The following is a 543,620-nucleotide window of genomic DNA, read 5'->3' as shown; positions in this document are numbered from 1 at the left end:
CCACAGGAATTAATCTTCCTTTGCTTTAAATTGAGTTATATATTTTTACGCTCTTGTGGTCCGTCCATAAAATGTTTAGCCGCCCAGATTTGGCCCCTTAACCTTGAGTTTGCGAATGGAAACATTTTTCTCCCAGAATGCTTTGTTCCTTCTCCGAACCAGCTCCGTTTACCACATTGTATTTTTGTTTTGGAGACAGTTCAAACAACCCCCGGACTTGTAAACAAACGTACCACAAAACATTTGAATCTAAAATGAAGGACATTCTGAAATATGTCCAGACAAAGTGGACGGAAAGTTAAAAAAAAAAAAACATTTTCACATTTTACATTTTCTAAAATACTTTGGCGTTAAAACCTGAAACGTTTTGGGATAAATGTGGTTCAATAAAATGACGACCGACTTCAGGAAACTCTTCAAACTCTCTCAGTCGTCGCATGACTCCCTCGTCAAGGTCTCCTCGTCGGGACAGATCTCCGGCAGGAACTCGTCCTCCTTCAGCATGCTCTGAAATATATAGATATATATTTCATATATAGTCTTAGAAATATTGAGCCAAATCGATCGAGCCAAACTCACTGTTAGATTATTAATCTCCTCTGAAAAAGCTCCGATCTGCCTGACGGTGCCTTCAGAGTCTTCGATCTGAAGATAAGAAGGTGAGTTAACTAGTGATGTGTCGATGATAATGATGTGCTGATGAAGCTTCATGAAACAGTGTCATGTTGTTTAGAAGTCAGTAGGTGGCGCCATCATTTTAAAAATGAAATTTCATTAGATCAGTTCAAAACAGGAAAATAGTGCAGAGACGCCATCTCTGAAAATAATGGCACTGCTTCATGAAGTTTCATCAGACCATCACTAGTTGATGAGGCTTCATGAAACACCCGATGAGGTATCATGATACAGTGTCTTCATTTTTGAAAGACCACCAGATGGCACTCTAAGTTTGAAAATGATGTAAAGTTTCATTGGATAAGTAGATCAGAGACAAAGAGAGTGACATCTAGTGGTCTTTCAAAATGAAGACACTGTATCGTGAAGCCTCATCGACACATCGTCACGAGTCAGCGCTCGTACCTGATCCAGGCCGTCCTCGAACATGATCACGCTGCGCTGGAAGCTGCTGCTTTTTGGCATCTGGATATTCAAGGGACAAACGTACTCCTCGCTGTCGTCGTGACGTTTCCTCCTCAGGGTCCCGAACCCCCCGAAGGACAAGCGACGAGGCTGCGGGACGGAAACGTTCATTGAAAAATAAAAGAAAAGGTAGGAGGACGAGGGAGGGACGAGGGAGGGACGAGGGAGGGACGAGGAAGGGACGAGGAAGGGACGAGGAAGGGACGAGGAAGGGACGAGGGACACTGGTCTGCTACCTTGACTCTGGCCGTGGCCGTGAGAACGCTGTAGTCCGGGTTCTCCAGACCCTCCTGCTTGAGCCGCTGCGCCTCGGAGCCCACCAGCAGCTGGAAGTGAGTGGCCAGGTGACGGCGCAGCAGAGTTTTACTGGGAGGGATGTTGAGCAGCAGAGCCAGAGCTTCCACGTTGAAGCGAGGCTCCAACACCTGCACACAGTGGAGGTGCTTTTGTCAGCAAAAATACTTTCTTATCGTTACCATGACGACAAATATTATTTAAAACAGGACATTGCTGAGGAATAAAGGCAACACATTTTGGTTTGAAATAAAAATATACATCTAAACAATAGTGATGCTCTGATGAAGCTTCATGAAGCAGTGTCATGTTGTTTAGAAAGTGAGTAGGTGGCGCCATCGGTTTAAAAATGATGTGATGTTTTTTTGGTTTTTATTATAACAGTTTAACAAAGGAAAATAGTGCCGCCATCTAGTGGACTCTGAGAATAATGAAACTGCTTCATGAAGCTTCATCAGACATCACTATAAATTACATTTTTCTTGTCAAGTTGAAAAAATACAGTTTTTTTCTTAGTTTTAAAATACAGTGAAAGTGTTGCTGCTTTTAGAAAAACACTCCAAAATAAAATTGTTTTTATTCTATTATTCTTTTTTCCTTTCGAACATCAATCACCACAGAAGATGTTTATGTCTCACATCTTACTTTCATCATGCGATGCGTCTCTTATCTTTTATTTAATTTTAAATGGAGAACAGCCAACACGAGTTGATGACATTTTGTTGTAAGTAAGTAAGTAAGTAAGTAATATTTATTTATATAGCGCTTTTCGAGACCAGCTTTCATCGACGGCAAAACATTTTTTTAAGCATCATTTCTGTTTTTTGTCTCAGATTTTCATTTGTCAACAGTATTTTATTATATTTGTCATATGAGTCGATGATTAAAATATCTTGCTTTGTTTATGATCGTGTGTTAACAAAGATATGTGTTGAATTTTTTTTTTGAGTAATGAGGACAGTACTTATTTAATATTACATATTTTATATCATAGTACTTTCACGGTTTATATGTCAATAAAATGAGAATAAAACAAAATTGTTATTTTCATTTAAAATGCAAATATAATAATATTCAGTGTTTGTTCACTTTTGCGATTGAACTTCGGGGCCACTAGATGGCAGCAGTCATTACATCCACCGTACAGCAATAGGAATATTGAATTTCTCCCACCCTTTTCAGTAGCATAAGACAAATGTAATACCCTGAAAAAAAACAAAAAAACACAAAGTTACTTCCTAGTCTGGTCTCCTCACCATGAGTCCTCCGTGAACGCCGCTCCCCCTCAGATTGGGAGCGTACTCGGCCAGGTCCACCGAGCGGAGCCACTCCATCACCCGGTGGTTGGTCCAGCGACAGATTTCAGCCGGCGTCAGGTTGTTCTGCGAGGAGAGAGAGCGGGCGTAAGATCGGGCGTAAGATCGGGCGTATGAGCGCCGACCGGCGTCAGTCTGTGTCTCGCGAGCTCACCTCGTCGGACGGTCGGCGCCGCAGACAGTTGGGGTCGTAGGAGTTGAGCCTGAGGACCTGGATGGCTCTCTTGACGCCGAGGTGGTGGAGGACGCTTCCCACCTTCAGGGACAGCAGGTCGTCCTGGGAGAGGGAGTCGGACATTATTACCCGGTCCACCAGCAGAGGGAGCTCAAAGCTACCGAGGAACATGAAGGACTCGAGGACGAGAAGAACTGACCACGGTCATGTAGTGCAGCATGTGTCCGTCCACCCGGGCCTCGTCGAAGTGACTCTTGTACTGCGGCAGGCCGATGTCGTCCAGCCATCCTGGAAACACAAGATCTTTCCTTATAAAACTCGTCTCCAAGAACCACCAAACCTCAGTGAAGAAGTTGCTCACTGGTGACCCAGTTGTGGTCCAGACGGCCCATCAGGTCGTCCTCCTCCGAGCCCAGAGCCTGCAGGGCCAGTTGGAGCTTCTTCCTGTGCAGATGCTGCTTCATTCCCAGCTCCTGACACGACACAGGATGTATAACTTGTGTTTAGAGTTTTTCAAAAAGCTCTGGCTCTGGAGCTCAGACCTTCTCCAGGTCGTGCTGCGACGCCTGCAGGAGAGTCTGTCCGGATTTGATCCAGCCGAGGCCAGCGTTGACGTACAGGCCCAGACCCTGGACGTGCAGCCAGTCGCAGACTTCTTCTTTACTCCAGCGAGAGAACGGAACGCTGACGCTGCTGAGGACACGAGTTATTTAGTTATTATCTTCATCTGTTAAATTTGCACATTTTCCGGGCTAACTTGACTAAAATGTCTCGTGGTAGTCAGATGATTGAATTTATCAATCCCGCCACAAGAGGGCGCCAAATTACTTACTCACGCCAACATCTGATTTGAGTCCAGACTGATGAGAAACATCACTTCAGTCAATCACATTATTATTGTCAAATCTGGCCTTTTTTTCCATTTGAATTTGACTTTAGTATTTTTTATTCTTTTACTGTTTACATACATTTACAACTTTATTGAGCCACATACGGGTGTGTATTGACAAGAATCTTAAAAAAACATTACTTACTTACAACTATATGTGTCACAAAACAAGCACAACAATACTGTAGGATTTGTAGTATCTCTACATATTTGTAGTATTGTCGAGTACTTGACTCTGGTGTTGCAGAATTTACATTTACGTTTTTCATTTGTTTTGAAACCAAAATGTGTCCAAACATCAGTTTTAAAAGCTGCTGGAGTCGACTGTATCCTCTCGTCCTCAGTCTGTTTGCGGGATTTCATTGTTCCTTTAAGCTGCGGAGGATGTTATGACTGCTGCCATCTGGCGGCCTTGAGTTAAATCACTACACAAAAATTAACAAACGCTGTAAATATTAGTATGTTGATTGTAAATCAATAATTGAATTATTTTAATCAAAACCATAAAAATAACAATGATTTTTTTTTTAAATACACAAATAAAATAAAAAATTATTTGGCGTTTTTTGAAGATTGTTGGATTAAACTAATGAAAGGTTTTTGTTGTTGTGTGTTGAATAAACTAAGGTCATAACAAAATGAATATATTGAATTGTGTTACTTTTTCTTTTTTTATATGAACAAATATATGTTTTTGTATCAGATAATTTTTTCAATAGCTCTAAGAAGTGTCATAACCGCCGAACTAAAAGGAATTTCTGGAGCAAGTGTCATTTTAAGAGGCACTAGATGGCGCTCTAATGTATAAACTTTGAACATGACTTCAATGAAACCTCGACTGACATCTAGTTAGCTTTGGAAATGACTCTTGATATGAAGCGCCCTCTTGTGGGTGGAGATTAATTTCCATTACACTCTCGTGTCTGTAATATTCTCCCTCACCTGTTGTTCTGTGGTTCTCTGGACCAGCCTAGTCGGGGTCCGGCAGTGGCCCGGACCCCGCCCCTCCGGAACTCCACCTCCGAGTCGTCGTCCAGGTTGAACGATGTGGAGTGACTCCTCTTCAGTCTGCAGGGAGGAGACGTTCAACCCTTCGATTCGACTCAGACGCCGATGAATGGATGGAGTTACCTGCCGAAGAACTTCTTCAGGCCTCTGGATTTCTTCTTGGTCTCTGGCGAGGAGGTCCGCAGAGAACCATCGTGGGGCTTTTTAATGGGGAGACCTGCCAGGTCCAGATGCTCCGTACCCTTACACTCCGCCTCCGCTAGAAGGACAAACATATTCCAGATGAAAAAACACGGCGAAGACAGACTTATTACTGAACTTTTAATATCTCAAGATCATCTCATTATTGTTTTTATCTCTCAGCCTCAGGAAAACACATTAAAACTATGTTGTTTTTATTTGATAAATCCATATATTTACTTTGTTAAATTGGGAAAATGTGGTTGATCATGGTTTGTTTACATGTTAAATATAATATCATGTCCATGTTTAAAGGGACACGTTTAATGGTTTGTATCAGTTCCATTAGAATATAGATCTTTTTAAATAAGTTATTTTAAGCATTGAATTAAAGTTTTGAAAAATCTCATTCAATGTCTATTGAACTTGATTTAATATATTAAAGGCTTGATTTCGTTTTTTTGATTCATTTTAATAACTGAATAACACTTAAATTACACAAAGATTTTGATAATGTTATTCCAATAATTCAAAATTAATTTTTTTAAATGCAATGTTTAATTTGTAGTCTTTATAAATTCAATAAAACATGTTGGGATAAAAGTGACACCAGTTTAAATTGAATTTAAAAGGCTACAAATAGAAAATATTGAATATAGAAAATGTATTTTTGAATTATAATATCAAACTATGTGAACAAATCCATTTATTTTGAAAATATATAAATTAAAAATATATACAGTATTTTTTTGCATTCAATCATTTTAAACCACAAATTTAACTTCCCAATATACAAATTATTGAATGAAATTGAAAATCTAAAATAGTTTGCTATGTTTTATTAGTCATCCTAAAAAAGCAGAATGTTTTATTCTTCTTCTTCATCTGTTTTTACTTTTTACTTTTACTCTCTTTGTCATTGCGCCGCGCGACCTCTGGGGGGCGCATGGATTAAGTTTTGGAAACAAAGGTTCAAAATGATTAAAGAAAACAATTTAAAGAAAAAACGATTCATGTTTTTTACGTGAAACAGAGCATCCAACCCTCAGCCCTGCTTGAGCGAACATCAGAACATGTCAGACACAGGATCAGCCTGGAAAAGAGGTTGAACTCTCACCCAGGTTGGGCGAGCTGGACGTTCGTTTCCCTCCTCGCAGCTTGAAGAAGCCGCGGCCGAAGGAAGCGCGAGCCTTTTTGAAGCCGAAGCTGTCGTCGCTCGTGATGTTTGACTTTTTACTTTTGCCCTGGAAAGAGTCAACTGATGGTAAATGTAATGTTGCAGAGCCACCACCAGATGTCAGTAAAGCATTATTTTCAGACAAGCTTTCATAAAGAAATATTATTAGTAAATAAATCACTTTACAGTCACACGCTCTCAGTTAAAACTGCCATTTGATCCAAATAAAAACATCTCACCTGCTCCGAGACATGAGCTGAGGCACTGCAAAGCAAAAAAATTATAATTTAGCTCATTTATTACAACCTCAAAACAAACTATAAACACTTATTCTAACTCTAACATGGTTTCTCCAATCAAAATGTATGAGTTACAATTCTTCAGCTCGCACCGACAACACTGGTCAAAATATTACATGATTTTTTAGCTAAAAATACATTTGAATTAAGTTGTTTTGAGCACATTGATCCAAGTTTGAACTTTTAATCATGCCCAGCAGGGGGCGGTGTGCACACAGTTTTTTTTTTTTTTACATTTGGAAGTAAGTAAGTAAATTAAATTTGTAGAGCGCTTTTCCAGACCAGGGTCACAAAAACTTGATCCTGTGATCACAACATTTAAATATTACTTACTTACTTACAAAATGTAAAAATGTGTCAAAACATATTTAAAACAGACTCTTTTAATGCCATTATAAACAGAAATCTACACTTTTATAGTTACTTTTAACATTAGGATGAACTATTTCCTTGTGTCTGGAAAGTTCTACGTAAAATCATTGACAACTTGTTTACACATTTTCTAATTAAAATAATTACTCTGATAACACTTTAATTTAATCCTTTAAACAATATAAAAGTACATTTTATTTGACAGCCTAGACAGAAGAGGTCGTAGCCTAGAAGTTGAAAGTTCATTCCGAGCTGTGGTTATTATCGTCTTCCTGGGAAAGACACCCTGATTATTGAGGGTGATCCGGGGGCGCTGGGTTGCAGCCTACTCCCATCGGTGTGTGATTCTATAGTAAATGGTTGGATTAACTATATTAATCCCTCTTGAGATCTCCACAGTTAAATAGGTTCCTAATGCACATCATGCTGTAACAATAGTTCTGGCTAATACGAAGACACTGTTTCTTTAAGTGTCAACAGAGACAGCATTGCTCAAACCCTGATTTTTTTTTTTTAACTGAATGCTTAATGCAAGTCCATTTGCAGAGATCTCTGCAGTTGTTCTGAGGCCCGTTTCACCCCCACACTGACAAAATAAAGGATTTACCACCTTTCACCGTCCAGCAGCTGTCGCTCTCTGTCCAGCTCGTTCATCTCCGACAACACGGCGATGCAGGGACTGGACTGAAGGAAACACAGGACTGGTTTATCAACGGTCAGATTACTTTGGGTTCTGAACACGTGAACAGTGGGAAAGGGGCTAAAAAACTTTTGTTAGGAATTCTTCAGTCTGAGGCTCATCCTGTTCAGAGGGAGGTTGTTTACCTCGTCGTGGCTCCTTCCTGTCTCGCCCTCCAATGACAGCGTGACCTCGTCCACCTCCATGGTGCCAGGAAGCGAGGGATCATCTTGGATGTCGTCGTAGTCGTTCTCTTTCGGCTTGTCTGGGACATTGAGCGCAGAGATTAAGCTTTGATTGACACACGGCAAATACTGTTTTCGTAAAATCTGCTTTGAAGTCATGAATAAAATGCTTCATTAGATGATTTAAGCGTAAAAGTACGTCTCACCTCTGACCGTCAACGAAGTCTCCAGCTCTTGAATCCGTCGTTCCTGTTGACAAAAAACATCGACAATAGAACTTTAACATCGTGTTCCATCAACATCCTTGAACAAGATTAAAATATGAAAAGAAGCAGTGAACGGTAATTCAATGTTCTGGAAATAAAAAAGCCTTAATAAGGAGAACAAAAGAGAAATGACAGTGATTAAGGGTTATTTAATATTGAGGAATGAAAGATTGTAAATAAGAAACTGAATTAGGTTATGGCTCTGGACAGTGCGTGACGTTACATAAAATGTGAAAAGATATTTTCATTGTGATTTCATGTAAAAGACTTGAACTTTTCGTCTTGAAATGTTTATTTTTCTTTTTTAGTCTTTATTTTTTATTTTATACTTTCAATATATTTTATATTTTTTACTTTAATAATTTAATTCAACAATTTCTATATTTAATATATTTCTCCTTTTGAATTAAATTTTGTCCGTTAGCAATATTAAACCAACATTTTTATATTGAATTATAAAGACTAATTAGATTTATTGAGTTTTGAACATTTGCTTTGGAATTATTTAAATTAGACTATCAAACTATGTGTACAAAAGGTATCTATTTTGAAAATCTTCTTATTCTATCAAATCCCAAAACTAAATGTAGCCTTAAATATAAAATATTCCTAAATTAAATTCTTCAATTAAAACAAGTTTAACCTTTAAATATAGAAATAGTTTAAATAAATTATATACAAAAGTAATTTTAATGCTTAAAATGAAATCAATAATATAAAAAAATATCAATATTCCGATGGCACTCATATACTTTTATAAAACGTCTGCCTTAAAACAAGGACATAACCTTTATTTTTTTTAATATATAGAAAACAGGGATTCATTAAGTTAAAAAAAAGTTTTCATGTATCATCCTGGAGGGCGGAAAAAAAATATTTAGATGATCGTGAGATATATATATACACATACTTTTTTCTTGTTTGGAATATTTTTTACTCTAATATTATTACCAAAATGTGTGAAGATGTTACATTTAAAAAAAGAAAAATATCGGTTTAAAAGTGCAAACCATGATAATAAAATAATTTATTAAAACATCTATATTTTGAGTCCAAAAATATGTTGTTTATATTTTGAATAAATGACAATTACACCTAATAAATGAATGTACAAAAATCCAACATATAGTAATTAACATTTATTCATGATGAGTTTCATTCTTCAACTTAAAACACAACAAGTTCAGGTACCTTCTCATCATTGGTCGACATCAACGACTCCAACACTCTTTTCATCTTCAGCATCTCAGTATCTGTGTCATAAAAAGCACAAACAAGATGATGACATCATCAGCGAGAGCACATGTCCCATCAATATATAATATAATTCCCGTCATATGAGGCAGTTTAGTCCTTTAATTTGTTATAAAACTCTAATATGGTTAGAAGTCATTGTTTCTCACGACCCAATTCACTTAACACGGTTGTTTTATAATTTCCATCCTCGATCTTTTCATAACTTTAACGGCTTCTCTGGATAATCAAATTATTTTCTGACGTCTGAAATTCAACAAATACATCAAAGCTCCCATGACTTTTTTTCTTGAGTGTTTTTGTTTTCCTTCATTCTGGTGCAATTGTTCATCCTCTTAGAGCAGCGACGTCAAACTGAATCACACATTGGTGAAAACCTTTTACAGTCGAGGTTACAAGCCAAACAAAATGTAGATTACCCAAAACCGATTCTTAGAGGAAGTATGAGTCTGATTTTTCTTTTTTTGGAGGCTCGATGCATCTTTGTCTCTGTGTTTGTCATTATTTACCAAAGTTGTATAAAAGTTAACATTTATAATGTATTTTCTTAATCTTATCTTAAAAAACAACATCTTTATAGGTCAACCTATAATTATAAACATTAATCTCTAACTTTAAGTCAACCATCCAGCGGGCCTTAGGTTTGAAACATCTTGTAGATTGTGCCGATTTGTTTTTAGCTCCCCCTACTGTTAGACGAGTCCAATTACAACATTGTTGGAACCAAATGCAACCACCGTCTCTGTCCCACCGTACAGCTTTGACGTGTTCTCTCTGGCAAAGTTGTGGCGAGTGTCTTTAAAATAACTGCTACATTTCTCGTTCAAATGTGTTGGAACCAAATGCAACCGCCGTCTCTGTCCCACCGTACAACATTGACGATGGTCGCTCTGGTAAAGTTGTGGCGAGTGTCGTTAAAATAACGGCTACATTTCTCGCTCAAATGTTTTAATTTGTACGAGGTGCTGCTATAATGCCTTTAAAATAAACAAGTGGATCACGATGGCTCCAAGTCGCTCTGAAATAACAGCAAAAACACAACAGCGTTTGTCTTTTACCGGCAATATAGACACACTTGTGTCAAATAATCAGCTTTAAATTAATGGAATTCCTCCTTCCAGCAGGGTCTCGGGGGAGTCAAACATGTGTGGTATGGACCCACACAGCGATAAGGAGTCAAACAGTTTACAAAGTCACTTCGGTGCCGTCTGTGAAATTGAAGATAGTGAGAAAATAATTATTGGACAAATTCCCATTTTCCTGAATCCACATTTGAATATTTCTTCAGGGGGAGCTGGCGCTGGCACCGCGGGGACGTCGGGGGACGGCAGGAACAACATCTATTGTTGTGATAGGCTGATGGTGGAATTATTCCAGCGGCTCTGACCTCTCTCTCCGACGCCGGCTCTGCTGGCGCCCTCCGGCCTCGGCCGGCTCTCGTCCCTCAGCCTCCTCAGCTCCGCCTCTCGCTCCTCCAGCTGCCTCTGAAGAAGAGCCAGGTCCTCCTGCCGAGGAAGGAGGGGAAGCAGACAGTCACCTTCTGGGATTCTCATCTACGTCTCAGCACAGATCTGTGGTTTAAACTCCAATAAGCGACTGGTAATAATACAGTGGAAACTCTTGGGTTACTATCTCAACATTATCATTCATTATAATAACATCCTTAACTTTCATCAGGAAAATAAAATTCTGAAAAAAATCAAATAAATGTGGAGAAAACCTTTTTTTAAATCAGCGACTCTCCAGATGGAGAAAGTAATAACTCCACTTATAGATCCATTAGATGACATATTTATGTGACCCATTGACATTTGCCCAAACTTTATTTTTAGAAACAATGAAAACACATAAATTATTGAACTTTACTTATGTTTTCAACATTAACATTTTGAATATTGATTTTCTAAATTATAGAGTAAACTAAAAAAAACTTTTGAGATATATATATTATATAGGCATTTGACCTGTAAAAATCCATAGAAATGATCCATCATTGTATATGCAGAAGGGTTTAAAGTGTGTATGAAAAGCAACTTGTAGTCTGGAAATTATGGTAATTACGACAAATTGTACTTCAATCAAAATTAATGAGGCAAACTTGTTTCTAACCAACTACAGTAAAAAAAAAAGGTAGTTGAACTCCATTAAGGACGAAGATCTAATTTTTCACATTTTAACTAAAAACAACTATTTCCACGTCTAGAATAACCATCTGGATCCACAATTAAATAAAAATTTTGTCATTCTCTGTGTTGCAGAAAGCTTTGGCATGAGCTAAGAAGGTATATATTAATACCAAAAAAAGATGTAAAAGCATTGAAATATTTCATCAGGCATCATAGGAGCTGGAGCTCTTTCCCAGCTACTCTGGGAGAGAGGCGGGGGACACACTGAACAGGTCGCCAGCCAGTTACACACAAAGACAAACCACCATTCACACTCACACCTCATTAGAGTTCTCAATCAACCCCTGGATGTTGTTTTACACTGTGGGAGGAAACTGGAGTTCCCCGAGCAAACCCAACACTAAGCCATGAATCATTTCCTTTTGTTTTAACTTAATAAGCCTTCGTTTGAAAACTCACTTTTATAGACTGGCTTTTATGTTACGTCACCTTAAATAAAAAGGTTTTTCTTTAAAGAGAAACTAATATGTTGATTTAAATTTGTCTTAAATTTATCTTGGACTCTATTGTACTCATCAGTATGTGTCTGTTTGTACAAAACTCTATTTAAAAAAATAAGTTTTTCATTAAAAAATGTGCCTAAGCCCAGCCTACTAACAACACCTTGACTTTCCTGGAGATTAAATCTTGTTGATCATAACCACACCCACTCTACTGTGATTGGTCAAGCATCAAGGTTTGTCACTGCACGTGATCAATCTCGGAAGTCTACACCATCAAGGGACTCGTTGTGTAAACAAAATGGATTTGATTACAGCTGGCTAGAGAAGTTGTAAAGCCATTATTACATCATAATGTACTCTCTCTCGTAACCTCTCGTTCGCCCAGATTTCAGACGGGGGAGAACTTTATAAAGTATTAAGTTCAAAACATGGTCATGATGAGAGACTAACTGCATCTTTGAGGAAGACTTGAAACAGGAGAGTGAGTCAGGTTGCATTTTTAAATTGGTTGACCTTTAATTATTTTAATGTGTTTTACGTTAATATTTTCAATATTAAAATGTTCTTAGGTTAACTGTATTTATCTAGTTTTATCTTGTTTTATATTGTTGTTACTATTGTGCAGTTTTTAATTGAATGTGCCATTTTTAAATGACACGTTTTTCTCTATAAAGAAAACCTCGCAACACTCGTTTTTAATATGATCATGATAATTATCATCATTATCATGATTTTTATCATGCATTTTCACGATGAAAAAATATTCGAATTAAAAGACTCAAAGACTGGCAACATGTAACGAGCCTCGAGGCTTCGACTCGGTGCAGGTGTGAAACGGAACAGTGGTGCAGAAGTAACAACAAACCAACTAGACAAAAATCACACTGCAGGTCGGAAGGTGGTGCAGGAGAAGTGTTGGGGGGGTGGAGGGTGGATAGCACTTACACAGTGTGGTGAGACAACAGTGTGCAGCAGAGCAGGAAGGCAGCTTTAGAAGATCTTAAGGAGCAGAAGAGAAAAAAAAAGAAGAGGACAGACTGAAGATTAAACCTTGTTCACCTCCACTCCAGTCAAGCGGTCAGAGCTCCACTTTGGATGCTTGACAGGTTAGCATGTGGCAGAGAAACACTATTATTACTGAGAGAGTCGACAGAGTTAAGGAGGGCCGAGTGAGACGAGGAACCCTACGAATCCGTCAGACTTACTTTGCTCGCCCTCAGTTTCTTCTCGCACTGAATCCTCTCGCTCTCCAGGTCCGTCACCCTGAACCGCAGGTCCGTCACTTCCTGGTAGAAGCCCTGAGGAGAAGAAGAAGAAGGAGAAGGAGAAAGTTCCCCCTTAATTCACAGACTTTTGATATTATTCCCAGACACAACTCCTTCCGAAAAAGAAAAAAAAACGGGGCGATTAATTCCAGACAGATGTCCCTCCGGAAAGAATTTAAGAAGATCAGAGCATAAATCCTGGACTTTAACAACGTTTCACAGTCAATCAACAGATTCCAGGATGAACTCCACGCTTCAACCCCCTCCGTACTAAGAGTTCATGCATGAGCCGCTCACAGCTATGAGATGGAAAAATCTGCTATAGTTCATGTTAAAAAGCTAACAATGGTTTTTTCGCTCTCGGGAATAGTCCTTAGTTTTATTGAGGGTCGGGGGGGATTTGTGGGAGAACACCCACTGGATAGGCCGCCAGTCACAAGCATAAAGAGATACAAATATAAGAGCCAAACCTTTCATCAAAATCAAAGTGGAATAACGTTTGTGTTGGTGACCTAAGATGATCTGACTTTTTAAGATAAGATAAGAAAGACATTATGGATTGTCAATAGTTCTACACAGACTTACAATAAGAGTAAAACTGATAATGAATGATAGGAATTTGTTGGGAGTGTTTGGCGAAGGAGGATAAACAGAGATACTTTATCTAGTAGGGGTGTTAGAAAAAAGGTTGATACAGAAAAATATCACTTTTCTTCCTATTGAACTGTATTGTTGTTCGACAAAGTTGTATCAAATGTATTTTTTAAACATAGTCCTTTTATGGTACATATAGTGTGAGTGAAATAAAATATTTTTTAATTTATATACAATTAAAATGCAAATATTCACAGTTTTATTTTGATGTTGCAATTAAACTTTCAGCAGTCATAACGTCCTGCGCAGCTAAAGTAAGTAAGTTAGTCACAAAGCAATTAAACAATCAAAATAATACTCAAATACTAAAATATAAGCTAAAAAAACAATGATATTCCGCCTAATTGCGTCGATGACTGAGGACGAGAGGATACAGTCGACTCCTAAAGCCTTTATGGGCTGATGTTTGGACATATTTTGGTTATAAAACAAATGAAAGCAGTTACAACTTCGTCAAGAGTCGTATGGTCTGTAAATTCTGCAACACAAGAGTCAAGTACTCGACAATACTGCAAATATTTCCTTGTTCCTGCACTATCACAATATATCACAGTATAAAGTATTGTTGGCCCAGATTCTTTCTAATAATAACCACTTGTATTTAGCTTCCAAAAATTAAAAGACAATACTACAGTCAGACTCCCAGTAAAAGACTGTCTGGTAAATATATATTTAGTTCGGCCTGTGACCTGGACCGATAAAAGATATTGGCCCCTTGTGTGACTGGGTTTGACCCCTCGGGTCATCACCCCTAAGGTCATCAATCAACCTTTGATGAAGTTTTTTGGACTGTGGGAGGAAACTGGTAAGTCCTGGGAAAAAAAAAACATTCCTGATTTAGAAGAACCTCATTTATTTCTGGAATGTTTTTTCCATAAATTACAAATCATTTATTACAGGAAAAACATATTTGTAAAAAACAGTGTTGTTGTTTATCTATGATCTATCCAGGATCATCTAAAATAATCTGTTTTGGAATATATCACTTTCCATCCCATGTATTAAAGATAGCCGTAGATAAAAGTTTGTTAATGTTGGCACCTTAAAGGTTACATTTTCAGAAATTTATAAATGACTTTGTCCTTGTAGTAAATGTTATTCTGATGATTATTTAAAGGTTTAAAGGGAATACACCGGAAGCAAAAATAGGCGCTAAAGACTTTTCTTTGTTGTTTGTTATTTAAGAATGAGAGTCCAACACTGCAGAAAACTGACCAGAAACCTTTTCCTTTTACTGAGAAAAATCTCTAAATTTAGAGATTTAGAGATTAAGTTTATAATCCATGTATTTGTGTCTTCTCGTGTGGACTATTGTAACAGTTTATTTTCATGTCTTAAAAAGAAGGAGTGGTCTTGCTTTCTCGAATTCTGACCAGCTCTAGTAGAAGAACTCACATTTCTCCGATCCTTAAAACTATTCACTGGCTGCCAGTTTCTTACAGGATCAACTTTAAAATTCTGGTTCTTACTTTCAGATCTATTCATGGTCAGACTCCTCCTTAAAACAGTGATCCGATCCAGCCTTACACCCCAGCTCGGGCTCTGAGGTCTGTGGATCAGAATCTACTGAGAAATCCTTCCAGACTTTTGCTCCTGAGCTTTGGAACGATCTTCTTCTCTCTTTGCGCTTGATAGAGTCTACTGACTAATAAACTTTACTTACTTACTTACTAGATTCTCTCCTCAACATTTTTCATTTACATTTGTATACGTTAAGAAGATCAGAGAATTCAGCCACTGAAATTCTTGGGCCACAAGTGCTATTTCATCCAAAACACGAATCGCGACTGCTCTAACAACTTATTCTTTACCTCTTTTATCTTGTCATTGCTCCAAAATGTCAGTCCTAAGATCAAATTTCAGTAACAAGAAAAACTTCTGTGACAAAGTAGGTGAACGAGAGAAAAGTCATAAAAGTCAACTTTTCCATGATGGACTCAACAGAGTCAAGAAGTTGATTGACATCATATGAACAGAATGTGAAGAGATGATTACAAGCATCTATTCTGGTACTTCTAGCAAGGACGATATGCATGGCAACCTTCACATGTACACACATACATCATTGAAGTGCTCAAACACACCCTCAAGGTTGTGCGACGATACAACACAAGTGCATATTATTTTAGGCCGATGATGGACGTAAACACAAATCGATACTAGCAAGGACAAACAAAGATCCCTCACACTGGAGATCCGGTTAATGTAAATAAAGCATGGAGACATTTGCAGCCGGGGGGATTTTCAGGAAGAGTGAGGCATTTCGGGGGTCTGGCAGGAAACAGCTGCCGGAGCATGAGGGTGTTTAATCTTCCTCTGTGACCCACAGAGAGGTTCAACTCAGTGTGACACACCAGGATCAGCTTTGAGTCGAGTGAGACAGAAACTCTGCGAGACCAAAACAATGGCTGGCAGGCCGCCACGGCTCAGAGACGCACATCGTTTCGCAGGTGCAGCTGGAACCCTCAAGATTTCCTGCCCCGTCACCGAGACGAGGGCCTGTAAAAGGAAATGCTGTACCTCTCTGTCCTTGTGATCTCGCTCCGCCGCCGACAGCTTCAGCTTCAGACCCGACACTTCGGTCATGAGCTCCAGCTTCTGGGTCTCCAGCGCCGTCCGCGTCAATAACTCCTGAAAATAATGTCGCTTTTTTTTAGGAAAACAATCCAAACACTGGAAGTTTTTTAACAAAAAAACAAGCTGCAGTTTATCCAAGACAATAGAAAATAATTTGCAGTTTTTTTTTTAAAGATGGTAAAGATGAAAAGTTAGATGGTACAGATTTAAAGTAGTATAAAGGAAAGACAAATAAAAATGTACATGATGATTCAGAGTTCAACAAAAAATACACCATTATATACATAGTATGCTTGATAAATATGATTTTTTAAGCCTGGATTATTGAGACTTTGTTGTATTCCGCAGTCTTGGCCAATAACTCACCCTTTGAAGTAGCTCTTCTGTTGCGTTTAATTTCTCTCTGTGGCGCTCAAGACAGTTGTCTAGATCCCGAATCTTTTCCCCCTGCACCTCCACCTGGTCCGTCAGGACGCTTACCTGGCATAACGGGACACATTATGGTTACACATCTTTGGATTTATGAAAGTGTTTCTTGTATATATAAAATTAAATAATACATACAATTGACCCATAAAAACTGAGGTTTTTAATCCAGACTTGACTTGCTTTTAATTAAAATTAAACATTTAAAAAATATATCTTATCTTCTCAAATTCAATCTTATATTTTTCTGTGTCTTCCTTCAATCACAACCACAGCAATTCAATTGAAATGCTTTTCCAGCTTTTGAAATGCGTGAATGTATTTCAAATACAATATTAATTTAGAACATCTTGGTGTTTTGCCCATTGCTTTAAATATACAAATCTCAACATATTTATAAACATTAATAGATTTCATAAACATTTAATTTTCAATTTTTTTTTTTTTTTTTATTGTTAGCAAATATGTGTAATGTGTTAGTACAGTTACACTTCTTTTATGAAACCTCATCTTTCTTTTTTGTTTTAATTTTCCCATCCATTTTGTGTTTGCATTTCTTTCATCACAGCCACTAATAATAATAGTGACATTTTTAATTTCATTCGATTCTTGTAATGCCTTTTTAAGCATTTGAAATGTTTGAATGTTTTTTTTTGCAAATAAGATAATGTAGAACATATTAAAGTGTTTTGTCCATTGTTTGAAATAGAAATGTTCCACCTATCCAGTATTGATCTAATGAGTCTTTTAAAAAAAATGTATACGAAAAACATCAAATCTTAATCATTGTAAGCTAATTTGTTATAACTTTATTTAGGAAATTGTACCTTTTTGTCCTTTTTTTTCTTGTAAATATGATTTTCCTCATCAAATTCTGCTTATTTTTGGTTTAATGACCCTTAAAAACAGCCCAGTATGTGATGTTTCTTCAGGAAATCAAAATAATACAGTAAAAACATATGTATTTTAGTCTCGTTTCTTAGAAAAATATATTTTTTTCCACATCAAAGACCATTTTGCGGTAAACACGGTTGATATGGTGACAGAACACTCATATAAATTGTCCAATCAGTTGTGATTGTTTTGAGCTGAACATTGAAAAAAAACCTCCAGATTGACTCACAAACCTGCAGAATAAGACACTCTTTGTCGCTCTCCAGCCGTGACAAGCGTTCTTGATAGATGGTTTCGACAGCGTGTCCATTAGTCTGTCATGACAAAAGTTGATGAATAAATATTGTTTACAGAAGTGATTTTGAAAGAGCTTTGTTATTTTTTTTAACTCCCTTGCACGAGGCCCTTCGTCTTAGAACTAACAACACGATCAAGAACCACATCAGGGTGATATTGATGGAAACCATTCCTCCTTGGTCTCCTAAAGAAATCTGTACGCTGCACATTTGACCATAAACAGTCACGTCCGTGCTCAAGAGCAGAGTCACATGCTGCCGAGCAGATAATAGAATATATACCAGGTGACATCCAAGCATGCAGATCTTAATCACATGGACTTTTCCATTCCATTACTCAAAGTGTGAAAACTGTACGACTCAAAAAGGCAAGTGTAGGTCTATGAAAAGATTGATACCATTCGTCCGTGCAGCCAGTCCGCCAGACCCTCTGCAGTGGAGTCCGGGATCTGACAGCGCAGATTGTCCCGCTCCTCGTTGTCCATGAGCTCCAGCAGGGCCCGGAGGTCCTCCAGAAGGTGCAGCACCCGAAGTCCACCCAGGAAAGGTGAAGTAGGGGACTGGCAGTCAAAGAGGCCGTTGGAGTAGTCCATGGCCTTGGAGCCTTGGAAAGAAGAAATTAAACAAAGATTATGTTTTAAGAAGAGTACAACTATTGCCTCGACGTGACTAATTGTACTGGAACATAAAAAAACTGTAATTTGACATGCTAATTGTGTGGATTTTATAAACATAATTAGACACATTTCCGTGGAGTGAAACCAGGAAAGACAATACAGTGTATATGTTCATTTGAAGAAGAAAATCTCATGAGAAAAAGTTTCTCGCTCCTGTAGCTGGCATGAGATTTGGACAAGCACTTGAAAACAACGTACTAAGGCAAGCTATAAAAACATATAATAACAAGGGGCAAGTTCCAATGTTTAAAAAGTAGAAAATGCAAATTAAACAAAAGCTGCAGTTTATTTAGTGACCAATTGAAAGACCTGAAGTCAGGTACACTCCCAGACAAAATATTTTTACGGCATTTAAAAATATTTTGGCAGCCTGTTTTAAAAAAAGAAAAGTTTTGAGACTAAAAAGGATATTTAACCCCAAATTTCTGAGTAATCATTTCCTTTTTAAAGTTATAGGCAAAAATGTACATCCATTTTATTGTAGGACCAGTGCTCAGCATCATCTTCCTCCAAAAAGACACTTAAAAACATCCATATACTTCCATACTACTTGTATGTAATATCTATCTTGAAAAGAAGCCTCGAAGAAACGAATCGTCCTTAAGAAAATTTTAATAAGTCTTTAATTTACGCTCATTTGTGGCAGACGTTTAAACAGTAGCAATCTCAAGTATATAAACGGGTAGAGGTATTATCGCGATATAACCAAGAGTACTTCCGGATTATATAGCTTGCTAAGGTTTAAAAGTCTGCCTCTCGTCCTAAACTCTGCCTTTTGTCCTAAATGCCACTTGTTGACAGTCTATTGCTAGACTAAAAGACTACATTTCCAAGATGGCAGCAAACGCAAATTGGCTTCAAAAGCATGTTTCGGTAACAGACGAGTGATGTCTGAGATGTCGATCCTAATGTGATTTCCATTTTCATCAGAATTTTGCACTTTCCGTTCTTTGATTTATTGAAGTAAAGCTCCTACAATTTTCTACAGATCCCTTTTAAGAGCTTCAATCCTAAGACATCCATCACAGTATGTAAATAGAAGTCCTAACTAGGTATAGATTTTCACCAATTGTAAGAAGTAACCAAGGTAACTGGATAAAAAGTAGCTGCCTTTAAATAGGACATCTTGAGATGCAGCCGCCTTTGTAGCACGTGTCTAGTGTCTTGAATGTCAGCTGAAATGAGGATTGCGAACAACAAACAAGAAGGGAGGTAAATACATGCAGAACAATTATGGTGGTTTCTGCAGGATCAGGCCGAGTTTGAGGGACGTCATGTGATTAGCTGGCTGGATACATTTGGAAAGGTCGGGGCTATAATTATACACATCGGCAACAAAGTCTGGACATTTGGTAGCCCCGACAATCTGCAGCTGTATGAGAATAAACCTCTCGAAAACTAGTAGATGTTGCTATTCTGGGATTTCTTATAAAGCAACGGCTTCGACTGAGCGACAGAAAATGAAGGGCATTCACTTCACTTATTGTGTGGCACAGCCTGAAATGCTTACCCACGCTAAATCAAGACTTCATAATGCTGCAAAGTTTACGTGATTGCAATATGAGAAGGGAAAAATCCCATCCTAATCCCATTACAGCAAAGCCCATCCAGTAGTTATCAGAAAGAAATGTCTTATTCTTGTAGTCTCACTTCAAATAGGTACCTAGATTATTTCCAACATAACAGATAAATCATGAAGTTTTATTTACCTTTGTTTGCCCGACTGTAGGGCTAACATGATATTTTTATTTTCTCAAAAATAAAGCGCCTTATGCATCAATTCTGGATTAAATTACTGAACTAAAACTGATTCTTTGTGGTAAACGTTCATTTCAGCATTTCATTTTTTGACTTAACAAGGAAACGATGTTTCATGATCTGTATGAACTGTAATGCTCTAGTTTAACCACTATGTGGCATCGGTAAACATTTGAATTAAAGCATTTTTCAGCTCAGAAAACTTAAAATGAGACATAAATGTTTTATGAATGAAAAGGAAAAATAAGTGGTTATGGAAGATTTTTTGTGTACTACACATGCAGGGAGATATGGACATACTGTACATTAGATGTGTCAATATTAACATTTGTTTCTATACCTGTAGGGATGTAACCCTAAAATGTATGGTTCAGGAGTGGGTATATCAAAGAGAAGGTATCTATTGGTACCTTTTGTGAAAATCGAAAACCAAAATCTTTGTTTAATACCCAACTCTAACTGAATCCCATTTTGATTCTCAACAGCTTCCAGATGTACCTGGACAGCAACTTCTACCTCCTCAAAAGGTGCTTCAGCACAGTGTGCTCACCTGCTATGATTCCATCCATTTGCTCCAGCGCCGCCGCCAACATATCACTCGCATCGGACATCATTCTTAAATCTGGAAAGGGAAAAATAGACGGAATCAGGATTATTCATCATTGAAAGAAGAAGGTGAGAAAGTAATCGAAAGAGACGCCCGAGAGTTTTATGGTTCATTACGGTGGGAATGGGTTTTTTAACGGCAGAAACTGCGCAATGTTCCGAGCCGTTTGCATGCCTGCGTAAACAGGCAATTAACATGTTTCAGACAGATGTTTATAGAGCATCAGCACTTGGAAGAGCTGCAGGAATAGCGGGAGACCTCGTCAATTGGTCTCAGACCAATTAAAAAAACATAAACACTTTCCATACGAGTCCGTTTTACCTTTTTAATGAACTTTATGTAGAACTAAGAAGCAAGTCGTTTCCTTAGAAGTTGGAAAGCCTCGCTAATGCAGTCCATTAACCATTAAAAATTACACCATTTATAATCTGCTAAATACAAATGATCTCATGTTTGGAACGATATTATCCGTTTTAGCCTCACATCTTTTAGTAACAGTGAAAGAAACCACTCGAAAGGTTTGTAGGTCACAGTGAAGTCCCATTATCTTTAATGTATAAAATGTAGCTTATTGATGAACAATGTTATTGACTGGTTGACGGTATTTAAGCAGGGGGCGGCACAATGGGGAGTACCACAAGGCTCTGTACTAGGTATTAAATTGTTCTGATATATATTAACGATCATTTATAGATGGTTTTCAATAACTCTATTTAAATGAGCAAGTCAATTTGGATTGGTTATTTAAGCATTACGCAAAGGGAAAAATAATGTATTAATTAATTGAAAAGGATAATAATAATAACATATAGTTATAAAGATAGAAAAGCCAGAACATTTTCTGGCTTGCTTCGTTTAAAAGTGAAAATATGAAGCTAAAAATAGAAAACAAAACGAATACAAAGAATAATCTCTGTTCTTTTTATCCAAAAAATGACAAATGATAAGACAAATGATAAATCCTCAGGAGCAACTGAGGATCATTTTCACAAACATAAGAAAAAACTAAATATTTGGGAAAAGGCAAATAAGTGAACAAGAGTAATAAATTAGATTTGTTCTTCACTTTGCTGCTTTTTAAAAAGTATACAATACGATAGAATGGTATAAATGTTATTATTTTGATGCATCCTTTATCTTTGCATATCATATTATTTAGAGAACAACCTTCACGTTTTTATGTATATTTTTTTAATATTTTAATATTTTTTAAATATTTTTTTATTTTATTCTAATTTTTTTTTCCTTTTTATAAATATGTTTCAGTATATTTTAGACTGTACATAACTTGCATGCCTCTGTGTTCTATCTCTTTGTAACATATTCTGGAGCTGCTGAACCGTGAATTTCTCTAAGGAGATGAATAAAGTATCTATCTATCTATCTATCTATCTATCTATCTATCTATCTATCTTCACTTGATCATTGATTTTTATATAATAATATCTTTACATATCTTAGTTTCAAATACAGAATCTTGTTTCAAAGCAACATGACTGGTGCTCACATCGACTATCGGCATATTCCTATGAACACAAGTAACACAAATAAATAATATCAGACGACATGAAAGCGTCCTTTGTTTCTCATCCAGCTGCATTCAATTAATCCCGATGTATTTACCAAATGAAGCTGCCGTCTGAAGGACAAACAGCTCCCTGATGATCGACTCTGATTATACCACGTGGGCGCTCATTGGCCATATAATGGCAGCATTCTCCCGGGGGTCTTCAACTTTACAAATGGCACGTATGGCATCTCAAACATCCACGACAAGGCGCGACATTGTCCCGCATGACAGTTTTATCTAAACACTTATCACCTGACACTTATCAAGCAGGATTTGAGTCGACTCGAGTGGGAGAGTTTTTCAAGAATGCGTTCACAAACGAGAAAAACAGTGGATGCTATTCAGGTATTTTGTGGGGGGTAGGGTCCATTTCATTTCCTCTGTTGAGGGTCAAAGGGTCGCACCCTAGAGGGGAAGAAATGAGCGCCGAGAGTCTCGTCCAACAAGTTGCCGTATGTGTGAAAATATAAGTGTGCTATGAATGAGTAGAAAAAATGTTTTTTAGTTTAAGGAAAAAAAAATAATAATAATTCAGCCCTGCACCAAACTAAATTACTAGTTATTAAATCTATCAAGTGCATTAAGTTGCTGTGATGACAGGGTCTGCAGTCATTAATGCGTTTTCCTCGGCGTGGATTTCAACAGAGATGGAAAAAACATCACTCAGAGTCACAGACATGTGTCTAGCTGCTCGTTCACCACCAGGAAGACATCTTAAAAGCTTTCTTACATGTTCTAAATGTTACAAAAGGCTACAAAATAACTTACGATAAGAACTACTTTGAACCACAGATGAATTTCCGTCTTAACCGCTCGCATGCCATTTCAATTCCATTGAAAAAAATGAAATAATCAAATGAGTGGGTACAGAGAGAAACGCTGCTCATCTCGTGCCACTCGTGTGGCAGAAAAGCCTTCTTCCATTTCATGAGCACAAAAGCTAAGTGCTGACATATTTTCCGTCTCCTTTCATGTCAGTGATGAGGAAAAAAAAAGAATTCTACATGGACGAGCAGTTGAAATACATCTGGTTTGTTAGATGATTACAGATGATGTATTTATTTTGCTTACTGAATTTAATTAATCTAACAGAATAAATCAAAATGTAACTTTGGGATACAACTCGTGAAAATTATTGAAGTTTTCCAGCTTCACAGAAACTATTTCTCAAAAAGAAAAAAAAAAACATTGTTAAAATGGTCCAAAAGAAATCGTGGTTTTCGGATCTGGATTTACAGGGGCCACATTTTATACAGTGGCCGTTGCTAGGGGCCGTAAATCAAAAATATATGAGCAGAAAGGTATAAAATCTAGCTCAATTATTATTTTATTGTAGTATATAATTTACAGTTAATTTACAAAAGCACATTTTCCCGAAATTATCTTTATATACATGTCACAGTACCGATTGGAATCCTACTAGTACCGATTGGAATCCTACTAGTACCCATTGGAATCCTACTAGTACCCATTGGAATCCTACAAGTACCGATTGGAATCCTACTAGTACAGATTGGAATCCTACTAGTACAGATTGGAATCCTACTAGTACCCATTGGAATCCTACTAGTACAGATTGGAATCCTACTAGTACCGATTGGAATCCTACAAGTACAGATTGGAATCCTACTAGTACAGATTGGAATCCTACTAGTACCGATTGGAATCCTACTAGTACCGATTGGAATCCTACTAGTACAGATTGGAATCCTACTAGTACCGATTGTAATCCTACTAGTACAGATTGGAATCCTACTAGTACCGATTGGAATCCTACTAGTACCGATTGGAATCCTACTAGTACCGATTGGAATCCTACTTGTACAGATTGGAATCCTACTAGTACAGATTGGAATCCTACTAGTACCGATTGTAATCCTACTAGTACAGATTGGAATCCTACTAGTACCAATTGGAATCCTACTAGTACAGATTGGAATCCTACTTGTACAGATTGGTATTCCAGTCTGTAGATTTGAGTTTATCCTATGACAGATTGCGATTGAAGGTATTTTAATTGCGAATTGTCCTATGACAAATTTAGATTTCAATCTATCATGAGACAATCCGCAATGGTCCAAAAGAAAAAGGTCTATTACCTGGACCAGATGGCTGTCACCATGGTTACAATGTGTATTGACAGAAGGGTTATCAGAAATCTAAAATATTAGGTAATTCACCTGTAGTAATGTAGTAATGGTGAATGTAAGCTTACCTATGCTGACATTTTAGGTGTGAAATGATTCAGTCTATTTTCCGAAACATTTTGATGTAATCCGAATTTCTAGTAGGATCTGGAATCCTACTAGTACAGATTGGAATTCAATCTGAACTGTGACATATACATTTTTTATTTGAGTGCCAATATATACAAACAAAAATGGTGGAGGACAAAAGTCCTCAAAAGAAAAACCCTATAGTCATACTTAGAGACTAATAATGAATAATTAAATACCAAATAATAGTGTCAATCAAACTTTCATTTGTCCCATCCACTTCCATCCTTTTTTTGCAATCTGTCAAGGAACTATAAGAAAAAGTTAACAAATTAATGTTTCTTTGCTTTGGAAAGCCAGATTTGGAATTTTGGATTTTAAAAATGTCAGCATTATGTCAGCATGCTCACATAATTTTGAAGTATATCTACCCCACCTTCAACTATGTTGTGCTGAAATGATTCCCATGATTTCATACAGAATCTTTAAAAAAAAAAAAAAAAAGGCATCAGTGGGAAAGAAATTCCAGAACTTGTTTGAGTCAAATTTCCATGAAATTGAAAATGTTGTTCGTGACTGGAAGGATACATCAAATAAATATCCAACCATTTTAATCTTATTAACAATATGTTACTATAATATTGAAGTTTCCTGTGACATTACAACAGTTGTAAGTCACATCTTGTAGCTAACAAGCCACGTTCTCTATCTCATACTTAACTTTTGATTGAAACCAGAAAAGTCCACGTCCAGCTGTGTGAGGAAGCTAATGTGGTGAAAATTGATAACACAGTGTAGGAGTGTGCACTGCACATTCCTATACCGGTTGGCCGTCAGGAAATCCAAACAGCAGCCCTTGGTACGAACATCCCCGCTGACCTTTGTGACCCCCTATTTCCCCTCCACCCTTGGCACAAAAATGCTGTGAAACCATTTGATTTTCCATGAAGAATAATCTTTAAAAGACGTTTCATCTGCTTTATTTCTAATCAAGTATGTTTGTTTAACAAAAGTATAGAGTTTGTACTGTAGCTAAATAAACAGTGCATTGCAATCTGAGCGTTGCAAATGTAATCAACCTGACTTACATGTTGTCATATCGTAAAGACCATATTGACAACAACATCTTGTGATCATGAAAGAGAGGATAAGTTCGAGGACTTAAAGCTGGTGTTTGGACATATTTTGTCTTGACGTTCTATTAATTCAGCCAAAAGAAAGTGGAACAATTATAGGATGTCACTAAAAATTTAGAGTCCGATCAAATTGTTCCGAAAATTATGCAAGTATATCAAAATATACCCTCTGGACATCAGACCTCCCCAGTTGGCCCCGCCTTCTTTTGATGATTCTTTTGAAACAAAAGTTCTCCCTTGATTTAAGGTGGTAGTTGAGATGGTTTTTGGATGGTACCGTGTACCAGGTGACATAATGTTCACCACAATTTATGAAACTAGATAGACCTGCTTTTATCTTGGACTAATAAACATCCTTAAACAATGTTCACTGTATTTGTTTTACTGCCGGATTCTCCATCTTTAGCAACAGTCAATGAGTATCGTTCATAAAATACAATATTAATTTGATGTGGTGTGCTCAGATGTACGCAAAAAAAAATTCAGATTCATTTTTTTTTTAAATGTACAACTATGATGCAAATTTTTGTATCCGACAATAGTACTCCTATACAGTAGATGACGCTTTTCTTTCATCAATAAATTAGTCGTTTTTCTAAATTGTATCGTAAATAGAGAATTTTGCTCTTGAAGAAAAAACATATAACTAAAATAAAAATTGGAATCATGTTTTTCCTGAATTCATTCATACCTAGTGATAAGTATGATTAAACATTATGATCATGGAAGTGGTGGCTCAAAGACTATATCTACACATATTTTTTATATAATTAAATGATAGATATTAAATGCTGAATTACGGTATCTAAGAGCAAGTGTTCTGGGGTAACAGTTAAACAAATATTTGGTCCTGGTTAGTTTAAAGATTAAACATTAAAATAAAAAATAATATTGAATAAGTATCTTAACATTAAAGCATTTGGTCCGTTTACTTCTCTGGATATATATTATATAAGAGGAACGAAGAAGGAGGATGAGAAGAATGGTTGGAAAAGGAAAGGCTTGTGTTACCTGCCTGTGGTCAGTCGCACACACACACACACACAAAACTGTTTCCACTTGCATTTCATACACTCACGAGCCAATGACCCAGTTCCAGCTGTTGCACAGATGTGCACTTTGGAACTTAGCGGGAGTTGTAAAGACACTGCCACCATTCAGCTTAAAAGAATGAAATGTATTTCAACGTGGTTTATTCTTCACTAACGCGCCTGATTTACAGTTAAATACAATATCCCCTTTTGTAACGCTTTCTTTGTTTGACCTTTTAACACTGTTCATATAAAACCAGTAAACAAGTAGATAAAACAAATAATCCAATAAACTGCACAGAAAGTTTACAACAATAAATACATTCGAGTCCTAGCAGCCTTGAGATGACGAAGGCGGGGGGGGGGGGGGCTCACGAAGGTCCATTCCAGACCGACCACCCTCGTCTGGTAGTTCTCAAAAAAAAAAAAAAAAGCCTTTAGAGTAGTTCCAGAGAAATGTTGATCCGGGATGCTCTAGTGTTATGTTTGAAAGACCCGAAGCTCTGTTAGCTTCAGACCCAACAGCAGCAACAGTCTCACTGACACACCGCACAAATGGCTCTTTGTGTATCTGGGACTCACATGCAAGTCTTGGCAACACTCGTCCCAAGTTATTACAGTTTTTTCCACGTGGCTCCAACTGCACACATCACTATCGAAAGTTTAAGGGAAAGAAAAACATTGGATGACGCAGGACCAAGGAAAGAACCTCATTAAAACAGACTTTTTTTTTTAAGTTGTTTATGCAGAATATTGTTTGGTCCAAATAGAATGTTATTGCTTTGTGACCATGGTCTAGAAATCTATAAATAGACATTATTATTATTATTATTATTGTGGTGGATTTAGTTGCTACTTACTTTAAAGTACATATAGCTATAAAGCTGCTTTTACTGGGTAAAATAAAGGTTGGACCTCAACCAAGGAAGACCAGTCAGGAAGCACTTCCGGACCCATCTAGGAGAAATGTCTTCCTCCCAGTCAGAAAGATTCCTAGTAGAGACCAAAAGAGCAAAATCCCCTTAAAACCATAATAACATTAAGAGACTTTGGTCTTTTAATCAAATTCAGTCTCTGAAATTAGGTCGAGATCAAATCAAATAAAAAAAATAAAAAATTCAAAGATCAATACTTGATCAAAATCCTCTACTTGTCACGTTGAAAAATACTCATTCCAAATAAATGCCACGTATTTCACTGTGCCTTAAAGAAGTGATTCAATACTTAGCGACTACCTTTGAAAAAAACTTCTCATGAATACTCTACAAGGCCACATTTTGTTTCCATAATAAGTTTATAACAAAATGTTCTCTCTTGACAACCTTCTCTAAAATCCATTATTTAAAAAAAATCTAATGGCTGAATATGTAGAGGGCAAGTCTGGTAGAAAAAAAAGATGGAAAAGACTTTCAAAAAATGTACCTTGACTTTTGCTGAAACTTTAGTGCCACTTGAGCACACTCACAAATCTGAGAATTGATCACAATGTTCAACAAAGAGAGATTTTAATTGTATAGAATAAATAAAAATGTAATTATATCCAGTTGAAAAAAGCCTTTTTTTTACGTTAAGGACTGGTTGGATTTGGGATTTTTTTCCATTAGATTTCTTTGTTTGTTTGACTGTTAATTCCATTGGAAACTGGGATTACATTATTATTAATAATTCTGCCTCCAATGTGTATGTTTCAATGAATTAAAACTAAATGAGCTGCTTGACAGAGGTCTTCCCTCACTCACTCAACCACAAAATCAATTATTGGGCATTCCTTTCTGTAAAGAAGGTTTCATTTAAAGCATTAAAAATCAAAGTTCAGGTGACAACCACACATGTGATTTCTCTCAATGACCCGAGCGTCACTTCTCTTTGAAATGAGAAACTAAAAGGCGGATTATTGGACTTTGTTTTCCCATTGACTGGATAAACAAACTTCTCCAGGCTGGGAAAACAAAGTGAAGAGATAACACTAGTCAAGGCATATCAACAATCCTGGAAATAAATGAGTGAATAAGTAGTTATCAAATGACAAATGTCAACTTAAAATCCAGCTTTATATAATTTTATTTATCCAGCAAAAAAAAGAAAATCATACCAAAGCATGAAAGGAATAAAGAACCCAACACAAACAAACACTAATTCTTCCAAAAAAAAAGAAACAATCGCAGATCATGTGATGGATACAATTACAAGTCACTACTGTATGAGGTCATGCCATTGTATCTTTTTAAATAAATATATTTATTCGAATAAAGAACGCTTTAAAAGTAAAATTGAGTTGTTGTTTACATTTTGTTCTTACTAGCAAACAAAGGCTTCAACAAACTTAAAAAGTGTCAATGAATATATATAGAAAAGTTAAGTAAAGCACCAGTAAAATAAAAAGAAATAAAACACAGTATTTATAAGAATATAATAGTAAAATGCTAAATAAAAAAAAAAGAGCGGTGTCTTCGGTCAGTGTTAAGCTAGCGGTTCTGTTGCAGACCGAGAAGTTTAACCGTTAAAAGTTGAGAGAAAACTTCCAAGTTACTCACCGTTTTTTTTGACCGATTTTCTATTAAAACCTGTCTTTTTAGTTTCGCGTCGGGTTTATTCCAAGTTGCTTTCAACGGAGCTTCATCGCTGTCGTGACGCGAAGTCACTTAAGTTTGTCTGACAAATGAAGTTTTCATGCCGCTGGAAAAACGCTTCACGACGCTGGAATGGCGGAAGTCACAGAGCTAGGCCTACAAAATAAAATAATCGTTTCCTATTCGGTGTAGAAAAAGAATGAAATAACGCTATTAAAACCATAGAATATTGTAAGAAGGGTTCATTCTAGTATTTATGCCGTGATTTAGCTAACATGATTATGCTAGAGCACTCCATTTTAAATTAATTCTGTATTTGTTTGAAAATACATACCGGAACTGCTACTGCCTTAACTTTGAGCAACACTGGCGTGTTTCCAAACTAATTGAAAAACCATACAAGAGTCAACGACAGGAACCTCAGGTACAAACTCGTTTCCTGTTGGGAGGAACTGGATTGACAGGTCAATGGAAAACAGAAGAAAAATAAATAAATAAGAGGAGAAACGTTTTGGCCTTTTCTCTGGGCTTTTCCTTCGTTAAATTGACTTTTTAAAAGTCATTAAAATCAATGCTCAAAGTTAATTTATGAACATATTTCTTCTTTCTTTTTAAATTATCTAGAACTCAATTATAAATAATCAATATTTCGATAAAGCACTAAAACTCAATTAAAGAAAACACCCAAAATAAAAAATGGTCATTTCATTTTTATCAATGACCATTTTTTTTTTTAAAGGTTTTTAGTAGTTTCGAAATTAAACAGTTAAACGTGTCAGTGAACTATTTAAGTGATCCTTTTATATTTTCTGGTTCAATTAAAAATAGAATCCCTGTTTTCAAGACAAATACTGTCCCCTGGTGAACTCGCTGGTAACCACACAATGGTCTGCCGGTAGGCGGCGTAAGCGGCGTACTGGAGTTTTTAGTAGGGAGTGAATCCAAACCTACACAAGCACACACACACACACGCACACACACACACACACACATACACACACACACACACAAACAAAGGAAATAGATGGTCAACACGCAATAAAGCACCTTAATAGACTGGAAATCGAATGTCTGCTGCGAGGAGACACGAAAAGAGGCTTGATTTAATGATAAACTTAACTATAAAACCACACGGTCACTGAGATCGCAGACATTGTCAAGAAATGTTATTTTACTCCTGAAACATCCGCATCCACAAGATCTGATATTAAATTAAAAATACATATATATATATTGTTTAGATTTTGTTTATTCAATAAAACTTTGTCTCTGTATGCTCTTCTTAACGTTGAGAAACAATACTATACTATACTATAATACTCTACACTACACTATAATACACTACACTACACTACACTTCATTACACGAAACTTTACTATATTTACTGTATATATACTATACTGTACTAAACTTATAGAATACTATACTTTGCTAACTATACTATGATATTCTATACTGTACAATACTTTGCTATGTTATACTATACTTGAATATACTATACTATTATAAACTATACTTTACTTGTGCTATACTATACTATACTATACAATACTATACTATACTATACTACCTGATGCTATACTGTACTGTACTGCACTGTACGTAATATATACCTTTACCGTACTTGTATTAAACTTTACTATACTATAGTATATCAACTATACTTATACAATACTGATCCTATACTTATACTATATGACTGTATACTGTACTACACTGAATTGTACTATACTATATCATACTATACTTTAGTATGTAATGTACTTGACTATGCTACACTGTACTGTACTGTACTGTACTGTACTGTACTGTACTGCACTGTACATAATATATACCTTTACTGTACTTGCATTAAACTTTACTATACAATAGTATATCAACTATACTTATACTATACTACTGTATACTCTACTATACTACTGTATACTGTGCTATACTGAATTGTACTATACTATATCATACTATACTTTAGGTTGTAATGTACTTGACTATGCTATGCTATACTGTTCTGTACTGTACTGTACTGTTCTGTACTGTACTGTACTGTACTGTACTGTACTGTACTGTACTGTATAGTAGAGTAAAAGTATAGGATCAGTATTGTAAAAGTGTACTGTATTGTAATATACTATATAACAGTATTTTATGCTATGCAAGGTACGTAGTTTCAACTTTTAATAAAATGGAAATCTTAAAAAATTTGAAATAATTGAATCGTCTCAACCTTTGCTGACCAACTGTAAATGTGGTTTCATTAAGATCTGCAGTTTCTATTTTTGTCATCCGCCAATTGATCCGATCCCATAGCTCAACACCTGTGCTGAGCACCCCCCTCGTGGACCGCCGAGCACATCTACACATCCTCCACGGGTGATCACAGTGTCCATGGTAACCCTGTTGCTCACTTCCTATCAAGATCAGATGTGCTGAGAGTTTCTCCAGGCCACAGCCAGACCCAACTCCAGGTTCCTAAATGAAAGTCAAGCTGTTCTGGCAGAGGTGTGAGGAACCTGGATGTCACTCTGTTGGCAGTGCTTTGATAACTTCAGACACACACAGGTGGGTATTTAGGTGACATTTTCATAGTGAGTCTCCAAGTTTACATTTAAAAAAAAATGAAATACTTGTGACTTTGTAACCAACATTTGATTATAAACTTTTTCATAAAAAACATCTGTGATTTACTGCCTGGTTTTATGAGAACTGATTCAAACATATGGTTCTAATCTAAAGGTCAACAGGACACAGCTGTTCTATACAAAACCCTTTTTTTCATAAAGCCTAATAAACAATTTCCTAAAATAAAACCCTCTGTTGGCATCAGCCAGACAACATCTGCCATCAAAAACCAATTGAAATCAAATGGTGATCAACGGTCTGTCATCATGGCACGATGATTAAAACAGCAGTTTCCCCCCCAAAAAAATTAAATACAATCCAGACAGAATACAGAGATGAGAATTTATTTCACGCACTGCGAGTCAAGCCTGGGTTTGAATAATTCTCCAGTCATCTTTACTTCCTGTTCAGTTGTAACTGTGACACTCTTTCCCCTTCAGATGTCTTTGTTAACTCCATGTGTTTTTACTCAATATAGACGGATACACACATTGACTGGATTAATAAGATGAATTAAAAGTGTTATATCAGAAAAATTAAGTAGTAAAATATTCATCATTGTAACATGTACCTGAAGAACTTCAGCTTTGATGATAAATTTAAACTCAAGTCTTGACTCCGGATGAACACAAGAAGAAGACATATTTTTTCGGTTTACAATAATTATCCCGTCACTTTTTCTGTTAATTGATAAATATCAATATCCAGGTGTTTTTCTCTAGACGGTCTTTGTTATGAGTGGCCATCAATTAAAAAATAAAAGTCTAATGCTCCCTATTTGTCTTTCAGCCAACTCAAAATCACCCCTATCCTGATATTCATGCTCCTTCTCACTCCCTCTCAGTGAACTCATCTCTGCCCGCGTAACTCTTGACTCATGCTGAATCTGGTCTCTGTTTGGATGGTCCTACTGCTGTGGACGCCCTTAGACTGGACTTGAACCCTCGAGTCTGATTTGATCCATTTCTCCAAAATAACGGTGTCTTGTATTTTCCACTAATCCAATGTGCTCCCCAAAGACCTTTTTATTCGTCCTTAAGTTTGTGAAAGTGTTGTACTGCATGAACACAGCAGGCGATATGATCAATAGGCTTTTGAGATTGAGTTGCTTTTAAACTTCTGGTGGCTGAAAATAACAGTAAACAGAATTTTGAGGCAAAGATGAAGACAGCGTCGGCTTATGAGCGGAAGATTACAGCAATTTTCCCTTTCAGCAAGTGAGAAAAGCCATGGTTTATACCCTGGCGAGTCCAGACACACAAAAACTTTTTACCTATTGACCTACTTTGACCATATGCTATTCATTAAGAAAACACAATTGGAAGGGCTGCACTTCTACACCACAGAGAGTTCTAGGACACCACAAAAACAAACAACTCCTGCTTTCAAGATCAATATTACCTTGAAATTGTTGTTTTTCTCAGGCTTTCATAGTTATTTTAGTAGCAGAAAGATAAACAACCAGGGTCACACAATCTCCTTGTTAGAGGTAATATAATAGAAAAAATACAGATGGATGGATGGAAGCATGGGTGGAAGGATGGATGGCATGATGGGTTTGGATGGATGGATGGATGGATGGATGGATGGATGGATGGATGGATGGATGGATGGATGGATGGATGGATGGATGGATGGATGGATGGATGGATGGATGGATGGATGGATGGATGGATGGATGGATGGATGGGTGAGTAGTTTCAGATGGATGGAAGGAAGGATGGATGGATGGCTGGATGGGTGTGTGGGTGGGTGGATGGATGGATGGATGGATGGATGGATGGATGGATGGATGGATGGATGGATGGATGGATGGATGGATGGATGGATGGATGGATGGATGGATGGATGGATGGATGGATGGATGGATGGATGGCTAGGATGGATGGATGGATGGATGGATGGATGGATGGATGGATGGATGGATGGATGGATGGATGGATGGATGGATGGATGGATGGATGGATGGATGGATGGATGGATGGATGGATGGATGGATGGATGGATGGATGGATGGATGGATGGATGGATGGTTAGGATGATGGAAGGATGGATAGATGGATGGGTGAGTAGTTTCAGATGGATGGATGGATGGATGGATGGATGGATGGATGGATGGATGGATGGATGGATGGATGGATGGATGGATGGATGGATGGATGGATGGCTAGGATGGATGGATGGATGGATGGATGGATGGATGGATGGATGGATGGATGGATGGATGGATGGATGGATGGATGGATGGATGGATGGTTAGGATGATGGAAGGATGGATAGATGGATGGGTGAGTAGTTTCAGATGGATGGATTGATGCATAGATAGATAGATAGATAGACAGACAGACATAAGTATTCCCTTATAAAATGTGTTTCGTAAATTAAGATTTTCTGTGCACGATTAGAAGTTTGTTCGTATAATAATTTATATATATATATATAAAAAATGAAGACAGCGTCGGCTTATGAGCGGAAGATTACAGCAATTTTCCCTTTCAGCAAGTGAGAAAAGCCATGGTTTATACCCTGGCGAGTCCAGACACACAAAAACTTTTAACCTATTGACCTACTTTGACCATATGCTATTCATTAAGAAAACACAGTTGGAAGGGCTGCACTTCTACACCACAGAGAGTTCTAGGACACCACAAAAACAAACAACTCCTGCTTTCAAGATCAATATTACCTTGAAATTGTTGTTTTTCTCAGGCTTTCATAGTTATTTTAGTAGCAGAAAGATAAACAACCAGGGTCACACAATCTCCTTGTTAGAGGTAATATAATAGACAATTACAGATGGATGGATGGAAGCATGGGTGGAAGGATGGATGGCATGATGGGTTTGGATGGATGGATGGATGGATGGGTGGATGGATGGACGGATGGATGGATGGATGGATGGATGGATGGATGGATGGATGGATGGATGGATGGATGGATGGATGGATGGATGGATGGATGGATGGATGGATGGATGGATGGATGGATGGATGGATAGGATGATGGATGGATGGTTGGATGGATGAATGGATGGATGGATGGATGGATGGATGGATGGATGGATGGATGGATGGATGGATGGATGGATGGATGGATGGATGGATGGATGGATGGATGGATGGATGGATGGATGGATGGATGGATGGATGGATGGATGGATGGATGGATGGATGGATGGATGGATGGATGGATGGATGGATGGATGGATGGAAGGATTGATGGATGGATGGATGGATGGAAGGATGGAAGGATGGATTGATGGATGGATGGATGGGTGAGTGGTTTCAGATGGATGGAAGGATGGATGGATTGATGCATAGATAGATAGATAGACAGACAGACAGAAGTATTCCCTTATAAAATGTGTTTCGGAAATTTAGATTTTCTGTGTACGATTAGAAATTTGTTCGTATAATACATTACATATACATATTACATATATATATATAATAGTTTATTGTGGTTTCAGTTGTATAAATACGTGGTAAACTCCCTGGAAGTTAATTAGAACTATATGTGGTGAGAAGATACAATTCTCTGAGGATTCAACCACTGATGACTCCCGTAAGACAGTCTCCCTCCTGAGTACGCCGCCGAAAAAAAAAACACACCGTACAGGTTTCAAGTACTTATGAATATTTTAGGCGTACTTAGCGATTGCCACACAGGGGTTCGAGGAATGAAGCAGCGGCCGTGGTATCCAGATCAACGTGCAAAAAGAACTGGGATTCGTGGGCCTCATTAAAGGCTGCACGGTGTGTTTTATTTCGTTATTCGCTCGCCTGCTGATGACCGCATACCTTTTCTTTTTTATGACACGTAACGAACCTGACAAGACGGTAATTAATCAGACGAGAGCACAGGTGGGCGCGACCCATCAGGGGGTTTGAACGAGCCATTAGGGCTCATCGCGGCATCTCTCAGTCATCTGTGAAATCCTGTTCTCCTACAATTTAAGAGTCAAAGCAATTGAACAATCAGTGACTCAAAATAATGATTGTCATTATATCTCAGAGAGAAGCTAAATGTTTCCAAAAAAAAAAAGATTTTGTATCTATCTATCCTTCAGAATCAAGACTATACTCACGCCTATACACTAAGTCAATACACATGAGCGTATCGACTTCAGACCTGACGTATAATCCTGAATAATGGACATATTGACTTTGCAATGAAACAAGATGGTTCCTTCCTTAACTCCTGATAAAAATGTCACTGTCACCGAGGTGGATGTTTGTCGGGCAAAACTCAATTCAATAGTCAAGGGAAAGGTAGGATGAAAAAAAGCCAGCATTTGGTTCAGTTGCCAGGCGACTCCTCAAGGTGTTCATTTGTCTTATTTGTTGAATCATTTTTGCAATGTTTACGGTCGTCTCCGTGCATAATAATGACACCAAATCAACTCTTGTGTATTACACATTTGGATTATACAATCCAAATCGGTAAAATCTTACCTTGTCCTTACCAGGGTCATGTAACAAAACAAGAGCTACTGTAACAGTATTTTGGTGCATTTCATTTTGTCAGGAATCTTCCTGTTCTCTGCTTTCTTTCCTATTGTCTATCACCAGTTGATGGGGGGACGGTTAAAAAAGGTGTGTAGCGGGACATCCTCATGATGAAAGGCTGCCGGTGTTCTGTCAATCGCCATGCCTTCTTATACGCCAGACTTTCCACAGACTGGCGTTGGTTCATTTAAAGTTCTGCATGTGGTTTGTGCGTCTACAAAATATCTCAGAGAGAAGCTAAAAGTTTCCAAAAAAAAACCCTCAAGTGAGCACTTGATTACTTTATACTGGGGTTGCCATAGAGGTTTCTTGTTGTTATGTTATATAAAATGGATTAAAAGCATAATAAAATAAAATACTCATTTTGTATCTATCTATCCGTCCAAATCACGCCTATATTCTAAGTCAATAAACATGAGCGTAGCGACATCAGACCTGACATATAATCCTGAATAATGGCCATATTGACTTTGCAATGAAACAAGATGGTTCCTTCCTTAACTCCTGATAAAAATGTCACTGTCACCGAGGTGGATGTTTGTCGGGCAAAACTCAATTCAATAGTCAAGGGAAAGGTAGGATGAAAAAAAGCCAGTATTTGGTTCAGTTGCCAGGCGACTCCTCGAGGTGTTCATTTGTCTTATTTGTTGAATCATTTTTGCAATGTTTACGGTCGTCTCCGTGCATAATAATGACACCAAATCAACTCTTGTGTAATCAGAGGAGCCGCCACAATACAAATATGTAAATCTTACCTTGTCGTTACCAGGGCCATGTAACAAAAAAAGAGCTACTGTTACAATCTCTTGTTGGTGCATTTAATTTGTCAGGAATCTTCCTGTTCTCTGCTTTCTTTCCCATTGTCTATCAGCAGTTGATGGGGGGACGGTTAAAGACGGTGTGTGGCAGGACATGCTCATGATGAAAGGCTGCCGGCGTTCTGTCAATCATCATGCCTTCTTTTACGCCAGATTTTCCACAGACTGGCGTCGGTTCATTTAAAGTTCTGCATGTGGTTTGTGCGTCCACAAGCAGCAACCATTTTGGATACTTATTGAGTATTTGGACTTAGACTGAGGGCAATGACTTGGTGGCATTTTTTTTGTTTGGACTCCTGCTTGTTTTGTAAGTTAAATCGTATTTGATTATTTTACCATTTGTTTTGTGTACTGTCTTCCGCCCCTGGGTGTCATTGAAAGTTCTTATGACAGTTGCTTGGTTAAAAAAAAATCATGTTGGAGAAATCGTTTACATTATTTAAGACACATGTGACCTTTTGTTGCCAACATGGATGTTAAAGTCCCCCCCGCAGAGATGAGGGAATTGTCAGAAAAGGGAATTTCCAGCATATTTTTAGTGCGGATACTTTGAGCTTCTGTTTAATTCAAAACCTCAGTCAGGATCTTTCCCTCCACTTCAAGACGAAGGGAGGTTACTCTCTTGTCCAACAGGGTGAACCACAAAAGAAAGACAGAGTCTAACAAACTGGGAAAGAGTCCAACCCCTCTCAGAAGTCCTAGTTCCTGAGCCCATACTACGATGAGGTTAGTCCAACTAACAGGTTCCCCCCCTTTCTATGGACATTTGTCCACTTCGGTCAAGTTTGGTTTTCATATTTCTTTGTCACCATAAGAAGCTTTTGAGCTAGTTTTTTGTGAGCTAGGACACTTCGGGGAAGACCCAGGAAAAAAAAAATGGAGGACTACGGGAGTGCAGAATTATTAGGCAAATGAGTATTTTGACCACATCATGCTCTTTATGCATGTTGTCTTACTCCAAGTTGTATAGGCTCGAAAGCCTACTCCCAATTACGCATATCAGGTGATGTGCATCTCTGTAATGAGAAGGGGTGTGGTCTAATGACATCAACACCCTATATCAGGTGTGCATAATTATTAGGCAACTTCCTTTCCTTTGGCAAAATGGGTCAGAAGAGGGACTTGACAGGCTCCGAAAAGTCAAAAATAGTGAGATATCTTGCAGAGGGATGCAGCACTCTTAAAATTGCCAAGCTTCTGAAGCGTGATCATCGAACAATCAAGCGTTTCATTCAAAATAGTCAACAGGGTCGCAAAAAAATGGTGTGGAAAAACCAAGGCGCAAAATAACTGCCCATGAACTGAGAAAAGTCAAGCATCCAGCTGCCAAGATGCCACTTGCCACCAGTTTTGCCATATTTCAGAGCTGCAACATCACTGGAGTGCCAAAAAGCACAAGGTGTGCAATACTCAGAGACATGGCCAAGGTAAGAAAGGCTGAAAAACCACCACCACTGAACAAGACACACAAGCTGAAACGTCTAGACTGGGCCAAGAAATATCTCAAGACTGATTTTTCTAAGGTTTTATGGACTGATGAAATGAGAGTGAGTCTTGATGGGCCAGATGGATGGGCCCGTGGCTGGATCGGTAAAGGGCAGAGAGCTCCAGTCCGACTCAGACGCCAGCAAGGTGGAGGTGGGGTACTGGTATGGGCTGGTATCATCAAAGATGAGCTTGTGGGGCCTTTTCGGGTTGAGGATGGAGTCAAGCTCAACTCCCAGTCCTACTGCCAGTTTCTGGAAGACACCTTCTTCAAGCAGTGGTACAGGAAGAAGTCGGCATCCTTCAAGAAAAACATGATTTTCATGCAGGACAATGCTCCATCACACGCATCCAAGTACTCCACAGCGTGGCTGGCAAGAAAGGGTCTAAAAGAAGAAAAACTAATGACATGGCCTCCTTGTTCACCTGATCTGAACCCCATAGAGAACCTGTGGTCCCTCATCAAATGTCAGATTTACAAGGAGGGAAAACAGTACACCTCTCTGAACCGTGTCTGGGAGGCTGTGGTTGCTGCTGCACGCAATGTTGATCGTGAACAGATCAAAACACTGACAGAATCCATGGATGGCAGGCTTTTGAGTGTCCTTGCAAAGAAAGGTGGCTATATTGGTCACTGATTTGTTTTTGAATGTCAGAAATGTATATTTGTGATTGTTGAACTGTTATATTGGTTTCCCTGGTGAAAATAAATAATTATAATGGGTATATATTTGTTTTTTGTTAAGTTAATAATTATGCACAGTTTGTTTTCAATGACAAAATACAATTTGCTGTTCAAAACACTTTAATCAACAGTTTTGGTTCTTTAAAAACCTTTTGAAACATTCTTAGTTTTTTGGTAAATCATTGAACTTTCCACAGAATCTTTTTAACCGTCAAACCTTGAAAGCGTTCAAGCATCTCCACTGGCCCCTGTGTGGTCCCTCAACCTCACACTGTAGAAAGAAAGTTGAACTAAAACAGATTTGAGAAGGTGTTCTCGTCGATGGCTCCTGACAGGTGGAAGTCGACGAGTTTATTCATCCGAACTGATCAATTAGCTGTTACCTAATCTGTTCAGCGGACCGGGCGGTATCAGCACCGAGACAGGCAGGTGGATCAGCGCATCCCGTCTGATGAATCACAAAGCAATTTTGTAAATTACATTATGTTTATATTGAGCTCCCACACTCTTGCCTCCCTGATGAGATCAAATTATCGCCTCGTCTCAACTCCAAAGCGGGGGACACGTCGGAATCACTTGTAGCGCCTCAGATAGTGACTGAAGGCAAACAAGCTCTTTTTTGTAAGAAGACACTCATCGACTAGAATCAAATAATCGAACTTCATAAATGGACAACAAACCTTTTTTTGTGGTAAAGATCCTGATCTCATTAGATTCACAAAGTGTGAGCTAAAAGGCTCCACAAAATCTCATTGGTCGCGTCTTAGTTGAGCCTTTGTAACATGAATTATCTTCATTTCCTTTGACTCTGATCGGGTTAGACATGAATCCCTGTGACCCTCTTTGTTTTTGACTACTTTTACCTCGAAAAGGTCATCTTGAAAACTGTTTATCTTTCATTGTTTGGAATCTTCTTTTCAGCCTGACCTCAGTTGTGTGAAAATACAGTCTTTGTTTCCTTTTGAAGTACTGAACATTGCACTTAAAATCAGACAGAAAGTAAGTAAGTAAGTAATATTTATTTATATAGCGCTTTTCCAGACCAGGGTCACAAAGCGCTTAAACAAACAAAACAATACTCAAAAAAGTATATACACTTTAAAGATCAAGATATGCAATTATGTTGAACAAACCATTTAGATGAATCAAAACAGGTGCCTGGACCAGTTGGAGACCCCTGAATTAAAAGGCCAAGATAAAATCAGATTCTTTTATATACTATATGTCAAAATTTACCAATCAACAAAGTTATTTGTCAGCAATTGGTCCTCTTAAGACCACAACTTGATTTTGTTAGATATGTCGAATGCACTTTCCCCGTGACTTTAATTTCTCTTTTTTTAAAGATTTATTTTATTTAAAGATATTTTTATTTTCTGTTTCCTCATGTGTGATTTGTTTGTTACATGTATGATTAATGGTTGTTTTTAATGTTTGGATTCCGGACCACATAAATGTTTACCTTTTGGTACGGATAAAGACACATTAAAACTTAAGAACACAGAGTAGGTTCACATGAGAAAAAAAGTATAAATCCTGTTAAAACTTTGCTAAAATTGTAATAGTGACTACAAATATGGCTGCTGAGTCGCCTCCCCAACAATCCAAAGTTCCTTTGCAAATTTGTAGTGTTCCTGTTGCGAATAATTGAAATATGAATTCCAAAATAATTAAAGTAAACTTAAACTGAAGCATGTCCTTTTTTCAATACTCTTAAGATACGTAAATACCATGATGCAATGATCGCTGTATCACAAAACAATATATATATTTTTTCCTAGCTGTAGCTTGTTCAGATGAAGAGTTTAAACAAATATGTTTTCTAAGAACGCAGGGTTAACTATACATATTTATATCAACATTTATCCAGTTCCTTTTTATGAAACCTCATCAGACAAACTTGTTTTCAATGCAAAAAGGCAAGATTTCAAGCTTTGTAAAGGATTCTCCTTTCTGTATATTCCTCTTTAAAACCTCTTCATATTTTAAAAAAAACACTGACTTGCTTCGTTTGATTGTGGTTTTATGATGAAAGAGCTTTTTATTTAACAAAATTGGTGATGTTTTTGTGACACCTATAACTGCGGTGCTGTGATTTATTTACCTTTGAGTTACAATAATGTGTCATAAATCTTGTTCCAAATGCCATTTTGTTTTCCCTGATTTTCTGGGACAAATAACCTTTACTTACTCACTTAATTACTAACTGTCCCTCATAGCGATCAGGAAAAATACATTTGCTTTATTGAAGTTTTATTGAAGGTAATCCATCAACACAGCACTGTTTGTTTGTGCAGGTTTATCAATCCCATGCTTTGCATAATTGTGGAATGAATGCTCTTGACTTCTTTTAAAAACACAATACTCAAAACTCATTGAACACCGCAACATGCTTATTTCTCACTTTGTCTACAGTTTTGTTTTTGACACAAGTATAGTAAAGCTGTCAAGTGTCAAACATCGAAAGCTAAAGATTTATTGACAACAAAAATCTTCTGGATGACAAAGACAAGCTTTAATTCAAAGAGAAAGGGATGAAATGTATCAAACCCATACAAAAAGAAAAAAAGCGGGTCTAAGAGATGTCAGTTGACCCTTTGACCTCCGCTGATTGAACAAAGTCATGGCGTTTGCGGCGGTCAATCGGGCGCTGACTAAAATATAAGCTGGAATATTAGGATGAGAAAAGAAAAGCAGGGTCGCACAAAATTCTTGACCAGGACACAATAAGCGTTTCAATCTGAATAAGAAATAGTCAATAGGCTTGATTTTACTTTCGTCACACGTTGTTTTTTGTTTGATGGAAAAGTTTCACAAATTACATTCATTTTTCCTTTTTGTGATCACATCACCTTTTCAAGGCAACATATCAAAGGAATTGTTGAGATGTGTTCTTAATTTTGTTTTGTTATGAATAAAAACAAGGTCATGTGACTTGATCAAGAATTACCGACACCTGTGTTAAATAAAAGAGAATTGTGCCCACGAGAAATGTGGAGTGACACAAAAGCAGAATTCCATGCCTCTGAAAGGTCACGTTAAGCCCTGAGTCATCGATCTATATACAGAGTTGACTTTATTGCAAAAGTCGCCTATGGAGAACTTAGTGAGTATGTAATGAGGACTGAGAAAGCGATCACCGCGTTGAGAAGTGTGGGTGAGGCGCTCAGTGATGGACTTTTAATAGCCGTGATTTTGAAATGAGCCGCTGAAGGGCCACATAGCCAGAGACTTTCATCAGAAACAGTGGTGTAATCGCTGTAAAAGTGCTACACACAGCGGTACGAAATGTAGACGGAAGAAGCAGCAGCAAGACAACGTATCTTGACGCGGAGAACAACAAATACGTTTGCAAGATAAGCGACGCGCAGATGCTGGTTCCTGGTGTGAAGCTCAAAGGTCATCAAAATCATCACAGACAGAACAAAATTCAAGAAGTTGGACGAGGGATTCCTGGCTGGGAGCTGGCTGACGGCACCATGAGCAACGGGGTCGCCAAGCGAAGAGGGAATACCGAGGTGTGTCTGGTCGACAGACAGGGGGCGTCGTTTCAACACAACGATGAGGAACCCCCCCCCCCCCTCAGGACATCTTCTCTGTGAAAGCCTCCACAGGAGCTACGGTGATCTTCAGTGAGAAGAAGAATCTTCTGCTACACAAAGACAGTGCCAAATGTCCCAAACATGTACACAACAAACTGTATTATCTACACACTGTACACAGTGTCTCCATTGTGAATGACCAGCGTAACAAATGCCATGATTTACAGAGGTGACATGAAATCTTAGGACATTGCAATTATGGAGATTATTATGAAACTGAAGCATGTTGTTGATGGTATGGAGAATACAAATGAGGGAATAATAATAAACCTCAATGTGAATACACACAAGGGAATTTTATACAAACCAGAAACAGAAGGCGAGATGCCAGAGCCAAAGCACCGCTAATAATTTAGCTGATCCTATAGACCCGATGTTCAGAGAGGGTCATAAATATCATTGTTTACAGATCATTATTCTAGTGCAGTGTTTGTGTACTTCCTGAAAAACAAGAGTGATACAGTGCAAGCTACAAAGACGTTTCTAGCAGACATAGCTCCGTATGGACATTTAAAATGCACGAGGTCTGATAATGGCACGGAGTATACAGGGAAAGAGTACCAGGCATTAATGTGTAGGAGCGGAATAAGGCATGAGACCTCTGCCCTATATTCTCCACACCAAAATGGTGCTGCTGAACTCAACTGAAGAACCTGTTTGATATGGGAAGATGTATCTTCTCCAGAGTGGACTGCCAAAGATGCTGTGGACTTATGCTGTCCAAACAGCTGCTGTAGTGCGGAATAGGTGTTTCAGGAACCGTACTAAACAGACTCCTTACTATTTGCTAACAGGTAGAAAACCAAATGTAAGTAAGTAAGTTAGTAAGAAATTTATATTTGTAGACAATTTTCCAGACCAGGGTCACAAAGCGCTTAAACAATCAAAACAATACCCAATAAAATATATACTTAAAAGATAAAAAATAACAGAGAACAACACAGGAGTCTCAGAAAATCAGGGAAAAGCCTGCACGAATAAAATTGTCTTGAGATGTTTCTTGAAGGATTCAGTAGAAAGTCTGGAAGGATTTCTCTCCTCTGGTCCTGAACCGTGTGCGTGGAAGATTTTGATCCACAGACCTCAGAGCCCAAGCTGGGGTGTAAGGCTGGATCAGATCACTGATGTAAGGAGGAGTCTGACCATGAATAGATCTGAAAGTAAGAACCAGAATTTAAATGTCGATCCTGATAAAAACTGGCAGCCAGTGAAGAGTTTTAAGGATCGGAGAAATGTGAGTTCTTCTACTAGAGCTGGTCAGAATTCTCTCTGCAGAGTTCTGAATCAATTGCAGGCAAAATGTCTCTAGAATGCAGATGTTTGGGCAACTGTGTTATACATATAAACAGCAAAAGGGAAAGTTGGACTCGAGGTATGAAAGTGGGTATTTTGTTGGATATGATAAGACTAGTCCAGACTATTTGGTGTACTGTCCCAGCAAAAGAAATGTACAAAAACACAGACTTGTGGAGTTTGTATCAAAGTCAAATGCAGAAGTGCTGGATGCCGATGAGGATGATTTTGAAGTAAACAGACGGAGCACCAAAAATCCCATCTTTTGACCCCAGAGTGCAAAGTGAGAATGATACTCAAACAGTAAATAAAGAGACTGAAAAATCACAAAAATGGAACAAAGACATATCCGACCAGAGGCGACTAGAGAAAGGAAGAGGCTCCGGTCATTTAAATGATTATGTATGAGATAAATATTGACTATTGTTACAGACTTTTATGTAACTTACCTCAAACCTACAAAGAAGTTGTACAATCACCAGAAGCAAACGAGTGGGCTAATGCTATGGATGAAGAGATGCAATCTTTGAAAAGACAACGAGACCTTTACCTTGACCCCTCTACCACAGGGCACGGATGTAGTGGGGGGTAAATGGCTCTATGCACTCAAAAAGAACTGAGATGGAACTGACAAATATGAGGCTCGATGCGTTGCTAGGGGATACAGTCAGAAAGAAGGGTGTGAACTATGAAGAGACTTTCTCCCCTACAGCCATTATGACCGGTATCAGAGTGCTGGCACAAAGGTAGCTCAGGAGAATTAGATCGCTCGCCGGATGGATGTGAAAACTGCCTATTTAAATGCACCTATTGAGTGTGAGACCTACATTGAACGACCTCCAGGTTGTGAACAAACCAAATGTTACATGATTATTTGTGTGAGAACAACTTTGTACAAAACCCAGCTGCCCATTGTGTGTACAGCAGAGTGAACAAAAATGAAAAGGTTCACGTTCTTTTTTGGGTTGTTGATTTGATTATTGCCACCAGTGATGAAAATCACAAAAACACGAGATGCATTCAAGGACTCACGTAAATTTTAAACTGACCCCTAAAACTCCCGTTTTGTACATTTAAAACTAATAATAAAAATAAGGTTTGCTGCTTAATGTACACATGACAAAAACAGCTACAGGCAGAGGTAACTCTCACCATGTTTACATAAATATTTATTTTGTTTCATGATTAACATGTAGGTTCTAAACCGCTTCTAGGGGAGGACACCTGCACCAGAGTGACGTCAGAATGTTTAATTTAAACCGTAATCTCGTTTGGCGAGATTTCAGACGAAAACTTTGTTAAGTAATAACTTCAAAACGGAGCAACGTCATGATGAATGAACTACTGCATTTTCAAGAGGACGACTTCAACATTTACAACATGTGAATAAGTCAGGAGAGTTGGGTTTTCGCATTAGGTTCCCTTTAAGTTTTGTGGTCAGTACACTGTCTCAGTACTTCACATGGATTACTGTTAAGCATACTCTGCGATACTTGAAAGGAACAGCAAGCAAAATCCTCTGTTTCAAAAAGTACTTTGATGAGAATACGGTTTTTGCATTCAGTGACACAAATAGCTGATGTGAATGACGGTAAAAGCACGGCGGGTTATTGTATTAGCTTGAACAAAGATGGACAACCAAGAGACAGCCTACCGTGGCTCAGTCCACCTGTAAGGCTGAGTACATGGCCTTGGCTGCGATTATACAAGAGTGTGTGTATTTACAACAGCTCTTAGAATGTGTTTTTACGGCCGCAAATTTTGCATGTAAAGTCTACGAGGACAATCGTGTTGCTATAGCTTTAGCGAAAAATCCTGTGAACAGACATAGGTGTAAACATTAGGACATCAAATACCACTTTGTAAGAACCAAACCAAATGAAGGTAGATTTATTGTCCTACAGATGAGATGGTTGCTGACGTACTGACAAAACCAGCGACCGGAATGTTTTTGTTTGGTGTTTAAAGGACAGAAAATGCCTATGTTCGAGGTGTTCTGTTCTACCTATGTTTGTTTAAATGTAAGAAAGAAAAATGTGATCAAGTGGGGGTTATGTGTTTTTTTGTTATAAAAATAAAAAAGGACATAATGTATTGTGTACCACGTGATTTGTCCGACGATGAAGAATTTCCTACACCTGTGTTAAACAAAGAGAAGTGTGCCCAGGAGAAATTGGAAAGCAGAATTCTATGCCTCTCGCCGTGCTCTTGAATGGTCACGTTAAACACTGCGTCTTTAGGAACCTGCTCTGCCAACAGGAATAATTTAAAATGTAACCGACAAGAAATGAAATGTTTCGCTGTGGTTTATTTTAACAAGTTCATTTCTGGCTGGTCCATTATTACTGCTTGGTTTTGAGGTTGTCATTATGGGTCCTGGGTTTCTCAGCATGCATTTAAAGTATGCATGCACTGAACCAACCACAAGTTTTATAGATTAAGATTCATGAAAATAGATTATTGCCATTTTAGATTTTGTATGATGTGCCGCATTACGCCTCCCTATATCCTTAACTTAAGCCTTAACTCTTACTGTGCCTTATATGAGCCTTAACTCTCATCTTATCCTTGACATCATTTTTTTCATTTTTTTATTGATTGTTTATTGGTACAGACAGATCAAAAGATATATTTGTTCAGCGTCAGATGGTTGACCTGAAAGCTCATTTTCTACTCGCCCTCATGTCGACTAATTGTTGGGATTATTTTCATAGTATTCGGTTCCTTTTTAGAGTTCTAGACAAAAATATATATCTATGCTAACATAGCGACTGGAGCTCAATTGTCTTTGTCTTCATCCGAGTACTATGTAGTTCAAAACATATTGTATCGAAGTCTCAACATGAGGAATTGTAACGTTTAATTTACAGTGCGTGACAAAAATATATGACCATTTTTAGGGGGTTAATTATTTTTAGCTAACTGTATGTTTTTTGTTGTTATATTCGACACCTACCTACATTTCTTTGCTCTCTGAGAAGGTCTGGTTTGAAAGATATCAACATTTAGGGCCTAAGATGTTCCATGTACTTTTTTTTAGTGAACTCAGTGATAATTATTTGATAATTATTTATTTCCTACCTTTTTTCCCTGATAAGAATCCAGAAAAGGATTGTTAAGTCACGCGTGGCTCTCTTGGAAAACAATACATTTTTGTGATAGTCACATTTTTTCTGTTACAGACTGACCTCGTCAGAGAAGGGGAAAGTTGTTTGGCCCTCACAGGGAGTGGTTCGGGGACCCGTGCTTTAAGTAATAAATATCATAATTAAAATGTTAGCATTTCTTGTGCTATGATTATATAGTTAAGATGGAGTACATTTGAAAAATATAATACCACATAAAATAGAAAAATTTGCCCAAATTCAAAAAACAAAATACATTCAGAAAAGAAACAGCTGAAAGGCCCTCCATCCCTCGACCAGTTAGGCTAGAGACCCCTGGCTAAGAGTATGTCGGTGATTTAAATACACTCATGCACATATTTATGATACATCTTGCATCTCTTTTAATTGTCAAATGTAATCCAAAAAATGTTCGACTGTAATCAAAGAAGACAGAAATTGAATGTTCTTATATATGCACTTTAATAAAACACGTTTCTACTTCACTCTATTTTGACCGACTCCTTTAGTCTACCAATTTATTTAGTTTTTATTGGTGTTTTTGAATATTAACTTTATGTATGTCATGTAAAACTTATATGTATTGTATCATATGATCATTCATTATCTGATTTATAGTAATATATTATATTATCTAAAAAAAAAAAACACACAAATTTAATCTGAAACTGTCTCTATTGTGCATTATGTAATGATATTATCCTATTGTGTAAATACATCATTATCATTATTAAGGTTTTTTTTGTATAGTATATATTATATATTCTTATATTCATGTTTTATTATGCATTACACTCACAATGGTTGAGAAATCCTCACAGGGTCAGATTAAATATTTGAACCAATCACAACTAGTCTGAGCTGAGATAAACTTCTACTCATAACTTCAAATTCTATTTATTATTTACGAATTCAGTACAATTTAAAACCATTTTAATATAACAGCCTAATTTATAACCTTAAACATTACAACTTATTTAGTTTGTCACTTCCTCGCATCGTTTTTTTTTCCACCCAATAAAAGTTATTGAAATAATCAACTAAAATAGAATTTTAAACGGCACCGTTTGTTTGGTATTTAGGGAACAATTGCAAATGTGCAGGTAGTTTCCGAGTTGATGATCGACGCTCTCATGGTCACTAAGCAACATTAGACGAGGCTAACCGAGGATAAATATTAATTATTCAAGTGGTTTTCAAGCTTAAAATGTAATTAGTATTAGATTGAGTTGGTAATTATATGAGAAATGTAGCGGAGAGAAGGTCGAGATAGGAATAAATGAAATTAATAAAGTATAGTCTCGCATGTCCACATGTATATCAAGAGCTTTTTTTAAATTTTATTATCCACCCCTGTGACGCTTTCCCTCCTCGACGCTGAATCCAATTCAAGAGGGCATTTTCATCCCTGCGTGAACCCGCGAGTGTTTTCGTGGATGACAAAGCTGGTGTAAAGACCGAGCTCTGCAGGAAACCTCTGCAGGCGACGTTGGATTGAAGCCACTAGAAGACCAACCGTCAGAGTCCGATAACAACAACAACAACAACAACAAAAGAAAGGCGACTTCTGACCCGAATGGGGTTTGAAGTCACAAGAGATGAAGCAACAACAACACTAAAGTAATTTTAATCAACGCAACATTTGTTCATGTAAACCAGGGGCCATTTTGAAAAGCAAAAAAAATGTTTTCGCAGAAGACAAATTTCCTGTGTGACCGAATATCAGAGCAGTTTTTAGAAACACCAGAGCCCTGCGGAGCTGAAAGGTCAAACTCCAGATGATGTTATGCAAACATAAAGAAAGTGACTAGATCACTGAAAGGTCAACCATTGTTTCGACAACTTGCTACCGTTTGACTGAACTGAAGTCTTTCCAGCATTTACATTCACTAACACTTAAAAATATATGATTTCATTGACTATATATACATAACAAGTGTACACCCTTGATTTTATCTGTATTTTTAAGCATAGTTTTTCTTTTAGCTTTATTTAGGTGTTTATCCTACAGTGTCTGTTAGATAACTGAAAGTTATAGTTGATTCTATTGTTTAAAGAACCTATAAGGCACAGGAAAGAGACTATTAAATGTGTTACATCTGGATTCAAGAAGGTTTTAAAGAGATGCAATCATGCAAAAATAAGAATGTGATGCAATGCATGCTGGGTAATGCCCCCACAACATCAATATCAACACAGTACAGTGTTAATATTCAGTTATTGTATTTATTATTCAGATCTCAAGGCAAAAACTCTATGTGTGAATTGAAGAAATGTTTTTTTTGTTTCATTTTGACACTAGCTTAGAAACCTGGATATAATGCGTACAAAATATGGTACAAATTTCTGCCTTTCTTGTGTCTCAATATTTGAAATTACACTTAACTTTTTCATTTTAAAGAATAAAATTGGTTATTGTTACAATTTTTTTTTTTTCAGATTAAGTTAAACTAATGTGTTGATTTAAGTGTGTCTTAAATAGATTTTAAATAGATAACCTCTATTGTATAATCAGTGTGTGTTTGTTTGTACAAAAATCTCTTTCCATTGAATTTACTGAATTTAAAGTGTTCTTAAACCCCGCCCACTGAAATCACTTTGTTTTTATGGAGATTAAACATTGTTTACCATAATCACGCCCACTCTGCTGTGATTCGTCAAACATCACGGTTTGTCACTGTGCGTCATCAATCCCAGAAGTTTCCACATCCAAGTGATTCGTTGTATAAACAAAGCATGGAGTGATTACAGCTGGCTGGAGGAGGAGTAAAAGCATTATCATAATAGCTCTTGTAACCTCTCGTTCGCCCAGATTTTAGACAAACTTTATAAAGTAATAACTTCCAAACATGGTCATGATGAGAGATTTACTGAATCTTGAAGAGGAAGACTTCAACACTTGAAACATGAGAGTGAATCAGAAGAGATGATGGAACTGTTATTTTGCACATATAAACATTTCTGGTGTGCACATGAAAGTTTCTAGTGTGCACGTTAAAGTTTCTAGTGTGCACGTTAAAGTTTCTAGTGTGCACGTGAAAGTTTTTAGTGTGCAAGTAAAAGTTTCTAGTGTGCACGTAAAAGTTTCTAGTGTGCATATGAAAGTTTCTAGTGTGCACGTGAAATTTTCTAGTGTGCACGTAAGAAGTTTCTAGTGTGCACCTGAAAGTTTCTAGTGTGCATGTGAAAGTTTCTAGTGTGCACGTGAAAGTTTCTAGTGTGCACCTGAAAGTTTCAAGTGTGCACGTGAAAGTTTCTAGTGTGCACGTAAAAGTTTGTAGTGTGCACCTGAAAGTTCCTAGTGTGCACGTAAATGTTTCTAGTGTGCACCTGAAAGTTTCTAGTGTGCATGTGAAAGTTTCTTGTGTGCACGTAAAAGTTTCTAGTGTGCACCTAAAAGTTACTAGTGTGCACCTGAAAGTTTCTAGTGTGCACATAAAAAAGTTTCTAGTGTGCACATGAAAGTTTCTAGTTTGCACGTGAAATTTTCTAGTGTGCGCGTAAAAGTTTCTAGTGTGCACATGAAAGTTTCTAGTGTGCACATGAAAGTTTCTAGTGTTCACGTAAAAGTTTCTAGTGTGCACCTGAAAGTTTCTAGTGTGCCTGAAAGTCTCTAGTGTGCACCTGAAAGTTTCTAGTGTGCACCTGAAAGTTTCTAGTGTGCACCTGAAAGTTTCTAGTGTGCCTGAAAGTTTCTAGTGTGCACCTGAAAGTTTCTAGTGTGCACCTGAAAGTTTATAGTGTGCACGTGAAAGTTTCTAGCGTGGACAAATTTTTGTGCGCAAGAGACATTTTTTTTACGTATGTGAACATTTCTGATGCATTTGAAAGTTTATGTTGCGTACGATTATTAATAATTTTTGTATCAATTTTAAATCAACTTAAATAAGTCAATTTAAGGGCAAAGTATTTGGAAATGTACTGGATCTCTAAATCCTTAAATTGTGTAGTTTAAATTGTAAGTTAGTAAGTACATTCAAACCAAATTAAAGTTGTTGACGAGGCAGGATATATCACATACTATTGTAAAAAACAACAATGAGGAATAACACATGAAGCAACCTTCCGTTTGGATCGATGCTTATTATTTATTATTTGACGGCTGATCTATTCATATTTAAGTAGCTTCGTGTTATGATCCGGTGGCCTTGACATATCTCTGGCTTCAAACCCGTCAGACTGAGCGCTGACCTCCGCGACTGCTTCTCAGATCAGCTGCACTTGACATTTCCAGCAGCTGACAGAAAGTCAACCTCAAATCAAAGGATGACACGGTTTCACCTCCGACCCCTAAAGCGACACCTTACCTGCTGTTTAATTGAAATACCCGTTAAGTGATCCACTGAAATACAACTTCTTTTCTCCATCCATCACTTCTCAAACCTGAGTGATCCATCCAAATACATCTTCCCGTCCAGAATATGACTGAGCAGACGTCGTGCTTGTTGCCGTCATATTTCAGTTTGTTTGCAATTAACCTTTAGCCTCAATAACACGACGACTTCAAGGCGAACGCCTGACGGATAAATCTTTTTCATTAGCCGCCGCACACAAAGGTGAAACCGCTGGATGGCTCGCTGTGGGAAAACAAACCTTGTTTTTTTGTTTTTTTTTGTTTGCTTAATTTGATTGGTTGTTTCGCAGGTGAAGCCGAGCAGAATGAGTTCCCGGCAACAAGCATGACTCGACTCATTCCTTCTCTTTAATGCCTTTACACATAGCATTGATCGGACGGATGAGCTCCGGGTCTTTATTTTAGACTCCGTGCTCCGTCGTCTAAACACTTATCAAGGTTTTTCTCTCAGATGTTTGTCAGATGTTTCCACTCCTAGAACCCAACTGTGTTTAGGTAACATTTTAAGATGTTTAAAACTCTTTTATACGAGGCAGATTGATGTTTCATACAAGTGCAGTCGTAAAAAAAAAACATGTTACACATATTTTTTGGATCTTCAACACTTTAAATTCATCAGAATAAACAACAGGTAATCATCATTATTTTTAAAATTAAAATGTATATATTTTTATTTATTATTTTTTATCAATCATCGAATTAAATAATTGATATAAATTGAATTTGTTCTTATTGAACCATTTAAATCAATCATTGATATCTTGACATTATTTAATCTTTCCTATAATTTTAATAATAAAATTAAAAAGAATAATCTACTCAAAATGTTCGGGTTTTTTTTCTCACATAGAGTTTTATTTTATTTTATTTTCCAATAATACAAAAAACTGTTTATAAATTCAATATTTATTTTATTCGTAGCATTTGTAATTCAGTATTTTCTGGTGTTACTTTTATAGATGTTTTTAACAATTATTTTAAAGGGCTACAAATATAAGTAATATTAAATTTAGGATCGATTTCTTGGAATATGAATATATAATATATATATATAAATAATTAAATAATATTAATAATAAAAATTAATTATACAAGTTAAATAATTCAATAATGATATAATGGAATTCAATGATAAACATTAAATAATGAAATGCTTAAAAAAAAAACAATAAACAAACAAATTTCCAATATTTTAAATGATAAGTTAAAAAATTCAATATTCTGATGGCACTTCTTACATCACTGATCTGATCTAGCCTTACACCCCAGCTCGGGCTCTGAGGTCTGTGGATCAGAATCTACTGATGGTTCCTGAACACGGTTCAGGACCAGAGGAGAGAAATCTTTTCAGGCTGTTGCTCTTAAGCTTTGGAACAATCTTCCTCTCTCTTTGCGCTTGATGGATCTACTGACTCCTTTAAGAAACATCTTAAGACATTTTTATTTGTTCAGGCTTTTACTTGATTTTCTGGAACTCCTGTAGTGTTATCAGTTTTATCTTGATCTTTAAAATATATACTTTATTGAATATTGTTTTGATTGTTTAAGCGCTTTGTGACCCTGGTCTGGAAAAGCACTATATAAATAAAAAATACTTACTTACTAATGAAAAAAGGAAGACAAATGCATTAAAATGATAATAATTTAAGGTTATATTATGTATTAAATCCCCAAATAAAAAACAGAGACCGATGAACACAATTTGACGCCATGGAAGCAGAGTCTTGGTAAACAAAAGGAAGTTGTTTTCAGACTCGTGGTAATGGACTTCATGCGACTGAGAGAGCAGCAGCAGCAGCAGCAGCAGGAGAAAGAGTGAGTTCTGCTGCAGGAAGAAAGAGAGCGTGGAGCTTCTCGAGGTGTAATGAATGTGAGTCTGGCGCTGGTGAAATGAACAGAGCATCAGTCCCATTAGAGCTTTTGGCACTTGCATGAATCAATGCTCACTTCGCCAAACAACGACACAAACAACATCATTTACATACAGAGCTGCAGGTGTGACCTTTTTATTCTCTTGGAAATCAGACTTGAAAATGATTCTGTTGAATTGAGATTCCATGTCATGCTTGAAGGTCTGCCTTTGTCTTCACGTATTGAAAGCTGCTGTTGTTTCAACGGAGATGTTAAGATGAATGCTGTTGTGTAATCTGTCAAAAATGTCCAACGAGGTGGAAGATCCGGAACTGGAGGAAATCATTTGAAAAGGAAAATGAATTGCAAATTCATCCATATATTGTCTTCCTTTCATCTGAGGCGAAAGAATCAATCGGGAAAAGGAACATAGTTTCTTATGAATAGTTATGAACTGCAACATCTTAAATGAAAATTTACTTGAACTACTACGACATCCGTTAAAGGAATACAAATGTGGAACTCTTCCTACTGAAAAGAACAACCAGTGTGAAGGTCTTTAAATACATTTATTTTTGATGGGAAGTTAATATAAAATAATAACCCTTGTGTAATCTCAGGGTCAAGGGTCTGAAAATTAAGGTTTTTTTTCTTGTGTTGTCTCTGGGTCAAAGGTGAACGACCTTCACCACTGCATATGTATTTATGGAAGCCAGGGAGTTCGTTCACTTTGACCCAGAGACAACACAAGGGATACCTCAAATAGATTTGTATTCGGCCACAGGGACCCTGAGATAACACATGGGTTAAAGGCCATGAAGGTATTAATGTTGGTGTCAACAATTGCTTTTATTTGTATATAATAATAAATATAAATATTGTTATTATTATTATCATGTTATTCTTATTGTTTTTGTTATCATTATCATTAATATTATTCTATTATTATATCATCATATTATTATATTATTATATTATTATATTATTATATTATTATATTATTATATTATTATATTCCACCTTGACCCATAGGGGACCCCAAAAATGAAATTGTAATTTTGCTTATGTTTTTATAACTGCTGGTATGGGAAACAAATGTCTTGGTGCCAGGTCTCGATTTTTAGGGTAAAAACTCACTCAAGTTTGTGTTTAGTTGAAACCTTTGGAGTAAGATGATTAACTGATTGTTAAACTGCGACCAAGATATAACAGTGAACTAACAGCACTGTGCTTCAGAATAGATCGATACAGGCATATAACTCTGTGTTCTATTTCTATACAAGTAAAATGTGTGACTTTAAACCAGATCTGATTTCTGTTCTTTGTTTAAGTAAATGTTCAGTAGGATTACTTACCCAACAATTTGTAACTCAAACTTCAAGAATACCCAGTGGGAGTATTAGAGGGCGCTGGGGCACCGCACTCCCACTGATGTTTTAAGTATTCATCTTTTTATATATTATATTATATTACATCAATATTTTATTTGTTATTATTATCATATTTTATCCTTTTTTTTTAGTATCAAAATTATGATAAACGTTGATAATTTTGCATGTTTGCGTACACGGTCTATCTAGGAGTGGCGAGAGAAAACATAATAAGTTCAATAATAATAAATAAATAATACGACAAACAATAAGGAGAATCGTGGACTCGCTGAAAGGGAGGAAGTCTGAAACAAGCAATAACGTGACAATGGGAATACAGTTGAAGGCCAAATAAAAAAGATGCCAAGTACTCTCGTGTGGACATAAAGAACATAATGATAGAGCAATGCAACAATACTGAAGAGGAACCTCTTGTCAGGAAAGACGTTCACAGGGAACTCGAACATAATGAGAGAACAGTCTTTATACAGTGGATAAACGCTCGCTGCTGGAGCTGAAGGAACAGAAGGAACAGAACAGGCAGAACAGAAAGCATGTGGCAAAAGTGGCTCATTTAACAAACATCAAGCTCAAGCATGAGTAAAACAATAAACAATTTACCAGCATTGGAAGAAAAACAAATATATAGAATGCAGCACTACAACTTCAGGTACCAAATTTCCCCTCGCGGGACTAATAAAGGTTTTCTGATTCTGAGGTTCTTTATCCAGGTATACAGTGCGAATAAAACCTAAATAAATGTATGAAATGGTACATCAAGTGTAAACATACAAGAATACAAGACACAGATAATGTTGGTACGATCATCAAGGAACATAGACAAGGTCAGTATTATATTACAACAAAATAAAGGATAACTTTAATTCAAGTATGTAATAAATATGTTGTTGAGTGAAATAGAAAAGCTTGTATAAGAGGCAGAAATAGTTAAAACCATTATTATATTTATTCCTTTTAAATCTCTATAAAACAATATTGTCTTAGAAGTTGAAAATTGTTTGATTATAGTTGAAAATTGTTTGATTATAGTTGAAAATTGTTTGATTATAGTTGAAAAATTGTTTGATTATAGTTGAAAATTGTTTGATTATAGTTGAAAATTGTTTGATTATAGTTGAAAATTGTTTGATTATAGTTGAAAAATTGTTTGATTATAGATGGAAATTGTTTGATTATAGTTGAAAAATTGTTTGATTATAGTTGAAAATTGTTTGATTATAGTTGAAAATTGTTTGATTATAGTTGAAAATTGTTTGATTATAGTTGAAAATTGTTTGATTATAGTTGCAAATTGTTTGATTATAGATGAAAATTGTTTGATTATAGTTGAAAAATTGTTTGATTATAGTTGAAAATTGTTTGATTGTAGTTGAAAAATTGTCTGATTATAGTTGAAAATTGTTTGATTACAGTCGAAAAATAGTTTGATTATAGTTGAAAATTGTTTGATTATAGTTGAAAATTGTTTGATTATAGTTGAAAAATTGTCTGATTATAGTTGAAAATAGTTTGATTATAGTTGAAAATGATTTGATTATAGTTGAAAATTGTTTGATTATAGTTGAAAATTGTTTGATTATAGTTGAAAATTGTTTGATTATAGTTGAAAATTGTTTGATTACAATTGAAAAATTGTTTGATTATAGTTGCAAATTGTTTGATTATAGATGAAAATTGTTTGATTACAATTGAAAAATTGTTTGATTATAGTTGCAAATTGTTTGATTATAGATGAAAATTGTTTGATTATAGTTGAAAAATTGTTTGATTATAGTTGAAAATCGTTTGATTATAGTTGAAAAATTGTCTGATTATAGTTGAAAATTGTTTGATTACAGTCGAAAAATAGTTTGATTATAGTTGAAAATTGTTTGATTATAGTTGAAAATTGTTTGATTATAGTTGAAAAATTGTCTGATTATAGTTGAAAATAGTTTGATTATAGTTGAAAATTATTTGATTAAAGTTGAAAATTGTTTGATTATAGTTGAAAATTGTTTGATTATAGTTGAAAATTGTTTGATTATAGTTGAAAAATTGTCTGATTATAGTTGAAAATTGTTTGATTATAGTTGAAAATTGTTTGATTACAATTGAAAAATTGTTTGATTATAGTTGAAAATTGTCTGATTATAGTTGAAAATTGTCTGATTATAGTTGAAAATTGTTTGATTATAGTTGAAAATTGTTTGATTACAATTGAAAAATTGTTTGATTATAGTTGAAAATTGTCTGATTATAGTTGAAAATTGTTTGATTATAGTTGAAAATTGTCTGATTATAATTTAAAATCGTTTGATTATTAGTTGAAAATAGTTTGATAATAGTTGGAAATTGTTTGATTGCAGTAGATATTGTTTGATTACATTTATTGGTAGTTGAAGACAGTTGAAAAATAAGGATTTTTGATGAAAATTCTATGACTCTCTATCTCTGGGTTTTTTTCAAGGTCTTGGATGTTTTCTTGCCTGTCACGCCTCTGCAACATTGCATAGTCATCATGGTCTGTACCTCCAGATTGTCAGACTGTGTTCCAAATTTCGGAAGAATCACACTCCTCCGCCTCCCTGGCAAGGTCTATTTGGGGGTCTTGGAAAGGAGGCTCAGCTGGAAGGTCGAGCTTCAGTTTCTGGAGGAGCAAGGTGGTGGAACTGGATCAGCACTATAACCACGGCCGGATTTTTAAGTGTGCAAGTGAGTTTGCCTAACCTGTTGACACAAGTTTTTTGGATCTGGAGAAGGCATTAGACCGTGTCCCTCAGTGAGTCCTGTGGGGGGTGCCTTGGGAATATGGGGTATCAGATACCCTGCTAAAGGCTGTCTGTTCAGAGCTTGGTCCGCAAAGTCGGTAATAGGTCAAGGTATCATTTAAGGTGAGGGTTGGACTCTGTCAGGGCTTCCTTTTATCACCGGTTCTGTTCATAACTTTTACGAATAGAATTTCTAGGCACATCCAGGGCATTGATGGGGTCTGGTTTGGTGAGCTTGGGATTGGGTCACTGCTTTTTTAGGGATGACGTAGTCCTGAAGGCCTCATCAGACAAACTTCACCTCTGGCTGGAAATTGTTCGCAACTGACTGTGAAGCTGCAGGGATGAGAATCAACACCTCCAAGTCCGATTCCATGGTTCTCAGTCGGAACAAGGCGGGGACCCTTCTCTGGGTCCAAGTGAAGAAGTTTAAGTATCTTGGGGTCTAGTTCACGAGTGAGGGAAGAATGGAGCGTGAGATCAACATCTGCAATTAATGCGGACGCTGCACTGATCCGTGGTGGAAAAAAAAGAGCTAAGCCAGAAGGCAAAGCTCTTTGTATACCGGTTGATCTACGTCCCTACTCACGCCTATGGTCACCAACGGTGGAAAGTGAGCAAAGTGAGAACAAGATCGTGGGTACAGGCGACCGAAATGAGTCGTCTCCGCTAGGTGGTGGATATCAATGAGCTCAAAAGGACAGTAGGTGGCAATAGCTAGCTAGAAATAGCAAAGTTAGCGCTCCAAATACTTCAAAAGATTTGTGGATCCGTACAATCATAATCATCAGTTTTGTATCAGATTATCAACAAATAAAGTGTACACAAGTACATAATATTCTTGGCAGAGATAATACTCATGTATGTCAGAAGGAAGTGATGTCACTCGAGAGCCGTCTTTATTTAAATATAGCATCTGTCACGTCGGATCTAAGGCCCCCTCGGTGAGACAATCGTATCCACTGCTGGACCTGGAGATATTCCGAGGCACAATTCACCCCCTGGTGTCCAGTTAGCTCTCGCGTCCCGCCCCCCTGTCACTTGGCATTCCTCGCTCTCGCAATTATGCTCTTGTTTACTTGTCATTCCCCTCAGCTGTGGCAAGACGTAACACATGTTATGCAACACAAACCCGACAACAATATGTCCATTTTTTTTGCCTCTCGACCCCTGTCAGCGCTTCTCTTTGTCCAAAACAATCTTAACTGTACAGAAAAAAAAACCTTAACGGTTACAGTAGTAGCTTCGTCAGTGTTTTCTGATCTATTTGACCGGTTCAGTTTTCAGTTGCTAAGAAGGACAAAATGTCATCGCTTTCAGATATTCACTCAAACGGACCGATTGAAGAGACACGTGACACGAGCGGGACGCTTTTAGTCGTGCTCTGCTGCGCAAAGCAGGTGGAAATCTATTAACCTTTCAGGCACCGGGAGGATCACAAGGGGAGGGGCGCCAACGCATCTGATGCTAAAGGTTAGGGGAAGCCTGGTAATGAAGCCGGCAGGCAGGGACATTGTGTTTCTTTCAGTTCACAACATCTGCACGAGGAGGACACATGTACATGTTTCCTTGCATACATTTGCTTACATCATTCGCACAAGTACAGTCAATACCAGAACATATAGAAAAAATGATTTCTGAACCAGGAGACATCGATGGCAGCTTAAAAGAAATGTCAGTGGTGTATCCCTGAATCAAAGTACAAGTAAATATACCCAAATAAATAGGCAGACTTGGATTCAATAATGAGAAATTTCATGGCATCTGTCAGGTTAGGAATCTGACTTAAAGCTCAGAAGAACGGGCATCAGAATTGGATTAGAGATTAATACAGAGCCTTCTCGTAGAAGGTCCGATTTCACTCTGAAGCAAAAAGAAAATTGTCCTGGTTGCATCTTTTTACTCTTTTGTAAGTTATTATTTATCCAAGAGATAAGAATACACAACCTAGAAAACGCTGAATAGATGGAATAACAGCTGGTCTTAAATAAAGCAAACCAAGAGTCCCCTTCCTGACGGCTTACTTTAGTAAAACTGGTTTCCTTTTGAGATTTGATAACGCTTTACACACTCTAGCTTGGTCATTTTCCATCAGTTACATAATATTAATTAAGTCTATCTAATCTAATCTAATATATGAACCAGATGGAATTCTACAATCAGCTCTGAAGTTGACAGAATATGACTTGTCTTCACCAAAAATGTAAAGAAAATTAAAACTATAAAAAAAACTATAAAAGACCTCCAGCTTGTATTTACACACAATAAATATAGCTGGTCACATGACAGAAGGCAATTCAAACTGAGTCTTGTTCTGATCAAGGTTTGATCTTGTGCTTGTTACCCAAAATGGTTTCTCATTTTCATTTCCTGGAACCTGTTTTTTATTTTCCTTGTAAAATCAGAGGTTCTGATTACAGCCAGACCCAAATGCGAATGCAACAACTAAACAGACCAAAACGGAAGAAATATATCAAAGGTTGACTCACAGTGAGAGTTTAAATAGTACATTTAATAGTAATAGAAAAGTGTCCATTTCCCTTTCCAAAGAAAACTCATCACAAGTTAAGAGGAACACAAAAATTCAAGGAGAGCGAAATTCAAGAACATGCTGGATTTTAAAAGGATGCACTGGCACAAGGAGAAAAAAAACCCCCACTATGAATAAGAAAAATGTAACATAAATCTTGAGAGCTAATCTTGAAAGTATTTACCAGGGATTAACGTTTATAATCTGGCGCCTGTTGCTGCAGAGGTATTTTAACATTTTGCTGCTGAGGTGTTGATTGGTGATGCATCAATGAAGCTTCATGAAACAGCTGACGATGTATCATGATACAGTGTCTTCAATTTTACAGGCCACTAGATGGCACTCTCTGCTTTATAATCATTCACTAAGAGTGTTTAATGAGGCTTCATCGATACATCACTGTTGTCAATCAAAACGAGCTGCAGCTGCTTTTAAGAGCAACAGGCGTCGTGGAAGTCAAATAGAAAAGTGTGCGAAAACAAGTTTCAATATAAAATCATGTGACAAGACATGACAAAGTTTTATTTAAACTATAAAGTCTCTTGAGATAAGTTTTCTAAAGAATCGGATTGAATTTAATTGAATAAACTAAAAAGGACATTTAAACAGTTCTGGTACCAACAAAAAGTGGAAGATAAAAAAATATATATATATCTTTAAATCAATGGATCCAGATGGTTATCAGTTCGCTTTGTGTTTCAATTTCATTTTCATTCAATTTGATATTTATTTTGTGTGTGTTTCTAACAGACAGTGCATTTAATGGAGGTCAATATTGACCTTTATAAGCAACAAAAACCAGCAACTGTTGATGTAGTACTGCAGAAAAAAAACACTTCCGACTTCAGGACATGCAAGAGGGGGAAAAACACCAATAAATGTTCTTAACCCTTAATGTCAGGAAATATTTCTTCATTCTTCTTCCCCAACTTATAATAACAACCAACTATCAACTATCAATGAGCTTTCCCTCTTTCATCAGCTTTTAGAGGATCCATCCATCCATCCATCAAGCCTGACAAAGAATGGTTCTTTGTCAGGCTTGATGGATGGATGGATGGATGGATGGATGGATGGATGGATGGATGGATGGATGGATGGATGGATGGATGGATGGATGGATGGATGGATGGAAAGATGGATAGTTGAATGGAAATATCATATGAATGGATGGATGAAGGATAGATGGATGGCTAGATGTACGGATTAATAGATAGATGGATGGATACACAGACGGATAGATGGGCGGAAGGATATAATGATGGAGATATGGGCGGATAGATGGTTAGGAGAATGGATAGATGAATAGATATTAATTGATGGGTGGATGGAAAGATATACGGATGGATGAACGGATGGATGTATGGAAAGATAGATGGTTGGACAAATAAATGGATAGATTGATGGATAAATGAATGGATGGGTGGATGTAAAGATGGATGGATGGATGGATGGATGGATGGATGGATGGATGGATGGATGGATGGATGGATGGATGGATGGATGGATGGATGGATGGATGGATGGATGGATGGATGGATGGATGGATGGATGGACGGACGGACGGACGGATGGATGGATGTATTGATACATGGGTGGAAAGATGGATGTGTTCAGACCTGATGTTTACATGGATCCCTCAATATATAGCAAAAGTACATTGTTTATTCATGTATTTTTTTGTATCATTGCTTCAGGATCCGTGTGAACATCAGGTCTGCACACATCAGTCGCATAACCGGTGTTACACAACACCAAGTCGTTTTGTTTTTTTTCCCCCCATGATGCAGGAGCACGAAGAGGCTTTTTATTTGCTGGAGACTACTTTGTTATAATCCCACGTTGATTATCTGTTCGAGGTCTCGCCGCCTGTAGCTGAGCTCAGTCTGTTCTATTTCCACTTGTTGCAGTGTATTGATACTGTGGAGAGCACTCCTCCATCCTCGTAATGATGGTGATGATGATGCGTCGAGCTTTGTCGCGGATTATGTGTTCCCGTCCCCGACTGAAAAGTGTAGTCAGACGGAAGAGGAAACAACAACCGACAGCAAATAACACTTAATCCCCGACTGGTCTCTCTAATTGTGACATAGATCTTCTACATCGATTCAGCTTTGGGTCAGGACCTGTTTAATTAGGATGATTATTACCTCGTTGTAAACAACACATGACCGTGTTCTGTGGCGTCCCTCAGGGCTCACGTACAGTACACCGTCAGATGGTTAAATGAAGAATAAACTTATTTACAATGGAGTATAAAGATGCAACCAAGGAATGAACATCATCAAATCAAATGTAATAAATAAAATATAATTGAAATACAATCATATAGTTAAGATGGAATAGATAAAAAAATAAATATGTATATACAACTATTCACAGTGAAGGAATTAACGGCCAAAGGAAAACAAAAAGTCTGCAGTCTTGACTAGAATTCGCCTCTGTTGGCCCCCCGGGGCCGTCAAGCTTGAGACCCCTGCTTTAGACATTCAACCACTATTACCTCTGCCAAGGAGGTTACATGAGCAATATAAGTTAATTGTCTGCAAGGATTCATTGAAATTGAAATATTAATATAGTTTTTGTTTTTTTTATTTGGAAGGAAGTAGTGCTTCATGAAACAGCTGATGAGGTATCATGATACGGTGTCTTAATTTTGTAAGACCAATAGATGTCGCTCTATGCTTTATAATCTTTAGATCTGAGCTACTAAACCTAAGAAACCTGACATTCTTTTCAAACAGAGAGTGACATCTAGTGGTCTTTTCAAAATGTATCATGATACTTCATCAGCTGTTTCATGAAGCCTCGTCAACACATCAATAGTAGGAATGATTTTGAGGTAAAACTGTGTGATAGCGCATGAAAGGGGCTTTATAAATTGATTGTATAATGAAAGATCAGTTGTCCACATCTCAATATCTCTGTTTTTGTGTCTTTTTTTTCTGTGAAATCTTGTCTCTGTTTCATGTTCTCAGAGGAGGGGGCGCACCGGCTGCAGTCTATGAATCACGGTGGTGCTCGATGTTCAGACAGTCGTCTGAATGCACCGGCAGTTCATGTTTTTGTTTCCCGTTCTCTTCATCGACCGAAAACGCTTTGGAATTGACCCCTGTCTCGTTTTGGAACACTGTGGATTTATTTTTGAAAAAACGATTTAATTAAAAGGCTCGAACTTGAAAACTATTTTTATTTCCTTATTCGGGTCCACCGCTTCAGCATACGTCACAATATCAAAACATCTTCATGAAATCATAAAAAAGTAATTCATTTTCCCATTCCTCCTTATTTGGGAGTCCTGTGCTGTGTCTCTAATCACGTACTTCTCTTAGTGCACTGGAGGTTAGTATGCATCAGGATAGTGTACGCACTAATTAGTATGCAAATTCTCGACAGATTGTATGTTTCAAAACAAACACTGCTGCTACGCACTTACAGGAAATGACTCGACAGCTTCTTCTTCTACTACTATTTAACGATGATTTCAAACAGCTGTAGGAACACTATCGCCACCTGCTGGCAGCACGTTTGGTTTGGATCAAGAAATATGAGAAACAAAATATTCCCGAGATATTTACTACATCCTCCTAATGCTGCTGAAAATGCACCTGTAAGTATATGCATATACATTTATATACTGCCACCTTTTGCTGCAATTACAGCTGCAAGTCGCTTGGGGTATGTCTCTATCAGTTTTGCACATCGAGAGACTGGAATTCTTGCCCAGTCTTCCTTGCAAAACAGCTGGAGCTCAGTGAGGTTGGATGGAGAGCGTTTGTGAACAGCAGTCTTCAGCTCTTTCCACAGATTCTCGATTGGATTCAGGTCTGGACTTTGACTTGGCCATTCTAACACCTGGATACGTCTATTTGTGAACCATTCCATTGTAGATTTGGCTTTATGTTTTGGATCATTTTCCTGTTGGAAGATAAATCTCCGTCCCAGTCTCAGGTCTTTTGCAGACTCCAACAGGTTTTCTTCCAGAATGGTCCTGTATTTGGTTCCATCCATCTTCCCATCAATTTTAGCCATCTTCCCTGTCCCTGCTGAAGAAAAGCAGGCCCAAACCATGATGCTGCCACCACCATGTTTGACAGTGGGGATGGTGTGTTCAGGGTGATGAGCTGTGTTGCTTTTACGCCAAACATATCGTTTTGCATTGTGGCCAAAAAGTTCGATTTTGGTTTCATCTGACCAGAGCACCTTCTTCCACATGTTTGGTGTGTCTCCCAGGTGGCTTGTGGCAAACTTTAAACAAGACTTTTTATGGATATCTTTGGGAAATGGCTTTCTTCTTGCCACTCTTCCATAAAGGCCAGATTTGTGCAGTGCACGACTGATTGTTGTCCTATGGACAGACTCTCCCACCTCAGCTGTAGTTATCTGCAGTTCATCCAGAGTGATCATGGGCCTCTTGGCTGCATCTCTGATCAGTCTTCTCCTTGTTTGAGATGAAAGTTTGGAGGGACGGCCGGGTCTTGGTAGATTTGCAGTGGTCTGATACTCCTTCCATTTCAATATAATTGCTTGCACAGTGCTCCTTGAGATGTTTAAAGCTTGGAAAATCTTTTTGTATCCAAATCTGGCTTTAAACTTCTCCACAACAGTATCTCGGACCTGCCTGGTGTGTTCCTTTGTCTTCATGGTTCTCTCTGCACTTTGAACAGAAGCCTGAGACTATCAAAGAGCAGGTGCATTTATACGGAGACTTGATTACACACAGGTGCCTTCTATTTATCATCATCAGTCATTTAGGACAACATTGGATCATTCAAAGATCCTCACTGAACTTCTGGAGTGAGTTTGCTGCACTGAAAGTAAAGGGGCCGAATAATATTATTAATTATTATTAATATAGCACGCCCCACTTTTCAGTTTTTTATTTGTTAAAAAAGTTTAAATTATCCAATAAATCACGATTGTGTCCCACTTGTTGTTGATTCATGACAAAAATTAAAATTTTATATCTTTATGTTTGAAGCCTGAAATGTGGCGAAATGTTGAAAGGTTCAAGGGGGCCGAATACTTTCGCAAGGCACTGTATATATATGTATAATATATATACATACTCAGTTTTGTGGGCGTTTTAGTACGACAATTTAGTGTGCATGGCGCACTACATTTTGCATACTAAGAATTGAGATGCACTTAAAATACTAAGTTTAAGTAAGCAAGTATGCGATTTGAGACACAGCTCTGGAGTCCTAAAGGGGCCTCCATCACAAAAATATATTTTATATATTTTTTAATTGTTGAAATTCTGCTGTTCCTTTTTAACATTTTTTAATAGATTGATAAAAACCAAGACTGTCTGTCAGCATGATCACCTTAAAACTGGATTGTAATGAAATGTTGTGAAGTGAGAACAGATGATTACATTTTTGTTGGTGTTCCATCTGGATTTAAGAAGGTTTTGAAGGATTCGTCATACACTTGTATTGCTTTTAAATATGTAAAGAACCAGGAAAAAAAACGTCATAATTCATCATATGAATGTCTAAAATTCCCATGACCCTATGTTACCTCATGTCTGACTTTCAAGTATTTCTTTTTTCTGTCCAAAACACACTTTTGAAAAAAAAGAAAAAAAAGAATGTGTAACAAAAATGTTGATCCAACAAGAGACTTCCAGCCAACAATGTTGCCGGTGACGGACAACACACAAGACTTCTGTGTTTAATTATAGCTCCGTGACTATAGTGGGGAAGGGTCTGCGGTCCAGCCCGGCACGTCTGCTCAACACCTTTGTTACCATGACAACTGCTCAGTCAACGACAAAAAAACCCCCCTGTTGATTCTCAGATTCCTCCGGTAGGAAGCGGAGCTAGCTCCACGTTATTAAACGCGTGATTTCCCTCGCGAAAATGGGGGGAAAAAAATATAACGCGGATAATGATTTTATCAAACAGAAGGTAATAGATTCCGTTTATGAATTGTATCAAAAATAGATTTGGTTGTGAGTTTCTGTATCTGCTACACACTTTTATTAATTTACCCCAGGATGATATTTCATATCAGGTTGAAGGGACCGTGATTTATTAGAAATGGATGAGTTTTTATTAGAGGTTTATGAGTAAGGTTGTGTTTTGTCGCTCTTTGAAGCGCACATGTTTGTGTTTGGATGAATGTGTGATGTGGTCCGACAGCTGTCCGCCCCCTCGGAGCCGCCTTCAGACGGACGCATAAGACACCATGATTACGACGCTCGGAGGACATGGCTCGGAGAGTAAATCAAGCCAAATTGAAACACAGAGACCAGATGCAGACGAAAGGCCTGGATTCGTCTGTGTGTGATGAGCCTCCTCAGGAGAAGGAGTGGAAAAAACACTGATAAACTCTAATGTCATGACAACAACTTACATAACAACATCCAGTATCCAATGGTACACTTTTTTTTCTGATTTTAAGACATTGAACATGTTTTTTTTTTCCTGAAATCATCAACATTCTTTAAACGGTAATCAATCATCAACTGTAATCAAACAATAATCATCTCAATCAAACAATGTTATCCTTGTAATGAACAATAATGAGCCGAATTGAAAATAATTAACAGAAATCAAACCAGTTTCTTCTTAAATTAACACTTTATAATTGAAATCAAACACTTCTGAAATAAACAACTTCCCACTATAATCAAACCATTTTCAACTATAATCAAACAATTTTAAATTATAATCAAACCATTTTCAACTATAATCAAACCATATTCAACTATAATCGAACAATTTTCAACAGAAATCCAACACTTTTCAATTAAATCAAACAATTTTCCACTTTAATCAAAAATTTTCTAACTTAAATCAAAATAATTTAAACTAAAAACAAATAAATTTAAACCTAATGAAACAATTTTCAACTATAATCAAATAACTTTAAACTGAAATCCAACAATTTTCGATTAAATCTAACAATTTTCCACTTTAATAAAACAATTTCTAACTTAAATCAAACCAATTTCAACTCAAAACAAACAATTTTCAACTATAATCAAGCAATTTTCAACTGAAATCAGACGTATCTTTAAAAAAAAAAACCTGTATCATGATACCTCATCAACTGTTTCATGAAGCCTCATCAACTCTGACTAGAGAAAATCTAACACATTGTTGCTTTAACCTTTTTACTTACTTTAAGTCTTATTATTTTGCACAAATGAATAAAATACAACAATAAACACAATAGATATGGAAACAGTGCAGGCTTATCTGAAGCTTCAAATTTAGAATATATTAGGATTAGAGTTTAATGAAGCGCAAAATAACATGAGAAATGATAAAAGTGCAGCAAAAATGAAGATAAAAACTTGAAAAAGAACAGAAAATACACGTATGACTATTAGTGATGAGACTTCATGAAGCAGTGTCATGTTGTTTAGAGGTCAGTAGGTGGCACCATCAGTTTAAAAATTGATGTGATGTTTCATTAGAACAGAACAAAGGAAAATAGTGCAGAGACCGCCATCTAGTGGACTCTGAAAATAATGACACTGCTTCATGAAGCTTCATCAGAATCCATAAGAAGAATAATAAGAATGAAAATGAATGGCATGAACCTGTATAACAGTGAATTTAAGTTCAAGTAACCGTTAGTTCTGAGTTGATTTAATTGATAATGTATCATCCAGATCTTTTACTTTTGCTTTGGACAGAAACTCACTTGTTAATATGCAAGTACTCGTTTGTTAACATAGAGTCAAGACAAATATTAATTATTCAGAAACTTCCGCTGATGTTTCTTTGAAGATTTACATATTTTATTTTGCTGACACTTGAATAAACAGAGCTAAACAAACACGAGCGGAGGCTTGTGCACGGCAGATATAGACGCAACATAATGTTGCGAATGTTAAAATAGAGACGAGCAGATGACCTTCAGTTGACCCTCAATTACAGATGAAGTCACGCGACCTCATCGAGATCATAAAAACACTGTCTCCACCACAAAAACTTCAGTCTGGATCCATCTTCCTCCTGATCTCCACGATACGCCGCTAATCCCGTTCACACTGAGAGCGACTCACTGGGATGTTGGGAACAATTACCTCCGCCTCGCTGGCTCTGGAGCCCTCAGGTGAAGTCATTATCTCCACTAGAGTCCAGTCACTTCGCTCACAATTAATCCACATTAACAGTAGACGCTGGTGCCACGAGGACGTGTGGCTCCAGTTACACTCATTACTCACGCGGTCCAGCTTCGGTCACGTTATGTTCCTGTTGCTCTGCAGTGATGCAGGTGATGCAGGAGGACATCTCTGGTTGGTACATGAAGGCTTTTGTTGAGTCTCTGTCAGTCGCAGCTGTCGTGTGGATATGAAGGCCCGCTGCTGAGCTGCAACTTGGTGCTGGTAATACAAATAATCCAACAATTTTCAACTGAAATCCAAAATTTTCACCTGAAATCAAGTAATTTTCAACTGTAACCAAGAATTTTCACCTGAAATCAAGTCATTTTCAACTGTAATCCAACAATTTTCAAATATAATCAAACTATTTTCAACTGTAATTGAACCATTGCCATTTAAATCGAACAATTTCCCACTTAAATCAAACATTTTTCAACAGAAATCAAATCAATTTCAACTATAATCAAACCATTTTAACCATAATTCAACCATCTTTTTTTTTATCTAACAATTTTCCACTTGAATCAAACATTTTTCAACTATAATCAAACAATTTTCAACTATAAACAAACATCAATACATATCTATGTATCTAGCTATCTATGTATCTATCTATGTATCTATCTATATTATATATGTATGTATGTATGTATGTATGTATGTATGTATGTATGTGTGTATCTATGTATCTATCTATATTATATATGTGTGTATGTATGTATGTATGTATGTGTGTATCTATGTATCTATCTATATTATATATGTATGTATGTATGTATGTATGTATGTATGTATGTATGTATCTATCTATATTATATATGTATGTATGTATGTATGTATGTATGTATGTATGTATGTATGTGTGTATCTATGTATCTATCTATATTATATATGTATGTATGTGTGTATCTATGTATCTATCTATATTATATATGTATGTATGTATGTATCTATGTATCTATCTATATTATATATGTATGTATGTATGTATGTATGTATCTATCTATGTATCTATGTATCTATGTACTGTATCTATCTATGTATCTATGTATCTATGTATCTATGTATCTATGTATCTACGTATCTATCCATCTATCATACAGAAAAGTATACATAAAGCAACATGGATATCTCCAGATGGGAAGACAAGGGATCAGATAGATCATACACAAGTAAAAAAACGATTTAGGTTAAAGTTAAAGATACACAAGTACACGGATCTGCGGAGGTTGGAAGTGACCACCATCTTGTATGCACAACAATCCAGCAAAGACTGAAGAAACGTCAAAAGGAAGAGGAAAAACTCCAGAGTCAAGTAGGACACAGTAAAGCTGAAGGATAAAACCACCATGAAGACATGATGTAAGGAGAGACCCAGACTGAGTACAGCAGTACTAGAGAGTGTACAGAACACTTCAAGGACGTGTTTAATAGAGAAGAACCAGAAACCCCAATAACAGGAGATGATGAATGGAGCTTCAATGACAGAGATTACAGTAAATAAACCAACAAAAGGTGACGTCAAAGAAGCAATAAAAAGACTGCAGAATGGTAGAACAGCAGGAATCCACTTCATCACGGCCGGATTATTAAAAGCTGGTGTAGAGTTCTCAGCAATAAAATACACAAATTGTTAGGGAAAGTAAGTCTTCATACAACCAAACACGAGTGGCAAGAAACACCATACTTTGAAGACTTCGAAAAAGTCTTTGATTCTGTTCATCACAATAGCCTGAGAATAATCATGGAAAAGTATGGAATCCCAGACAAGATAGTCCGAATGATCAGAATGTTGTATGAAGACTTCCAGTGTGCAGTAGAAGACATGGTTTGATAGTAAAATCGGTGTCAAACATGGTTGCAATATGTCGGGTTACAGACTGTGATGGATTGGATCATGAGAAGAACAGCTGGACAGTGAGAAAATAGAATTAGATGGAAGCTAACACAAAAACTTGGACTTCGCAGATGCTGAGTATTACTCTACTCTACGAAACATGTTTTGAATTAAAACGTATTCAATTAAATGTATTTTATATCCCACTTTAATGTTATTTTTAATGTATTCCTCTCACTTTATTTTTACTCTATTATAATGAAAATGTTTTACTCTATTTTAATGATGATTAAATGCCATCTTCAGTCAGAATCACGACTATTATTTTATTTACTTTGATTTTTAATGTGTTTAGTTTCAGGGCTTAGGTTTATATATCACTTTAATGTCATTTTTATTTGATTTTACTCACTTCAAATCATTTATATTTATTACACAAAACAAATTATACAAACAAATAAATATAATATTATTTATAGATTTTGATAACCTTTTTTAAGCTTTTGATAGTAACGTAGATGGTGATTCTATCCACTTCCTTCTGCTCCTCCTCTCTCCTTCTTTTAACAGATGTTGACACACAGCTGGAAATCCACCTGCAATCACACGACACCTGCACAAGAGCCTCTCGAGTCTGGTGTCGTCTTCGCTCCTGGTCGACTCGCCTTCTGTTCCGCCTTTACTTCTTCTCTTTCGTTTGTTCAATTCATTCCTAAAGTTAATCTGTTCGTCCAGACTCTCTCTCTCTGTTCTCCGGCCACATTCGTGAATTCACTAATAAATACAAGTACAAAACCAATTTCATTTTATTAAAAAAAATGTATATAATGTACTTTTATTTCATGTTATGTGCTGCGGTGCCTAATGAAATACTTCTATTCAAAGTAGGTGGGCGGGGCTTATGTCAATCAAATCGAACATGTTCAGAATATCCCTTTTTTTCCACCGACAGTCAGCCTTGTTCAATGAAGGGCTCATTTATCTGTGTCTAAGGTTACGTGACAATCCTTTTCTACTTATACTTGTTTATATTTTCTGTGTGAAAGTACGTGTTTCAGGGGTTGTCAATAAAGTTTTTTTTATCATCTCATCTCCCTCGAAACATTCAAAACCAGGGAACAGTCTAGCTTTGGTGTAGAAATGCATTCGTACGCACATTTTTGGTTACTTTGGTGAAGTCTTTTGAGACAAAAATCAAGATAGCGCACACTTTTTAAAACACAAAAATCAAGTACGTTTTGTGAAACTCTACTGGTTTTAGGGGTTTGAAACCAGGGCTAAGGGGTGATTTGGTGTAGATACTGTATGCATTCGTCTTGGTAAATCAGTTGCAACCTGTGGTTAAGCCTTTTGAGACAAAAATCAAGACAGCGTACAAGTTTTAATACACAAAAACAAGTTCGATTTGTAGAATTCTACTGGTTCCAGGTGTTTAAAACCAGGGCTAAGGAAAGATTTGGTGTAGATACTGTATGCATTCGTACGCATCGTCTTGGTAAATCAGTTTCAACCTGTGTTTAAGCCTTTTGAGACAAAAATCAAGATAGCGCACACTTTTTAATACACAAAAACAAGTTAGATTTGTGGAATTCTACTGGTTCCAGGGGTCTAAAACCAGGGCTAAGGAAAGATTTGGTGTAGATACTGTATGCATTCGTACGCATCGTCTTGGTAAATCAGTTGCAACCTGTGGTTAAGCCTTTTGAGACAAAAATCAAGACAGCATACAAGTTTTAATACACAAAAACAAGTTAGATTTGTGAAATTCTACTGGTTCCAGGGGTTTAAAACCAGGGCTAAGGAAAGATTTGGTGTAGATACTGTATGCATTCGTAAGCATCGTCTTGGTAAATCAGTTTCAACCTGTGGTTAAGCCTTTTGAGACAAAAATCAAGATAGCACACACTTTTTAATACACAAAAACAAGTTAGATTTGTGGAATTCTACTGGTTCCAGGGGTTTAAAACCAGGGCTAAGGAAAGATTTGGTGTAGATACTGTATGCATTCGTCTTGGTAAATCAGTTGCAACCTGTGGTTAAGCCTTTTGAGACAAAAATCAAGATAGCGCACACTTTTTAATACACAAAAACAAGTTAGATTTGTGGAATTCTACTGGTTCCAGGGGTTTAAAACCAGGGCTAAGGAAAGATTTGGTGTAGATACTGTATGCATTCGTCTTGGTAAATCAGTTGCAACCTGTGGTTAAGCCATTTGAGACAAAAATCAAGATAGCGCACACTTTTTAATACACAAAAACAAGTTAGATTTGTGGAATTCTACTGGTTCCAGGGGTTTAAAACCAGGGCTAAGGAAAGATTTGGTGTAGATACTGTATGCATTCGTCTTGGTAAATCAGTTGCAACCTGTGGTTAAGCCTTTTGAGACAAAAATCAAGACAGCATACAAGTTTTAATACACAAAAACAAGTTAGATTTGTGAAATTCTACTGGTTCCAGGGGTTTAAAACCAGGGCTGAGGGGAGATTTGGGTCAGATACTGTATGCATTCGTACGCATCGTCTTGGTAAACCAGTTGCAACCTGTGGTTAAGCCTTTTGAGACAAAAATCAAGACAACGTCCATGTTTAAATACACAAAAACAAGTTAGATTTGTGAAATTCTACTGTTTCCAGGGGTTTAAAACCAGGGCTAAGGAGAGATTTGGTGTAGATACTGTATGCATTCATACGCATTGTCTTGGTAAACCAGTTGCAACCTGTGGTTAAGCCTTTTGAGAAAAAAAATCTAAATCCATTACCCATTTTTTAATACACAAAATCAAGTATGCTTCTTCAAACTCTGACTTGTTCATCGTGAAACAGCTGAAGGACTTGAAGGACAGTAATCCTCTCAAGATACTCTGAAGCAGTTTCATTCAACATCTTCAAAATCATTGTTTATTGTTCATCTATTGAGACGCTGGTGGAGACTCAAAGCAAATCCTCGAGTAGACGCAGGATATGCTGCACGGTTCGTTTTTCCTGGTTGCCACGGTAACACTTTGGTATTTCCCCATAAGCGATGGACTCACCTGGAGGCTGAGATAAGGACATGCAGTCTTTATGTGCTCTGGTGCCTCAGGAAACCAAGCTTGAAAAATAAATACATCTTTAGTGCAAGAAATGTTCTGTTTTGTCACTGATCTCACACAAATTTGTGGACCACAGGCAATTGACAAAAACTGTAATTGTAAAAATGAAACCTTTCAAATGTCAGACAGCTGGTTGAAGATATTCTGGCTTTTATTTTGAAGTTCTGAGTGAGATAGTTTTGGGACGATGTCACTTTTTATTTACTTCTTATCTAAGGTGAACATTGATTGATAATATACCGAGAATGAAACTGACTGCGAAATAAATAAATATAACCTGGAAGAAGAATTCATAATTTTTAGTGACCCAGTAACTAAAAATCACTTGAATTTGAAAAACACTTGAATTTATTTCAAGCTCTGATGTTTTTTCGTGGTGTTTTTCTTTTTAATGCATAAAAATGTTCATAGTAAAATTCAATGTAAAAGAAAAATAAGTGTAAATAAATTCAAATTTTAAACGATATGAAGTAAGTAAGTAAGTAATTTTTATTTGTATCGCGCTTTTCCAAACCAGGGTCACAAAGCGCTTAAACAATCAAAACAATATTCAATAAAGTATATACTTTAAAGGTCAAGATAAAACTGATAACACAACAGGAGTTCCAGAAAATCAAGGAAAAGCCTGAACAAATAGAAACGTCGTAAGATGTTTCTTGAAGGAGTCAGTAGATCATAAAACACAGAGGGAGAGGAAGATCGTTCAAAGCTTAGGAGCAACAGCCTGGAAGGATTTCTCTCCTCTGGTCCTGAACTTTGTTCAGGAACCATCAGTAGATTCTGATCCACAGACCTCAGAGCCCGAGCTGGGGTGTAAGGCTGGATCAGATCACTGATGGAAGGAGGAGTCTGACCATGAATAGATCTGAAAGTAAGAACCAGAATTTTAAAGTTGATCCTGAAAGAATCTGGAAGCCAGTGAAGAGTTTTAAGGATAGGAGAAATGTGAGTTCTTCTACTAGAGCGGGTCAGAATTCTCGCTGCAGAGTTTTGTATCAACTGCAGGCGAGACAGATCCTTCTTGTTAAGACATGAAAACAAACTGTTACAATAGTCCAGACGAGAAGAAACAAACGCATGGATTATAAACTCCAGATCATCATGTTGTGACAACATTTTCCTAAGTTTAGAGATTTTTCTCAGTTGAAGGAAACAGTTTCTGGTCAGTTTTCTGCAGTGTTGAACAAGAGACATGTCTTCATCAAATACAACACCCAGGTTTCTCAGGCTCAGTTTGACAGACTGACTTAAGTCACCCAAGTACTGACTCAACCCAGGAACCTTATCATCAGGAGCAATCACCAGAGTTTCAGTTTTGTCACGCTAAAAAGTTCAGTGTAAGAAATACGATGTGCAAGTGTCGAGTAATATCTCAATGTTACGAACACAAATAAAGTAAACGCACTCACCGGACCTTTTCAGCGTAATGTCAGGAAAAACTGAACATTTTATACCGAATTTCTTACACTAAGTTCATCTATATTGAATTTTATTTTGCATTGAATTATTTAATATTTTCTACATTTACTTTATTTTACTCTAACATTTTTCACAAATTGTATCCATGCGTTGAAAGTAAATTTAAGGCAAAAAAAAAAAAAAAATTCAAATTCAAAGTCAGATTACAAAGCTGTAAAAATTCAGTGTTAAAAATTCATACTCAAAGTCCGATGGCTCAAGTTTAATTCCATATCTTTTTGTATGAAGTTAGAATTTTGCCAACAAAACAAAAAGCCAAAACTAAGTACGTAGTTTGAACGTTGGCATCAAACATCCAGGTCAAGTGATGAGGAAATATATTATATAATAAGCTTGAACTCTGTAACTCCCGTGGGTTACAACTTCAACAACAGGGTTTATGGACGTTTACTTTCACATCATCTTCAATTTGGAAAAAAAAATAAAGAGACAAGATTTAAAACAACAAACATCGTGCCTAACTTGTCCTTTACAGTTTCCCTCCAAACATAATCCCACCCTAATGTTTGCTCCCGCGGCGCTCTGTCCTTTTAGCGAACCAATTATCTGTTACCGCATCGTGCAGTGGCGCTGGTGCTCCAGCTGCAGCTCGCAGCAGGCTCGGCGCGGCACAAATGTTGTTTATCTCTCCCAGACACGGCAGCACTCCAGCAGACAGTTTACAGACAATAAATATTGAGTGTTGTCAAGGAGACGACCCCTCTGATACGCGTCGAGAGTACCTGGAGAATTTCAGTTGGGAATTAACCACCCGGGGGATGCAGGAGGTTAGTCTCAGGGGCACGGATTTCACTGCAGCACACAGTCGACTACACCTAAAGACCCCTCAATTTTTTTTAATCTTAAATTAGCCTTTTCAAAACCAAACTACACTGTGGCTGATGATGACTTACTGAGGAAGTGCAGACGGTCATTAGTTCTCTAGTGTTTGGCTCCAGGCTGTTTGATTCCAGGGATCGCGATGAAAGTGTTTTTGTGACATCGGTGGCTTCGGTTCTGGTCTAATGAAGAGACTGATTGAGTTTGAATTCATTACGATACATATCACAGTCGTTCTGTTGGAAATGCCAAAGTTTAAAATGTTGATTCGTGGAAAGAGAACGAAACATTTCCAAGAAGCAATTATCACCGGAGTCGTAACTCACAGATTCTGTCGCAGATACACTTGATTGACTGACGTTTAAAAATGGAAAACAATATCTATACATTTATCTTTGTGTTGAATCTTTGGTTAAGAAGGTGATGCAATGCAATACATTTTCAAACTTTAATCTAACAATTTTCAAACATTCATCTAACAATTTTCAACTGAAATTAAATGATTTTCAAATTTAATCAAAACATTTTCAACTATAATGAAACAATTTTCAACTGTAATCAAACTCATTTCAACAATATTCAAACAAATATTAAACTGAATTATAAAAGGTCCAACTGTATTGAAACAATTTTCAACTGTAATCAAACTGATATCAAATATATATATATATATATATATATATATATCAACTGTAATCAAACCATTTACAAATTAAATCAAATGATTTCCAAATATAATCAAACAATTTCAAGTATAATCAAACAATTTCAACTATAATCAAACAATTTTCCCCTAAAAATTAAATGATTTTCAACTAAAATCAAACCATTTCAACTGTAATCAAACAATTTTTAACTGAAATTAAATGATTTTCAACTATAATCAAACCATTTCAACTGAAATTAAACGATTTTCAACGAAAATCAAACCATTTCAACTGTAATCAAACAATTTTCCCCTAAAAATTAAATGATTTTCAACTAAAATCAAACCATTTCAACTGAAATTAAACGATTATCAACGAAAATCAAACCATTTCAACTGTAATCAAACAATTTTCAACTGAAATTAAATGATTTTCAGCCTTAATACAACAATTTTCAACTGTAATTTAAACAATTTTCAACTGTAATCAAACCATTTTCAATTTAAATCAAATTATTTTCAACAATAATCAAACAATTTTCAACTTAAATCAAATTATTTTCAACCGTAATCAAACAATTTTCAACTATAATCAATTCAAAATATTCTAAATCATCATTCAGTCCACTTGAGAACTGTAACAAGGACAGACTTCAGTATTCAGGAAGATATTTCATTTCAAGTATCATTTTTTTCATTCGACTCATGATCTATGGATGAAAAACAGTTTATAACACAGACCGCAAACAGCGCCTGGGCCGGAATTTGGACTTTAAAAAATACAACTCAAGGATGAATATTTGAAAAAAATAATCATTTTGAGAGCACAGACTGAGCTGCCATTTAAATGCTGGATTCACACGCTCACCTCACTACCTGGCTCTATTCAGTATCATCTGTCCCTTTGAGATAAAAACGGTTTTCATCTGTGGTTTATTGTGTTGCGCGCCCATGATGTGCTCCCTGGTGCTCCGAGCGTCTCTCACGAGCGTGAATGCAGGTTCGCGTTGAAAGGATGGAATTAAAGAAGATTTCAGCTCACCGCGAGAAAAACGCTTTTCCCTTTTTTGATCATTATTACGAGTCATTATGTTGTCTTCGCCTCATGGTTCTTATCACGTTCGCCTCGGACGCTCAATCATCTTCATCTGGAAGATTTCATTGCGTGTCTTCACCAGAACAAACACAAGATGAAATTTAAATGCATTAAAAAAAATATACCGTGATTGGTCGGTTGCACCAGCGCATGAATATTTAATGTCACATACATACAATGAATGAACTACATATTACTTTGATCCTACAGAGTACAAGAAAGGATTTCGGTTCCATATGAGATGTTTTTATTCAGTTTCTCCATAAAAACAAAGTAAAAAAAAAAGGACATTTTTAAATCATCTTTTCCTGAAAGAAAGATTTCCTGTTGTAGTCTTTCAAATCTCTCGGGCATTTTTGGGCAACCTTGCACACCTGGAACACGCCTGATCATTTATAAACCTGCCACGGTCAAGAGGAAATCAGAGTTTCATGTTTCTACTGAGAAACTGTTCGACAAACAAAATCTCACATTCGTCTTTATTTTTCTCTGTTTATCGGTGGAAAGAGTGTGTAAACATTAGTCTCTAGCATTACTCCGCCAGTCACAGTATCATTACTCCGCTAGTCACAGCAGCATTACTCCGCTAGTCACCGTAGCATTACTCTGTGTCACCGTGTCAATACTCCACTAGTCACCGTAGCATTACTCCGCCAGTCAGAGTATCATTACTCCACTAGTCACAGTAGCATTACTCCGTGTCATCGTATCATTACTCCACTAGTCACTGTAGCATTACTCCGTGTCAGTATCATTACTCCACTAGTCACCGTAGCATTACTCCGTGTCATCGTATCATTACTCCACTAGTCACTGTAGCATTACTCCGTGTCATCGTATAATTACTCCACTAGTCACCGTAGCATTACTCCGTGTCATCGTATCATTACTCCACTAGTCACAGTAGCATTTCTCCGTGTCATCGTATCATTACTCCACTAGTCACTGTAGCATTACTCCGTGTCATCGTATCATTACTCCACTAGTCACTGTAGTATTACTCCGTGTCATCGTATAATTACTCCACTAGTCACCGTAGAATTACTCCGTGTCAGTATCATTACTCCACTAGTCACTGTAGCATTACTCCGTGTCATCGTATCATTACTCCACTAGTCACCGTAGCATTACTCCGTGTCATCGTATCATTACTCCACTAGTCACTGTAGCATTACTCCGTGTCATCGTATCATTACTCCACTAGTCACTGTAGCATTACTCCGTGTCATCGTATAATTACTCCACTAGTCACCGTAGAATTACTCCGTGTCAGTATCATTACTCCACTAGTCACTGTAGCATTACTCCGTGTCATCGTATCATTATTCCACTAGTCACCGCAGCATTACTCCGTGTCATCTTATCACTATTCCACTAGTCACCGCAGCATTACTCCGTGTCATCTTATCATTACTCCACTAGTCACTGTAGCATTACTCCACCAGTCACAGTAGCACTACTCGGCTAGCAACCGCAGCATTACTCCGAGTTACCGTATCATTAATCCGCGCCACCGTATCAATACCCCACTAGTCACCGTAGCATTACTCTGCCAGTCACTGTAGCATTACTCCGTGTCACTGTATCAATACTCCACTAGTCACAGTAGCATTACTCCGTGTCATCGTATCATTACTCCACTAGTCACTGTAGTATTACTCCGTGTCATCGTATCATTACTCCACTAGTCACCGTAGCATTACTCCGTGTCATCGTATCATTACTCCACTAGTCACCGTAGCATTACTCCGTGTCATCGTATCATTACTCCACTAGTCACCGTAGCATTACTCCGTGTCATCTTATCATTACTCCACTAGTCACTGTAGCATTATTCTACCAGTCACAGTAGCACTACTCGGCTAGCAACCGCAGCATTACTCCGAGTTACCGTATCATTAATCCGCGTCACCGTATCATTACCCCACTAGTCACCGTAGCATTACTCGCCAGTCACTGTAGCATTACTCCGTGTCACTGTAGCATTACTCCGTGTCACTGTATCAATACGCCACTAGTCACTGTAGCATTACTCCACCAGTCACAGTAGCACTACTCGGCTAGTAACCGCAGCATTACTCCGAGTAACTGTAGAATTGCTCCGCCAGTCACCGTAGCATTACTCAGAGTAACGGTAGTATTACTACGCTCTTCACTGTAGTATTACTTTGTGGGTCACTGTAGCATTACTCCTCTTGTCCCTGTAGTATCGCCTGGCAGCGTAATACTACGATATTTATTTTGTAAGTTACGAGCATTTTAAACCCTGTATAACGACAATAAACACATACAGTATGTATGGATACAATTGTGGTTTTATCTTTTAATAATCGTTCATAAAAGCTTAAGAGTCATTTGCGTCTTAAAAGTCCCAAAACTTTTTGACAACACAGTCTCCCATCTGAGTTCCGCATCACATGACCAAAACACACCCGCCTCATTGGTCAACAGTAGCTCGGCTTCACTTGCAGGCATGTTTGTATTGGTGAGAAATGAACGAGGAGGAGTGGAGACAACAACTGTGTAAGCAGTAAATGATTTGATATTTATTCAACGATTTACAAGTCTAGACGTTGACATTTCTAGTTACAGGGACAAATAGATTAAAAAATAAGAACTGGATCATGGACGCCTCCAAACAAATTTAGCCAAAAAGTCTTTGTATTTTGGCTCTTGTCTGACTTTACCAGGTCTCTAGTAGAGCAAAAACTCTCTTCACTTGCTCACTTGCTGAGATGTAACTAAAGTACCCGTAGAAAACATAAAAATGTGTCAAACAGTATTTAAAAACTCAATCTAAACTTTGTTAGCCATTGCACCCAAAGACAATGACATGTCCCCATGTCCCGAATGATTCATTCTCAGTCCTGCAGTTTTATGTAACGCTCACATGTTCCGGCTCTCTTAGGCCCTGTGATGCATCGATGCGTCACGCATCACCACCTAAAAACATGAAGTACTAAATCATGGCTGAAGAGTGGAGACAGTAGAAGAGTGACGACAAAGGGACACACAGATGTTAAAGTGTAGAGGAAGGTTCCAAATGCTTACACTGAAACCAAACTCATCCGTGCGACTCTCCTGAAATGACCCGTCCCCATGCCAACACGGATACATGCGTGGAACCCAGTGGCTGAACTAAAGAACTACAGTTATAAACATGAACTACATAATTGGGAAAAAAAGACGTAGTTCATTGATGAACTAAGTCACTAAAATGACCGGTTTTGACCATCATGCCGGAGAAGATACCAGGTCCTGTATGTGTCTTGAGATACAAATATCTTGAAATATCCTAAGATGCAAAAACATTGAGATATACAGTGATTATCTCAAGATACAAATATCTTGTCATCCGTTTATCTTAAAATACAAATACCTTATGATACAAATATCTTGAGATGCAAATATCTTGAGATATAATTATCTACAGATACAAATATCTCAACATCTGTATATCTTAAAATAAAAATGCCTTGAGATTAAATTATTTTGAGATACAAATATATCGAGATACTTTTATCTTCAGATACAAATACCTTGAGATGCAAATACCTTGAAATACCCTCAATAACTTGAGATACGTATATCTAGACATGTAAATACCTTGAGATGCAAATATATCTATATAATTATATATTGACATGTAAATACTTTGAGATGCAAATATATCTATATAATTAAATATTGACATGTAAATACCTTGAGATGCAAATATCTCTAGATACTTTTATCAAGACATGTAAATACCTTGAGATGCAAAAATATCTATATTATTATATATTGACATGTAAATACTTTGAAATACAAATTTCTTTAGATACTTGTATCTAGACATGTAAATGCCTTGAGAGTCAAATATCTTGGGACACTTATATCTAGACATATTAATACCTTGAGATGCAAATATCTTGAGACATAAATAATTTGGGACACTTAAATCTAGACATGTAAAAACGTTGAGATACAAATACCTTGGGATACTTATATCTAGACATGTAAATACCTTGAGATGCAAATATCTTGAGATATAAATATCTAGATATGTAAATACCTTGAGACGCAAATATCTAGAGATACAAATATATCTAGATATGTATATATTGACATGTAAATACCTTGATATACAAATTTCTCTAGACACCTATATATTGAGATGTGAATATCTGAAGAAACAAATATCACAGAATTACAAAAAAACATTTACTCCATGGCTGCGTAATATAGTGTGAAATGGGAAAATATATATTTTTCCAAGTCATATATGTCTAATATACAATAGTTGTTGTTCTTAAAGCAAAATAGAAACTACACCTCTTTTGAAGAATGCATTATTAAATCACTTTCCTCACAAATATTCTCATCTCCAATATGCAGTTTCCCCAGTAATTGGTGGGCGTGGAGGGTCTGTCTCGAGTGGAAGAAGAGGCGTGGACACTCAGGTCCTGGGAAAAAAACTCTTGAGCTCGAGAAAAAAGCTCCAGTGAGTGAAAGCCAGCGAGGGTTCTGACATCCAAGCACGGAGGCGCGTCTGCCGGTCACTGAGCTGCTGGTTGCGCACCAGAGATGATTCAGGACGAGGCGCGCTTCCCCACAGAGTCCAGATGAACCAGCAAGTCTCCAGCTCCGCCAGCATGCAATGGATCAACAGGCGAGACATGGCCGTGCGCGTGGAGGACAGCATCACCCTGTGCCACCGGGCTCTGCAGATCGTCACGGAACTTTGTCGGAACGGACAAGTTGACCGCGAGAAATGCTCGGATATATTCCCGCTGGACAGCAACATCCCCAGCAGAGGATACGCAGGTAAATCCTAGGTTAGAAGTGTCGCTGTTTTTTTTTCCACAACTTTTTTTTGGGCGAGAGAAACGCAACAAGTGTTTGCATGAGAGAAGTGGAGATGCATTGGTTCAGAAATCTGTTTCAATTCTAGATGAACTGGGATAAGTTTTAATTCAGTGTTAATGTAATAAAATGTGTCGACCTGTTGCACAATAGTCAATTTGAAAATGTCCTAAAAATAATGGATAAACAATATATTTGTATAGATTTGAGATGTAAGACAATGTTTGATTTATTTGTCATTTCCACCTTTTAATTATTTAAACATAAATGAAAATCCGGTTTCTAAAGTGACATTATGTAAGACACGTGTGACCTGCACAATATATAGGAAAATATTCATTGATATGATGGTCAAATTTACGTTCCTTCTCCTTTATATTGTGACGCAGGTTTCATTTTCTAATGTATACTTTTATTAAAAAAAAAACACATTTTAAACTGTATTCTCTCATAAAGTATGTCATTTGACGTAAGAAATGTGTCATTAAATGACAGATTTACACTCAAGACTACATTATATAGAAAACATTAAATTTTTCCTTCATTTAACAATACAGTTTAAAGATAAAAGATAAAAAGCTATTTTAACATTTCATCCAGTTGATGTCACTTAACCCTTGTGTTATCTCAGGGTAAAGGTGACCCTAACCCCCCAAATCAAATATGTTTGTGGTATCCCTAGTGTTATCTCAGGGTCAAGGTGACCCAAAGGCCCCAAAACAAATGTATTTGTGGTATCCCTTGTGTTGTCTCTGGGTCAAGATAAATGACCTCCATCACTGCATATGTATTTATGGAAGCCAGGGAGGTCATTTTGACCCAGAGACAACACAAGGGTTAAAGAAACAGTGTCTTTGTAATAGCCAGAACATAACAGGAAATTTATAGTAAAATTAATGAAATGTTTCTGGGGGGAAACACTATTTTAATTGTGAATAGACGTGTATATTTATATTGACAAGACTACAAGGTAGTCCAAAAGTGTTGTGAATATTAATCTGGGCAATCATTTCTCTCGTGGGTTAATGAAACAACAAGTCATCATAATTAAAAAGTGTCCTGTGGCTTCACCGCTCTTCACTGGCTCAACGAAACGCCGTTTTTCATGGCATTAAAGGGAGAGTTCTTCAGCGACTGTTTGATCCTGAGCCTGACTTTTACTGCCCTGCTTTATCAAACAGGTGCCAGCCCCTCTTTCTTACAGCTTTCTCCTTTTTTTTCTCTCTTCCTTGCATGTTTGTCTGTCAAATCTTTCCACCTGCATCGCTCCTGTGTTTCCGTATCGAACCCACTCGTAGACATCTCGATTAGTCTCCTCGCTGTGGTGGTGGGTTTCTGTGGCCTCGCCCTGTTGGTAGTCTCTCTTTTTGTCTTTTGGAAGCTCTGCTGGCCCTTTTGGAGGAGCAAGGCATTGTCAATACACACTGCGAATGGCCTTCATGTGGGCTTCCCGGAGGCCCCGCCGCCCAACAGCCCGGACGTCTCGCAGTGCAAGGCGGAGGCGGAGCTGGAGAAGAAGCTGCCGCTGGAGGTCCGGATGAACGGACGCAGCTCCGTCAAGCTCCTGGAGGCGGCCATGAAGATCAGCCAGACGTCGCCGGACATCCCCGCCGAGGTGCAGACGGCCCTGAGGGAGAAGCTCAGCCAGCAGGTGAAGATCCAGAGACAGACCACGGAGCCCACCTCCTCCTCAAGGTACCTCATCTGGACGGTTGTCCTGATTGGTTTCCGCATCAAAGTCACGTTCTCAGCACACACACACACACACACACACACACACACACGTCACTGACAATATCCTGCAGCCGACACATCCTTCGTCCTTCAGAAGCCACGTGTTGGCGTCTCCGCCTCGGAGGCCCCTCGAGCCGAGGTTACGGTCGGGCCTTTTGAGCCCCTACCATCAACCATGAAACCTGCAGGTCGTGCTGCCATGGTAACACCAGGAGGTAGCACCAGTAATTAAACAATCGGCTCCGGCTCCATTGTGTTCCGGCGTGTTTAAAGTCCGTGATTAACGCCGACTCTGGGGGTGGGCTGTCACCACGGAGTTCACGTTTCCCAGACAGCTGCGCTCACTTTCCCAGAGGGAGGCGATATCGATACTTGCCTGTGGTGCTGTCACCCATTAGTTGGGGTTGCTGATTAGCGACACCAGAAGTAGTCACTGTTTTTTTACAAACAAAAACAGCATGTTCCTGAAAAAGAAGAGCAGATGTTGAACTAATTCATTAATTGAACCAACTGTAGAATATTAAATATAAGAGCAGGTATGTCTAAAAACCTGAAGGTTGGTGGAAACATACAACAAGATACCAATGAAAAGTAAAATAAAAAATAGGGTTGAATTGGGTTGAGGGTTGAATTCCCTGTCCAGGAGTTCGTTCTTAAAAGGAGGTGTACAGACTTAGTCAAGGCCGACTCATCTGAGACCAAGAGACTACCAAGAACTACAAGACCAAGACCGGTACATAATAATACACACGTCCACATTAACTGAAATCCATAAAGTATTGACCGTTTAATTTTTCACTCGTTTAAATTAACAACTGTTAGTTCAGCAACATTTATTTGCACTTGCAAACTCAACTCAAATGTTAGGTGCCATCCCCCTCAACAACCTTCTCAGTAACGGTGAACATCTCCCGGTAATGCTTTGCCGCCCAGTCAACCAATTCCAGATTTTGATCACTTTTGACATAGAAACAGAGAAATATTTAAATACAGTATTGTAAGGACCAATCAGGCGTCACTAAACAGAGCAGTGTGTATCTACCATGAGTACACTTAGTTGTGTGATTGTGTTAAAATGTATTTGCCGTTTAAATATGTTGCCTATGTGTAACAAAGTGAACAAAGGCAAAGATCGTATCCATTCCTGACTGCAGCTTGATCAAATAAAATTGAATATGTAGTACTGTGTGCAATAGACACAACAAAGAACTGGAGTTTAAGAATATTAGCATCATATCAGTCTTGACAATGTTCCGTCTTGTCGATCTTTGTGGATTAGACTGTCAATATTCACATCACGTCCATCACCGGAGGACAAAAAAAAGAAAACATTGCTTCAAAGCCACCATTAAGGGCCAAGAACGGAAGGGAGAGAGAGGAACCTGAACAAGACCATATATTGTCGAGACCAAGACGAGGCCAAAGACCACGAATAAGTGGTCTCAAAGAAGAAGTATTGATTGACAGGAGGATGCGGAGTCAGATCAACAGTGGCATCGGTGCCACTTCAGCAATAATGAGGATTCTCTTCTGCGCTCTAAAGTCATAGCCTCGGTAAAAACTGATCCAAGGATTTTCTTTTTATTGGTCAGTAAGATCAGAAATGAAATGTTTTATTTGCCAAAGCTAAGGTCTAAGGAAGTCTGAAAGAAATCCAGTTGCATTTAGTTTATTTTACATACAGACTGTAAAAAGGAACCTAATAAAAGGTAAATTAGACTCATTTTTAATGTCTCTCAGCCCACATGACTATTATCACAGTGTGGTTTATATACAGTACGTAGGAGTAAAACTGTAGACAGGTTATTAGTCTTTTTATCAGGGGGGACTGAAATCTAGAGGAAGGAAAATAATTAGGTCTAATTAAGTAATAACACTTGGATTAGACTCTTGTGTAGTTAGAGCAAGAAAAGGAAGATCCAAAAGAGCAAGCTAGTGATTAATTTATAAATTATATATATAAATAAATTGGGGAAATTATGTCACAACATGATTCCCGAGCTTATAATCCATGTGTTTGTGTCTTACCGTTTAGACTATTGTAACAGTTTTATTTGGTGTTTAAACAAGAAGGATCTGTCTCGCCTGCAGTTAATACACAATTCTGACCTGCTCTAGTAGAAGAACTCACATTTCTCCGATCCTTAAAACTCTTCACTGGCTGCCAGTTTTTTCAGGATCAATTTTAAAAATGATGGTTCTTACTTTCAGATCTATTCATGGTCAGGCTCCTCCTTACATCACTGATCTGATCCAGACTTAAACCCCAGCTCTGGCTCTGAGGTCTGTGGATCAGAATCTACTGATGGTTCCTGAACACGGTTCAGGACCAGAGGAGAGAAATCCTTCGAGGCTGTTGCTCCTAAGCTTTGGAACGATCTTCCTCTCCCTCTGTGTTTGATGATCTACTGACTCCTTCAAGAAACATCTTAAGACATTTTTATTTGTTTAGGCTTTTCCCTGATTTTCTGGGACTCCTGTGTTTGTCTTATGTGTCTCGGCATTTTAAAGTATATATTTCAACTGTGTATTGTTTTTGATTGTTCAAGGGCTTTGTGACCCTGGTCTAGAAAGGCACTTTACAAATAAGTAAGTAAGTAAGTAATTTTTATTTATAGAGTGCTATTCCAAACCAGGGTCACAAAGCGCTTAAACAATCAAAACAATATTCAATAAAATATATACTTTAAATGTCAAGATAACACTGAGAACACAACAGGAGTTCCTGAAAATCAAGGAAAAGCCTGAACAAATAAAAACGTCTTAAGATGTTTCTTGAAGGAGTCAGTAGATCATCAAGCGCAAAGAGAGAGGAAGATCCCTACAAAGCTTAGGAGCAACAGCCTGGAAGGATTTCTCTCCTCTGGTCCTGAACCGTGTGCGAGGAACCATCAGTAGATTCTGATCCACAGACCTCAGAGCCCGAGCTGGGGTGTAAGGCTGGATCAGATCACTGATGGAAGGAAGAGTCTGACCATGAATAGATCTGAAAGTAAGAACCAGAATTTTAAAACTGATCCTGAAAGAAACTGGCAGCCAGTGAAGAGTTTTAAGGATCGGGGAAATGTGAGTTCTTCTGCTAGAGCAGGTCAGAATTTTCGCAGCAGAGTTTTGTATCAACTGCAGGCGAGACAGATCCTTCTTGTTACGACATGAAAACAAACTGTTACAATAGTCCAGGCGAGAAGAAACAAACGCATGGATTATAAGATCCAGATCATGTTGTGACAACATTTTCCTAAATTTAGAGATTTTTCTCACTTAATTACAGTGTCATGTTGACACTGCTTCATGATCAGACCATCACTAATATCTAGTGTGGACATTTCTCTGGGAGGTTTCTGGGTAAAGATCAATCAGGCACACTTTCACTGTAGGAATGGACAAATATTCCAGTATATAACTGAAGTCCCATAATGCACTTCGGCTCTTATGACAGTTGAGGTTAGATATATAATTTTTTAATGTTAATTCTGTTTTTGTTTTTTTTACTACAACTAGCCTAGTTATAGTATCTTAACACACCCTAAGTAAAAACAGGTGTACTGCATTGGTGTTCCTCTAATAATAATAGTTAATATTTCCATGTTCAAACATTGGGTCGCAGACCACCATCCATCTAATTTGGTTACGGCTCCATTTGTCAGTGGAAAAAAAAAACTGTCACTAGAACTATTTATTGCCGCCGCCTCAGGAAACAATCTGTCTCTAGTGTTGTGTCTGATTATTTTTTTTTCGGGGGGTTTTCAATACAAATTAATTGTGTTTTTCCTGACGGACTGCTGTGACTTTCTTGTCAGAAAAGAAGGAGGACCAGTTGCTAGGTGACAAGATTGGACAGTTATGTTGTATTCAAACGATTTCATGTTGATTTGCAGCCTTTCAAGGTTTTTTCAAAAGGGAGTCAAGGACAGTGGAGCGGTTGTTGCCCGAGACCCCCCAGCAGATCGTCCTCGTGTGACCCCTGAGCTGGAAATACTTGTTCTCTAAGCATGTAGGGGTTTGAAGAAAAATAAATGGGGCAGAGTAACAGTAGGCTTCAATTGTTGCAGTACATTATGGAAATTAAAGGGTCAACAAAAATTTAACCAGTAAGATCATGTAAAGTTTGTAGAAAATATTGATACTATGTTTTGGTTTGTTCGAAATTGAAGATCTGAAGATGTGTTACTATCAGTGCGACTTTCAAGAAAAGGAAAAAAATTAAAATCACTGTTCGAGCTCAACTTTAGATGTAAGGTGTCATCGCTCTCAGTAACGGTGACCCAAACAGCTATAATAATTATAATAATAATAATAATCTCTATTTATATAGCGCCTTTCTAGACCAGGGTCACAAACGGTGACCCAAACAGCTATGGTAGTACTTTGCCGCCCATCTGTCAATCGCTATTGACATGGCAACATAAACAAAGGATTTAAATACAGTATTGTACAACCAATCAGGCGTCACTAAATAGACCAGTATGTAGAACAGCATCATGGGAGTTCACCGTTTTGTTTGCACCATAAGTAAGTTAGGTGCTGTCATTTGTGCGGCCCACTAGCTTCTGTGGTTGTGTTGAAGGTTGTGTTAAAATTATTTTCTGTTCGCTCCGGACCAGCATGATACAATAAAATGAAAAAGGTAGTACAGTGTGCAATATACTCAATAAGTAACTGGAGTTAAAGAGCATTAGCATCATTTTTTGAATTTGAATTTTTGAATTCTTTTTATTGCCATTTTCAGTGCCGGGAACCGCAAATTGGGAACTTGTTTTGGTAGCGTTGTGCAACACTAAACATAAGAAATCTTAAAACATAATTAAAACAATTTAAAAATACCCAATAGGATTGGAAAATGGTAACAATGGTAAAAGCATATTTTGGTATTGTTTGGCAGTGATAAGATTTGTCACTCTCTGTGGTGCAGACTGATCTGTTGATGAAGGTTTTTTTGCTATGGAGATTTTTCAAATGCTAAAAAAAGAAAGTTAAATTGTTAAAAACCCTCTTCCTGTTTTTCCCCTCAGGCACAACTCATTCCGGCGCCACCTCCCTCGACAGGTCAACGTCACCAGCTTTGACTTCAATATTGACAAAGTTCCTCTGCGTCAGTCTTCTACCGCGAGCATCGGCAGAATCAAACCCGAACTCTACAAGCAAAAGTCGGTGGATTCCGAGGACGAGTCCAAAGAATCGGCGGAGACGTGCGGGAAGCTCAGCTTCTCCCTGCTCTACGACTACGAGGAGCAGGCGCTGGTGGTGAAAATCCTGAAGGCCTTGGATCTGCCCGCCAAAGACTTTACGGGGACGTCCGACCCGTACGTGAAGATCTACCTTCTCCCCGAGAGGAAGAAGAAGTTCCAGACCAGGGTCCACCGCAAGAACCTGAACCCCACGTTCGACGAGAGCTTCTGTTTCCCCGTGACGTACGACGAGCTGTGCAATCGCAAGCTGCACTTCAGCGTGTACGACTTCGACCGCTTCACCAGCCACGACATGATCGGCGAGGTGGTCGTGGACAACCTTTTCGAACTCTCCGATCTGTCCAGGGAGGCCGTGGTGTGGAAGGATATCTATGCCGCGACTACAGTGAGTTTGTGTTCGACTAATCGTCTTAAACAATTTTCCCGAAGGAGACCTCCTGAGGGATCAATAAAGTTTTACCTTACCTTACCTTAAAATCGTCCTGGTCAACGTCGCCAGGTCTAGTCTGGCATGACCCGTATTAGGGTTATATAAACAGTTGCAAGTGATAGAAAGCCGGTAATAGAAAAAAAAATATTAGCCTTTTTCCACATTTCAGAAAAGAAAAACAGCATTAACAATAAAAGCACTAATGTAGCTCATAGCTCATAACTCCTCCAATGGGCTTTAATGTTCCATCTGTCTTGGGTGCAGAGAGTCATTAGACCTAATGGCAAAAACAGTCACAAACATTGACTAATAATGTACAAAAGTACAAAACAGGGCAAAAAAAATACAATAGGACTGATTGAAATAACAGCACAAACTTAGTCAAGAAACTTGATTAACTTGTGATTTATTCTTGCTTTGGAGCTCTTTGAGAAGGGAAATAGAGAGGAGAAGAAAATATGGTACAAAAAAAAGGAAACATGGCAACATCAGATACAAACTGAGAATCTGACGCTAAAGTAGTATTTTACTTAATCACATTAGATCAATACTTTCTGGAGCAGATCTACCCTGAGGTTTGCGCCAAACAAATCTTCAATTGACCAATGACTATTTTTGCTGATCATTCAAACTGGTAGTGACGCAAATACTCATGTTCTACCATCATGTTGACCAAGGGGTGGAAGACGTTTCACAGTAATCCTACTTCTTAGTCTTCTGGGAGTTATAGACAATAATTTATGTCCATATGAGAGTCCAAAGAAAGTCACAAATAAAAATATCCAAATACCTCCATGTTGCTCGTCTGTAATGTCCATCTTGTATTGAAAACCAACATTAGAAATGGTTCTAAAGTGTAGACAGTAGATGTTATACAAGAAGGACATTACAGACAAGTAGAATCAGGGTATTTCGATGTTTTTTGGTTTGTCTTTTCGGACAAAGAAAGTGAGCGTGATTGCAACTAAAAAGATGGACAAACGTTTCTGTAATGACAAATGGGTGAAATCACTTTGACTCAGAAATTAGGAGAGAAAAATCCAAATTATCATTTTAAGGTAATTCAAGTACTGGTCGTAGTAGAATCCATAGCTCAGTCAGTAATTTGTATTTCGATGACTTTTGATCACAAACTCAATAAAGAGATATTCAAGACTTAAAACCTGAGAGTGAGTCATGTAAGGACTTTACAAATAACCCAGCAGACATAGATCCTGAGTAACTCTATATACATCCCATAGTATTGTAAATAAAAATTTAATCTCCAACCATTGTTAGTAATGGTTACTTCTATTCTTATAGAATTAAATCCATTCGCTTTTTCCAATTTCATGAGCCCTTTTATAAAAATAATTTCCTTTTGTTTCCCCCCTCATGAGTTCCATGACTCCGTCTTTGTTGCTCCCGGATCACGAGTTATAATAACGAACCCAATTAAAAATCGTGCAAAAGCAAATGAGTCCGGCGCCTCAGGTCGCGTGCCTGCCTGATGTTTCAGCACCTACACATGCTTCCATGAGACCAGCTCGTACTCAAATATCTAATGTTTAATTTGCAGTACCTTTAGTACGTGTTGTTTTTGACGTTATTACTGAATGGACAGGGGGGTAGTTGTCTCGTTTTACTGATGAATATATGTGTAGTTACAGCTTTACAGCTTTATCTTCACTTGGAATTGATCAAAAATCATGTAAAAACTATATTTTCTAAGATTTTCTAAGAGTAATTCATAAACATTAAGATTTTCTCAGACTGCATTCGTTCCAGGAACACTGCAGGTGGTTAGAATCCAGCAGAAGGTGGACGTTCAGACGGAGAACAGATCTATAAAGATTTTTCTTCTGACCCCCTCAGGAGAGCGTGGATTTGGGAGAGATCATGTATTCCATGTGCTACCTCCCCACGGCTGGAAGGATGACCCTCACAGTCATCAAATGCAGAAACCTCAAAGCCATGGACATCACAGGCTCCTCAGGTAAATCGCCCGTGAAAGCACATCAAAAACACAGACTGGCTCATGAATCCAGCTGTTTAGAATGCAGCTAATGCAGGAAGACGGATGTGGGGAAATTATTTAAAAGGTAAAAAAAAAGTCAGTCTGTTTCAAGAGTTTTTCTTAGTGTTGATTTAAAATATCAGTTTCCTCCTGGAACGCCATGTTTCCCCAAAAAATATTTATGTATGTGAGTATGAGTTTGGATTGTTGTTAGTAGTGATGTGTTGATGAGGCTTCATGAAACACCCGATGAGGTATCATGATACAGTGGCTTTATTTTGAAAGACCACTAGATGTCTAATAATCTTTGACTCTGATCTACTAATTCAATCAAACCCGGCATCATTTTCAAACTGAGAGTGACATCTAGTGGTGTTTTAAAATGAAGGCACTGTATCATGATACCTCATCCACTCATCCACTGTTTCATCAAGACTCATCAACACATCACTAGTTGTTAGTGTACATGTGTGGCCAGTTAGGAACTTGCAACCAATATCTCCCATATAGCATAGCTTCGCTACAGGCGAACCCATTGAAACATATATATTTTTTACTTTTAGAGCCACTTTAAACGTACACTACCAAGTATTTCTCAGAAAGTGAAGACACAAACGACAATACAATAGATATATAAAATGAAAAAAATGTGTTCTGACCTCCTGATCGATGTGTGTTGTTGTGCCTTTGTTGTCCTTGTTAAAAAGTAATCATAGTGTCGTGATTATTGATGCCATGTTAGCATTATGGTTAACGTGTGGTTATCTATGCGTCATGCAGTAATTTATTTGTTCGATGTGAACTTTATGGTTATCATGTGATAAATGATAATTGTCAGGTGAATATTTTTATATCCATGTTATCATTTTGTGTATCATGTGATTATTTGTGTGAACATGATGTGTATCATTTGTTTATTTAGGTGTCATGTGGAAAGTATGTGCATCATGTGATTCATTATGCTTGTCATTTGATCATATCGTTGAGTCGTGAACATTATTTGTATAATTTCATTATTTATATGTGTCATGTGAACATAATGTGCATCATGTGATTCATTATGCTTGTCATTTGATCATATTGTTGAGTCATGTGAACATTATTTGTATAATTTCATTATTTATATGTGTCATGTGAACATAATGTGCATCATGTGATTAATTATAATTGTCATGTAAACTTTTCTTTCTCCATGTTATCATTATGTTTATCATGTGGCCATTTATGTGTGAACATGATGTGTATTGTTTGTTTATTTAGGCGTCATGTGAACATTATTATCATCATGTGATTCATAATATTTGTCATGTGATCATATATTTGTGTCATGTGAACATTATTTGTATAATTTCTTTATTTATGTGTGTCATGTGAACATAAAGTATAACATAAGTGTTGAATTGTGTAACTCAAGTAAAAACATAAATATTATAAAAACTAATGAATATTAAAGTAATATTTATCTCAGATGAGTGCGATAATACAACGCGTGATATTTCATGCTAAATCCGATACAATGTCGTCCGTGTTGAAAATAATCGTAACATTTTCTCGCACCAGACCCGTACGTGAAGGTCCACCTGATCTGCGACGGCCGAAGGCTGAAGAAGCGAAAAACGACCACCAAAAAGAACACGCTCAACCCCGTCTACAACGAGGCCATCGTCTTCGACATTCCTCCGGAGAACGTGGAACAAGTCAGCCTCTCCATCTCGGTGATGGACTACGACCGGTCAGTGGAGACGACGTCGGACGGAATTCGCAGCCGTTACTCATTCACTTTTTAATTTATGGGTCATCAGAGTCGGACACAACGAGGTGATCGGTGTGTGTCGCACTGGACCGGACGCCCTGGGTTTGGGGAGGGATCACTGGAACGAGATGTTGGCGTACCCACGGAAACCCATCACCCACTGGCATGCTCTGGGAGAGGTGAAGACTTGATTTGCTTTGAAGTAAATTCATTTGTACATACAAGTAGAAATGGACATATTGATTGCAAGAGGTAGAAGTACTACAACCGGGGAGACCTTGCCAAAAAACATCAGATGGTTGTTAAAAAAAAAACTGGCTGCAGAAAACCTGGAAGTCAAAACCAAGCCAATAAAAAAATATTTAAAATTTTGGGACGTAATTGTAATCCGGATGACTCAATATACAAGATGGCCGCATTTTGGGTGGACTAGATAATGATTAACTGATAAAACCAAACCTACTTAGCTTAATGTTATTCCCATAAAGTCATAATTCACCCAAAAATCAAAACCATTTTCTACTCATATATCTCATAACGACTGAGGGTTGGGGTTATTTTCAGAGTAATTTGTTCCTTTTTAGAGTTATAGACAAAAATGTTTGTTCATTTTAATCCTTTTAAACATCTTCATCCAAAAAGACAATACAAGACAGACATTACAGACGAGCAGTATGGAGGTATTTCAATGTTTTTTAGTGTCTTTTTGGACTAAGATGAAGAAAAGGTGAGCACCAGTCACTACTTTAGCAAAGACATATTACTCTAAAAAGGAACAGATTACTCTGAAAATAATCCCAATCCTTTGACATGAGGGTCAGAGGGTTAAAGGACACTTTAAGATGCAGGAACATTTCTCTTTACAAAAAGTATAACATTTAAGAAAGTTTCCCCTCGATTAGATCTTAGAATCAGAATCAGAATCAGAATCCTTTATTTGTCCCGCAAGGGGAAATTCGGTTTAAACAGCAGAGCAATATACAAAAAATAAAAACACCCAGAAATAAAAATAAAATGAAAAAAATCTAAATAGAATAAAAATAGAATAAAAGTCTCATGATCCTCAAAGAGTGACATGAGTTGACCTGATATTATGAATGAAACTATACATTTTTTAACTAAATTTTAGTTTTGTATGCATCATACAAGTAAAATCTCTGAATTTTAAATTACAATCAAACATTGTCAACCGTAATCAAACCAACTACAATCAAACAAATTTCCGTTGATTAAAGAATATTTTCTTTTTGCGGATTGAAAAGGCACAGAAGGTCGAAGAGTTCTTACTTCTAACAGAACAGATCATTTATTTACCTCACAATTAAATTGATTTTATTCATGTATTATTGAAGTCACAAAAATACTTTATCTATGGTCTTTGATCTATTATGTGTCATCTGATTATTTTCAGAATTAGAAACATTCATTGCCAGCGTTGTAAACACAACATAGGAATCCTTTGTGGCGAAGTTGCAGAATAAAAGAACAGAATAATATAAATGAAACAAAGTGAGATTAATAAAATACAATAAATTAAATAAGAGACCTTGACATAAAGTGACACAATTTGTGAATAAGTGTCGTCCCGTATATAAATAGTTATTTTCAAATTCATGGTATTTGAAGTCATTCGTATTTCTGAGGGGTTGACGAGGCTTCATGAAACGGTTGATGAGGAATCATGATACAGTGTCTTCATTTTGAAAGACCACTAGATGTCACTTTCTGCTTCATAATCTTTGACTATGATCTACTAATTTAATGAAACCTGGCATCATTTTCAAACTGAGAGTGACATCTAGTGTTGTTTAAATATGGAGACACTGTATCATGATACCTCATCAACTGTTTCATGAAGCCTCATCAACACATTAATAAGATCGATGGTATGATGGATGTCAAACTGATCTAGATATTCCTCAGTAAGTCACATAGTACGAAGCATCTTGTTCTTGAATGGTTTGTTAGTAACATCTTTGATGATTTCTCACCTCGCAGTGGCCCGGCAGAGGCGCCAGCTTCGAGAGTCAAGGTTCGTGTCCGTCCCCCAAACCCCCAAAGACGCCCTGAAGATGATGAATGGAGGACCTGAAGGACAGGAAGCATCTGAATGAGTCCCTCGTGAGCATGATGCGCAGGAAGTTCATTCAGCTCGACACATTTCCTATGTTCACAGAAGATTTTGGTGTTTAAAAAAAAAAAAAAGAAGAAAAAAAGCTGTGTCGTGTAATGCTGGTCCTAAATAGAAACGCCTATGCACTCTAGTCGCTGTTGGTTTCCCTCACCAAGAAAGATTGTCAGTCAGTCATCAACCTTTTCCGTTTCACCCACAGTTTAATAAGTTCCCCTCCTTGTGAAATGCCAGAGTGTGAAAGGGCTGCGGCTCTACGACGACCCGAAGTGAAGGAAGAACTCTCCGGCGCCGTCGCATCTACAGCGAACATGTAGCACTCGACGACACACTAGACTTTATACGTCTGTTCCGATCGTAAGGGAGATCACGGCGATGCACGTTTCCACCATCCATCTATGCATTTAACTCACGTGTTCAATCAAATGTACGACGCGACCCCCTGTCGGGTGATTGTCAGCCGTAGCCTAGCAACAGTAGGCTGAGGATATTGTTCGAACAGCAATTAAAATTGTTGAGTAGCATCGTTCATTATTATTAGGTTATGTTTCCATCGGGTTTTTACTTTAAACAGTCAAAGTAGAATCTGAATTCTACATAATATTCATTAAAAAAAAGAACAACAACCCCATAATATTAGTCGTTACTGAGACTCAACTATTCTGCTTCATCTAACAACGGTGTATATCATGAGGGAAAATATTTGAGTATAAATCAATAGAAAACATCTTTTCACTTTGCTTTTAATATGCATCAAACTCAAGGGGGGCCAATCTGGTCCGCCAGATCATTTTATGTGGCCCGCCGGATGGTTTACGCAAAATTAAAACAATAAATATTGTTCATTTTGAACATCTATAAAGATGCCAGATGAGAAAAGGAGCAGATAATATAGATGGAAAGGATGATACAGAGACTTTTTAAATAAGATCAAAACTGATGTTGAAGGAATTTGATGGAGTTTTTGGTGAAGGAGCAACAGATCGTTAAAACTTTAAGAATTAAAAAGATAATAATCGGAATCATAAGACCTGTTACCGTTTGGTAAATACTAGTGATGTGCTGATGAAGCTTCATGAAGCAGTGTCATATTGTTTAGAGGTCAGTAGGTGGCGCTATCTATTCAAAAATGTAATGTTTTAGTAGAAAAGTTGTTCAAAACAAAGGAAAATAGTGCAGAGACCGCCATCTAGTGGACTCTGAGAATAATGACACTGCTTCATGAAGCTTTATCAGACCATCACTAGTAAAAACACACATTTTTTCAACCCTATAGTAACTTTTAAAATATGAAGAAATAAAGTTTTTCTTGCGCTGTTCAAGTTTGCATCCAAACATAACACCACATTACGCTATTATTAAGAAAATTTAAATAAAGTTATTCTAATGAGCAAAACTTATTTTTATACGAGAGCTATAGAAATAACAGAGAATTATTTTAAAATAATTATCTTACAAATAAAAGGTCCACACTTTACGCAGCGTTTGTAGTTAGAACTCTTGTTGAGAGACAAGTTTCTTATGGTTGTATTTGTAGTAGTGATGGGTTGATGAAGCCTCATGAAGCAGTTTCATGTTGTTTAGAGGTCAGTAGGTGGCGCCATCTAGTGGACTCTGAAAATAATGACACTGCTTCATGAAGCTTCATCACACCATCACTAGTTTGTATCGTAAAATAAAGACATCTGATGAATATGAAGCCATGCTCTGGCAACAATGTTTGAATAGAGTCTCTACAGGCAGGCGAGGCGAGGGCAACCAACACACATATAAAGATAACATATATATCCATATTTTTTATCTGTCGACAAGTACATGAAGATTGACAGCAGTGGCTGACGTTTGCCTTCAATCAATTACCAACATAGCAACTATTCAAGACGGCTGTGTACTGTTATAGTTCTTTGCACAAGCATAATAATGCGTCGAAAACCACGTGTGGTGCCATTAATGTCGAAAAATAGAACAAAAAAAAAAAGAATATACATTTTGAACCGTAGCATGCTTCTGACTTTCTGCTGGTAAACCGTCAGTACTGAATATGCGTTTGAATTTTCAAACATTGTGTTTACACCTGTACATACTGCGAAGTGAAAAATGACGTCAGTAAAATCCACGGCGGTGTATTTCTATCGTTTGGTGACGGGTGTTTAAACCCAGTTGTGTGATATTTAGTGAACAACTGGTGGAGACGGAGCAAAGAGAGGAAAAAAAAAACAAACTTTTGGGCAGATTCTCTTGAACGTCGACGTCTGTGACGATGTGTACAGTTTGTGATAACTTTTGTAAACATTGAAAGTCGATATTTGGAAGATAATTTATTGTGTCCGTTTCATATGTAGTTTGAAGGAATAAAAATGTTTACAAGAATTGTTTTCAAGGGTCACACTTTATTGACAATGTCAAAAGTATGAGTGGAACTTTAACCTGTAGACATTCAAATAAACACAGCAACAAGTGTCCAATTTCTTCAATTCCTAGAGTGCCATATCTTGCAAAAATCCAAAACAAAAACGCCCTCCAAAGCAGGGAATGGAAAGGAGAGAAAGGACACGACCGGGGGAAGATGGAAAAAGAACACTTAAAGGGAAGGCCGAAACACTCACAACAAGAAACCAAAGCACTCAAGCAAAGTGACAAAAATATACTCCAAACTGGAAGAAACATAAAACCCATACTGAAGCAAAAACTTTACCAAAGCAGGAAATCTTGTGTTTTTTCGACTGGTCTGGACTCAGGAAGCAGGTTGTCGGGTGTTGATTGCCGATGAGTTCCAGACGTGCATGATTGGTCAAGCTCAATGAAGGAGGGACAGGAAGTGGAAGAACAAAATCAAACCAAAATAAAAGTGGGAATGTAAAAAATGTGATTATTATTATTGCTTAGGTTTTCGTCCTATACACGTGTCCATTAATCATAGTTTTTGAACAGGGCTGGTGATTAACAGATGGAAAATTTGTCTGAAAACTTTTCATTTCAGTGTTAATTCCAAAATGTACGAAATAAAATATACAAGTAATTAACTGTTCAATTGTCTAAATTATGTTAATTCGGTATTATATTGGGGGTTCAACTTACTTTTCTGTCACAATAATTTCTAGACTCAATTCTGTGTTTATTGAAACCTGTTACTAATGTTTGTACAGGTTAAAAGTTTGTATTTTTCACACCAAATAAAAATAAAAAACAAGGGAAAATGACAACAAAATTCAGGGAATCTGCGTTGCTTTTCGGTCTGGTTACTACAAGGGTTGTGTATTGATGACAATCTGGCGATATGATACTTATCAAGTTACTCGGGCAATACAATATATTCATCTATATATATATATATTGTGATACTGTGGGAAACAAGGATATATGTTAGTATTGTCGAATACTTGACTCTGGAGTTGCAGATTTTACAGACCACATGACTCTCAACAAAGTCGTAACTGCTTTTATCTGTTTTGAAACCAAAATTTGCCTGAAATTTGAAGTCAAATGTATCCTCTAATCCCCAGTAATGACCAGGATGTTGAGTTATTTTATTCTTCTTTGAGCTACGGAGGACGTAATGGCTGGTGGTATTTATCCGGAAGTTTAAAAATGAACAAACGCTGAGTATTTGGATGTTGATTGTAAATATTAAAATTCCTTGGAAGAAGAGAGGAAAAGTAACCTAAGGGTTGGATTTGAAAGATCAAGAGTTTTAACTATTTTATATTTTAGTCCATGTTTCTAAACAAAAACCCACACTATGATCAGTACACACTGATTTACAGTTGTTCCTTTCAGCTCTGTAAGACATTTGTAAAATGACATTTAGGCACTTCTTTTCACCAGAAAACCTTTTTTATTAGTATTTCATTAGGAGAGAAATGATGGCATTTAAACCATAACTAAAATAACAAGCCTCCGTGTTACCACACACAACACCTACAAAGATGTCATTTATTCTTGCAGCGTATACACTTTTAAACAAACCCAATCAACATAATTTGTATCTGTTTTCCCACAAATCCCGGATGGCTCAACAAATGTCACGTGGGAACAGATGCCTTCAGGGCTTTAGAAAAACAAACAGTCAAGATATTAACCAAAGTGGATTGTTGATTGAGCATCACATACTGGGAGCAAATTATGTTGTAAATACAGCATTAATTGTGTAAACATTTTCATATAAACCACCAACATGTTGTTATGATGGCAACTGCTAACAAAATGTTTCGATTAAATGATTAGAAAATACGTGGATCTGAAGTTCTTGTAGACAAATGGCTAATGTTTACTTCACACAGTAGCATGAACAACATGTTAGCTTGTGTAAGGTAAACCCATGCAGCTTATCAGCAACTGATCAACAGGAAGTGAAGGTCAAAGCTCACAGCCATCCATTTTTTAAGTATAAATAATATATGAAAAGAGCATTTTGTGATGCTTGTTTATTTACCTTTGAGTAAAAAAGAAAGTGACTTTGTGTTTCACACATAATCATGAGGAGCTCCACGGGTTGTTAATGCTTTATTTATAGTGCAGCTGTATTTTAAGTTGCCAGAGCATTTAAGTCTAATCCCTGTAATTAAAGCCTTGTCATTCCGGAATGCTTATTTGGTCCGTATTTATCCGGAGTTACAGTGACGACTTTCACAATATGAGTCATTATCCAAGTAACAAAAACAAGCTGATGACAAAAGAAAAGATTTCAAAAAAGATTATTTTTATTTTTTTTATCACAAACAATTCTGAAAATGTGATTTTTTCATTTTATTTATTTATTTATATTATTTATTCTGATTTAGTGCTTGCACTTACTTGAACAATGAAAAAAAAAATCAAATCTAGTTTAAAGTCACACATTTTACTTGTATACAACCGAGAGAGAATAACACAGAGTTTACATGTCTGAAGCACAGAGTTGGTAGGTTGTCGTTTTTATCTTAAATTGGACGAATTATTATACTTGTCAAGGTACGTAAGGTCAAGGGTGACTTTAGGTTCCCATTCCTGGCAGGAAGAGTATATGTGGTTTATAATTATGATAAACATACTTTAGCTCAGAACTTTATAATTATGATAAACATATATGTTGATATATGAAAATTTGTTGATAACTTTTACAGACAGAATTATAGTGATCGAGGGGAACCGGTTTGATGGGTTTAGGATTAAGTCACTGCTTTTTGCTGATAACCTGCTCCTATTGGCTTCGCCTTTAGCTTCCAGCTGGATAAAGTTGCGACCAAGTGTGATATGGCAGGGATGACAATCAACATTTCCAAATGTGAGTCCATGGTTTTCAGGCAGAAAAAAAGGTGGGGTGTCCTCTCCAAGTTGGGCGATATTAATAATCCTAGTATTTCGGGTCCTTGTTCATGAGTGAGGGAAGAATGCAGCGTGAAATGGACATGAGGATTGGGGAGACGTCTGCAGTTTTGTGGACGATTCACCGATTTGTGGAGGTAAAAAGAGAGCTAAGCCAAAATGCAATACCCTCACCTATGGTCAAGATGGTGGTTAGAGACCGTAAGAACAAGAACACAGGTAAAAACTGCCAAATACTTTTCTATCTGGTGGGTGGTAGGACTCTCCCTTAGAGATAGGATGAGAAGCACAAGGAAAGTTTTTGGACTACCCATTGAAGCTGTTGCTCTGTGGTCAGAACCTGGATAATCTTAACGAGACAAAGACTAAGCTACAAAAAAGTCCTAGTGCCCAACACATCACTCCAGTCAGGTTCACCTGCTCGGAACCTATAGTTATACGAGTCAAGGGTCACCGTAATAATATCCAAGTGGGGTCACATGGTCAATGAATAATTGCTGGCGAGTGGTTAATGAATGGAAAAGTGCGGTAAAGCGGCACCGATTATCTGAGAGCGGTCACATACAGTATCTACCCTCCAGTGACCATTTAATAGGGCCATCATCTTCTCGAGTCGGATGTAACCCAGCAGACACAGTTGTGCTGGTGATGGTTGAGATATCCTCAAGCTTGCACATCTAGGAGGGACAACGTTTACGTGATGGCGTGATGAACTAGCAGCAACTAAAACAACAGGAAAAAACGGAAGTTCAACGAAGTTGCGTCCAAGATGGCAAGTGTCCATATTATAGTCCAAAACGTAAACTGTGGAGTGAATACTTTTGAAAAGACTGAATGGAGCAGTAACAAAAGAAAAACGCACACACTGAACAAGACGACAAAAATCCTCAACAAGATTAAATACGCATAGAACGACAAAAAGGTCATCCAAAAAACAGGGAGAATTCAGCTGTGGCGTAACGCAAACCGAAGGTTACAATCTGGCACCTGTTGCTGGGCGAGAAAAGGCTTTAAGCTCTGTAGATGTTGAATTAACTAGTAAGTAAGTAATTTAAGTAAGTCATTTTTATTTGTATAGCACTTTTCCAGACCAGGGTCACAAAGCGCTTAAACAATCAAAACAATAATCAATAAACTATATATTTTAAAGATCAAGATAAAACTGATAACACAACAGGAGTTCCAGAAAATCAAGGAAAAGCCTGAACAAATAGAAACGTCTTAAGATGTTTCTTAAAGTAGTCAGTAGACTCCATCAAGCGCAAAGAGAGAGGAAAATCGTTCCAAAGCTTAGGAGCAACAGCCTGAAAAGATTTCTCTACTCTGGTCCTGAACCGTGTGCGAGGAACCATAAGTAGATTCTGATCCACAGACCTCAGAGCCCGAGCTGGAGTGTAAGGCTGGATCAGATCAGTAATGTAAGGAGGAGCCTGACAATGAATAGCTCTGAAAGTAAGAACCAGAATTTTAAAGTTGATCCTGAAAGAAACTGGAAGCCAGTGAAGAGTTTTAAGGATCGGAGAAATGTGAGTTCTTCTACTAGAGCGGTCAGAATTCTTGCTGCAGAGTTCTGAATCAACTGCAGACGAGACAGATCCTTCTTGTTAAGACATGAAAACAAACTGTTACAATAGTCCAGGCGAGAAGAAACAAACGCATGGATTACGAGTTCCAGATCATGTTCCGACAACATTTTCCTAAGTTTAGAGATTTTTCTCAGTAAGGGAGCAGTCGAGGCACAGCAACAGGTGCACGGGTCCTGAACAAACTGGGAAAAATAAGGACCAAGTGGGACAAACACCTAGTATCAAAATAAAGACAATACATACTATTGACTAGTCGTGTGAGCCTCCAAACTTCTCTTAGGCTTCTTAAACATCTTAAAAGTAACTAACCTTTTTTTAAAAAAGAAAAGAAAAAGACTAAATGACAACCAACGAAAATCTAAAAATGTATGTCCAAGTGCTTAATTGATTATATCATATGGGCAAATGTGCTATAAGTGAGTCCCGGTGTGAAAAAAACATCCACTTGTAACGTACAGCTGAAGCTTTTAGGTAGAGCGAGCCAACAAAAGATATTCAGGCTTAATGTACTGAGTCTGACACAAGGTCACTCTGATGTTCCCAAGAATAGACGTTTTCTATGGCTCTCGATGAAAGTAAACGTAGTTAATCCTACGTCTTTTTTTTCTGACCTAATGAGGCATAATTAGGATATATATATTAAAATAGAGGCTTTTACGATCGACACAAATATGTTGATATTTAATTTAATGTTTAATTTAATGTTTATATTTGTAAATGCATTTTTTAGGTATGATTTCAAAGAAAGACTTCTCTGTGAGGAGCTGAAACAATTGAACAACATCAATTATTCAGCTTCAATATTATCCAGATCCTTCCCTCACACCTCTATTAACGCAAGCTATTATGGTGTTTCTTTTTTTTTTTCCACAACAGCTGCTCCTCCTGGGAGTCTAAGAACGACTCCCGGAATAGCATTTAAGGGGTAGTTTTGCATCGGGAGACAATAGTTCCCTCTGTAGATTCAAACAAAAGTGGAGGCGACAGAAACGATAAGTGCTAATAACAGGCTCTGACGGGAGGGCAGTGAGTCAATGGAACGTTCCGGCTTCTCCGTAAATCTACGTGGTGGGCAGAGGTGGACAAGTTCCCGGAGAGAGAGCCGGGGAGGATGTGAGCTTGAATATAAATGGAGCCACATATCAGGCGGTGACATCTCGGTCGCTGGCTTTACTGGAATTCCCGGGGATTAATTGGTGAAGACGGATGATGTGGCGGAAGAAATCCTTATTTTCTCTGAGATACATTCAGTACAGAAGAAGAACCAGAGCCATTCACAATTCAAATAAGAAATCAAATCGAGGTCTCAAATCGCACACTTGCGTAATTAAACTAAAGTTATTTTAGTGCATAAGTGTGTCTCAATTCTTAGTATGTGAAATGTAGTGCACACTTAATTGGCGTACTAAAACGCCCATAAAACTGAGTATGGATCGTTGGACACTTTCTACCCTAAACGTCCGCCATCGAAACCAAACCGTATATATATATATATATGCATATACTTACGGGTGCATTTTCAGCAGCAGTAGGAGGATGACATCTTCGGTGCTGATACCGGCGTAAATATCTCACAAATATTTTGTTTCTTTTTTTTCTTGATCCAAACGTGCTGCCAGAAGGTGTCAGTGATAGTGTTCGTACAGCTGGTTGAAATCATCCTTAAATAGTAGTAGAAGAAGAAGCTGTCGCATCATTTCCTGTTAGTGTGTAGCAGCAGTGTTTGATTTGAGACATACTATCTGTCAAGAATTTGTGTACTAGTTAGTACGTACACTATCCTGATGCATACTAACCTCCAGTGCACTAAGAGAAGTATGCGATTTGAGACCCAGCACATGTTTTTTATGTAAGACATATATGAACTTCCAAAAAATGTTTCCCCACCTCTAATCTAAAACTCATATAACGTTGTAAATCTTTACAACCCCCTAACCAACAATACATTCTCACCTTGAGACAAAAATGTATTTCCAAAAGTCCAATGTTTTCATTTAAATTAAAATGTCCTTCATTTTTAGAGAAGTAGGGGACTGTGTCCCAAATCACGTACTTCTCCAAACTGATAACACAACAGGAGTTCTAGAAAATCAAGGAAAAGCCTGAACAAATGAAAACGTCTTAAGATGTTTCTTAAAGGAGGACAGTGCACGTACTTTCCCAGTGTACAGTGTACTGTCGCTACACACTTACCTGAAATGACTCGACAGCTTCTTCTACTACTTTTTAACGCTGATTGCAACCGGTCGGACATTTACGCCAGTATCTGCTCCAAAGACACGTCGTCAGTGACGTAGCTTCCGTTTAGCGCCATCTACCGTCACTAAGATGGCGGCCGTTAAGGGTGGAAAGTGTCCATCGATCCACACTAATTTCCCGGCCGTTTGAGTGCGTCAAACGGCCTTTAAGAAACATCTTAAGACGTTTCTATTTGTTCAGGTTTTTCCTTGATTTTCTGGAACTCCTGTTATGTTATCAGTTTTATCTTGACCTTTAAAATATATACTTTATTGAATATTGTTTTGATTGTTTAAGCGCTTTGTGACCCTGGTCTGGACTTACTACATTTTCGCCCACCACTCATTGGGACGCACTTGTGCACTCAAAATATTAGGTGTAAGTGCAGAAGTTTGGGACACCACTTTCAGGGTTGTTATATAATGAAGATCAACACACCTTAGAATGTGAAGAAGTGTTACAGGGTGGATCATTTCAATTACGACTGTTGCAAGCTCTGTCACCAACTAGCTAAGACAGCTATCGGGTTCAAAATAACCTTCAGTTCACTCAACCAAACAAATATAGATCAAGAAATAAACACATAGACTCCTTTTAACTATACCAGAACAAGTAAATATGTGATGTGAAACAGTGTATTTGTAAAAGCCAGAAGACATTAGTGTTAATGCAGGGGTGTCCCTGGGGACCACGTTGTGATGGACCTTCAAGCAGAGGAGCATCTGGAAAAATATTTGGGAAGCAAAGAGGGGGAAACAAGATAACAGACATATAGACTGAATTCAAACAGATCCATGCATTCCATCAAGTCAAGGGAAAGAAGTTGCAAATATAATGGAAAGAAAAATGGAAAAAATATTTTTATGCAAAGGTAGTTTTGTATGGATTAAAACAGAGACAAAGACAGGATCAGGACAGGAAAAGGGGAATTAATACACACAGAAATGTATGTATTAATATGCCAATACTTATTTTAATCTTTAGAATCAGAATAATATAAAAAAAAAAAAAGATTGGTTGTATCAAAATCCAATTAGATGTTCAATGTTGAACAACGTTGGTGAAAAAATTCTACGTTTGGAAAAAAAAATGAGAACCTTATGTTGGAGAGATAAATATAGACTGACCCTCCATCAATAATCTAAATAGGAATGTCAGAGGATTTCGGCCCCTTGTCTGATTGAGTTTGAAGTATTTATGTCTAAAAAAAACATCGGTCAAAAAGTCAGCAATGATTGAGAGTTCAACAGCGCACGTTCTATTGGGTACAGCAGATCGCAGACTCGGTTATTTTCAATAAATATATCGGGTCGCGTCGGTCTGAATGAATAGCCTCTACGCCTCCGCTTTGTCGGTGAGTAACAGCTCTGACCTGTATCCTCACCACAGGTTTGAGCGACTTCTCAGTGGGCGGTGAAGTATCGGAGTGTTTTTCAAACAAACTCTCTCCCTGAGCGGAGAAACTAACCTACAAACCTTCTTCTGATACACTCAGTTACTCAGTCTTTCAATTCTAAATTTAATGAATGGAACGTTTACGAATTTAGGGTCGGATTTGGATATTGTCTATTTATTCTTTGAAGAGTTGATGAGGCTTCATGAAACAGCTAATGAGGTATCACGATACAGTGTCTTCATTTTGAAAGACCACTAGATGTCGCTCTCTGCTTGATAATCTTTGGCTCTGATCTACCATCTTAAGACATTTTTATTTGTGCAGGCTTTTCCTTGATTTTTTTGGAACTCCTGTGTTGTTCTCAGTATTATCTTGACCTTTAAAGTATATATTTTATTGAGTATTGTTTTGATTGTTTAAGTGCTTTGTGACCCTGGTCTAGAAAAGCGCTATATAAATACAAATTACTTACTTACATTTTTTTTTTTAACTGAGAGCGCCATCTAGTGGTCTTTCAAGACACTGTGTCATGTTCAACTGTTTCATGAAGCCTCATCAGTACATCACTAGGTTTGACTTTTAAATCTCTGTATGATTGTTGATATAAATGATTTATTTTTTGTATCTTATCTTAAACGCTGGCATCTTTAAACAGTATCACTTGTTTTGAGTCAACCATCTAGCGGGCCGCACCAAATCAATTTGGGGGGGCTTATTTTGCCTGCAGGCCATGAGTTTACATACGTACATACAAGTGTACATACGGTCAAGTATCAATCTCTACTTGTTTTATGGGCTGACCATTATATAAAACGGATTTTAAACCAACCAAACTCATCTGATCATGTTACAGAAACTTCTTTACAAAGAGTAAACCAGGTCTCGCTGCTAACACCCTTCACTTGGATGCATTGTGGGTACAGAGGAAGATGATGCACGAGGTGCACCCACAGCTCACGGCGGTTATTGCTCAGAACCAGCAACATTCCTGCAGAGAGCAGCTGTGAAGCAGCAGCAGGAGGATGTATAGCAACATTACATTCTTAAGGAGCCTAAAGGGTTCCAGCTTTACACACAGAGAGAGTGTTGCTGAGGGGATGGATGTCCTGTCATATCACCTAAATCTCCTTCATATCTTTCTTTGCTATTAACTCCCACTTCAATTTAAAGGAGGCTGGAGAGAAGCCCAAACAGGCTGGTCTCCTGGGGGGGTTTAATTTATCTGCAGGCTAAAGGCTGTGTGACTTCTCTCTCAATGGGAGTGTGTGTAATTTTATTACATAAAACAAGCCTGTGGAAAATTGCAAGTAGAAAATAACTATGATAAAACAATTTTATGGCTTTTAATTAGTGCTTGACAACTTAAGTATGTCCTCTGAAAACCAAGCTTCCGATCTTGCCAGCGCTGGAGTCCGATGCATTTGGAACATCTGGACACATAACGATTACAATCATGTGACACATGTTATATTATACACACATAAAGAGTACAGCTGTTAAGTAGGGGTGTGTGCTGGCAAGAATCTGCCTATATGATTTTTAATGATACAGTGAAACAAGGATATTTGTAGTATTGTCTGAGTACTTTACTCTGGTGTTGCTGAATTAACAGACCACATGGCTCTTGAGTCTACTGTATCCTCTCGTCCTCAGCCATCTCGGAAGTTTAATCGCAACAGAAATGTGATCAACTGCTGTGAGTATAGTGAATTGTACAAAAAAAATATTATTATTATATTTATAGTCTCCTCCTCAACATACTTTACATTTACTTTCTACATTAAAATAGAAACCATAAAATATGTATAATAAAAAATAAAATGTTGAAAGCGTATAAATTATTTATTTAATTAAATTTATAAAGAAAATAAATCTATACAATGCTATTGAATATAAACCAGTATCAACACACAAAAAAAATGCAATATATCGATGTATTGATTCACCCTGTCCCTCCACTCGTACTCACTCTTTCTCCATCCTCCTGTCAATCTTTTCCCTCCCAGGCGGTCACAGCAGGAAACTGTTCACCTTGAGTCTGGTTCTACTCAAGGTTTCTTCACCACTGTGAATCATTTTGACTCACTGGGACCTGGTTTCCTCTTCTCTTATATAGTTTCATTTAAACTGTCTTCAGATAACGTTGTTATAATTTTACAATTTTAATAAAATCGAATTGAACATGATGTTCACATAAATGTCCATATGATAAGTATAGTTATGTTACATCAATAAAAATAAACATGCCTAAACATATTTAATTACAAAGGAAATATTGTGTTCAGTGAAAAAGAATATGGATAAGGAGTGGAAGACAGTATTTTTCATACGATCAAATATACAATTTAATTAAAATTTACAGTTCAGTTAACTCACAACACACTACTTACAAATGTCCACAGGATGGCAGCAGAATCCAATCTCAATAAATACGGACATAACTAAAAAAGAATGTCCAGAACTGACAGATGCACAAACCACTTAAATAAAATAACAAAATGAAGGTCTGTGATCAAAATAAAACTCACCAAAAATGAGTTACTAAAAGCCCTCACAGAAAGAGTGTTCAGAAAATCACAAATCCAATTTTACAAGAAAAGAATGAGTAAGCGAGGGAAGTCAGTCACACCAGACAATGCTGTAAACGAGCCGACGCCGGTCTAAGGGAAGACTGTCGCATAAGAGGTGTTCGATGATTGGCAGATTTCTGTGCGTCATTAGGAGTACATACTGTCTTGAAAGGCCCCGGACAACTGCTAAAACAAAGAGTAAGTAAGTAAGTAAGTAAGTAAGTAAGTAAGTAAGTAAGTAAGTGAGTAATGGTTATTTGTAAAGCGACTTTCTAGGCCAGGGTCACACAGCGATGGGAATGGAAACAGGAAATGGATTAAATTTTACCAGAGGGAATCAAAACATTAAAAGGCATAAGAAATGTTCTTTCACTGCTCTTTTTAAAAAAAAACCTCTTAAAGAGATTGAAGTGATTTTTCAAGTTTTATTTCCTGGAACCTTTTTTAAACAACATTTCACACTCCCAATGACAGCAACTCAATCACATCTTCACACAGGCAGAAAAAAACAAGGCAATTTAGCCATCCATCGAATCAGACTGTTAAAACACAGAGTATTAATGTGTCAATCAAACTTGACTTCAATCCCCTCTCTGTGCGCGGTGAAAGAGCCAGAGAAGGAGCACATGAGGTGAACGCACTAATTTCCACCATTATAGGGTTCTTACTTTGATTGCCCTAAAATATCAACAACTTAAAAATATTTTTTACGACATATAATTCAATACTTGTCTACACCTGTGGTCCCCTCGCTGTGCTTTAAAGTCCTCATTTAAACTGTGCGTCCTTTCAAACTATCGGGGGGTAACTTGAGTACCCGGAGGAAACCCATGAAGTCCTCAAAGAAAGTTTTGGACCCCCAGGCACGATGGCAAACCATGGTGGTGAGTGTTGGAGTTTGAAACCAACAGGGGGTTGGTATAAAGACCCCGTCTCCCCCTGCTGTCTCCATGGCAACTTGAAGGCTACAGTCTTATCTGAAGGGTTATTTAATGACTCGTCACAGGCCCTGAAAGAACCACAATCGAAAGTCAAGCCAAGAAGAAATCACACGCCGCGGGGTGAAGGAATGTCTCCGGCGGTGGCCCCTGACTTGCCATCACTTACCTTAAACTCGGTTAACAATGATTACGTTAAGTTCAGAATGTTTTTTCAGTAGATACAAATATAGAAACACCACGTTTAACGCAAGAAGAGAGGGAGATTGTCGGTACTTTAGCGCCCCACGATGGATATAATGTGTAACTGAACGTTTATCTTGAACAGATAAAAGACTTAAGATCATGAGTGTCGTTTTTCTGTTTAAAGGTGTATAATTATTTGTAGAGAATGAATAAATAATCTTGAATATTTTTTTTAAATTACGCAATAAAGTCCAGGGGTTTAAACTCAATCAAACAGGGGCCAAAATCCTTTGCGAAAAGGTCAATACTTTTCATTAATTTGTCCATCGTTCTTTATTGGCGTAGATCGAGACGATCTTTTTACCGCAAAATACAATCAAGCTGAAATGACTAGGCTTTGGTTTTCGTGAGAGGGATTATTAATATTTTTTACATTTACTATATAAAGAGACTTTATTTTGAGGAATAACTAAATATTGATAATTAACTCTCATCATTGTGTTTACAGGTAATTCAAATGTTTTTAGGATTCATTTAAATTCTTACATAATTGACACGGGAGAGTTTTTCTTCGAAGTATTTACTACCTCATTTTATTAGGATTAGTTTGAAGAGATATTTTATTGTATTTTGTTAAAGTAATATCTGTATATTTAAACATAACTATTACAGGCACTATTGTTGCTGAGGACATTTACATTTTTGGTGACAATTTTATTTGTGAAATGCTTTCGATAAATAAATACTTTTTTTTTCCCGATTCAGAATACGCATTTAACTCATAGTATTGGACATTGTATTCTAGTAATATGACTATGATTTTAATTACTTACTAACTTACATTTTCTAGCTATTTAGACTCATTTTTACTATAAATATTCTATTAATTATTAATATAAGTCATTCTTAGTTGAGGAAAAACCCATGAGTGCGTTTTTTTACATGTGTGTTTTCTGTGTTTTAAACACTGCCTCCTAATTTAGACTCATTCAGCTGCTCAACACCTGTCGTGTCCACCGTCGAACACACTGACTCACAACCCCTTGAATCTGCGTCACAACAAATCTCTGCATTGTGTTGAAGCGAATCAATCGACACCAACAAGCCATCCCGGTGGAGGATTTAGAACGACTCCACCAATTTAATAACATCACAATAACACGTTTAATGACACGTTTGATACAAATTGAATGTGCACTTTGAGAAGAAGTTTTTTTCTCAGGTTATTATGACACAAGTTGAGTTCAAAAGCCTCAAAAGTCCCCAAAAAAAACAAAAACACTTTTATGTTTCTTCACTTCCAGGAGCCGGACTTGCCCTTGGCCCCGCGGGTGGTCTTGGCCGCCTTGGAGCCCCTCTGGTGGTCGTTGACGCGGTTCCGGAGCACGTGGATGTCGTACTTCTGCCTCTTGAGCTTCTCGGCCAGCTCGAACTTCTCGGCGTGCAGCTGATGGAGCCACTCCCACAGGTCCTGGGCCTTCTCCGCCAGCTTCTCCTGGTTCAGGTGGTCGATGTTCAGGGGCTTGCGACGCTCCAGCAGCGCTTTCTTCTTCTCCTCCCGCGCCGTCAGCTTCTTCCCCTTCCTCTGGTCCACCTTCTGCAGGTATCCGCCGAAGGACTTGTTGGTGAAGATCTTCTTCTTCTTGGCCTCCTCCTCCGCTTTGATCTTGGCCGCCTCCTCCTCGCGCCGGGTCCTCTCCTCGACCATCCGGGTCTGGCGCTCGCGGTCTTCCTCGGCGCGAACCCTCTGCTGCTCGGCCCTGTCGGAGCGCCGGCGTTCTATGCGGCTCCTGAGGGCCAACAGCTCCTCCTCCTCCTTCTGCCGGTTGGTGAAGTGCAGCTCTATCAGCGTCTGAAGGTCGTTGAAGTCCTTCTCCACCCTCTTGCGGTGGAGGTCGTCGAAGTCCACCTTCTCGCCGTCGGGGAGTTTGGGTGGAGCGATGTTGGGAAGATAAGTGGTCCTGGGTCGGGGTTTGGACTCTTCCTCTTCTGACGGCTCTTCTCTTTCCTCCTCGACCTCCTCCTCTTGCTCTTCTTCGTATTCTTCTTCTCCCGCCTCCTCTTCTTCTTCGTATTCCTCCTCCACGATCTCCTCAGTGTCCGACATGATGGTACCTCGGAGGTTGTTTTTTTTCAGTGGTGGTCCGATGCACAGGAGGAAAAGACTGAGGTCTAGAGTGGGCTGCCCCTGCTTTTTTAAGTTCTTCCCTCCACCATGTGACCAACCGAAGGGGTGCCCGGGGTCCCTGGAGTCTGGGTCAGCAACAGGGCAGGTTCAGCGACAGATGGAAGAGTCTATTTTCTTCTCCAACAAGTCTTCTCAGACCCCCCCTCCCCACCTCTCTCCACGACCCTCAGGCACTCCTCATTCCTTTCTAAGGATAAAGACCAGGAACTATTTCAGATTCACAGCAGATGCTCAGACACACATTTGTTGCGCTTCTCACAAAGCAACACCTACTTTTCATCTTTGGAAGAATCTCGTCCAAAGTCTTTCCTGTTATCTCGGAAACTTCACCGGGTCTGGTCAAGACAATTCCTGATTCCTAGAGCTTTAACCCGAACCACATAAAACATGTGATAGCTACTGAGGGAAAAAGACGAGGAGATAAAAAATTGATCCTGTCACAAAGCAAGTCACAATCTTTTAAGTTCATCGAGGGATTTGAGGATTTTCACGACGGGAAGTTTTCAGCTGCCGCAAGCGTCTGCTCCGGGACCATTCATTTTGAAAACACGATAAAATCAAAACATGATAATAGAGCTGATGATTCTCAGTTGGCTGCAAACCAAAAGTTATACTTTTTGTAGCCGGAGATTGAATATGTTTTATAAAAAGGGGTAAAAAAAAATCCTAATATACAGTATATATATATATATATATATAAAGGAAAGAAGGTTCAAGGGGGAGCAGAAGATCATCTTAAGAATTCAATCCAATTTCAATAAAGTTTTAACCATATTAAATCCATATTAAATCAGTATTATTTCTATGATTTAAGATCCTTTGTGCAGTTATAAAACACTTAAAGACCTGTACTTCTCTCTCCTCTCCTCGGCTTCTTGGGTTGTTTAATTTCCAAATGTATTTCTTTTATACCGGAAGAATGTCAAGTATTTCAGCTGGTACTCTATATAACTATTATTATAATGTGGCTCCTAATAAACCACGTTGCCAAGGCGACCCACACAGTTACCATCTTATTTGCCTAATGGCAGTAAAGTTTGTGGTAGCCTGGGGACACTTCTGCTTTCACGACAATGCAATTAGACTGGTCTTAAAAAAGTGGACGGAGTCAGAAATAAACTTGTTAAATTTTCTGTATTGTCTGTTTAACTAAAAGTATTTGTTCAACCTCTATCATGGATGCTATGTTTAAATCAGCTTTTCGATGTTTTCAAAATATATTCTAACTCAAAATTATGAAATTAATATAATTATTTTAATTAAACTTTCAGAAATCGTGGATAATCAGGAAGTTATTACAAGTTAGTGGTGTTCTGGACAATGTAATATAAATTCCATTTTAAACTGTGCGAGCAAAGCTCTTAATTTTCTTAAAATTTAAAAACATAACCAATTAAAAACCCCAAAGAAATTAATAATTAATTAATTAATTAATTAATTATTAATCCTTAGCCAGTTACATGTATAGCTTTACTAGTAATACAATTGTTAGATAGCCATCGACAACGTTTAATATAATTTTATTTTATTTAATTTCATATTTATAGTATTATTTTGAACTCAGGCAAGCCGCATAGATAAGGTTGGAGGGCCCCATGTGGCCCCTAGGAGAATGGCGACAATGGTCCAGAATTTTGGTGACAAATGTGATGTGATACACATTCCATGTGGTACCAGGGTTGCTAGCGAAGATTGTTTACTTTATCTTACTAAATCAGGATCACGAATGTTCCGACAACTCTAGTACTCGCAGCATTTGTAGGAATTTTAGAAAATATTGAAATGGCGATATATCACAATGTTCTTTTCAATGATACTGTATCGATATTGGATCACTTATGAAGACTAACTTTTCTTTCTCTCATTTTTCTGTTCCAATTAAAACTTGGTCACTAGATGGCAGCAGTCATTACGTCCTCCACAGCTAAATGAACATTGAAATCCCTTGAGCTCCTGGCAATGACTGAGGACTAGAGGATACAGTTGACTCCAGCAGCTTTATAGCCAATATTTGGACATATTTTGGTTTCAAAACAAATGAAAGCAGTTACGACTTCATCAAGAGTCATGTGGTCTGTAAATTCTGTAACACCAGAGAAAAATACTCAACAATACTACACATATATCCTTGTTCCTACAGTACCACAAAATATCGTACCTTAGCCTCCGTATTGTGAAAGGTGTCGTATCGCCAGATACCTATTTTTTCATGTATGTTGAATTGAACAACCTATAGGATGAGCATTAAATGAGCGTTAAATGTAGAACAACAATATTCTGTATAAAATACAATTAGCGGAAATTATCTATTCAAAGTAGGACGCTTTCCCCTACTGAGCACTAATTTTAATGAATTAAGATTTTAATTAAGATAAATATTTTAAACTCAATTTTCAATTTGACCTGGAAAAGTATTTTAAAGAAGTCCGATATCTTTCAAGAGACACTCTCTTTCCCATCGTTGTGAACGTCCTTCACTTCAAATAAACCTACACTAGTAAACAACCCTCCATGCCAAAGTAGCGACTTAAAAATAGAGTTCACATCAGTGCCTATATTATTTTTCCGTTTAGTCTGCGGACAAAAGCCCAAGGCGTCACAAAGCACCTCTCCCTTCGGCTGAGCTGAAAGATTTACAGCTCACGACTTGTCTTGGCTCCACTTTTTCCGGAATGTAATTATAACATTCTTCCCTTCCCCGACTTGATTAAACGCTAATTGTTCCCCACGTGGGCGACATTTAAACCGTGACGTCCACAGTTTACACTTCTCGGATTATCCAATGGAAAAAAGGACGGGAAAGGGATGAGGTCAGGGACGGAATGGGGCAGGTGGTCTTCGAACTGTCTGGGAATCCCTTATCAGAACCTGGCTCAGATCACGACACGTTATCTCCTCCAGAGAGCTGGTGTTGTATAAGTCAGAGGAGGAGACGCATGAAGTAACAACTGAACTCTCAACACGAGGCAGCAGGTGGTCCGGTGTAATCACGGCTGGTGGCGGGAGACAACTGTGTCCATCGGCAAAAGGAAAGGCAACAAATGAGCGGCTAATAATAGCGGCTCCCGGGATAGTTCACATAGTTGAACAGCGTGAAAAATACAGATTATACCCTGTTTTATTGACGCTACCGATGCAGAAGGTGGATACGAATCGCTCCCGGAAAGTCATTAATAACCTGGAAAAAAAGTGTTTAATTAAAATATGGATTCTCTTCTAAAGCTTATAACTTAAACCTCCCGTTAGCATTAATTACAAAGCAAGTCACCATCTTTTATGTTCATCGAGGGATTTAAGGGTTTTTTTTTACGACCGGAGGTTTTTGTCGCAGTGTCTGTTCCGGGATCATTCATTTTGAAAACGCAATTAAACACAGAACGTAATAAAAGATCTGATGATTCTCAGTTGGCGAATCAAAAGGAATACATGACAGAAGTCAAGGGTTCGATTCGATTTATGTAAGGGGTTAAAAATGGCCTTTGAGCAAGACATGGGACAGGCAGAGCAGTAAGTAAGTAAGTAAGTAAGTAATATTTATTTATATAGCGCTTTTCCAGACCAGGGTCACAAAGCGCTTAAACAATCAAAACAATACTCAAAAAAGTATATACCTTAAAGATCAAGATAATACTGAGAACAACACAGGAGTTCCAGAAAATCAAGGAAAAGCCTGAACAAATAGAAACGTCTTAAGATGTTTCTTAAAGGAGTCAGTAGACTCCATCAAGCGTAAAGAGAGAGGAAGATTGTTCCAAAGCTTAGGAGCAACAGCCTGAAAAGATTTCTCTCCTCTGGTCCTGAAGCGTGTTCAGGAACCATCAGTAGATTCTGATCCACAGACCTCAGAGCCCGAGCTGGGGTGTAAGTCAGGATCAGATCACTGATGTAAGGAGGAGTCTGACCATGAATAGCTCTGAAAGTAAGAACCAGAATTTTAAAATTGATCCTGACAGAAACTGGAAGCCAGTGAAGAGTTTTAAGGATCGGAGAAATGTGAGTTCTCCTACTTGAGTGGGTCAGAATTCTCGCTGCAGAGTTCTGAATCAACTGCAGACGAGACAGCTCCTTCTTGTTAAGACATGAAAACAAACTGTTACAATAGTCCAGACGAGAAGAAACAAACGCATGGATTATAATCTCCAGATCATGTTCCGACAACATTTTCCTAAGTTTAGAGATTTTTCTCAGTTGAAGGAAACAGTTTCTGGTCAGTTTTCTACAGTGTTGAACAAGAGACATGTCTTTATCAAATACAACACCCAAGTTTCTCAGGCTCAGTTTGACAGACTGACCTAAGTCACCCAAGTACTGACTCAACCCCGGAACCTTATCATCAGGAGCAAGCAGGGAATAGTTTTGTCTACTCTAGAGCAGCTTCTTTATAATACTTTAATCAGTATGTGTTATTTGTGTTCTCTTATCAAATCCAATTAAGTCATGTCAATATAGTTCATACTATATTCAACACAAAATGAATTATGATTATTTCCATAATTTTTTGATACTTTCAGAAATTAAGGGAGTAAGTAAGCAGTAAGTGACTTCAATGGTATATAGCTGTCGACCAGGCTGTCTTCATTCTAAACTATATTATTTAACGATATAATGTTAAAGATGCATTTTTTTAAATAATACATTTTAAAAGATACAAGATATGTGGCCCTTTAAAGAAAAGTTTGGTCATACTGCTGCAGAGGGACGACAATTATTCAGTGTATTATTGTTTTATATTTATATTAAATTCTTATTTTTATGTCGTTATTGTTATATTATTATTTATTGTTTCAAAAAGATCAACTTTTTTGACAAACAAATAAAGCATATTTGAGGGGAAAATACAATACATTCTCAGATTCTAGATACTAATTTGATATTTTTGACATGGTTTTATGGGAATAAAAAACATAATGAAAGTAACATGTGTCTGACAATGATTATTTTCTCGTTCTTTATATGAAGTGAAATTATGTTCACAAATACAAGACATCTATTCGTTTCTAAACATGTCCTCTGGATAAACGGCCAGAGTCTTCAACTCCATTATCAACATAGTAGCGAGGCGATGGCATAGTATGACGCAACAGCGCCACCTGCCAGTCATAGTTGTACACTGCAACTTAACTTACTGTTTTATTATGATTATTTTTAATTAATTAATATTTTGTGAGCGTGGCGAGAAAGACGGAAGAAATAATGGAGGATTAAACAAAGGATTCATTTAATTTAATTTTAATAAAATAATACAGCAACTCAGTGTTGACACTGAGAAACCCTCCATGAGTAGGAAAGATTTCGCGCCAAAAATTAAAATACGAATTATAGCTTCGCTTTATCGTGTATTTATTGAAGAAGAAGGTTTTTAATTGATTTTAGGCTTAATAACGTGAAAAAATAAACGATAATATAGGAATCTGTACCTTTAACCAACTGGCGCCAACGTTGCTTTGGAGCGGCACCGCTGATGACGCAGACACGCCCATTCGACACGTGACCACGCCCACTGTTCCCCCAGTCACATGTATTTCACGCGCTCTCGGCCTGGAAACCACGCCCACTGACGTCAGACGTTATGAAACTAGGTCAGTCTGACACAAGTGAATAATGGACACGTTGTTCGTCGTTTTAAACACCATTTGACTCGCTTTAGAGTTTAGAATACAAGTCATTTATTTTTTCTGATATTTTTTCTAAGCTTTTATTATTATTAACGATATAAAAATGTTACAAGAACAGTTCAAGTGTTAAATTAGACCATAAACTGTCTACTTAATTATGAATACCTACAGAAATACGTGGTTCTATATTTTATGTTCATATTCGTTATATTAAATATCTAAACAATTAAAACGGGTTGTTGCAGATCTTAAAACATACATCAAACTATATAAATGCAAAAGGAAGTGAAAAATGAAACACGTTTACTTTAAAACAGTTTTTTAATTAAACGAGCACATTGAAAACGACCGAGTAAGGGAAGCATCTGTTTCTACTGGTACACTCACTATACAGAGAGTTGATGGTTATTGGTTCCACCTAATGTCACGATGACAGATCCAGAGGTTGAGAGACAGAAGAGCGACAATCACATCCCAGGGAAAAAAAAAAACTGCTATCAGACAATGTGCGTTTAAGCCGTCGCAGTATAAATACAAGTCTTCTCTTTTCCTTCTTTCATCTTGGAATGGATGGTCTATAAATGCTTTCATTTGTATTCCAAACATTTTTTTCAAAAAGAACAAAAGCATCCACAATGATTTATCATATAAAAATATATCAATGGGTCTATGCCTACACAGAAAACACACATACAATATTCAAATATGTACAATTTGTATGCGAGTTCAAATGAGCAAAAATCATTTTTATGTACAAGTTTGTCCTGGAAATACATAGAAGAGTGTAAAAGCCACGTAGAATGACTGCTCCAGGTGGGATTTGAAGTCCAAATCAAGATGGATATATAGTCCTTTTTCCGTGAGTTTAAAACTCCTTGTTCATACGATTCATAAAGTGAGCTTCATTTTTCAAAGGAAGCTCTTCCTCAGAGACGCCTGTGAGACAGATAATGGGAAGAAAATTAATACGTTTGCACATCGACATTTAGATCGACCCGTGTGTCGTGTTGGTTTATTGACCTTGTTAGTGGCTGCTGTGTCTCTGAACCTTCGAGCTCTTGCCGTTTCCTGAGTCCTCACAGTGTCGTTTTTGAGTGTTGGAGTGGTGCTCCAGTGCTGCACGGACAAAAAAGAAAAAGTTTGTTAAAAAAAAACAAATACAGATTTAATATGAACAAAAGTTCATCATCTTAAGACACTGACCTTTCCGAGGGGCAGCGGACAGAATGGGTTGGCTTCCTTGAGTGTAGCACATCATACTGTTGTTGGTGGTTGCATATCCTGGAGATAACACACATTTAGCACGATCACCCAGAAAGAACCGGTTCTGAACAAGCTGGTAAAGAGAAAAATGTCCTCCTACCCTGCTGAAGAGTGCCGGCGCCGCTTTGCGAGTCGCCTTGCAGGTACATCATGACTCCACTTTGCCAGTCGCCCTGAGGTTGACCGGCTAGCTTGTAGCCTGAAAAGATGAATAAACCGATGGTTAGTTACAGCACATGTGTCAGACGCAAGGCTGGTCAAAGGTCATGTGGAAACCATTTTATTTTGTATTCATTTTCATTATTCATTGCTAGTCTCTAAACATTACTAAAGGGTTTTAGTTCTAGGACTTTTACTCTTCGCTTCTGTCATTTTGGTGAAAATGTATTGACCCTTAAATAGATTTAGGTGACACAAGATTAAAAAAATAGAATAATAATATATATTTTTGCTCTTTTAGCTTTATTTTATACTTTTCACTCCTTAATGTCCCCTCAGCCAGTTGAAATGTTGAAATGTTAAAATGTGGCCCCTGAGGGAATGTATTTGCCCACCACTGCTGTAGATCTTCATAGTGAACAGATATTTGCTTTAAATTTAAACAAATACAAAACAATACAAGCCCGAGAAGGCTTCAGAGGAGTTTACCTGATGGAGTTGCGGGATCATGTGCTGGCTCAGAAGAGAAAACCAACGCATTGGAAGATGCTGCACTGACTCCATTTCCATTCTCATTTCCATTAGAGTTGGACGGAACAGTAGCCAGGAGGCCTGATGTCAAACAACATAAAAGGGAAAAATTAATATATATAATACAATATAATCAGGTGTAGAAATCAGAATCTAATGGAGAATAAGATTCTTACCGAGGCCTCTGTAACAAGAAAGCTGCTGATAGATCTGCTTCATTCGTTCGATGTTGAGCCGACTGGCCTCTGCGTGGTACACCATGGGTTTGGGGTACTGCACGCCGATGATACACTTGGCCGCCTTCTGCACGCTCTCGGGGGCGTTCCAGGGATCGTAGATGTATTTGGCTGGGAATCCCCTCAGAATGGGCAAGTAGCGCCTGAAGAGCGAAGAGATGGCAGGATTAGTGGCGCTCGGATTTATGTCAATGAAAACACTCCAGGCTCTCGTCGGCTGGGACCGAATATAGAGCTCTTGTCACTGAAGATAATAGGAACCGCTGTCGGGAAGGTCACTGCAGCGAGTGACCGAAGAGATTTGGGGTGTTAACTTGACATTTTTACTAGCTGTAAGAGGTACGGGTGTCAAAACTGTAAGAGGTTCGGGTGTCAAAGCTGTAAGAGGTTCGGGTGTCAACTTTCACAATTGCATGTAGCAGTTGCACTAGACGGTTCGGTCTCCATTTGAAAACTCTTACAGCAAAGCCCTTCTAGTAGCTATCAGACATTTTTTATTCTGCTGTAACCACTTCAAATGGGTACTCAATAATAGCCAAAATTAAAAGAAATCACACAACTTTATTTACTCTGGTTGTCAGACTATAAGGCACACTTAAAACACTTGACTTCAAACTGATTTTACGTTGCATGTACTACTCCGCGAGCCTTCACAGTAATGCGCCTCACGTAGTAATACTAAGAAGCTGCACTATATTTACTATGTAATTTACGAGCATTATTTAAACCCTGTATAAGTAAAGGAACACTTATGCAGGAATACATGTGTTGTTCTTGTGGCATCTTTTAACAACCATTCATAAAAGCTTGCGATTGTCGCTGTCAATCAAGTCTCAAAACTTTATTGACAACACAGTCTCCTCCTGGTAATTTAACGGTGTTTAGTAAAATGAGTAAAACTAACCGTATGTAATCCCCGTTGGGATCAGTGCGTCGCCCGAATCCGACCGGGCAGTAACAGTGGAAGAACTGCTGGAAGAAGGAACTGCAGGAGAGCCACATCCAGCTGCCTGCATTGACGCTCCAGTCTGCATCCAGCAGCAGCTCCTCAAACACCTGAGCAAGAACCCCAAAGTGTCAATCAACCACAAGTTCAAGTCCAAGAATGGTCCGGGTCACCTACCTTCATGCCCTCCTCCCAGCTGATCCACAAGTCTCCGCGGGTCAGGAAACAGGCCACGGCGTGTCTGGCCAGGTGGTGGATCCAGCCTTCTTGCCGCAGCTGGGTCATGATGGCGTCGATCCACGGGAAGCCGGTCCTGCCCTCGGCCCACTTGGCCAGGGCTTCGGGGTTGCGGTCCCAGGGGATCTGAACGCAAATGGGGTTGCTGTCCATCTTGTCGAAGCACGGGTTGTTGGTGGCTGCCGTGTAGAAGAACTCGCGCCACAGCAGCTGGCCATAGAGCGAGAGAGGAGGCGAGCTGTTCTTCTTCACCTGCGAACATAAAGTCGATAAAGCGATGAAGCAGCAACTCTCTGCAAAAACTCTCCACGTAACCAGACTGTAACACAAGGCTTAATACAGGTTGAATAACATTTTTCTTTCGAGCTTCTCGTACCTTCTTGTACAGGTCAGTGAGTTTGAAATAGAACAGTCGACAGGAGAGGCAGCCGAAGCGTAGGTAGGGGCTGAGCCCTGTGGGACTGGCGAGGAGAGAATTTGCATTCATCCTGGGGCGCTCAAAGTTGGCCACCCATGCCTGAACAAAAAAAACATACAGAAGGAGAAAGTTAATAATGTAACGTAACTAAGTTTTAGTTCTAAGGCACCTTGTTTAATTGTTATCACCAACTTTTCACTGTAATCAAACAATTTTAATCATTTTCAAACAATTGTCAACCATTTTATCTCGACTAATTAAAAAGGAAAAACTGATTTAAAAATCCTCAGAGATATATTGTGGACAAACAACCGCACATATTATCACTTCATCTTCACTAGTGCATGTGCATTTGAATAAAGATGCTCAGTTTCACAAAAAAAAAACATTGATAAAAAATAAATGAGCATGAAAGTTAACATCAAACCAAAGCACGTTTATATTCAGCATTTAAATATGTATGTTGGTTGGACTGACCTTTCTTTCTAGATGTCGTTCTAGTCGCGTGAGTGCTTCGGTCTCCCCTCCGGGCCAGACGGCTGAACTGAGGCCTTCAGTATCAAAACCTAAACATTGAGACAATAATCAGTTAAAATTGTTTTTTTTTCCTGAAACAACAGGACCACTATGAATACACTCACCGAGCTCCTCCAGTGACGGCACTCCGAACTTGTCGTCGTGGTCGTCGGACAGCGGCGTGGAACATTTCCCCATCACCTCGGCTGTGATGAACTCCGCAGGACCCTCCACAGGATCCATGCGACTGATCAGGGTCTGGAACCGCTTGTAGGTGAGAGGAGACTGTCCGCCGTTCATCTCTATGATCCTGAGGCACAAGAGAAATGCATCAGACTCACATTACAAACACTATATTTACGCGTCCACTCACTTGTCCAGGTCATAGAGTGTGTGGGAGATGCGAACCGTCACCTCCACTCCGGCTTCAGAAGCCAACTTCTTAATGGCCGCATCTCGCTCTTTTCCAAAAGGCTCGGAGTCGTACTCGTAAGACAGACGGGTGATGTTCCACTCCTGCAGAACGCGGACGGTTATTCACTGAACATTTAGGTTTCTGTGGGTTTTGTTCGACAAACAATTCACCTTGAAGAGTCTCGGGAACACATCTGTAGGTTGACCTCGTATCACAAAGAGGCGAGAGTTTAGCTTGCGTAGACTTGAATCCAAATCCTCGAGACTCTGCAGCAAGAACCTAGAAGACGACAGAAACAGGAAGCGGTTAATATTATTGACGTAAGTGGTTTGGCAAACATAAATGTGTGGGAAAAAATTATAACGGTGGTTAAATATTTAAGTATAAGTAAGAATCTTGCTGCTATATTCAAGATTTGTTTTGAAAGTCACTTTCAATATCAATGAAATATTATTTTATTCAATGTACATAATAAAAATGACCGTCTTTGTGTTTGAAAGAGCTGAATTAAGCAAGAAATAAAATGATAATAGAAAATACCAGGTCTGCGTTTCACCTATGAGACAAGATTTAGAGCACCGAGTTCTTTTTCTTTTTTAATAAAGCTGCGATCTCATCACATGTGCAGAGTCACAGGGAGACTGGGAAGGCAGAACCGGGATATTTCTTATTCATTTATCTGCATTATGCACGTTCTGTCAAAGCTGGAGTGCTGTAGGACAAAAAGTTCTCTTGGAAACTCTGATGAAACTGCAGAGCCGGAATGACTAAGCGGCAGGATTTGACAGTGAAGTTAATGAGTAGACCTACAGAAATCTTCTTCGAGCTCAAACCTAAATCACTAACAAGACACGGCACATTGTGTGAGAAAAGGCTAACAGACCATGACAACTGAGCTGCAAGTCTCACATGCATCTTTTAACCTAAGTAACTGGCATTTTCTTTAGCCAAAAACACTATACAGGAATATACTGTAGAATACTACTTTACCTACTTTATATTATGATATACGAAGACAATAGACTGATTGTAAGAGTTACATTTGGTTAAATGAATCCATTTTCTGCTACTTATCACGGCAGGTCTGCCCATCTACACTTGGTGTGAGGTGAATCAATTACAGTTTTCATCACTCCAGCAAAGGACCCACTTTACCCTTTAATCACAAAAAAGGTCCAAAACTGTAAACGTTTTTCTTCTTGACCTGATTGGTCTCTCTGGCTCTTGGTCTCATTTATGCATCATTTCATTTTAATGGATGCAAGGCTGACATTTATTTTGACTCAGGGTGACATTGAATGACTCAACATTGAACAGCCTGAATCATCCCAGTATTTGACCTAAGCCAACTTTTTCAACATGCAAAGTAAAAAAAAAATTCAATAAAGAATAAAGATGGAGCGAATGTAGATTGAGGGAAGGAAAATAAAACAGAATACAATTAAGCATAAAAAGTTGAAATTGACATCATATTTTTAGGCATTCACAGAAACAGAGGAGTCAGACACACATGCCGACAGCGCAGCACTAATCTGTGGTTTCCCGTGCTGTTGCCACAGCTACGGATTTTCGTTGGCGGATTCTTCCTGCATCTCACATATTCTGCTCTTGCTTTGCCACAAGATGACAAACGTCTCCATATATTGGAAATTGTTTTCTTCAAGAAAAAGCTGATTTTGAGCATGTTTTTGGAGTGAAATCAAATCAAATATGAGTGCAATATTTGCATTCCATACACAATATTTCATTTTTAATATTAAATTGTCTTGACTTAAATCGAATAAAAGATTAAATCCCACACAAGACTCTTAAAAAGACAGAGAGTTCTGTTTCCAATTACATTGTAGCTAAGATTATCTTAAGGACAACTCTTTCATTTAGACCGCCGTCACATAAACAGTGGTTTGATGAAAGCGCATCAGTCGATGACATGTTCTACCATCTAAATGGCCATCAGATGGAAGCAGCTCAGGGTGAGGGCCGAACATCTCCTTGCGGAAAACTTGTTCGGGTCTCCAGTGGAGGTGAAAGTAGGTCAGAATACCAGAGAGGGCGGGGGTTCCACTAGCACGCTGACCCACTTCTGCAGCTATGTGGCATGGAAGCAGTTTTACCAGTCGTGTACAGAAGTGACCGGCAGACTCGCCACAATTGAACTTGTTTGGTGGCTTTCGATTCACAGTAATTGTACTCTGCAAGTGATGGGCCTAGAATGAATTTTGGATGTGATTTAATAGGATTTTAGAAGCTCGGGTGCTCGTGAAATAAGATGAGGTTGGGTTATTGCTTAAATCAAAGATGGCAAAAACAGGTGCAGAAGACGTATAATTTGATGCTCTCTCCGTTGGAATTTTGCTCACTAGGATCCAGGCACTGAAGATATTTTTAACATTGAGCCGCCATTTAGAGTTGTGAGAAAATATCAATACACTGATATACGTTATGATTTTACCTCCCAAGATACTGTATCCATATTTAACAGCACTATATCGTGTTTTCTGCAATACAAACATAAAATATTCCATAGTTCCATAGTTGACTCCTTTAAGAAACATCTTAAGACGTTTTTATTTGTTCAGGCTTCTCCTTGATTTTCTGGAACTCCTGTTGTGTTATCAGTTTTAACTTGACCTTTAAAGTATATATTTGATTGAATATTGTTTTGATTGTTTAAGCGCTTTGTGACCCTGGTCTGGAAAAGCGCTATACAAATAAAAATTACTTACTTAGTTTTTTTTTTTTTTTACTTAAGCTTAAGTCACTACATCTGACTGAGGATGAGGGGATACAGTCAACCCCAGCAGCTGATGTTTAGACATATTTTGGTTTAAAATCTTCACCAGGAGTCATTAGGTCTGTAAAATCCTTAACGCCGGAGTAAAGTATTAGGACAACACTTTAAAAATGTTTCAGTATTACAATATATTGCATCGTGATAAGTATCGAATCGCCAGATTCTTGCCAATACACAGCCCTACTGTTAATAGTAAGTAATGTATAGGTGTAAGATATTCTTTTGAAAGTGGATTTCACTTGACTTTACTTAAAGTGTGTGCAGCCACATGAGTGACAAACTCACCTCCACCTGTTGATGCCCACGTTGGAAGAGCCTGCGAACCAGGGGTCGAGGATGTAAACACACCGGACGGTATCGGCTCCCTGCAGAGATTCCTTGAGCGACGGGTTGTCGTGGAGCCGCAAGCCCTTCCTGAACCAGTGGATCGTGTTCACGACCATTACTTGACTGGATGACTTCTTTGAAATGTCCTTTTTTGTTGTTGTTTGTTTGTGGTAAAAAAAAAGTCCTTTAAGCGTCGCCCAATGGATTATGGGTACTTGAATTCCAAAAAAAAATGCAAAAGTGATCGAATAAAAGCGCGATTCAGAAACAATCTTAAATGTTTATTTTAAGTTAACCTTGCTCTAAAATGACTCTTTCCATCGTGTTAAAGTACTGGAAAACTGGTACTTGTCGAACCATTACGTCCGCGTGACAGGAAAAAAAGCGACTGGCTTTAGGACCCGGCGCCGCACAACCCAGACGTTGTTGTTGTATAACTTGTTATTCTCGATACTGGGAAAAAAACACGCTATTATATTAAATAACGCCACAAAAAACTGCAAAAAACAACCTCTCGTTGTTTTACCCGCGTTTCAGCGACGAAGGAAAAAAGTCAGGTGGTGACACCGTGTCAGGGCCGTCCGTCCTCCCGCTGCGAAAAGCTGGTTATGTAAATCCCACTTTTTTTTCTTTTTTTGCCGTTTTAATCGACAAAAAATGTCTCAGGTTATCGCAATTTATCACTTAACTGTCGCAAACGTGTTCAGGTTCCCGTCGGTTCGTCTCGAGCTGCTGTTTTTTTGGGTGGATATCTCGGGATAAGTTGTCTCCGCGTCCACGAATAGCTGCTCACTGTACTCGCCGCACCTACAGCCGCTAGCCCCGCCCAGTACCACGTCATCGGATCCCGCCGCTCTGATTGGTCCAGAGCTCGGCGTACTTGTGCCCGCGTTGTCACGTTTTTGCAGCATGTTTTCTCAAGAGGTTTTTTTTTTTTTTTTTTTTTGGTGGTACTGTTGTTATATAGTCGATGATACGAGCCTTTAGAATTGATTTATAAGCAGTACAAACATATTAAATATTAGCGACCATAACTTCACTAGAATTGTATGATTTATCGTACTGTTTTGATAATTTATTAACTCTTTTTTTTTTTAATTTAATTTATTAAAAATAAAACGTTTTCTTAAATTGATTTGAAAATATACCAGCGTTTTAATAAAAATGAAACTAATTAATAATACTTTTCAGAGTAGTATTTTTAGTAGTATTGATAAATAAATCAGGCTTTTCCTTGATTTTCTGGAACTCCTGTTGTGTTATCAGTTTTTATCTTGTCCTTTCAAAGTATATACTTTATTGAATATTGTTTTGATTGTTTAAGCGCTTTGTGACCCTGGTCTGGAAAAGGCGCTATACAAATAAAAATTACTTACTTACTTCTTTATTTACATTCCCTTTTCTTCTTTATCATTTTAAGTTTCATATTTAAAAAAAACGTAAAATGTATCATATTCATTAAACTAATTCAGGGGATATTTTTGTCCCACTCATAATATGTGTTTAGACTTTATTACATTTTACTTTTTAAAAAGTTTGTGTTTGGTTTAAATGCGTCATAATATTGCCTTACATAAATAGGTTTACGCTTATGTAAGTTGTAATTTGAGGTAAGCGCCCTGGTGCAGTTACACGTTTTCGCCACGTGGTTGTGCTCGAGCTCTTTTGTACCAAAATTCTCATAGCTGTAACATAAATGTTAATAAAACTCACTGATGGATTCCCCCCCCCCTTTCAATTTTAATCCATTTTAATCCTTAAAATTGGGAATTACTTAATTCATTAACACAGTTATTTTAAACTTATGACTTAGAACTCAAAGGTTACGAGGGGGATACCCAAGGAATGAGGTTACAATATATTTTAGAAGTAGCTTGTGAGTCAGGGATAAGAAGACACTAATGATAAAATGCTTTTATATATATATTTTTTATTACTGGAGATCCTCATGTTGCTGTTACCAGGCAACCAAGGTTTAACAAATGAGAAGCCAGAAGCAGGCAGCAGCTCCCGGCTCTTCATCTCTCACCTGAGTTAGTCAGCGAAAATGTGCAGCATTAACACAAAAGTGTAAATCTTGGATTTTTACAATCGTGAAAATATTTTAAAAATCACAAAAGAAGGTAAAAAAAATCTGGTCTTTGTTTTTAACAAGTTGTCTTTATTTCTCGAATGATCAGAAGATAACGGTGGCTTAAATAAGTGCTAATACATTTTTATTTAAACTCATATTTATTATTCTTCCATTGTGTTTTGGGTGTTGGGTTTGGGTGTGTTGCTGTCATGTTAGGAAAATATGTGCGGGCCTCTGGCATTACAGGCAGTGCAGACAGATGGTTGGTTCAGCTCAGACGTATGAAGAGCAGCCCCAGCAGAATGGATGAATCAGAGTTCTACCAACTGTCATCTCTGCACATCGGCCAAAAAAAAAAGAATCCCACTCTTCACATATCTAAGAATATTCATCCACCTTCCTCATAAGTCCATTTGTTGTTTGGAGTCGTGAGGACGTTGCTGTTGATGGTGTTTGTATTGAGTCAGGAGTTTCCCAGGGTTTCAACAGACTGCTGTAGCATGTTGCGCTGAATAATTAACGCGCTTGGAAAATCAATCGATCAACACCGCATGAGCTGTAATTACTGTTTATTATTATGACAATTTCAAAGTATTTTTCATGCTTGAAACGGCATTCGGGTTCACCAACATCACCCAGTTCATGGGAGTGGATAATAACTAGAATATTAGTGTTTTGATGGTTTTTCTGAAAATATCACTCACAAACACATACCAAAAAACATATCGAAAAAGATAGATAAATCACAATTTATATCATAAAACAATTAAAAAATGTCCAATTTTGCATTACGACTCAAGTATTAAAGTTTAGCATACACTTCCCTAAAAATGATGAGGCTTCATGAAACAGCTGATGAGGTTTCATGATACAGTGTGTTCATTGCGAAGGGCCACTAGATGGCACTATCAGTTGGAAAATTATGTCAGGTTTATATGCCAAAGATGATAAAGCAGAGAGCGCCATCTAGTGGTCTTTCAAAATTAAGACACTTTATCATGACATCATCAGCTGTTTCTTTACATCTTATTCGTATAAATTCCACATATCTATTGATACACAAATAAGATAACTATCAACAAAATATGAGCTCATAACCTACAGCAGGGGTGTCCAAACATGTTCTTTCCATAAAGATGAAAGATTTAAAACCAATAAAACGGCAACAGGATATCTCGCAACAAAATAAAGACACCATCTTATTACCGTATTGGCTGTTTCATGAGGCCTTATTGAAGGGTTGGTTCATATTTTAAATGTTTGATTTTCCACTCACTCAGTTTCATGTAAATGTAGAACCTTCATTGTCCTCCTAAAAGACAAACTTAAAAACATCCAAATACCGTCGTACTGCTCATCTTATAACGTCCATCTTGTATTAAAGGCTCGACCTTTTGGACGAATACAACTGAGCACCAGACACTACATTAAAATGAACATACATTTTTGTCTTCGACTCTAAAAAGTAACACATTACTCTGAAAATAATCCCCTTAGTCGTCCTGTTGTGAGTAGACAAAATTAATTTTTTTTTTACTTAAGCTTAAGTCACTTCATCTGACTGAGGATGAGGGGATACAGTCAACCCCAGCAGCTTTCAAAGCTGATGTTTAGACAGGTAAGATTTTTTTCTCTTTGTTTTTGATGGAGTCTACTGACTCCTTTAAGAAACATCTTAAGAGTTTCTATTTGTTCAGGCTTCTCCTTGATTTTCTGGAACTCCTGTTGTGTTATCAGTTTTATCTTGACCTTTAAAGTATATACTTTATTGAGCATTGTTTTGATTGTTCAAGCACTTTGTGTCTGGAAAAGCACTATACAAATAAAAATGACTTACTTACTTACTTTAGCTCATACACAGATAATAAAAAAACGTGAATTATTGTTATAAGTTCCATGACTATGTATATATAAATACGTATAAATTCTTCATCTTGTATTCTTGAGTCCAAGATAAAGCGTTTCTGAATATGAATGATGTCTGACTTCTACAGATGTGTACAGATGTGTGCATGTGTGAGTCCAGCTTTCCATCAGCAGGTGGATTTTTCTCTCAAAGGATTGTCTGCATCCTAAAAGACAAACTTAAAAACATCCAAATAACTCCGTACTGCTCATCTTAAAACGTCCATCTTGTATTAAAGCCTCGACCTTTAGGACGAATACAACTGAGCTCCAGTCACTACATGGAAATTAACAAACTATTTTGTTTTCTCTAAAAGGTAACAGATTACTCTGGAAAATAACCCCAACTCTTAGTCGTCATGTTGTGAGCAGACAAAATTTAATTTTGGGTGAACTAACCCTTTAACTAATGAATAATCTATTACGATTAATTCATATTTTGGGTGTATTTACAATAAACATAAAATATTCCACAGTTTTTTGTTTTTTTTACTTAAGCTTAAGTCACTACATCTGACTGAGGATGAGGGGATACAGTCAACCCCAGCAGCTTTCAAAGCTGATGTCTAGACAGGTAAGGTTTTTTTTAAGTAACAGTTAAGATCATACACAGATAATAAAACACATGTATTATTCTTATAAATTCCATGACTATGTATAAATAAATATGCATACATTCTTCATCTTGTATTCTTGAGTCCAAATCTGCTCTTTGTTAGCTAGGATCTGTTTTTTCCTTAATCAACTATAGTCTTACTTCGACTGTATAGTGTCTTGAGATAACTTTGTGATGATAAGACACTTTGAATAAAATTGAATTGAAATTGAATTGAAATGCAAAATAAAGCGTTTCCCAAGATGAATGACGTCTGACTCCTACAGATGTGTACAGATGTGTGCATGTGTGAGTCCAGCTTTCCATCAGCAGGTGGATTTTTTTTTTTGTCTGCATCCATCCCACCACCCCGTCAACAGAGGTGGAGATTTGGATTGGCTTTTTTTTTTTTCATTTTCCTTTTCCATCCACGGAGCTTCCAGATCCCTCCTTCCACGTCACAGTCCAGCCCTGTGCGTGCACGCGTCTCTGAAGTTGTGGATCCTAGGAGCCACTGGAGCCACTTAAACAGGAGGAGGAGAGGAAGAAAAAGTCACACATCTTCATCTCCAGGTGGTGGTTCTGATGTACCTTCTCGAGGCAGTTTTTTTGGGTACTGAAGTTTTTTTTTTTTTCTTCTGGGGTGGGTTTTAAACTGAGAGACCAAGCCAGCAGTTATGCGGTGCAGTCATGGCAGGCAAGGGTAAGACGGTCGTGAGGACGCTGGAGGATCTAACGCTCGACTCGGGTTATGGTGGCGCCGCGGACTCGGTCAGGTCGTCCAGCGTGTCGCTGTGCTGCTCTGACACGCACCCGTCCTTCCTCCCGCATGGGGGCAACAACCACAACTGCTGGCATCTGACGGAATCCATGCACAGCCGACAGAACAGCCTGGACACGGTCAACACAGTCCTGGCGGAGGACACGGACGCCTCCGAGTGGTCCGCCCAGTGCGCCAAGCTGCCCGACCCGGACGACGTGCCATGGAGCCTGGGCGAGGTGGAGGGCGCGCTGAGGCGGGACGAGGAGCTGATGGTCGGGGACCCTCCGCCGGAGGTCCTGGCGCGGATGTCGGCGCTCGTCGGCCGCGCGCTGGTGCGGGTGGCCCGGGAGGCGCAGCGGCTCAGCCTGCGCTACGCCAAGTGCACCAAGCACGAGATCCAGAGTTCCGTCAAGCTGGTCCTCTCCTGGACCCTGTCCGTCAACTGCATGGCGGCGGCTCTCAGCGCCCTGTCCATGTACAACATGAGCACCGGGGGGACGGACAAGTTCAGCCGCGGCAAGTCCGCGCGCTCCGGGCTGGTGTTCTCCGTGGGGAAGTTCTTCAGGTGGATGGTGGACAGCCGGGTGGCGCTGAGGGTCCACGAGCACGCCGCCATCTACCTGGCCGCCTGCATGGAGGGTCTGTTTAGGGAAGTTTTCACGCGGGTGTTGCGCAGTGCGCTCGTGGAGAGGGACAACGGGGTCCCCAAGTTTACCGTGGAGACCCTGGAGCAAGCCATCAGCCAGGACTCCGAGATCTGGGGGTTGCTTCAGCCCTTTCAGCACCTCATCTGTGGCAAGAACTCCAACGGTAAGAGAACCCCCAAAATCCTGTTTTTTTTTTATTCATCTCCTGAGGTCAGGTAAGGGTCACTCAACATGTCATTCAGTTTATTTCATGAACTTTTTTGAGGGGACTTTTGTATCTTCTCCTCGTGTTGCGTGGGTTTACCTCGGGAACTCCGGTTTCCTCCCACAGTCCAACAAATTACAGAGGTAATTGAGAACTTGGGGAATTGTCCATAGGTATGAATGAATGTGGCTTCCTGTTCAGGGTGTCCCCTCACCCTAAGGGAATACGCAGTAGAAAATGGATTGATGGATGGATTGTGGATTTGTTTTCCAAGGATAGATTGATCTATTCTATGAAGAATAACACCTGCAGTTATAATGGAAAATACACATTTATAAGGGATTGATGACTTTTTTTCCAGGTGTCCTGAATAATATAAATGGGTTTTCCTTGATGATGTTTAGAAAAAAAACAATGGTATTGAAGGTATTAAACATAAAAAAAAAATCTTCCATGTGTCTTGAAAGAACACATGAATGTTAATACAGAACAAGGATTTTCTTTCATGTTCATTTTCTTCTGTCAAGTGCTGCCTGTTTCTGCAGCTATTACTGTCTGATTATACTGAAGGTGTGAGCTGTCAGTGTGGGCCGGTCCTCGTTTCCTTCAATGAGTTGGCCGACTCTGTAGAGCCGAGCCGAATCGATAGGGATTTGTCTCGGCGAGTGCCAAATTGTCCCCGCGGGGTATCGATGAAAACATAATTTTTTTGATGAAATAAATAACCTACCTCAACAAAGAATCAACTATTTCTCCTTGTATAAGATCAAAAGGGTCTCTCTTCTCCCTGCCACTATTGCACTACTAGTGCTGTCATGTTTCAAATATATATTAATAATAAGATAATAATTGTGAATCCAAGCTGAAAAAAGTCATGTGTATAAGTTACCCAAAATATTGTTGTAAATAAGCAATTAGAAGAGGAAGAAATGAGTCTTCCTTCTCAAGATTGGAACCAAAGCCGTGTTTAATTTAAATTGAATAAAAACGATATACTTTATATCGATGTTAATGCATACATGATCTGATATTGATCCATCTGATGGGGCTCTTTTTTAAAAGTAGCTTTAATTTTTTACTATCCAAGGACTACTTTATTTGTCATGGGCAAACAAGTTTAAAAATAAAATAAGTGTGAATATACAGTAAAAGTATCATTTGGTACAGCTTGGATTCATTTCAAGCAGCATTTTTCAGGAGACGACTGTTGTATAAATGTTGAAGTTAAAAAAAATTGTGTTGTATTAATATCTTGACAAAAGGAATTGTTCCTGAAAAAAAAAATAAGCAAACATGTATTTTAAGCTAGTTCTTGCAGGAGTTTAAACAATAACATGCTACTGCTACACAAGCAGGAAGGACTCCTGGTAATATCGCAAGCCTTTCCAGTAGACAGTAGTGTAGACAGTAGACTGGAAGCATTTCATATTTTCCCTGGAGTACTTCCGGTTTGTATAGCATTATAGCTTTAAGTTTCCGCTACAAACAATCTTAAACTATGGCTTTTTAAAAACATTTTCCAGATAAAATACTCTTGTTGAGGCTTTAATACAAGATGGATGTTACAGACAAGCAGTGTTGAGTTATATGGATGTTTTTAAGTGACTTTTTGGACGGACCTGAGCTCCAGTTGCTACGTTAAAATGAACATACATTTTATCCTATAACTCTTAAAAGGAACATATTACTCTGACAATAATCCCAACCCTTAGTCCACATGGGGGTGAGTAGGAAATGAGTGAAGTTTGAATTTTGGGTGAACTAACCTTTTAAACTATTAAGTACCTCGATTTTATAGAGAGGTGAGATTAAGAAACATTCATCACAAAGAACTGCGAACTGAAAGTCTCTTTAAAAGATCTTATAGAAACAGAGACGAAAGTGTATAAGTCTCTTTTTTGTGGCTTTTTCATTCGTCCACATTGGACAAATTTTGCCTTTACAAACGACTATTTCGACATTGCTATAACTTTAAACCCGCTTCTCCACAGATTTGCCCATTTCTTAAGGGAAAACATTTGTTTGGAAGGCATCATTGCACATTCAGCTATTTTTGAAATACACAAGGCACATGGATACGACTGGCCTCGAGCGAAAAGACCCTGACGATATCGCCGGATTAAGAAAGACACAACAAGTGCACAATTATTGATCCGTGTTGGTGGAGAGCACAGATGTGATGAGGGAGGACATAGAACATGGGTTATGGTGGAGAATAAAGATATGAACATCCAGCCATAATTGAATTGGACATTGAGGTTTTGTAATATGCTTCTGCAGGACACAAGACACGACATAATGGAATTGGACCTCCTGCTTATGCAGTGTATTAAATTAGCAGTCTAGTCCCCTCCCTCCCTCCTGTTTTTTCCTCTGTCTTTCACACCCTCTTTTATTGTGTTGGCAACTGGGCAACGCAGTCTGTTTGCATATTTATTTCCCGACGTGCTTTTTAATAATCTCAAGGACGTGACTCTGCCAAATTCTGCATTGTTCGCTTTGTTATTGTCTCCCCGTCCTTTTCCAGTGGACTCGCAGATGAGCTGACCGATTGCCATCATTCTGCAGCCCGACGGAATTTTCTATTACAGTACTTCCGCGAGGACAAACACAGTCGCTTCATCCCTTCATTTTCTCCGTCCTGGCAGCGAGCGATCATTGATTTTAATAACGTGTGAGGTAGTTTTTTTTTTCTTCGCTGGAGTTTTATGAGCTGCATCCAATCAGAGGTTCCCCTTCACGGACTAGGGAAATGTTGTTTTTAATTCATATGCGACTTGGTGATTTCCCTGGTAGTGCTTACAGAAACTACCTGATTCTGGGCCAGTAGGCCAGCTATGAGATCTGCTGGCTTCATTGCCAAGGCCAGTGGAGCATAGGCTACTTTTCACTTTCTAGAAATAAATGGGGGAAAAAGGCATTGGGTCGAGCTGCGATATTGAGAATAACGAAATGGAAATATTGCGGGGGAGTTGAGTGAATCTAACAGATAGTTATTCTGCAAGAGGTTCAGGTCGGCGGAGACACCGGCGGAGATATAATTACAAGTCCAGGGCTTTTTAATTAAAGCTTGCTTATCTCGTAGTCGTTTAGATTTACAATTAGCAACAGGAATCACCAGCGAACTGATAGATAAATCATCTTGTCCTCCATATATTGCGTGTACATGACGGTCAAAAGAGCTGTTCGGTTGACTTCACATATTGCATAATAAGTAAGATCCTTGACATACAATCATTTTTAATAAAAGATAATGTGATCAGTTTGTAACTTCATACGAGGTTCGGTTCCATTTGTATGAACTTAATTAAAGTGATAGTTACTTGCAAATTCAAAACTTCACTACTTTTCTACTCACCCTCATGTCAACTAAGGGTTGGGATTATTTTCAGAGTAACCTGTTCCTTTTTAGAGTTATAGACAAAAATGTATGTTCATTTTTTAAGTGTGACTGGAGCTTAGTTGTCTTCGTCCGAAAAGAAACAATTAAAAACATCCAAATACCTCCATACTGCTCGTCCATAATGTCCATCTTGTATCGAAGTTTTAACAAGAGGAATAGTTTCTGGAAGAAATTTAACTTTTTTTAAGTCTATATGTTGAGATGTTTCTAGCAGAAGAATAACAATAACACTAAAAAGGAATGGATTACTGCGATATTTCCAACCCTTAGTCAAAATGAGGGTCAGTAGAAAACAAGTGAATTTTGAATTTTGAATTTTGGGTGAACTGTCCATTGAAGGAAGTTGTCCTAGGAACTTTTATGCTGTGGTGTGTTGGGGTGGGAATGTGTCCAAGAGGAGTTTCAACAGGTTGGACAGGTTGATCAGAAAGGCTGGTTCTGTGGTTGGCATTAAGCTGGACTCACTGGTGACAGTTGCTGAGAGGAGATCACTGGACAAACTACTGTCCATCATGGATGATGACAGTCATCCTCTGAACACTGTCATCAGTGAGCAGAGAAGCAGAATGAGTGCACGAATGCTCCTCCCATGATGCAACACTAATAGACTCAAAGACTCATTCATTCCAAGTTCGTGGGCAGGAGTGGAGTAAAAGTATCATGATGTTCTGTTCTATGTTAATCTTTGTATCCTTTGTCTTTGTTATTTTTCTTTGATCTATGTTCTTTATCTTTATCTTTAGACGTAGATTGTATCATCTTGTTCTTTCTCTTTATTTCTCTTTGTTCTTGTTCTTTTTAAAAAAAAATGTATGAATAGTTGCTGTATTGCTGTGGCTAATTGGAAAAAAACGATCAATAAAGTTCTACCTACCTAACTACCAACCTACCTACCTACCTACCTTATTTCTACTTGTTACTATTTTGATTCACCATACATATCGAGCGGTTAGCATGGAAGCTTACATGATATGATGGTGTAGCCATCAAAACCCACCAGGAACACTTGTTTGCCAGTCATTTGGGGTCATAAAGCATCAGTACACCAGCAACAATAAGTTTATCCTCCATTTTAAATGTTCCCTCTGTGTATTCATCTCTGTGTAGTCTGGGTTCTGATTGGCTAATCTGCTGCAAATTAATGTTCAGAACTTTAAAACTTGAGTGTCTGATGATCCACTTGAGCAGTGGACACAGGCGACTAACAATCCCCTTATGGAAGCCTGTCTCCCACTTTAGCTTCTCTACATTGATTATATGTAAACAATTCTCTTCACCCATTTGACATGAACCTCCGTTTAGTGTTTAAATGTGAAGAGCGAAGTGATTATTTCATTATTTCAGCAACAGGTCAGACAAGTATTTTAAGCTAACAAGGCACAGGACTAAGAACAGCACTAAATATTTGTGTTTATAGTGGTTGATCCATGAAGACAACGTAAATAACAAACAAAATCCTGTTAAGCAATCATTTGTTACAGGACAAAATTCCCAAGCATCCCAGTACACAGAAACTGAGATAATTACTTTCCCTAACAGAAGATGGACAGTTCAGCATTCAGTCCTTTTGTCCCTTAAGTTTGTGTCATTAAAAAAAAGTATGTCTGGAGATGTTTGTAGTAAGATTTCTTACGATAAACATTGCACTCAAATTCACTCAAACTGTCAAACATTTAGATCATGCTAAGTATAAGTGTCAAAATGGTTGACAAAATGGATTTTTTTCCAAAGGTGATGATCTACTGAACTCTAACCTTCAATAGCTTGAGGAGTTAACTGGTTATTTGATGATATTTAAAGGTTTCGACCCACAATCACAGAGGGTGGCGAAGAAAATCAATACAAACTGGAGGATATGTTACACGCCCTATTTATTTAGCCCATGTTGAACCAGATGTGATGAAGTGACACGCATTAGACCAACTCTCTGACATCCATATATAAGAAATTGAAATATACTGAACTTTCTCACTCAGTCCTTATGATGAGACCAATTTTGTTACTGTGCACGAACATAACCCATCAATGTCTTCACCAACTTAAAAGTACAAGCAAATATGTCCATGCTTTTAGAGACAGAAAATGACTGCATTGCATCGAATAATTACACCAATTATTCTTGAAAGAAGGCATGACAGGAAACAATTACTTCTTATGGGAATGTAATTATAATTCTCTCGTCCTAAAAAGGCACATTTATTTTACATATAAGTTCTTAAAGTGTGTTGAAATCCACATTAAGTGGTCTTTTTTTCTTTGCTGTCATCCATCAAAACAAAACGTTTTGAACAAGTTAAAACAAACCAATGAAATCAACGATGTTGATCATGAGATAAATGTTTTGCCATTTGAGCAAAAATTTGAAATTAAACGGTGGATTTTACTGTCGGACTTTGACGGACGGATATTTTAAGAAGTTTTCCATTTGTAATCACGCCCCGCTTTGTTGATACAACGAGTCCCTTGGAGGTGGAGACTTCAAGGATTGATGACGCGAGGTGATGTTTGTCTAAACACAACAGAGTGGGCGTGGTCATGGTAAACAAGATTTCAGCTTCAGCCCAGATGAATGCTGTCGAATGAATATTGTTGTTATTTTCACCTCTTACAAATATACATTTGACTCCAGGAGAGCCAGTTCCTCGACGGCCTGAAAAGTATCAACTGTTCTTGTCGATTCCCTCATAAACTTGATAACTTGATGAGTTTCTGGAGGGCTGGGCAGAGATTCTTGGCGGGTCATAAGTGATCCGTTGTTGATCCCTGATGTGGTTTGAAAGGTCACATCACTTCATTATTTACCCAGTACATCTGCAGGCCAGGTACCCTGCAGTACTTTCGATTGATTTCTGTATTTGTCTTCGTCTCTTCTGAGCAGTTCAGCTGCATTTTTTGCTTCTGTTTACACAAACATCTCCCAAAGAAAACAATTAATTTTGGTGCAAACTCCACCCTTCAAGGCTCTACTGTTCACAGTTGTGTGACTTAATAACAGAAACATTATTAAAAATTGTAACTAAAAGGCATGAGAAAGTTAAAACAAGTGGACATTTGGCCAAATATTGTGTGGATGGAATACAGAAACTAATTTTATCTCTATCTTTAAAAAAACATTTTTGTGTTTATCGGTATCTGTAGTTATTTTAATGTATTATTACCTGATAAAAATGGGCTTTGCATGCTTGACATTACCACCTAAAACCAAACTATTTGTATAGAGACAGCTTTAAAGCAATTTTTTAACAGCAATCCAACTTAAATTACAGTTTCAACACAGAATAACAGAGGTTACAATAATTGAAATGAGCCAATGACGAGATATAAAGGTGTCATTGTAACACAGTTGTCGATAAATCTGCAGATAAAAGTGCCATAAAACCTTCTTTTTTTTGTAGCCGTGTTGTAGCGCTGTGATGTGAACGCCCGCCGCTGACTGTTACAGCAGCATTTAATTAACGGAAGGTCAGTTTCTGGCTGTTCCCAGGTGGTCATGGGAAATGAAGCCACTTGCTCAGGGGAGAACCATCTGCTGCCACACTGTCAAAATAGGCCGAGAGGACGAGTGGTGGCACGTGAGTCCGAAAAACACAAGAGATTTACAATTTCAAATTAGCAATAAAAAGTGAGTTTTTTGTTCGAAGGGACAATTTTATGAGACAGTTTAAAATGAAAAGAAATACACAATGAAGAAGAGCTCCCTTCTCCAGATCAAGATCCTCCCCAAGGATTAAGTAGCAGCACTGGAGATAGTTTGTCAGGCCCTCATGAGGTCAGAACTTTCTGAAGTTCTTTCTGACTTTTTTCCTTTTTCTTCCTTGTCCATTTTGTGAATATTTATTCCCCTTTAAGTGAAAAATGTTAATATATTTTATATATATTTAAATAAATTAATAATTGTATTTGTTTTCTTCATCAAACAACAACGTACAGAGAACAAACATGCAAACAACAACATAAATAGGAAGAAAAACACAAAAAAGAATAAAATAAATAAATAAATAAAAATACACAAAACATAGAATGGGTTGATTTTTTGAATGGGTTTCCTACAGAAATATATCTAACACAGTCGGACGAGTTCAAAAAGTAATTTTGTTTTCTTTTGTTATATAAATGTAATCCTTGTCCATTTTTTTTTCTCATTTCTCACAGCATTTTTCATCCTCTGTTTTTGTTTTATAGGATAAAATTTTGTAAATTCAAGACATGATATTTCGTACATTCTTGGCGTTTCCTCCTTGTACCAGTTCTTGGTAATGTTTTTTCTAACAAGCCACATATAACAGGTTTACGAGGTATATAATAAATTAATGTTTTTTAAATATTTTATTGGCATATTTGGGTTTTCATTTTGCTTTTGGATTGACGGCCCCTTACACCAGTCTATAACGTGGCCCCTGAAGAAACCCCTTTTCCTAACTGGGTCACTTTTGTTTAAGATCTTCCACAACTTTACTTTTAAGGTGCAGCCATTCTTTCCTACTTCAGTCTCTCCAGTTTCCTCCCACGGACACATGGCGGACATTTTTCCGTAGGTGTGAGTTGCTAACTATCTGCATGTGCTTTGGCATTTCCATATACCTAAATTAAAAATGTTATGTCCATGCCCTGCTCTGCGTCATCTCAAGGTCTCGCCGAGGATAATATTGCACTTCCTGTTAATCACAAAATGATTCATCTCTTCTTAAAAGGATTGACGCATCAAAACAAACAGACACACTCGTTCAGTATAACCAAGGTGACGAGTGCGTGTCTTCATTTGTGAAGGGCTTGTCTTTCCAGCCAAGATGTTTTATTCTCTCCTTCAAGTGGGCTTGAAGAAGCTGGAAAACGTTGGTCTTTATTTTATGAGTGGCGGAATGTTTGTTGTTGAGCGGCTTAAAATCTATGAGACAAACCTGGCATGTGGTCACTTGAACATTTATGGTTTGAAATACATGTATTGTAAGTGGCAGAAGAAACAAGGGTTTACATTTTAGCATAGCAAAGAGGGGTAAAAAAAATGATCTGGAAAGTAAAAAATAAAGTGAAAATAATAATTATATAATAATATATATTAATTATGTAAGTTTGCCAACATTTGACTCATTCAAACAATCAAATGTATGAAAACATTATATTTTAAGAAGATGAAAAATGATAAATGTCATAAAATACGTCTTGTTTTTCCAAAACAAACATTTTTCTATATCTGGTCAACACATAACTAAGCAAATATAATTTGTTACTCATAGATTAAAAAACTTAAAAAATAAGCTAATAAACTAGTGAAAATTAGTTGGAAAACAAACTCTTTATGGGAACGACTTTCAGAGAAACCAGATCAGAGCTCCTTATAATTTTGCTGATTTTATTTGAAGGCTGGTCGGAGACCTATTCTTTTTTATTGCTAAAGAGCTTTGTGAGCCTGGTCTATTTTATTTCAATGTTCAATTTTCAATTCAAAAAATTGCTACTTATTAAAACTATTTAAAAATATGTTTTATAAAAAGGAAAAAGCCTGGTGAACATGGAGATTGTTGCACAATGATTGGTTGCTGCTGCTTACCTGTCCTCGCGCTTTTATATAATAAGCGGTTCTTGTGTAACTCTCTCTAGTTGGCCTGTTTTCCTGAGAGGGTGCAGCAGTTTTCGCCTAAATTGACACATAATTGCAAGAGACTGAGCTGAGGAAAGTGCAGGGGTGTTGATATGCATATCCTGCACTGCCAAGTTTATTCACACAAGAGCTCGCTCACCTATGGTAACGCACACCTACACAATCCGCCACTAAGCTGCATTTTAAATAGCAATATCTGATAACACTTTTATGAAGGTATTATACATTATGAGCGCTTTCATAGGATGGTAGAACAGAATAGAAGAAGTAAATATGTTATTAAACTATTGTAAGATGTGTACGTCTTGCATACATTAACTGTTTTGTAATTATAATACTATTACTAATAATTACACAACAACAACAATTGTTCTAAATAATAATTATTCTTACATTATATTATTAGAATATTTTCGGAATACAACGTTATTTATAATTACATTGTAATCTTCTCACTTTGCTTAAAGCTCTAACATCCATCACTTCGTACTACTTCATAATTCTGGTAATTAATTGATATACATGACTATGTACAGTCATAACAACGTTTATTTAAGTGCTTTGTGACCCTGGTCTAGAAAAGTGCTCTATAAATATAAATTAATTACCTACTACTTACTTACTTTTAAATGCAGTATTATGTCTTATGAGTGTGTTTGTAATGTATTAAAGCGAGACCTTCATAGAAAGACTCTCCCAATATTCTCTTTAAAAACCCCAAACACTATTATTTAACTCGTACAATCCACTGTAATTCCTACAAGAATGTCTGTATAACTGTTTTACCCTGGATAAAGATACAGTTTCAGGGATACCAAAGCATATTTATAAACCACATACACAATTGTCACTTTGACATTTCAAGTACAGAATAATCAGTTAAAAAATATATATTTAATTAATAGTTTATCAACAAGTCTATATTGAATTGTTGTGTGTTATTTGTCTACATCCTCTAGATCTTTGGCAGTCATTGATTGTGGATTAATATTGATTTATAGCTTCATAAACCTGTCAATATTTGACATTGACATAAGAGTCATTGCTTAAATACTATGTTTTAATTATCAATTTATTCAAAGTTATGTATTCAAAGTCTTAAACCTCCCATATTTAATAATTTGAGACATTTCAATTGGCTGAAAATCAAAATTTGTGTTAAACAATCAATGGATATAGAAAAAAATGAATGAACTAATAAATAATGTAAAAAGGATTATCAAATGTGTATTTAAACAGAATAGAGTAAGACCGTGATAGTAAAGGATTACAAGGAAGACGCAACTGATTAAATGCCCTTAATTTGACTAAAAAAAACATTTATTTCCTCCTATTAAATGGCATTTGAGGACAGCCTTAGACAAGAAGTGCTTTAATGACAGATTTGCCATCCCACTTGTGTACAGTGAGACCAGGAAGATGTTGGTACTTTTAAAATTGATTCGTTTTCTTTTAAGAAATGTTGTTGCGGATGTGTTGAGGAGAGTGGATCACCTCTGAAGCGAGATCAGGATTGTGACTTGAGCAACAGGCTGAGTGATTTTCTTTCATCCATCTCTGCCGTGAAATCCTGCACGAAACTTCAATCATGGCATCATTTCTCAGTCGGGTCTTACCGGTCCTCTCCCCCCCACACCCTCCCCTCCTCACCACCCTTGGACTCCCCCGGGATTTCTCCGGCTTTTCTCCGGCTGCCATCGTTCCGAGTGTCGGGTCGGCCGGTATCAACCTGAGCCGTCCTCAAGAGGGCGAAGATAGAATGCACAGCTTTAAGTTCCCCCTCTGAAAGGATTGAGCTTATCCACGTTTTACTGCCTCAGCTCCGGCATATTTATGTGCCGGTGAACCTTCATTACGAAGGTTAGATTGATACCGATATGTGGCGCTGGTAGAGGGATTAGATGTCAAGACATTCATTTATTTTAAGCGCTGAAGCATTGAGAGCGATGGCAGTCCTTCGCAAGATGGAGCGATTGTTATTAAATAAAAGACCGATTGTCTTTCGTCAGATACAAGATTAAGAGGTGGTAATATGTGGTGATGTTCTGATGAAGCTTCATGAAACAGTGTCATGTTGTTTAGAGGTCAGTAGGTGGCGCCATCAGTTTAAAAAGGATGTGATGTTTCATTAGAACATTTGTTCGAAACAGAGGAAAATAGCGCAGAGACCGCCATCCAGTGGACTCTGAAAATAATGACACTGTTTCATGAAGCTTCATCAGACCATCAATAGTAATATGTGATGTGTTGATGATGCTTCATGAAACAGTGTCATGTTGTTTAGAGGTCAGTAGATGGCGCCATCAGTTTAAAAAGTGATGTTTTATTAGAACAGTTGTTCAAAACAGAGGAAAATAGTGCAGAGACCGCCATCTAGTGGACTAGTGAAAATAATGAAGCTTCATCAGACCATCAATAGTAATATGTGATGTGTTGATGATGCTTCATGAAACAGTGTCATGTTGTTTAGAGGTCAGTAGGTGGCGCCATCAGTTTAAAAAGGATGTGATGTTTCATTAGAACAGTTGTTCGAAACAGAGGAAAATAGCGCAGAGACCGCCATCCAGTGGACTAGTGAAAATAATGACACTGTTTCATGAAGCTTCATCAGACCATCAATAGTAATATGTGATGTGTTGATGATGCTTCATGAAACAGTGTCAGGTTGTTTAGAGGTCAGTAGGTGGCGCCATCAGTTTAAAAAGTGATGTTTTATTAGAACAGTTGTTCAAAACAGAAGAAAATAGTGCAGAGACCGCCATCTAGTGGACTAGTGAAAATAATGAAGCTTCATCAGACCATCAATAGTAATATGTGATGTGTTGATGATGCTTCATGAAACAGTGTCATGTTGTTTAGAGGTCAGTAGATGGCGCCATCAGTTTAAAAAGTGATGTTTTATTAGAACAGTTGTTCAAAACAGAGGAAAATAGTGCAGAGACCGCCATCTAGTGGACTAGTGAAAATAATGAAGCTTCATCAGACCATCAATAGTAATATGTGATGTGTTGATGATGCTTCATGAAACAGTGTCATGTTGTTTAGAGGTCAGTAGGTGGCGCCATCAGTTTAAAAAGGATGTGATGTTTCATTAGAACAGTTGTTCGAAACAGAGGAAAATAGCGCAGAGACCGCCATCCAGTGGACTAGTGAAAATAATGACACTGTTGAATGAAGCTTCATCAGACCATCAATAGTAATATGTGATGTGTTGATGATGCTTCATGAAACAGTGTCATGTTGTTTAGAGGTCAGTAGGTGGCGCCATCAGTTTAAAAAGTGATGTTTTATTAGAACAGTTGTTCAAAACAGAAGAAAATAGTGCAGAGACCGCCATCTAGTGGACTAGTGAAAATAATGAAGCTTCATCAGACCATCAATAGTAATATGTGATGTGTTGATGATGCTTCATGAAACAGTGTCATGTTGTTTAGAGGTCAGTAGGTGGCGCCATCAGTTTAAAAAGTGATGTTTTATTAGAACAGTTGTTCAAAACAGAGGAAAATAGTGCAGAGACCGCCATCCAGTGGACTAGTGAAAATAATGAAGCTTCATCAGACCATCAATAGTAATATGCGATGTGTTGATGAGGCTTCATGAAACAGTTGATGGTTAATACAGTGTCTTCATTTTGAAAGACCACTAGATGTCACTCTTATTATGAAAATGCCAGGTTTCTTTTAATTTGTAGATCATACATTATAAAGCAGTGAGTGACAATTAGTGGTCTTTCAGAAATAAAGCCACTGTATCATGATACATCATCAACTGTTTCATGAAGTTCCATCAACCCACAACAAAAAATGTGAATAGATTTTCATAATTTATTTTCTCATCAGACAAAAAAAGGATCGGTGGATAATAACTGTTACAATTATTCCATCTATTTTATCATATAATAAAAAAATACTTTATTGCATTTTGAACAAAATGTTTGAATGATCCGGGGGTGACTTTTCCAATTACAAATCTATCAGCTTCCTGCACCAGGAGCTTGACTATTTACCTTGCCCTTTAGATTGTGGAGCACGAACGACACAGTGTGTAAACACGGCGTGTAAAACGACCGAGTCAGTCAGTCTCTTAATAAATGGCCGACACCACTGACATTTGCAAAATAAAGATGGAGAAACAATGACAATGAGAAGCTTTGGATACAGTATTGATGGGTTTTTAACATACATGGATGTATATAGAATTACGGTGAGGGATCAATAAAGTTTTTTACATCGATCCATCCATCCATCCATCCATCCATCCATCCATCCATCCATCCATCCATCCATCCATCCATCCATCCATCCATCCATCCATCCATCCATCCATCCATCCATCCATCCATCCATCCATCCATCCATCCATCCATCCATCCATCCATCCATCCATCCATCCATCCATCCATCCATCCATCCATCCATCCATCCATCCATCCATCCATCCATCTATCTATCTATCTATCTATCTATCTATCTATCTATTCTCATGTAGGATGAATTTACAAAAGCACATACATTTTATTCCACCAATCATTGTTAAAACACTTATTAGGTATGAATGATTTATTTATTTATTCGTGTGTAAAGAACATTTTCACTTATTATTACATATTCATTTTATCTAGTTCATCGTTAATTCATTATTTGTTGTGAAAATAATAATTATTGTTTCATCCACATTATTTAGGAGGTTAATTTTTTCTACTTCTTAATTGAACAAATGTTGTTTTCTTGAAGGTTTTTGAGACTCCATCGAGAACTAAACAGCATAAACGGTAGCAAATAGGAAAAAAAAATAAATTAAAATAAGTTATAATGATGTTTTTTAGAAATAAGCCATAGAAATATGTATAATATGAATTAATATACATTTCAAAATATCCTGGAATTTTAATTTTTTCTCATCCATGTCTTTATTTTTAATCAGATTTGCATGACCTAATTATGGCCGTCATGGCATAACATATAAAATATCTTTGATTTCCATTAATGTTTGAAATGCATTCAACAAGCCCAAGGAAAAAAAATGTAATTTGAAATATCCGTAAAAACATCCATTGTTAAAGAAATATTTATTTCCAAAGTTGAATGGAAATACTTTTTCAACAACTACACATTCACCAGAAAACATGACACTACTTATGTGGAAAGAAAAATAAACTTTTTAGCATTATACTCACAAATAAAACAAGGGTAAGTCGAGTGTTTTCCTGCCGTGGAGATTTAATAAAAGCCATGGTTAAGAGTCAATGAAATAAAATATATAGAAATTCTCTTTACCTTTGAGATCAATTTGCTCTTGATGCACTTGTGTTTTTCCTTATGTTCATTTTTTAGTTTGTCACAACTGTGTGTATGACTGTTAATATTTAGACGATGTATTCAGACGCCTTGCTCCCTTACAGCCTTGTTGTTGAAGTTTACAGACGACCGGCCGTAGATTTAGAAGTTGTTCAAAAAATAAATACATTTTTCAACGTCCGGACACAAATAGAATACAAAAGGAAAATACAATGATACTTTCTGTAGTTGAAACTATAATTTTATAGTCATTAATATCATTTTAAAGTATTTTTTCTTGTACCAACGTTTGTTTTTCTTTTTGTAAACAAACGTTACGACTAGGCTCTGGCTCGGCTGTCACACACCCACTCGCCCCCGTCAAACCCACGTTCCGTTGCTCTCCGCGGTTGCTATGCCTTTGTGCTTCACTCCGCCGGGTCGACGTGGCATTTGTCGAAAGAATCGAACAATGAGCCGCATTCTGGTTCATTATTAACGTCTCAATCAATGTTAAACAAATGCTGTTCAGAAATACAGGTTCAGGAGATGATGCCGGAAATAAGAGGGAATCTGTTGTAGAAGAAAATCAGAGGTTTGATATTATCTGCAGCCGTTTATAATTATTTCATTAGCTAAAAAATGTTCATATTTGTTACACAAATTAGTGAGTTTATGGCCCTTATGTTTGACACTCTGACACAAGCTGATTAACATTAGAGGTTTTTCGTAATTTAACATATTTTTTAAATTATTTTTAATATAAATAAGGAGGCGTTGCTTCAAAATGTATATTAAATGCTCCTCAAAAAAAAGCAAAGTTTGGCCATATTGAGCTAAAGAAATGTACTTTTTTACTTATTCTACTTTTAATAATTTGTTAAAGTTGTTTTTGTTACGTGTATTTTTATTTTGTTTGGTGTATTTCTTATGTGCCAAAATGCGTTTTTTTAAATTGAAGAAAAACACATTTTAAATATAGTTTTAAATTGTAGTTTTATCCTTACTAGGTTCATATGTACATTATTTAAATAAATTAATGTGACATGAATCTATATGTAATCTTGAAACTTGTTTTTTTTCCATTCATTATATCATATTTAGTTTCCAGTATAAAATGTGGCCCCTTAGAAAATGTGCCAAACCCTGATATGAATCATATTTATTTATTCAAGCCTTCGCAAGGACAGGTTTTTTTGGTTTCACAAATCATAACCACTTAAAAAAACGCACGCTTCAGACACTAGTGTCAATAAAGTTTTAAGACTTTATTGACAGTGACCACCCACAAGTTCCTATCAAGGATTGTTAAAAGAGACGACAGGTATTGCATTTGTATTCATATATAAGTGTTCGTCTTACTTATACACAGTCTAAAATGTTCGTAAATAAAAAAATAAAAAAATTGAGTCAGTATTACTCGGCGAGGCTCCATAGTAATACGCCTTGCGGGTTTAAAGTGCGGTGATTGGTCATTTACCAACATTCTGACAAATTATTGAGCACAGTTTACCACATAAATCCGGTTCAATCAGTTAAACCAGAATTAATACAAAATGCTTATAAAGTCCATTGTCAATTTCCAAGGAAATTAAAAGACAGTATTTTCAGAGATGTACATCTGTAAAGTTTACTCTAATTTATTACCTATTTAGTGTGGCTATACAAGAATTGTAGCTTCCAGGTTCACAGCTTTAAGACAGAAGAATACAAAAAATTGTTTGTCGAATAACTACTGGAAGGGCTTTGCTGTGATGGGACTAGGAGGTGTTTGAATGGAGACATAACCCTTATATAGTGCAACTGTGTGTATCCAGTCACATGACAGTTAACAGTGTAGGAATAATTTCATTTTTTTGACAGCTCTAATATAGATCCAACACTTCAAAATCCTTCACACCTGCATATGTCAACCTGGGTACAACATGTGGCCTTTGACTGTATTCATGCGGTCCTCAGGAGACCAGAGTAGAATATTCATTCATTCATTCATTTTCTGCCGCTTCCCTTATGTGGGTCACCGGAGGACACCCTGGACAGGAAAGCCAATCTGTCAGTTCAGTTCTGTCAACCTCTGTTATGTTTTTGGACTGTGGGAGGGAAACCGGAGTTCCCGGAGAAAACCCACGCAACACGGGAAGTGAAACCTGCAACCGAAACAACTTATTTTGTCCTTTTTTTATTTGTTTGTCTGTTATTATTGCGTGTGGTCATAATATTTTGCAAGGAGAGGGGAAGGCAGAGGTGTAACAATCGTAAAGAAAGGCTGTGGAAAGATGATCATTGAACAACATAAAAAAGAGGATTGAATTCCAGAAGATAAAAAGGTGAGAAGTGAATGCAGAGGAGGAGGTGAAGATGGACCCCCAATGGCAAGGGGCTCCTTTTCTCAGCGCGAAGGCAGACGTGATCAGAGCAGGGAAACGAGCGAAATCCCACGCGGTCGCCGTCAGACTTGCCTCAGAGCGACCGGAGACAAGCCTGATGGATGGCGCCGCACAGTGGGCAGGCTCCTCCGGGAACGAAGGAGCGAGGAAGCGAGGGCGAGGGATGGAGGTGCAGAGCGGCAGGTGGTCAGGTATCCAGTCAGCAGGAGATGAAACAAAAGATTCCATCACACGATGCTTTCAAAATATGAACAAAAAGAAGTCTTCTTATGGTTCATTTTCACCGAGGTTGTACATCATCCTCCCGTATTGGAAGTCCACTGCTGGGGCCGGAGAAATGAAGAGAGCTGTAAACACCGAGGTGACCACCGGGGGAGAGCTTATCGTCCATCGTCCGCAATCATTTTCAATCACGAGCGTTCTCCGTCGGCCCCGCCGGGTTCCGAGGAGCCGCGTAAAGTGCAGAGTTAGAGCTGCAGCGGCTTCTAAATTTAGTTTAACCACATCAAGTTTTATGAGCCTTACGACTGCCGCTGCAAGTGGATGTTGGTGCTGTGTGCCAGGGGTTTCCTAAAACTTCACCGTGCCAAGGGCCCCCCCCCCCAAAAAAACGGTGTTTTGACCATGATCCTCTTAGAAAAATATAGCAAATGATTGAAAATATCTAAAGAAACATCAACTTTTACTTTTAAAAATGTGTCTTTTGTGCAAAAGGGCAAAAGGTTAAAACACGTTATATTACATTTTTTCTTTCACCACCAATTTTCTGAGGCCCTCACGAGTGTAAACTTTGACAACAGCTGTTGATGACATCAATACACGTTTCTGTCCTTTTTTTAGTGCAGAAACCAGGGCATGTATTTCTGCATCGATGGCTCAGGATTGAGTTTGAATTCATGATTGATTCCAAGGATCTTTTTGAATAAGCTGTGTATAGAGAGCCATATCTACTTCTTCTTTTCATCCTACTGTGTGTTTTACAATACACTGCAAATTGTAATGCAAAATATATTTTTATTCTTGAAACAATTGGGAAAATGTTGGTTGTTCGAGAAGTTCACAAAAAACTATTACATTAAGACAAACTGTACACCTACTATAATTATTAACAAAAACAATGAACAATAATGATTATAAACAATAATAAAATAACCATAATGATAACGAAAAAAAACCACATAAAATAATATAATTAATACAAAAAATACACATAATAATGAATCAAATATTGATAATATATAAACAACAATAGGCATAAGTACATTTAAACAAGTACAGAAGTGTGGGGAGGAAGTTATAAACTTAATTAAAACTATTCTTTTTATGAAATAGCCTGAACACAGTGGGCAGGAAGGAGCAACGAAATCTCTCCTTCCTGCAGCGTGGGTGACTAGGTGTAAATATAAACTTAACAATGAAAAAAATGTTAATGGAAACTCCCAAAATAAATACATTAAAGTTTTTTGTCACTGTCAGTGTTTTAGATTAAATAAGGAACAAGGATTATCGATATCAACGATTATAAAGAGACTTTCCAAAGTTAAAATGATGAAGTAAAGGAACTTGAGTGCGTGATAGAGGACGATAAACATATCATATGTACACATCCTGGTATATTTTGCCCGGGATAGAGTCGATTTTGGTTCCTTGTGTGATAGATTTTGAACCACAAAAGCGTAATAGAAAAACATCAACACTGACATGATCCACTGCAACAAATAGAAAATACCTTTTAAAGATGTCATTGATGGTCCAACCCCTAACACACACACACACACACGCACACACACACCCCCGCACACACACACACACACACTCACACACACACACACACCCCCACCCCCACACACACGCACGCACACACACACACACACACACACACACACACACACACACACACACACACACACACACACACACACCCCCACACACACACACACACACACACACACACACACACACACACACACACACACACACACACACACACACACACACACACGCACACACACACACCCACACACACCCCCCCACACACACACACACACACGCACACACCCACACGCACGCACGCACGCACGCACGCACGCACGCACGCACGCACGCACGCACGCACGCACGCACGCACGCACGCACGCACACACACACACACACACACACACACACACACACACACACACACACACACACACACACACACACACAAACCAAAGAAATACCGATAGCATAATACTCATCTTAAAACACAGTACACATAGCAGATCTTATTTCTTCTCTTTTTTTATACCCTTACTTTTAGAGTATTGTGTCGTGGTTTCATAAAGTCTTCGTTGTATTTTTGTATTTTATTGAAACTCAGTGTATTCCATTTAATAACCTTCGTAGAGCGCTTCGTTTTAATGTTTAATAAATTAAAGGGTTGTATCTTAATGGAAACACATTTAAAGATTTTAGAAATATATTTTTCCATTAGTTGTCGTAGAAACACAGCTTGAGTTTTGCAAGAATTAATTGGAGTTTATTGCGATCAATTCCTGAAATAAAAACAGTAATAGAAATAAAATAATAGAAAAATGACATTCAGTTAACATTTACTAAAGAATCTTATTCATTTGAAAACATGATCAGCTTTTCAAAAGTCTGATAGTCGTCTTGATAGACTTGAGAACATTTTTCAAGTATCACTTCTTATTCATATTTTATAAATAATGTATTTAAAAAAAAGAAAGGGACTTATAATATTTTATAAGCTAAAGCATAGGTTCCCGAATTCTGTTGTGTTGATGAATACTTTCTGAAAGGTGTGTTGTTTTGAACAAAAAAAAGCAAGATTAGCCTTTGACCTTTGACACATCAAGATGCTTATTTCGGCCGACAGGCGACGATGAGAAGAGATGATGAAAAGCGACACATCGACGCTCACTTTCAATGCATTGCATGTTTAATGATGATGAGAAAATCAGTTTGTGCAGGCGAGCTCACTTTGAACCAGCAACGTTTACACGACGGCTCAAAAACAATCAGTATATTTTGAATCTCTGCAACGGTATCAAAGGACCATTTGATCATCATCTCTCATCCTCACCTGACACATTATTCAGACGACATGAGTGTTTTTCAATACTTTGCTTTACCTCCAATAGTTTTTGAATTATGGATGACGGCAGCTGCCTCGCTTCGGGGAGTTCCAGCGAAAGTCTTTTAACACCAGAACTCTAGGGCACCTTGTCTTTTTAATGTCAGGAATTTAAAACGTCAACGTCCAGCTGTGGCCCTGAAGACGTTCATTTATTTACTCTGTCGTGTTCAACTTTGTTCCGTGACAGTTTTTATTCATCGGGAGGTCAGGGTACAAATGAATGAAGACAAAAAACTAAAAGATATTCATATTATTCGAAAAACGGGTAAAAAAAAATGGATGTTCGCGAGATTCTTTTTTCTCTTGTCAAGGTTGAGGTGACCAGATAGACATGGAACTATCAACTAAAATAACGACAACATGACGAATGTTGCCAACTAGTGGCTGGAGGTTAAATTGAAACACACAAATGAATAAACGCTGGAAATATTTGTATGTTAATTGTAAAATAAAACATCAAATGATTGTCCTTTATACACACACCATTGGAATATAAACCATAAAATAATGTTGAATTAAGATAAAAATGTTATTTCAAAGGTAAAAAAAATAAAAAATCTTAATAAACAGATACAGTATTGGGAATAATAGTATTGCAATGTATCGTTATAGTGATATTCTTTCACACACCTACTGTTTAGTAGTGATGGGCTGATGAAGCAGTGTCATGTTGTTTACTGGTCAGTAGGTGGCGCCATCTGTTTAAAAATGATGTGATGTTTCATTAGTACGGTTGTTCAAAACAAAGGAAAATAGTGCAGAGACCGCCATCTAGTGGACGCTGAAAATAATGACACTGTTTCATGAAGCTTCATCAGACCGTCACTACTGTTTGCTGCTCTCTTATCAGTGCAGAAATTCATATTTTTTCTTCTTATTATTGTTTTTTAAAATAAATATACTGCATCTCACATATTTTCCCTTTTTGTCCTGTGAACTATGCTGTTTAAAAAAAAAATTAGACACTGTAGGACCAAAAAAGATTTTATCCAAATAAATTTTCCTCAGTTGACACATTTTATATGCAAGATAAATCAGTCAAAAGTATAAAATAAAGTAATAAAATCAAGCTTAATGTGATAACATTCTTACTTTTTGTATTTCATATGTGAAAAGAACGTGGGCCTCATGCACGAAGAAGTTCGTGCATCTTCTACTAAATACAGTCGGATAAAACACACACAAATAAAACCACTTTTCTTTGTTCATCCCCATCAACGTAGAAATAGTCGCAGCCTTGTTTGTCCCTTTCCACGCCTTCATTTACATCATTTAAATAATCTGTAAGCTTCAGCTGCTTTCTTGTGCAGCTTCACTTTCATCAAACGTGAAGTTGTTCCGCAAGAACGTCTGTGACTCATTTTGATCGTTCTATTATAAAAACAAGCTCATAATTCCTTTACATTTTTTCCCGAATAGTATGAAATAGCGGATTAAAATATTCAGTATAAAATGATCGATGTTGTCTTAATAAATACAGATCATCGGTTTGGTGAATGAGAAACATATTCATACGTTTGTGAATAATTTAAAATCCACTTGTGTAACTACAAACACTTGTGTGTGTGTGTGTTTGATCAATATTTATATTTAATGTTACTCTGATGTCAACATTTCAACGTGACTAGTGAGGCTGACATGCATCTGAGCAGCTGCTCTGAACGTACGCCTTCTTCAAACGTGTCGGAATTTTTAACACTCTTTTCCTTATTGATACATATGGACTTTGACGTGGAAAAGTAGGTACGCACGTTTTTTGTATGTACGACCACTTAGTACATGAGGCCCCTGATTTTTTAATATACACATAAATCTTTTTCAGGGGCAATATATAGTAAGTAAGTAAGTAATTATTATTTATATATAGCTTTTCAAGACCAGAGTCATAAAGCGCTTAAACAATCAAAAAATACCAATAAAATAAATACTTAAAAGGTCAAGACAACACAGAGACAAACACAAGAGTATATATATATATATATATATATATATATATATATATATATATGGTACTCAGGTCCAACATGAAAATATTGCAAAGGCAGTCAGAACCAGAATTGTCAGTTTCACCTGAAGTCAGCAGGACCTGACAAGATTTTTTTTTTTTTTGTCGGATAACTACTGGAAGGGCTTTGCTGTAATTGGATTCAAAGATGTTTAAATGAAACAAAACATATATATATATATGTGTATATAGTCATGTGTAGTCTATAGTTATATTTAGAGAAAAGTATTGCTGTATAGCCACTAGAGTGTTTTGTTTCATTTAAACATCTCTTAATCCAATTACAGCAAAGCCCTTCCAGTAGTCATCCGACAAAAGTATTTAATTCTTGTCAGGTCCTGCTGACTTCAGGTGAAACTGACAATTCTGGTTCTGACTGCCTTTGCAATATTTTCATGTTGGACCTGAGGACCATAATGGAAAATGAAAAATCCCAGCAGCAGAAAATGCAGAGAGAATTTGAAATACAAGTTACATTGGACGTAACATTTTCTGGCAGATCAGCTGCAAAGTTTTTGCGGGTACATCAAAAATTGCAAACACAAACCTGGCAAGGCGTGCAAGGATCTGACCGTGAGGATTTATGGCAGGTGTGAAAGTGGGCGAGTAAATAAGCCGAGAGGAGGAGAGGCAGCACCGGAGGGCAGACTCTACAAGCATAGTGAAGGTTTTTTAGGGGGGGAAATACTGTAGTTTCCAGAGAAGGAAAATAGATTCACATGTAAAAGGGGTGAAAATAAGGATATATTAACCTGAAAAAAAATATTATTATTTCAAATAAATAAAAAAAAGCCCTGTAAAAAAACATTTCCTTTGGTGCTGACTATCCATGTGTTATATTTGTCATATTCAAGTATTTTTCTACACAGCACAATACAATTAGTTGCACTAATTCTCCTTTTTCAGTGATTCAAATGGTGTTGTTTGACTTCTTCTTCACTTCTTCACTGGTGCATCTGGTGTCGTACAATTTCAACTAATTACACGTTCAACAACTGTCTATTATTCCCCCCGAAAAGGACATTTTTAACTCTTGGAAAAGCTACAAATTGCAGATGGCGATAGAGTTTCTTCAAATCTACAGAAAAGTGGATGCATTGAAAAAGTACATGTATTGGGAGAAGCACGGAGACAATCGTCGATAATAATAGAAACTAGTGATGAGTTGATGAGGCTTCATGAAACAGTTGATCAGGTATCATGATACAGTGTCTTTTTTTTGAAAGACCACGAGATGGCGCTGCAAGTTTTTAATCAAATTAATAGGTAAAATCCAATGACAGTAGAGCAGAGAGTGCCATCTAGTGGACTCTCTAAATAAGACAATGAATCATGATACATCATCAGCTGTTTCATGAAGCCTCATCAAAACACTCACTTGAGAAAACACAAAATAATAATAATAATAATTGTCCTTAACATTAGGAATTGATAGGGATTCAAAATATTTTTTTTCTTCTGTCACTTGAGTTATTTTTTGGACAGTGCTGTACATTAAATACAACATATAAAATGAAATTAAGAATAACATTTAAGTAAATTAAATACATTAAACGAATTAACAATATAAATAAATGAGTGATTCAATTAAAATAAAGATTTAAAAAAGATATAGAAATAAATGCAACAAAAATACCATTAATTCACAATAAAAGTGTAGTTGTTATTTTTGTAAAAATTGTTGAACATTAAAACAGTAAAACATTGTGTGTGACTGTGTTTTTGGGAGGGCCACAAATCTGCTTTAAAATAATAGTTTGTTCTTCAGTATTCGTTAGACTTAAGTTGACATATAATGTGTTTGTTGGGTAAAATGTTGTATACAAGATACTTATACTACGTATATCGAGGAACTACTACGTACGCTGTGAAGTCTTTTTCCAGTTTTTATGTTACAAACGGCGCAGCGGCAGCAGTTAGAAGCCATACAAGTGAATAATCGAACACCACCAAAATATAATCGTTTATGAAACAGTCTCCTTGGCAGAGGTAACCAACAGTTTCTGGGCGTGTAAAGGAAGGTTGCTGTCCAAGTCCTGAAGTACATTTTCAAGTCAAGGGTCCGGGGTTTGCTCTATACGTAGCTGGAGGGTCTTTCTCTCCAGAGTGGTCAGTGGAGCGTCTGAAGGGAAAAAAAAAAACTCAGATCGATTCAACTCTACAGTAAATCTACTCCTACAAGCCTTGAGGCTTTGCTGAATTAATGAAAAGTATTTTTCAAAATAACTCCCAGAATGCAAGACCTTTTGCTGCTCTTAAGTTCCATAAAGCCTGCTCGAGATCTTTCCTCAATAAAACATTGTATATAAACACTGTTTTTTTTTTTTAAATGTATTTTTTAACCAGATAGTTCATAGCGATTATGACATTTGTTCATTAGCAGTAGAATTAGGGGCAGAGAAGGTCGAAAATTAAGCCGGTATAAATGCAGAACATGAAGCTTCTGGCGCCGTCTGCCCTCCATTTAACTCTGTCTGGAAAAGTGTTGATGCAAATGTCGGCGCATTAACTGAAGCGTCGTCCTGATTGGTAGACGATTGGTGTGTGACGGCGGTGATGTCATCTGTTTGATTTCACTGTAGAGGCTGCGACACGGAGACGTCTCGCTGGCCTTTGCTGAGCGGCTCAAGACTAAACTGGCAGGTAAAAGGTCAATTATGAGGCTATTTGGTCGGGGATTGTTTCCTCCAGCGTGTGCTATTAGATGACTCAGTCGTGGAAGGCTTTGCAGCCGGAGCTCTGAACGGAGATTTAAATGAAAGTCAGTTCCATTTAAGGACAGTATTTTGAAATTCTTGAATAGTGGTTTTATTTTTCTTGCTCATACACAGTGTCCTAAACATTTGACAGGCATTTCATTTTGGCAATTCTTATTTTTGTTCTGTTTAAAGGTCAAGAGAAGTCATTACTTAAGCAAATAAATGTCATAATCTCAACATAATCCTCAAGTGCAATCACATCTTTGTAGAATCCGATAAATATTTTATATTTAGTGTTTTATTCTTTTATGTTTTGAGGTCCAATACCAAAGAATATTTTCCCGTAGTCAGCGTAGACTGTACAGCATGACTTGAATACAAAATATGTAAAAACTTTAACAACTGGAAATAAAAAAAGTTAAAGGATCCGATAGACCATCATCAACATCACAGGAGAAGGATTAGCAAGTTTGTGGAAAAAGTCTTAAGAAGAAGAACAAGTGAGGAAACCCTGGACAAGGAATGAATCAAAATTTAAGAAACAAAATGACTTTTCTTTAGGAGTGAACAGAAAGATTTAAAGAACCGTTCATTTAAAAAAAAAAAATGTTATTCTGTTTCTATGTGAAGATTTGAAGTCATTTCAAATTTCAAAAAGGTTTTTTTTTTGGGGGACAAAAAAAATTGACCAGTATTTACCAGCAACCGAAACAAAAGAGATCTTGAAGTTGTCGTGGTTCAATTGAAATAAGTCGGTAAAATTTCCTGGCAAAAAAAGGCAAGTTGCATTCTAAAGTTTTTAAACTTTTTTCTTTGGCAGTAGGGAAAAAGGTTTTTGGGAGTCGGATTAAAAAAGATAAAGTTATGAATCACAATTGTTATTTGCATCCATTTTATAAATAAATAATTTAAAAATGAGTTTAAAATGATTTTTTGTTTATCATTTTCAGGCATTTATTTTTGTAAAACTAAATTGAAACACATTTTTGAAATAGCTTCCACGTAATAATTGGTTGTTTTGCTCTTCAGCTATTTATATTCAAATAAAATGTGTATAAAATTGGATAATATTTGATTTTGTTTTTATTTCCCTTATTAAAATATGACATAACTAGCCTTTGTAATGCAGTACATTTGTGTTATATTTCCTTTACTTCTTTTGGAAAGAGTATATATTATATTGGCACCTCAGGAAATTATATTGCTTTTTGTGTTATCTCAGGGTCAAGGTGACCCGGAGGTCCAAAAAACAAATGTGTTTGTTGTATTCCTTGTGTTGTCTTTTAGTGAAGGTGACCCAGAGGTCCAAAAAAAAAAGTATTTTTAAGTAAATAGGTAAGTAAGTAATGGTTATTTCTATCCCTTGTGTAATTTCAGTGTCAAGGTGACCTGAAGGTCGAAAATCAAATGTGTTTGTGGTATCCCCTGTGTTGTCTCTTGGTCAAGGCGAATGAAATACATATGCAGAGGTCCAGTTTGTTTCCGGCCCTCGGGTCAACTTGACCCAGAGATAAAAACAATGATTAAATCTCTTATTAAAAAACACTTTTACAGACTGGCTTTTTGTACTGTGTTGTTACCTTAATATTCTTACCCTAGCTATTTTATTGAGTATTTTTTAGTTCATATTGTGTTACTATTGTGTTTTTTTATGTGAATTTTTTTTTATGTGAAGTACTTTGTGGCACTGATATCTATATCTATATATGAATATAAATATAATTATTATTATTATTAGTATTATCCTTTTTAAGGTGAAACCACTGTAGTTGGGTTTAGGATAATCAAGAACTACCATCGTTCTACCGTCTTCACTCGAACACACTTCTCTTGTCCATCCACTGGTTCAGGCTTTAAAGATGGTTGTGCAACGGCTCCTCACAGAAGATAAAGCGGGCGAGAGTCGTCCACGGGGGGGTTAGTACCTTGATTATCTCCTCGCTCTCAGGGGCTCTCCATTGTTACCAGAGGTCCACCTTATCTCCCAGCACTAGATCTCTGACACAAATGAATAATCACAACCCTTATCGCCACGCCGGCTCAATCCATTCCAGCAATCCGGAGCAACGCAGGGCGCCGTTATCGGGCACTTGTGGATGTGTTTTCCATGTGTGTGCTCAAGTGCACCAGAATAGAAAAGTTCCCGAGCACAAAAAAGGGAACAGAAAAGAGACGTGCGGCGAATATATCTGCCACCATTTTTTTTTCCCAGCTGGTGTCTTATTGACTGATTGTGTTCCGCTGCCCGGATTGACCTCAATCTGTCATGATTCCGGCTAAACAGGCGTTGCCACACTGACCTCTGGTGCGGGCGAGTCATCTGATCACTTCATAGTAGAGTCGGGAATTGATGTGTTACAGCTGGGATTGTTTAGGAATTCTTTCCTTCAATCTGATACTGATACTCTCCACGAGGGATCCATGGTCACTCAGAGTCGCTGTTGTACGAGAATTTTTTAAGGCTGGTTCTCACTTCCAAACCACATTATCTTCAGAGCAACCACATGCTACTAATATTTAGTTGACGACAGGCTTGTCTGATTCAAGGCCCAATAATCAAATCCATCCAACTTTAATGTCCACTAGATTCATTTTGGAGTGTTGTGTCTTGTATCAGTATTTAATCTACAGCAGTATTTTATTTTCTTCTCTACCAAGATGTTCTGAGAAACAATTGAGTTTTTGGTTTAAATTCAATTTAGGTTTCATCGTTTTCTGCAAGTAGAGAATTGCAGGGTGAGTTTCATCATCTTCTCCTCGCCTATTGTTGGCCCTTTTCCACTGGCTCTATGCTACTCGACTCTATTTTACTCTACTCTACTGTACTCCACTCGACTCTACTCTATACGACTTTAGCCTACCTGACTCCATGAGACTCTGCTCGACTTTGCGCTACTCTACTCTACTTAACTCCACTCAAATCCACTCCAACCTACTCTACTTAACTCTACTATACTCTATACGACTCTACCCTACCTGACTCTACTCTACCTGACTCTGCTCGACTGTACTCTAACAAACTCTACTCCAATCCACTCGACTTCAACTCGACTAAACTCTCCTCTACTCTCCTCTATCCAACCCTACTCTACTCGACTATACTATGTTCTTTACTCTACTCGACTCTTTCAGACTACTCTGTTCAACTCAACTCAACTCTACTCTACTATATTCGAGTCAAATTGACTCTCCTCTAATCTATCTGACTATACCCTACCTGATTCTACTCTATCAGACTCTACTCTACTCTATTCGACTCTACTATGCTCTTTTCAACTCTACCCGACTCTTTCTGACTATACTCTATTCGACTATACTCTATTTTACTCCACTTTGCACAACTCCGCTCTACTGTATTCAACTTCATTACCCGATTTTGGTTGTGTTTCTATCTACAAGGTAAGGCAAAAGAGACACTATTTTCACCAAAAAGGTGACAAATTCACGGCCACTGATTGGTCACGGAGACATCACTGAAGAGTCAGTCATGCAACTCCTAACGCAAGAAAGAAAACCTGTCATTGAAAAGAGAAACACTTCACACTGGAGTACAGTATGTTGATCTGTGGTCCGTGGCAGAAGCCTTTGTATCCAGCGGGAATTGAACAAAGCAAACCCATAATGAAAAAGTTACATTTCGCCTCATTTAGTCTGCGCTGGAGAGAGTCAAGTAATTAACTGAATAATCTCAGTACAACAATATACACTTACCTGACCTACTTTAGCAGTGACTGAGACACAATGAGTCAAGCGACCAACATGAACTAGATTTTATGATCCATTAAAATCATCATTTGTGAATGTAGTATAATGACCTGCCAGATACAATACACAGCCACATGTGAGGCGCCACTAACACTGAGTTGTTGTTCATTCTGCGGTTATGTACACAGATGTTCAAGTTAAATAGAGTAAGAATTCAATTTATATATTGATTTTCAATGTGACTCATAATAAGCTAATATCTTTACCAAGGAGGATCCAGGGATATTTACGCTCTGTGATGTTTGGAGGATCTATAGGACGAAGAGAAAGAGAGGGACGGGGATGATGTATAAAGTGAGGCTGAGGGAGAAGCAGGAATTGACGAATCGAGCGACACGGGAGGCTAAAGCACCCTGTTGAATGAGCTGCTGAGCTTGAAATGGATCCTGCCCTAATGAAACTATTACCCTCACAAAAGACCCTGCGAGGGAGACGCGAGGCCATTACTGCCGGAATAGAAAAGTCAATTATTCTCACAAATCTACAGTTAACCTGCCAAGCCTTCAGCCCAGGCCTCGGTGTTGCCTCTCTGTCGTGGTGCCTTCACGGACATGAGTATGAAGATTAGCCTTAGCCTTGCCCTTAGAATAAGGAACCGCAATGTCATCTTGATTATCATTGTTGGAAACAGGAGAAAAGAAGGAAAATTGTTTTTTTTAGGGGTGTAAAAGTCAATCACACAATGGACCGACATCTTTGAGCAGTCAAACAAAATGTGTAACAGGAAGTAAAGTCATGATATTTTTTGTTTTAAGATGCTATTATTTATCTTTGTGTTTGTCCTCCATCAAATTTATTATACTTTTTAAAAGTCTCTGTATAGCTGTTGAAAGTTACCGGCTCTTTTCCTGATCTTATCCTAAACCACGGGTGATTTCATAGGTCACGATATCAAAATGAACGTCAATATACATTGATTTGAGTCAGTCTACTAGGGAGCAAATTTGGCCCTGGATGCTTGAGTTTGACAATGTCCTATATTCTTAAAATTGCCACAAATTAAATACATAAATACTATTCAAACTGAGGCTATACTGTAGATCTCACACACCAGTATAATATTGTAAATGAAGGGTTTTTTTGTATGTGAAGAGTACGAGGGCAGACCCAGGACAGTGTAGTTTTAGTAAACGATTCCAGCGATCTCCGAGTGTTTTCCTGTAGAAGAGCTAAAAGTAGTCATGTGTTGATGAGGCTTCATGAAACAGTTGATGAGGTATCATGATACAGTGTCTTCATTTTGAAAGACCACTAGATGTCACTCTCAGTTTTGAAAATGATTCCAAGTTTCATTGAATATTATAGTGGTCTTTTAAAAATGAAGACACTGTATCATGATACATCATCAGCTGTTTCATGAAGCCTCATCAACACATCACTTGCTGAAAGAGATTTCTTATGACCTCAATGAAGGAGATCAGGGAATTTAAATGAAAATAAATATTGGTTGTGAATGTACGACCTGTTCATATGATTGGGTATATATATGTATATATGTATAAATGCACACATGAGTATAAAAACCACACCCAATCTGTAACGAAACCAATTTTTTTTTATATTTTACATTTCCTTGTGTTTATTTTAGCATACAACTTTTATTTGAATTTTTATTCTATTGTGATTCTGTTGTTGATGCTGGAAATTCCCCTCACAGAACTAATAAAGGATTATCTTATCTTAAAGATTTCATACAGAAGGTTTGCATCTATAAGCTGAGCCACAGGCTCTATATGAACATGTTGAATGAAAATAGGCAAATTTCAAGGTAAAAAGACTGAAAGATTTGACCATCTCCACATTTTATTTGTAATTTATTTGTTGAATTAAGAAAGAAAATGTCTCTTTTTTTTGCTTCTTCATTTTGCTTAGAATAATTTAGTTGTAAATGGTATAAGAAAAACAGAAAAAAAGCTCTTGGAAAAGATTAAATAGACATGTCATCAATGTACAGCTATAGCAATGATTACTTGATGCTGATGAAGCTTCATGAAGCAGTATCATGTTGTTTAGAAGTCAGTAGGTGGCGCCATCAGTTTAAAATAGATGTGATGTTTCATTAGAACAGTTGTTCAGAACAAAGGAAAAGAGAACAGAGACCGCCATCTAGTGGACTCTGAAAATGATGACACTGCTTCATGAAGCTTCATCAGACCATCGCTACAAACTGGACATCTAGTTTAATCTTGATCTTTAATTGCGAAAACCTCTCGTTTCATTCAACTGTAAATTTAAAAATAGTGTTTCTATTTATATTTTAAACAAAGGAAAAGAGAAGGGAAGGAGTCTCAATGGATTTTACCCTAGATTTGTTTCCTAAAGTAATTAAAATCAAGATTCAAACCTCAAAGCACAGAGTTTGTTTAATGAACTTGTTTATCTTTAGACTGTCGTTACCTGCAGCCGGGCGATCATAACGCGGTGGAGTCGTTTAATTATCGTCATAAAAACGTGATTAAATCTAACAGTAAAGAAACCTCGAGGGTCAGATGTTTACAGGCTTCATTTATTGCTGGATGTTCAAGACGCTGGAAAAAAAGGGATGAAATTGATTTGTTATTGGATTAGTGTTGTCAGGTGTGTATGGAGCCTGTTTTAAATAATAATAAATATGTTGTTAAACATTAATGTTATTACAAGATGTTAGGAAGAAGATAATTCAAGTGATATGGAAATACATACATTATTACAAGAGAATACTACTAATTCTATCCCCCAATACTATTGATCCATCTTTAATATATCCACATAATTGTTCCAAAACCTCCCTGCTCAACAAATACAGTATGAGAAGACAAAACTATTTTAAATTTCAAAAGATTTGGGGGTCCAGATGGTAATCCACAACAATTTCATCACTAGTTCCTTCTCTCGTTGTCATCATGAAAACAATATTAAAACCGGTAGATCCAAGTTAATTCACTAAGAGACAAACTGATGATGATCACTTATGGAGGAATTTAAAAATATAAGATTTTACAATCACTGGACTGATCTGATATCATTGGTTTAGACTTCAGCTTGCTGTGGTCCTGAGTAAAGATTTAGGGGCTGGGTATTGATCGAGACTGTTCGTTACCAGAATTTATACCAATACCTTTACTTTGAAGTAGGTTCCTGAACAATACTTTGTTCTATATCAATTTTTAGAAGATCATTTTTAACAAAAAGAAAAGGTCTCTTCACTATTTTACTTTGTTTCGAACAACTGTTCTTATGAAACATCAGATCATTTTTAAATGATGGCGCCACCTACGGACCTATTAGCAACATGACACTGCTTCATGAAACTCCATCAGCTAATCCAAACAGTTTTCTCGCAGTATAAAACAACAATACAAATATTTTCTAGTGCAACAGAACAGTTGTTGAAAAGTAACAAAGTAATCTGATGTTTGCTTTTGTCGCGTTTAAGTTTTTCTTCAGAAAAATCCACTTCTAATCAAGATTTGATCACACGCTGGTATTGAAACCTGGTACTACATTTCTGTTGGTGCCTCTATGTGTATCTCTTATGTTCTTTATCTTTAGACTAAGATTGATGTAATCTTGCACTTTCTTTTCATAGAAACTTTGTTCTTGTTCTTATTTTTTTATTTGATCTAAAGTCTATCAACTGTGTTGCTGTGTGCTAATTGGAAAAACAATTTTCCGATGGAGACCTCCAGAGGGATCAATAAAGTTATCAATCTAAAAAAAAGATGCTATATATATATATATACAGTATATATATATATACAGTATATATATATATATATATATATATATATATATATATAGGATATTAATCGCATCAACCTGGGTCATAAAGAAGGGAACATCTACACCAATGGTTCCCAAACAACAGCCTGCCTCCACAATTAGCCAAGTCCCTGAACATTATACTAAATATATGACCACCCATTTTTATGGGATACATTATTTTTTTTGTAGTAAATACGTTAGAATTAAGACTGTAAATAAGTAAGTAAGTAAGTAATATTTATTTATATAGCGCTTTTCGAGACCAGGGTCACAAAGCGCTTAGACAATCAAAACAATACTCAAAAAAGTACATACTTTAAAGATCAAGATAATACTGAGAACAACACAGGAGTTCGAGAAATTCAAGGAAAAGCCTGAACAAATAGAAACGTCTTAAGATGTTGACTAAGATGAGTCAGTAGACTCCATCAAGCGCAAAGAGAGAGGAAGATCGTTCCAAAGCTTAGGAGCTACAGCCTGAAAAGATTTTTCTCCTCTGGTCCTGAGCCGTGTGCATGGAACCATATGTAGATTCTGATCCACAGACCTCAGAGCCCGAGCTGGGGTGTAAGGCTGTATGTTTTTTGTTGTTATTTTCTACACCTACTTATGTTTTCTCTCTCTCTAAGAAGGTCAGGTTTGAAAGATATCAACATTTGAGGGCCCGCTGAACTTTTATGGTCATCAGAGAAGGGGAAAGTTGCGTGGCCCTCACAGAGAAAAGTTTGAGGACCCCTGCCCTAAACTGTTCTTTACAGCTGACACACAGATCCCACACTATAATGGGCGAAACAAAAATCCTGAATTATCAGAGTCATCAAACACACGTCCGCACAACACTCACAACAACGATACATGATCCGATTAAGCACGGACGAGCGGACTTTGACCGGGCGGTCGTCCAAACACAGTGTAACTAACTTATCATCGATCTCTTTATCAGCGCAACTGCCCTCTGGCTCAAAAACACACACTGTGATGCTGTGTTTGATCGACCACGCAGGAGCTTCTATCGCACAAGCATCCATTTAATAAAAAGCACATCACACCAAAAGCTGAAACTGAACCGTTGGACTCGATCGCAACTCGGATCTACATCAAGAAGACAGCGACAGTAAAACTCTTAATAGTACCAATGAATTTTAATGCAAAGGTGCGTCTATGAAGTGATAAAAAAAAAAAAACGGACGGGTTTATTTTTATAGGAACTGTTCAGATGCTGGATTAGTTCAATGATGGATGAAATGTCGGAAGAGCAGCTGTTCTGCTGGTGAGGTTGAAGAGAGCAACGGAAGCAGATGCTATTTCGGTGAGAAGAATGAAGAAGAGGCAACTTTACACCAGCGTTTAAACAGATGTTTAACATTGAATATAGTCAAAGTTTTGGAAATTATTCGTGAATTAAAGCCGCAGCTGTTGCGCACAGCTGTGGTTGATGATCTTTTAGAAAAATGTACGTTTTGAGCAGATAGAAGCTTCTAACATGGACATGACGAAGATGGAAAAAAAACACTTTTCATCATGGTTTCATTGAGTAAAATTAAAATGACATTTAAAACACATTTTTTGGATGAAGACATGTCTCTGGTTCGACACTGCAGAAAACTTACTAGAAACTGTTTCCTTCAACTGAGAAAAATGTCTAAATTTAGGAGAATGTTGTCACAACTCGTCTGGAGCTTGTAATCCATGCGTTTGTTTCTTCTCGTCTGGACTATTGTAACAGTTTATTTTCATGTCTAAACAAGAAGGAGCTGTGTCGCCTGAAGTTAATACAAAACTCTGCAGCGAGAATTCTGACTCGCTCTAGTAGAAGAACTCACATTTCCTGGATTCTTAAATCTCTTCACTGGCTGGCAGTTTCTTTCAGGATCAACTTTAAAATTCTGGTTCTTACTTTCAGATCTATTCATGGTCAGACTCCTCCTTACATCACTGATCTGATCCAGCCTTACACCCCAGCTCGGGCTCTGAGGTCTGTGGATCAGAATCTACTGATGGTTCCTGAACACGGTTCAGGACCAGAGGAGAGAAATCCTTCCAGACTGTTGCTCCTAAGCTTTGGAACGATCTTCCTCTGTGTTTGATGATCTACTGACTCCTTCAAGAAACATCTTAAGACATTTTTATTTGTGCTTTTCTCTGATTTTCTGGGACTCCTGTGTTTGCCTTATATATCTTGATCGTTTAAAGTATATATTTTAACTGTATATTGTTTTTGATTGTTTAAGCGCTTTGTGACCCTGGTCTAGAAATACCCTTTAAAAATAACCCTTAATTACTTACTTACTTAATTCTTAGACCTTCTTAGATCTCCTGAACCATAATGGACCAAGATTATTTTTAATGATACACATGACTAAGACAAGGACATTCCTCCTGATGATCCACTCCACTTGGATCTACTGACAGATTGTCGTGAAAATCAATTCTAACATGATGATAATGTTGTCAACTACAGCAAGGTATTGTTTGTCTCTATGATATTCATGATCTGGAAAAGTATTTTCCTGGTCTCGATACTCTTTCCGACTTGGTGTCTTGGTCTCGGCTGAGGTGGTCTTAAAGTCAAGGTAGCTAATATTGACTTAAGATAAGGAAGGAGAATGATTGTCATCGTTACTGACAGATACGCCAGATTTCCATGTCCTCATTGCTATAAGCTAATGACATAATTACATGTACAGATGTATGTATATATATATATATACATATGCATTAAAAGGTATTTCAGTGTTTCTATCTAAAGTAAGATTAGGGTACTTTAGAAGACGATTTGGGTCTAAGATCTAGAGTGTCTTAAAAGCACGATATAATTGAAATATGTTATTAAATCAATTTAAGTAACTGGATCATTATAAGTTGGCTGTTTTGTCAGCGTGTGAATATTTAATGATTTACAGCTAAAGGGCGAGTCAGTCCCGTTGACTCTTTTTCTTGTAGCAGAAGGTAAAAGAATGGATAAAGGTTATTTCAGAAACTGTTCGGAGAATATGTTCTTTCCATTCTAACATGTATGTATTAATCTGCATTAACATTAACTTTATTTAAATTGTAATTCATTGTACTAAATGTACACCGGAAACGTTCAAAGAAAAAGTTGCAGAAGAAAGAAGTAAACAGAAGATATTGGATTTGCTTTGAGTAGAAATAACTATTAAAGAATAAAAAACAGAGACTCACTGCTGTTGAAAGACATTCAGTTATAAATCGTTTAATAAAGACAAATTTACTTGAGTCCAGGACTTGATCTGTAACATGTGTGTAATATGTTGATGTTGTTGTGGAGACCTTTACATGTGTCAGTATTTAAGATAAGATAAGAAACAGAGATCAGGGATGTCAAACATTATACAGAGACTTCCAACAAGTACAATTAATGTTGACGGAAAGGATTTTAATGCACGATTATGGACGATATCACGATCAAACTCATACTTCCGTGACATTTGACCTCAACAAGGTTTTATCCCCTTGATTTCAAGCTTTGATACTGAGTCCGTCTCCCCTTTTTGGTTGATCATATTTGAGAGAATCCTTTCCTGGCACATTCTTTTCTCTCCACCTACTTGAAAAATGTTCTCCTCCACAAACTATTGGAGACAATGTTGTATGCGACTCATTTCTCGTTTAAAAAGGCGCAATTCATCGGCGTCGTTTGTTGACTAGGCAGCAGCGTCGTGGCAGTTAGAGAACACTTAGTGAAACAAACAAGGACAAAAGGAGCTGACAGTCTCATGTAGAGCCGGAGGAGACGACCGAAGTGGCCCCCGGGGGAAACCAAAAGAACTCTGCCAGCTCTCGCTAGTTAGGACGGCCGGCTGGGGGAGCAAAAACCCACCCGAAAAAAGGAAGAGGATGTTGAGACGATTGTGGGGCGAAAGCTGGAGCTGCCATTTATTCTCGAGTCTGCATCTGAGGTTTACGGGTGGAGCAGGACGAGGTGAGAAGCATTGTCTTCACTTCCTTCCTCAATATTTTAAACTGTCAAGATGTTTGGCTTCGGGGTCGACCATGAAAAGAAAGGAAGGTGTCGAAAGTATTGAACGAGAAGACGAGTGTTGCAAGTGAAGCTTTGAAGCAACACTTTTCTCTGACAAGATGGATTTACTTCTTATTGCATTTGTTATGTTTCATATAAACAGTGTTAGAAGATGGGAAAATAATGGCAAATTGTCAATTACAACAACTATTTACCATATATTACAACACATTTTTTGTGTATGTTATAACATCTTAAGACGTTTTTATTTGTTCAGGCTTTTCCTTGATTTTCTGGAACTCCTGTTGTGTTATCAGTTTTATCTTGATCTTTAAAATATACTGTATACTTTATTGAATATTGTTTTGATTGTTTAAGTGCTTTGTGACCCTGGTCTGGAAAAGCGCTATACAAATAAAAATTACTTGCTTACTTACTTTTTTCCCCGTATAGTTATTAATGTCAGAATGATATCGAATATATATTTATATATATTATTATTTTAACAACTACTTTTAAGGCATATTTCATCGTCTCATTTGCAACATCTTATACTTTCTTTTTTACAAACACCCTAAGATATATAAATGTAACATATATATATATATATATAAAACAGCAAGATATTTAAATATTCATATAATATTTCAGTAAGTAAACCTCAAACTCAATTATATGCTTCAACACTTCCCTTCTGCCTCCACAAACTCCTCAAAGCTTCTCAACAATTTAAGTGTGAAATTGGAGTTTTCTTTATAAAAAGGAATTCCATATTTAGGTTGTCGGCATTCTTCTTAGAGAATCTGGAGCAACAGTACATCCACCAGCTTCAAACATTAAAATGTAGGATTTACGGTGAGGTGGCTGTAAAACTGGCAGCAGTCTTGCTGCATAAGGTTTTTTTTTAATGTGTTTTTAAGTGCAGGCTGATGTTGACAGATATATCATCACGTTTATTGATGTTGGTAACGAACACACAGACGCACAGTTCTGTCGTCGATCGGCGAGTGTCGTTGCACGTGAGCGGGAATCGATGTGGCGTGCCAGTGGATGGAACACGGAGAGCAACTGGCTTCGACAGCACATGCTGGTAACAACCGGCTGTCATACTTTCTGCACTTCAGAGCTCAGGGTTTTGGAGCAGCGGTGTCAAACTTGTTTACACAAGCAGCCAGAAATACTCCAGAAAAAATAAAGAAAATGTAAATGTACGTAAGTTTTAGAAGAAAAATGTAGCATTTAAACTAAAATTTTCTTCGTTTTCTAGTGCAAAAATGACATTAACCCTTGTGTTATCTCAGGGTCAAGGTGACCCGAAAACAAATGTGTTTGTGGAATCCCTTGTGTCGTCTCTGGGTCGAGGTGCATCGACTCTGAGATAACACGCGGTTTTAAAAACATTCTGTTTTGATGTCAACGTGAATTGCGAGTGATCTAACTTTAGAGTCGTATTACCTCCTGCCAAGGAGACGATGTGCTCGTGGCGTTTCTCCGTCTGTTTCCAAAATCACAACAAAGAAAAAGAAGGAGAAGAAGAACAGATTTAAATATAATCAATTCTGGTGTAAATGAGGAGAGCATGGAGGCGCATAGCAGGAAGGTTGCCGGTTTGCTTCCAGGTTAGGAGGGGGCCAACTTGTGATATTTCTGTGTGGAGTTTGTATGTTCACTTCCCAGGTTGCATGGGTTTACTCCGGACACTCCGGTTTCCTCCCACAGTCCAAAAACATACAGAGGTTGATCTGGAACTTGGGTAAAAATTATCCATAGGAATTAGTGCATGTGTAAATGGTTGTGTGTCTTTGTTTGCCCTGTGACAGACTGGCATCCTGTCCAGGGTGTCCCCCGCCTCTCGCCTGAAGAACCTGGAATAGACCCCCCCCCCCTCCTCCAGCAACCCCTATAAGGGATTAAGTGGTTCAGAAAATGAATGAATGAATGGTGTTAATGAGACGGAAACATCACTTTGGGTGGGGTTTCAAATTCCCATCTGGGTCCACCAATCTTTTGAAGGATTTGTCCCTTGTTTTTATGGACCAGTGACGGACCACGATTGACAACTGCTGTCCCATTTACTTATAAATCATATAAAAACCCTATGGATTAAGCTTTAAAATATTGCTTTTGGCTCCCTCTTTTGTCAAAGAACGTAACTGCCATGTCATGAAATATCGGTTTTGTCAACTTAAGCATTCATTTGTGTGGGTAAAATGCAACAAGAGCTTTTTGGGGAATCGTGACTCGGAAAATCCAAGAGTATCTGTAAAATACTATCTAATTATATAGATAAAATAAATGTAAAATTATATTGATTGTTTCAAGCCAATGCAACATTATTGCTGTTTTTCTGTAGCACTAACCACTACACAACAATGCTGCTATGCTATTGGACATTTAATAATATGATAAGATATGCCTTTATTTGTCACACAGTGGACAAATCTGTGCAAAGAACACAAAGAAATAAGAGAGTCAAATTCACTCCCTACTCTTAGAGTGGCATTTTTTGAAATAAGAAATAGAAATATATAGTTTTTCAATTAGTTGTGACACGAGTATGATCAGCCTGAAGATGAGGAGAGGATGTCAGGGAACAGATCCAGCTGATGCAGCAGATGATTATGTTGTGTAGCTTCAGGCTAGTTGTGCGTTTATGTTGTTGTCTATAAACGAAGATTCATTGTTTTGAGGTTTGATCAATCAATCAATTTCTTTTTTTCAAATGGATTAATGAGTAGCTTTTAACTGAGAAGCTCTTATTTATTTACCAGCCCACATGTTCTCACGTCATCCTTGTCAAACATGGACGCTCAGAGGCTCTACCTGTCCAGGTTAGTTGCAGGAAACATCATATTTTGACTTACAATTCTTCCTTGTTTCAAGAGGTTGTAAATGTCTGTAGAAGGTTTCATCCACTGGTTTGGATTCAGTTGATTTATGACCCATTTGTGGACGCATTGATAGGAAACTTGACCTTCTCTAGTGGAGAAGAAGGTCTATACGTAAAGCGTGATGTTAGAAACTGCAGAGATTTGGTTTTTGCAAAGTCGACCTCATGAGTCAGAATAAAGTTTGGTGTATGCGGTATTAACTGGACCGGATCCGTGTGAGTCACATGCAGCGGAGCTTACAAGAAAGGTTGTTTTTTTCTCTCTAATAATTAACCTTCTGCGCGTCGAAGACAAGTCCGAGTCAAGAAGAAGAATATGTTGGTCAGGTGGTGGTGAGTAGAGGTCGTTGACTTCAGCTGCTCCTCGTCACACTCAGCTGTTACCGCCTGCACCAAAATAACACAGTAAAATAAAAGTGTAACACAAGTATGTCCACAGTCATTTGTCTCACTAAAATACCTTCTTTTATTAGTCTACATTTAGAATGATTTACACTTTTATACAAGTACATCTATATATTAATCCTTGCGTTATCTCAGGGTCAACGTGAAGGCCTGAAAACAAATACGTTTGTCGTATCCCTTGTTTTCCCCTTGGTCAAACTCCCTGGCTTGTTTTCAAGCCTTCGGGGTCACCTAGACCCTGAGATAACACAAGGGTTAACTATTTGTTGTGGAACTATTTGTGCTAAATTGAGAAAACTGATGAAGACGTCCACATTTTACTAGATCAGTGGTGTTTATGTTACTTTCATAATATAAGAATTTTTCCAAAAATCCCCTTTTGGAAACATGTTTATTTTACGACATCCCTCCATTGTTCCTACAGTATAGACCAGGGTCTCAGACTATCAGCCTGTGATGATATTTTGTGGTCTTTCAAGTAATATCTATAATTTCTTTCTCAGATTATAAAGTTAAGGAACAGATTTCTCAAATCAAATGACTCAATGGTCAACATTTCCACACGAAATCTACAAAACATTAAACAACAAAATATATACATCAAATTTGGATCAAGGACGCGGAAAAAAAAAACAGAACCCCCAGCATGCAGTTCAGTCTCTGGTGGCCCCCTCCAGTCAAAATTGAGACCCCTGGTGTCGACCTTGATGATTTCATGTTTTGTTTTTTATAAACTTTCTGAAAGCTTCGAAAAAATACTCATTTATTCAGCTGTGATGGAAATAAACACAACTGCCGTCTTCGACCCACTACCTTAAATTTACCTCTGGTGGCCCCCAGGCCAGTTCACATTAAACCCCTAGTGTCCTTTGTTAAAACTGGGTAGATTGTGTGTTTCTAATAAGCTTTTCTGGAATATTAGAAAACTACCATGATGGGAATGAATGCAACTTCCGTCTCCGACCTACTCCCTAAAGCAATTTGGTGATCATGAGGATAGCAACCTGTACTCAGTTTGCAAAGTTACAGTGTAAAGAGAACTGTATCTTGTGTGTGTCTTGAACGATACCATGACCCTTTAAAACCAAAAATCTACAAAACATTAAAACAACAAAATGCAATATAAAATTTGGATTATGGACGTGCAGAAAAAAAGACCCCCTATCATGTGTGCTCAGTCCCAGGGACCCCCCTGGCCAGCTCAGATTGAGACCATTGGTTTAGACCTTTTTAAAAACTGGTTAGATGTAATGCTGTTGTATTTTTGTCTCCTGTAAGATTTAAAGAGTTCTGTGTCCTTCCAATATATAGGGAATGAATGCAACTGCCGTCTCCGACCAACTCTCTTAAGCAATTTGGTGATCATTAGGGTAACGAGTTACAGTGTAGAGGTAACTGTACCGGTTAGCGGTCGGGCAAATGTTGTCCTCGAGTAATTGACGGTGGAGGAAAGTCAGTATAAGTGGCCACTGGGTTGTGATTTTCCCCTCAAGGAACCACAACAACACAAAAAAAAGGCTACAACTGTCGGTACTTACAAGAACCTTGGGATTAAAACTGCGCCCAAAACCTGCCAGGGGTCATTTGATCCTCGCATTTCCGCCCGGGGGACAACACATTACCACGATTACCAGCACTCATCAGCATTCTGTGCAATTGCCGTGATGAAGATTGCTCAAATAAGTCTTGCCCAAGGACGCTATTTGACTCTCTCTGTCACACATTCCATCCCTTTTCGCTGCGATCCTACACGGCGTTATAGTTTAATGTCTCAAAGAAATTAGATTACAGGGAGAAAAGACAGCAGAAATATTTTGCCCAGGGGAAATTAAATCGGAAAATATCATAGCGGCATCCCCGAGCCTTAAGAAACATCTTATATATTCTTGGGTATTACAATGATTAGGACTAAATCAGCCCCTCTTAAAAATATTCCTCGTCACGTCCAAGGCCAGACTGCACAAGGAAAGCCGCCGTCGGCTTTGCTAACAACTTCAGTGAGGAGTGGAGGGTGTCTGAAGGTGTTTATACAGACCAGAGGGGAGGATATGCCAAATTCACTCATCAGCAGCCAGTGTAAATCTCTTTGTCAGCTACTCGGGTGTGGTGAGGTCATAATGGAGACGAGTGTGCACACTCAGTGCTGCGGGAGATTCACAGACATGAGAACTTTAGCAGCCACACTGAGCCATGAATTCATGAAACATGGACGTGTTTCAGTTCAGCCTTATTCAAAACCAAGTCTTTATTTATTATAGTTTTTTTCCTGTCTTAACAAGAAGAAATATAATATTTACGTGTATTGTAAGAAGTATGATTGTGTCGAGGGAGTACCTGAATACCGACAACATACCATAATAACGTAGAAGTCATCAAAGATGATTATGAAACTTAGATCACATTCGGGAAATAAGTAAGTAGGTAAGTTATTTGTATTTATATAACGCTTTTCCAGACCAGGGTCACAAAGCGCTTAAACAATCAAAACAATACTCAATAAAATATATACTTTAAAGGACAAGATAATACTGAGAACAACACAGGAGTTCCAGAAAATCAGGGGGAAACCTGAACAAATAAAAATGTCTTAAGATGTTTCTTAAAGGAGTCAGTAGATCATCAAACATCGTTCCAAAGCTTAGGAGCAACAGTCTGGAAGGATTTCTCTCCTCTGGTCCTGAACTGTGTGCATAGAACCATCAGTAGATTCTGATCCACATACTGGAAGATTAAAAAAAAAGAAGTCCAGGAACAAAGGAAAGATCAATTTTAACAGCATAAAGAGGATGTTCTGACACCACGGACTGGAACGTGCACGCTTCGAAAAGGAGCTGCAGGGGCGTTGATTTCATATAAGTTCCAGCAGGGTGTCCACAACCTAGTGATGGTCTCATGAAGCTTCATGAAGCAGTGTCATTAGTTTCAGAGTCCACTAAATGGCAGTCTCTGCACTATTCCCCTGTTTTGAACAACTGTTCTAATGAAACATCCTTTTAAATCTGATGGCGCCACCTACTGAACGAATACTTTGGATTCGTTGAAACCGTAAGGGGTATCAAGGACTTGCTAAGTGAATTCTCGGCTTTCCAAGCTGCTGCTCCTCGTCTGTGGAACGCCCTTCACGACTACCTCAGATGGAGGACGCTTTTAAAAAAGGGCTCAAAACCCACCTTTTTAGAAAGGTTTACAGCACATTTTAATCGTCTAGCCTTTTACTGTCGTTTTTACTGCCTGCGTTTCCTTAAATCTTCTTGTTTTACCCTGACATTTGTTTTTAAGACCAATTTTCTACTGTCCCAACTTTTTACCGTTGTATTTGATTAACTGTGTTTTTAAAGTGTCTTTATCTGTAGCACTTTGAGATTTGTGATAAATGTAAAGTGCAATATAAATTAAATAGATTATTATTATTCATTCTGGGGTTGTCGCTCAGCTAATACTGTCTGTCCGTATCAACCATATTAAAAAAAAAATTAACTTGATGGAAAAAAAGGTTTATACTGTTGTTTTAAGGGTATTATTTATGTGTCTTGTATTATATATTTAATAATGAAACATATATTAAAAGAGGTCTCTTAAATAAATGACATTTTTTTAAAAAAACAATAAGTTAAAAGAACCAATTAATGATGCCTGGACATGTTGAATTTTCAATGATTTAGGAAACACAACAAACTTAGTAGCAAGAAAAGCCTGAAAGAGCCGAGAAAAAGTGTTTTCATCACCACTTGAAAGACACCATGACTCCACTTGCTAGTACAGATTATGTATTAAATGAGACAAATTCTTCCTCATGTATCTGTCATTATCACATTAAACAACAGATTTCCAGTTTTGTTTTTCAAGGAATATCAGTCGGATTCATGGACGATTCGTTTTTTTTGCGTGTCTTTAAACCATCATCAGATTCCTCCTGTTATCCCGACTCTGTTACTGTTCCGACTCACATCCTTCCGGCTGTTCGTCCTCACGTTCAATCTGACAGTTAAACCGTAAAATATTTTGTGCCTCATTGAACCCGCCGACGATGGTCGGAGCTCCTTTCGGATGACGCAGCCGTCAATCTTCCAGCCGTCGGTATCAGCGGGTCCTCGCTTCAACTCCTGACCTGCTGCTCGCAAGACCGTTTCCGAGGGAAAACCTTCCCGGCGTCATCTAATTCATCAGGGCCGGCTCCCGAGCGTTTCTCCCGTTGTACTTGGTATTCCGGTCTCCCCTCTGGGCCGCCTCGCTCGAGGTTTTCTCCGAATCCAGTGGGAGCTGAGTAAATGTCATTTTTTTTTTCCCGGCGAGATAATTGGACGAGAACATAGCGACTACTTTGACGTTCTTCTCTCTGACAGTCTGACATCCGGGTTAACGTCTGTTCAAGTGGGCGCTGCTGAATCTATAAAATTCTTCTTCCGACTCGTCACGAGCATCATCAATGCAAATTGGAAACTTTAGTGACGTATTCAAATCTAATCCTGGTGAAAACAAATGTGTTCAACATTTGTTTGGAGCCACTCGTATAGAAGAGAACGTGTGCCATTGGAGTTATTATTTTTTTTGCTGATATTGCTTTTTTTTCTTCAATGCATAAAATAATTAGGTTTTACACTGAATTTATTTACATTTCATTTTACATGGATTGACACACATGTTTTTATGCATGTAAAAAAATAGATTGCAAAACCACAACAATGATTTATAGGTTTTTCCCTTTTTTTTTTAATGTTATAAAATCCGTGTTACTGTTATACATTTATATTCAAAGCATGTACTTCCTTTTACATAGGGAGAGATAAACATCTGCCAAGGAGATCAAATAATCAACTTGTAGTAATAAAGATTCAAATAATCTTATTTTCACTACTTTCATCTTAAAAGTTGATTTTTCTTTAAGTGATTTTTTTTCTGTTTAATCAAGTTATTTTTCTCCTCTGTCTTTTTAACTGGATTTTGCAGTGTGAGCAGAAGCGCTGAGAAGCCATACACGTGGAAAGCAATTTTTTAAACTTCATAATGTTTACAAATACTCAAATATATATATATATATATATATATATATATATATATATATATATATAGCTATGCAGGGAAATCGAGCTCAATTATCCCTTCATCCCTTTACTGCTAAAAGTCGGCTATATTTAATTCCAGTGCATGATTGAAATCCAACCTTTTTTGTGGATCGACTAGAATCAGAACACAAAGCTGTGAGGAAGGGGCGAGCCCACCCACCGTATTCAATTCAATTTTATTTAAAGTGTCTTATCTTAACAGTTATCTCAACACACTTTACAGTTTAAGTAAGACGATATAAGAGAAAAGAAAAACAGATCCAAGCAACTCAACAATGCATGAATCACAGTGTGGCAATGACGAGGAAAAACGTCCTTTTAGAAGAACAGAAACCTCGAGCAGAACCAGACACAGTGTTGGCAGCCTCCTGCTGCGACTGGCTGAGAGGGTAGATGGGGGGGAGACAGATGGATGGAGAAAAGAGTGAGGGAGGATACAGTGAGAGAAAAGATGAGAGTAGAGAATAGGGAAGCAGAGTCCATGGAGGTGCTGGAGAGAAATCTGGGTCCGTAATGTTATTTTAAAAACATTTTGACACATTTTTATATCTTCAAGAGCTCATGAAATGGACATAAAAAGCTCTAAATCTATCTAGTTATGATTACAGCTAAAAAGCAATTTTGTGAGTGATGACATTATAAAGAATATGGGGCAAGAATAGAGGCATTTTAAAATCTGATTCAATTATTTAAAGTATTTGATGAAGTATTTAAAGTATTTAAAGTTAAGTTACAAGATGGTAATCTGAAAAAAACAGGTCCAAGTGAATCACATTTAGCAACAGCGCTGCGAAAAAAAACAACTAATATTAACTGGCAGAAACTCGAGCAGAAAACGGCTTTCTGCTGTAACTGGCCGGTGGGGAGGAGTAGAAAAATGAGAAAGGAAAGACAGGAATATTAGTGAGAAAAGTGTAGAGAAGGGGCAGCACAGCAGACATTGGCTTTTTTTTCAGCCAATATTATTTTGGTAATTGCCGATTAAAGAAGGCACTTTTCTAAACTGTAAACTCTATAAATAATTCTGACTATTCTACCATAATTCAAACTGATACATGTTTCTAAGTCTACATGGAAAATTGGCAATAATCTATGTGTTATTTAAGGTCTGTTCGTAAAGTAAGTAAGTAAGTCAGGAATTTATATTTATTGAGCGCTTTTCTAGACCAGGGTCACAAAGCGCTTAAACTATCAAAACAATACTCAATAAAATATATACTTAAAAGGTCAAGATTAGTGTTAGTTGTAAAGAGTTGTTAGACAGACATGATTTTTATCAAGTGTCTCAGACTTGGAGGCTCAGAAAAGAAAGTTAGTCAGTGATCACTCAAGGTACATTCTTAGCAGTGGTTTGTTATCTTTACTTCCTCTTGAAGTTTGTAATCACAACCCATGTCAGAGGCATCATGTTTATTTCATGTGGAAACTGAGCCACACTAAGGTATGAAAGTAGAGCGCAGACATGTGCCAAGCAGCTCACTCAAACCTGTATTGTGATTTTTCACTCAGTCATATAATCCTACGTGTAATTACGTGTCTTACTTATACAGATGAAGCAGTTTATCATAAAAGTGGTCATAGAAACTAAAGTTTAAATTATTACGATGTTCACATATTTAAGGAAAGAACTGTGACACGAACATAAATAAAAATCAACACTAGTGTAAGAAACATTGATACACACACATAACTATGATCATGATTTTTTTTTTGTGAAAAACTTTACAGTTAAAGTAACAATTCAATAATTTTTTGCTATGCATTTTTAATAACCTTGTTTCAGCAAATATTTTTGTAATTGCCCATTTAAGATGGCACTTTTCTTTGCCCATAATTCTGAATATTCTACAGGAGAAAATTGTTTAAGTAATACATGTACTTAAATTATATATTTTTACACTTTTAAATATTGTGATAAAAAAGAAATGGGGCAATGAAAATACGTTTAGAAAACCAAAAACATACAGAACTAAAGAGTCGTGGACTAGTTCAGACCAAATACTAGCGATGTGCTGATGAAGTTTCATCAAACAGTGTCATGTTGTTTAGAGGCCAGTAGGTGGCGCCATCAGTTAAAAAATGATGTGACGTTTCATTAGAACAGTTGTTCCAAACAAAGGGAAATAGTGAAGAGACCGCCATCTAGTGGACTCTGAAAATAATGAAACTGCTTCATGAAGCTTCATCAGACCATCACTATTTAATATCAGACCATCACCAGAGACTATCATTTGAATAGCATTTTAGCATTTGAAATTGGACAGCAGGTGACGTAGCATTTCCAAAACCTTGCTCCCCAACATACAGACCACATTTCTGAGATACAGACCGGAACACAACGGTTTATGAACTCTTTCTACCAGTTTGTTGTCCGGATCATGAATATTGTTTAATTAAATTGAATGTATTTTGTTTTCTCTTATTTTTTATTCATTATTTTTTCATTATTTATAAGTACTTAGATGTTGCCACCACAATAAAAGTGTTCTGATTTTGATACACAGTGTGCAAGAAATGTATCGCAACAGAGGGACCTTGAGTGGTGGATTTTTAAAAACGGCAAAATAAAATAATTGATTCTTTGTTTAGTTTCATTTCCCACCCTTTAATCCCACTATAATTTGACATTTTTACTGTTTACTCAAATCTTACACGCCCTTCAAGGGGGTTTATGAATATAGTAACATTACTATTCTAATTATTATTGTCATTGTTTTTGTATTAGTGGAATGGCAATAAAATAATAAAATAAATAAATAAAATGAACATGAATAAGAAAGTAATAGTATCATAAACCTATTTGATTTCTGTCCCTATTTCTTTAAATCATGTTTTAATTTCATATTTTCAACATCATGACAGGCAAGAATGTGTTTTTTGCACCAAAATCAATATAATCCAAGCAACATGGTTTCAAATGTTTGTCTGTAATCTTCGCAGGATTTGAGAATATAATCCTTGCTAACTCTCTCTCTCTCTCTCTCCTTCCCTCCTCTCTCGCCCCTGGACGGTCTCTAACCACCACCTCAGGTAAGCCGCTTATTCTTTATGACATTCATCCCTCGCTCACCTTGTCTCTCGGACCTCGCCGAGCATGAAAACTATTTAGCGTTGCCTAACAAGTTGTGAAATTGGAGTTTGTTCATTCTTTTTTCCCGACTGTATTCCAGCCGGTGATGGATTTAGTGAGAATTCAGAGACGTTGGCAGGCGAACAGGTTATTTTTGTGAGCAAGATTATGTGGAAGATCATCGTTATCTGAAGCTAAAACTTGTTTTTAATTTAGTGTTGAGTATTGAGGTGGTTTAGCTGGTTTGTTTTTGCTTTCTTGGTGAAAATGGTGTCATTATTTTTTGTTATTATTAGTGAGCCTGGATATAAACACCCAGTTTGTTTCTCTTAATGGCTATTATGGACAAGAATTGTGTGTCTTCAAGATTGAATTTTTTTTTTAAAGGTTTTCCACTGAATTTTTAATCATGTTTTTTTCGTTCCGTCCAGTGTTAACTCACTTTGGGTGTAGAGGTTTTTAACAATTGCCTCTGTATCGTCTCTGAATTTTCTCTGTGAAACTTTTTCATTGATGAAAATCCAGTCAAGGTCAGTTATGCTTCATGAACAATCGCTGGGTTTTCAAAAAGTCTTTTAGAAAAATAAAAGTTATTGTTTCAAAAATGTCGATTGCACATCAGTGAACAGAGAAGCAGATGAAGTGCACAAATGCTCCTTCCCAGATGCAACACTAATAGACTCAGGGACTAATTCATTCCTTATGCTATTGCACTTGGTTCTTTTGATTTGCACGTTGTTCTTGTTTTCATGAACTATCGTCTGCTTTGAACTAGGAACCCAATTTCCCAAGGAGATCTCCAGAGGGATTAATGAAGTTCATTTATCTATCATGTTTTTATTTTTTTAATTTAAAGTAATAGTTTACCCTAAATTTCACTCATTTTCTACTCACCTTTATGTCGACTAAGGGTTGGAATTATTTTCAGAGTAAACCTGTTCCTTTTTAGAGTCCTAGAGAAAAATGTTTGTTCATTTTAATGTAGAGACTTCAGTCTGCTGTCTACACTGGAAGCACTCATGATGTTAACCAGGACTACTTCATGTCTGTGAAGGATGTTAGCCTAGCAGCTAGCTTAGCAGCGTCTGCTAAAAACGGCCTAAAATATAGACTTGTAAAAAAAAATTCGGATCAATTCTACTTGTCGAGACTTTAATACAAGATAGACGTTACAGACGAGCAGTATGGAGGTATTTGGATGTTTTTAAGTTTATCTTTCTGGTCAAAGATGAAGACGAAGACAACTGAGCTCCAGTCGCTACAATAAAATGAACAAAAAAATTTGTCTATAACTCAAAAAGGAACAGATTACGCTGAAAATAATCCCAACCTTTATTCGACATGAATGTGTGAGTGTGTGAGTAGAAAATGAGTGAATTTTCTATGGTTTGCTATGGTTTCTCAAGGATTCTACACTGCAAACAGTATTTGGCAACACTTTTTTAATCTCAGTGGTTGTTTCTTCGGGGCCACTAAACGTCTCCCGTCAATCTGCTTGGGTACGGGTCTAAAGTTAGCGGAAAGTCAAAATGGCGAATGAAGGAGGGAACATTTTAACTCTTTTTCTGATGTGGAAAAAAAAGTTAGATCCATCTCATTTCGGGAGAGTGAGGCAAATGGACTGAGTAGAGTTTTGGGAAGATTTCTAACCTTTCATTCAAGAGGCTTCTGTTCCTGATGACTGATCTGAGGAGCAGGGATCTCACTAGACGTGAGGCAGAGAACAACTGACACCTGCTGAGGTTTTTCAATCAGGAAATTGATCATTCATTCAAGTCATAACCATGATTGTCATATATATGTATATATTCTGTTTCGCTGCAGCTGCCTTCGTCTGAATGTTTGTCTTACCATGAGAAACAATTGTAGCTTTATTTAATGTGGTTGCTTATATGTTTGTTTTTGATATATGCTATTAGAGAAAGATCATAATGGTCATTATAATATAATCGTTTTTTTTCTTTATGACGGCAAAATAAACTTGTCATATAATTCTGTGAAATCATGGACTGAACTGAGGCAGGTTTATTCGCCTGTTCCTGTTATTATGAGCCTTTTATACATCAGATGACACTTGTAACTAAAAACACATTTAATGCAATCATGCTCAACAGTTTGTTGAATGTTATAGAATATTCACATTTAATCGATTTATTAAGGTAATACAAATCTATACATATTGTTTTGTGTGAGTATCATCGGTATATTCTGTGGCATGTATTTTTCTAACACTATATCAGACACAATGTGAGTGATTGATGTTTGACTGTCACTTTCAAGTTTGTTCCCTGTTATTATTTACTGCAGATTCTAGTCTATAAACGGATCAGTGGAGTGTTTTGTACTGTGCGGTGCTTTTGGAAGAAGCACAGAAGAGATTGTGAGGGTTTTTTGTGTGTTTTGTCCTCATTTAATCGGCTTTTCTTTTGTTGCTTTATATTGTGGTTCCGTTGTGGTTCTATTTGTAACACTCACTGGATTCATGAGACTCTGGAGCCACGATGATCGGCACCGAGACGATAAAAGTTTTCTCTTTATTATGAGACTCCTGGTTGGAAAAGGATTGACTCAGGGGTTTTTCTTAACAAACTCATGGCCCACGGGCTAAATAATGCTTGCCAAGTCATTTTATGAGGCCTTCCAGGTCCACTTTGATTAATGTTTATGTTGGTGACATAAAATATGTCACTGTTTAATATAAGATAAGGGATTATGGTTGTTGACGATAAGAGTACAACTTGAATTTGTTTTAGGTGAAGGAGACAATGAAGATATTTTGAGCCTCAGAGAACAAAAAGAAAATGGCCAGGTTTACCAGATTGGCTACGATCTTCTTTGGAGCAATCTTAAGAACTCTTTGATGGATAGAAGTGTTTGCCAGAGTCACTCTTAGTGTAAGAAGGTCTTAAAAGCCTTGTTAGCGGCCAAATGCTGAGCAATCAATGTCAGTAAAATGTATATCCTCCAAAATCAATAAAACAATGCTCATTGAAGCATTGAATAACATGTTTCCTTTTTCGACAAACACCTTGGTATAAGAGTTTATAGTACTACTATGTGTAACTAGTAAACATAGTAAATTACATTTGTGAGTATAAATAATCCATACATTTTTTCATTTAATCAACAATTTTATAACGAAATGAGAAAACACAGTATCATTTAACAGTTTTCAATCCAATAAACCAGATAAAACATAAACAAATATTGTTGATTTTAACAACAACATATAAAAACATCAACAACTCTGTGAAATTTCAAGAATATCTTAGAGATAGAGATGGGATTAAACTAAGAGAGGGTCCACCTGCTACTCTATGTAAACGTGTCGTCAAAGTCCACTAAGAGCTTCTTACAAAGCTTCTTTGGCTCGGTCGTAAGAACACAGAACCCTTCTTTAGAGCTTTCTTACGTACTTTAGAATGATTGAATGTGAAGGAAAAACATACATTTTATCTGTCAATTCAATATACGAAAATAAACAAACACAAAGGAAAGAAAAGAGGTACAAGTCGACCGAATACAATCTGAAATATGGTCCAAGGTCTGGACATTATCCTTAAAGTGCACATGACATTTTGAAAAGTAGGTAAAATAGACATAAAAATCAAAATATACCTATTGTGCAGTAAGTTGAAAGTTTTTGTAATCACTTTTACCGAGGAATAAAGTAAGTAATAAGTTTGTGCGGCAGTTTGACAATAATAAGAACATGGACTGTGACAATCGTGACACTTTTTCGGACTACTGCGTCTGTGAAGAGGTCGAGTCTGACTCGACAAGACCTACGAAATAATGCTAATAATAATGGCACTATAATAATGGCAATTTACTAATAATGGCAACAATAAAGAATTCGCTACTGTCCCACCCAGACGAAAATGTAATGTACAGAATGGCATCAACCAAACCCATTTCATTTCTAGTGCTCATGAGATCATGAGAGAAAAATCTTCAAACCCACCTCCTTTCTGCGCCTTTTCTCTATCACCTCAGATTCCCTACGTTTCGCAGGCGGTGTTGCTGTGCTCGCTGCTTTGCCTCGGGGAAAGATGGTTGGAACGGCCCCGGGCAACGGAACCTTCTTGTAAGGCACCTTGAGCCCTCTTCAAACACAAAACACAAACACAACACAAAATGGAACAGTAGAGTTCCACAGCGTCCTAATTCGGTCCCGGTGGTGTACGACGAATTTTCTGAATCCACTTGCTTGACAAAGCTTGAAAAGGCTAAAACCATCCGTCCTCTTTTTCGAGCATTACGCATTGGCACGTCTGTGGAAGTTTTTTCTGTAAGAATAAAAGGTCGCTGAGGCTCCAGGATGATGCTGTTTATTAGAACACTCTTCCTCCGTCTCCACAAACTTTACCTGAGTGAGCACTTATATGACAATGTACACAAATGAATCCCTGAAAACTGTGTTTACCAAACTTTCCGACTCAGTTGACCAAGGCTTGACAATGCAGGCAGAAACAAGTGAATGACGACTCTTCGTTACGTCATTTCCGTTTTCTTTGCTAATCGGGAAGCTGGTAGATTTTTCTGTGGCGGGGACGTTCAAATTGTGTATTTAGTCTGAGAATCTCGTCTCTATTCTGTAAACAGACATGTTTTTCGAATAATAATACTACTGTTACATGTATACATATACATTAAAGAGCAACTCATTTTTTGATTTGAGTGTCTCTTAAATTTATCTTGAACCTCTATTGTACTCATCAATATGTGTTTGTTTGTAAAAAAAAACATTTGTCACCACGTATAATAAATTTCAGAAGTCTCCACCTCCAAGGGACTGTTGTATAAACAAAGCCGGGAGTGATTACAGCTGGCTGGAGGAAGAGTGAAGCCATTATTACGACATAATAGACTCTGCTCTCGTAACCTCTCATTCGCTGAAATTTCAGACGGAGAACTTTATAAAGTATTAAGTTCAAAACATGATCATGATGAGGGACTTACTGCATCTTTGAGAGAAAGACTTCAACATTTGAAACATGTGAGTCAGTCCGGAGAGTTGAAGTTTAACAATTGTTGACCTTTAAGAATGAGTCATTGAGGAATAGAGGAGAAGAAAGCATTTGTCACAACCGTGACCATTGTATATCATACACGGTGTTCATGAAGTCCTTTACTTTGCCTTGCTATATACATTTGCCTACCAATGATCTGTTTTCTCAGTGAACATATTTTGTAAATAGCAGTCGTGATATCTTCACTATACTGGTACGTTGAGTGGCTCTTAGCAACACACTGAGGAGTTTTTATTGATTTGGTGAGACCTGATGATGTTTAACAGCCTGAATAAAAGGTTGTTTTGGTTGATGGATTTCTTACTTTTACTACCACCAGCAGATGGGTCAGAGTGAATTCAGAATCAGAGTGTTGCCGGGAGAGTCGTGAGTCTGTGGACGCCTCCCCCGGAACTCTTTTTGTAATCGTGATCAATGATTTGACTCTGGTGTTATACCAATTTAACGTTTTTTTAAATCCTGACTCACTCACATGTTTTAAATGTCGAAGTCTTCCTCTCCAAGATGCAGTAAGTCCCTCATAATGACCATGTTTTGAACTATTTACTTTATAAAGTTCTCCTCAGTCTGAAATCTCGGCGAACGGGTGGAGTCCATTGTGACATATACAATGAGTCCCTTGTAGGTGGAGACTTCCGGGAACGATGACACAGGTGACAAACCTTTAAGCTTGACCAATCACAGCAGAGTGGGCGTGGTTATAATAAACGACATTTGCTCGACAGAAAAAAGCGTTTTCAGTGGGTGGGGCTTAAAACATTTTGTAATGTAAATATTTCAATGATAAGAGAGTTTTGTACAAACAGACACATACTGATGAGTACAATAGAGGTTCCAGATCAATTTAAGACACAGCTAAATCAACACATTAGTTAGGAAAATTCTTTAACATCTCAACATTTTAGACCTGTAGCATTACAATCCATATATAAAGGCATCGTTGTGGAGAACAGAGACAGAAGTCTTCACGTTGACGTACAGAAACTGTAGGAGGTGATGCATTTTGCACCTTTAATAATGGCATGAAAGCCACTGCCCCATAAATAAACCGACAATTCCACAGCTACACCCACAACTGGTGCTTTTCTTTCAAGAGCGAAAAATGGTTTAATCTTTCAACTTCACTTTCACCTTGACAACGGACTCATGAGCCCAGAAAATGACAGAATGTGTCGAGACTTGAGGTGAAAATGACAGAAAAAAAGTGAGTCACAACTCACCTGGTTGTTATCAAGAATTTAAGTTTTACATATGGTTTTCTGGTGCACAAACGATGACTCTTCGTCGGTCCAGTTTGAAGGACGACTGGGATAACAGATCAAAAGAGACCTCCTGCGACATGACAAGGTCTTGCTTCAAAGCTAGCAACAGTTGTATTGAGTAGCTGGATCCGCAGAAAGAAAAAAAATAAGCCTGTACATCCAATTAACGAAAAAAGTGAGACAGGAAGAAGAAGGTAATACAGGAGGTGACGCAAAGTAGGCGGACAGGTATTGCGTTACATAGCTATATTAAAATTGGACTCATCTTGCCACTGACTGAGTGATGATGAGAAAGACCTTTCAGTAGTTACTTTAATTGTCATGACGACTCAGGGTTGGGATATTTATCAGATAATGTGTCTCTTTTTGGAGTTATAGGCAAAAATGCAGGTTCATATGACAGTCACAAACAAAAAGGCAAAACATCCAACATAGACATCTGTGTAGCCTGTTAGCCTTTTAGCTTCTGCTACAAACAAGCTTAAAATATAGAGTAGAATAGAATTATTATTATTATTTTTTCGTCTAGTATGGAGGTATTTGGATGTTTTTAAGTGTGTCTTTTTGGACAAAGAAAAGTGCACTCCGGTCGTGATGAGTCGACATGAAGGTGAGTAGAAAATGAGTGATGTCTAAATTTTAGGTGTAGTATCCCTTTAAGAGATAAGTAATACATGTGTTTTTTATGGAGTTTATATACTCACTGTAGGCCATTAGCTTCAGTGGAAACAAACTGACTTCTAGCAGTATGTATTACTTTTTGGTCTGGTTACAACCATTTAGATCAACTATTGGTAACTAACCATAAGGTTACGTTAATGGTTCTGGCATTTTCCTCAAGTCAGCTCGTGTAGATATTATAAATAATAACATTAACATGCTCCGGTAGATCTGGACGGAGCTCCCCTGAAGTGAAAACCAATACCACCGCAGGACTGTAAATCCAAGACTGTCAGGAGAATATCTTCCAAAGATTAATCAAGATCAATCATTTTAATCATCTAAAAACAAAATGCATAGTGGTGCTCAGCATCCGCTTCCTGTTGGTGTATCCAGAATTGAAGAGAAAACGGTTTTGACGTAACATTTCTAAACGACCAGACGAGGGTTATGTACGGAACCTATTTGTAAACTATTTTGTGGCACCAATGGAAACATAACCTTGTTTAATCCTTCATCTTTTTTTGTCCAGGTTTCGGTGCCCCAGTGTTTGTCAGGTTATAGTTCCGACTTAAAGTTGTGATGGATCAGATTTTGTTCGAAGTCCTAACAATTTTACTCGTACGAGGAGAGATTAATACAGAACCTCTCACAGAATTTCTAATTTCACTCTAAAGTAAAAACTGTTCATCAGAATGTGTTTACTCAATCGTAAAATATTGATTATCCGAGAGACAAGAACAAAGTTCACCCCTGCTAAAACACAGACTAGAATGAATTACAAATGTTCTTAAATGAAGCATAAAAAGGCGAGTGTTCTAAATTTTTGATTGACACCCAGCCCTTGACCAAACACCAGTTTTAACTGTGGATAGTTACAGAATTGGCGATGTATCTGTCAACAAAAGTTTATTATAATTTCCAGTGATAGGAAATGTTTTATGTGTAGCTCTTAGGTCTTATCAACATGGAAACTATATATTTTTCCTGTCTGATCTTTTTTCATCACCACTTACAAAACTGACGTCAGCAGGAATACATTTATATTACTTATGTGTTATCATGGTCAAAAAAACAAACACAGAAAAGTATATTTATAACCTGAAAGCTTGCTTTTAGCTAAGCCCTCGAGGCTATTGAAACCTGTGTTTCAAGAGCTTGTATCAAAGGAACCATTCTAAAAATATAGATATAATTTTTTAGAGGAGGAAAAGGAATTCAAGAGCAGAATGCTAAGTGGAGACTGTGTTGTCATGGGAGCAGTGGTCAGTCTTGTATTGATGAACATGAATGAATTCAGGTTATTTTTCTTTGTCTGCTCCTGTTTTGTCCCACTCTGAACCGCGGTATGTACTTCAAATATTTTAGCTGTAACTGCACTACCAAGACATTCGTCACTGAACCAGAGCGAGAGAAACTATTCCCCAGATGCAAATCATCCACTGCGACTTTTCCACATTCGAGTGAATTCAGTCTAATTACAGTAGGAAATACTCTTAACCCGCGTCCACATGCTAGTTCGCATTCATGCCTGGGCTTCTCAAGACTCCTGCATTCGTCATTTAAGGAGACATTATTAGCTAATGGATGGCTTCAGTCTAAGAGAGTCTTAATGATTAAAACTTCTGCTTCAACTTAGTGTATAAAAAGCATCTTGACTTCCTTGATTTTTTTTTTTTTACTCTCATGTTTCTACACACATCTAATTCATAATACAAAACGCGATGAATTATCCAAGTTGAGGAGAGACGAGCTTTCCGGAAGGTTAATAATTCACCGTGGTCACCACGGAACTGCAGGTTTGTAAAGCTGTGGCGCGGCTGTTTGCTGACATTTTGGTGGTGAAGTACACGGTAACACTGGCCCCCCGTGGTTCACCTTCAGTGACAGCAGTGGACTCTTGGAGCATTTGTTTTTCTGCTCCAGGTCAGCGGTCCACGTCTGTGATCGTCAGAAGGAAGGTGACTCTTTCTGAAGGTATAGAGATAATAACTCGATTCTAGGATGTAATTAAAGACTATGAACTGAAGGTTTTTTATATATTAAAAGAAGGTTTAATTAATTCATATATTACTTGCTGTTTTCATTATACTACAACAGGATACATTTGATTGAGACCTTGTTTGACATTTCACTTGGTCCATTTGTCTTTCATATTTATTTCGATTTTTTTCCCCCCTGTAAACTAGTGATGGGCTGATGAAGCTTCATGAAGCAGTGTCATTTTGATTAAAGGTCAGGAGGTGGCGCCATTAGTTTAAAAATGATGTTAGGTTATATGAGAACAGTCGTTATAAACAAAGGAATATAGTGCAGAGACCGCCATCTAGTGGACTCTGAAAATTATGACACTGCTTCATGAAGCTTCATCCGCCCATGCCTAACGATATACGGCAAAACAGAATTGCTTGTGTGAAATTAACTATATTTAAGATTAATAAAATAAAATAAAAATGTATTCAATGATTATATACAGTATGTAGTAGTGATGTCAATCGGAAAAAGTGTCACTGACTAGTGGATTCATCTTTTAAAAGCTTAAAGATGTACTTTTAAATGTGCCATGTTGAAAAGAAAACCCAACATGGTTTAGGGACACTAATTAAATTGGTTTATTTACTATTAAAATATATTTACAGAATGGTTTATAATGCTTAAATGAGTGAAACAACTACTCTACTACTAGTATTTTTTGCATCTAATCATATTTTTAGGGCACTCAATAAACAAAAAGTACTTGAAAACTTAAAGAAAAAAGTTTTTGTGAAAACCCCATTTCATTTATTTAGTAACTTGTTTCATACATTTCAGCTACAGTTTACTTTACTCTATCTTTATTAAGGTAAGGTAAGGTAAGGTAAAACTTAATTGATCCCTCAGGAGGTCTCCTTCCGGAAATTGTTTTTTTCCAATAGCCACAGAAAATACAGCAATTTTTCATAAAAAATATATCAAATAAAATAAGAAGAACATAAAGAGAAAGAACAAGATGACACAATCTAAGTCTAAAGATAAAGACAAAGAACATAGGTCAAAGAAAAACAACAAAGACAAAGGATACAAAGACTAACATGGAACAGAACATCCAGATACTCTCACTCCACTCCTGCCCCCGAACTCAGAATTGTACAATTTAATAGCCCGAGGGATGAATGAGTCCTTGAGTCTATTTGTTTTGCACCTGGGGAGGAGCATTCGTGCACTCATTCTGCTTCTCTGCTCACTGATGACAGTGTTCAGAGGATGACTGTCATCATCCATGATGGACAGTAGTTTGTTCAATGATCTCCTCTCAGCGACTGTCACCAGTGAGTCCAGCTTCATTCCAACCACAGAACCAGCCTTTCTGATCAACCTGTCCAACCTGTTGAGACTCCTCTTGGACACATTCCCACCCCAACACACCACAGCATAGAACAGGACACTGGCCACCACAGACTGGTAGAACATGCAGAGGAGCTTCTTGCAGATGTTAAATGATCGAAGCCTCCTCAGAAAGTACAGTCTACTCTGAACTTTCTTATATACATGGTCTGTGTTGCAGGACCAGTTTACTGTCCATCCACACACCGAGGTACTTATAGTTGTCCACTATCTCCACCTCGTCGCCTCTGATGGACACTGGACGTGGCTTTGTCCTCGACTTCCCGAAGTCCAAGACCAGCTCCTTGGTCTTTGAGATGTTCAGCTGCAAGTGGTTCCTCTCACTCCAGTCCACAAAGTCACTTATCAGACTCCTATACTCGTCTTCGCTGTTGTCCCTGATGCATCCAACAATGGCAGTGTCGTCAGCATACTTCTGGACGAGACTCAGCTCTGAGTTGTAGCAGAAGTCCGAAGTGTAGATGGTGAAGAGGAGAGGGGCCAGTACTGTCCCCTGAGGTGCTCCTGTACTGCACACCACAGTGTCAGACTTGATATCCTTCAGCCTGACATACTGTGGTCGATCAGTGAATGAATGAGTCCTTGAGTCTATTTGTTTTGCACCTGGGAAGGAGCATTCGTGCACTCATTCTGCTTCTCTGCTCACTGATGACAGTGCAGAGAGGATGACTGTCATCATCCATGATGGACAGTAGTTTGTCCAGTGATCTCCTCTCAGCAACTGTCACCAGTGAGTCCAGCTTCATGCCAACCACAAAGCCAGCCTTTCTGATCAACCTGTCCAACCTGTTGACACTCCTCTTGGACATATTTCCACCCCAACACACCACAGCATAGAATATTATATTATTATTAGCATAGCATATTAGTGCTAAGACATTTATTTTTTGGGATTTTAAATAAATAGTTCTCTCAATTTAGTTTAATTTGACCATGTCATTTACCTACTTAGGTTTTCTCTGGGTCTCTTTTCTACTATATCCCTCAGTTTTTACACATAATGTCATGACCAGTGGGATAGAAATCAAGTCCCAGTAAGTCTCTAAGACTTATTCCTCTATGGGCTTAGATGCTGTGAGATCACTGGAACAAACCCAATCCATTATGGACATGCACCAAAAATTACTATTAAAGTAGGCCATATGTTTTGGAAAGTCTTACAGGATGCAAAAAATAATAATTTGGCAGACCATATTTTGCCCAGAGGTCATTAGTTTGTGACCCATGTATGCTTTTGAATGATCATTTAGCTTCTGCATGTTTTGGGGAAAGTGGTAGGAAATTGGATCGTGGACAGGAAACCACACAAGTTACAGAAAAGTAAGACCTTGAGATGGATTTGAACCAACAACCGGCCATTAAGCCGCTGTTCAAGTACGAAGCATAGGTTCAGCGTCCGTCTAATGACTTCTTCTGATATACTTCCCTGGTTCAATTAAGGCGTTAACTGACTAGTAATGAGTCTAATGTTGTTTAGCTACATTAGCTAAATCAGCCAGCGGGCTGTAGCGCTGCAGTCTTTCATTAGCAGTCAATGAGTTGTTGCTGGCTGTAAAAATGAGAAGGTGAAAAACCACACGTGAAATTTCTGCCACCACAGACGTGGAGCCGCTCAAGTGCCAGAACGTTAAACAGGTGCAGCGACACTCGTGCCGACAGCCTCCATGATGATTTGTCGTGATTGCAACACTTTCAGCCAAAAGTAGTTCTGGCTCGTCGTTGGATTTTTTTTTGGAGCTGTGTGCGTTAGGCTACCCAGAATGCCCTTGTGGCCCCGTGTGGATGCACACGGAGCTCCGCTGTCAGCCCTCCTCACATCAAGAGGCTGCGGCGGGCACAGCTGAGGGGTCATGGCTGGACAAACTACTGTCCAGGACCCACCGCGACGCTGCTTCTCTCCCTGCCAGAGATGCTGCGAGTTGCATAACCAGTCTGAGGAAACACATCAGAGCAAAATTGTCGTTAAAATTTGCTTGTTTTTTAACTTCTCTTCTATACACAACAAGTCTCTGGAGTTTCATGCTCCTCATAGAGCAGTGTTGATGTGTATCTGGGACATTTAAGACCTCGAGAATGGAAGCTTTTGAAAAAAGGTTTGAAGGTTTTGGGGGAGATAAGCATTTCTTTTTATGTTTCTCTTTAAATATTAGGGATTAATGAACGAAGACCAGTCTTAATAACCAAGAGTGATCAACAGAGACTTGGACCAAGATCCAAAAAGTGCAACAAGACTAAGGGAGCAAATTACGAATTGTGGCTTGGACCAAGATCCAAAGGTGTTTGAAGCCTCAGTGAGTGGACTGACAATAGAGACCTGGACCAAGATCCAAAGGAACCATTAGAATAAGGGATCGAATGACCAACAGAGACTTGAATCAAGTTTCATAAGAACCATTAGACTAAAGGAAAAAATGACCAAACCAAACCTGACCAAGATCCAAAAGAGCTTGAAGACTTATTGACCTAATGGCTGTTAGCAACCTCGACCAAGCTGAAAAGGAACCATTAGACTAAGGGAGCAAATGACTAAAAGAGAACGGGACCAAGATCCAAACGTGTTTGAAGTCTACGTGACGGAATGAACCATATAATTAATTATTAATATTAATATTAATAGAGACCTGAATCAAGATCCAAAGGAACCATTTGACTAAGGGAACAAATGACCAACAGAGACCTGGACTAAGATCCAAAAGAACCATTAGACTAAGGTAACAAATTACCAATAAAGACCTGGACCAAGATCCAAAAGAACCATTAGACTAAGGGAACAAATGACCAATAAAGACCTGGACCAAGAACCAAAAGAACCAATAGACTAAGGGAACAAATGACCAATAAAGACCTGGACCAAGAACCAAAAGAACCATTTGACTAAGGGAACAAATGACCAACAGAGACCTGGACCAAGATCCAAAAGAACCATTAGACTAAGGGAACAAATGACCAATAGAGACCTGGACCAAGATCCAAAGGAACCATTAGACTAAGGGAACAAATGACCAATAGAGACCTGGACCAAGATCCAAAGGAACCATTAGACTAAGGGATCGAATGACCAATAGAGACCTGGACCAAGATCCAAAAGAGCTTGAAGACTTATTTACCTAATGGCTGATAGCAATTTGGACCAAGATGAAAAGGAACCATAAAACAAAGGGAACAAAGATCCAAACCAGCTGGAAGAGTTTGTGGCTGAATGAACCATAGATAACTGGCTCCGAAAGTCCAACAAGACTTGAGGAACGTTAGTGACTTTGATCAATATTCAAGATTTTGTGTATGACTGATCGTACTAATGTCATTTTACGAAACACAAATGTACAATTCTCTCATGAATGACACATCTTTACTATCAACGTAACCTGGAACCCAACTGTTGCTTCGGAAAAGGTGAATTTAGTGGTAACATGTTGTTGTGCTCTCCTCAACAGACTCCCCTTCGTCTCTATCAGTATAATACTCTGCTTTTATCTCCCTGCTTGTCCAATCTCTTAATTATCCTCCTCGTGCAAGCAGCTTTATTTCATTCCTCAGACAAGATAAGGCAGCCGAAGGATAAAAGATCGATCGGAGCGAAGCGCTGCTGCAGGAGCTGAATTTGAATTTGTCGCAGCCCCGCCTCGTATTCCCCAGCACATGATTTGACACAAACACACACCGAAGAAAAGAAGAAACAATCAAGTGTGCGGACGCAGCAGGGAGCTCTCAGGGTTTCACTCGTTCACATCCAGACGCCCCGGAAGATGCTTCCCCGGGCTGTGGAGACCCCACAAGAGCGTGACATCGGGAAACGAGACTCCTGACAGGGTTCACTTAAAGCAGCGATGAGTCACGATCTTTTTGACATTGCAGCAACCAGGAAGCACCTTCTGCTTGACTTGTGGCTCAGAGACGGGGCGCCAAGAATTCCTGCGGAGGGAGGGGTCGGGATTATGAATTTACCGTGAGGATTTTAATTCGTGAAATATGATCTGTCAAGTTCTCATATTGATCCGAGGTGGAGCAGAGAAAGACGGCGCAGGTCTGACAGTGACACTGAGCAATGGTGTTTTCACGAGACAATATTGGATCTTCGTGTCTTCCCACACGCTGTCTGATGCGATTCCAGTCGCCACTTTTTACATCATTCAGGCGGCAAAGTCTGCAACTCCCAGAAGAGACGTTTCACTTTGTTTCGTTCCCCCCGTGCAGCGACGACTCAACAGAAGAGAAGAAGAATTTATGTCAAACCGAGAGGAGGTAGAGACGAGTTTCTACAACAAGATTCCTACTGACTCCTCAACTCCTGCAACATGATATGTCTCGACACATTAAAGCATCCACACAAGAAACCGTACTTTACCCTCAAACCACAATCATACACCGACTTTATCTTCCATTTTCATCAGCCATTCCAAATCCTCTGATCCCATCAGTAAACTCTGCTTGCGTGAAACTAGCTTGTCATTGAAAAAAGTGACCTTTCCTGAGCCACTGTATTATTCCGTGTCCTTAATTATAAGTTCTGAAGTATACGTTACTGGAAGGGTCACATCGCCTCAGTTTCTGTTCTTTCAGTTCTTTATTTCTGAAAAATAGTTTTATGTAGATGTATTTCTCAGTTCACTTCAACAACTTAGACTACTGTGTTCTGATCCATCACATCAAATCCAGATTTAAAAAAAACCTTCATCTTAATGCTGTAATATGACAAAAATACTTTCGCAAGGTACTGTATTCCTTGGTGACTATGGCCAGGAGGAGTCGTCTAGCATGTATTATGTCATATCATTGCAGAGACAATGCATAAGAGTGAACATGGCACTTTAACCTAAATAACTATTATTCACCTGCATGGCCGTTAACCAGTATTACCCACTAACTTTCTTCACTATACTTATTACAATCCATGCCCTTGAACTGACTGATGTCCCCAAAGGTTAACGCAACATTTGTGCGATTTTCTTCCACATATTTTCAATCCCCTCGATCATTTAAAACTGCTTTAAGGTGGGTTTGACATTAGAAAAGGGTCTTTGGAGCTGTTCAAATGTATACAAATCTGTCCGAATGCAATTCTACTTCTTCTACCTCCTAAAGCACATGTGCCAATACAAGTCATGTGACCCGTCTGTTGGTTTGCTCAAAATGGAAGTATAATAACATTCATGTTGACCTGCGCTATTCTCTCCTCTTTTCTCTCACTCTATCCTCCATTATTCTTTTCTCCATCTATCCATCTACCCCCCCCCCCCCCCCCCCCCCCCATCCAAGCCCCCAGGCAGTCACAGCCGGACGCCGTCAACATGGAGTCTGGTTCTGCTCGAGGTCTCTGTCTTCTCCACTGTCCCATTGTGATTCACTCATTGCTGAGTTGCCGAGATCTGTTTTTCTTTTCTCCAATATATTCTTACTTAAATTGTGTAAAAGTGTCTTGAGATTCGAGACTTCGTTATGATATGACACTTTAAATGTAGATAAGATACTGAGATTATCGAAGAGAGAATTCCAACAAAACTAACATGAATGTCGATAAAAAATGTGATATTCCCCGTTTAAGACAATTTGAAATAAAGTATACAATTTGGTTTTCACCCCGTTGTCTGATGGGTTTTCACACCTCCGACCTAAAGGTGGGTACAAGTCTTATTTCCAGTAATTTAAGACTGTTCAGTCTGTAAAGTCCATCTTGTTTTTGCCAAAGAAAATGAATTGTGGCTGTCAGTATGAAAGCAAGCAAAAATAGGCGCCAACTTGCCCTCATTTTGTTGCGGAAAAATAAATCACTTTTATTATTCACTCTGAAAAAATATTACCCAGAAGTTCAAACTTTCAGTCATATTTGACATCCATATTCATATTGTTACGTTTAATTGCGGGCTCTTAAATTACTCAAATAAAACAGAGAATAGACATTTATAATTAACAACTGATTACTTTTAATGGCACACGTTCCATGTAATGGGTGTTTATTTCCCAGTATCACATCGATGGAATAAGAATTGATTGAGTCTGGAATTAAAACTAATAATTCACTCTTTCAATTAACCTGAACCTGAACGACCCAGTCATTCTGAGCGAGAAACAATCTCAGGTGCCAATACAGCAGCGATAGAGGATCAGGAAGTAATTATTGATCGTTCAGAGGGATGGGATGGCAAAAATCATTAGACCCATCCAGCGAGAGTGGACATCGCCCGAGGGCGAGCGTTTTATCGATCGCTCCGAACCGGCACACGGACACTCCGTCAACATCAGAAATATGTTGCCACTGATGATCCTGATGTGGACCCTTTTTTTTCATTTTCAATCATTCACACACTCGGCAAATAAATTAGGGTCTCACACAGAGATATCAAATTTCCAACCGCCTCCGAGTTGACTTTTCAATTTGATCTGCCTCATGACACGAGTCACACCGCGTCCAGTCGCCTACATGTTTTCATTAGATGAGCAATTAGACGAAAGGAAGGAGGAACAAACTCAATCATGTACGCCGAACCGAAATATTCTGGGAACACTCTTTTCAAATCCAGTTTCTGGTGACACATGTCAGGTTTGGATATTTCTGTACATTAGATAATTGTTCAGGCATAAAGAGACAATTCCATATAGTCAATGTAGTGAGTTCTGTTGTGTCAGTTATAGCCAGAGAGTGGAAAAAGGGAAAACTACATCAACACAAACAAATCTGAGGAACTGGCTAAGCTAACCTGCAAAGTATGTTAACAAATTTAAACAAACATTATGATATATAAAAATATCTAATTCAAATTATTCAGGAAATGTTGTAATGGAAAAGTGACAGGTAGCTTGAGATTTTGGATTTCTTGTTTAACATCTGGATTCAAGAATGTTTTGCAGAATGCTTCTCTGGCTTATTTGGCTTCTATTAAAGTAAAAAAAACAAAAAAAACATAGCTACACAATAATAAAAAGGTTTATGCTGCTAAGGTGCCACCCACCTACGTACTTACCTACCTACATACCCATCTACCCACCCTCGGAGAAGGCCTGAGCATTTTACGTGCCTCAAGTTTAAGGCTAAATGGTTTGACTGGCTTTCAAGTGATGCACATTGTCTATTTGTCTTGTCTAAGGCTCAATGCTCAAGGACTGAATCCAGCCTTTAATGTGACCTGAAGGCAAATAAATCTATTTTCTTGAATTCTATACAAGTATTTTCCAAATCTAAGCTTAGCGTCTTAACTGTGCCAAGTTCTCTTCAACTTTTCCAGGCACGAAATGACAAAACAAAGATATAATAACATTAGCTACAAGAAAAACTGTAACACTATTAGTACAATCAAATGTATGTGGGTTTATATATTTTTTCTACTTAGCAAAACGCTAAGATATCTTTGTAAGACGACAGAAAGAGTATCTATACAGCTTGAAGAAAAACCAGGGAGTACCAAAAAAGGTACAATGTTAGCTACTACCACAATATTAGGAAAGTTATCGGTTTGTTCATTACTTTCCCCTCTTTTTCACACAAACTGGTGTGTTGTCAAACCGTTCTACTATTTGGAACTGGGAAAACTCTTACCAGTGAGTCTTTCTGTATTTGGATAAAATGTTCGTCCTTTTTCCCAACATGTTTATGATCATATTTTGAGCAGGTGGAAGAAAACCAGGACATAAGTAGAACATTGTGTTCAGGTGGATCACATCCCCTTAGGTGCATTTTCAGATTGAAAATGTTATTTAACAGTTGTAAACAATGACATTCTCATGCATTAATGAACTAAGAAATCAAATAATACCATGATAAAGTTGGGATGCATTCATCCAAAAAGGCCGTTTTAGTAATTGTCTTTTACAAGGGGAAAATCCGTGTTTGTCGACCGGCGAAAAACAGGAAGCACCACAGTTCAATACGTCACCAGCGACTGTGGTGTCTGTCAGACAGAATCATGATGCAGCACTATAGGGGTATCCCAACACTTTAGACCCTCCCTGCCTCTGTCTCCAGACTGCATAGCCTCACAACAGCCTGCGTCTCTATCAGGCGTCTCCTCGCATGTCTCGCTCCCTTAATCGCGCCGCAGCCATTAGCCAGCGCCGCTCCGGCTCCATCCTTGCATGGCAACACTGCTGTCTAATCCTGCTGCTGCAGTCTGGAGAAACGACTGCTGACACGCCACTTAAGATGACGGAGACCCGGATGGTTTGTGTCTCTTTCAGGGAAAATATGGTCAACAGGATGTGGAGATCTGACCGTGATATTCGGGGTTTGATTTAAGGTTTTTATTAAAACATAACTGCAACTCGTCAGTTCTCGACACTGAAATGTTCTTGGGATCTCGGAAAAGCCGTGGTTCTGGATGGTCATTTTAGCAGGAGAAGACTGAGAGTATCTGCCGCAGAGTGGTTTGAGACAAAAGCTCTTGATCGGATTATTGTATTACGAAATATGCTGGTGGAAGCAGAGATCAGTAATTAGCAGAGTTTAACACAAAAAAAACACTTCCCGATGTCCTTGTGTTGCTTCAAGCTGTCAAGGATTAACATCCCGACACCAATTCTTGTCGCGCTAATACCCTCGACTCATAACTTACACTGACCCAAACCGCTTTATTGGTTCAGCCTCGGGCCTAACTGCGTTCGTACCAAAGGGAAACCCTAGGTTTTATAAATAATATTCAATGTGAAAATATAAAAATCTGTAGTTTATGGCCACTAGAGGCTGCGGACACACCTGACCAAAAAGACTTTTGAGGCATTGAAAAACATTGAAAACTTGGGCCTTAAACACACTTTGTCATTCTCTGCACTGAGGCTCAATCTTTGTCTATTATTTCCCATTTTATTTAGAAACCCAGGTACAGGGTGGCGCAGTGGTTAGTGGTCACAGCAAGAAGGTTACCGGTTCGCTTCCTGCTTTGGAGGGAGCCAATTTTCGGTGTGAAGTTTGTATGTTATCCCCTGTGTTGCGTGTGTTAACTAAGGGCACTCCGATTACCTCCTACAGCCCAAAAACATACAGAGGTTGATTGGAAACTTGGGGAAATTGTGCGTAGGTATAAGTGTGTGTGTGAATGATTGTGTGTCTTTGGGTGCCCTGCGAAATACCTGAGTCCTGTCCAGGGTGTCCCTTGCGCCCTGCCAAAGAAGCTGAGATTGGCTACAGCGCCCGGTGACACCCAAGGGGATTAGATGGCACCGATAATAACGTTAGTCTGTTCTCCTGTATTGGCATAATAAGGGTCAATTGACCCTGAGTGAGTATTATTGTCCGGTTTCTTTGGTCAGTCATAATTCCTTTCTCACCAAAGTCTGGCTAAACTGCAAAAAAAATGCTATTTCTAGATGGCTGCGACCGCAGATTGGCTTCAAAACTTGTTCAGGTACTATGTTAATATCCTATACAGTCAATGAAGTGCACAATATATTTGTCACCGCTTGTTGTTACACTTGCATCCAAGTAGTCGGTCTGGCAGTATATTTATTTGGATCGTAGAACGGATCGTTCAGAAGACTGATGACAAGCAAAGTGGATCCATCCAATTTTTTAACTTTTAAAGTATTTCTAGTGACATATTTGTTGGCAACATCTGTATTATTAAATTCTCAAGATGGAAAATCTTCAAAAACTACAGTTATATAACAACAGTTAATTTTCTAACATCCATCCAAAAGCTCCTCAGAAACTAGACACTGACAGCCTTTTCTTCTTCTTTTGACTTACCTCTTACTTTAGGCCAGGATTGAGCTATTTTCTTTTCTTTTGTTGGCACTTATTCAGAAGAGCTGGAGTCATTTTTTTCAACAAGCGTTATGATGTCATCAGGTCTATTCCATTAGGAGTGGCCTTGGCAAGTCATCCTCCTTTTCCAACTAGCTTTATTATCCTCCATACTCATCATACACATCTTTATTTTCTCATTCATCCTCGAATCTCATCATATTCTTCATGTTGTTTCTTGTTCTTGCTTCTAAACTGCATACCATTGTAGGTCTCAGTCAAATACGAGTCCACCTCTTCCACCTTGTCTGCACTCTTGTCTTTGCCTCCGTCTTTGTATATCACATCTAGCATCCCAGCACTGGCTAGGGAGAATTCCACGCTCAGGGTTAGCAAGATAAACTGGGATATGTTGATGATGTCAGTGAAACAGACCAGGACTAAACAGTTTAGAAGTTTGGGACACATTTAAGAACTCTATTATTTAGCTATGATTTAACAATGTTTTTCACTATGTAACCTTGCCAGAAAAGTGTCGGGGGAAGACACAACAAGAGCCTTTATCTTGTTTTGCAAACAAATGTAAACTCAGTTAAACTGCCAACGGCAAAAATTTCTGGAATTATTAAAGAACTTATTTAGAAAATTGCAGTTACACAATTACAGCCCCAAGGATGGGCCACAAATATACAGGCAGGTTCCTTGTCTCTGCAGTCTTGCTGTATTATGGATTCTTTTTTTTGTATACAGCTCTGAATATTTAAATGTTTTGTTGTGATAACTTTATTTGACGGATGCACAGGCTGCTGTAGACCAGAGCTTCAAAACACAATCACAATGGACTCTCTCTTTCCTTCCCCTTACTCTGGAACCCTTACACCTTAATCATTATCACTCTCTCATGACACCTTCACTGACCCAAGTAAAACCGTGAACTTGTCCATCATTATAAAATAAATTAATCTTCAGTTCGTGATATAAAAATGAGCAAATTTAAGCTGCAGACGTAGGTGGGATCAGAGGAGCTGTAATTATATTTCACGGTGTGAGTATAGTAATCATTAACAATTTAATTAGTTATTAAAATAATGTTAGTTTTTAAGAGTGTATAAACAATTTGTGAACATGGAAAATGGTAGGTTTATGAAGAGTGCAAGGAAGGATAATGAGGTCTCAACATGTTTTTGAATGAAAGTAAAGAAATTAACCGTCACTATTTTGTGGATTAGGTTAATTTTGGGCGTTTTTCAGTAATAAAAAATCATGTTTAACCTTCACCTGGTCTCTAAAACCATCTCTGTTATCATCTACGCTGACATATTTCATACATTACATAGAGCGCCAATAAATAAGCCATTTGTAACTTCTCCACTCAAGGAATATTACCATCGAAACTCTCTCTTTATACTCTAAATGCTCCAGTTATGATACGTTTGATGCTCAGGGTCGTGCAGCGAAAATGGATAAATTGCGTTTATTGTGTTACGGTTCTTATTCTTTATTTATCTGTATTTAATAAAACACAAATCCTCTGAGGTTTATATCATACGTGAATATTCTAACGTAAGAAAGGGAGAAAAAAACAAGGGAAATAATTGATAGGGGATAAAAAGGTACAGAGATAGCTCACGTACAAACCTGCTCAGGAGAGAAAATATTAGACCACAGCCTGCAGTAGTAAATGATCCGTAAGTCGAGCTTCTGAATTCCTTGACATTAACTTCTCATATTAAAAGCCATCAGTCATCGTTTTACACCTGATCTCTATTTACCCTTGATGTAGCTTCAGGCAAACTCTCCTTCATTGTCATGCAGGCGTGACACCCGGCAGGATATTTTGATTAACACGCCACTGATTCTCATCCAGTTGAGAGAACTTCAAAGTTTTTCAAACTGTCGGTATGAACGGTGTAGACTTAACCGTCCTCACGTAACAAGCTTGGGGAGTAACTGAAGACTCTTGAGGCACAATCACCGCATTCAAAACCGAGTTACGAGAGCGTGACGCCTCTTATTCCCCACGACAACAACGGCAGATTTGTCAAAACCTTTCATGTGCTCTGTGTTTTTTTAAATGGATTCAAATAAGTTGGCTTTAAGCAAACAACACAAGTATGTGGAGTTGCAACTTGAGGTGAATTTTTATGTCCATTCCTGGATCAAAATTCTGTTTATTTGCTGGTGTTGGTTTGTCTCAGTGCAGGAATGCTGAAGATGTTTTTTGGCGTGGCTTAAAATAGTTGGATTTTGGTTGGGAATGCTCAGAAAATCTTGGTTACTGGTTCAAAGGAATCCTCAGTCTCTGCTTAAATCCTTATAACCATTCCTCGGACAAAAGGTAGAGAGTAAACAGATCGATATCTTCACCTTTGCCTTTTTGGGATTTCCCTCTCTAGTTTCACCTGTCGACTTTATTTCATTTTTTACAGTATCTACGAACCTGTCAGTTCTGTTTTGTTTTCCTTTTGCCTCCAACATTCGTCATCCGACCTGACCATGCCTCACTTTGTCTCCAAACTTCTCCCCATGAGCTGTCAGTCTGATAAACCCATTTCTGATCCGGTCCTTCCTTGTCGCTCCGAATGAATCCTGAACATTTCCAACTTCCTGTCTTGTGTCAGAGGGAACTCAGTTCAACCACCCATTTTTATAGTCCCTGAAACATCAACACCAACTATTAAAGGGTGATTCAAGTTCAGTTTGATGGTAAAATCATGTTAGCGTCATTATGCTTTTCTAACCTATACTTTGCTGTGAAAAGACTCTTTATAACATAGACTTTTGAGTTGGGCAGCACTTGAGTCTTTCTGAGTGGTCTGACTTCAGACCAATTAATAACGGTTTATGCCTTCACCCCTGCCGCGATAAGAGCTTTGAGAACATTTAAAAAAAAAGAACAATCTAAAAAAGCTATTAAATGTTTTTTTGTTTTTCTTATGGTTACATATGTGTGGATGCATGTCGTGAATTATCAAAACGGTCTTAACAGAAATGTGTATTTCATTCTTTTGGGTTTATTTTATCTTGATTATTATACTGTATCTGTAATATTTCTGTTTTTCTGCAACTTCCATAAGGCAATGATGTTTTTCCTCCTTAATAACAATTCAAAAGACTTATCTTATTTAATCACAGACATTTTTATAGGTCACTATATCAAAATGAACAATAATGTACTTTTTTTTGACCAACCATCGAGCGAGCCACGTGAAGTAAGTTTTGAACTATCAACATCGCATGGATGACAACTTGACTCTTTTATTTTGAAAAATCCATAAGGTCCAACCCCCTTTCTTTAGGTTCTCCCACAAACTACAATCTTTTCACTGTCAAAAAAAAACTTACAAAGTCATAAAAAAGCCTAAAAAAGGAAACTTATTGTTGTTCAAAGTTGTATTTATAAGAATATACAAGTGGAATTTTGTTGTTTTTCTTTCTCCGGCGTGATCAGTGGGAGGTCGTATATCATTGATCATCCATTTGTTGATTGGATGTTGCTTCAAAGTTCTCGTCTGAGACTAAATTATTTGGGTTTTTTTTGAGAGGAATTGGTTGCATTTGAAGTAGGAAAATGATTTTAAGGGATATCCTCAATCTTATCACTGCTTCATTTATGATAATTTAAGTTTTAATCACAGAAGATTTGTCGGAAAACGTAGAGTAAAAATTGAATCTTGAATTTCACGAACATAAATACGATCTTCCTCTCACTGCGACTGTAGTGACGTAGGGGAACCTAAGTGAAGAAGCTGCGTCAACAGTCGACGAAAATATGATGCATGTTATATTTACTTCTTCTTTTGGATGTCTGGAACTTCCAGCCACAGCCGTGGACAGGAAGACCGTCTGGACGTCCGCCCCACTGACTCTCGCTCGTCCTCAGAACCGGCGTGGCACGACATATATATACAAAGATGATCCATAAATAGTCGAGAAGAAGGATGTGGTTCTTTTGCGTGGAAGTAATCTGACGTTTGTCTTTGGCCAGACCGGGATCCTGAGAAAAGATTACGCGACAACTACTAAAGTTAAACAAACGAGTGCCTTTTCTGGTCGTTCACAGTTAATGGGATAACATAATGTGTTCCACGTCAGGGGCCACATTAGGACAAACATAATCAAACAAGGGGCCACAGTTTTCAAAGGATTTTTCCTTCTTGACCTCTGATTCTTGATATAAACATGTACATCCATTTTCCCGTTTTTCCTTAAATTTCTTATGTCTGGATTAACTTCTGTTTTTTTGGAAGATTCCAGATGAATCATACATGACAGGGGGCCAAATTCTTTTTGCAGTTTGATTTACAATGTGTATTCAACATCTATCGTCCTTTTCTCTCTGTTTTTCCAACAACAATCCCAACAAATTACTATCCTCAACATAAAATTTGCTCTTATTGGAAGTTTCAGTATAATATTTGACATGAAGTATCTTTATGAGTAAAGATATCAACATGGAGATTTATTTAAATTAATTTTAAATCAAACATCTGGCCACATAAAATGACACAGCCTCTAGATTCGGCCTTGAGTCAGACACATATGGCCAAAAATTCCTTTTTAAAAGCATGTTAAGGGCAATTTTCAAAATCCAACATACTCTGGAGAAAAGTTTTCGGGACATTTTTAAGTAGCAAGTTGTCCAGCTGTAGCGTACCACAAAGAAAAAAAGTGGCCCAATTGTTTTTGGTCTTTGTGCATAGAGAAGTGTGGTATAAGATAAGAAATCTTTTTGGTTTTGCCAAGTCCAGACAACGCCCAACAATTGGACCTGACGGTTTTTTTTCGGTATTTGTATCATGACACCAAACATGGCCGCCACAAATGATGAAGAGAGGGGTTAGATATTATATTTAAACAGAGTATTTCATTAGCGTCGCTGGTGTTTTCCAAACTTTAGAAAACTACAAATACACATCTATTGACTTTTGGCAATTCTCACATCCGGGTCAGTCTTGGAAAAGCTAAAAAGATCCTGCAGCCGAATTGTCTCGCCTCATTATTCCCAAAGCGAACTTCCCCACGACGGGAAGTGAAATCTGGAGACAAGCGCAGCGTTAATGAGCAAACCCTCCATTAACTCGGAACACATCATACATTTCCTGCTCCGTGATTCATCCAGGTTTTATTTTAGGAGGGCTTTAGGTGTAGAAGAACTCGTCCCCCACCTGCTGTGGTTCCATGTTATAAGGAACGGCGCTGCAGAGGAAGAAGCACACATAGGGGTTGCAAATTAAAGTCCAGGAAATGGAAACAAATGTTGTCACACCACTAGATTTCCTGGAGCCGAGATGATGAATATTTCACTTTGAAGCTTTTACATCTTTAGCTCCTAAAAAAGACCTTATTCGGCATCTTCTGTCCTAAGTTTACCCTCGTTGCTGCTACGCCCGACACGGCCCTGATGGCAGGAGCTTTTACATAACTGAGTTCATCTGATGAGAAAACAAAATACACTTCAAGGGGAGCAGCGATGAATTCCCCCGGAATGAGCCATTAATTAGTCTCTAAAATAACGAAAGGAAAAGAACCAAACCTCGATTTAATTTGAGATAAATTCCTCTCTAAAGTCACAGGAAGGTTTTGTTTTGTACTCAAAGGCGTCAAGGTCTGCTGTTTTGTTGAGCCCAAATTGAATCACTTATGGAAAGTAGGGTTTAATTACCACTGAATTGAAAAACAACATGAGCATCATTAGAATTATTCAACTATATATTCATTTATTCATTATATTACCTGATAGGTAATATAATTGTGAATTTTATGCATTCAAACAAAAGGTCTAGGGAGTTTCTTTGAATGTTATATTTTGCTGATTGGTGCCACAGGAAGTTAAATATGCAATGAAACAATCTATTTAAAACACAAAAACACTTTGCCTTCTTTTTATTTAATATTCTAGATCATTAGTTGAGATGTAAGAAAATGTTTGAAGTGCAGACTATTCCCAAATTAACTTGTTTCCACTTATGTTGTTTTTTTTTAACCTAAAATGTTATTGCTTTACATTTATTTTTTAGCTGTATTTTTCAAAGTTGTTTTGAAGAGGCACATATTTGATGACATGAAGAGATTTAAGGATTGGAGAAATGTGAGTTCTTCTACTAGAGCGGGTCAGAATTCTCGCTTCAGAGTTTTTTTTTAACTGCAGGCGAGACAGATGCTTCTTGTTTAGACATGAAAATAAACTGTGACAATAGTCCAGGCGAGAAGAAACAAACGCATGGATTATAAGCTCCAGATCATATTGTGACATTTTCCTAAATTTAGAGATTTTCCTTAGTTAAAGGAAAAAAGTTTCTGGTCAGTTTTATGCAGTGTTGACCTAGAGACATCCACACCTTGGACATGGCTTATATACATATCCACCATGTTTTAGCATTACTAAAATGTGTTCATAAGAAACATAAGTAATTAAGTAAGTAAGTAATATTTATTTATTTAGCGCTTTTCGAGACCAGGGTCACAAAGCGCTTAAACAATCAAAACAATACTCAAAAAAGTATATACTTTAAAGATCACGATAATACTGAGAACAACACAGGAGTTCCAGAAAATCAAGGAAAAGCCTGAACAAATAGAAACGTCTTAAGATGTTTCTTGAAGGAGTCAGTAGACTCCATCAAGCGTAAAGAGAGAGGAAGATTGTTCCAAAGCTTAGGAGCAACAGCCTGAAAATATTTCTCTCCTCTGGTCCTGAACCGTGTTCAGGAACCATCAGTAGATTCTGATCCACAGACCTCAGAGCCTGAGCTGGGGTGTAAGGCTGGATCAGATCAGTGATGTAAGGAGGAGCCTGACCATGAATAGCTCTGAAAGTAAGTAATCCTGAAAGAAACTGGAAGCCAGTGAAGAGTTTTAAGGATCGGAGAAATGTGAGTTCTTCTACTAGAGCGGGTCAGAATTCTCGCTGCAGAGTTTTGTATTAACTGCAGGCGAGACAGATCCTTCTTGTTAAGACAAGAAAATGAACTGTTACAATAGTCCAGGCGAGAAGAAACAAACGCATGGATTACAAGCTCCAGATCATGTTCCGATAACATTTTCCCAAGTTTAGAGATTTTTCTCAGTTGAAGGAAATCTCAAATATTTTGTGGACCATCTAAAATTAGTTAATTCATTTGACACCTATGAGCTCAATAAAGATTCAGATTTAAATGTGAAAAGGTTTGATTTCTGGTAAATTATCAATTAGAATTTTCTCCCCTCACCCTTTAGAAGTCTAAAACTATTATTTTCTTACTTGATGAATCACTTTGTTTTTAAATTAAATTGAAAAAAGACACGTCTGATCAACATCACGGCGATCCGTAGCAGAGCCTTGATGCCGGTGCGATGTGCACCTTGGTACGTTCATTAAAAAATAGTGGATCACGCAACCAGACAGATAATTAATAGGAAAAGTCAAAATCAATCCGGATTAAAATGCTCATCATTACACCTGTCAGTTTGAAAATGGCAGAAAAAAAAACGAGGAGAGAAAAACCAAGCGTGTGATAGTTGATGGATGCGAGCGCGTCGCAGGAATAGGTGATGTTAATTATTACGAGTCTGGACTCATGGAAGAACACATGCGGAGCGATAATGAGCAGGAGAGACGATCGCCTGTCAGCCCACCTACAAAACTGGCAACCTTAGACTCATTATATATCCTGAAGCTCTCTTTTTTTTAATTACGAGGAAGCGAGAGCTGCTTAAGAGTGAAGGTTTTCCTGTAGAAGGATGTTTCAGTCTCAGGGCAGGACTTTTTTTGTCTGATGCCAGATGATAGTAAATATTAACGTGTAACATGGACTCTGGTTAATCTCATCCGAAGCTCAGATGAACCAGAAGCCAAAGGATTACGAGAAAAAAACAACCAAAATGAATGATCTCGTAATCATTTCAGATTTTTTCATCTCAACTAATCTCTTGAACATTCGTGAAATAAACTGGTCCAGCTTCCAACTTATCAAAGATAAGTCGTTGCCCTCGTGGAGCTTTTGTTTGAATGACCTCTGACCTTGTATTTTAAAGGTCAACTAATGGGAAAGCAAACTCTCCTGACTCACTAACATGTTTCAAATGTTCAAGTCTTCCTCTCCAACATGCAGTAAGTCCCTCATTATGACCATGTTTTGAACTTATTACTTTATAAAGTTCTCTCAGTTTTGAAATTTCGGCGAACAAGCGGTTACGAGAGCAGAGTCCATTATGATGTAATAATGGCTTCACTCCTCCTCCAGCCAGCTTTAATCACACCCGCTTTGTTTTTACAACGAATCCCTTCGGCGGTGGAGATGTCCAGAATTGATGACGCTTGGTGACAAAACAATCACAGCACAGTGGGTGTGGTTATGGTAAACAAGATTTCATCTCCAGTGGACGGAGCTTTTGTATTTTAGTTGTTTATGAATCAATTTTGCATGATAAAGTCACTTTTTTATTTTTAATTAATCATATTTTATTAATCCCATTTTATTTCATTATTTTATTCTGTAATGTCACCCAAAAAAAAAACAATTCTCAAAAGTTTCCGATTCTGGTCATTTAAACTCTGTACCTCTTAGTATAACTCTATTGTCAAACTGTATAAATACAGACCCATTTATTAAAAGTGTCTCAAAAGCTGCTTGTAAATATCAGTTTTGGAAGTTGTTTTTTCTCAGAATATAATGTTAAAATCAATTTTTTAAACATTTATTTTTTAATTATTTGCATCTGATGAAAGTACATTTTTATTTTATACATGAAAAATAAAAAATAAATAAACAACAATGCCGTAAATTAACCTGAAAAGTGGGAAATAAATAAACATACTCGGATATTAAACTTTGAAAACAAAACTGATGAAACTCCTGTGGGTAATTTCAGAACACTTTTGTACCGTAACCGCAGATGAGTTTAATTTATTTGGCAGTTGCTGATGCGTGTTATTAGAGGACAGGTTGACCTACTACACTCAAATGAGAATACATTCAGATGATTATTACCTCTGCCAAGGAGGTCATATTCTGTGTTTGTCAGTCTGATCGAAAAAACTGAAAGTTAACAAAAGAAAGTCACGATCTGGAGCCATAAATATTCTGAAGGATTGGTCATTTACTGTTAGGAAAGAGGTTCTACTATGACTGATTATAGCAATCAATTACTTGAAAAAAAAAAAATTTAAATGCTAAAAAGGCGATATTATAAAGATTAATGGATGACGATAATAATACAACTTTAGAAAAGAGGTCAAAACACACTCAAAATGACTGAAAACCCAAAGATTACACAAGTAGCACCTATTTGTCTCTAAAAACTAGGACAGTTTTTAAATACAATCTATATTTTTTCGACAAGCAAAGAGTGATTTTCGTGAGACTTTTTTTTTTTCCAGACAGCCAGGATCCTACTTACAGAATCAGAAGAAAAAAGACGTTACTGTCTCAAAGAACTGTGATGGAATGTGGAAGGACTCTTCAAGTACATGACGTTGCTTTGATTTCACCTCGAGTAGTTCGAAGCTCCCCGAGTCTCACCGTGTATATACGGCATCAAAGCACGGCTGCTTTCATTTTCACAGCAAAAGGAAAAAACAACAGCAACACCAATGTCTTTTTCAAAATGCTGAGTGAGCTGCCAGGTGAATTAGAGGCCGGCGCTTGACGGGGAAAATGTTTATAGACGGAGCAGCCTCGGAGAGAAACCCCCAGTGTCGGCCCACGGACGGCGAGAGAAGCCTCTTCGTCAGCAGATCTGGATCGTTGCCACTTACAGGCCGGATCACAACTCAGCGAGACGAATCACGGCCTCTGCTCTCCTCGTCCTCTTGAAGGACCACGGAGGGGAGTGGGTGAAGAAGGAAGGAAGCCCACAATCAAGATGCTGTGGCAAATATTGATCCGTCTTGTTGTTCAGCTGATATTGGACCGGGGAAGAGAGAAACTGTTATCACTAAGATAGAGACGAAACCCTCAGATCCAGATCCAAATACTAGAATAAGATGTAAATAAGGCGTCAGTGGGTTGAATTAAAAACATTTAAATTGTGAAATAGATGTGACATCCAGAAGCTTATTTTTAAAACTTGGATTCACCAAAATTGACTGTTGAATCTGTATCAAGAGTATCCGTGTGACCCCCACAGTCCACGGAAAAAGAGGGTTAATTGAAAACTCTTTTCCTACAGGGGTCATAAAAAGGTTGTTCTTCAATTTTTACTTTTTGGCCTTATTCGTCCGTAATGGCCATAAACGCTGAAGGTTCCTTATTGTTAGCTATAAAGGTTCATTTGCTTCGTCTCAAGGAAAGGTTTTAAACTAAATGAGAGTTTAGAGATCAAATATATTTAGAAAGTTTCAACCTTTTAAAAGTTGTAAGTCTTTTTGGTTTCCGGTTGGTCTTATTTTAGTCCACAGACAACCCCGGGTACTTCAGCCAGTTTACCATGATCTCGATTGTCTCTGAGTTAATGTCTGTATTGACATTTCCATGTCCTTCACCGCTAGCTCTACAAGTAATGTGTTGATGAGGCTTCATGAAACGGATGATGAGGTATCATGATTTTGTGTTTTCATTTAGAAAGTCCACTAGATGTCACTCTCTGCTTTATAATCTTTGTTGAACGGCATCATTTCCAAATGAAAAGTGACATGTAGTGGCCTTTTAAAAATGAAGACACTGTATCATGATACCTCATAAGATGTTTCATGAAGCCCCTCACTTGTTGTCCAAGTCAACATTTCCGAGTGTCCCACCTTTATCCCTTTGTTGATTGGCTCCAGCTTCCAAACCTGGACTTCTGGGAAGCAATAGCAAAGCAACATAAAGCATAAAGTTCTATCTATCTATCCATCCATCCATCTCACAGCATATCTTAATTGTCCTTCCAAGGACTTGTTTTGTCTTTATTTAGCCCATCTATGCATACCATTGGACTTCATCCTCTCTCTGTTTCTATTGTACTTCCATCTCACACGTTCTCTCACTTCAACTCTGAATCTTCTAACTCTGCATCTGTCAGAGCCTATGTCTCTAAACCACTGTCCTTTTACACTTGTCTGGTTTCTACTCTCTCGTCACAAGTCACTCCTGTTGTCTCCATCCATTTCATGCTGCCTGCACTCTCTTCTCCATTTCATTAACCTTTTCCATAGGAATGGATATAGATGACAGTTACTCCATTTTAAAGTATGTGTAGATCCCAAAAGCATGGCCTTTTTCTTATATATAAAGGAACTTAAAACCACGAAAAAAAAGTGACAATTAAATAAAAACATATTCAAACTGCCATAGGGAAATGTAATTTTGCATTTATTGCCAAAAACAAAACAGACGTTGCCTCCAAACTAATCCACTAAATCCACTGACTATTCAGCTTTTGAAAATGCAGAAGCGATTCCCTCAAATACATTTTAATAACAGTCATTTCTGTCAAATGCAGTGATTGATTTCACTGATTTATTTCCCATCATGACTTCCCGCTCACACAGCTACATGTAGGACTTATTGTTCCTACAGTTTTTGTGTCGTGGTGTAGCTGGCTAATGGGTTTGATGAGACACTGGCTGGTTTTGAACCATGCTTGTCATCTGTCTGCAGTCTCAGACCATCACATCATATGATTCTATGAAGACTTGAGAAAGTAAAACCAATGGATTCTCCAGACCGACTATCACATATATAATGATGTTGAACGGCTAAAAGAAGAATAATTAGCGCTAAAGAACACTGAGAATCACACTTAGACTCGAGTCATCATGGATCCAACACACATGTTCATCCTCTTAGATGTAAGAAATGTCTTTTGCTGGAACAATTGGAAGTTCTTATCTTTGTTGAGTCTCTCAATCTCTTGAGTTTCCACATTTTACACCTCATTATCACCTTGTCAGGCTAAATGTCCGCCGTGATGGTCAGAGGTGTTGATAACACGCGTCTTTTTGTTTTCCAACAATACTGTTGGCTAGTGAGTTGACAGTGGCGCTAATAGGAAGTTATTATCTGGCAGCTGATTGGTAGAAGAAGCTTTATAAAGAAGTTTTTCTCATTTTAAGGTGCCTTCGAACTAACATGGTTGCACTACCAGTTTATAAAACCTCCTAATTTCATTGATTGTCTGTCTCAATATCAATGGTACAAACAAATAGTTGATCCAAAGCTTAATCCCAGGACCAAACACCGGCTCAAACTCTTTACTGCCTGCAGTTACTGGAATGAACTACCTGTCTAGGTAATTTAGGGGCCAATTAGTGCAAGAGTGTAACCCATTTAAGCTTGAACCCATCGGTATATTTAGCCTTCAACTAAATTACAGGATCCATCAATCCAATCCGTATAAACTGAATCATATATTGAGAAATGATTTCTGAAAGCAATAAAGAAAACCTAATGAGTTATGAATAATGGATGGATGATGGATAGTTGGAGGGAGAGAGATGGATGGAAGGATGAATGAATGGATGGACGATTGGATAGCGGATGGATGAAAGGATGGATGGATGATTAAATGGATTGATAAATGGACGGATGGAGGTGAGGGAAGGATGGATGGAAAAGTTGACAGTAGGTTGGATTCGTGGATTTACGGATGGAGGAAGGGAGGGATAAATGTTTGGATAGAAGGAATGACATATATGGATGGATAGATGCGTTAATGGAGGGAGAGAGGATAGGTGGATGGATGGACGGACTTGTGGTTTGATGGTTGGATGGATGGTTGGAAGGTAGGAAAGATGGTTGGCTGTATGGATGGATAGATGTGTTGATGGATGGATGGATGGATGGATGGATGGATGGATGGATGGATGGATGGATGGATGGATGGATGGATGGATGGATGGATGGATGGATGGATGGATGGATGGATGGATGGATGGATGGATGGATGGATGGATGGATGGATGGATGGATGGATGGATGGATGGATGGATGGATGGATGGATGGAGAAAGAAAGGATGGGTGGATGGATGGATGGACAGACTGGCGATTTGATGTTTGGATGGATGGGTGGAAGGTAGAAAAGATGGATGGATGGATGGATGGATGGATGGATGGATGGATGGATGGATGGATGGATGGACAGATAAATATGTTGATGGAGGGAGAGAGGATAGTTGGATGGATAGTTGGATGGATGGAAAGACTGGCGGTTTGATGGTTTGGTAGATGGGTGGAAGGTAGAAAAGATGGTTGGCTGTATGGACGGAAAGATGGATTGATAAATGATTGGGTGGAGATAAGGGAAGGATGGTTGATTGGACCGACTGAAAGTTTTAACGGTTGGATTGAAATAGGTATGGAGTAATGGATGGATGGGTGTGTGGAGGGATGGATAGATGGGTGGGGAAATGAAAGGATGGATGTGAGGGTAGGTGATGGGTGGACACACTGATAGATTGATGAATGGAGGGATAGATGGATGGAAGGAGGGACAGACAGGATGAAGTGAAGAAGTATATGAATATATATACTGTATAGTGTATGTACAACAACAGGAATATGCTTCATTTATTGAAGTCTTCTTTAAAACCTATGTTACTAAAAACTACTTCCCTGTCTCCCGTGTGGTTTCTCACAACTGTGGGAAGCCAAGTGGTCTCCGCGTTGGTCCTCGATGCCTCCCTGCACTTCTGCAGGTAACTAGGCAACAGCCGTGACGGCCGGACGACGGAGGCGGCTTCGCAGCGGATGCTGCAGGAAGATTGCGACTTGAGATATTTACTTGCATCGCTTTGTAATTTAACACTCGCCCAGCGAAACTGTCGAGTGTGTGTTCGGAGTCGGGAGGGACGTCGGCTGCTGTACCAGAAAAAAAGGGGATTTTCCTTCACTCTTGTCAGAAGTCTGCTGCTTGTCATCTTTTTTTATTTTTTTTTTATAACTCTCGGCTTGACTCCCACGGAGACGAGCCTCCCGACGTAGGCTGCGTTTTAAAAAAAGACATAATTTGTGAGTTTATAAAAGTGGGTCACCGGGATTCTCCAATTCTCCCTTCAGTTTTGATGAATCGTGGCGCTCGTGATCAGAAAGTGTCAACAGTTGGCTCGTGGACGTGGAAGGGGGGGGGGATTGTAGCTCCTCACTCAAAGGGTCCCTCAGATGGATGAGCTTGTTACTCACGGAGATGATGGGAAAGTAGGCGTCATTATCCACCCTGACGTGTCGTCGTCCGGTTGTGGCCCTCCGTCTGTTGCTTTTTCCCGTTGAGTTATTCCTTTTAATGAACCTTTGGGGAATGATTCATACCTCCACACGACTGCGGCGCTTTCCCTCCTGAGCCAGGATTATGAATTTTAAGCAGCAGACGTCGCCCCCGTCGAGGGATGTGGATTTTCCTAACTGGATTTTTTATTTTTTTTAGATAAATTCATGGTTTGGGAGTGAAGTTTTTGATGTTGAAATGTGTGTGATTGTAGAACTCATGCTGGGGTTCACGTTTGAACCAGACCGCTTCGGTCAGTTGGACTGGACCTCGGACCGCCGACAGAACCCAGACTCCAGACAAGGCAGACTCAGTACCAAACGCTAAATAAAGCTCAGAACACCGACTTGAGGGACAGAGTAAAGTCAAAATAAAATAGAAACTTGAAAAAAATCGAGAACTTTGGAACAAAGGCAAAAAAGGAATTTTTGATTTATGTCCATGAAGACTGTTAAAGGGACAAAACAATATTTACTGAACTAAATAACATGGCCTTTGTATTTTTTATTTAAATATTTTCCTCAGTTTTGTAAAAAAATCTGGAAACACCAGGGGCCTCATGTTCAAAGAAGTTTTCAGAGTTTCTCCTAAAAACAGTTGTACACTCAAATCTAGATTATGGTGCACATACAAAAATATTCAGATGTATCAATCTGTCATGCACACAAATACAATAACTTTTTCCTTTGTACATCCCAATAAACGTTTAATTAATGAAAGTGATGTTGTTCCACATGAACATCTGTGACTCTCATAGAGAAAGACTTATAATTCCTTTATATTTTTTCTGAATTGTGGGAAATAGATGATTAAAATCGTTTTTTGTGCGTACAAACTCTTAGTACATGAGGTACTGGCTAACCGTGGATATTTATTTATAAGTAAAAAAATAAATGTACTCTGGCAGGATACAATACATTTAAACTAAAAAATGATACCTGTTACAACCTAGCCAGATATAGTGTTAGCTTAACTGATTCTTGTGCTGTGTCTGAAATCGCATACTTCTCTTAGTATACTAGAAGTTAGTATGCATCAGGATAGTGTACATACTAACTAGTACGAAAATTCTCAACGGTTGTCTCAAATCAAACACTGCCGCTACGAACTAACAGGAAATGAAGCGACAGCTTCTTCTTCTACTTCTATTTAACGATGTTTCAACCAGCTGTTTGAACGCTATCGACACCTGCTGGCAGCACATTTTGCAACTTTGGAAAAAGAAATAAAGAAAAAATATGAGAATCGAAATATTCACAAGATATTTAAGCTGGTATCAGCACCGAAGACGTGTTTATCCTCCTACTGCTGCTGAAAATACAGCTGTAAGTATATACATATATATGCATTTATATATGATGTAAATTCCGTTTAAAACGTCATTAAAATGGCGGCCTTTTAGGGTGGTTAGTGTCCATCGAACCATGCTCAGTTTTGTGGGCGTGTTAGTACGCCAATTTAGTGTGCATGGCGCACTAAATTTCGCATACTAAGAATTGAGTCGCACTTACGCACTAAAAATACTAACTTTGAGTACGCTAGTATGCGATTTCAGACACAGCACTCGAGTTGTCAAAACTCTTTCTCTTTCTGTATCAATAGTTCCTCCTTTTAAAATTAACCTCCTTGGCAGATGTATTTAGCGAGTCACGGTCCAGAATAATGCACCATGATTGGTTTAGAATTCCGATCGACTTCTCTCTCGTCAATCGATGTGATTTCATGACCGACAGCCGACACACCTGCTCCCACACGCAGCCGTCGCCGCACTCCGGTAACACCGAAGATTGTCCGAAAAACAATCTCGGCACACTCCATGGAAGGGCGGACTGGCGCGAGAGGTCACTTCACACCTGACACCCGCCGCTGAAAGGTGACAGCGGAGAGAGGTCAGAGGTGACGCCTGGGCTTTTTAGCGTCACTGTACCGGCCCGGGCTGACGGTTTGTCCTGTCACTTCTGATTCTCTGGGGGATTCGGACTGACAGTAAGTGGCAGACCGAGATGGGGACCCGATGTGACACCCGCTGGATCTTTGACCCCCGGGGTTCTCTGGTGGCCCCTGGCCTCTACACGAGTCAGCAAGCGGGCGCCGCCAGCAGCTGTCAGCAGCAGGAATGATGGGAGAACTTTCGTCCGTGGAGTTCTGATGCTGATATAAGCTCTTTTAGATCCATCGCTTTTGTGGAAAAACTCTGAGCTCACGATTGGATCGTTCCTTTATCAGAACATGTAACTTTTTCTCTTAATAAGTTATATTTGTGTCATTTTTTTGTAGAATCAAATTGATTTATGCGATTAGAATTCTATAACCAAACTTATAATCAACATTTTTCTTCAGTTCAATGTCTCTAACCAACTATATTTTGATTAAATTGTCTAATTCGGAGCTTGTAAAAATATAAAGCTAAAAGTTTATTTATTGTACTTGTGTTTTTTATAATGGTTTTGATTGTAATTTTTCGTTATTTTTTATTGTTGATAATATCATTATGTTTTTGTTTTTCTTACTGTTAACTTTCTGCTGTGCCAAAACAAATCTTAATTGGTTTTGGTTTTTTTTTCATATTTAAATCTTTATTAAAACTTAAAAAACTCGGACATAAAATAAGCTTGAAATTCATTTTAATCTTATGTTTTTCTTTTTCTTTCATTGTATTTAAAGCATGTTAAGAAAAACATACAATTTGTTTCATAGTTTTTACAAAAAGAGAAGTTATAAAATGAAAAAAGCTTCATTCAATTGTCTCAAATAATGATATTACAACTGTCTTTACCAAAAATAATCCACAAAAATGGTTAAATAAATGAAAAAAAGGAGGAAAAGGAAATCAAACGAAGATCTTTAATGACTTTGGTTATGATGAGAAACGTTAACACATGATCAGAGACCATGAAACCTAACGTGGCATGAAGAGAAGAATTCTTCGAGAGCTTCAAGGGACGCTCCACTCGTTTGTTTGAGTTCAGTGAGGAGCGCTGGAGCGAGGAGGACGGTGACGAACAGGTGAGCAGGAGGCAGCTGGTGTGGTCCATTATGTCATCAGTGACAACGCGCTGCACCTGCTGTACACACACACACACACACACACACCGACATCTTGTTCTAAAGTGGTGACACACAAACCACTTTTTAAAAAAAATAACAGAGAGGAATGAGGCTGAGGTTTTATGTTGAATCTGTTTCCAAAATAACTCATTTTACGCAGCTTATTGTTAACCTGACACGGTCAGGGATGATTTGAAGCAATTCAGACCAAACTTCCTGTGTTGAAGATTTGGGTTTTCTCTGCATTCTTTTATGCACACGTTTCCTCCCATGTTTCAAAATCAGAGATGAGTTAAAGGAAGGACCTTAAGTGTCATTATGTGTGAGAATATTGTGAAAGATTGATGACATTTTTGTAAATAATGTAACAATGTTATTGTGGTTATCGCGATGGTTATCATACTATTCCCTGATTGTACTGTATTTTTTGGGCGATCCGAATTATAAGGCGCATTAAGTGCGGTGCAATTTAACTGTGTTGACCCAGGAATAGTTTTGTGTTGGGCGACTAATGTCAAAGCATAAAGTCTTCCTCTTCAAGATCATGACCATGTTTTGAATATACTACTTTCCCCACCATCTGAAATCTCAGCGAACAAGAGGTTACGAGAGCGAAGTCCATTATGACGTATTAATGACTTCAATCCTCATCCAGCCAGCTGTAATCACACCCACTTTGTTTATACAACAAGTCTCTTGAAGGTAGAGACTTCTGTGATTGATGAATCGCTGTCACACACCTTGATGTTTGACCAATCACAGCAGAGTGGGTGTGGTACGTTTTCAATGGGTGGGGCTTAAGATAATTTTCTAAAATCTAAAAAAAAATCAATCTTCGCTCTATGACGATTTTATAAGAAGAAATAAAGGATTCTTACTTTCAGAGCTATTCATTGTCAGGCTCCTCCTTACATCAGTGATCTGATCCAGCCTTACACCCCAGCTCGGGCTCTGAGGTCTGTGGATCAGAATCTACTGATGGTTTCTCGCACACGGTTCAGGACCAGAGGAGAGAAATCTTTTCAGGCTGTTGCTCCTAAGCTTTGGAACGATCTTCCTCTCTCTTTGCGCTTGATGATCTACTGACTCCTTTAAGAAACATCTTAAGACGTTTCTATTTGTTCAGGCTTTTCCTTGATTTTCTGGAACTCCTGTGTTGTTCTCAGTATTATCTTGATCTTTAAAGTATATACTTTTTTGAGTATTGTTTTGATTGTTAAAGCGCTTTGTGACCCTGGTCTGGAAAAGCGCTATATAAATAAATATTACTTACTTACTTATTTCAAGTGCACCTTATTAAAGATTAATGACATTTTTGTAATGTCTTAAAAAAGAAACAAAACACTGGAAGACACACATTTGAAAAGATTATCGTGATAAGCACTGTTTTCTTCATTCTCGGTTACAAACTCCATGATGGCTACTGCACTTTTGTAACCATAACCATAACCCTATGATTAAGAGCTTGAATGAAAACGTGTAAAACCATATCGACTGACTCTCGTCCGCTGACCCTGGAGCTCCCAGAACCCTTTCGGGTTGCAAACCGTGGTGAGTCGGGTTGCCGGTGTAACTCCACTCTCTCCCTCTCTGTTCATGAAGAGCCGACACTTGGCTCCGAGGCTCAGCCAGACTCGACAGTTAAGCCTCTCATCTCCGCGGCGGTGCCTCCCTCATGTCAACCATTTATCCGCTTTCAAACAGACCACAAGTTGTGGAGTCACGCAACGGCAGCCGTCAGCGGCGTCACAGGAAGCAGCCCCCCCTCCCCCCATTTCAGATTTCAAAGTGCGAGGGCTCATGCCAAATCATCTTCGTCTTCGATGCCACGGGAGAGAGAAAGAGAGAGAGCGCCTGTTTCATTGCACCGCGTCCTATTACCCTCCTTGCTCGGTGGCCAATTTACCCCCTCCTTGTCCTTTGCTCGGCTAATTCGCCTCCGAGGGGAGCTTGTAAGGGATCGACCAGACACACTTCAGAGGTGTAATTACACCAGCGGAGCTCAACCTCTGTGGCAGCCAGACGTTCCCTTTCAGTGTCCCGTCTCCCTCATCTCTGGGAAGAAGAAGAAAACAAAAAAAGATAGATAAAGGTTTAGTGGCAGAATCCGACAGGTGAGGAGCAATAAAAAGGGGGCTCTGTGACAATCACTCTCCTGCTTCGGTCGAGAGAGAAACCTTCTGCCGACTCTCTTTGATGACATCAAATTATAAATAAGCTGTGTCGGCGCATTTTTCCTTTTTCATGTGTGCCACCATGTGGGAACTTTGTAAACATATGTTCATGTACTAAGCATGGTAGCATATGGACACTACATTTAATTTTGACAAGACGCAGTAATTACCTTTTTTTTTTTCTAACGTTATCGTGGAAAGGTAGGATGATGTTGACAACCCAGAGGTGTCTGGTCTCTTTCACGTTAAAACATGCTTCTTCAAACTCTCCCCTTACATGTCGTAGCTCTCGTTGAAACCTCTGCCGACAGAATGGCATCGTGTTACACCGGAATGAAGGGTTTGATAAGATGGGGGTTGATTTCAGAGTGTGTTTGCGGGAACTTTAAGATTAATAATAAAAAAGTGTGAAAAGTTGTTTATGACTAAAACACTGATCCCCACTGGCCCTTTCAACTTCTCCTGATGTACCTCCATGAATCCTGGGCCCCTCATTTGTTTTGAAACTCTTTTTTTAGTGTGTCTTCTTGGCTCTCCTGCAATGTTAATGGTTATCGGCTTTGACCCACTAATTCCCTGATGCATTGTACTGTATTTTTCGGGCGATCCGAAATTATAAGGTGCATTAAGTGCGGTGCAATGTAATTTTGTTGACCCAGGAATAGTTTTGTGTTGGGCAACTTGTGTCAAAACATGTTTCAAATGTTTATGTCTTCCTCTCCAAGATGCAGTAAGTCCCTCATCATGACCATGTTTTCAACTTATTACTTTCCCCACCGTCTGAAATCTCAGCGAACAAGTGGTTACGAGAGCGGAGTCCATTATGACGTATTAATGACTTCAATCCTCATCCAGCCAGCTGTAATCACACCCAGCTTTGTTTATACAACAAGTCTCTTAGGTAGAGACGTCTGTGATTGATGAATCGCTGTCACAAACCTTGATTTTTGACCAATCACAGAAGAGTGGGCGTGGTATGGTTTTCTCCAGAAAAAACATAGTTTTCAGTGGGCGGGGCTTATGATAATTTTCTTACATAAATATTTCAATGATAAGAGAGTTTTGTACAAACAGACACATTCTAAGAGTACAATAGAGGTCAAAAAACAATTTAAATCCAAATAATAGTTGCACTTTAAAGAGAATATAGTTGAGGATTGTAATGGTTTATCTGCAGTGAGAGAGGAGTGAGAAGAGAAATAATAGTAAAGCCTCATCCAAAAAAAGAACTGACTTTTATTTGACGGAAGCAACTTTGAGTGTTACTCCGATAGTCTACTGACTACTGAGCCTCACAGTGCGGCTTCGAAGCTTACCCCACCCCAGAAAATCTATCTTGCACTATATGACATTTTTAAAAGAAGAAATAAAGGATTTCAAGTGCACCTTATAGTCCAAAAGATACGGTACATGTCTGCTGTCTACTGATCTGAATTAATTTAAGCTCTAAAATCTGACATCATTAAACCATTCCTTGTAAAAAATGAAATAATGTAAAATAGCCACCTGTATTTATCAAAGCCAAACGACGCAGCTGGTCAGGTCACGGTCCAGTAAAGTTTGGTCCTCAAATGAATGAAATCACCTGTGCATACTTGTTGACCAGGTTTCTGCATCAACTGACTCCTGGCCTCCCTAGAGGGTGTAATCGGAGATGGCTGAATTGAATGGGCTCACGTTGTGAAGTTGTTCTAGAGGACTTCATTTTCACGCATGGGTTGACCACCGTAGAGTCCAGACATTGACACTATTGAGAATCTAGGATGTCTTTTTTTTTCGGATCACGAGAGTCCAGTTTTCAGTTTTTTAACCAAATATTGAGTTCATACGATGTGTAAATCCCTCATAGATGCATTAAAGCTGGTTCTTCTCTGTTTGTGTCTATAGGTTGGGTAATACTTGGTGTACAGCTCTACATTGGCTTTGGGAATCACCAAACTTATTTAAAATAATTAAAGCAGCTGGGTAGAGCACTGTGCCTGGAGGTGCTCCTGAGTGTCGGAGATGGAGTTCAATATCATCAACGCACCTGGGTCTCTGGTGATGATTCAGCTGCTGGTTTATCACAATAAGAATGAGCATGAAGGAACAACAAAAGTTTTGACTGAACTTTAACCTCTCAAGTTTAAATATTTAAACTTTTTTTTCTTTTTTTTTTGCTCCAAATTTACGAAAATGAATGTCCAAATAAGTCAAGTTACTATTGTGACCTGGTTCTAAGAAAGTGTGTGACGTCCTCTACCGGCTATTGCTATGGGTTACTACCCCGAGGATTGGCTGCAGGTTAAATTGCCCAAATTTATTCCTAGTGGTTTTCTTTTTACCGACTTCAAAAATGACATAATTTAAATAAAAACCCGCTGTATCTGAATTGAAACTCAGTACTAAAAAAAATATGCTTTTTTGCTGTCGGTTTTCATTGCATTATTACATCCAGCAAGAGTTTGTGTTTGTTATGTGTTATGTGAACTCTAACAACATAATAGCTGCTGTTATTGCTCATGGTACAGTATATACTGTGACAGAGACTCTGTAACCACAGAAATAGATCTTGAATTCAACAGTAGCAGAGCTTTTAAATTCTGTACATTGTGACTCAGACAAGCAGGAAAGTGACAATAAACAACACAATGACCACCTTACTGAAGTGCTACATGTCTATGTGGCGGATTAAATCGGTAAAAACGGCCATCATCAATAACATCTCTCTGGTATTTTATTTCAATTAACAAACACAACCAAATTAATAACAATGTAAAGTTTACGGAAAGGTCAGGGTGCGTATTCTGAGGACTGACATCAAGTATTGTTAGGAAATCACTTCCTTGTCACTTTCTTACCGTTTTGTCTCTCTTTTGCTATGCCTTATCATAAATGCATTGCTATAGTTAAAGCTACTTGCTTAACGCTCAACAGTGTGTCAACGGTAACGTTATATTTTGTGTAAAAACTTTTAGAGGTGGTGAAATTTAAGATAAAATATGTACGTTTCATTTGCGTTAATTTCAAGGGTTAATGAAAATGCTGCTCAGGATAGGACAAAAGAGTACTTTAATACTATAATAATATACTATAATAGGATTTGATCCATAACTACACACAATGAGATGTTTCAAAGGTAAATTGTGTATGTATGTTTTCATTTTTCTGTTTTTTGATTTTTCAAATATTTCCAATTTGAATATAAATCACTTAAAAGCAGCTTTGCTAAAGTCACATTCGTCTTTATTTCAAAAGGCGTTAAAGGCAATCCTGATGGTCTCCAATGAGGAGGTTATTTAATTGATTGGTTTTTCATGCTGTGTTTTATGAAGTCATTAACACAAACCACTTTTAATCAAACTTTAAAAAAATAAATCGGTTCTTAAGTCTTGTATCAGACAAACAACTGCCGGCAACAACATAACCTCAGTGACGGGGGTCATAGAGCAGTCTGAGGGCAAATTCTGTATTTCCCCTGATTTCGTAAGCTACAGAGATTTGCCAGTGTTTTTCTTACACTCCAAAAAAATTGTACAGGTTTTTAAAAAAAAAGTCCATGCTTTCCCTGTATCGCTCCCAAAGGCAGGCTCAAGGAGAATGCTAAATGTTCAAGACAAAGATAGCTGTGAGCAGTGGAGTGTTTTGACGACTCCTCAAAGAGACGTGTGGCCTATTTAGTTCTGACTTTTTCTCCCGCTCTGTGCCCAATTTTCTACGTTGTTTTTTTTTGTTGTTCTTGTTAGGCTGATGGAACAACTGTGTTTAATTATTTTACTTAATTTATACCAACAATTATATTGAATTTTAGTAAGGAGCACATGCTATGACTCTCAAGTACACTTTTACAGGTAAAATCAAACAATAAAATCTCTCAATACAGCAAAAAACAAATAGTAAAAAATCGCATAAAAGCACCATTTAAATAAGGAAATGACACAATATTTCTTGACAATTTAATGGAATTTAACAACAAGGATAGTGTTAGATACAGTTTTCAAAAACAACCATTACTTTATGATAAAAAGCCACGTTTTGTTAATAAGTTGAAAAGCTCTGTACTTTTGTCTGGACTTCATCCTGACCTCAAACTATTTTCCTAAATAATGTGTCTTTCTCTGATCGCTTCAGAAAGACGGGAAGAAAAGAAAAGTATCTCAAGGTTTTATCAGGAGTGATTGAAGGAGCGACAATGTGAAGGTTTAGTCCAGTGTCAGCGGTAACAAGGACGATGTATTGATCAGTCTTAGAAAGGAGAAGCACGTCCAACAGATTAGATCGCCTGCTTGGACAGGGAAGTCTCAGCGAAGAGATAAGAGACGACCAGGAAGTCCATGCATTTTGGATCATCATCTCCAACTGTTCTAGGACTGCGTAAGTACGAAGTACGACACTAAGTAAGAACATATTAACGTAACAATTTATGAATGCTACATTATATTCATAGAAGACTCTGAGACAACACAAGGGATACCATAAACACATTTATTTTCAGGCCTCCGGGTCGCCTTAAGCCCTGAGGTAACACAAGGGTTAAAGCATTTTAGGAAATTGAGCTATTTTGTAACACCCTTAAAGGGAAAAGTTAATACAAAACTCTGCAGTGAGAATTCTGACCTGCTCCAGTAGAAGAACTCACATTTCTCTGATCCTTAAAACTATTCATTGGCTGCCAGTTTCGTTCAGGATCAATTTTAAAATTCTGGTTCTTACTTTCAGAACTATTCATGGTCAGGCGCCTCCTTACATCAGTGATCTGATCCAGACTTACACCCCAGCTCGGGCTCTGAGGTCTGTGGATCAGAATCTACTGATGGTTCCTGAACACGCTTCCGGACCAGAGCAGAGAAATCCTTCCAGACTGTTGCTCCTAAGCTCTGGAAAGATCTTCCTCTCCCTCTGTGTTTGATGATCTACTGACTCATTCAAGAAACATCTTAAGTCATTTTTATTTGTGCTTTTTCCTAAATTTCTGGGACTCCTGTGTTGACCTTTTAGAGTTATTAAATTTGTAGGTATTTTTAACTGTGTATTGATTTTGATTGTTAAAGCACTTTGTGACCCTGGTCCAGAAAGTCGCTTTACAAATAACTATGACTTTCTTGCTAAATTTTAACAATTGATGAACCCTATTATTCCAGCTGATGTAAGCCATGTTTCTCTTGGGTATATTTTGGAAAGCAAACATAAAATCATTGTCACTGAATTCAGCCTTGACGTTGTTTAACAATATTTCATCTCAGCACATCCTCATTGAGACAGAATCTTTAGACGTAAATAAACCACATGCGGTGTCTTCCAGCTCACTGTGCTATCTGGACATATGGTGACCATCTGGACGATGTCAGAGCATTTTAACTGGTTGATATTCACGAAGGCCTGGAGGTTACGTTGTCTCCAGCAATGTGAGCAACAAATGAGCGGACAGATAACACGTTGTTCGAGGAGGGTCAACTGGACGAGAACGTCCACGATTAATCTGTCATTCCTCTCCCTTTTAATAACATTGAACAGACAGATCTATTCAGTCAACTCAGGTAAGCAAGAGTGAGTAATCTATTATGTTTTACTCACCATTAGATGCTGATTATAGAATTATCAGAAGCTTAATGTTGTTATAAAGGATTCCAGACTTAACTGGTGATTTAAAGACAATTGCAGAGACGCACAAAACACCTGCTGAAAGGTCCAAGAAAAATTGACCCACATCAAGTCAAAAAGGAAAAAAAACACAAAAGAAGAAGCGGTTACGAAGAAGGGACTGGTGTACCAAGATAAATACTGGTTTGAAAAAAATACTTATTAAAAGGAAAATAGGGGGATAAGAAACAAGACGAACTAATAAAAAAAATATTGACAAAATATAGAAAGAAAAATGATCAAAAAATAAGTTTTAAATGTTTTTTTTTAAGGCTGCTTGAAACAATGAACAAAAATATCATCTACAAATGTATACAACAAACAAAAAGAAAACTCGACTAAGAATAGTCAGCCTGGTCTGAAAATATACGTATAACTAAATAAATAATTTTCTATTTCTATCTCAAGCTACTTGAAAACCACAAATAATATCTGTCCCTGGTCTCATCATCAAAATTCAGTAAAATATTATTATTAAAAAAATGAAATAAAAATAAGTAAAAAATAAATAATTATTTTATTTATGTTGTGACACAGATGAACTTTCAATACAAACAAAAATAACTCTTTCATCCTCTACGACCCAGAAATAATTTTAATGGCTACATAAAAATATTTAAAAAAAAAATGTGTGATGACTCATGTAAAGTAAATACTAAAAGATGATTCAATATAAATTATATTGGTCCGGATTTGTCTCCTCTGGTCCAGAACCGTGTTCAGGAACCATCAGTAGATTCTGATCCACAGACCTCAGAGCCCGAGCTGGGGTGTAAGGCTGGATCAGATCAGTGATGTAAGGAGGAGTCTGACCATGAATAGATCTGAAAGTAAGAACCAGAATTTTGAAATTGAAATCCTGAAAGAAACTGGCAGCCAGTGAAGAGTTTTAAGGATCGGGGGAAATGTGAGTTCTTCAACTAGAGCAGCTGAGAATTCTGGCTGCAGAGTTTTGTATGAACTGCTGGCGAGACAGCTGCTTCTTGTTTGAACACAAAAATGTAAAGTAAATACTAAAAGATGATTCAATATAAATTGTAGAGATACAGAATCAAAATAGTACCAGCAGATCTGAGGTCCTGAGGGAAAAAAGGGAAAAAAAATTAAAGATCTGACAACAACTTTTAATGAGCTCTGATGATCCGACGGCTTCAACTGTCTTTAAACATTTGTCACTTTTAATCATCGGTTCTTCTCGCATATGTTCATCCCGGCTTGTCCTTCCGCCGCCTCTTGATCATCTCCGTCACGCTCCCTCCTGCTGGCCGAGGCATCAAAGAGCTGCTGGTGAGAGTAAATGTCGCAGGAGGCCGGACCGCCGGGCTTCAGCCGGTCACAGCTGTGTAACCTCAGCGGCGCTCCAGCCTTCCACAACTGGCTGCGACGCCCGGCGGTTCACTGACCTGCAGCCACGTCGCCCTCCTAAACGTCAAACCATAACGCCCGCAAATATTTTCCTGTCACCTCAAATCTGCAGAACGCTTGGACCATTGTCACTTTTTTTTCTCCCTTTTTTAGAATCACATATTCCAGTGTCATGGACTGCAGTTTGTGGTTTTAAAAATCATATTCGTTCAGAAATGTGTTAAGGTTACTGATGTATTCAAGGTTTAAGTGGTGCTTTTTAAATAGATATTTAAAAAATAACAACTCATAAATTCAAGGTTGAGAGTGGAGGGTCTCAAAGTACAACCTCAAACTTATTTAAACTACACAGAATAACAAGAGGAGTTGGATAAGTGAATAAAAAAAATGGATGGAGCAGAAACTAAATCCATAAATCATATCATCTCTGGGTCAGGACGACCTGAAGGCCTGAAAACAAATGTGTTTATTGTATTCCCAGTGTTTCCTGTTCACCGTGACCCAGAGACAACACAAGGGATAGCACAAACACATTTGTTTTCAGGCCTTCGGGTCACCTTGACCCTGAGATAAAACAAGGGTTTTTAACTTTAATATTATTGCCATCAATTATTTTGATTGATAATAATTGGATTTTTTGTGTTTACTATTTAGAATATAAAGTATAATCAAAAGTCAATCTCAGAGGAGATGATCAGGACATAAGTGACAGTGGCGTCTTCTAAGACCCTTGAGCAAAACAAGTGAAGTAAAGACAAGTGTTGGTAAAGCACATCTCCACCAGTTTTGTCTTCATAGTATGACTACAACTTTCATGATCAGAGGATTTGGAAAAGAAAATGGAAACTAGCTCTAGACCACTGGACATGTGACTTTCAGTTTCTCACAGCTTAAATCACAAGCTGAAAAATATGTATATTTACCGAACCGCCTGTGACAGAAAATATGACTTTGATTGGGATACTGTCAATCTTGTAGGTTTAAATGACCTTTTATAAGTCACCTAAACCTAAACCTTCAATTTCAGTTTTACTTCTACTGTAAGGGCCTGCAATTTATTTATTTGTTTGCGGATTTTTCAGTTTTTTTAATTTGGTATTACTTATACTGATGGTCGTCCAAAGGAGGGCCGTGTATCATCACCTTTTCTAAATGTCATTTTCATTCATCAGATTTGATTGAACTGTGTTATCTCAGGGTCAAGGTGACTCGAAGGTCCAAAAATTAAACGTGTTTGACCCAGAGACAGTACAAGGGATACCACAAAGCCATTTGTTTTCTGGGGCCTCCGGGTCACCTTGACCCTTAGATAGCACAAGGTAATGATCAATTGCATTCATAAATTTTGATTTAACCCTTGAGTTATCTCAGGGTCAAGGTGACCCGAAGGTCCAAAAAATAAATGTGATTGACCCAGAGGCAACACAAGGGGTACCACATACAAATTTATTTTCTGGGGGCTCCAGGTCACCTTTACCCTTAGATAACACAAGGAAATGATCAATTGCATTCATAAAATTTGAGTTAACCCTTGTGTTATCTTAGGGTCAAGGTGACCCGAGGGTCCAAACAATAAATGTGTTTGACCCAGAGACAACGCAAGGGATACCAAGAATACGTTTGTGTTCTGAGGCCTCCGGGTCACCTTGACCCAGAGATAACACAAGGGTTAAATATGTTCTGAACTTTTTCAGAACCTAAACGCAGACAGAGGTAATCAGCAGAGCTTCCACACAATTCTTGTTTGTTTTTCTTATTTTCTCTGCCACGTCATTTACATTTATTAAAAATATCAATCCATTATTTTATGACGTGCAAACATACAGACGCAGATCATCATGTAAAGTCTTCGGTGGAAGGTAAAAAGAAGGAAAAGCAAGAAGGTAAAATAGTCAATGTTCAAATATTGTAACAGGTCATAATAAAAAGAGTGAACTCAGTGATGCTTAATAGCTATATTTGACTCCACTGATATGAAATTCAATTCATTATCGTTGAGCTGGATTCTGAAGGTAACCGGGGTTCAGCCTCATAGGGAGCCTCAAGGTCTCGCCGAGGTTACGCTCCAGGATGAGTTCTTGAAGACACAAAGCTAAATCTTTTCTATATTCCTCCTCTCACTTTTTTTCCGCCTCGAGAAAGTCAAATAAGACTGTTAGAAGTCAAAAGTCATGCGGGGGACATGAACCTTAGTTTGTACTGAACTTTTCGTTTTAAAAAGTACTGTTGGATTTATTGTTATTATATTATTGTTATAGAGATTCAGCCATGTTGTGTCTCCTCTCACCATCTTAACCGACATAAACCTTCCACTCCGGCTCCCATTTGTGATGGAATCGCTCCTTGTTTTGGAGGGATTTCTGCGGCTGTATTAGGACGGGACAACAAACCGGGGCGACGACAACTGCATTCTAATGCGACGACGCGAGGGCTCGTCTTCCTGCAGGCCAGAGGAGCCAAATGTCATCTTCGCCGATGCGGCGTTAGAGACATGCTCTATTTATACAGCTGGAGAGGGAGCGAAAGGAGATTCACCTTTTTTTCTACCTGGTGCACCGTGGAGAAATCTGTGTGAAGTGGAGACACGGCCGCGGGCTCAAGCTAATCCCTGAGGAGGAACGTATCGTTCCCGCGATTAAAGATCACTTCCCGGCGGAGATGACCGCTGAATAAGAATTAACGTCTATTTATAGGCCGTTTCCGAGGTAAAGGAAGAAAACGTTGAGCAGATCCAGTGAGTACAGTTAGAGATACTGTATGATGTAACTGGGCATCTCCATACAAATCGAGCCATTTTAAAGACCCTCACTTTATGTACGAATCATTTTTCCATGAAAACAAGTTATTATCATGTGACCAAGTGGTTGTTTTCCATAAAGAAAATCACTGTAACGCATGGGTTGCACTTTTGAAAAAAAATTGCACCACGGTCCGATATTTTTGTCGGCGTTATATTCACGGACTCACCTCCAGATAGAAACAGTTAAAATAAATCGTGTGATCATGAACCAGTTTTCATATTTTATAGAGCAATTTTACCACCTTGTAACGGACACCCTGTTCAAAAACACATCATTTGATCAATCAATGTTTTCACATAGTTATAGATTTGGAGTTCATATTCTAATATTTAAACTATACAATGTTGTAAAGTGTTACGGGGGGTAAATCATCAAGTATGAAGTGCCCGTGGCCACAAAATACTTTTCTCATTTCTTACTTTTGATGAAAAGGAGGTGGGTTCGAAACCCTGCACTCTGCATTGACATTTTATATGGATATAATAAAGACCTTAATGTGATGCGCTCTCCGGCCTTCTTTCTTTATTGAGTAAAGGCATTTATTTGGCTCCACGACTGATGTACCTTCGACATCATGACATTTCTTACTGCGTTGTGCATCCTATCACCCGTTTTTATCGCCCCTGCAGGCCATAGTGTCACTTTAAAGGGCAGCTAACGTGAAAAACCAACTCATCATGACCAACTTATTACTTTATAAAGTTCTTCCCCCGTCTGAAATCCCGGCAAACAAGAGGTTATGAGAGCGGAGTCCATTATAATTTAATATTGGCTTCACTCCTCCTCCAACCAGCTGTAATCACACCTGCTTTGTTTATACAACGAGTGGGATTGATGACACGTGGTGACAAACCTTTATGTTTGACCAATCACAGCAGAATGGGCAGACACATACTAATGAGTACTATAGAGTCCAACATCTATTTAAGAGACAATGAAATCAACACATAAGTGCGACGAAGGTTCTACGAAGAAAGTTGACAGTAACCTTGTCATAGAGTCTCAAGGTCAACTGGACCGAAACAGAATTGCTCGTCCTTTGACTCATTGAAACTTTCCAGGGAGAGCGTATAAGCTGCCGGTTACTGTACAAGTCTATGACTCACGAATAAGATTTTCAAAATTAAACCACCTTACTTAAAAACCCAACCCAATTATCTTTGCTTAAAAAATCATAATACATAGTTTTCCATCAGTGAAGAGGTCAAAAGAAAACACATTAAAAATCATTATCTGGATGTATCTCACATCATTAGAGATCTATAAATTGGAAACGCAGGCTGTAAACTTAAATAAATGTGAAAACAAAAACGTGCGAAAACATTTTTAAATGAACCTCTATAAGTGTGTGTAGAACTGTGTGATATGCATAACATAAATATATATATATATATGTTAAAAAATGAATTTTTTGTCTTCTTTTTTTTTTTACTTTCATTTTAAAATAGAGTATTTTAATCATAATTTTCTAAACAATTGGTTGGCATAACAGTCCACTCCATCAATAAAATAACTTTAATAAAATAAATACAAGAATAATAACATAAGAATACTGGGCTCAACAATGAATAAAAAATATATCTAATGACAAAAAAGTCCTAGTTTTCTGCAGCTACATATTTGTTTTAACCTTTTGAAATATCATAATAGCTCAGTGTGACATGAAGTATCCTTAAAAAAATGAAAACATCCAGATGGTAGTTCAAAATCTAATCATATGCTCATGTTTTGTTTATTTAGCAAAACTATTTAAAAACTCATCATATCAGTTACATGTTTACTTGTTGCATCTTCCAGGATTTATATCTTGATGTCAAATGTTCAGGTTTCCATGAACATTTACATAATAATGATAACAATGTGCTCTAGATTCAATTAAAGGTCACATGCTCCGTGGTGATTCGGTTCGGTCTAACGCTCCAACTGTGGTGTCTGCAATCCATCTGCCTTGGCATTAAAACACCGAAAACGAGAGGGATTAAGTGTCCGACTCGGGAATGTTCAGCTACATTAGGCTGCGGAATAAAGTGAGAAAATACTGTTAGCTAAGAAACTTGTCTTTACAATCACATGCTCCTGCCTAAATGTATCTTTTAAACTGTAAACTAAAACTATACGATATGATCTTATCTTTTAATACGCAAATATGACTGGTTTATTCGTGTTTGTTCAAGTTCTTTGCTTGTATTTTTATTTTTGTAATTGCTGCAGTTACTATATACTAAGAGGCCTTCAACATATTTGATTCAGATCTCAAGGACTGTACTTGAGTTTTTCTTCTTCAAACTTGTGTTATATGAGGACAGAGACTTTAAAATAAATCTTGTCTGACTCATCCCACGCAGTGATGATGAACCGCTGGCATCATATATGTAGGTGAAGATGTGAGTCTGAAGACTGGTTTTGACTGATCTTGACTCGGCACCGTGTGAGACAGATGTCGGAGGTTTGTATTGTTTTGAGGTTTGTCGGATTGTCACTTAGATGTGTTCGCTTCCTGATGTTTACACTCGGAACACGTCAAGAAAATTCAAAGTGAAGCTGGCTCTCATAGATTCTCACTTATCTCTGCGGTCCGTATACAGATTGATTTATTGGTTTTATTTGGTCTCGAAATCCAGTCACGCGCTCTTCAGTGACGGATTCCTGGATCAAACTGAAAATAAAAGGACCAAGAGTGTCTCACTGAGATGATCTGTGTCCAAGCGTTTCGTCATAAAAAGCAAATTGAAATGCCGTTAATGTTAATCGATTGCAAAAAGATCAGAGAAAGATCCAAACTGTCAACTTGTACGGATTCATTGGACCGCTCATCCTTCAGCGCTCATCTCCGACTCTACCTTCTGATGGTCTTGAACTCGAGACATCTGTGATCCTTGATGACCAGGATCACGTTAAAGAAGTCATTCAGGTCTACTTAATTCTTCGTTTCATCTTCGTCTAGTAGGTTGACAGATTTCTTCAGAGACTTACAGGCAACACACTGGCTAAAATACATCGTAAACAGGTCTTAATAAATACCAGAAAAACACCCGTCAACAACAGCCACCCGTGGTGAACAAGTGCTTAAGAAAACCACAGCAGCTCTGGCCAACAGAGTCGAAGTAACACAAATTCATCTACAATTTTAAGTGTTATGTCAAGGTCCAAATTTGGCACTTCAGGGCGAAGGCATCACCTGCTACTGTAGACTAAATGAAAAGCAAAAATGCCCCGATTAATAACCCCGGATTCTTTAGGGTTCAAAATTGGATGTCGGGAACATCAACACCTCAGAGCGTATGAGATCCACTTCTGCTCTTCTGACCTAAACTTTGTACTGCATCTCCTCCTACAAATCTTATTCGATTTGAACCATTCGAACTTTTATCAATTTGGCTCGTTCCCGAAATGTAGGCTTTGTTGTAGCTTTCTTTTATGTCTTCGACTCTTTCTTCCTTTTTTTCCCCATTCAATTGAATGGGATAAATCTTCGACTCATTTCTTTCATCTACTCACACCTAGAAACTTCATTCAAATTTTAAATTACTTTTGTCTACTCCCTACTAATTATACTACTTATACTTATACTACTATACTTATACTTACTACTAATTCCACGTGTACTTAACTATTAATTCTACTTATAATTGTACTACTAATTCTACTACTAATCCTACTACTGCTTTTACTAATTATACTTTTACTACTTCTACTACTTCTTCTACTAGGTACTACCACTAATTATACTAGGTACTACTACTTCTACCACTTATTATACTTCTACTACTACTTCTACTACTAATTGTACTACTTCTACTACAAATTCTACTTTTTTCTTCTTCCCTTCTTCTTTTTTCTTCTTCTCAAACTTTTTCACTTTTTTCTTTAACATTTTCACACCAGTCTTTCTTCTTTATGCCATCATGTTCAACTGTTTCCACACATTTTTACTTTGAATTTAAATTACAAAATACTTGATTTAAGTTATCAACAATGCACTGAATTAATTGTGAATTGTGAACTGAACTTTGAATGTAATCTTTCCCAACACTGTTCCATCTTAATTTGTACCTTAATTTGTCCACATGGAAATCGTCTTTTCTAAAATAATATGTTGAATAAGCCTTTTTACAAGTAAAACCTTTATTTAAAACTGCAGAATGAATCTATAAAAAAGAGGTTGGGTCGATGAACAGTATCGTTTAACAACCGAAGTTTGGGAGAACACTCTCCCTTCAACTTTCTGTTATCTCCGGGTCAAGGTAAAACACATTAGTTTTCGTGTCTTTGGGTCACCTTGACCCTGAAATAACACAAGGGTTAACAGAGAAGCCAGTCACAACCAAATGTTTAATATTTTTACTCAAACTGACATGAAAAGAAATGACTGTCCTTGCTAGTGTTAACGAAGTACAAAACTCTGCAAATCTTTTTTTGTTGTTATTTTTCAGAGCATGACAACGCCACATACAGGCCTGGCATGTGAACTACATCAATTGTTTACGTCCGAAATGGCTCCTGTAGTCGAACTCTGCCGTCATCTTGTCACCACTTCATAAACGGCTGTTCTCAGCATTGATTTGGGAGGAAGTCGATGAGTTCAAATCCCCTGCAGATTCTTATTTTGAGAGTTTGCAAATGTGCCGCTGTGGCATATAATTGATGAGCTGCCATTGTCAATGGTTAATAGCTTCATTTAGCATTCAATTGTTTCCGTTTTGTCAACAGATACAGTAGATCCGCATTAACTCACAAGCTTTGCATATGTATTTCGGACATTTTCAACTTATCTTGTGGCAAAACAAAGGAGTCTCATATGAATAAATACAACAACTGAGTCAGTATTGATGATGAAAATCACTATTATAACATTATTCTTCAGCTAAACTCGAAGCGTGATGAATACTTTTCAGCAGCACGAGACCTTAAGGGTACAAATCAATTTTGGATCCACAAGCTCTCTATTATTTATAAACTCGAACCACACAATTGTACATGGGTGCCTCAAGAAAAGTTTTTTTTTTTAACCAACAGCACGGGTCATGGATTTATGCTTGACATTTTCGGTTAGCCAGTTGGGTCAGCCGTTTAATCATGTTGGCCATTTGCCCACTAATGTGTGCCCAAGTGCATTCTTTCATTATTGATGTGCGAATAAATGTCTCTTCAGTATAAGAGATGCAGCCATTACCCCACTGACTCATCGCTCCGTGATGTGAGTCCGTCTGATAAATGACTGCTCAGTCATGAGTGTGATTCACCACAAGTTCACCCAGCATTTGTTTCTGCTTTCCTTACGGTAAACTTTCCTTTGCTCAAAAAGTAAAACCGACCAACTTGGCTGTTTTCGGCAACTGGCGCCTGTTGCCATGGTAACTACCTGTTAATATTCTGTAAGAGTTTTTTTTTCTACTGAAGAGAGGGAAACTGAGGCTTTTTTTTTTTACAAATGGAAATCGATCGGACATTCCTCCTGAAAATAAAAAGCCTTGCGGTTTCTGACATTTCTCACATTCCCTTGATGGATGTACTGCTTGACTTGGTGTCAAACTCACTTCCGCTCCGGGGTATCCTAACATCATCTTCGTTTCACAGGAGGCAGCTCTGGCTTCAAGTCATTTTCATAAAAGCGCCATTTCTTTTGGAACCTGTTGAGAGGTCCTGCATTATGGAATTGAGCTTCTTCCACTCCACTGATTGACCATTGAGAAGGGATTGCCTGACTCATGAATGGAGTGTATCGATTTCATACCTATTCAGCCTCGGCCTCATCCAAGGCAACAATCCGGATGATGTCAGGCCTGGACTTTTCATCTTAATGGGGTTTTTCCTGGACAAAAAAATTAAATGGATGGTTGCAAAACTCTTTTTTTGAATGGGTAATTGTTTCGCAATACTGTGGAAAATGTCTTAAATTTGTAAATCAACCTTTTAAATTATAATTTAGATATAGCCTGACCCAAAAAAACAGGTATGAGCTCAAGTTTGAGCAAATATCTTTCTTCTTGTCAGCTACTTGCTGAGTATGAGACGTCTTTTGTCTTGTCTTTATCTTCGGGATGTGTTGGAAAATGATTTGATGGTTAGATTGTCCCGACATTAAGATTTTGGTTAGAAAATGATGTATATTTGTGACTTTGCAGAACTTTATTGCAGAAATGACACAGGGAATTTAATCTTTAAAGAAAATAATCTTAGAATCTATTAGCTACAGGTTTCTCAGTTCCATGGACCACCATTGTTGTCACATAGCATTGGTGCAGCCTTTGCAACACATTCCCGCTTTGTATGGATGGTGAGAAACCATTGTACCACTGAAACTTCTACCTACGATCACTGACTCTTAACGATGCGCAACTTTTTTGACATTTCTTTTCTTAGTTATTACTAATAATAAATAAGAAATTCAGGACTCTAGCTAGTAAGCAAACCTTTTACTTACCGTGCAGATCCACTATCAATGTTAAAAAACTCTGCATATAGTACATGAATACAGTAAAGATTTTTACTATAAGAAAAGCAATGGGTAAGACACAACAACACATTGATCCAACACTAGCTATAATGAAAACAATATCGAGAGGGTATCGTTGCCATCGGAAAAAGATATTTGTCCACCAATTTAAAAGAGTTTTGTTCGATTGGTTTTCAAGTTATACTGATACTAATACTTATTTGAATTGAATTTGTCTGGCCTCACCAATACTTTATTCCTGGTAGAGTTTGAAACCCCTGCAGGACTACACAATGCTCACATATTAATCCATGTTCTTCAACCAGCAATATGTTTGATGTATCCAATGGCATAAGCGATTCCATAACACTTTTTTATTGTTACTTATTAAAGTTTCACATATGTTGCTGCTTTTTTAAAGAAAGAAAACAATGTCAGCGTACAATAAATAATTGTTCAATCGAAACAAGAGTATCTATCTAACAACTCAGACGCTTGTAATGCATTTGTCGGTAAATATTTATTGGAGGAAGGTGTAATTTTCGACACTTCATTTATTCGTCATGCGCCCTATTTATGACAGGAAGTATGCTAGCATAGGATCAATTAAGTTCGACATAAAAAATGGAATTTGGGAAGTTGGAAAATGGGAGAACATAAAACTAAAAAATGAAGCCTCTGACGGAAACCTACCTGATAAGATAAGTCTTCGGCTGCTGCTGTTTCCTTTGGTAAAAGCAACCAATGGGAGAATTTTGCCATTTAAAAATATCATCCTGTGATCCTCCTGGTATCTCTTGGGATGCAGAGAGGAAAAGAGAATTCCTAACCTTTTTTTTACCCATAGGGACCGGAGTAGCTTTAATCCAACTAGATAAGACGCATGTTAGATCACAGGGAAGCAGAAATGACTTTGGCCTTCTGTGATTTCTGACATTATCGTCATGTTTGTAAAAGGCCTAACACAGAAGGTTATCTAATAAATAGTACCCTGTGAAGCTACACAGTTGGCATTTTAGAAGGAACTCCTTGCTAAGCAAAGAGTGGTAAGAAAGAGTAATTGTGGTGTTTCAGCCTTTTATATTCTGGGGTTTTCCCCTTGCACTGCCCAATGTTCATCCATCGACCATCTGTGAAGTCTGAAAGGAACCATCGCAAAAAAAATTCATGGCTTTAATATTAAACTTTGTCGGTCTGGAGCAGAGTGGATTGTCTGGGTAGGGATTTAGACAAATTAAAAATGGTAAAAGTGTACAGATTGGTTTGCATTTTAAACTGAAAGAAACAATATCATATATCTGGCGGCACAATCAAAAGTGTTCCATTCAGTTGATATGAAAGATAGTGGACAAGACAGTTGTAGCGTTGAAAATTATGAACAGTACATGAGGCGACTTTGCACAATTCTATTCCATTACATTCACAGGTAACAATGGGATTAAATTCAAATCTACGATGCATCAAAATTCTACTGCACACAACATCCGTCAGTCTGTATCTTTGACATAAATGTCACAAAACAAAATAAAATGGAATGGTACAGGGTATGGTTTATGGTATATACCTGGACAAATAAAACATAAATCACTACTTTACAATCTGTCAATCCATGCTAATATAATAAGGCATTATGGTTACATAGTACTCCAATCAGTGGAGGTACTTGTCATCAGTAGTTTATAACACAGCTCAATGGTTTTAAGCTTGAGAAAACTGCATTTTCTACCACAGAGAAGGGGTCGTAGCTTCTTGGCTGTGGAACATGATCGTCTGATCTTCTTTTGCTCGCTTAAAATTTTGTGACAACATTGACATTAGCGGCTAAACTTGCAATTTCTTGGATCAGAATGGCATTGCGAAACACGGTCTACACACAGTTTAAGTCTAAATACCATTGAGATTCCAGTGATCACTGAGGACGAGGGGATACAGTTGACTCCAACAGCTTTTAAAGGCAATGTTTAGATATATTTTGGTTTCAAAACAAATTGAAAGCAGTTACGACTTCATCAAGAGTCATTTGGTCTGTAAATTCTATAACACCAGAGTCAAGTACTTGACAATACTATAAATATATCCTTGTTCCTACAGTATTACATTATATATTGTATCATTACCCCTGTGACGTGATACATATCGCATTTCCAGGTTTTTGCCAATACACACCCCTACTGCCCACTTCAAACTGGAGTTTGAAAATGTTGCGCTTTTTCGTGATCAACCAAAGAGAGGCCAAATAGCCATCCCACTTCTGACGCCAAACTAATGTGGAATGAAGGGGATTCGATTAAAAATGAGTATATGTGTTTGTTTGTATTTTTGTTACAAGTATAAACACATCATTAACAATACTAGACTAAGGCCTTCAAGAATAAAAACTCTACAGTCAGAGACTCATATTTTCTCACTGTGAACAATCCAGTTATTACTAATTCAGTTTGACCCGTGAGTGTGTTTAAGGTGTCGCCCTCCCTCCGCTCTACCCACTACATAACCTTATTAAACTTCGCTAACAGCCACACCGACTTTAAAACACCCGAGACAAAACGCAGGTTGTGTCTCTTAACTCGTGATTAAGCTGCTGCTCGTGTCGAAGCAAAGACAACAGAGAGCTCGAGCCAACTCCCGCGGAGAAACGATGATACGAAAAATAAACGTGAGGTCACGAAAAGCGTGAAGCGTCGGCGCCTTCACTCTGCTGTTCCTGTCAGCATCGGCAGGCTTGACTGTATCAATGTCTCATCTTCTGAACAGTCAGACTCTCAGTTGTTTGCTACACAAACTATAGCCGAGAAGAAGTATTCACGGTGTCTCAGAGTTGGGTAGGTGAGCCAGCAGATGACATGCAGAATGGCTTATGTGGATTTGGAAGACGGGTATGAATAATTCATTGACTCTTTTCTTCATCACAAAATGGAATATTTCATTCAGGATAAAAAAAAAAAAAAGTTGGGAATTGGTTTTTCTTACATTTTTCTCTCTTTATTCTCGAGTGAGGATGCTTAAGTTAAAGTACATACATATATTTACTTTGTGGTATATATCAATTTCAGGACATTTTTAAATGTATTTATTTCCGGTCATTCTAGTCATTCATATGGATTTCTAGACTATAATTACAAAACAGGTAAACGGCTTTTACTTATATACCACTTTTATATGCTTATACAGGATCTAAATGGCTTTACACTAAGTTACGCATTCACCCATTCACACACACAATTGATCCTGAAAGAAACTGGCAGCCAGAGTTTTACGGATTGGGGAAATGTGAGTTCTTCTACTAGAGCGGCTCAGAATTCTCGCTGCAGAGTTTTGTATTAACTGCAGGCGAGACAGATCCTTCTTGTTTAGGCATTACATTATTATTAAACTATTACAATAGTCCAAATGAGGATCTAAATCAGGATGAAGTGTCTTTTTCAGGGACACAACACCACAATCTGGGATTGAACCCACAACCTCTCAGAGCACAAACCAAGCACTCTACCATTAGGGCTATGATGGCCATGGAAGTTCAAACACTGACAGCAAGACGAGCTTCTAACCTCCCACAAAGTGAGGCAAAGAGCCTTTTTTTTTTCTTAGCGAAAGTGATGGAAAACTGATGTGAAAAGAAAACAAGAGTGCTTATTGCGGCGGGATGTGTTTTGACACAAACCACAGAGACGGTCAAACTCAATCACACATCAACAGCCTTTGGTCATGCGGTGGTTTTAAGCAAATTATCGAGAAAGTAAATGTTAATGTAATTCCTCGACATTCCTATTGATGATGTTATTCCATTTATCTGTCCATTCAGTTTCTTTCATTTTTATTTGTCTGACTGTGAGATATTTAGCCATGTTTTTATAGATCGTAAAGTATTGAGTTAACTATGGTTGACGACACTGATTAGTCATAAAAAGCAACATGAATCTGGTATGTTTTAATTATCTAATGCTAATGTTAACTGGTTGGTTTCCCCATCTTTGCAAAATTTGCTTCAATCTCCTTCTTTTTTTGTGTTTTTTGATTTATCTACGAATGAATCGTGGATCTCTGCTATCTGTAGATCAGTCCATGAAACTAAAAAGTTTACTCATTTAAAGTCTGGTTGGTTTTGTACAGCAGGAAAAGTAGCTTTTCATTAACATTGAACTATTTATCTTTGGTGTTTTTTTTTTTCACCTAACTTATCTCTTGGGACAGCATACATCCATCTGACCGCTTTGGCCACTAGGCCTTTTTTACTTTCCTTTTTTTATCTAGTTTGAGTTGAATAAGTTCAAGAGATTTCGATAAGTCTTAAGAAACATTAGCTTTTGCTATTTTATAATTAAACAACGTGTAATTTCCATTTTATTGAGGGGTTTAATTAAGCTATCACAAAGTTTTCATCCATGTTCTTTCATTATTTCAAAGTGTATTATCGATGGTACATAATTCATGTTAAGCGTTGACACGTGTCATTCTTTTTCGGAATCTTCTGTCGGAAGTGATTTGTATAAAACATGGAGCAACACGGTTCAATTTCCAATCGAAGAATTTGAGACGCACCCAAATACCAGCTGCTCCCTGATTCACGCAGCTGCTGAACATCTAAAAACAGCAGACCTCCCCGGAAAAAAAAAAAAAAAGGGCTGTGGGAAGAGTCGGGGAGCGGGACTTCCGACTGGGGAATATCGGAATTCCTGAGAAGAAAGTGGGTTGAAAACGTGCAGCTCTCTTCCCTCCATCCATGCAGGGTTGAAACTCCGCCTACACACACCCTTGTGTGTTGCGCTTTTGTCAACACGCTGGCATCAAACAAAAAAAAAATGGTTGAGTGCAACTACCTTGTAATTACTGTTTGTTGTGAAACCGCACGTCCCTCTGTGCCGCGTCGTTAGGATTAGCGCTCAGCGGGTTGTTACCGTTTTCCTCTAGCGGGGAAAAAAAACAACAAAAAACCCCGAGCAGCTCATCCATCACAGACGCAGTCACGGGCGGCGGAACAATGCCTTGGCTGGAGCACCTGATCCGTCCAACCCTCGCAAACCTTGCGATGGCGGCAGAAGGAGCGTCAGACTCTTTGAATCATGGACGAGCTAATTGAGCCAATTTTGAAGCTATAAAATAACCGCTGGGCTCGACGCCAGAGGAGGAAGTGAAGCGACGACGAGCTCTAACTTCTCCGGGCCAACAATCCGTTTAAGAGGAATTGATGGACGACAGCGAAACGCATCACATATGCACACGTCGATTCTACTGAAGCTCAGCGTGAAGGGAGCAAATCAACATTAAACAATATGAATCTTTAACCCTTGTGTTGTCTTAGGGTCAAGATGACCAGGAGGCCGGAAAACAAAAGTGTTTGTGGTATCCCTTGTGTTGTCTTAGGGTCAAGACGACCCGGAGGCCAGAAAACAAAAATGTTTGTGGTATCCCTCGTGTTGCTTTGGGTCAGGATGACCCGGAGGCCAGAAAACAAATGGGTTTGTTGTATCCCTCGTGTCGCTTTGGGTCAGGATGATCCGGAGGCCAGAAAACAAAAATGTTTGTGGTATTCCTTGTGTTGCTTTGGGTCAGGATGACCCAGAGGCCAGAAAACAAATGGGTTTGTTGTATCCCTCGTGTTGCTTTGGGTCAGGATGACCCGGAGGCCAGAAAACAAATGGGTTTGTTGTATCCCTTGTGTTGTCTCTGGGTCAAGGCAACCCGGAGGCCAGAAAACAAATGGGTTTGTTGTATCCCTTGTGTTGTCTCTGGGTCAAGATGACCCGGAGGCCGGAAAACAAATCTGTTTGTAGTATCCCTTGTGTTATCCCTGAGTCAAGGTTTACATTAATACATATGCTGTGGTGGAGGTCTTTCACCTTGACCCAGAGACAACACAAGGGTTAACAATGTGGTAAAATGGTAGTTTTTATTGAGATGTATCTTTTGGTAAGATGTAGCTTAAATAAAAGTATATACATATAAATAATTAAATATATTTATTTCTTTGTAATGAAAGGATAGTTATACTTTGTAATAAGTCAAACAGTCAGTAAACAGTCATGTTCCATTTGGGAATGTAATTCCAAAATCATGTTCCAGTTTGGGACGATCTGTTGAATGATGAATATTAAGCGACACTGCAAACAAATTGGGGTTTTATTTACTTGAGAAACTTTTTGATATTAAAAGTTTTGATATTACAAATTGAAGTTATTTCTACAAGGGCAATCATAAAGTAACATTTTATTTCTAATATTATATAACTAATATGGTCATTTAGTTTTACTCTCTCCTGGTATATTTTTACCTAAGACTGACTGCTTCAGACTGAAAGATTTCACCTAAAACGTATTGCTTTTTAAGGTAATTTTAAAATAATTTTATACCTTCTTTTATGGACCATTTTTAAATAACATTCACACCATGTTTGACATCATTTATCTGCAGCTTGAATTACCTAGATGTTCCAAAATGTGTTTCTTTATTGAAACAATGACTTACAAAGTGAGTTTTAATTGAACAACTTTATCAAAACTCACGACTGGGCAACAGTAATAGAACTGTTTCTGTATTGTTCATGTGCAATGACGATGAAAATATGGAAATTTTGTATAAATTCTTATTAAAACTTTCTCTTCCCACACAGTTTATTCATCACATGAGTTATATGTATAGTTTTACATGAAATAAAATAGTTGTCACTTATTCTCACAATTAGAAACACAAAATTGTGATAGTTTGCTGCAGCAAGTAAATATTACTGCACCAAAAAAACTTTTTTTTTTTTAAGTAAGAAGGATGGTGAGTTAAGAAATTGTAATAATACAAATTGTTATTTTATCATGACATCAATAGCTCATGTATTGTATTGGATGTTATGCACATGTTTGTTTCTTGTCATTTATGGGGGAATGACAATGAAAAATCCTTGAGTTCCTGAAATGTGTTTTGCTATCGGGGATGTGCACACGAGCGGAACGTCACATCGGATCCTTTTGTCTCTTTCTACAGACGCTTCAGAAGAATAATGTTGTTGTTTCTCTGAGTTGTCAGTGGAAAAGTGAAAACACGCTCACAGTATGCTGCCAAAATGTAGTTCCGCTGTACCGGTGCAATTTTCCATTTCATTTTGCAATAAAAAAGGACATTTTCACTCTCACGAAGATACAAACTGTATAACCTGCAAATATTAATAAATATTACATATATTATCCTTTTTATTTTGTAACAGGATTATTTATTATTAGTTTAGGATGTTTGCATGAGTTGTCAACTAGCTAAGTTAGCTCTCATGTAGATACTAGGGCAAGAATCTGGTGATACAATATGTATCACGATACAACAATACAATATATTACAATACAATAGGACCAGGGATATATTTGTAGTATTGTCGAGTACTTGACTCTGGTGTTGCAGAATTTACAGACCACATGACTCTTGACAAAGTCGTAACTGTTTTAATTTGTTTTTTAACCAAAATATGTCCAAACATCAGCTTTAAAAGCTGCTGGAGATTAATGTATCCTCTCATCCTCAGTTACGCCAGGATCTTGCAGGATTTCAACGTTCATCTGACCGCTGTCATCTAGTGGCCGGAAGTTTAATTGCAACACAAAAATGAACACGGCGTGAACATTTGCATGTTCATTTCAAATAAATGAAAGTGCTATTTTACACACAAAGTATTAAACTAAACCACAAAAGAACTATGGTAACGCATAACTATGATTTGCAAAACAAACAAAAAAAGTAAAACCATACTGTACTGTCAAATATCGATACAGTATGATGGAAAAGACTATCGCGATATATCGGCATTTGATATTTTTTAAATTGTTTGATTATAGTTGAAAATTGTTGGATTATAGTTGAAAATTGTTGGATTATAGTTGAAAATTGTTGTATAATAGTTGAAAATTGTTGGATTAAGGTTGAAAATTGTTGGATTATAGTTGGATATTGTTTGATTAAAGTTGGAAATTGTTTGATCAAATAAAATGCTAATTAGCTTAGCTTTGTGCAATTTGTATTTAACACTTTATCTCTTGATTGAATCAAGTTGTTTTTTTTTAATATATAGGTTTTCAAATACGTTTTTAATGGTATGAGGAGGTTTTTAATGTGTTAATTTTTTTAATTGTTTGATTATAGTTGAAAATTGTTATATTATAGTTAAAAATTGTTGGATTAAGGTTGAAAATTGTATGATTATAGTTGGAAATTGTTGGATTATAGTTGGAAATTGTTGGATTTTAGTAGTAAATAGTTTGAATACAGTTGAAAAGTGTTTGATTATAGTTGAAAATTGTTGTATTATAGTTGAAAATTGTTATATAATAGTTGAAAATTGTTGGATTAAGGTTGAAAATTGTAAGATTATAGTGGAAAATTGTTTGATTATAGTTGAAAATTGTTATATTATAGTTGAAAATTGTTGGATTAAGGTTGAAAATTGTAAGATTATAGTTGAGAATTGTTTGATTATAGTTGAAAATTGTTATATTATAGTTGAAAATTGTTGGATTAAGGTTGGAATTTGTAAGATTATAGTTGAGAATTGTTTGATTATAGTTGGAAATTGTTGGATTTTAGTAGAAAATAGTTTGATTACAGTTGAAAAGTGTTGGATTATAGTTGAAAATTGTTGTATAATAGTTGAAAATTGTTGGATTAAGGTTGAAAATTGTTGGATTATAGTTGGATATTGTTTGATTAAAGTTGGAAATTGTTTGATCAAATAAAATGCTAATTAGCTTAGCTTTGTGCAATTTATATTTTACACTTTATCTCTTGATTGAATTAAGTTGTTTTTTTTAATATATAGGTTTTCAAATACGTTTTTAATGTGTTATTACATGTGGAAAAATAATGCTAGCATAAGGAATCCTGCCATCGTTCTCATATCTGCGCTTAAACAAATGCTAGCATCAGTCTCCGGCGTCTCTGACCTTTCTCCTCCGTGTCCGTCTGCAGGCGTGCTCAGCTTACCAGAGAGTCTCAACCTCCACCGGGATCAGCAACGCTCCAGCAGATCCAGCGACAAACACAGCTGCGCTCAAGCCGAGCTGCGAACGGTGGAGCAGTCGCTCCTCGCGACCCGTGTGGGCAGCATCGCCGAGCTCAGTAAGTTTGTCTCCTGCAGATGTCTTCGTCTTCGTTACATCAGGTCAACGATCTTCTGACGCCGACCGACCATCGGCCGCATTTCAACATCCCAGTGTAGCATCGATGCTCCATCCGTCCTCATCGCTTTACTGTCGACTGCTTCGTTTAATCGCCGTCGTTTATCAAGGACTGTTGTGTCGAGAGGAAAACTATAATTGTTTGATTATTGTTGAAAATTGTTTGATTATAGTTGAAAATTGTTTGATTATAGTTGAAAATTGTTTGATTATATTTAAAAAATTGTTTGGTTGCAGTTGAAAATTGTTTGATTATATTTAAAAAATTGTTTGTTTATAGTTGAAAATTGTTTGATTATAGTTGAAAATTGTTTGATTATATTTGAAAATTGTTTGATTATAGTTGAAAATTGTTTGATTATATTTAAAAAATTGTTTGATTATATTTGAAAATTGTTTGATTATAGTTGAAAATTGTTTGATTATAGTTGAAAATTGTTTGATTATAGTTAAAAATTGTTTGATTATAGTTGAAAATTGTTTGATTATAGTTGAATATTGTTTGATTATAGTTGAAAATTGTTTGATTATATTTGAAAATTGTTTGATTATAGTTGAAAATTGTTTGATTATATTTAAAAAATAGTTTGATTAATATTTGAAAATTGTTTGATTATAGTTGAAAATTGTTGGATTAAGGTTGAAAATTGTATGATTATAGTTGGAAATTGTTGGATTATAATTGGAAATTGTTGGATTTTAGTAGAAAATAGTTTGAATACAGTTGAAAATTGTTCGATTACAGATGAAAATTGTTTGATTATATTTAAAAAATTGTTTGATTACAGATGAAAATTGTTTGATTTCATTTAGAAAATGTTTGATTATATTTTCTACTAATATTGTTGGATTTTAGTAGAAAATAGTTTGATTACAGTTGAAAAGTGATTATAGTTGAAAATAGTTTGATTATAGTGGAGATTTTTGGATTAAGGTTGAAAATTGTTGAACTACAGTTGAAAAGTGTTTGAATGAAAAAAAAATTCTTCTGTAAAAAAAAAACTAAAAATCGATTACAATATTCGTTGACTACGTTTGTAAATGTTTGATTGTAGTTGAAAGTTCTACAAGTGTGTTTGTATGATGTTTACAACAAAAACATTTGTATGCTTGTATTTTAAATACATAGAAATAAACCGAACCATATGTAAATGAAGAAATGAGATTAAACCACACAAAGTGTACACATTATCAATCCACTATAAATATTGAACATGGAGTAGATTAAAGCAAGAACGTGAACCTGACTCAGTGACTCAACTTATTCAAGTCTATTCAAAGAAAGATCTAAAGGGACTTTATTCAAGAGTCAAATAAAGGACAGTTTTAAATAGTTGGAATAGCAAATTACTTTTCAAGGGTGAGCAAGGTAGGGTCTCCCTGAGGGCATCAGGACTTATTATGTGCTCAAATTGTTTTCATGTTACTGCGGCTCCACATCAAAAGAGAACATCTAGTTGATCAAGGAGCTTCATTAATAAGTCAATCACTTAAACCTCTAGATCCACCGCAGCAGCACCGTAAACTCTTCCTCCACTTAACTCCCACTGAACTTTAATACCTCCCCCTATAGACATCTCACGCTTCCATATATCATTTATTAAAGTTATTTTAAAATATATTGATGAGGGAAATCTTTTTTTCTCGGTAGGTATGAGATAAAATTGTTATAAAATTAAAGATTTATCTTTAATTTCATTTGTATTGTCAGGAATGTAGTTGGCCCTTCTATTGCTGCTAGTGTTAACAGGAAAAATAGTCCGGTGAATACAAGCGTAGCAACAGATCGACCCAGCATTAACCACCCAGAGGTCGGCCAGAGGTCAACATGTGATTTTCATCAGCAGGCGGATATTTACCGAACATGCTGTGGAGGATTTTTGAAGGATTCTCCGGTCGAAAATGTCCAGAGTGCGTAATTTAAAACGACATGGTTTACTGATGAGAATTACAACAACTTCCAATAATTAACATGTGTGTGCCTATTTCAGTAGTATTTTTAATATTAAATATTAAATGGTTATTAATTTAATTGACATATTAATGCTACATCTTATTACGTAAGACATGTAGGAATATTCCTATGAATATATTTTCAACTTTGACCTTTTTGTGGCCATTTTTGATCATGAAAATGAGTTTAACTGAACCACTTCAGTCCATCTGGAACATCAATCATGTATATGTCACAGTACAGATTGGAATCCAGTAGGATCTGGACTCCTACTAGTACAGATTTTCCTAGTACAGATTGGAATCCCAATATTCAGATATTCAGACCCAGTTCAGTAGTAGGTTTCCAATCTATACTAGTAGGATCTGGAATCCTAGTAGTTGGTCCAGTGTGTTACTGAATCTGTACGAGTACAGGTTGGATTTCCAGATCTACTGATAATCTGTGAGGTATATATTTCAAAACATTAACAATTTTTCTCTTATAAAATGTCCTTCATTTGATTTTATATACAATAGGTCTGTTGTTTAAATCGACATTCACTACTGACTTTAGACCAGCTGTGTCAAATTAAATAACACTATGGACCAACATGTTTTAATATTTCTATTACAGATTAAACAAGATTTAAATATATATATATATATATATATATATATATATATATATATATATATATATATTCAGGTTTAATATAGAATAATTATATCTATGTTTGACCTCCTTTGCGAAACACTCCATCAACTTCCTTTCGGGTGTTCGTGGAATTCTCTGTAAAATCTGTTCCTTATCTCACTTAAACACTGTCATCTTTATAAGTCACTGTATCAACATGAGCATTAATCTACTTTGATTTAGTGCCAAACATCTGGCAGGTCAAATAAATGACTTCAGACTGTATTCTTTAAAAAAAAAAAGTGTGTGAAAGTTGAAAAAAAAAAAAAACGTCGAAAAGGGTTCTATTTGATGCTTGAGACCTTGGCTCCTGCACGAATTTGAGAAATGTCATTTTCTATCTGTGATGTCACTAAAAGCAACTGTGTCTTTGTAAAAGCCGGTACATGTTGTGAGTGTTACGGGGTGTTATGTGAAACTCACAAACATACATTTTTAGCTATGGTTAATGACAATAGATGACGAATTAAATAACAAATAATTAAATAACACTATGGACCAACATGTTTTAATATTCTCTATTACAAATTAAACAAATACATCTGGAACATCAATCATATATATATCTCATAGTACAGATTGTAATCCAGTAGGATCTTGAATCCTACTAGTAGAGTGAATCTTGAGAATGAATGCACGAATGCTCCTTCTCAGGTGCAAAACAAATAGACTCAAGGACTCATTCATTCCTCGGGCTATTAATTATTGTACAATTTTGAGTTTGGCGGCAGGAGTGGAGTAAAAGTATCATGATGTTCTGCTCTATGTTAGTCTTTGTATCCTTTGTCTTTGTTGTTTTTCTTTGATCTATGTTCTTTGTCTTTAGACTTAGATTGTGTCATCTTGTTCTTCTTTATGTTCTTGTTTTTATTTTATTTTGATTTATTTTTTATGAAAAATGTCTGTATTTTCTGTGGCTATTGGAAAAAAACAATTTCCTAAAGTTTTACCTTACCTTACCTTAGTACAGATTGGAATTCAGTCTATTTTCCAAAACATTTTGAAGTAATTCAAATTTCTCAGATTAGAATTGGAGATTGTCCTGGTGGAAGAATGAACATCTGGTTTGAAAAAATGTCGATTTATATTAACAGTGATAATTAAAGATGGATGATGTTATTCAAAACAATTTAATTAATCAATTTTAATCCAGACGGTTACCATCTGGAAGTCAGATAAAACCACGCGTGTCGTACATGATGAATAAATAAATAAAGACCAACAGGTTGCCGAAACAAATACAGTGTTCTTGCACAGCTGCTACGCCATTATGTTGAAACTGAGGAATTTACATTCGCCGGCGACAAAACAAGTCTCTCCGAAGGTGGAATTGATCGAAAAACGGCAACGACAGCCGAGCAGAAACTAAATGGATGATTGATGATGATTAAACTGATATCTGCGCTAAGAAATCTTGTGGGAGTGACATGATAATACAGCCATGATTCACACTCCGGCAGGAATTCCTCACCTGCAGGGTTACCTAAGAGAGTAGGGGGGGTGGGTTGGGGGGGGGGGGGGGTGTGTGTGAGCCTCCTCTCATAAAGCCATCAAAAACCCCAGTCGTGATATCTGCACGTTTAGCTGTAATCGATGGGAAATCATCACCGAAACAACAAACACCGCGACTCAAGAGAGGGAGAGGAATAGAGGATCCGCCACCAGGCACTTGTCATTTCACACCCGACTCGCTCTGTAATTAATGGATAATTGAAGAGGCCATTAAAACGTTCATCATCGAATCCATATTTCTGCTCGTCCTCCTCTCGTATTTCCACACAAACGTCGCTCCTCTGCCATTGTGCGGCGCATAAAGACGTGAGGCGCCGACATAATGTGTGCAGGTGTGACACCGACACCGCCGGCTCGTGCGGGATAGAGCAAATAAATGATGGGGGGGGGGGGGAGTAACAATGAGGGGGTTCCATTCCTCCAGCAGGGCGTGTCGCGACCACAGACCACAGTCGGTGTCCGTCCTCCTCGAGTTTCTCGTCTGAACGAGCTCTCTTGAGATACATCGTAGGTAAGTAAGTAATTATTATTTGTAAAGCGCCTTTTTTCCCAGACCAGGGTCAACAAGCGCTTAAACAATCAAATCAATACACGGTTAAAATACATACTTTAAAAGGTCGAGACAACATAGTGAAAAACACAACAGCCCCGAGGAAATAAGTAAAAGCCTGCAGAAATAAAAAAGTCTTAAGATGTTTCTTGAAGGAGTCAGTAGATCATCAAACACAGAGAGAGAGGAAGATCGTTCCAAAGCTTAGGAGCAACAGTCTGGAAGGATTTCTCTCCTCTGGTCCTGAACCGTGTTCAGGAACCATCAGTAGATTCTGATCCACAGACCTCAGAGCCCGAGCTGGGGTGTAATGCTGGATCAGATCACTGATGGAAGGTCGGACCATGAATAGATCTGAAAGTAAGAACCAGAATTTTAAAGTTGATCCTGAAAGAAGCTGGAAGCCAGTGAAGAGTTTTAAGGATCGGAGAAATGTGAGTTCTTCTACTAGAGCGGGTCAGAATTCTAACTGCAGAGTTTTGAATCAACAGCAGGCGAGACAGATCCTTCTTGTTAAGACATGAAAACAAACTGTTACAATAGTCCAGACGAGAAGAAACAAACGCATGGATTACAAACTCAAGATCGTGTTGTGACATAATTTATCAAAATTTTTCTCCATTTAAAGAAACAGTTTCTGGTCAGTTTTCTGCAGTCTTGTACAAGAGACATGTCTTTGTCAAATACAACACCCAGGTTTCTCAGGCTCAGTTTGACAGACTGGGTTAAGTACTGACTCAACCCTGAAATCTTATCATCAGGAGCAATAACCAGAATTTCAGTTTTGTCCACATTTGGCTGAAAAGTGTTTTCACTCCGTCGTTTGATTTCTAGCAAACAATTGACTAAGCATGACTTAGTGATTGAAAAAGTTTGTGTAACAAAGTGTAGCTGAATGTGGCCTCTTGACTGTATTTATTTGGCCCTCATTATGTCAGAGTAAAACTATACAAATGTAGGTACAAATGATACAATCATCTAATATAAAATAAATTACTTTGTGTAAGATATTCTGCTTTAAAAGCTAAGATCTCATGGCCATCTTAAATTTGAAAAATACAAGTATACAGCGTACATCCTCACAAACATAAATAAAAATGGCCAAGATTTTCTGAAATGATTAACCCTTGTGTGAACAGCCTCCACCACCGTGTATGTATTTATAGAAGCCAGGGGGGGTCGTTCATCTTGACCCAGAGACAACACAAGGGATACCACAAACATATTTGTTTTCGGACACCGGCTCATCTTGACCCTAAGATAACACAAGGGATAACAAATATACTATATACTATAATAATACATTGTTAAGGTATATATTTTGAAGCATTTGCTATGAGGGTCCCAGGCTATAAGATAATAGTTTTTGAAGGGCCTTGGAATGCTGAAGTGCTGGTACCGCTTGGGTCCATATGGATTTAGGACATTTTATTTTGATCACTGTCTGCCCATAGAGAGTCGTAACCGTTAGTATAAATGATTGTCCCAGGAGATGCTTTGTCGGGTCATTTTCGTGCTACAAAATGTCTCTGTTCCGGGCGGTCATAATCGTAAACACTTCCTCAAAACGAGCCCTCCTATTTGTAACATTGGATCCACAAGATGATACCTATTTTAATCCCTCAAAGACCAGTTTGCCATCAGCCCTGCTCCATTATCCAGAAACCCGTGCGAGCGGAATAATGAGATCACTTCCTACCTAGAAACAGGGGAGATCCTGAGAGTTAAGAATCCGACATGAAAGCCTCCTCTCTCATATTTCATTTGATTTAAAGCCCTTTTTTCCCCTTCCTCTGATGTCGTTTCTCCTAATCTCCCGCTGCCCGGCCCTCCTGCCAGTGCAGGTGATGAAGTGAAGAAAGACAAATGAGTCGAATTTAGACTTTCTATTATTTAAAGATTTCGATTTTTTACGCCATAGTGTGGAATCAAAGAGGATTTTTTTTTTTTTTTTTACTTTCCAATATTAAGAGCCATCAGTAGATTCTGATCCACAGACCTCAGAGCCCGAGCTGGGGTGTAAGGCTGGATCAGATCACTGATGTAAGGAGGAGTCTGACCATGAATAGATCTGAAAGTAAGAACCAGAATTTTAAACTTGATCCAGAAAGAAACCAATGGTAAGCCAATGCAGAGTTTTAAGGTATGGGGAAATGCGAGTTCTCCTACTAGAGCGGGTCAAAATTCTTGTTGCAGAGTTTTGTGCAGGCGAGACAGATCCTTCTTGTTTAGACATGGAAATAAAACTGTTACAATAGTCCAAACGATATAGATAGAGATAATAATCCAACTCATTCTGAAGCAGAACAATGAAATCCAGCGAGATCCCTTAAATGTCTGGGAATGAGAGGATACAGTGGACTCCAGCAGCTATTAAAGCTGATGTCTGGACATATTTTGGTTTCACAACAATTAAAAGCAGAGTCATACAACCTGTAAATTGTCAGCTGCAGTTACTGTAGCTCACGGTCACTCAACTTTTCTTGTCCATTCTCCTCCTCTCTTCTGGAAACTGCCTGGCCCTCCTGCCAATGACGACATCCTGTCTCGCTAGTGTCGTGACGTCAAATGCTGTCATTCTGTTGTACACTCGTCGGGTTTCCCAATTTCAGAGGCGACGAATATAAAGTCCCGGCTTTGGGAATGTATCCGCCTTGGCCGGAATGCCGTCCGTTATCAGTGTCGGTGCAGCTTCAGGAGGACAGCGAGGGCACGCTGACACAAACAAACCTCTGGGTAATCCTCCCGGGCACACACTCACCTCGTCATCCCGAAGACAAGCGTCGGCCGAAAACCTTGTCGAGCCGTGTCGCCGCAGTAATTACGTCAGGCTGGATTCATTATTGTCTAATGGTTTTTACATCCCCCGGGACCGGCCGTCACGTCCGGGGGGCTCTTGTGAGGGTTTTTGGCTGCTGCAATAGATTAGATTTAAAAAAAAAAAAAAAAATGCTCAAGAGAAACAACACAATGTCTTCAAGGATAATTTAATCATGAGACGAGTAAAGGTCTTCCCTGGATGAGATTAAAATGTTTTCTCCCGGTTGACGACGAAGTTGGAGCCGTTGGAGGTTGTTCAGGGTCGAAAATACAGTAACACAATATAAAGTCTTTAAAGTGCAGGTCGAGTGATTGTTTTGACCTACTTAATTGAGCATATATTGGTTCAAAATAATATTTAATAAGTTATAAGTTTTCACGTGGTTTTTATCAAATTTACATACTTAATTTTAGAGATGTAATTGAAGGTGTATTTTCAGCAGGACTATTTGTTCAGGCTTTTCCCTGATTTTCTGGAACTCCTGTTATGTTATCAGTTTTATCTTGATCTTTAAAATATATACTTTATTGAATATTGTTTTGATTGTTTAAGCGCTTTGTGACCCTGGTCTGGAAAAGCGCTATATAAATAAAAATTACTTACTTACTTACTGTTCTGGCAGAAAAAAAAAGGGGCATGGTTATTGGTGTGAAGTTGCCAGCACCATCTCATTGACTTCCATCATAAGATTAAACTGGTATGAGTTAAGGAAAATAAAACAAAACGTGAAGATCAGAGTGATTTGCTGCTTAACTTAAATGATCCCTATATAGTGAGTAAGTAAGTAAAGGTTATTTGTAAAGCGCATTTCCAGACTAGGGTCACAAATCGCTTTAACAATCAAACAATACGCAGTTGAAATATATACTTTAAAAGGCCAAAACATATAAGACAAACACAGGAGTCTGGGAAAAGCACAAATAAAAATATCTCTTGATGGATTCAGTAGATCCATCAAACAAAGAGGGAGAGGAAGGTCGTTCCAAAGCTTAGGGGCAACAGTCTGGAAGGATTTCTCTCCTCTGGTCCGGAAGCGTGTCCAGGAACCATCAGTAGATTCTGATCCACAGACCTCAGAGCCCGAGCTGGAGTGTAAGTCTGGTTCAGATCACTGATGTAAGGAGGAGTCTGACCATGAACAGATCTGAAAGTAAGAACCAGAATTTTAAAATGTAATCTGAAAGAAACTGGTAGCCAATGCAGAGTTTTAAGGTTTGGGGAAATGCGAGTTCTCCTAGTAGAGCGGGTCGAAATGGGTCGAGTTTTGTGCAGGCGAGACAGATACTTCTTGTTTAGACATGAAATTAAACTGTTACAATAGTCCAAACGATATAGATAGAGATGATAATCTAACTCATTCTGAAGCAGAACAGTGAAATCCAGCCAGATCCCGTAAATGTCTGGGAATGAGAGGATACAGTGGACTCCAGCAGCTATTAAAGCTGATGTCTGGACATATTTTGGTTTCACAACAAATAAAAGCAGAGTCATACAACCTGTAAATTGTCAGCTGCAGTTACTGTAGCTCACGGTCACTAAACTTTGCTTGTCCATTCTCCTCTAAATACTTGTCTTCGGGAAACTTAAACAGAGATATTTCAGATAAGGATAAACCACGACGAATTTTGTAGAACTTGAATAGTTTTGTTTGTCCAAATTCCATTATCTCAGATGGAGCTAAAGCCAGAGCGGCGGTGCTTAGTATAAGCGAAAATCAGTATTTAATGAATTATTACCAAAAATTGAGGATGATATTTTCATAAATATTTCATAGAATAATGAGTTGTATTTAGGTAGGTAGGTAGACAGACAGTTGGGAAGGTAGGTAGGTAGAGAAATGGATATTGGACATGGATGGATGGATTGATAGGGATGTAGGTAGACAGGATGATTGACAGGTGGTTAAATTCACAAGAGTAACACATTTTTTTGAGTCAACTTACCAAAGTACAACCAATCATGCAACCGACCGTCATTTATAGAAATATACTTTGAAAATATTATCCTATTTCAAAAACTGTCAGTTAACATTTCAAAGAGGTTTTCACTTGGAAACGTCCTGCGATGAATCAAAGAAATCACCGACATAGAAAACTAATTCCAGTTGATTCATTTTCCTCTGTGGAAAAATTTTGGAGAGCTATGAAGTGATAATAAAAGAAGAATATTTCTTTCACAAAGCTCCCCCAGGCAGAGACGAGTCATTATCATGCAGGATTCCATTAGTTTTCTTGAGTCTCCAGATTTAGTTGTGATGGTTGGAAACACTGGTTTCGTAACAACAACATACTGGATCTCCTGTGGCTCGCCATCATCATGTGGGGAAACGTTAGCACCACGACAGTATGACATTCCTGGAGAGGAATTAGATTAAATTTTGACAGCATGTTGCATCAGTGGGTGATGATAACCTGCAGGTGAGAAAGGACCACAACTGTAGGTAAAGACGGAGTGTGTGACAAAGATGGCAGGGAAGAAGTAAGTGGGGAAATTTGAGACATAACCGGAACAAATGATGTGATAAAATGCAGATTATCTATGCTTGTTATGAATCCAGATGTCACCTCTCTTGAACCTCTATGTATGTTTCCATGCATGGCTTACATAGTCAAACTCCAGTGAGCTCAATTGAACAGTAGGTGGCAGCCATGTTCTGGTTAACACATGGTCAATGTAGACCGTAAGCTAACAAGAAAGTAAGTATGTGACAAATCCTTCAAAATATTTGTGGATCCAGATGGCTCATCAGAAACACCACCACCTTTTATCATCATCTAGTAAAAACTTTTCTTCCAATCGGTTCATCAGTTTTTGCGTTATTTTGTAAGGCAGACAGTCAGGCATGAACATAGATGATGAATTAACCTATTTGGCAAAGGTTGAAAGAAAAAATAGACATATGAATGTATAAAAGTTGTTTTAATTTATTAGCCATTTAGCTGAATCTGGTGTTAAATCATTCATTATAGTATGACATAATAATTGTATTAAAACAATGAATTTATGAAATGATAAAGACTAAATGGATTATAATGTTATAGAAATTATCTAATTACTGTATATGGATAAAAAAAACATAGGTTAATAACTTTGGGTGAATATCATAAAAGTCTGACGGAGTTGTAAACGTTTATATAGTTGTCTCTGGCTGTCTAATAAATATTGCAATATATTGGTTGTTTTACCTGAACTTTGATGTGCCAGCTGCTATTACAGCTATCACATTTTTTACGACAGGGTTTAAGTGATTTTTTGTCGGGCTTGGTCAAAGCAAAGAATTAATTGAAGGGGATTTAAGGTCACACATTGAGGTTACCACGGCGACAAATTGAAGGATAACAATTTGGAGAATAAAATCCCCCAAAAAGAAGAACAGACGCTTGAAAGAAAATGAGTGTAAAAGCCCAGGGGTAAAAGACTCAAGTGATTTGGGACAGCAGGGAGCACAGAGACATGGTGGACAAAGCAGAAAGATGTTGAGAGCTTTGGTCTGGGTTTTTTTTGACAAAATAATAAAAAAAATGTGTTTTAATTTTGCTACATATCTTATTTTAAAAATCAAAAGTAAAAGGGAAATTAGAGGTAAACCCTTTCTTTTCAGTCATACTTGATTCTTCTTCCCATATACATAGTTTAATGTGTAACACAATTTAAATACCTTCACTTTGATAATAGTTCCTGTTCTATTACAATTTCAAAATACAAATTATAACAAACTGCACTGTGTGTTTTTCTTGAGTTTTAATTTATATAATAGATGCTGTTGATAAAATACATGTAACACATTAACCACAACCACATGATGCGAGCATATATTCTAGAAAGTAACACGAATAATGCCACACTATTGTGACTATATAGAGTTCTATTGTTAATTTCTTAATTTAGTCCAGTTTAGTTACTGTAAATTTCATCTGTCCGACGCTATTGAATGCACCACAGCCATCCCGACACAATTGAACGCACCACATTCACCGGTAAATAAAGTGTTTTGAAAGTCTATTTGTGTTGTTTTTTCAACTAAATCTTTCTTGTTTTTAACCATCAATTTATATAGAGAGTTTTCGTCACATCACTAGCATTTACATCGTGTCTTGTCTAGTTTTTGGTGATGTGCGGCTCATTGACAACAATATTCGCCGTAGTTTTTGTTGAAGAAAGCAACACCGAGACACTCACACTTAAATTGTGTTACTAGTACCGTACGTGTGTCCGTGTGGTTCCATAGAGGAGTTTTTTTCAAAAAATGTCTTCAATTAACTTAAAATAAATGTTTTGAAGGATTAATATATACACAAAAAAATGACAATCAAAATAGAGGGAAGTGTTATGTGACAAAGTAAATGAATAATAAATACAAAATACATTTGTTAATGCATTAGAACCATTTATACATGATCATACTTTGACATTACTAGGGCCGCATAAATACAGTCAAAGGGCCGCATGTTTGCTCAGGTCTGTGCTAGGGGAAGCTTTGTAACCACTTACTTACCACCTTACGTGTTTTTATTTATTTATTTCATAGTACAGTCAATCACATGTATTTGATCTTGAGCAAGACAAGGCAAATTTTGTTATACTCATTAGTACGTTAACATTTCCATCAGTGCCATAAAAGAAACATCTTTTATCTTTATCTTTTTTATTCATCTTTAGACTTAGATTGTATCATCTTGTTCTTTCTCCTTATTTCTCTTTGTTCTTGTGCTTATTTTATTTATTTTATTTATTTTTATGAATAATTGCTGTATTGCTGTGGCTAATTGGAAAAAAACTATCAATAAAGTTCTACCTACCTACCTACCTATGTAACATGTTCACCACCGTAGTGTTGTATCTATAAACTCCCATGTTGATCATTTATACTTCTACGAAAACAAAGCCATCCATTATCCTCAATCATTCACATTTTGATAGTACGTATTCACTTAGTTTGCTTCCTGTTCAGATCCTCTATAGAAGTTTTTCCATATTATTTTTTATTATATGAACATGGACGTATTTCTGCTACTTTGATTAGTTCATCGATGGCCATGTGTGTTGAGTCAAATTCATTCATTCTGAATTTTACAAACCAGTGATAATAAAGCTACATGATATGAACAGGAAATGCATCATATTGTACATGCATGTCTGATTAAATCCCTTTACAGCTTTACTGGTTAAGGAAGCAGTCTAGATGATGACATGCCCAGTAATTGACTGTGATTAATAACTCAACGGAATTCCTAATGTGTCCCGCGGCTGCGAGGCCGAGTCACTCGAATTACACACTGGTGATTAAACGTTTCTCTGCTTCGCCCCTGGAGAGTCACAGGCCATGATGACATGTCAGACGAATATGGGTGACTCTTCCATCTCTGGCCTCCATTACGGGGCACAAAAGTTGTCAAGATGTGATTATCAGGTCATGGAGAAGCCTCTGGTTGAATTACCAACCACTTCCCTCATCTGTAGAGTGTGTGACGGCAGAGTTTGGTGGTCAGGGTGGAGATGTAAGAGCAGATGTTCGCGTGTCCTGCACACCACATTTCTTTACTTTTAACATTTTAAAAATGACTTTGATTACAAAGAAAATTGAATCTTTAATTACTATGACTTGTTGAACGAATAAAAAAAAAATAGTAAATCTTGGTTGTACTTAGGGACGGTAACTTTTGTATTGTAACCAGTACAAAATTCATACCGTTACTTTGTGAACCAATTATAGCTACTTTTATCATAATTGTTAATAATTTTTGTTAATTCACTATAAAGTTATTTTAGCATTAAAGAAATAAATTAGTTAATTTGTCAATTGTGCAAGGAGGTCAAACTAGCCAAAAAAAATTGACGATCATATTAGTTGCATTTGTCATTTTCTCACACGTACAACACAAAAAGTGTGATGGAATAAAACTAAATAAAGGTAGTTTAAGTAAGGTAAGTATAATAATTTACACCTTGTAGTACTACAAAATAAAAATGAAAGTGAGATCACAGTAAATCAACGAAATTTTATTGAAGGTGTCAAATCCTCTCAGATTTATCGAAACAGCTCACAGTTTGATTAAAGAAAAATAAAAGGGGAAAAAAGAATCCCTGTAAAAAACATTTCCTATCATCCTGGTTTGTTTACTTATTCATGAACATCAGAATGTCAACTTTCTCAGGGAAGATCCAAGCGTGGAGAAAACTTGAGGCTTGTTCAAACGCTTGGAAGATAGCGTTTACCTTTTTGAGATGTTGACAATTCGTCTGACAGACCTGTAAATGAAAGAAAAAAAACATTTACATTTGCGTAACAAAGTACAGAGAACCGAGTGGATAATAATAACCCATTGAAGTTAATCATGCGCACCATCGGGTACTTCCTTTGGAGTCGTATAATTAATCCATACAACTACCGACTGACTTTAAAAGATCATACTTAACCTGGGTTCAAGAAATTATTTTGGAATATTTGTGCTGGATTTCCAATCAGAAATATGGTCACATATATGGTGGAGGAAATATATGGAAGATAGCCAGAGACTATTTGAGCAAATGGGGTTCATCATTCCACATTCCAGAGTAGCTGACGCCAGGAAAAAGATCTTTGGAATGACCAGAAGAATCTTTGAGTTGTACAAAAGTGCATCTGGACATGCATTTTAGAATTGATAGGGCTAAGAAATAATCATTTGGTGAGAAGAAATTGGATGACGGTCTTTAACTGCTTCGGCATCAGGGTTCCACAGTCACAGATGGTATTAATGTGTGCATTGAAGTTACTGTTGCCTTTCTATCTTCTCGAACCATATTCCCCTGACAACTACAAAGCATTTTCATTCTCACAACTGCCACTGGATTTTTTTTCTGGCCATTTTCAACTCAAACTAGAGCTTGTGTTGCGTGGAAATCCCATCAGATTAAAGGTATTTGATATAAAACCAGCCCGTCAACCACCACCCCACGTTCAAAGTCCCTTTCATTCCCCTTTGTTGATGCAAGCTATGAACCTCCTATAGATTCTTAAGTGCATTCACAGTTGTTGTCGATCAGACAATTTCTATCCTATGGTATCTAATTAAGTGTCCGTTCAGTGAATAAACAAGTCATTCCTCATATGCTTTATGTGCGTTTATAACGTTTCCTCTTGCAGAAAGTTCCGCCATGACAGGGCGACTACGCTCAGCTGTCTCCGATGATTAATTCCAGGGAAATGAAGCTTGAAAACCAAGCGACTGTTGTTTAGATAATGAGGACAAAAGAGAAGGGAGCTAATGCTGACAAAACCAAAGTCACAAGAACACTTCATTAAGAAAAAGCAAACTTCATTATCAGTCGGGCGCCGACTAACAGCCTCCAAAAAAAACAAAAAAAACAGCCGTGAGAGTGTTTGTCCACTTTAGTTGATAATGGGATCTTTCTGAGCCGAATACATTCGAGTTTACACTAGAGGTGGCAACACTCTGGAGCACCTAAGTGCTCTATTTTAATCAACCGGTGTTTACCTGAATCTGCGCCCAAAAAAAACCTATTTAAACTGTCTTACTTCGCTTATCTAATCCTGGAATTGTGTTGGCTGAAGGCAATAAGTAAGTAAGTAAGTAATTTTTATATATATAGCGCTTTTCCAGACCAGGGTCACAAAGCGCTTAAACAATCAAAACAATACTCAATAAAGTATATACTTTAAAGATCAAGATAAAACTGATAACACAACAGGAGTTCCAGAAAATCAAGGAAAAGCCTGAACAAATAAAAATGTCTTAAGATGTTTCTTAAAGGATTCAGTAGATCCATCAAGCGCAAAGAGAGAGGAAGATCGTTCTAAAGCTTTAAGCTGATAATAAAACTGGTGCAATGTCAGTGAAAAGGATGAGTCTTAATTTACATTGAGGTTAGCTTAGCATTGTTATGGAACTTATGGAACAACCTCAAAAAATGTCCAATGACATTGACACCAGAGGCAAATAGGAGTCAATGCGTTTCAGTGATTCAATGGTGTTGTCAGTACACGATCTGGGAAATCTTCGGCATCCAGAAACACATGCCCAATGGTCTGTTTTGAGTTGCCATGTTTTTTTATGGCAAATGATGTGGAAAATCATCAGCGATCCATTTGTATGCATGTGTGTTGCATTAAAAGCTATTTTTTATCTATATAGCCAATCATTTTTTGTCTCATTTAGTCTTAAAATGTGAAAGAAATAGCTAAACAAATAAAAGGAGTCTGTGTATTTACATCAGTAGGTTTTTTTACGACGTGTACAATCCGTTGAAACATGGCACAATTATTTAGCCTGTGATAAACAGTGAGCTTCCAAAATGAGCAACAGTTCTGGAACGTTTTTAAAGTTATTTTGACTTTAACCAGTAGATGGTATAAACACAATGGATTATTTCCCTTATAACTTTCATTCAATCGATTGCTTCTAGACTAGAAGAAACGCTATGTCACCGGCTATATAAATAAAGTTGTGTATTTTGAATGCAGCGAACATGTGCAAATGGATTCATGAATTAGTGTCATGTTGTTTAGAGGTCAGTAGGTGGCACGATCCGTTTAAAAATGACTTTATGTTTTATTAGAACAGTTGTTATAAACATAGTAAAATAGTGCCATCTTGTGGGCTCTGAAAATAATGACACTGTTTCATGAAGCTTCATCAGACCATCACTACCATTTTGGCCATGTTTACATGTTCTTTCTGGGGCAGAAACCAGCAGTAATCCCATATATAATCACCAATCTTGTTAGGGACCCCCACAATAACCTCTTTTTTATAGTAAAAGAATGACTGATTATAATTATAAATTACACATATTAAGATGTGTAACCGTATCTTTGTGTAGATAACTAATAATAGATTGTTAATACCCGACGTAGGAAAGTTTCCAAAGACAAAAAGATCAGCCATGATGAACGACTCAGCAAGTACATGTTAAGCACATTAAATAAAGTAAATAGCGTGGATGAATAACCGAAACGAACGGGGGTAAAAAATGGATGAATGAAATTAAAATGCAATTGACAACGTAAAACAAATTGAATAAAATGTATTGAATAATCTTCAGTAAATTACATTTATAATGGTTTTAGATAACATTCTGAAAAAATGTGAATGATGATTCACTTCAAAACCTTCTGGATCCAGATGGAACTCCGCAAAATGTATTTAATAAACATGAAACTTGAAAATTTCATGTGATAGCTGTTATTTTGCCAACACACAAACAAATATTACTTAGTCACTAACTTACAAATAGAATCTCACAACAGCATAACCAATTTGGCAGATACAATGAGAGCTTTTGTAAAAAGAAATACCGCACATTTGTTGTATGTAGATTTGAGTCCTAATTTAGGAGGCTGGAATCTCAACCATCAAACTCTGACAGTTGCAACCAGCATTTTTAATATGTCATGAGTCAGACGTGTGTGTTCTCCGCCTGCTGACATGTTGTTTATCGTGTGGTTTGATAAGGAAGGTTCCTCTGGTAGCTTCTGCTCTTAAGTCAGTGAACCCTGGTGCTTCCTTCTGACAAGCAGAGAACTGACTTGTCATAAAATAGACGCATTTTTTCCATCGCAATAACGAGATAAGAATTGGAGGAGCGAGGTAAAGTATTTAGGTATAACATGTGTATTCTAGAGATATGATTTGAAAAAATCAATTTGTTTCTGTTTATATGTGAAGCAAGATGTTTGGGTTAAACATGTTTTCCTATAAGAAAAATCACAAACTGCAGCATTTTCTCACTCCAGAGTAACATCATTATTCGTGAGCGCATCTCTAATGACCTCATTGATAAGCTCCAGGGAATTTTGGAAAGCTGTTAATGAGAGTTTTTACTTTTCCAAATGTCACCACAAAATATCTTCACTGATATTGAAGTCAGAGTCTCATCGACGTGTTCTGGGCTATAAACATTGAAACTTCCTCGACTATCAATCGTTCCGTGTTCCTGCTGAGTAATCACACAGCTGGAGACGCCTCCGACTGCGACGTCTTCAACCTTTACTCTGACTGGAAATACACAAGAATATGACTCAAAGGGGGGAAATAATGTGAGCGTATTTTGGTAGAAATTTGTTCCTGTAGTCACAATCCAATGATGAAAATCAATCTCATGAAGATTGAGTCATTCTTTGTCTTTTGATTTTCACCACCAGGTTTTGCCACGGCTTTTTCTTCTGAGTTTGATGTAGCCAATCTTCATTATGTCTTCATTTAAAACATTTAAAATTATTTGGCCAACATAACTTAGTCTCTAAACCTCATTTTAGTTCATTTATTTCTCTTTTCTAATCTATTCTTTTCCATCACTCTCAAGAGAAACTGAATACTTTTCTCTCTCCCCAATCTGATATCTCGTGAATGAGAGGTTAGGAGAGCGGGGGCCATTATGATGTAATAATGGCATTACTACTCATCCAGCCAGCTGTAATCACACTCTGCTTTGTTTATATAACGAGTACCCATCACAGCAGAGTGGGTGTGGTTATGTTGAACAAGATTTAATCTCCAAAAAAAACTAAATTTTTTCAGTGGGCGGGGGTTAAGCTCATTTTCTAATGTAAATATGTCAATGAAAAGAGAGATCGTTTATTTAAAATACTAGTGGCAGCCGCTAAAAAGGCCATTACCAAAAAATGGCACAATACCAAACCACCAACAGTGGAAGAATGGACTCACATTGTCAAAGGAGTTTTTGAAATGGAACTTTTAACCCACAGGATAAGGACACAAGAAGACACATTTATAGAAAAATGGAAAAAGTGGACTCTGTTTACACAACAACGACACCTGTGAAATACTTTGACTGTATCAGTGTGTACTTTATATATATTGAAAGATGCATGTAAGAAACATGAACAACCCCCATTTTTATTTTTTTATTTTTGTTTTGTGTTTTTGCGTTGTTGGTTTTTTATTTTCTGTGATGTATGTGTGTTTGCCTTAATGTGGAAAATTCTAATAAAACTTAAGTTTGAAGAAAAAATTAAAAAAGAAAGAGATCGTGGGAAATGCGAGTTCTTCTACTAGAGCGGCTCAGAAATATTAACTGCACTGTATTTACTGCAAGCGAGACAGCTCCTTTTTGTTCAGAAATGAAAATAAACTATTACAATAGTCCAAATGAGAAGACACAATTGCATAATAATGATAAAACAAGATTATCTGGCTCAATTCTCATTACTTGTATCTCCACTGTTGATGGAAGAACTCAGACAAATACAGAAGTAACATGTTAAAAACTAACCGAGTTACACTTTTCACTACATTTTTACCACCTTATTCCAGGGGGGGTTTATATTCTTATCTATGAGCAGCAAAGGATAATGTAGTGAAACATTCTACTATATTTCTTTATTATCCTTAAAGTACTCTTCACAACCATATCGGGGACAATTCACGTAATTGTTTGACGCATTCTACAGGAAAGAGCAATGAGAAATATTTGGTGCACCATTACACATGCCCAGCTTTGATTCCGGTGTTGGTACCATTTCAGTCCTTCTTCTCCGCTTTTTTATGTGTAGACAAAACTTAAATTTAACTATGTAATCACACTTTGTGCCAAACATTTATATATTAACAAAAAGGAAGATATTTGCTAATCATATCTTCCATTCTTCTGGTCTGGCACATGAAGAACATCGAATTCCCTTTTATTTCCTCTCATCCCTTCATCCATTTTTATGATCGTGTGCTTCTTAATAATAGGTGAAAATATGGTTGGGAAGAAAGCGTGTGCATCATAAGAAGATAGAAAAGGACAGAATGAGAGCTCACGACTCTGTAGATATAATGTGAGAGGCACAATGTGCTGGAGATTACATTTTATCGCGGTAATTTCCATCTAGAGAGCAGTGAGTGGGCTAGTGTGTACGACTTAATGTAGTGTGAATCAGTGGGTGTATGAATGGAGGAGTCGTCCACCTCATCACTCAGGGATGGTGTGTGTCAGAGGGCTGATGTGGGTGACGATAGTAAAGTTGATCTTACCCAGAATTCATGTGTCATCGCTCTGCCTGTCATTTCCTGTGTCTTGTATTGGAAAATAACAAAAATGTTTTTGTTGTTTTTTTTTGTGTGTGTCTTGGCTGCAGGTGATCTGGTATCACGGGCCATGCATCACCTTCAACCGCTTCACATCAAGAACTCCAATAACGGGACTCCAGTCCACCAGAAGGGCAACACCTCCGTCCACTGGGAGCCGGAGGCCCTCTACACGCTGTGCTACTTCATGCACTGTCCACAGATGGAGTGGGAGAATCCTAACGTGGAGCCTTCTAAAGTCACTCTGCTGACTGAGAGGTTAGTTCATAACAGGAAGATGCCATTTATTTTTGTTGGATTTCTTGATAAATAAAGAGTTTTTGTCATGAAAGCAGACATAATATTAAATTCCTTGTTACCAAAGCCATCTAAAGTGTGCTTATAATAAGGTAAGGTAAGGTAAGGTAACACTTTATTGATTCCTCAGGAGGTCTCCTTCGGAAAATTGTTTTTTTCCAATAGCCACAGAAAATACAGCAATATTTCATGAAAAATTAAAAATAAATCAAAATAAAATAAGAACAAGAACATAAAGAGAAAGAACAAGATGACACAATCTAAGTCTAAAGATAAAGACAAAGAACATAGATCAAAGAAAAACAACAAAGACAAAGGATACAAAGACTAACATAGAACAGAACATCCAGATACTTTCACTGCACTCCTGCCCCCGAACTCAGAATTGTACAATCTAATAGCCCGAGGGATGAATGAGTCCCTGAGTCTATTTGTTTTGCACCTGGGTAAGTAAGTAAGTAAGTAATATTTATATAGCGCTTTTCCAGACCAGGGTCACAAAGCGCTTTAACAATCAAAACAATACTCAAAAAAGTATATACTTTAAAGATCAAGATAATACTGAGAACAACACAGGAGTTACAGAAAATCAAGGAAAAGCCTGAACAAATAGAAACGTCTTAAGATGTTTCTTAAAGGAGTCAGTAGATCCATCAAGCGCAAAGAGAGAGGAAGATTGTTCCAAAGCTTAGGAGCAACAGCCTGAAAAGATTTCTCTCCTCTGGTCCTGAACCGTGTGAGAGGAACCATCAGTAGATTCTGATCCACAGACCTCAGAGCCCGAGCTGGGGTGTAAGGCTGGTAGGAGCATTCGTGCACTCATTCTGCTTCTCTGCTCACTGATGACAGTGTTCAGAGGATGACTGTCATCATCCATGATGGACAATAGTTTGTCCAGTGATCTCCTCTCAGCAACTGTCACCAGTGAGTCCAGCTTCATTCCAACCACAGAGCCAGCCTTTCTGATCAACCTGTCCAACCTGTTGACACTCCTCTTGGACACATTTCCACCCCAACACACCACAGCATAGAACAGGACAGGTGGTGATGGTTTTGATTTTTTTTTTGTGTGTTTTAGTGTTTTTAGGGCTTCTAGTATTTGCACACTTCGGCCACTTGAAATGTAGACCATTGTTTAATTGTATTTACCACCAACGCTTTTGAGGGATGCACCAAAATTCAGCCAATGGAAAAAAATTCAGGCGAAAGTGATTTTTTAGTTTTCCACTGAAACAATACAGCCATAACAGGATTTACATATTCAAAAGCCTGGACCAGCCCGTTCACCTGGATACACTCAACATGTCTGTGTTGTGTTTACCTGAGAAATATGGACTTAAATGTGACTCATTAAGATTTGTAAAGTTCATAAATAACTGTTTTATAGCGGGTGTAGTGCCAAACATATTCCATTACAGACTTGTTCTTATTCCCGGTTTACATCAAGTAAACTGGGAAAAATGTAATGATTCATTTTCCAGTTTTGTTTTTGTTTTTTTCTAACATAAAAGTATAATATACTTTACACTCCAAATTCCCTGTTTTGGGCAAAACTTCTTGCAGTCTCTTGGGTTGACTTTCAGGAAGTATGTCCAAGTTTGATGGGTTGTGGGGGTTTGCTTGTAGATGCTGATGAGCTCTTACTTGTTCAAGGTCAACTCACTTGAAACTCCAACTCTCCTGACTCACTCGCATGTTTCAAACGTTGAAGTCTTCCTCTCCAAGATGCAGTAATTCCCTCATCATGACCATGTTTTCAACTTATTACTTTATAAAGTTCTCACCCGTCTGAAATCAGGGCGAACAAGAGGTTACGAGAGCGGAGTCACTTATGACGTAATAATGGCTTCACTCCTCCTCCAGCCAGCTATAATCACGCCCTGCTTTGTTTATAAAACGAGTGCCTTGGAGGTGGAGACTTCTGCAAGAAGACACTGATACTGATGAGTGCAATAGAGGTCCAAGATAATGAAGAAATCAAGACATTAGTTGATCTTTAATGAGGCAGAATGTTAGCCCTTGATTTAATGTGGAAATATTTTCCTTTTCTTGTTGATAAGCTCTTATTTGTTAATGTGTCTTGACAATTTGGGATGTTTCTTAGAAGAGACTTGACACACTGCGACGTCCCAAAGGTGTTACCACAACACATACAATTGGTTTGGTGTGTTTTTTTAAACGTTTCGATGAGGGATTTATCAGAGGTTGTCTTCATTTGGACCCATCTCTCAGTGTCTTGTTGGTCAGTATTTTTCTATACCTCTGAATTGATTTTGTGTATTTCCTACCATTATGTGATGCAATATCTGGAATTTAGTTTGATAGGAAAACTAATGGAAACACTTTTTACAGTGTGTGTATTCGAGATGTGACATGCTGTTGAACACCTTCACCGGCCTAGACAGATATTCCAAAACCGTTTCCTGGGCTCGGAGAGGCTCCGGGGACATTAAAGGAATGTCAGAGGGAACGACATGTCAGCAGGCCTCAATGTCTGGAGAGAAACAAAATTCTCTATTTGACATTCTGCTGAGAGGTTGAAGACAAGCTGTGAGGGAGCGAGTCGCACAGAGGAGGATGGTTCGTGCTGCAGAACATTGCAGAGAGAACTTCAACACTGCTGACCTCAAATCATCTATTTTTTACAAACAATCTTTTACTGGATTGAGAAAAATGTCATCCAATGTTTTTGAAAGGCATTGTGTAGCTATAGACTTTTCTACCTTTAAGAAGTGTTGAATGACTTCAGTATGACTCCTTCAACTGAGAAACATTTCTGAACTCAGGAAAATTATCGGTCACATCCCGATCTGGAGTTTATAATCCATGCGTTTGTTTCTTCTCGTTTGGACTTTTGTAACAGTGTCTAAACAAGAAGGATCTGTCTCGCCTGCAGTTGATACAAAACTCTGCAGTGAGAATTCTGACCCGCTCTAGTAGAAGAACTCACATTTCTCCGATCCTTAAAACTCTGCATTGCCTGTTTCTTTTAGGATCCATTTTAAAATTCTGGTTCTTACTTTCAGATCTATTCATGGTCAGACTCCTCCTTACATCAGTGATCTGATCCAGACTTACACCCCAGCTCGGGCTCTGAGGTCTGTGGATCAGAATCTACTGATGGTTCCTGAAGAACAGGACCAGAGGAGAGAAATCTTTCCAGGCTGTTGCTCCTAAGCTTTAGAACGATCTTCCTCTCCCTCTGTGTTTGATGATCTACTGACTCCTTCAAGAAACATCTTAAGACCTTTTTATTTGTGCAGGCTTTTTCTTAATTTCTTGGGGCTGTTGTGTTTGTCTCTATTTTGTCTTGACCTTAAAGTATGTATTTCAACTGTGTAAAAAAATCATCAACCACAAACTCTCCTTTCTGCTGATGTTGATAACATGATGTTGCAACATTTCTATCAGGAAACTATGCTACTTCAAGAGAATAATGACTCATTTGAGACAGTAAACTTACTCCGGGGATGGGCCGTCACTGTTGAAAGCAGAATCGCACTTTGAAATCTAATTAAGTGGTTATTTCTTGTGGTAGAACGAGGACGTGAAGCAATAAAATATATTACACCCTTTGGGTAAAACTATTTTTGGTCAAAAAGTCAACTAACGTGAAATTGTCTAGACAAGGGTCGGGTTTCAAAGATTAGTTAAGAAGCTCTTAAATGCTACAATCTTCTTAGGAGCACTTTAAAGGACTCCATGAAAGAAGGATGCTTTTTCTTGAGTTGCTCTTAGCTTAAGAAGATCTTTCACCAAGAGGGAAATATGAAATCCGGCTGACTGGTTCTTAATGGACTTCTCGCATATATACTTTCATAGTACTAATATGAATAAACCATTTGACTTTAAATTATCTTTTTAAATCTTAGAATCCACTAAGAGCTACTTAAGAAGCTTCTTTGGCTAGATCTTGTGGTTATCCCAAGAATGAATTTTAGTACGCATCTGGGAAATAACTGTAGCTTAGCACTCCTTCTTAGTGGAACTCTTCTTAAGAGCCTTCTTACATCCTTGAGAACCATCAAAACCCGGCCATGGTGTTCCCGACCCTTTTGACAGGTTTAACATGTAGTTATTTTCACACAAGACATGGTAGATAAATACAGCAAAATTAAAAATAACAAGACCATCATTAAAAAAAGAAAATACAAATCATCGTGTAGCTGAATCCATTTGTAACCCTGAGCTTGTTTCTTCAAAACAGTTTAGTCTTATCTAATGTTAGTTTTGCTAATATTTAAAATAAGTATCACTTCAACAAGCATCATGACCAGTCAAGAGGCTCATGTAAAAGCGGTTTTTTTCTATAAATAAAACGTTTAAATAAATTCACATTGTTATTATTTAGTTGCGGTCGCCTCACAGCAAGAAGGTTGCTGGTTCGATTCCAGGCCGAGACAACCTTTCTGAGTGGAGTTTGTATGTTCTCCTCGTGTTGCGTGGGTTTACTCCGGGGACTCCGGTTTCCTCCCACAGTCCAAAAACATACAGAGGTTGATTGAGAACTTTGTAAAATTGTCCGTAGGTATGAGTGCGTTTGTGAATTGTTGTGGGTCTTTGTGTGCCCTGTGACAGATTGGCGTCCTGTCCAGGGTGTCCCCTGCCTCTCGCCCTATGATACTGGGATAGGCTCCCCGCAACCCCGACTACTGAGTAAAGCGGTAGACAATGAATGAATGAATTATTTAGTTCCGATAACAAAGCAGATTTGTAAAGTTAACTACTTTTCTGTAATAATCTGCAGCCAGAATCAATTAAAATCATCATATCGAAGAGTTTTTGTGTATTAGCATTTTTAGTTTTTCGCTGTGCTTTTGAGCTCACTGGCTTTCAGGATTTGCATACTTTCACTAGACGGCACGATTGAGCTATGATCCGAGCTCTGCTGAGTGTTTTGAACCTGACCCCACTTTCAAGAGTAATGGTTGTAAAGCCTCTATTCAGCACACAAAATGTTTTTCTTCTTCAACGACTTTATTCTCTCACTTTCTGAACCTTTTCTTCAGAGTTTAATGATGATATCTTCTCATCTGGAGGTTATCGTGTGTCAAAAACAGTAATGATGATGTGACAGACAGATATTTCAGGGGTGATAACAAATACCATTTGGATCCGCAAATATTTTGAAGGATTTGCCACTTTCTGCTGCTTAGCTTATGTGATCAAATTAGGGATATATTAAATAACTTGTGGGAAATGGGTTCAGATTTTATACTAATACTGTTAAACAAGCCAAATGAAGAAAGGGACAAATAAAGAATTGTATTTGACTGGAAAACGTATTAATATAAATAAAAAACAAATAAAAGTTTTAATTGGATTGTATATAATGACTTTTTTTAAATATTTTATTAATTTTTTTTTCAATTATTTAAAAATTTTAAACAATAAAAATAATTTTGCATATTTTTTTATATTTTACAATTGAAAATAAAATACGTTAAATGCCAAATAAAGGATTGTTATGCTCTAAAATAAATTGTACAATATATTTAATTTCGTTTACATTTTATTTGAAAATTGAAAAATGTTTAGATAGCCATTGGAAAAATCTCTAAATGGTCTTTTTTATAGTATTATTTTCATAGTATTATTCTGGCCGCAGAGATTTCTCATTCTATTTAAGGCTGTTTTTTCTAATAAACATTATATCTTCAATGTTTTTCTTTAGACAAAAATGTTTAATCCGGGAAATAGTAAAATGGTGAAGGTTGTTTTAATACTTAATAAACATACACCAGGCAAACTGTACAAGCAAATGAGAAAATACAATAGTCGACTGATATTGACTCACATTTATTTTGTGTATTGTTCTAAATAACCTTATAAAAGTCATTATTTTGTGATAAGTTTTACTACCGGTACATTGTGACACTGGATGCCTGCAAAGATAAAATGATTCAAGTGGCTTCAATCACTTGAACTAATGAGAAGAAGCTGTTGTTTATCTACAATAAATCAAAGTACGAGATGTTCTGAGGCAGCGGTTGAATGTTGGGCCAATAATGGAGGCGGAATAACAAGTTAAAGTAACACTAATAAACTGGTGCCGTAACACATCTTGCTTTAAATAGAGTCTTTCATCTCCGTCAACAAGTGTTTCTACATCAGATACATGGACCGACCTGACCATAATAATAATGATCTTATCATGCCTTTCTAATGCTGCCTTTGACCACAAACCTTCTGAGAGGAAGATGCTCATTAACAACCCTTCTGGTTGTTAAGTTTTTCACATGTTACTTTGATATATGACGCTTATAAACAGCAATTATTAGATTCAGAGACAAAAAGCAGTCAAAGTAGCAAAATCAAGGAAAAACTTGCACAAATAAGAAAGTCTTAAGATGTTTCTTGAAGGAGTCAGTAGATCATCAAACACAGAGAGAGAGGAAGATCGTTCCAAAGCTTAGGAGCAACAGTCTGCAAGGATTTCTCTCCTCTGGTCCTGAACCGTGGGCGTGGAACCATAAGTAGATTCTGATCCACAGACCTCAGAGCCCGAGCTGGGGTGTAAGGCTGGATCAGATCAGTGATGTAAGGAGGAGTCTGACCATGAATAGATCTGAAAGTAAGAACCAGGATTTTATAATTGATCCTGAAAGAAACTGGTAGCCAGTGAAGAGTTTGAAGGTTTGAGGAAATGCGAGTTCTCCTACAAGAGCGGGTCAGAATTCTCGCTGCAGAGTTACTACTACAGAGTTATTGCTGTTTTTCTACCTAACAACTTCAGTAAAAACACTATAGTTTGTGAAGGTATGTCTGATAGCACTTGTATTTTCCTATGGCAGGATAAAAAGAATACTCGGGCGAAAATAATCAAACAAAACCATAATAAAAAGGATCATCATGGCCGAGGTATTTTTCTAAGGGTCATGTTTGTGAAGTTATAATTATTATAAATGAGTGGAATTAACCAAAGGCTCAGTGTCAGCAAATAAACTCATCACTGTTATTTAGATACATGGACACGATGCAGCACAGCAGAGCGATAACCCCGAAGATGAGACGTATCAGTCAATGACAAGAAAAATCTATTTACTGTATATTAAGATGGATCATATCATGTCCTCTTCTTTTTTTGGGGTTATTATAACGGCTCAGAAAACTTTCGACTCACCGAGTTTGCAGGTCATTTTCCATTCCTTTGATTTGAATGTGTTTATTGAATTTATTGAACCAGTGATGCCGAACTAATGAACAATGCAGTGTTTTTTATCACAATTGGAGGAATTTGTTTATTTTGCAGTACAATTATTTTACTATCTGAATACTAGCTAAAAACTAGCTGAATACTAGCTGAGTACTAGCTAAATACTAGGTGAGTACTAGCTAAGAGCTAGCTAAATACTAGGTGAGTACTAGCTGAATACTTTCTGATTAGTAGTAAGTAAGTAATTTATAGAGCGCTTTTTCAGACCAGGGTCACAAAGCACTTAAACAATACTCAATAAAATATATACTTAAAAGATCAATTATAGCTGAGTACTAGCCGAATACTAGCAGACTACTAGCTGAGTAATAGCCGAATACTATCTGAGTACTAACTAAATACTAGCTTAGTACTTGCTGAATACTAGCTGTGTACCTGCCGAATACTAGCTGAATACTAGCCAAATACTAGCCGAGTAGTAGTTGAGTACCAGCTAAGTACCTGCTGAGTACTCGCCCAGTTCTAGCTGAATATAAGCTGAGTACTAGCTGAATACTTTATCTAATACGGTATGAAAAATATGGTATGAATTTCATTGAAATGGACGTATTTGTATATTCATGGTGGTCTTCAGCCCCCGAATCTCCCCTTAAGCTGAACAAAAATGGAGATGAAATACTGAACATCTCACTTACTTATGCATGTCAAATCAGAATTCAAAAGCTTTACTCAGGCCTCGGGGCAAAATATGAACCTGCCAAGTCATTTTATGACTGAGAGTTTTCAAAAACAAACAACTTTTGAATTTTAGTCAGTAGTGAAATATTCATTTTAAGTACTCATTTATTAGGATTTGATGCTTGGATTTGGATGTTTGGAGAGATTATCCGTTTGATAAAATCAGCCTTTGATGGATGTATCACAATAGTGATAGAATAGGAAAATCTATCTGTCAAGGTGCTCATTGTATTGTATTGTGTTTTTTATGAAACATCTGTTTCATTTGTACAATCTGTTACCTTCACATAGTGTTTGAAACTGTGTTGGTATTTGCACACCGCACTCAAGAACAGGAGCTCGGACAGCTGCGCCACAGAGAGTGACTTTCAAACCAGTTCCAAATGTTCCTTATCCCACATCAACTTTTCCTGAAAGTTTTGTTAAAGTTCGGCGTTGTTTTGAGTCATTTTGACAGACAGGCGAACAACTGAAATGACGAAAGTCTTGCGCTTGTTAATTTCACCGACTCAATGAACAAAATAGTTAAACAAAGTGAAGAAAATGAACATCAGAGTGAAGCGCGAGGATGATGATTTATAGTTCGTGGCAGCGAAAGCGCTCGCTCTCGGACTTAAATGATGAAAGATGAGCGTGTCAGAATGTCCCAACTCTTCGGTGATTTGGATAAAAGCCCTTAAAAAAGCAGCATTACAGGAGGTTGCAGCAACTTCATCTCTTTCTTTCTTGTCATTTATGGCCATTGATGTGCTGCAGAGTCTTTTCGTAAAGTTGTATACAAGATAAACGAGAGAGTAAAACCTCAAGTAAACGTTTGAAAATATGATTTTAATGTCGTTCAAATTCATCATTCTGTCGCTAAAGTCTCTCCTGCTGTCACTGATGTTTACCAAACTTTTTTTTTTTTTCCCCTCTCAGGCCGTTTCTGGTTCTGCCTCCGCTGATGGAGTGGATCCGGGTGGCAGTGGCTCACACCGAGCACCGCCGGAGCTTCTCCGTGGACAGCGATGATGTGAGACAGGCGGCCAGGCTGCTGCTGCCCGGCGTGGACTGTGAACCCAGACAAATAAAGTAAGTGTTTGGACACGCAGATTTACCTCCCACTCAGGCCCTGGAAGCGTCGCTGCTGACTCGTCTGGATGACTTTGACCGGTCACATGGGGGGGGGGGAAACTTTGTACAACTCATAACTCAAAATTACTTTCGTCTTCCTAATACCACTTTCATTATAATAATATAATTTTATAATATAAGTTTGACAAACTTCTAAACCAACTGAACTGGTATTAACGTTCTCTTTTTCGACTCTATTCAACATCGTCAATATAAAACAGGCTATTATATATATTATGGACACATTTGTCATTATTAAAATAATAAAAAGATATTAACATACATTTTATTTATTTATATGGTTTGTTTTTAGACTGTTTATATTATATAAAACAAAGAAAAATGTATCTAGAAATATATATTTTAAACAGGCAAAAAGTTGTTTCTTTAATTATTTAAATGATCAGTAAAAGAATAAAAATATTAGATAGAACACACTAGGGAAACAAATAGTAAATTACTAAAAAAAAATGGATAAATTCAATGAAATGAAACATTTCTTTAAACAAAAAAAAACAGACAAAAGAAAACATAAGTGAAAGGAAAATGGAATAGCTACAGTAGATGTTCTGAAGTGATGTTTTAAGTTAAGATCATACATTATTAGTCATATTAACGAAAAAAAAAGTGCTGTGAAATAAAAAATATATATATATACAGTATATATATATATATATATATCAAGCAATGTAAATTCAAATAAATTGTGAAGTCAAGTTGTTCAGACTTTAATGTCCATGTCACTGCAGTACATTATCCATTCTCAAATACCTGTATATGTATATCAGTGTGTCATTAAAAAAAAATGTTGATTTGTTTTTGTTGTTTGCCTGCAGAGCTGAAGACTGCTTTTGTGCGACAAGAAAACTGGACGCAGCCTCCACCGAAGCCAAGTTCCTGCAGGATTTGGGCTTCAGGATGCTCAATTGTGGGCGGACCGACCTGGTCAAGCAGGCTGTGAACCTCCTGGGCCCTGATGGCATCAACAGTATGAGTGAACAGGTATCAGGACTTTGCTTTTGGGAGATTGTAGGTTGATGAACGGCTGGATAGACAGATGGATGCATGAATGAATGGATGGATAGATGCATGGAAGGACGGACTGGTCAATGGATAGATGTGTGAATGGATAGATGTATGAATGGATGCATGAATCCATGGATAGATGAATGGATGGATGGATGGATTGATGCATGTAAGGACGTATTGGTCAATGGATAGGTGTATAAATGGATGTATGACTTCATGGATGGATGGATTGGTAGATGGAAGAATGGATTGATGAATGGAAGGATGGATTGGTCAATGGATGGATGTACAGATGGATGAATGACATCATGGATGGATAGATGGATGAATGGATTTAAGGAAAGATGGATGGTTGTACAGATGGATGCACAAATACATGGATGGATGAATAGATGGATGGATTGTACATGGAAGGACGGATCAATGGATCGGTCAATAGATGGATGCATGGAAGGATGGATGGAGGGATGGACTGGTTGTATATGGATGCACAGACATACTTACAAACGAATGGATAAATAGATCCATGGATGGATGGAAAAATATGTAGGATGGATGGATCCACTCCTGTGTTGTTCTCAGTATTATCTTGATCTTTAAAGTATATACTTTTTTGAGTATTGTTTTGGTTTCTAAAGCACTTTGTGACCCTGGTCTGGAAAAGCGCTATATAAATAAATATTACTTACAATTGTGATAGAATATGAAAATCTATCTGTCAAGGTGCTCATTGTATTGTATTGTGTTTTTTGTGAAACATCTGTTTCATTTGTACAATCTGTTACCTTCACATAGTGTTTGAAACTGTGTTGGTATTTGCACACCGCACTCAAGAACAGGAGCTCGGACAGCTGCGCCACAGAGAGTGACTTTCAAACCAGTTCCAAATGTTCCTTATCCCACATCAACTTTTCCTGAAAGTTTTGTTAAATTTCGATTGTACATGGAAGGACGGATCAATGGATCGGTCAATAGATGGATGGATGGAAGGATGGATGGAGGGATGGACTGGTTGTATATGGATGCACAGACATACTTACAAACGAATGGATAAATAGATCCATGGATGGATGGACAAATACGTAGGATGGATGGATCCAACATCTCTGAGGTCAATGTTCTCTGAGGCTCACAGTTGAACAGGTTTTTAGCGTATTCTACATTAAATGCCTATATTTGCAACATTTTCTCACCACTTGACAACAGCTCACAGGGTTTGTGTCTTCATCTTGCAACATAATGTGTGTGGGTGTACCTGGCTCCAGGGAGTGATGAGTGCATACGAGGGCATGTAGGAGTTGAAGACTGAGGAGCCAGAGTTGTGCAACTCACATCAACCATTCACCAAACTTAATTCATGCTAATTAGAAGAGAGAATGTAATTTTATTATTTTTTTGTCAGGGGATCAAGACGTCTGTGCTTGATGAGCAACTGAACTGTAGTATTTCATTTCAGGAGGTTTCAGTTCATTTAAATGCATTTTTTGTTGAGGTGGGATGACATAGCGGATGTAGGTCAGGTAGATAAAAAACATATCGAACCGTGTTCGATACTCGAGAACGCAACATGAGGAATAACAACTGAAATGGGTCGAAAACAATATCAGTGGCTCAGACTGTGATCGAGACCAGAGCTGTACACAACACGGCAGCAAATCTCAAGGCCTGATAAATAGATGGTTCAGTGAGTTCATGCTTTAGAAAACTCACTGCTGTCGATTAACCTTGACCAGCTATAGAGGTATTGATTTCCATTTCTAAGGGAGGGTGGACCAAAAAAAAAAAAACCATCCCTTTATTTAATTACAATAATTGAATGCAACTTTGGTTAAAACCAGTCTATTAGGTTTAAAACACTGTTGAAGGTATTGAGAACCATCACACCAGATTCCTCAATAAAAGAAATGGTCCAATAATGGCTGTACTTGTCTGTGAAGATTCTAATTCATCCAGGTCATGGTTATACAAAAGTTTCAAAGCGAGAGAACTGGACTATATAGAGTTCTAGGAAGGCGTTTCACCTCTCATCCAATAAGCTTCTTCATTGGAATTGAAGAAAAGCTTCTCGACTGAGACGTGAAATGTCTACAAGAACTGAAGAAGCTTCTTGGATGAGAGGTCAAACTTCTACGGGAACTGAAGAAGCTTCTCGGATGAGAGGGGAAACATCTACCAGAACTGAAGAAGCTTCTCGACTGAGAGGTGAGGTGAGAGTCTACCAGAACTGAAGAAGCTTCTCAGGTGAGAGGAGAAACATCTACCAGAACTGAAGAAGCTTCTCGACTGAGAGGTGAAACATCTACCAGAATTGAAGAAGCTTCTCGACTGAGAGGTGAGGTGAGAGTCTACCAGAACTGAAGAAGCTTCTCGGATAAGAGGAGAAACGTCTACCAGAACTGAAGAAGCTTCTCGACTGAGAGGTGAGAGTCTACCAGAACTGAAGAAGCTTCGCGGATGAGAGGAGAAACATCTACCAGAACTGAAGAAGCTTCTCGACTGAGGTGAAACGTCTAGCAGAACTGAAGACGCTTCGAGGTGAAACATCTCCCTAAAACTCTACACAGTCCAGTAGACTGGCTTTGAACATCTTGGAATGGCTATACTTGTGATTGCAGCCTGTGACGTGCACGTTAGGGAGTGTAGGGTCTTGGTGACAACTTTGTTGGGTGCGGAGGTACCCTGGAAGAAAGTTGTCTTCGAGTTTACCTTTCTTTTAAGGTGGAAGTAAGCTTCATCTGAGGTCCAAAGAAGGTAAAGGAAACCTACGGATTTTCTGGACCTTCTCCAGTAACTCCGATTGCCTTCGCTTATGGGGAAATTCTGGTTCGACCAAGATGAATCAAAGCTCTCACACCTCAAACGAGTCCCAAGATTATCTGAAAAGAAAAAATTGGTGGCTGGGTGATGAGTCTCAAGATTGATTTTTGCATGGGCACGTTACAGCCCAGACCTAAGCCTTCCGGATCTATTTCTTTAAGAGGTTAGTGTAATCAGGGAAAAAACCACGACCGTCATTGGAGTCGAGGAAGCCATCAGGGTAGAGATCAGAGTCAATCAACAGTCGGTTTTTAAGGGTATTGTGGACCATTTTTTGCAGCGTCTCAAGAGATGCTAAATTTCAAACATATTTCGTAGAATGAAGAATGAAAGTCTTATATTTTTATATGATGTTTTCAACAAATAGACCAGTTAGAACCAAAGTTGCAAACACTTTAAGAACATAAGTTAATGGTTCCAGTACAAAATCTTGGCCTTTTTTTTCCAGGTCACCCTGTTTGGAAAGTGAACTTCTGTCTCAATTGTCTTGAAAAGCCAAGAGAAAAAAAAAAACGTTAACTCAAACGCACTCAAGCACCCTCAAAAGTAATGTTGTTTTGGGAGGTGATGGGTTGACACCTGAAAGAGGATCAGACTCTGAGATGGGATCAAGACACTGCAGTCACACCATCACTTACTCAGATTTTCGGACATTCACACACCTGAGCTTGAGCTGAGAAAGATGAGGCATAGTAAATTGTTTTTAAGGTGAGAAATAGAGGTGAAATCAGGAGTCAAACACAGACATTAAACCCCCTACACCACCCACGACGTGACCCCCTGCGTCCCCTCTCCACCTGCAGGGAATGACGCCTCTCATGTACGCGTGCGTCCGCGGCGACGAGGCCATGGTGCAGATGCTGCTGGACGCCGGTGCGGACATCAACAGCGAGGTCAGTGCGGAGGAGACTCCATCGAAGATAATCATTCACATTTTCTTGTGTTTAGCTTCTGTCTCCGTTTTCCCCTAGTCGTTGCCGTCTCACCTTCTTCCCAGCATGCCTCTCTCTCTCCACTTGTCGGCAATAATCATCCAAGCACTTACTAAGAATGCAGAGCCGCATGCTTCATTACGTCCGGGGTAACTCAGCAGGGGCTTCTTTTTTTTTTTTCATCGCCCATCAATAATGCATTATAATAGTACAAGAGTGTGTATTTGTTGAAACCTACTCCACAATGACTGTACACTAACTGAGTGAGTAAAAACCCTTCGTTCAGGCGTAAAAGAAAAAAAGGCTGCGCTCTGAAACTCTTGCGTCATGAAGAGTCTGAATTACATAAAATATATTCTAGACCAGGGGCGTCAAACTGAAACAACACAATGGACCAAAATCTGTTTGCACTGCTGGCTTTCGCCCGAACAAATGTTATATTTCCAAACTGTCTTTAATAGGGAGCATGACATTTCAACATTAGTTTTACTGTAATTCTAAGTTTCTGTTTAACTATTAACATCGATAATCCCTGTTCCTTAGAAATAACTTCAACACTGGTATCTTTATAGATCAAAATGAACATTAATCTACTTTGATTTTTAACCCATAGACATATATACATAGATGCCACATTGACTGTAGACGGATGTGTGTAAAACAACTGCAGGGAAGGAGGTACTTCTCAATCTTCTCTAAATTTTTAGAACAGTTTGGTCCGCATTTGTTTCATCCATCAAATTCATCTTATTCAAAATGGTTTTTTTAAATAGATTTTATTGTAAAATATTCCTTATAATAATGTCTATATATCTGTTCTGAGGTTTGAAAAACAAACCCCGTGAAAAAAGCTTGAAAAATTAGCGATTTATTATTACTTTTATAGTGTAAACACATCATTCCTCTATAGACGTAATGCACCGTAGGAGTGAGTTGCACTGTACCAAGATGGCCGCCCTGTATACACACCGCTCTAGTGGGCTTGAGTATGAAACCTTTGCTCTATATTATCTAGATGGCAACATAACCTAAGTTAGTTCGTCTGAGACTCTATTTAGCACTTTTCACTTTAAGGAAAACCACTGAATCACTCAAATAATCTCACCAAAATGATTCAAGATGCACCTCATCCATTACTTTCACAATAAGATTAGATGTAAAGAGCAGAAACATACAAAAAAAGACAACTTGTTGATCCAACACAATTCAATTCAAGACCAGCACCATGTGTGTGAAGATGATTCTTGGTTGTGTAACATTGGATGTTTGAAGTTCACTCACTAGTGCAGATGGTTGTTTTTTTGTAAGTAACCCTTGATGTCATCAAAAGATGCTTCAGGGCAAAAACAATACAAACGTTTATTATTGATATTACTTTTTCCAGTGTTTCTCTAAAGGGTTCATGTTGGCCCCCTGGTGGGGCGGAGTGCAATGACAGGGCAACAAGTTTGTTGAGGGAAATTAATTAAATGAAACTTATGCAATGATAATTAAAGAAAAAAAGGGAGAATTGTCTGTTTAGTAAAATACTACATTTGTAAATAACAAATTGTTATCTTGGTCTTGATATTGGTAATCAATTATTTATTTAAGATTGAACAGATTTTAAATAAATTAATTGAAATATATTTTGCAGTACACGTTCCAAGTTACAAAAAAAAAAAAAAAAAGTGGGATTATTTCTCTACAACACATTTTTGTGCTCCATAGAGTTGCTTTAATTTAGCATCGTAATAACAAACTGGTTCGTTCTGAATAAAGACGGCTGGTTGACAGGAACTCTCCAGACGAGGATGTTTAGATTTTTTCTTTTTGTTAGTTCCTAATTTAGTCTTTGATAGAGACATTTTAAGGGATCAGAAAAACACCACATGGCGGAGCTGATTAATTTCACTCGGCTTTGTTCATGACTCAGCAGCGCCTGCGTTTGAAGTCGGTGCCAGTGTTTTGTTTTCCTCTCTCGTCGAAAATGTTGGCGAGAATAATTCCCATATGGTGGGGAAAGGAGTCCCAGACAGGTAGAATTCCTGCTGATCAGCAACCCCTCTCTCTCGCTCTCTCTCTCTTTGCTTTTACCGTTCTTTTATTTTTCTAACAACCCACCTGCCTTTCTTTTTTCTCTCTCTCTCCACTGACCCCCCGCCCCGAGCTGTCAATGTTAATGGCTGTATATCTCTCTCCATGACCTTCACCTATGACTTCCCAGGTGCCCAGCTCAGTAAACAAGCACCCCTCAGTATATCCTGAAACGCGCCAGGGGACGCCACTCACATTCGCGGTGTTGCACGGACACGTCCCTGTCGTGCAGGTAGTGGAAATTAATAACATGTAGCCCTTGCCCTCGTCTTTCCTCCTCCATGGGGTGAAATAAAAATGTGCAGTAAACGTTTATTTATCATTGTTTATCCTCTTGTTCTAAACTGCTACTTGCCACAGGGGGGGAACTTTGATAGTCTCTGTTGTGGTCCTGCCAAAAGTGTGATGGTCTCATCTCACCACTGTCGACGATACATCCATTTATATGTCGCCGTGTTCATGTCAGTGTGCGCTTGTAAAAACATGAGAATGTTATGAGTTAATGTCACTGGTAAGTTAAGCTTTTTGTTTGTTTGCCTCAGTTCACAATGAATCAAAATGCAGGTGTTCCCTTGCAGGTTTCATCACAGCACATATCAAGAGCGTATCAAATATAAAAAAAGTATTTCTACAAGACAAGACACATTGGGTCTCATTTATGAAGCGTGATTAAATCGCTGCACAAGTTTACACATAAAGTTAAGATGATACTGAATATTCGCTCTCGAACCAAAAGAGTTTTCATCCAAAGTCTTCCACAAGTTTATTTTCAGCTATGGTGGTTTGACTATTGGGGATCTGATTTGTAGTGATGGTCTGATGAAGCTTCATGAAGCAGTGTCTTTATTTTCAGAGTCCACTAGATGGCAGTCTCTGCACTATTTTGCTGCGTTTTGAACAGTTCCAATGAAACATCCCATCTATTTTAAACTGATGGCGCCACCTACTGACCTCTAAACAACATGAAACTGTTTTGTGAAGCTTCATCAGCCCATTACTACTAAAATACAAGAACCAGGCGGAACACTCGGATCTGAAACTTCAGTTTATTTGATGCATTCTAAAGTGACTCTTGGTAATGATTCATTACTATGAGAGAGCAGATATTAAAATTGTGACAGATGCCATTAATCATCCTAACACAACTTTTATATCAGATAATATATAGACTATCAAATCGGTAGTGATGGTCGGATGAAGCAGTGTCATGTTTTTTAGAGTTCAGTAGGTGGCGCTATCTCTTTAAAAATGATGTTTTCATTTGAACGGTTGTTCAAAACAGAGGAAAAAAGAGACCTCCATCTAGTGGACTGAAAATAATGACACAGCTTCATGAAGCTTCAGACCATCACTACAAATCAGATCCCCAATAGTCGAACCACCATAGCTGAAAATAAAACTTGTGAAAGTTTGTGGAAGACTTTGAATGAAAACTCTGTTGGTTCGAGAGCGAATATCTTAACTTTATGGCAGTCTGTTAATCTTGCCTCCTTCAAGCATTTCACTGATAAAACGTCAAAGATTTGACATTAAACTGGAGGCGAAAAAACAAAGAAAAAACACCTCAGCCACCTGCTGACTACAAAATTGAGGAAATATCTGCCAGGAAATATACCCGATGATTGTTTAAACATTGTTATTTTGGCATTATATTAGTCTAAATTGTAATGTTTTATGATTATTAAAATAAACATTAATCATTTTGAAAGATCTGTATCTATTTGGTCGGTTATAATCAATCAATAATTCAAAATAATTAACATAGTGTGGATTTTAAAACTTGTTATTGTCACTTATTTCATAGATTGTGATATTCTTTGGTTTTTTTATGTTCAAATTTATCAGATTTTCAACCAAAACTGCATATTGTTCACCTAACAGAGCTATGAATAAAAAAAAAAATGCATCTCCAAAAGTGAAACATTATTCAAGTGCATTCTTTCATTAACACAAACTCTACACATTCTCAGGAGCAATACTAAAATATTGATAAATGCCAAAATTGCGTACGTATCTCGCCGTTTTGCAATTTATGCAAAACATTTGTTCTGCTCATGTTTCATGAATGAGACCTATTGTGTATTTGGAACCAAGACAATTCAATGTGTCACCAAAATCTTTGTCATTTAATTTGATTTCAATAATAAATCCATATAACAATAAAAGTATGATGGGATCAAAGTTGTCAGGCCGATAAAATAATCATTGACTTTCTCTACACACCAGGTCACATATTTCTAAAAATTCACTTCAAATTGATAAAGTAAACCCTAGAATCTAATCTTATTGAACTAAATAATTTGTTACATAGAATAAACATCTGTTAAACGGTAGTAAGCTATACTTTAAAATGATCCTATGATATGTGGGAATATCTTTGACCACTTCCACAGTTTTCACATAGTGATAGCACTTTTAATATTTAACATTTCCACGCAATTTGCTGTTAAATAATGTGGGAGAAAAAATCTATCAATATCTGTGATCGTGACCAGCATATAAGAAGCAGTGATGGTTGGCTTTCAACTCTACCATAAACCAGTGAACACCAATGGGTAAGAAAGAACAAGTAAACCCAACTGGACCGAGGAAAAGTTTTTGGTTTTGGCTCATTTGGTCAACAGGAATTTTGTCCCTCGCTTAGAAAACTCCTTAGTCAGGAAAAAATAAGATCTTACCTGCCCTTCATAGATCCTAGGAGCGCGCTCTTTTTTTTTGGAATAGCTTTTATCTTTAGAAAGATCTACTTTTCGCTTTTCTGGAAAATTCTTCTTCTTCTAGTAGCTTTTCCAGGTGAAGTAATGATCACGGGATCTACAGGTCAAGTTAAAAGTAGGTTTGCACCATCACTTTATTCAACATTAACAGTTCAGTAAGTTAATATGAGTTTATAAATAATAAATTTTTACCATAGATACGTCATGTATGTTTCTAAAAATATCATTCCAAGTGATCAAAAAACAAAATCCCACTTTAGGCCATCACTATCTTCCAATTTAAACATGGTCAAGTACGCTTCCAAAGGGCCAACTGTGGCTACTTAAGGGCCTTCCTAAGATCCAGCAATAACTGATTAAAAAGGAGGTTTTTGTTGTGGTGAAGGACGCGAAAACAAATCCAATATAATAAATTCTTAATTTCCACGTAGTCTTGTAGTATCCACACAAGCTAATGTTGTTATTTAAAGGGGGATCCCTCGCGGAGAGAAAGGCCAAGGTGGTGCACCAAGGTCGGTTTACCATTCCCGGTTCCGATGCATAAACCAGACCAGGAACATGTAATTACCGAAGCGAGCACGTGTCTGTTCAAGGGCACTGCTGAAAAGCATGATGGGAGTGGCGGCGCTGCTGCTGCGCCGGTTTTCTCAACGGGAGAAAAATGGGTCGATGACGGCAATCACAATTTTTGATGGAAAACTTTTGTCCATTTCATTGTAGAGAATAAGAAAAAATGTTATAGACTGACGAAGAGTCAACAATCCGCATTTTCAGAGACCAGTTAATACATGGAAATTAGTGTTTTTTGACCAAAGATTAGTAAATTATCTGAGTAAATTAAGACTTCATCTTCATGAAGCTTCATCAGGTTATCAGTACAAAGACTACTTAAAAGAACAAAAGGAGATTCATATTAAGAGACAAGCTAAAGTAGAATAAAAAGTACAGATTTAATGAGGCCCGCGAGGTCCATTAAAAAAAAAAAACTGTATTATTCATACAAGTTCCCATGAGTCAAATGGAAAAAGACACAAAGATGGTGTTGATGCAAATTCTTATTTCTGTCTGTGAAAAAGTTCCCAAATTTTTGTGTTGCATGGGTTGATGCTATGAGCATTATAGTTGGAACTTCTGAATGACATAACTCAACTGGGTAGGATGTCACTGTTCCAACAGGGGCCCCCGTTAGATTTACCTTCATCAAATGTGGCCCTCCCGCTTAAACAAATTCAAAAATATTTAAATTGCAACTTTTAAAAGGCTGTAACTTACTTAATATTTGAGCCGCAGAGCTCTAATTTAGTTTAAAACTTTCCTTGGAATGGGACAAAGAGCCTATTGTGGTAAGATAATAAGAAAAAGTTAGTTGGTCTACAACCGTTCTTGGTCTTAAGGGTTGGTCCGAACACAAAACAGTTCCTGGCAGTCGTTTGGGGCCAAAGAGGAACTCTGTAGGACCCCTGTAATCAAAATAAATACACACATTTCAGTTGAGGTGGTGTCAGGGAGTACTCCAGTCAAAAAAATATGTGTAGATGTCCGACTTATAACCTCGATTCTAGGGGGAGTAACGCCGTGGCACCCCGACATAAATCAGTCAAAGGATCTTAGAAAACCACGTACTACTGTTTTGTCAGTTTTCCTCAACATTTACTATCTGTTGTGTAGCAGACGTCAAAACAAGCCAAGCTTGGTTGGTGTATTTGTTCCCTGAGGCAAAGTTGATCTTTCCAAGGTTGTTGTTTTCATCATTATACCGACAATAACATCCCGCTCTTCTCTTCTCCCGCTTTTTTTTTTTTCCTACTCTCCCGGTATCTCCAGTTGCTTCTGGATAATTGTGCCAACGTGGAGGGTTCCCTGCAGGAGGGAGCCGAGAACTACACGGAGACGCCGCTTCAGCTGGCAGCCGCTGCAGGTATCCCCGTCACCGTTTGTACACTCCTGACCCCAGCGTTATTGTTCTTGATAAAGCGTGGAATGGATTTGACGCTCTCGAAGCTTGCCTCACCAGAAGGTGTTCTCACACCCAATTAATCTGCCACCCCCAATTATATCACATCACGAAGCAGCCACGTGTATTCATGTCCACCAGGTACTTATAAATAGATTTGGTTTATGACATCATTGGGGCCACCGAGCTGTTTATTCCCATTGTTTTTCGAAAAAAGAAGGAATATTCATGAGGATATCTTTGAGTAATATATATGAACCCAGATAAAAGTAAATGTGAAACACATGTATATGGATCGTTTAGACTATTGTAAAAGTTCATTTTCGTGTCTAAACAAGAAGGATCTGTCTCGCCTGCAGTTAATACAAAACTCTGCAGTGAGAATTCTGACCCGCTCTAGTAGAAGAACTCACATTTCCCCCGATGCTTAAAACCCTTCATTAGAGATTTTTATTTGTGCTTTTCCCTGATTTTCTGGGACTCTTTTAAAGTATATATTAAACCGTATTGTTTTTGATTGAAGCGCTTTGTGACCCTGGTCTAGAAAGACACTTTACTAATAACCTTTACCTTCTTACTAAGATTAAATTAAAATCATAAAACATTTAATGACTGCATTTATTTATATAGTTAAAAATGAAATAATCAGGTGGAGACCCATTACTTTTTACTTTCGATTTAAATTTAAAAAAGGAAAAGTGCATTATTGGTTACAAATAAACGGCATTAGGAACATTATGAAACCACATTATGTCGACCATTTATTAACCATCAAGGACCGATTACCGTCCAGATGTAAACAAGTCCATTTTGATAACCTGAGAGCGATAAGAAGGTGCGGATACTTCTGCCACGGCAACGCGTGATTAAAAGATGTTCCCTCGGTTAATGAATTCAACTTTAAGCCATTAGTTTGCAAATTATGCATGTCATTTTGCTAATGACTGGCCGCTAGCTGTTGAGTCGACAGGTTTTGTCGGGGTATTCCTGCCCATAAAATCTGTAGGAAATAAATATTAAAAAATGCTTAAGTTAGTTTTGTTTTTTTGTTATAAATGTACCAAACCTACATTTATTTTCATCTTTTGTAAATTTAAACGGAGCTCACCTGTTTTTGTCTACGTCTTAATCTAAAAAGACTCTTAAAAACATCCAAACACCTCTGTACTGTTCGAATGTAACGTCCATCTTGTATTATAGACTCAACACAAGGAATTTTTCCTTATAAACATTAAAAAAAAAAGTCAATATTTGGAGCTTGTTTGCTAAACTAACCCTTTAAGGTTTGACCATGTGAATATTTTGAGTTTTATTTCCAAACTTCCATTATTAAAAGGTGCTGGTATTGACGTTTTGATGAGACTTCATGAAACAGTTGATGAGGTATCATGATACAGTGTCTTCATTTTGAAAGGCCACTAGATGGCACTCTCTGCTTTATAATGTTTGACTCTGATCTATTGATTCAATGAATTCTGGCATCATTTTTAAATACTAGTGGTCTTTCAAAAATAGCGCTTTATTGAAACCTTGGGGAAAATTCCTTTGAGTAATTAGGATTCTTACAGAGAAGAAACTTCTCACTGATCAATAAGAGCCTGATCAAGAAATAAAGAAAAATATATAAGGGTATGAATAAGGATACTGTGACTCAGAACAAGTGCAGTGGAAGGGACATTTTAATACAAAATGACAGTAAAAAATGATGAGATTCTAAAAGATTCCAATGGTGTGATGATGGAATAAGAAGTCCAAAGCTCAAGCAAAAAGTCCAGAATACTGAGGGGCCAGAAGTGATCGAGAGGAACCAAAAAAACCTGAACAACTAAAGAGAGAAAACAGGTTTTGGACAAGGAGGAAAAAAAACTAAAAGGCACAGACATGGCAGTAAAATAAGGGTAAACCAGGAGAGAATCAACACAGAGACATTCCTAAAAAAAAAAAAAAGGTTACACTTGTGAGTACAAAGTGAGCTGCGACACACCATGAGGTGCTGGAGAGAAGCTCTGATGCTGAACAAGGTGTCGTGGCTTTTAAGCTCAGCAGGAAGCAATCAGGGGAAGATTGTCCTCAGGTGCTGATCGTGCCGGGCTCCTTCAAGAGCCACAGACCAGGGGCCTCATGTGCTAGGAAATGCATGGATTGACGGATGTACATTCAGAAGTATGAATCCAAGCACATGTAATTTTTACATCAAAACCAATGTTGAATACAGCAAAAATGTTTAAATCCCTGTCAACCCCATTGAAAAAAACCTGTGATTCCCATTTCTGACTTATTGACACGAATACTTTACTTACGAAGACGATTAGGGGCTTGTTTGAAACAACTTAAAATGAAGTTTAATGAGAACAAAAGTCACTCCCATGTTTCAAATGTTGAAGTCTTCCTCTCCAAGATGCAGTAAGTCCCTCATCGTGACCATGTTTTGAACTTTATAAAGTCGTCTGAGGTCTGAAATCTGGGCGAACAAGAGGTTACGAGAGCCATTATGAGGTAATAATGGCTTCACTCCTCCTCCAGCCATCTCAAATCCCGCCCCGCTTTGTTCATACAACAAGTCCATATGAGGTGGAGACTTTTGGGATTGATGACTCGCAGTGACAAACCACGATGCTTATCCAATCACGGCAGAGGCGGTAAACAAGATTTTACCTCCAGAAAAACTACTTTTCTTTAGGTGTATTAAAAACTGAATGGGTATCTAGACAAAAAAATCGGCAAACTATTTCAATTAGTCTTAAAGCTTACCCTAAAAAATTTAACCTTTTTAAACAGTTTTTAAATCGTAATTAATCACAGCCATGACTGAGATTAACTCAATTTGTTTTTTAATAAACAGAACTATATCATTGAGACTCTGATGCTCTGATGCCAGTGGTGGAAGTACCAGAATATTACTTTATCGCCTGCAATTTAATTTCTGTTTTCTGTCGTTCAGGTAACTTCGAACTGGTTAGTCTTCTTCTGGAAAGAGGCGCAGACCCCATGATCGGAACCACGTGTCGAAACGGCATCTCGTCGGCCCCCCTCGGAGACATGAACTCGTTCAGCCTGGCAGCTGCACACGGTCACAGGTAACGTCGGCCCAGATCGCTGGATCACCGCGCCATCGATCCATGAACACATTTTTCAATTTACTCCTCCCCGAAATCCATAAAGCGCTCGCGATGCCAGACATCTCAGTTTACCTGTCGGTCAGCCGGGCCGATGATAAGCCATGTAATGAATTTCCAGAGCCTGTGGCTACGGCTTGACAGAACAAGATACGGCTCATTGAAATTCCGGGCAGCGAGCGCTCTCAGGAAGTCAAGTGGGCGGCAAACAAGTTAAGCAAATGAGCATTATTAGGACAATTAATGAGAGAATTACGCAGCCGCTGATATAACAGAAACACTTCCCAGGGGCTTCAAGTATGATTATAATTTATCTTAAAACTGTTATGATCTTATCCCTTAAATCAGTTCTACGTCAGTGTTTAAAGGGATAGTTCACCCAAAACATATCCTCCTCATCCAAAAAGACACAAACAAATCATCCAAATACCTCTTTACTGCTATTTTGTAACGTCAACAAGGAATTGTTCGAGATAAAATTAAACAAGTCTATATTATAAGCTTGTTTTAGTGGATGTTGCTAGGCTAGCTGCTAGGCCAGCTCCATCTTTGTTCAAAAATAACACACTTAAAAAGATCCAAATGCTTCCATCCTGCTTATTTTGTAATGGTTCTTGTAATGATGCCTCGAAAAGAGGTATTGTTTGGAAAAAAGCATCAGACAGGTTCATATTTTGAGCTTGTTTGTTGCAGAAGCTAAAAGGCTAACATGCTACACAGACAGGAAACCCTCCAGTGTAGACAGAAGACACTGGGAGCTCGCACGATATTTACCTGGTGGAGATTAAGTTCCCTTCACTAGCGTTAAATGGACATACATTTCTCTGACAATAACCCCAAACCTCAGTCGACAGACTCGACATTTACGTCGACGTTTAAACTACACATAAATGTAAGATCTTATCAAACTACCTAAACTCTTTCCGCGAAGGTTCTCGTTTATCAAGGCCGTGGTTATCCAAGACCTATAGTCAGCAGCATAAACTCGGTCACATACGACGTGGCTGAACATTTGGCTACCATCCTAGCCACCCTTTAAAGTTTTTTGAGTATTGTTTTGATTGTTTAAGCGCTTTGTGACCCTGGTCTCGAAAAGCGCTATATAAATAAATATTACTTACTTACTTACTTACCCTTGTTGGCAACTACAGCCACCATGTTATGAATTCCCAGGACTTCGCCTAGAAAATCAAGGACATCACGCTGGACTCGATGATTTCTAATGATGTCACTTAACTTTTTTTCCGGCATTCCCACGACGGAGGCCGTTCAAGCAGTAAGGAAACGATTAGTAAAAGACAGGGTCGAACCTCTGCAGGATCGAACCAAGCTCTCCGCAGAACACGTCTGCATGTTAATGGATTTTTGCCTTAACACTACTTACTTCCATTTCAGAGAGCGCCATTACAGACAGAAACATAGATGGATGGATAGATACAACTTTATTGATTCCTCTAGAGGTCTTATTCGGGAAATTGTTTTTCCAGACAGCATACAGCAACACAGACGATAGATTCATAAAGAACAAGAACAAAGTGAAATAAAAAGAAAGTGCAAGATTACACAATCTAAGTCTCAAGAACATAGAGCAAAGAAAAATAACAAAGAAAAAGGATACAAAGATTAACATGGAATATCATCATCTTTCCTCTCCACTCCTGCACCCAAACTCAGAATGAAACAGTCTAATAAGACGAGGAATGAATGGGTCCCTGAGTCTATTAGTGTTGCATCTTGGGAGGAACATTGGTGCTCCATCTACTTCTCTGCTCACTGATGCGTGTTCAGAGGATGACTGTCATCATCCATGATGGACAGTAGTTTGTCCAGTGATCTCCTCTCAGCAACTGTCACCAGTGAGTCCAGCTTCATGCCAACCACAGAGCCAGCCTTTTCTGATCAACCTGTCCAACCTGTTGAAACTCCTCCTGGACACATTCCCACCCCAACACACCACAGCATAAAACACTGGCCACCACAGACTGGTAGAACATCCAGAGGAGTTTCCTGCAGATGTTAAATGAATCGGAGCCTCCTCAGAAAGTACAGTCTACTCTGAACTTTCTTATACACATGGTCTGTGTTGCAGGACCAGTCCAGTTTACTGTCCAGCCACAAACCGAGGTACTTATAGTTATCAACTATCTCCACCTCGTCACCTCTGATGGACACTGGACGTGGCTTTGTCCTGGACCTCCCAGAGACCAAGATCGGATCGTCTTTGAGGTGTTCAGTTGCAACTGGTTCCTCTCACTCAGCTCGGAGTTGTAGAAGAAGTCCGAAGTATATATGGTGAAGAGAAGAGGGGCCAGTACTAGTCCCCTGAGGTGCTCCTGTACTGCACACCACAGTGTCAGACGTAATGTCCTTCAGCTTGACATACTGTGGTCGATCAGTGAGATAGTCCGAGATACAGGAGACCAGACCAGGGTCCACATTGCATCTGTGTCAGTTTGTCGTGGAGCAGAGTGGGCTGGATGGTGTTAAAGCCACTGGAAAAGTCCGGGAACAGGATCCTCACTGAACCACTTCCTCTATCCAGGTGGGAGTAGGTCCGATGCAGGAGGTGAAGGATGGCATCTTCTACTCCAATTTACCCAGACTGTTTACCCAGCACATCAACATGCTGGACCAAAAGATTAACCTCTCAGCCTTCCTGGACTGCGCAGTACACATGGAGACAGTAGGGGGACCTTATTATTTAACTCGCAACACAACCCCTTAGAACCCAAACTGGGTCAGAACTCTTCGGGCTGAGAGTGTCCCCAAGAGAAGGGAAGTTAAGATTAAAGAACAAGACCACGTTAGAAAGGTACCTGTGGATACCCTTAGTGTGCCTTGATATATGACTTTAAAATAATAATAAATGTAATATATACAACTTTAATCTCATAATTAACGTCATGTAATCCAACCCTATGCATTTTTTAATGGCTACGTTAATCGTACGTGTAGGAAGTCACAATTTGAACATGAATTTTGTTTATATTCAGAATATCAACAAGTTGAAAGGCTGCAACAGCAGTTCCAGGTAAAGTTTTACCTTACCTTACAGTCCTAAATCAGCTCCTTTGATATATATATATTATATATTTATATATAAAATAAATGTGTTAACCGTCACTTAACCAGAAAGATAGTTTTAACTTACCTTACAGTCCTAAATCATCTCCTTTGATATATATATATTATATATTTATATATAAAATAAATGTGTTAACCGTCACTTAACCAGAAAGATAGTTTTACCTTACCTTACAGTCCTAAATCAGCTCCTTTGATATATATATATTATATATTTATATATAAAATAAATGTGTTAACCGTCACTTAACCAGAAAGATAGTTTTACCTTACCTTACAGTCTTAAATCGTCTCCTTTCATATATACTGTATATATTATATATTTATATATAAAATAAATGTGTTAACCGTCACTTAACCAGAAAGATAGTTTTACCTTACCTTACAGTCCTAAATCATCTCCTTTCATATATATATATTATATATTTATATATAAAATAAATGTGTTAACCGTCACTTAACCAGAAAGATAGTTTTACCTTACCTTACAGTCCTAAATCAGCTCCTTTGATATATACTGTATATATTATATATTTATATATAAAATAAATGTGTTAACCGTCACTTAACCAGAAAGATAGTTTTACCTTACCTTACAGTCCTAAATCAGCTCCTTTGATATATATATATTATATATTTATATATAAAATAAATGTGTGAACCGTCACTTAACCAGAAAGATAGTTTTACCTTACCTTACAGTCCTAAATCATCTCCTTTCATATATATATATTATATATTTATATATAAAATAAATGTGTGAACCGTCACTTAACCAGAAAGATGGTTTTACCTTACCTTACAGTCCTAAATCATCTCCTTTCATATATATATATATTATATTTATATATAAAATAAATGTGTTAACCGTCACTTAACCAGAAAGATAGTTTTACCTTACCTTACAGTCCTAAATCAGCTCCTTTGATATATATATATTATATATTTATATATAAAATAAATGTGTTAACCGTCACTTAACCAGAAAGATAGTTTTACCTTACCTTACAGTCCTAAATCATCTCCTTTGATATATATATATTATATATTTATATACAAAATAAATGTGTTAACCGTCATTTAACCAGAAAGATAGTTTTACCTTACCTTACAGTCCTAAATCAGCTCCTTTCATATATATATATTATATATTTATATACAAAATAAATGTGTTAACCGTCATTTAACCAGAAAGATAGTTTTACCTTACCTTACAGTCCTAAATCAGCTCCTTTCATATATATATATTATATATTTATATATAAAATAAATGTGTTAACCGTCACTTAACCAGAAAGATAGTTTTACCTTACCTTACAGTCCTAAATCAGCTCCTTTGATATATATATATATTATATTTATATATAAAATAAATGTGTTAACCGTCACTTAACCAGAAAGATAGTTTTACCTTACCTTACAGTCCTAAATCATCTCCTTTGATATATATATATTATATATTTATATACAAAATAAATGTGTTAACCGTCATTTAACCAGAAAGATAGTTTTACCTTACCTTACAGTCCTAAATCAGCTCCTTTCATATATATATATTATATATTTATACATAAAATAAATGTGTGAACCGTCACTTAACCAGAAAGATAGTTTTACCTTACCTTACAGTCCTAAATCAGCTCCTTTGATATATATATATTATATATTTATATATAAAATAAATGTGTTAACCGTCACTTAACCAGAAAGATAGTTTTACCTTACCTTACAGTCCTAAATCAGCTCCTTTCATATATATATATATATATTATATTTATATATAAAATAAATGTGTGAACCGTCACTTAACCAGAAAGATAGTTTTACCTTACCTTACAGTCCTAAATCAGCTCCTTTCATATATATATATATTATATTTATATATAAAATAAATGTGTTAACAGTCACTTAACTGGAAAGATAGTTTTACCTTACCTTACAGTCCTAAATCAGCTCCTTTGATATATATATATTATATATTTATATATAAAATAAATGTGTGAACCGTCACTTAACCAGAAAGATAGTTTTACCTTACCTTACAGTCCTAAATCAGCTCCTTTCATATATACATATTATATATTTATATATAAAATAAATGTGTTAACCGTCATTTAACCAGAAAGATACTTCTCAGAGTCAAACCCACCACTTACTGACTTGTCACGTCCGATCAAACGGTCTCACGAGCAGGATCCCATGTTACGTTGCTCTTGGCATCCGGACCGGTTCTCTCCTCGCGGAGCAGATGGTGCAGTGATGCATCGACGCAGGCTCAGACCACGCTGAATATGTTCCCCGCTCGTGCGAGCGGAGAGTCTGTTAGTGCCGCCTCATTGGTGCGGCTGCTGCGAGATTGGGATTGATGTTGTCATCGTCGACGCTCGGGTATCACTCTTCGTTTCTGAACCTGGATGGAGGAGCCGTTTAGGAAGATGTTGACTCGAAATATCATGGTGGAAGGAAAAGACTTTCAAAACCACTGGACACTTTCAAGATGCTGTTACTTTACTGTGATCACGTCATAGTTTATCATTTCCTGCCAAGTGCAGAAAACATGTGTCTCATTATGATATTGCTCATAACAAAGTTCTATTCATGACATTGGAGACCTTCAGCACGTGTAGTCGATCCATATGAGCTGCAGACACTGAGATCATGATGAAAAAGTATGAAGATGCAACATAATGTTATATGTTCCTCAAATGCTTTGACTACAGTTGGCTTAGTTCGGACATGGATCTGTATCTATGTGTGATTGTGTGTGTGTGTGTGTGTGTGTGTGTGTGTTTGTGGCCATGTGTTTCTGAGTGTGTGTGTGTGTGTGTGTGTGTGTGTGTGTGGTCATGTGTGCATGTGTTTTTGTATGTGTGGTCATGTGTCACTGTTTGTGTGTGTGTGTGGTCATGTGTTTCTAAGTGTGTGTACGTACGTGTGTGTGGTCATGTGTGCATGTGTGTGTGCATGTGTGTGTGCATGTGTGTTTTTGGGTGTTTGCGTGTGTGTGTGTGTTTTTTTTTGTGTGTGTGTGTGTGTGTGTGTGTGTGTGTGTGTGTGTGGTCATGGGTTCCTGTGTATGTGTGTGTGCGTGTGCATGTGTTTATGGACATGTGTGTGTGTGGTTATGTGTTTCTGTGTGTGTGTGTACATGTGCATGTTTGTCTGTGTGTGTGTGTGTGTGCATGTGTTTATGGACATGTCTGTGTGTGTGTGTGTGTGTGTGGCTATGTCTTTCTGTGTGTGGTAATGCCCATGTGTTTGTGTGTATGTATGCACATGTCTGTGTGTATGTTTGTGTTTTTTTGTGTGTGTATCTACATGTGATCATAGCTGTATCTGTGTGCATGTTCGTGTGCATATATGCTTGTGTGTATCTATCTTGGCACATGTTAGTTTTTAATGTGTGCACACACGTGTATGTGAGTCTTCTTCTGTGTGCAGGTCTGTGTGTGCACATGTGTGTATATGTGCTGTGTGTGTGCATGCCTTTTTGTGTGTGTGATGTTGAGACTTAAAGTATTTTTACCGACACTTGTGTGTGTATGTGTGTGTCATCCGCTTACTCAAATCCGTTCTTTTGTGTGTGTGTATGCGTGTGTGTGAGTTTGTGTATATGTGTGTAGGTTTGTGCATCATTTTGCATTATGCATTTTGTAATAAAAACACACTTTTCAGAAACGAGAACTCGCTGATTTATTCATTTCTGCTCATTTAAAGATGTTTTATATTCGCTCAGAGCTTCTCTGCAAATGTTTGACCTCAGGACACTCTCATGTTTCACTTTCCTCTTCTTCTGCTCTCCAGTCAGGTCGCTCTTTTACCTTTTCGTGACCGAGTTGAATTCTTTTTTTTTTTCCCCAGGAACGTGTTCCGGAGACTACTCTCCCAGTCGGAGAAGGACAAAGGGGACGTCCTGTCCCTGGAGGAGATCCTGGCCGAGGGTTCGGATCCCAGAGAGAAGAGTTTGCAAGCCAACGGCGGCACCATCAGTGGGACCCTGAGAACAGGAAAGGCCAAGCTGAGAGCCCTGAGGGAGGCCATGTACCATAGTGCAGAGCACGGCCATGTGGACATCACCATTGACATCCGCAGCTTAGGTCAGATTTACTAATTCATGCATCGCGATGCTCTCTGGCGCCCCCCGGCTGTTCTCGGAGATCTGTCCTGTCCGTCACTGTCCGTCACTGCAGCTCATTCTGCGACGTCATTGTATCTGTGGTGTCGACAGCTGGGTTTTAAAAAAACAAACAAAAAAACAATGTCTTTGGAAGCATCCTTTAGATCAGTGGTCCCCAACGGTACCGGCCGCACAGAAGGGAAACAAAAATTATGTTCCATTGATTATTACTACCTGGAAGTTGTTTTTATTTAGAAATAGAAAACTGATTTTCTCTGAAATAACATGAGCCTGTGACTCAAAAAACATAAACTCTAGAAACATAAACATGCTCACGATTTGGACCAAAGTCTCTAAAAGCTACACACATACAGAACGACATCGTCGGCATACAGTGGAATATCCACTTTCTAACCACTTCCATCGGTCCATCTGTGAGTATAATCCTGACATTGAACCGGTTCCGGCAGTACCAAAAAAAAAAAGAGTTGGGGACCCCTGCTTTAGATCAACGCCATTATGACCAGTTTATGCTGGTTTTTCATTGGCTACCGATCACAGATGCTAAACTTCATATATGGGGCCTGGAGCTGAGCCAGAACCTCCTTCAATCTGACCAGGTGAAAAGTGGGAATCATGATATAAATGTCAAACTCATTTCATTGTCCAGTACCTCCCCTACCCTCCTCATCATGCTGTCACCCCCCCCCCCCCCCCCAGCTCTCACTAAACCCCGGTGGAAACATGGTCGGTTCCCCTCCCTTGTCCCCGGACCCTTAACCTGTATTCACAGTTTGTTTGTTTTTTTTCATTCTATTCCCAGGCGTTCCGTGGAAGCTGCACACGTGGCTGGAGTCCCTGCGTACCTGCTACATCCAGAACAGACGGCCGCTGATCCAGGGTCTGCTCAAGGACTTCAGCTGCATACAGGAGGAGGAGTACACGGAGGAGCTCATCACCCACGGCCTGCCACTCATGTTCCAGATCCTGCGCTCCAGCAAGGTTTCTGACCTTTTTATTGAACCTTCCTGTGAACAAAACATCCGACGGAATTAAAAGATCCACTCTGGGATTACTGGGATTAGATCGCAGTCACAAAACTCTTTATTGGAATGTGAATTCCAGATAATATTCGCATATATTTGCAGCAAATCGTTGTCGCCTTCCAAACTGTGACGCTGTTGTGTGTCCGTTCACAGAACGAAGCCATCAGTCAGCAGCTGTCCGTCATCTTCACGCAGTGTTACGGACCCTTTCCCATCCCCAAACTGACGGAGATCAAGAGGAAGCAGACTTCACGCCTGGGTAGAACTTCTTCCTCCTTTAATGGTCGATGTTAAGATTCACTTGTTTTACAGGCCGTTCTATGGAAGAAGTTTTGATTCCTCTTAAAATGTTTTTTTGTCTTTTTTTTGTTTATTTACAATTAACATGGGAAAAAAAAGCACTTGGTAAGTAAGTAAGTAAGTAATTTTTATTTGGATAGCGCTTTTCCAGACCAGGGTCACAAAGCGCTTAAACAATCAAAGAAATATTCAATAAAGTATATACTTTAAAGTTCAAGATAAAACTGTTAACACAACAGAAGTTCCAGAAAATCAAGGAAAAGCCTGAACAAATAGAAACGTCTTAAGATGTTTCTTGAAGGAGTCAGTAGATCATCAAACACAGAAGAAGATCGTTCCAAAGCTTAGGAGCAACAGCCTGGAAGGATTTCTCTCCTCTGGTCCTGAACCGTGTTCAGGAACCATCAGTAGATTCTGATCCACAGACCTCAGAGCCCGAGCTGGGGTGTAAGTCTGGATCAGATCACTGATGTAAGGAGGAGTCTGACCATGAATAGATCTGAAAGTAACAACCAGCATTTTCAAAATGATCCTGAAAGAAACTGGCAGCCAGTGAAGAGTTTTAAGGATCGGAGAAATGTGAGTTCTTCTACTAGAGCGGGTCAAAATTCTCGCTGCAGAGTTCTGAATCAACTACAGGCGAGACAGATCCTTCTTGTTAAGACATGAAAACAAACTGTTACAATAGTCCAGACGAGAAGAAACAAACGCATGGATTATAAGCTCCAGATCATGTTCCAACAACATTTTCCTAAGTTTAGAGATTTTTCTCAGTTGACAGAAACACTTTCTGGTCAGTTTTCTTCAGTGTTGAACTAGAGACATGTCTTTGTCAAATACGACACCCAGGTTTCTCAGGCTCAGTTTGACAGACTGACTTAAATCACCCAAGTACTGACTCTACCCTGGAACCTTATCATCAGGAGCAATAACCAGAGTTTCAGTTTTGTCCACATTTAGCTGCATCATTCAAATGATGTGTTGCAATTAAACTGCTGCTAGATGGCAGCAGTCATGACCTCGTCCTTTGTAGCTAAAATAACATTTAAATCCCGGCGATGACTGAGGATGAGAGGATACAGTCGACTCAAGCTTTTAAAGCTGATGTTTGTACATATTTTGGTTTCAAAACAAATTAAAGCAGTTTCTACTGGTGATGGTCTGATGAAGCTTCATGAAGCAGTGTCATTATTTTCAGAGTCCACTAGATGGCGGTCTGTGCACTATATTCCTCTGTTTTTAACCACCTACTGAACTCCAAACAACATGACAGTGTTTCATGAAGCAACACCAGATTCAAGTCCTCGACAATACTACAAGTATATGCTTGTTTCTACGGTATCGCAATATATCGCAATATATTTTATCGTTGCCATTTTATGGTAATACAATCGATGGGTTGATGAAGCTTCATGAAGCAGTGTCATGTTGTTTAGAGGTCAGGTGGTGCCATCAGTTTAAAAATGATTTAATGTATCATAAGAACATATTTTAGTATTATACTTAAAAACATCTTTTTCCTATAGTTATTTTGCAAATTTAACTTGTTTATTTTGTACCTAATATAAGACAAGATACACGTGTATTCTTCAAACAGTGGTTACATTTGACAGTTACATCAGCAAAGATCACAGAATTATATACAAAAAACAGCATTTATTGAACAAGTAATGTACATATTGCAGAATAAATAATGATAAAAACTATATTTCCATATTAGCTGACTTAAGAACAACTTTATTACATTCATCAAACAAGAACAACTTTTTAAAAGGTTAATACATTTGGCATCAAATTATTATTATTTGCAATTTTGCAGTATTTCCAAAACGATTATTTGTAAATCGTTTTGTAAAGCGACTGACACTAGTCTAAGTATATAATGTGGAAGGCAAATGTAATTATTCTCGCCTCTGCGGTTGACCTTTGAATCATGGGAAGAAACTTTTTTTTTTTGCAGCTGCAGTCTCGAATCGTTCCAATGTTATTTGGCGCCATCTAGCGTTCGCAATCTTAAACGTCAAGTTCGAGCATCCATTTTTCATTTTTCTCCAGGGAAGCTCATCAATAATTAAAAATTCCAAATGACTTCTCCAGACATTCTTTGAGGCACAGAAAATTACTTTCGTGTCCGCGAGGAGATGATAAAGTGTTATTCTGAACGGTTTAGTTAGTGATGCATTGCTGCCGGAGTTATTGATGAGTTCATTATCAGAGTCGCTTACAAATGTTTTCTCTTTCAACTCCGTGTTTTTTTTCTCAGATCCTCATTTCCTCAACAACAAGGACATGTCGGACGTGACGTTCCTGGTGGAGGGGAAGCCATTTTATGCACACAAGGTCCTGCTCTTCACAGCGTCGGCCAGGTGACCCTTTTTAAGTCAATTAAATAATTTAATTAAACTACAGCTGACATTTTCTTTTTCGAAACAAGTGCTTTTCACTACAAGAAATAAAGAAATAAAGAAAAAATGTACAACTTTTCTTCTTGTTCCAGGTTCAAGTCGCTCCTACAGAACAGACCGGCGGCCGAGAACACCTGCATCGAGATCAGTCACGTCAAGTACAACATATTTCATGTAAGATTGTTGAAAGAAACTGGTCGAACCTGATGTTAACTTGACTCAGAGAGTCTTCCAAGGTTAAAGGAAATGTTATCACAACACATCATGATATAAGCTACTGGTAAATTATACTTTTAATACTTATTATTAATCATTATTTGATGTTTCGCAATGTTTATTATTGTTAAATGCTTCTTTCAAAACACCCCAAATAATGATTTTCTTGTAATTATTCAATTTAGCATTTGTGTTTCAAATTTGAAAAAAGTATTAGTTCCAGAAGAAACAAGTAAATAAAAAACAAAGATGTGCAGGTTAATGAAACCAGGTAAATATTACATACATTGTATAATAAAAATGAACAAATTAAGGATAAATAGGACGAGGACACGGTAAACTTATTGTAGAGGTTTTTTTTGCTCACATTCATTCATTCATGGTCATATTGTTGGAATCATTTTACTTCCACCAGATGTCATTTTCCTCGACACCACCAAAGGTATCTCATAGTTCTTTAAAAATGATGGTTTTTACTTCACTGACAAAAAATAATTGGTGGTTTAAAGCTGCACTTTGCAGTCCCTTTAAACTAGGAGCTAAAGTGAATAGAAAAAAATGTTGATAGGAAAGTGGAAAATGGCTGGTGGGAAAAACTGTATTTTTATTATTGTTATTTATTTTGACCCTATTAAAAAGAGGACATTTGAGCTGATTCAACCAAGCTAAATGAAGAGTAATAACAAGAGCATTATACTAATGTGTATGTATGAAAGTATATAACTATTAACTCAAATTAATCTGTGAAAAAGAGGAAAAAGTAGAGAAGTAACTACTTTGAAATGTGGGATATTTGGAAACTTGACCGAAACTTTGTTTCTACTAAGCTTAAAATAACTATTAAATATTTGTAGATAAAGCTTTGTCGTGTTTATGAAGTCTGAAATCCTCCAACATGTCAATATTTATTTAAAACTATTTAAAATACAATTAATACTACATCCTTTTTATTTAACATTTTGCTGTAACTCTTAGTTTAAACATTTTTGAATCAAAGATTTTGTAAATAAAACAACTCTAGACTCCATAAAGAGTTAAATAATCATAAGTATGTTGTTTACTAAGACCAGTTTTCATCTAGTTCATGGAAGAACGGTTAAGTAATGCAACGACAAGATGAAAAGTCTCTGGAGTGCTGCTAATGGATTCGCACAGTGAGGGTTTATTTTTACGATCAAAAGAGTTTTTTCACAGTGTTGTGTTTTGTAAATGCCTCATTTATTGTAACAGAAAAATAATTTCACAGAGACACTGGACATATAAATGTAGAAGGATTTTTTATTTAGTATTGTCTGGGGTTTCAAAGGTTATTGCTCTTCATTCCAGCTGGTCATGCAGTACCTGTACTGTGGAGGCACCGAGTTACTGCACATACGCAACACTGAAGTGATGGAGGTGAGAAGAAGAAACATGTCAAACGTATGATCTCGTCTTCTATACCTCACTCGTGGTGTTGGTTCTCTCCGAAAGCTTCTGTCTGCAGCCAAGTTCTTCCAACTAGAAGCTCTTCAGAGACACTGTGAGATCATCTGCTCCAAGAACATCACCACAGAAACCTGCGTGGACCTGTACAAGCACGCGAGGGTGAGAAACCTGTTGAAATATGATCATGTGGAGAATGAGATTTGATACGTTGATAAAAAGGTAGAAGTCAGGAAAGTTTTATCAGATATTTATTCATTTATCTTTCTGCCATTTGTCATGTTTACCCATTTTTGATAGATATATTTCTGAATTATTTATTAAATTATTATTTATTTACAGTTGTATATATTTTACATTTATTACAAGATTAAAGTCTATTATAGTTTACATTTATTACAACATTTAAGTAGGGTATAGTTTACATTAATAACGAGATTAAAGTCATGTATATCTTACATTTATTACAAGATTAAGTTGTGTATATTTTAAATTTATTACAAGATTTAGTCTTGTATATTTTAAATGTATTACAAGATTAAGTTGTGTATATTTTACATTTATTACAAGATTAAAGTGTGTATATTTTACTTTTATTACAAGATTAAAGTTGTGTACATTTTACTTTTATTACGAGATTAAAGTTATGTATATTTAACATTTAATACGATAATAAAGTCTTGTATCTTTTACATTTATTGCAAGATTAATTGGTGTAATTCTTTACATTTAACAGATTAATTTGTGTATATTTTACATTTAATACAAGATTAAGTTGTGTAGATTTTACATTTATTACAAGATTAAAGTTGTGTATATTTTTAATTTATTACGAGATTAAAGTCGTTTATATTTAAAATGTATTTAACGAGAATAAAGTCGTGTATATTTTACATTTATTACATCATTTAATTTTATATAATTTAAATCTATTACAAAATTAAAGCCATGTATATTTTACATTCATGACGAGATTAAAGTTGTATATATTTTACATCTATTCCAAAATAAATTATTATATTTTTGACATTTATTACAAAATTAAAGTTCAGTGAATTTTATATTTATAACAAGATTAAAGTCGTATATATTTTACATTGATTATGATATTAATGTAGTATTTACATCATTCGACAAAATTAAAGTGGTTTGTATTAGATTTTGTGTGCAATTAAAGTTGTATATATTACATTGTTTACATGATCAAAGTACATATTACTTGAAAAATATATTCTTTGAGTGCCTTATACTCACTTATAAAGTAAGTAAGTAAGTAAGTAATATTTATTTATATAGCGCTTTTCGAGACCAGGGTCACAAAGCGCTTAAACAATCAAAACAATACTCAATAAAGTATATACTTTAAAGATCAAGATAATACTGAGAACAACACAGGAGTTCCAGAAAATCAAATAAAGCAGGGTTGTTTAAACTTATTTCAAAGACACATTTTTATAAGATTAGAAAAGCGCTCTACAAATATAAATGACTTACTAACAGGCTAATGCAAACAGTGACATCATAACCTAATCTTCAACCAGTTTAAGAAAAAGTTTTAAAACATCTTGAAGGAAGAAAAATACTTTCAGTATTAAGAGTTCGAATCGATGCTTCAGTCTCTTACAAATAAAAAAGATGCATATTTTAAATTCTCTTGTTGAATAACAGAGTTTACAAAAGTGACTGCAGGCCGAATTAAAAGTCACTTTTTTCTATTTGTAAAGTGGATTTTAAACTTCCGTCTGACCTCGTGCTCTCTCTCTCTCTTCTACAGTTCCTCGGCGCCGCCGAACTCACCGCCTTCATCGAGGGCTTCTTCTTGAAGAACCTGGTGCTGCTGATCGAGCTGGACGGCTTCAAGCAGCTCCTGTACGAGCCGGCGCCCCCGGAGAGTCCCGCCTCCAGCCCCGGGATCTGCTCCGACATCCTCCACGACCTGGAGAAGACTCTGGCGGCGCGCGTCCACTCCATCCACCTGTCCACCTCCAAGGGCTCGGTGGTGTGACGACGGCCGCCCCTGAACCCTTACACCCCACCCCACCACCACCCCACAACCCACCACACATCCTTGCCTGCAGAAGCTGTCGGAGGTGTCCCTTTAAGTCAGAGTCACATCCCTGCCGTTCCTGCTGATAGTTGAGCATGAAGCTACTTCAACAAAAAAAAAAAACAGCTTTTTTCATCCACGGATCCATATGTTTACAAGGCTCAGCAAAGTCAACTCAACAATATACAGTCGATATGATACACGTAGCAGATTTTAGGCGAGGCTTTTATTTTGTGGTTGCATTTCTCCGTAGATCTGGGGGGACACTGTGCTCTCTCTCCAGACGATCTATGCCCGAGGTCTTTAGACTCTTGTTCTGCATGACATCTCGACAGAAGAGCTGCCATGACGACGCTCCTTTATGCAGATCTTTTTTCTTTTTTTTTTTTCCTCCGAGAATCTCTTTCTGAAAGTGTAAATATAGACAAACTGTTCTTTTCTTTTTTCTATCGGAGCTCCATGATCATGAATCCCCCCCAGAAAACTTCTCTTCTTGTCTCCGGTCCTGCATGTTTGAATCCGTTGGTGTCGGTCCTACGTTTGGTTCTTTCGGCGTTTCTGTGTTGACCGTTTGTTCGGAAACCGATTGTTGATGTTAACGGTGTTTTTTCCGACTTGATTTCGCTCTGAAACAGGTTCTTAGAATATTTGCTTTTTTCAGTTCCATGAACCGTATTTGAATGGCAATAAGGAAGAATGACGACCTGTTGACATATTGTTTTCAAACTCATGGCCCCCGGGACCAAATCTGGTCCGCCACGTCATTTTAAGTAGTGATGGGTTGATGAAGCTTCATGAAGCGGTATCATGTTGTTAAGAGGTCAGTAGGTGGCGCCATCACTTTTTTAAATGATGTGATGTTTCATTAGAACATATTTTAGTATTATTATTAAAAACCTTTTTTTTTCTTATAGTTGTTTTTGCCAATTTGATGTTTCATTAGAACAGTTGTTCAAAACAGAGAAAAATTGTGTAGAGACCGCCATCTAGTGGACTCTGAAAATAATGACTACTACGTTACAGATTGCTGATGTCAGCAATTATAAAGAAAAATGACTAAAAAAAAAAACACTGATAGTTATGCTAGCATTAGCATCGACTGATTCAAACATAACATTGCGATGATACTTATAATTACTCTCAAATGAGTCCTGGTTATAGATAGTTAGCATTAGAATGAGTTTGGCCCCTCGCTTAGAACGTGATTAAGAATGTTGGCCCCTTGTCTCTAGATGAAGTCCATGTTAAAGGCAAGAAAAAAAGACTTTGAAATTATGAAAATACATTCATTTACAACTAAAAACTACATATTTATTTCTACTAGGTACAAAATTTAATACATATTTTCTTTTTGTGTTTATTTGTCTTTCTTTCCGTTAGCAAAACAATTCAAAAGGCTCTGAAAATATTTGAATAGTATGTTCGGGAAGCAATGACATAAGGAACAGATGATTGGTTTTCTGGACTCCATGTGTATAACAGAAGGTTTAGAATGAGGGGTTTCTTTTTCACTTGTATGGTTTATAGTCGCTGTTGTTCATGCGTCCAGCTTCTTTCAGAAGTACCTCAACAGAAGTTTTACTTTCATAAGATGCAGCTTATTATCAAATCACGGAAATGAATCAACTTCTTGTCTGTGACTAGTGATGAGCTGATGAAGCTTCATGAAACAGTGTCATGGTGCTTAGAGGTCAGTAGGTGGCGCCATCAGCTCAAAAATGACGTTATGTTTAATACAACTGGTAAAATAGTGCAGAGACCGCCATCTAGTGGACTCTAGTGGATAATGACACTGCTTCATGAAGCTTCATCAGACCATTACTTGTGTTGACAAAATTTGACGTTTTTATTTCATCAATATTGTTGGCTAAAATCTACTGTATTGGCCACATGTTGTTGTTTTTTTCTGAAATCAAACACGTTTTATGAATTTGTCTTGTCGATTTGATTGTATGCTGTGTTTTTTTTAACAGTAATGCGAAATGAGCTCCTTGGCAGAGGTATGCTCTGTCTCAGTGCTTTAATAGTGACACTCTATGTGAAATCTCGCGTCAAGATCAAATTGTGTTTTTCGTGGACTAGTATTCACGCTTCAACGTTTGAGAAAAGTTCAATCTTTTTTCTTACAAAACAGTCAAAGATTTTGTTAAAGCGCCCACACCATTGTTACCTGTATGAACAAGAAACACAATCTTATTAAGAAGTACAAACAAAAAGTACCGTTTATCATGTTTTCTGACCACAATCTAAACCGGTTCACACCAGTACCAAGTATTGAAGCTCCACTGTTGTCGAAAACTGGAGGCGAATCTCTTACACCTCATTATAGGATGTTGAGTAGAATATTATGCTACATTTTAATATCAGAAATGACTAAAAGTAGTGACATAATAAGTTATAAAGTTTCTTTAATATTTTTGTAAGCCTATCAGAAATGTTTTTCCCGCTCAGGGCACCTTATTAGTCCCACTAATGTTCTCTTAAAATAAATAATGGTGGAGCTCAGCAGCAGCCGCTGAAAGTAAAACCTTCAAGGGACCCTCGTCATGTATTACAGGTCATGGTAATGTTCTTGACTACTAAATGAGTATTTTAGGACTGATTCACAGGAAACTATTTAAAGCAAATGAATAATTTAAACAAGTAACTTTAGTCAATTTAATTTTTCTGATGTGCAAAATGTAGTGTTCTCTGCTAATCAAGAGGCTTTTAAATGGATCCATAAAAACACCAAAACAATGCATGTATATTTATAAAAATCTATTTAAATAAATAATCTACTCAAATAAATGATTTAATGGGCGGGCAAGAAAGGAGAATATACTAGAATTATTGAATTATATTCATATTTTCGTGAGTGTGGAAGCTCATCATCCCAAAAGGGTTTTAAGTTAGAAAAGTAAAATGTATTTTAAAGAATAAATAGAAAGAGTTTGTAAAAGAAAGTAGAGTCTAAATGTAGTGGATAAACTATATTTTAAGAAAGAGTGACAACATGTTGTAGCTGTAGATTCTAATAATTATAATACATGTTATTTTCTTACTTGTCTGATTCATTATCTTTCCACATCTATTTTTGTTTTACGAGAGATACAAATCTATATAAAGTATTTAAGCTTTAGAAACAGAAGCAATATTTCCATATTCATTATTTTGAGTAACAAAAGAGAGAGAGTTCTAAAATGTATCACCTGTTTTAAAAAAAAAAAGGATATTTTCGTGACAAGCTGGACGTTTCGTTTCTTCGTATCACAAACATCTATCTGCTGCTCGTCCTCAATGATCTTAACGCCACAGGTTTAAAGGGTGAATGTTGTTTTTAATTTATTCATGAGAGCACTTAAAAGATGCAAATAGTGTCTCGTCACAATGATGTCAAGCACTCTGTGTGCCGGTGTTGCTGTAGCCTCACGATCTGAAGCGTTTTTATTTATGACCGTCGAGCTCAGAGCAGCTTGAACAATAACTCGTGTGTCCAAATGCTACTGTTTCTAATCCACTGTTGCTTTGGAATTCAACACTGAATAACTGTAGGTCTGCATGGCTCTTCTTTAATGTTGTTGAGAATGTCTTTGTACAGTCAGTCCCCCCCCTTTACCCTTTGTTCATCTTGTTTGCCGGAACCTTTTTAATGTTTATTTTCCTGCTAATAACCAGCAAAAATTCTCTTGGACTGAACACATGCATGAGATCTGTCTAGATTTCACTGAGGACGTAGTTTAGATTTTTTCTTTTCTTTTCTTTTTCTAATGACCTGTATATTGTACAAAACGATAGCAACATAACAAGATATACAGAATATAAATGATATATGGTGTAAGAATGAAGGGGGGGTGAGTATAACAGCAAAGGGGAATGTTACACTTGTGCTGCAAGATTCCATGACATGTTTTTGTGGACAGCTAATAAATCACAAATTAAAAAATGATGATTTCCTGTCAGATTAATTTCTCTCCACACACTCGACGCTCCAAGCTATATTTCAAAACTATTGTAAGTAAGTAATTTTTATTTATATAGCGCTTTTCCAGACCAGGGTCACAAAGCGCTTAAACAATCAAAAAAATATTCAATAATTGTCTGAAAACCCAGACTGATGTAATCTATTTAAAAAGATTTTAAAAACGAAACTATTATTTATGTATTCATTCATTTATTTATTTATTCGTGTTCTAGGACGAGCAACGCTGAGAATCTAGAATTATTAATTCGAATTTAAATGTTTTTTTTTATGTCAATTTCAAGCATGTAACTGAAGATATATATATATATATATATATATATGTATGTATATATTAAGTATATGTATATATATATATATATATGTATATAGTAAGTAAGTAAGTAATTTTTATTTGTATAGCGCTTTTCCAGACCAGGGTCACAAAGCGCTTAAACAAACAAAACAATACTCAATAAAGTATATACTTTAAAGGGCAAGAGAAAACTGATAACACAACAATATATAAACATATATATATATATAATCAGTAAAATAATCACCATATATATATATATATATATATATATATATATATATATATATATATATATATATATATATATATATATATCGGGAAAAATTGCTTTCGTCTGGCAAAAGAACCAGAGTTTTCAGCGGTCATCCACTCCAACCTTGTCCGATTTTGAGGCACCAGGCTCGGCCACCGTCCGAGCCTTTTCACTCCCTCTCCTGTTATGGTGCCTCCCTATTAACCTCTAGGTGGTTGCGCTCGTGACATCAAAAAGACCACTTTTTGCAGAGCATATATATATATATATATATATATATATATATATATATATATACTGTATATGGTGATTATTTTACTGTATTATTTCAAAACATATATAGTGTTTCTTTTTAGAACTACTTATTTGCGTCATTTCTATTAAAAGGGCACTAGAGGGCGCTAATTACAGTTTAAATCTATTTAAAATCCCCCGTAGAAGAAGAATGTATTTCCTTAGTAGGCGTTTATGATGTACATTTTTTTGCGTATTTATCATATAATGTCATTATTATTTGTATTTATATCATTTAAGTAACATATATATAATATAGATAATTACAATCGCTCAAAAATAAAAAACTACATTTCTAAGAGCGCATGCGCGGTCCATATCGAGCCGCCCTTCCTCCCCGCCAACTCGCAGCGCAGGGTCGGGCGGACACCGACTCACAACAACCCTAACTTTATTTCCCAGGCTATTAAAACACCGGAGGACGGAATATGGATATTTTACAACACAGCGAACACGGTGAGATGGAGACCGAGTCCAGAACCGAGACGCCCAGCGAGATATTCTGTTTTATATTTGACTGTGTGCGCACGATTTTGAACATGGCGTACACCGCTCTGAGATGGCGGTAGCTTTGTGTGGCGTTTCAGGGCCGGTGCAGTGCTCGACTGTAGTGCAGCGAGACCGCGGCAGTTATCTTCATTTTTCTCTCAATTTAAAAGTTTTACATTAATTCTTTAAAACTGATTTTTAATGACAAATAATCCCCACTTTGTTAGCGACAACTGTCATATGTTGTTTTCGTTTAACGAGCAGCCAAACACATGTAACTCCACTGATTTACTCATAAAGTGTCTGTCATGTGTAAAATGTTGACATAAATGTATGATTAAGAGGAAAAACGGAATGAATTCTCTTAAAATGTTTCTTTACGTAATAATGGATCAAAGTATTAAATCGAAGCAAACCTTTGAAAGCCACGTTATCGCTTCATTTGACAGTGGCGTGTGAAGATTACGTAGCTTTTTTTCCGGTGCGTGAACGCAGCACGGCTTCATCAATGGGATACGGTTTTATTTACTTTATTAAAAATACATTTTGATCAACTTTCGACTTTTTATTTTGCACAATTAAAAAAGAAAACACAAAACATAATGTTTGAAAATAAAAGGGTGTCCACCTTTCAAATAAATAAATATTAAAATCAAAAGCACAAAATACCATGAAACAATTAAAGAAATAATAGCAAGTTACAAATGACAAAGAGAAAAAATAGAATAAATAATAAAAAGAAAATTAGAAAATAGTAATAAACTAGTTTTGTTTTTGACCAATTATAATCGTCTTTACTTCCGTTATAAAATAATAACTTTGATATAACCAATTAAATGTGCATCAGCTTTAGATTACAATCAATATTAGTTATTTCTACTTTATTCAGCTGTTTAACAATATATTAAGATACATGTGCTTGTTTCTATTTGTTCAGGCTTTTGTGTTATCAGTTTTATCTTGATCTTTAAAATATATACTTTATTGAGTATTGTTTTGATTGTTTAAGCGCTTTGTGACCCTGGTCTGGAAAAGTGCTATACAAATAAAAATTACTTACTTACTTACTTACTTACTTGTACAATATCTTAAAGATAAATTGTAAATAAAACCACTGAAACAATTGTTTCTTGGTTCCTGATGTTACCAACAGAAGAGCAACAACTTATTCTGTCAAACTTAATTACTACTAAATTAATTTGCCTGTTTGCCTCCAAATAGACATCAATTCAAAAATGAATAACAATAATGAATTGTTTGATCATCTCACAGACCTGTTGCTCTCGCTGCCGTCGCTCCGGCTCTTCATCCCGCCGCTGCGCCTGGCGTCGGCGGCGATGTGGCAGGTGGTCCAGCGAGGAGAAGTTCACAACTTCGGCCTGGTGGAGGAGTTCATCAGCAGCATCACGGAGATCGTACCCGAACTGCTGAACGCCGACCAGAAGGCTCAACTCTTGCTGGGCTTGAGAGCACGGGTGAGATTTACCTCACCTCGTATATGTTCGAAAAAACCTTAAAAATAAACTATATTTTCCTCCGCAGGTGGTTCTGGAACTGTGTCGATCCGAACCAGGAGCAGACAGAGAAACCATCGACGTCCACCTGGACAGGATCAAGACCCTCGTCTCCACCTGGGCATCTCAGGTTCTCTTCTTTCCATGCTTTTCTCCTCTGATATTAACAACAATGTTTAAAAAAAATAATGTTCTTTCCTGTTTTTGTGCAGCCTTGTTTTGCAGATGTTGAGTTCCCCGATTCTGCCTTCGTGGATCAGATTGAGAGTCTGTTGAAAGACACGGAGGAAAGAGAAATGTTCTTCCAGGTGCGTTTCTTTTTTTACGACCTGAATGGAAGTTATGTTTTCTGGATAGTTTGGTATCGGCTTGAGGTTAAACAATTGCATGAGGAACTTAAATACAAAGTAGTTAATTCTCATTTGTTGGTGAATGCACTAGTTTAATAATGAGTGGTGAAAACAATCAAAAAGTGTTGAGTTAATACATTTTTCTTCTGTTAACTTGTCCTGATTAGTTGTTTTTTTTAAGCATATTACTTGCATACATCTAAAATAATCTATCGCTACAGACTTTTTCTAGATATAACTTGGTTTCTGTCTGGGTTTCAACTTTTTTCTTATTTTTTTTTAGACTGCCATAAGTTAGTTTTAAAATTATAAAAATTGATTTTAAGGAATATAAAACTATAAAGGCTGTGTATTTATTCAAAAGAGTAATACAAGTATTAGCTTTTCTTTTTCAAATACATTTTATCTTTCAATCTCTGACTCATTTGGACATTTTAAGGATCTTAAGTCATTCATAAAACTGTTAAAGATGGTGTTCGCTGTGTAGTTTAAGATGTTCAAGATTATAAACTTCTGATTCACCTCCACTGTCAACTTCTAAAAACATGCCCTGAGGGTAAAAAAAAACAAAAAAAACAAAGTTCACGTGCTTTAATTTACAAGGCTGATCGTTTTGTTCCAGGAAGTGTTTCCCGTCTCTTTCGGGCCGGACTACGACAGTGCTCTTCAGGTGTTAATGCTCGATTTTCTCTCTAGATTGGAGAAGCTTCTCCCAGTCCCGGACATTCAGCAGGTACTAACACTCCAGCGTTTCACTTCAGCGACTCGTTCTCCAACCCGAATAAGTCAAATTCAACTTCTCCCTTCTGTGTGTTCCAGGCTTCCACTCTGCTCAGTACAATCCCGTCTGCCCTTGAGCAGTGCTTGAATTCGGTCTCTGACCTGAAGGACCTTAAATCTGTGCTTCTGTATAACACGTCGATGGGACATTTTGATTTATCTGGTGAGTACGAGTTGTGCCCTGAGATGATGCCCGACAAATGGGAAGAATTTTGACACCCGCAATATATAGACGTACCCTTAAAGGGACAGTTCACCCAAAATGAAAACTTCTAAAGTTTCAATATGTTCCTTTTTTAAAATTCTAGGCATTTTAATCCGGTCTACTGTCTACCCTGTGAGCTCTTGCAATATTTGTCCCGAGTGTTTCCTGTCAGTTTAGCATGTTTGCATTTTAGTTTCTGCTACAAACAAGCTTAAAATATAGGCTTATATAAGATCATTAAGTCTTTCCGGAACGATTTATAATGTTGAGGCTTCAATACAAGATGGACGTTACAGACGAGGCATTTAAATGTGCATTTAAAAGGTATTTGCATGTTTTTAAGCGTATTTTTGGACGAAGATTTAGACAAAGACAATTGAGCGCCATTAAAATTGAACAACATTATTGCCTATATTATAAAAAAAACCTCTGCAAATAATACCAGAGATAATAACAGCATGTCTGTGTGTTGCCGTTGGTCGTGCCTCAGTTACTTAATGTCTTTTTTTAAACTACAGACTAAAGATAGACCAATTTTTTTTTTTTTAAACTACAGACTAAAGATAGACCAATGTGTTTTTTTCAGGGCCGATACCGATTATTAGTAGTCAAGGAGGGCGATATCTGGAGCCAATATTCATTTGCAGTAAAAGTAATAACATGCATATAGTAATATATTGGCATCAATTTTTTTGAGTAATACAAATGCCAACACTTAACTTTGTTTAAATGGCTTTAAGAATATTTTTTATTTTAAAACATCATAGAACATCAACATCATTTGTTTTAAAAAAACAACAAAAATTAAAAGTGCAGTTTTCTTAAGTTCCCAGCATCAGCAGCATCTCAAATGAATTTCAGTGAACATGAATTGTGAACGACTTCCCTGCATCTGTCACACACCGCCTTCCCTGGTGTTTGGTTGAGTGTAATGCTTCTATACTGCAGTCTTAAGTCTATCCATCTGCAATGAGGGTTTGAAAAAAAGAGAGTTCAAAGGGGGGCCACATGCTGAAATATGCTCAACTCATCATGTTTAATTTATTTCAGCATTTCGGAAGCCTGTAGTTGATTTTTTTTGCGCAAATGTTATATTTGTGATAGCAGGGACCCTATAATTCAAAACTATGCTGCTACATTACTACTAAGCATTAATGTTACCATAGCTGAAAAATAGTACAACAGCAATAGAAGAGAGTATTCAGCCCTGAACACAATGCAGTCCATGTAGGCTCTATGATGCAGTTACATTATGTCTTATAAAGTGCGTTGTGTACGTGTGTTTTATTATTCTTCTCTAGATTCAGCAACTTTTCAGACCCTCTTAGCGACTTTCTTAAGACGTTTCTATTTGTTCAGGCTTTTCCTTGATTTTCTGGAACTCCTGTTGTGTTATCAGTTTTATCTTGATCTTTAAAGTATCTACTTTATTGAATATTGTTTTGATTGTTTAAGCACTTTGTGACCCTGGTCTGGAAAATAAAAATGACTTACTTACTTCTTACTTTATTTCTAAAAAGTGACTATCCACAAATTTTGCGACTTTTCAGATCAACAGGGGAAAGGCCAGAAATGTATTATATTGTAATTCACGAGCAGCTCAGAGTCACCTCGATCCATGGTTCCTCTGCAGCCGCGTTTAAATTGGAAATTAAATATTAGATGTTTTCAGTCAAAATGTAATCTTAATGTTAATTGATTCACTGATAGGGTCATTTAAATTGACCTTTTGTAATGAGTAGAGCAGGAAGAATCTGCATCAATCAGTCTAGGTATTGAAAATAGTTTCATTTGAAGAGCAAGTCTTCTGTATCGTATCGCATCTGACGGTCGTCTATTTCCTCCCTCAGATGAAACTCAAACCCTCCCGTCGTCTTTCGGGAACTGCATCCTGTCCTCGCTGTCGCTCCCGCAGCTGGAGAAAGTGGTCATCGACGCCGAACAGCTCCAGCTGCAGCCTCCGTCGGATCACATCGCCGGCTGCATGACGGTGCAGGTGGAGGGCGACACCGTCACGCTGCTGGACTACATCCAGATCGAGCAGCCGTCGAGTCTCTTGGACCCCGAAGATGAAACGCCGATCGTGGCGGAAACGTCGGACCCCAACGAGGATGCGGGCGAGAGCATGAAGCCGGCCGCCTTCCAGCCGCTCAAACAGAGCAAGCGGCTCCACTTGAAGAGGGAGGACCTGAGCGACGAGCAGTCGTCGTCCGCGGCGGCCAAGAGGCAGCGGCAGAAGCACCCCAGTAACAAGACGTGCGCCGTCTGCGGCAAGAGCTTCCTGCGGGCCGCCGCCATGAGGAGGCATCAGGAGATCCACTCCACCAACAGAGACCTGAAGTACAAGTGCGCCAACTGCGACAAACGCTTCCGGGATCAGTACGACATGAACCGGCACAACATGCGCGTGCACGAGAAGGAGGACGTGACGTACCCCAAGGTGGACGACACCCTGGAGATAGAAACCTCTGATATACTTGAGAACAAAAACTGCTCTCTTTGCGGGAAATATTTCGCCCGTCAGGTGGACATGGACCGACACATGAAGTCTCACTCGGAGGAGCGGCCCTTCAAGTGCTCCTTCTGTCAGAAGAGGTTCAAGAACCCCTACGTTCTCAAGCGCCACCAGAAGGACATATGCAAGAGCAGAGAGTTGAAGAAGTCTCCCGCCGCAGCCAAGAAGAGGGAAGTGCAGCAGACGCCTCAGACGCCGCCCGACGGCGAGGGCAAGATGTGCCCCATATGCAGCCGGATCCTGCCGTGCACCGCCGACATCGCCAAGCACCTCCGGTCCCACACCGAGGACCGGCCGTACGTGTGCGTCACCTGCGAGAAGGGCTTCAAGTACAAGGACACGCTGAAGAAGCACCAGATCATCCACGGCCACGAGGGGGTCCGGGAGGAGGAGAGCAAAACGGTGGAGCAGATCCTGGCCGAGGCCGACGTCCAGCATCTGACGGAGACGAGCGTCCTCGACAAAGAGGCTCCCGTCGTCGAATCGGAGGAGCCGCAGGTGCCTCATAGGAAAGTGAGCAAAAAAAGCCTGAAAGCGTGTTCCGTGTGCTCGCGGCAGTTCGACAGCATCAAAACCCTGAACCGGCACATTCAGTGTCACACGGAGGACCGGCCCTATTACTGCGTCCACTGCAAGAAGCGCTTCAAGCACATGCACGGCCTCAAGCGACATCAGATCTACGCCATTTGCCACAAGAAGATCAGTCGCTTCTCCTGGAAGAGGGAGGTGAGGGCGGCGCCGAGTCAGAGCGAGCAGCAGCAGCAGCAGCAGCAGCAGCAGCAGCAGCAGCAGCAGCAGGGAGGATCCCTGGTGTCCGTGTGGTGCTCCAACTGCGGCAAGCAGCTGGAGAACCTGTCGGCTCTGAAGGAGCACCAGGAGAACGTCTGTAAAGTCGACCTGCGGGACGTCATGAAGTGCGACGACTGCGGGAAGGAGTTCAAGAGCATGACCATGTTCAAGGTGCACCAGAGGATCCACGACCCGCTCTACTGCAAAGAGTGCGGGAAGATCCTCGCCAACGACGCCGCCTTCGAGCGCCACAAGCTCATGCACCGGCCCATGCAGTGCACCATGTGCGACAAGACGTTCACCCTCCTGCGGCGGCTCCGGGAGCACTACGAGAAGCAGCACGACTTCACCGGGCCGTACCCCTGCCTGCAGTGCGACAAGACCTTCGTCCAGCTCTCCTACCTGGCCATCCACCAGAGGATCCACAAGGGAGAGTTCCCGTACTCGTGCGACCTGTGTCCGGAGAAGTTCCGGTCCTCCAACTGCCTGACGGTGCACCAGAGGAAGCACACGGGCGAGCGGCCGTACCTCTGCTGGCAGTGCGGCAAGTGCTACCGCTCGGCCTCCGAGCTCACGGTGCACATGGGCACCCACTCGGAGGAGAAGCCCTGGACCTGCACCAAGTGCGACATGGCGTACCGCACCAAGCTGCAGCTGACCAATCACGTGGAGCAGATCCACATCGGCGTCCGGTACCCGTGCAACAGCTGCGGCAAGCAGTTCATGAAGGAGACGTCGCTGAAGAGGCACGAGCTCATCCACACGGGCGAGCGGCCGCACCAGTGCACCGTCTGCGGCAAGACCTTCCTGACGGCCAACGAGCTGCGGCTGCACAACCGGTACCACACGGGCGAGCGGCCGTACAAGTGCCAGTACTGCGACAAGGCCTTCATCCAGTCGGGGTACCTGAAGTCCCACATGCGCATCCACACGGGCGAGAAGCCGTTCAGCTGCGACATCTGCGGCCGGGCGTTCCGGATGTCGTATCACATGAAAAAACACCGGCGCACCCACAACATGGAGCAGAGCTACTCATGCGAGGACTGCGGGATGGTCTTCAACCACAAGAAGTTTCTCTGGGAGCATTCGCTCACACACGAGATGAAAATGGAAACGTCGTTTTCAGACGAAGTGAGGCTTGAATTTCAGTAGGATATTTCTTTTCTTTTTTTTCTTTTCTTTTTTTTCCATCAGAACAACTTGGCTTCGCTCAGTTTGACCAAATCCTGAACTTTTACTTTGTATGATTGAAAAGACAGATCTGTGAAGCACTGAAAACCATTTCCAACATGAAACCTTTTTCGGGGGAAAAAATAAAACTTGACAATGAAGATCCTGGTTTCTTGTGTTGTTTATTTTTGGTGGCTAAACGTATCTATAACTCCTTTAAGAAACATCTTAAGACGTTTCTATTTGTTTAGGCTTTTCCTTGATTTTCTGGAACTCCTGTTGTGTTATCAGTTTTATCTCAACCTTTAAAGTATATACTTTATTTAATATTGTTTTGATTGTTTAAGCGCTTTGTGACCCTGGTCTGGAAAAGCGCTATATAAATAAATATTACTTACTTACTTACTTGTTCATACAGGTAACAATGGTGTGGGCGCTTTAACAAAATCTTTGACTGTTTTGTAAGAAACTTACTTAAAAAAGAACTTACTTAAACTATAATTATATAAAACTATTTTGGTAAAATAATATAAAACACCAGTGTCCAACTTCAATACACAAGATTTTAGAGAATATCTCAACAAAATTCTATTCAAAAAAGCCATTTATTTTGAGCATTTTTAACAGTGGAGTGTTGCTGTATTTCGGCTGATACGCTTAAAAGTGATTATTGCATCATTTTAATCCTCCGCTTCCCATTTGTGACCAGCAGATGGCGGTAGAGTTGTTACTTAAAAGGCCTTTGATGTTACACAGGTGGTCTGTCACTGGTGCTCTCTGCTTCCCCCGCTTGTCTTGGCTCAACCTTTTAACCTTTAAAAAAAAAAAAAAATTAAGTTGATTTACGCTTTCTCCATTATATTAGACATTTAATTGCATCCTCGCTCAGCTGTTTAGAAATAGACCTCAATCTCATCCCCGGCATCAAAAAAAAAAAAAAAGACCCCACTTCTCTCAAAAAATAAAGGCCACCTGGGTCAGAGAGTGTGGGGAGCGGATCACTCCTTTAACCCGAAGCATATTGATTTATACAAGTCCGTAATTGCTTCAGTGTGTTCTGGATTATTCCAGCCGTAATTGAGGCCTGGCATCGCTTCTCTTTCCTAGACATAGTCGCCGGCGTGCCAGGTAGTAGGCAGAAAAGTAGCACCGCGCCCACTCCCCAGCCTCCCACCGCAGCCAAACACCAAGCCGGAGCGAGCCAGGAACGTGGCCCGTACCACCCACCCCCCCCACCACCCCCCCAAAAAAAACCCTCCTTGTCATGGGATAAGGAAACTTCACCAGTGTTGTCGTTCTTCCCTGCAGGCTCTGGAGCATCACGTGTTGCTGGTTCAGATCAGAGGCTCCCTGAGAACCTTGATGTGTTGATGATGTTCGGAATCTCTCGACCCCGAGGATCGGGGCTGACGAACTTGTATTAGGTAATGAGCCGAGAAATGTATCGCAGTCCAAGTCTTGGGGATGATCATCTAAAAATCCAATTAAACCTAAAAATTGTACACATTTGTTGGCCTTTTAAGTAAGGTAAGGTAAGGTAAGGTAGAACATTATTGATCCCTCAGGAGGTCTCCTTCGGGAAATTGTTTTTTTTCCAATAGCCACAGAAAATACAGCAATTTTTCATAAAAAATAAATCAAAATAAAATAAGAACATAAAGAGAAAGAACAAAGTACAAAGATCACATTTGAGTGTCCTGAATCAACTGTGATTTAAACGAAAACCCCCATGTCTTCTGATACCCGTCTTGAACCCTCTATAGAGATGCATTTTAATTTTCTTTTTTTCATACAAGCCTGCGTTCCTTTTGTTTCGCTTCTTCAAATATTTGTCGATGCTGCACCTCCAGCTTTTGAGTGGCACCAAATGGTGCAAAATAGACTTGCCTATGATCTCCAGGTGATCTGGAAGAACTTTGAACTTTGCTTTCCCTGAAACATGCGATTCAATCTTCAATTAAGGCGACCTGAACATACGATCAAACATGAACCTGCCTCTTGTCCTATGTAGCTGGGATAGTCTCCAGGAGAGCCCCTGAAACCATATTAATGGAATGAGCAATACGTGAAAAATGAGGACGTTCATTGTGTTTTCTACAAATATTGTGTTGGACTTTTGATCCGGGGCAGGAGCGGTATCCAGTTTAAATATTTAGATTTTTGTGGACTGCCTGCTGTATTTATTTGTCCCAGTGCTGAGGGTTCATTGGAATAAAAGGTTAAAAAACATTGTTTAAATCAACTTATAACCCAAAATAAATCTTAAAAATGTACAGAACACTATTGTGTTTACCTAATAAACAGTTGTAAATCATGCATTACTCTAGCTATACCTAAGTATTCTATGGCAGTGGGTTGGTGATGTCAGTTGCGTTCATTTCCATAACGTCTGAAGCACTGAAAGTACTTTCTGAACCATCCAGTGAAAGAAAACGGCCTCTTTCTCAGTACTTGCTTTAGTGTTGATCAAATAAAAATTTGAACTTCCTCACAACTCTTGGCAGATCGTCTCGGTTCCTACGGAACAAGATGTAATTGATAAACTGATTTTTATCTTGGTGAACTTGTACATGGACTTCCCATGGTTGTGGGCTGACCGGAGCCCTGGCCACAAACGACTCACACAGTCCATGTAAAAAAGGTCAACATCCACCAAAAGGTCTCCGCCGCGACTGACAAGAGGGAAACACCAGTGGAAGAAGTTGCACCAGAGCCTCTCTACTACGGATAAAGATTGCGGTCAGTCGTCGCCAGCACTCAGCCTTTATTCCGCCTTTGAGCAAACTTTCCCCATCGGCAAGTGTTACTCGCTCTCCATGCCAAACGCGAAAGAACGATGATGTCGGGGACGTGCAGACGAGACCGAAAGTTGCCGTTCCATTACTGGAATTTGGCAGCGAGTCACTGTAAAGAACACTTGGGTTGAAAGAAAAAAAAAGCTTCTCATTGGCGTCATGTTGAACGGGCGATGTTGTTGTTTCAGACATAACCGCCATCGTGCCACGCTTTTGGATTTAACCCTACGATGCCACGAGGTTGATCCCTTGACAACTCGTGTACTCTCTGGGTCTGTTACGATTGGAAAAAAGGCAAGAAATCCTGGTAAGTTAGTGGTTAGTGAGGCAGACTTTAACTTCAAAATGGTTCTTGGTTCAAGTACAACTATCGGGATTTGGCGCTAACATGGGTTCCTTCTGTGTAGTTTGTGTAGTACCCACAACATGCTAGTTTAATCCCACACATAAATCTTCCCCTAAATTCTTCCCATTGCATACCCTTTTGGAGCCTCCAGCTCTGCACAAACCTCACCGAAATGTATGTTAATAAATGAAATCATTGTTGTGTACTTGTCTGAAATACTATTTGAAACTTTTTTTTTTATACTTCCTGGAATTGAAAGTCAGCCGCCCAGTGTCTCGTGCTACTAGCTACGTTAGTAATCCATACTGGTCGTCAAAACTACATTGTCTTTATTGTAATTTGCTGTTTTAAATATGGGTGAAATCTCATTCTAAAAAAACAAATAAAGTTGATCATGGAGCCAAGAATTGATGATAACAGTTTGGGCTCAAAAACGTTTTGAAGGATTGGTCGCTCTCTTATTCAAGAAACAAATTCTACTGCCACCTGTTGTCCATTTAGCTCATTGATTGCATCACATTTCAAAATATAGTATAGAATTATGTAGGAAAAAATCAATACCAGGCCAGAGAAATAATGGGCAAAAATTCTTAGAAAAAGGTCTATACTCTCTGAGTACTTTTTTTTTAGTAAGGACACAGAAGTTTAAGGACCTTTCTGATGTAGTTCTGTTTCTTAACACAAGGATCAATTAAAATAATAATAATAATAATAATCTCTATTTATATAGCGCCTTTCTAGACCAATATGTTTAAACAAGTCGGTATAAAAAAGAAGTTTGTGTTTTGATTTTGAGCTACAGCTTGAATAGTAGTTAGTTCTGAAGTCCTTCAACCGACCATGAAAAAAAGAAACACCTGCTTCGTGTTGCTCTGACTCGGTCTCTGCAGGAATTAACGTTATCTCTGTTTCTGCCTCCGCTAAAGGTCGCTCCTGTCGAGATCGCCAAAATAATCCGAAAACGAATCCGTCGCAGACATAGCGAGTAAAAGGAAACGCCGAGGACGGAGTCGATGGCGGTAAAAAAAACGGTCAGAGAGCGTCCCTCAACAACAAGCGGATACCGAGAAATATCGAGCGGCAGAAACGGTTGCAGATTGTTGGAACGCTTCAGCCCGCAATGTGAGTTTCCTAAGAAACTGGAGTTACAAGAAGATCGTGGCGGTTTGCCATATGACTAACATTTCAGCAGAACCCTTACTTTGCAACATCCTTCTGCTTTCAAAGTCGACGGGACCCATTGAGAGACACACACACCAAAGACCCACACACACACACATACACACACACACACACACACACACACACACACACACTCGAGAGAGAGAGAGCAACATAAAGAAACCACAGTCGCTTGAAATGGAGACGCGTCTGTATATTTTAGTGGAACCGATGAACGGAGGAGATCAAATAAAACGGGCGGCACTGAGGTTGAAAAACTAATCAGAAGAATCACTCTTGTAATCAAGTGTGTGTGTGTGTGTGTGTGTCCTCGGATGAACCCGTTGACGCGTCCGCCGCCCCTCTCATCTCGGTAGAAGAAGAAGACTCTAAACCCCCCTCCCTGGACCACACCGAGTCCTAGTCCTGCTGCAGGTTCACCTCCCTTCTTCCACTGTAGTCGACCATCTTTTTTTCTAGTGTCCATCATCCAGTCGACTGAATGCATCCTCAAAATGTGTAAAAACAACACCCCCCCTCCTCACCCCCCCACCACCACCACTCCAGTCAATGAGTTCACCAAGCCCAATGTGTCCTTTTCGGGGTGGGGGGGTCTTGAAGGGAAGAATAAAGAGGAAGAGAAACCTGGCAGCGAGTGGGTATTGAGCGACTGGCTGGGCATTAGATACAGCCAAACCCCGAGGGGGAAGGTCGACCTCCTCCTCCTCCTCCTCCTCCTCCTCCTTCCCCTCCTTTTCGCTCGACCCGTCGGGTCGCCGGCGCTGCCAAACCACGGTGATACCAACCGGGTTTTTTTTCAAAGCATTCACCACGCAAAGGAATGTTGATTCTTTAAGAGGCGGCAAAAAAAAAAAAAAAATCTTAGATGGATTGACCGAGAGAGGGGTTTTTTTTTTTTTTTTGTACCGGCCCGAGAGCCCGGCCGGCGTCAACTGATCTGTTGATAACAGGGTCATGCTCTGAAAGCTGCTTTGTGCCTCAGATCAGAGCGTCATCATCATCTTCATCGTCTGGTGCCGCTCGCTGACATATCGCCAACATCTGTAAAGATTGAGGTCACAGATTTGAAAAAAAGTTTCGGAGTCCCTTTAGAAAACATACGTGTGACCCGGTGTCACGCCGGGGACATTTTCTGTCGAGCTTTTGACCTACTTTTTTTTTTTTTTACAACATTTACTGATCCGTGGTTCCTTTTCGGACCCGTCGCGTCTCTTCGTCCCCCGACATGCAGGGAGACCGTCCGGGCTCTATGTTTGACTGGTTAAGTGATGGGCTCAGGGCCCCTGCTGGGAAGAATAAGCCCCCGCTGTCTTTTTTGGTGGCCGCCGTTTGTCGCCTCTTTTGTTCCTATGGTGGCACTAAAGGGACCGCGGCTATCGAGTTAGCATAATATGTCACTCCGCTGGTGTTGAAACAGGATGCAGATTTAATCAAATCTCACGGGAAAAGGAGTCGGTAATTTGGGATGGAGGAGCCAGCAATGGTGTTAGATTGTCAGATTTGAACATATTACACACGTGAACAACATGTTTCGATGGGAGTTAGCGTGATGGCATGAGATCCAATGACTGATTTACAGGGACGTTGGTGTATTAGCTGCACCTGCATCCTTAAATAATCATGTGTGGCTACACTGGAATTTTCTATAGAAATCCAGATCAGAAGATTGACAACTTCGTCATCATGTAATAATAAAAAAAAAAGAAGGTGAGTTGAGTTAATTTGTCGATAAACAGACCAAAAAAATGGCCAAAGTTATTATTAAGATCAATATGATCCATATTTGAGCAGCATGGTGGTGCTGTCTCCCAGCAAAAAAAAAAGGTTCTAGGTTTGATTCCAGCTTGAGGCAACACTTTAAATGAACTGAAATGTTGTATGGCTAAGATAAAGATGTAGGCTTTTCATTCATTCATATTGTAAAGATGGTCTTTTAACAGAGTCACCCTGGCCAACCAGGGACGTACAGATGGACCACCACCCTCGTACGGATGTTTTTGGAACCATGCTTTTGGACTGTGGGAGTAAACCGGAGTGCTCAGAGAAACCCTCACAACTCAAACTATCAGGTGACAAACATAGTTTTAAACGTTCGGTTGTCTCTGAGTCAAGGGGACCCGAAAACAAATGTATTGGAGTTATCCCTGGTGTTGTCTCTGGGCCAAGGTGACCCAAAAACAAATGTATTTGAGATATCCCTTGTGTTGTCTCTGGGTCAAGGTGACCCGGAAACAAATGTATTGGAGTTAAACATTGTGTTGTCTCTTGGTCAAGGTGACCCGAAAACAAATGTATTGGAGTTATTCCTTCTGTTGTCTCTTGGTCAAGGTGACCCGAAAACAAATGTATTGTAGTTATCCCTTGTGTTGTCTCTCGGTCAAGGTAACCCGAAAACAAATGTATTTGAGTTATCCCTTGTGTTGTCTCTGGGTCAAGGTGACCCGGAAACAAATGTATTGTAGTTATCCCTTGTGTTGTCTCTCGGTCAAGGTAACCCGAAAACAAATGTATTGGAGTGATCCCTAGTGTTGTCTCTGGGTCAAGGTGACCCGAAAACAAATGTATTGGAGTTATCCCTTGTGTTGTCTCTGGGCCAAGGTGACCCAAAAACAAATGTATTTGAGTTGTTCCTTGTGTTGTCTCTGGGTCAAGGTGACCCGAAAACAAATGTATTGGAGTTATACCTTGTGTTGTCTCTTGGTCAAGGTGACCCGAAAACAAATGTATTGGAGTTATCCCTTCTGTTGTCTCTTGGTCAAGGTGACCCGAAAACAAATGTATTGGAGTTATCCCTTGTGTTGTCTCTGGGCCAAGGTGACCCAAAAACAAATGTATTTGAGTTGTTCCTTGTGTTGTCTCTGGGTCAAGGTGACCCGAAAACAAATGTATTGGAGTTATACCTTGTGTTGTCTCTGGGTCAAGGTGACCCAAAAACAAATGTATTTGAAATGTCTCTTGTGTGGTCCCTGGCTTCCATAAATACTTATGCAGTGGTGGAGGTCGTTCACAACACAGGGGATATTTCTAATACATTTGTTTTCGGGTAGCCTTGACCCTGAGATAACACAAGGAATACCTTAAATACATTTGTTTTTGGGTCACCTTGACCCAGTGATAACACAAGGAATACCTTAAATACATTTGTTTTGGGTCACCTTGACCCTGAGATAACACAAGGAATACCTTAAATACATTTGTTTTTGGGTCACCTTGACCCAGTGATAACACAAGGAATACCTTAAATACATTTGTTTTGGGTCACCTTGACCCTGAGATAACACAAGGGTTAAAAAAGAAAAAGTCACCCAAACACTGGACATTACAATTAAGAATAGGGCGGGAAAATACTCCCCTGCTGGCCTCAATTGGCCCGCCGCCCATGAGTACACTCTAAACCAAGAGATCTCGCTGTTTATTGTTTTTATTAATAATGTGATGTTTTTTAAATGTTTTAACAGCGACATATTTAAAAAGCTTCTGCCTTATCTTGATCAATTATTTCTTATTATTAATGTACGCAGAAAAAAGGAATTATCATCATATCTATTTTTGAATAAAAACTGGACGACGCAGGTTTTTATTTGATTTATTTAAACCGTCTGTTGGGTAACCTTGTGCCACATTACGCAGCAGCTCAGCCTTATATCACTCCAGCTCGTCTTTATATCTTCATGAGATTTGTGCGCATGAATAGTGCGATCACTTCCCAACCTCCCTTTTTTTTTTCTCCCACCCTCCCTCCCTCCCTTGATCTCAACTACTAACCAAGTCTTACAGAGATCAAAATTCAATCCCGTTCTGAGAAGAAGAAAAAAAGAGAAAGAAATGACGTTATATGAATATGTGCCCAAAATCCTTAATGAATAACTTAGGACGAGTAGGAGGCAAATGCTGCCCCAGCTGTTTCCTGTTGAAAATGTCTGTGTAATGTAGATAAATGTGAGGGATTTTCTCTCTAAATCCGTCTCCTGTTCGCTAAATCTCACTTCTCCAAAACGAGCCTGCGCAATGGAACAAAGTGGGAATATTGAGATGTGACATTGCCTGCATCTCATCCGCTTTTTTTTCTGCCCCGTTTTTTAATGACTTCAAACAAGTTCATTTTCGCCGGGTTTTGTCTTGCGGAGACCCGTGGGGATGTCTAGCGCCTGCTCCTTCCAGTGGCATTTATGTGATGTCCTCAAGGTAAACTTACCTGCTTTTTTAATATCACCTTTTTTTTTCTTGCGTACGCACCACTGACTTCTTGCTGCATGTTCCACCGCTTCATTTTCCGACCACTTTCACTCACTTTTTGCGCTCGTTTATTCTGCACGTGTAGGCGATTTTTCTCCTCTTTTTTTTTTTTTAAAAAAAAGGAGAAAAATCATCTTGTCCTTCTGCTGCTTCGGTGAACTTTTTGTCTTATGTTCTCCGAGTGCATGGGATGCTTCTATCAGTGCAACTTTCATTCCTGCTGAGTGCGCTTTCTTGCTGCAGGTTTAAACCTCAACATGAAGCATTTACGGGCGCAGCGGTCAGGGTGGGTTTTCTGCTGTGGATTTTTTTTTTAATGCCCCTGTTTATTCTCTTTTTTATTGTGTTGCGCCTTGTCCGGGCGGATGTCTCTTCTGCCTGACTTTCAGCCGTTTTAAAAGTCATTTTCGTCGCTTGATCGCCATGTATTTGCCGTGCGTAATAACGCGCTCGGTTATGGATTTTTTTGGCGCAAGATCCACGGCGAACGCTGGTTATGGATATTTTTTAGGGAGTTTTTATTGCACAGAATAAGAGATGTTTTAAGCAAGTACGGGTGGGCGGGGGGAGGAAGGGGATGATGGAGCGTTTTGGAAGCGCAGTTACGCACAAGGAGCGTCAAAAAAAAAAAAAAAAGCTCCTTTAACTACTTATTTTTTGGGGGTGAAACTTTTCAAATACTCAATGCTTTGACTGTTGGAGGTCAACCATCATCCATCAGTTTGATATATATTTCCACCTGCTCGGAGGCTCCTGTCTGATGATGCTCCGTGTGCTTTTTGTCCCCCGTGCGCAGAGTGCAATGTGCTGTATCTCCTGTAGCCACACCCTCTCACTGCTGCTGTGCGTCCTCACCCTGACTCCGACAGCAACAGGGGCCGGACCAGAGACCCTGTGCGGGGCGGAGCTGGTCGACACGCTGCAGTTTGTGTGTGGAGAGAGAGGCTTTTATTTCAGTAAGTGCACCTTTTTATTTATTCATAACGGTTGGTTGTATCTGTCCCAGAACTATCCACCTCCAGGCAGGCTCATAAATAAAACAGCAGCCGGTTTGACATCTAGTCTTGACTGGGTTTTTCTTTTTTTTTTTCTTCTCTTTCTTTCGCCCTTCATTCATTCTCTTTGGCACGTTTGTCTCCTTTTTATTGCCAAAACCTAAATGAAATATGGATTATAGATTCACACATGATGGCAATATGCAGTTTTTGTCCACAAGGGGCGTGAAGTTTTGCTGTTTTTGTTCAGAAATGGCTTTCAATTTTGATCAATTTTATGGTGTCAACTGTTGCAAATTCACCTTACAGCAAAGATGTATAAATGACCATCATGGGTTCTATGCCAAGAGTTCACAGGACAGCAAAGCACAATATTTGATCATATCCTAGATTAATTCAAAGTTATAATTTATTATAAATGATTTGATCAATTACAATATCTCTTATAAATCTATATATATGTCTAACAAACAAGTCGCTATAGGTGCACAGATTGACCCCTGTTCTACCCCATTTTTATTTAGCAATGAAGAGCAAATTAATTTGGATTTATTCTTCATGGATTAAATACACTGTCCTTTAGCTATCTAACTTTCTATCACATTTACCCTTACTGGCTTTTTGTTTAAACTGTGTTGTTCCTCAATGCATTCATACGATTGGTTAATCACCTTTTGACAGTGTAATCCAGAAATGTGTCTCTTGTATCAGTGTCATGATGGTTTGTGAAGTATGATAATACATGGATACACTATAAGTATCATTTTTACACAGTGAATTAAATATATATATGAAATATTTTTCACATAAAACAAGTGAATTCATTAAGCCACCTGTCAAAACATAGGTGCTGAAGTTAAACAACTCTCTCCCAATGACTTGCACAACCTTTTTTTGGAAATAGTGTTGATTATTTGCCCGAATGGCAATGCAGACATTTAGTTTTGATGAATGATTTCTATTATTGTTTTTGTGTATAAATCAGAAAAGCACAGAGATAGCACATTCCTCTGCAAACGTTATCCTTTAAAATGTATTAAAAAAACAAAATGAAAGCTTTGTATTGTTGCAAATACAAATATATTCATGGGAAGTACTCAATAGAACCTCAGTTATCATTTTTATTAAAACATTTTTTGGACAGACATTGAATTTGAAGAAAAAAGGATTTTTCGATTGAATAAAAAAATGGTCTAAACAGGATCCCTGTGGAACCCCACATTTTTTATTTGACTTTCTGTATGTAAGTGTGAACAGAGTTTCTGCTCTGGCAAACATAAAAACTATTATCTTTGATCAAGCAAGAAAAGGACAACTTTGCAGTTGTCCTAGGACTGACCCCTGTGGAACCCCTTTTCTGAGAGGCAGGTAGTTTTGGCGGCTCAACTCTGCGATTCCTGTTGAGTGATTCAATAAGTGGGAATATCAGCACATGCACAACTATGATGATGAGCTTCACAGCTCAATGAAATACAGAGTAATAATGCACTTTTAAGGCGAATCACGGATTTGTCCTGAAGGGAAAAGGATTTAAGCGGAATTTGGCTGACTATCTCTTCTGAAAGAGGAAGGGGAGAAAGTAAATGTTGCAGTGCAGCCCGCTCTTTTTTTTTTTTTCCAGAAAGGGGAAAGCTACCCAAAGAAAACCCTTGACCAAGCATGCAGGATTTAAATCTCTGAATTTTCCATGAAAGGGACGACCAAGCCAAAACTGAGCAGGATATATGGCGGTAGGAGACCAGATCGTCGAGCCATACATTGAGCTTAAATGTGACATCCCATATTCTTACTCTTTGCACACACAAAAAAAACAATCAGTTATTAATGGTTTGGTATTTCACCAAAGCTATGATGGATTTTCCACATGTGGTTGAGTTTATTAGCTCCCAATTTCTCAGTTGAGAGGAACAATATCTAATATTTCTGCGTGGAGTTTACATCAAATATATTTGCATTGTTTTCCCATAAACATCTAAATTTTAACCGACTGAATAAATATTTTTTCATCTGTACCTCAACCCCTTGATAACATTTTGTTGGTTTTGTTACGGGTTAAAAGGGCGATTTCACTCTTTGAAAGGCTCTTCTGTTTCACTGCTCACTTTAGTTCAGTTTGGGTTTTAAAGTTGCATTATGAGGAAATTAAAATGAAAATATTTGGCTTTCAGGTCGTGACGTAAAGCTTTCGACACAACAGGGCATTTGAGCAGTTAAGAGGCCATTTGTCAAGATTAGGATCAGAGCTATTTCCAGGACATTTTGTCCGACTTTCATGGGTATTTCCATTCTTTGACACACTTTTGTATGAGAACCAGAGAAGTGATGGATCAGCAACTTTTGTCCTGAATGTCTTGTTTGTTGAGTTCAATGTAGCAACATTCTCAAAATTCTCAAATTGATCATCGTCGTTAAAAAAAACCCCTCCAATTATCTGATAATCTCTTGTAATGATTCATTCACTGCATCTTTTCAATTAATGACAACAACAATCTTTAGTCTGTTCTATTTGATATCCCAATCTTTGTTCATTAAACTTTATTTTCTTCTCTCCTCAATCAATTCTTAGATATTTCTGTCGTGTGGTTTAAAAAATATCATGTTAAGATTGCGTGTCAAACTAGATTAAACTAAGGTATGGAAGTAAATGTGTGCCACCAGACTTTGAATATGTATTACACTGAGTTAATTTGCATTGAAACAATGTTTTCATTGAATTGTTTGAACTGTATATTTTGTATGTTGAATTGAATTCTTTTTAGGGTTTTTCAAATTCTATATCAATATATATGTCAAAGTACAGATTGGAATCCAGTAGGATCTGGAATCCTACTAGTAGAGATTGGAATTCCAACCTGTACCAGTACAGACTGAACTGGGATCTGAATATTGGAATTCCAATCTGTCCTAGGAGGATTCCAGATTCTACTAGTGAATTCAAATCTCTACTAGGAGAGATTGGAACCCTACTACTGTATTGGGATCTGAATATTGGAATTCCAATCTGTCCTAGGAGGATTCCAGATTCTACTAGTGAATTCAAATCTCTACTAGGAGAGATTGGAACCCTACTACTGTATTGGGATCTGAATATTGGAATTCCAATCTGTCCTAGGAGGATTCCAGATTCTACTAGTGAATTCAAATCTCTACTAGGAGAGATTGGAACCCTACTACTGTATTGGGATCTGAATATTGGAATTCCAATCTGTCCTAGGAAAAATGGGAATTCTACCAGGAAAATCTCCAATGGGGATTTTGATGTAATCAAACCCTAACCCATATCAATATTAAGATCCCAGTTCAGTAGCAGGATTCCAATCTGTACTAGTAGGATTCCAGATCCTACTGGATTCCAATCTGTACTGCGACATTTAAATTAAATATCAAAAGTTCACTCTTACGTCCTTTCAAAGGGGACACAATGTGCGACATGACCCCGAAACAAAATGATATTCCCCCAAAAATATAGTGTTAATATAATATTAAATAATCACCTTTTAACAGCGACTCCACCTTAAAGTACTTATGACCTTTCATTGAATTCCCTTTCTTCAAGTTTTTCGCTTTCGTTTCCAGGTCTATTGTGAACTTTTCTTAAGACATATCTCTTGAGTGAGGAAGGTGATCCCAGACTAGACCAGCTTGTTAATTCTAAAAGTGCCGGTTCAATTCCTCATTAAAAGTCTTAAGGTCTTCCCTTAGGTACCAGATATGATCCATCCATCATTTGCCCTAAACTCTAAAAGCAGTGGCAGCAGTCGTTGGATCTTCTTCTGAGTCACATTTTCCAGCTCTTCCTTGGGGAATTCCATGCCAGACCTGGGTCAGATGGAAAATGTAATCCCTGCAGAATTCTCTGGGTATGCCCATTGATTCTTTGAAGGCACATTTATGACGACTCCTTTTTTCAAATTTCTATGGGAAAGTGAGCTCTAATGCTCTTCTGAGGGTCAACTTGCTTTGAATCAGGACTGGACAGTAGCATTTCCAGTGGGGTCACATTTCCATAAATATAATTTCTTTATTTAATTATATATATGTTTTGATAATTTAAACAAATTGGGGAAAATAAGTGAACATCGTGGTTTGTGTTATAGTAAATATTACATATTTTTGAAGACCTTTAAAAATAAAATTGCATATTTAAATAATGATAAATAACCAGAAAAAGGAAATCACTTTAACTGTGTCCTTAAATAGTTTGCTAATTGTCAGCACTTGTTTGATCATAAATATTTCTGTCAACTGGACTTCAATTAAGACTTTGTGAACCAATAGCAGGACTTTATATTTGAATTGAATTTGTTATATTGATCCGCCAAAGAGGTTTTTGTCAGAGTTTTCCATCCGTCTGTCAGCAAATTAGTTCGGATATCAAGAAATCTTCATGGGAAAAGGTGATTACATTTTGGTGGTGTTCTGAATTGCCATCTGGATCCACAGATGTTTTGAAGATTTATCATTCTTTGCACAGCAGGAGCACATTTCAAGGCTGAATAAAATGGAGGACACACTGGTATTATATGATCCACTGAGGTCATTGGTCTAGACATAATTTCGCACTACAGAGAGTGATGAATCTTCAAAAGACTTGTGGATCCAGGTGGAAATTGAGAAATTTAATCATTCCTTCTTTGTCCCATTATCAAGATTTTCAAAGGTGTCCCGGGTTAATGGCTATGTACAAAAGCAACACTTGTTCTAGTTCAATTCATAGCCAAAAAAATGTTTTTCAAATTGTCAACTGAGGTTTCAATCCGTCAAAATTTAGTGAACATAGCAGCTGATTCCTTCCCTTTTCGCTGCCTCATTCCTTCACATCCTTCTTATCCAGAAAACATAATTTTAAGTATTTGGCATATTCGTCAAAAGCCCTGTTGGAGAAGCACCAAGTCACTGCGAGTCTTGCTCCTCCAGATGCTGTTGGCAACACCTGCATTCCGTGAAGTGGTCAAGATCTGCCTGATCAGCAGTCACTGGTCTTTGGCTTGCTTTGGCAAACGTACACAAGTGTGTAGGTTGACTTTTCCTCAAAAACGGTTTCTTAGACGGAGAGAAAGAGTCGAGAGATCCGCTTCATAGATGCTCGTAAACTTTCATATATCAGCGTGAAGCTTTTGTTAAACGCTCCCCTAAAGTGGTTGCAGATGCAACCTTCAAGTCGACAGTCCATCAGAGATTGGATGATGTGAGAGCACGATGAAGTATTGGCCACCGATGTTGATAGTTTTACTGCCGCTTTTATAAATGTGTCTCGCCGTTTAACATACGTGTCTGTGTTTAACTGACAGCGCTGAACGGAAGCCAACATAACTGCTGGATCCACATGCAAGAGAACGGGAACAGACCCCTCGGCGGTCGAGGGGGAATGTATTTGTCTTTCCTGCGTTGCCTTACATATAGCCGTCACATTTCAGAGCTCCGGCCATTTATCATCGGCACGGGTTTTTTTTTTTTTTTTTTTTTAGAACACAAACACTCCATCGGTTCTCTGAAGAGACGATTAGTTTGGTGGAAAATATGCCTTCTCTCATCTTCCTCATCAATCCTTCCCCTCCTCTCGACGTTCGGACGGCACGTGCACTTGTGGCTTTTTTCTCGGTTGAACGATTCGGTTTTGTCATCTATGAGACATTAGCAGTAGTTTGGCACCGGAACATTTTGCTCCGTTCGCTGAACTTTCCCCATCTACCTATGGTCGTGTTGAACTTGGCAGCGGGCTGATTGATAATGTGCGCCGAAGCCTCATGTTGCGGCTGCGGCGACCGCTGCCAGTACACCTTACGGATGTAACATGTATTCAAGACCTCATCTTTCCGAGCCCCGAACGAAATACTAAAGAGTCGGTGGAAATTTAACGGGGGTGGTTGTGGGGTGGGAGGCGGTGTAGTGAAACAAACTGCGGTTTAAGAAACAGAAACAATCCACAAACTGCAGTCAGTTTTTCCAATTATTAGCCTGACCTAAAAATCCTCAGTTGTCTTTGCAATGCTTTTTTGCCGTTGGCCGTTAATTGTGCGATCTGAGGAGGAAGTACAAAACGTACGAACCGTCCCTTGATAATTACTCCCTGATTTATTTGCGAGCCAAATGAGAGCGTAAGAGATAAAAATAGGTCGTAGATGAGTGAAGTTCGTTGTTCTTGTTTGTTCTTTTCACTTTTCATTCAAAGCTATTAAGGCTGTAAGGAGCGTGCGTGTGTGCATGTGCGTGCACTCTCACATGCGCAAACACTCACATAGTAAGGCCTTGGCCCTTAGCAGCAGGGGATTATGTGGATTACAGGATGATCAGGGCACCCTCCTCCTCCTCCTCCTCCAGCCCGAGTTTAACAGTGGACCTGAACACACAGTGAATGGCTCTGAGAACTGAAGAAAGACCTCCTGTGTCTTTTCCATTGCTGAGAAAAAGGTGTCATTTTTCCCATTTGGACCCGAACTAAAAACCTCCAACTGCTCTGTGAATCATGGCTCAGTAGAACAAAGGGCCGCCTCATAAAAAGACAAGCAGATGTACTCTAAGTTAACAACTGTGCTGTAAGTGAGAGCGGAAACCGACGGAACCGCAATTCCCAATTTCATTATCTGTTTTAGACATCGTCCATACAGGAATCTCTCTACCGCCTTTTTTTATATGTGTTATTGGTGGCTGCTTCTTTTTTAATGACCTTTTGTGCTATCTTATGTTTTAAGAGCTTTTTACTGTGTTAGCGTTCGTCTTGTTGGGGGTTCTTAGAGTATGGGGTATCAGATACCCTGATAAAGGCGGTCTGTTCTCTGTAGTTTTCAGACCTGTGTCAATATAACCGGTTGTAAATCAGATTTGTTTCCAGTCTGTGTTGGACTCCCTTTGTCATCTATTCTTTCAAAACTGTTTATAAATAGTCCATGTTAATCATTATATGCTTTTCTTTGCGTTATTACTTCTGATCTATGTTCTTTATATTTTACCTTTGTCATTCCTTGCACTTTGTTCTTCTTATTTGATGTTGTTCTTCTTCTTGTTCTTATGAAACTATCGCCTGCTGTGAACTGGAAACCCAATTTTCAAAGAGATCTCCAGAGGGAGTAAAAAGTCTATCTATCCCAAATGTAAGTCCATGGTTCTCATTCAGGTGCCATCTACTGGTTGGGGACGAGGTCCTGCCCCTAGTGGTACCTAAAAAGAGTTTGGCCAAAAGGCAAAGCTCTCTGTATAAAGGTCGATCTACGTCCTTATCCTCAGTTGTGGTCACCAAGAGTGGGTAGTGAAGTTCGTGGGCACATTGGGCATTATGAGTTTTCTCCGCAGGGTGGCTGGGATAGATAATCGGAAATATATGATATTTGAAAGAACAAGGCTTTTGGGAGTAAATTCGTTTTTTATTTTCTTTGTCCAGTTCTGCTGAAATATAGATAGTCTCGTATCTCTTGGATAGACAATGTTTGTTGTTAAAAAAAAACGTCATGTTTGTCTTTCCTAAAGGCTCCTACGAACGGTCAGTGGGATACATTTTGCAGACACAACATTTTTAATAGTCAAGTTCAAAACCTTTCTAAATGTTTCATGTATTCATATTTTGACCCGACTAGAATGGCCACAAATTTGCAAAGGACTCTGGGATTCAGGACATTTTTTAAGAGTACATTTTAAACTACAAATAACCTGATGTACATTTAAAAAGTTGCTTTGATGTGAAGTAACACTATAGTTGTGCAAGAATTTAGAACCAAAAAAGGAAAATAAGTCCCTTTAACCTTTCTGCACATGCATGACTCTTGAACTCTAAGCATTCTAAAATAAGGGTTTGGAACCGCGGACTATAATTTTGAGCATCTTCTGCATCTAGATGTGGTTATGGCAAATCCTTTATAACCATTTATCAAGTTGTTCTGGTTTTTTGTCTGCTTCCAATATTGTGACTTTCAAATACTGAACAAATGCTCTGGCTTTCTTATACTTGACTAGTCAAGGTGGCTCAGGAACAACCGACCGAAACACAGGTTTAAAATCAAGGGTGATTTTGACCTGATAGTGGTTTAACCTTTTTAAAGGTTGCCAATGCAGCAGACAAAAAACAGGATTTACTCTGGTTGACAGATATAAAAGATATATACATATGTAAATATCTGATTCTGAATCTATGATAGATCCACTCCGTAATCCAGTGGTAAGTGACAAAGTGGCAGCACTTTAACATCTAGATCAACACTTCAGTGTCCCAGTACACTGACCGAAGGAAATCATTATTTCCGCCATAAACCTTTTTGTGGAACCAGAGATATAGAGGTAGTTTCCAAAGATTTAACGGCGTTCTACTCTCTGTCGAGCTATAAACTCTTTGACACTTTGCAGGAAGAGCCGAACGGCGCACTGACTCCAAGAATCCACTGGTTTTTAATGACCGTGACCGAGCCGTAAAACTCAGAAACCTTGGATTGCCACTATGGAATGGGGAAATCCAGCTATTCCTCTCCGGTCCATCTCCTTGGAGGAATGAGCACCATGTGACCAATCCAACCAAAATTAAGCAGCAATCTGAGGGCACAAGTTCTAGAAACTTGGTACTGGCGAGGAACCTCTTTTTTAGGGAGGGGGGCGTGAAAAGGTCATGGATGTCTGCCACTTTTATCCATTCATAATATTTTAAAAACACACAGTCATTGCTCGTTTTTATGATGGATGTGGCCATAGAAGGTGATCGTACCACAAGCATCTGTAGCCAAAACAAACGTAGCAACACATTTGCTATTGCAGGCAAATACCTGCCAAGGTATTAAATACTGCTGGCAAACATACTGTCAACTCACACTCACCTGTGATGACACTGCTGTGTATTATACTTCGTCTACACTTTTAAAAACCGAGACCTAAAGTTCAATCTGATTCCAAGCAGGAAACCTAAAGCCTCTTTAGCTCACCAAATATCGCTTCTTCGTAACAGCTCAGTATCCACTGGATGCATTTTCACCATAGTCCTGCGTCGGCCCTCTATGGTAAATATGCAAGGCTTTCATTCACAGCTGGCTCAAAACTGCATTATTCAACTGGACCAAAGATTTTTGCGAACAGTATTTTGCTAACTGACTTACAGATCGAGACAGAATCGCATCAGGTGCATATTGGAAAAACTCTTAACATTCCACCTGAGTTTTTGAAGTCTTTCCTAAATAATGTATTTTTTGTTTGTGCTAAAATCTGAAGAACAACAAAGTGGCAACACACACGGACGCAACTGAACCACAAGGCAATGTAATACAAATGAATAATTCCGTTTAAGTCACTTGAAATACTGCTTTACAATATATTGATCCTAAATCTACTAGCACAGAAAACTCCTTTGACCGACCAGAGTAACATTCATCTGAGATACCACCTTCGAACGATAGGAACCTTATAACATATGCTCTATTATAAAACAGTTTTTTATCATTTAGTACAGACGACAAATTAAGAATTTGTCACAGCGTTTTGATGACATAACAGTTAGCTCTTTTGCCTAGCAACCCAATCTGATTCCATTAGAGACTGGACAGGATCCATTTAACGCTCTGGCGATTCTTTATCTGCTAAGAAAACTATACTATCTACACGAATTGGGCCATTTTTTGTCAGAGTGAACAGGTCATGTGACTTGTCACATCATATTCTGAAGTTTATTGCCAAAAAATATCTTGAGGATATAATCTTTTGCGATTTATATAGATTTATCAGCTGAAGAACTTTTGTTTTTGGATGGTCAATTGACAATTGAGGTGTATAAAGTTGTTTAGATTTAATTTTTTTTACTCTTCCTGATCCCTGTTGATTTTTCAAGAGACATTCACATCTAGCAGTTGGTGTGAGGGAAGCTTGTTAAGCCATGTTTGACAACATTAACTACTAAAAACCCTTTGTTTATACGGGATTACAGTCGTTATCCACGGAATTGAAGCATTTAAACCTTACAGAGCTTTCAGACCTGATTATCATATGCATGTTTGTCTCTACGACTGGTGCCAGCTGATTTTCCTCTCCCTTCCAGCTGCTTGTACGTGGTGTTGCATGCTATTTTCAGAGCCGCGGATGGTAATTGGTCGGGGTTTTATTTGGATGGATTCAAAAATGGGGCAAGTGACAGAGGCATGGCCCCTTGCTTGGCTCCCAGTGGTCCATTATATAATCTGCCTCAACAGTTTTTCATCAGGTGTAGCTGGCCTGGATGAGAGTTGCTTCATATTCTTTGGAAATACAAACTGATGCCAGGCAAATGCATTTTGCAATATAATAAGTCAAAATAACAGACATTTCCCAGGTTATTATCTTCACTGACTTCCCTCAAACACTTGAGTTTGGAAGTAAGAGATCTGGGTGAATCCAGTTCTTCAGCGCCCTAAATAATGCAGGTGCACTGTGTATTTTTAGCACCTGCTGTGAAGCAAAGCTTTCATATCGTTTGCTTCTTTTTCACGGCGCTCATTCACACCCCTATTAGCCTCCTCGCTTCTCCGGGTGTCCGAGCCGAGAGATGCTTCGGAAGGACCGCTGCTCTCCGTCCAAGACAACATTGTCAGGACAAGGCAGACAAAGAGCAGAAGTTAATGTACTTTGTCAGCACTGGCCGGCTTCTGAGCCAAGAGCTATTAACTCTGAGAGGGAAAGGCATTTCCTTCTTGTAAATGCCATATTAAATTATTATTGTTTCATTTGCTAACAGGGAAAAGCCCATCAGTATTCTATTACATCAAGTGAGCGGGGAGTTGTAAATGGGGGTCTTTTCCCCCCCGAAAGGTCAACAAACAAGACCATATTGTAAGAAGGATGTTGATGTTATTGTAATGTGATGTCATTTCCTCTTGGATTTCTACGGTTTATCAATCTAATTAGAAAATGCAAGGTGATAATAAGTAAATTAAGGAAGAAAATAATAATACCATAACCATGCATACTCTGCTGTGATTGGTCGAACATCAAGGTTTGTCAACGCGTGTCATTAATGCTGGAAGCCTCCATCTCAAAGGGACTCATTGTGTAAACAAAGCAGGGTGTGATTACAGCTGGCTGGAGGAGGAGTGAAGCCATTATTACGTCTTAATGGACTCCGCTCTCGTAACCCCTCGTTCGCCCAGATTTCAGACGGGGGAGAACTTTTAACTTCAAAACATGGTCATGATGAGGGACTTACTGCATCTGGGAGAGGAAGATTTCAACCTTTGAAACATTGTGATGTACACTTAAAAGTTTAGCCAATCCCAATGAGCAAGCATTTGGCGAAGAATGTCTTCCTTTTACCATGCAGAAACCTCGAGCAAAACCGGACTCGTGCGAACCGGCTCGTAGGGCTGAAATAACTCTTCCTCAACCATCACAACATATTCATCTTGCTTTACATGGATTATTACTTCAATAAGGCATTTTTATCTTTGCATCACACAATCACTTCCAATTGCTATGTAGGACTTCCATCATTTTGGAAAAAAGGGAAAAATATTTAGATTGATTTCAGGTTTTTTTTCTGTATTTGTTCCCACATTATGTTTTTCCCTATTTTTTCTGTGTTTCTTTTCTTTCTTTGTGATGAAAATGCTTCATGAATCTCTGAATTTTCCTCTGGATAACTAAGCTAACAATCCTTAAAGTTCAACTAATGTTAATACCCAACTCTCCTGACTTGCATATTTCAAATATCAGATGAAGTAAGTCTCTCATCATCACCATGTTTTGAACATATTAATTTATGAAGTTCTCCCCCGTCTGAAATCTCAGCGAACGAGAGGTTACGAGAGCGGAGTCCATTATGACCTAATAATGGCTTCACTCCACCTCCAGCCAGCTGTAATCAGCTTTGTTTATACCACAAGTACCTTTGATGTGGAGACTTTTCGGATTGATGACACGCAGTGACAAACCCCGATGTTTGATCAATCACGGCAGAGTGCGTGTGGTTATGGTAAACGAGATTTCATCTCCAGAAAAACTATGTGTTTTCAGTGGATTCAGTTGATTTAAGAGATGCTTAAATCGACACTTTCTGCTCTTCTCTGGACGCAGGTAAACCAACAGGCTATGGCCCTAATGCCAGACGGTCACGCGGCATTGTGGACGAGTGTTGCTTCCAAAGCTGCGAGCTGCGGCGCCTGGAGATGTACTGTGCACCTGCCAAGACTGGCAAGGCTGCCCGCTCTGTGCGTGCGCAGCGACACACCGATATGCCCCGAGCACCTAAGGTTAGTACCGCAGGGCACAAGGTGGACAAAGGCACAGAGCGTAGGACAGCACAGCAACCAGACAAGACAAAAAACAAGAAGGTGAGCAACTACATCGAGGTATTTACCAGGGGAATTTTGAACTATAAGAAACTTCTCATTTCACATACTTGCAAAGTTAGCTTAGCATGTTTGCATGAATGAAACCTTTTTTTCTGCCAATATTTGGTTGTAGATTATTTTCTTTACAGCCTCAGATCAGCCTGTAAATTGGGGCCCTTGATAAAATCAACTTGGCCCACAAACAATTTTACCAGTGCTGAATAATACTCAGGAAATTAAAGATGAGCTACTAAGCGTTGATGGAAATGACTTGTTTATTATTACAAATGCAACAGTTTAAACCAGATAAGGTTCTTAAGGATTTTTAAAAAACAAAACATGTCAAAGTTTTATTTTTCTTAAGAAAGCTTTTTTCATGATAAGATAGTTTTTAATGGTTCAAGGACAAGACTTTTGAAAGAACTATTGTCCCACATTTGTAGCAACCTTTTTTTTTTCTTCTAAATGTGCCTTCAAAAGTTGTTGGATCATTTTCCACGAATTGTAGGACAAAAAATAAATAAATAAACTGTGGCACAATTGTCTCTTAACCTTCATAAACATGTGTCATTTGATTGCACATATTTGATATTAATAAAAAAATGTTTATTGTTCATTTATCTAGATGAAATACTTTAGTAATATTAATCCGCCCCAACTTAAAATGCTTTATCTTCTTTCCACAGAGACCTTCAAATGGACATAGCCATTCAACTTTCAAGGTAAATGTGTTTGATGCTTCCTTAACTCTCTGAAATCTTCCCTTTTGTGGCCTAAGATTTTTAGAAAAAGACGACATCCGACTACACGGGTGTGATCCATTAATGATGTACTTGTATTTTTCTGTGTCTTCTAAAAGAAAAGGGGGAAAAAAGCCATTAGCGAGCGGTAGAACTAAGTGTTTTCTGTGGTAGATCCGATGGCGCTCCCCAGGCAGAATCCTCTCTCCTCCTGCTACTGTACATTATGTTCAACTGAAATAAAGGCATAGGAATCGTGTTAAAGGTTCCTTCTGCTACAGTTCTGGGCCTGCACAAGGATGAATCCTCTTTACTGGCTTTTGGACTCTCAAGGGTGGGATGGGATTCCGTGTTTCTTATCGCCGTCAAAGACAAAAGATAAGGATCGGGACATGGTAGCTATGGCAGGAGTCAGTTTTTAAGGAAAGACACAACTGTGAATGGAACTCCTTCTCGATTAAAGTCCGGTCTCCTCCGGAGGATTGTGTCCTTAAATAACTGGATAGTATTCATTAACACGTGCGTTCACGCTCAAGTCTAAAAATAAAATCAGATATTCAGCAAAACTACAAAGAATGGAACGAGTTAAAGGGAGCAGATAAAAGGCGATAAAGTGACCACGAAAAAGACAAGAACGCACAGGCTGCCAATCTGGTCTCCTCTGGGAGACTGTTTGATCCCTGCTGTCACGCTAGATTTCAAGGTAGACCCAAAAACACATACCAGGACAGCAGGAACAAAATAAAAATGTCTTTTAATGATCACGAACGGTGCTGGTGTGGAGTGTCGTCCAAAGAGCGGGGAATAGAGGAGGCTGTTTGGCAGGAAGGCAAGCAGGCGGAAGAGAGCAGGAACAGAAGGTCAGAAGGTGACGTCCAGAAACTGTGCAAATAAGGGGCCAATATAGGCCAAGCTAACGTCCACAACAAAACCATCCGTGGGATAACGTTCGGGCAAGTGTGAGGTCTTCTGGTGGCAAGTGTGCCAGTTATACGAAGGGGTGAATAAAGGAGCTGGAATTGAACCCACAACCCTTTTAGCTACGAGTCAACCCCTCTATAGTCAGAGGAAAAACCTTCTTTAAAGCATTTTTTACTATCTATCATGTGCTACTGAGACCTCGGCTCCTGCCAAGGTTTGAGTGATATCATCTGAAGTCTTCTAAAGAAACAGTGTCTTTGTAATAGTCAGAACATATAAGTGGTAAAGGGTGGTTTGTAAAAGTGCATCATAAATCAGGAGATCATCTTACTTTTTTGGAAAAATATATATTTAAAGTTGGATAAAAAATCAGAATTATTTTTATTGCCATTATTAGTGAATTAGGAATTTGTTTTGGTACATATGTGCAACATTAAACCTGAAAAAAACATAAATAAAATACAGTTTAAGTATTTACACATTACAAATGGAAAAAGTCAGTTACCATAACTTTTTTTTTTTTTTAACTTAACTTCTTAAAGAATAAAACGTAAACAATGTGGTTAAAAAAACAATTTGAAATATGTTTATATTTATTTATGACACTGAAATGTACATAATCCAAAAATCAAATGTTTTTGTGGTATCTCTTGTGTTGTCTCTTCGTGAAGGTGATCCAGAGACAACACAAGGGATACCTCAAACATTTGTTTTCAGGCCACTGGGTCACCTTGACACTAAGATAACACAAGAGTTAATAAAAAACCCAAACCTTGCATTTTTAGATTGAGCATCTATTGAAATCCTGAAAAACTAACTGAACACATGTTTTATTTGTCTCTGCAGGAAGTGCACCAAAAGAATTCAAGTCGTGGAAGTGCGGGGGGCAGAACTTACAGAATGTAGAGAAGAAGCAAATGGACAAATGCCCACCTGGAAGAGAGAAGGGAGTGGCCTTACCTGGTATACCCCTGTGGAATGGTTCAATGTAAATCTAAGAGGATGCAAACCGTGAAGAGAGTAACGTGGTGTTTATGGGGTTATTGATAGGTCTTGTGATTATTTATACACTGCACCATTCCATACTTGGGAGGAATACTTTGTTATGCATCAGACTAGATTAGCTGCTAAGACACGAACAAGAGCATACTATACCTCCATGTGTGAGCTGCAGCTTCCTCTGGCTCCAGGAAAAAAAAGTGGAATGACATCCGAGCTGAACTTACACCAATGGCTGCGGCGAAAATTGTAAGAACCGGTGTTTTCAAAAAAAAAAAAAATGTTTGGGATGTAGAATATTTTTACTCTGACTGAGTGGATTTATCTTGGCGTTTGGTAAAACAGGTTATTTGTCACATTTAACTTCTTTGATCTATGTTAAGAACTGACTATTTTACTATCTGTAAAAAAACAATTGTATTTGGATGGAAGAACAGGATGATCATTAGAAGATGTTTCGTTATTTTAACCGGAGATTCAAGGGTTGTGTTCACACCAAAAGGTAGTCGGTCAGTCTTCTAGGGAAGGGTTTAAAGTCAGTGGAAGGTCAAAATGGTGGATGAGAAAAGGCTGAATTGTAGCTCATTGGCTAATGTTTGGGAAAAGTCACCTTAAATTCTGGTCTCGGATTTGTGAACGCGCCTGGACTCGTAGACAGCTTTCTGACTCACAAACTTACTTCAGATGTCACCTGAAGCGCGTTGCTAGAAACAAAATGAATTTACGACCATTGCCGCCCCAAATACTTGGCATCTCCAGCTCGTATATTGTTAAAGCTCAACTAATGTGTTGAATTAAGTGTGTCTTAAATAGATCTTGGACCTTTATTGTATCATCAGTGTCTGTTTGAAAATGTGCTTAAGCCCCGCCCACTGAAACAGTTAGTTTTTCTGGAGATGAAATCTTGTTAACCACAACCACTCTGCTCTGATTGGTCAAACATCTAGGTTTGTTACCGCGTGTCATGAATCCCGGAAGTCTTCACCTCCAACGGACTCGTTGTATTAACAAAGCGGGGCGTGATTACAGCTGGCTGGAGGAGGAGTGAAGCCATTATTATGTCATAATGGACTCCGCTCTTGTAACCTCTTGTTCGCTGAGATTCCAGACGAACTTTATAAAGTAATACGTTCAGAACATGGTCATGATAGGGGTAATACTACATCTTGGAGAGGAAGATTCAACACGCAATAGAAACTATACATGAACTCGATGTCTTAATCAGTAGCTTTCAAAGCAGACGTCCGTTTGGTGTGAACACACATCAAGAATCAATCAAGCCAAGGATAGCAACTCTAACTTTAAGGGCTTCAAGTTCCCCTGTATTGGTAGTTCTTCCTGATCCAGCCTAAACTGAAAAACACTTCTACTACCATTAAATACCATTGAAAGAGATTGAAGGGATGGTGAGATTCAACGAGCCTCAGTGATTAGTCCAAAACATGGATTTTGACAGTTTATGGTGCTTTTTCTAATCGTCAGAACCAGGTCACAGTTCCACTCAAAGTACACTTGGCGAATGTTGGCGGAATAAGACAAATACCAACAACAATCAGGCAAAGGTTGTCTACATGAACATCACATGACACAGCTTTTGGCCAGGTTTTGTAAATAAGCAAGTCCAAAGGGATCAGTTTAAAAAAAAAAAAAAATCACCTTCAATAAATTTCACCCTTGATCCAGATTTTTCTGTTTATGAATTCTCCACATTGTTGATTTAATCACCGACAACAGAAGGACATGCTGGCGAGACGGCCTTTAGGGACAAACACAACGACGATACACAGTTTAATTTCAGCTCGGACACACAGTGTGAATGAAAGTTGTGCAACAGAGTAACGGTCAAGCACAAACACACACAACCACACGTCAATCTATTTCCAAGAAGTTCCCGAAATACTGGTTTATTCAAGCCTCTGTGCAAATTTACTGTCATTGTGCAGCACAAACAATTGGACACTTCTGCCTCCTCTGCCTGTGTATAATCGATCAATATTCCCATTTATGTTATCTATGCATTACAGTCTTTCGTTGTACAAGATGGTTTCATATAACAACCGTATTAAGAATCATATCCACTGTATAATGGTGCTATTTGTAGTTTGTTGTTTGCAAGAGATGGCCAAGACAAACAGATGGCATGGATTACATTGGAGATCTTTCCCTTTTGCACAGCCGTGTGGCCACCATTTGAATAGTGTTTTTATTTGTACGCTGTTTCGATAAGAAAGTTTAACAAGTAACTGTGTGAAATCTGTGAATGCATGGAGAGTTTAAAAAAAAAAAAATTGAAGATGATTTTGTGATCCCAAGAAGGCAAAATGCAATTTTTTCTACTGTTTTTAAATTATTTTCTAGATCTAAATCCCTCATGCCAAATAACTTGACAAAAGTACTGTGAACCCTTTCAGTTGTGTTGGTAATCGAGTGCTTTTGGTCGGTCCTGAGTCACCTGAGGAGTCATCAAAGTCATCCTAAAGACAGAATCCAACAATAATCCCAAAAATGAACAGTCAAAAAATGGTGCGATATGGTCACAGGGTTAAAGACTTTTGTCGTTGATTTGGAAATTTTACATCCGTGATCAAGGTATCCCATCATTTTACAGCTGAACGTGCCTGAAAAAAATACTTAGAACACATCAAATTGAATATCTTCAGCTTTTTTTTAAATTTAGGAATTTTGTTCGTCTTGAAAACTGGTAATTGCTCAAATATAACTTATAAAAATGTTTTCTTTGAAACTCAAAAACAATCCTCTAAACAAGCATATGAGATATGATGACTTATACTATAAGTAGGGGTGTCACGATACTTAATTTACAGAATCTGAAATTCAGTTAAACTAAAAATATACAAAGCTAGAATCAAAAAGTGTGAGACTATATATGGACACGTCTTAGACTGCTGCTCATGTTAGCCTTTTTTATAAGGCTATATTTTCGTAAACTGCCTAAACATGTCTTGTCTTTAACTTGGTTGCTGTTTATTAACATTGATAAGATGCTTTAATTTCTCTATTTTCATACTATGACGTAATTTTAGCCGCACTAAATAGGCTACTGCTGCTTTCATATTCAGAGTAGACTGTCCGCCTGAATATTTTATTTACACATTTTTGACTTTATCTTTGCACTATATATCGTCAAACCCCTACTTATAATTTTGTTATAAAGGAAGATATAAACACTAGGCTTACCAGTTTCAATGCATTCAGAAAAGTTTTGGTCTGTTTTTGGCACGGAAACTAATACAAGAATCCGATAAAGTACCTGAAATCCGACGTTTGCCAGCATGTACAGATTTCAGCTCGTTTTATCTGTCGTGTGATTTTAGTTCTTCAAACACCTTGAATAAACCAAAGAGTTTTCGAGAAAAAAAAAGATAAAAACAAAAGGAGAAACGCTAACTTTGTATTACTATGTCACGTCCGTCGCAGGATCGTAACCGATGTCGTCCACGTCTTTCACGTTGTTGTTTTTCGTTACGAGTGTCGTAGGGCGAGCCACACAAGCAATCTCACTTGTCATTTGATTTCAATCAGCTGCAAACCTTCAATCATCCTCTGGCTTATTATGATTTCTCTGTGTCACATGTGTTGAACTAAGAAAAAAAACAAAAAACTGGGTCGACTCATTGAGAAGTTCAGTGTTAAAAAATGTCAACTGTCTAATCACAGCACTGTTATCGATGGTGCTCCTTTTTTGCCTTCTGTAGGAAAAAAAAATACTGACAAACTGTTCACCATTCCTGCTGAATAAACCACTTGTCAACATCACAGAACTGGCTGGCGAGTTTCTATCTTGTGCATACATTTGCGAAACCCTCCGGGGAGGCATCATGTTGTAAAGACATTACCCACACCATTATGCAAGATCACAAATCTGCGAGGCTTTTTTTTTTTTTTTGACGGATTCAGACGCTATATAATTACAAAAAGTGGTGAGGTTTTTTTAATGCAAATGTGCAAAGACGGTTCAGATGAAGCTAACATTGATGCTTTATTCACAGTGAAATGGAGAGGACCGAGTATGCTTAATGTGAGAGTGATACTTCCTCATTTCTGCCAAGGAAAACAGAGCGGGGCGTGGTCCAGGGCCGGAGCTGCGTGTTCAGCTCTTCGGAGGATGCTTCGGAGTGACAGCGCCGCTCTCTCACTCACTGTCAGCGTTTTTTTTTTTTTTACACCGAAACAGATCGCCTGAACCCTCGTGAACCTGCCGCTTGCACCGAAGGACCCAGAAGATTTTGGGAGCAGAGGGAGTTCGCTGGATGTTATTTCATCCTCTTTGGGCTTCTAATACAGGATCAATTATCTCACATTAACGGTCCAAACGCAGCCTGCAAGCTTGCAACATTTTGGAGTTTAAATAAATCATGGAGTGGGCAGAAGCCAGCGGAAGACGAACCAACACCGAAAAACGGCCCATTATCAACATTGGTGAGGGAGTGTCAGACCAAACACAGGACGCCACAAAAATGATCTTTTTATCCTCTAACACGCACGGCTTTTGAAACACATGCTGCAGGATCTGTAGTATATTCTCAGTGTAGTATATTGTAGTACTTAAAGAGACAGTTTACCCAAAATTCAAACTGCACTCAGTTTCTACTCACCCTCATGTAGACGAAGGTTTGGGATTGTTTTCAGAGTAATCTTATTTTTGAGTTATAGACAAAAATGTTTGTTTATTTTAATGTAGCGACTGGAGCTCAGTTGTCTTCATCATTCTCCAAAAATACACTTAAAAACATTCAAATACTTCCATACTGCTCGTCTGTAACTTCCATCTTGTGTTAAAGCCTCAACATGAGGAATTGTTCTGGGAAAAAAAACTCAAATAAGTCTTTATTTTAAGCTTGTTTGTAGCAGAAGTTTAAACGAACACATGCTACACAAAAGGAAGTACACTCAGGTGATATCGAGACAGTAGAAGAACTTGCGATATTTACCAATTTGTGTAGCATGTTAGCCTTAAATCTTCAGCTACAAACAATCTTGAAATAAAAATAAAAATGCATACGTTTTTTCCCTAACATTCTTCTTGTTGATATTTGGATGTTTCTTGTGTGCCTTTTTTAATTGGATGAAGATGAACATGAGTGCCAGTCGCTATGTTAAACATGTTGGCCTATAAATGGCAAAACATGAATTACTCAAAATGAGGGTGAGAAGAAAATTACAGAAATTTCAATTTTGGGTGAACTATTCCTTTAATTTAATTTCCATATTCCAATGTCTTCTATTAAATTCAAAGTAAACAGTTATCATGAACAATTCTCCCTGAAAAAATGTTCTTTATGGTATAATTTTCTGCACTTATTGAATTACTAACAGTCAAAAGAGGGCTACTTTAAAACCAATAGAGACTTCATATAAAACATTTAAACATCTTTGATAGAAAAACATAGTTGTCAGAAACTTAAATCAATAAATAAGAAATAAGAAATATAAAATCCTACATTTTGGCAATTTACAATGATTCAAACCAGCATATCTTGTCTCAATATAAACCCAGCACCAGTGGTAAAGTAACCAGAGCCTGTTCTTTAACCTCAAAGTTAATCCTGAATATGTTGATTGTTTCATTGTTCTTGATCCTGTCTTTTTATTGTATGGATCTGCCAGCGACTGTTGATGGAAAGGAGCCATTTACTAAATCTGGGATATTTGCAGATTTGGGTTCATGAATATGCATTTTCCCTTTAGTCCTCTGGGTAAACTTGACCCAGAGATAACACAAGGCTTTAATAAAAACATGTCTTATGAAAACATGATTATGAAGGTGATTATAACGATATATAATTAAAAAAAAACATTTCCATTTTACTTTTTTTTTTACAGTATTTTGTCTGTTAATCTTTGTTATTGGATACTTTTCTAAGCTTTCTGTCTGTTCTGTCACTTTAGTAATGACTTTCCCTAGACAAGCATGAACAATGTGAACCTGATTTTGAACCTAATGGAACCCGTTGACACGGCATGACATCGATGATGAACTTTAGTTCACTCTCTATGTCGCCATGGTCATTTATAAAGAGGCAGATTTCTTCACTGATGACCTGTATGACTAATCTATGGGCTCACGGCAAGAAGGTTTGCTGGTTCCCTGCCAGGTCGTGAGGGAGCCAACATGGGTTTACTCCGGGCACTCCGGTTTCCTCCCACATTTCGAAAACATACAGAGGTTGATTGGGAACATGGGGACATTGTCCTTAGGTATGAGTGTGAATGGTCGTGTGTCTTTGTGTGCCCTGCGACAGACTGGCGTCCTGTCCAGGGTGTCCCCCGCCTCACACCAGAAGAATCGGGGATAGGCTCCAGCGCCCCCACAAGGGAATAAGCGGCACAGGAAATGAATGAATGAATTAGGTCACATGGATAGTTTACACCGAAGGAAAAGACAGAACGGACAGGAACTTGGAAAATTACCCAATTGACAAAGATTGTTATTCTTTTTTTTTAACAATACAACAATTATGTCATGGTAGAAAAGAAAGTGTCATCAAATCCTTCATTTAAGGTTTCATTAACACATAAAGAGTTTTTAACAATCGTATCTACATGATGTGACATCAATGGTCCTCTCTTGGGGTTCTTCTCAAGGAATCAAGAAGTGCAGCTGAAATTTTTGAGCACCTTTTCTATTGTGATTCTACAGTAGAATGATGCAGACTATTGCAGAGGACGTTCCCATAAATTAACGTTTCGTATCATTCATAATAAAACACGTTATTTTCTTGCCATCTGTCTTCTTGTGGAGTGGTTTACCAAGTACTGTCTCATTAGGATTGAGAGCCTTCACAGCCTCTCACTCATCACTTACGCAGATGACGTCATCGTAGTCGACAGAGTATCAGGACTGGAGCCAACTGTCAGCGCCACGTGTTCAAATGAGGCCATGGTCTGGCTCGTGTGTTTAAGCCCCTGAGGTACAGCTGGTGCCATTCTTGGCACTAATGTGTATTGTTGGTGAAATTTTGAATGGAACCTGGGCTATCCTGAGCCAGGGCACTTAAGCCCCCTTTTAGACCTTCACAAAATGACGCGGTTAGGTAGGTCCACCAGAGACTTTCGTGAACCCTGCAACGTACAAGGGCATTGGCTCGAAAACCCCATGGTGTTAAAGTTCATTCGCACTTTTAAATGATGGAAACTGAAGGTCAATTTGTTCATCTAGGGTTAATTTTTAGTGTTTTACTAATCGATGTCTTTGTGAACAGGTACTCTGTGTACTGTAATACACTTGCTACAACCTGGATCATTGGTTGTTTAAGGTCTTAATGGTACACCCTCACTCAGGGGACCTTAGCCAGGGGTGAACCGTCCCCTAATTTGTGTCCAGGTAGTGCACTATGCCACACATCTTTAACCAGAGCCACCGAAGGTGATGCATCTTTGTCGGTTCCAGGATTTCTTTGTTGGCTCTATGTATATGCTGTTCACAAATCCCTAGGAACCCCCAGGACCTGGTGTGAGGACTTACCTGCATGGGACCTGCAGCCCACCTCAATAGGCTCGCAGCGGACCTTCCCAGATATTCCATATTTTTCCTTCTTCCTTTTATTGGCTTCTTCAGTTCCGGTCACCTAGTGGACAGTTAGCTCCAGAGGCATAAAAAACATGTCTGGCCAGGGTGAAAATAATCGTTCTTAGATCCAAAGGGTTCCTGAGCAAAGGTTTTGAAAACTGTAAACGGTTCTTAAGTGCATAAATGTAGTCCCAGTGTAGTGTATTGGCAGGTGCAGAAGCAGCCAAGCAGTATCTCAGCAGGGGGTGATAATTGGCAGCATGAATGCGCCCACAGGTGAGTCCCACGATGTTAAAAAATAGCAAGTTGGTCCCATGGTTCCAGGCGTTATAGATACATCGGTGTAAACCACCTGAATAGTATCGGTAGTAAGACATCATGTTAAAATAGTCCGACAATTGGTGGAGATTCTCCCTCGTCCTCGATTTCAGTTGACAGTGGAAATTCACTGAGGCTTGATTATACAGGGAGTGCAGAATTATTAGGCAAATGAGTATTTTGACCACATCATGCTCCTTATGCATGTTGTCTTACTCCAAGTTGTATAGGCTCGAAAGCCTACTCCCAATTACGCATATCAGGTGATGTGCATCTCTGTAATGAGAAGGGGTGTGGTCTAATGACATCAACACCCTATATCAGGTGTGCATAATTATTAGGCAACTTCCTTTCCTTTGGCAAAATGGGTCAGAAGAGGAACTTGACAGGCTCCGAAAAGTCAAAAATAGTGAGATATCTTGCAGAGGGATGCAGCACTCTTAAAATTGCCAAGCTTCTGAAGCGTGATCATCGAACAATCAAGCGTTTCATTCAAAATAGTCAACAGGGTCGCAAAAAGCGTGTGGAAAAACCAAGGCGCAAAATAACTGCCCATGAACTGAGAAAAGTCAAGCATGCAGCTGCCAAGATGCCACTTGCCACCAGTTTTGCCATATTTCAGAGCTGCAACATCACTGGAGTGCCAAAAAGCACAAGGTGTGCAATACTCAGAGACATGGCCAAGGTAAGAAAGGCTGAAAAACGACCACCACTGAACAAGACACACAAGCTGAAACGTCTACTTGTAGACTGGGCCAAGAAATATCTCAAGACTGATTTTTCTAAGGTTTTATGGACTGATGAAATGAGAGTGAGTCTTGATGGGCCAGATGGATGGGCCCGTGGCTGGATCGGTAAAGGGCAGAGAGCTCCAGTCCGACTCAGACGCCAGCAAGGTGGAGGTGGGGTACTGGTATGGGCTGGTATCATCAAAGATGAGCTTGTGGGGCCTTTTCGGGTTGAGGATGGAGTCAAGCTCAACTCCCAGTCCTACTGCCAGTTTCTGGAAGACACCTTCTTCAAGCAGTGGTACAGGAAGAAGTCGGCATCCTTCAAGAAAAACATGATTTTCATGCAGGACAATGCTCCATCATTGCTGGCAAGAAAGGGTCTAAAAGAAGAAAAACTAATGACATGGCCTCCTTGTTCACCTGATCTGAACCCCATAGAGAACCTGTGGTCCCTCATCAAATGTCAGATTTACAAGGAGGGAAAACAGTACACCTCTCTGAACCGTGTCTGGGAGGCTGTGGTTGCTGCTGCACGCAATGTTGATCGTGAACAGATCAAAACACTGACAGAATCCATGGATGGCAGGCTTTTGAGTGTCCTTCCAAAGAAAGGTGGCTATATTGGTCACTGATTCGTTTTTGTTTTGTTTTTGAATGTCAGAAATGTATATTTCTGATTGTTGAACTGTTATATTGGTTTCCCTGGTGAAAATAAATAATTATAATGGGTATATATTTGTTTTTTGTTAAGTTGCCTAATAATTATGCACAGTAAAAGTCACCTGCACACACAGATATCTTCCTAAAATAGCTAAAACTAAAAAAGCCCTGCTCCAACTTCCAAAAATATTCACCTTTGATATTAATGAGTGTTTTGGGTTAATTAAGAGCATGGTTGTTGTTCAATAATAAAATTAATCCTCAAAAATACAACTTGCCTAATATTTCCGCACTCCCTGTAGTAGGAGAGAGTGTTGGCTCAGCTGTGTGCTTTAAGAACCCATGATGTCAGAGTTTTATTTTCCTTGGAGAGGCTCTCATCAGCTGCATTGTTCCAGGAAACCATGGTCTGTGCTCTGGGCAACCAAAAAAATCTTACCCAAATGCGGTCCCCCTTTTGCGCTCGCATCACTTGGAGCAACCCAGCATCTGGCATAAACATAAATCCCTCCAGCACGCAGACACCAACAAAACCATGGAGCATCTGCTGCGTCCTTTTTTTTTTCTTTCTGGATGAAGGTGTCTCTGATGAAAGCCATAAAATCGTGCATCTGCCCCAGCAGGATTGTAAAAGATTTCAGTGGATGACGTCACCGAGGCCTGACCTTTGCCGGGTCTTAACGCGGTAAAGCGGTAGGTGGTGCGATTGAGGGCGAGCACCAGCAGGTGATGCACTGGGCCGAAGAAAAGCCGAGCGGATCCGCCGTTTAGAAGAGGAAAATGAGAAACAAACAAAGAGTGAAAGGTCATCAAATAAAACATTCGGTTCTCTCACACGTTGTTTGACTTTCTCGCTTTGTTAGGGAAAAGCGAAGCTAATTAACACACCTCTTCTGGAGTTCAGCGGTTCATTCCAGAAGGTGCCAAAGATGCTGATAGAGCCCAGAAGCTTTGGGCGAGGTGCAATTGCATATTTGGCAAGGACAGACTGTCTATCTTACAGCATTGGATGAGAAAAAATTGAAGCATTTGCTTGAAATTTCAACTGATATAAACCGACTGCGGAGTGAATGGAGAGGGAAAGATCAAACAGAGCCGGGGTTAAGACAACAGATACTCACGAGTTCAGTTGTTCTTCTGCTGGAACGTTCGTACCTCAGCGGACGAGTTCAGACCTTCAGTAGAACTCTCCCCACTCCAACAATAATACTTACAAAATAAAGGCTAACCGCTCCAAGTAAAATCACTTCGGTGGAGTTTCATGATTATTATTCATGTTCTGCTTCTATGGCCTCTGTGCTCCTGAGAGGTGATATTTTTTTTTGAGTTTTATGTGAGGTTTGTCACAAAGTTACTGTTCTGTCATTCAAACATCTGAGGAAAGTTGGCACAAGGTCATTATGAAGTTGATAAGTAAGTAAGTAAGTAAGTAAGTAAGTAAGAAAGTAATATTTATTCATATAGCGCTTTTCGAGACCTGGGTCACAAAGCGCTTAAACAATCAAAACAATACTCAAAAAAGTACATACTTTAAAGATCAAGATAATACTGAGAACAACACAGGAGTTCGAGAAATTCAAGGAAAAGCCTGAACAAATAGAAACGTCTTAAGATGTTTCTTAAAGGAGTCAGTAGATCCATCAAGCGCAAAGAGAGAGGAAGATCGTTCCAAAGCTTAGGAGCAACAGCCTGAAAAGATTTCTCTCCTCTGGTCCTGAGCCGTGTGCGTGGAACCATCAGTAGATTCTGATCCACAGACCTCAGAGCCCGAGCTGGGGTGTAAGGCTGGATCAGATCAGTGATGTAAGGAGGAGCCTTACCATGAATAGCTCTGAAAGTAAGAACCAGAATTTTAAAGTTGATCCTGAAAGAAACTGGAAGCCAGTGAAGAGATTTAAGGATCGGAGAAATGTGAGTTCTTCTACTAGAGCGGGTCAGAATTCTCGCTGCAGAGTTTTGTATTAACTGCAGGCGAGACAGATCCTTCTTGTTAAGACATGAAAACAAACTGTTACAATAGTCCAGACGAGAAGAAACAAACGCAAGTTTAGAGATTTTTCTCAGTTGAAGGAAACAGTTTCTGGTCAGTTTTCTGCAGTGTCGAACAAGAGACATGTCTTTATCAAATACAACACCCAGGTTTCTCAGGCTCAGTTTGACAGACTGACCTAAGTCACCCAAGTACTGACTCAACCCTGGAATCTTATCATCAGGAGCAATCACCAGAGTTTCAGTTTTGTCCACATTTAGATGTAAAGTGTTTTAAAGTGTAAAGTAAGTAAGTAATTTGTATTTATATAGCGCTTTTCTATACCAGGGTCACAAAGCACTTAAACAATAAAAACAAAACTATATATATATATATATCAAATATATACTAAAAAGATCAAGATAACACAGAGAACAAAACAGGAGTCTCAGAAAATCAAGGAAAATCCTGCACGAATAAAAATGTTTTACGAAAATTAGAATAACAAAATAAATCTTTTGATTCAAGCCTAGCACAGACATAACGACTCAAAATTGAGATGGTACATTTCAGTAGGTTGACCGTACGCCCTCTTTTTACCTGGTCAAGGTGACCCGATGGCTCGACAACAAATGTGTTTGTGGTATCCCGTGTTACCTCTGGATAAACCTCCAACCAGGGAGGTCAGTCTCCTTGACCCAGAGACAACACAAAGGATACCACAAACACATTTGATTTAGGGCCTCCCGGTCACCTTGACCCAGAGATAACACAAAGGTTAACCAAGTTGAAAGCACGAAAATAACCAGAAAAACAATACTAAAACCTTAAAATATCTTAATAAACCTCAAAATGTTTAGACAACCCCACACCAAGTAGTAGTGTCCTCTTTAAGAGGATTCACTGTACGGTCACCGTAATGAAGGTGAAGTAGGTTACTGATGGGAAATGATAGAAGTTAGGGAATTTAGGAAAAATTGGATCAAAATATAAGGAAGAAAAAAAGGTGACGGATAGTTTGAGTATAAACTATGAATCTGATGATTGTTGTTTAACCCTTGTGTTATCTCAGGGTCAAGGTGACCCGAAGGCCTGAAAACAAAGGTGTTTGTGGTATCCCATTTGTTGTCTCTGGGTCAAGGTCAACAACCTCCACCACTGCATATGTATTTCTGGGTCTCTGGGTCATCTTGACCCTGAGATAATACAAGGGTTAATACGTTCCTCAAGTAGAAGTTTAGAGGTTTATTTACAGTATGTTTCTGTCGACGTTTTGAAAAAAAAAAGGATAAACTTAGTTCCATTAAACCTTTAATAAATATTGACAATCATATGTGGTTTCAATGTTTTTTTTGTAACTTCATCTTAATTCAGAAAGGTTCTGAAGCTTACTTTATTCTGGCTTTTATGTCTTCAAAGAATCGCCTCTCATTTGTTCATTCAAAGTGGTCTAGTGGCCATGGGTGTTTGAGTTTGATTCCTTCTCATGAAACTTGGCATTTGCTGTGACCCGACACCATTCTGAAATCACTGATTTGTTTTTTGGATGACTTGGTAGTTTATGTGTTTTAATAAAGTCCTATAGCTGCTGTTGTAACTAGCACTGAAATCTGATCCTTTACAAGTGGACATAAAAAACACCGGTTGTCCTTGTATCTGGGTTTGGCAGCTAGAAAGAAGTGACCTTCTTTTCTGTGGCCTATAAAGGACTAGTCCTGACCAGTGGTGTGGTCCCCAACCACTGAACCAGGGCCCAGTACAAGAGGGTTTCGACATAAGACCACACACCTGTTTTATATCATTTTTATTCAATCTATCTGAAAGTACAGATTCTTCTTTTCTAAATAACATCTCACATCAACAGATTTGTTCCGATCAAGTTATTTATTCCAAAAATAAGCCTGTTAATGATCAAAAATGAGTAAAACAAAAACTCTATCTAGGGACCTCCCCAGCCCAGAGCATCTGCTGATTCAGCGTTACGCCGAGTCGAATTTTTCATGCACTGCATGAGTGTGTTTTTGCCAGTCATTTAATTTTGTTGGCTGTTTAATCTATCTATATCTGTGAAGGGCACTTGGTTACCCTCTCATGGGTGCTACAGAGGTCCTACAGAGGTCTGCTCGGGCTCACAGTGACCACCATGAAAGTCTATGTCTGGACTAACACTAATTTTTTGGCGGGAACTGTTAGCATAGCAATAGCAATAGCATAAATAGGCTCATTTTCTTCTTCTCATTCCAAGTTTTTAACTTAATAAACTTCTATGTACCTGTGATTACTACATTTTTCACTAATTTGTTTTAGTTGTTAGGAATCAACTTGGTCCAAATATTAGGCAAGTTACAGCCCTTAAAAAAAATGGACGTTCTTTTAGTCCTTAGCAGTTTCTGTATAATTTTTCGAAACAAGCTTATTAAAGGGGCAATAAGATAACGCCGGGTATTTCAGCTAGCTTACGAACAGGGCTCTACGGTTGTGTTTTGGAAAACATTGCAGCCCCTCGAGTTCAACTGGTTCATGTAGTATAATTGATGGGATTCTGGCCACGTAGAGATTTTCTACATTATTCCCTTTGGTCGACCTTAATGACTTGACCTGTGTGATGAAAATGTGTGGCGCTAAGACAAATCTTTAGCTCCGCCATCACCTGCTGGGCTTTATTTCAATGTACGGATGTCTGGAAAGAGAAGACCGACAATTAAATCCCTGCACTTTGACCTTGTGTAAGCAAGCATCAGGACCCAACGAAAAGGATTAATAACCTTCCGCTCCCTCTCCGTTTGTATTCATCATTCATCCAAGGAACAAACATATGAATAGAAATCTTGGTACCTCTATGTGTGAAAGTGAAGGCGTCACCGCTGGAGACTTTAGAATTCTACTTTAAAACCGTATATAAGACAGTCGCCAGTCCTGGTGTGTCAGTCTCCAAGCTAGCGCTGTCTCGGCTCGAAAGGTACCATGCCCTCCATCCACTCTCTGCTGTTCGCTCTGCTGATCTTCTCGGAGCTGAGCGACCGCCTGGTCACCGAGGCCATGCCTGCCAACAAAATCGACGACAGCGCCGAAGACGGCCGAGGCTCGTTGCTCGACGAGGACCAGGTGGACGAAACCTTCGAGGGCAGACGAAACCTCGCCCTGGGGATGGACGGCGAGAAGAGGCCGAGGATCATCGTCATCTCGGCAAGTGATGTAAGATGTCGAGTCAAGTTTTGCGTTTTGATTTGATCTTGAGTGAAGGATTTGGATAACATTTTTGCTACTATGACTGTTCAATTATCTTGACATGTTGCAAAAATATTTATAATGTGTATTATTTTTTTTCTTGCATACCTGTATACGAACACAGTTTGGGGTAAGAAAATACATTTTCCTATATTCATTTTTTTCCTAACCTACTTTATATTCTCGTCTTTTCTCTCACTGTATCCTCCCTTACTCTTTTCTCCATCCATCTTTCCACCCTCCAAGACATTCACAGCAGAAGGCCTTCAACTCTGAGTCTGGTTCTGGTCGAGGTTTCTGCCTTCTTTAAGGCACTTTGATTCACTGGGATCCGTTTTTCTTTTCTCCAATATAGTCTTACTTAAAGTGTCTTGAGATAACTTTGTTATGAAATGACACTTTAAATAAAATTTAATTTATTTACAAAGATCCAATTAAAAAATAATCAAAAGAATTGTTCATTTCTTTTAACCACTACATTGTGGCATAAGAAACAACCGTTAGGACCAAGATATGGATTTCCATTCTCCAAGTGGATAGATGACCCCTGTTCCACTGGCCTCCAGCCTTCTCGATGCTTCACACACACGTCTATGAAAATATTTTACAGCAGTATCGGAAAAACGGGAAATACTATTAGCCGAAAAAGGTCAAACAATCAAAAGACTATAAAGTTTTATAGAAACTACAGTGGGAAGAATGATGATATATCTGTGTTTCCTCAGGCCTCTGGCTAAGATGTGTGAGGAGTTTATTTGGCGGTTGAGTCTCTCGAGTGTTATGAACATGGTGGTTATCTGTAATGGGGAACAGGCAGCCATGATGAGGAAAGCAAAGCCATCTGGGCGAACCTCGGCTCTGGAAGAAAAGCGGCCGCTGCGATATGGTGAAAGAAGGGAAAACACACATGTTCCATGAGGCTCCTGTGGCCTGGATCATCCGTTGAACCGAGGGATCTTACACCTGCGATGAGAGAACGCGCTGATTTAGTGTTCTGCTCAAATTTGATAATTCAATTGGCACCAGTGATTTCTTCAAATTTTGTCTCATTTAACATTGTTTTTTTTCGATGTTGTTTCAGGATATGAGGCTGAGAGGACACAGTGTTCCTGCACTGACCGCAGAATTTAGCCGAGGTCTTCCTCTGATGACCGAGCGAAGATTCCGCAGCCTGCCAGCAGACAACCATATAAAGATTGAACGCAGAGACACCGACTTGGATGGTATCACCAAACCTCTTCACCCCTTTTTTTTTTTTTAGCTCAAATAATTATGTTTGCCCTCAATATTTCCAAACAAGCAATAACACAGTTTGTTCTGTTCTCTCTTGTTTTCCTAGTGCTACGCTGTATGATAGGGAGAGTGTACCGGCCCTGCTGGGAGGTGTAAATGCTGACCACATCAAAAATCATCTGTAGAAATCCAACGTATTTGTGTAGAAAGAAAATAGCAATTCAGTCTGTATGAAAAAATAAACATTTATTTAAATCATTGTCTTGCATGATTTGCATTTCGAAACAATGTTTACTTAAAAAAACAATAAAAAGACAACAAAAAATAAGAAATTCCTGAGATCAAACATGGCATCAAGATAAACAACTTCATGGACATGATCAAATCTAAAAAAATAGTGATTAAAAAAGATACATTTACAAGAGTGTACATGTTGATGTTGGGCTCAGACTCTGAAGAAGCTGGTCAACTTCCCCTGTCCTGCGATCAGCTTCTTCCTGTTCCCGCCTGTGACCCTCTTGGAGGCAGCAGTGAGAGGTTTCTTCTGAGGAGGTTCATTCTCTGACCCCTCGACGTGCTCCGAGTCCGCCTGCTTCCGCTTGTTGCCCTTGCCCTGCACTTCAGATCTACTTTTCTTCCCGGCGTCACCGCCGACGATTCTCTTCTGGGCATTTCCGCTTCTTCCTCCCAGAGCTCTTTGCCGAGCACGGGTCGACTCGCTGCTCGGGCATTCTGGGATGGACTTGGCTGTGGAGACTTGAAAGAAAGCAAAAAAAAAAAGCAAGCGTGACAACCTGGCAGGAACATGGAATTGTGACCCAGGGCTCTACTTTTAGCAGCCCCGCGTGTTTATGAAGCTAATGTTTAACATGGAAACTGTTGCAGTGGAGGAAAATAGTGGAGGCGGGAGAGTTTTCATTGATTTAGATGGACCAAACATGACTTATTCATTTAACTTGTTTAGGATTCACGGCACACCTGCGTCAATTCAAGAAAATGTTTTTGTTTTCAAGCTCAGATGAGAGGTTTACCTTCGTCTTCATCCACTTGTGGGGTAACTTTGGGCGCCGGGTGGACGCAGGTAGGCACTTGGCTGCTGCTGGGAAACTCTAGGACACGGTTCAGCGGCGGCTCTTCATCGTTGTATGTGCAGGCAAACTGAGATCGGACTGGTTTTTCTGTGGGCTACAAATCACAGTAATACAAATCACAATAATACAAATCACGTACAACAAAAGCCACACAGTAGTTACAGTGTTACAGATGATATTGAAGGCATATTTAATGGATATTTCAAAACTAATTCCCATTGATTTCACAACCAATTAAAGGTGGGGTAGATGTTCTTCTAAATGTGGTGAGAAGATTTTTCAATTAAAGAGTCTTAAAGATATTTCCAGAAACAACCAAACATCATGAAAGACTTAAATGAAGCCCTGGGTTTGATTATACATTTAAAACTAACTAGTTTCCAGACGCACGAGACCTGCTCAGGCATTAGTTGCTTTAATAAATTAATTAATGCGACGGTAAAGGATGTGTGACTCTATTGTACTCATCATTATGTGTTCGTTAGTGCAGAACTCTTTTAATTTAAATATTTACATTAGAAAGTGATCCTGAGCCCCACCCACTAAAAATACATTTTTTTAAGATGAAATCTTGTTTACCATAACCACACCCACTTTGCTGTGATTTGTCAAGCAGCACGGTTTGTCACTGCATGGCATAAGTTCCATACGTTTCCATCTTTAAGGGACCCGTTGCATAACAAAGCAGGGCGTGATTACAGCTGGCTGGAGGAGGAGTGAAGCCATTATTATGTCATAATGGACTCTGCTCTCGTAACCTCTCTTTCGCCAAGATTTCAGACCAGGAGACTTATAAAGTAATAAGTTCAAAATATGGTCATGATTTACTGCATCTTGGAGAGGAAGACTTCCACATTTGAAACATTGGAGTCATGAAAACATTTTCCACCGTTGTTTTTATACAAAGTCTATAAATATACTGTTTTCAATTGACTTTTTTCACGCTCTAACAAATCATATCAGAGTCACCCCCGACGCGATGGGAGGCCGGGACAAGCCAATGCGACCCGCTGTAATTGAGGTCGGGTCCAATTAGAAAAAGTGGGAGCATGATGTGGCACCATGTGGACAGGCAGCCCTTGTATTTCCGGAGCCACCATCCAAAAATAAAACCAAAACAAAAATCCCTCCAGGTGATGGGAACCACCAGAAGAATGCAATCCTGCATCAACATCACAGCGGATGGAACGAGGACGAAGAAAAGACAGCAGGTGCAACATTAACTCTCATTACAATAAAACGATGACAATCTAAAGTCGAGGAGGTGAAGAGAACATTAAACGAAGGATGATTATACGACAGGAGAAAGAGATAAAAGAAGATCTCTCCGTCTTTTACGTGTGCAGCTCGACATCAGTGCAAAACTGCACACGTTCCGGGGAAAGTCATTGAGCAGAAAACAATAACCTCCAAAAGTTTTCTTTTCCTAGCTGGGTTAACCGACGAATATGGCCTCTTCAAAGTGAAATTGATGCAGAAAGCTTCCGCACTCTTGAGTTCAGGAAGCGGTGAGCTGCCCAGGGACCATTACAGCACATTGAAACAGGAAGGCAGAGAGTGTGGGAAGCTGAAACGACATCTGCTAGCCCGATCACATAAAGTGAAGCGGTTTAACACAATGTGTTTAGCATATATGTTCACGAGAACTTCTCACACTGGAGCTACTTCATAATCACCTCAGCGTCTGAGGGTGGTCGCTGCTGCTGCTGGATTTGACCTGATTCAGCAGTTTTTGTTTTTTTTTGTAAAATAATTTGTCTGAAAAGAATAGAGTGAAACAGCCAGTGTACAAACACATTTGCCGTCCTGATCATCTGAGGACTCGCATTTGATACGAAGAGCTTTTGTACTCCAGCTTGGGACCGAGAGTTAAGAGCTAAAATGCAGCTGTGCAAACGGTTGGTTAAGATGTGAGCGTCAGCTAACTAAATAAATAACATGATACTGGGGAGAAATTACAGGATGTCAAGACATTATTCCCAGTGTTTGTACATCTGATTCAATTTGAAGTCATTTTGGTTTAGGTTTGGCCGTCCTGGAGGGGGGGCCCACGTTACCTTGGGTTTGATTAGGTCTAGTCGGCTCTTCACTCGATGCTTCAGAGGTTCTGGAGAAGATCCAGTAGACACTTCGGGAGATCTGCAGCCACAATAACAAGTGTAGGCATGAGAATCATTAGATGTTATTGAAAAAAAAATAAAAGAAGCTTAAATAATCATAATTACACAATCATGCTGTCGACATTATCTTTTCAGCTCCTAGCACACGTTGTATCTACTCTGACAGTTTTGGTGAATCCGTTGCCAGCAACAGATAGTGACAGTTTTTTTTTGTGCTGATAATATTTTTCAGATGTTTGACCACAAAATTATTCCAGTGCGGGAGGATTTAGTGTCACATGATGGTCGAACTGCCGTGTCGGGGGTTTTCCTACTTCAAGTCCATGTGGTCATTTCAAGGATCAAGTTTTTTTTGGTCAAAGGATGATTTCATTTTTCCCAATATAAAAAGCAGGAAAATGTTTATAGCAGATAAATATTATTATATTGAGAATGATATTTGTGGATGGCAGTTTAAGTACAACATGTTCTCCAAAGATGGCAAAAGAAAAGATCATCAAAACAAGCAACATCTAAAAGAAAAGAAAGGGAAAGAAAATGCAAACTTTAGCACTATAAAAACTCTGAATAAAAACGAGAGGCTGTTCGAGCGGGGGAGCCACATTAAAATGAATGTGTCACGAGAGGGTATTTAGGCGATCTCGAATGTAAACTCTGGATCCCGCTTTGGCTGTAAGCTCAGGGAAATTGTGGCGTTCGCCCTCATTAAATACAACCGGGAAAGTATAAGTTGAACAAAAAGTCTTGATGTGCTCCGTCCTTAACGACAGCTGAATTTATTGCAAACAAATGAAGCCAACCTCACTTGAACTTACCTGAACAATGAGAGGACACAGATGGCCTGAGCTCCGTTCAGTGTGGGCTGATCCTCGGACAACAGGTCTGCCTTATTTCGACAAGGAGGAGCGACGGCTTCTTCGTCCAGCATCGCCAGCAGCACTTTCACTGTATCTCTGCCTTCGTACGCAGTGGCATGATTCACCGCGTGTGCCCTGGGCTGGTAGAAAAAAAAGAAAAAAAAAAGCGGTCATTTTCAACTTCAAGTCATTTCAAAAGTCAAGAGGAGTGGAAGTCAATTACCCTTGCGGGACTTATTCCTGTCCCTCCTACATTAGTCGACTGTTTCTGGAGTTCATGTAATTGGCAGATTCTGTCCGTCAGCTGCTTGCCCATTTCCTCTGCAGCAGATTTTACTGCATCTCCATTACAGCGTCCTTTCACAAGTGCAGATTTGATGGCCGAAACTAGTCTTGCTCCACAAACACTGAAACCACAATGAGGGAAAATCTGCCATTTATGCACGGGACAGCAATGGTGCTTTGATGTAGCTCACTTTTTTTTTTTCTCTGATTTTTCTCAATTATTGAAGTCGAAGAACATAATTGAACAAACAATTCATCGAAGAAAAAAGGGTTAAGATGTTTAAAGATTTATTGTGAACAACTGACAAGATTAGTTTTAAGTTTGTAATGATAGCAAATGTTCATATGTTTAATATACACATGATAAGGAGAACATTTGTTGACCAGTTTTCTGCCCTTACTGAACGTCTGCCCAAATAAGATATAGACTGTGACCGTTATAAGAGGCCATCAAGCAAAAAAAAAAAAGGGGCAGATTTTCAAAAATTAATAAAATAAAAGGTCATTCTTGATAACATTTAGACTTAATCCAAAATATTATTTCATTTGACATGAATTTATTTTATATCTATTTATTTATTATATATATTTATTTTAAATATCGTCAAGAAAAATGCATAGATCATGAAAGAAAACTCATCAAACAATGTTATTATGCCATAAAATAAGTAACGTTTTATTTAATATAAACTTTATGAATGTTCTTTTTAAGTAAATTCATTTATACTTATAATTATACTACCATTTAAATTCTTCTTTTTAAACATTACCACTAAAAAGGATGTATAAAAGGAAGATTAGAAATATCGTCAAACAAAGACTTTTTAAAAGTTATATTTCCAATGAAACTAGTAAGACTATAATAGATGGCCATAAAAAAAACAACCTTAAATAGTCAGTTAAATAATATTATTTGATCTTATGCAGGCCTCATGGTGAAGTTAGAGGGCCACATAAGCCCCCCGGGCCACACTTTGCCAAGATCTGGTCTAAAATAAATTTTATCCACAATATAGTTTTAAATTTAATTGTAGTTTTTATGCCTGCATGCATATTTCTGTAAAGAAGTTGACCCTTTTATTTATTCTTTAAACATACTTTCTCAGAAACGTCTCGTCTTACAACATTATAAACTCGGAGAACACTACAAGTCCAGACGTCATGGTCCGGAAAACCCGGGATAATTTACCAGTTGACAGATTGAATCAGTCGTAGATAAACATTTGTCAATCCAACACATTCAGTCTCCTGCACATTGGATTCATATTGTTCTTCAAGTCAAGTTTATACTTTGCAAACTCTGGTTTATTCATACACGTGCAGCCAACACACAAATGTCCTTTTGTTTTGCTGACATCACCAGCATTACTACAATAACCATGCATCGGTTTGTTGAGTGACACCTGTAAGTTGTTCCATGGCAACAAAACAAATCTCTCCAATAGAGGAAAACCCTTCCAAAAATATCAGGCTTTAAAGCATGAGGGAGGCTTTTCTTTACGTTAAAGTGTGCGTATCCAACAGTCATAACAACAAATCACGTCCGTATGTTTAAAACAGGCGAAAGGCAGCGAAGAGGGAAGGATCACATGGAGGTGGAGCGGTGGCGGTTCAACCCTGACGCAGCTCTCTTGTGAGAGCTCAGTAACAGAATCATTTGGGAAAACAGATGTTCGGTGAACAAGGGGCCTGAACTCGCCATAGAAGGTGTTTGTATGAGGAAATACAGTACTCCATTGAGAGCGTAACGGCACAGGCTGTTGAAAGACACGTGTTGGCCGACTTTGTCAGTCTACATGAACTGAGAACCCTCAGAGGAGCAGCGAGAGTCTAATCCACAACTAGGCAAACATCATAATGTGTTGTTATGGCACGGCTGAGTGAAGCCATCGTCGCGCCTTAAAAGCTCTGCCCTGAAATGACTGAGTGGCCAAATATTTTTTGATATTCACTTCTGTTGTGCTGCCAAAGGCTGCCATGAAAAAACATAATCTGCAACGGTATGGGGGAATGATCAGTGCAAATTCCGATTGGAGGATAACCCATCAAAGTGAGCGGAAAATTCACAAAGAACAACTTTGACGGAGTGAAGACAACGTGCTTTTTTAGAAATCCAAAATTTGTATCAGGTCGAGTTTAAAGGGGAATCATTTTGGAGGAAATACAAAGCTGCAGTGGAACATTAGATGTTATCATAACAGGCATCAACGCACAGGTGACGTGGGTCCAGTTCTTACACCTCTGGCATGAGAAACGGATCTGTTGCTGCCAAATTAACCCTTAATGATACTCATAGTTGTGTTAGATAATGCTACAGTCCATGATGACTTTAAAGGGCAACTAATGTGTTGATTTAAGTGCATCTTTAATTGATCTTTGACCTCTATTGTATCATCAGTATGTGTCTGTTTGTACAAAACTCTCTTTTCATTTCAATATTTACATTAGAAAATGTGCTTAAGCCACACCCACTAAAAAACATTTCCTTTTACAGAAGATGAAATCATTTTTTTACTATAACCAGACCCACTCTGCTGTGATTTCATGATCATCAATGTTTGTCACTTCGCATCACCAATCCCGGAAGTCTCCAACTGATTACAGCTGGCTGAAGGAGGCGTCAAGCCATTTTTACGTCATAATTGACTCTGCTCTCGTAACCTCTCCTTTGCCGAGATTTCAGCTTTATAAAGTATTAAGTTCAAAACATGGTCACGATGAGGGACTTATTGCATCTTGGAGAGGAAGACTTGAACACTGGAAACATGTGAGTGAGTCAGAAGAGTTTTCACATTAGATGACCTTAAATAACTTTATCGTAGGTGAAATGTTGATGCGATAGCAAAACAATCTTTATTGGAAATACTCAGTCTGGTTTCTTTCTGAAGATATAGATTGAATTCAACCATCATGTGGGAGCTATTGTGTTTTTACTGAAATGGGTGACATTTGTGTGCTCTTATACAGAAGAACATTAATTGGACATTTAGTGTGTGGTTTCTCTTCCCATACCTGGGGTCGGGAAATTCTCCAAGGATATCCTCCAGGTTGTCGATAAACTGTACAAATTCTGACAGGCCTTTGACGTGTTTCCTCAGAGGATCATCCTGAGGTGGAGCGTAGCCCTTTCCTCCCAGCTGGATGGCTCTTACAAAAGATGTCACCGTCTGGAAATACACATTTGTTAAGTCAACAATGGCGATTTGTCCCAGAAAAAAAATACATACATAGTCATAAAAAATATAATTAAGAAATGTTGATAGTGGTATGATGCATTGTGGGCCGTTACAGCTGGATTTAGAAGGCAAATATGATTAATACGTTCACATTTTATTTAAATTAAACTCTATTTTATGGAATGCCAAGTAAGCAGAGTAGAACATTTTGGAAAAAACATCTTAGGTGATCAAGTGATAAGCTTTGACACCCAGTTTGATCCAGATAGATAGGACTTTTTTCATATCTTGAATTGTGGAGGTTATTTCATCATTATGGTTTGACGGTTGATTTTAAATGTAATAAACATCTTAGCTGAGGTTTGCGATGTCACAGAGCTTGTATTGAGGATTTTGCATTGACATCTAAAGAAAGCGTTAAGACTTCAATCAGATGTTTGCAGGAAGCCAATTGTTAAATCGAGCCATTACAGAAGTAGAAAATGGTTTAATAAACACAGGTCAGTCGGGGAAACTTGCTCTAGTATTAAATGCAATTAACTGCAAAAAGACACGTTAATAATACCAGGGGTCTAGTCAGTAACTTGTAAAACTATTGTTCTGAATACAAGTATTGGAACTAAACAAGAATATGGCTAGTATTGAAAAGCCATTAGGATCCATTAAAGAGACAGCAGAGTAACAAAGTTAAAACTAAAGAATAAAAATGAAGAGCCTAAAATTTCGATAATTTCAACAGTGATTGACACATTCAGAAGGAAATACAAAAGGTATATTAAGGATGTGAGACATGACAGTGGGATAAAAGTTAAATACCAAACCATTTTTCTTACCAAAAAAAGGGATGTGTTGTTTCTCCTTGCTGCATATTTGATGTCGGTAAAAGTCTGATGCCCAAGTGCCCGGCTCGGCACATCCAGGGTGAGAGCCAAGGCCAGGTCGTTTTTGGTGTTTACAAGCAAACTGAGGTAGGAGCTGAAAACCCTTCGAACAGCCACCCTCACCTGTTGACACAAATAGTTGCACTTAAAATGTCAAAACAAAGCCGCGAGTATAAATGAGAAAAAAAACAACGTTTTATTGCTCATGAAAAGAGCAGCTGGTCGCTTTCATTAGGCTGCAAGAATGACATCACGTTTAGCTGGAGGGGCAGCAGAGAGTCAACTCAAGACCTAGAAAATGAAGAAAGTGAAAAAGAGGCTAAAATGCTCCTGCAGGTGGCGCTCTTTGGTAAACAAAAACTTAAATTTGCAATCTTTAATTGTAGATTCATTCTTGAATCATAGATTATCTGCAATCTTCATTAAAAAAAGCATTTTCTATAACAGAAAACTGAACACGGTCTGTGGAAGATGGTTTAAAAATACCTGTGAGATACACCTTCTAGACGGTGTTGAAGGCACAGAGTCTGAACTTTCAGGGAGTCCGTTGTTGCCCGAGAGGAAATCAAAAACCGCCATCTGGCAGAATAAAACACATTATGATTCATACTTATTTCAGCACCATGTAAAACTCACCGGGGTCAAAGAGTCATCCAAGTCCAAGTCCAGTCCTTTATACATATAAAAGAGATCGACCAGATCCACGCTGTTGGAGCGCTTGAGAAAGGACTCGTAAGCTTCCCGGATGAGATCATAGTTCTCCAAGTGGGCAAACTTTGGAGGTTGCAGGTGAAGTTTGTCTTGGAGTAAGTGCTTCCAGGCACACAAAACATCGCTTAGAGCCACTTCGAACTCCCCTCCTTTCTGTCAAACAAAAAGACAAAAACAGTGAAAGCAGCAGTTTTTCAACCAACAAATAAAAACAATCACTTATCAAGTAGGAAGAACCTCAGCAATTGTTTACACTCAAACCCTTTAGAGCAGGGGTGGGCAATTAGAATTCTTCAAGGGCCACATTAAATTCTGTGAATGTTGTTAGGGGCCGTCAAGCAAAAAGAAAAATGAGAAAAATCCCCCCGAAAGAAAAGGCCGTGACATTTATTAAGCTAAACAAGTTGCAATTTTATTATTGTGTATATACACACACATATATATACATACAGACATAAGTTTTTTTCCAAAACATTTCTTCAATTAACTTAAAAAAAAAAAAATGTTTTGAGCTATTAATATATACTCGAAAAATGTTATGCGTTATGTGAAAATGTAAATCAATAATAAATACAAAATACTTGTTAAGATGATTAGAACCATTTAGACATGATCATACTTTGACATTACAAGGGCCACATAAATACAGCCAAAGGGCCGGATGTGGCCCCCGGGCAGTACTTTGCAAAGGTCTGCTTTAGAGAGTCTGTGGGAATATTGGTGGAAAATAAAAGGACAAAAGGCCTCATAACGAAGATGATTTGTCGTGCGTGAAGTAGCAAAATCTTTCAAAAGTATTTTTTATTATTATTTTACACCTCAAAACAAGAAAAAAAAATGGATGGCGATTTGTTTGCAAATATTTGTAGATCACTGTATACATCAAGAGTTTAAATTTCCTCAGGGGCCACATCATATACCGAGACTTTCGTTAGGGGCCCTCAAGCCAAAAGCGATATGAATGGTTGAACTTAAAAACAAAAAGGAAACAGAAAATCGACATTTAATAAACCCAACTCTTCTTGCCAAGTATGATCTCAATATGTACTCAAATTATTTTAAAGGACAATAAGTACTCAGAAGAGAGAGAGATAAAACGTAAAAGTCCCAAAGAAAGAATCAAGAGTCAATAGGATAATAAATAGAAAGTGTCAGATACATTTCTACATGTTCTACTCTCATTAAGGCCGCATAAATACAGTCAAATGGTGGGGAGACACACACTTTGCTCAGGAAATGTAGATGATCCATGTATAAAAAAAATTAAATAAAAAGATTACCTTCTTGTTAACATCCGCCAAAGCCAACTGCAGCACCATCAGCATGTCGTCGGGTCCGTAGACTGTGGTCCTTTCAGAATGTAAGACCCGGTGACTTGGTCTTCTGACGGCCTTCAACATCCTCCTCAAAGCCATCTCAATGTTCTCCATCTTCTCTAGAGATCACACATGTAAGTAAGTAAGCAAGTCATTTTTATTTATATAGCGCTTTTCCAGACCAGGGTCACAAAGCACTTAAACAATCAAAACAATATTCAATGAAGTATATACTTTAAAGATCAAGTTAACACTGAGAACAACACAGGAGATCCAGAAAATCAAGGAAAAGCCTGAACAAATAAAAATGTCTACCATGTTAATATAGTTTCAATTGAGCCTCAAACAACATCAGCGAATGGACTTTACACAGAAAAATAAACGCTTGTCAATATAGGAGAACTTGATTTTTACTGCAATTACTTGACATTAATCTTTTACCAACAACTTGAACTATTGCTTTTTCACAAACATCACGTACATAACATGAGTTAGCCTACACTTGCAAAGAGAATATCACGCAAACCTGAACGTTTGTGATCGAATCCGACGCTTGCTCTCGAACACACAACGCAGATGTTTTGAAATTTTAAATAACCAATGACGTCACGAAAAGCGACCAATCACCGTGACCATTCGGAGCCTACCATTATTTAGACCTGTCTTCCTTACTTGTTACCGCGTTGTATATTAAATAGTTTTGTTTTTGAATTACCGAGTTAATAGCCACAATATATATTAATAGAGCGAATGCTTTAAATGAATGATAAATATGAAAAACCGTGGAGTTATTCATTTTAATCAAAGTCACCCCTGACTGTAGTTTCTAAATGGTACGTTCCATGTCGTATGCGGAAGTGGCTTGAAATCGTCCCATGCGAGGCGGTCAATTTGACTGAAGGAAAAATCAAAATATAAGGTATTCAACTGTCATCTTATCTTGACTCGAACAAAAAAACTGACATTGTTTGGGTAACGAATGTTCAACTAAATTAAAAGTTGCTGTCTATGAAGATTGAACGTCATTTGTGTGTACCGTTATGACATTTTACACGGCGAGTATTTTTCAAAACTCATTAATGCTAAAGATGGTTAGCATGCTGTTTGTAACAACTATAAATAACAATATATAAAAGAGTAGTTTTATATTTAGCTAAGTGTAATGTCCGAGTTAGCAATGTACCTGCTTTTTATTGCAATATATTGTTTCAACTGCGTTTGCAACTGAATGACTTGGTTTGTATCGAGTGTTTGATCTTGGTGTTGTTTAAATATATGCACTTTTACATTTATTTTCTTTTTCACCTTAACATGTCTTTATCGTCCTTCCTTGTCTCGCTTATATTCCTCATGATACAACCCCAAAATTGGATTAAGTAACTAGGCTAAAAAAGCTTCAGAGACGGAATCAGAAAACTGTTATTGGCTGGATTTTTCTGTGGTGGCATCATAAAGTAATATAAAAATATAAATAATGAAAAAACAACAATATATATATATATATATAAGTCTTAATTCAATTTTATATAAGTTTACAATTTCAAAATATTAAACAATACACAGTTAATATATACTTTAAAAGGCCAAGACATGTAAGAGAAACAAAGGAGAAAATCAGGGAAAAGCCTGCACAAATAAGAATGTCTTAAGATGTTTCTTGAAGGAGTCAGTAGATCATCAAACACAGAGGGAGAGAAAGATCGTTCCAAAGCTTAGGAGCAACAGTCCGGAAGGATTTCTCTCCTCTGGTCCTAAAGCGTGTTCAGGAACCATCAGTAGATTCTGATCCATAGACCTCAGAGCCAGAGCTGGGGTGTAAGGCTGGATCAGATCACTGATGGAAGGTCTGATCATGAATAGATCTGAAAGTAAGAACCAGAATTTTAAAGTTGATCCTGAAAGAAACTGTTATGACAAACATTTGGGTAAAATTGTAATTCTTGTCTCAGCAACTCTCTGAGGAGTAAGTTACTGGGTGACATCTCAAGCTGCATATATCAAAGTATTATAGACAAAAGGCTTACAGTTGTTTTTTTTTACTATCAGTGTAAATGTGTTTTTTTGTCTCAATTATTTTATCAACTGGGCATACAAGTAAATTGGAATTCTTCGTTTGTCAACAATGACTGCGTTGATCGTACTTAATGGTCAAACCTCTAGATTTCCTGAAGAGCCATCATCTTGTTTTGAAAAATATCCACACATGTAACTAAACGCCATTTTTCTATTTTTAAAGTTTTTATCTCCAGTCTGATTTATCTGGATAAACAACATGCAGGAGGACACCAGCCGCGGTCCCACCTACACTGTGCCATGTGACGACTACGTCCACGTCGCGGAGTTTAGTCCCTTCACCTCTGGTACGCCTCTGTCTCTCCTCGCCTATGGAGGAGACCAGTATGTTGTCGTCGCCACCTGCCTATTCCCAGTAAGTGCGTCTAAAAATGATCGACTCCTATTTCCATTCCTTACTTTTGAAATGTGTCAACAGGAGGAAGATATGGAGCTTGAAGGAGTTGATTTCAACATTCTAAATGCCTTCCATCATGAACTTAAAGTGGACACACTGGCCTGGAGCCCTGAGTCTCGGCTTGATAGGATACCAACCATCAGGTACTTTATTCTTATATTTTATATTCATAAAAAAGTGCAACAGATGCATAATTGTCTATTTGTTGTTCTGCTCGAAATGCAAAAGACATGAAAATAATCAAAAACGTCCTGATAATTAATGTTGTGTTAATTAATGAAGAAATATTTATTCTTTTAATGGTTGATACACAAGGTCTTGATTTATGCTGTAAGTTCAGACAAGTCTATATTCAACTCAGGAATGTGTCGTGATTGTAACTACGACCAATCTTCAAACATCCTGATCTTAATTTGGTCTGACTCTCCTTGTAACTGGAAAGTTGTTTTTTTAAAGAAAATAATGATTTAAATACCATGTTTTGAACTTGAGTTCAAATAAAAACATTACTGTCTTAATTATTCAAAGATGTATACACTTTCAAAAAAATTAATACAAAAGACTATCGCATTGAAATTATAGCAAAAGTGTAAACATTAAGGCTGTGTATTGGCAAGAATCAGGCGATACGATACGTATCACAATACATGTGACGATACGATTTATTGCGATACTGTAGTAACAACAACAACAAACGACACTCTTCTGGCTTTTTCAACAAAAAAAATTGCAAACACTTTCCCTAATCAAATGTGAAAGTGCTTGTAGGAAAGTGCTTCTCCCAATATAAACAAAAAATGTAAAATTATATTAACAATAAACCACGAAGTGCTTTAAAAGTCTCAAACAACCTGGAGCAACATGCAATATCCAGTATCTGTCAGTGTTTAATGATTTAACTTTAAACTCTGTTTTAAAGCCAAAATGAGTCCAAACATCAGCTTTAAAAGCTGCTGGAACATGATGTATCTTTTCTTTTCCACTCATTTCTGCCATTTCACCGTTTTTGTTGTTACTTTGGCACAGAGGAAGTGACGAATGTGGCCAACTAGTGGCCAGAGGGTTAATTGCACCACATAAATGAAAGAAAACCATGAATATTTGAGTGGTAATTATAAAATAAAACATCATAGTTATACACAAACTATTGAAATATAAACCGTAAAATATATTTGAATTAAAAAACTCAAAGGTAAAAAAATGAAATAACGATACAGTATTGGAAATAAAAGAATATCTATATATATCGTTATGTAGATATTTTCTTACATCCCTAGTAAACCTGCGTTTAAAGGATTTAAATTATCTTGAGACCATGAAAGGCGTTGAAAGGGACAAACACGTTGATTTGGATGAAGAAAGAAAAGGGCTTGGATTTGTGCGCACACACGCATTCAAACATCTGAATATGTTTTTACATCATTTTTGGGTCTGAGTTTTTTCAGGCGGAAATCTTAGAAACTTCTTTCATGAGGCTCCCGGTTGTTATATCCGTCTCATGCACATGAACACCAGCACCTTATCGAGTTTGTTTGCTAAAATTTCACAAAAGATTCTTCCACTCTTCATGCAGCGTTTATGCTAAAGACTAGTTTCGAGCTGGACATCAATTGCTTTGGTTTGTTTTGCTTGTCGAACCAATCACTGCTTCAGAAAGACGTTCAGCCCGCCCATTTGAATTGTTTACACCCAACGAAATGTCAAAATAAATAAAAAACAAAATGTATAAGTACATGAATAAATAAAAGAAAAAAATTATAATTACATGAATAAATTAAAGTAAAAATGTGTATTGTTTTTGATTGTTAAAACACTTTACAAATAACCATTACTTACTTACTATGAATAAATGTCAAAATAAATATATACTTCTGATTTAATTTTAGTTGAAGAACCATGCTTTTCTGTATATATATATATATATATAGTCATTTATTTATCAACGCATTATTTTACACATTTAATTACTTATAATTATGTCATCCATCGTCTTCCACACAAAAGGGTCTTTAAACTTTTTGCTCATTACCCTTAAAACAAGATCTGCTTTTATGAATGATGCCATTTATACATTTATTGACTGCAAAAGTTGTCCATATTTGACATTTGTGCTAAACTAGCTGTTCATTGTGTTGAGCAAGGATTCCGTTGATACATTCCACAGTACATCAACTCTGATTCTATTGACTAGAATTATTCCTCCAAGACATTTCCAGCCCTCAAAAAGACGCCGACGACTCCCGGCAGCGTGCTGAAAGTAGTCCCGACCTCCACCTCGTGTGTCCGCAGCTGTCTGAAAGTGGGCCAAGTTTTTACAGGTGGCCTTGGACAGGAAGGAAGTAACTTAACTAGATTGTTAGAAAGCAAGAGTTTCCTTCTAATTGGTAGAGGTGGAAGCCTCCGTTTTCCCCCCGGAGGTGTTTAGGCTTTCTGTAATTGAAAGGGAAAGGCAGCGATAATTCCTGGCCTTCTGCGGTTTACTCCACAGGGCCTGTGAGCCAGCGCTCTGACGTGCGCACATGTTATTGTGCTGATGACTACCCACTCAGGTTCCATCTCTTTCTGGGTCTGCACGTAGCTGTGCCTTCCAGGAAAAGTGCTGTGTTCTCACTGGCTTCTCTCAAGCAGGGGCCCAGAGAGCGTGAGAGACAAGAGGGGAAGAGGGGGCTGCAGGCATACGAAGGACCGAGAAACTTTGAAAAGGAGGCAAACAACAGCTGATTTCTGAGGGAGATAAACTTGATCTGAATGTTTCCTTGTAAGATGGAAGGTGCAGCAGTGACTCACAGAACAGATCGATTAGAAGATAAAGGGTTGAAACTTGGTTTTTTAAAACGTTTTTGTCCTTTTGTTGAGTAACAACACAGTCTTGGTTGCAGATCAGTGACATCACTACTTCTTTTCTTTCTGAACCTTATCTCACCTGATCACACCTGCAGCCCGGTGGCCTCATGTGTCTCTTTGACTGTTTTCATGTGGCCCTCACAAGGTCAAAGACCAAAAAAACAACAACATTTTTTTTATTTATTTCTACTATTTATTACTATTCTCGAAATTCTACTTTAGGATTTTTGTTTCAAGACTTTTCTTGGCTCTTAAGTGACTCTTAAAACATTTTGAAAAAACCTTCTTGACGTTACTTGTATTTAAGAACATTTCATTCTCTAAACCAGTGACTAATAGCAGTTAAAAAAGAAGCTTTACATTTTTATTTTAGTTTAATTAAAGTACATACTTTTTGAAAATAACAAATATAACCTGGGTAAAAATACTGGTACTTTCAAAAATTCTAATATGATAAAAATGAATGTCTAACAATGATATCAGGCATTTACATTTTTTCCCTGAATTTTTTTTTTTGTTGTCATTATACATTTTTAATGTTCCTGTCAGAAAACTTTTCTACATGAAGGATGCAACTTAACTTGCAGAGCGTTTTTGGACCTGATAAGAGAAACCTTAGCTTCTTAAGCTTCCTAAATCATTTAAAGTTTTTTAACTGCAATCTCTAAACCAGTATCTACAAGTTACAAGTTCATATGTATAATTATCTTGGCTTTCGCAAGTTTTCATCACCTGTGTATTTGCACCTAGATTTCCGATCAACGAATTGTTCAAAATGACTAAACTATGCCATTAATTCAGAAACATTTCAGGCTCACAGTCTTTTTATCCTTTAAGCCCAAGCAATTGAGACATTTGTTTCAATTTATTTTTTTCCAATAGCTTTACATGTCGAGTTTTTTGTATACGTTTTTTTTATGGTTCTGTATCAATATATTTTGTCAGCATAGGTTTTATTTTTTTTAAAGGGTGTGTTAAATAAAATAATAATAACACTGTAGACCCTCTTCTAGAGGCATCAGTTGCTGTGGGTGCAGCCCTTGTTTAGAGCGTCAATCCCCCCCCCCAAAAAAAAAATCCACCTCTGTGTTATTTGTTTAACTTCCTCTTCCTCTCTTTCTACAGGTTCTGCACGGCTGCTGTTGACAGAAAGCTCCGCCTCTTCACCTCAGATCTTCAGGATAGGCAGGAAGTCAAGGTAGTGCCACATCTGGAGCACATTTAGCCGTTTTCACTTGTCATTTTCTACCACATGGGTGCATTAAAAACACGGGGCTTCACATTTCTACTGCATTTATGTGTCAATTTTGACCCTCGTGCGTCGGCCATCGTGTTATTTAACGCTGTTAAAACAACAAAGACTGTTAGCGCTGTAATCTTTCTTGACTTTTGCTTACGTTCTGTTTTGTTTTTCTTCCCCTTGTGCTCTTAGTTGATGGAGGGCCACACCAGCTACATTAACCATTTGGTGTTTGAACCCACAGAGGGGAAACAAATCGCTTCTGTCAGTGATGACCACACTTGCAGGTCCAATCTGTTTTATTTCCACATGTGTGTGTGTGTATGTGTGTGTGTGTTCCGAGCTTCTGATTTTGAGTTCTGTTCTCTGTTAATGGTGCAGAAAGCCCTGACAGTGTTTCCACAGTGAAACATGATGCTAAGCACAACATGCTCCGGTGTGACTGTGCGTAAGCACAGAGCTGCTTTGTAGCCCTTTTGCTAATTGGTTAAATATGGAAATCCAATTAGCTGTAGAAAGTTTTTCCTCTTTAAGGGGGGCTTGTAACTTGGTCCCTAAATTTTCCTTTTCAATTAATGCTTGAGGAGGGAAACGGTGTGTCAGGAGCCAGGGTCAGCTGCAGGACACCCCGCGAGGAGGGCGCTGGTACTTCAGCAAGTGAAATCTTGGTTGCATTTACTCGGCCATGTTCTTCTGTCTATTGTTCCGTAGTAAAGTTATTCAAGGGGTTTTGTTTTCCAACAATATGTACACAAACGTGACTTGATTGAGTCTGGCAAAAACATTTCTTTAATTATAGCAACAAAGGATGCTGACGTCGTATTTATTCAATTATGTGATCTTATAGTAAAGTCGACTACTTTACCAGCATCTCAATCTCAGCATTGTTATGATAAACTAGTTGAAAGTCTATCCCATGTATAATTATTACAGATTACTTTCGTGCTTAACCAGAAGCGGAAACATGAATTACAGTGGGGAATGTGTCACAACAAAATATTAAATAAAAAATCTTGAAATGTTAAATATTATATTATTGCTTAGGTGTTGCTTAATATCGGCCATTTTGCTTTTGAACTTAAAACCGCTGACTTATCTGTAGTAACGCAGTCAAAATCAATCAAACATCATTTAGTTGTAGGGCGATTTGGCCAAAAAATAAAATCTCCATTTAAAAATAAATTTGATTCACAATTTTTCCCCCTCATTTATTTATTTTTATTCATATACTTTAAGAAAACAGTACATATGATAGATAACTCAAAATAAGTGTTGATTTCCCTCCTGAAATGAAAGTACCAGCTGTTCTATTATTTAAAAACAAAACAATTTGTATTAAAATTTGCATTAAAAACTGAAATTAACAAGTAAAAATCCCATTTCGAATCTGGGGAAAAATATACAACACAAGACTTTTGTGATTATTTCTAACAATGCACAACTGTAAGGAGTAAATGATCTCCATCCTTAATCTCAAGCAACATGTATATTGTGGTAAAGATGTTACCTATTTAAGGTGGGTCAGTCTTTTATTATATGTGTTTATCCTCCTTCACTAAACGCTTCAGCAAATCCCCTTTCCTTCAACATTACTTCTTCTCTTATTCCCCTTAAGTCTGTTCCTTATCTTATTTTCATCACTGGCATCTTTGCAGGTCATAATATCAACATGGACATTTATTTACTTTGATTTTTAAGCCAACCATCCTACGGCAACACAAAACCAATGGTTAATTTTAGTGTGGATTTCCTTTTTCTAATGAAAGATTTTGGAACATTTTCCCCTTAAAGTAACTGAGAATCATTTTTGGACTAAGCTCGCATGGTTTTCCATTCTTAAAGCACATGTTCAGGGCAATATTTTGGCTCCAGCACCATTTCCAAAGTATGCATTTGGCACCGATACGTTTACCGATACCCATGCTTGGCACTGATGGCATCATACTCTCGCGTTCATTCGATACTCTATTCATCGTCTGCAGCTCATTGTCAAAACCCCGCCGATCAATATTTTACAACTCTAACATTTCACTTATCGATCATCTCTTTGCCACCCGTGCCTTCCCCTGCCACATGGATCGAACACATCTAAAAAAAAAAAACTCCTTCACTCTCCTCTCTCACTTCTTATATTGACCGGCCAGAGAAAATAGAAGTTTGTTCCATCTGCTGAAAGATTTAAACTCTGTCATGTTGAGAAAAATGGAACAAGGGATAGATCAAGTTAACAGGAGAGGACCTTCCAGTCAGCCCACACAAACTGATTTGAGAGGAGGAAACTGTTCTTGCGTAAAGGGAGAGAGGGAAGTGTACCCTTGCAAGTGAAGGCTCCTGACCTCTCTTTTCTATTGGCTTTGGCAGCGGTGCCTCTACTGTAAGTTTGCTTAGCTTTGTCATTACTGTCCCCTGCAGTTGTGGGAACGCTGTTGTTGCCAACGTGCAACCCGACGCTGTTGCATCTAGGTGGGGAGGCCGACTCTACTTCCTCTGGGAAGTTTATGTTTGATTCATGGAGTCTAAACACCTCTCGGAGAAGCGGCGAGTCTTTAGAGAAACGCGCCACCTAGAGACCAAAAGCGGGCACTGCAGGCCACTGAGGGGATTTGGGGTTGATGGGTTTGCAGTTGACGTCAGGATAAGGCACACCTGCTGCAGCTGCAGTTCACGTATAGGGTTTTAAGCACCGTGTCCTTTATTAAGGCAGTAATCTCTTCGCTGCTGCCGCCAATCTAACGTAAGTCATGTAAGGATACTTCGTTATAGTGCACACTTGCTTTTATATACCCCTTATTTTACCTTCAGGTCCACTTAACACCACCTTAAAACATCTGAACTGAACCATATCAATTGTCTCTTGACTGGAGAGTAATATTCATTGACTCGTCTGATTATTAAAAATGAATTATCCGTTTGTTTAAATGTGCAAAGTAATGCACAAACAAGAATAAATAATTGGAATTCTTTCAGCAATATATATCATTTTTTTTAACACATTTTAGAAGTTGTAGCAAGTGATACACATTTACTTACATTTTTTTTTTTGAGGGCAGCGTGGTGTCTTTTTTCTCAAATCCAGCTTAGCGCAACCTGGAATGAACCTAGCTTCTGTCTGGATGTTATATGTGCTCCCTGTGCTTGGGTTGAATTACCCACCAAACATTAAACCTGTTTAATTACAAACGCAATGTCGGGACGGTCAGCAAAGTTTATATACTTTTAAGGTCCTTCTTTCATGACAAAACTAAGTAAATACATTTAAAAAAAAGAATACATGTGTTTATTTTAACTAGTATTGTAGCAACAGAAGATTGTGCCATGGTTATTTCGTTAGCTATAAGTAGGAACAATGTTTTATTTTAAGAATTATTATATATTATAGGATTTAATTTTTTCCAGTTTTGATGATGAGGCTTTCAACCAAAACAAGGCATTTTAGGCAGAAGAAAACCACTTTAATAATCTTATTTTGCATACAAGTGAAATGTCAAAAGATGCTGTAAACCAGTCGAAAGCAAAGGAATGGGTGATATCACCGAGTCAGCCTTTTCTGTAAACACTAGACGTTTGTACCGGCAGCAGGACAAAGGTGAAGCTTTTATCTCTATACCTGTGCATCCGACCATACCGAAGAACACCCCGTCAACATGGTGTACAATGTTTCAGGAGAGAAATGTGCTCATGGTGTCCTACTTGTTTCTCACTGTACAGATTGTGAGTGTGACCCAGAATAAAGACAATCTGCACATGCTAAAAAAAAAAAAAAAAATTAAATGAGAATGTATGGAGTGTCAGGAATAGGAAGCTGTTGTAAAGTTTGTTCAGTTTGATTCCTGTTCTTGTGCAATACCCTTTTCGGTACCATTATCACTTTTGACTATAAGAAAATAACATTGTACATGGTACAGATATTCCGTTTAATCGTTCAGCTTTAGTACATTTCCGCTCCAAGTAAGTGACATAAACAATCTGACGTTTATTGCAATTGTCACTTTTTCAGTCCATTGTCAGAGACAAGTTTTGATCACAAGTCGGTACTGAACCTTTGCACCGAAAGACAAAACATGTGTTGGTACCCGGTACTAACGAAACATTTCAGTGGATGCCACAAAAAAGGACCATAGTTTTTTATACGCAGCCCTTAATAGATGCATGTGTTTATATCTCATGTTTATTAGCCTCAATTACTATTGTTTTTTACTGAAGCACGTATTTCTCTGACTGTGCAAATACAACATAACCTCTCATGTTATTAGATTGATTGTGAATATATAATATATTTACATAATTAACTTTCATCAGGACATTCATGCGAGCAGCAGGATGGGATTACATTGTCCAATTTATCCACTTCTCTTCTTACCCTGGATTATTTACTCTGCTCACTTCAATAAATCAGATCACGCAGCACCAACGGCATTTCCCGATTTCTCCACTTTTGGGAAACAAGGACAGTCTTAAATGCTCTAACCTCAATGTTTTTTCACTTAGGTGGCAAAATAAAAGATTTTTGGATGTCCTTTTGAACCCTGTTGTACATGGACGCCGCTTGTTATTGCTCATTGTAGTCTTACGCAATTACAGCCTTTTATCAGAGGCCGTCGCACATGTTTCCATATCTTTCACCTTGTTCGGCAAAGGTTATGTTGTTTTGGGGAGCCAGTGTCTCTACGTGAAGGGTAGGGCGGTTTACCACAGTTTGGAGGCTGGTGGTGAAGTGCGCTATTGAGATCTGTTGGCACTCGGCCTAAAAGAATAGGATTTAAACCTTGTTTTCTTGGTGTGGTCAGAGGTTTCTCCTCTTTTTCTTTTTTCATCTTCTTTTCCTCTCGGTCATTGTTTATAGTAACTGCTGTCTTTATGTCTGCACATGGAAAAGAATGACCCCTAAATCAGAGTTTGGTGTAATTTAGTAAAATGTATATATTTAAAACAAGGGGGTGTGTATTGTATTGTATTGTAAGAATCAGGTTATAATATATGTATCATGATAAAAGCACAACGATATATTGTGACGATGTAGGAACAACAATATATTTATACATCATTTTCCAAGTATGACTGTATCCTCTTGACCTCAGTCATCGCAGGAATCTGATGGGATTTCATTGTTCCCTTAGCTCCCGAGGACCTAATGACTGCTCCCGTCTAGCAGAAGTATATTTGCAACACAAAAAAAACAATATATATATACTGTATACACACACAGAATATAACAATGTAGTATTTTCAAGTACTTGACTCTGGTGTTGTAGAATTTACAGACCACATGACTCTTTACAAAGTCGTAACTGCTTTAATTTGTTTAGAAACAAAAATACATCCAAATATCAGCTTCAAAAGCTGCTGGAGTCCACTGTATCCTCTCGTCCTCAGTAATCACCATAGAAGAACTATGATACAAATAAACAAGATTTTAAAGACACCACCAAAAAAAGATTATCGATTATAGTATAGTGAAAAAGAAATTGGTGATATTTAAGTGTACGGATATTTTCTCACGACCCGACTTATCATTAATCTCAAAGCTTTATTTATTCTAGTCCATGAGTTTATTTTAAATGCACCACTCTTCCCAGAAACACACTCGGCTTTCAGGAGCACTGTGCCCTTCTATCCACTTTCCTTTCTTCCTCCTCTTCTTCTACATGTGGTTACAGTAGATCCAGGTCTCAGTGACCGCATCTTACTCTGTCCAAGTGATTCATTACATCTGTGCGCATGGTGTTTCTCTGCTCGTGTTGCCCTCAAAGACCTCTACAACCTGAAGCATCTGCATGAGGAGCGTAGCCATAATTCCCACCTTGTTTAATTGTAGGTTTGGCACCATTATGTGCAGGCAGTCTTTTTTCATTTCTCACAATGATTAAATACTCTCCACTGCTCCTCTTCAACCGGCAAAAAAGGTGTCAGTGGGTAATTAAATATTTGCCGTAACATGAGTGAAGCATAAAGAGAGCTTGGACACGTGTAGCATTTCTCCCTCCTGCTATCAATCTTCGTAATACGACTCTGGCATGGATTCATGCTGGGATGTGTTTGATTTGAGGAGAGTTTGTTTTTCTTTGATCAGCAAATTGCTTCTGCACAACTTGATAAAGCAGATTCAATTGTTGAGAAGATTGACACTAAATCACTTTTTTCGACAACAAGGACCGACAAGTTTAATTGTGTATTGGCGATAAGATGTGTATCACGATACAGAGACAACGATACGATATAAATTGCGATACTAGGGGGCTGTATTTGTAGTATCGTCCAAGATCTTGACTATGATGTTGCAGAATTTACAGACCACATAACTCTTGACGAAGTCGTAACCACTTTCATCTGTTTTGAAACCAAAATATGTCGAAACATCAGCTTTAAAAGCTGCAGGAGTCGACGATATCCTTTAGTTGCAGGACGTAATAAATGGTGTTTAATTGCAACACAAAAATGAATACCACAGTGAATACTTGCTGGTTATTTGTAAATAATTAATACAAATTGATTTTGAACTCTTCCTATGATTTCCTTTTCACTGACAAAATTATTCAACATCCTAAATATAAACACTCTTATGAACAAAAGTTTTAAACGGGTTTATTTGAAGCGGGTGATTAATATACCAGTTGATGTAACAGAAACATATCGACCAACAATCAAAGACTTTGATACTCTGATCATTCTCGGCAGTTAATGGCATCTTTGCAACATGGTTAAGTCCGGGAAATGGTCAAAGAAGTCGAGATTAGCAAAGCTGTGGATGTAAAAAAGTTGCCAAATACATTCAATGTTTCAAGAGACACAATTTGGTTGAAGCTAAATGAACAGTGAATGAAGCTGTAGTTGAACTTGGACAGTTGACAAATCCCGGACCAGTACCAGGCTGTGGCCCAGTGGTTGAGCACGACTACCTCAGTAGTTTTTGTTCCAGGTTCGGTGATGTTGTGTGAATATTCTTTGTAATTTATGTTCGCAGAGTTTGGGACTGGGAAGCAAATGAAAGCATTATTCTCCGACTCTCCTCTCCAGGCATCAGTGTCTGTTGGCATCCAGAAGAAGTCTTCAAGGTGAGAGCTTTTGGATTCCTATCCCAGGTTTAATAACCAGGTAGCATTACTGAATCCTTACACTCTTTAACAACCATCAAGTTTATGTCCTTCCCTTCACCGTTAAATTTGGCAAATATCTCAATTTGCAGGTGTCATCTACATATAAATATTTATAATACTGCGTTCTTTGTCTGTTTCCCCCCCCCCCTAGAACTCCTTCTAAATTTGATCACCAGGCACTATGAATATATTTTAAATTCCCACCACTAGAACTCATACATCTTAAAGGAGTTTATCCATCTCCTTTTTGTATATTTTGTTGAAAATAAAAAAAAAACTGTCAACACTGCATTGAAATTTGCTTTTTATGCATTTGAAATATTGTTGATTACTAGTACAATCGAACCATTTAGAAGGGGTCAGAGGGGGAAGTTTTCCAGATCCTTCAAAAATGTTCTCGGTCCAGATGTTATTTTTTGAGCACCACCCAAATCTTTTCCTCATCCTGTTATCAATGTTTCCTTAATTGTTTTTTCGAAATCCATTCTTTTGTTTCTAATTAGTTTTTTTCCAACAGTATTACTAATAAAAAAGTAGCTTTTTGTTAGTATGTCATGTTTAGATTTTGATCTACTTGTGAGTATACAGATGTGAGTATTGATTGAAAAGATTAACTCAGATTATATAAATGTATATAAATGCTTGTTACTTTACATTACAGCTAAAATGCTACAATAAAAGGTGACCTGGTGAAATTGTTGGGAGAGTTTTTCTTCTCCTGACGATGCATGTTTTTTTCAGTTAATGGTTGCGGAGAAAAAGGGTACGATTCGCTTCTACGACCTGGTTAACCAGCAGGCCATCCTGTCCCTGGACTGCGGTCAGTCACCGCTGATGTCGGCCGACTGGTGTCTCATGAACACCATCAAAGTCGGCGCCGTCGCAGGAAACGACTGGCTGATCTGGGACACGACTCGCTCCAGGTTCGGTGGTCTTTAAAGTTCTGAGATATAGTCATACAAATATCTTTTTTTTTAACTCAAGCCTTTGTTTTGTTTTTTTCAGCTACCCACAAGAGAAAAGACCCGCACATGTAGATAAAGCACGGTTATTCAAGTAGGTTGTCACGATTTTATATATACTGTATATAAGTAAGTAAGTAAGTAATATTTATTTATATAGCGCTTTTCCAGACCAGGGTCACAAAGCGCTTAAACAAACAAAACAATACTCAAAAAAAGTATATACTTTAAAGGTCAAGATAAAACTGATAACACAAAAGGAGTTCCAGAAAATCAAGGAAAAGCCTGAACAAATATAAACGTCTTAAGATGTTTCTTAAAGGAGTCAGTAGATCCATCAAGCGCAAAGAGAGAGGAAGATCGTTCCAAAGCTTAGGAGCACAGCTTTTATATATATATATATCTCTCTATACATATTCTGACCCGCTCCACTAGAAGAACTCGCATTTCTCCGATCCTTAAAACTCTTCACTGGCTTCCAGTTTCTTTCAGAATCAACTTTAAAATTCTGGTTCTTACTTTCAGATCTATTCATGGTCAGACTCCTCCTTACATCAGTGATCTGATCCTGACTTACACCCCAGCTCGGGCTCTGAGGTCTGTGGATCAGAATCTACTGATGGTTTCTCGCACACGGTTCAGGACCAAAGGAGAGAAATCCTTCCAGTCTGTTGCTCCTAAGCTTTGGAACGATCTTACTCTCCCTCTGTGTTTTATGATCTACTGACTCCTTCAAGAAACATCTTAAGACGTTTTTATTTGTTCAGGCTTTTCCTTTATTTTCTGGAACTCCTTTTGTGTTCTCAGTTTTATCTTGATCTTTAAAGTATATACTTTATTGAGTATTGTTTTGATTGTTCAAGCGCTTTATGACCCTGGTCTGGAAAAGCGCTATACAAATAAAAAATACTTACTTACTTACTTACATATACACGATCTCAGTCCTTTTCTGACACTCACGGCAGCAGAATTCTTCAGTTCACCGAGTTCTCCTCAGAAGTGGATGTAGCGTGAGAGAAAAGAAGGATGAACTTAATGGGTTTTGGGTGAAATTTTCTGGGGGAACTTGATGAATAAAGGACTTTTGATTAATCAAATCCAAAGTAAATGTACTTTTCTATCATCTATATTCAGTTACATTTAATTTCCTTCAAACAAATCAGTGCAAATGTGTAATAATATCTCTCCACCAAGGTGGTCCCGGGCCAACGAGAAACTCTTCGCCACCACTGGATTCCCCGGGAAGATCAACAGTCAGCTGCTCATCCACCACCTCAGTCACCAGCAGGTCAGTACGCAGGGTCAGTACCACCCATGACATCACCCGGTGACACCAGCTCCTCCTGTCTTCTCAGCCGGTTACCATCGGGTCGGTCAACGTGGGCTCGGGCCTCAGCTGGCACCGGACCCTCCCGCTCTGCGTGATCGGCGGCGATAGAAAACTCTGCTTTTGGATGACGGAGATGTAGCGGGCACGGATCTCTCCGACTCGTAAGCACCGATTCTCTGTTCTGGTTCCAGTTCTTGCTTCAATAAAAATATTTTTTGGGATTATTTGCCTGGCATGGATTAAGATGGATCCGAGTTCAAATGCGCCGGAGCACCGTCAGGTATGTCGGTCTGGCAACGACGGGAGACGAGTGTGTCATCGGCTGAGAAGCCAGATAATTTCAAGCTGCTGCTCTTGCATCATTCGTTCGTACAGGTTATAACGCCTCGAGTGGAGACCAGGGGAGCCAAATTTAAGCGTCTATTTGTTCATAACTGGCCCTTCTCTACAAAGAGACCAAATATATGTTGAAGCAGTCAGACAGTCCAGGCAATCTGTATTATTAAATAAAAATTATGATAACAATAATATAAATTAGTGTCTATTACATTTACTCAGGGGCCACATTTTAAATGGTGTGTGTTGTGAGGGGCCAACACTAGAAAATAAAGGGTGTTATGATTTTATTGTATTGTATAAAACTTTCATCATTTTAATTGGATATTAAATAACAAATTGTAAATTTTTATGTTTACTTGATCCTTCGAGGGGACAAAAAAAACTCTCAAAAATGTTCTTAAGTCAAATTTAGAGTATATAAATGAAATAAATCCAAAATGAAATTGTTTCTAGATGATCTTTAACCCTATGAATACCACATAAATCACTTATTTTCCTTAAGTTTCATGGCTAACATTTGTCATCTCTGCTTTCTATAATACCTTCGATTAATGTATATCTATCTCGATGATAGTCTTGATGCTCTAGCGGGCCACATAACATGACTAGGTGGTCAGTTTAAAAATGATGTATCAATTATTGATATTTACAACAAGTATATGGACACTTTAGAACTTGCATCTCAACATTGCCTATGATGTACCATCCCTCGCAACAACCTTACTAGTAATGCTTACCTGTACAAGAACTCATGTTAAGCTTTGCCGCCCAGCCATCCAATCACAGCTGTCGATCACTGTTGACATGGAAACATAGACTTTAAATACGGTAAATTAATGACCAGGCTGTCACTAAATGGAGCAATGTGTCAATTGCAAGAAGGTAGTAAACACAAAATGACTTTGCCACCTGTGGAAGGTTCAGTACAGTAGATGCACACGTTTTACCAACATATTGAAACGACTGGATGGTAATATTTCTATTAAATATACACTTTTTTTTCTAATGTTCTTCAAATAAAAACACGAATATATGTATATGTATAACATCCTGTATTGCTGAATATTATGTTTCTCCAAATAAGGAAAATAATGTCCATTTAGAGCAGGTCCAGTTCCCGGACGGGCCCTCGGTGTGTGTTTTAAACCAGCGTAATCAAAAGGATCCGAGTCATTTCAGGTCGGTATGAAAATAAAGTAAGGTAAGAAGGAAGTCTAATAATCAGGGGAGCACACACGGAGTTCGTGTTTCAGAACGTGTGGTGCCCTAAACAAGTACTCATTGTGCTGTCACCCGAGCGAGACTGCCGTCTACATTTCAAGGAAGTCTGCTCATCGGCTTTAAGGTGATGAGGTTGCATTTTTTTTTTTTTTTACAACTGAGGAACGTTGGACTAAATGTCTAGTTTTAGAGTTCTACCTAACAATTCAATGCATTTAAAGTTTTTTTCTTGTACCTTTTTGAATGATATGCATCGTTGGCTCTGTCCCGGGGCTTCCTCCTTAACTATAGTCTGGATGAATGAGAGTTGAGCCTTAAGGAGAAAATTCCTCGCAAATGGTTAACGCAAAGTTCTTATTGGGATCACAAATCAGTTGTTAAAGATAACGATATCTGCCTTATGGCTCAGCTCTTTCTTCACCTGTAGATACTGATGGTCTTTCTCACTCAAGAACAAAAGCCCTATGTACTTGGACTACATGACTCGGGGCACAAACGACTTGCAAACCTGGAGACTCTTTTTCAAACCCCCCCTTTCTTTTTTAAAGACTGCTTTAGACCTTGGCTCCTGCAGGTGTTTTAAGTGATTTTGCTAAATTGTTGGTTTTTAATAACCAGAACATATAAATAGAATGGAGTGGTATGTAAAACGTAGTAGAGGTGGTAGTAGTAGTAAAGTAGAGGGTTTTTATCTTGAAAATATGCTTTTATTTTGAAAGTATGGTATAGTACAAATGGCATAATTGAAATAAATAACCGTCATAAAATGCCAGATGCTATTTCTATGTTAGAGCTTTTCAGAAACATCAAAATTATCCATATCTTTGTTTTTTTTTAATTATTTCCTTTGACATTTTTTAATAATTCCATAGCAATTTTAAACCGAACCTAAACCTCCTAATTAAAATCACCTCCATCTGATCCAAGGAGCGAAAACAAGCGCAGCCTCCATCTTAATGAATGATTTTGGTGAAGCTCTTAGAAGTCTTGTTATTTTCACACCAGAGCTTCAACCTCATATAATTCTTGGACGCGGCCGTCTAACCACTGTCCACAAAGCCAAACACGCCGCTGCTTCTCTCCACTGTGGCTTCGGGTTCTTCTGGATCTGCTGTCGTAACACAGACTGCTCAACGTCAGCTGGCATTTCCATCTGTGCACTTGCTCGAAGGTCCAAACCAACCTCAGACAGCGGGGCTCTTCTGAAAACTGGAGTCTCTCTCGGGGGAGTCGAGGAAACCGGACTCAAGGATGCCATCTGATGGCCGAGCGGCCAGACGCACCCTTTTTTTCATCTTTTTTCTTTCCCCCGGGGTCACAACCTGACCTTTCTCTTCTACCTTTGATTCCACCTGACTTAAGCAGCAGCACACACGGCTTGATCTCCAGTGATTCCTAATCAACCCGTGAAATGGATGAAGGGGAGATCAGACAGCCTTAATATCCTCACCAAGTTCCTTCTAATCTGCTTTTCGCGTAATTCTTCCGCAGCCAAGTTTAAGCCCAAGATCAGCAACAGCGGAGCGGAATAGAAGTAATGAGGTGCCTGATATGAAGGGAAACAAAGGGAGAGATTAAAATCTGTTTAAGCCCGGCGTTTGCTTTAATCTCAAAGCAAGTATGTTGCCACAGTCTTTCCCAGACCTGAAGTCGGAAGGATGAGTGAATGGAATCTATCTGGAAGTTTCTAAACATTGATGCACAACTTTTGCTTTATTTGATGCAAAGATTGTTTTTATCAATGGATGTAAAGATTTGTCCAGAACTAAACTCCAGCAATTATTTTGTACATGTTTGTGCAACAGCTCAACAAAAATCTTCATATTTACTCCAGTGGTTAAGATAAAGTATGATCTGTAGTGTAGTAATGTGTTGATGAGGCTTCATGATACAGTTGATGAGGTGTCATGATACAGTGTTTTTGATTTTAAAGACCACTAGATGTCACTCTCTGGTTGAAAATGATGTCAGGTTTCGTTGATTAGTTCAGATCCAAAGATTATAAAACAGAGAGTGACATCTAGTGGCCTTTAAAATTAAGACACTTTATCATGATGCATCATCAGCTGTTTCATGAAGCTTCATCAACACACCACTATCTGTAATATGTATGATGCAACGAATGCGTGATTTTATACTGCTTTAAAAACTTATATTAACTAGTGATGTGTGGATGAGGCTTCATGAAACAGCTGATGAGGTATCATGATACAGTGTCTTCATTTTTAAAGACCACTAGATGTCACTTTTTTTCTTTATAAACGTGACTCTAATCTACTAATACAATAAAGCCTGGCATTATTTTCAAACTGAGAGTGACATCTAGTGGTCTTTCGAAATTAAGACACTGTATCATTAAACCTCATCGAAACATCACTACTGTTAGCATCAGATTTAGTTTTTTTTAACACTACAATGGCCTCCTTCCCTTTTGAGAACGATGTCCAAGTTAGGACAGTGACAAACAATCACTGCTATTGGTAAAAAAGGGGAACTTGCATCGCTTTTTTTTCTCATTCACACTCAACAAGGGTTGTTGGAGCAGAAATATGTTTTATTGTGTGGGTTTTTTTGTATTTTTTTTGTGTATTTAATTTGGTGTTGAATCAAAAGTATTCGAAATTGCCTGTGCAATGCACCGAAAATATAATCTAAATTGGCACAGGACATGTCATAAATTACTGTCTTAATTAGTAGTAATTTAGTTTTAAGTTTTAAAATGTCAAACACTTACTAATAGCGTTTTAGTTGTAATAAACAAATACTACATGTTTTAGTGTACCAATTATAAATCAAGTCATTCAATACATTATATTTTTGATTCTCTCTTTTGAACCAAAAAAGTGTAAAAGTAGGTTTTGAAAGCAAAAGTGTTACTGATAACTGAACTAGGATTACTTGGTGTGCTGCTCTTCAGGTGTTCCTTCATGGGGGGGGGAGTCAGAAGAAAGGGGGTTGGACTTTTGTATGGAAGATAAATTCGGCTCAAGGTCGTCTAACCCTGCCTTTTAAATTTTGATGAAATATACTCTGAATCCTTCACTTTAAGCTGAAGCTCCACTGTTATGTTTACGATGCATCCGAGAGCCGCCGAGCCAACGGGCCAAAGGTTCGAAACGCTCTACAGCTTCTCACCTATCGAGATGAAACACCAAAAAGCAGAGGTTTTTTAACTTTCTTAAAGCCAGGAATTGTCCCACATCTGGATTCTATTCATGTCAGCTTGACCGTGTCACTCCAAAAAATTCACACTTTGACGCTTTCGATCGCCCCCGAAAAACGTCAAACCCTCGCAACTTGGCTTTAGGTTGTGTTGTAACACTTTAGTCAAAACCATCGTCAGCCGAGGAAACGCTTGTTTTCGGTCGCCGTGGAAATGCCGTACCAACTTGAGTACAGTCGGATTACCTTTTATTTTTTATCTATGACTTCCTGCTTTAGTTTAGGAGAGAGTTTTTGTGGATTCATAATGAGATGCAAAATGTTCCCGACTTGGCTTGTATTTGTGCGTATCTGTCTTATGTTCTTGTCAAGTAGTAGATCACCCCTTTTTTTTTTTTTTGGACACCGATTTCTTTCCTGCCAAGCAACAAAAAAAAAAAAAAATAAAAGGCTGGATTTAGTGTAGAGTGGAATTATGTGTCGGAAACAGAAGGTGGCCAATCAGATCGCAGCGTTTGCCAGCGTCAGAGTCCATGCCACTGATGTGTTTCGCAGATGCCGATGATTTGTCTTTGTTTAATGGCTGCAGATTAAAAAGAAAAAAAACGTTGGTCTTTTGTCAAAACTTAGGCAAGGAGACGCACAAGAACAAGCATCTGTCATCTGTGCTGCGGTGCACGGCGAGGTCCCGCTGACCTGGCCCCCGCTGTGTGGATGTGGCTCCGGCCTTGACCAGCAGCGAGAGGTCCATCCATCAACCGTTGATAATCAGCTCCTTCTGCGTCAGAACACATGCAGGTCGGTGGCTTCCAAGTATTCTCCGCAAAAAAAAGGGGAAGAAGTAGCTTATAACCGTGTAAGAAACTTTCATCGTGAAAATATAGGTTTATTTTTACAGAAGACTTTCAGATTATAAACATAATTCTCCAGCGAACCCGTCGAACCGGCTGTGGTTTATTATCCTTGGTGGTGTTTTTTTTTGTTTTTTTTCTTGGTGTGAAATGATCTTCTAGGAGGAGCTTATCTTCTCCAGAGCCGACTGCAGGATCTTCAGGTCCTCCCTGGTTTGGCTCAGAGCGCTCTGGATCTTGCTGGGTTGGTCCAGGACCTCCACGCTGCAGGTGAAGGGGTCGTAACGCACGGTGAAGGGACGCCGGATGGTCGCCGAGTACTTCCTGGAGGGAAGAAACGAAAAACCGTTCAGATGGATCAGAGGTGGATTATGACGGCGCCTCAGGGGCCACTCTTATGCCATGATGGGAAATCTAAGAACAATATTTAACAAATGATAATTAAGAAAATTAAGTTATTTGATTAATAAAAAACTGAATATCAATCATTAAAGGACTGTGGACAATATTATACAGTTTTAAATAAGATTTATTAACAGTTTAACAAGTTATTTTAGGAGTTTAACTAGTAATGAACTAAATCAATAAACTATAAATGTTGGTAAATGATCAGTTTTATAGTTTTAACTCTGACCTACTCTAAATACTGTCACGACCCCTCATCCAAGTCCTATTATGTGGCCTGCCGGATGGTCTGCTCAAAGTAGAATAATGTTAATTTTGTGACATTTAAAGATGATTTAGATAAGATGGGGAACTCACTATTGATGTATACAAGTGTATTGAGACTTCTAATGAAAGTAAAACTGATGTCAGAGTAAAGATATCTTTAAGGAAAGGATAAACCACGAAGGTGCTTTGTATAAATTGAAACTACCAAAAATGCAAAAAGACGACATCATCTCAGAGTCTTACTTCCTGTTACAGAAAGTTTGGTAAATATACATTATGTGCAGCCTGTGACTTGCATTGTAAAAATATATAAATAATAAATAATATTGTGATGTTCTTAAAAGAGGCCAAAATAAATAATAATTGGTAATACAAGGATAACGACATATTTCCACAGAGTTTTATAGGTTTTATTTGCTTATTTAGGAAGCTGAATAAGTCCTTTTATGTTAAATGTAAAATAAGCTGTAGAATATCATAAATGCTATACTTGCTAGCTTAGCTATTTGCTAACAGTGCTAGTCTCACTTGAAAAAATCAATACTGCTATATATCTCAATATTTTTTCCATGATACTTTATTCAATCGATATTTGACTGCACTGTATAGACATTTTTATTTAATTTTTGGCTTATGTGTTACCTTATTATAGTTCAATACACAGTGTGTAAAATAATTATTTTATATAATATATATCATATTTATTTAATAAATATTTTCAATTTTTATTTACATATATATATCCCTGTCTTTTTCATTTTTGGGTCGCAACTAAACTTCCTGCCGCTAGATGGCAGCAGTCATTACATGCTCCACAGCTAAAGGAACAATGAAATCCTGGGAGATGCCTGAGGACGAGAGGATACAGTTGCCTCTAGCAGCTTTTAAAGCTGAAGTTTGGACATATTTTGGTTTAAAAACAAATGAAATCAGTTACGACTTCGTCAAGAGTCATGTGGTCTGTAAATACTGCAACACCAGAGTCAAGTACTCGGACAATACTACAAATATATAATTGATCCTACAGTTTTGTAATATATCGTGATACGTATTCTTGCCGATACACACCCCTACTTTCCACCCTGTACTACTTTGTATAGTTTGGTTATATAGACTTGGAAAATAAATTGTAAGGTGGAAATGAATGACCCTACATGATCCTTTAGCTTTAGCATATCCTAATAATATACAGTATATATATTTTTTATTCATCCATGTATTTTTAATTGACTGTTTTAATACCTTAACTTGATCTTTGCGTCTTCAAAGCTTTCAGACACGAAGTAGACGGGCTGGTAGGTCTGGTCCTGGTACGGCTGGACCGCCGTCTCCTCCGGGTTGAAGGGTTTGTACTGCGGTTCATTGGACAGAGCGTACTGAGAGAGAGACACGAGGGTCAGTGAACCTTCACGAGAGCCGAGGATCTTCCAACGACTCACCACAAGTTCACCGTAAGACGAGAGGAGTCCTGCCCCGTAAGCTTTCACTGCACCGTTTTGTCTGCAGAGGCCAAACTCCACCGTGAACCAGTATAACTGTGAAAGAATTCAGAATATAGTGTTGGTGTTATTACACTCTATCGACACTAGATGCCGCCAGATTCAAGGCGGTGTGTCGTGACCTACCGTTGACAGCTTCTCTATATCTTCATTGGACGCTCCAAGAGAGGCCAGTCCAATCTCCTGAAGGACGACCAGATCAGTGAGTATGAAAGTTAAGATAAGATAAAAAGATTCTTTAAGAGACTTGCCTGTGAGAACTGAGCGAATTCTTTATCGGCCAGCATCGGGATGTGACCAATAAGTTCATGGCAGCAGTCTCTGTCAAAGTAGGAAGTCATGAGTCGGGGGGGTTAGAGAAGAGAAGAGTTGAAAAAGCAAGTTGATGACTCACGGTTCAGGAGAGTGCATGGGTGCAGAGGAGTGACGGATGTACTGTGTGCACTGGAACACCCTGAAGGCCAAACTGGCGAGGAAGTCTCTGGCTGACAGCAGGCCGGCTACTGGACGGAGCTGGAAGCCAGTTTTCTCTGAAACGAGAGCCACACTTTCACACATGGTCCAACTAGAACAACCTCTGGCAAGCTTCTCCGACATCCATCATTGGTCTCCGTCTCCCTAAAAGCTTCTGGAGATAATGCCGCGTGGAATCCGACACCACTTATTTTGCAGCAGGACGCCAAACTGTGTGACACGAGCGAGTAAATCAGAATGTCGTGTTTGAAAAGTGGATCACAGGAATCCGTGGACATTCTCCGAAACGCTTTAATATTTGTCTCTGAACTTTCAATATAGATTTTTTTGGCCGATTGCGTTTGTGTTTTAATAGCTCAAAACAAAAATACACAATAATATACAATAATTACAATTTCAATTTTGCTTTAATATTTTTTTATTTCAATGATCCATTACGTTTTTTTTGTTAGTTTGAATCGATTTTTGTCAATGTTTCCTTTAATTAGTTTCTATTCTTTTAAACGTTTAATTGTCTTGAATAAAATCAATTTTACAAAAGGTTTGCGCTGCACTAATAGATTTGACCGCTAGATGCCAGCAAATCGAAGATGTTGTCCTTCAACTACACTTGCCGTTTGGCTTCTACATTTTTTTTTAACATTATCATGAATATATGCTCTACATTTTAAAGATTAACACGTCATTTTCTGGTCACAGGCTATTTTATTTTTTTTAGCTTTTAGAAAACATGCATTTCATTACTTTAGGCTACGGTCCGAATATACGTTTTACATGAAGAATGTTTTGGTAACATAAACACTTTCTTTAATGTTAAAAGAAAGCGTTAACAATTAGAAGTAAACTAAGGAAGACATTTCCGCCATTAATACTGATCAATATTTTAATACTACTAACACATCGAATCGTACAAAACCATTTATTTATTTTATTTCAAGACATATTTAGAGACTCTTATTTAATTTGTGCTTAATTCAGCGTTTTAAAGTGGCAATAAGTACGATTTTAAAACGTGTTTTTATTAAGATTTCATGTAATATTAGCTATGTATAGATAGATACTATAGATAAATACTATAGATGGATAGATGGATGGAAAGATACTATAGATACTAAAGATAGATACTATAGAAACGGAAATAACACAAAGAAAGGATACAAAGATTAAGATGGAATATTATGCCCTTCACTATGTAACTGTTTGTGGACGATCCACTCTGAGAATCTTTTAGGGTCTTTATCTTGATTTGTAAACTAATTTCAACCCAGTATGTGAGGACGGGGATCCTGTAACATTGCAGTTACGCCCTTTCTGACACTAGAGGGAGCCAGAAACGATATTTTGCAATCCTACAAATTGCTTATTTAACCGCCTCTCATCCTTTATCGCTAGTCTTACCACGTCCAGCTTGTTTTATTTACTGACAAATTCTGTCTGGACGAGGCCGTTTTTTCAATAATATATCTCTGTCTCACCTTTAAGGAAAGCGGAAACCTCCCGGAGCTGTGGGATGCGATCCTCCCCGTAGCCACATTCCCTCTCCAGCTTCTGCAGGCCCTCCAGGAACTGTCGACAGGCGAGGACGGTGTGGACGCTTCGCAGCTTTTGGTAAACCGCTCTCCTATAAACACAGCGTACGATTAACAGCATCCCGTCTCTATACCAGGGGTGAGCAATTACAATTCTTCAAGGGGCCACATTCAATTCTGTAAATGTTGTTAGGGGCCGTCAAGCAAAAAGAAAGATGAAAAAATCCCTAACAAAAAAGGACATTCGTCATTAGGCCGTGACATTTATTAAGCTAAATAAGTTGCAATTTTATTCTTGTATAGATGAGTTTTTTTTCAAAACATTTCTTCAATTAACTTAAAAAAAATGTTTTGAGGGATTAATATGTACTCGAAAAATACACACAAAAAGGAGGGAAGTGTTATGTGAAAACGTCAATTAATAATAAATATAAAATACATTTTTTAATGCATTAGAACCATTTGTACATGATACCTTGACACTATGAGGGCCGCATAAATAAAGTCAAGGACTTTGCCCAGGTCTGCTCTATACTGACGTCCATGGGTTGTTGTGTCTTACCAGGTGGCTACTTCCTCCGCCGTGTACTCCACCGTCGGTAAGGGATCACCGCTGCAGGAAAAACATGTATATATGAATCACACGGTTGATCAAATGTGTGATTTTTTAAAGTTGACTCACTGGTTGTATTTGAACGCCAGCTCCGAGATGAAAGCCCGTCTCTTCCTGTATTCCATGTCACAGTAACCCTAAACAAATCAATGCATGGTGAGCTTTAAATAAAGGGACTTAATCATATGTTGTGACGCAAAGAAATGACCTACAGGATGAAGCTCATCCATCTCTGGGTTGAATTTGGTTATCAACATGTTGCATTTGTTCAGATCCTTTATCTGTCGAGGAAACCAGGGAACTGAAAAAAAAGGGACCAATTAGAGCCTTTGTTACATGTAATTACACCTGATAAATTGGACCTACTTTTGTCTTCGTGGATGCAGCGCACTTCGTCCACCACTCGCTTCAGCGAGTTGATGAACACTTCCAGGTCCGTGTTGTTGACCTCGCATCTCATGTAGAACTCCAACTCCGAGAGGCTGTTCTTGGACTTCTGTCTGCTCTCGATGTGAATGAGTTTGGCCTCGAACGTCTGCAGGAGAACAAACGTTGATGTTCGTGACAAACTGGTGGAGAAGCCATTGAAAGTAATGGAAATGATAATAATAATTTCCTCTCTCTTTGCGCTTGATGGATCTACTGACTCTTTCAAGAAACATCTTAAGACGTTTTTATTTGTTCAGGCTTTTCCTTGATTTTCTGGAACTCCTGTTGTGTTATCAGTTTTATCTTGATCTTTAAAATATATACTTTATTGAATATTGTTTTGATTGTTTAAGCGCTTTGTGACCCTGGTCTGGAAAAGCGCTATATAAATAAAAATTACTTACTTACTTACTTGTTATTTATGATGAATTTAAAAACAAATATTTGAGTATAAATATTTGATTCATTTTTATTGTTAATTGTTGTTCATTGTATTTAATTGATTCCATTATGTATCTAGAAATACACATACATCTTATCATATATACTGTATATATATATATATATATATATATATATATATATATATATATATATACATATACTGTATTTACTTTTTACATACACATGTTGAAACAGGATTGATAAATACTATATTAGATTCATCAATCGATAAATTTAGATTCATTTTACTGTTGAAAAAAATATAAAATACGTTATAATTAGTATAGTATGTTTCAGATATTGCGTCTAAAAATGTGCTATAAATTTAACAAATGTTGCTTTTTTGTACAGGAATTAAAACAAACATACATACATAATGAATTAATAATTAATAATAAATAATTTAGACTTAGATTGTATCATCTTGTTCTTTCTCTTTATTTCTCTTTGTTTTACTCTTACTTATTTTATTTTGATTTATTTTTTTTATGAAAAATTGCTGTATTTGCTGTGGCTATTGGAAAAAAAAAAAATTCCCGAAGGAAATTTCCTGAGGGATCAATAAAGTTCTACCTTACCTTACCTTACCTTACAATTATAAAAAAAATAAAAATAAAAGTTTTACAATAATCGATTTTAATTGGTAGATCATTACCACGTGATCATTTATCTGCGCCATGTTAAAAACATCACCAGATTAGATTCTAAAGTTCTTTTATTTTTTTGCACCTGATAAAAGTTTCTCTCACCTCGAATATCTTTCCTGTTTTGAAGAATCCCGCGTGTTTCTCGTGGCCGAGCGCGAACAGGACGTTGAGGACCACCCTGCCGTCCTTCTCCTCGAACACTGGCCCCTGATGGTCTCCGAACCTGGAGGGTCCCGGGGAGCCCGAGGAGCCGCTGCCTCTCTCCCGCCGGGCGTCGTCGATCAGGCTCCGCTTCCTCCCCGCGGGGGCGGCGGGCGTCGAGACTCCGGTGTCCGTCTTCATGAGGAGGCTGTGGCTGGAAGAGCTGCGAGGGTCGCCTTTAAATACCTGCAGCAGGTGAGAGACGCACGTCCGTCCCTGCGTCACCCGCCTTATCTCGAGGGCCACAAATAGATGCAGGGAAATAGAATTGTTATGAGATTAAAAACGATTGAATAACAAATCCAGACACGAAATATACCACTAACTCGTTTTTTATGTGATGAATAAATGATTTTTAATCCATTTATTTAAATAAATATTCCTTAAGAAACCTTAAAAAAAATATCTGAGAGTACAATATGGATCCTTTAAAAAATAAATATGTTTATTTATTCTTAGTTATGCACTCTGATGATTTCCAATGGCAAAGAAAAAGTTCACTTTTAAATATTCTTAAATATATACTGTGTTTACTTAAAGGGCATTTAGTTCATGAAGCTAAAAAATAAGGACTTAATTGATATTTAAAAGTCTTGAATCAATTTTTACAAAATGAAAATAATAAAATAAATTAGAGTAAATTCATGGATGGAAGTGGTACCGGACAACAGGTCTACACTCTATTTTGTTAAGAAAAAAAAGGTTCAAAATAGCTAATGAGAGTCAAAGAAAGTTTTTAATTATCTATTCAAGTCATGTTTATTTTATTTTTAAAATGAAAAATTAGTTAAAATTTCACCCACACCCATTTAATAAATGTGTTGTTTATTGAGTTATTTTCTATTTAGTTTGATATTTCGAGTTGGTCTTAAATTGAATTTCAAGTGGTATTAAAAAGAAGTCTTAACTTTACTTACCTTAAGCTGTAAGAACCCTGTTTATAGTATAACCAGTAAACTAAGGAAAGTTTAATTATGTGTAAATTATTCAAAATGAATACTCTTACGCTACATTTAAATATTCTACGTTTTAAGTATAAACTACCATTGTACTTTTTATACGTGTAGTAATCTAGCAATTAATTGTACTTTCATGACATTTGTAGTCAATCGAGTCGTTTGCAGATCATGAAAATTAAAATAAAACGCATAAAATACAAAATATTACCATATTTAAATAAACATAATGGTAACATTTTTCAAGACGCATTGATTCGTTCTCCCCGAAGATGTATTGTCCCTAAAAATAACTTTTGAGCATTTTTATTGAATTGATCATCATTGTTTCCCCAAACAAATATTAATACATGATGTCTGATGTTGTCAGTATTACCCATGTTGACAAGTAAGTACTGCATTTTAACACACATTCATCATGTTATATTTGTTGTATTTCTTTTTTTTTCATTTGTAAACCACCTGTCCAAAGTAAAGTATGAAAATCTGATCAATTTATTTACAAACACATATCTTTATTCGTATCAGAAACATTTACTATATTAACTAAAACACTGTATTGACGACACAATAAAAAACAACGAATAGTTATTGTGATATATTTGATTTATTAATACAGCTCATGCAAGATAACAAGAAGTGAAAAAAGCTTTCAATTGCAGTCGTTCAGCTGATAAAATGCTTATTAATAATTTGAAAAATGTACATTATTACATATTGATAATCTCGATACACAAAACATAAAACACTCTATACTATAGGACTTCTATGTTAAAACAATGATACAGCATGCATATAGATTTTTAAAAGTAAGAAACGAAGATGTAAATATGTGTAAAGAAATTGGAATGATTCTTCTTTTTTTGCACGATGTTCACGGCAGTCTCCGTAGGGCTTCACATAACTTCGCCAATTCACCTGGAAAACAAAATGAAACATTTGTAAATATTACTCAGGTGAGAAACATTTCATATAACTTTATTTAAATACATATTACAACCTTAAAAAAAAACACAAGAAGGATCTGTCTCGCCTGCAGTTAATACACAACTCTGCATCGAGAATTCTGACCTGCTCTAGTAGAAGAACTCACATTTCTCCGATCCTTAAAACTCTTCACTGGCTGCCAGTTTCCTTTAGGATTTGGCCTTTTAGTGTTTTTAAATTTGTATGTATTTAAACTGTGTATTGCTTTTAATTGATAAAGCGTTTTGTGACCCTGGTCTAGAAAAGGCGCTTTACCAAATAACTTTTACTTACTGACTTAAGTCTGCTTAAGTAAGATTATAACTTGTGTGCGTGGAAACCTACTGTTGATACAGTCTGCCAGGTTGCTGAGCTGCTGGGTGTTGTCCAGAACCTCGATACTCTGGGTGTAGGCGTTGTAGCGCACCGCGAATGGTCGGGGAATCGTGGCGGCAAATTTCCTACAAACACAATCATGTTCAACCAACTATTTTATTCATTAAAACGAACATTTTTCCTCACCTGACTTTCTCTTTTCCGTCCTCGAAGCTTTCGGCGACGAAGTACACCGGTTGGTACTCGGTGATCGGGTATTTCTGAAGGCTAGTCTTTTCCGGGTCAAAGGACAGGACCTTGGGCTCGTCCGTCAGGCAGTACTGTAAGCAGGAAGTGTAGTGTGCGTCTGTTATTGTGAGTCAGCCGAGTGCACATCCTCCTGACGATGGCGCCCTGATGTAACTATGACCTTGATATTGCACCACTCGAACACCCCCCTGCTGGTCCCTCACATGCCGCATTGACCAGGTGACATATTAAACCCGATTCCGATCGGACCACTAACCCACTGCCTCCGAGGTGAACAGAACATCGTGACGTCATGACATACTTCGTAACACGTCGACGCTGCATTTGTTTCTGTTCATATTTTTAGATTCACGGTTGAGGTACTTTTTAAGCAAAAGATATCTCCTTCATTTTTGATGGTTCACGACTGACAGAGTATTCTATTACACTTCCTACACATCCTCTCTTACCGTCAACTCTCCGAAGGATGAGAGCAGGCCGGCGCCGTAAGCCTTGATCTCCGAGCCCTGCTTACACAACCCGAACTCCACGGTGAACCAGTACACCTGCAGAACACAAGAGAGATTCTTATTTAACAGTTATTACTGCTATTTACAGCCTTATTCAACAGTTAATACTACTATTTACAACCTTATTTAACAGTTATTACTGCTATTTACAAGCTTATTTAACAGTTATTACTGCTATTTACAAGCTTATTTAACAGTTAATACTACTATTTACAACCTTATTTAACAGTTATTACTGCTATTTACAAGCTTATTTAACAGTTAATACTACTATTTACAACCTTATTTAACAGTTATTACTGCTATTTACAAGCTTATTTAACAGTTAATACTACTATTTACAAGCTTATTCAACAGTTATTACTACTAATTACAAGCTTAGTCAACAGTTAATACTATTATTTACAACCTCATTTAACAGTTTATACTACTATTTACAACTTCATTTAACAGTTTATACTATTTACAACCTTATTTAACAGTTAATACTACTATTTACAAGCTTATTTAACAGTTAATACTACTATTTTCAAGCTTATTTAACAGTAATACTACTATTTACAAGCTTATTTAACAGTTAATACTACTATTTACAAGATTATTTAACATTTAATAGTACTATTGACAAACCTATTTAACAGTTAATACTTCAATTTATAAGCTTATTTAACAGTTAATACTATTATTTATAAGCTTATTTAACAGTTAATACTACTATTTACAAGTTTATTTAACAGTTAATACTTCTATTTACAACCTTATTTAACAGTTATTACTACTATTTACAACTTCATTTAACAGTTTATACTATTTACAAACTTATTTAACAGTTAATACTACTATTTACAAGCTTATTTAACAGTTAATACTACTATTTTCAAGCTTATTTAACAGTAATACTACTATTTACAAGCTTATTTAACAGTTAATACTACTATTTACAAGATTATTTAACATTTAATAGTACTATTGACAAACCTATTTAACAGTTAATACTTCAATTTATAAGCTTATTTAACAGTTAATACTATTATTTATAAGCTTATTTAACAGTTAATACTACTATTTACAAGTTTATTTAACAGTTAATACTACTATTTATAAGCTTATTTAACAGTTATTACTACTATTTACAAGTTTATTCAACAGTTAATACTACTATTAACAAACCTATTTAACAGTTAATACTACTATTTACAAGCTTATTTAACAGTTAATACTACTATTAACAAACCTATTTAACAGTTAATACTACTATTTACAAGCTTATTTAACAGTTAATACTACTATTGACAAACTTATTTAACAGTTTATACTACTATTTTCTGTACCTTCTCATGTTTGCTGTAAACTTAATGTCCCGAAAGAGATCTCCAGAGGGATTTAATAACACTAGCTATACAACTGAGGACGAGAGGATACAGTCGACTCCAGCAGCTTTTAAAACTAATGTTTGGACATATTTTGGTTTCAAAACAAATGAAACAGTTACGACTTCGTCAAGAGTCATGTGCTCTGTAAATACTGCAACACCAGAGTCAAGTACTCGGACAATACTACAAATATACTCTTGTTACTACAGCAGCACAATATATTGCAACACCGAAATGATCTTGTATTGTCCACAGAGTTCTTTCTGTTTGAATAAGACCCATGAAAACGTGTGAAACTCTTAAGAATTTCATACACACTCATAGATCGTAGAAAAATCTTGCTTACAGTGGCCAGTTTCTCGATGTACTCATCAGGAGCCCCGAGGGACGCCAGACCGATCTCCTGTTAAAAGACGAAAAAAGTCAAACGATAGTAAACGACGACCTCTGATGCGTAGAGATTTAAACCTTCTGTACCTGGGAGAACTGGGCAAAACTTTGGTCGGCAAACAGAGGGACGTGTCCCAGCAGCTCGTGGCAGATGTCCCTGGAAAAGACAAGAGATGTAGCTCGACACAAAGTCTTGACCAGAAGAGATCCAGCACTCACGGTTCGGGTGTGTAGGTGGGCCGGGAGCTGTGGCGAATGTACTGCGTGGAATGGAAAACCCGGAAAGCCAGACCGGCAAGGAAGTCCCTGGAGGACAGCAAACCCGCGACCGGGCGCAGACGGAACCCTGTACACGCTGCAGAGGGTACAGTTTTTTTTTAGTTGAGTCGGCCCGTTATTATTTGGACTCCTCGGTCCAGAGACTTACACTGCAGGAAGCGGGACACGTCCTCCAGCTGGGGGACGTTGTCCTGTCTGTAGCCGCAGTATTTCTCCAGCAGGGGGAAAACTCTGTTGTGCTCGCGGCAGGCGTGGGTCGGGTACAGGGTCTTGAGCTCTTTGAACACGACGCCCCATGTGGCCTTTTCCTCCTCCGTGTACTCCACTCTGGGGATGATCTGACCGCTGAAGACAACACGTGTGGTCAGACTCCAGTTTGAAATGTGTCGCATCAGTGTCTCATCAAATGAACAGTTGAAGATTGTTTGATTATAGTTGAAAATTTTTTGAATATAGTTGAAAATTGTTTGAATATAGTTGAAAATTCTTTGATTATAGTTGAAAATTGTTTGATTATAGTTGAAAATAGTTTGATTATAGTTGAAAATTGTTTGATTTTAGTTGGATATTGTTTGATTATAGTTGAAAATAGTTTGATTATAGTTGAAAATAGTTTGATTATAGTTGAAAATTGTTTGATTTTAGTTGGATATTGTTTGATTATAGTTGGATATTGTTTGATTATAGTTGAAAATTGTTTGATTTTAGTTGAAAATTCTTTGATTATAGTTGAAAATTGTTTGATTATAGTTGAAAATTGTTTGATTATAGTTGAAAATAGTTTGATTATAGTTGAAAATAGTTTGATTATAGTTGAAAATTGTTTGATTTTAGTTGAAAATAGTTTGATTTTAGTTGAAAATTGTTTGATTACAGTCGAAAACTGTTTGATTAAAGTTGAAAATTGTTTGATTACAGTTGAAAGTTGTTCAATTATAGTCGAAAATAGTTTGATTTCAGTTGAAAAATATTTGATTATAGTTAAAAATAGTTCGATCACAGTTGAAAATTGTTTGATAACAGTTGAAAAATGTTTGATTATAGTTTAATAATTGTTGAAAGTTGTTCAATTATAGTCTAAAATTGTTTGATCACAGTTAAAAATTGTTCGATCACAGTTGAAAATTGTTCGATTACAGTTAAAATTGTTTGATAACAGTTGAAAATTTTTTGATTATAGTTTAATTGTTTGATAATTGTTGAACGTTGTTCAATTATAGTCGAAAAAGTTTGATTTCAGTTAAAAAATATTTGATTATAGTTGAAAATAGTTTGATTATAGTTGAAAAATGTTCGATTATAGTTAAAAATTGGATTATTCTGTAAAGACTTGCCACAATAGAACAACGACTGTTGTTCAGAGAAAGAAAAGTACCACTTTTTGTAGAATAAAACCATGTAAATATACATTAAAATTTGAGATCTTTCTCTTTTGTGATATTTACTGTCTGTAGTTGTAGGCGATGTCTGCGAACTCCTTCCTCCGGGCCCTGTACACAGGATCAGTGAAGCCCTGGACACACACACACACACACACACACACACACACACACACAGACACACAGTCACACACACACACACACACACACACAAACACACAAAGAAAGGCAGATGAGATCATATGAACAGGCCAAAATCAAAGCAAGACAATCCTGTGCTCGGGCCGGGCCTCTGACAACGTGACGCTCTGGTCTAGTGCTGCGAGTGCACAGGTCCATATTCTAATCAAGCCTTTGTAGAGCGTTCTCCAGCTGACCATCAATGGTCTCTCTTTAATGGTGATGGCAATTATCTATAATTACAGGAGCTCAATTAAAGCAATGACATCCACTTCTATTCCATTCAAACTTAGCATGAAAAAGGACAGACGAGTGCAGCCGCCCTTTCATGACCAGCGTGGGCATGGCTGCACACACACACACACACACACACACACACACACACACACACACACACACACACACACACACACACACACACACACACACACACACACACACACACACACACACACACACACACACTCGGGGAGCAGGATGTTGCTCATGATTCATGACTAACCGGGTGATCACTTTCCAGCTCTGATCCGTAGCTGAGGATTTGGTTAGCGAAGCGATCCAAGTCCTGGATGTCGTTGGGAAACCAAGGCACTGAGAAGTAGCAGAATTGTACAAACATGTTAGCATATTTTCATGTTAGCATATTGTCATGTTGGCATATTGTCATGCTAGCATATTGTCATGTTGGCATATTGTCATGTTAGCATATTGTCATGATAGCATATTGTCATGTTAGCCTACTATCATGTTAGCCTACTATCATGATAGCATATTGTCATGTTAGCATATTGTCATGTTAGCATACTATCATGATAGCATATTGTCATGTTAGCATATTGTCAAGTTGGCATATTGTCATGATAGCATATTGTCATGTTGGCATATTGTCATGTTGGCATATTGTCATGTAAGCATTTTGTCATGTTAGCATATTGTCATGATAGCATATTTTCATGTTAGCATATTGTCATGTTGGCATATTGTCATGTTAGCATATCGTCACGTAAGCATTTTGTCATGATAGCATATTGTCATGTTAGCATATTGTCATGTTGGCATATTGTCATGTTAGCATATTGTCATGTTAGCATATTGTCAAGTTGGCATATTGTCATGATAGCATATTGTCATGTTGGCATTTTTTTTTTTTTATTAGAATCCCTTATTATGTCAGCATATTGTCATGTCAGCATATTGTCATGTTATCATATTGTCATGTTAGCATATTATCATGTTAACATATTTTCATGTCAGCATATTGTCATGTTAACATATTGTCATGTCAGCATATTTTCATGTTAGCATATTGTCATGTTAGCATATTGTCATGATAGTATATTGTCATGTTAGCATATTGTCATGTTAGCATATTGTCATGATAGTATATTGTCATGTTAGCATATTGTCATGTTAGCATATTTTCATGATAGCATATTGTCATGATAGTATATTGTCATTTTGGCATATTGTCATATTAGCATATTGTCATGATAGTATATTGTTATTTTGGCATATTGTCATGTTAGCATATTATCATGTTAGCATATTGTCATCTCAGCATATTGTCATGTTAGCATAATATCATGATAGCATATTGTCATGTTAGCATATTGTCATGTTGGCATATTGTCATGTTAGCATATTGTCATGATAGCATATTGTCATGTTAGCATATTGTCATGTTGGCATATTGTCATGTAAGCATTTTGTCATGTTAGCATATTGTCATGATAGCATATTGTCATGTTAGCATATTGTCATGTTGGCATATTGTCATGTAAGCATTTTGTCATGTTAGCATATTGTCATGATAGCATATTGTCATGTTAGCATATTGTCATGTTGGCATATTGTCATGATAGCATATTGTCATGTTAGCATATTGTCATGTTGGCATATTGTCATGTTAGCATAATATCATGATAGCATATTGTCATGTAAGCATTTTGTCATGTTAGCATTTTGTCATGTTAGCATATTGTCATGATAGCATATTTTCATGTTGGCATATTGTCAATTTCCAACATTGTTAAACAACAAGTATACTAATGTAAAAAGACAAATAATCAAGAGGAAACCGTAAAGTATTTGTGTTTCCGTATTTTTATTTCGGCAATTTGGTTGGTTGGTTTCACATTTATTATTATAATTATTATTATAGTCAAAATATTATTATGCTTTATTTGTTTCAACCATTAAACATATCACGTCTTAAAATAAAATGCAACTGCAAATGAAACTTATTTTTAAGCTTTTTTTTGTTTATTTTATATTCTGGTGTTGGTTGTGTTAAACAAAGTATTCTCTTAGTGTTCATTATAATCCTTTAAGTCTTTAAAATATATTTTTTTATCTCAATTTAAAATATAAAATATAAAATAATTTAAAAGTTAATTTGCCCAGGGGTGATTTTGTTTGTTTGTTTGTTTCTGAATCATGTAAACAACCTTTTAAAACGAATATTCTGACATTTTAAAATCAAATTGCCGATAACTTAGAGTCCTCGTAGATCAGGACACAGTTCACGTTGAAGGTCAAAGTGTCTTCTTGATATAAATCTGAAGCCGTCACATGATGGTGTCTGCGCCGTGTGTGTCCGAGACGCCGCGACACTCGACAACAGCGGCACAAACAAAAAGGTCTTGTTCTCGACACGTTGGATTTATGTCGCAGACGGACCGTCATCAATCCACATTTCTCCAGAGTGTGGTCCGGCCTCAGGCGACGCCGTGACAGCGCGTCCTCGCCAGCCTCCTTCATAAACAGGCCGTCTCCAAAACAGGCCATAAATATCCCGTCATCCACTTGACCCCGAAACCGGGGGCCACCCGGGGTCAGAGGAGGAGCCCCGGTGGCCCTCGCTAGAGGGGACACTCGCCCCCTCTGTTCCAACGGGGCCTGTTTGTCCTCAGTAGCTAAACTAATGTCATTGTGGAAACAACTAATAAAGGGGTCAAGTTTTAGTCAAGAAGCCAACATGGCGACACTGACTCTGCATTAGCGCGTCTGTCTGGAGCGTCTTGATGATGAATGTCTCTTGTGTTTGACGCTCGTCTCTGTCCTGCAGTAACACCCACATAACATAGAGTTAAAGGGGGTCGAAACTAGAACAATTGTAAAATGTAAAATGTATTTATTTAACTGGTCTCTTTTAATAGAAGCTTTGACAATGGCCATATTATTATGAATTCTTATTTTAATTAATTAAATTTCCCCTTTGTCCCATTCATATTTATTAAGACTCTTGTTTTATACTTTATTTTCTGTCTAATTTCGTTTGGATGTACATGTTTGTGTATGTATATAATATATATAACATATATGTTTGTATTCAAGACAGTCAAACGAACTTTATTTTGATGTTTTCTATGGAGAAGATCGTTGTAATCCGAATATTAAAAAGGTAGAATTGGAGAAATGTTTTCACCTTTTGTGAAATTTTGAGAAAAAAAAAAGAAATATTTTTAAGTTTTGAATAGTTGTTTTTTAGTTGTTTTTTTTTTGTAAAAAACTAAATTCAATAATTTCTTTATTATATATATATTTATATATATAGTTAAATCACATCATTTTTATATTGAAAGGTAACATTGTTAAAATGTTGATAACCTTTTTGAAAAAAATAAAATAAAATAGAATTTAATAGTTATTTTTTGCAAATAATTAAATTGAATAATTTAAATTAAACATTTTTATATTAAAAGGTTGGTTTTCAATTCATAATTGAATCAAACCATTTTTTATTGAAAAGTTGAATGTGTTGTTGATTGAACAATCGGATTAATATATATACAGTATATATATATATATATATATATATATATATATATATATATATACTGTATATATTAAAAGGTATAATTGAAAAAAAATGAGATGTTAAAGCATTTTTTTTTTTTTAAATAGTTAAACTCAATTTCTAAATTTACAAGTTGAATAGTTTTTGTTTTTTTTAACAATTAAATAAGAAAATATGTATTGAAAAGTTGAATTGTAAATATGTTGAAACCTTTTCTACATTATCACGTTTGTTTTCAAGCATTGATTTTTTTTGTTGTTGTAAATAATTGAATTCAATAATTTCTATATTTAAAGGTTGAATTATTTTCTTTTTTTTTTAAATTGAATAATTGAATTCAATCATATTTAAATGAAGAAGTAGAATTTGTTTGTTTACAGATTGTGTCATATTCCAATTCCAATAATTCAAAAAGTAAATGTTCTGATTTCACTGATTTATTTCCTGAACTTGTCATTTAACACTTAAATACAAACATGTTTAGATGATTTTTTGGGGAGATTTACTTACCCCTTGTGTCGTCTCTGGGTCAAGATGAACGACCTCCACCGCTGCATATGTATTTATGGAAGCCGTGGAGGTCGTTCACCTTGACCCAGAGACGACACATGCGATACCTCAAACATCTACATACGTTTACAGGCCTCCGGGTCACCTTGACCCTGAGATAACACAAGGGTTAAAATCAAAATATTTTGTGAGTCCATACTTGAGTTAAAGAAAATATTGTTGATCGTTTTTAAAAAGTCACTTATGAGAAGAAGTTTGCTAAATATTGTACTGTAATGACACTGACCCGTGTCCTTCTCTTTGTTGCGCGACAGCTCGTGGACGTGTCCGCTGATCTCCGTTCCCAAGCCGGCGATGACCTCGTCCAGGGCCTGCGAGCAGGTGGAGTCCACGTTGATGAAGAACTCGAACTGGTCCTTGTTGTTCCGGGACGGACGAGACTCGATGTGGGTCAGATTGATGCCCTTGTCCTGTCCATGACATCGTCCAAAGTGAGTGTTTTATCAACTTTTTTATCACACACAAACACAAGAACAATCTCTGAAAGAAGAACTAGTAGTCGCAGTACCTCTTCTCGCCACCAGAGGCTGCCGTTTGACCGCGAAAACTCACTGTGACGCCACACAAACCCAGCTTCTTTTTCTTTTTCTTTTTAAACCAAATATCAGTGACTTTTTAACTTTGTCTTCTTATTGTAAACATCATTAAAAGTATAATTATATATATAAAAAAATCTGGATGAGGTTTTAACAAATATTTATTTAGTCCCATTAACATTCATCAGAGACTCGCCAATCCTTGTTTCATGGTCAAGTCATGGGTCATGCCGGGCCTGACTCACCGACGGGTCAGAGTCCAGGGATGTTACTCACCTTGCGTAATAAAACACAACCCCGCACGGACCTCTGAGTAAATAATAACAGATGCTGGTGTGTTTTGCATCACGTAGTCCATGAGCAAAACATTTCAAGATTCGAGGGGTGGAAGCGGGAGGATGTTTTTCTGGCTCCGTGATTGGCTGAGCAGAAGAGGAAGCTGTGAGGTGGCATGTCCTATTTTCTCATCATTTTACCCACGTCAGTTTCCTCTGTGGCTATGGTGCTCTTTTTTGGGGGTTTTATTGTATAAAAATATAAAAATAAAAAGATAAATTCAGCCCAGTTTTGACAGATCTTATTACTTCACTTATATTATAAAATTAATAAATATATATTTTAAATTATTATTACGTTTATTTATTTGAATGAAATTGTTTTATTGAAATGTTGACTTCTTTGTTGAAATTGAGATAATTTTTGTATTGTATTTTTTATTACTTAAACTTAATAAACTTCATGATAAACGTTTTATTCATTTTTTTTTTTAAATCTTCCATTAAAATTCAACCATTTCAGTATCAAAAAATGATTGAATTGAACAAAAAAAACAAAACTAATTCAACCTTTTAATAAATACATTATTGGATTCAATTATTTTCCAAAAAATGTTCAATGCTAAAAAAAACTGTCTAATAACCTGATGGTCCTTCAGTTTGCAAACTAGCTAAAAACGAGGAAAAGATATTTCAATAAAACCTCAGAAATAGAAACAGAGGTAATTACCTTTGAAGGTTTTATCGTGTACTGGCTCACAGGCTCTATTTAAGCAGCTCTACATGTGATTTAAAAAATAAAAATGTGATTATTACCTCATGATTCTTTTTTTTTACCACATTATTTGGATTGGGCATCATGTGACCATTAAACAGATTAATGCTAGTGGGTCAGAGATGGCTGTTGCATTTATTTCCATTATGACTTAAGTCCTGAAAGGAATTTCTTTAATGCTACAACAATAACAACAACAACAACAGATGTGGAATGTGGAGGCAGAGCTAGAGGTGGTCTGACCCCTGCAATTACACAGTTACTACAGTGGGGGCAACATCTTAGTTCACTCTTCCGTCGTTCTGCTTTAAAGGACTCGCATGTTTCAAATGTTTTTTCTCTCCAAGATGCAGTAAAGTCTCTCATCATGACAGTGTTTTGAAGTTGTTACCTTATTAACTTCTCCCCCCGTCTGAAATCTCGGCAAACAAGAGGTTACATGAGTGGAGGTCATTATTATATAATAATGGCTTCACTCATCCTCCTTTTTAGCTCTAATCACGCCCCGCTTTGTTTATACAACGAGTCCCTTGGAGGTGGATACTTCCTGGATTGATGACTTGCAGTGACCAATCACCGCAGAGTGCATGTGGTTATGGTGAACAAGATTTCATCTCCAGAAAGTGTTTTCAGTGGGCGGGGCTTAAGATCATTTTATAATGTGAATATTTCAATTAAAAGAGAGTTTTGTACAAACAAATACTCATGAGTACAATAGAGTCCAATATCTATTTAAGACACACTTACATCAACGCATAAGTTGACCTTTAAGATGAAGAGCAAAAAAGTTATAACTTTTTATATCCCAGCATGCACTGAATCCCTAAAATATATCAGCCATGTGACCTCAGTAACAAAATGTGTTCACAGTTCGTGACAATAAATGTCCTTGAAAAGGTTGTTCGACTGAGTGTATTGTAAGAAAAGACGTTCAGTCGCTTGAATCAAACGCCTCAGGCTTAGCGTCCAAGATCTGGGTTCATGTCAGGGATCAGATTTACTACAGGCACCGAGCGCTCATGCACATGACGAGCGTTCAGCCCAGTCACATGCAGCGCAAATGGTACCACTAGTTCAAATAGTTGAAATAGTTCAAGTTGTGTAAGAAGCATTAAGCCACATCTGGGAATAGTTTCCATAAATCCATAGAATGATCTGGAAAAGTGAAGTGGTTTTATTCTTGAGTAATTGAGAGAGAAAGAATGGTATTTGTTCTAGAGGTCAGCTGTGGTGGTCGACGAGGGGTCAGAAGTTAAAAAGTTGTTCGCGTCGTAGACGGATAAACAAACCAATCCTCGCTTCTCTTGCTTTTTTTTTGGCAACATCTCAATCCGTCCCTTTGGATAATCATTGATCGCGTCTGAGCGTTTTCGCAACTCCTACGTAACCAGAGGTCGATCAAGTCAGTCAGTATTAAGGTCACCCAAACAACAAACAATATATTAAAAGAGAAGATCTGTTTTCTACTAAATGATGGTAATAAATGCCAAGTTAATCTCAATAAAGTCGATATAAAAGTTTCGTGTCAACCAATATTTACTCTTTTCTAATCTAAAGCCTTAGATCTGTTGTTTGAAGCATTTTAAGAGGTGGTTTTTCTTTCATAAGAGATTATTGTGTAAGAAACTCTTCTTAATTCCAACAGTTGTCCTTAATTGTCCACATCAAATTCATTCGGCACGTCAGCGAAGTCATACTTTTGCTGCCTTGATCCAGATAAGTGTCTCTAAATCCTTTTGCTTCGTGTTCCTTTCATCCACCTCGACCCAGGACATCCATTTCTATCGTTCATCCTCCAATATTTCTCCACTATCTCTTTCTCCCTGTGACTTACTTTGTCTTCGACAATTTATACGCTTGTCAAACCTGAGTGTCTTCAACTCTTAACCTGCACCTTAACTCTCACTGTACAATCTGCAAACATCATGGTCCTTCTTGAAGTAACCACACATCCTTAAAGATCAAATATCGTGTTGATTTAAGTGTGTCTTAAAAAGACGTGTGACTCTGTTGTATCATCAGTGTCTGTTTGTACAAAAAACACCCTTTTCATTTAAATATTTACATTAGAAAATGTACTTAAGCTCCGCCTACTGGCAACACTGTTATTCTGGAGGTCAAACATGGAGGTGTGTCACCGTGCATCATCAATCCCAGGAAGTCTCCACCTCCAAGGGACTCGTTGTATAAACAAAGTGAGGTGTGATTACAGCTGGCTGGAGGAGGAGTGAAGCCATTATTACATCATAATGGACTCTGTTTTCGTAACCTCTTGTTCGCCCAGATTTCAGACGGCGGAGAACTTTATATGGTCTTGATGAGAGACTTACTGCATCTTGGTGAGAAAAACATTTGAAACATATGAGTCAGGAGAGTTGTTTTTTTTACATCAGTTTGAACCTGGATTTGTTTCCGGGTCACCTTGACCCAGGGACAACATAAGGATTAATATAGTTAAGGGGTGTAATTCAGAAAATCCATCCCCAAAACAAGCACAATATATATATTTTTAATTTTATTATCAATTCTCAACTCTTGTTAATATCACTCAATGAATATATCTGTGAAAGTACTTTTTGGTTTATATTGGTTTACCATCTACTGCATGTACTACTCAACACAATATCCCCTAAACCTTGAGGCAAACCCATCAAGCTTCTTCAAAGAAGGAAATTAAATGAGCTTCTGCCTTGAAAAAATAATTTGTTACGCAGTTTATTTCAAAATGACAGGTCAATTTATGTAAAAATGTTTAAATTGTTCCAAAAGAATTGAATCCAAAATTAAGATCAATTATTTGCTCTGGATCGAGGGAGAAGAAAGCAGTTCTTTTAGTGGTTTGGTTGGTTGTGAAGTAGGTTTAAATCTCCGTGGAATGTTTCGCCGGTGCTCTATGAGGTCGTCGAACATCATTTTCGTGGAAAAGGAGGCACGAGGAACAATATCTGATTAAATTTATCCTCAGTGCCATTAGTGTGAAGAGTGTATCCAGTGTGCCCGTGAGTTATCTTCTCCCCTGAATGATTTCATGACCCGCTTGGCATTTAGCATTCTTTTTTTTTCTTCTGAAGATTTCCTGGCGTGTTTGTGTAACGATTACGTACGAATCCGAACATGAACTCGTTTTCACGGTTGTGACTTGAAGATTTTCAGTTTGACTGACAGTTTTCGAATAAAATTTCTACCTAAATACCAGCGAGAATTCTGACCCGCTCTAGTAGAATAACTCACATTTCTCCGATCCTTAAATCTCTTCACTGGCTCAATTTTGGTCTAAAATACACACATTAAACATGTTCTTAAAAATATAGTCTTGGCCTTAATTCGTAAGCGCTCCGGTTACAAATCGCACACGCCCCCATTTAGCCCCCAAATGGTACTGGCAGAACATAACTCACTCATTTACAATTGACACAATTTTGCCCCGAAAACTATACTGGCAGGATCTACACCGTTCAAATTGACAATTTATAGAAAAAAGTAAATAAAAGTAAATAATTAGTGAATCATTCAGTAATAAAGTAGTTTTATTACTTTATATTTTAGAAAAAATACTTTTCTTTTTCAATTTTGCCGTAAATCAAGAACCTTTTCCGAACCACGGACCGGTTTAATGTCGGCATTATATTCACAGGCCTTTAGATACAAATAAATCATAGATTTTCTCTCACTTTCACTTGTTTACAGGTTAATTTTCTGACAAAAATCTTCACTGGAACGAGTGTCTTGACGTGTCGAGAGTCACTGGTTGATGTTACTTCAGACAAAACTTATGTCAGACCATAATAATCAATAGAAGAAAAAAACAGATGAATATCATTTCTGTCCTTTCAGTCACGAATGCTTCAGTCCGATAAACGAAATCTACCTTCAGTAAATTGATGTTTCGATGAATGAAAATCGGGAAACGTAGGATCTGACAAGACACTTCACGATGTGTAGGAAGAGCATCTGACTCGGCTCAGCAGCTCGGTCCGTAAACATTCCTTAAGCGGTTGTTAAAAGCAGATGTGGCTGGTTTTAATTTTCCGCACTGAAACTTCAAACCCTTTAAGTCACGGTGCTAACCATAAAACGTGTTCTTTAAACACCCGGCGGGAGCTTGTCGTGTCATCATACGTGTGATGAGTGGATGGTAAAAAAGGTTGTTGTTTTCGGTTGGTTTACCTCGAAGAGCCGCAGAGCTTTGGCCAAAGCGCCGACTCCTTCCTTCAGCGAGAAGATGCAGGAGATGATCTCCGACTTGTTGCTGGTCTCTTCCTCCAGATACATGGAGCCTCGTCTTTTCTGAGGGAGGAGAGGAAAGTAGATGGATATTGTTCTCTCGGGGGAAATTCCTTTGGTGAATAAAGGAATTACGCACTTGCTTAGATGATGTTTGTCATACTTTCATAATGACACGCTAACTTGCTAGTGTTGCTAACTGTTAGCGGCCAACCTTAGTCGGTTAGCTTGTTTGCTAGCATGGTAAGCATCACCGCGACATAACCGCTGAAAAAACTGAAGAATTATTCACTTTTGTAGTAAATGCGTGTATTAAAGCGAAAACTTCGCCTTATAAACGAAATCTATTTAAAAGGTTTTGAAGGTTTTGGCTTCATTCGTTTCATTAAAAGCAAATATAATCGAGAAATCGTTACCTCTCTTGATGTGTTTTGTGTGGCTTTTAATATAATATATAACTGTCTCTCAATAAACTAAAACAGTAAAATTATGTAATGTAAAAACAAAATGTACAGATCAGACTTTTATTGAGTATTGTTTTGATTGTTTAGGCGCCTTGTGACCCTGGTCTGGAAAGGCGCTATATAAATATAAATGACTTACTTAGGGATGGATGGATGTAACATTTACTTAGATCTGAGCCAACTTTAACTCGTCATCTAATATAAAACAATGTAAACTATTCAGATGTTATGATTGTCATGCTATCAATTCGAGTACATTACACGGGTGAATGGTCATGTCACACTGGCTCATGATCAATTTTAACTGTGTTAATTTAAAATAAATGCATTAGTTTAACTGCTTTTTCCCTTTCATTTTTAGATGTATAACTACTTTACCCAATCGCTGCATTTTCTGCTATCATGATGATTTGATCATGGATATTTATTATATATAATATAGAAGTGCAACGTGACTTAAATCAACATTTCTGATGGTAATATTGCAGTAGTATTTAAAAAAAAACTTTTATTCACACCAGTTTAACAGAGGACGAAGAATGAAGTAGCTTTTGTGATATTTTCACCCTTTTTATTTTTGGGATTTCACTAGAAAAACCCACATTTTGTTTTCCTCCTAAAAGTATCATCAGCTGTTTTTCTCTCTCCATCAAGTTCTATTCACACCTTTTGTTTCTATTGACACTGCTAGAACATTCCATGGTAACTTCAACAATAAAATATCACAACCACCTTCTACAAAAAGTATCAGTTACACACATGCCATTGATCACAATTTATTTGTATTTTTTTAACTGAAAAAACCAAACAAAAAAGGATTTGATGAATATTACCCGAGTGCCCAGCTCTGGCTCTCCATTAGCCACGTGGTTTCCATTGACTCTCTTATAGACGGCGTCCATCTCTGCGCAGGTATGTGTCGGTCTGTGTGGATCTGTGGGTCGGATCCCGACTCCCTCTGCTTATTTAAAGCCAGACCACGTGACACCACACCCCCCTTTCTGCATCATCATGTCATGGGACTGGACTGCAGTTCCCCCTGTGTGGGTTCCTATTATTTTCACATTTGGATTTTGGACATTTGCTGATGATTTGTTGAGGATTAGAGCGACAGCTGTTCTGATATAGGAACCGGGAGAGTGAATATAAAATTATTTTAGCCTTTTGTAGAAAAATCAATTGTTAAAAAAAGTGATTTTTCTCTTTTCTTTAACTATTTTGAAAGAATGTATCACCTTCATTCTTTGGTAGCGACGAGCTCTACTTTTTTTCTACTCATTTTCGTCATCATTTTAAATAAATATTTACCGGTGTTAAAAATTAAATCCACATGGTCAAGCCCTGTTGCACATGTTCTCGAGGGAGGAGTTACATTTTGTTTCCAGGTTATTGCTTCAAGTTTTTGTGACTTTGTGACGTTCAAAGTTCAGATCTATGAGGTCAGTGACGCTTGACTTTGAGGGGGGGGGGAACAAAAACAGGTACAAGTCGAACCATTTCGATTGAGTTGAGTTCGATTACTCCTGTTTGGAAACGGTTCCACTTGTACCTGTTTTGTTTCAAAACCTCCCTCGGACCAAAGCTGACTCAATACATTTTAGCGATTAAAGGTTTTTAATTTTAATTGTTGGTAGATTTTTGTTGAAAATAGATTGAGACGATGAAATGAAGTGAAGATTTTCAACAGTTTTATTCGTCAATAAATGAAATTTGTCTCATAAATTGAAGGTTCAGATCCTTAGTTCATATGAAAGTTTTATAAAAAATACCATTTCTTGTGCATTTTTATCATCTATTTTATCTTTAATATCATCGTTGGGCCCCAAGACTTTTGGTTATATGTCGATAAAATTCACAGTTTTACTCAAGCGTTCTTATGACAATTGATTGTTTAAGCAGTTTGTGACCCTGGTCTGGAAAAGCGATCTATAAATATAAATGACTTACTTTCTTACTTACTATTCTCAAATTCTTAAAGTTAATTCCATGTTAACTGTTGAATGATATGGTTTAATGCCGAGAACTATTTCATTTATCTGATTAAAGCGTTCAAATTTATCGTCAGTACCATTAGTGTGAAGAGTGTATCCAGTGTGCCCGTGAGTTATCTTCTCCCCTGAATGATTTCAATACGACCCGCTTGGCATTTAGCATTATTTTTTTTTCTTCTGAAGATTTCCTGGCGCGTTTGTGCGCCGTGTCGGCTGAGACGATTACGTACGAATTCGAACATGAACTCGTTTTCACGGTTGTGACTTGAAGATTTTCAGTTCGACTGACAGTTTTACTCAAGCATTCTTATGAGAACTCCATGTATAATTGGCCCATATTCACCATTCTTAAAATCTTTTAAAATCTTTTAGTACCGAGAACTTGAGGGTATTTCATGAACTTTTGAGGGATGAGTAGCAATACTTGGTTCCTTAATGGTTTTTACATAAACCGTAGAAATCAGACTTTAAATCAACACAGATTTTGGTGATTTATTTTTTCGTTTTGGTCTTATTATTCGTAAATTTTGTTCTAAAATTAACTTTTCATGGTAAGATTTTCAGTTCGACTGACAGTTTTCGAATACAATTTTTACCTAAATCCCAGCGAGAATTCTGACCCGCTCTAGTAGAAGAACTCACGTTTCTCCAATCCTTAAATCTCTTCACTGGCTCAATTTTGGTCTAAAATACACACATTAAACATGTACTTAAAAATATAGTCTTGGCCTTAATTCGTAGCGCTCAGGTTTCAAAATTGCACACGCCCCCATTTAGCCCCCAAATGGTACTGGCAAAACAAAACTCACTCATTTACAATTGACACAATTTACAAGTCAGTAGATCCTTCAAACACACAGTGCGAGGAAGATCGTTCCAAAGCTTAGGGGCAACAGTCTGGAAGGATTTCTCTCCTCTGGTCCTGAACCGTGTTCAGGAACCATCAGTAGATTCTGATCCACAGACCTCAGAGCCCGAGCTGGGGTGTAAGGGTGGATCAGATCAGTGATGTAAGGAGGAGTCTGACCATGAATAGATCTGAAAGTAAGAACCAGAATTTTGAAGTTGGTTCTGAAAGAAACTGGAAGCCAGTGAAGAGTTTTAAGGATCAGGGAAATGTGAGTTCTTCTACTAGAGCGGGTCGGAATTCTCGCTGGGATTTAGGTAAAATATATCATATAATGAAAGTAGATAACCATTAATAATACAATATTGAATCCAATAGAAACAGATGCTTAAAGACATCGGTTACATCCGAAGCACATGGCAACACTGGTGACTGATTTTATGACTTGTGACTGATCTAAGAGAATAGAGTGATTGTAAAAAAAATGAGTAAGTAAGTAATTTATATTTGTAGAGCGCTTTTCCAGATGTTAGTAAAAATGTGATTTAGTTCATATGTGTGTAACACCGCCATCTCCAAAAGAAACTTGAAAAAAAAAGTTTTTTCATCAGCATCACCTGATAATTTAAATATCTGCCACACGAGGGCAGTACAGGTCTGTGCACAAGTACCTGTTGAACCAGACACACGTTTAGATGACAAAGAAAATGCACAAAAAACACACCACAATTTAGTTTATTTGTACTTTTTTTGGAATCTACAACTGAGTTTCTTGGTTCGGTGTAGTATTATTTTCAATGATAGCGAGTACAGTCGTAATATTTGCCGGTAAATGTAAAACTTTACCACCTTAATAGTGGCCTGAAGTGAGGAAAAGTAGCGACCCCTGTCGGTTGTTAAGAGTGAATTCAATTCGGTGCTGGACTTCATCACTGTTCCTGTCACAGAGTTTAAAGAAGCTTGTTTCACGTGTAATCTGCAACATGACAACAATAACATGAATAGACACAGACTATGGTTTGAATTAAGTATTTTATCGAATGGAAAACACTATATTTCGTCAGCGTTGTGTCTGTAAAACTGAATTAAAAAAGACAATGAAAAACAAAATATCATGGAAAAGCTCTGAATAGCAACTGGGAGAAGTTATGGGTCGAGTATTTCTAAGTATAACATCTTGAAATCCTCCTTAGTAGATAGATAGATAAACTTTATTGATCCCTCTAGAGGTTTTGTTTTTCCATCACACAACAGAAGATAGATTCAGAAAACAAGAAGAAGAAAGTGAATTAAAATGATGACAAGATGACACAGATGACACAATCTTAATCTAAAGAATATAGATCAAAGAAAAATAACAAATAAAAGGATACAAAGATTAACATGAAATATCATCTTTTTACTCCTGCCCCCAAACTCAGAATTATACAGTTTAATAGCAGGAGGAATGAATGAGTCCCTGAGTCTATTAGTGTTGCATCATGGGAGGAGCATTCGTTCACTCCATCTGCTTCTCTGCTCACTGATGACAGAAGTATGTGATAGACATGGTAAAAAATGTCATTAAAATGTTACGTAATTAGATTTTCAAGGGGGTCTTCAGCCCCCCTTGTGCCCCCCTATGAGCCCCTAAACAAAAACCCTGTCGTTATATTTAAAGGCTAGAAAAGAATAATACAATAACATAGTTATTTTCGACATGATATTTGACCTTGTGTCATAAATACGGTCAAACCGCACTTAGCCCGTAACACGTAGACAAACACGTATTTTTATATACAGCATAAAGAGATTTTTTAATGACTTATGATCAATATTTTTATGTTTTCATTCAAACGATTAATACTCCCCAAAAAAATACGGATTAAAAAAATTAAGTGGTTGTGATATTATAAAATAAATATAAATACAAAGTCAATTTGGCTTGTTTTAATATGTTGGAAACATTTGTACGTTTGAAAGAAAAGACCAATACAAAGTAAATTAAAATAATGATTGGGAATCCGGAAAAAAAAAAAGTATACATATTCAACGTCTGTACGGAAATATTTTGCATGACTTTGCATAGGAAAGTTTTGAAATAAAAATAAGTTTTAAACTGACCTCATGATGGTCAGTGTGACCCCGTAGACCACGCCCCGATTTGATCATGGTTTGGAGGTTAAGATAAAGTTAAAGGGAAATTTAAACCACCGTGAGTTTACGCACACAGATGCTGACGGGGGGTTCCCAGCGACGTTCACGGGTCTGGTGAGGATCCTAATGGTGTTTTCACGAGCCGTCGTTGATTAATGGACTAGTTGACGGACATCCTGCCAGTGTTGTGCACATGCTCCCTGGACCGCAGGGGAGCTGAAGAACTCAATATACACCGCATTGTTGAGAGGGTGAGGAAGAGAGAGGGAGAGGAGGAGGAGGAGGAGGGGAACAGCAAAAGAAAAAAGAAGCAGAGAAAGGAGTAAGAAAGTTCAGGCTTGAGAGTGAATAAGTTGGGGGGGTTGGTTGGGGCGTGCAGCCAGACACATGGGCCGTTCTCACTGGCAATAATGGAGGCTTTTCTCTGCTCCCTTAACCCTCTTGTCACACGCTGGGAATGTGCAGCCGCGTCCAGCCTGGTGCTCTCAGCAAACAAATACGAGTCGAATAATTGAATTTTACACACCCGAGGAAAAGTCAGGCCCGGACCTCGGGCCGCACGTGGTCCTGACACCAAGACTCCCAGGATCAGAGCTTCAGAGTCTGACGTCAAGAGTGTCTTGATCACACTTGTTGACTTTTTTTACTTGTCAAGAAGAGACCAACTTTCACTACTTTTTTCTCCTTCAAAATACATTCATAATGTAGATTTATTTTTGTATTTATATACATACAACATGATCAACAATTTTGACATATAGTGTTGAAAATCCTTCATATTAAGTTAACATATTTTTTCCCCAATGTTAAATTTAGTATTTTTATCATTTATTTAAAATGTATACAAAATATATAACATTAATAAACAATTTAAGTTTGTTAAAGTGTGGATAACCTGTTACAATTTATCCTCCTTTTTTTTTGTTTTATTTGGTCCTTAATATGTCTGTTTTTTTCTTGACTTTTTCCCATTAATTTACTTTTTTTACTTCATCCCTTCTTTATTTCCACTGAATTGAAATGTCTTGCTCAGTAACAAACCTGGACAAAGTTTGGCCCAATCATGTGGCTCTTGCCTTTTTATAACAAAAAAAATGTGTTCAAGTATATTTCTTTTTCATGTCTCTTGAAATGAAAGCAATAAAACAACTGTAATTAAGTGTATTTAAAAATATATATATATATCATATTTGGGTTTGACACGCACTAATATTTACGACCCGTCACTAAACCCAAAAAATCTTAATCAGTTCTCCCCGTTTCTCACTGTCTTTTTTTCTTTCGTGGCTAATGTATCTGATCCTATCTGGATGTCCTACGTTCTCTCGTGGAAAAAGAAGCAGCTCTTTGTTCACATAGTTTCAGAATAAAAGCCGATATTAAAAGTGACAAAACAAATTAATAAATAAACATGATTCATGTCAGAGCAGATTTTCTTATCTAAAATCTAAAATATCGATGGTGATCTTTATAGAGGATGAAGTAAAACATTGAAGGCATTTGTATGGCCTCTCACTGCTGCTGCTCATGTAAGTAAAGTATTTATAGAGCGCTTTTCTAGACCAGGGTTTAAACAGTGAAAAAATAACCAATAAAATAAATACTTAAAAGGTCAAGACAACACCGAGACGAACACGAGGGGCTCAGAAAAAGCAGAAAAAGGAAGAGCCTACACTAATAAAAATGTCTTAAGATGTTTCTTGATGCGTCAAGTTCTTTTTAAGACCTGGAAAAAAAAACCCTGGAAGACTTTATAAAAACACAATCAACAGCTGAATCAGCTGCTTTTGCTGCAAAGAGACAAGTAAATGAACTGAGTTTTTATCCTTAAATGCCCTTTAAAAATGTGCCTCAGATATTTGTAACTGTTTTACTTGATGTTCTTAAAGTTAACTCTTGTGTATAATCCTGTCATTTTAATGTGTAACTTTGCTGACTCTTGGCCAAAGAATCTCTTGAAGAATATGTTTTTAATCTCATGTGTTTTTTGCTGGTTAAATATTAGATAGAAATGAATCAGTAGATTAAATAAACTCACTGAATTGCGAGTTTGAATCACAAAAGAGTAACCTTTATTTTAATGTTTTCATGTTTACATTTCTCAAACGTTAAAGTTATTTTATCGATTTGTTCTGAGAAACGGCGTCCTTGGCGTGGGTATGTCCCGTCACAGTGCTTCTCTGATAAGATAAGAACACTCTCGCTAATTGCCTGCAGCGTGTGTCGGCGAAAACCTTCGGCTTCATCGGATCTTCTCCGGGGAACAAAGATTCCTTTGAGAAAGTATTACAAAGTTCTTGGGAGAATGAGCTTTACGGCTCAGCGCCGCGCACACAGGTGGAGCAGATAACAAATCCTGTCAGGTTTTCTCTGAACAACACGCGCCCCAGATTAGCTTGTTGTGCTTGTTTAAGAGGCTGATAAAAGGGGAACGTCCACACTCCGGACGGTCTTGTGGACGATGGGGGCGACCGGGTCACCGCCCTCACGCCTCGGTCGTCGCACGCACAAAAGGGTGTTGTTTCCGCCCCCGGCCGCCGTCGCCCTCGCCTGTCAATCACACTTGTTGGACGCAGTCTGAGGGCGAACGCCGCTCAGGTGAGCGCTGGAGTGTAGAGAAGCACTTCCTCTCCACGCCGCCGGAACATGTTCCGTCTAGAACGTCGCTCTGGAGTTTGCGTCGTTCGGTGTTGATCAAATAACTAAAAAAGAAAAAAGAACTGAAACAATCGGTTCAACTTCTGTGGTTCAAGAATATTTGTGGGTCATAGAGAATAAACTTGTGTATTGATCACTATAAGACGTTTTTTATTCAACATAGTCACCCATTTGTTGACTGTTCTAGTGATGCAGTTGTAAACTGAATTAACAAAGTAATAAAGTATTAGTTGTTTTTAACAGAGTTCCAGCAGCAGCAGCTATAAGCCATACAAGTGAAACTTATCTCATCCCTTATTGATTATATCAACATTACACAGCCCACCAGATGGTTGTCTTGGATAAAAAAATCAAAATAGATTAAAGTTCATATGGATATGATGCCATATTAAGATGATGAAGGAGGAAAAAACGTTCAGTAAATATGTATTTATTCGGCCCTGGAGCTTGACTGCTGCATGAAAGTACCAATTCTATGGGGCTATTTCTGTTGCAAAAGCTTTGTTAATGCGTGAAAGGATTTGCAAATATATATGTGTATCTCTACAGTGATTGTACAGACATTGTTTTCTTTTCGTTTAGTTTATTAGAAGAACGTACTCTCCTAATATTACTACCATTTGTTGGACTAGAAGAGAGATATAACATTGTATTCAGATAAAAGTTACAACGTTTATCACACCAAAGTCTCTTATTGAGACTAATTCCTAAATGTTCTTTACATCACAATAGGATTTTCAAAACAATCACGTAAAAATGAGAAGGATTACCGGGTCTTGAACCAGGAATCTTGAAGTTCCGTATAGTGTAGCAAGTAGCTAAACTAGCTGATGATGTAATCATGGTAAAATGCCATAGATTCGTTAGAAAAAATTGAATCAATTCCTGATACCACAATATCATTATTTCGTGGCCCCAACTCGGTATTTCCTGGACACAAATTCTCTCTTTTACCATGTCATGTCTGGGGCTCGTTCGTGTTTATGTCCATTTGAACTCTGTTCAGCTGCATAGCGGCGTATCCGCCCCCTACTGGCGGCTCGGTGTCATTGCAGCTAATGCGTTTGTTTACCAATCCTGTTACACAGTCACGGATTCGTGAACCGTGGCAGGACTGTTGCAAAAGTCACGTGCGCAAAAATAGCAGGTTTTTCTGTTTTTTCTTTTTGGAAGTTGTGCGAAGTGTATGATGCTTGACTTTCCAGTTTTTATATATTTGAGCATTTACTTGAATACCCGAATTACACATTTGTAAATTGAGTTACGCGTTTGTGGATCACTGTACGGATACATGTATATATTTGCAAATCCTTTCACGTCTTTACAAAGCTTTAACAACAGTAATAGCCCCATACTGTTGAAATATAAGTGATCCCAAAACATGATTACCCAAGGGCCCTTTTTTTTTTTATCCCAGATGGTGGGTCCGGCAGTTCCTGCCTCTGGATGTTTCCTGCTTTTTAGTCGCACTCCTTTTTTCACAATCACTCTATTCTCTCCTCCTGCGTGATCAGTCACAAATCATAAAATCAGTCACCAGTTTTGCCGTGTGCTTCGGCCGTAAGAGAAAAACCCTTCTATCGTTGAAGCATCTGTTTCTGTTGGATTCAATCTTTTATTATTCATTGTTATCTACATGCATTATATGATATATTTTACCAATATTCTATAAGACAAAACTTGCCCAAGCTATTGAGCAAGGCGTTTTAGTTGTTGTGAGGGTTCTTTGAGGAAAAAATAAAGGAGGGATAAAGAAAAAATGTGGTATAAATTCCCAATGAAACACGTATCAAGGACAAAATATTTATTTTTTATATATTTTTAAACTCCTTGTTTAAACAGTTTGGTTAATATAACATTTGTTCAGCTCTTTAAAAAAAAGAAAGGCATTTTTTTCTAGATTTCTCGAGGCTCTAGAAAATCCCTTTTTTATTTCGGCTAACACAGCCCCCCGAACCTGAGCTTTTTTTTTTTTCTAGTAAGTGTTCAGTTTTGACCATTTTTTTCTACTTTTCGTTTGGAAGAAATGTCTTTTTTTTCCCCCAAGATTCCCGAGGTTCTGCCAGACGCTGAACTTTGGTTATTTATCTTTTTTACAAGGGTTCAATTTTCAGTTTCTCAGATTGAAAAACTTTAAATTATGAGATTCTGGAAAATCTTGTTTTCAAACTTTTGGTACCATTTCTTTGTTTTTTCATCTGCATTTTCTTTTCTGGCGTGATCATAAATGTTCTCGGATTTTAAGAAAAGTCACATTTTTTAAATTGAAGGAAACATTGCTAAAATATTTTGACCCTTGTGTGACTGACTCTAAGTCAATGAGTTTAAGACAAACAGATTAATATTCAACCAAAAACACTATTAACTGCGAGTCAGTCGTACAACTGACTTGTGTTTAGAGCAGGAGAGGAAAAAAAAAGAAAGAAGTGTTTCTCATTGTATAGTTTTCATCACAGAGCAGAGCAAAGTGTTACTTTCATGGTTTGTTTCTGCTCTCGCTGTTGACTCAGCTTTTTCTAGTGTACAGTTGCAAACACTTTTAATGAGAAGGCTACGATTGACTGACATGTCTATACACACACACACACACACACACACACACACACACACACACACACACACACACACACACACACATGCACGCCAGGCTGCTCGCTTGGCTGCTTCCCCTCCACGTCACACTCAGCAGCTGCTGACAAGACACACACTGTTTGTGATACACACACTGTAATGTTTTTTCCAATTAGTTAAGAGTAAAACATGTGAAAACAAACTGCTATATATTTAATATTTGTAAGCATTTTTACAAACTTTTTGACCTGTAACACAAAAAATTAACATGTTTACGCAAATATATAAATTATATTATATTCATTTACTATTTTTATTCATATATTTTTCTCATTTGTACTCGTTTTTTAATCGTTCAGTTACAAAACAAAAAGTAGCTTTATGTTATAAAATATTAAGTAAGCAATTATTTAAGCAAGGAATATTGTTGACCAGCAGAGGGAGACATTCTCTGAGCATCCTTGACAACTTTATTTTTCTTCCATTCGAACAGTTCCAGACATAACCTTTCCTAATCCCCCCCCAACCACACACACACACACACACACACACACACACACACACACACACACACACACACACACACACACATCGCTGACACCCCGAGTTGCCATGGCGACGACTCAGACGAGCAGGTGATGCATTGACAGAGAGCAGCTGTTTCTCTGCAGAGGTGATCTCGACAAAAGAGTCTCAAATTCATCTCTTACTCATCATCAGCTCGTACGAACTTCAAAGTTTTGTTGCTGCTTTTGTTTGTGTTTTGAAGGAGGTTTGTGTCGGACCAAAAGTAGTCCCTTTAAATGTCCCGTAATGTCAAATTAAATAATTTTCTTCATCTTTTTTATACATACTTTTAAATAAGATTTCACTGTAGATAAAACATGTTTCTTTACTCATACTTAATTTTTTCTCATTTGAAAAATATTATAATTTCAGTTCTGGGAAGATCGTTGTAGTTTGTTTGCACTTATGATCACTTTAACAATGAAACATAATTAATTAATTTACATAAATAAATCATTTGTTTATTATTTTATTGTAATATTTTATTGTATTTATATTTGTAAATATAATGTTTACTTCATTTTCTACCACCTATTGCTGCAACTTGTCAACTAAGACAATTTCTTAGAACCCAAAAAAACTTCTGGATGTTTTCGGACTGTGGGAGGAAACCGGAGTGTCCGGAGTTAAACCTTAATAGAATCTATATATTATATACAATAACATTTTTAAGTAATTTTTCAATTCCAGCATTTTTTCCCCCCCACAAACTTTTTCCCGAGTGATGATCTAATGAAGCTTCATGAAGCAGTGTCATTATCTTCAGAGTCCACTAGATGGCAGTCTCTGCACTCCTTTCCTTTGTTTTAAACAACTGTTCTAATGAAACATAACATAATTTTTAAACTGATGGTGCCACCTGCTGACCTCTAAACAACATGACACTGCTTCATGAAGCTTCACGAGCCCACCACTATTTTTTCCCCATGCCTTCTTCTTTTCTTTTTTCACCACAGCTTTGTTTAAAAAACAAAGTATTTTTACACTTATACTTAAACATTGCTATTGATGCTAATATCTAAACATTTTTAGATGTTATTTAAAATGTTATTTCTCATCATTAAAACCAGCATTTGGGCTTTTTTAAGGAAAACTAATGAGTCCTGACCTGATCTTTGGTCCATACAAAGATTTTCCATCAGGTCTATGAGCCGTAAAAGGTGGCATGTCTGAGATGAGACCCCAAAAGTCGACCCACGATCAGGGTCACGAAGCCAACAGCCAGTTGTGGCACCAGAACGTTCTCTTTACGTGTTGTTTTTTTAAATTGAATTAACTCCCAAAAGTCCGTCCCAGACGATCCCAGCGGATCCTCTGCAGGTGTTTGGAGCATCAACTCGTGTCTCGACTCTCCGTCTCCCCTGGAGATAAAGTACAGACTTTTTTTTTTCTTGCATCTTTCTTTCAGCGTAAAAAAAAAAAACTCCTGAATAATCCTGCAACAATGCCTGGCTCTGAGGCAGTGTGCAGCGATTCAGGGGTGCCTGACTTGTCTTTGGAATAAAGAGTGGGGGGGGGGGTTACATTATGTAGATCAGCCTTTTTTGAAACAGAGCGTCCATTTTTTTTTTTTTTTATAGGGAAGAAAGAGTGTACAGAATGAAGGGGCTACACTTAACCCACCACACCTGGAACACGCTACAGGGGGGCGAGTGTTACCCCCCTTCTCCCATCATCCCCTGCAGCATAGCACCTATCAATAAGAAGCCGGGGGGACCCCAGTGGAGGAGGGGGGTCTTCATTCACCGGGCCGACGATGATAAAGACACACAGCGAGGAGCCATTCAAGAGCTTGTGCCCATAATGGAGTCACTAATAGCCGCCTATTCAGCCAGGAAAGTGTTTTCTGGAGGAGGAGAAAGTTGTGGGGAAGCAACAATCACTTTGTCTGCTACCTTGTGTATGTCAAAAATTTATGCAGCGCTCCGCCCTCCGCGCCCGCGTCCAACTCTTCGCCGCTGTCTTTTCTCCCCCCCCCCCCCAACCCCCCTGACCCCCCGTCGCCTGAATAGACGACATGCATAGTTGGTGAGTCTTCCTTTCATCCTCGCTGGAGAAAAAAATACGGTGAATAGTCTTGAGCGAGTCCAGAGCGAAAGAAAAAAAAAAACAAGCTTTGCTAATCACCACTTATCCTATGTTATGTTAGCGAAAATGAACGGCCTCGTGTGTCGCGACGCTTTATCGGTGTGTACCCCTAAAAACACATTTATAAACGTATATATTTATATTTTAAACACAACGACAAGCATCACAAACAGTACACGTTTGGATCTTACAACACTTAATCGTGGAAGTTTGGTGTAGATTTTAACCCATTATTGAAGATAAATTAACCAGAAACCTTAATTACAGATGGTTAAATATCAAAGATAAATGATTGAAAGGAACATAAAAAGAAAAATATGCCACAGAAAAATGGACTATTGCAACAGTTTGTTTTCATGTCTTAACAAGAAGGATCTGTCTCGCCTTCAGTTGATACAAAACTCTGCAGCGAGAATTCCAACCCGCTCTAGTAGAAGAACTCACATTTCTCTGATCCTTAAAACTCTTCACTGGCTTTCAGTTTCTTTCAGGATCAACTTTAAGTTCTGGTTCTTACTTTCAGATCTATTCGTGGTCAGACTCCTCCTTACATCAGTGATCTGATCCAGACTTACACCCCAGCTCGGGCTCTGAGGTCTGTGGATCAGAATCTACTGATGGTTCCTGAACACGGTTCAGGACCAGAGGAGAGAAATCCTTCCAGACTGTTGCTCCTAAGCTTTGGAAAGATCTTCCTCTCTCTCTGTGTTTGATGATCTACTGACTCCTTTAAGAAACATCTTAAGACGTTTTTATTTGTTCAGGCTTTTCCTTGATTTTCTGGAACTCCTGTGTTGTTATCAGTTTTATCTTGACCTTTAAAGTATATACTTTATTGAATATTATTTTGATTGTTTAAGCGCTTTGTGACCCTGGTCTGGAAAAGCGCTCTATAAATAAAAATGACTTACTTACTTACAGAAAAAGAGAAAGAGGAAGTGAAAGAAGGCATGTAATGGCAGGTTGATGGTAAGTTTGAATTTAAAGACAATAACGGTAGAAACACTCTTGAAACAGGAAGCAGTACAATTAAAAATATGGTACAATTTTTCTACAGAACAAGACTATAGTTTCATACCGGTAACAGTAACAATTTGAAATACTAAGTTAAGAAGATGATCCTATTTACTAGTGATGGTCTGATGAAGCTTCATCAAGCAGTGTCATTATTTTCAGAGTCTACTAGATGGCGGTCTCTGCACTAGTTTCCTTTGTTTTGAACAACGTTTTTAATGAAACATCATTTTTAAACTGATGACGCCACCTACTGACCTCTAAACAACATGACACTGCTTCATGAAGCTTCATCAGACCATCACTACTATTCATACTTCAAGAGAGAAGTTATTTTCTTTACTTTTTTGTTTTGTTTTGTTTTGTCTTTCTTTTGGTCTTTTTTGTCGTGTGTCAAATGTGAAGTGACCGGTCATATGCCTGTTTCCTTGTATCTTTCATACTGAAACTTCTCAGTTACGTGTAGGACGGGTAGAGTCTCCCAAGTACCTCTTCTTCTGCATCTGGAGCTGTCGATGTTCATGATGGCGGACAATTGCAAAATGAATGACAGGTAGAAATAACCGACAAAACAATTTTTGAAACTGTCAACAGCGAGAGACAAAAAATACAGGATTTTGTCAAAGAAATCCCACAATTGGAAGAGAAATTATAAGAAAAAAAACTCAACATGAGAATAAAAACGAATAAACCTTCAACAGGACAACAATTAAAGGAGTCAGTAGATCATCAAACACAGAGGGAGAGGAAGATCGTTCCAAAGCTTAGGAGCAACAGCCTGGAAGGATTTCTCTCCTCTGGTCCTGAGCCGTGTTCAGGAACCATCAGTAGATTCTGATCCACAGACCTCAGAGCCCGAGCTGGGGTGTAAGGCTGGATCAGTTTCTGGTCAGTTTTCTGCAGTGTTGAACAAGAGACATGTCTTTATCAAATACAACACCCAGGTTTCTCAGGCTCAGTTTGACAGACTGACCTAAGTCAAGTACTGACTCAACCCTGGAACCTTGTCTTCAGGAGCAATGACCAGAACAACAGACTTTTACCTACTGGACCCTGAACGTTTGTCGGGACATTCAAACCATACTGTCAGTACATGATCTGGAGAATCAGCGATCCACCTGCTCAAGTGTTTTGCATTCAAAATACACAACTTTATTTATACAACCAATAACGTAGCGTCTCTTCGAGTTTCAAAGCATCGATTTTATAAAAGAAAAGAAAGTAAAAAGTTTTATCGTGTCTATACCATCTAGTGGTTTGTATCACGATAACTTTTAAGACGTTCCAGGGAAAGGTTTTCCTGACACTATTTTACAGTATTTATCCGGTTTTCCGTGAAAATATAAAAAAATCAAGAGGATCGTGCAGATTCCCCCGGAGTGTGTCCTGTTCACATACCATGATCTTCAACCTTCTGAAGTCGTTGTGAAAAAAGAAACATTAAAAGTCCGTCATCTGGTCGGTCACTCAGTGATACAACATGCTAGATACAGAACTAAATAACCACTTACTCTCGCTGTGACTCGTCTCTTCAATGCTCCTCTGAGCGCCATTTTTTTTGTTTGTTTTACGTCCTGATAAGTACTTTTATATACACGGGATACACTCATCATCACATCAGAGAAACCGAGACGTAGATATTAAGTTTCTAGAACTTTCCTACCAGATACTATCTGGCATACAGTTCTTTGTTTATTTTAATTCACAGGAATCTGTTATAAAATAAAAGGAGTAACAAACTCATTCATGCAAGTGGTCACATTATTATATTATATATTTAATTTAAAATCCAACTACAGGTGTTAGCGAAATCCAACCTTTCTCATTTTTTACTCACCCTCATGTCGACTAAGAGTTGGTATTATTTTCAGTGTAATCTGTTACTTTTTAGATAGATTGTCTTCATCTTAATCTTAAAGTCCAAAAAAGTCACTTAAAAACATCCAAATACCTCCATATTGCTCGTCTGTAATGTCCCTCTTGTATTGAAGCCTTGACAAGAGCTCACAATATTTACCCAGAGTCCTTCCTGTTAGTGTAGGATGTTGTCTAAAGTGAAAATGAACAAACATTTTTGTCTATAACTCTAAGAAGATTACTCCCAACTAAATTACTAAAATGATCCCAACCCGTAGTCGACATGATGGTGAGTAGAAAATGTTTGAAGTTTTGAATTTTAGACGAACTAAAACTTTTAAGTAACCACTGGATAAAACAAACTGTGAATCTGAGGTTGCAATAACTTCCCAGATGAAAATCTCACTGTTTTGTTTAAGGACTTTTGTTTTCAATCTGTGATTATATATTGCCCCATTTTAAAAGTCTATATATAAAAACATATTTAAAAATACAACTTTTTCTTTAATTAAATCAGAGAAAAATAAAATAAAAAAATAAAATAAATACATAAAGAATTGACTTTATTTTATCGGACATACTGTATATTTGTATCTTTAGTTAATTTATTTCAATGTTTCCCTTTTTTCCTTTTCGTGCTTTTTTTTTTCTTTTCTATGATGGCCCCTCACAATAGACACTGTACAAAATGTGGCCCCTGAGGAAATTTAACGTGCTACTGTTGCCATAACTGATTGTGGGAGTAAAGACACTTGAACAGGTTTAAAATATTGACTTAAAAGGTGTCGTTTTTCAGTGAAAAGTCTCCATTTTCACTGTTGTTATCGGTTAATAATGACCATTAAATGACATCTTGGCTAGTCCCCCCCTCCTGCTGTCTCCCCCCGGGGCGGCAGGGAGTCGGTCCTGGCTGGTGAGGTGACTAATCTTAAAATGCTGCCACCATATTGAAAGAGAAAGCGTGAAGTTAGGAATAGCGCCGTCACATTGTGCCGGTGTGTCAAAGGGCTTAGCTGACAGATTGATGAGATGAAGCAATAACGGAGCTGGTCCAGGAAGGGGCTGCATCCTGGGAGGGGGGTCTGGGGGGTGCTGGTCTCAGCATGGCATGGCAAAGCGTTCCGGGCTCCGAGCTGGACTCCCTGCAGAACCTGCCGGGCCGAGCCGGCGCAGGTCATCGCTCTTTGATAGTGTCTGAAAGGGCAGAGCTCACAGAGAAGATGTGCTTTACTCCACTCGGCAGGGGGGCTGTTGTCGTGTTGTTTGGATAAGCTTTGTCAGCTTTTGTAACTTGATGTATGTGTGGATTTGTCTCAACTTAGCAACTTAATAATGCTGTTGGATTGATAGGTTGATAATAAAGTGATTTATTTTTTAGAATTAGAATTAGTTATCTATTCATATTTTCATGCATTTCTTTTTATTTGGACCTTTTTTATCATCAAAACAACAATATATTGTAGGTTTTTGGATAATATTTTGCATTTATGTAGCCTTAAAAATGAAAACAAATAAATAAATGGATAGAACTTTGCCGATCGCTCGGGAAAATTGCTACGAGAAATTAAATATTTAATTTCTGAAAAAGGACAGATATTGAGGTTTGTTGTAATAAACAGATTCATACAAGACAATATATTTAACAATGTATTTGTTAATCAGAATAAAATAACTTTAAAATATTTTACTGAAATGCAGGCGTCCTAAGACGGACCCTTGTGGTACCCCGTTTCTTCCCCTTTCTTTCAGAACTCAGATTAGAACTTATCTCTTTCCCCTTGTCGTAACATTAATTTAAAACAAGTATATCTAGCGAGATAAATGAAGCTGAAATGTCACTGATGATCCATTTCAAGATACTCAACATATTCTCAATAGTGTAGAAGTACGGCTCAAGCTGTCTCGCAATAAGAAGGAGATTTTTCAGCCTATATGTCCCTGAGCAGATGTCTACCATTTTTAAAAAAAATACTATCAATGTATCAAACAATACAAATAGTTCCATTTCACTTTTTCTAAAATGTGATCTCATACTTTCATTTAAAGTGTACGGTAAACATGTTCATTTTCTATATACTTTTTTTTTAGTTCCTTTTAAATTTGGGTTTTAAGGAGCAGATACCATCTTATTTTCCATGTTTTTTCTTTTGTGCTTCTTAAGAGTCTTCCTTGGAAAGAGATACATTTAATCTTGAATTTTTTATTTATTGAGTTAAATTGTTATAATTCATGAGAATTTTGTATTCTTTATTTCATTTTATGTGTAGCGTTATAAACAAAGTTAAGTCTGCACTTAACCAGTCTAATTTCTATTCACATTAATTTAGCTAAATTGTCAGAAAGTGTAGCTTGTAAAACCATTTAATTACAAATGGGGTAAACATTTTTAAAAATACTTCATAAAGAGATGTATTTTTATATTGTGGGCAGTGTTTGTATTTGTGGTCCATATTTGGCTCAATTTCACTTCTGATCCTTAGCATCCTTAGAGAGTATCTGAAGATATGTGAGTGTTAGTGTATATTTCTGGGCGAATATTGTCCCAAAAAAAATGACCCCGGGGCGAACTCATGTGTGGCTACACTTCTCCTGACACAAAGCATTTTCTTGCAGTGTCTTAGCAACTGGTACTCGGGCTTCTGGATTATCCAAATTGGACTTTCAAGCTCCAGCAGAGGAAGCCTTTGGGAAGAAAACCCTGAAGCAAAGTTGGGGAAAAAAAACATCTAAAAGATTAAAGGTAAGTCATCGTCGGCATCGATATTTCTTTTTAAACTTTCTTCTCACTGTTTTTAAGTGTTTGAGTCAGTGGTCCTTCATGATGAAAGAGACACAGTTCTGGCTCCAGAACATTTTCACTTCTCACTAGTTTTATAAAGTCCAAGAATTGTGTGTGTAAGTCATCTGTTTTAAAGTATAAAGTAATGCACATTCAACTATAAAGATGTACAAACAATGCATTGCAAGTTTTATACTTACGGTGAACAAGAAGTTTGTTTAATGCTTTGTTTGGTCAAAGCACTGCTCGGTTCAAATATCGCATCCCAGAAGTCAGTGAGTTCAATTGTGAAAGTGATTTCATTGAAATGTAAATACTTGTAATGCAACAAATATATTGATTGGTAAAATTATTTCCAACATTTGGAATACCATCCATCCATCGGGTCGCAGGGGCAGCAGCCGTCGCAAAGACATCCACACTTTTCGGGGTGAGCCGGAAGTTATGGTCCCTCAAATGTGTTCTGGAGAGTAGAGATTGACAGGAACACCTTTAAGAGGCGTCCAAAAATGTGCCCGAGTCAATTGAGGTTGAGGGAGCAGCTGTTCTACTCGAGTATCTCCTGGATGACGGAGCTCCTCACCTTGTCTTTTAATAAGAAAACGTATTTTGCGAAGTTGTTCTTTTGGTCACTAGATAAAGTTCCGTCACCATAAATGGAAGTGGAAACATAGAGTGTCTGGTAAATTGAGAGCTTCACCTTTTGGCTCAGCTCTTTCTTCCCCACGACAGATAGAAGGTTCAGAAATAAGAATTGGATGTACTCCGGGTACTCCGGTTTCCTCCCACAGTCCCGAAAACATACAAACGTTCATTGGGATCTTGGGGAAATTGTCTATAGGTTTGAGTTTGTGTCAGTTTAAAACCACATTATTACTATATATTTGTAATAATTCATTTACTTTCCATATTATTGACTTTAATCTTTAATAAACAAACATGTGAATCCATGACATTTAAGAAAAATAACTTTTCCGATACATACAATTTAATTTGTGAATTGTATTGAATTTGTAAATAAATAAAAAAAAAAACCTTAAGGTAACCCTTGATGTTAGCAACTTATCAGTATCTAGCAAACCTAAAAAAAACAGTTAAAATTTTAATTAAAACGCTTTACTCAGGAGTCGTATGAAAGTTGAACACAATTTAAATTACTTTATTTTACTTCACTGTACTTGTTTTGTTTGTTCTTCTGCTCGTTGTGACATCTTATGTGTGTAGTAATTACATGATAATAACATCAAAAATATTTCTTAAGTCCGGAATAATACCAAAAAGAAATCACCTGATTGTTGCACAAGAATTTCCTGAAACTATCATCAGTTATTTGACTCACAGACAGAATAAAAGCAAAAACATTATCTCCTTATGGAAGTATTTCAGTTCCATCAGAGTATTGACTGGTTGGAGTAATCTTTTAATTTTTTATATTTAAATGTTTTTTTTCAAGCATTGAATTGTTACTTTTAGAATTATTGAATCAAATATGTATTTATAGTTTTTATTGAATAAGAAACATTGAATTATTTCAAGGTGAAAGAAATACTATATTTTGAAAGTATTTAAATGATTAAATGATATGTTTTTAAAAGTGAATTAAACCTTTCGATATAGACATTATTGAATTCAATCATTGAAAAAAAAATAAAAACTTTTTTTTTTTTAAAAAACAACAGCATTTGAATTTGTTATTATTGGATAATTGAATAAAAAAAGTAAGATTTTATAGAATTATGTTTTAATTATTAGTGTAAAAAAACATTTTGAAATTTAAACTATTTAATTAAATAATTTAAAAAAGGAATTCACCCTTTCAATATTAACATTATTGAATTATTCAAAAACTATTGAAAAAAAAGGCCTTTTTTTCAATAACTTTTTCAAAGTTTAAACAGTTAAATTGTTACATTGTATGACACTGACCCACTTCCATATATCCTGGTTAAAAGTTAAATTAAAAAATAAATAAACAGATGCATGTAAACAAACTGCCAAAAGTCAAACTGGATATTAAATTAGGTTTCAAACCATTAAAGAACATTTGACAATAAAGACATCTTCAAAGTTCAGTGTGCAGCATGAGTGGGTGGAGTTATGTGGACCTGGCAAGTGTTTGGTTTGGTTACCGTGGCGACCGCTGGTCGATTACTTCCTCACAATTCTCATTAATATTGCACGAGATCGTATTCACTCTGTGTGTCTTCCTGGGGATGAAGAAACTGGAGCACAAGACACTCTCGAGATAATAAGCCTTGTTTGGAGGTCCAGATAGTGGGGCTGTTGAGAGCAGGAAGACACACACACACACACACACACACACACACACACACACACACTCTAATTCACGGCATTGATAGAGTCCCTTGTTTCCCCAGGGCCTGTCACTACATGACCTGTAATGTAATTACGGCAGGAGATTTATGCATCTGTACAGCAGCCCAGAACCTGATCCCAGTTGTGCCTGGAGTCGAGCTCAAAGCCTTTTCTCTGTTCAGCTGGTCCTGATCCAGATCTGGACTGTGTCAGTGTGAGGAGCTGCTCTCTGCCTAATGGCTGCTGCTGTCCGTCCACTTTTGTGTCGTGGACTTCCTGAATACATTTCTGATCGAACACTCTGCGGTGAAATCTCAAACAATTCGGTGAAAAGTTCAGTCAGTTTTACATCATTTATAAATAGATTATGTACGATATTTTCAATTCAATTGTCATTATATTTATATCTTACTGTGTTATGGGTGTTCAATGAACTGGACAACATTTAAAAAAAGGATTTGATCAAAGTTTTTGTCTTAGAAAAGGGATTTTTATGGAAAATAAATATTCAGTGAAAAGTGTAAAAGGTGCTCCATGTCTCCCTTGATACATATTTTTATTCAAGTTTTTTTTTTTAATGAGAAATTAAACTCTTTGTTTTGACAACAGGCAAAGTATTACGAATTTCTGATTCTCATATTTATATTTTATAGTGTTGTCTGATACATTCATTTGGTTCAATTACTTTCTTATAAAACACTTTCCCTTCTGTATTTTCTTTGTGTTGTTTATTGGTTGATTTATATTGACAACCTCTTAACTGTTTATGATTTTAAATAATATATATTGGTATACGATATGTATCACGATACAGTGACAAACAAAAGAATATAGTGAGTTACTGTAGTAACAAGGATATATATTTGTAGTATTGTTGAGTACTTGACTCTGGTGTTGCAGTATTTACAAACCACATTACTTGAGGAAGTCGTAACCGCTTTTGTTTGTTTTGAAACCAAAATATGTCTAAATATCAGCTTTAAAAGCGGCTGGAGTCGACTGTATCCTCTTGTCCTCAGTCATCGCCGGGATCTCACAGGACTTCGTTGTTCCTTTAGCTGCGGACGACGTCGTCAATATTTGCATGTCAATCGTAAATTTAAAATATCGAATTCTTTTATTTTAAACAAACTTTATTAAACTGTACGCCATCATATTATGGTAAAAAAAAAGATTTAAAAGACCAAAAAAAATGGACTGCTGTCGCATATCAATACAGTGAAATAAAATAAAAACATTGAGATATATATATGGCCGTATCAATACTTTCCAACGCCCCTAATACATATTATTATTCCCATTCTGTTCCAGATCTACTTTCTTTTCATCAATATTTTTGTTGTGTACACTGTACACGATATTTAATCATTAAATAGATAATCTATTGTCCAAATTTAGGAACACAAAACTGCACCTTCTTGTAGTGAAATCACAATATTACACTAGTGAAAACAAGATGGCGGTTGGGTTGTCAGCGAAAGACTTGTACAGCAGCTACCAAACCAAAACATCAAATCTGAATTTTCAGTCTGAAAACCAGTGTTTAACGTTACAATTTGGGCTGTTTAAGACTGTGACACACAGTAATGCAGAAAAACCCAAATAAATAATAACAATAATAATAATAATAATAACAATAATACATTTTATTTATAAGATACTTTAAGACACCACAAGTACACCATTCTATTTATAGTATAGTATATTTATATTTATTTATATATATTATATATTTATTTATAGTATAGTATAGTATAGTATTTATAGTATTTATAGTATAGTTTCTATTTGTTCAGGCTTTTCCTTGAATTTCTCGAACTCCTGTGTTGTTCTCAGTATTATCTTGATCTTTAAAGTATGTACTTTTTTGAGTATTGTTTTGATTGTTTAAGCGCTTTGTGACCCTGGTCTCGAAAAGCGCTATATAAATAAATATTACTTACTTACTTACCATACAGAGATAATAAAACACATGATTTAATGATAAGAAAGATAAAAAAGTTTCTTAAAGGGAACTACAGAGGTCATCAGAGTTTGCTCACTGCATTCTTTTCCTTTCCTGGTTGAGCTCGATGGTAATTATTAACAACGGCGAGCACGTCTTTGCCTCCCGCTGAGACGGAAACCCAGGCGTGTCTTCTCCGTGTCGCACACTTTCGGAAAGAGGTCGAGAATGTTTTTGTCTCCTCAGGGACTTCATAAGATGGACGTATCGGCTCCGAACCAGAACAGGAACGTGGGCTCGAGACGTCTTCGGAGACCTCCGGCCTGGAGGAGACGTCAGCCCAGCACCTGGCCTCCCGACGGCTCCCTGGCCCTGCACCCGGTGAGTCCCCGTCCCCCTGCCCACCCACCTTCGCTGTAATCCGGGTCTACATGTGACACGTCAGGTCCTGCATGAATGAAATCACGTAGAGAGCGTGAGGCGAGAAGATCCAATACGAGCCGCAGCATCTGTCCACACTTCTTTGACACTAATGAATGTTAAGCAGGGTCCGACCACTGGGGTGTCACTGTCCCGCTGGTCATTGTCGGGGCGTCGGGGCTGCGCTTTTGTCAGGGGGTGCGCCAACCCCATTCCGAGATGTTGTCCACAATCCCCGGCACCAATAGTCGCCCATATTGATCCCCCCGTGTCTGCAGATTAAAGAATAAAAGGAGCTCTGTTCTGCCGGCAGGGGGTCCCCCGCTGACTCCCGGTGCTCATTTCAGGGTCACAGAGTCCTTGCAAGCCCCCCTGACCCGGACCCCGACACGAACACACACACAAACACCGGTGCAGGGGATGAAACCCATTAAACAGGATTGGCGGGACGCTCGCATTCATGGCTCATTATTGCTGACCTCGGCCTTTTCTCCCCTTCGCGCCGCCCCGCGACTCTCCTGTGTGTCCGGCTCTAACCTGACCACGGCCCCGCGGAGGTGCTCGCCCCTCGAACCCCCTTTTGTTTGCGCCGCTGATAGCTCGGCCATTTGCTTGATTGTTTTGCCCTGAACTGGATCCTCTGATCTGTTGTGTTGTCGGGCTCCTGTTGTGCGCATCTTAACGTGTGTGTTAGAGGGAAAGAAAGTGTGTCTTTTGTCGTGCGGCTTAGACGTGTTTTTAAACTCAATCTCCAATACAAGAGCGGATTAAAATATTTTGGTTTCGCCCTCTAGTGAACCGAGCAAAAGTCTAGACACGTTTTAAATCGAGCACCACCATCTCCAAAACATTGGTACTCATATATATTGGGATGCATTATTCACGATACTGTATCAATACTCAACAGCATTTCTTTTAGAATCAGAATCAAAAACTTGTATTGCCAGTGTTGTAAACACGACTTGGGAATTTTTTCAAAGGTTTTTGGCCTTAAAATCATGTTGTTTGTTATTTAATAATAGTTCTGTTATGGTTTACATTTAAGTAAATTGGGTACAACATACAATACATTTACAATCATATTCTGCAGCTAAAGGAAAAGGTGGAATCCGGGCCAGATGACTGAGGACGAGAGGATACAGTAGACTCCAGCAGCTTTTAAAGCTGATGTTTGGACATATTCTGGTTTCAAAACAAATTTGAAAACAATTACGACTATGTCAAGAGTCATGTGGTCTGTAAATACTGCAACACCAGAGTCAAGTACTCGACAATACTACACATACATCCTTGTTACTACAGTATCGTTTCGTTGCCCCTATATCGTATCCCCAGATTTTCGACAATACACACACACCCTTACTGCAAGTTTTGGGGAATTCTTATGCGCCCAAATGTTGGTCAAATTTATATTTTCTACAGCAATATTGTACTGCTTGTGATTTTAAAGGTGAATATGTATCTCTCTGTGATCACTTCTTCATCACAAACTCATATGTTTTACCTTTAAAATTTCTGTCATTCCAACAATACAAAAATACTTGATGAAGCTAATCAGGCAACCATGAAGAAAATATTTGAAATATTGTATCTATTTTGTAACAACAATCCTATAACTTATTTTGAAAATTTGAAGTGATCATTCTTATCGAAATGATAATAACACAAGGATCTTGGGAAGCTTTCACGTAAACCAGGGATGTGTTTTTTTAATAACAAGATACAACGAGCTTTGGCAATTATGACATGTAATTACATGTAACACCAAACATGAGAGATTTCTCATTTAAAAATTCAAAATATAAAGCTAAAATAACAAAATATTACAACAGAAACATAGTGAAGTGTTGATGAGGCTTCATGAAACAATTGATGAGGTATCATGATACAGTGTCTTCATTTTGAAAGACCACTAGATGTCACTCTCTGCTTTATAATATTTGATTCTGATCTACTAAATCAATTAAACCTGGCATCATTTTCAAACAGAGAGTGACATCTAGTGGTCTTTCAAAATGAAGACACTGTATCATGATACCTCATCAACTGTTTCATGAAGCCTCATTGATCCAGATGAGTATTTTGGAATTAGCATTAACAGCTTAACTTTGTTTACATTCAACATATCTTGTCATAAAGAGCTTACTTGACATATACAAGTTCTAGTTTTGATTTTAGACAATGTATTTCACATTCTTCGGTTAGATAATAAAGTTTGAAACAGAGAGAGAACAAATAAAATCTACTTAAATGCAATAAATGGCATCCAGCCCATCTTTGGACATGCCTGAACTAAAATGTGAATACATTTATTTGGAACTCAATCACAAAAACCCAATGAGCTGCTTTTGTTATCTTTATCAAAATTTCTAAAAATGCCTCGAAAGATGACTTTAAAGAAGTGTTTTTTGTGAAGTCTATCCTCCCAGAAGTGTAGCGGCCGCATCATCGATTCCATGATCCTTTTCTCTGTCAGCAGATATCGCCAACAAAGCTTTTAACTAAAATTACCCATAAAACTATAGACGTCATTTTTTGTCTTCCGTTAAAGCATGGTGGGCCAAAAGTCGGTTTACACAAGTAGTTAAGTACACTATAACAAATAAAACAATTACATTAATCTTTGTGTAATCTCGGGGGTCAAGGTCCTTCAACCCGAAGGCCCAAATACTAATTTAATTGTTTTTATTCTTTGTCATTTTTGGGTCAAGGTGAACGACCGGCTTCCATATGGAGTGGTAAAGGTCGTTCACCTTGACCCAGACACAACACAAGGGATACCACAAACACATTTGTTTTCGGGCCTTCGGGTCACCCTGACCCTGAGATAACACAAGGGTTAAATGTTTTTTTTGATATCGGATGTTATCATAGTTTAATCTCCTGCTGAAAAACTGCAATGGTGATTTCTGTCAATCATGCTCAATCTTTAGAACACATCCATCAAACTCATGGCCCGGGGGCCAAATATAGCCCGTCCAAATCACTTTATGTGGCCTGTCCGAATGGTTTTCTTAAAATTAAAGTGGATTTCTGCTCTCGTTGATTTGTAAGTAAGTAAGTAAGTAATATTTATTTATATAGCTCTTTTCCAGACCAGGGTCACAAAGCGCTTTAACAATCAAAACAATACTCAAAAAAGTATATACTTTAAAGATCAAGATAATACTGAGAACAACACAGGAGTTACAGAAAATCAAGGAAAAGCCTGAACAAATAGAAACGTCTTAAGATGTTTCTTAAAGGAGTCAGTAGATCATCAAACACAGAGGGAGAAGAAGATCGTTCCAAAGCTTAGGAGCAACAGTCTGGAAGGATTTCTCTCCTCTGGTCCTGAACCGTGTTCAGGAACCATCAGTAGATTCTGATCCACAGACCTCAGAGCCCGAGCTGGGGTGTAAGGCTGGATCAGATCAGTGATGTAAGGAGGAGCCTGACCATGAATAGATCTGAAAGTAAGAACCAGAATTTTAAAGTTGATCCTGAAAGAAACTGGAAGCCAGTGAAGAGGTTTAAGGATCAGAGAAATGTGAGTTCTTCTACTAGAGCAGGTTAGAATTCTCGCTGCAGAGTTCTGAATCAACTGCAGGCGAGACAGATCCTTCTTGTTAAGACATGAAAACATTTGTTGACCTATGAAGATGTTGGTCTTAATAAGTTAAGTTAATATGTTATTGTTATACAATACAAATATTACTGATATCATCAATTATACAGAGACGCCAGTAAAGTAGAGTTTGAAGGAAAGGAATGTGATGATAATCTGATACTCCAGGTTAGGGACAGTGAATATAAAGCTTGTTTGCAACCAAAAGGGCTCAAATATTTTGTCCTCTTGCAGTAGCAGAATCTCATGAAAAAGTGATGGTCAATAAGAAGGATTTCTTGTTTAAGCTCTTAAACATATAATTGAGCTGTAAACCTCGGGCTGTACGACTTGTTTAAGAAGTTTTCTCTACTGTTTAAAGACCATCTTTGAACACTTTCAAAACTTTGTATAAATGAATCTCCTCTATCAGGAGTGAACGTCTGCGTTGAGTCCAGTTGGCTTCAGGCCGACTAAATGTCTATTAATGCGCGGCGAGCGGCGGCGTCGCAGAGTAATCAGGTGTAAGTGAATAAGCGTGAAGAGCAGAGACGAGAAAGACTCCCCTGAGGAGGACAGATGGAGGCAGGAATCACGGGAGGAAAGCGGAGTGGGAAGAAGGATCAAGCTAAGACCACTTTGGCGATTAGCTTTAAAATTGGTAATTCGATCCCTCTCTGTTTTCCAGCTTCTAATTATTGATAAAGCAGGTCACTGGACCCCCTGCTGGCGCCCGATGGCACTGCAGCCCCCCTTCTGTCCACTGACATCCCACGCCTGCAGGAAGGCCCCCCTAACTCCCCCCCCCCCCCCCCACACCCATCTCCTTCTTAGATGACATTTCAATGGAAAAAAAAGGAGAAATCAAATCGAAAAACCATCTGCTGGGAATCTCCTTAATCTCATCATGTGATTGAACACGGAAAATAGAGGCAGCAATCACTTTAGCTGAACTGTATCGGATTAAGACGTCTGTTCGCATCGAAAGGGTCACATTCTGACATCAGAAGCTCAACCGGCTGATTTATTTATCCTTTTTATCTTTTGTCCTTCATCTCATCGACACATGTCATTATAGAAATAAGTGGACGAACTAATAATATTGATAGTTTGTCCACTTAGTTATATAATATAATATAAAATATAAACGGATAATATTCATAAGATTATTTTTTAAACAATATATATATATATATATATATGTATATATACTAGGATTTTTCATCTTAAATAATGAGTCAAAATGTTCCTTAGCAAGTGTGCAGATGTTATGGAAGGATCATGTTCCTGGATCTAAGTCTGGAATTATTTTTATTAAGAAAATCCATTAAAAATGGTTTTGATCTTTACTGTTCTAAAATTATAACCTTTATCAAGGAGGTAGAAAAGGAGCAAATTCATCTCAATCTAAATGTTTATTTTCTTTTAAACGACACCCCACTTTTATCGATGATCACTGTTGACCTAAACAAGACGTGTAGACGTGTCAATCACACAAAATACTTACTTAATGCTATAAATCACTGACAAAAAGTATGTTTGCCAAACAGTCTTTAACAGGAAGTAAGACTCTGATGATGTATTTTTTCTTTTTGAGGCTTGATTTATCGTAATAATATCCGTGTTTTATTTTCCCCAAACAAATTTCTTTCCTTCGACATTAGTTTTACTATTATTTAAACTGTACGTATTATTGTAGACATCAATACTCTTATCTTTAAACACATATTTATAGATTCAGGCAAATTGACCTAAACTTTAGAATTATTATTTAATAAGACTTTAAAATTTAAAATACTTCCCTTAATTTACAACCTAAATTCTAATATTTGTTCTACTTGTCATTGGGGTCAACAACGAGATCCCCAGGGATGACTGAGGACGAGAGGATACAGTCGCCTCCCGCAGCTTTTAAAGCTGATGTTTGGACATATTTTGGTTTCAAAACAGATAAAAACAGTTACGACTTCATCAGGAGTCATGTGGTCTGTAAATTCTGCAACTCCAGAGTCAAGTACTCGGACAATCCTATAAATATATCTGTGTTACTACAGTATCACAACACCAGAGTCAAGTACTCGACAATAATCTATCCTTGTTTCTACAGTATCGCAATACAATTTCCAGAGAGAGATCTCCAGAGGGATTAATAAAGTCTATCTATATATTCTATAATGTATCAGCCCCGTGATAAGTATGGTATCGCCAGATAATTGACATTACACTCCTATTGCACGTACCAAATAAATGTTATTTAAAAAAAATCTGTTTTCAAAATTGTATGTGCCCAAATTTAAGAAACTTAAGAATGTGTTTTTCATCCTGGTCGTTTTCTTGATGGCAAACTCTTTGTCTTCTCTACATTCCAGATTGTCTAAATGTGTTTTACGCCTTTAAAATTCATGCACTTACGCCGGATTCAAGTACTTGGATAATACTACAACTATATCTTTGCCTCTACAGTATTGTAATATATCAAAATACATTGTTGCCACTGTATTGTGATAGGTAGAATATCCCCAGAGTCCGACACAAGTAGTAAACGTTTAAGGAAATAAACAACCATAGATTGAGTTTCTCCATATGTTTTCAGTAGACAACGGTTGAGCTCTTGTTTCTTCGTTGGTATTTGTCTGTGGTTGATACAGTTCATCCAGTCAGACAATGAGCTCTGCTGCCCTCTAGCCTCTCCTGGTGGCACTGAAAGGATTCTCTTTCATCCAAGCCAGCACTAAATGAAAAGATACATTAATGCACATTAAGCACCTTTTGCCCCCCGCGGGACCCTCTTCCCTACTGTCACCCACTCCCCCCCCCCCCTTCAAGGGGTTACAGACCTTCAATGAGAGGTGAATCCTGGGAGGGTCTTCTGCCTCGCACCCCTGGAGGGGATGGATTCTGGGAGCTGCCACTGGTGGCACAAGAGAAGAAGAAAGACTCACGGTGTCGACTGCTGGTGACGTGTCGTCGGTGATGGATGACTTAACACTGTGGCCCCTGCTCTGTGGGTGAAGACCACCGTACCCCGTCCATAAATGATACACAGAGAAGACAAACTCAACAGATGGCAGCAAGAAGTGTCTCTCTCCCGGGTCTTTTATTCACCCGCGTGTCACAGCAGGTCCGAGAATCAAGACTGATTCGTCATTAAAACACTGGTCCAGGTTCCGACAGCAGGGACTCCACATTTGTTCCCGCCAGTCATTGTCCCCCAAGAACCCATCTCCGAGTCCCTTGAATTGACAAATGGCTCTTTAATTTTGATGGATCTCAAGTTGGGGAAAAGTGTGAACATGTTGTTCACGGTTGTCACCGTTCGTTTCCTGTGTCTTTGCAGAGGCCGGCGGACTCGTTCCTGGTCACCAAGGCCATCTTGTGGGAAAGAGGACGCAGTCACAATACAGTGAGTCGCAGCATTGTCTTTTTTTTGTTCTGTGCGCGACTGTTTAGAAGCCGTTAAGGTTTCGTTCTCTTCTCGTCTGCTCTGTCACGATCTATTATCACGGTGGTCGAAATAATACATTGGTTGATAAATGAATTATGTATAAATAAATGTATAAATACATAACAAAATGTATAAATACATGTCTGGATAAATGTCAAGATGTCAAAATAAATAGATGACTTCTAATTTAAATTCCTAAATGACCCACTGGACTTTGATCTTATTTAATTCACATCTATATCAGATCATAAATCATTAGCAATAGCATGGACACTTGGTCCATCTTCGCAGGATTATCCAAAGTTAGCCGTGAAGCTAAGATGAACGTGGGAGGAACATGTGATGCTCTCAAGGCGGTGGTAGTTGATCCAAGGCTGTAACCAATCACTGCCTTTGACTGATGTTTGACCCGCCCACTTAATTTGCATATGGAAAACGAAATGTCAAAATGATAAAATGTCAAAATGTATAAATACTTTAATAAATAGAAGACAAAATGGATACATGTATAAATAAATGTAAAAATGTATAAATTGTATCTAGTATTTTATTTTGATGTTTTGACATATCGATATTCATCCAAACATTTATTTATACATTTATTAATTTTCTTACGTATTTATCAATTCTGTTACGTATTTATACCTTTTTTTGTACATTTATTTATGCATAAATGTATTTATAAATGTATCGTCCTTCATACTGTTGAATATTTCTGTATGTGTACAATGTGTTTAGTTTTGATAAAAAATGCACTTTTTTCAAAAGTATCATTAGATTATGACTAGTCAAGGCGCTTGTTTCAGTCAAGATTACTCCTAAAATAAACCTGTAAACTACTGAAAATGTACGCAGACATGCTGTATATAATGCAGACATATAAACCATCCACGGTGCAAAATATGGAAAATAAATAAAGTTGACATTAATGTAAGTTTTTTTCATCTTAAAAAATCAGTATCTCGAGATATTTGTATGTCGTGAAATGTGTATATTTTGTTGCATTTACTCACAGTTTCATTTTGCTGACTTAATTCATTGACTCTGGTTCAGCAAAGTGAATATTCTTTCCTTAGTTCATGTTTATAACTGTAGTTCTTTAGTTTAGCCACTAGGTGGATTCCTTCATTGTTTAAAATGTTTCACGTTTGCCTGGAAAAGTTTCTAAAGAAAGAAAAGTTTGCTCTTCTTTCCGCTCCAAAAATATAGATAGTTCTTTTCGTCTTTGGGTTAGTTCCCCCAAAATTCACTCATTCTCTGCACTTCCCAGTGTAGACAGTAGACAGGAAGTGTCGTGATGTTTACCACGAGTACTTCCTGTATGTGTAGCATGTTAACCTTTAACCCTAGCCTTTTACATGCAGTTTGGATGATAATATTGACACAAATTAAGCTTTTTCATCAAGACCTATCCAAGGTTGTGTATCGTTGAAAGTGACCCAGACCTCCCTCTGTTTGATATTTGGTATTTTCTTTTCCCATTCTATAGTGTGTGTTATGCAAGTTCCCGATAGCTACTGCCATCTTTTGTCCCTTTCACTCATCTCGTCACTTCAGTCATGGCTAAAAAAAAAGTAATATTGGGCAATATAAATGCTAATATGGGTGCTTGGCAGAGGTATGTGTTGTCAAAGTGCTTTTCTAGTTCACTTCGTCACCTCAGTAAACTTGGATGTTCTGATTCCACCAATTCTTAAGTGTATATCTGAGTAACAAAAGAGGCTTTAAATGGAGTTCTGACCCTGTGTTTAACAATTTTCAACTGTAATCAAACAATTTTCAACTGTAATCAAACAATTTTCAACTGTAATCGAACAATTTTTAACTGTAATCGAACAAATTTTAACTGTAATCGAACAAATTTTAAATGTAATCGAACAAATTTTAACTGTAATCGAACCATTTTTAACTGTAATCGAACAATTTTTAACTGTAATCGAACATATTTTAACCGTAATTGAACTATTTTAAAAAATAATCAAACAATTTTCAACTATAATCAAAGAAATTTCAACTATAATCAAAGTATTTTTTAACTGTAATCGAACAATTTTCAACTATAATCAAAGTATTTTTAAACTATAATCAAACAATTTTCAACTGTAATAAAACAAATGTTAACTATAATCAAAGTATTTTCAACTATAATCAAACAATTTCAACTATAATCAAACAATTTTCAACTACAATTAAACATTTTTAAACTATAATCAAACTATTTTCAACTATAATCAAACTATTTTCAACTACATTGAACAAGTTTCAACTATAATCAAAGTAATCTCAACTATAATCAAAATTTTCAACTATAATAAAACTATTTCAAATATAATCAAACAATTTTCAACTATAATCAAACAATTTTTAACTATAATCAAACAATATTCAACTAAAATCAAACAATTTTCAACTATAATCAAAGTATTTTCAACTATAATCAAACAATCTTTAACTATAATCAAACTATTTAAACTATAATCAAACTATTTTGAACTATAATCAAACTATTTAAACTATAATCAAACTATTTTAAACTATAATCCAACTATTTAAACTATTATCAAACTATTTAAACTATAATCAAACAATTTTCAACTATAATCAACTATTTCAACTATTTCAACTATAATCAAACTATTTAAACTATAATGAAACTAATTTAAACTATAATCAACTAGTTCACTCTGTCCCCTCAATAAACTTGTACTGATTCTTCTAATTCTTCTATAAGTAATTAAGTATATATTTCAGTAATAAAAGAGACTTTACATGAAGTTCTGAACCTGTGTTTAAGTCTTAAAAAACTTTATTAATTCTTGTCAAAATACAGTAAAATCAGTAAAAATCCTAAAGGCGTCGTACTGTTGCTTCATCATATAACATGAACACATATATTTATATATGTTCTAACAACACGTCGCGACACTTTCTTTTGTCCAGCTCAACTCTGGACCTTCTTCTCCGGGTCTGTGTACTCCAGGGTTAACGCCGCTCGTTGCCGTGGCGACGGCAGAATTGTGTGGTTAAACAAACAAGTAAAAGTTTCCAGACAAAGAGCGCGGCTGGTGCTTACAGCCTCATTTACATCCTCGCCGCCTTCACTCTTTCTTCTCCGTCTTCACTGCAGACGTAAATCAGATTGTGTGTGTGTGTGTGTGTGTGTGTGAGTGTGTGTGTGTGTGTGTGTGTGTGTGTGTGTGTGTGTGTGTGTGTGTGTGTGTGTGAGTGTGCGTCCACGAGAGGCTGTTGACCCGGAGACTGGCTTTTTATGTACGTGTCAGAACCGCTGCGTGGTCGCCCCGGGTCACCCTAGAGACGGGTGTGAACGCACAGGTGCCTGAACACAACACGTGACCCCGTGACCTTTTGATACAAGTTCAAGTTGAGTCTGTCAGTGTTTTTACATGCGTTAGGAATGTTTGACCCTATTATTGGTGCGTGTCAGTGTGTAACATTGTGTTGCTCCTCGTGTCAGTGTGTAACATTGTGTTGTACCTCGTGTCAGTGTGTAACATTGTGTTGCTCCTCGTGTCAGTGTGTAACATTGTGTTGCTCCTCGTGTCAGTGTGTAACATTGTGTTGTTCCTCGTGTCAGTGTGTAACATTGTGTTGCTCCTCGTGTCAGTGTGTAACATTGTGTTGTTCCTCATGTCAGTGTGTAACATTGTGTTGTTCCTCGTGTCAGTGTGTAACATTGTGTTGCTCCTCGTGTCAGTGTGTAACATTGTGTTGCTCTTCGTGTCAGTGTGCAACATTGTGTTGCTCCTCGTGTCAGTGTGTAACATTGTGTTGCTCCTCGTGTCAGTGTGTAACATTGTGTTGTACCTCGTGTCAGTGTGTAACATTGTGTTGTACCTCGTGTCAGTGTGTAACATTGTGTTGCTCTTCGTGTCAGTGTGTAACATTGTGTTGTTCCTCGTGTCAGTGTGTAACATTGTGTTGCTCCTCGTGTCAGTGTGTAACATTTATGATTGTGTTGTTCCTCGTGTCAGTGTGTAACATTGTGTTGCTCCTCGTGTCAGTGTGTAACATTGTGTTGCTCCTCGTGTCAGTGTGTAACATTGTGTTGCTCCTCGTGTCAGTGTGTAACATTGTGTTGCTCCTCGTGTCAGTGTGTAACATTGTGTTGCTCCTCGTGTCAGTGTGTAACATTGTGTTGCTCCTCGTGTCAGTGTGTAACATTGTGTTGCTCCTCGTGTCAGTGTGTAACCTCCACGAGTGTGTTGCTCCTCGTGTCAGTGTGTAACATTGTGTTGCTCCTCGTGTCAGTGTGTAACATTGTGTTGCTCCTCGTGTCAGTGTGTAACATTGTGTTGCTCCTCGTGTCAGTGTGTAACATTGTGTTGCTCCTCGTGTCAGTGTGTAACATTGTGTTGCTCCTCGTGTCAGTGTGTAACCTCCACGATTGTGTTGCTCCTCGTGTCAGTGTGTAACCTTCATGATTGTGTTGCTCCTCGTGTCAGTGTGTAACCTCCACGATTGTGTTGCTCCTCGTGTCAGTGTGTAAACTCCACGATTGTGTTGCTCCTCGTGTCAGTGTGTAACCTTCATGATTGTGTTGCTCCTCGTGTCAGTGTGTAACCTCCACGATTGTTTTGCTCCTCGTGTCAGTGTGTAACATTCACGATTGTGTTGCTACTCGTGTGAGTGTGTAACATTCACGATTGTGTTGCTCTTCATGTCAGTGTGTAACCTCCACGATTGTGTTGCTCCTGCACGAGTGTGATCGTGTTGTTTCCTAAAACTAAAGGGTCAGAAACACTTCCTGTCACTGCTGTGTGTAATGTGAAGTGGACGTCAGTCTGTTGTGTGTAGTAAAGTCGTGATGGGGGGGCACGGGAGTGTTGTCGGGCCCTCTGGGGTCTGCGTGGGCCGACCAACAGGCTCATTGTCTCTCCATCAGAGAAGAAAAAAAAAAAAAGAAAAAAGAAAGTGAACGCTAAGCTGCATCTGAGCCTGGCTTCTGACACGAGCTGATAATCAGATTTAGCTCGCTGAATCCGCCGGACTCCACAATGCGCCCCACTGTCGCTGCCAGCACCTCGACCCCCCCCATCCTGGCCCCCCCAGCAAAGCTAATTACACCCCACAGAAAAACACAAATCTCCATGATTTAAAAAGTCGCTCTTCTCCAGGGGTTTAACCTTGTTAGAGCCCGAGCCTGGCGCTCTTGTGCGGGGTCTCTGAAAAAGGACTCTCTGTTCGGGGGTCACAGACACGCTTCTGTCCCGCGGGGTTCACTGGGAGGCAGCGCCATTAAGCGTCGCCCATGTTAGCATCGGGGCGAGCGCGGAGGTGAAGGAGCGCACGCAAGCCCGTGGACCATCTGGACCAGCGACAAACTAATAGACTTCCTACATGCAGGGAGCAGCAGGACCCGCATGTCTCCGAACAGGCGCCGTAATGACATTAAGCTGCTTCTGGCTGCGTGAGGACAGTAGTGTGTGGGTCGGGGGCCGACGCCAGGAGGTCACTCCTGTTTCCTGGGGGTCTGCGGTGGTCCGAGAGCGAGCCCACACAAGGGTTTTCGGTGTGTCATCGAAAACTGAATTTTACCTCCTGATGATTCACATGTGGAGGCTGACGTTAGAATCGATGTTTTTATTAGCATTTACTCAAACTATTGATCAAAATATGGTTTGTATATAACACACAACAACACACTTATGTTCAGCCACCGTAGAGAGACCGTTCTGTTGCTACAAACCTGTTTTTTAAATTACATTTATTTAGATTTTTATCACCTTTTTCCCACATTGACAACTTTTTTTATACATACGCTACTTTTCCCCCCAAATAATGACTTCCTACGTTCATTATTTTTCCACATTCGTGACTTTTTCTTTCCATATTCTTAACTTTTCCCACATCGACAACTTTTTTTATGCGTACGCTACTCTTCCCCCAAATAACTACTTTCTACGTTCATTCCTTTTCCAAATTTGTGACTTTTTCTTTCTATATTCTTAACTTTTTTCCACATTGACAACTTTTTTTTTTATACATAAGCTTCCCAACTTCCCGGCCCAAAAAAACGCAAGTTTTCTTTCTACATTCATACTTTTTTCACATTAAAAACTGTATTTTGTCATTGTGTTTTTTTTTTACATTTCTCACTTCTTTCCATGTTCAATTTATTATTTTGCTCTCAAAACCATTGTTTTCTAAATTATTAACTTTTTTCCACATTCAAATTTTTATTTTCCCTCATTAAAAACATTCAAAACTTAATTTCCCTAATAACCTTTTCCACGTTGAGTTCTTTTTCTACCTTTTTTCCCCTTCTTTAAAACCCTTTTTTTAAATCAAATTTTCCGATTTTTTTTTTAACATTCATGACCTTTTCCCTATTATTTCCCCGATTCATTAATTTTAACATTCATACCTATTTATATAAATTCAATTCACTTTTCCCATAAAATGAACAAGTTTACTTTCTACAATCATGTCCTACATTCTTTTCATATTCTTGACTTTTTTTCCAAATTAATAACTTTTTTTGCACATTCAAAACTTTATTTTCCTCATAGTGTTTTTTTCACATTCTTGACTTTTTTTTGTTCAAAACATTTGTTTTCCATATTGTTCTTCTCCACGTATATGACTTTACCCAATGCTCAAGTCTTACTTCCCTCCTTTTTTCACACATTCAAAACTTTATTTTCCTCATTACTTTTTTACATCCATAACTTTTTTCTACATTCATTAGTTTATTTTGACATTCATGACTTTTTTTATTCATTTAAAACTTAAATTAATAACTTTTCTTTCCACACAACATTTTCTAGATTGAAAACTTTTTCATGCATTCAAATAATGTCATCCTTGTTTTTTTTTGTTTTCACAACTTCTTTCTACATTCAATATTTTATTTCGATTTAAAAAACTTTTTATTCAAGCTTTTTTCTAAATTCAAACCTTGTTCAAAGCTTTTTTTTTTTTTTTTTACCACATTCAAAACCCTTTATAACTCTATTTTTGAATTCAAAACTTTTTTTTTCTATATTGAAAACTTTTCCTCCAAGTTTAAGACTTGTTTTCCACTTTATTTTCCTAATTACGATTTTCTACCTTCATAACTTTTTAAAAAACATTTATATACATTTTTTTCCGCATGAAAAACTTTTTTTTTTTTTCAAAATTCTAAACCTTTTTTTTCCTATGTATATATTTATATTTATACATTGAAAACACGTTTCCTCATATTCAAAACGAATGTAAAGAAAAAAAATGCAACAAACTTTGACTGTTGGTCTATGATGTTTGTAAATTATATAGTAATTATAGTCAGAAAGTGGAGGAGAAGCTGGAAAGGAATGAAGGTGTGTGAAGACAGACAGGAAGTGGAAATATCCAGAGGAAAGACGTAGAGAAAACAAGTATTAATTTGGAGGAAAACTTTATGTTTGGAGACTTCCAGTTTCTTTCAGGATCAACTTTAAAATTCTGGTTCTTACTTTCAGATCTATTCATGGTCAGACTCCTCCTTAAATCAGTGATCTGATCCAGCCTTACACCCCAGCTCGGGCTCTGAGGTCTGTGGATCAGAATCTACTGATGGTTCCTGAACACGGTTCAGGACCAGAGGAGAGAAATCTTTTCAGGCTGTTGCTCCTAAGCTTTGGAACGATCTTCCTCTCTCTTTGCGCTTGATGGATCTACTGACTCCTTTAAGAAACATCTTAAGACGTTTCTATTTGTTCAGGCTTTTCCTTGAATTTCTCGAACTCCTGTGTTGTTCTCAGTATTATCTTGATCTTTAAAGTATGTACTTTTTGAGTATTGTTTTGATTGTTTAAGTGCTTTGTGACCCTGGTCTCGAAAAGCGCTATATAAATAAATATTACTTACTTACTTACTTACTTACTTACATTTGACCTTCAAAGGAGTTTAAAAATACTTTGAGTTTAACTGTCATGTTTCTGAAGTAAACGGAGAAATACTGTACGACGTCAAAGGACGACAAGTGTGTTTGGTGTGTAAACATCTGCCACACATGGAGTGTAGAAGTGCGTAACAAAGATGAGAGAACAAGTCCAGTCGTGCTCGGGTCTCCGAGTCTGGCCTCACAAAAGCCGGTCTTAGCTCCAGCCTGGTCGGGAGTGACAGGTAATGAGGAGGCCGCGGGGCGAGCGGGAGGGAGGGTTGCGGGTTCTACGCCCGACTCTTTCCACCTCATTTCTCCCTCTTTACATCTCAAGAATGGAAATCTTTAAAGCCTCCAGATCTGAGAGCAGGGACTCAGTGGAGATGCTTAGGATTTAGAACCTGATCCTCCCGGTGTGAGTCGCAGACAGTGACCCCAGCGTACTCCCCCATTTTGACTCCCCCCTGGCAACTTGTGAGGCTGTCGCGGCTCATCTTTGTGGAGAGTTTTCTACTCCCTCTAAGTCTGGATCAGTGTGTGTTTGTGTCACAACAACACTCATCAGGTGTGATGGCCAGAGTTGAACTTGAACGACCTCTGAACTGACGGAGCCGCAGGAAACAATCTCAATATTCGAGAGTTATCTCGTCTTTTATCTTGTCTCTCTACGTGAGACTGATCTCTTGAGTTTTGTCATTTAAATCAGGCATTAAATATCTGGTGATGATCACTGAGGTTTTTTGCCATCCTATATATCGACACTAGAGGGCGCTAAAGAGAGCTTGCTTTATGTGAGAAGCAACAGTGGTGCTGAAACCTGAAGGTTTTTTTTTATGAATTATGTTTTATCTAATGAATTATTTTTTTAATCCATTACATTATATGTTATATATGTGCTGCGGTTGCTTTTTTTGATTCCCTAGATATTAGATATTATTCTAAATAAATACTAAAATAAATAGAGATATTATTTCTGATTAACGTTATTTATAGACATGCACTTTTAAATAACAATTACTTAAGAGTTCTAATCTTCAGCCGATCAAACAAGATATTTTTTAGATTAATAATTTAAGAAATTGAAATAATTGTGAAAAGGAGTAGTGAGAAGAACAGTTTTCTAAACAAAATATTTACTTCATTCGCTCATTTAAGTTGTTTGGTTTGTTTTTTAATCCTTGCTGTTACATGAAGATGCCTTTGTCTGTGTCCTTTGATCCTTCAATGTCATATTAACATTATATTCGTCATGTGCATGAATCCAAATGAAGGATTTTTAAAGTCAAATATATTTATCTGGTAGGTTGTGGAAGTTTTAGGGTCAAATACATTCTTCAAAGACCTTCACCCTGAGTAGGAATTAGAATCAAAGCTGGTAAAAAATGTAAAAGTGACCCGGACTTTATAATGTTTACCTAACCCTTGTCTCTGGGTCAAAGTGAACGACCTCAACCACTGAATATGTATTGATGGAAGCCAGGGAGGTCGTTCACCTTGACCAAGAGATAACACAAGGGATACCACAAACACATTTGTGTTTGGGCCACCAGGTCACCCTGACCCTGAGATAACACAAGTGATACCACAACCGCATTTGTTTTCGGGCCTCTGGGTCACCTTGACCCAGAAACTACACAAGGGTTAAGTGAATTCAACAGTGACCAGGATTAGTGATGCCATCAGTTCTAATACAAACAGAAGCAAACAGACTGAAGACCAACACAAACATTTGTGCTTTGTTTCTCTTTTGTTTTCTTTTCATGATTTTGTTTTCATTTTTATTTTTTTGCTAAAAGTCAACTGCTTTGTAGAGTCGAATGAGTGATCAGTAGTTTGCAGCATCCAAATACAGACAACATAGCCCTGAACTTAACCTGGCTAAACAAGACAAAAATTCTGTGACAATAGAAAAATAAATTTTCCGCAAAATAATTCTGACAGAAACACAGTATGTCACTATTAATGAAATCTCTGCAAACGAAGAGCGGATTCCATTATGGCGTAATAATGGCTTCACTCCTCCTTCGGCCAGCTGTAATCACGCCCGCTTTGTTTATACAACGAGTTCCACGGAGGTGGAAACTTCCAGGATTGTTAACACTATGTGACAAACCTTGATGCTTGACCAATCACAGCAGAGTGGGCGTGGTTATGGTCAAAAAAAAAAAAAATTTAGCTCCAGAAAAAACAAAGCTTTTTGAGTGGACCGGGGCATTTTCTTATACAAGTATATATTAAAAATCCAAACGAACACAAAATAATTCAGGATATCCATATAAACATGGTCAATTATCCTCAAATCTCTTTTGAGTTGTTTAAATTAAGATAATATAAGATATTCCTTTATTCTAACAGTACATGAAATATTGTTATATATACACTTAACATGCAATTTTCTGAAAGAGAAAGTATTAATAAATAAATATATATAGTATCTGTTACATAAAGGATGAAATCTAAACATCTCAAACCATCATTAAAAAACAATTTACTCACCAGTTTGAACGTTCTGTTCATGAAAATTCATTTTTTTCGTTCTTTTCGCAGAAACATGTGAGTCCGACTCACCCTCCGTCCTTGTGCCCGCGGTTCCTGTCCCACATGAAAGCCCACCGGGGCGGCCTCGCGCCTCCCTGCTGTCTGGCCCCGACCTCCAGACCGGACCCTCCTCCTCCCGGGCTGGGATGTGGAACCACGCTCTCTAGGAGACCCCCAACACTGGAGGGTGAGACCGGACGACACAACACCTGTTGCTTTTCACCTCATCTGTGATATCAAACGTTGGGGGTGTGTGTGTGTGTGTGGGGGGAGGGGGGGGTTGACTCTTTTTGACTCCTCTCATTAAAAAATGTTTTCATGCCCCCCCATTCCTGAGGAGAACACCACCAAACACGTGGTTTTTGCTCTTAATCTCCTACTGTGATTGTGTTTGTCTCGTAAGGAAGTACCTACAGCGCCGCCCTTCTGGTGGAACGCTAGGGGGGCGGGGGCGGTAGAAAAAGACTGGACCCGCGGTTCCTTTCAGCTCCCGCCTCTGATGTGAAGGCATTTTTTTCTCACCTTCTCAGCGGGGGGGCCACAGAGGAGGGGACGCTTCTCAAATACTAATTATTCCACCATATGCTCGTCCGCCTCACAATCACTGTAGAGAAGAAACGTGCTGGGCTGGACGCTGTGGGTCTTCACCCCGACACATGTCACTCATATGGACACACACAGTTCACGTTCATGTGTGTGTGTGTGTGTGTGTGTGTGTGTGTGTGTGTGTGTGTGCAACAGATGGGCATGACAGGCCATTGTATTAGAAGCAGTGCAGAAATGTGTTTTCTTTATGCTTCTGTACTGACTCCTCTGGACCCCCCATGCCCCCTACACACACACACACACACACACACACACACACACACACACACACACACACACACACACACACACACACACATGAACGTGAACTGCGTGTGTTCCTATTTTTTTCTGCATCCATAACTTTTTCCATATAAAAAACCTTTTATTTTGTTTATTTTTTAAATGACATCCAATCACAGAGACCGGAGAAAGCTTGTTTCTGATTGGCCTGTTTGGTTTGTCATACGACAACAACGTGCCGGGGAAAAGTGTCGCATTCAGATGTGTTCCGAACATTAAACCTCTCACTTCAGCCGGCGAGAAAAAAGTAAAAAAATGTAGAATGAACAATAGTTTGCACGTTTGCTTCTTCCTGTTGTTCATGAAACCAAACAGCCAATCAGAAGCAAGCTCTCTCTCCGGTCTATGTGATTGGTTGGCTCTTTGATGATGAAGTTGAGCACTCGTACAGCGAAGCATTCGCAAAATGAGATTTATTGAACGTAAAGGAGATTTTTGTTTGCTCAAACCACTTTATTTTTTGCTGGAGTGAAAACGACATGCAAACTGTCACTTACGTGCGCGCAAAACATGTTCTCAGGTGCTCAAAATTTCGAACTGCACGCTCAACAAATAGGCACAAATAAAACGCCATAGATCTGAATATTGGAATTCCAATCTGTCCGAGGACAAATGGGAATTCTACCAGGACAATCTCCAATTCTAATAGGAGAAATTCGGATTATATCAAAATGTTATTTGGATGTAATTAAACCCTAAACCATATCAATATTAAGATCCCAGTTTAGTAGTAGAATTCCAATCTGTACTAGTAGGATTCCAGATCGTACTGGATTCCAATCTGTACTGTGACATATACATATGTATTGTGTAAAGCTCCATCGGTAGAGGACACGGATCTTGATATAAAGAACGCTGGTTCAATTCCCTGCTCTAGGAATTCTCATTTTTACCAGGTTATTTTGGAGATTCTTATTGTGAAGCGACTGCAGAATCACACTTTCCATTTTCTTTCTTCTTTATTTATTTATTGAAGGTTTTTATTGTGGTTACAAGTCAAATTGCGATAGGATTCCAAAATACATATTCAAAAATTGGATGTATTTCAAGGCCACAAATTACTTTTTTTTTTTTTTACTATTTCTTGTCCAGGACCCACTTTAGAATTCACTTTAAAAGAAAAAAATGTCACTTGTTATAATATTTAAGCAAATAAGTTGTTTAAAAGAGGAAGCTGTCAGACGATAAAGACTCTATTCTGTGATAAATAGAAAAAATCGACTTCTTCTCTGGTGAGATATTGTACTTTAAGGTCATGTAGGAGAGTTAAGGTCAAACTCAATCACACAAGAAGCTGAAATCTTTAAGCAGACCAACAACATGTATATCTACCAAACAGGAAGTATGTGTCAAATTTTGATTGAAAAAAATCCATTTTAGTTTAGTCATACTGCTGACATCCATCATCTTTATCCCTTATCTTATCTTAAACACTGTCATCATTAAAGGTTGCAACACCAACATGAACATTGATCTACTTTGAATTTTTCATTATGTCTGGAATTGTTGATAGTATTTAAGAAGTAAAATGAGCAAATGATTGAAGTTTTTGGGTTGTTTCAATATTTATTTTTTCAAATTTTATCAATTTTTAGCGTTGCTTATGAAACTTTACTGCCGCCTAAATTAAATCATCTGAATATTACAGTTAATGATGGAATGAAGTTTGAAAAGAATCAAATGACAGATCAAACAAATAAAAGTTTATGAGCTGCTTGGCTGAGGTCTTCACTCTGTTGGGTCAAGTCATAGTCCTTACTCATAATAAACATATTTTCTTTCTGTTTTTTGGAGAATAAGAAAAATAAAACCACCATCTCGAGCTCTCTGTTGACATGGTGCCACGTTCCTATTGTAGATATTTGAAAGTTGGGAAACAGGCAGCTGGTCCAGCGGGGGCGACTTCTTGCTGCCTTTGTTGCTGGACCGACCCACCCAGCAGGGACACGAGTGTTTGCCTCACAAGAGAAGGGCGAGATTGAATGATAAGTGTGACCTGGTTTTGTTTGGTGAGTCGAAAAATAAAACAACAACAACAAAATCAAACATATTTTTAGGACAGTGTAGGGGTGCACCGTCCTACACCCACAGAAAACCAGGTCACACTCATCATGGGGTTTGTAAAGAACTTATTTACTTGTCTGTTTGTTACAGTTTTTTTCAATGGCTTAAGCATGATTTTGAATACAGGGCCTGGTTTTATTAAAACACTACACACAATAAGCACAACCATACACACAATTAGTACTCTTGTTAAAACTATACACTACCTTTATAAAGATGATATTTTGTATCTGTAAGTATATGGACACACATATCTATGGTCACACACATATGGATACACACACACACACAGACACATATTTATATGGATACACACACACATGGACACACACGTATTTGGACACAAACATCTTTGGACATGCACGTATATGAATACACAAACACATGGACACACACATACTGTATATGGACACACACACACAGACACACCTATATGGACACAAACATCTATGGTCACACACATATGGATACACACACACACACACAGACACACAGACACACATGTATATGGATACACACACACATGGACACACACATACTGTATATGGACACACACACAGACACACCTATATGGACACAAACATCTATGGTCACACACATATGGATACACACACACACACAGACACACATGTATATGGATACACACACACATGGACACACACGTATAAGGTTCCAGGGTTGAGTCAGTACTTGGATGACTTAGGTCAGTCTGTGAAACTGAGCCTGAGAAACCTGGGTGTTGTATTTGATAAAGACATGTCTCTAGTTCAACACTGCAGAAAACTGACCAGAAACTGTTTCTTTAATCTGACAAAAATCTCTAAACTTAGGAAAATGTTGTCACAACATGATCTGGATCTTGTAATCCATGCGTTTGTTTCTTCTCGTCTGGACTATTGTAACAGTTTGTTTTTCATGTCTTAACAAGAAGGATCTGTCTCGCCTGCAGTTGATACAAAACTGTGCAGCTTGAATCCTGACCCGCTCAAGTAGGAGAACTCACATTTCTCCGATCCTTAAAACTCTTCACTGGCTGCCAGTTTCTTTCAGGATCAACTTTAAAATTCTGGTTCTTACTTTCAGATCTATTCATGGTCAGACCTTATATCAGTGATCTGATCCAGCCTTACACCCCAGCTCGGGCTCTGAAAAAAAGCGCTCTATAATTACAAATGACTTACTTACTTACAAACATATCGACACTATAACTATATGGAGAGTGTTGTGTTTAACCAATTAGATCATGAGTTTGTTCATTTGAAAGTCAGTGCTTTGGAATTTGCAAGAAACTGACATCATGATATGCTACTGTGTGTAATGTATACAAGTGTGTTTATGGTTTTTCAATTGACTGTGTGTAGTCGTTTGCAAAAAGTGTGCAGCTGACATTGTGCTTATAGTTGTGTTATTCTGGGCTGAAGTTTTGCTCCTTGGGTGTAAGGTTTATATGAATGTGTACAACTTTTTCTCCAAAGTTTTCTGTGAAATTAAAGATATTTAATCAGATTAACAATAGATAAATCTGTTGTAAAGAAATATTCTTTGAGCTACACACTGATTGTGGCTGCAGCAAAGAACCAGATGGTGATGGCGCTGATGAGATTGTTAAGATCTATGATCTAAATTAAAATATATTTTATTGTTTCTGCTTTTTCTTTAACAGGACTTTTCGATGCAGCTCAAAATAGAACGAGAAATGATGAGCAAAAGAGGAAATTAGAGGACGAAATACAATCCAGTCCCGTCGCGTCTCCTCACCGACCTCCTCAGAATCAACCTGGTCCAGAACCACCTGTTCCAGGACAGAACAAGCTTTTCCAGGCGTCTCCGTCAGACTCGCTTCCTTCAGACGTGATGCGTCGCGACCGAGAGAAGACGAACCTGAACGCACCAGTCGAGCCGTCAGATGACCCGGACTGGAGGCTCGAGACGAGCCTTGATGAGACCGAAGGGTCCGGGTCGCCGACCTCTAGTGTCGGGCGGCCATCGTTCTCGGACTTCAGTCGTCCAACATCCAGCCTCTTCAGCCGGAGCACCAGCCTGGCCAGCGGCGAGGGAAGCAGCACGTCTGGTAAATCATGGTCGACTCATTTCCTGTTTAAGAAACAACATCCGTGAAAATACATATTTTTGAATCACTGAAGATTGACAGATGTTCCTACACTTGATTGAATTTCCATTTTTTAGCACTTTTTTGGGGGTTTTAGCATATTAATTTTAAGGCCTTATTAAACGAAAATAACAAATTCTAGTGACAATTAATTCTGGAAACCTTTCAACTATAGAAGACAACATGTCAAAACAAACGATGAATAAATCAATTTTTTTCTCCTTCCTTGTTGTTCAACGTCTGAATTGAAGTAAGTAAGTAAGTAAGTAAAGTAATTAAGTTAAAGTTATAGGTGTCATTGCAAATGTTTTTTTTTTAATCAAACATTTTTACCAGCAATCTGATTGTTTTTTCAGAACCAGAGAAGAATCAAGACTTGCACAAATATCCAATTTCCAATTTAAATTTTCGTTAAGTGTAATAATAAAAGTTAAAAAAATGCTAAAAACATAACAGGCAGAATCCTCGAGCAGAACCAGACGCAGTGATGAGAGCCTACATTTGTCCCGTTTATTTTTTTCCATCTTTCTTTCTAAGGCGATTCTAAAACAATCTAAAGTTTTACTTGAAATAGTTTTGTTTTTGACTTAATACTTGTTTCCTACTGACCAATGGTTAGACGTGTATTTCGTGATACACTAGTCACTGCAGAAGATGATGTATAATTATGATATTTAGATTTTACCATGAAGGAATACATGAGTTTCCAGTTGTTGTCTACCATACAGAAATGGGTAAAAATTAAATGTCTTTTCCCAATATTTTCTACTCATTGCACGTATTTTACGATAGAAATATGAAACGACACCAAACAAAAATAAAAACGATCAATTTTTAATAAAAGTCTTAATCTACTTACAATGTAACACACTGTGTACACGTCAACCATCTTTTTCCTGATTATTTATTCTCACAACCTGACTTTAGTGCAAATGAATCGCGAGAATGAATCATTGGAACATCATATCGAGAATGTATTTTTATTTAATGTTACGCTCTACAATCATTTGGGAAGATCTGACAACAAGGGCACATTTCAATCAAAGATTCTTCAGCATAAACGAAAACAACGTCAAAGGACACGATCGCAGCCATTGTTGTTTTAAAGAATCAGACACTTGTTGTGGGATTTCTTTTGTAGTGGACACAAACCACTACTTTTTGCTTTTTTTTTTGTTTTTAGCATCTTTGCCTCGAGAAAAAGACGCTGGGTACATTTGTATTCGTCTCAAATCGAAAATAGTTTTCTTGAAGTGTGAAATACATTGTTTACCACAGCACTCCTGATGGTTTCTTCAACACGCTTATGGTCCACAGAACCATCGTTCGGAATCCCTGGTTAACATTTTATATAGAAGCGCCTTTCAGTCGTTATTCCGACATCAAACCTACATGTTGTCTCGTCTCTGTGTGTTTCCTGCAGATGCCAAGAGTGAAGACGTTCATCCCTCGTCACCTCAATATCATCAAGAAACCAGACGAACTTCTTCGGGTCCAGGATGTTCCTCAACCCCGGAGCATCGGCGGTTCAACACACCGGTACAGCTTCCTCCCATTTCATCCAAAAGTATCCTCGGCGGCACCGGATGTGGAAGCACCGAACCTTCAGTCGAATGGCCGCTGGACGCTGCTCCGCCGGCCGTCCCCTCTGCCACGTGGTCGTCCCGCCCGAGTCCACAATTCTCCGCTCACCGGTCGGGGTCCAGGGGAGGAGGAGAAGCGACCCCTCCGGCGGGCGGACCGAAGACTCGCCAGTGGGCCGTGCTGCCCCCCATCTCTCCTGTCAAAGGTGAGAAAACAAGTCAACATATGCAGCGTTCACACTATACGCTCTGGGTCCCTGATTGTCCCCGGGACTCTCACCGGGGAAACAAAGAGACCATTCCAGACACTGAGAACTCAAAGCCTGCCGCCACAGTCGGGGGGTGGGGGGGCTCCCCATGTTCCCCCCCCGTCACAACACCTCCTCCCTCCTGATAATAAATAACACAGAAAGCTTTTCTTTTTCCACTAAATCGCCAATAGAAAGAAGGGCTTTTGATGAAAAGCTGGTACCGTTTGATTCCCCGCTCAAAGGCGTGAGGCCCCCGACAATAGAAGACGGGGTCCCTACCTCGTGCGTGGTGCCTCTCGCGCCGGACCCCCCCCCCAATTCCCGGGCTATTATCCCGAGGAAGAGGTGCCGCCGACGGTCATAAATCCACGCCGACCGCCGCTCGCCGACGGCCCCCGAACCACTCGGGGTTCCCGTCACAACAGAAAGCCGTCCGAAGCCTTCCTGCTAATTTACCGTCGCGAATGGAGATAAAGAGCCGGGGCCGCTGACATCTGACACTTCAGGAGCACTCGTGAAAGAAAAGCAAAACAATGTGGAAATTGTGAAGGGATTTTCTCTCGTCGCCAGTCAGAGACGTCCAGTGTTCTGGGCGTGCAGGCGTGCGGGCGTCGGGGGGGCAGCGCTCGCTGTATCGCCCCACGCTGTTCCCTTGATGCCAGACAGTGAGCGAGTGTCACTGTTTCATTTATCTTCCCCGCAGATGGAGGCGACTCCGGCCCAGTGTGGCGGCGTGTAAAGCCCAAAAGAGTCAAGTTTATTACAACTCCGCTCTTATTTTTCTCGCCGCTTCGCTTGTCACTTTCATCAGGTTGTTTTTTTTTGAGACGAGGAAGCTGGTGCTCAGTCTTATTGTCTTCTGAAGAATAGAAGAAGTCATTTTGTCAAAGAAAGTAAATGTTAATGTATCACACTAAACTAGCCAGAATAACATATTAGTCACTTGTTATGTTTATTATGTTATTAAAGTCGTACATTTTATTACAAGATTCAAACTGTATATACATTTCTTATGAGATTGAAGATTAATCTATAATGTATTATGTTTAATACCTAATCATATTTGCATAAATAACATTAAAGTTGAATATTTAACATTTATTATAAGATTAATGTCCTACAAATCAAGTTTAGCACGAGATAAAGGTCGTATAAATATATCCCGCTTTAATCTTGTAATACCCTAGTAATAGGACTTTAATATCATAATTAATGTAAATCTATAAGACAATAATAAATGCAATACATTGTATTTATCTTCCAATAAACATAATATATAGAACGTTAATCTCGTAATAAACATAATATAAAGGACTTTAATCTTGTAATAAACATAATATATAGAACTTTAATCTCGTAATAAAAATAATATAAAGGACTTTAATCTTGTAATAAACATAATATATAGAATTTTAATATGTCAAAGCGCTTTGTGACCCTGGTCTAGAAAGGCGCTATACCGTACAAATAGAGATTATTATTATTATTATTATTAACGTAAATCTATAAGATAATAATAAATGTAATACATACCAGTTTAATCTTGTAATAAACATAATATATAGAACTTTAATCTCGTAATAAAAATAATATAAAGGACTTTAATCTTGTAATAAACATAATATATAGAACTTTAATATTTCAAAGCGCTTTGTGACCCTGGTCTAGAAAGGCGCTATACCGTACAAATAGAGATTATTATTATTATTATTATTAACGTAAATCTATAAGATAATAATAAATGTAATACATACCAGTTTAATCTTGTAATAAACATAATCTACAGAACTTTAATCACATACTACTACTATTATGACCTTAACACGTCATTTTACAACTTTAATAGTAAATGTGAAATATACAACTTTAATCTTGTAATAAATGCATTTTTTTTCTTGTAATGTTTAAAAAAATTGATTGGATTCAATACTTTGTCCTACTAAGACTTGTAATCGGTAATTTGCCAATGATCTGTTTTTTAATTTCGAACTTTAATTTTCAGGGACCTCTGAGGTGCTGTCTGTGGAAAGAGAAGGCAGCTGGCTCAAATATGAAGAAAGTAAGAAAAATGTGTTTTTTTACTTCCTTTAATCCAAGTTAAACAAGCTTCGGCTGAGCTCAAGAGTTCTGAATACAGTCTAAAGCAAGCAGGTCCCAAGTCTGGCCTGCTTCCCTGTGTTCTTGGTTTTAAGCTGTATTAATAAAAATGCATACATATCCATTTTTATTCCTAATAATCCACACAACCTTCCTATATAAAAGATAATTAAAAAAAAAAAAAAAAGGTTTTTATGGTCTGTCAATGAGGAAGTTCTTGATTTTGGGTCTTGAGTGGAATCATTGTTATTTTTCAATTCTGAGCTAGATAGTTGTTAATGTTAATGTAATCCAAATACCTCCGTACTGCTCTTGTGTAACGTCCATCTTGAAAAAAAGTCTATATTTTAAGCTTGTTCCGAGCGAAAGTTCCCAGTTTCTGAGGGTAAATCTCACATACGCGCACTAGCATTAGCATAGCTGAGACACTGGGAGCGAACTCTACAAACAAGCATAAAATATAAACTTATTTCACATTTTTAAAGTTTGATTTTCACATGTCGAGGCTTCAATACATGATGGACGTTTCAGACGAGCAGTACGTAGGTTTTTGGATGTTTTTGGAAGTATTTTTGGGGCGAAGCAAACTGAGCCCCGGTCGCTACATTAGCATGAACATGCACCGGATTACTCTTAAAAAATAATCCCAACCCTTAATCGACAGGAGGGTGAGTAGAAAAACCCAACTTTCCTGACTCACCCACATGTTTCAAAAGTTGAAGTCTTCATACATCCGTTTAAATTCCTAATAATAATGTTTAAAATGCCACATAACCTTCCTATAGGATATTTTAAAGATAATAATAATTGTGACCTTTCTGTGTGGAGTTTGTATGTTCTCCCGTGTTACGTGGGTTTACTCCGGGGTACTCCGGTTTACTCCCTCTGTCCAAAAACATAAAGAAGGTGATTGAGAATTTTGGGAAGTTGTCCATAGGTATGAGCGTGTGTGTGAATGGTTGTCTGTATTTGTGTGTCCTGCGACAGACTGGCATCCTGTCCAGGGTGTCCCCTGCCACTCAACCCAATGAAACTGGGATAGACTCCAGTCTCCCCCCCTAAGGGTAAAAAATAAGCGGTAGAAAATTAATGAATGAAGTATAAGTCTCTCATCATGACCAAAGTTCTCCCCCGTCTAAAATCTTGTCAAACAAGAGGTTACGAGAGGGGAATCAATTATGACGTTTTAATAGCTTCACTCCTCCTCCAAACAGCTGTAATCATGCGCCGCTTTGTTTGTACAACGAGTCCCTTGGAGGTGGAGACTTCCGGTATCGACGACATGCGGTGACAAACCTTGATGTTTGACCAAGTGGGTGTGGTTATGATAAACAAGATTTCATCTCCAGAAACACAACGTGTATTCAGTGGGTTTCAGTACATTTTCTAATGTAAATATTTGAATGAAAAGAGAGTTTTGTACAAACAGACACTGATGATACAATAGAGTCCAACATCTATTTAAGACACACTTAAATCAACAGAAGAGTTACTGTAAAGTGTAAAGAAGGAACTGAAATCTAAAGTTTTGTAGTATTTCGGTCTCACCACAGCACCATCATTTGACCTTCAAAAAGATATGAAAAAAAAGAATCCACTGTACAAAAGGGTTCACAAGTCAAGGCCATTACAGAGATTGTACCCGCCGAGTCAGACGCCAGTCACCATGATGGACACTTTGCTGTGTGGCCCTCACGTACAGTCAGCTAATGGAGTCTTCTCACCCCCCCCCCCCAGCTCCGGTTGACCTCCGACATGCTCGTCTCAGATCCCATACAGTCCCGAGGTTAAACCCTCCTGACCCGCTTTCAGCACTGTCAGCAGAATGTAACTGTCCCCGCACAATACACGGGTCACCCCGCTGCACCCCTGGCACTGGGAGTCCCAGAGGGGAATAAAAAAAACACAGAGAAGTCCTTCAGTACCTCTGGCTCTCTACCGTATCAAACCCCCTTCTTCACCCCCCTGTAGAAGCCCGCCCGGGCCCTCGGCGCTGGAGACTGACAGCTGAGTCGTGGACGGCAGCAAACATGCTTTGAAGAGTCCAGTCAAGTCCTTGTTAGGGGTTTTTGTGTTTCCATGAACCGACCCCTCCCCAGCCTCGTACGTGGTGATGGAATGAAGGACAGACACATGGATGAGTTTAAGAAAAATGCTCGTTTAGTGAATTATGCAAAAGTCAGAGACAAACTTACGTGAACACGGGCGCTAGCAAGCAGAGAGATCTATCGCAGACGTCTTCGAATGCCAGAACGCAAAGATCAGACAAAATGGTGGATCTTTATAGTAGAATATTCAGGTTAACGCCTCTAGTCAAATGTGAATGTAGGATTGGTCAGTAAGTGTAAACATTTGATTCTAAGATGGCCGGTCGCACGTGATCGTAGTGGAAATTTACCAAAAGTTGTTGTTTTCAAGAATCTGTTCCCAGCGACTTGTGTCCTTCAGAGTGAATTCTCAAACAGGTGTCCAGACGTCCTGGAATCTGGGATTGTTTAATCTTTCTGTGTGTGTGAGGCTTTGTGACCTCGGCCTTTGAGTTGTGAACCTGAGTTTAGTTTAAGTGAATGCAATGCAAGAATAGGATTATTTAATATGAATTAAATATGTAAGATTATCAGTTAATCAAGTGACTATTTGAAATGTGTGTTAAATCTAGGTGATTGATTACAGTAAAGTTGTCATTTCCTTACACTCCCCCTGATTGCATCATGAACTAATGATGCAATAAAACAAAGACAAGTCTGATTTCAAAATAATGATCGCGAATCTGATTATAAACTAAACATGCCAAACTATCATCCGTATAGTGCCACACAAAGATTACATATGGTGAGAAAGCAACAGAGGAAACACAGATTAATTTAATGGAAACAATTACACATTATGAGCATTTCTCTCAAATCACAAAAAAAAAGAAAAAATCCAAAAAAAAATTAAAAATAATAATAATTCCAAATTATGCTATGAATTAAAACTGAAGTAATAGAATGCCAAATCATCAAAAAACATATTCACAATAACTAACTCAAATCTAATAAGTCTATTTTGAAGTAGAGATTTTGATAAAATATATATTGATATGGAGCCAGTATCCACTGCTTTGAAAAACCTCTTTAACGAGGTAAAAAGAAAGCAGCAGCCCCGTTGTCGGCGACTTGGATGTGGGCTTGTGTGAGGTGTTGTTGACGTACTCCCCTGTCAACAGTGCATCATTGAGCTTGTCCTGCAACATAGGAAAGACATGAACAGCATCGCATTCTTTGGACAAATGAGAAACAATACATCTTTAAATCATGCTTTTTATTTAGAATGGACTCATACTACTTCATGCAGACAAAATTAACCCCTTCCTATTTACTACCCAAGTCAGAGAGATAGTAAAACACAGTCGTACCTTATTCTCGAGCTGTTTTCTACACCAAAAATTTAAACTAATTGAATGCAATCTGGACAGAGCTCCCTTCAGCAGTGTTGATCGACAGAACCGTGCAACAAGAATCACCAAACACGTAACAAACCTATTATCCAGCTAAGTATCTATCTAAGTCCTCCCCCTGAGGGACAAATAGAACAACCTAATTTATTTGTATTTAAAAAATGTTTTCTTGAATAACTTTATATCCAAATCTATTGTCAAATCATTTAATTAATCATAATACTCTTTGTATTAACTCTCTTAAATTAGATTAATTAATTATTAATTTAATTAAATTAAAATATATGACATTATTAGCTAAAAAAAAATATTCTAAGCTTTGTTTAATCTTTATTATTCCTCTTAGATTTGGTTTGAAAGTCTATTGCTAAAGTAAATGGATAATATCAAAATAAAAAAGTGACCATTTCTGCATCCGTTTATTTATTCAATTTTGTTTTTTCTATATTAGCATTTCTATTGTTGGATTTCCGGACCTAAGTTTAACCAATTAATAAAAGACTAACTAAGACTTAATTTATGAATAATTAAAAAATTAAAAAATTAAAAATTAAAAATTAAAAATTAAAAAATAAAAAATCTACTCTATAAAATATTTTTTCCGATTATAAGTATAATGATTCATTCTTTTCTTCTCCTTTGTTAGATATAGAACTCCACTAAAATTTGTAACCTTATTTTCCATTATTAACCAATTCAATTTAATTTAATTTAATTTTAAGTGTCTTATCGTTACAACCAATTTATTATCTTTATTTTAAAGTTCCCCAAAGAACTGTTAAACTCTAGTATTTCAAATTGGTATTTATTTTAGGTTTATTCAGGTTCATTTTGTCATGCGGATGAAGACTAGTAATTTTCAATGCTTATGTAATTCAATTCCTTCAATAAATTACACTTGCTAGTCCATATTTTAATTTAGAACTCAACTTGTTTATTTTCCATCAATCTCTTGCTCTAGTTCTTATTTTTTGATCAACTTAGATTAAAGGTAGATTTACCCTTAACAAAGTTAATTTAAAGATTGATATGATTCTGTAGTTTCTAAATAGATTATTTACTATTTTCTTTCCTGAAGGCATCATTTATTAATTTATTCTTACATTTTCCAGAGTCAATTTTTTTTTCCCTGCTTTATATTTTTTGTTAATGTTTATAGTTGCCTTAGAATGTTAGAAGCAGCTTTAGAAACACATTTCCATTTCTTATTGAACTTTTTCAATTAATCAATTTCAGTTTTTAATTCCAAGTTTCACTTTTCATATTGTCTATTGTATTATTGGCTGCTATTGATGTAGATAAAATATTTTATTTTAATTTATTAAAAAATTATATATATCAATTCTGAAAATATGTTTTAATCATAACAATATGTGCTCTGTTATTTGAAATTCCCTCCAATGTTTGGACAATTTCCTTTCTGATTGTCCTTTTAAATATATAACATCAATATGTTCCTTCTTTTAGCATTAAGTAAAGTCTTATTAATTTTAGGGAAGTTGTATTTATCTCAAATCATGATTTCTTGTGTTTGATTATTTACACATCTTAACTATTTCACCACATGTCCAAAGAGTAGTTTCCTAAAACTACATTTGTTCATATATATATTTAAAAGTATGCTAGTCAAGTTTTTAGCTTTACTCATGCTGGCTCATGTTTCTGTCTCTTCTGAGAAGGAGATCTTTTGATATATTTAAAAGTCTGCAGTGGACAGTGGCTTCTTATTTCTCCCTCACTGGAGCTTCTCAACACCACCTCTGACAGGATAAGATCAGAAGTTATGAGAAGGTCAGTTATGCATCTATTCAGGTGGTGATGAGGATATTGTGTGTGTGTCATGAGTTGTGTATTCATTACTTTGATCTGTGGATGTCTGTTAAAGTTTGTCATGTGTTTTATTTGAATAAACCTTGAAGTTAGCAGAGAGTTCAAATTATCATAATGTTTTGACTTCATGGAGAGAGAGAAACAGAGGCGGGTGTTCGAGAGAATTCTTTCACTCTCTCACACACACAGGGAGCAGGTTGTAGCAGAGACACTTTTTTTATCTTATTCAATTTAAAATGTAAGTCATGTGTTTGTTTGTTTGTCTCTGAGATCAGTGTGTTATTTGTAATATCTATGTGAATGTCTGAGAGTGTTGTGTGAGTTCAAATCTGTTTATGAATGTTATAGTTAATTAGATCAGGTGTGAGTCAGACCTCTTTGATTATTTACCCACAACAGAAATACAGTATCTATTCTAGATTACTATTTTGCTTATCTTAACTAGTTTCTTTAATTAATATTCACTTCAATGAGATTTCCTCTTGGTCTATAGGTGTTTGGTTTATGCAACTAGAGAGAAGAATATCATATTAATATTTCTCAGTGTTTCTTTTAATTTATCTCTTAATCTATTTTTTTTCTTTGACCTTTCCTCCTACAGTATTTTAGTCTCTATTTTTTCCATTTTCACTATTTTAAGTCTAATTACCAAAGAACAATAACATAAATTTCACTCGCATCAATATGGAGTGGCTTAGTATAGTATAGTCTAATCTCTATAGTATATTCTTTATTGTCTATTCTCTATAGTCTAGTTTCTGGAGGTGACAAGTCAGCAGCCCTAGACAGAGTCACTTTTAATTAGTTTAAATAAAATTCTGCATCAGTCGACCTCACACGTTTTCGTTTTGTTTTCTTATGGCTGCTTTCATCATAGCTCTGAGTGGAGCAATCAGAGTATGTTATTCTGGGATTAATTTTTTACTGTTACCTCTTAAGATATCATGTCTCTAACAGGCTAGATTTGTATGCTTTTTTCGTGAAATCGCAAACAACTTTGCATTTCTTAATCATGTGTCTCAGGGCCATAGCTTCTCCACCAGCAACCACAGCAGAGCAACGCGAGGGACAGAAGTGTCAGAGAGAGCCTAGAGAACACCTTGTTCGTTTGTTAGTTCTGCAGCCTCACCATCAGGACCCACAAAAATGTCACCGCAGACAAGAGTCAAGTTCATGTTTGCGACCAGATCGTGCCATTTGTCTTCATAATCACGTTCATCATCATCCCAGACATAGTTCTTAGTGCTGTGTGGGGGGTCCAAAGGTGGATCATAGGAATGAAGTCTCAAAAGTCTTTTCAAGATCAGGGAAATCAGATGTTCAATCATGTTGAACCAGTACAGCTCCTCCCTCTCTGGAGCAGAAGTTCATTCTTGGTGGAGAGTTGTTGAGGTTGAGTTCTTGTTTGTTCAGCTCAGGAAAATTGCTTCAATTGTAGGTGTCACCAATAGGGAACTGGACCAAAGTTCCTGGAGTAAAAGCCAAAGATGCGCCATTGTTGACCAACATTCTTTGTTTGTTTCCATCCCCTCGTCCTCTTCTCCTGCCACACCCATGCACTCCAGCCAGTGGCCAATAGGGAGCTATGATAGGACCCTAGAACTATCATCAACTATCATCTCTCTATTTTTTAGAAAAGCTCTTTCAAGTCTTTAATTTGAATCTTAATTAGCTGTATCAAGCTAGCTCAAGAGCTCAATAAGAGCACTTTGTTTAACTATTTTATTTATTATGAATTCTCAGAAATCATTGATGTGAGTAACCTACTCATAAGATTTACCATTAAATTAAAAAACAGAGTTTAAAGTTTCTTATTTTCTTCCCTGTCAGGAGCTTTAACTTGTCACCTGTAGTAAAAGTTACTTTTGTCTTAAAAAAGAGGAGGTCAATAAATGAATAGAACAAATTAATAATTATATTAATAATATTAATAATAATGCTAGAAATAATAATAAGTAAAGAAGCGATTAACAAAAAAAAAATTAAATGAAAATATAAAAGATGAAGAATTTAAAAATCTAAATTAAGAACCAAAACTTAAATTAACTAATTAAAATCCATTATAAAATCCGAGATAATAATAAAAATAAAACAAATAGTAAACTAAGATATTAATAATAATAAAAAATAAAAATAAAAATAAAATGGAATAATTTATGACTAATTGTTAAAATAATAAAATGTATTTAAAGTAATAATTGAAAAACTAAGAAAACAGAATAAACTGCAATTGATTCAATTAATCAATAATTAAATAATTACACCAATTGAGTCAGAACAAAAGTCAATTAGGAAGTAAACAAAGAGCAAACCAGCAGGGGGCAGCATAGCAAATACAACACCAAAGATCCGAAATTGAGAGTAGAAGAAGAGAAAACAGGAACTAGATATCAACAAACGTACACACGTGCAAGCAGTCAGTCACACACTTGTTTTAGATAAGCAGTATTAGCAACACAAAACAACCAAGTTACACTCAATGTGACCAATTGTGAGTTGATCAATTGACAATGTGAAATATGAAGAGAGGATGATCAAGATCATTAATACATACAACACTGTGCCAACAATCAATGTCAATTGTGTTATTGTTATTGAACACAGCAGAAGAAGGAGAAAATTGAAATGTGAGTTGGTTTGTTTTTCTTCTTAAACCAATTATACCAGTAATTAACTGTATATATTCATATATACCTCAATTAAGTAATCAAACCCAATAGTGAATAGAATTCAAGATGACGTAAGAATGTGTGTTTAAAGAAGACATGAATACAACGGGAGGGTCGGTGAGGAAAAGAAGGAAGTCTTAAAAGTTCAACCTCCAAGCGAAACCACTCCCACCAACAAGGAAAAACTCTTTCGGAGCTCATTCGTACTTGCAGCAGCTAAAGAGACAAGTCTGCCAAGCAGCAGTTCTTATCAGCAAGAGATAGTGTCCAAAGACACACGAACCTGGACTCTCAGCTGAGTCACAGAAAGTCAGAGATCTCACACAAATGAATGATAATTTTAACAAGTACTGCAGCGAGAAACAATTATTCAAAAGATACAAACATACAGACACAGACAATTTTAACAGAACAATATGTCATGACAATACGACGACAACAGTATTTTACCAAAACAGGTCAGAGAGACACACTATGCTACGTGGAACGAGACTCTTGACCAGCCTGTCGTGTCTAAAGTGTCGAAATCAGATTGGAGAGCCTCTCGATCCGTAATCAGTTTCAAAACACCCTGGATAGGAGACCGCTCAACTCATCCATTCTATTTCAACCCCCGTCGAACTAACTCTAAACTAATCATCAATGAGACTTTATCCATCACCGTGATTGTTCGGAAAAATTAACTAGCCCTAACTATACTGCCAAATACCTGTGGAGCCCCTCGACACAGAAACACAATGAGATCTAACTGGCCTACACACCGGCTGGCAGAGTCTTCAGACCAGGATATTGGGAGAGACCCGCTCAAATCCCACACATCCCCAAATTAATGATAGCTACTTGGCTTACTGAAAAAGTACGTCTACTATAATCACCCATTGGCCAAGCATCCTAACTAGTTTAAGAATCTGGAAAAACGTCAGATGCCCTGTAGAGGGAGCCAGCTACACTCCACCCCTACTCAGAATTCTCAAGGGTTACCAGGTCGTGTAACCGTCTCCTCTGCCTATCAATTCAACTTAAATTCTAATCAACGTTTTTTTCCTTTTTTCAACGATGCTTCTTCTTCCCGGGACACGATAATGTCGTCTACACTTAATACAACAACAAACAACAACTGACCATGCAATACCTCAAAAAACGAGCATCAGATTATAAAAGCACTATTGAGAAATATAATCTAAATTTGTGACAGAACCAGAGACTTACGTTTATTCTTCCAGGCAACCAAAACTAATATAAAATATATATGTAATCTTTTCCTAACCAAATATAAACTTAATTTTAGATTATAGATTATAAAATCTATGTAGAAAATAAGATAAAATCTTTCTCACCTGATTCTTGAAGTAAGGTATAGTTGCCGGCCTGGTTGCCTGGAGAACAATCAGCTCAGAGTTCGTCTCGGAATCGAAAAGGCCTTCAAACCATCAGTCCACGCCAAGGGTCACGTGCACCAAGTTGTTAGGGGTTTTTGTGTTTCCATGAACCGACCCCTCCCCAGCCTCGTACGTGGTGATGGAATGAAGGACAGACACATGGATGAGTTTAAGAAAAATGCTCGTTTAGTGAATTATGCAAAAGTCAGAGACAAACTTACGTGAACACGGGCGCTAGCAAGCAGAGAGATCTATCGCAGACGTCTTCGAATGCCAGAACGCAAAGATCAGACAAAATGGTGGATCTTTATAGTAGAATATTCAGGTTAACGCCTCTAGTCAAATGTGAATGTAGGATTGGTCAGTAAGTGTAAACATTTGATTCTAAGATGGCCGGTCGCACGTGATCGTAGTGGAAATTTACCAAAAGTTGTTGTTTTCAAGAATCTGTTCCCAGCGACTTGTGTCCTTCAGAGTGAATTCTCAAACAGGTGTCCAGACGTCCTGGAATCTGGGATTGTTTAATCTTTCTGTGTGTGTGAGGCTTTGTGACCTCGGCCTTTGAGTTGTGAACCTGAGTTTAGTTTAAGTGAATGCAATGCAAGAATAGGATTATTTAATATGAATTAAATATGTAAGATTATCAGTTAATCAAGTGACTATTTGAAATGTGTGTTAAATCTAGGTGATTGATTACAGTAAAGTTGTCATTTCCTTACATCCTTCCATTGTTTCTCTGAGCGGAGCGTGAAGCCGCTCAAGTGCACAATAGTGGTGTCGGACCACGTACTTGACTGCGTCGGAACCCCTTTTGTAACCTTTGTTAGATGTTGTCCTTCAGGCCCGAGAGCTGCGTTTTAATGTGAGAAAAACACCCAAAAACTGAGCAGTTTATCCCCATAAAGCAGTTCTCTGGGTGAGGTCTTCGGTAACGAGAGCTTAGATTAGGACGTGTTCAGAGGACGTGTTTATTGACACGAGGCGAGACACCTTTAGCCCCCGGGAGGTCCGGTCGTCGCTCATACCTCACCCCCGGGGGCGCTTCTCTGACGGAGGTCTTTGGGGGGGCTTGAGTGTAAAACCTGGAAGTGCCTGGATTTGACTTAAACCGACTCTACAAATAGAAGAGATGTTTTTTGTGATGAAGATGATGCTTTAAGTGTCGGCTTAACGGTTTTGATTGACGGTTTAGTTTTTCTGTGACTTGTTTTATGATCCTATACTTGGAGTTCTACTCAGTCTGTGTTGAAGTGATGACCTTTTAGCAATGAAGCACGTGGTTATACAATCTGTAATTATCTTAGAAGCATGCATAATAACACAATCAATGACTGATGTTACATCATTAATTTATGTCCAATAATATATATATATATATATATTTTGTATAAAAAAAACATTTTACCAAATTTGAATGGTTATTTTTGGCTGTAATTTAAAAAGAAAATCAGCTTATCAAACAATATGTTTACAAAAAAATCAATCAAACATTATTTGAAGACATTTTTGAGTGGCTCGTAATCATTCGGATGTTACATACTCAAAAAATTATAATTATTTTTACACTAAATAAAATAGTTTTCAACAAATTACACAGTTTATATACTATAATCAAACCATTCTTCAACTATAATCAAATATTTTTTAACTTAAATCAAACAATTTTCAACTATAATCAAACAATTCTCAACTATAATCTAACAATTATCAACTATAATCAAACAATTTTCAACTTAAATCAAACAATTCTCAACTTAAATCAAACAATTCTCAATTTAAATCAAACATTTCTCAACTATAATCAAACATTTAAAAACATAATTAATCCGTAATCAAACAATGTTGAACAGAATACAAAATAATTCAAATGTAATTAATGATTTTTAACTGAAATAAAAAACTATTGATCCGCAATAACAGTCAACAATTTTCAACTTGAACAAAAAAGTTCCAGCTGTAATCCAACAATTCTCAAGCGTACTAAGAAAAAAATCTACTGTATTCAAACTACTTTTTGGTCGTAATGAAACAGTTTTCAACTGTTGTCAAAAACTTCCTGTCTTGAATACTTAAACAAAAAGTTTGTATCATAAATAAAGCATTAAGTAATCCAGTGTTGTCGTCTACAGCGCACAGTACTTTGAGCCAAAGAACGAACACAAAATAAATAACAATATTCTAATTTAAAATTTCTGGTCCAAACATTATTTTATCAAATTAAAGGTAATTTACCTAAAATTCAAATATCAAAATTCCAAAAGCAACAGTTAATTTAATGTGGTGACCCATAAAATATGCCACTGTTATATAACCTCTGATGCAAAATTGCCAAATCCAGCATGTTCATTTGTCTACAAAATGTATTTTTATCAAGTCTCTCTATAAATGTGAAGAAATAATCAACGTCTAAATCTTGAAACTTGCAAAGGTGTGTTTAGCATCATGGAGGTTGAAACAATAGATGGTTGACTTTAAGAACTGCAATAAATGAACCATCATCTGTGTGGTGTGTGTTCTCTCAGGTCGCTGCAGCTCGACTGCTTCACGTTTCTCTGAGCTCAGCTGCAGTGAGTCTCACGTGTTCGATGAGTTGGACGCCATCGCTCCTCCGTCCACTTCCTGTCTGTCCCAGGACGAGCCGTGCGGCTCCTCGGATGAGTCTTCGGCACATATAGGTAAAGTAGGTTCAAGTTGACTCACAGGTTACAGTGGAATCTTTAGATGATGATGATGATGATGATGATGACTATACTATACTATAATCAAACAATTTTCAACTATAATCAAACAATTTTCAACTAAAATCAAACAATTTTCAACTATTATCAACTAATTTCAACTATAATCAAACACGTTTCAACTATAATTAAACAATTTTCAACTATAATCAAACAATTTTCAACTTAAATCAAACAATTTTCAACTATAATCAATTTTTTTTAAACTGAAACCAAACAATTTTCAACTATAATCAAACAATTTTCAACTATAATCAAACAATTTTTAACTATAATCAAACAATTTTCAACTATAATCAATTTTTTTTAACTGAAACCAAACAATTTTCAACTTAAATCAAACAATTTTCAACTATAATCAAACAATTTTCAACTTGAATCAAACAATTTTCAACTATAATCAAACAATTTTCAACTTGAATCAAACAATTTTCAACTATAATCAATTTTTTTAAACTGAAACCAAACAATTTTCAACTATAATCAAACAATTTTTCAAATAAAATCAAACAATTTTTCAAATACGATCTAACAATTTTCAACTATAATCAAACAATTTTTCAAATAAAATCAAACAATTTTCAACTATAATCAAACAATTTTTCAAATAAAATCAAACAATTTTCAACTTTAATAAAAAGATTTTAAACTTTAATCAAACAATTTTCAACAAGAATCCAACATTTTGTCAATTATAATCAACAACTTTTCATTTTATTCAATCTATTTTCAACTGTAACCAAAGATTTTAAACTATAATCAAACCATTTTCAACTTTAATAAAAATAATTTTCAACTAAAATCAAACAATTTTTAACTAAAATCAAACAATTTTCAACTATAATCAAACAATTTTCAACTATAATCAAACAATTTTCAACTGTAATCAAACAATTTCAACTATAATCAAACAATTTTCAACTATAATCAAACAATTTTCATCTTAAATCAAACAATTTTCACCTGTAATCAAACAATATTCAACTATACTTAACAACATATATTCTTTATTAAATATGATTAAAAAAAAGATATAATAAATTAAGAAAATATAAATATTGTATCACAAATAATTAAATTAGAACGAAAAGCTCTTTCCAAGGGTTTTCCATCCATGTCGTTTGTTTGTTGTTGTTTCGCCTCCATGTGCCTCCGAGTCACTTCTCAACAAGCCTGGTTTCCTCTGCCGTGTTGAGGACGGTCTTATCTGAGCACTCAGTGTGTCGGCTCTTTGTGTGCGTCTGTGTCGCCCGACAAAAGGCCCGTAAATGAGATGTGTGTGTGCGTGTGTGTGTGCATGTGTGTGTGCATGTGTGTGTGCATGTGTGTGTGCATGTGTGTGTGCATGTCTGTGCGAGGTCCCCAAGGTTTGTTCGGCAGATGAAGACTTCTCCGCCTCGGCCTTAATCCAAAACAAGGTGTTTAACCTGCTTGCTTGACCCGAACCTCCGTCTGACCCTGGCGACCTTTGCCCGAAGGATGTGTGGGGATCAGGGGGTGGCCCGCTGCCACGGCAACCGGAGCGTGATAAAATCTAGTCTCGGCTTAGACCGAATGTGAGTTTAAGCCTCGGCTTGATTTTTATCAGCCGGACGAGGAACTCTCTTAGGCGTCACAGCTTGAATTGAAGATTTTTGACAGACTTTCTTTAATACTTTTGGACCAACATGTTTAATTGAAAGTTAAAAAAAATGCAAATTTGAATCATTCTTAAGGAAAAACTACTTTAAAAAATCTCCAAGTGTAGACATACACATTATTTCAAGATATTTCTTATTTATGCGTATAAGTTTTGTTTTTTTTGTTCAGATTTGTATAAAATCTTTCAGTCAGAAATTTGATTAGTAGTTCAACTAACTTGGTAAATATCTTTGTTTAAAAAAAACCATTTTCTTCCTCTTTTTTTCCTTTTATTTGTCCTTTTTATAGGTTTAATTGTTTATTTTCTTAGTGCTTTTATATGATTTTTTTTAAATTAATATAAAATGAAATATAGGAAAATGAATTTATGGCTAAAAAAACAACCTTTTTTTAATGTTATTTTAAATTGTAGTAATGTAAAATATGCAATCTGTTTTTTTTTCTTTAAACTCTTAACCATTGTGTTATCTATGGGTCAACAAATGTGTTCGTGGTATCCCTTGGAGTTTAAGGTGAATGACCTCCACCACTGCATATGTGTTTATGGAGGCCAAGGGGGTCGTTCACCTCAAATTTGTTTTCTGGCCTTTGACCCAGAGATAACACAAGGGATACCACGAAGCCATTGGTTTTCCGGCGTCCGGGTCACCTTGACCCTGAGGCAACACAAGGGTTAACATGAAATACATTTTAAAAATTGCAATGATATACAATGAAATTAAGTCTAAATCTTATTTTATAAGCGTATAAAAGCTTATTATACAGTATATTTTTCACGAATAGTTAAATTAATACTTAATTTTCATTTATTTATTTTACAGTTTTATTATGTAAGGTAAAAAACACAGAAGTTGAGGAATAGAGACATATCAATATCTAATTTTAATTTATTATTTATTCAGTTCAAAAAATGTTGCGCATCTTAAAATGTATCTAAATTTTGTATTTTGGGGGTTTGAACATTTCATTATAGGGTTACTATTGGGGGTCTTTTATGTGGCCTGCCACACTTGACAGCTTTATTTTTTATCTCAAAATTCCACAAGTGAACATTCATTTCGAAGTGGTCACCGATAAAGATGCCACGGTTAAGATAAGATAATGCATCATGCAATATCACGAAACCTCTGTTGCGCCATTGCCAAATCCAACATGTTCATTTGTTTACAAAATGAGGTAAAACCTTTCGTTTTTTTAAGTCTCTCTATAAATCTGAAGAAATCTCTGAAAATCTTACATATTGCGGCTTTAAGGCGATTCTAGTATCATTAGTCGTTGATCTTATTTTAGCGGAAAGTTATTATTTCGTTATCTCATAATGTTGCAACTGTCTGGTTGTCTGGTTCCCTCTGCTTAATGAGTGTGCGACACCTGACGCCAAGTGAAAGTGTGCGTCGCCTCATTGTGTTACACTGTTAGTCATCCCTGGGATTTCCTCTCAACGACTTCCTAATGAATCAGCAACAGTTCCCTTTTTTTTCTTCTTCATCCTTCCTCTACCTGAAGGGATTTCTTTAGCGAGCGACACACTAGACACCCACGTGGTTTTTCAACCGACAAAACAATGTGCGTGAGAAAGTGGACGCGGTCAATCCGTCTTCAAGGACGGCAAACTTCCTGTCCAAGAAAGCTTTTTTAATGAAAGTGGAAAAGCCTTTTGGGGGATTTCAGCCTCAGACGGTGTGTATGGTTGTGTGTAGGTGTGTGAGAGTGTGTGTGTGTGTGTGTGTCTGTGTGTGTGTGTGTGTGTGAGTGTGTGTGTGTGAGACGTCCTCGTGGACAGAGATTCCTGCTCCACAGCCTCCTAGCGTGGGTAGAGGATTTGCATGGGCACCGAGCCACGCTGTCACTGATCCGCTTTTAATTGGGTGTGACGATGGAAGCCCGGGGGCAGAGACGGAGGCGGTGTGGGGCGTCTTTTAGAGGGTTTTTGCTTTTTTTGTGTGGAGGAGTCAACGTCACATTCCGTTTCAACAAGTGGCTCAGCAGAGATCATAGGACAATATTTCACTGCAGAAAAGGTGCTTTTCCTGACTTGTTGTTTTTAGATATAAGTCAATGAATCTATATCAAAACTTATAAAGAACAGTTCATTGTTAGTATGAAATTGAAGGTTATTTATCTTTCGCCTGTAAAAGAATGTCTTTAGTTTGTTAAATAACAAACTTTTTTCTTTATTTTCATCAGTAGTGTGTCCACTGTGAGTAAGTTAATCTAATATTAAGAATCAAATGAGTTACAGACACAGTTGTCCCTGTAAATGTTTGAACTTGTTCTCTGTCCCAAAACATCACAATATTTTCAAAATATGAGGCAAGTTCAGAGGAAAGGGGATCTTTAGCGATTATACTTTATCTCACTCATTGGTTGATGGATAGATGGATAGATGGATGGAAGGATGATTGATGGATGCGTTGGGGGGTGGGTGAATGGATGAATGGATGATGAACAGAGGGATGCATGGTTAAAAGGATAGATTGATGGATGAATGGATGGATGGATGGATGGATGGATGGATGGATGGATGGATGGATGGATGGATGGATGGATGGATGGATGGATGGATGGACAAAGGGATGATGGATAAATGAATGAATGGACGGACGGATGGACGGATTGACGGATAAATGAATGGATGGATGGACAGAGGGATGAATGAATGAATGAATGCACAGTTGATTGGATAGATGGATGGATGGATGATGGAGGGATAGATGGAGGGATAGATGGATGGATGGATGGATGGATGTACCGATGGATGGATGGATGGATGGATGGATGGATGGATGGATGGATGGATGGATGGATGGATGGATGGATGGATGGATGGATGGATGGATGGATGGATGGATGGATGATGGAGGGATAGATGGATGGATGGATGGATGGATGGATGGATGAATGAATGAATGAATGAATGGATGGATGGACATAGGGATGGATGGATGATGGAGGGATAGATTGATGGATGGATGGATGGATGGATGGATGGATGGATGGATGGATGGATGGATGGATGGATGGATGGATGGACGGATGGATGGATGGATGGATGGATGGATGGATGGATGGATGGATGGATGGACAGAGGGATGGATGGATGGATGGACAGAGGGATGGATGGATGGATGGACAGAGGGATGGATGGATGGATGGACAGAGGGATGGATAGATGGATGGATGGATGGATGGATGGATGGATGGATGCATTGAATGGATGGATGGATGTCTTAGTATTTATCATTAAACAGTTCACATGAAACAATGATGAAGTTAAAACTCACATAAACGATCAATAAAGACTCTAAATGTAGCAACAAGTCAGGTAAACACTAACGTATCTTCCTCTCACAGAACTCTCACCTGGACTGGCAGCTCTGACGGTCGGCTGTGACTCCGGGAATCTTGGATCGCTGTCCCGGGTGCAGCTGCTCCTCCTCAACAGGGCCGACCCGGGGACCCTGCCTAGTCCTCCTGGTTTCGACGAGGATTTCTTGCGGGAACAAGCGGATGAAGACTTGGAGTTGACCTCAGCAGGTAAGGTGTGGGTCATTACTGGACACCATCAAGAGCAAAGATCATGTGCATCTTTAGGGTCAAAGGTCTCTGTAAGTAGAACTGAAAAGGAGGCAAAAACATCCTAAAACTAGAGAAAAAATCAGTAGCTTTATTTGCTGATGAAGCCGAACATTTGAGATCATTCAAACCATGGATCACAACAAAAATAGTTTAAAATCAGGTACAATTACATTGAAAAACAGCTGCAACATTCAATAATACCTTTAATAGACAATATTAAACCATACTCTGTGTTGCAATGCAACCACCAGAGAGTTCAAATTGAGTTTGTTTAACCAAATTTTAAGCAGTTACATATGCAAACACACATTTTGGTGCTTAAAGTACTTTTATGAACAAACCATTTGCATCCTCTGTTCGCCAGAACCTTGAACGGACCCTCACGAAGGAACAAAACCAGCAAATAAATGATTAAACATGTGGGAAGTTGCTGTTTGGACACAACTCTAGTTATTTTAAACCCAAATACACAATTATACCATAAGCTTCAAAATTAGGGACCGTCAACTTTTTCCATTACGATCCTGTATCTACTTAACCACATGATTCGTCTCTAATAACCCATTTCTCTAAGAGCACTGCTTTACAGTACACTGTAAGACAGTGCACTTACTTGTGCAGTGAATACATTTCGACAGGGTAGTACTGCCTCAAATCAAACACTGCAACTACACACTTGCACGAAATGACTCGACAACTTCTTCTTCTACTACTTTTTAACGCTGATCGCAACCGACCGTTGGAACCATATCGTCAACACTTGACAGCTTTTCGTCAATCGAAAAACAAGTTATTAAGTTGTGTTTCATTTTTTTATTACTGTTGTTGTGTTGTTTTGTGTTAAAATAAGTGTTTTTCTCGAGACATTTACGCCAGTATCTGCTGACGTAGCTTCCGTTTAGCGTGATCTACGTCACTAAGATGGCGGATGTTGAGGATGGAAGAGGATGTCCATCGATCCACACTCGACTTTCTGGCTATTTGAGCGCTTATTGCGCACTACATTTTTCGCACACTGCTCGTTGGAACGCTCTTGTGCACTCAAAATATTAAGTGTAAGTGTAGAAGTGTGTGATTTGGGACACGGCCACAGTGAAATGGTCGCTGAAGAGCACAGACAATGGTGTTCGTTTTTTGGAGCTTTAATATGCTATGGAACGTTTCTCTGTTTCTTCACTGAAACACATTTTATCACATTGAAAATTGTGAAAGTAAAAGTTCACCCCTAATCCAAACTTCACTCATTTTCTACTAACCCTCATGTCGACTAAGGGTTGAGATTCTTTTCAGACTAATCTGTTGCTTTTTAGAGTTATGGACAAAAATGTTTGTTCATTTTAATGTAGCGACTGGAGCTCAGTTGTCTTCGTCTTCATCTTCGTCCAAAAAGATAAACTTAAAAACATCCAAATACCTCCGTACTGCTCGTCTGTAACGTCCATCTTGTATTGAAGCCTCGACAAGAAGAATTGTTTCGGAAAAACGTCAGGTCTGTATTTTTTAGCTTGTTTTTAGCGGACGCTGCTATGCTAACAAGCTAAATCTTGCGAACTAACACTTGCAATGTGTTTTAAGTTAGGTTAGGTTAGGTAGAACTTTATTTATGAAAATTGTTTTTTCCAATTAGCCACAGCAATTATTCATAAAAATAAAAATAAGAACAAGAACAAGAGAAATAAAAAGAAAGAACAAGATGATACAATCTAAGTCTAAAGATAAAGATAAAGAACATAGATCAAAGACAAAGGATACAAAGATTAACATATAAAAAACAAGATACTTTTACTCCACTTCTGCCCCCAAACTCAGAATTAAACAATTTAATAGCCGCAATGAATGCGTCCCTGAGTCTATTAGTGTTGCATCTGGGTAGGAGCATTCGTGCTTTTCATCTGCTTCTCTGCTCACTGATGACAGTTTTCAGATTATGTTCACTTTTCTGTTATGTTCAGTTTAATGAGGAAAGACGTCAGACAGGAACTGAAAAATGATCAAATCCACCACAAACAAACTTAAAATATAGATTTATTTAAGTGTTTTGTCGAGGCATTAAATGCAAGATGGACGTTACAGAAGAGACATTGAAAAGGAGGTATTTGTTTTTAAATGTGTCCTTTTGGACGAAGACAACTGTGCTCCAGTTGCTACATTAAAATGAACACATATTTGTGTCTGTAAATAAAAATGAACAGATTACTCTGAAGATAATCCTAAGCATTAGTCGACACGAGGGTGAGTAGAAAATGAGTAAAGTTGGAATCTTGACTCGTCATTAAAGGCGTGTCCCGGGACCGATTTTTTGGACTCGAGAGATGTTTGAAGAGGAAGCTGAACTGACGCAGCTTTTTATTGACGGATTATAAAAATTAAAATACTTTTGAAATGTCAAATTCGCTCCGTGGATAATCAACCCCTTTGTCTCCGGCGCTCATTGAAGTGTCGCCCGAGAAGAAGGTAATCTCAGTTTGCACAGCGTGAAACTGTCTCGGGACAAATGTTCTCGGCGGTTTGCTGGAGATCGTTTGATAAGTCAAAACCGTCACTTTAATGGCAGGGAACTGAGCGACAGGTGTTTGTTCTCGGAGGCAGAAAACAAACAAGTGGGGGGGGCGAAGAACGCCACGCAGACCAAGGATGCCGACGCTCGGAGGACGGCGAGCGCAATCTTCACGACGCGGAGGTTTATGGGTGGCGTGAGGATGTTGCACATTAATAAAGATCAAACTGCTGCGGTGGATCATTAACGGGGGAACTCCGAGCGAGATAGGCGGCGACACTTGACACTGAATACATAAAAAGGTTGTTACGGCGGGAGGAGTGTGTGCGGCGAGATGTTTACGAGATGATTAGGATTGTTCCGAGTCAGTTAAGCATCAACAGTCGTAAGTCGTGAGTCGTTAATGTAGTTTAAAATGTGTGGAGGTATGAATGAAATCCAGTGTTTCACATTTTTTCACAAAGAAAATCAGGTTTTTCCAGTTAAATTACTGAGTGATCGACATCTGGCTTCAAAATATATTTTTTTTAACTCTTGTGTTATCTCAGGGTCAAGGTGACCCGGAGGCCCGAAAACAAACTTGTTTGTGGTATCCCTAGTGTTGTTCTCCAGGTCAAGGTGACCCAAACGTGCGAAAAGAAATATGTTTGTGGTATCCCTTATGTTGCTTCTGGGTCAAGATAACCAACAAATGTATTTGTGCTATCCCTTGTTTCACCGGGTCAAGGTGAACGACTTCCCTGGCTTCCATTATAATCACATGCAGTGGTGTTGAGTGTTTTTGGGCCTCCGGGTCATCTTGACCCCTAAGATAAAACAACGGTTAATGACGATGAAAATACTTGTGTTGGTTTCAGGAATTGCTTGCGTGTTATATTTATTACTAGCATTTTATAAGCATTATTATTATTAGCTTCTTTTTTAATTATTATAATCATGTTACAATCGTTGCTATTATCGTTATCGTTATCGTTGTCGTTTCTACATTTATTGTTATTGTTATCCTTTATTATATTATTATAATTATTTTATTATTATGATGATTTTTATCGCTGTCTTTTTATTGTTATCGTTAACATTGTTATTTTTATCATTATCTTTTTTTATTGTTATTTTTATCATTATCTTTTTTTATTGTTATAATCGTTAACATTTTTATTACCATTATATCATCATCATTATAGCCTACAATCATTGCTATGTAAAGTCATTATAAAAGAAACATTTTTTTCTAGACTTTTTTTGTTTTCTTTGAGACAAATAACATTTGTACAAACTTATCACAGTAAATTAAACCAAATTAAACCAATGACCAATTTTCTTTAAGTTAATGTTTGATAATATTTAAGTTAAAAAAATTAAAACTTCATAGATGTCTCAATTTACACTCTTATAAATTTGATGCAAATTATGAATATCTCCATATAAATCTTTGTAAATGTTGAAAAGTTTTACCTTACCTTACCTTACCTTAAAAATGAAAAGCATCTGCAGTGATAATGAATTGAGTTTGTGTGACGTAAACAGGGATCATTTAATGTTGGATCTAAAGATAAAAAACATGATTATTGTGAATGTATTTCATTGAACTATTTGTGAATATATCAGTAGAAATGAATGCAAGATAGTGACACTTGTATACGCTGAATAATGTGTAACATAACTCTTATTTTAAAGATATTTTCTTATTTATTTGAAACAAGCTTGATTGTTATAATACAATATTAACCATTTTTTATTAACAAAGTGATGTAACTATTAGCAGCTTTTCAGTTTAGATGAGAGTTGAATATCATTTTGGACACGGACGAAAAGAAACGCAAACAAGCCTTAGATTATTTTCTGACGCATCATCAAAACCAGCAGAACCGGTCCTGTGACTCAAAGTGCGGTGCATTAAATAACCTTTATTTTATAGTTGGTAAATATAACCTGCTGCTCGGTTCATATTCAAATCAAGTGTCCTCTGATGCTCTCTGTGCAGTGCATGTTCTAACGTTTCTTCTATTATTAATAAATAAATAAAACATCTGTTTACTGGAGATATATATTTATACATATAAATATACATTTTCTTTATCTTAGTTTGTTTTATTTTAAATAATAGTTCAATTATTAATGTACATTTTCATTTTCTTGCTCTTTTTAAATGTTAATACTAGTTGAATTATATAAATACGTGTACATTTTTTCAACTTAATTTGTCTTTAATGTTATTGATTATTTAATTTGTTTTACTTATTAATTATCAATGTATTTATGCCATTTCATGATAAAGTCTCTTAATGATAAGACGACGGTTGAAGGCGCTAAAAGTATTTGTGTTGGTTTCAACAATTATTCTTATTTGTGTTATATTTATTATTATTATTAGCATTACAATAATAAGCATTATTTTTATTATCATTATCATATTACAACCATACTATATTTATGATGATTATTATTGTTGTAGTTATCATTAACATAATTATTATGACTACACTATAACTTGTTTTAATTTAGTGTATTGCATTTTTATTTATTTATTTATTTTTATATCATTCTTATAATTACATGTTTATATTGTTGGTTTTTGTTTCATTCATCTGTCATAGCATCGTCATTATCTTTGAAAATTAGTTTTGTCTGTGCTCATGTTGACAAACCAAAAATCAGTTTTAGTGGAAGCGTGTCTACGTGTGTGTAGGTGTGTGTGTAGGTGTGTGTGTAGGTGTGTGTGTGCAGTGTTTGCACCTGGCACGCTCCAGCCGACAGGTGCTGCCTCACTTTTCTTGCTCCACTTCTGCCCTTATTTGCCGAGAGATTACAGGCGCCATAATTGGACACAATATTGTTCATATCTGCGTTCAAACGCATATCTGCGGACAAAAGATAAATGCAAGTGCGAGCGCTGGCCCGGGGGGGGGGGGGTGTGTACACAAATGCACAGACACACACCTGCCTGCCAACAACTTCAGGCGCGCACAAATAATGACATAGGACGTCAAACTATTATGTCACATTGTGTTGTCTTTGATCTTCTTTTTTTTGGCAATACTCATAGAGATTGTTTTAAATTCAATATAGTTGTATGTTTTGTTTAATATGAGTTTGGCCCGGGGGGGCACACTTTGTCTGGATTACATTCTTTTTGTTCGGTATTATCATATGGTTCCAAAAACCACTTGAAGGATCGCTCGCTGTTAAGAGAGAGAGTTGCAAAAAAAGTTCAGAAATTATATTGTTTTCTTACTTTTTTCTTATTATTACAGCTCCTATATATTCATCAGAGCTGTTAAAAGGTTTTAGCGGATCAATTCTAAATATATATTTTTTTCCTTACAACTATTATACTGTTATTATAGGCTCAATTCTAAATATACAGCTTTTTTTTTCTTTTTTTTATTACTGGCTCTATTCTAAATATAAATTTTATTTGTCGTACTATGTTCTTATTATTACTGGGTCAAGTATAGATGTAAATTAAATTTTCTAATTAGAAAAGTAAAATATAAATGTAAAATGTTTTTTTACCTTTCATTTTTCCTTACTTTATTCTTAATTATTCATATTGTTGATTCAAAATATACCCTTTTTTATTTTTCATTTTATTTTAAGGTCATTTCTAAATATACATTTTCTTACTTTTTTTCTTATTCTGACTGGTTCAAGTCTGAATATAGAGCTTATTTTTAATATGTCTTCTAGTAATTACTGGATCTATTCTAAATATACATTTTATTTGTCTTACTATTGTCAATTATAAAGTTCTTTAATTTTGCTTAGGTTTCATTATTATTATTATTATTATAAGGTCAATTTAAAATATACATTTTCTTACTTTTTTCTTATTATTACTAGGTCAAGTCTACATATACGTATACAATTTATTTTTCTTATTTATGTTCTATATATTTTATACTTCTTACTTTTTTATATTACTGGGTAAATTCGAAATATACATTTTATTTTCTAATTATAAATATACAATATAAATGTAAAAGGTTTTTCTTACCCTTTATCTTTCCTTAATTTATTCTTAGAAATAACGTGTTGATTCAAAATAAACACTTTATTTTTCTTTTTTCGTTTTATTTTAAGGTCAATTCTAAATGTTTTTCTTGTTACTACTGGTTCAATCTGGTACAAGAGCATCTTAACGTCTCTGAGTGCTTTTCTAAATGTGTTTGTTTTTTTCTTCAGTTTTTAAACTCCATGTTTCTTCCCGTCAGGCGACCTGAGGCCTGACTCCTCCTGCAGCGTCGCTCGAAGCTGGAGCTCAGCGAGTAAAGTCCAACGACACAAATCAGTGAGTGACCAAATCCCCCTTCTTTTTTATTTCTTCTTCTTCTTCTTCCTGCACCCGGACCTTCATCTATCACGGCCGCACAGAGCAAACACGAGCAGGACGAAGAATCAACTCCGGCGTCGAGACAATAAACTCAAAGCTGGCACCGGCGAGACACAAACACGCGGACAAAGAGCCGCATTGATGAACTCGTACATTTATAACTGTCGTTTCCAACAAGGGCTGCCAAATTGTTGTTGATAATTGAGACACAATATAGCACGTGGCGTGCAGCAGGTGTGTGCTGGATCCGTCATGGGCTGCTGGGACTGTACCGGCACAGGCAGGCTCACGGCTCCGTCATAGCAGGGGGGGAACGGGGGACGGGGCGGGGTTCTTTCAGAGGATCCACTGCCATTAGACAGGGGCCGTGAGGTGAGGGGTCACGGGGGTACACGGGGCACGCACATGCTGGGCTGCAGTGGAATGGATGCAGGTGCTCCACGTGATCTCAGATTAATCTCCCCTTTATGAAGGATAGCGAGGGAGGAGGGATGGAGGGAGGGAGGGAGGGAGCCCCTGAAAAGCATGAATGAGCCTCATAAGCCCCCCACCATTACAATGGCGGGCTGGAGTGTCGCTGGAGCAGGATTCATAAGAATTATCATAATGCAGCTCGGCCCCACGACTCGATTTATCCACGATGAAGAGAGATGATGGACTGTTGAAGCTGTGGGAGGAGACCAGGGCGTCGTGAGGAGCTTCTTGTTTGTCGACGTCGTGAAGATCCAGGCTGAAACATTGCGTCGCATGTTGAGATCATTATTAAAACTATGATTATTAATATTTGTAAATCTCCTTTAACTTTCCATATAATTCGATCAGGGCCGTGCAAAGTAGTTCTTGTTCTTACTTTTTCTTATTATTATTGGGTTGATACTAAAGAAACGGTTTATTATTACTGGGTCTAATTCTTAATGCAAACTTTTTTTTTACGTTATTTATTCAATTTAAATAAAATTCTTACTTACTTATTGTTATTATTGGCTAAGATCTAAATATACATTTAATTTTTCTTTGTTTTTTTTTCATAATTTTACCGGTTCAATTCAAAATGTTATATTTCTGGCTTTTTTCTTATTATTACTGGTTGAATTAAAAATTTACATTTTATATTTCTTAGTTTTCTCTGATTTTTACTGGTTTAATTGAAAATGTACATTAATATTTCTTATTTTTTCCTTATTGTTATTGGTTTAATTCTGAATACACACATCAAATAAATAAATATGAACCTGATTTTTAGTGCTGGTTTAACCCCAAATATATTTGTTTTTTCTTATAATTACCGGTTCGAATTCTAAATACTGTATTAATTTTTTCCCTTTTCTTTCTTTTTTCTTTCCCATTTTGTGTTTCTGTCTTTACCACACACACTATAAGAGAAACTTTGGTTTGATCCCTTGTCACTAGAAAATAAATTGAAACAATATTTTGTATTAAAAGCTTTGAATAATTTGTCTGTAGTTCTTTAGAAGAAAAAGGAAAATCCCCAAACTCACGGCGTAAAAAGACAACTACTTGAATCTAAAAATATATTAAGCATTTCAGCTTTGAATAACATATATATTGCATATCATTTTAATTTCTTTTTATATCAACATGTTGGATTTACTTCTTTTTTGTAACCATTAAGGTCATGGATGTGATGAAGGAAGATTTCGAGAGAAATTTGCAGCGACTTGTTTAATTTTTTTTATTGAGTTGTCATTTAACAGGTTAATAAAAGTGTCTAGAATGATTGTTTTGAGTTTTTCAACCCTCAACATTTTGACTCTGACGTGTTTTTCCGTCTGTTGTAGGACGAGTCGGACGGAGACTCTTGCTCCTCGCTGGTGGTCGATCTGAGTCCATTGTCAAGACCCTCCACCTGCAGGTCTAACTTCGGTACAGTATCCCTGAAATCTCCGTAACAAATTCATTTCTCCGTGGCCCTGTGTCCCCGCTCTCTCCCCACAATACTTAATCAATACGAGAGTCCGTCTCCGACTTCGCCGACTGATCCGGTAAAAGCCCACTCAGTCGCTGTCAGCTCTGCTTTATTAGCCGCCATTGTCTCCTCACTGTCAACGCTGTGTTTGGTGTTCCCTCGCCTCCGGTACACTTAAGCCCGCTAATCCTGGCGAGGGCCAGCTGGTTCCCAGTATCACCTTCACCTGTGCGGTTAACTTGTGTACATTCATGAGCGATGATGAGGAGGCGGCGCCCGCCATTGCGACCGCTTAAGAGCCGGGCTCTCTGGAGGACCACTTGGAGATGGAGAGCAAACTTTTAGGTAATGGCTTCATTTCATCCTATTATTTCCTGGACCGGCGAAGATCCTCAAAGATGAACCTTTTTTTTTACGTTTAGTTTCTGCTGTTTGCAAACTACATTTGTGTTCCTGTAGATCACACTTGGACTACTGCTCTTTACATCATACTTTTCCTCTACCCACCAGTTGTGGTTTACAAGACCCTCAGAGAGTTTTAGCTTTTGTGCTACCTCTGTATTTATCTATTAGCTGATGCTAGCTTTGTTTGTTTGTTTTGTGTTTTTTAACGGTTGCCAAGCAACGAAATTACGCTGCCAGTTTCACTGCTGTGTTTTCTGTGCAATGACAATAAAATAAAGTCTAAAGCTAGCAAGCTTTTTTTTTTTTTTAAAGGGCCTATTAACTAAGACCCAATGTTTTATATTTTTAGACAAACTAGAATTTTTGCAGATAAGCTTCTGTTTTTCTGGAATTCGACTGCGACAAACTAGCGTTAGCTAGCATCGGCTATTAAGCGAATTACAAAGGTAGCTTGAAAGCAATTTTTCACTTTATATTTATGGTAAAAACTTTATATAATAAGATCTTTCTTTGCTAGTACTTTACTTTGTAACTAAGAAATATCTATTTTATGTACTACCTGCTGCCTTTGAGCAGAGCAATTGAAAATCTGAAGCTCTAGCTTAGACCAGAGATGGAAATGCTAGCAAAAAAAACCAAAAAGGACTATGTGTGCATTAATCCAGATTGTAAATATGGACTCAAAAGACGGCCAAGATTGTCAATATTATACTTGTCGTGTACCAGGATCTGACTGGACCCAAATACTTGTAGTGGCTGGTGATATGGAGACTTGATACTGCGAGATTAAAATGTATTTATACACAAACAAAAACAAAACAGCCGAACCAAAAGTGTCACCAAACCAGGTGGAAAACAAACAAAAGAAAAGTCAGAGGTTAAACTGAAACGGACAAGAAACCATAGAGGAGAACACCAGGAAAGAAATGTTAAAAGACAAATTTTACAAAATAGCGCAGCTGTCAACACAAGGGTAAAATTGTAATTAAATACAGGGGTGAAGGAAACTGTGGATGTTTACAAACAAACTGAGGGATTACATCTAGAAAGGCTCGAGGGCACCAGGGAAGAACAGGGGAGAGAAAGATGAGGACCTCAGAGAGGTCACCGTTACCATGCAGGACATGGGACGATCTGACACTGCGGACTAGAACCAGGAAGCTTAGGTAAGAGCTGCAAGGAAGCTGGATCTAAGCCAGTAACTTTTCAATGGAACACGTTGGGAAATAACAAAATGACGAAAAAAAACAAAAAACTTCGAACTTCTTTTATTTAAACTTACTTTTACTGTGGCTTCCACCTGGGATCTAGAGAAAACCGGACACCACTAATTTGATTTGGTCTGCTGTCTTTTCTTATCACACTTTACACACTTGGAGAATTTCCTCACACTAAAAACAATTGAAATGTTTGTAGTTTTTTAAGTGATCATTAATAAAAATGTACAAATAATGGCCACCTCACCTAAAAAAGCGTTCTTAGCATCATTCCAAATCCATTACAAAGGTTGATGGTCTTTGGTTCTAATACGAGTTAAGAAAATATAAAATAGTATTTAAGTATTTTAGGCTTTCAACCAAAATAAATGAGATTTTTTTTTCAACTTTCATATTTATTTATATTGGTTATTCATTATTATTTTAAGTCATATTTAACATAATGCACTGTAGTTACAATCTGAGAGATTGACAGAACCTTGCAGTGTCTAATAATCTTGAAAAGGTCCATTGAAAATTAATGATCTTCTGGAAAAATAACACTCGCGTTTCTGGGGAAAAGTTGGGAAAATGTCTTCAAAAGCAGGCTTGGAATTTTGATCTGGTATGGTCCTTTAACTCCCCGTGAAGGGCAATAGAAATAAATAGTAGTAGCTGGAAGAAAAAAACTATAGTGTTATAAGTTTCACCTTTTCCAAGATCACTTCTTTTTGTTTTAAACTCCACAATACATTCAGATTATGGCTGGTCACATGACTGTGGTCACAGTTCTCCTCTCTCTAGACAATTTAGAAAATGGGTTGACATTGCTTCACAGGACACACACACACACACACTTTTTTTTTCTTTTTTTTTTACCCCCGTGCTCTTTAAGACGACTCTTTGTTGCTCAAATATGTAACGTTCCTGTCGAGATGAGTGCTGCAGAGGCCAAAGACATGGTCATCCTCTGAGGGGCCAGGGGTCATCGGCAGGGCGTGGAGGGTTCAATCCCGAGGTCACCCGGGCTCTAATGGGTGCCCTGTGTGTGACTGGAGCATAGGTGAGGATCTGTTACCCCGGAGGTGCACGAAGTTCACTCTCTCAATGGAACAATCAGTAATGGATTGAATGACCCCGTTTAACAGACGAGTGTTCGAGAATCTGCATTAAAAATAGCAAAAGACAAAAGATAGTTTGGAAGTATTTTTTAAAACTTTAAATGTTTGAGGTACATTTTTAAAATCAATCACACATTTTTAAGTAGTCAATAGAAGTGATTTTGTCTGGACCAATTTTTCAGGCGGTATCTACAACGAAAAGCACGAAAATAAAATCTTAACCCACTGCTTTTTTCCAATATATGACAGTTTTTGTAGCACTCTGGATCATTTGGATTAAATTAGCTTCTATGCTCAATTCCATGCTAGTTTCTTTTTTAATTGCTGTTGTTTCTGTCATAGAATGTCAAACTATCAGCCGACAAACAGCCATCGATACAACACACATGTGCCCTGATGTTATTTTTACAATATCTTCCATCAGTGGTTTTGCAAATGGGATATTTTCTTATAATTATTGCTTTTTGCTATAAAATTATGCTCAATATTAAATGTCATATCTTGTTAAGAAAGATCAACATTAATCATATTGTACAACCAAATCTTTTATTTATTATTTGTAGTTTACTTTTCAAGATTATTTCTCTTTTTGTCCAAAAACAGGACTATGAAGTACTTTTTTACTTTCTCAACATGTAACACAACAGCTTTTGCAGTGTGGCCCTTTGTATCCTCTTACTTTAATTCCCATAATGCATTGAAATAGTTAAGGGAAAGATAAATAGCTGGCAATTAATCTCTTATCCAGATGATAAAGAACACAAAAAGCCCAGGGTATAAATCAAATTAGTATTTCTGATGTACCGAAGCTTAACCATGAATTGAGGATGATTTACTAAGATTTGTTTTTAGTCCATTCAAACTTAAGCAGCTAGTATTCAAAAATAACAGACACAAAATAAAAAAAAGGGAAAGTTCTAAAACAAATATCTATTACAGGTTTTGCATAGAGTTGTGCACGGTGGTGCAGTGGTTAGCATGATAGCCAAACAGCAAGAAGGTTGCCGGTTCAGTTCCAGGTCGGACCTTTCTGTGTGTTCTCCCCGTGTTGCGTGTGTTTACTCCAGTTTACTCCAGTTTCCTCCAAAAACCTAAGACAGAAATACTTACATAGGAAGTCGGTACATAGGTATGAGCGTGTGAATGGTTGAGTGACCTGAGACTGACTGGCTTCCTGTCCAGGGTTTCCCCAGCCTCTCACCCGAAGAAAGTGGCATAGGGAAAAAAATTAAATGAAAAGAAAAGTTACACTTAGAATTGAAACAGTAATAAATACATTTTAACATATCATTATTATGACCAGATAAATAAACTAGAATCAACAGAGTCTTCCTGTGAAAAACATTTTTATAGTTTCTGACTTCATGAACGCCTCATAACTGTAGGTCACATGTGCTCTGGGGGGGGCATACCTTGCCCAGGTCTTTACCAAACTTTGGGTTATTTATTCAACTAAAGTGAAACTGTTTACCAATCAGACAAATTTTAGTTTAGTTTAAGTTTTAACCAGTGAATCTATAAAGTTTTCGACTCCATTCTTGAATCTGGTCTCTGGGGCGTGGAACGATCTTTTGTACGATGCTCCTGCTCCCCAGTGAGGCTGGTGATAAAAAAAAAAAAACCTTTGTCCAGTTTGTTGCTCATCAGGAATTCATAGGTAGTATAATCCCCCCTGATAATTGTCTCATGGCCGCCGCCCCGCTGCCCCGGTCACTCCACGTTCACCCCGGTCTTTAGCATTCAGCTGCTACTGAAGACGTTAGTGTCGAAATGAATGTTACGATCCGCGGGGCGACAAAGAGAATTAATCTGAACTGACCCTTGTGAATTGTCCCCGTATAAGGTCCAAGGAAGCGAGGGGACAGATTAGGCAGCCGAGTGACAGAGATGGTCGTAGCAGAGATTAGTTGTGTAAGCAAGGATCGCCGGCCCCCCCTTTCAGAAGACCACACACTGACAGTGTAGCCGTGTCACTATTGTCTCTAAGCCACCGCCACTGTGGGCTCATTGGCTATTGTCTCTGAAATCCTCCGGTGCTCGGCCAAGTAGCGCCCCCCTCCCTTAAAAAACCTGGACTCGAGCTCTTTGATTGGCACTTGTCAGGGCTGATAGACGTGTCGGGGAAAAGGCTTCCATAAAAAAAAGGGCCCTGAAAGGAAGGGGAGAAAAAAAATCCTCTCCCCCATGAATAATAATTTGGCGAGGATTTCGGCTTTTTTACTCCTCCCGGCTCTATTCTCCGAGGTGATAGGGGAGTGGAGGCTCTGGGTGGCATCAGCTCATCGATTGTCCACTGATGCTCATCTCTTTCTCAAACATCCATAGAAAGAGATACAAGCTCGACCTTCTTGCCATCGCCTGGTGCGAAGGGTGTTTGGCTAAATGGAGCGAGGGGAGTTGCAGGAGGCGGCGCCTGCTTTTTTTTTTTTTCCAGTATCTCCTTTTGGCCCTTTCCAGATCAGCAAAGCCAAATCCAGCTATCTGCCGCGTTCAGATGCTGCGGTTGGTATGGAAACATGCTGTGTGTTTAAGACGGGCTCTTGTTTCCAGCTTGCACTGACCTGAAGTCACCGCTGTGCATTCAAAGATTAGACTACTTTGGGGCCTTTTCGGAATAGAGAGAAACTTAATCCTGCATACATTTATTGGATAAGATAACAGAGATTACAGTTTTCACAAAACAGCTTTTTTTTCTTTGCTCACTGAAAGAGTTTTGTGTGATTTATCCCTGATTTCATAGTAAATATTGCATAGTTAATTTATCTTTCTTCGGGTAGTTTGTATTTTCATATTCCTGATTTTATAACTAGAAAGTCAACCAGTCATATTGTGTTTTCTTGTCGTTTAAATATAAAATTCATATAATATAATGTTCTGGACCTTGCTCGCACAAATAGTAGGAGCAAGAAAGAATGTCTCCCACACATAGTGACAAATTCTTTAAAAAAATGCATGGATCCAGATGAAAACCCAAAATATAATCACCTGTTCTTCGCCCCATTATCTCCTGATATAATTCAAATCCGTTTTTGCTGACAGGCAAAGACAACACATTCCACACTACAAATCCTTCAATTTTCTTGAAATTTGATAGTGCACCTTACAATTCTTTGCACCTTTAACCTTGGTTGTGCTTAATTACATCGAACTGATTTTATATAACACACAGCCCTCAAAAATCAGTCAAAAATGTTTTAGTACAACTTTGGTAAGTTACGAAGCCGCACAGCGAGGCTATGTAGATTTATTCCGTGAATCTTTGTAATATAACTCCACGAAGCTTCATGGTATTACTCTGTGAGGTTTTCGCGGTAAGACACGAAACTTCGTAGGAAAACTGGTATTACTCTTGAAAGGCTCCGTCTTATTAATACAAGAGGCTTTGTTGTATTACTCTGAGATGCTCCTTAGTATTACTCCAAAAGGCTCTGTAATATTACTACGAGAGGCTTAGTAGTATTGCTCTCTGACGCTCCGTAGTACTACTCCAAGAGGCTCCGTAGTATAACTCTGAGAGGCAACGTAATATTACTCCGAGAGGCTCTGTATTATTTCTCTAAGAGGCTTCGTAGTATTACTCCAAGAAGCTCTGTATTATTACTCTGAGAGGCTCCGAAGTATTATTCCCACAGGCTCCGAAGTATTAATCAGAGAGGCTCCAAGGTAATAGTCCCAGAGGCTCCGAAGTATTACTCAGAGAGGCTCTGTATTATTTCTCAGAGAGGCTCCGTAGTTTTACGCTGAGAGGCTCTGTAGTATTACTCTGAGAGGCTCCGTAGTATTACTCCCAGAGGCTCAGTAATATTTCTCCAAGAGGCTCCGTAGTATTACTCCCAGACGTTCCGTTAGTATTAGGCAGATAGGCTTAGTAGTATTACTCCCAGAGGCTTTGTAGTATTACTCTGAGAGGCTCTGTAATATTACTCAGAGAGGCTCCGTAGTTTTACGCTGAGGGGCTCTGTAGTATTACTCTGAGAGGCTCCGTACTATTACTCCCAGAGGCTCAGTAATATTTCTCCAAGAGGCTCCGTAGTATTACTCCCAGACGTTCCGTTAGTATTAGGCAGATAGGCTTAGTAGTATTACTCCCAGAGGCTTTGTAGTATTACTCTGAGAGGCTCTGTAATATTACTCAGAGAGGCTCCGTAGTTTTACGCTGAGGGGCTCTGTAGTATTACTCTGAGAGGCTCCGTACTATTACTCCCAGAGGCTCAGTAATATTTCTCCAAGAGGCTCCGTAGTATTACTCCCAGACGTTCCGTTAGTATTAGGCAGATAGGCTTAGTAGTATTACTCCCAGAGGCTTTGTAGTATTACTCTGAGAGGCTCTGTAATATTACTCTGAGAGGCTCCGTAGTTTTACGCTGAGAGGATCTGTAGTATTACTCTGAGAGGCTCCGTAGTATTACTCCCAGAGGCTCAGTAATATTTCTCCAAGAGGCTCCGTAGTATTACTCCCAGACGTTCCGTTAGTATTAGGCAGATAGGCTTAGTAGTATTACTCCCAGAGGCTTTGTAGTATTACTCTGAGAGGCTCTGTAATATTACTCTGAGAGGCTCTGCAGTATTACACCGAGAGGCTCCGTAGTATTACTCCCATAGGCTCCGTAGTATTACTCCGAGAGACTTTGTGCTACTACTTTGCAAGGATCTGTAGTCACGAACATCGCTGAATGCACCTTATAATGGTGCTCCTTATAGTCTAAAATTAAGGTGGCCAATTTCACATGACTGTTAAAAAAAAGCATAAAACCCAATCAATAAAACAACTTTCATTAATTCAGAGACTTGTTGTTTCGCTGCAAAATACATCGCCACCTACTGGGATCAAAATTTTGTCAGTGGGAGTCATGATTTCTTTCTGTTATAGTTGCATCAAAGTTAATTTTTCTGTGATTCGATTGTGTGCTAAGTTATTTAAAAAAGTTCTTAGTTCTTAAGGTTGCTGAGCATCTGAGCGGCAGCAGTGAGAAGCCATACAAGTGAATAAAGATTCCTTCAAAACTTTCTAAAATCCAAACAGAGCGACAGAACACCACCAAAATAAAAATCATTTGTTAATTGAAATCATAACAAGGATAATAATGACGATGAGTTTCCAGCACCAGAAGTTTAACACGTTTGCTTTACCGCTGCGAAGTGAAGCAAAACCTAATAAATCTCAAAAGGGAGAATACATTTCTCTCGCTCACCATCTACTTGACGTTTATATATGAGCCGGACATAGCGTGTGATTGTGTTCAGCGTGGTGGAAGACGGCCCGCCAAATGAGACATGGCTCCATCAATCCGGGCGTCTGACCCCCTCGACGTTCTCTTGACGGATGTGTCGCCGTTGACGAATCCGCTGCCGGTCGAAACCACTTTGAATAACCTTTTCCACGCGAAGAAAGTGTTGCTAAAGAGCACGAGTCCTGCTTCGTGTGTGTGCTGCTACGCCAACAAGTGTATTCTGAGGACTTTGTGTTTAAAGATAATGGGGCTCTTAATTGGTCGGTCGGTGACAGAATGGGCGGCTATTGAGCAGGAGGGAGAGCGTCTGCGCCTCACTCGGACTGTGAAAGGCCTAAAGGAAGATGTGAGCTGGCATTTAGGAGAACAATGTGATAATGAGTCTGTATTGAAGCAGCCAGAATAGGTTTTTAGTGCTAACTACTGAGTGGCTACTTCCACCCTTAGCCCTGAATACAGTTTCTTCATTTTCTTCCTGTAGATTTTGTGGATTCTTTTCTTGAAAAAAAAAATCGCTCGTTACCATTTCATCGACTTTGTTTCTCCACCGACAGATTCCAGTGATGATGATGATGATGAAGAAGCCGATGAGAACGAGGTCAGTCCTGAGGAGGGGAAGTTCAGGAATAGGTCCGTCGGGATTGACGACGGAGGCGGAAGCGAGGAGGAAAGAAAGATGGACTTTAGAAAGACAAAAGTTCTGAATATGCTTTCCAGACTTCAGGGTGGAAACACCCGTCGCCTCGGCAGCAACAATGGATGCTCCAACTTTGAGGACTGTAAGTATGTTTGTTAAAATTTGATCTTATTTAGATCTAAATTTCAAGCCAATCAGCCAATCTTCTTTATAGCACTAAAATAAAAGAGTTTAAATGGTGGTTAAGATATTATTTAATAATTTGGGCTTTCATTTGGTAAAGTTATCTGAGCGAATCAAAATTTTGCAGGAATAATAGTTTTTATTGACCATGTTTTAAGTGTATGTGCATTTGTATTCATCATTTTGTAGTGTATTTTTCATAAGAAGATCATTTTTAATCCGCATTTCAATGTTTTTTTTAATTTTATTAATGAGTTTTACAAATTTTACTTTGTCACAAAATAGAGTCTGTGTCTGTCTCTCGCATTTGTGATGATATTGTTCAGCAATCCATATATTTTTTTTATAATCTTTCGTCAGAGGTCCTAAACATAGACAACAATCCCAAAAACAACACCCCAAGGGACTCAAAAAGTCACCCCGATTCACAACACTTGATTTTCAGACTTTTTTAGAGAGAAAACTTCACTCAGGACGTCCCCAGTGTTCCTTGAGTGCCCAATTTCCACTGCCCAGGTCTTTGTGAGAGTGTGGGTCCGGGGGTGTCGGACATAAAAGCCTGCACACCTAAGGGTCAAGGCTGAGGGGCCGGGCCTCCGCAGGGGTCAGCTGATGAGTGCCAGCACCAATGAATGGGGCTGATTGGTGTGATTTGTTCCGATGGTCATCAAGCCGGATGAAAACCTGCAGCTGCCATCGCTGTGAGAGAAGAGCTTTTGTGGCTCACAGGAGGATTGGAACGTTCACCTGTGGGATCATCATTACTTTCACTTAGGGTTGTTTTTTTTAAATGCATCTATTCTAGTTAAACATGATTTGTACTTCGGCTTCAGTCAAACCTTCAGCATCTAAAAGGAACCGGTTACTTTTCACGACTAGATTTCTCCAGATTCATTGGAAGCTTGAGGCATTGATCCACAGATTAAGATCAAAGTGAGAGAGAGACCAATTTGGGACGCGACAAAATACCCGGTTGGACCGACGGAGGGAAACCTGGATAATAGGTAGATAGTTGAAAGGATGGATAGATGGGTTGGTGGATAGATAGACGGACAGATGAACGTAGAGATAGATCGAGGGAAAGTTAGACAAAAATAGAGACGGATGGATGACTGTATGGATGGATACATAGAAGGATGGATATATAGATGATGGATAAATAGATGGATGGATACATAGAAGGATAGATACATAGATGGATGGATACATAGATGGATGAATACAAAGATGGATAGATACATAGAAGGATGGATACATGGATGGATAAATAGATGGATGTATACATAGAAGGATGGATATATAGATGATGGATAAATAGATGGATGGATAAATAGATGGATGGATACATGGAAGGATGGATAAATAGATGGATGTTTACAGAGAAGGATGGATGAAAAGACGGATGGATACATAGATGGATGGATAAATAGATGGAAGTTTACAGAGAAAGGTGGATGAAAAGATGGATGTATACATAGAAGGATGAATGCATAGATGGGTGGAAACAGATGGATCGATACAAAGATGGATGGATACATGGATGGATATATAGATGGATGAATAAATAGATGGATGGATACATAGAAGGATAGATACATAGATGGATGGATACATAGATGGATGAATACAAAGATGGATAGATACATAGAAGGATGGATACATGGATGGATAAATAGATGGATGTATACATAGAAGGATGGATATATAGATGATGGATAAATAGATGGATGGATAAATAGATGGATGGATACATGGAAGGATGGATACATAGATGGATGTTTACAGAGAAGGATGGATGAAAAGACGGATGGATACATAGATGGATGGATAAATAGATGGAAGTTTACAGAGAAAGGTGGATGAAAAGATGGATGTATACATAGAAGGATGAATGCATAGATGGGTGGAAACAGATGGATCGATACAAAGATGGATGGATACATGGATGGATATATAGATGGATGAATAAATAGATGGATGGATACATGGAAGGATGGATAAATAGATGGATGTTTACAGAGAAATGTGAATGAAAAGATGGATGTATACATAGAAGGATGGATAAATAGATGGATGGATACATGGATGGATATATAGATGGATGAATAAATAGATGGATGGATACATGGAAGGATGGATAAATAGATGGATGTTTACAGAGAAAGGTGGATGAAAAGATGGATGTATACATAGAAGGATGGATAAATAGATGGATGGATACATGGAAGGATGGATAAATAGATGGATGTTTACAGAAAAAGGTAGATGAAAAGATGGATGAATACATAGATGGGTGGTAACATAGATGGATCGATACAAAGATGGATGGATACATGGATGGATATATAGATGGATGAATAAAAAGATGGATGGATATATAGAAGGATGAATAAATAGAAAGATGGATGTATAGAAGGATGAATACATAGAAGGATGGATACAAAGATGGATGAATAAATAGATGGATATATATATAGATGGATAAAATGATGGATGGATACAAAGATGGATGGATAAATAGAAGGATGGATACATAGAAGGGTGAATACATAGAAGGATAGATACATAGATGGATGGATACAAAGATGGATGGATTAATAGAAGGATGGATACATAGAAGGATAGATATATAGATGGATGAGTATATAGATGGATGGATATATACAGTAGATGGATGAATACAAATATGGGTGGATAAATAGAAGGGTGGATACATAGATGGATGAATACAAATATGGATGGATAAAAATATGGATGGATACATGGAACGATGGATAAATAGATGGATGTATACATAGAAGGATGGATAAATAGATGGATGTATACATAGAAGGATGGATAAATAGATGGATGTATACATAGAAGGATGGATAAATAGAGGCAGGTAACTTGTACATTATTAGAAATTCAAGTAGCTCTGTCAACTATTGGAAGTATCTCTACAACACTGTGTTTGGCTAAAGGAAGGAGAAGAGAAGGTGGTTGAATCATCCTTGTGTAGTTGGGGTGTGGTGTGTTTACACAACGTGTCCTAGTACGATCTCTCATATTTTGCTTCTGAACCTTTGCCAGAGTCCTTTGTTGTACTGTGTACCTTTGCAAACACACTTGTAACGATGACGGTGGCAATGACGACAAGTGTTTTTGGTGTGTGTGTTTGAGTGTGTGTGTCTGTGTGTGTGTGGATCCAGACTCTTCCAAAGGTGGCCCCTCATTAAGCCACTGAATAGATCATTATTATCCCCAACACTGACCACTTGGAGGACGACTTAAAAAAAACAACCATTTCACTTCTTCCTTTTCCCTTTACACACACGGACAAACACACCAACACACTCCTGCACACATACTCATTTAAAATAATAAAGTTTTAGGTTGTTAGGCTATGCTATGCTATGCTATGCTATGCTATGCTATGCTATGCTATGTTATGTTATGTTATGTTATGTTATGTTATGTTGTGTTGTGTTGTGTTGTGTTGTGTTGTGTTGTGTTGTGTTGTGTTGTGTTGTGTTGTGTTGTGTTGTGTTGTGTTGTGTTGTGTTGTGTTGTGTTTTGTTTTGTTTTGTTGTGTTATCTTGTTAAAGTATATACTTTTTTGAGTATTGTTTTGATTGTTAAAGCGATTTGTGACCCTGGTCTGGAAAAGCGCTATACAAATAAATATTACTTACTTACTTACTTATGTTATGTTATGTTATGTTATGTTATGTTATGCTATGCTATGCTATGCTATGCTATGCTATGCTATGCTATGTTATGTTATGTTATGTTATGTTATGCTATGCTATGCTATGCTATGCTATGCTATGCTATGCTATGTTATGTTATGTTATGTTATGTTATGTTATTTTATATTACTTTTATATGAATAAATAATTTAAACTAAACGTCAGCTACCATTTGTGGACCAGTTAGAACTTTAAATGTTTTTGTTAGTGTTTTTTAATTACATTTTGTGTACATATAAAGCTCTCCAAAATAAAATAGATAGATAGATTCAGAAATAAGGGAATTTGAAAAGGGTTGATTACAAATTATACTTGCTTATATTCATTTTATTCCAATAAAATGCTAGTTTTCAGATAAACATTTGACTATAGACCCGTCAATATCTTTGGTTTGTCCTCAGTATTTATTTTCCGCTCAGTCACTGATGAAGTACCTGAGGTCTCTCTTTTTTTCTTCGTTTGAGCTCCTGTTAACCTGGATGTGGTGTGACGTCTCCGTGGGTGTCAGATGAATGTTAACTCCTGATATGGAACACCTGGCGGCCTCGGGGCCCTGACTCACGTCCACCCGCCCACTGCCATCAGTACGGGTTCTTTACCTTTGGGGCCAGATTGGATCTTGTTTTTGTCTCACTGAAAGAGCAATTAAGAAGGAAAATTACAAAAACAAACACACAACTGACATGAAAGTCGAGGCGACATGTTTGTTTGATTTGTTGATTTTTAACTGTCTTTTCGTAGACGCGGGTTTCGCGGCCCTATTGTTCTGTGAAAAGCTGCCCTCGGTGGTACGACCAGGTTTTATTTGTGATCATGTTACATGTTTTTTTGTTGGAATACTAGGTTTTAAGAGAGATAAGAACAAATCAAAAGTTGTTTTTTTTTATCAATGATTTAATCTCAATTACTGTAGCATTTCCTTTAAAATGAGCTACATTTAAGGTGAACCTTGACTCTATTTCTAAGAAAGACCTCTGGGCTGTGTCTTCCTCACTTTCTATTTATTTAAAATAACATTTTAACAATACTTCAATATTTTAATTGTATCTATATTATGGGTCACCAACAATAAGATTAGCCTGTGTACCTGATCTACTGATAGTATTTATATTAAAGCAACAACACATTTTGTCATGACTTTAATACATTTTAAGAGGTTGTGTTTTAAGTACTTTGAGACCGTTAAAAGTTACCAAGAAGATAAAAACCAGACAATGATCTACTAATCTTGTATTTAACTAATTTAAATTTGGTAAAACAGCAACAGCAAAACTAATAACTTCTAACATTGCAATTGAAAGCTAATGCTAGTAGTGTGAAATAACATTCTAACACATTATTCTTTAAATATTTTTTTTGTGTTTATTTATTAATTATAAAATCTATATAAAATAAAATGTAACATGGCATAATAACACTTTTTGTTTGCATTTAATGTACTGTACTATATTTTAAACTGTGCAATATTTAAAATATACATGTTACTTTTCTTAACAATCTTTAAATGAAATTATTAAAAAAAAAAAAAAGAATTATATACAATCCAATTAAGACTAGAAATAATTTTAGAATGTTATATTTATTTATTTTTAAGTTTCCTTCATATCAAATTATTTATTTGTGTCCCACAAGGAAACTTGATTTCCCTATACCTGACCTATGCTTTGTCTCAAATCGCACACTTCTCTAAATGCACTGTCTTACAGTACACTGTAAGACAGTGCACTTACTTGCGCAGTGAACAAATAAAAAAAAATAGTACTCATTCATATCAAACTCTGCCGCTACACACTTACCAAAAATGTCTTCTTCTACCACTTTTTTAACGCTTATTGCAACCAATCATTGAAACACTATCGCCGACACTTGAGAGCACTTTTCGTCAATCGAAACAAGTTATTAAGTTGTGATTTATTGTGTTATTATTGTTGTTGTGTTGTTTTGTGATAAAATTAGTGTTTTTCTGGAGACGTTTACGCAGGTATCTACGTGTCGTCAGTGACGTAGCTTCAGTTTAGCGTCAACTCAAAACACATCTGTTTAAAACTGCTTATTCCATTTGATGCTATTGCTCTACTCTTGTCTGCTACTTTTTATTTTATACATATTCTATTGTTGTGTTTTAAGATGTTTTATGTATGTAACCTATGTACGGCGACCTTGAGTGTCAAGAAAGGCGCCTTTAAATAAAATGCATTATTATTATTATTATTATTATTATATACTTCACCAAGATGGCGGCCGTTGAGGGTGTAAATTGTCCATCGGTCCACACTCAATTTTCTAACCGTTTGAGTGCACCATTTGAGTGCTCATTTCCCACTACATTTTCGCACACTGCTTATGGGAGCACTCAAAATACTAAATGTAAGTGCAGAGGTGCGCAATTTTGGACACAGCCCTATCGTTTTGTCAGGTTTTTGATAACACTTTCATCAAGTTAAAATACCCCTTGTATACGTGGTTGGATGAAGATTTCCAGACTCTGTTGAATAAATCCAATTTTTAAAAAAAACACTCGACATATGAGACGTGTTCCCTCTGAGCTTTCACCTCCACAGCCTTTTATGTAACCATGTTTACCGAGTCTTCAGTTCACCTTTATGCATTAACCAGTGGTAACGAAAGACTTGGCAAACAAGCGAGTCATCTATTGACGATCTCTCCGGCGTCGAAACGAGGGCCGGCGCCATTGAAGGGAGAGAGAAAGACGGAGGGGTTGGGCGACACGGAGGGCAAAGTCAATCTGTCAAAGACTCCATTATACGGAGTCCAAACACAAGAGTCCACAATGGCCTTATTAATGGCACAAAGTCAAGGAGCAGCCAGACCATAATAGCAGATGATTTGGCTTTGTGGGTTATCTCTGGAGATCTCCTGCAGCTCGCGAGTTGGACTCCCGGGGCATGTGGGAGGCCCCGGGGCCCCGGTGGGTTGGAGAGGCGTGTGCGTGGAGCGGCGGCTCGTTGTGTTTGCTGAAAAGTTTGTGGTTTGGCAGATGGCGTGCGGCCAGAGACGGGAGCGCGGCCGCTACGTGTGTCTTTGTTTGTTTTCCTAACAAGTGCTTGAACAAACACTCGCCAGCTTTATTTGTTTTTTTGTTGTTTTTTTTTCCCGGGGGAGGGAAAGTGTAGGGGAAGAGTTGTGCGTCAATGGAGCAACAACAGAGGAATATGATGCCAAATACTGTCGGCGACAATCTGGCACGTACGACTGAGAGAAACTATAAAGGTAGATTCGTAATCAGATTAATATGATAGACTTTAAAGATAAGATAAGATAAGATAATTGTTAATTATTCAGAGACTTCCAATTACAACGAAAATTGTGTTGAAGAAAAGGAGTTTGTTTGGTGAGTGTTTGATAGAAGAGGACAAACATAGACTAATATCACAATCAGATATTATTCAGACTGTTTTCTCCATCGTCGCCGTCAAATGTTTACCAGGAAATCAAAACAGAACTAAATATATAGTTATTTTTATCCATTAAAATATCATTTCTACAGGTTAATTGTCTTCCTTTTCCACTGTCTTTTCTTCACGAAGCAAATATTTCATCTGCAATATATTTTTCTGAAAAGTTTACAAGTTAAAATGTGAAACCAAAACTTGCTTTATTTTTTTATAGGGATTTACCACAGTTATCCAGACGTGTCTTATGGCTCGGGGGCCAAATATGGCTCGCCAACTCATTTTATGTGGCCTGCCATCCATCCATCCATCCATCCATCCATCCATCCATCCATCCATTTAGCCATCCATTTAGCCATCCATTTATCCATCCATCCATCCATCCATCCATCCATCCATCCATCCATCCATCCATCCATCCATCCATCCATCCATCCATCCATCCATCCATCCATCCATCCATCCATCCATCCATCCATCCATCCATCCATCCATCCATCCATCCATCCATCCATCCATCCATCCATCCATCCATTTATCCATCCATTTATCCATCCATTTATCCATCCATCCATCCATCCATCCATCCATCCATCCATCCATCCATCCATCCATCCATCCATCCATCCATCCATCCATCCATCCATCCATCCATCCATCCATCCATCCATCCATCCATCCATCCATCCATCCATCCATCCATCCATCCATCCATCCACCCATCCATCCATCCATGTTGATATTATGACCTATACAGATACCAGTGTTTAAGATAAGAATCATATCTTATGGATGAAAACAGTTATAAAGTTGTCAGATAAAAGTCAAGTTGAAGGAGAGGAATTTAAAATTCTTCTAAATGACACATTTTCAAATCAGGTTCATAGATGGACTGATATATTGACTTTATTCATCTCTCTGGAGATCTCCTTCGGGAAACTGGGTTTCCAGTTCGGTACAGCAGGTTTCATAAAAACAAGAATAAGAACAGGTCAAACAAAATAACAAAGTGCAAGGGATGACAAAGTATAAAGAACATAAATCAAAGGAAAAACAGCAAATAAAAAGATACAAAGATTAACATAGAATAACATCATCTTTTCCACTCCTGCCCCCAACTCCAATGAGTCCCTGAGTCTATTAGTGTTGCTGTCGTATAACATTTGGTAAATCTGCATCTTGTTCAGCTCGAATATTTTTGCCCCTCCTGTGATTTATTTTGACACCCGTGCTGTAATCTCTTTAAATAACATGTGTTGGTCGTGACCTAGTTTTCTGTGCATAAGACTGTAGTGGATTCGGATCAAACCAAATCCATTTTTATTCTTCTAAATCACTCTTAGTAACAACTATATGTTTGTTTGAGTGCTTGAGACTTCTTGTCCTGCAAAAGATCATTTCAATCTTACATTGTTTTTGATGAAGAAGTTTGATTTGTAGGCTTCCTGATTACGACACTTTCCCTTTTCAATCGTCCTTTCTCCTTCTATTGAAGAGCCATTTCTGTGGCGGAGATCAACTTCTTATCACTCCCACACTTTCCGCGGCACCACCTGCTGGTTACTTTCCACTGCTCTCCATCAGATTAGATTTCCATCTTCGCCTCCTTTCTGTTTGTTAAAAACGATCTCTCTTTTCCAGAGCCTTCGCTCCGTGTCTTCGGCACACACTCCGCCTCGCAGTTAATGATGTAAACAGGATCGTTACGTGCCGGGATTAGAGCCAAAAAACATCCTACAAACCTATTTCTCACAGACATGCGCCGCTGTCACGTCGCTCTGCTCCACATTCCCTCTCTTAATAACATGGTTTTCAGGTCTGCAGATGTAGGCCACCCTGACATTCTCCGGCGACTAAAGGGGGTCACCTCCTCTCCGCCGCTGAATGTGACCTTTGTTAAAGGAATTATGGGACACTTTAAACAGTGTTGATGGTAGAGCTGGAACAAAAGTCTGGGATTAAGCGGGAAACAGAGCAACAAATACATCAACTTGGAAGAAAAAAAACAAAAACAACAGACATGAGTGGCCTTGTTTTGACACATACCTATACTATATATAGACAGTATACATTGGACGACAACTATATTGTATATATATATATATATATATATATATACATTATCTATATAATATGAACGGAGAAAACAATTGTGATTGTTTTGTTAAAGTTGTGACATTAATAAGTAATACATAAGTAATACTTTCTCTGCTTTTCTATTTTTAAACGATACGCTAATTGTTGTTAAAATATATATATAAACAATACAATAGATGTGTTTACGTTGTTAGTTTAATAAAAAATATAAATTAATCATCATCATTTTCTCCATGTACATTTTTTTCCTCTTCTTTTTAAATGTATTTTGTATTTAAACTACTTTATTTTTTATTATATTCATTTTAAAAATATGTTTCTTTTAAATTCACATTCAGTTCATATTTAAAACTTTTTAAAGATAAATATAATGATAATAATCATCCTCTCACAGTAGTTAAAGACACAATACAAGACGGATTAAAAAGTTTAGTAAAAACAACAATAAGAGGTACATTTGAGAGAGTTTGAAATATATTCTGACAGGGAAAACTACTAAATCAATAATTACAGTGAATCCGATTTTTTTAAATAAAGTTTAGTAAATAAATTTATCAAGTTAGTTTGAGTATCATATCCTTTGTTTTGATTAAATCAAATAATATGTTTATTTATTTCATATATTTGTATTTATCTTTTTCTCTTTTTTTTTTATCTGGAACATTTTACTTACTATATTTCTCATGACAACTACATTTTTTAACGTTTTTTTTTTGAGCCATGTGTTGTTTTTTGGTCAAAAGTTACACTTTATTTTTACATTTTGTTTTGTCACATTGACTGAATTCGACAGAACGCGACTTCCGACCCTGAGCGGACGCAGGTATAAATCACGCCTAAGAACTAATGGTACGACAAAGAATCAGTCGTCTGTGATCCTCATCTGTCAGCTGCACGGATCACAAAAATGACATCTGAAGTTTGTGTTAAATGAATCGTGAGGTTGTTTTGCGTCGTGCAGGAGCAGTGACTCCTCGCCACACAAAAATAAAAGCAGAGAAAAAAAAAGAACCTCCCAGCTCATCATCATCATCATCTTCCCCCTCCTTTTTCTTCTTTCTCTCTCTCAATCTCTACTTAATCGCCTCGGTCTCATTACAGATTACGGCCCGAGCAGAGTGACTCTCCCTTTTTTGTCGCCTTTCTCTTCTGCAGTCTCTCTCTTGATTAACATTTTCTGCTACGCTTCACACCAAAGGCGCAACCTGTGCTCTTTAAAGGCAGCGTTGAAAAAAAAAAAAGCCAGCGGTCGCTGGAGTGGAATCAGATAAGGCTATCAGGCAGGAGGTTTTGCTGCCACGGGCTTTTGTCCCGCTCCTCCAACCGCCTTTGCTTCCTCCCTCAATCTCTCACTCCACTGCACCTTTTGTGAGGCTGATTCCCCGGCTGAGTGCTCCCCTCACTCCGGGACCCCGACCTCGGGCGGCACAACTGCCCACGGTGTCGGTGTTTGTCTGTCTGCGGTGGAGAAGAAGTGAGGAGAAGCAAAAATATCTTCTTCACCATCAGATACCTTCAGTACCTACGTATCCTCCCCCCGTTAGCCCACCTGACTCCCCCCAGTATCAACCCAGCTTGACTTATGCTTGAAGAAGCAAGATTTGTTTAACTTTTTTGTTCTAAATTCCCCCAAAAAAAGTACAACTAAGTCTCTTTCTGGCCTGCATTTAATACAAAACTCAGCAGTGAGAATTCTGACTGCTCTAGTAGAAGAACTCACATTTCCCTGATCCTTTAAACTCTTCACTGGCTGCCAGTTTCTTTCAGGATCAATTTTAAAAAAATCTGGAACGATCTCCCTCTGTGTTTGATGATCTACTGACTACTTCAAGAAACATCTTAAGACATTTTTATTTGTGCAGGATTTTCCCTGATTTTCTGGAACTCCTGTGTTTGTCTTATGTGTCTCGATCTTTTAAAGTATATATTTTAGCTGTATATTGTTTTTGTTAGTTAAAGCGCTTTGTGACCCTGGTCTAGAAAGGTGCTTTACAAATAACCTTTACTTTACTTTACTTTACTTTACTTTACTTTACTTTACTTTACTTTACTTCACTTTTACCTTGTCAGTCCAATAATCTGAGGATACATTTGTGTATATTAAAGAGAGAGATTCCATTTTTTCGACATTAGGTATATATATACAGTATATATATATATACAGTATATATGTATATATATATATATATATATATATATATATATATATATATTTGGAAAAAAACAATTTCAATAATCAATAAAGTTCTACCTAACCTAACCTAATATAAATGAATCTGTATTTATTTAATATATTACCTAAACAAATTATGTATATCTGCGTTCTGGTTACTATGGTTTATGTAACAAGTGTCCTTAATGTTACCCAGTATTGCTAGTCTTGGGTTGCACAGTAAAGCAACAGGATGGAAGACTTCATCCATTCTTAGCAGTACAACCAGGACGTGTGTTGACTCACCAATCAATGGTGTGATCAGATGTTGATCTTTGCTATTGAGGTTCTGAGATCTCCTGTATATGTCCATCTATCTGTTAGCAAAACTACAGACGATTCCAATGAAATAAATTAATACTTATTAAGGAAACTGGTGGATACATAAATTACCATCTGGATCCACAACTCTTTTGAAGAATTCATCGCTGTGTGGTGGGAGAGTCGCAGTTTAAGCTTCCTTTCTCTGAGAGGTTTTTAAAGTTGAGAGTGCGATATCTGTGTGAGCATCAGCAGTTAAAACCCAAATAAGTTTAAGGTGAAAACCTTCTTGTATCCAGATGAAAATCCGGATACAGTTTTCCCATTATTTTGCTAAGAGAAAGACAAAAGTCTTTTAGGAAGTTTTTTGGAGGGATATACATCTTTCTTTTTACTTGATTTAATGAAAAGAATACGATAGTTTTGTTGTATTTAAGTTGTTTCATTAATAAGTGAAAAAGAAAAATACATTTAACCTTCTTGCTCTCTCTATTTGCTTCATGATCATCTTTTTCTTCTTGTTTTTATATAAAATGTTGCCTTTTTAATGCTAGTAATGTTTATTTTTCTTTTATACGACTATTTCGTCATTTATATTAAAAATAATTCGAATTTGATACAAATAATAATACTACAATTTATAAAACCCTTGTGTCATCTCAGGGTCAAAGTGACCCGGATGCCCGAAAACAAATGTGTTTGTGGTATCCCTGTGTTGTCTCTGGGTCAAGGTGAATGACCTCCCTGGCTTCCATAAATACATTCAGTGGTAGAGGTTGTTCACCTTGACCCAGAGACAACACAAGGGATACCACAAACACATTTATTTCCAGGCCACCGGGTCAACTTGACCCAGAGATTACACAAGGGTTTAAGCTCCTTTCATGGCACTTTAAGACACACTACAAAACAGACTGAATCCTGTTCAAATTCAAAAGAATTTCACAGTAAATTCTGAAGTTTTCCAATTATTTTCTTACAAAAAGACAAATAAACATAAAAAAAAACACATCGTCCTCAACAAAAATTATTAACCTCACTCATTATCTGGTAATTGACACTCTTTTCCGAGAATTTTGCAGGAGGAAAAAAAACAGAACAAACTATTTCCCAATAGAGGAGATGTAAATAATAGAGAAATACAGATAAAGCCAGTGCTAACCAGTATTACATATATTTGCATAAAAAAATATATAATTAAAGTAAAAAATTGACATAATTTAAGGATTTAAAGTCGATCTTTTTCATTTGAAAATGATGGAATCTTTCAGATAACAACGTTTTTCTAGCTATAGAGCAGTTTACAGAGTTGCCACTAGGGGTGTGAATCTCTTTCCTGAACGACGATCAGATACATATATCTATACATTGATTACACTATTCACTCACAATGCGTTTCAATTTGCAGTAAATCTATTTTCTTGGTGCATCTTTGCACCCTCGTAGCTCCGGCAGTAATGAAAACATGTCTATAGTCAGATTGTTTGTGTTTCTACGGACATTCAGAATCGCCGAATGAACTCCACATCCTCGTCCAGATGGCCCGGGGAACTCGGTCGAGCTCAGATGCTGGATCCATTCAAGCTGCCGTCTCACTTTAGCAGATTGATCAGTGCACTGATCCAGCCACTCGGTGAATGTGTCTTTTAAGGGTTTAAATCTCTGCTCCTCACACGCCCGACCGCATGTGTGACGGCAGATCTGCAGCTCAGACCCCTTTTTTTTTTCAAGACATTTGCAAACAGATGCGTAACGCCAACCCACAGGTTTTTTTTTTTTTTGATCAATCAAGCCTTAACAAGTTAAGTTGACTGGATTCAAATGTAACATTTTGCATGTGAATGAGTGAATCCATGGAAGGCCTGGTTTTGATTAGGCCTAAGCTGATAAATGGCAGATTCAAACAGCCCCCTGCTATTGCAGAGAAACCCCAAAGGTCCAGGGGTTTAAGTCCAGACTGATATCAACTCTGTTCCTTCTCTTTCTTCTACCAACCTATGAATAGATCCATTATTCGCCAGATTCATTCTCGTCCCCTAAATTGAAGTGGCAGCAGCTTAGAAGCCTGTGTTTTCCAGCCTTCTTCCCCCTTCTTCCCCGACTTCCACTGCTGGAATATTCATGGAGGTGATAAGCTTCAGTCTGTCCCTTCTCTTCCATCTTGTCACAACAATACAGCTAAAAAAATCTTTAAAGTCGTTTTCCCAACATTTTGTCCAAGAACAACACAACACCATTTGTAAAGTCATAGTACGTTTAAATTACAGCTCCTTTTTTTTTATCTTCATTTTATTTAAAGACGTGAACTTATTCTCTGTCAAATTCCTCCTAAACTGCAAATCATGATTTGTCCCTTTTTCTTTGACCCCCGACGTGACCGGAACAAAGACATATTGCCGAACACACGCACACACAAAGAGATACACACAGATACACACACACTTCTTTTCATCTATCAAGGCCAGTAATTTCCCAATCTTTGTCAGGGAGGGTGTGTGGAATATGGATTTTTTGGAAATGTAAAAGCTTCTCTGTCTGCTTCTTTCTACAGTTGACTTTTTGGCAAAGTACTGCATTTTCAGCCCAGAGAAGCTGGATGAATACAAAAGAGCTTTTGAGAGAGTAAGTCAAAGGGAAATACAACTTTAATACTGTCTCCATATCCAGGTTGCCAAAGCTAGCTGTGCTAATGCTAATTCTGCATAAGAACGTCTGATAACATGATGTATGATGGATCATTAGTCGGGTAGAAGTAACGGAAGGATGGATAGATAGACAGATCAGAGTGGATGGATGGAGGGATGGATGGTTCCATGTGTTGGTGTGGAGGATGGATAGATCGGTGTATGGGTTTATGGTTGGTGATGGATGGATTGATAGTTAGCAGGGTAGATGGATGGACTAGTGTGTTGTTAGGATGGATAGATGGGTCGGTGGGTTAGTAGGTTTGCGGGTGGTTAGTGGGATGGATGGATCAGTGGTTCGTTTGGTGGGCGGTTGGGTAAGATGGATGGATGGATACTTAGTAGGTTGAATGCTTAGTAAAAATGGATGATCGGTGGGTCGCTCGGTGGGCAGGTGGGAAGGATCTATGGACGGAAGGATGGATAGATGACAAGTGGGATGGATGTATGGATGTATGGTCAGTTAATACAATGGATGGGTGGTTAGTGGGATCGATGGATCAGTGTGTTGGTGGGAAGAGAGTTCTGGGTGGACGGGTAGGATGGATGGATGGATGGATGGATGGATGGATGGATGGATGGATGGATGGATGGATGGATGGATGGATGGATGGATGGATGGATGGATGGATGGATGGATGGATGGATGGATGGATGGATGGATTGAAGGTTGAGATTGGAGCATGGATGCGTTGATGGATGGATGGATGGATGGATGGATGGATGGATGGATGGATGGATGGATGGATGGATGCATTGAAGGATGGATGGATGCGTTGAAGGATGGATGGATGGATGGATGGAAGGCTGAGATTGGTGCATGGATGCGTTGAAGGATGGATGGATGGATGGATGGATTGAAGGCTGAGATGGGTGCATGGATGGGTTGAAAGATGGATGGATGGAAGGATGGATAGATGACAAGTTGGATGGATGGATGGATGGATGGATGGATGGATGGATGGATGGATGGATGGATGGATGGATGGATGGATGGATGGATGGATGGATGGATGGATGGATGGATGGATTGAAGGCTGAGATGGGTGCATGGATGGGTTGAAAGATGGATGGATGGAAGGATGGATAGATGACAAGTTGGATGGATGGATGGATGGATGGATGGATGGATGGATGGATGGATGGATGGATGGATGGATGGATGGATGGATGGATGCGTTGAAGGATGGATGGATGGATGGATGGATGGATGGATGGATGGATGGAAGGCTGAGATTGGTGCATGGATGCGTTGAAGGATGGATGGATGGATGGATGGATGGATGGATGGATGGATGGATGGATGGATGGATGGATGGATGGATGGATGGATGGATAGATTGAAGGCTGAGATGGGTGCATGGATGGGTTGAAAGATGGATGGATGGAAGGATGGATAGATGACAAGTTGGATGGATGGATGGATGGATGGATGGATGGATGGATGGATGGATGGACACACAGGTCAAACAGACAGATTATCCCTGTTATCTACTATGTAAATTATATTGTGTTGATCTTGCAGGAGGACAACGACAGCGACGGCTACATCTCCTGCTTCCAAGTCCTGCTGGCTCTGAAGAACATCATCCCTGCAGAGCTGCTGTCTGACGAGGAGGAGATCTATGTCTACAGGGTACAGAAGAGACTTCATTACTCTGCCACTTATCAGGGTCGACCATCTCACAATCTCGCAGATTCTGGAGATGGTGGATTTCAAAGTAACAGATGGACTCGTGGATCTGAGGCTCTTCGCCGTCATCGCCAGTCTGGCCCAGAAGATCGCCACCATGGAGTGAGTGAGACCCCTGGAGACACCAGTACATACATCTCTGATCACACATTTTTCAAAACATTTTCATTTTATTTTGAAATAATGAGAATAATAAATTCATTGATTTAAAAAAACACTATAAAATCAAGAGCACCATTTTTTGGAAATGAATGTTAAAATAAAAGTTATGCAGTTAAAAAATGGAACTTAATTTAAGAGATTTTAACACACTATCCACTTATTCATTCTTATGTAGTTATGTTTACTAGTTATAACACCTTTAAAATATATATATAATATAATAATAAGTGTCAAAATCAAGAGATAATTATAGGAACAAATAACAAAAATAGATGGAATTGTGTTTAAATAGATGTGGAATTAAATCTTTAATAACACTTTTCTCTGAGACTTAAACATGAATACATAAATTATAATATAAATTCTTTATTTATTGTACATTTTCCCTTATTAATTAAATTCTTATTCTCAAACAAATGCCAGAAAAAATGATGTAAAAGTGGAAAATAATGTAAAAAATATGTAAGTATTTTGATGTTTTATTTTAAAAAAAACATTGAATCAATAAGATTAACAATAATTGTTAACCCTGATCAGTATCTAATATTTAGTTTATTTTTATTTTTTATACCAATTAAACGTTGGTGCTCACAGTCAAAACTTTATTCTTATGTAACAAAAACAAAATCCAGTCGACTCTAGCTTGTTGTTAACGTCTAATACAGACGTAATAGAAGGAAATTAAAGTCAAGATCGAACTGAGAACAAATAAAAACAAAAGAGAAGTTTACTAATCGAGATAATGAAACTTTTCGGCCTCTAAATGAATCTTTCCCGTCGCCCCTGGAACATGGATGGATCGCGGCGCAGACAGAGAAAACATTACTCTAATTGAATCGTCCTCGGTCTCCTCGCACCACCACGTTATGACCCCCATATGCCGCAGATTCCCACACACATCGAGCGGGTCCCGCCCGAGGGTCCGTGGCTTCCTTTACAGCCTGGAAGTGTGTGGAGCCAAGCCTTCTCTGGAGGTCCCTCAGGGTCAAGGCCTGCACCCTCACCCCCCATCTCTGAGAGCCTCCTCTCAGAGAAGGACCGGGTCCAGGGTCACGGGTCCTCTGATTTACGGCCCCTTCTCATTGTGGCGGCGAAGGGCCCGCAGACCGGCGCAGAAAGGCCGAGGTGTCGTCTGGAGTCGAGGCAATTATAGTAATGATTATGAATGTCCGTATAAAACGTCCTCGCGAAGAAGAAAAAAAAGAACTCGTCGCCCTGATTTGAATGAGAAGAGAGAAAGATTCCTCCTACAGGACAACAAAAGTATCCTTCTGTCATCTCATCCCAAATTGATCCTCTTACCTGTTTCACTTAATCCTGTTGTCTTTAATCCCAGATTAAAAGTGAGCTGTTGTTACACAATCGGCCTGTGATCGCGCCGGGCTTTGAAACCCGAGGCGCATCCCTTTCCACGTTTGCTCGACTTTACTGTATGTCCCTGTCGGGTTTTTTTGGCTCTTGACTCGTCCCATCTGTCGCTCTGTGTCACCCCCTTAAAAATCTCACCTCCTCCAGGGCCACACTCCCCCCAGGGCCGGATCCAACAACATTGCCATACAGAACTCTCAACTCGCCAACATCTCATTCACAAAAGCAATAATTGTCTCTTTCAATAGAACATATCCTGGTTACCGTTAAAGCAACTGCACATAAGCTGCACCAAATCAAGCCGAAGAATCTTCTTAAGAAGCTCTTAGTGTTTTTAAAAAGTATAAAACTACCTGAATAGCTGGTGATGGCTAGCCCAAATTGAATGGTTCTTAAGGACATAAGAAAGCTCTAAAGAAGGGTTCAGACAAGAAGGATCGCTAAAGATCCCAGAAGTGTTTTCAACTGTCTTCTTAGGAGAACCTTAAGATGAAGCCAAATAAGCTTAAGTAAGAATCTCTCAGTGTTTTTGAAAATACTGTATATAACTACCTTAAAAGCTGGGTTTCTGAGATTTGATGGTTCTTATGGATGTAAGAAGGCTCTAAACAAGGGTTCAGATAAGAAGGGTCGCTAATGATCCCATAAGTGTTCTTAACTGTCGTCTTAGGAGAACCTTAAGATGAAGCCAAAGGATGTCACAAGGCTCCAAATCAGGGTAAAGATAAGCAGGAGTGGTAAGATACACATGTGTCCCTGTAAGAAGTTCTAATTGTATTTAAAAATACTGTACATAACTTCCTGAAAAGCTGGGTTTTCAAGAATTGGTGGTTATTAAGGATGCAAGAAGGCTCTTAAGAAGGGTTCAGCTAAGAAGGAGAGGTGAGATTAAAATGTTTCCCTGATGTGTTTTTGACTTCCTTCTTAAGAGACTAAGAAGGCTGTTGTAATCAAGCCTAAGAGTCTTCTTAAGAAGCTATTTGTGTATTTAAAAAATATATAACTACTTGAAAAGCTGGGTTTCCAAGAATTGATGGTTATTAAGGACGTAAGAAGGCTCTAAAGAAGGGTTCAGACAAGAAGGATTGATAAAGATCCTGCGTTATTGAGTGTCTACTTAGGAGAACCTTAAGGTCAAGCCAAAGAAGCCTCGTAAGAATCTCTCAGTGTTTCCTTGAGATCTGTAAAAAGCCACAGGGTCTTTGCTGTTTATTTATGTGTAGTTGTTAGAAAGTCAGTACGTTTAATGTTATATTTGGTTTATTTGATGGAAAGCCATTAAATTACAATGTGTTTTCTTATTCCAAATATAAAATTCCTACGCTCTTGAATGCATAATTTGGTGCAGAAAAAGTTGAGGTGTGTTTCTTGCAGTGCACATATGCACATTTATTTATTACATTTTAATGTTCTTTTACAGATGAATTAATCCCACAAAGATAATCTAATGTTTTACAGGTTAATTTAAAGAAGTTATCATAACTCATGTACGCAGATGTGTGTAAAAAACTTGAGAATATTTGGAAAAGAATAGATTATTTGGGAAGAATATCCTTCTTTCACAACGTTCCTAAGAGCGCTTCCAAAATATGCTAGCATTTAAGAGCTTCTTAACCAATCTGGAAAACAAGTTCAAGTTCTGGGTCATCATCTCCTTTTGTTTCCCTTTGGAGGCTTCTGTCTTCTTTTTTGCATTGAATCAGTTATTTACGCTGCCGTCTCCCACGTCTCACCATTGATGTCAAGTTTAGTAGCTTCTCCTACTGCTGGAGGAGAGAAAGATGGCACTTGACCTTGATTAACATAACACTAAACAATATTTCTGAACAGTTTACTACGTTTTTGTGTGTCTGACAGCGTTTATTATCAGTCTGTTAAAGGAATTCTAAAGAGCATTTTTAAAGGAAAGAAAAACTCAACCTAACCATCAACATTACGGCAAATATTTGTACAAAAATCCATTAATCGCATAGATTTACTGAAATATTTCTCAGCCTACATAGTAAGTAAGTAAGTAAGTAAGTAATTTTTATTTATATAGCGCTTTGCCAGGGTCACAAAGCGCTTAAACAATCAAAACAATATTCAATAAAGTATATATTTTAAAGATCAAGATAAAACTGAGAACACAACAGGAGTTCCAGAAAATCAAGGAAACGCCTGAACAAATAAAACAAAATAGTCACAATGAAGCAAAAATGTTTACAAAAGTTTGTTTTGTATTTAAATAAACAAAGTTTTAAAAACTTTTGATACTACTATATAAAAAAAATGTATTTCCCTTGTTTGCAAATTTTAATTCAGTTAATAATATCTCCCAAAATAATCCAGTCGTTTCAAAATTAGGTCAAATAATCCCCAAAACATCTCTCAACCAACTGTGAACCAGCCTCCCCTTTGCGAGGGCGCCAAAATGTTAGCATTACGTAAGCGGGTGGTTCTTCGCTGTCTTCTGCTCAGCAGGGTGCCAGTCCCCAAAGAAAAAAAAAATTTATCTCGCCATCATCCCGCCCTACAGTTCCACCACAGACGCGTTCACGCCCCGGACCATCATCCCCCGACCGGCGTTTGGACTCTTTTACCACGAAAACCAAGCGCAATTAACGATCATTAGCCGTCCCGTCTCGCCTCATCCCCGTCAGGCCCGAGGGTTGGTGAGCGAAAAAAAAAAAAAAGGGCCAATGGCGAGCACTCAGGCGTGCCCTGCACTCGATGGCCTGGTGCTCGGGCTATTCTTCGCTCCAACCGGGCCATTGAGAGCTCGGCGAGGAGGGGCTCATTAACGCCGGGCGCTCGTTAAGAGAAGGGTCGGCCATCGCTGTGCCACACGCTGGACAGGAGAAGGTTTGTGCGACACAATCGCTTGTGTCTCCCCCTAATTATCCCGGGGAACCTAGATTTTGTGTTGCCGCCAGTGGCACCAGAGTGTGCTCCACCCCCCCCCCACCCACCGGCCCACCCGCCCTATCAGCCTCCACCCCTATTCGTCCGACATCTACCCCGCTACCCCCCGCCCCCCAAAAAAACAAAAAAAAAAACACAGCGGTTTGAGTCGTTACTGTGGCGGGATGTCTCTGTGTGCCCACGCATTGTTTGGCCTCGCCAGGCCACGGTGAGCAACCACAATGGGCTCAGAACACTTTACCATCACATGTCTACCAAACATCGCACGGGACTGACCCCCGCCACAAATCACAGACACCATAACTGTGTGAAATCCTCCAAAAGCATCCTTAAATAAGATTTTTTTTTGTTTTGTTTTTATTTTTCAGTGACTTCATGCGATCGCTCATCAACGACATGGACTTCCGGTCGCTGGAAGTGCGACTCTTTAAGGCGAAGGTAAACGATGTGACTGGAAATGTCATCAAGATCATGATTTTTTTTGGGGGGGAAAGGGTTCCGGAAAATCTGATCTAAAATCTGGATCATTGTACGAAAAATTACTGTCTTCCGTTCTTTTCAAAACATCGTCTTCAAATACAGATGTTTTATTATGTAAGAAAAACTGTAGTATAGTTCAGTTTATATAGTTCTATTCATTTTCACCACCCCGTAACGAACACAGTGTCACCCCCTTTAACTACATAATCGATCATTTATTTCACAATGTTTTCCTGTCTTATACGGTAAATGTCCTCAATTTGATATTACAAATCATTTAAAAAAAATCAAGTACAGATTTATTTAGGTTCGAATCAATTCAAAATAATCATGTTACGGGGTGGTAAATGGTATTTTAGACCGCAGCTGGCATTGTTATCCACTAGCTAAGCATGTATAGCATAAAATTATAATTTAATAGTTGAAGGTTAAGCTAAACTGACAAAAATTGAAATGAACTTAATCAAATTGTGTCACATTTTTGCTGATGAAAAGTACCATGCAGGCACTTTAAATTGCATCATAAATGAAGGATTATTCCATGATATGGTTTATTTTAGATTATGTTAACCTTACCTTAACCTAACCAAGGTTGGCAAAAGTCACACCATCCTCACTTGTCTACAGAAGATCCTGCTACAGTGACACAAATCAAGGCAAAGACTAACATTTTAGATATAATTCCTGTCACGGTTTGAATGTAACAGAAGTGCGAGAGATAAGTGTCAAGCAGACACAGCGGCAGGAAAATGTAAAATAATTTTAACATAAGAAGGTCCCAAAATATAATTAAATAACATAACATATAAAGAGTCCAATATCTCACAAAACAACAAGGATTCCAAAATCTATCTAAATGTCCAAAGCCAGAAACGTACACTAAATCCTGTTCAAAACCAGAAATAAACCAGGGAATCTAAACAAGAAACAACAAATATGGTGATCAAAACACTCGCTGGGATTATTAACAACTAAAACACTTAATACAATACGGACAATAATCAGGAGGAGACAATTGCCAAACACATGAATAGCAGAGAGTAATAATCCTGCAGGTGATTGTTGGTCAGCTCCAACCAAGTGCGTCCTGTGAGTTCCTGACTGGGGACGAGAGGATACAGTCGACTCCAGCAGCTTCTAAAGCTGATGTTTGGACATATTTTGCTTTTGTAACAAATGAAAGCAGTTACGACTTCATCAGGAGTCATGTGGTCTGTAAATTCTGCAACACCAGAGTCAAGTACTCGGACAATACTACAAAAATATTGTTGGTCCATCGCAATTTGCCCCTGTATCGTGATACGTAGCGCTAGATTCTTGCGAATACACACCCCTACTACACACATATAGAAGTGGGGAAACGAGTTACAAACACTAATAAAAATTGTACAAATACAAATTTTTAATCAAATAGCCTGAGTATCTACTTTCACCTGGCGTTCCACATTAAACGACTTGGCGGGCGAGGTTTGGCCCCTGAGCCATGGGTTTTGACGTGGTATAAGAATAATAAAGTAAACACTGGCGACCTCTTTGAAGAGCAATTCCAAAGCATTCTTCATCAGACTCCTTTTTTTTTTTTTACCCCGATGGAAGCCACTCAGCCGTCATGCATAGAAATGAGGGACGCGGGCCAGAGAGAGAGGAATCGAGGGGTGCTTTTCCCTTTCAAAGATTAGCGGTGCCTTAATCTCATTAAATTGCCCAGCAGTGAACACGCCGTCCACTCCGCCCCGGCCCTGTAATCAGCCCGAGACACACGGCTCATCTCGGATACAGGGGACGTGCCGGGCAGCTGGTCGCTCTCGAGCCCCCTGAAAGGAAGGAGGGAACATGAAAGTCTGGAGTCAGGGGTGTGGAAAACCCAGGCCAGGTAGGGAGGCTTTGTGATCGGTCAGGGATAGTGTTAACTGGAGAGGTGAGTGGAAGGAATGGGCTAATTGCCAGAAGCATTATGTCCCCCCCCTCGTCCCCCCTGTCCCTCTGAAGCAATTATCATCTGGACTGTGTTGACTCGGATCAGGAACAGGTTGAGGAAATCCGACCCATAATTTAAAGACGGTTGATTTTTTTTGTGACTCCTGCAGCAATTGTTCCTGTTCCTCCTGGAGGAGCAGCAGGAAGACCCCCAGCAGGGCTTCATCAGCTCCGAGCAGCTCCTGCTGGAGCTGAAGGCCGGAGGCATCCACCTGGAACAAGAGGCCGCCGTCAGACTCCAGCTGCAGAACGTCCCGCCGCTGGATCTGCTGGGCTTCCTGGCCTACCTGCCTCTCTTCATGATCATCCACAACTCCGTCATAGCCAACCCTCTGGACGACTCCAGACCCCTGCAGGTGGAGAGACTGTGACAAACAAAAAACGTCTCAGAAACACCATTAATAATGATTAAAGTGTGATTTATGGTTTCAACTGTTCAATAAATGTGCAGCTGAACACGAGTTACCCAGTTTGATATAAGTATATGGTCACCCAGAAGTGCTGGAAACACATTTACAAACTATGAAACAAATGTACAAACTACAGTATGAAACACAGTTACATGCTTTGAAACACATTTACAAACTATGAAACAAATTTAAAATCTATGAAACACATTTACAAACTCTGAAACAAATTTACAAACTGTGAAACACATTTACAAATTATGAAGAATTTGCAAACTCCGAAAGAAATTCCAATTTCCTGAAACACATTTACAAACTTTGAAATGGTTTATAAACTCAGAAACAATTGAACAAGTTCAAGTTGGGAAACTTGTTTTGCACTTCAAGGCCACCGTATTGGACGTATATTTTTGCCCAGTTTGATGTATTTAAATTTGCCTCGGAACATTTTTGGTCAATGATTACATGATACTCTGATGTTCTCAAGTTCTTATATGTGCAGGCAGAGCAAGGGACTACATATTTTACAACTTCTGATAGTTAAAGAAAAAAGAAACATCAAAAATTAATATAAATATTTGTATTCATATGTGTTAAGATGCATGTTCAGTACGTTCTAAACGTTTTTGGCATTTCATCAGCAAAATATATCTGATTTTTTGTATTTTGCGATCAAATACAGAGCAGAAACTTCTTATCCAAAATAAACTGGGTCACTTGTCTTTTGATCTTCCTCAGAATAACCAAAAAGGAAATTTACAGAAATATTTGTGTACTACTGTCTTGAATGTATTTCTGAAAGAGGTGCTATTGCTGATTTATGAATAAAGGAAGGAGAAAAATCCGGCAATGAGGCACTGCAGTAACGTGCCTCAACTCTAGGGGTGTACGTGACTGTCCTGTGTGGCTGTCCTGCAAGAATCAATTTATTGGATGTTTTTAAGTACTATACAGCTAGCTAATTTATTATTAGAAAAATAACTACCTTGAAAAACTGCTGGAAGACCCCCCCCCCCCTCTAAGGCCCCCAAAAATTGGAATCCGGTGGCCCCCTGGCCAGTTTAGTTTGAGACCACTGATCTTGGGTACAAATGGAATATATAGATTTTGGTACAGTATTTAAAATGATTAAAACTTTTATTTTTTGTTTCAAAAGAAAACTCGTGTTTCAAAGTCATCTACATACAGTATATAGAATAGCATGGTGGTGTGTGAGTGTGTGGTCAGGTCAAGGGGGCGCTAGGGAGGAAGAAGACCCCCATGAAATCCCCAAAAAGTTTTAAATACTAAGTAAGGGATATTCAAATAATAGCATGTGCATTTGTTACTTGTAAGGGGGTGGGAAAGGGGGCATGAAAATTCAATTACATCTGATTTTGATTAATACTAAATTGCCTAAAAAGTAGAAATACCGACCTCTCATTAAAGGTTTTAGGGGGGAGGGCAACTTAATGAAATCAAAGGAAAGGGGAACAATGGGGGCAGAAGACCCCCATGAAAAAATTGCATACGTCCAAGTTTGTTCAAATTTTAACTACAAGTATAACACACTAATTAAAGGATAGGTCCTGACTTGTGTGTTCAGTTCAGTTCAGTTGATTTTAAAAGTCCTTTTGTTAATTGTAAGGGGGCGGGAAGGGCTCAGAAGACCCCCTACAAAGTCTATTACGTCCAAACTACTCGAAAATGAACATTTAACTAATGACCTCTTACAGATTTCTTTTTTTGGGGGGGGGGGAGCATGACAATGTCAAGGGAAAAGAGGGCAAAATTGGGGCGGAAGACCTTCATGAAAAATTCACATATTTTCAATTTTAATAACATTTTCATGTCTTCTGTTGAGTGTAAACAAGTGCAAAGTGATGTTTGGAGGAAGTCATGAGTTTTATCACTAAAGGTTTGAGCAATTTTAGGATCGTTTTTGAAGAAGAAGATCAAGCAATGAAGACGAGTGAGTTTGATCCAAGGACTGCAGTCTTCATGTAACATTCATCTATTGAGGTTGATACATATTCTCAGTGATCATTATTAGGAGTTCAAGTGAAGATAATAAACCATGACTCATCATAAATATATGGTCACCCAGAAGTGATGAAACACATTTACAAACTATGAAACAAATGTACAAACTACAGTATGAAACACATTTACATCTTTTGAAACAAATTTACAAACTATGAAACAAATGTAAAACTACACAATGAAACACATTTACATACTTTGAAACACATTTACAATCTATGAAACACATTTACAAACTATGACACACATTAACAACCTATGAAACACATTAACAATCTATGAAACACATTTACAAACCCTGAAACAAATTAAAAAACTTTGAAACAAATTTACAAATTCTGAAGAATTTGAAAACTCTGAAAGAAATTCCAATTTCCTGAAAAAAAATTGCAAACTCTTGAAACAAATTGCAGCTTCCTGAAACACATTTACAAACTTTAAAATGTTTTTTAAAAACTCTGAAACAATCGAACAAGTTGGGAAACTTGTTTTGCACTTCAAGGCCACCTTATTAGACGCATGTTTTTTTTAAATATTGTTTATTTGTGACCAATGATGACCTACTTTGTCAGAAACTTGACAAATTAGACTGAGGTTAACGTGATGCATCATGGGAAATCCGATTTACGTTTACGGTTTGAATAAACATGGTCAGTTTCTGAAAAATAAATCAATCTCTAACCCTTTTTGTTGGCTATAAATAAGGGAACATTAAGCCTGAGACTCTTGAAAGTGTTAGATTATTGACTACACAAGGAGAGGCAGCAACAAACTCTACACGTCCTGCAAAAACAACCCTTTTCAGAGTAGATTCTGGCGCGGCTGGCGGGGCCTGAAAGTGCTGTCTCTGGTCCTGAAACACAAACCACCACAGCTGTGAGCGTGTAACAGCAACAATTGCTCATTTAGCGGCTCCGCCAGTGCGCCAAAACTTCATTGTATCCGCCGCATCCGACCAAAACTCTCAAACTTCTCCACAAAATTGATCTGACACAGAGCTTTGGTACTCGGGGGGGGGGAGGGCCGGGGGGAGAGCTTCGGGGAGGGGGGGGTCATGTAAATTCGCTGATGCAACAACCGCTCATTGTTCCACAGGGAAAAAACAATGTGCGAGTAAAGGCGGCACAGGCACTGTGTCTGGTTCCATCCAACTTAATCAAGGCCGAGGAATGATATTCAATAAGATATTCTACTAATATAGTTGGAGCTATTGTTTCGCCGCCGCTTTGCCAATTAGACATGGCCGTGCTCGCCTGTGGTTTGTGTACGCTTGACAGCCCGCCATAGGAGGAAACATAATGGGCTCTGACAGCCACCGAACCACCACTGTCGGGTCACCGTGCTCCGCTCAAACACATATGCTGATGTTTGGAGCGACCAATAAACAAGACTTTAACTTCTTTTAGAACCTTTTTCCCTCCAAGGATCAGTATCTCAGTAACTTTTTCAACATTCTCTGGAGTTTACCTTTAGATAAATGTACTTCAAATAATACAATACTTCAGTTAAACCAGGACACCTATTGCAAAGCAAAATGGGTGACAGTTCTCTGTCTTTTAGAAGTTTCTGTTTGGTATTGAAACATTCCAAGCCAACTTAAAACTGTATCTCGCATTTTCTTGCACTCATGTTTTTTTTCTATTTTTATAATCATTCTTTATTCTGTCTGAATAAAGGAGTCATTAACAGCCATAGAAAGAGTCACTGTAAATTGTAGTATAAATAAATACTTGGTGAATGAAACTGTTTCTGATTCTGATAAAAAAAAAGTATTTGTTTTCAGAATAATGACCAAAAAAATATAATAGAGATACTTTTTATTTTGTCAATGATAACACAAATAAGTTAAAATAGGCAAAAATAGAAACAAGAAAATACAAGCAATTAAATACAACATTTTTATTATTAAATTAAGCAAAAAAAGAATGAGCTACAATGTTTGATTTAAGTTTAAAAAAATGTATTAAAGTTGAGCTTTATTGCTTTTAAAAAGGTTTCAGTGACTTTTAATGTATACACAAATATATGATATAAATCAACTTTAATATATTAATATTTAATACATATATTTGAAATCCCATTAGGATCACGATAAACATAAAGTCACTGATACAAATATTTATGAAGACGAAATGTAACTTTAACAAAGTAAAATTCAAGATTAGTTGTAAACTAAAATTGAAAATTAGAAATTCAATTTCATTTCAAACTTATAATCTGTAGTTAAAAATAAGTGTATTTTGGCTTTTTATGTTTTCACATATTTACTGATGAGTCAAAACTACACAGGAAAAAGTGTTTGTGTGTGTGTGTGTGTGTGTGTGTGTGTGTGTGTGTGTGTGTGTGTGTGTGTGTGTGTGTGCGTGTGCGTGCGCGTGCATGTGCGTGTGCGTGTGTGTGTGTGTGTGTGTGTGCGTGTGCGTGTGCGTGTGTGTGTGTGTGTGCGTGTGTGTGTGTGTCAGGAGAGCAGGCAGCTGTTGCGAGGCACACGCCATCAGCCAACTCAGCTCCGTGTCTCCACTCGACCACCACACAGAGCCACTCACTTATCAAAGCAGACACGCGTCCCACTGGATCCCCCCCACATCTACCTGTCAAACTCACTTTTGCACCCAGAAAAACCCACATCCTTCACACCACTTTTAATGAACCTTTAAATTTGCCTTTGATCCGGAGGAGGTTTTTGAAAGAAGGAAAACCTCTCCTTTGATGTCAACAGTTGGCTTTTATCTACTTAGATACTGTAGATTTTTAATTTTATTTGATATTAAGTAAGTAAGTAATTTTTATTTGTATAGCGCTTTTCTAGACCAGGGTCACAAAGCGCTTAAACAATCAAAACATTATTCAATAAAGTATATACTTTAAAGCTCAAGATAAAACTGATAACACAACAGGAGTTCCAGAAAATCAAGTAAAAGCCTGAACAAATATTAGAATTAGACTAACCTTTACTTTTATGTATTTTTTATACTTTTGGGTGGTTTTATTGGGTTGTTTTTTGTAAAAGTTCAAAAGAATAGTTCGACTTTTGTTCAGTGGCTGTAGAAGTCTTTTGCTGACATTCCTGCCATCTTGTTTTTACTGAAGGGAAGTAATATAACTTTTTGTTTTAATTATACCAATGATGAAATGCAGAAATTACTTATTATTTCAGAAGGTCATTGGACTTTTAAAACACTAATGTCATTAATTTAATAGAAAATTGGCCAATTTTTTTGTTTTTGTTTATGTATGAAATATATGTTCTGTTGTGCTATGAGGTCGTGTTTAAGGATCAAAGTACAAAACGAAAAACACAAACAATAATTCAGTAGCAAATGATTTTTTTATTATTCTTCTTGTAGAAAAAAAAGCAGAATGGTGTCCACTCATTGTAAAAGACAGTTGGCAGAAACAATGTGACCATTTTGGACAATAGCTGCATCACTTTTGATCAATTATTTTTCTCTGGACAATATTTGCTATTAAATAAGACACGTTGGTGCTATAGAGTCTCGTTGAAGAGAGGAGAGACTACAGTAGGCAGGAGGTATAGAAGCGACTTCGTAATATATATAGACAAAAATATATATACAAAAAAAGTGTGTACAAAACGTCTATAAATCTCTTACATACAAAAATAGTTTAATATATTTACCCCCCCAAGAAAAGTGTTTAGATATAATATTTCATAGAATAAATCCGCGACTTGGAAGCATTTTTTTTTCAGAATTGGTGTGTTCTTGTGATTGGGTTTTAGCATAGATGAGGATCGACGTGTTTTAAATAATGTTCTGGAGAAGGAAGAGCATCTTCCGGTAAAAAAAAAAATCCTTTGGCGCATCATCTCGGTTCCTACCGAGTCTTTTTTTTCTTTTTTTTCAGGACTGCAGCATCAGGACCAACCCGAGCCTTAGTAGTTCAGTGCATCTTCATCCGGGACCTGGACTCAATCCTGTCAAAGGAAAGGTTCGTGGATCCTTGGGAGATTCTTGGGTTTTTGTTGGGTTTTTTTTTTTTTTAATATATATAGATGCTCAGAACCAGTTCGTAAAGTCCAGCAGCTCCCGCTCCTCCGGACTGAGCGGATCGTACGAGACTTCGTCCGAGGAGTAGGAGGACACGGGAGACCCCGCCATGGAGTTCATGTCCGCCGAGTACCCCTGCGACATGGCGGGCGACAGCACCCCGGACTGGAAGGCGGCGCTGACCGCGTCGTGCTCGTCCAGCAGCTGCTGCAGTGCCCGGATGTACTCCACCGCCGAGCGCAGCGTCTCCACTTTGCTCATCTTCTTGTTCGCGGCTCCGTTGGGCACGTGTTCGCGGAGCGTGGCGAAGCCGTTGTTGACCAGCTTGACCCGGTTCCGCTCCCGCTCGTTGCGCCGGGCGACGGCGTGCGGCTGCTGCGGCGGGAGCGTGTAGCCGAAGCCGGCGAAGTTGAGGCGCCGCTTGCAGCGCAGCAGCTCCGGCGAGGAGGAGCGCTTCTTGCCGGAGCTCTTGCCGCTGCTCTGGCTGCTGCCGCCGGGGCTCAGCTGGAGGTCCTGACCCGCCGAGAAGAAGCAGGCTGGAGGCAGAAGCTGCTGCTGATGATGATGATGATGGCTGATCTCCATCTTGAGCTCCATCCCCAAAAAATAAAAAAAGTGGGGAAAAAATAAAGTTTTAAAGCCTCCCGCTCGTGTTGTGACGCGCGTTTCTTTTTTGTGTGTGTGTGGGCGGGATGGGGGTCCACTGAGGTCGCTCCTCTTGTGAGTCTGGATCCCCGGAGGAGAGACGCGAGTGCTTTTCTACACGCGGGCGTGGACACGCCCCACGGTCGCGTGGATACACCTTCGAGCTCCCGCACGGTGCTGCTTTACGCGCGCCGGACGCGTGCCACCGAAGCACAAAACAAACAGGAGAGAGTGTGCGAGCGTGTGTGTGTGAGTGTGTGAGTGTGTGAGTGTGTGTGCTCTCCATCACCGGTGTGTGTGTGAGGTGATGATGAAACAGTCGAGACTTCAACAGAAAAAAAAAAAGTGTTTACTTGTTTAACTTCTACTCCTGAACTCGAACCTTTACCGTCGCCATAAATACGTTTAATTTGACCACATATATTTACAATTAATATCATCTTCAAGAAAATGTATTTATATCATATATATTTAATGTTTTATGATTTTTTTTTTTAAATTAGTGTATGAATTACCTTTCAAATCCATCTTGTATCATTGTTTAATGGTGGTAATTATTGTTTAATCTTCTTAATGAAAATAATATTAATAAGGATATTGTAGTTAAAATAACACATTTATGAAGTTACTTAAACCTTATTACATTTTGATAAAATTCAACATGTTGAATAAATATATATGCAAACACTGTTAAACAAACTTATTTTTTAATTTATTATTTTAATCGGTGTTAAACAACATGCTTTTATTTATATTTGAATCCTTGTTAAACAAAATACTTAAATCTTTAGTGTATTCTATTGAAATATTAACAGTTTTTAACTGAATTTAGAAACTTAACTTTTGTTCCGTAGTTAAATCAAAGAAAAGTTAAATAAATGTTGACTTATATTAAGAATGTGAATTAAATTGTTGAGACTTATTTATCGCCTCAACACCTATACATGAATCAAGTATTTATAAAAAATAGTTGATTTTAGACTTTTAAATGAAATAGAAATTGATTTAATGGGCTTTCTTTTACACAGACTGGGGAGTTTTGCACACACTGATTCGATCGCTAAATCACTAGTTTCATTTTTTAAATGATTTATTCATATTGTTTATAAAGAACTATTGGTTTTATAGAGACTCGACCATTATGGAACGACAACTCCAAAACAGGGTTTACGGGTGTAGCGCCTTCTCGCGGTGTTAAGTAGTAACTACAACAAAAGTTGGCCTGAAAGTAAAGAAAATAAAAACAGTGATAAATACTGGAGATCAGTGGATAAACCTCGGTGTGTCTTTCAAGTCAGAGCTTCTTTTTTTTTTAACTTTAATGATCCAGGTTCGCGTCTGAAAAGAGGCTGCTTTAATGGACTTTTGTCCCTCGTGGAGCCGAATTTTCCACTTTGATTAAAACACATCATCAGCATCGCAAAAAAAAAAAAAAAAAAAAAGCGGAACGGAGGGGCCCACAAACGTGAGCGGGGGCCCCTGCGAGACGCTGCTGAGGGGCCTTTGTGTGAGATTGGATCCACTCGATATGCTTACAGTAATGTTGACGCGCAATTATTGTCGCTTTATGAACGAGCCCAGTCGTGAAGACGCGTCTCCGAGCGTGGAACAAATCAGGATCAAACTCCTATCTTCAACCTCCTTCTTTTTCTTTATTTTCCCTGCGCCTTCAAGAGGGCTTTGGTAATAAATTGTGCAATTTTTCTGCGTTTGCGGCGGCATTCAAAAAAAACCAAGCTCGCGTCGAGGGCCCCCTGCACCCCAATACTTTCTTTTATTCCCCTTGCTCCCCCTCATCACTCACTCTCTCTCTCTCTCTCTCTCTTGCCCAGCGAGAGAGTTTAGAAAAGAAGCGTGGGTTCTATTCAGCGCGTCCCCTCACCCCTCCACCACAGCCAGGCCCTCGGTAACCAATCCACAGCCCGTTAGAGGCTCCCAGGGTCCAATTAGCGCTTTGTTATCACTTCTGTGGGCTTCAGAGCCTGGACTCCACTCGTGATAACAACAGTGTAATAATTCATATGACGTGTGGGCCCTCGTTTGAACACGTTTCTGCACCGTTTCTATTTGTTCTTTGAGCTTCTTTATAAGCAGCTTTATCTTTGTGACGGATTTAAAGCACCGCTTTATTGGTTATTAAATTATAACTGACGATGCTTTAGCAGTTAATTTACAATAAATTACAGATTTTTCTTCAGGCACTGTTAATGTGCTCAAAAATGATGCCATTTCGAATTAAATCATTTTTAAACAAGCCTTTCTTAAAACGTTACAATGGTGTAAGAAGCGAGACTGAAGCAAAACAAATCAAGTTTATTTACTATTAATATGATTTATTGTGACCAATTTGTCATTCATCCTACTTATAACTAGATAGATAGATATATTTATACTTTATTAGTCCCACAAAGAGACTATTCAGAAACAATGGGACATTTTAGTGACGGTCTGATGAAGTTTCATGAAGCAGTGTCATTATTTTTTAGAGTCCACTAGATGGCAGTCAATTCACTATTTTTTTTTCTGTTTTGAACTGTTTCAATGAAATATCAAATCATGTTTAAACTGATTGCGCCACCTACTGACCGCTAAGCAACATGAAGCTTCATGAAGCTTCATCAGCACATCACTACCTAAAACCTACAGCTTAAACAAAGTACTTATAATGGTATGAGTTAATAAAAAATAGTTTTCATCATCTGTCCCTTTGACTGCATTCATGTGGCCCTAATGAAGTCTATTCATCCATCCATCCATCCATCCATCCATCCATCCATCCATCCATCCATCCATCCATCCCTCCATCCATCCATCCATCCATCCATCCATCCATCCATCCATCCATCCATCCATCCATCCATCCCTCCATCCATCCATCCATCCATCCATCATCCATCCATCCATCCATCCATCCATCCATCCATCCATCCATCCATCCATCCATCCATCCATCCATCCATCCATCCATCCATCCATCCATCCATCTATCTATCTTTTTCTTAGAATATTTCTTGGCCCCTCAAAATAATTTCAGTGAATATTGAAAACAAATTAACTTTAGTTTATTTTAATTAGTTTCTTTTCTCGTTTTTGGGACTCTTTGGGTAAGAGAGACAAGTCCCTCCTCCAGCTCCACATCCTGAAGACCAAGAGTCTGATAGTCAACTTGACTGACTGATGCCGACAACGTTTCTCAGGGCGATCCTCAACAAAAGACTTAAGAAAACCTCTCCACGAAGAGCGTTTGATGCCCGGAAGATACCATCAAACGATGAACCTGAATAATGAAAAATAAATAGAATTCAAGCTTCATAGTATGTATTATGTAGTATGGTGTTCAGAGCATGGAGACATATTATTCGTGATAAAAATGTAGTGACATTTTGATATATATTTGTTTAATCTCATGCTTGTCTTTGCATTTACAGCATTAGTTGTTGAAGAGGTAACCCCTCGGAACTCTTCCAAATGAGTGGTTCTTGCAAAGGGATGTGCATATTATAACTGTTGAACCTATGACAGAAACTATTTGTTTGACTTTTTATTGAGAAATAATTGTTTTAGAACTAAAATAAAAATGATATGGTATCCTTTTATACATAAATATATATCCATTTTAAAAAACATCGAGAAGTACAAATTATCTTGTTACTTAGCCTTGATACAAATGAATGAATGGACATGATTTATTCAGGGATCCATCATTGTTTCTGCCACTCCTCTTGTGAAATGTTACTAGTCAACAGCGCTCTCTATCGTGCAACATCGGTACTTCGCTACTGCAACCACAACATGCGTTATATAGATAGAAAATTCGTCGTGTTGCTATTATTTAATTATTTTATAAAATACATTAATAAGATACCATGTATGTAAGCTATCTTACGCAAAATATTGCAGATCTGATATTATTAATTTACATTTAAAACGGCAGCTCCTGCTGTTAACTATTTCTCGTGAAATCTCAATGTTAATGCTCGATTATTTAAGATGAACAAATAAAAATACTTTTCCTGTTTGTAACTTCCGCAGATTCATGAAACAAATGGTATTTAGAGGATTTGGGTTCATAATTTTTTGTCCAGTCTGAGATTCCGTAGATCACGTGGTTTTGTTTACCAGTGTATGGCGTCTTATCCAGTAGCATAGCAAGCGAATAGTTATGTTGAGTACTGTTTAAATACTTGTCATTTGTATTTTACAATGTGTCTTTACTTGCATTTTCCTTGCATAGATGTGTTTGATTTATTCTGCGGTTGTTAGCTTGTGTAGCTCAGAGAGACACTTTTGAATTAAAGATATTGTTGTTTTGGCGATGAGAGCTTTGAATTATGTTCAGCGCGTCAGTTTGGATTTCTCAGGGACTCTGTTCCCTCATGCGATCTGTCTGGGAGACGCAGACAACGACTCGGTAAACCCTTCAAACTCTTTGTCAAGTTTGATTTCGGATGTATATTGTTGCTGTGTAAGTCTTCTTGTTAGCTTGTTTTAACGCCTAGGTCTCTAGTATTATGTGCTCGTTTTAAATAATGTATCCTCGTTTGTTGTCAAAATAAAAATGTTTAGTATTTTGTTCATCTCGTCCAGACTTGGAGAAGTTTATTTGGCCCTCATGTGATCAAATGTAATTTAGGAACCAACGATTTTAACTTGTATTTATTTCTATTATTTATTAGTGGTCTCTAAATATGACTATAGGGATATTGCTTAAGGAATTCTATCCTCTCCTTTTTTATATATATTTTTTGCCCCTCTAAAGGATTTAAGTAAACATAAAATATATTTGAATAAAGGTGCCTTATATCAGAATATTTTTATACAAGTGTTATGTTAAAAATACTAATTTCAGCCCTGTTGAGCTTGATTATCAAACTTTATTTTATACATTTGGCTCTTTTAGCATTGCTTGATGGCCCCTCACATTAGCTACTGTATAACATGTGGCCCCTGATTTTCTCTGTATTTGCTGATAAGTTTCATTGTAGCAAGAGCAACAGCAGTATAACAACAATGCAGAATGAGTAGCCCAAACTAAATCCTCCGACAAAAAAAATCACAATTAATATACATATACGTACAATATAATATATAACATATACATAAAGCTAGTTGTGATTTTTCTTACAATAGTCAAACCTTCAACTGCCTTCTTGTCCGCAGTTAAATGAGTTGGTGGTCGGAGACACCAGTGGGAAGCTGCATATATACAAGAACGACGACTCCAAACCATGGGTCACAAGATCATGTGTGGGAATGGTGAGCTCATGAAAAAGCAACAATTTTTTTAGTGATTTAAAATAACCGCAGTTGGGTTTTGTTTCCAGCTCACTTGTGTTGCAGTTGGAGATGTGTGCAACAAGGGAAAGGTTTGACAATCAAAGTTTTAAGATTCACATTTTGTTGTTGTTGTTGTGTGACTTTATGTTTTTTGTCAGAACCTTGTGGTGGCTGTCGGAGCCGAAGGCTGGTTCCACCTGTTCGATCTGACCGCTGTAGCTCCAAACAAAGCAGATTCTTCCAGCCAACATGAGTCACTGAACAGCGACGACCAGAGACCCTACTTTACGCAGCACATTCCTGCCAACACCAAAGTCATTCTCATCAGCGACATCGGTAAACTCTCGCCTAACGCAACACGTTTAAGGTCTTCTGGTTGATCGAAGGTGTGTTTTGTAGACGGCGACGGCCGCTGTGAGCTGGTGGTGGGATACACCGATCGAGTCGTGAGGGCGTTCCGTTGGGAAGAGTCTAGTAATAATTCCGACCTCGGATCAGGGCATCTGGTCCTGCTGAAGAAATGGCTGCTGGAAGGACAGGTTTGTTTTCATTGTTTTGTTCCAGTCTTCTGCAGTTTTTGGCCTACTTTGTTTTGAAAGAGCACCAAAACTCTTGCATTAAAACAAAAATATTCTTCAATTTCTTTCATTTTCACAAGCATTAAATACAATTTATATGTGATGAATTCATAAAAGTGTTTTTTGATAACGTAAAGGTCAGGCCATTAATAAAAAATATACAATGTTTTGTAACTCCCTCCGCCTTTTCTATATCCGTAGACTAATGTTTTTTATTTTATTTTTTTATTTGTATATATTTATTATTGTGCTTATTTAATTTAATTTTTTTTAGTATCATTGTTATTTTATTTTTGTTTTATTGTTAATATATGTATATATATATTTTACTGTTTTTGTAATCAATTTTCTATACGTGTACAGCGTAATAATGTCTTAATAAGTATTTGTTTGGTAATTATTGTCTTGTTAGCTGCTTATCCTAAGTGTTTCATTAGTAACAAATTTTATTCATTAAAATTATTATTTTCAAATATATGTTATTGCTGTTCATGTAAAACAAGAAGAAATGTGTTAAAATATACAAAGATAAGATAATCAATGGGTTTCTCTGCTGGGATGTGATCAGTCCAGAAGAAAAAACCACAAAAATGTATTTAAGGGCTTGAAAAACTCAGCTCAAGAGATTTAAAATCACTGCAAATTGAGTTTGTACTTGAATGAGTATGTGAACAAGTTCCAGCGAATTTGAAACCCTTTATGACACAAATGTATGATGAAAACTGTTATATCAGAATCAGACTCACTTTTATTGCCAGTTTTGTAAACACAACATAGGAATTTGTTGTTGTATCAGTAAAAAAAAGCAATAGAAAACAGAACGAAGCCCCAAGGCAGTCATTCTACGGCGCCTAATGTTCTCTACAAACAGTCTGCAAAAAATAAATATTGTATCTGTTCTTTCTGCAGGTGGACAGTCTGTCTGTGAATCCTGGTCCAGAGGGTTTACCAGAGCTGATGGTGTCCCAGCCTGGCTGTGGCTACGCCATCCTGCTCTGCTCCTGGACACAGCAGGAATCCAGTGGTTCGGGCGATGAAGCTCCTGCAACTCCTGGAAGGTAAATACTAATCGCACAAACTCAACATTTTGGGGATGAAAGGCCACTTGCGTGAAGGTGTTGTAGGTCACTGGTCCCAAAAATTGTTGTTCCCAGTCTGTGGGGAAGTTGTTACCAATGCACTGTCATTATAAATGTCTGAAAGGTGTTTTGCTTTGAAAAAAGATGGTATTTTCCTTGAAGTAAAGTTAGACTGTGACTCTTAACAAGTCAACACATCTGTTTCTGTCAAGTTTACTCCAAAAATGAACCTGTTTACTAATGAAAATGAGTGAAACTAAATAATGCTAAAACCAAAACACTGGAACAAGGTCATTCAAATCTAGGAGACACACAAATGAAGAACATCATAGATGCAAAAAGACAATCATCTTGTCGTTTTTTTTGCGTTTTATCCATAGGCAGGTCTGTTATTAAAATAAGGTTTTGAAACCCTGGTGTAGATGATTTGAATTCAAAAATGTAAACTCCTTTCTTCAGACATTCCCCCAAGCCATGCAGAGACTGAATGTGCGAGTCAAATGGCAGTTTGATTTCGATGAATAAAACACCATTTAGTTTAGTTTAAACAATGGAAGAGTTTTTTATTTTACTTTATTTAGTCCGTTGGATGGTCACTGGTGAAAAGTGTTCGAGCATGTACCTGATTGGTTGCAATGTAAAGTAGTTTTAAAGCTATAAAGCACATGTGTCAAACACATGTAGCGTAATAGTTTTATAGATAGATAGCTGGATAGATAGATGGATGTTAAACTAATGTTGAAGGAAGTAATAAATATACATACTGACCTACGTTTTTATCTTTTTAATTGTTTAAAAAAATAATAATTATGGTTTATATTTTTTAATAAAGTGTCTTTACAATAAAATAATTCGATTTTTATTTTATTTTTACAATGAACAGGCAAATATTCCCTTCATTTTTGTGTTGCAATTAAACTTCCGGCCGCTAGATGGCAACAGTCATAGGGCAGCTAAAGGAACAAAGAAATCCTATTAGATCCCGGCGGTGACTGAGGACGAGAGGATACTGTCAACTCTAGCAGCTTTTAAAGCAGATGTTTTGGACATATTTTGTTTTCAAAACAGATGGAAGCAGTTTGTCAAGAGTCGTGTGGTCTGTAAATTCTGCAACACCATGTCAAGTACTCGACAATACTACAAATATATCCTTGTTACTACTGTATGGCAATATGTTGTATCTGTCTCCACGTATCGTGATACTAATTGTATCGCCAGATTCTTGCCCATACACACCCCTACTGCTCATACTTGAGTGTTTTGAATCTACATTTCATTCTCTGTGTTTTCAGCGAGGGACCCTCCAGGGACATAATCCTGCATCTGACCACTGGGCGGATACAAAACAAAAACGTGTCGACTCATCTCATTGGCAGCATCAGCAAAGGTTGGAAGAAATAAGATATATATATATATATTGCGTGTAGAGTGAGATTGAAATGATCACAGACGTGTCTCGACAGGCTCCAAAGAAGAGTCGGCCATCTGCGGCCTGTTTGCTCTCTGCACGTTAGATGGTGAGTCTGACCTCTCATGACCCGCTACTTGTCTCGCGTTCATCTCGATTCTCGTTCAAGTCTGCTGGTGTTTATCGCACACGAGTAGATGGACTCGGAGTGCTGCGCCTGTGTTGTCTCTGTGAGAGGGTGAAGTGTTAATAGAGTTCACAGGTGAAGAGCTAATGTTCTTCTGTTGGATAACTGCCATTTCTTCTGAAGCATTCAGCTCATCAATATTTGGATGTGATATTTTTTCTTCCTCACGGGGGCGCCAGAGTAGATGAAACGATTCCACCCAAACAGTGATCATCTTTACAATGGAGTTAGTTTATTAAAATAAGAAATAAAGCTGCAGGCCTGTTTGTATTGATTGTGTTTTACTTCTGTTTTGTCACATTAAGGAACCATGAAGTTGATGGACAGTTCGGAACAACTGCTGTGGTCGATGCAGGTGGATCATCAGCTCTTTGCTCTACAGAAGCTCGACGTCACGGTCCGTCTTTGTTGCTTGTTAGCCTTTAAGATTGTAATTTGTATTGATTAAAATTGTAGTATTAAAATATCAATCCAGTCAAATCACTCAAAATATATAAATAATAATATATATTTATTACAAAAAGTTTACTGTGGTATTTATCAGGAAAATAATATATTCAATTTCAATATTTAACTTAATCACGTTTTAATTTTGCCTTAAGAAGGAGGTGAAAAAATGGGAATGTAAATATAAACCTTTTTTATGTCTTTTAACTCAAAATAATCCAAGAGAAGCTTCTTAAGAATCTCTCGAGTTATGTTAACGTCTATGAAAACAAGCATTCCATTAAATCGCACTTGAACACTCCAAAAGTTAAACTTTTAAATTATAGTTCAAGTTAAAGGTCAAAGTTTTCTCATATATATTTCCATATTTTAACTCGCCTCAAAGAATGACGATGAACCTGAACTCGTTCTTATCTGTCCGGGTCACTCAAAAGTTATTTCCTTAACTTATTTTTAAAATTCTATTTTTTTTTTTTTTATTTTTTTTTTTTTATGGATTTCTGTTTTGTTTTACTGCAAATTTGGGTTATTTTTGTCTTAATTATACATGTTATTTTATTTAAACTACTTAATCAAAGATATACTGTATAATTGATAACATTTAATTTGATTGTATTTATTCCTTAACATAAAATTAATTCTCAATCTCATTCCAAACCTATACAGTGAATAGAAGCATCGCAGTATTTGAAAAAAAGATCAGTTGCAGTAGCAAACATTGTCAGATAAACGACAGGAAGTGTCTTTAAACGTGCAAATGTTCCTTCCCTGCAGAGAGACGGCAGGGAGGAGGTGGTGGCGTGTGCCTGGGACGGTCAGACCTACATCATTGACCACAACCGCACCGTAGTTCGCTTCCAGTTCGACGAGAACGTCAACGCCTTCTGCGCAGGTGAGTCCAACCAGTTGGTGCCGGACGCACCCATCAGATGGCAGTGTTGAGCCACTTGTTGTCCACCCCACACACACACACCCCCACACACACCCCACTCCTCAGTCTGTGCCTTCAGATCTTCACCCATGGTTGTGATCAGAGCAGTTGAGCGGGTTCATGCTGCAGGAGCAGAAGGCGGCAGATTAAACAACTGTGTCTGATCCCTTCATATTGGTGTTTATTAGCCTGCAGAAGCTCCAGCGGTTCAGGCTCTTCATGTTCCGAATCCCAATGGAATAGTTACGACGCTCGAGTTCACGCTTCCGGCTTCTTAGCTCGACTGCGAGCCGCGCTAGGAACGCCCTCGTAGCTCTTTTGTGGCTTTTAGTGTCTGCAAAACCAGTTCATATTTTAAAATTATTTTTCATCGTCAAGTAACATTTATTTGCGAAACACAAAATATTCGCCCGCCTCAGACATGAATCCATAATAATAGCACTTTGTGACACATAGCAGATTAATTCACCTTTACCACCCCGTGACCAACAGGATGTCCTCCATTTGCTATATAATGTGTAACGTTGTTTTGAATTATTTGTTTTTTTTAAACGTCTTAGATTCAACTTCAGAAATTATAGGTTTGTTTTTATTTTAAATTTGTAGCTTTAGATTCTAAACGAAATCTAAAAAGAATGTTATGGGGTGGTAACTTTCACCTCGTAACACCTGCAGCTAGCACTGCTATCAATTAGCTTAGCTAGCAAGTTAACCCATTAGTTTAAAGTTTTGGCAAGTTCCTTATTAAATGTCTTAATAAAAAAAACTTATTTTACAAGTTTCTGTTTATATGTTGCCGGGTGGTTAATTTCACCTTAAAACAATTGCAGCTAGCACTGCTATTAACTAGCTTAGCGAGCAAGTTAACCACTTAGTTAAAAGTTTTCATCAGTCTATAATTAAATTAAAAAAATGAAATATTTCACCTGTTTCTGTTCATCTATATGTTACGAGGTGGTAAATTCCACCCCAGAACACCTGCAGCTAGCACTGATATTAACTAGCTTAGCTAGCAATTTGTACTAATTAATTAAAACTTTTCTTCAGTTCATAATTACGTTAAAAAAGGACTGCAGAGCTAGCACTGCTTCAAAATAGATAGCAGATAGTTGAATGTATTTGTCAATTTACACATACATTTTTAAAAACTTTATTTTAGCAGTTTCTCTTTTTCTGTGCTATGGGGTGGTACATTTAACCCCGAAACACCTGTAGCTAGCACTGCTATTAACTAGCTTAGCCAGCAAGTTAACAAATTAGTACAAAGTTTTTTGTCAGTTACTAGTCGCATTTCTTAATAAAAAAAACGTATTTTACCAGTTCCTGTTCATCCATATGTATGTTACAAGGTAGTACATTTCACTTGGAACACCTGCAGCTAGCACTGCTTTCAACTAGCTTAGCTAGCAATTTATACTAATTAGTTCAAACTTTTCTTCCGTTTATAATTAAAAGAACAAAAATAACGTATATTCCGTTGTTTCTTTTTATCTTTTTGTCACCGGTTGTTAAATTTCCCCATTAGAACAACGGCAGCTAGCAATGCTAACAACTATCCTAGCTAGTACGTTTACCATTTAGTTCATTTAGTTCATATATTTTTAAACCTTAGTTTTTCTATTAAATCTCACCCCAGAACCCCTGCAGCTTCACAACATTTTTTATCAATAATTTGTTATTTTTATATATAATGGGCCGAGGTTAGGAATAACAGAATCTATTTCATTAGTAAACTTGCCTGCTTGAGACCCTGGCTCCTGCGTAAGTTTAAGTGACATATAGTATGGTATCAGCGGCTTGATCTTAATATTGTAACTAATTCAATTATTTTAAATGAATGAATGCTAGTACTAGTTTTATGTGGAACAATTCTTTGAAGTACATTGTGATTTTGAACCAGACACAAAAGTCGTCGTTAAAACACGTGTTATTGTGTATTTGATGCACTGCTCTCAGGTCAGTACACGTGCAAGGACGGCAAGAACAGCCCGTGTCTGGTGTACGTGAGCTTCAACCACAAGATCTACATCTACTGGAAGGTGAAGCTGGAGCGCATGGAGTCTACCAACCTGCTGCGAGTCCTGGACGACAGAGCAGAGTTCAAGAGTCGCCTGCAGTCGCTGGGAGTCGGTGAGTTTCATCCTCACTGATCCAGCGAGACACTTGGGAGAGACGTGTTCTCAGGGTACGGTGTCGGGTCCAGTTGTCAGACCTGATGACTAATGAACACAGAACTGAACTCTCTGAATCGACTCCTCATGACGTTTCTTTATATTCGTCAATTAAAAAATACGTGAGCTAGATGTTGAGTTCATAGTTAGCTTTGAATTCATTTAACTTGTTAGACTTTAGACTTTCTTTTATTGTCATTGCACAGAAAACACAGCAGTGAAACTTGTAACAAAATTTGTTGTGCGTAATATAGGGTTGAATTTTACATTTCGACACTTGAAACTTTTAATTTATTTTGTGAAATGCTGTTTAATGTTTAATTATTAACTTACATTTTTATATATTGAAATGTTACATTTATTTTTTATAGAATCAATCGATTCAATATTTATATACTTATTTATTTATTTTATTTTTTGACTTATTTATTTATTTATATACTTGTTGTTTTTATTGAAAATGAAAATATTTCTATGTTGAAATATATTTTTCATTTATTTAAAATAATTGAATTTGGAAATGTATTATTAATTAATTATACAATATTTTCTTATTATTTATCAATTATTAATCAATTATTTAAAAAATAAAAATCTTTCAATGTACAGATTATTGAATTTGATTATTCGATAATAAATACAAATTAGACCTTTCAATATTGTTCTTATTCAATTATTTAAAAAAATAAATGATATTGCTTAAAAAATATCAACAATTCAATAAAAATTAAACATTTGAAATGTCATATAAAACCATTTGATATTCTGACGGCACTGAAATACCTAGTGTGTATATATATATATATATATATATATATATATATATATATGGACTATATATATGTATATATATATATAGTCCACAGTTGTTGTTCATCAGAAAACACAATGCATTTACTTCCTAGAGAACAGACGTGGTACAGTTGCAGTAAAAGAAAAGCAATGTTCACTGTCAGATAGACTTCTGCTATACGGTCCGTGATGTCGGTTCACATGAATGACCACCAAGTCATGCGTCTTATTCCACGTCAGGGAAAAAACAGAAAACCTCCGTTAGCAGGTCTTCACGCTCCCTGGTAATTGATTCATTTCTTGTGAGTCAGTTGCAGCTACAACAAGAGAGGGCCGGGGGCGCTGTCCTTAGTTTATGAGAAATAAACACTGTCAGACTCTTAAGAAAAACCTGGATGATTCTATAGAAAGCATTTGTTTCCCTCAAAATGATGAAGCCGTGCAGCTGCAACTGTGAACGTGCGAAAGGCTCTTCTTCAGGTGTTGACTTCTCTGTGACTTCTTCTACGTCTCCTTCATCTAAGATTTATAAATGATGTCACTATAACTCTTTTTAATCAAGACAATACATCTGTTGAGGCCATCATTTTAACTTGAAAAAAACAGCAGTGAAGTTCATAAAATACATCAATTATTATTATTATTATTTAATTATTATTATTATCATCATATTTATATATATATAGATATATAAATATATATCTATATCTATAGATATAGATATATATATATCAAAACCCTAAACAAGTTCAAGGCAAAAAAGATACAATACTTACAATGGTCTTGGCATATTTGAAAAACAAATCTCTAGATCCTTAATTAAGTGTGTATGTCTTCTCTGTGACTTCTGTCAATGTGGAACTAAACGTAAACGTAAAAGGTGTCAATTAAGTTTGTTACCTCTGCCAAGGAGGTTATTTTTTGGTTAGTCTTTATGTGATATTAACGCTATATTATTATTATTACATTATTTAAACCTTTTTCTTCTATTATGTTTCACCTTATTTTAAACAACTCATAATGGTTTGAGCATATTTTAGCATGGGCATCGACATGGTCAGCAGATTCTGATCCACAGACCTCAGAGCCCGAGCTGTGGTGTAAGGCTGGACCAGATAACACATGTAAGGAGGACCCTGACCATGAATAGATCTGAAAGTAAAAAAATGATTTTTTTAATGGATCCTGAAAGAAACTTGAAGCCAGTGAAGAGTTATAAGGATCGCAGAAATGTGAGTTCTCCTACTAGAGCAGGTCAGAATTCTCGCTGTTGAGTTCTGAATCAACTGCAGACGAGACAGATCCTTCTTTTTAAGACATGAAAACAAACTGTTACGAAGAAACAAACACATGGATTATAAGCTCCAGATCATGTTGTGACATCATTTTCCCAAGTTTAGAGATTTTTCTCAGTTTAAAGAAACAGTTTCTGGTCAGTTTTCTGCAGTGTTGTACTAGAGACATGTCTTTATCAAATACAACACCCAGGTTTCTCAGGCTCAGTTTGACAGACTGACCTAAGTCACCCAAGTACTGACTCAACCCTTTGCATTTTTAGCAAATAATTGTTATAATTATAATTGTAATAAAAAAGTTCAGCCTCTGGGGCTCAGTTGGATCAAAAGAGCAGTAGAGCTGGATGTCATCAGCAAAAATGTGGTAAGAAACCAGGCAATCTCTGAATGTTTTTCTGTAAAATAAGCTCCTTGGCAGAGGAATACGTCATCTCAGTGCTTACTTCTTCTACCGACTTCCTTCCTCCTTCTCGCTCCTGCATCATCAACCCTTGTGTTTCCTCCCTCCTCACAGACACCCAAGAGCCGGCAGCGGTGAGAGCCCTGGTGTCAGATCTGCTCTACGAGGATTCACAGTGACACCCGTCAACAACTCTTTTTTCTACGTGTGTGTGTGTGTGTGTGTGTGTGTGTGTGTGTGTGTGTCACGTTAATAAAAACCGAACGCCTCCTCGGGTTCGAGCGTCATCCTTCGTCCTCCCCGCGGATCCACGTGTCAAGTTCAAGTTACCGACTTCAATCTCGGACGCGTCGGGTGTTGTGTTCACGCTCGTTAATTTAAACATGGCTGAAGGAGAGACGCTCCCGTTGACCCGATCCAGCAGCACCGGACCCGACGGTTCTCACTCGGAACAACTGTGACGTCACAAAGCAATCGTTGCATACAGAGGATCCGTATGGCAGCCATACTGTTTGTGTGGCGCCTGCAGGGTTTGTTGACTGCTGACTCTGAGGCGTCACAACAGGAGGATCCTGTAACCTCCCGTGTGGACGGCGTATCTGTTTCTCCTGCATTAAATATGAGTCGTGCGTGATGTTTGTCTCTTTAAATGAGCGAGTCCTGGTGTTCCAGACGTCCTCGCAGCTTCTCTCCTCGGAGATCGAAGATATGTTCACGTCTGAAGGAGCTCATTTGGGATTCCCCTTAAAAACATGGATGATGTTTTATCAAATGTTTTGAAACGTAAATGTGTTTCTTAAGTGTCCGTGTTGAGGTTTGTCTAGAAAGGTTCATCAGGTTCAATTGTTTTTCTGACGAGGTGTTTCTTTCTTTTTCAGTCTTAGCCAATTCGTATATATATTGTATCATGTCTGGAAAATATTTTGCAAGGCATGGTCTGATGAAGCTTCATGAAGCAGTGTCATTATTTTCAGAGTCCACTAGATGGCGGTATCTGCACTATTTTACTTTGTTTAGAACAACTGTTCTAATGAAACATCATTTTTAAACTGATGGCGCCACCTACTGTCCTCTAAACAACATGACACTGTTTCATGAAGCTTCATCCGACCATAACAAGCCTAAGCCACAAAATAAATGGACGATCATGAAAATGAGTTAAAAAAACAACAACATTTTATCTTTTAATAACAGCATGATTTTTTTGTTAAAATCCAAAATAATACGATAAAACTAATTTATCACTATTAAAAAACGATCACATATTACAATTGTTTATATATTAAGCATAATAATATATATCTGTTCTTAACAAATGAAATACTATTCAAACTAGTAAGTAATTTTTTTACGTGGACGTTTGAACATTGGCGACTAGACTACTGGCCTCTTAGACAACAAGCAAATCTATCTCGGTAAAAATTAAGTGTGGCAAAAGACCAGGAGGACCATTTTAATATTTCCCAATTTGATGAAATTCAAACAATGTATTACAAACTAAGGAATGGAGAATTCCAGAATTTTCAGCTAATTTTGTCAATTGTAAGGGGTGTGGGGGATAAAACAGGCCTCTCCTTTAAGAAAAAAAATCATATCGTGTAATAACTAGATAAAAGCCAGACCCAGAGGTGGAGTGAAGCAACGAAACAACAGCCAGAAAAGGAAAATACACACAGGTTTATTCACATTGTAGAAGTAATCGACGAAGAAGTGTCCGTATCCTTGTCCAGAAGATAAACTCAAAACACACCATGAACCAGGTGGAGAACATAATTCAGGAAGACTGAAAAACACGCTGAAAAAAGACTACGTAAAAACACAATAGAGCAGGACAATTATTCAGGTATGACATACTGTGTAACAAGGATAACAATCCGCTGCCTATTGCTAGGGAAGAGCAGAGCTGTGTCTCAAATCGCATACTTACGTACTTAAACTAGGTATTTTTATTGCATAAGTGCGTCTCAATTCTTAGTATGTGAAATATAGTGCGCCATTCACACTAAATTGTCGTACTTAAATGCCCACAAAAAACTGAGTATGGATCGATGGACGCTATTTACCCTAAACAGCTGCCATCTTATAACGTTGACGTTGTAAACGGAAGTTTAGTCATATATATATATATATATATATATATATATATATATACATACATATTTATTGATCCAAACAAAATGTGCTGCCAGCAGGTGTCGCTAGTGTTCCTACAGCTGGTTGAAATCATTGTTAAATAGTAGTAGAAGAAGAAGCTGTCGCGTCATTTCCTGTTAGTGTGTAGCAGCAGTGTTTGATTTCAGACAGTACTATCTATCGAGAATTTGCCTACTAGTTAGTACGTACACTATCCCGATGCATACTAACCGCCAGAAGTACGCGATTTGAGACACAGCACCGCCTTTAATCATTGAAGGACCCGCGACTGTCGACTCAGCAACAGGCGCAAATGTCCTGATTGACACGACGAGAACAAAAAGTTCGGCGAACAGCATGTATCATAGTAAACCCATGACACAACAAATACTGTATATATCATCTCAATTTTAAAAAGAAAACGCTATTTAATACATATTAAAACAAAATAATTTCCTTCCAGCAACTGTGATGAACCGCCTGAACTGAACACCGAGGCTTCTTCAGGTGAACGTCCTTGGTCTCATTTCTTTAAACATGAAAAGTGTCTTTGACACAAACACTGTCGCACAAGGTGTTCGTGAAATCCAATTAAAAGAATCGTTAAAGTGTCAAAACATCTATTGCTATTCAGTCCTGTGATTGCACGATGATTCTGTGATTGTCTTTTCCAGCTGATAGGACATCATAACTCCTGCCTGATGGTAAACTGAGAGAATGATGAAGCCGACCAGATTGCGCTCGTACTGACGAGGAAGTGGAGTGTGTTGTGATCCAATTATTTTGGCTCAGTCTGTTGTGTGGTGACAGTTTATTTTTCTGTTTGATGGTGAGAAAGTAAGTAAGAAAGTCATTTTTATTTGTATAGCGCTTTTCCAGACCAGGGTCACAAAGCGCTTTAACAATCAAAACAATATTCAATAAAGTACAAAAGTACAAAATAAAGTGCAACCAGGATGCTTTACTCAAGGTCATAACCTATACTACACATTCTGATCGTGTGGGTTTTCTCTGGGCACTCTGGTTTCCTCCCACTTTCTAAAAACGTAGCGTTTTTACGAGGGTGTGTATCGGCAAGAATTTAGCGATACGATATGTTTCATGATACAGAGGCAGCGATACGACATATTGTGCTACTGTAGGAACAATATAATATTTGTAGTATTGTCGAGTACTTGACTCTAGTGTCGCAGACCACACGACTCTTGATGAAGTCGTAAATGCTTTCATTTGTTTTGAATCAAAAATATGTCCAAACACCAGCTGTTGGTGTCGACTGTATCCTCTCGTCCTCAGTCGCTGGGAACTCAAAGGATTTCAATGTTAAGTCCATAGTTGCCCCATGTTTTGTTTGTTCTTCTACTGTATTTATATGACCAACTCTTCAGGGTGCCCCTTGTCTCACACCCTTAGTAGCTGGGATGGACCCCAGTCCAAAGACCACAACCCTAATTAAGTTAGATTGAGTCGTGGTTAGTCCTGCAGCCCAACCACAGAAACGTCAGATAACTTAAGGTTTGTATGATTCTCCCTATGCTTTCGCTAGTTTCCTCCAGGTACTCCGCTTCCTTCTACAGTATAGAAAGCAACTTTGGATTTTGCGTAGGTGAACGTGTGTGTCTGTAATGGTTGTCTGTCTGAACGGCATGATTGTTTGTATGATGATGTTTTATTAAATCCATTCATGACATTTCTTAATTATTTACTGTCAACTCTGTTGTGTATCTATCAGAAATGTTGTGTACTACATTAAGCAGCTTGATAATCACAGTATGAACTAAATATTAATACACTCTTTAACTTTATCAGTAAACTAGATTTTCTGCCAAGTTGTGTGTTTTTATTCACTGT

The 543,620-nt window shown here is 37.8% G+C and overlaps 15 protein-coding genes and 3 long non-coding RNA genes across 21 annotated transcripts in view; 10 read left to right on the top strand and 8 right to left on the bottom strand.

Annotated features, from left to right (window-relative positions):
* ppfibp1a (PPFIA binding protein 1a) overlaps positions 1-29,617 on the bottom strand; it is a 29,704-nt gene extending 87 nt beyond the window's left edge. The window contains exons 1-25 of one of the 2 annotated variants that reach the window (XM_087786548.1): positions 29,505-29,617; positions 20,961-21,032; positions 18,374-18,579; positions 17,913-17,993; positions 16,726-16,839; positions 16,303-16,413; positions 13,069-13,161; positions 10,622-10,739; positions 9,172-9,233; positions 7,921-7,963; positions 7,676-7,794; positions 7,461-7,534; positions 6,419-6,443; positions 6,120-6,246; positions 4,946-5,081; positions 4,757-4,882; positions 3,468-3,615; positions 3,287-3,398; positions 3,125-3,213; positions 2,905-3,027; positions 2,691-2,816; positions 1,377-1,565; positions 1,081-1,230; positions 580-645; positions 1-507 (exon numbers count right to left, since the gene is read on the bottom strand). The exon at positions 1-507 is cut by the window's left edge and continues 87 nt beyond it. In XM_087786548.1, coding sequence (XP_087642674.1) covers positions 427-507; positions 580-645; positions 1,081-1,230; positions 1,377-1,565; positions 2,691-2,816; positions 2,905-3,027; positions 3,125-3,213; positions 3,287-3,398; positions 3,468-3,615; positions 4,757-4,882; positions 4,946-5,081; positions 6,120-6,246; positions 6,419-6,443; positions 7,461-7,534; positions 7,676-7,794; positions 7,921-7,963; positions 9,172-9,233; positions 10,622-10,739; positions 13,069-13,161; positions 16,303-16,413; positions 16,726-16,839; positions 17,913-17,993; positions 18,374-18,579; positions 20,961-21,024 — 2,583 coding nt within the window. In that variant the 5' untranslated portion in view covers positions 21,025-21,032; positions 29,505-29,617 and the 3' untranslated portion in view covers positions 1-426. Of the gene's footprint in view, positions 508-579; positions 646-1,080; positions 1,231-1,376; positions 1,566-2,690; positions 2,817-2,904; positions 3,028-3,124; positions 3,214-3,286; positions 3,399-3,467; positions 3,619-4,756; positions 4,883-4,945; positions 5,082-6,119; positions 6,247-6,418; positions 6,444-7,460; positions 7,535-7,675; positions 7,795-7,920; positions 7,964-9,171; positions 9,234-10,621; positions 10,740-13,068; positions 13,162-16,302; positions 16,414-16,725; positions 16,840-17,912; positions 17,994-18,373; positions 18,580-20,960; positions 21,033-29,504 lie in introns of both variants that reach the window. The other variant, XM_087786547.1, reaches the window with a different exon arrangement.
* A 9,180-nt stretch (positions 29,618-38,797) lies between these two features.
* On the top strand, positions 38,798-39,677 carry LOC148083366 (uncharacterized). Its single transcript, XR_015710686.1, has 3 exons — positions 38,798-38,965; positions 39,090-39,124; positions 39,223-39,677. It is a non-coding gene; the product is annotated as an uncharacterized LOC148083366 (long non-coding RNA).
* A 42,480-nt stretch (positions 39,678-82,157) lies between these two features.
* syt10 (synaptotagmin X) lies at positions 82,158-96,794 on the top strand. The gene is made up of 7 exons (XM_087786546.1): positions 82,158-82,451; positions 83,789-84,185; positions 89,237-89,798; positions 91,698-91,818; positions 93,400-93,571; positions 93,642-93,771; positions 95,591-96,794. The coding sequence occupies exons 1-7, from the start codon at positions 82,250-82,252 to the stop codon at positions 95,660-95,662; spliced, it is 1,656 nt and encodes a 551-aa protein (XP_087642672.1). The 5' UTR covers positions 82,158-82,249; the 3' UTR covers positions 95,663-96,794.
* A 14,369-nt stretch (positions 96,795-111,163) lies between these two features.
* On the bottom strand, positions 111,164-112,082 carry tnnt2c (troponin T2c, cardiac). The gene has a single exon (XM_087786565.1). It carries the CDS (start codon positions 112,046-112,048, stop codon positions 111,236-111,238), a length of 813 nt encoding a protein of 270 aa, XP_087642691.1. The 5' UTR covers positions 112,049-112,082; the 3' UTR covers positions 111,164-111,235.
* Positions 112,083-118,046: 5,964 nt separating this feature from the next.
* On the bottom strand, positions 118,047-126,404 carry cry1a (cryptochrome circadian regulator 1a). 2 transcript variants are annotated; one of them, XM_087786556.1, is made up of 14 exons: positions 125,545-126,404; positions 122,636-122,744; positions 122,424-122,566; positions 122,176-122,360; positions 122,012-122,100; positions 121,493-121,633; positions 121,057-121,368; positions 120,838-120,989; positions 119,874-120,076; positions 119,656-119,778; positions 119,108-119,206; positions 118,948-119,025; positions 118,765-118,860; positions 118,047-118,680 (listed from the first exon to the last, which is right to left on the bottom strand). In XM_087786556.1, the coding sequence occupies exons 1-13, from the start codon at positions 125,700-125,702 to the stop codon at positions 118,769-118,771; spliced, it is 1,884 nt and encodes a 627-aa protein (XP_087642682.1). In that variant the 5' UTR covers positions 125,703-126,404; the 3' UTR covers positions 118,047-118,680; positions 118,765-118,768. The 2 variants fall into 2 exon arrangements, with proteins under 2 accessions (XP_087642682.1, XP_087642683.1); XM_087786557.1 differs by having other exon boundaries at positions 118,047-118,672.
* A 4,267-nt stretch (positions 126,405-130,671) lies between these two features.
* abtb3a (ankyrin repeat and BTB domain containing 3a) lies at positions 130,672-306,011 on the top strand. Of its 2 annotated transcripts, XM_087786552.1 has the most exons (17): positions 130,672-131,733; positions 243,759-243,908; positions 263,565-263,772; positions 272,624-272,776; positions 273,655-273,820; positions 277,468-277,557; positions 279,803-279,904; positions 284,214-284,307; positions 287,285-287,420; positions 294,405-294,640; positions 295,484-295,662; positions 295,860-295,965; positions 298,270-298,372; positions 298,504-298,585; positions 299,954-300,022; positions 300,098-300,211; positions 301,824-306,011. In XM_087786552.1, exons 1-17 carry the CDS (start codon positions 130,851-130,853, stop codon positions 302,052-302,054), a joined length of 3,102 nt encoding a protein of 1,033 aa, XP_087642678.1. In that variant the 5' UTR covers positions 130,672-130,850; the 3' UTR covers positions 302,055-306,011. The 2 variants fall into 2 exon arrangements, with proteins under 2 accessions (XP_087642678.1, XP_087642680.1); XM_087786554.1 differs by lacking the exon at positions 279,803-279,904.
* LOC148083362 (uncharacterized) lies at positions 299,899-301,961 on the bottom strand. The gene is made up of 3 exons (XR_015710738.1): positions 301,847-301,961; positions 300,068-300,193; positions 299,899-299,973 (listed from the first exon to the last, which is right to left on the bottom strand). It is a non-coding gene; the product is annotated as an uncharacterized LOC148083362 (long non-coding RNA).
* Positions 306,012-307,218: 1,207 nt separating the features above from the next.
* On the top strand, positions 307,219-314,877 carry LOC148083360 (uncharacterized). The gene is made up of 7 exons (XM_087786545.1): positions 307,219-307,358; positions 308,664-308,866; positions 308,934-309,035; positions 309,118-309,213; positions 309,878-309,988; positions 310,075-310,198; positions 312,091-314,877. The coding sequence occupies exons 1-7, from the start codon at positions 307,331-307,333 to the stop codon at positions 314,694-314,696; spliced, it is 3,270 nt and encodes a 1,089-aa protein (XP_087642671.1). The 5' UTR covers positions 307,219-307,330; the 3' UTR covers positions 314,697-314,877.
* Positions 314,878-322,770: 7,893 nt separating this feature from the next.
* Positions 322,771-342,976, top strand: igf1 (insulin-like growth factor 1). The gene is made up of 5 exons (XM_087786544.1): positions 322,771-323,222; positions 324,070-324,229; positions 336,278-336,534; positions 337,221-337,256; positions 339,042-342,976. Exons 1-5 carry the CDS (start codon positions 323,175-323,177, stop codon positions 339,099-339,101), a joined length of 561 nt encoding a protein of 186 aa, XP_087642670.1. The 5' UTR covers positions 322,771-323,174; the 3' UTR covers positions 339,102-342,976.
* Positions 342,977-347,429: 4,453 nt separating this feature from the next.
* LOC148083358 (uncharacterized) lies at positions 347,430-348,368 on the top strand. Its single transcript, XR_015710685.1, has 3 exons — positions 347,430-347,780; positions 347,911-347,945; positions 348,044-348,368. It is a non-coding gene; the product is annotated as an uncharacterized LOC148083358 (long non-coding RNA).
* A 4,987-nt stretch (positions 348,369-353,355) lies between these two features.
* Positions 353,356-355,123, top strand: pmch (pro-melanin-concentrating hormone). The gene is made up of 3 exons (XM_087785732.1): positions 353,356-353,598; positions 354,713-354,854; positions 354,971-355,123. Exons 1-3 carry the CDS (start codon positions 353,368-353,370, stop codon positions 355,018-355,020), a joined length of 423 nt encoding a protein of 140 aa, XP_087641858.1. The 5' UTR covers positions 353,356-353,367; the 3' UTR covers positions 355,021-355,123.
* Positions 355,124-355,203: 80 nt separating this feature from the next.
* On the bottom strand, positions 355,204-365,862 carry parpbp (PARP1 binding protein). The gene is made up of 11 exons (XM_087785731.1): positions 365,828-365,862; positions 365,266-365,420; positions 363,911-364,138; positions 363,761-363,853; positions 363,227-363,397; positions 362,230-362,384; positions 359,156-359,339; positions 358,891-359,072; positions 358,013-358,094; positions 355,896-356,049; positions 355,204-355,620 (listed from the first exon to the last, which is right to left on the bottom strand). The coding sequence occupies exons 2-11, from the start codon at positions 365,413-365,415 to the stop codon at positions 355,310-355,312; spliced, it is 1,710 nt and encodes a 569-aa protein (XP_087641857.1). The 5' UTR covers positions 365,416-365,420; positions 365,828-365,862; the 3' UTR covers positions 355,204-355,309.
* Positions 365,863-366,162: 300 nt separating this feature from the next.
* Positions 366,163-381,439, top strand: nup37 (nucleoporin 37). The gene is made up of 10 exons (XM_087786563.1): positions 366,163-366,220; positions 367,538-367,729; positions 367,793-367,914; positions 371,741-371,813; positions 372,048-372,142; positions 378,817-378,907; positions 379,691-379,872; positions 379,955-380,005; positions 381,106-381,199; positions 381,267-381,439. Exons 2-10 carry the CDS (start codon positions 367,574-367,576, stop codon positions 381,378-381,380), a joined length of 978 nt encoding a protein of 325 aa, XP_087642689.1. The 5' UTR covers positions 366,163-366,220; positions 367,538-367,573; the 3' UTR covers positions 381,381-381,439.
* Positions 381,440-386,865: 5,426 nt separating this feature from the next.
* On the bottom strand, positions 386,866-393,503 carry th2 (tyrosine hydroxylase 2). The gene is made up of 12 exons (XM_087785729.1): positions 393,224-393,503; positions 391,968-392,136; positions 391,814-391,902; positions 391,671-391,738; positions 391,551-391,601; positions 390,935-391,080; positions 389,380-389,515; positions 389,237-389,306; positions 389,112-389,168; positions 388,926-389,021; positions 388,729-388,862; positions 386,866-387,138 (listed from the first exon to the last, which is right to left on the bottom strand). Exons 1-12 carry the CDS (start codon positions 393,461-393,463, stop codon positions 386,973-386,975), a joined length of 1,422 nt encoding a protein of 473 aa, XP_087641855.1. The 5' UTR covers positions 393,464-393,503; the 3' UTR covers positions 386,866-386,972.
* Positions 393,504-394,866: 1,363 nt separating this feature from the next.
* Positions 394,867-411,523, bottom strand: pah (phenylalanine hydroxylase). Its single transcript, XM_087786558.1, has 13 exons — positions 411,416-411,523; positions 410,062-410,181; positions 404,535-404,718; positions 400,442-400,530; positions 399,826-399,893; positions 398,529-398,725; positions 398,321-398,456; positions 398,189-398,258; positions 398,058-398,114; positions 396,279-396,374; positions 395,767-395,900; positions 395,590-395,705; positions 394,867-395,196 (listed from the first exon to the last, which is right to left on the bottom strand). Exons 1-13 carry the CDS (start codon positions 411,482-411,484, stop codon positions 395,153-395,155), a joined length of 1,380 nt encoding a protein of 459 aa, XP_087642684.1. The 5' UTR covers positions 411,485-411,523; the 3' UTR covers positions 394,867-395,152.
* A 17,492-nt stretch (positions 411,524-429,015) lies between these two features.
* LOC148083352 (uncharacterized) lies at positions 429,016-519,232 on the top strand. Its single transcript, XM_087786555.1, has 17 exons — positions 429,016-429,051; positions 433,598-433,732; positions 440,695-440,760; positions 451,217-451,394; positions 455,823-456,230; positions 457,693-458,058; positions 460,106-460,162; positions 472,040-472,192; positions 477,251-477,433; positions 484,187-484,263; positions 486,105-486,189; positions 494,740-494,964; positions 509,271-509,341; positions 510,929-511,039; positions 511,101-511,198; positions 515,899-515,968; positions 518,098-519,232. The coding sequence occupies exons 2-17, from the start codon at positions 433,610-433,612 to the stop codon at positions 518,356-518,358; spliced, it is 2,532 nt and encodes an 843-aa protein (XP_087642681.1). The 5' UTR covers positions 429,016-429,051; positions 433,598-433,609; the 3' UTR covers positions 518,359-519,232.
* Positions 519,233-523,891: 4,659 nt separating this feature from the next.
* On the bottom strand, positions 523,892-525,101 carry ascl1a (achaete-scute family bHLH transcription factor 1a). The gene has a single exon (XM_087785728.1). The coding sequence runs from the start codon at positions 525,021-525,023 to the stop codon at positions 524,436-524,438; it is 588 nt and encodes a 195-aa protein (XP_087641854.1). The 5' UTR covers positions 525,024-525,101; the 3' UTR covers positions 523,892-524,435.
* A 4,103-nt stretch (positions 525,102-529,204) lies between these two features.
* Positions 529,205-540,089, top strand: itfg2 (integrin alpha FG-GAP repeat containing 2). The gene is made up of 12 exons (XM_087786559.1): positions 529,205-529,482; positions 530,232-530,327; positions 530,396-530,437; positions 530,507-530,684; positions 530,748-530,887; positions 531,836-531,984; positions 533,298-533,392; positions 533,469-533,522; positions 533,906-533,997; positions 534,822-534,939; positions 536,935-537,108; positions 539,751-540,089. The coding sequence occupies exons 1-12, from the start codon at positions 529,387-529,389 to the stop codon at positions 539,813-539,815; spliced, it is 1,299 nt and encodes a 432-aa protein (XP_087642685.1). The 5' UTR covers positions 529,205-529,386; the 3' UTR covers positions 539,816-540,089.
* The last annotated feature ends 3,531 nt before the right edge of the window (positions 540,090-543,620 follow it).

Source organism: Callionymus lyra, chromosome 3, assembly GCF_982586985.1.
Source record: "Callionymus lyra chromosome 3, fCalLyr1.hap1.1, whole genome shotgun sequence".
Classification (NCBI taxonomy): domain Eukaryota; kingdom Metazoa; phylum Chordata; class Actinopteri; order Syngnathiformes; family Callionymidae; genus Callionymus; species Callionymus lyra.
Note: the sequence above shows the minus strand (reverse complement) of the source record. Positions and strands in the feature narration are given on the sequence as shown.

Excerpts from the sequence above, each read along its gene's own strand:
- syt10 (XM_087786546.1), top strand. The coding sequence starts at position 82,250 with ATGAACCAGCAAGTCTCCAGCTCCGCCAGCATGCAATGGATCAACAGG. Across the intron at positions 89,799-91,697 it reads ATATCTATGCCGCGACTACA|GAGAGCGTGGATTTGGGAGA; the intron begins GTGAGTTTGTGT and ends TGACCCCCTCAG. Across the intron at positions 93,772-95,590 it reads ACTGGCATGCTCTGGGAGAG|TGGCCCGGCAGAGGCGCCAG; the intron begins GTGAAGACTTGA and ends CTCACCTCGCAG.
- tnnt2c (XM_087786565.1), bottom strand. The coding sequence starts at position 112,048 with ATGTCGGACACTGAGGAGATCGTGGAGGAGGAATACGAAGAAGAAGAG.
- cry1a (XM_087786556.1), bottom strand. The coding sequence starts at position 125,702 with ATGGTCGTGAACACGATCCACTGGTTCAGGAAGGGCTTGCGGCTCCAC. Across the intron at positions 122,361-122,423 it reads ACACTCTATGACCTGGACAA|GATCATAGAGATGAACGGCG; the intron begins GTGAGTGGACGC and ends CTTGTGCCTCAG. Across the intron at positions 122,101-122,175 it reads GCCGTCACTGGAGGAGCTCG|GTTTTGATACTGAAGGCCTC; the intron begins GTGAGTGTATTC and ends CTCAATGTTTAG.
- abtb3a (XM_087786552.1), top strand. The coding sequence starts at position 130,851 with ATGGCAGGCAAGGGTAAGACGGTCGTGAGGACGCTGGAGGATCTAACG. Across the intron at positions 295,663-295,859 it reads AGATCCTGCGCTCCAGCAAG|AACGAAGCCATCAGTCAGCA; the intron begins GTTTCTGACCTT and ends GTCCGTTCACAG. Across the intron at positions 295,966-298,269 it reads GAAGCAGACTTCACGCCTGG|ATCCTCATTTCCTCAACAAC; the intron begins GTAGAACTTCTT and ends TTTTTTTCTCAG.
- LOC148083360 (XM_087786545.1), top strand. The coding sequence starts at position 307,331 with ATGGATATTTTACAACACAGCGAACACG. Across the intron at positions 309,036-309,117 it reads TCTCCACCTGGGCATCTCAG|CCTTGTTTTGCAGATGTTGA; the intron begins GTTCTCTTCTTT and ends GTTTTTGTGCAG. Across the intron at positions 309,214-309,877 it reads AAAGAGAAATGTTCTTCCAG|GAAGTGTTTCCCGTCTCTTT; the intron begins GTGCGTTTCTTT and ends GTTTTGTTCCAG.
- igf1 (XM_087786544.1), top strand. The coding sequence starts at position 323,175 with ATGTCTAGCGCCTGCTCCTTCCAGTGGCATTTATGTGATGTCCTCAAG. Across the intron at positions 336,535-337,220 it reads ACAAGACAAAAAACAAGAAG|AGACCTTCAAATGGACATAG; the intron begins GTGAGCAACTAC and ends TTCTTTCCACAG. Across the intron at positions 337,257-339,041 it reads ATAGCCATTCAACTTTCAAG|GAAGTGCACCAAAAGAATTC; the intron begins GTAAATGTGTTT and ends TTGTCTCTGCAG.
- pmch (XM_087785732.1), top strand. The coding sequence starts at position 353,368 with ATGCCCTCCATCCACTCTCTGCTGTTCGCTCTGCTGATCTTCTCGGAG. Across the intron at positions 353,599-354,712 it reads TCGTCATCTCGGCAAGTGAT|GATATGAGGCTGAGAGGACA; the intron begins GTAAGATGTCGA and ends ATGTTGTTTCAG. Across the intron at positions 354,855-354,970 it reads CAGAGACACCGACTTGGATG|TGCTACGCTGTATGATAGGG; the intron begins GTATCACCAAAC and ends TTGTTTTCCTAG.
- parpbp (XM_087785731.1), bottom strand. The coding sequence starts at position 365,415 with ATGGAGAACATTGAGATGGCTTTGAGGAGGATGTTGAAGGCCGTCAGA. Across the intron at positions 356,050-358,012 it reads TAGACCTAATCAAACCCAAG|CCCACAGAAAAACCAGTCCG; the intron begins GTAACGTGGGCC and ends TGTGATTTGTAG. Across the intron at positions 355,621-355,895 it reads ACAAGTGGATGAAGACGAAG|TCTCCACAGCCAAGTCCATC; the intron begins GTAAACCTCTCA and ends CTTTCTTTCAAG.
- nup37 (XM_087786563.1), top strand. The coding sequence starts at position 367,574 with ATGCAGGAGGACACCAGCCGCGGTCCCACCTACACTGTGCCATGTGAC. Across the intron at positions 371,814-372,047 it reads AGGATAGGCAGGAAGTCAAG|TTGATGGAGGGCCACACCAG; the intron begins GTAGTGCCACAT and ends TTGTGCTCTTAG. Across the intron at positions 380,006-381,105 it reads GATAAAGCACGGTTATTCAA|GTGGTCCCGGGCCAACGAGA; the intron begins GTAGGTTGTCAC and ends CTCTCCACCAAG.
- th2 (XM_087785729.1), bottom strand. The coding sequence starts at position 393,463 with ATGAAGACGGACACCGGAGTCTCGACGCCCGCCGCCCCCGCGGGGAGG. Across the intron at positions 389,516-390,934 it reads GGTTTCCGCTTTCCTTAAAG|AGAAAACTGGCTTCCAGCTC; the intron begins GTGAGACAGAGA and ends CTCTCGTTTCAG. Across the intron at positions 387,139-388,728 it reads GACGCAAAGATCAAGTTAAG|GAAGTACTCGGCGACCATCC; the intron begins GTATTAAAACAG and ends TCTTCCCTCCAG.
- pah (XM_087786558.1), bottom strand. The coding sequence starts at position 411,484 with ATGGACGCCGTCTATAAGAGAGTCAATGGAAACCACGTGGCTAATGGA. Across the intron at positions 399,894-400,441 it reads AGCTGGAAAGTGATCACCCG|GGCTTCACTGATCCTGTGTA; the intron begins GTTAGTCATGAA and ends GTGTGTGTCCAG. Across the intron at positions 398,259-398,320 it reads CCCACCTACACACCCGAACC|GGACATCTGCCACGAGCTGC; the intron begins GTGAGTGCTGGA and ends TGTCTTTTCCAG.
- LOC148083352 (XM_087786555.1), top strand. The coding sequence starts at position 433,610 with ATGGACGTATCGGCTCCGAACCAGAACAGGAACGTGGGCTCGAGACGT. Across the intron at positions 484,264-486,104 it reads AAGTCCAACGACACAAATCA|GACGAGTCGGACGGAGACTC; the intron begins GTGAGTGACCAA and ends CGTCTGTTGTAG. Across the intron at positions 511,040-511,100 it reads AGGAGATCTATGTCTACAGG|ATTCTGGAGATGGTGGATTT; the intron begins GTACAGAAGAGA and ends ACAATCTCGCAG.
- ascl1a (XM_087785728.1), bottom strand. The coding sequence starts at position 525,023 with ATGGAGCTCAAGATGGAGATCAGCCATCATCATCATCATCAGCAGCAG.
- itfg2 (XM_087786559.1), top strand. The coding sequence starts at position 529,387 with ATGAGAGCTTTGAATTATGTTCAGCGCGTCAGTTTGGATTTCTCAGGG. Across the intron at positions 530,685-530,747 it reads CATTCTCATCAGCGACATCG|ACGGCGACGGCCGCTGTGAG; the intron begins GTAAACTCTCGC and ends TGTGTTTTGTAG. Across the intron at positions 530,888-531,835 it reads AATGGCTGCTGGAAGGACAG|GTGGACAGTCTGTCTGTGAA; the intron begins GTTTGTTTTCAT and ends TTCTTTCTGCAG.